Source organism: Alternaria dauci, chromosome 1 (genome assembly GCF_042100115.1).
Source record: "Alternaria dauci strain A2016 chromosome 1, whole genome shotgun sequence".
NCBI lineage: Eukaryota > Fungi > Ascomycota > Dothideomycetes > Pleosporales > Pleosporaceae > Alternaria > Alternaria dauci.
The window spans coordinates 4,637,944-5,176,564 of NC_091272.1; the positions used below are offsets into that span (position 1 = coordinate 4,637,944).

General features: G+C 51.3%; 158 protein-coding genes across 158 annotated transcripts; 79 read left to right on the forward strand and 79 right to left on the reverse strand.

Moving 5' to 3' along the window:
- Nucleotides 1–16,258: 16,258 nt before the first annotated feature.
- ACET3X_001445 (uncharacterized protein) lies at nt 16,259–18,095 on the forward strand (the record flags this gene model as incomplete). Its single annotated transcript, XM_069446737.1, has 5 exons — nt 16,259–16,655; nt 16,703–16,777; nt 16,941–17,272; nt 17,325–17,721; nt 17,767–18,095. The coding sequence occupies 5 exons, from the start codon at nt 16,259–16,261 to the stop codon at nt 18,093–18,095; spliced, it is 1,530 nt and encodes a 509-aa protein (XP_069311687.1).
- Nucleotides 18,096–18,237: 142 nt separating this feature from the next.
- ACET3X_001446 (uncharacterized protein) lies at nt 18,238–19,391 on the reverse strand. Its single transcript, XM_069446738.1, has one exon. It carries the CDS (start codon nt 19,302–19,304, stop codon nt 18,285–18,287), a length of 1,020 nt encoding a protein of 339 aa, XP_069311688.1. The 5' UTR covers nt 19,305–19,391; the 3' UTR covers nt 18,238–18,284.
- A 2,647-nt stretch (nt 19,392–22,038) lies between these two features.
- Nucleotides 22,039–23,705, reverse strand: ACET3X_001447 (uncharacterized protein; the record flags this gene model as incomplete). Its single annotated transcript, XM_069446739.1, has 2 exons — nt 22,039–23,622; nt 23,685–23,705. The coding sequence occupies 2 exons, from the start codon at nt 23,703–23,705 to the stop codon at nt 22,039–22,041; spliced, it is 1,605 nt and encodes a 534-aa protein (XP_069311689.1).
- Nucleotides 23,706–25,077: 1,372 nt separating this feature from the next.
- ACET3X_001448 (uncharacterized protein) lies at nt 25,078–26,349 on the reverse strand (the record flags this gene model as incomplete). Its single annotated transcript, XM_069446740.1, has 2 exons — nt 25,078–25,458; nt 25,900–26,349. 2 exons carry the CDS (start codon nt 26,347–26,349, stop codon nt 25,078–25,080), a joined length of 831 nt encoding a protein of 276 aa, XP_069311690.1.
- Nucleotides 26,350–29,705: 3,356 nt separating this feature from the next.
- ACET3X_001449 (uncharacterized protein) lies at nt 29,706–31,943 on the forward strand (the record flags this gene model as incomplete). Its single annotated transcript, XM_069446741.1, has 1 exon — nt 29,706–31,943. One exon carries the CDS (start codon nt 29,706–29,708, stop codon nt 31,941–31,943), a length of 2,238 nt encoding a protein of 745 aa, XP_069311691.1.
- Nucleotides 31,944–33,051: 1,108 nt separating this feature from the next.
- Nucleotides 33,052–33,969, forward strand: ACET3X_001450 (uncharacterized protein; the record flags this gene model as incomplete). The annotated part of the gene is made up of 1 exon (XM_069446742.1): nt 33,052–33,969. One exon carries the CDS (start codon nt 33,052–33,054, stop codon nt 33,967–33,969), a length of 918 nt encoding a protein of 305 aa, XP_069311692.1.
- Nucleotides 33,970–34,847: 878 nt separating this feature from the next.
- ACET3X_001451 (uncharacterized protein) lies at nt 34,848–36,035 on the forward strand (the record flags this gene model as incomplete). Its single annotated transcript, XM_069446744.1, has 1 exon — nt 34,848–36,035. The coding sequence occupies one exon, from the start codon at nt 34,848–34,850 to the stop codon at nt 36,033–36,035; it is 1,188 nt and encodes a 395-aa protein (XP_069311693.1).
- A 725-nt stretch (nt 36,036–36,760) lies between these two features.
- Nucleotides 36,761–41,065, reverse strand: ACET3X_001452 (uncharacterized protein; the record flags this gene model as incomplete). The annotated part of the gene is made up of 4 exons (XM_069446745.1): nt 36,761–36,876; nt 37,073–39,454; nt 39,681–40,682; nt 40,732–41,065. 4 exons carry the CDS (start codon nt 41,063–41,065, stop codon nt 36,761–36,763), a joined length of 3,834 nt encoding a protein of 1,277 aa, XP_069311694.1.
- Nucleotides 41,066–42,624: 1,559 nt separating this feature from the next.
- ACET3X_001453 (uncharacterized protein) lies at nt 42,625–44,138 on the reverse strand (the record flags this gene model as incomplete). The annotated part of the gene is made up of 2 exons (XM_069446746.1): nt 42,625–43,936; nt 43,984–44,138. 2 exons carry the CDS (start codon nt 44,136–44,138, stop codon nt 42,625–42,627), a joined length of 1,467 nt encoding a protein of 488 aa, XP_069311695.1.
- Nucleotides 44,139–44,728: 590 nt separating this feature from the next.
- ACET3X_001454 (uncharacterized protein) lies at nt 44,729–46,673 on the forward strand. The gene is made up of 4 exons (XM_069446747.1): nt 44,729–45,143; nt 45,190–45,254; nt 45,316–46,362; nt 46,408–46,673. Exons 1-4 carry the CDS (start codon nt 44,863–44,865, stop codon nt 46,599–46,601), a joined length of 1,587 nt encoding a protein of 528 aa, XP_069311696.1. The 5' UTR covers nt 44,729–44,862; the 3' UTR covers nt 46,602–46,673.
- Nucleotides 46,674–46,981: 308 nt separating this feature from the next.
- On the forward strand, nt 46,982–48,751 carry ACET3X_001455 (uncharacterized protein; the record flags this gene model as incomplete). Its single annotated transcript, XM_069446748.1, has 1 exon — nt 46,982–48,751. One exon carries the CDS (start codon nt 46,982–46,984, stop codon nt 48,749–48,751), a length of 1,770 nt encoding a protein of 589 aa, XP_069311697.1.
- A 734-nt stretch (nt 48,752–49,485) lies between these two features.
- Nucleotides 49,486–50,050, forward strand: ACET3X_001456 (uncharacterized protein; the record flags this gene model as incomplete). Its single annotated transcript, XM_069446749.1, has 4 exons — nt 49,486–49,581; nt 49,641–49,719; nt 49,874–49,922; nt 49,984–50,050. The coding sequence occupies 4 exons, from the start codon at nt 49,486–49,488 to the stop codon at nt 50,048–50,050; spliced, it is 291 nt and encodes a 96-aa protein (XP_069311698.1).
- Nucleotides 50,051–50,738: 688 nt separating this feature from the next.
- On the forward strand, nt 50,739–52,414 carry ACET3X_001457 (uncharacterized protein; the record flags this gene model as incomplete). Its single annotated transcript, XM_069446750.1, has 5 exons — nt 50,739–50,792; nt 50,844–51,368; nt 51,419–52,026; nt 52,075–52,297; nt 52,352–52,414. The coding sequence occupies 5 exons, from the start codon at nt 50,739–50,741 to the stop codon at nt 52,412–52,414; spliced, it is 1,473 nt and encodes a 490-aa protein (XP_069311699.1).
- A 5,990-nt stretch (nt 52,415–58,404) lies between these two features.
- On the reverse strand, nt 58,405–60,803 carry ACET3X_001458 (uncharacterized protein; the record flags this gene model as incomplete). Its single annotated transcript, XM_069446751.1, has 2 exons — nt 58,405–60,583; nt 60,709–60,803. 2 exons carry the CDS (start codon nt 60,801–60,803, stop codon nt 58,405–58,407), a joined length of 2,274 nt encoding a protein of 757 aa, XP_069311700.1.
- An 808-nt stretch (nt 60,804–61,611) lies between these two features.
- Nucleotides 61,612–65,227, forward strand: ACET3X_001459 (uncharacterized protein). Its single transcript, XM_069446752.1, has 4 exons — nt 61,612–62,475; nt 62,523–63,381; nt 63,432–64,372; nt 64,436–65,227. The coding sequence occupies exons 1-2, from the start codon at nt 61,653–61,655 to the stop codon at nt 63,236–63,238; spliced, it is 1,539 nt and encodes a 512-aa protein (XP_069311701.1). The 5' UTR covers nt 61,612–61,652; the 3' UTR covers nt 63,239–63,381; nt 63,432–64,372; nt 64,436–65,227.
- Nucleotides 65,228–69,001: 3,774 nt separating this feature from the next.
- ACET3X_001460 (uncharacterized protein) lies at nt 69,002–70,975 on the forward strand (the record flags this gene model as incomplete). The annotated part of the gene is made up of 3 exons (XM_069446753.1): nt 69,002–69,055; nt 69,109–70,497; nt 70,550–70,975. The coding sequence occupies 3 exons, from the start codon at nt 69,002–69,004 to the stop codon at nt 70,973–70,975; spliced, it is 1,869 nt and encodes a 622-aa protein (XP_069311702.1).
- A 4,398-nt stretch (nt 70,976–75,373) lies between these two features.
- On the forward strand, nt 75,374–76,669 carry ACET3X_001461 (uncharacterized protein; the record flags this gene model as incomplete). The annotated part of the gene is made up of 3 exons (XM_069446755.1): nt 75,374–75,494; nt 75,551–75,691; nt 75,741–76,669. 3 exons carry the CDS (start codon nt 75,374–75,376, stop codon nt 76,667–76,669), a joined length of 1,191 nt encoding a protein of 396 aa, XP_069311703.1.
- Nucleotides 76,670–78,982: 2,313 nt separating this feature from the next.
- On the forward strand, nt 78,983–79,803 carry ACET3X_001462 (uncharacterized protein; the record flags this gene model as incomplete). Its single annotated transcript, XM_069446756.1, has 5 exons — nt 78,983–78,994; nt 79,263–79,303; nt 79,353–79,491; nt 79,544–79,723; nt 79,771–79,803. The coding sequence occupies 5 exons, from the start codon at nt 78,983–78,985 to the stop codon at nt 79,801–79,803; spliced, it is 405 nt and encodes a 134-aa protein (XP_069311704.1).
- Nucleotides 79,804–79,900: 97 nt separating this feature from the next.
- On the reverse strand, nt 79,901–81,792 carry ACET3X_001463 (uncharacterized protein; the record flags this gene model as incomplete). Its single annotated transcript, XM_069446757.1, has 5 exons — nt 79,901–79,951; nt 80,003–80,035; nt 80,103–80,995; nt 81,067–81,478; nt 81,526–81,792. 5 exons carry the CDS (start codon nt 81,790–81,792, stop codon nt 79,901–79,903), a joined length of 1,656 nt encoding a protein of 551 aa, XP_069311705.1.
- A 480-nt stretch (nt 81,793–82,272) lies between these two features.
- ACET3X_001464 (uncharacterized protein) lies at nt 82,273–84,104 on the reverse strand. Its single transcript, XM_069446758.1, has 4 exons — nt 83,980–84,104; nt 83,799–83,902; nt 82,631–83,718; nt 82,273–82,581 (listed from the first exon to the last, which is right to left on the reverse strand). The coding sequence occupies exons 1-4, from the start codon at nt 84,020–84,022 to the stop codon at nt 82,560–82,562; spliced, it is 1,257 nt and encodes a 418-aa protein (XP_069311706.1). The 5' UTR covers nt 84,023–84,104; the 3' UTR covers nt 82,273–82,559.
- Nucleotides 84,105–97,882: 13,778 nt separating this feature from the next.
- Nucleotides 97,883–99,235, forward strand: ACET3X_001465 (uncharacterized protein; the record flags this gene model as incomplete). Its single annotated transcript, XM_069446759.1, has 1 exon — nt 97,883–99,235. One exon carries the CDS (start codon nt 97,883–97,885, stop codon nt 99,233–99,235), a length of 1,353 nt encoding a protein of 450 aa, XP_069311707.1.
- Nucleotides 99,236–99,325: 90 nt separating this feature from the next.
- On the reverse strand, nt 99,326–100,442 carry ACET3X_001466 (uncharacterized protein; the record flags this gene model as incomplete). The annotated part of the gene is made up of 2 exons (XM_069446760.1): nt 99,326–99,961; nt 100,014–100,442. The coding sequence occupies 2 exons, from the start codon at nt 100,440–100,442 to the stop codon at nt 99,326–99,328; spliced, it is 1,065 nt and encodes a 354-aa protein (XP_069311708.1).
- A 472-nt stretch (nt 100,443–100,914) lies between these two features.
- ACET3X_001467 (uncharacterized protein) lies at nt 100,915–102,014 on the reverse strand. Its single transcript, XM_069446761.1, has one exon. The coding sequence runs from the start codon at nt 101,883–101,885 to the stop codon at nt 101,013–101,015; it is 873 nt and encodes a 290-aa protein (XP_069311709.1). The 5' UTR covers nt 101,886–102,014; the 3' UTR covers nt 100,915–101,012.
- A 494-nt stretch (nt 102,015–102,508) lies between these two features.
- ACET3X_001468 (uncharacterized protein) lies at nt 102,509–103,828 on the reverse strand (the record flags this gene model as incomplete). The annotated part of the gene is made up of 1 exon (XM_069446762.1): nt 102,509–103,828. The coding sequence occupies one exon, from the start codon at nt 103,826–103,828 to the stop codon at nt 102,509–102,511; it is 1,320 nt and encodes a 439-aa protein (XP_069311710.1).
- A 2,404-nt stretch (nt 103,829–106,232) lies between these two features.
- On the reverse strand, nt 106,233–108,237 carry ACET3X_001469 (uncharacterized protein; the record flags this gene model as incomplete). The annotated part of the gene is made up of 4 exons (XM_069446763.1): nt 106,233–107,083; nt 107,132–107,884; nt 107,932–108,091; nt 108,142–108,237. 4 exons carry the CDS (start codon nt 108,235–108,237, stop codon nt 106,233–106,235), a joined length of 1,860 nt encoding a protein of 619 aa, XP_069311711.1.
- Nucleotides 108,238–108,993: 756 nt separating this feature from the next.
- ACET3X_001470 (uncharacterized protein) lies at nt 108,994–110,044 on the reverse strand (the record flags this gene model as incomplete). The annotated part of the gene is made up of 4 exons (XM_069446764.1): nt 108,994–109,571; nt 109,624–109,743; nt 109,800–109,938; nt 109,988–110,044. The coding sequence occupies 4 exons, from the start codon at nt 110,042–110,044 to the stop codon at nt 108,994–108,996; spliced, it is 894 nt and encodes a 297-aa protein (XP_069311712.1).
- A 127-nt stretch (nt 110,045–110,171) lies between these two features.
- On the forward strand, nt 110,172–111,776 carry ACET3X_001471 (uncharacterized protein). The gene is made up of 2 exons (XM_069446766.1): nt 110,172–110,224; nt 110,276–111,776. The coding sequence occupies exons 1-2, from the start codon at nt 110,203–110,205 to the stop codon at nt 111,724–111,726; spliced, it is 1,473 nt and encodes a 490-aa protein (XP_069311713.1). The 5' UTR covers nt 110,172–110,202; the 3' UTR covers nt 111,727–111,776.
- Nucleotides 111,777–111,871: 95 nt separating this feature from the next.
- On the reverse strand, nt 111,872–114,044 carry ACET3X_001472 (uncharacterized protein). The gene is made up of 3 exons (XM_069446767.1): nt 113,638–114,044; nt 113,421–113,590; nt 111,872–113,373 (listed from the first exon to the last, which is right to left on the reverse strand). Exons 1-3 carry the CDS (start codon nt 113,771–113,773, stop codon nt 111,955–111,957), a joined length of 1,725 nt encoding a protein of 574 aa, XP_069311714.1. The 5' UTR covers nt 113,774–114,044; the 3' UTR covers nt 111,872–111,954.
- A 395-nt stretch (nt 114,045–114,439) lies between these two features.
- ACET3X_001473 (uncharacterized protein) lies at nt 114,440–115,804 on the forward strand (the record flags this gene model as incomplete). The annotated part of the gene is made up of 1 exon (XM_069446768.1): nt 114,440–115,804. The coding sequence occupies one exon, from the start codon at nt 114,440–114,442 to the stop codon at nt 115,802–115,804; it is 1,365 nt and encodes a 454-aa protein (XP_069311715.1).
- A 955-nt stretch (nt 115,805–116,759) lies between these two features.
- On the forward strand, nt 116,760–118,454 carry ACET3X_001474 (uncharacterized protein; the record flags this gene model as incomplete). The annotated part of the gene is made up of 1 exon (XM_069446769.1): nt 116,760–118,454. The coding sequence occupies one exon, from the start codon at nt 116,760–116,762 to the stop codon at nt 118,452–118,454; it is 1,695 nt and encodes a 564-aa protein (XP_069311716.1).
- Nucleotides 118,455–118,754: 300 nt separating this feature from the next.
- On the forward strand, nt 118,755–119,587 carry ACET3X_001475 (uncharacterized protein; the record flags this gene model as incomplete). The annotated part of the gene is made up of 2 exons (XM_069446770.1): nt 118,755–119,279; nt 119,339–119,587. 2 exons carry the CDS (start codon nt 118,755–118,757, stop codon nt 119,585–119,587), a joined length of 774 nt encoding a protein of 257 aa, XP_069311717.1.
- A 393-nt stretch (nt 119,588–119,980) lies between these two features.
- ACET3X_001476 (uncharacterized protein) lies at nt 119,981–121,177 on the forward strand (the record flags this gene model as incomplete). Its single annotated transcript, XM_069446771.1, has 4 exons — nt 119,981–120,064; nt 120,138–120,422; nt 120,480–120,806; nt 120,872–121,177. The coding sequence occupies 4 exons, from the start codon at nt 119,981–119,983 to the stop codon at nt 121,175–121,177; spliced, it is 1,002 nt and encodes a 333-aa protein (XP_069311718.1).
- A 587-nt stretch (nt 121,178–121,764) lies between these two features.
- On the forward strand, nt 121,765–122,516 carry ACET3X_001477 (uncharacterized protein; the record flags this gene model as incomplete). Its single annotated transcript, XM_069446772.1, has 2 exons — nt 121,765–121,907; nt 121,973–122,516. 2 exons carry the CDS (start codon nt 121,765–121,767, stop codon nt 122,514–122,516), a joined length of 687 nt encoding a protein of 228 aa, XP_069311719.1.
- Nucleotides 122,517–125,033: 2,517 nt separating this feature from the next.
- ACET3X_001478 (uncharacterized protein) lies at nt 125,034–126,940 on the forward strand (the record flags this gene model as incomplete). Its single annotated transcript, XM_069446773.1, has 4 exons — nt 125,034–125,562; nt 125,616–126,175; nt 126,232–126,520; nt 126,575–126,940. Exons 1-4 carry the CDS (start codon nt 125,203–125,205, stop codon nt 126,938–126,940), a joined length of 1,575 nt encoding a protein of 524 aa, XP_069311720.1. The 5' UTR covers nt 125,034–125,202.
- A 147-nt stretch (nt 126,941–127,087) lies between these two features.
- ACET3X_001479 (uncharacterized protein) lies at nt 127,088–129,652 on the reverse strand. The gene is made up of 8 exons (XM_069446774.1): nt 129,495–129,652; nt 129,350–129,441; nt 129,113–129,297; nt 128,577–129,059; nt 128,200–128,512; nt 127,694–128,154; nt 127,430–127,639; nt 127,088–127,367 (listed from the first exon to the last, which is right to left on the reverse strand). Exons 1-8 carry the CDS (start codon nt 129,570–129,572, stop codon nt 127,186–127,188), a joined length of 2,004 nt encoding a protein of 667 aa, XP_069311721.1. The 5' UTR covers nt 129,573–129,652; the 3' UTR covers nt 127,088–127,185.
- Nucleotides 129,653–130,690: 1,038 nt separating this feature from the next.
- ACET3X_001480 (uncharacterized protein) lies at nt 130,691–131,570 on the reverse strand (the record flags this gene model as incomplete). The annotated part of the gene is made up of 4 exons (XM_069446775.1): nt 130,691–131,108; nt 131,157–131,255; nt 131,303–131,420; nt 131,468–131,570. The coding sequence occupies 4 exons, from the start codon at nt 131,568–131,570 to the stop codon at nt 130,691–130,693; spliced, it is 738 nt and encodes a 245-aa protein (XP_069311722.1).
- Nucleotides 131,571–132,624: 1,054 nt separating this feature from the next.
- ACET3X_001481 (uncharacterized protein) lies at nt 132,625–134,220 on the forward strand (the record flags this gene model as incomplete). The annotated part of the gene is made up of 2 exons (XM_069446777.1): nt 132,625–132,927; nt 132,982–134,220. 2 exons carry the CDS (start codon nt 132,625–132,627, stop codon nt 134,218–134,220), a joined length of 1,542 nt encoding a protein of 513 aa, XP_069311723.1.
- Nucleotides 134,221–136,809: 2,589 nt separating this feature from the next.
- Nucleotides 136,810–137,761, reverse strand: ACET3X_001482 (uncharacterized protein; the record flags this gene model as incomplete). Its single annotated transcript, XM_069446778.1, has 2 exons — nt 136,810–137,401; nt 137,451–137,761. 2 exons carry the CDS (start codon nt 137,759–137,761, stop codon nt 136,810–136,812), a joined length of 903 nt encoding a protein of 300 aa, XP_069311724.1.
- A 2,110-nt stretch (nt 137,762–139,871) lies between these two features.
- ACET3X_001483 (uncharacterized protein) lies at nt 139,872–142,947 on the forward strand (the record flags this gene model as incomplete). The annotated part of the gene is made up of 5 exons (XM_069446779.1): nt 139,872–140,213; nt 140,264–140,516; nt 140,563–140,820; nt 140,869–142,103; nt 142,159–142,947. 5 exons carry the CDS (start codon nt 139,872–139,874, stop codon nt 142,945–142,947), a joined length of 2,877 nt encoding a protein of 958 aa, XP_069311725.1.
- Nucleotides 142,948–143,296: 349 nt separating this feature from the next.
- ACET3X_001484 (uncharacterized protein) lies at nt 143,297–144,208 on the forward strand (the record flags this gene model as incomplete). Its single annotated transcript, XM_069446780.1, has 2 exons — nt 143,297–143,860; nt 143,948–144,208. The coding sequence occupies 2 exons, from the start codon at nt 143,297–143,299 to the stop codon at nt 144,206–144,208; spliced, it is 825 nt and encodes a 274-aa protein (XP_069311726.1).
- Nucleotides 144,209–144,790: 582 nt separating this feature from the next.
- On the reverse strand, nt 144,791–145,879 carry ACET3X_001485 (uncharacterized protein; the record flags this gene model as incomplete). The annotated part of the gene is made up of 1 exon (XM_069446781.1): nt 144,791–145,879. One exon carries the CDS (start codon nt 145,877–145,879, stop codon nt 144,791–144,793), a length of 1,089 nt encoding a protein of 362 aa, XP_069311727.1.
- Nucleotides 145,880–146,279: 400 nt separating this feature from the next.
- Nucleotides 146,280–148,920, reverse strand: ACET3X_001486 (uncharacterized protein). The gene is made up of 4 exons (XM_069446782.1): nt 147,289–148,920; nt 147,066–147,238; nt 146,876–147,014; nt 146,280–146,822 (listed from the first exon to the last, which is right to left on the reverse strand). The coding sequence occupies exons 1-4, from the start codon at nt 148,723–148,725 to the stop codon at nt 146,439–146,441; spliced, it is 2,133 nt and encodes a 710-aa protein (XP_069311728.1). The 5' UTR covers nt 148,726–148,920; the 3' UTR covers nt 146,280–146,438.
- A 286-nt stretch (nt 148,921–149,206) lies between these two features.
- Nucleotides 149,207–151,323, forward strand: ACET3X_001487 (uncharacterized protein; the record flags this gene model as incomplete). The annotated part of the gene is made up of 3 exons (XM_069446783.1): nt 149,207–149,227; nt 149,315–151,000; nt 151,303–151,323. 3 exons carry the CDS (start codon nt 149,207–149,209, stop codon nt 151,321–151,323), a joined length of 1,728 nt encoding a protein of 575 aa, XP_069311729.1.
- A 453-nt stretch (nt 151,324–151,776) lies between these two features.
- On the reverse strand, nt 151,777–153,520 carry ACET3X_001488 (uncharacterized protein). The gene is made up of 3 exons (XM_069446784.1): nt 153,242–153,520; nt 152,447–153,188; nt 151,777–152,392 (listed from the first exon to the last, which is right to left on the reverse strand). Exons 1-3 carry the CDS (start codon nt 153,437–153,439, stop codon nt 151,911–151,913), a joined length of 1,422 nt encoding a protein of 473 aa, XP_069311730.1. The 5' UTR covers nt 153,440–153,520; the 3' UTR covers nt 151,777–151,910.
- Nucleotides 153,521–153,900: 380 nt separating this feature from the next.
- ACET3X_001489 (uncharacterized protein) lies at nt 153,901–154,518 on the reverse strand (the record flags this gene model as incomplete). Its single annotated transcript, XM_069446785.1, has 2 exons — nt 153,901–154,442; nt 154,491–154,518. 2 exons carry the CDS (start codon nt 154,516–154,518, stop codon nt 153,901–153,903), a joined length of 570 nt encoding a protein of 189 aa, XP_069311731.1.
- A 247-nt stretch (nt 154,519–154,765) lies between these two features.
- Nucleotides 154,766–157,049, reverse strand: ACET3X_001490 (uncharacterized protein; the record flags this gene model as incomplete). The annotated part of the gene is made up of 6 exons (XM_069446786.1): nt 154,766–154,882; nt 154,948–155,148; nt 155,247–155,497; nt 155,544–155,572; nt 156,117–156,600; nt 156,656–157,049. The coding sequence occupies 6 exons, from the start codon at nt 157,047–157,049 to the stop codon at nt 154,766–154,768; spliced, it is 1,476 nt and encodes a 491-aa protein (XP_069311732.1).
- Nucleotides 157,050–161,126: 4,077 nt separating this feature from the next.
- Nucleotides 161,127–164,717, forward strand: ACET3X_001491 (uncharacterized protein). The gene is made up of 5 exons (XM_069446789.1): nt 161,127–161,186; nt 161,240–162,948; nt 162,996–163,764; nt 163,819–164,220; nt 164,286–164,717. Exons 2-5 carry the CDS (start codon nt 162,775–162,777, stop codon nt 164,609–164,611), a joined length of 1,671 nt encoding a protein of 556 aa, XP_069311733.1. The 5' UTR covers nt 161,127–161,186; nt 161,240–162,774; the 3' UTR covers nt 164,612–164,717.
- Nucleotides 164,718–165,215: 498 nt separating this feature from the next.
- Nucleotides 165,216–168,293, reverse strand: ACET3X_001492 (uncharacterized protein). Its single transcript, XM_069446790.1, has 2 exons — nt 166,049–168,293; nt 165,216–165,862 (listed from the first exon to the last, which is right to left on the reverse strand). The coding sequence occupies exons 1-2, from the start codon at nt 167,798–167,800 to the stop codon at nt 165,713–165,715; spliced, it is 1,902 nt and encodes a 633-aa protein (XP_069311734.1). The 5' UTR covers nt 167,801–168,293; the 3' UTR covers nt 165,216–165,712.
- A 3,180-nt stretch (nt 168,294–171,473) lies between these two features.
- Nucleotides 171,474–173,085, forward strand: ACET3X_001493 (uncharacterized protein; the record flags this gene model as incomplete). Its single annotated transcript, XM_069446791.1, has 2 exons — nt 171,474–171,652; nt 171,882–173,085. 2 exons carry the CDS (start codon nt 171,474–171,476, stop codon nt 173,083–173,085), a joined length of 1,383 nt encoding a protein of 460 aa, XP_069311735.1.
- A 1,756-nt stretch (nt 173,086–174,841) lies between these two features.
- On the reverse strand, nt 174,842–177,255 carry ACET3X_001494 (uncharacterized protein; the record flags this gene model as incomplete). Its single annotated transcript, XM_069446792.1, has 5 exons — nt 174,842–175,800; nt 175,847–176,606; nt 176,659–176,943; nt 176,994–177,126; nt 177,182–177,255. 5 exons carry the CDS (start codon nt 177,253–177,255, stop codon nt 174,842–174,844), a joined length of 2,211 nt encoding a protein of 736 aa, XP_069311736.1.
- A 578-nt stretch (nt 177,256–177,833) lies between these two features.
- Nucleotides 177,834–181,138, forward strand: ACET3X_001495 (uncharacterized protein; the record flags this gene model as incomplete). The annotated part of the gene is made up of 3 exons (XM_069446793.1): nt 177,834–177,992; nt 178,044–180,164; nt 180,215–181,138. 3 exons carry the CDS (start codon nt 177,834–177,836, stop codon nt 181,136–181,138), a joined length of 3,204 nt encoding a protein of 1,067 aa, XP_069311737.1.
- Nucleotides 181,139–181,630: 492 nt separating this feature from the next.
- ACET3X_001496 (uncharacterized protein) lies at nt 181,631–183,110 on the forward strand (the record flags this gene model as incomplete). Its single annotated transcript, XM_069446794.1, has 5 exons — nt 181,631–181,664; nt 181,748–181,786; nt 181,839–182,339; nt 182,387–183,002; nt 183,053–183,110. The coding sequence occupies 5 exons, from the start codon at nt 181,631–181,633 to the stop codon at nt 183,108–183,110; spliced, it is 1,248 nt and encodes a 415-aa protein (XP_069311738.1).
- Nucleotides 183,111–186,936: 3,826 nt separating this feature from the next.
- ACET3X_001497 (uncharacterized protein) lies at nt 186,937–188,453 on the reverse strand. The gene is made up of 2 exons (XM_069446795.1): nt 187,383–188,453; nt 186,937–187,330 (listed from the first exon to the last, which is right to left on the reverse strand). Exons 1-2 carry the CDS (start codon nt 188,133–188,135, stop codon nt 187,073–187,075), a joined length of 1,011 nt encoding a protein of 336 aa, XP_069311739.1. The 5' UTR covers nt 188,136–188,453; the 3' UTR covers nt 186,937–187,072.
- A 1,886-nt stretch (nt 188,454–190,339) lies between these two features.
- ACET3X_001498 (uncharacterized protein) lies at nt 190,340–191,467 on the forward strand (the record flags this gene model as incomplete). The annotated part of the gene is made up of 1 exon (XM_069446796.1): nt 190,340–191,467. One exon carries the CDS (start codon nt 190,340–190,342, stop codon nt 191,465–191,467), a length of 1,128 nt encoding a protein of 375 aa, XP_069311740.1.
- A 1,359-nt stretch (nt 191,468–192,826) lies between these two features.
- ACET3X_001499 (uncharacterized protein) lies at nt 192,827–193,954 on the forward strand (the record flags this gene model as incomplete). The annotated part of the gene is made up of 4 exons (XM_069446797.1): nt 192,827–192,833; nt 192,983–193,307; nt 193,370–193,596; nt 193,653–193,954. The coding sequence occupies 4 exons, from the start codon at nt 192,827–192,829 to the stop codon at nt 193,952–193,954; spliced, it is 861 nt and encodes a 286-aa protein (XP_069311741.1).
- A 745-nt stretch (nt 193,955–194,699) lies between these two features.
- On the forward strand, nt 194,700–196,762 carry ACET3X_001500 (uncharacterized protein; the record flags this gene model as incomplete). The annotated part of the gene is made up of 2 exons (XM_069446798.1): nt 194,700–194,853; nt 194,901–196,762. The coding sequence occupies 2 exons, from the start codon at nt 194,700–194,702 to the stop codon at nt 196,760–196,762; spliced, it is 2,016 nt and encodes a 671-aa protein (XP_069311742.1).
- A 64-nt stretch (nt 196,763–196,826) lies between these two features.
- Nucleotides 196,827–198,193, reverse strand: ACET3X_001501 (uncharacterized protein; the record flags this gene model as incomplete). The annotated part of the gene is made up of 6 exons (XM_069446800.1): nt 196,827–197,176; nt 197,226–197,474; nt 197,524–197,642; nt 197,696–197,833; nt 197,881–198,007; nt 198,058–198,193. The coding sequence occupies 6 exons, from the start codon at nt 198,191–198,193 to the stop codon at nt 196,827–196,829; spliced, it is 1,119 nt and encodes a 372-aa protein (XP_069311743.1).
- Nucleotides 198,194–198,855: 662 nt separating this feature from the next.
- Nucleotides 198,856–204,773, forward strand: ACET3X_001502 (uncharacterized protein). Its single transcript, XM_069446801.1, has 5 exons — nt 198,856–200,277; nt 200,347–201,428; nt 201,485–202,480; nt 202,534–204,407; nt 204,486–204,773. The coding sequence occupies exons 3-5, from the start codon at nt 202,289–202,291 to the stop codon at nt 204,715–204,717; spliced, it is 2,298 nt and encodes a 765-aa protein (XP_069311744.1). The 5' UTR covers nt 198,856–200,277; nt 200,347–201,428; nt 201,485–202,288; the 3' UTR covers nt 204,718–204,773.
- A 214-nt stretch (nt 204,774–204,987) lies between these two features.
- ACET3X_001503 (uncharacterized protein) lies at nt 204,988–207,726 on the forward strand. The gene is made up of 2 exons (XM_069446802.1): nt 204,988–205,755; nt 205,806–207,726. Exons 1-2 carry the CDS (start codon nt 205,190–205,192, stop codon nt 207,199–207,201), a joined length of 1,962 nt encoding a protein of 653 aa, XP_069311745.1. The 5' UTR covers nt 204,988–205,189; the 3' UTR covers nt 207,202–207,726.
- A 1,605-nt stretch (nt 207,727–209,331) lies between these two features.
- Nucleotides 209,332–211,083, forward strand: ACET3X_001504 (uncharacterized protein). The gene is made up of 3 exons (XM_069446803.1): nt 209,332–209,504; nt 209,583–210,193; nt 210,255–211,083. The coding sequence occupies exons 1-3, from the start codon at nt 209,455–209,457 to the stop codon at nt 211,049–211,051; spliced, it is 1,458 nt and encodes a 485-aa protein (XP_069311746.1). The 5' UTR covers nt 209,332–209,454; the 3' UTR covers nt 211,052–211,083.
- Nucleotides 211,084–211,711: 628 nt separating this feature from the next.
- Nucleotides 211,712–212,865, reverse strand: ACET3X_001505 (uncharacterized protein; the record flags this gene model as incomplete). Its single annotated transcript, XM_069446804.1, has 2 exons — nt 211,712–211,721; nt 212,486–212,865. 2 exons carry the CDS (start codon nt 212,863–212,865, stop codon nt 211,712–211,714), a joined length of 390 nt encoding a protein of 129 aa, XP_069311747.1.
- A 1,676-nt stretch (nt 212,866–214,541) lies between these two features.
- Nucleotides 214,542–216,981, reverse strand: ACET3X_001506 (uncharacterized protein). Its single transcript, XM_069446805.1, has 2 exons — nt 214,858–216,981; nt 214,542–214,619 (listed from the first exon to the last, which is right to left on the reverse strand). Exon 1 carries the CDS (start codon nt 216,726–216,728, stop codon nt 214,959–214,961), a length of 1,770 nt encoding a protein of 589 aa, XP_069311748.1. The 5' UTR covers nt 216,729–216,981; the 3' UTR covers nt 214,542–214,619; nt 214,858–214,958.
- Nucleotides 216,982–219,420: 2,439 nt separating this feature from the next.
- Nucleotides 219,421–220,664, reverse strand: ACET3X_001507 (uncharacterized protein; the record flags this gene model as incomplete). The annotated part of the gene is made up of 2 exons (XM_069446806.1): nt 219,421–219,428; nt 219,485–220,664. The coding sequence occupies 2 exons, from the start codon at nt 220,662–220,664 to the stop codon at nt 219,421–219,423; spliced, it is 1,188 nt and encodes a 395-aa protein (XP_069311749.1).
- Nucleotides 220,665–221,237: 573 nt separating this feature from the next.
- Nucleotides 221,238–223,112, reverse strand: ACET3X_001508 (uncharacterized protein; the record flags this gene model as incomplete). Its single annotated transcript, XM_069446807.1, has 2 exons — nt 221,238–222,935; nt 223,002–223,112. 2 exons carry the CDS (start codon nt 223,110–223,112, stop codon nt 221,238–221,240), a joined length of 1,809 nt encoding a protein of 602 aa, XP_069311750.1.
- Nucleotides 223,113–224,217: 1,105 nt separating this feature from the next.
- Nucleotides 224,218–224,965, forward strand: ACET3X_001509 (uncharacterized protein; the record flags this gene model as incomplete). The annotated part of the gene is made up of 2 exons (XM_069446808.1): nt 224,218–224,385; nt 224,435–224,965. The coding sequence occupies 2 exons, from the start codon at nt 224,218–224,220 to the stop codon at nt 224,963–224,965; spliced, it is 699 nt and encodes a 232-aa protein (XP_069311751.1).
- Nucleotides 224,966–225,053: 88 nt separating this feature from the next.
- Nucleotides 225,054–226,206, reverse strand: ACET3X_001510 (uncharacterized protein; the record flags this gene model as incomplete). Its single annotated transcript, XM_069446809.1, has 3 exons — nt 225,984–226,206; nt 225,662–225,902; nt 225,054–225,612 (listed from the first exon to the last, which is right to left on the reverse strand). Exons 1-3 carry the CDS (start codon nt 226,027–226,029, stop codon nt 225,054–225,056), a joined length of 846 nt encoding a protein of 281 aa, XP_069311752.1. The 5' UTR covers nt 226,030–226,206.
- A 161-nt stretch (nt 226,207–226,367) lies between these two features.
- Nucleotides 226,368–228,188, forward strand: ACET3X_001511 (uncharacterized protein; the record flags this gene model as incomplete). Its single annotated transcript, XM_069446811.1, has 1 exon — nt 226,368–228,188. One exon carries the CDS (start codon nt 226,368–226,370, stop codon nt 228,186–228,188), a length of 1,821 nt encoding a protein of 606 aa, XP_069311753.1.
- A 570-nt stretch (nt 228,189–228,758) lies between these two features.
- ACET3X_001512 (uncharacterized protein) lies at nt 228,759–232,581 on the forward strand (the record flags this gene model as incomplete). The annotated part of the gene is made up of 4 exons (XM_069446812.1): nt 228,759–230,057; nt 230,105–230,955; nt 231,003–232,064; nt 232,172–232,581. The coding sequence occupies 4 exons, from the start codon at nt 228,759–228,761 to the stop codon at nt 232,185–232,187; spliced, it is 3,228 nt and encodes a 1,075-aa protein (XP_069311754.1). The 3' UTR covers nt 232,188–232,581.
- Nucleotides 232,582–233,249: 668 nt separating this feature from the next.
- Nucleotides 233,250–235,052, forward strand: ACET3X_001513 (uncharacterized protein; the record flags this gene model as incomplete). Its single annotated transcript, XM_069446813.1, has 3 exons — nt 233,250–233,663; nt 233,719–233,814; nt 233,862–235,052. 3 exons carry the CDS (start codon nt 233,250–233,252, stop codon nt 235,050–235,052), a joined length of 1,701 nt encoding a protein of 566 aa, XP_069311755.1.
- Nucleotides 235,053–235,148: 96 nt separating this feature from the next.
- On the reverse strand, nt 235,149–236,875 carry ACET3X_001514 (uncharacterized protein; the record flags this gene model as incomplete). Its single annotated transcript, XM_069446814.1, has 2 exons — nt 235,149–236,523; nt 236,613–236,875. 2 exons carry the CDS (start codon nt 236,873–236,875, stop codon nt 235,149–235,151), a joined length of 1,638 nt encoding a protein of 545 aa, XP_069311756.1.
- Nucleotides 236,876–237,425: 550 nt separating this feature from the next.
- Nucleotides 237,426–238,551, forward strand: ACET3X_001515 (uncharacterized protein; the record flags this gene model as incomplete). Its single annotated transcript, XM_069446815.1, has 3 exons — nt 237,426–237,438; nt 237,658–237,990; nt 238,202–238,551. 3 exons carry the CDS (start codon nt 237,426–237,428, stop codon nt 238,549–238,551), a joined length of 696 nt encoding a protein of 231 aa, XP_069311757.1.
- Nucleotides 238,552–239,238: 687 nt separating this feature from the next.
- On the forward strand, nt 239,239–241,645 carry ACET3X_001516 (uncharacterized protein; the record flags this gene model as incomplete). Its single annotated transcript, XM_069446816.1, has 4 exons — nt 239,239–239,443; nt 239,563–240,156; nt 240,205–240,369; nt 240,429–241,645. 4 exons carry the CDS (start codon nt 239,239–239,241, stop codon nt 241,643–241,645), a joined length of 2,181 nt encoding a protein of 726 aa, XP_069311758.1.
- A 206-nt stretch (nt 241,646–241,851) lies between these two features.
- On the reverse strand, nt 241,852–243,426 carry ACET3X_001517 (uncharacterized protein; the record flags this gene model as incomplete). Its single annotated transcript, XM_069446817.1, has 2 exons — nt 241,852–242,367; nt 242,425–243,426. The coding sequence occupies 2 exons, from the start codon at nt 243,424–243,426 to the stop codon at nt 241,852–241,854; spliced, it is 1,518 nt and encodes a 505-aa protein (XP_069311759.1).
- Nucleotides 243,427–243,633: 207 nt separating this feature from the next.
- ACET3X_001518 (uncharacterized protein) lies at nt 243,634–246,115 on the forward strand (the record flags this gene model as incomplete). Its single annotated transcript, XM_069446818.1, has 3 exons — nt 243,634–243,667; nt 243,809–245,860; nt 245,916–246,115. The coding sequence occupies 3 exons, from the start codon at nt 243,634–243,636 to the stop codon at nt 246,113–246,115; spliced, it is 2,286 nt and encodes a 761-aa protein (XP_069311760.1).
- Nucleotides 246,116–246,813: 698 nt separating this feature from the next.
- Nucleotides 246,814–248,496, forward strand: ACET3X_001519 (uncharacterized protein; the record flags this gene model as incomplete). Its single annotated transcript, XM_069446819.1, has 1 exon — nt 246,814–248,496. One exon carries the CDS (start codon nt 246,814–246,816, stop codon nt 248,494–248,496), a length of 1,683 nt encoding a protein of 560 aa, XP_069311761.1.
- A 1,082-nt stretch (nt 248,497–249,578) lies between these two features.
- On the forward strand, nt 249,579–251,816 carry ACET3X_001520 (uncharacterized protein; the record flags this gene model as incomplete). The annotated part of the gene is made up of 5 exons (XM_069446820.1): nt 249,579–249,615; nt 249,677–249,797; nt 249,849–249,985; nt 250,036–251,438; nt 251,496–251,816. The coding sequence occupies 5 exons, from the start codon at nt 249,579–249,581 to the stop codon at nt 251,814–251,816; spliced, it is 2,019 nt and encodes a 672-aa protein (XP_069311762.1).
- A 4,983-nt stretch (nt 251,817–256,799) lies between these two features.
- ACET3X_001521 (uncharacterized protein) lies at nt 256,800–257,686 on the forward strand (the record flags this gene model as incomplete). Its single annotated transcript, XM_069446822.1, has 2 exons — nt 256,800–257,216; nt 257,270–257,686. The coding sequence occupies 2 exons, from the start codon at nt 256,800–256,802 to the stop codon at nt 257,684–257,686; spliced, it is 834 nt and encodes a 277-aa protein (XP_069311763.1).
- Nucleotides 257,687–258,808: 1,122 nt separating this feature from the next.
- ACET3X_001522 (uncharacterized protein) lies at nt 258,809–260,041 on the forward strand (the record flags this gene model as incomplete). The annotated part of the gene is made up of 4 exons (XM_069446823.1): nt 258,809–258,992; nt 259,048–259,337; nt 259,383–259,773; nt 259,830–260,041. The coding sequence occupies 4 exons, from the start codon at nt 258,809–258,811 to the stop codon at nt 260,039–260,041; spliced, it is 1,077 nt and encodes a 358-aa protein (XP_069311764.1).
- Nucleotides 260,042–260,536: 495 nt separating this feature from the next.
- Nucleotides 260,537–262,573, reverse strand: ACET3X_001523 (uncharacterized protein; the record flags this gene model as incomplete). Its single annotated transcript, XM_069446824.1, has 1 exon — nt 260,537–262,573. The coding sequence occupies one exon, from the start codon at nt 262,571–262,573 to the stop codon at nt 260,537–260,539; it is 2,037 nt and encodes a 678-aa protein (XP_069311765.1).
- Nucleotides 262,574–264,274: 1,701 nt separating this feature from the next.
- On the forward strand, nt 264,275–264,834 carry ACET3X_001524 (uncharacterized protein; the record flags this gene model as incomplete). Its single annotated transcript, XM_069446825.1, has 3 exons — nt 264,275–264,401; nt 264,451–264,548; nt 264,601–264,834. The coding sequence occupies 3 exons, from the start codon at nt 264,275–264,277 to the stop codon at nt 264,832–264,834; spliced, it is 459 nt and encodes a 152-aa protein (XP_069311766.1).
- A 395-nt stretch (nt 264,835–265,229) lies between these two features.
- ACET3X_001525 (uncharacterized protein) lies at nt 265,230–266,184 on the forward strand (the record flags this gene model as incomplete). Its single annotated transcript, XM_069446826.1, has 2 exons — nt 265,230–265,990; nt 266,040–266,184. 2 exons carry the CDS (start codon nt 265,230–265,232, stop codon nt 266,182–266,184), a joined length of 906 nt encoding a protein of 301 aa, XP_069311767.1.
- A 3,148-nt stretch (nt 266,185–269,332) lies between these two features.
- Nucleotides 269,333–270,451, forward strand: ACET3X_001526 (uncharacterized protein; the record flags this gene model as incomplete). The annotated part of the gene is made up of 1 exon (XM_069446827.1): nt 269,333–270,451. One exon carries the CDS (start codon nt 269,333–269,335, stop codon nt 270,449–270,451), a length of 1,119 nt encoding a protein of 372 aa, XP_069311768.1.
- Nucleotides 270,452–274,229: 3,778 nt separating this feature from the next.
- On the forward strand, nt 274,230–275,418 carry ACET3X_001527 (uncharacterized protein; the record flags this gene model as incomplete). The annotated part of the gene is made up of 2 exons (XM_069446828.1): nt 274,230–274,375; nt 274,461–275,418. The coding sequence occupies 2 exons, from the start codon at nt 274,230–274,232 to the stop codon at nt 275,416–275,418; spliced, it is 1,104 nt and encodes a 367-aa protein (XP_069311769.1).
- A 2,049-nt stretch (nt 275,419–277,467) lies between these two features.
- On the reverse strand, nt 277,468–278,783 carry ACET3X_001528 (uncharacterized protein; the record flags this gene model as incomplete). Its single annotated transcript, XM_069446829.1, has 3 exons — nt 277,468–277,950; nt 277,999–278,631; nt 278,682–278,783. The coding sequence occupies 3 exons, from the start codon at nt 278,781–278,783 to the stop codon at nt 277,468–277,470; spliced, it is 1,218 nt and encodes a 405-aa protein (XP_069311770.1).
- Nucleotides 278,784–279,656: 873 nt separating this feature from the next.
- ACET3X_001529 (uncharacterized protein) lies at nt 279,657–281,110 on the reverse strand (the record flags this gene model as incomplete). Its single annotated transcript, XM_069446830.1, has 7 exons — nt 279,657–279,676; nt 279,727–279,908; nt 279,957–280,045; nt 280,160–280,571; nt 280,630–280,858; nt 280,906–280,978; nt 281,030–281,110. 7 exons carry the CDS (start codon nt 281,108–281,110, stop codon nt 279,657–279,659), a joined length of 1,086 nt encoding a protein of 361 aa, XP_069311771.1.
- Nucleotides 281,111–282,961: 1,851 nt separating this feature from the next.
- ACET3X_001530 (uncharacterized protein) lies at nt 282,962–283,771 on the forward strand (the record flags this gene model as incomplete). Its single annotated transcript, XM_069446831.1, has 1 exon — nt 282,962–283,771. One exon carries the CDS (start codon nt 282,962–282,964, stop codon nt 283,769–283,771), a length of 810 nt encoding a protein of 269 aa, XP_069311772.1.
- Nucleotides 283,772–284,489: 718 nt separating this feature from the next.
- Nucleotides 284,490–287,091, reverse strand: ACET3X_001531 (uncharacterized protein). The gene is made up of 4 exons (XM_069446833.1): nt 286,592–286,735; nt 286,246–286,532; nt 285,336–286,186; nt 284,490–285,281 (listed from the first exon to the last, which is right to left on the reverse strand). Exons 2-4 carry the CDS (start codon nt 286,437–286,439, stop codon nt 284,851–284,853), a joined length of 1,476 nt encoding a protein of 491 aa, XP_069311773.1. The 5' UTR covers nt 286,440–286,532; nt 286,592–286,735; the 3' UTR covers nt 284,490–284,850.
- Nucleotides 287,092–288,875: 1,784 nt separating this feature from the next.
- ACET3X_001532 (uncharacterized protein) lies at nt 288,876–289,861 on the reverse strand (the record flags this gene model as incomplete). The annotated part of the gene is made up of 2 exons (XM_069446834.1): nt 288,876–289,631; nt 289,679–289,861. The coding sequence occupies 2 exons, from the start codon at nt 289,859–289,861 to the stop codon at nt 288,876–288,878; spliced, it is 939 nt and encodes a 312-aa protein (XP_069311774.1).
- A 2,747-nt stretch (nt 289,862–292,608) lies between these two features.
- ACET3X_001533 (uncharacterized protein) lies at nt 292,609–294,466 on the forward strand (the record flags this gene model as incomplete). The annotated part of the gene is made up of 3 exons (XM_069446835.1): nt 292,609–292,704; nt 292,794–293,179; nt 293,227–294,466. 3 exons carry the CDS (start codon nt 292,609–292,611, stop codon nt 294,464–294,466), a joined length of 1,722 nt encoding a protein of 573 aa, XP_069311775.1.
- Nucleotides 294,467–294,585: 119 nt separating this feature from the next.
- ACET3X_001534 (uncharacterized protein) lies at nt 294,586–295,950 on the reverse strand (the record flags this gene model as incomplete). Its single annotated transcript, XM_069446836.1, has 1 exon — nt 294,586–295,950. One exon carries the CDS (start codon nt 295,948–295,950, stop codon nt 294,586–294,588), a length of 1,365 nt encoding a protein of 454 aa, XP_069311776.1.
- A 678-nt stretch (nt 295,951–296,628) lies between these two features.
- ACET3X_001535 (uncharacterized protein) lies at nt 296,629–298,334 on the reverse strand. The gene has a single exon (XM_069446837.1). It carries the CDS (start codon nt 298,145–298,147, stop codon nt 296,663–296,665), a length of 1,485 nt encoding a protein of 494 aa, XP_069311777.1. The 5' UTR covers nt 298,148–298,334; the 3' UTR covers nt 296,629–296,662.
- A 5,659-nt stretch (nt 298,335–303,993) lies between these two features.
- ACET3X_001536 (uncharacterized protein) lies at nt 303,994–305,983 on the forward strand. Its single transcript, XM_069446838.1, has 4 exons — nt 303,994–304,342; nt 304,392–304,517; nt 304,565–304,657; nt 304,708–305,983. Exons 1-4 carry the CDS (start codon nt 304,244–304,246, stop codon nt 305,845–305,847), a joined length of 1,458 nt encoding a protein of 485 aa, XP_069311778.1. The 5' UTR covers nt 303,994–304,243; the 3' UTR covers nt 305,848–305,983.
- A 1,477-nt stretch (nt 305,984–307,460) lies between these two features.
- ACET3X_001537 (uncharacterized protein) lies at nt 307,461–308,791 on the forward strand (the record flags this gene model as incomplete). The annotated part of the gene is made up of 4 exons (XM_069446839.1): nt 307,461–307,694; nt 307,753–308,267; nt 308,320–308,483; nt 308,533–308,791. The coding sequence occupies exons 1-4, from the start codon at nt 307,658–307,660 to the stop codon at nt 308,789–308,791; spliced, it is 975 nt and encodes a 324-aa protein (XP_069311779.1). The 5' UTR covers nt 307,461–307,657.
- A 360-nt stretch (nt 308,792–309,151) lies between these two features.
- Nucleotides 309,152–309,995, forward strand: ACET3X_001538 (uncharacterized protein; the record flags this gene model as incomplete). The annotated part of the gene is made up of 3 exons (XM_069446840.1): nt 309,152–309,532; nt 309,596–309,919; nt 309,966–309,995. Exons 1-3 carry the CDS (start codon nt 309,200–309,202, stop codon nt 309,993–309,995), a joined length of 687 nt encoding a protein of 228 aa, XP_069311780.1. The 5' UTR covers nt 309,152–309,199.
- A 1,237-nt stretch (nt 309,996–311,232) lies between these two features.
- Nucleotides 311,233–314,137, reverse strand: ACET3X_001539 (uncharacterized protein). Its single transcript, XM_069446841.1, has 3 exons — nt 313,799–314,137; nt 313,597–313,740; nt 311,233–313,388 (listed from the first exon to the last, which is right to left on the reverse strand). The coding sequence occupies exons 1-3, from the start codon at nt 313,855–313,857 to the stop codon at nt 311,858–311,860; spliced, it is 1,734 nt and encodes a 577-aa protein (XP_069311781.1). The 5' UTR covers nt 313,858–314,137; the 3' UTR covers nt 311,233–311,857.
- Nucleotides 314,138–315,590: 1,453 nt separating this feature from the next.
- On the reverse strand, nt 315,591–317,955 carry ACET3X_001540 (uncharacterized protein; the record flags this gene model as incomplete). The annotated part of the gene is made up of 6 exons (XM_069446843.1): nt 315,591–315,679; nt 315,919–315,994; nt 316,052–316,237; nt 316,289–317,664; nt 317,720–317,847; nt 317,951–317,955. 6 exons carry the CDS (start codon nt 317,953–317,955, stop codon nt 315,591–315,593), a joined length of 1,860 nt encoding a protein of 619 aa, XP_069311782.1.
- A 661-nt stretch (nt 317,956–318,616) lies between these two features.
- Nucleotides 318,617–320,601, forward strand: ACET3X_001541 (uncharacterized protein; the record flags this gene model as incomplete). The annotated part of the gene is made up of 3 exons (XM_069446844.1): nt 318,617–318,626; nt 318,683–320,400; nt 320,449–320,601. The coding sequence occupies 3 exons, from the start codon at nt 318,617–318,619 to the stop codon at nt 320,599–320,601; spliced, it is 1,881 nt and encodes a 626-aa protein (XP_069311783.1).
- An 877-nt stretch (nt 320,602–321,478) lies between these two features.
- On the forward strand, nt 321,479–325,213 carry ACET3X_001542 (uncharacterized protein). Its single transcript, XM_069446845.1, has 3 exons — nt 321,479–321,640; nt 321,829–324,474; nt 324,530–325,213. The coding sequence occupies exons 1-3, from the start codon at nt 321,638–321,640 to the stop codon at nt 324,869–324,871; spliced, it is 2,991 nt and encodes a 996-aa protein (XP_069311784.1). The 5' UTR covers nt 321,479–321,637; the 3' UTR covers nt 324,872–325,213.
- A 4,618-nt stretch (nt 325,214–329,831) lies between these two features.
- ACET3X_001543 (uncharacterized protein) lies at nt 329,832–332,751 on the reverse strand (the record flags this gene model as incomplete). The annotated part of the gene is made up of 5 exons (XM_069446846.1): nt 329,832–330,061; nt 330,109–331,611; nt 331,656–332,297; nt 332,351–332,497; nt 332,550–332,751. 5 exons carry the CDS (start codon nt 332,749–332,751, stop codon nt 329,832–329,834), a joined length of 2,724 nt encoding a protein of 907 aa, XP_069311785.1.
- A 916-nt stretch (nt 332,752–333,667) lies between these two features.
- ACET3X_001544 (uncharacterized protein) lies at nt 333,668–334,259 on the forward strand (the record flags this gene model as incomplete). Its single annotated transcript, XM_069446847.1, has 3 exons — nt 333,668–333,736; nt 333,789–333,824; nt 333,873–334,259. The coding sequence occupies 3 exons, from the start codon at nt 333,668–333,670 to the stop codon at nt 334,257–334,259; spliced, it is 492 nt and encodes a 163-aa protein (XP_069311786.1).
- A 735-nt stretch (nt 334,260–334,994) lies between these two features.
- On the forward strand, nt 334,995–336,269 carry ACET3X_001545 (uncharacterized protein; the record flags this gene model as incomplete). The annotated part of the gene is made up of 1 exon (XM_069446848.1): nt 334,995–336,269. One exon carries the CDS (start codon nt 334,995–334,997, stop codon nt 336,267–336,269), a length of 1,275 nt encoding a protein of 424 aa, XP_069311787.1.
- A 247-nt stretch (nt 336,270–336,516) lies between these two features.
- Nucleotides 336,517–338,727, reverse strand: ACET3X_001546 (uncharacterized protein; the record flags this gene model as incomplete). Its single annotated transcript, XM_069446849.1, has 4 exons — nt 336,517–337,858; nt 337,914–338,312; nt 338,362–338,583; nt 338,636–338,727. The coding sequence occupies 4 exons, from the start codon at nt 338,725–338,727 to the stop codon at nt 336,517–336,519; spliced, it is 2,055 nt and encodes a 684-aa protein (XP_069311788.1).
- Nucleotides 338,728–340,751: 2,024 nt separating this feature from the next.
- Nucleotides 340,752–342,426, forward strand: ACET3X_001547 (uncharacterized protein; the record flags this gene model as incomplete). The annotated part of the gene is made up of 3 exons (XM_069446850.1): nt 340,752–342,031; nt 342,082–342,180; nt 342,246–342,426. 3 exons carry the CDS (start codon nt 340,752–340,754, stop codon nt 342,424–342,426), a joined length of 1,560 nt encoding a protein of 519 aa, XP_069311789.1.
- Nucleotides 342,427–343,386: 960 nt separating this feature from the next.
- Nucleotides 343,387–344,692, forward strand: ACET3X_001548 (uncharacterized protein; the record flags this gene model as incomplete). Its single annotated transcript, XM_069446851.1, has 2 exons — nt 343,387–343,741; nt 343,815–344,692. 2 exons carry the CDS (start codon nt 343,387–343,389, stop codon nt 344,690–344,692), a joined length of 1,233 nt encoding a protein of 410 aa, XP_069311790.1.
- A 274-nt stretch (nt 344,693–344,966) lies between these two features.
- On the reverse strand, nt 344,967–348,352 carry ACET3X_001549 (uncharacterized protein). The gene is made up of 4 exons (XM_069446852.1): nt 347,606–348,352; nt 347,231–347,544; nt 347,155–347,178; nt 344,967–347,025 (listed from the first exon to the last, which is right to left on the reverse strand). The coding sequence occupies exons 1-4, from the start codon at nt 347,931–347,933 to the stop codon at nt 346,933–346,935; spliced, it is 759 nt and encodes a 252-aa protein (XP_069311791.1). The 5' UTR covers nt 347,934–348,352; the 3' UTR covers nt 344,967–346,932.
- A 1,792-nt stretch (nt 348,353–350,144) lies between these two features.
- On the forward strand, nt 350,145–351,725 carry ACET3X_001550 (uncharacterized protein; the record flags this gene model as incomplete). The annotated part of the gene is made up of 3 exons (XM_069446854.1): nt 350,145–350,387; nt 350,440–351,057; nt 351,108–351,725. 3 exons carry the CDS (start codon nt 350,145–350,147, stop codon nt 351,723–351,725), a joined length of 1,479 nt encoding a protein of 492 aa, XP_069311792.1.
- A 1,854-nt stretch (nt 351,726–353,579) lies between these two features.
- ACET3X_001551 (uncharacterized protein) lies at nt 353,580–356,030 on the forward strand. The gene has a single exon (XM_069446855.1). It carries the CDS (start codon nt 353,747–353,749, stop codon nt 355,712–355,714), a length of 1,968 nt encoding a protein of 655 aa, XP_069311793.1. The 5' UTR covers nt 353,580–353,746; the 3' UTR covers nt 355,715–356,030.
- Nucleotides 356,031–356,742: 712 nt separating this feature from the next.
- ACET3X_001552 (uncharacterized protein) lies at nt 356,743–358,225 on the forward strand (the record flags this gene model as incomplete). The annotated part of the gene is made up of 5 exons (XM_069446856.1): nt 356,743–356,910; nt 357,001–357,130; nt 357,219–357,342; nt 357,397–357,854; nt 357,909–358,225. 5 exons carry the CDS (start codon nt 356,743–356,745, stop codon nt 358,223–358,225), a joined length of 1,197 nt encoding a protein of 398 aa, XP_069311794.1.
- A 3,304-nt stretch (nt 358,226–361,529) lies between these two features.
- ACET3X_001553 (uncharacterized protein) lies at nt 361,530–363,124 on the reverse strand. Its single transcript, XM_069446857.1, has 6 exons — nt 362,975–363,124; nt 362,765–362,900; nt 362,673–362,712; nt 362,199–362,624; nt 362,081–362,150; nt 361,530–362,031 (listed from the first exon to the last, which is right to left on the reverse strand). Exons 1-6 carry the CDS (start codon nt 362,979–362,981, stop codon nt 362,024–362,026), a joined length of 687 nt encoding a protein of 228 aa, XP_069311795.1. The 5' UTR covers nt 362,982–363,124; the 3' UTR covers nt 361,530–362,023.
- A 235-nt stretch (nt 363,125–363,359) lies between these two features.
- ACET3X_001554 (uncharacterized protein) lies at nt 363,360–365,974 on the forward strand (the record flags this gene model as incomplete). The annotated part of the gene is made up of 8 exons (XM_069446858.1): nt 363,360–363,369; nt 363,452–363,469; nt 363,541–363,589; nt 363,657–363,750; nt 363,805–364,965; nt 365,014–365,194; nt 365,525–365,613; nt 365,930–365,974. 8 exons carry the CDS (start codon nt 363,360–363,362, stop codon nt 365,972–365,974), a joined length of 1,647 nt encoding a protein of 548 aa, XP_069311796.1.
- Nucleotides 365,975–374,273: 8,299 nt separating this feature from the next.
- On the forward strand, nt 374,274–376,022 carry ACET3X_001555 (uncharacterized protein; the record flags this gene model as incomplete). Its single annotated transcript, XM_069446859.1, has 2 exons — nt 374,274–374,373; nt 374,431–376,022. The coding sequence occupies 2 exons, from the start codon at nt 374,274–374,276 to the stop codon at nt 376,020–376,022; spliced, it is 1,692 nt and encodes a 563-aa protein (XP_069311797.1).
- A 9,294-nt stretch (nt 376,023–385,316) lies between these two features.
- On the reverse strand, nt 385,317–387,746 carry ACET3X_001556 (uncharacterized protein; the record flags this gene model as incomplete). Its single annotated transcript, XM_069446860.1, has 5 exons — nt 385,317–386,099; nt 386,152–386,409; nt 386,460–387,329; nt 387,470–387,498; nt 387,647–387,746. 5 exons carry the CDS (start codon nt 387,744–387,746, stop codon nt 385,317–385,319), a joined length of 2,040 nt encoding a protein of 679 aa, XP_069311798.1.
- A 481-nt stretch (nt 387,747–388,227) lies between these two features.
- Nucleotides 388,228–391,384, reverse strand: ACET3X_001557 (uncharacterized protein). The gene is made up of 3 exons (XM_069446861.1): nt 390,742–391,384; nt 390,594–390,689; nt 388,228–390,539 (listed from the first exon to the last, which is right to left on the reverse strand). The coding sequence occupies exons 1-3, from the start codon at nt 390,865–390,867 to the stop codon at nt 388,890–388,892; spliced, it is 1,872 nt and encodes a 623-aa protein (XP_069311799.1). The 5' UTR covers nt 390,868–391,384; the 3' UTR covers nt 388,228–388,889.
- Nucleotides 391,385–393,085: 1,701 nt separating this feature from the next.
- On the forward strand, nt 393,086–394,179 carry ACET3X_001558 (uncharacterized protein; the record flags this gene model as incomplete). The annotated part of the gene is made up of 2 exons (XM_069446862.1): nt 393,086–393,599; nt 393,662–394,179. 2 exons carry the CDS (start codon nt 393,086–393,088, stop codon nt 394,177–394,179), a joined length of 1,032 nt encoding a protein of 343 aa, XP_069311800.1.
- Nucleotides 394,180–394,502: 323 nt separating this feature from the next.
- Nucleotides 394,503–396,398, reverse strand: ACET3X_001559 (uncharacterized protein; the record flags this gene model as incomplete). Its single annotated transcript, XM_069446863.1, has 2 exons — nt 394,503–396,057; nt 396,106–396,398. The coding sequence occupies 2 exons, from the start codon at nt 396,396–396,398 to the stop codon at nt 394,503–394,505; spliced, it is 1,848 nt and encodes a 615-aa protein (XP_069311801.1).
- A 3,501-nt stretch (nt 396,399–399,899) lies between these two features.
- On the reverse strand, nt 399,900–400,531 carry ACET3X_001560 (uncharacterized protein; the record flags this gene model as incomplete). The annotated part of the gene is made up of 2 exons (XM_069446865.1): nt 399,900–400,421; nt 400,472–400,531. 2 exons carry the CDS (start codon nt 400,529–400,531, stop codon nt 399,900–399,902), a joined length of 582 nt encoding a protein of 193 aa, XP_069311802.1.
- Nucleotides 400,532–400,901: 370 nt separating this feature from the next.
- On the forward strand, nt 400,902–403,082 carry ACET3X_001561 (uncharacterized protein). The gene has a single exon (XM_069446866.1). It carries the CDS (start codon nt 401,028–401,030, stop codon nt 403,041–403,043), a length of 2,016 nt encoding a protein of 671 aa, XP_069311803.1. The 5' UTR covers nt 400,902–401,027; the 3' UTR covers nt 403,044–403,082.
- A 594-nt stretch (nt 403,083–403,676) lies between these two features.
- On the forward strand, nt 403,677–405,281 carry ACET3X_001562 (uncharacterized protein; the record flags this gene model as incomplete). The annotated part of the gene is made up of 5 exons (XM_069446867.1): nt 403,677–403,835; nt 403,890–404,000; nt 404,047–404,655; nt 404,706–405,022; nt 405,080–405,281. 5 exons carry the CDS (start codon nt 403,677–403,679, stop codon nt 405,279–405,281), a joined length of 1,398 nt encoding a protein of 465 aa, XP_069311804.1.
- Nucleotides 405,282–405,323: 42 nt separating this feature from the next.
- ACET3X_001563 (uncharacterized protein) lies at nt 405,324–407,954 on the reverse strand (the record flags this gene model as incomplete). Its single annotated transcript, XM_069446868.1, has 1 exon — nt 405,324–407,954. The coding sequence occupies one exon, from the start codon at nt 407,952–407,954 to the stop codon at nt 405,324–405,326; it is 2,631 nt and encodes an 876-aa protein (XP_069311805.1).
- Nucleotides 407,955–408,229: 275 nt separating this feature from the next.
- ACET3X_001564 (uncharacterized protein) lies at nt 408,230–409,969 on the reverse strand (the record flags this gene model as incomplete). The annotated part of the gene is made up of 3 exons (XM_069446869.1): nt 408,230–409,124; nt 409,171–409,479; nt 409,536–409,969. The coding sequence occupies 3 exons, from the start codon at nt 409,967–409,969 to the stop codon at nt 408,230–408,232; spliced, it is 1,638 nt and encodes a 545-aa protein (XP_069311806.1).
- A 1,147-nt stretch (nt 409,970–411,116) lies between these two features.
- Nucleotides 411,117–411,929, reverse strand: ACET3X_001565 (uncharacterized protein; the record flags this gene model as incomplete). The annotated part of the gene is made up of 1 exon (XM_069446870.1): nt 411,117–411,929. One exon carries the CDS (start codon nt 411,927–411,929, stop codon nt 411,117–411,119), a length of 813 nt encoding a protein of 270 aa, XP_069311807.1.
- A 610-nt stretch (nt 411,930–412,539) lies between these two features.
- On the reverse strand, nt 412,540–414,864 carry ACET3X_001566 (uncharacterized protein; the record flags this gene model as incomplete). The annotated part of the gene is made up of 2 exons (XM_069446871.1): nt 412,540–414,622; nt 414,671–414,864. 2 exons carry the CDS (start codon nt 414,862–414,864, stop codon nt 412,540–412,542), a joined length of 2,277 nt encoding a protein of 758 aa, XP_069311808.1.
- A 418-nt stretch (nt 414,865–415,282) lies between these two features.
- Nucleotides 415,283–416,237, reverse strand: ACET3X_001567 (uncharacterized protein; the record flags this gene model as incomplete). Its single annotated transcript, XM_069446872.1, has 3 exons — nt 415,283–415,607; nt 415,672–415,828; nt 415,880–416,237. 3 exons carry the CDS (start codon nt 416,235–416,237, stop codon nt 415,283–415,285), a joined length of 840 nt encoding a protein of 279 aa, XP_069311809.1.
- A 1,091-nt stretch (nt 416,238–417,328) lies between these two features.
- ACET3X_001568 (uncharacterized protein) lies at nt 417,329–418,144 on the reverse strand (the record flags this gene model as incomplete). The annotated part of the gene is made up of 1 exon (XM_069446873.1): nt 417,329–418,144. One exon carries the CDS (start codon nt 418,142–418,144, stop codon nt 417,329–417,331), a length of 816 nt encoding a protein of 271 aa, XP_069311810.1.
- Nucleotides 418,145–419,345: 1,201 nt separating this feature from the next.
- On the forward strand, nt 419,346–424,506 carry ACET3X_001569 (uncharacterized protein; the record flags this gene model as incomplete). The annotated part of the gene is made up of 3 exons (XM_069446874.1): nt 419,346–419,992; nt 420,043–424,312; nt 424,402–424,506. The coding sequence occupies 3 exons, from the start codon at nt 419,346–419,348 to the stop codon at nt 424,504–424,506; spliced, it is 5,022 nt and encodes a 1,673-aa protein (XP_069311811.1).
- Nucleotides 424,507–425,137: 631 nt separating this feature from the next.
- On the reverse strand, nt 425,138–428,031 carry ACET3X_001570 (uncharacterized protein; the record flags this gene model as incomplete). The annotated part of the gene is made up of 2 exons (XM_069446876.1): nt 425,138–427,756; nt 427,807–428,031. 2 exons carry the CDS (start codon nt 428,029–428,031, stop codon nt 425,138–425,140), a joined length of 2,844 nt encoding a protein of 947 aa, XP_069311812.1.
- Nucleotides 428,032–429,473: 1,442 nt separating this feature from the next.
- Nucleotides 429,474–430,904, forward strand: ACET3X_001571 (uncharacterized protein; the record flags this gene model as incomplete). Its single annotated transcript, XM_069446877.1, has 2 exons — nt 429,474–429,700; nt 429,752–430,904. 2 exons carry the CDS (start codon nt 429,474–429,476, stop codon nt 430,902–430,904), a joined length of 1,380 nt encoding a protein of 459 aa, XP_069311813.1.
- Nucleotides 430,905–431,013: 109 nt separating this feature from the next.
- Nucleotides 431,014–434,250, reverse strand: ACET3X_001572 (uncharacterized protein; the record flags this gene model as incomplete). The annotated part of the gene is made up of 1 exon (XM_069446878.1): nt 431,014–434,250. The coding sequence occupies one exon, from the start codon at nt 434,248–434,250 to the stop codon at nt 431,014–431,016; it is 3,237 nt and encodes a 1,078-aa protein (XP_069311814.1).
- A 2,291-nt stretch (nt 434,251–436,541) lies between these two features.
- Nucleotides 436,542–438,329, reverse strand: ACET3X_001573 (uncharacterized protein; the record flags this gene model as incomplete). Its single annotated transcript, XM_069446879.1, has 5 exons — nt 436,542–436,876; nt 436,937–437,261; nt 437,313–437,556; nt 437,622–438,220; nt 438,270–438,329. The coding sequence occupies 5 exons, from the start codon at nt 438,327–438,329 to the stop codon at nt 436,542–436,544; spliced, it is 1,563 nt and encodes a 520-aa protein (XP_069311815.1).
- Nucleotides 438,330–438,890: 561 nt separating this feature from the next.
- ACET3X_001574 (uncharacterized protein) lies at nt 438,891–439,638 on the reverse strand (the record flags this gene model as incomplete). Its single annotated transcript, XM_069446880.1, has 2 exons — nt 438,891–439,535; nt 439,600–439,638. 2 exons carry the CDS (start codon nt 439,636–439,638, stop codon nt 438,891–438,893), a joined length of 684 nt encoding a protein of 227 aa, XP_069311816.1.
- A 1,111-nt stretch (nt 439,639–440,749) lies between these two features.
- ACET3X_001575 (uncharacterized protein) lies at nt 440,750–441,027 on the forward strand (the record flags this gene model as incomplete). Its single annotated transcript, XM_069446881.1, has 2 exons — nt 440,750–440,901; nt 440,955–441,027. 2 exons carry the CDS (start codon nt 440,750–440,752, stop codon nt 441,025–441,027), a joined length of 225 nt encoding a protein of 74 aa, XP_069311817.1.
- Nucleotides 441,028–441,322: 295 nt separating this feature from the next.
- Nucleotides 441,323–443,005, reverse strand: ACET3X_001576 (uncharacterized protein; the record flags this gene model as incomplete). Its single annotated transcript, XM_069446882.1, has 1 exon — nt 441,323–443,005. One exon carries the CDS (start codon nt 443,003–443,005, stop codon nt 441,323–441,325), a length of 1,683 nt encoding a protein of 560 aa, XP_069311818.1.
- Nucleotides 443,006–444,001: 996 nt separating this feature from the next.
- ACET3X_001577 (uncharacterized protein) lies at nt 444,002–445,162 on the forward strand (the record flags this gene model as incomplete). Its single annotated transcript, XM_069446883.1, has 2 exons — nt 444,002–444,362; nt 444,858–445,162. The coding sequence occupies 2 exons, from the start codon at nt 444,002–444,004 to the stop codon at nt 445,160–445,162; spliced, it is 666 nt and encodes a 221-aa protein (XP_069311819.1).
- Nucleotides 445,163–445,420: 258 nt separating this feature from the next.
- Nucleotides 445,421–447,289, reverse strand: ACET3X_001578 (uncharacterized protein; the record flags this gene model as incomplete). Its single annotated transcript, XM_069446884.1, has 2 exons — nt 445,421–446,685; nt 446,929–447,289. The coding sequence occupies 2 exons, from the start codon at nt 447,287–447,289 to the stop codon at nt 445,421–445,423; spliced, it is 1,626 nt and encodes a 541-aa protein (XP_069311820.1).
- Nucleotides 447,290–447,916: 627 nt separating this feature from the next.
- ACET3X_001579 (uncharacterized protein) lies at nt 447,917–449,046 on the reverse strand (the record flags this gene model as incomplete). The annotated part of the gene is made up of 4 exons (XM_069446885.1): nt 447,917–447,981; nt 448,033–448,426; nt 448,474–448,939; nt 449,006–449,046. The coding sequence occupies 4 exons, from the start codon at nt 449,044–449,046 to the stop codon at nt 447,917–447,919; spliced, it is 966 nt and encodes a 321-aa protein (XP_069311821.1).
- A 1,014-nt stretch (nt 449,047–450,060) lies between these two features.
- ACET3X_001580 (uncharacterized protein) lies at nt 450,061–450,768 on the forward strand (the record flags this gene model as incomplete). Its single annotated transcript, XM_069446887.1, has 2 exons — nt 450,061–450,152; nt 450,198–450,768. 2 exons carry the CDS (start codon nt 450,061–450,063, stop codon nt 450,766–450,768), a joined length of 663 nt encoding a protein of 220 aa, XP_069311822.1.
- A 907-nt stretch (nt 450,769–451,675) lies between these two features.
- ACET3X_001581 (uncharacterized protein) lies at nt 451,676–453,375 on the reverse strand (the record flags this gene model as incomplete). Its single annotated transcript, XM_069446888.1, has 3 exons — nt 451,676–452,710; nt 452,771–453,136; nt 453,187–453,375. The coding sequence occupies 3 exons, from the start codon at nt 453,373–453,375 to the stop codon at nt 451,676–451,678; spliced, it is 1,590 nt and encodes a 529-aa protein (XP_069311823.1).
- A 1,143-nt stretch (nt 453,376–454,518) lies between these two features.
- ACET3X_001582 (uncharacterized protein) lies at nt 454,519–455,112 on the forward strand (the record flags this gene model as incomplete). Its single annotated transcript, XM_069446889.1, has 1 exon — nt 454,519–455,112. One exon carries the CDS (start codon nt 454,519–454,521, stop codon nt 455,110–455,112), a length of 594 nt encoding a protein of 197 aa, XP_069311824.1.
- A 13,671-nt stretch (nt 455,113–468,783) lies between these two features.
- ACET3X_001583 (uncharacterized protein) lies at nt 468,784–469,372 on the forward strand (the record flags this gene model as incomplete). Its single annotated transcript, XM_069446890.1, has 3 exons — nt 468,784–468,834; nt 468,894–469,039; nt 469,120–469,372. The coding sequence occupies 3 exons, from the start codon at nt 468,784–468,786 to the stop codon at nt 469,370–469,372; spliced, it is 450 nt and encodes a 149-aa protein (XP_069311825.1).
- Nucleotides 469,373–469,876: 504 nt separating this feature from the next.
- On the reverse strand, nt 469,877–471,462 carry ACET3X_001584 (uncharacterized protein; the record flags this gene model as incomplete). Its single annotated transcript, XM_069446891.1, has 2 exons — nt 469,877–470,224; nt 470,296–471,462. The coding sequence occupies 2 exons, from the start codon at nt 471,460–471,462 to the stop codon at nt 469,877–469,879; spliced, it is 1,515 nt and encodes a 504-aa protein (XP_069311826.1).
- A 2,738-nt stretch (nt 471,463–474,200) lies between these two features.
- On the forward strand, nt 474,201–476,849 carry ACET3X_001585 (uncharacterized protein; the record flags this gene model as incomplete). Its single annotated transcript, XM_069446892.1, has 1 exon — nt 474,201–476,849. The coding sequence occupies one exon, from the start codon at nt 474,201–474,203 to the stop codon at nt 476,847–476,849; it is 2,649 nt and encodes an 882-aa protein (XP_069311827.1).
- A 562-nt stretch (nt 476,850–477,411) lies between these two features.
- ACET3X_001586 (uncharacterized protein) lies at nt 477,412–479,139 on the forward strand (the record flags this gene model as incomplete). Its single annotated transcript, XM_069446893.1, has 3 exons — nt 477,412–477,618; nt 477,667–477,939; nt 477,994–479,139. The coding sequence occupies 3 exons, from the start codon at nt 477,412–477,414 to the stop codon at nt 479,137–479,139; spliced, it is 1,626 nt and encodes a 541-aa protein (XP_069311828.1).
- A 2,927-nt stretch (nt 479,140–482,066) lies between these two features.
- On the reverse strand, nt 482,067–482,648 carry ACET3X_001587 (uncharacterized protein; the record flags this gene model as incomplete). Its single annotated transcript, XM_069446894.1, has 3 exons — nt 482,067–482,198; nt 482,264–482,318; nt 482,374–482,648. 3 exons carry the CDS (start codon nt 482,646–482,648, stop codon nt 482,067–482,069), a joined length of 462 nt encoding a protein of 153 aa, XP_069311829.1.
- Nucleotides 482,649–488,301: 5,653 nt separating this feature from the next.
- ACET3X_001588 (uncharacterized protein) lies at nt 488,302–490,385 on the reverse strand (the record flags this gene model as incomplete). Its single annotated transcript, XM_069446895.1, has 4 exons — nt 488,302–488,402; nt 488,543–488,894; nt 488,954–490,258; nt 490,308–490,385. The coding sequence occupies 4 exons, from the start codon at nt 490,383–490,385 to the stop codon at nt 488,302–488,304; spliced, it is 1,836 nt and encodes a 611-aa protein (XP_069311830.1).
- Nucleotides 490,386–490,949: 564 nt separating this feature from the next.
- Nucleotides 490,950–491,208, reverse strand: ACET3X_001589 (uncharacterized protein; the record flags this gene model as incomplete). The annotated part of the gene is made up of 2 exons (XM_069446896.1): nt 490,950–491,123; nt 491,179–491,208. 2 exons carry the CDS (start codon nt 491,206–491,208, stop codon nt 490,950–490,952), a joined length of 204 nt encoding a protein of 67 aa, XP_069311831.1.
- Nucleotides 491,209–495,028: 3,820 nt separating this feature from the next.
- Nucleotides 495,029–495,922, reverse strand: ACET3X_001590 (uncharacterized protein; the record flags this gene model as incomplete). The annotated part of the gene is made up of 1 exon (XM_069446899.1): nt 495,029–495,922. One exon carries the CDS (start codon nt 495,920–495,922, stop codon nt 495,029–495,031), a length of 894 nt encoding a protein of 297 aa, XP_069311832.1.
- An 837-nt stretch (nt 495,923–496,759) lies between these two features.
- On the reverse strand, nt 496,760–498,421 carry ACET3X_001591 (uncharacterized protein). Its single transcript, XM_069446900.1, has 3 exons — nt 497,870–498,421; nt 497,214–497,814; nt 496,760–497,163 (listed from the first exon to the last, which is right to left on the reverse strand). Exons 1-3 carry the CDS (start codon nt 497,914–497,916, stop codon nt 496,819–496,821), a joined length of 993 nt encoding a protein of 330 aa, XP_069311833.1. The 5' UTR covers nt 497,917–498,421; the 3' UTR covers nt 496,760–496,818.
- A 358-nt stretch (nt 498,422–498,779) lies between these two features.
- Nucleotides 498,780–503,377, reverse strand: ACET3X_001592 (uncharacterized protein). The gene is made up of 2 exons (XM_069446901.1): nt 499,428–503,377; nt 498,780–499,375 (listed from the first exon to the last, which is right to left on the reverse strand). Exons 1-2 carry the CDS (start codon nt 503,046–503,048, stop codon nt 499,166–499,168), a joined length of 3,831 nt encoding a protein of 1,276 aa, XP_069311834.1. The 5' UTR covers nt 503,049–503,377; the 3' UTR covers nt 498,780–499,165.
- A 164-nt stretch (nt 503,378–503,541) lies between these two features.
- Nucleotides 503,542–507,790, reverse strand: ACET3X_001593 (uncharacterized protein). Its single transcript, XM_069446902.1, has 3 exons — nt 507,120–507,790; nt 504,750–507,069; nt 503,542–504,567 (listed from the first exon to the last, which is right to left on the reverse strand). The coding sequence occupies exons 1-3, from the start codon at nt 507,163–507,165 to the stop codon at nt 503,682–503,684; spliced, it is 3,252 nt and encodes a 1,083-aa protein (XP_069311835.1). The 5' UTR covers nt 507,166–507,790; the 3' UTR covers nt 503,542–503,681.
- Nucleotides 507,791–511,274: 3,484 nt separating this feature from the next.
- ACET3X_001594 (uncharacterized protein) lies at nt 511,275–514,816 on the reverse strand. Its single transcript, XM_069446903.1, has 3 exons — nt 514,655–514,816; nt 512,086–514,571; nt 511,275–512,028 (listed from the first exon to the last, which is right to left on the reverse strand). The coding sequence occupies exons 1-2, from the start codon at nt 514,748–514,750 to the stop codon at nt 513,366–513,368; spliced, it is 1,302 nt and encodes a 433-aa protein (XP_069311836.1). The 5' UTR covers nt 514,751–514,816; the 3' UTR covers nt 511,275–512,028; nt 512,086–513,365.
- A 542-nt stretch (nt 514,817–515,358) lies between these two features.
- ACET3X_001595 (uncharacterized protein) lies at nt 515,359–516,630 on the reverse strand (the record flags this gene model as incomplete). The annotated part of the gene is made up of 1 exon (XM_069446904.1): nt 515,359–516,630. One exon carries the CDS (start codon nt 516,628–516,630, stop codon nt 515,359–515,361), a length of 1,272 nt encoding a protein of 423 aa, XP_069311837.1.
- Nucleotides 516,631–517,855: 1,225 nt separating this feature from the next.
- ACET3X_001596 (uncharacterized protein) lies at nt 517,856–518,813 on the forward strand (the record flags this gene model as incomplete). Its single annotated transcript, XM_069446905.1, has 2 exons — nt 517,856–517,936; nt 517,992–518,813. 2 exons carry the CDS (start codon nt 517,856–517,858, stop codon nt 518,811–518,813), a joined length of 903 nt encoding a protein of 300 aa, XP_069311838.1.
- Nucleotides 518,814–519,030: 217 nt separating this feature from the next.
- On the reverse strand, nt 519,031–520,884 carry ACET3X_001597 (uncharacterized protein; the record flags this gene model as incomplete). The annotated part of the gene is made up of 7 exons (XM_069446906.1): nt 519,031–519,335; nt 519,384–519,473; nt 519,529–519,760; nt 519,813–520,119; nt 520,174–520,534; nt 520,585–520,666; nt 520,723–520,884. The coding sequence occupies 7 exons, from the start codon at nt 520,882–520,884 to the stop codon at nt 519,031–519,033; spliced, it is 1,539 nt and encodes a 512-aa protein (XP_069311839.1).
- Nucleotides 520,885–521,395: 511 nt separating this feature from the next.
- On the forward strand, nt 521,396–522,124 carry ACET3X_001598 (uncharacterized protein; the record flags this gene model as incomplete). Its single annotated transcript, XM_069446907.1, has 1 exon — nt 521,396–522,124. The coding sequence occupies one exon, from the start codon at nt 521,396–521,398 to the stop codon at nt 522,122–522,124; it is 729 nt and encodes a 242-aa protein (XP_069311840.1).
- Nucleotides 522,125–525,263: 3,139 nt separating this feature from the next.
- Nucleotides 525,264–526,596, reverse strand: ACET3X_001599 (uncharacterized protein; the record flags this gene model as incomplete). The annotated part of the gene is made up of 3 exons (XM_069446909.1): nt 525,264–525,541; nt 525,612–526,185; nt 526,255–526,596. The coding sequence occupies 3 exons, from the start codon at nt 526,594–526,596 to the stop codon at nt 525,264–525,266; spliced, it is 1,194 nt and encodes a 397-aa protein (XP_069311841.1).
- An 827-nt stretch (nt 526,597–527,423) lies between these two features.
- On the reverse strand, nt 527,424–530,024 carry ACET3X_001600 (uncharacterized protein). Its single transcript, XM_069446910.1, has 8 exons — nt 529,167–530,024; nt 528,856–529,117; nt 528,712–528,805; nt 528,534–528,659; nt 528,334–528,476; nt 528,168–528,282; nt 527,940–528,120; nt 527,424–527,881 (listed from the first exon to the last, which is right to left on the reverse strand). The coding sequence occupies exons 1-8, from the start codon at nt 529,343–529,345 to the stop codon at nt 527,563–527,565; spliced, it is 1,419 nt and encodes a 472-aa protein (XP_069311842.1). The 5' UTR covers nt 529,346–530,024; the 3' UTR covers nt 527,424–527,562.
- Nucleotides 530,025–530,551: 527 nt separating this feature from the next.
- ACET3X_001601 (uncharacterized protein) lies at nt 530,552–533,563 on the reverse strand (the record flags this gene model as incomplete). The annotated part of the gene is made up of 6 exons (XM_069446911.1): nt 530,552–531,164; nt 531,224–531,421; nt 531,473–531,668; nt 532,442–532,473; nt 532,527–533,438; nt 533,493–533,563. The coding sequence occupies 6 exons, from the start codon at nt 533,561–533,563 to the stop codon at nt 530,552–530,554; spliced, it is 2,022 nt and encodes a 673-aa protein (XP_069311843.1).
- A 1,233-nt stretch (nt 533,564–534,796) lies between these two features.
- Nucleotides 534,797–536,487, reverse strand: ACET3X_001602 (uncharacterized protein; the record flags this gene model as incomplete). Its single annotated transcript, XM_069446912.1, has 4 exons — nt 534,797–535,289; nt 535,343–535,697; nt 535,762–536,332; nt 536,377–536,487. The coding sequence occupies 4 exons, from the start codon at nt 536,485–536,487 to the stop codon at nt 534,797–534,799; spliced, it is 1,530 nt and encodes a 509-aa protein (XP_069311844.1).
- Between the last annotated feature and the right edge of the window lie 2,134 nt (nt 536,488–538,621).

The window sequence follows — 538,621 nt, forward strand, 5'->3', positions numbered from 1 at the left end:
TTAGTATTATTTATCCTTTAGTTATAATAATAACTCTTTTCTACCTAATTATTCCCTATATTACCTTATAGACTACCGCTTTAGTCTACCTTACCTTAGTATAGACTAAGCCTAGAGAAGTATAGCTAACCCCTATATAATACTATAATACTTATTTATAAAACTATAGCTAGAGTTATAGTAAGCTATTATTAACTATTACTAAGTTCTAGCTACTAGAGAGGACTTTATTATACTAGTATTTATACTTAAAAGAAACTTATAAAGAGTAACCCTTATATATAAATAATAGGTCTAAAGCGCTTATAAAAGAAAGTATAAAGAGGCTCTTTCTCTAACCTTATAATATAACTTACTAAAGAAGCTAAAAGATAATAGCTTAATTATATACTTTAAGTACTAGAAGAAGGGGTACTATATTAATAAGTACTAAAGTAGTAACCTAAACTAAGTACCTATTAATATTAACTAAGTAGGAAAAGGGTAAGCCTACTTAAAAATCTAAGATTAGTAAGGTAGTTATAAATTAATATCTTACTAAGTATAAAGCGTATATATAGTGTATAAGTAGAATTTAGTTAAGAAAAATAATTTAAAGTTATTCTTAATCCTTAAGTAGATATTAGTTTAATTAATTAAATTACTACTATAGAAATAGGTATAAAGCTTATAGAGAATATAAAGCTCTTAAGATTAGGATAGATTAGTTTATAATATTAAGGTACTTACGTAGTATACGTATTCTAGGTATACTTATTAGATAATAATAGTATAGAATATATTACCTAAGTAACTATATATAAGGTAGATAAAGAAGGACTTCCTCTTCTCCTAAAGAATCTTTTTCTTAAATAAGAGGATATTTCTATTAATTATAATTACTAAAAATAGCACTAGAGATTAACTAAAGCTAATATCTAATTAGTAAGTATAAAGACTCTCTAAAAAAGTAAAAAGGATTTTAGTTTTACTTACTTCTTAGGAACTCTCTAATTAACTAATACTTTCTTAGACTATAATATATATATATATAATATCTATATAGTATAAGAACTATATATCCCTAATACTTTATTAGAATATATAGATATATTTAATAATATAAAGGCTATAACTTTTCTAAGTTATAAGAGTTTAGATTATATAATTCCTATCTAACCTAGTAAAGAGCTACTATATAGACTACTCTATACGCTCTCTTTATATAAGCTTTAGCTACTCTATAAATATATAGAAGAGGCTCTTTATAAGGGATAGATCTAATATAGTACTAGCTCTATAAGCTTACTAATTATCTTTATACTAAAGAAAGATAGTATACTTTACCTTTATATAGATTATAGAAGTCTAAATATAATTACTATAAAAGATTATTACTTACTCTTACTTATTAGAGAGATACTAGATTACTTATTAGGTATATAATATTATATAATACTAGATCTTAAGGACACCTACTATTATATATAAATAAAAGTAAGAGATAAATAGAAGATAGCTTTTTAAACTTAATATAGCTACTTTAAGTACTTAGTTATACTTTTTAGGTTAACTAATACTCTAGTAAGCTTTTAGGCCTATATTAATAAGGTATTAAGTAGATATTTAGACTATACTTATATAGTCTACCTTAATAATATTCTTATCTATACCTATAATAATAATCTTAAGCTATACTAGTATATAGTATATACTATACTTTAGTCCTTTAGGGAAGCTAAACTTTATATAAACCTAAAGAAGTATACCTTTATAGCTACTAAAGTCTATTTTGTTACACGGGGGTTTGCTATACTTCTCTAAGCTCGGTCCGTACTAAGGCGAGATAGATATTGGCGATAGTCCGTGAGGTAGGATATGGAATGATCAGGTGGAAAAGAGTTATCGTTGTAACCAAAGGATAAACAATACCAATTCTATAAACGATAGAATAACTAGTTGACAATCTGTGTAAGAGATGAACTATTTGAGTTAACCACAACGAGTGTAATAATGAGATCCAACACATTCTTATACCCATTGCCATAGGTCCTGTCCTCCTTGCCCTCCCTTCCACGAGGGAGGCCTGGGAGGGCCGTGGCCTCCCGATCCTCACTGGCCTCCCGGAGGCCAGGTCTTGGCGGGATGCCATTCCTTTCACGTGATCTGGGCCCCGCCCTAGATCCACTTTCGTCCAACGTGTCCGCCCGATGGTCTTCCTTCATGCGACCTGCATGAAAGGGAAGCAATTCCTTGTTACCTTGTAACATTACCCCCCCTCTTAGGCGTATCGTCTCGATACCCTGGATTATCGTTTTCCCGCGCCTAGTCCGGCGGCGGTGGTGGAGGTATAGCTACTCCGGTGGTGTCGTATCCTCTCTTTCCTCTTTTCCTCACTTTCCCTGACCATGCCCAAGGTTCAGACTTCTCGACGCGTCCGTACCCAGAACTCGACTCAACAGCGCCAGGCTCGTGCTGACCGTATCCGCCAACAAGGGAACGAGATGACCTTTCGTTGCAAGCGGTGTGAGGAGAAGAATCTTCGTTGTTTCGTGGACACTGCCTCTGGGCAGTGTGCGGGCTGTATTTCGGTGAAAGCTGAGTGTAGCTTATTTGTGACTGAGGAAGAGTGGGAGAAGGTTGAGGCTGAAAAGCGCGAGAAGCGCTTGGCGCTTCTTCGAGCTGAGGCCGAGGTCGCTCAACTTCGGCTGGAAGTGGCAGAGACTGAGGCGCGAGAGCGAGCATTCGCTGATCGAGATCACGCCATTTTGAGTCTTCAGGATCGCGCGAAAGAGCAAGCCGAGGGGAACTCTGCCCCTGGTACGGACTTTCAACCAACTGAACCATCGCTACCCGGACTGTCGACTGACTTGGGCTGGTTGCAGGATGACGCTTCTTTCGATCCTTTTTCTGAATTCTTTTCTTCCCTTGAGGACCCGGTCCTCCCTTCTCTGGGTGTTTCCGATGGTACTCACGTACCTGTGACTTGCAGTTCGTCAAATTTTCTTTTGGTTCCCAAGTGTTCTGGCTCTCTGGCCATCCTAGCCACTTGACCAAGTATTTCCACTGACGACCGATTTTCCGCAGGTCCCTGATTTCTTCGACCTCGTACTCATCGTCTTCGAGCTCTATGTCGGTAGCTAGCTCGGCATCTGGAGGTGCTCTTTCCAGGAGTTTCTTGTGAAAGACAGGGTGGATGCGCATGCCTGGTGGGAGTTGGAGTTTGTAGTTTACGTTACCCATTTCCTCTAGAACCTCGAATGGTCCTATTCGGAGGTTGTCCAGTTTCTTGCTTGGTCGCTTAGTTTTCAAGTTCTGACGTGACAGGAAAACTTTGTCCCCCTTCTTAAAGGTTGGTCCCTCAATCCTTTGCTTATTAGCCGCCTTGGCTGTCGTGAGGTTCCTATGAGCTATGTTCTTGCTCAATTCTTCGTGCAGTCCTCGCATCAAGCGGGCTTTGTCGTCTGCACCTACTGCGATACTCTCTATATCTTTTGGATCTCGATGAGCAACCGGCTCATATCCGTAATTCGCGTAGTGTGGTGAGTACTTAGTCGTCGCAGACCTAGTACTATTGTAGGCCAATTGTGCTGTCGGCAAGAGTTCAACCCAATTGTCTTGCAGCTTGTTGGCGTACATCCTCAGATACTGTTCCAGTGTCTGGTTCGTTCGTTCCGTCTGGCCATCTGTTTCGGGGTGGAAGCTAGTCGATAGTTTCTTCTTCACACCCAGCTTTGCCAGGAATGTGTTCCAATACTTGGAAGTGAACAGTTTATCACGATCGGTGATGAATTCTTCAGGTATCCCATGTTCTGACATAAGTGCCTTGCTGACCTCATACGCGCATTCTTCTGCCGTAATGGTTTCTTCCGTGGGCACAAACTTTGCTCCTTTCGTGTGACGACACACGATGACTAGGACTGTGTCGCATAATCTTCCGGATCCTGGTTCTAACGACTTCGGGAGCTTCACTATGAAGTCCATTGTTACGCTGCTCCATGGTCTCGTTGGTGGCGGTAAGGGTTGTAACAGGCCATAGGGCTTATGTCTCTTGGGTTTGTTCTGATGACAAGCCAAACAGTTGCCTAGGACGTCCTGCACCTTCGCTCGCAAGCGTGGTATCGCAAACACCTTTGATAGTCGCCTGACCATTTCTTCTAGCGATGCATGTCCATACTCTGGGGACTCATGCAGTTCCTTGATGAGACTCGATCTCATGTGTGGGGGTACATATGTTCGATCGCTTCGAATCATATCTCGGTACTCTCGCTCGTCTTGTAACAGTTCGTCGGAGCCGTTCTCGTCAGGCTCGAACTGCCAGCTGGCCGCTCTCTGCTGCCACTGCTGCTGAAGTGTTTCTACCCGCTCGGCCACCTTAGCTATCTTAGCTAGTTCCGGCTGGTTGTAACGTAGTGTGCCATCAGGCATCTTCTTGAACATGGCGTCATGTGGTTCCTTATGATTTTCCTCGCGTAAGTCGGATCTCCTGCTTAAAGCATCCGCAGCTCCGTTGAGCGTTCCAGCGCGGTGAGTTATCTTGAAGTCGAACTGAGCTAGCATCTCAGCCCATCGGACTTGTCGTCGGTTGAGTTTCTTCGTTGTCATGAAACCTGCCAAGTTCTGGTGATCGGTAAAAACCTCGATCTGGTGTGGTAGTCCTAGCAAATAGACTTCCCACTGTTCAAAGGCATCGACTACTCCTAGTAGCTCCTTATCGTGAACGTCGTAGTTTAGTTCTGCTCCAGAGAACTTTCTTGAGTGGTAGAACACTGGTCTCCACTTTTTGTCTGGGCACTGCTGCGACAATACAGCTCCGAGTGCATAATCTGACGCGTCGGTCTCGACTCGCGTCTCTCGCTTTGGGTCGTACATCTCTAGTACTGGTGCCTCGAGGAATATCTGCTTGATTCGATCAAAAGCCTCCTGATGTTCCTCGTTCCATTTGAAACCAACTTCCTTCTTCGTGATCTCGGAGAGAGGTGTTGTGATCTTTGAGTAATCCTTGATGAACTTCCGGTAGTAGTTGGCAAATCCTAGGAAGGATTGCACGTCCTTGACTGTTTTGGGCGTTGGCCATTCCTGTACAGCCGCTGTCTTCTTTGGGTTCATCTTCACCCCCTCTGTGGATATTATGAAGCCTAGGTATTCCGTTTCCTTCGTGTGAAATTCGCACTTCCCCGGCTGCAGGTACAGCTTGTATTCCTTAAGCTTCCTGAGCACTTTCTTGACATGTTCCACATGTTCTTCTAGCGTCCCGCTAGAGTATACCAGCACATCGTCGATGTACGCTGTGACGAAGATTCCAAGGTACTCGTGAAGAGCGTTGTTGATGACTGACTGAAACGTTGCCGGGGCATTCGTTAACCCAAAAGGCATTACTGTGTACTCGAACAGTCCATATTTCGTTTTGAACGCTGTCATCCATTCGTGTCCTTCCTTGATCCTGATTCGGTGAAATCCTTCCCGAACGTCGAACTTCGTAAACCACTTGGCTCCCTGGAGTCGATCCATGAGCTCGGTTATTAGTGGTAAGGGATATCGGTTCTTCCGAGTAACGCTGTTCAACCTTCGGAAGTCGACACATAGTCGCCACTTCCCGTTAGGCTTCTTTACGAACAAGATGGGTGAGGCCATTGGGCCTGATCCCGGTCGGATAAATCCCTTCTTCAGATTCTTCTGGATGTACTCCCTTAGCTCAGCATCGTGCTCGGGCGATATGGGATACATAGGTCCTGGGCTTAACTTTGCCCCTTCATCTAGGATGATCTCGTGATCCCAATCCTGATGGTCTGCCAAGTCCGTGGCTTCGTTTTCCTCGAAGAGTTCTCTAAACTCGTCGGTCTGATACTCTCTTGGTATCTCTAGTGGTAAGGGTCCTTCCTTCGTGGTCGCGACTCGTCTTATCCATATGACTCCTACTCTTTGAGGGTCCTTCTCATAGATTCTCATGATCTTATGAGGCGAGATCTTGCCGAACCTCCCGTCCTGGGTTGAGCTCTGGTCCTTCGGGCTCACTCTTTGGCGTACTCTAGCAACCTTGTGCACAGGTTCTCTTCTGAGTATCGTCTTCATTCGCCAGTCGATGGCGGGGTTATGGGCATCTAGCCAGTCATAACCAATCAACATGTCTAGTCCTCCTAGTTCCATTATGTCGATATTCATTTGGCACTCTATGCCAGCTATCCGTAGCTTTGTTGATTCGGTTTCCATCCGTATCATGCCGTTTCCATATTCCATGGGTTTCTCGTCGGCTAACAGTACCGATACTGGGTTCTTCTTAACCCGGTAGGGTAGTTCGTGTTTCTCCACCACTCTGGGTGAGATCATCGTTCGTGCGGCCCCGCTATCTACGAGCGCCTCGATGTTTCGTCCCTGTACAGATACGGTCGTGAGCAGCTGCTTCACCCGACCATCGGTATCCTGCACCTTCCTAAGGGTCGTTTTAGGACTGCCTTCACCAGCGTGACCCTGTCCCTGGCGGCATCCTAGTTTTTTGACTGCTTACCTTTCCTGTACTTAGGAAAGTAGCCTGTGTCATTCTTTGAGCTGTAGTGCGTCAAGCACCTGTCGTCGTAACAGAAGCTCCAATGAATGTTCTGGTGAGGTATCTCCTCCCTGGTGATCCTCTTCCTTGGTTGAGCCTTCTTGGCCTCGTGAATCTCACAATCTGCTACCTCGCAGATGTTTGATGATAGGGTGCGATGGTAATAGTCATCCACCTTGTGTGCTTCCTTGAGCTGCTTGCGATGGAAGTCACACCCGTTCCTGCATTGCGTCCATAGAAGTCTGTAGTGGATCTCCACTTTCTCTGGTTCGTGTAGATGGCAGATGTCTGCTAGACATTCGTCTGCCCAGAGGTTCAGGTGGCAGCACCGGTCCTGGTCTGTCCTGCAATCCTCCTTATCTTGCTTATGGAACTCGCAATTTATCTTACAGTCATACCAACACAAATCCTTGTGATCCTTGGTATCTTCTACTTCGTGGGCTTCTTGGTCCTCGACCTCAACCATTGGATCATCGAAGTAGGGTTGTTGGTGTATCGCCTGATACCCAATTTCTTCGGCATTCGGGCCGGTAATCATGATTCGTTCGCGAACCGTGCATTCGTCGGCGTAGTGTGTCTTGTTACCACATACCCAACACTGGTTGTTGGCTAATCGTTCCATCACGATGGTGCCTTTGACCTTCCAGTCAGTCTTCTTTGGCTGGCCCATGGTGAGAACTTCGTTGTCCGGTTTAACTCTTGGGACGATTTCGTAGCCTTCCTTATCCTCCAAGCGTGCCTCTTCGTATAGGTCTAAGTCGCTTAGGTTGTCATCCGGCTCTATCCCGGCCGGGTAAGGCGTGCCTTGTCTGATCATCCGGATCTTGACAGCTGCCTGTTTGACTTGTTCTTCTTCGCAATCCCTAGCGAAGTGTCCTGTCTTCCCGCATCGGAGACATGCTTTGTTGTCGTAACGCCGCTGGCGTTCTTCCTTGGAGAGACCGTCGTGTCTTTTACCTCCTCGGGTTTTCTTGTCTTTGGCCTTCTCTTGTACCTTGCCGGTCATGATGGCGTCGCCATCCCTGTCGAATCTACCACGCTGTTTCTTCATGTTGGGCAGGTTGGGTCGGAAGTATTTCTTCTGATCGTTTCGTTCCCACAACCTGTTGTCGATACGCGTGGCTAGCTCGATCAGAGCGTGTAGCGTCCCGGGCTTATCGTGGTGTACAAGGCCGTCCTTGACATTCTCTTTGAGGCCTGCTTCGAATACCGTTCGAAGTGCCGCATCATCCCAATCGATCCGTGCTTGTAGTTGCTTAAATTCCGCCGTGTATGCCGATACTGACGAGGTCTGCCTCAGGCGAGTGATCTTCTTCTCTGCCTGGTTCTGAGCGTCTACTTCTCCGAAGATGCGTCCCATCTCTTGCTTAAACTCTGTCCAACTTGCGAATAAGGTACGGGTTCCTTCTTTGGTGCCCATGTGTTCTGCATCCAGCAGATAATCGTCCACATAGGGTTGCATCCAATTGGAAGCCTTATCCTTCATGTATGTACTGGCCATGAGGATCTTTTCCTGGTCGTTGGGTACCTCGTTGTACTCGCAGTACAGGTCGATGTTGGTGAGAAATACTCGTAGCTTTTCTCGTTCTCCACCGTATTTCTCTGGTGACGCTATCTTGGGTTTCTTTGTAGCAACGGGTCGTTCGTTAGGGGTCATCATCAGTTGCCCTGCAAGCTGATTGATCATTGCCTGCATCTCAGCAATCTGCTGAGCCTGCGTGGTTGTGTGTTGCCTAAGATTCCTGAGCTCGGTGACGTTAGGGTTCTCTCCCTCGTCATCGGATGCTTCCAGCATCTCATCATTTTCTGGGGTAGGGCGTGCTGGCGTCGAGGGTCCCTGACCCTGAGCCCTGTTGTTCTGCGCGTTTCCCTGATGAGCCATTGTTGAATCTTAATCGGGCTGTCCTGTTGGTTAAACGTCCACTGATATCCAAGGTGGTTAAAGTGTTACACGGGGTTAGGCTATACTTCTCTAGGCTCGGTCCGTACTAAGGCGAGATAGATATTGGCGATAGTCCGTGAGGTAGGATATGGAATGATCAGGTGGAAAAGAGTTATCGTTGTAACCAAAGAATAACGCTACCAATTCTATAACAATAGAATAACTAGTTGACAATCTGTGTAAGAGATGAACTATTTGAGTTAACCACAACGAGTGTAATAATGAGATCCAACACATTCTTATACCCATTGCCATAGGTCCTGTCCTCCTTACCCTCCCTTCCAAGAGGGAGGCCTAGGAGGGCCGTGACCTCCCAATCCTCACTGGCCTCCCAGAGGCCAGGTCTTGGCGGGATGCCATTCCTTTCACGTGATCTGGGCCCCGCCCTAGATCCACTTTCGTCCAACGTGTCCGCCCGATGGTCTTCCTTCATGCGACCTGCATGAAAGGAAGGCAATTCCTTGTTACCTTGTAACATATTTCTTAAGATTTATTATTATAAGGAGTAGTATTTATACTAATCCTATACGTATAGAGATAGTACTCTAACAGCTAACCCTAACTAGTATTAAGGGGCTATAATCCTTCTTAGTGTTTACTAATTTCTATTAATACTTTATTAAGTACTATACTTAGGAAATAGCTACCCTTACTAATATTCTAAAAGGGAATTAAGTCTTCTACTAAGATAATACTATAGAAGCTACCTTTACTAAGCTAAAAGAGTACTTTATATATATACCTTTCTTATACTACTTTTATAAATTACTACAGATTTATATTAAGATAGATACCTTAATACTTATAATCTTAGGTATACTTTATTAGCTATTTAAAGATAAGAAATAGTACTTAGTAGTATTTATCTTAAGAAAGTGTTAGGCTATAAAACTAAATTATAAGGTATAAAATCTTAAACTTCTAGATATAGTATAAAGCTTTAAATGGTAGTAGTATTACCTAGAGGGTACTTATTATACTATCTAAGTTTTAATAGATTATAATAACTTATACTCTATACGCGCTATATAAAGGCTTAACCTTTATTAAGTATATTAAGTACTTTATTTAGGAGTATTTAATTTTAAAGTAAAATACTATCTAAGGAATACTAACTTAGTAGATAGACCCTTAAGAAGAGTAGATTATAAGTAAGAGAATATATCTTTAACTTAGTTATTACCTACCTTATAGAATAAGCTTCTAGTAAGGAATAAGCTTAGTAGAGTAAGAAGATCTATACTTAAGCTTAGTCTAGTAAGTATATATAAGATATATATTACTAATATTTATAGAACTAGTTAGGTCCCTACTACTAGTACTATAAGATATATACTATATATACTATACTTACTAGCTAAGGTATTAGTTAGTAGTAAACTTATATTAGTAGAGTCTAAAGCTTTATTAGATATTCTACTCTAGTTATAGTAAAGGGACGCCTTTACCTAGTAGTAAGTTATAGACTCTAAGTAGGTTTTATATACTTAAAGCTATAGAGGTATATAAGTTTAGTATACTAATTATAAAGAAGTCCTAAGATATAATAGTAGAATTTATATTCTAGAGGAACTAGCTATTAGGTAGAAAATTTTATCCTAATCCTATAATATATATATAGTAGGCTACTTTAGTATATATAAGATACTTAAGCTTATTAGTAAGTACTACTATTAGCTATTACTTAGCTAAGATATTTAGGAATATATAAAGACTTATACTATATATTAAAGAAGTAAAGCTATATAGTATAGTAAATATAGTAAGCTAGTATTACTACTAATCCTAGAGGATATCTTTAAGGAAGTCTCTTTAGATTTTATTAAAGGATTACTACTATTAAAAGATAGGTTAGGTTACGTCTTTAATATAGTACTTATAATTATAGACTACTTCTCTAAGATAGTTATCTATATACTTACTTTAAAAACCTAAGATATAAAATAGTTTATAGAATCCTACTTTAATTAGGTTATTTTAAAATATAGGGTATAGAAAAGTATTATATTAAACTAAGGCTTAGTATTTACTTCTATATTTTAGATAGAGATCTACTACTAACTATAAGTAAAGCGTAGGCTTAGTATAGCCTTCTATTTATAGATAGATAAGTAAACTAAATACTAGAATTAAACTATAGAGTAATACTTAAGAATTTTTATATCTAAAAAATAAGATAACTAAGTCTAATTATTATTAATAGTATAATTTACTTATAATAACTTTATTTATAAATTAATAAAAGCTACTCCTTTCTACTTTATTTATAGTAAGTACCCCTTACTTATAATACCTCCTAAGAATAGTAAGTAAGAGGGGGAGGTACTAAATATAGTAGATAGAGTTTAGCGTATATATAGTATATATATAGTAGTAATAGATTATCTATTAAAAGTATAAGAGTATTAAAGCTACTACTATAATAAGAAATATAAGCTAGATATTTTTTATAAAGGAGACCTTATTCTCTTTAGTATAAAGTATATTAACCTAGTTAACTAACTTAGTAAAAAGCTTTCTAGTAAGTATATTAGACTATTTTAAGTCTAGAATATAGTTAGGTTATAAGTATATTACTTACTTCTACTACTTTATTATTATATTTATAATATCTTCTACGTATCTCTTCTAGAATAATAGAATTCTAGGAAAAATAATAATAATAATATATAACTACTAGAAGTTACCCTAGAAGGTTAAGAAGTTTAGGAAGTTAAAAAAATCCTTAGAAAATATATAAGAAAAGGCTAGTTATAGTACTAGCTAAGATAGAAAGAATATAATAAATCTTAGGATACTTAGACCTTAGCCTTTAACTTTAAAGATATAGAAGAACTACTCTAAGACTTTAAAGTATTATAAAGCTTATAGTATATAAAGTAATAAAAAAGAGTATAATAAAAGAATTTATAATATACTTAAGGTATAAATACTATAGTATAGGATTTTAAGTATCTATATATATAAAAAGTAAAAAATATAAAAAAAGAAAAAATTAAGCCTTACTATCTTTATTATCTTTACTACCTTTACTATCCTTACTACCTTTACTACTTTTATTACTCTTACTATCTCTACTATCTTTACTATCCTTACTATCCTTACCTATACTATACTTAGACCTAGTATCTTCTAGTTATATAGCTAGCGTATTAGTAATACTATCCTTATTCTCCTTATTAGATAGACCCTTATTATTATTATTATTATTATTATTATTATTATTACTATTACTATTAGTACTATTTTAGAAAAAGTTAGTTAAAATAAATAAGGTTAGAAGATAAAGTATAAGAGTATACTATAATTACTATATAACTAACTAACTACTCTAAAGTAGTAGTAATCTTATACTACTTAACTAGAATTAAGCTAAGAAAGTTAGTAGAAGTTATAAGAATCTAAGTAAGAACTCCTAAAGGAGTCCTAAAGTAAGTAGTAATATATTAGTAGTTAGTAAGCTCTAAGTTAAACTAGTACTATATATATATAAGCTTAATACTTATATAAAGTCCTATAGTATTAGTTTTAAGAGTAGTAGTACCTTTTATAGTAGTATTATACCTTATATATAAGTAGTATAAATAATTAATATAAGTATTTAAGTTAGTAAGAACTTATAAAGATTAGCTAAAGTATAATATACTTAAAAGATTTTAAAGAACTTACTAAAGTATAACTACTATAGTTACTAAAACTATAGTAATTATAGTAATACTTATCTAGCTTCTTATAAATCTACTTTTACTTATAAATAGTTTAAGTATAGTATAAGGAAGTTATATAAGTAGTAATTACATTAGTATACTTATTACTATTACTCTAAATAAATACTATAGTACTTTAGAAGTAATACTTCTTAATATATTTTAGATTAAGATAATAAACTATCTTAAGAAGCTTATAGCTTATATAAAGAGTATATTTAAAGTATATATTAATATTAGTATAAAGGTATTAAGTAAGGTATTAGAAAGATTTCTATTATAATAAATAATAAATAAATAGTTACTATAGAGAATTCTACTCCTACTTTACTAAAAATTCTATAACCCTAAAGAGGAAGTAAATAAAAACTTACCTTTACTATAATAAAGTAAAAGTATAAAGGTAACTTATTATAAAATCCTTAGTTACTTTTATATTACTCTTAGACTTAGTAATAAATATAATATACTTTACTTTAATACTATAACTATATAGTATAAGATATATACATATAAAGTAAACTTAAAGACTAAATACTCTTTTCTTATTTTTTAATAAAGATTTTAGGTTTTTATTAAAGTTAAGACTATTAAGGATACTTACCTAAGAGGGGAGGTTCTATAATATATAAGATATAGTTTAACTAAAAGAGTACTAAGGTTTTAATATAATTACTTTTCTTATTATCTTTATAAATAAGGAACTTACTCTTAACTTATACTTTACGTATAAGAAGACTAGTAAGAATTATTATTATTACTTTCTTAGTATACTATTAGTATATAGACCTATCCCTTACTATTCTCTTATAGTATAAAGTAAATACTATTACTTATAACTACCTTTTATATTATAATACCTTATTATCCTAAGCTTATTAAATACGTCTTAGTAACTAGAAAATAGCTCCTTTATAGTAATCCTTAGGGTTATTAAGTTATAGAGTATACCTCTTAGTTTCTCTCCTCTTCTTAATAGCTAGGGACTCCCTAAGGCCCCTAATTTCTCTATAAAGGATACTATTTTAGGTAGTAATATAATATAAACTTTATTAAAGCTTCTTAATATCTTTATCCCTCTAATCTTTAACTAAATAGTGTATTATAAACTTTAATTTAAGCTAGTCCTTAGTACTAAGTACTAAAGTTAAGCTTTTATCTAAATCTAATACCTTATTATAAAATTTTTAGAGTATAACCTTAGGGTTAGGTAGGTATATACCTATTACTTTAAAGGACTTTCTAATTACTAAAGGTTTAAAAGTATTACTCTAAGCCCTCTAAAAGAGTAAGAAAAAGTTTCTTTTTACTATATTAAGTAACCCTTAGCTACTATAGAGGTATACTATTAACTAGTTTATATAAGTACTTAAAAGGGGTTTAAATATCCTAACGTTAAAGGGTTAAAGCGTATAGGTTATATAAGGTAGAAATATAGCTAATAGGATATTATTATTATTATAATAATTAATAAAATCTATAGTTATATAAGATCTATAGCTATTAAGGAGTAGTAATTAGTACCCTATTAAAGTATATTATCTAGTCTCTTACTTAAAAACCTCTTTTAATTAAGCTAATCCTATATTATTATTACTCTAGCTAGAGGGAGATAAGGTAAAAAAGACTAAGTGTTTTCCTAGATTAATAGCGTCTGTCTAGGTTAATTAAACTATCCTATTAGCTACCTTATAGATAAGAGATAGACTTAAAACTAAGCTATCTAAATAAATATAAGCTAGTACTATTATTTACTTAGTTAAGCTATCTTAAAGCGCTTAAGTAACCCCTTTTTAGCTATATAATACCTTATTATTAGCTTTAACCTTTATAGACTTTTTTTTATTATTATAGTATATTTAGAGACTTTTTTAAGATAAAGCGCTAACTAGGTAACTATAGGCTTATATAAGCCTATATTTAGTATAGCTAGTACGTACGTAGTATATTATAAATACTAGATACTAAAGATATATAATAGTATTATACGCCTACTAGAGATAAGATATAACCTTCTAATATATATACTATCCTCTACTATCTTTTACTATCCTCTACTATCCTTTACTATATCTACTCTTTATAACTACTACTACTACCTTTACTACTACTACCTCTACCCCTGTAAGTACTATCCTAAGAATAACTAACTAGCTACTTATAGTATAGCTACTACTACTACTTAATAATTAGCTTTAGTTAGAGGAATATTAATAGTAGTATAGCCTATACCTTATTCTCTTATCTTTATAGTATCTTTTTAAATTCCCCCTCTTTAAGCCTAGAATACTAGTCTTTAAGTACTCTTTTAATATTAATAGCTTAGTAGTATAACTATTTCTTAGTCTCTTTACTCTACCTACTAAAGGTTAGGTAGGTAAGGTAGCTAAATATAAGGAGATTAATAAGGTAGTAAGTATTAGTGTAGATAATCTCCTTATACTTTATAACTCTCTTTAGATATTATATTCTAGTCTCCTTATAAGTTACCTCTATAATAATATTACTAACCCTAGACCTCTTAATAAGGTACTAGCTAATAGATTTACTTTTACTAAGGATTTAGAGTATTAGAGGTATTTACTCCTCTAGCTCCTTACTAACTACTAGATTTAGCTCCTAGGTATATATAGTAGTAGGGCTTATATTATTTATATTTAATAGGTTAAGGGGCTCCTTACTAGAGAAGGTATACTAGCCTAGCTAGATAGCTATAATAAGTTACCTTAAGGGATATATAGTATTTATATATAGTATAATTTAATTATATATAGTAGGATACTTAAAGTTAGTATTAGTATAAAGGTTAGAAGTAGCTAGGTTTTTATATAACCCTTCTTAGTTATAGTAAATATACTATATCCTCCCCTTTATAATATATTATAATTATATTACTAGCTAATACTAGTAATCGCTATTAGATCTCTACTAAGGTTTAATAGGTGTCTTTTTTAGTTACCTTTAGTAAATTTTTTTTAACTTTAGTTTTTACGTATAGATGTTAGAGCTTTACTACTATAAAACGCTAATTAGTCTAGCGTTTAAATCGCGTTATTACTTTATCTTTTCTATTAACTTTTATAACTAATAAGTAGAGGGATAGCTACTTTTTACTTTTTTAAAGTTTTATTTTAATAATACCCCCCTACTTATAGAAAATAAAAAATTATAATACCTTATTAAAGACGCCTTTTATTCTCCTAAGTATCTTAAGTTAAAACCCCTTCTTATCTATATTAAATATATAGGTAGGCTATACTTAATACTCCTCTATCTTTTAATATAAAAGCTTAAAGTATAAGTAGTATTTATCCCCTAAATTAGTATTATAGCGTAATTAATCTATCCCCTAAGTATACTAAGATATAAGATAGTTATTATTTTAGTTAATAAACTATATAACCTAGGTTTCTAAGACCTCTTTTCTAGCTAAAGAACTTATAAATCTCTTTATTATAGTCCTTATAGGGGGTATATAACGCTTAGTAAGTATTTTAATATATTATATAAGCTTAGATTTATATTATAGATATAGGGATAGCTTACGTAAGCTATAGTATTTAGTTTTACCCTAGTATCTTTAAGTAATCGTAACGCGGTTAATATTATACTTTTTAGCGACTTATTAGTATAAGAAATATTCTCCTAAGTTATATAATTTAATTTCTATAATTACTTCTTAAATTAGATCTATATTAGTAGAGTTATAACGCGTTAAAGTGTTGTTATTATTATAGTAGGGGTGTTCATCGAGCGACCATAATCATCGAACGCACGGACACGGTAGTCAATGAGCGTCCAAGGATTTGATGCCTTCTACGCCGATGACGCCCTTTGCAGGCCGTACTTCCACACCCACACATCTCCAAAATCATACCCATCGCGAGCCTCCCTTGACAGAACTTTCTTGAATCGAATGAGCCCAGTACATCCGCTCATTCATTGTGGGAAGGAATGACCGAAAATGCCGACCGCATGGACCGAGCGCTCCGTTATGGCAGGCTTATTTAGCTGTTGCTACGCACCCGGGATGAACAGCGAGCAATTACGCCTCTTCGCAAAACCATCCGTTGCTTTCGATGTAAGATGCTAGATATCCGTCTCGTCATCAAGTTTGCTGCGGGTATTCTGCTCCACGCGACAGTCTTCTCCAGACATCTCGAATGGGATCGACGCGCACCCAACATCTTGGCCTTCGCCTATGCTGCCTTCGTAGCTACAGTGGTCATCATCGCCATCAGTGAGGGTGTCTCATTGAGATTGTCAGTCGTATCGGCCAGCGCTGTCGTCACATGCTTTCTCGGTGGCTTCCTCTGTTCTATGATCATCTATCGACTGTTCCTGCATCCTCTCAAATTATTCCCCGGACCAATAGCTGCTCGCGTGACTAGTCTGTGGATCATCAGGCAAAACATACCAGACCTGAAATTTTATGTCAAGTTGCGCAGTCTGCATGATCAATACGGAGACTTCGTGCGGATACGTAAGTTAAGACCACAGCAGTATGAAGGTGCCACTAATTTCCTCCAGGACCACGAGAAATCTCGATCTGCCATCCCGATGCCGTAAAAGACGTTCACGGACCCAGAAGCAACATCAAGAAAGGCGAATTCTACGATCAAACCTAACCATTCCATACCTTGCAATTCATCCGTGATCCAGATCTTCACAAACAGCAACGTCGGTATTGGGACAAGGCCTTTCATAATACTGGTCAGTGAGTTTGGATCATACCTATAATCTTAGCTGACAATCGCAGCATTGCAAGACTATATGCCACGACTCAAGAGGCACTATCGCCTTACTGCCGATATACTCTCCCACCATGCGGCTTCCAGCACACCGATAAATGCTAGTGGTGCTTTCTTAGATCTCTTCTTCGATGTCATATCGGACCTAACGTTTGGTCAATCATTTGATACGCAAACTACGAATCAGCGAAGCCCGATCGTGGCAGATTTTCTTAGAAAGCAGAAGGCGGTTGGCTTTGCACTGCTTAATATGCCTCTGCTTCATATCGCCAGGAACCTACGTATCTTGTTGAAAAGGCAGAAGTCTTGGGAAGGCTGGTACGATGAAGCTTTGCAAGCGCGCAGCAAGGTAAGCCATTCAGGCTCTATCCAGCTCGTACCTGATCTGCTCACACGCGCAGATGCATAGTCATGAGCCGGACATATACACATACTTGTCGCAATCTGATGGCTTCAAGAATAATGCTTTGAGTGAAGCGAAGTTGGCTATCGTTGCTGGTGCTGATACGAACGCCATTACAGTGTCCAATGTTTGCTACCTGCTGTGCCAGCACCCCGTATATCAAGCTCAACTTTACAAAGAGTTATCAGGCTTGCGGAGTTTGGACGGAGTCATCGATGATCGTGACTTGTTAGGCAAATCTTACCTGACTGGCATCATTAACGAAACATTGAGGCGGCATCCGCCCGTACCCTCCGGCCTTCAGCGTGTGACGCCTGCGGAGGGTGCGATCATCGCAGGCCAATATATTCCAGGCCATATGAACGTAACGACACCAACGTACGCTCTGCATCGAGGTATTTAGTTCTCCCGCATGGCGTACTTTACACTGACCCTTGTAGATTCACGCGCGTTCGTCCGGCCCGACGATTTTATACCTGAACGCTGGTCATCCCAACCTGACCTCATCCTTCGTAGAGACGCATTCGTGCCATTCGGTTTGGGGGGATACAACTGCGCGGGGAAGCCGTTGGCTATGATGCAGCTACGTATGGTTGTTGCCATGATCTTCAGAAGATTTACGGTCTCATTCGCGCCTGACAAGGAAGGATCGTGCCAGTATTTCATCAACCATCAAGCCGACTGTTTTACGCTGCACCTCAAACCGCTTCCTCTGTTTATTGGGGAAAGATCTGCCATCTCTGAGTTGCAGAATCTGGCTGATCTATGATCTACTTTAGGTTCTTGTCGAAGGCTCCTCACAAAACACCCGTAGTTTTGATAGTCCATCCTTGTGGGCAGCGAAGCGTTAGTACTACAGTCGTTCACTAGTACCAGTAATAAACTTGCAAAGTCGAACGTAAGAGAGGAGATTTCAACTTCTGTAAAGGGAGAGTGTAGGTACCAAAGTAGCGACAGTTTACACATTAACAGCAACAACCTTCCCACCCTCGGTGTAAGTGCCATTCACTGGGACAGCCTGACCTCCCGATGTTGTAACATAGACCACGCCTTGGTCTCTCCATGTTCTTCCAAAAGCAGCCGCAGTCGCACCAGCAACCACCGTTGAATTCAGTCCTCCAACGATCAAGCTTCGACTTCCATCTGCATCCACTCGTGTCAACGTGTTCCCGCCGTTATCCGTAACAAAGGCGACGCCGTCCGCAGACATGGCGAAATCATCTCCAGGTAAATTGGTTTGGAGGGTTTCATACGGTCCGGTCGCCTCACCAGTCGATGTATCGATTTTGACACGACAGAACAATCCTTTCAACGCGTTGATGTAGTAAAGATACCCATCGAAGATTTTGATCCCGTTAATACCCAGCACAATAAATGCTCCCTCCGCCGGCTTCATCGTCTCATCTTCGAGTACAGCATCGTACTTGCCCGTCCAGACATTCAATCGCCAAACGAGTCCAAGAACGGAGTCTGAAATCAGAACAGTGCCCCTCTTGCGATCTAGCGTCGTCATTCCGTTCAGGAGACTGGCTTCGGGGAGCGCCTCGATCTCGGAGACTCTTTCGCATTTTGCCAAATCACCACGATTAAAGTCAATTCGCCATACCGAATAGCTCGCTGGATCTGATTCTCCCCGTGCGATGGAGTAGTTGCCTGCGATGAATACGAAGACGTCGGGGCTTATCTCTGTGATTCCAAACAGGCTGGTCGTGTTCGTTTCGTCTTCGAGATTTGTGATGAGGGTTGCAGTGTTGCTGTGGAAAGGATTGATTTCGTATAGGGAGGGGCGGTCGATTAGTGTGACTAGAAGGTTTCCGTTTGAGCGGACGACGATATTTTCGATCCATGTGCCATTGTCGAATTGGTATAATAGTCGGGCGGAAGCCTCGGAACTGGTCGGGAGAGCTGCAGCAGCAGCAAGAGGAACTCGTAAGATTGAGATGATGAGAAGGGCGAAGAAGGTGCCAAGGTGAAACATTTTGGATTGATGTTAAGCTGTTATGGACACCAAATGTGGTCCTTTCATGCTGCATTTATATGCCGTAGAAATCGATACCATTGTCAATTGCACAGCTCAGTTCGCTTGATAAGCATCATTTTCATAGACATTATGTGAAAGGCACGTTTGGTGTCCGTTAGCACATGACGTGGGTCTGAGGCTTTGTAAGCTTGTGCCTACAGTTCCGCATCTCGAGGTCTTGCCCAGGGTACCATGTTTTGATAAGATGGGAAAATGTCAGCAACTGGGAACACAACTCTCGTTTAATCAGAGAGCTGCACAAGGGTAAATAATGTCCAACACTGGATTTATTGACTTGGGAGATTTCTCAGCCGCATTTAGCGTTCCAAAGGTTGGCTTGCATGGCGGTGTATTGTACACATCATTGGTGGTATATCAGGACCGACTGACCTTGGAATAAGTCGACAAGACTACTTAGGTAATCATTGTCTCGGAGTTTCGCGACTGCGCATAGTGCGAGCCTGCTAGGCGTTTTGTTTTCAATAAATCGTTCAGAGTCGGGCCACTTCTCACGATGCAGCTGCTACCGTAGCATCCGGTAGGCGAAGAAAGACTCTCTTACAAGACTAGCTTGGCAAGCCAACCGTTTAGGCTAATTGTGACTCGTACAATGCAGTGAGACAGAATCGGGCCGCAGTTGGGTGTCGTATTGAGGATGGTCACGATGCAGCGGCGAGAATTACCTTGAAAATCAGGCAAAGAATTATCTCGGCAACAAGTCAGTATGGCTTTTGCTCTACAGTTCAAAAATGTTTGTCGGAGGCGACTTGACTCATGCTTCCAGTATCTGCGTGTACACTTCTCCAACTCTCCATCTCCCAGCAAACAATCCAACCACCCTCTTGAATCCCTCCATCTCCCTCTCCTCCAAACAATCATCATCTGCATAGAATTCTCTCGTCTTCCAAACCGCCACTCCCGCTCTAACAACGCAACACAGCCCTGCAAAAGGCAGTCTTTCCACCCCATCACCCCCATTCTCCCCGCCTTCCCATCCCCCTTCCCCATTGATTTTCCCAATCGCCACCTTCACCATATCCCAAGCCATACGTCTCGCGTACTTGAGCGCCAAGTGTACCTTCTCATACTCTGCATGCGGACGTCCTGCTAGCACTGGTAAGCTAGACGACAGGTGCCGTATCTGTGCTTCTTGGAGTAGAATGTTTGTGCAAAAGGCTAGCGCAATAGCGTCGCAGTGCAGCCACGTGTGCGGTTCGGGTTTGGAGACAAGGGCTTGGATACAAGATGTCAGAGTTGATGTTGCTGTGTCGTAGGCGTAAGGAGGTGGTGATGATGATGATGATGAAGAGCTAGTAGCGAGAGAGGAGATGTACTCCAAAGCTGGGCCTGTAGCGAGAGAGACGGTGGATCGAATGTGTAGTTTCCGTGCAGAGATTGCTGATGCTAAGTGGAGTGGTGGGTGTGGTGGTATCTCAGGAGCTAGATTGTTTGAGACAGATTGAGTGATTGCGTGTGCAGAGTAGAGGATCAGAGGAAGATGTGTAGGCGATGTCAGAGATATGACGCGGTCTAGCATGAGCAGACTAGGCTTTATCCACTCCAGTGTTGACGTCAGGTTTGTGCTTTTTGTGGCTGAATGTTCTAGGAGTTGGTGTATAGCTACGCTTGTTGACATGGTTTGGAAGGCTTGAATTGACATGCCCTGACTTGTTTCGTAGACGGCGAGGAGCATAGAAGCTTGGAGGACACAGGTGTTAACGTCGGCGCTGCTTTGGAGGATGGCGAGCGATTGTTTCAGTGCGTGGTAGAGTTGGCAGCGTATTATGTGCTCTGCATTCTCGCATGGCCGCCGGTTCACTAGCCACAGACACAACAGTAGCAGCGGGTGATCTGCCCCGTTGTGTGGTGGTTGCTGATAAGTAACGTCGTTTCGATGGCCTCTCAGCAAGTCTTCTGGTAGAATAGGACACCATTGTTGGATCGACGGACTGAAATCTTCCGAAGCGAGGGATACGTCCACATTTGCTTGATCCAGTATGTTGTACACTATATCGGCTAACCTTGCCTGGCTCCCAGAAGCTTCCTCAGAGTCAACGACTGCTGATACCGCATGCAGCAACTCCATTGTACCCCGCGACGAGAGATCAACATGAGCACATTCTTTGAAACTTATGACTGGTGGCTCTACCTCCACGTCTCCAAGGCGTGGCGGTTCTTTGTACGGCGTGTAATCACACACCCTCCCCTTCCTAGCAGTCCATCAGTCCGCGAGTACTTGATTCGATAGTGGAAAAGAACTCACACAGCACATCTTTGGCACTGCGGCAGCACTCTATCACATTTCTGTTTCCTCACCCGGCAGTACATGCATACATTCGCCGCCTTTGCTGTTACAGGTATGAAGCTAGCTATTGCACTCATCTTGCACCCGAGTCCGCCAATCAGATGGCTCGGAAGATACGACGTGAGGAGTTTCGTCGGAAACTGTAGTAAAAAGATGTTACTGCACGAGTCAACAAGCAGCGGCCGATGCAGCGATAAAGACAATCTGTAAATATGGTTGTGTCGCTGACGTGCAGGTAAGCAGGGTTTAGCGGATCGGCATCGGCATCTTGTACCGCGGCATCATGACTTACAAATCCTGGGTTGCCGCACGCTCGAATGAATCGTTATAGTTTGTACATTTCGTTGTTGGGTATCTACATTTCTTCTCCTACTGGCTTTCTCCCATTTACCCTGCAACCAGTCCATCCCTAGGCTCTTCGACAATCTCACTCTTGCCATTCCCATTATCCACTACCCTCTCCTCCACCCTACCTCCAGGCTCGAGCCCCACCGCTTTGGCCTCGTCTTCTTCCTTCTTAGCCAACTTCTCTGCCTCTTGTTCTAGCCTCTTCTTTTCTTTCTTGCTAACTGTCATACTGCCCTTCTCCAACGCTTCCTTGGGCAGTGGTCGAACATACGGTTGGCAGACCCAATAGGGCCTTTTGACGCGGGCTACAGTGGCGAGGGAAGACTCGTAAGGATCCAGGTTTTCTCCTGCTATCTCCTCAATCGGGGCGGGAAGTTGCGTCGCGGAAGTCGACTCATTGGCATGCTCCTGTTCGTACTTCTGGATACCCTCTTTAACGGCCTTCTCTACCAGGCTTAGCACGTTTTCAAATGCATCAATGTCGCCTGTCCGTGATCGGGCGAGTGCGTCGCGCACATTGTGATGCTGCGAAACAAGAGGACGGAGGAGATGGAAAAGATGCGCTTGCATGGCCGTGAGGTTGGGATTCGAAGCTTCTTTCTTCTTCTCCGATTTCGACATTGGTTTTCTCTTCTTCTGTGGCGGGCCGTCCTGTTCGTCTCCTGCTCTCTTGCCATTCTCCGCGGCGTTGTTGGTGTTTTCTTGTGGCAGCTCTTCGGCGTCTCCAGGCATCCAAAGGGGCTTCCGTTGAGGCGGTTCCTGGCCGAGAGCGTATTTGTGAATGATGTCCATGTATCGTCTCATCACAGCGTCCATCCTATATCCACCTTTTCCGTCGCGCCCACGCCAGTACTCTCGTCCTTCCTGGCCAGGTGGTGGTGGTGCGGCAAATATGGTCGGATCGTAAAGGTTTCCTTCTGCGCTCATGACGCCATCTGCACCTGTCGCCTCCAGACATGCCGCAATGTCCTCATGCTGGAGGATGTTTCCATTGGCGAATATGACAGTCTCCTTAGGGAGGTTCTCCCGTAGATAGTGGATCATTTTCCAATCTGCCAGTCCCGTGTTGTGACCCTTTTGTTCTCTCCGTCGGCCGTGTACGGTGATGATGCTTGCGCCAGCGTCCAGCAGTGTTTTTGCGTAGGCCAGGGTCTTTTCCGGTGTCTCAAGCACCCTCATCTTTGCAGTGACTGGAACATCCAACTCTTCGTGGAGCTTGCGTATCATCCTCGATATCAGGTCCCAGTCCTCTTGTAGAAAAGCGCCGTACTTGCCCCGCTTCGCAATGCCTTGTGGACATCCCAGATTCAGATCTACGGCATCGCAAAAGGGCGCAACGTGTTTCGCGGCTCGCAAAAAATCGTCGGGGTCGTTTGAGCAGAACTGCACCGTGAGGGGTCTGTCGAATGCCGGGTTGCCATCGAGATGTCTATCTGAGTCGGGTAATTGTGAGAGGTGATAGTCGTCGGTGGGTGACGGGATAGTCGATTTGAGAGGTTGAAAGTGAGCATCGCGGTAGTTGCTCTTCTCACCGAACATCTTGGAGTGGAACATTGGGGTGTACGCTAGGAGGTTTTTCTGCTGAGACTCGGGGAGGAAGGAGCGCGACAGTAATCGCCATGCCTGTAGAAGCCATTCCGTTAGCCATAATCGCAGGCGAGTCGTATCGAGATGAAGAGACGTACGAACTCGGACTGTTCAACCATCGGCGCGAGCACCAGCTTCGGACTGCCGATACTCTCATAGAATGCGCGTCCGTGGAGTTTTCTTCTTTTTCCGTTCTCTTGAGCGGACCCATCTCCGTGGCCTTGACCATGTATAACCCCTGCCATCTCCTCGTTCGCCTGTATCCTCGTCTCGGTCGTGGTCATCGTGGTCATCGTGGTCGCGAAATACCGTCTCGGCAATCGGCTGGCTACCCTGGGGGCAATGGCGCCCCCAAACGCGTAGAGGAGAAAAGGACGTATGACGCCGAATCTCTTGCGTAGTGAAATCGCAAACGAGGTAAAGTCAGGTACGAGCCGTGCGCAGTTACCAGATACGTAAAGGTAGCGTTGATTCGTGGTGTGCTTGTTCTGCGAAAAAACGCCATCCCATACTCCACTCGGCATGGAATACTGACCAATCGGAGTGTGGGCCATCTCCGCTTCACACCATCAAGCGTCTGTTGAAACTCGGTCGTGGTACAACAAAACTCGTCTTGTATGATGGTGAGCTCGATATCTCTTCTTTTGACCCGATTCATCTACCTCTGGACTTTTTTCTCCTCAGTGTGAACCACAGAGTCAGCTTGCTCGTCAATACCTCCTGGACACCCTCGTCTGCGCCCATCCCAAACATGCTCCGGTTCACCGACGATATCTACAAAACTGTCCAAACTCTGCATCCTTGATCGCAGCAGGCATTGCTTCCCAATATCATGGTACCGAGGCGCATTACCACAAGCGCTATGTCCTTACCGCAAACACTGTTCATCGGCTTGGACCATACCTTCCCGCCATCACGCCATCAGGGTACCACATCACGACACCTGAGTCAAGCACACTCCATATATCGAAACTCCGCGTCTCCCAAAAGCTTGTCGATGACACACAATCAGAACATACCAGTATACATTCATGGCAACATACAGCTACATGACCGCCCACAGCAGAAAACGCCAGTTGTTCCCAGTCAAAAAGCCTCCATCCGTCTCGCATCCTCATCGACTAACATTAGTCGGACATCTCATAGGCCGTTATAACGTCTCCGCAGAGGGAGGAGAAAAAGAGAAGACTGTTCTCTATGTTATAGGAGGAGAAGAAAACGCTAAACCGCAAGAGAAGGACAAACACCACCCGTCGATGTAAAAGTCCCATGGTTGAAAAGCACGACAACGCCGATGTTATGCAGTTTGGTTTATGCTGGATAATGCTTCGTGGAAGAAGCCAAGGAAAAAGGTGGAGTGGACCAGTGCACAAGGGCAATGCTGGCCAGTCTCCGGATATCATCAAAAGAAGGTACGCCGGGATCAGAAGACCATCCATCCGTCCAGGAGTCATGAAGATATGAAGGCGATGGGGAAGACGCCGGTGTTGTTTAGAAGGTACTCCAGTTCCACGTGCCCTGGAAGCTCTGGGCTATGCTGCCCACGCGCGTAGTCTCGGGGCGCTTCGCCATGGCAGGAGCCTCGATGGCTTTTGCCGCTGGACTCGGCCCATTGCTGCTGTCTGAGCTCTCGCTGTTGGTGCGGCTGGACCGAAGGTGCTCCCACTCGCGGAAGGAGCTGTGGCAACGGTCGCAGGCACGGTGCCAGTGGCCCTCTGGATGGAAACGCGCAAGCTCGTCGAGACGGACGTTGTTGCGCGAGTGTTGCCAGCAGAAGATGCCGCCGCACTTGCGGCAGTGGTGGCGGCGCTGGAAGAAGCCGAAGGGCTCCTGACAGGACGATGCGGAGCACACCGAAGTGGAACTGTCGGCCTAGGGACTGTTAGCACATGACCAGACTAGGCAGGGATGAAGAAAGTGGACAAGTGTCGCTAGCACGAACTCTAGCCCTGCATCGGACAGAGAGAGTAGCGTGGGGGCTGGACTGTCTGAACAAAGCAAGCGGTGGCGGCGTTGACGATGGAAATTTTCCGAAAACGAAGCCGACATGCACAAGACGACAACCAAGACGGCCAGAGTTGCCCCCGGCAGGTGGTCGGCAGCAGCAGCGTCTTGTTGAGGTGTGGCACACGAAGCGCTCGGCATGTCGGCTCTGCAGACAGCGGGAGGCCAGACCATGGCACGCTAGCAGAGGGTCCACTCGGACCATGTACGTAAGATCTGAGCCTCGAGCCCAGGATGAGCACGCGACAGGGAAGGCCGTGCGGGCTAGCCGCGGCATAGCGAACAAGTAGGAAAAGCGCCAATACATACCTGCCAGTGGTTGCGTGTGATTGGCCCAGCGACGGGCGACAGTGGTTCGGCGTTGTAGAGGCTCTGCATATCCTCATTGCCAATTTGCGAGCCGGGAGTCGCGCTGCCCTCGTTGGCGACCCATCCATAGGCTCCGCCAGTCCATGCCTGGCTGGGAGAGCTGACGCCAGAGTCGACCTTGGGCGGCGACCTGCTGCTGGGCTTCTCCGTCTTGCGCAGCGCTGCGGGTATGCCAATGGCAGTCCGAGGCTGGTAGATGCCCTGATGGCGGGCGAGGGGCAGATGTGTGGTGCGCGGAGAGGTCGGGGAGACGTTGGCGGGCGTGTTCAGGCCCGAGTTTGTGGGCGAGTACTGCGAGTGTGTCGACTTGCGGTATGCGTGGTGTTGGTAGGGTGCGTGTGCGTGCGTGTTGTGCGGAATCGCAGTTGCTGAGGAGAATGTCGTGGCCATGTTGGAGGTCGCAACTAGGAGGGGGGGTGTAGCCGGAGCACTTGAAGTCGATGGGGATGCGTATAACACGTCCTGGGTCGGTATCGGCAGGCGGTGAAAGTGGAGGGTTGGTATTGGTGCAAACAGTGGTATGCAGTGTTATGGGTGGACGTCGATTGGTAGCTGACGTGCAGACGATAAGACGACAGTCGGGGCAGTGGTACAACAAACGCCGGGGCCACACAGTCGACCGTGGTTCAGCAGGACATGGTCGAGTGAAGGGGAAGGTGATATGTGTAGTGATATGGGAGGAATGTGTGAGGCGAGATAAGAAACAGCGGTGTCGCGTGAGTGCGGAGGAGACCTGGGGTGAGGCTCTGGGGACTGGGAGGATGAATTAACTTGTAGCCAGCCAGCGCGTCTGCTAATAATTACCTACAGCGAACTGGCGGATGGGCGGCGATAGCCCGATGGGGATGATGCCTGTCGAGCTTGGCAACCGAACGAACGACAGGGTACCATCGGGCTATGGCCGGCCATTTGAACATTGCATCGAGTAACACCTTGGGACGGCTCTCTGCCCACTCGACCTGGCTTACTCTGCACCACCCCCCAGAAAAACATGTCTCCAGAAGCACAAACTACCCTTCTACATCCTACATCCTACATCCTACAATCTACGCGAACGCCTCCATTTCCCGCTCCCCAAAACGAACTCCCCTTCCTTTGCTGTTGTCTGTTTAGCCGTTTCGAGGCGGCCAGCCGTTGGGCTCCACTTTCTTCCCGTTTGGGCGTCTCTTATCTCTGGCCAATGACAGCACGGCCAGATGAAAAGCAACCCCTCGACTTTCTCCGAGGACGGAACTGCTGCGTCAAGCGTGAACTCTGCACTGGGGAGATGATGTCGTCCCAGCGTCGTATCTCGATTGCATGTCCCTCAACAGACAACGGCCGCCGTTGATAGACATGATAGACATGATGGCATACCTCACTCCCAAACCAAACCGACAGGCAAGTAAGCCGCGAGAGGCGCTCCAATCCCGCCCAAGTGCGGCCAGCCTGCAACAACTGGCGGGGCACATTGCCACACTACCTAGGTATTCAATGCACCTCATCCACTTGGATCCTACTCGAAGCTCATGTAGCAACGACGCGCGCGCTCATTCAGCCAATATAGCATGCTCCACCTCAATCCCACCTTGAGGCTCTTCGGCCAGACTTCACGATCGTGGAAAAAGGTGGGACTCTTAATGATATCGTACCCGCTTATGGGTAGGGTAGTGTCGCGTTGTGAGCGTTGGCCATGGAGCGGTCCTGGAGGCGCGCAGTATGGCGTGCAGCCATCCCCGGTCGTCCATAGCGTCACGCGAAGCCCTGCCATCAGACCAGAACCCACCCACTCCGCAACTTTCGCCGCCAAACTTTGACGTATGCCCGCCGCGTCGACGATGCAAACTCTTTGGTTTCCACGATTCTATCGATTTGCCGGTCTTTCTACGGTCTCTGCACCTTCACCGCTCCTCAGTGACGACCTTGTGCAGTTTCTGCATGCCTTTTACGCCGTTTCTGCAGCCCTAAGCGGCTTTCCAAGGACGACAAGTCCGCGTGACGACTCGTTGCTCGAAGACTGTAACTCTGTTCTGATAATTATTAACGGGTGAAGTTCCAAAGGCTTACAGCAGCGGTAAGACATTCCCGAGGTCGGATGCACGCCTCCTCGCGAAGAAGAGGAAGGTTCCATTCACAATGTGTATCCAACTATCGAATACTTCCTCCCACTCCGTGTTTGCAACAATTCCTGGCGTATCCTACAACATCATGGCGGGCTGCAATACAGAAGATACTGAGCAGCACCTGCGTCACGCTGTGAAGTCACAGTGGATCATCATCACGTCAACCATCTAAGATTCTTATCAGCCTGGGACGATCTTGAAGATGATAGATACAATCTCCGTGTGTGTCGGCTCGACATGGAAGGTAAAGATCTTGACAAGTAATAGGTAAAATCGTCCGAGCACTATCTACCACTACATCATTAGCAGCGACTTAGCGTTGAGTTCGAACTTGACGTAAACCAAGTCGATCCCATGGACTTGCCTAGTACAGACGACGTTGACATAAATAGGTACGTCAATCTAGTACACTGGATCTCGTAGAGCAGCTTCAGGCTTACAGGCGAGGCTGGCTTGAGAATACAATCACGGCTTAGCTGCTTATTGCCAGGTACATACACTGTAGATCGTTATTCGGAAGCATGGAGTCTGGAACACAGCGGGGACTGGTGATTCGTGTAGATGGATGAATAGGTATCGATTCATAGGTAGCGTTTCCAACAACGCCCGTCTGGCTCACAAGAATAGCCAACATGATGGAATTCCAGAACACAATATAACAGAAATTTGTTTGTGTTGCATGCTGGCTTAAGAGCTTGCAGATGCAGAGTACGTCTCCTTGACGTTCAGAAAACCGCGGCTTGTAGTAAAGATCGACCACGACTACGATCGGGCTTTGAAAAGATCCGTTACCGAAATGTCCACTGATGTATCAGAAACGTGGACAACTCCCGAAGCTGGGAACGTGCGTACTCCATGATAATTGAATGCAACCTCATTTGTTGCTCCCGTGGACAAATCGCATGATGCTTCGTCTGTGCATGCGTACCAGATGCAGATTCCAGCTTAGACGCCGGGCAGTCTCGCCGAGCCTCAAACATCGTGGCGTCAAGCTCATCACCCACGGGTCGCATCGCTCGCTTCACTAAGATTGCGCCGTCGGCCAGCGGCCCACAACCTCACGATACCGCCAGAACCTCGGATTATGCTATTCGAGTGTGCCGATGGGAGATCCACGGTGCTCAACTCTCAGGGCGGCGCAATGGCCACACCCAGAGCTAAGGCGACTGCCACTGCTGTGATCTGCCCGTGGATTTTACCGCGCAGATCAATGCAAGACATTGCAATATCAATCCACAGCATCCACAGCACTATCAATCGTCAAAGACAGACATCCTCACGGCTCCGGTGATACGCTCTTCCGGCTTCCGAAGTTCACGGACGATGCCTACCGTGCTCAGGTGGCGTTCCGCTGCCGAGACGCTTTCATGAAGTTTGTGTTTTGGACCGAGGCTCGACTTGCCACGCCAATTGTCGCCCCCTAGCAGCCGTCAACAATGGAGTGGCTTGTGACGCGGGGAAGCACTGCTTTCGCGCTCGACGAGTGTGTGTGTGTGTGTGTGTGTGTGGATACAAAACAAAGACGACACCTGCGCTTGCACTACTTTAGCATGCCCGATTTTCTCCACCCAAAAAGACCCTTGAGGGTCCACGCGCGCGACTTCAAGGCTATCCCTGGAACAACCTCTAAATCTACGTGGCAAAATGTCTTCAACACTCCCAACTGAGCCCGTTTCGCCGAAAGCTACTCCGCTCCCACCGCTGCCATGTGAGGATCCGCTCACGCCTCAACAATGGAAGACGCTTCTTGCTATCACGGATGCAGTCATCCCAGCAATCAAGCCCATGCCCACGGCGAGGACGCGCACTGAATTGGCTGTGACCGACACCGACTACTCGATTGCGATCAGCAAGCTAACAGCCTTGACGCCGGAGAATGGCACTGATGCGGTAACAGCTGTGAAGGACTATCTGGACGACTACGCGAGTCGGGATCCAGCGTTCCGAGCAGAGTTGCAACGCGTCGTCGCCTTGTACATGTCGCGAAGGCACAAGAAGGAGCTGTGTATGGTTCTCAATGTCCTCGATACCAGAGCGGGGTCGCTAGCTCTGACGGGTTATCTCACGCCAATAAGCGAACAGCCCGTTCATGTAAGGGAGTCGATTATCCAGGGCTGGGCTACCGCGCGGCTGGGAACGCTTCGCCAGCTACGTCGCTCACTGGTGATCATCATTAAACAGGCTTGGATAAAGACGTCGCCTGCGCTCAGACGCGTTGTAGGCGTCCCACGTGTGCCTGTGGGCATGAGGCCTGGAAAGGGTTTCGACTATGAGTTCATTCAGATTCCGCCCGGTGACAAACCTGAAGTCATCGAGACGGACGTGGTGATTGTGGGCAGCGGGTGTGGAGGTGGTGTAACCGCGAAGAATCTGGCAGAAGCAGGACACGGTGTGTTGATCGTGGAGAAGGCGTATCACTGGACCCCCGATCATTTCCCCATGTCTGAAAAGGATGGCTGGCACCATCTCTTCATGAGCGGATCGTTCTTGCCATCTGACGATAGTTCTGTCAGCGTTGTTGCAGGGCAGGCCTGGGGCGGCGGAGGAACCGTCAACTGGTCTGCTTCTCTCCAAACACAGGGCTATGTCCGTCGCGAGTGGGCAGGACGAGGTCTCCCATTTTTCACATCTGCGGAGTTCCAGGAGTCTTTGGATCGTGTGTGTGATCGCATGGGCGTCTCGGACAAGAACATCAAGCAGAACCGCACAAACGAGATGCTACTTGAAGGTGCCAGGAAACTCGGCTGGACCGCTAAGCCCGTGCCACAAAACACTGGCGGACAGCAGCACTTCTGCGGCTACTGCAACTTTGGCTGTGGCTCCTGCGAAAAGCAAGGCCCGGTAGTATCCTTCCTCCCCGACGCCGCCCGCGCAGGAGCAAAGTTCATCGAAGGCTTCCACGCAGAGAGAGTCGTCTTCTCCAACAAGAATGGCCGAAAGATAGCAACCGGCGTACTCGGCACATGGACATCCCGTGACGCTCACGGCGGCGTTGCTGGCTCTCCCCTAACAACCCGCCGCGTTCTTGTCAAAGCAAAGCGTGTCGTCGTATCAGCAGGAGCCATGCAATCGCCACTCCTCCTCGTGCGCTCCGGACTCAAGAACCCGCAAATAGGCCGCAACCTGTACCTTCATCCCGTCACCTTCCTCGGTGCGTACCACAAGGAAGAGATTAGACCCTGGGAAGGCGGCATCCTCACCGCAGTAGTGGGCGAGTTTGAAAATATGGACGGCAAAGGCCATGGTGTCAAGCTTGAAGCTACTGGCATGGTTCCTTCGGCCGCCCTTATGTGGGTGGACTGGAAGAGCGCCCTGCAATATAAAATCGACGCGGCGAAACTGAAACACATGGTTGGGTACATCTCCGTTGCGAGGGACCGCGATACAGGGCGGGTGTACCAAGATCCCGTCGACGGCCGTGTGAGGGTTTCGTACCAGACATCGAAGTTTGATCAACAACACGTACTCGAAGGTGTTGTTGCGCTTGCGAAGATTCAGTATGTGGAAGGAGCGCAGGAAATCTTTACCGTTATCCCTAATATGCGACCATTCGTTCGGGATCTTTCGATGCCATCGGGCGATGGTATCAACGACCCAGAGTTCCAGACCTGGATTCAGGATCTCAGGAACATAGGCCTGCCGTCACCGGAGAGTGTGTATGTGTCTGCCCACCAGATGGGTACTTGTCGGATGAGTGCGAGGGAGAAGGACGGTGTTGTTGATCCGCGAGGCGCTGTATGGGGTACCGAGGGCCTGTATGTGGCTGATGCAAGTGTGTTCCCTAGTGCTAGTGGGGTTAATCCTATGGTTACAAACATGGCCATTAGCGACTGGATTAGTCGGGGGATCAAGGAGGGGATGGAGGAGAGGGCGAGGCTGTAGAAGGAGGGTAATGTCAAGAAAGTCATGTACTCCCTAACGGTCACCAAGCGCTTCGGGAACTTGAGTGCTTTGAGAGCGGATGATAGCTTCCGCCATTAATGCACGCTTTGCTACGAAAGGCTTTCTTCAGGGCTTCCCCAAGTCTTCTCCAGAACCCAGAACATCCCTTACGGAGCTCACCTTGGTCTTGGAGAAATACCTCGTCAAACGCCTTCCAGACTCGAAGTAAACATGCCGTCATGGAGAAATTCCCAAAAGGTGCTGGTCGCAAGCTTAGTCACCACTCCTGTACTGAGCGTTTGATTGAGTCGTAAACAACTCTGGGGTTGGTTCCTACTTCCACGCAAGTTAGTGCATTCTGGCACTTCCTTTGAAGGTATGTGGCCTTGTTTTCTCCGTAGAGCACTGTATAGCGGCTTTTGTCGGCCCTCGCTTATCAGCACTGCCATGCAGTCATTCGACACGAGGGATCACGCCCAGACACGGCCATGGCGAGGGTCGTACAGCGAAGGCGGAGCCAGATGTATTCCGAAGCCGTGTGACGTGGCGAATATCTCGATATGCGAAACGAACCCAGCAAGGCACCAGACGATATGTACCGTGGAAGGGCAGAATGGTGAAGGCCAGTTGATTCGCTGTCGGTCCCTGTGCCGCGTTGATGCATACGGGCCGAACAAGGGTCCAAGCTTGTGACATCACCGTCGCAACGTCGGTGGGAGGGCCTGTGAATCTCACTCGCTCGCGGTGTTCCTCAATGCGCGATCTCCAGCCTTGCTACCGCTGTGAGCATAGAGGCTGTGTTGAGACCCTGAGTGCATGCTGCCTGAAGTACGGGACCCAAAACAACGTGTTGCATGCTACTCGTAGAGACGTCGGTGTCTCTCTTATAGCGCCCATGGCGCTTTTCGCTCAGGCAGGGTTTGCCTGCGGTTGCGCGAATTGAAGACGACGACTGCCACGCAATTCCTTGACCACTGCCACCGAGCCCGCCATTGCAGTACTCTCTTCCGACTGCCTCAACGACTCCTCCACCACGACACCGGCCCCACCCGAGGATACCGCAACGTCTACAAACCTCGACGACAGCGACGTCATCACATCCATCGCCATGACCAGCGTGCTCAAAGGCGGCTTTGGCTCGCCAAACAGTGCGCCCACGCTGGCGACCAACTCTGGCACCGAATTTGTCAACACCATCTGCCCGCTCAAAGGCGCCCTCGATGGCTATGACAACACACTGCCCCACAACAAACAGAGGATCCACGTCCCGCAAAACTTCTGCGATGCCATGGCCATCCGCGAAGACGTCTTCGGCGAGCAGGGCGTCCCTCTGGAAGCCGAGTTCGACGAAGACGATGCCCGCAGCTGGCACTGGGTCGCTTATGCCTCTGTTGCCACCCACTCAGCCCACCCGCCAAAGACACTGCGCCGTGCCGACTCTGGCAACACACCCGCCGACGACGCGCGACGCGCCTCTGCCACGGCTGCCCGCGTTCCCGTCGCGACCATCCGCCTCATTCCCCCGCCCCACGCGCCCAACAAGTACGTCGACCAGGACAAGACGGACAAACATCCCGACGCAGACCCGCCTGGCGAGGAGCAGGAGAGCAAGCACCCAGCCGAGCCCTACATCAAGCTTGGCAGGCTTGCAGTCCGGGCGCCCTATCGGGGTCTCGGCCTTGCGAAGCTGCTCGTCAACACCGCCCTCGACTACGCCATGATGAACCCCGACCTCATCTACCGCCCTCCCTCTCCCACCGCTTTGGAGATGGCGCAGATCCTAGGCAACCACAAGGAGCGCGAGATCACTTGGCAAGGCCTGGTCATGATCCACGCCCAGGCCAACCTCCGGGGCATGTGGGAGAAGCACGGTTTCCACGAGGAGCTGAGGGGCGACGACGGTCGCGTCGAGATACCAGCAGAGCCCCATTGGATCGAGGAAGGCATCGAACACGTCGGCATGTGGAAGCGACTGCCTATCGAGAGACGAAAGAGGTTGTCCCTATCCTCCCTGGATTCTTCCTAAGCCTGCTCGCATCTCCGCCCGTGCAGTTTGGCTCAGCATTTTCACGCAGTCCGCGTGTATGGGCCTAGCAAGCACTCTTTCCTTCTCCACGGACCCCTTCATTAGGCGTTTTACTTACACGTGTGTTTCAAGTTTCCATGCGCAGAATCGCCGAGGATCCGTCGTCACTCTGAGACCCTGGATCGCATGACGACTTTCACACTCGCTTCACGCATGCGACAACTCAGCTTTGTTTATACCCCACATTTCACGATCACGACGACACGGCTGAACATCACCAAGCTTCCTTTTCTGCTCATAGACAAGAGGGATGGAGGTGAAGGCAATAGATGGCGTTGCGGCATCCTGTATTAGATTAGCATCAAAAGTTACGTTTCTTACGTCCTATCTACTTGCGTGGTCAGCTGGTCCCTGTCGTTACACGAAATGTCGTTTGTAGAGTGACCCGTGTACTAGAACTTGCTCTAGAAGTTGGGATGCTTACTGTGTAGGTACTATTCGGGAAGGTATACTGAGGAAGACGCCTTCATCAGTACGACCGCGTACCAACCACTCATCAATTCCATCACATTCACAGCACGTGGGCACGCTGACACGAATGGCGCAAACCAGAATACTCTCCGCTGTCAAGAAAGGTTGACTCGGCGCCTCCACCACGTTCAGTCGCAAAGAGCTGGTCTCGCTCTCTCACTTACCTCTGCCTATTTCTTTTCCCTCCACGTCATCGCGGGAACGCAAGATCCCTCTCTCCCACTATTTCATTACTGCTCACCAGTAATCGCACGCTGCTCGCTCTTATGTCTGAGCCTATAACTCCGAGCCTCAACTTCACAACTCGATTTCTCAATTTCCTTCGCTCACTTCGTCGGCCCATCATCATGCTTCCGATTATCAGTCTCACAGTCATCATCTTACTTGCTACATTTCACGGCAAGGTCCACGCTGTCAGTCTCCCCAGCGCCGATGATAACCACAAGTACAAGGTCGCTGTCATTCACTATCCTTTGACAGACACCTCCCGCAAGGACCCATACAAGCCGGAAAAGGACCGCCAGCTCATGATCAGCGTGTATGTGCCCATTCCCAAGGCGTCATGCTCGAAAGAGTGTCAAAACGAGTACATGTTCCCTCAGACCGCCGCGATCGCGAACGAGCAGTTCATCGAAGGCGGAAACCGTCATGCAGGCGTATTCGAACAAATGGCCTATACTACCTGCTGTGGCAGTTCTGCCGACACCAACGGCAGTAAATTCCCCGTCGTAATCCTCGAACCACATGTCGACACGAGTGGATTGCTCTACTCTACCATGGCACATTTCATCAGTGCAAACGGTGTTGTAGTCGTGGTCATCGATCACCCTGGCGACACGTCCATCGTCCAGTTCTTCCGGTCTGATAACGACGAATACAAGACTGTCTATAACAGTGGCACAGTCCTCCTCTCCAACTACTCGCCCATTACAGCCTGGAACGCCACAGTCCAGAAAGCGGTCGACACGCGCGTAGCCGACATCGACTTTACGCTCTCCCAGCTCAAGAACACGCAGTTCCCGGTTGAACGTTTCTCATCAGTAAATACGGCGACCTACGGTATCATCGGCCACGGCCTCGGCGGCACAGTCGCCAATACCCTCGGTCTCAACTCTTCCTCCGGCGCAAAGTTTAGCATCAATCTCTCTGGTACACCACCTCTCTTATCCTCAGATGTGCAAAACGCTCCCCTCTTCTTCTTTGGCCGCGCCGACTTCCGCCGCGAGCACGATATCCACTGGCCAACGACATGGTCGCACCTCACGGGCCCAGCGACAGAGTTTGACTTCGACGACTCGGCGATTTTCGATGCATCGGATCTTCCTCTCGTCGTTGAGCTGGCCAAGAAGGAAGGTGGGAAGACGGGCATCAAGGGCCGTGGATTGAGTGGGAATGCTCCCATTGAGGGGGCGCGTGCAGTCACATGCTTTCTGGAGAATATTGTCAAGGAGCAGTTTGATCTGGATGGACAGAAGATGGACTTGGGTGGCTGCATTAGGATGTTTGGAGGTGTGAAGCCTTATCCTGGTATATGAGGAGGGGAGTAGCAAGTAGTATGGCCAAGAGCTTCTTAGATGGGAGATGTATGGCTTCGATGTAGTATCAGAACCAACGAGAGCTCAAGGGTACACGGGAGCGGAACATCTAGTCACTGTCAGGATATGAAAATGCAACATGTTTGACGCAAATTGAATTGGTCTTAGGACCTGCTAGCTGTAGGTGTTCACATGACTACATTTCAAGGTTCTGTTCCAAAGATGATCTGCATTAAGAGATTGATCAGAATTGCATCTACGCTCAAAACCCAAACATATCGCGATTCTTGTAGCTGGCTCCATGTTTGTAGTTATATCGGGTCGACCAGCCAGGCTCCCGCTCAATCTCTCCTCTCGCGTTTAGCCGCGGTGATCAGTGATGCAAAGACGTCAGGGTCCTGTAGGCACTTTTACGCGTTTCTGGATAGCAGCAGGGCCAGGAGATCACTACATAGTTGCGAGAACACATAGTGACTGGAACGTAATTGCGATTCTGCCGCTGTGTCGTCATAGTGAGTTTTGATCTTCAGATGTATGACGCACTCCAGACAATCTTGTCGGTTCACACATGGCGACTGACCCGTACTATTTTTGAACGCAACGCTTCTGCGGGTAGCTCGGAATATTGGGACCCCGCTGAGTGGATTGTCTCCGCCCAAGAATCGCTCCACAATGCGACAGGACCATGGTAAGTGAGCACGAACGGTTGAGATAAGGTCCCACATTTACAGCTTGACACGAAGGGCGGCATCGAAAGACGCTCGGTGACGAGTCGTACTAGCTTTGCGCTCCCATACAGACACCTCGAACAGGTTGCTCAGGACAACCAAGATGACGCTGACTAGAGAATTCTGTATTCACGCAAGCCACCTAGCTTACTTTACCACGATACTCTAACAAATATCCTACACGCCAATCCATACACATTCAATCCTGCCAACTCTCCCACCCCTCCTCCCGCCACACCCCGCTCTTCCCCCCTTCCTTCAACACAACCCTAACATCCTGCACCCTCTGAAACTTATCCACCGCCTTACACATATCCACCACGCTAAGCGCTGCGCCCATGACCGCGGTCAAAGCCTCCATCTCTACGCCCGTAGGACCCGTACACTGGACCTTTGCTTCTATCTGAATGCCGCCGTAGCCGGGGTCCGTGATATACTGTGATGTGGGTGTTGATGGTAAAAGGTCTGGAGAGGAGTCACCAGCATTGGATCCAAAAGCACGGAGTTCAACGCCGACGTGCGTCAAGGCGATGGGGTGGCATAGAGGGATTATCTCGGGACATTTCTTTGCTGCCATGATGCCTGCTATGCGTGATGTACCCAGGACATCGCCCTTTTTCAAGCTGTTCGAGCGTATTAGTTGGAGGGGAGTGGGGTTGGTAAAGTAGACGGTTCCGACGGCGATGGCGGTGCGTGTTGTGTGTTGCTTGTTCGAGACGCTGACCATGTGTGCGGACCCGGAGGGGGTCAGGTGGGGGAGGTGTGGTTGGGGATTTGCAGGTTGGGGTTGTGAGGCCTGCGGCTGCCGTTGGTCTAGTTTGTCTGTCTCGTCTGCCTTGTCGATTGAGCCCGTCTTGGATTCGGTTTCGGAAGCAGACGAGATTGTGCGACGTGAGGAGGTCGAGTACATCCTGCGACCCACCAGACTAGACGTCGTCGAGGCACTGAAGTCTCCTCTCATCGCCTCATGTACACCATGCTGCGTCTGCGACACTGCTTCCACATCCGGTTGCTGTTGCTGCTGCAGCTCATCTCCAGGGTCATCAATCAGAAATCCCAGACCCTCCGCTTCCATCTCCTGCCAATCCAGCCTGCCTTCCGCATCACTGTCCAAAGAAAATCTCCCGTCAAACACATCATGCCACCTCATCGCCATCCGCTCCGCCGCATCGTTACTAAGATCGTGATTCCTCACCATCTGATCCAACACGGCCCTCACTCTTTCGTCAACCGTCTCTTTTGCCATCTGGCGCGTAGAATCAACATGCTCGAACCTCGCGTTCCATTTAGTAACCAAGATCTTGAGCCATGTTTGTAGCGTGCGTTTATTCTTGGAGGTCCAGACATCGTACGGTAGCACGTCTATGCGTGGATAGGAGGATTTGAGTCGGTCTCGTAGGGCCAAAACATCCTTCTGAAGCTGAGGGACGGGAGCGTCGAAGGAGACGATGAGATCCTCGTCGATAGGGATAAAGCCAGACGGCGGAACAACGGTACGAAGACGCTCGCTCGGTAGGGATGCGGGCGAGGATGAGGGCGATGATGGTAGTAACCCAAATGCATCTCTCTCAGGGAGTTTACTGAAGGCGTCAACCACTGCCTCATTGGGCACCGCCCTGCTGACCACCGTCTCAACGATTTCCTCTCTAGCTACGCCCAGGGTCTCGTTGCTCTCACCAGGAGCCATTGTCACTTGTTCCTCATCCAGAATTGGATCCGCAAGCGCATCTTCCTCAGAACTTGGACCTGCCCTGTTCCGCCCCAAGACCGAATGAGCACCTGAACCAGCTGGCCGTATGACTCGGTCCCGGCGCATGACATCCCTATCCCTTGCATCTTTTACAAGCTTCGGAGGATGTGAAGGTTCCTTCTTTGCTTTTTTGACTTTTTCCAAAGCCTCATCCAATATATCATCAAGCTTGTAGCTTTCCTTCCCTCTTTCAAAATTATAGTTTTCCCTCTTTCTCTTCTCTTCCGTTACTCTTACTACCATCTGGGCCTTCCGTTTAGCTTCTTTTTGTTCTTCCAACTGTTTCAGCAACGCTCTTTTCTTTTGCAAAGCCTCTTCTTTCTGTTTCCTCAGCATAGCTCGTCTCTTCGATAGTTCTTTGATAGCAGCGACTTGATTTCGATACCTTTCCAAGATACTCTCAAGAAGTTTCAAATACTTGGTCGTTTTCGCTGCCGCTCGCTCATTCTGTTTGTCTCGTTTCACATGCAAATTCGTGATGGCAACATCACCAGTATCTGAAATGTGCTCTAGGGGCTGTGCCGTCGTAACCTTGCCCTTTTCGTAGACGATTTGGGCTATGCGAGCTTGTAGAGATAGAATATTTGCTTCTAGCATTTGAAGTGCTTTGTCGCTTCCTTGTGATAGCTTGACTTCAAGTAGGAACTCTTTCGTGTCGTTGGAATTGGAATCCTTTTTTGTCGCTATCTTGTTAGCCTCGGCAGTTGTTGCAATATTCTCAGTCGTCTGCAGTGGTTCCAGTTGAGATAGTCCCTCCGCAGCAGACACAGGCGAGGTAGAGAAGGCCCGAACGGTGGCCGTAGTCGGCTGAGACATGATACTTAGAAAGGACAGTGGCGAGTTGGGTACGCGATGTCGTGCCAGCAAGGAATGGGGGTTGTTAAGAGGCATTCTCCGCAGTGCAGGCCGTTGTGAGTCCAGGCTCGATAAAGGCTTTCCATCTGAACAAGGTCAGCAAGACAGGTCACAAATCAAGCGCCGTATGCAGTGGTAGAATCGGGTATATGATTGGTTTATGTAGCCACATGTCCATCTCTAAGCGATAGTGTAGACTCACAATCAAGGAGAACGCTCAAAACGCCGGCTATGCAGTGACTGCCGTGGTATCATAAGGCATCCAACCAGAACTATCATGAAGGAGAACAGAAAGAGTCCAGATTTACCCACCAATTAAGATCATGGGCCGATTCTCCATGTTGGCGAGATCATCCAAGTCGGCGTGCTTTTCCGCTTTACGTTTGACGGCCGCACCAACGACGTCAAGGAGCTCTCGCTCGCGTTGACCCCAGCCAAGAAGTGTCTCATCGCTCAAGCGGCCTTCGTGCCGGTCCATCTCGATCTGCCTGATGCGCTCGAATGCTTCCTGGTCAATGGGCTCGCCATTGTTGCCCTGTCGCAGAACGTCGCGCAAAGACACTTCGGCGTTGCCGTGTAAGCAGACTTTGAGGTTACCGTCGCTTGTGATCCGCAGCCGATTACATGTCCCACAGAAATCGTTCGTCATGCTAGTGATGAAGCCGACTTTGCCGACAAAGCCTGGCACCTCGTACGTCTTGCTGGTGTCGTTTTTGTGCCCTGGCACCGGCCTGAGTTCCGGATATTTTGTCCTGATGATATCCAGCATTTCCTGGAAGCTGATCATTTTGTTCTCGCTCCACTTGTTTCCACCAAAAGGCATGTACTCGATGAAGCGTACTTCAATGTCCTTTTCGCGGCCCATCTCGACAAAGGGGATAATTTCGCGCTCGTTCAGCCCCCGCATGACTACGCAGTTGACCTTGAGCTTTACATTTGCGCCAAGCTTGTTCATCTCCAGTATGCGATCAATGGACCTCATGACGGCATCGAAGCCTTTGCGCCGGGTCATGATCTGGAACTGGAACGGGTCTAGTGTATCCAGGCTGAGGTTGACGCCAGTCAGACCAGCTTCCACCATTGCGTCCAGCTTTCGATGCAGTGATATGCCGTTGGTCGTGAGGGCGAGTTCGCGTAGGCCTTTGGGGCGCAGACTGCCAATCTGCTGCATAAGCGGGACGATGTCGCGACGGACCGTGGGCTCGCCGCCAGTGAGGCGGATCTTGGTGACGCCCTGGGATACGAACAGCGAGGAGAGGTAGAAGATCTCGGGTGTGGTAAGCATGTTGGCCGACGGAGATAGCGGTATGCCCTCTGCTGTCTGTCAGTAGCATTCTTCGCTGTGTGGACGTGTCAAGCGCACCCTCTGGCATGCAGTACAAACACCGCAGATTGCATCGCTCTGTTATGCTGATCCGGAGATAGTCGTGCTGCCTGTTGAACGTGTCCGTCAAGAAGTCGGAGAAGGGTTTCGCATTCTTGATCGCTTTCCTCCGCGCGTCTGCACTCGAACGTGACGGTACCGCAACCGGTGGCACCCCCGCGGGAAAGTCGACACTGGGCTCCTGGGTCGTGGCGTTTGTCGCAATGCCTCTTGTCCGCAAGGCGCTTATTGACGGTTGTCGTAGATAATTGCCACAGCCAGCAGCGCGTCGCAGCGCGGCCGGGCCCGCCCGTATCCTAGCCATCTGCGCCATTAGGGGGAGTCGGAATTGAAAAGGCCTCGTCCAACATGAGGAGGGGCGCACATGGGGCGCTATATACGCCGGAGAAGGATAGGGCGGAGATGACTGAGTTGTGACATACGGCAGATGCTTTTGGTGGGCTGTCCGAGCCGATTACAGGGGTGTGCCGCCAAGTGCGGCGACCTTAGTAAGAAGCTCTCAGCAAGGGTGGGGTAGGCAAGTGTCCCCAAACCAGTCTAGATTCTAGATTCTATGCCTGGGTCGTCCTGATAGTGATTTTTACATTTTCCCCTCTGATGCTCCGCGGCTATGCGAAATATCATGTCTCTGCACATTTCCACGGAACAGTTCCGATCATTCCGACAGTGGTGAAAACAGCACATGTATGTAATGGCATCCTCGCCGCACACAAGAGTCTCGGGCATTTTCCATGTTCTTCAAGACCCACGTGTTTTGTAGATAGAAAGCGCGTGCCAAGCTTACCAGGGGCGACCCGTGCACATGTGCCTTGACACGACTGCAAGCTACTGCGTACGACCACTACCCCTCTTCACGCCCTACCACCACTTCAGACCACCATTGCCCCAATCCTCTTTCCGTCGTCATTGTTCCTCCTTTCCCGCCTCTCTCTTTTTGATGAGCTCCCGAAACTTACGCTTACCCTCCTCTGTGCGGAACATTATACACATCAGCGTGTCAAAACCGTGTTCCTTGTGTCGTGAGTTGTGTAGGTTGATATCACGTTTTGCTCTGAACGGAATATCGTGCCTTTGAGGGTGTGAAGGGCTCTTGGTCAACAAACTGTCGTGAAACGCCTTGAAAATAGGCGATGGTGCCAACTTGGGGACCAGATGCGGATGCCACTTTGCGCAGTTCGAACATGTCTCTTCCAGGCAAGGTTGCTTGTATGTAATCTCATTCTGCCACTTCCCCTTCCGCCGTCGTTCCTGTCCGCCGTAGTGAAATTGGAACCGCTTTACTTTGCAGGATGTGGGTTTTTTGTGTAAGATGTTGCGCTTTCTTTGCTTCACTTCACGGGCTTTGATAGCTGTAGGAGCTGGCGGAAGGCCAAGTATCAGTCTTAGCTTTGGCGGTGGCCTACTTGGTTCGTGAGATTGAATTTGGGGCTGGTAATCGTTCCAGATGTGCTTTGGGATTCTTATCTTGAGACCCATTCGGTCAAAGAAGCTGTGGCACTTGATGGATGTGGGGCTTCTTGTGAAGAGATCGACCAGGGGCAGAATTACTTGCTGTTCTTCACGTTGTCATATCGCAACTATTTGCCGGCCAGATGTTTGTTGGATTATTTGGCTCGTCACCGACAGCTTGTACGTGTGCGATAAGTGAGACACTGTGAAGAAAGCATGACTCCCATAGCACAGGTGTTCCAGATAGATGGAACAAGTTTCTTTAACAGATAATCCGATAGGTATGACTTCGTCTAGTGTCTTGTCTAAAAGTACGCCCAAGTCAATGGACGAGTACGTTATGATGCTGCAGATGTGCTCCTGATGCAATGCTAAATGTCGAATGCTCAATGCCAATAAGAAACACGTGCCCAGCAACGACATCTACTCGTAGCACTGATCCCAAAGGCCACCGCCCCTTGCAAAGCTTTGGCTTTCCACAAACTTACTCAGCGTACACCTGCCATGCTTGTCGCCTCCACAAAAGTCCAACGGATGGACGCGGTCGTTGACAATAACACGAACTGACTCTTCCTTCTCGTGCTTGCACTGCAGCTTCTCCACATAGAGACGCGCTGCAAATGGCACGCTCCATGCTGCCGAATAACCATGTGTCTTCTTTGTGTCCTCGATGGTAGTATTCGATAACGGCTTCGTTTTGTTGTAGAGGCCAAGCGCTGCCAAAACACCACTGATGTCGTTATCGTGGCTGAAATCGGCGTATACCTTGCGGCCGAGAGGGAAGGTCTTGGGATCGGAGTCGAGGGTGCGATTCGTGTTGGTGTTGTCGTCAACAGGCTTGTTCGTTAGCCGCGCCAGCAGTTCGTTGACGTATCCAACGCCCTGAGTCGGACCAAGCGGGTTGCCAACGCTGTAGCCGTAGAACTTGCCCAGTGTTTGGAAGTAGTCGTATTCACGCCACTCCTTCTCGGTAAATATTTTGCAAAAGTCGGACATCTTCGCCGACGGATGCGCCAACGTATCGAATGGACACATGTCCATCAAGTACACAATGGACGTGGCGCTGAGATTGGTTCCAAGAGCGGAGTTGATGCGCTCTTGGATCGGCGGCACGAACTTGTCAGCCCAGACGTGCTGTGCCCTATCTCCGAGACCGTGGTGCGGACCGCCCTCGAATGCGGGACAAATATCGTGGGAGAGGGTATTGTTCCAGGACGGCCCTTCTGGGATCACCACGTCGATCTTTCGCGGCTCTTCCTTCAGCGACTGAGCGACGCCCATGAGCCATCTCTCAGCCGACTCAACTACACGGTGTTGTCCACCCGCGCGTACGAATGGTACGTTGTCATCGATGAGCTTCTGGTAACGGCGGTAGAAGTGAGCTCCTGAGTTGACCATCTCCTGCCTTCCAGCGTCTGTCAGCTCATCCGCACCCAGCGTATAGTCGTAGTCCTTTAAGAATGCCAGCTCCTTTGGATACGATGTGCTCGTGTTTTGGATCTCTGCGATCAGAATGTGGTAGGCGATGGTCTTCCCCAACGTGGGATCGCGGCCGCCGTGGCGGGACAGGACGCTCGCGAAGGTGACCTCGCAGCCCTTCGGAGGCGCTACATTGATGTCTGAGGGCACTGAGTACCAGAGCGAATACTGGCCCCAGAAGTGGCTCTTCTTGGGGCTACAGCGATAGCCTTCGTTGACACTGTCGCAGGATTTGTTGGTCGAGACACTGAAGAGGCTGGAGAACGTCAGCTTCGAACCATCAGAAGAGCTCAGACTGCATACGTTGAGGCTCCGTATAAAACGACGCATGCGCCCAGCGCTCGCAGAGCCCAAATTCCCAATCCTCGCGGTCGTTGGTCGCGTCGAGGTTTGTACGCAAGAGGCTCCTTCTCGCTCAGCGGGAGAGGAGCATAGTCTTGAGAACGAGGGCCACGCATCCTGTTCCAAGGCTTACTCATCTAGAGAAGCGACGCTATTGGTATTCACGAATCGCGAATTGAGAGGTTGGAGGAGCAAAATTCCGGGTACACCTCTGGAGTACGTGTCGGTGTTGGGATGGCGCGTAGCCACGGTGACGTAGGCGTCCATCATGGTGTTGTCGGCATAATCCGAGGACGCCAAGCCGAAGCACATGAGCTTCCGCGAGAGTCAACCGCCGCATTGCCTCCTTTTCACTCACGTCGCCATTGTCATCTAATCGCGTCACCTATCGATACAGCCATGGCGAAAAACGCCCTTGACGCTCAGTCATGGGCTAGATCCGGTCACGTCCGTAGCCGATTGCGCATGTCGGTCTTGCATGCACTTACGCGATGTAACGCCGTTTGGTCAGCTAGAGATAGACGCGAGCATGGCCTGTGATTGGCTTTTACCCCATGTTTTCGGTCGTCCAAGTGGACACCATCACCAGGGCGTCTTATCTGTGGATGAACCACAAGTAAGCTTTGACAAGCTTCAACTACCAGGATGGACATGCCCATTCCGTGTCAGCCGACGTCAATGGCAGATGGCTAACGACACAACATCCGTGCAGCCTCCTGGGCCACACCATCACGTTCAATGTTTATATAGAGCCCGTTCCCCGTTCCTCGTTTCGTAGACATTGAGTTCCGGTCCCGTTGATTCAATCGTCACCTGGATACGCCACCTGGATACGCCACCATGAAGGCCGCGGAGCGACACACACTGGATGACGAGGCCCAGTTGCAGGCTCTCGGCCACAAGGGCGAGTTGAAGCGCAACTTCAGTCTGCTGTCCATGCTTGGGCTTGCTTTCGCCATCTTGAACTCGTGGACGGCGCTTTCATCGTCAATCGGATTGGCTTTGCCCTCTGGTGGCTCAACCAGCGTGATCTGGGGACTCGTTACAGCCGGCGTATGCAACTTGTGTCTGGCCGCGTCGCTGGCCGAGTTTCTATCAGCATATCCCACTGCCGGTGGACAGTAGGCATCTCCGCGCACCTCTTGAATTATAAACTCAGTGTTGCAGATATCATTGGGTCGCTGTCATTACCCCGCGAAGATGGGTTCCCCTAGCCTCTTTCATCACTGGATGTAAGTGTCCCTGTACGAATTACATACGAGACACAGACTGACTTCCTACACCCACATGTAGGGATCAACGTATCTGGGTGGCTTGCATTGACTACTTCTGGGGGCTTGCTAGCGTCTCAGCTCATCTCTGGTCTTATCGCACTATACCATCCCGAATTTACACTGCACCCGTGGCAGGTCTGGCTGATCTATGTCGCTTGGACGATTATCGCCTTTATCATCAATGCTTTCATGAACAACCTCCTGCCCTATGTCAATCGTGGCGCTTTTATATGGTCAATTGGCGGGTTTGCGATTGTCTGCATCACCGTCCTGGCCTGCTCATCCCCGGAATACGCGTCTGCAGAATTCGTGTTTACCGAGTTCATCAACGAAACGGGCTGGCCGGACGGTGTCGCTTGGCTTCTAGGCTTGCTCCAAGGCGGCTTTGGACTTACTGGTTATGACGCAGTCGCCCATATGATTGAGGAAATACCGAATGCGGCGGTCGAGGGGCCAAAGATCATGATCTACTGCGTCTGTATCGGAACAGTCACTGGCTTCATCTTCCTCATGGTCTTACTGTTCGTTTCCGGTGGCGATGCAGAGTCCATCATCTCCGCAGCGCCGGGTCCCTTGCTACAGATCCTGTATAATGCTACGAGCAGCCGAGCTGGAGCAGCATGTCTACTAATGTTCCCATTGGTCTGCATCCTCTTCGCGGAAACTGCCATCATGACCACGTCCAGTCGCATGACATACGCATTCGCTCGAGACGGTGGCCTTCCATTTTCCAGGTTCTTCGCCAAAGTGCACCCACGACTCGGTCAGCCGCTCAATGCCTTAATTCTGGCTGCGACTTTGACTATCCTTTTTGGATTGATCTTGATCGGGTCGAGCAGCGCTTTTAACGCTCTCATCTCGGCATCAGTTGTTGCCTTGGGTGTGAGCTATGCGATCCCCGTTGCAATCAACGTCTGCCGTAGGAGGAAGATGCTCGGACCCAGAGCCTTCGTTCTGCCCGGGCCTCTGGGCTGGATCGCGAACCTCATCAGCATCGCATACACTATTGTCACCACTGTTCTCTTCTTGTTTCCGCCTGCACTGCCCGTCTCAGCTTCGAGCATGAGTAAGTTCTCTCTCGATACTGCATTGATCATGCTGATTCCTGTAGACTATTGCGTCGTCGCTTTTGGTATAATCTTGTTCATCAGTACCTTCCAATGGTTCGTGGACGGACGCAAGAACTTCACTGGCCCTCGAGCAGACATGGGCCTCGAAGTCCTAGAAGCCATGATGAGCCATGAGCCTAACAACGCTACAGCTCAGCATTCCAAGGCTGTCGATGCGGCAACAGACTCACATTAGGATGGCGAGGTTGGAGCTACTGCAAACAACTACACAATTTATATTCCCAGGCCCCTGGTCAATGCTCATTCATATTCTGCATCACGATCTAGAGACAACCGTGCCCCTCGGCAACATAAACAGTGAAAGTACAAACCAAACCCAGCGTTTGTCAGTGACATCAACCTCCGCGCCTGATACCAACATTGCCTTTCACTTCGCTTGGCATTGTGATGGCGCTGAAGCCTCCGCCCTCTGCTCCAATATATATATATATATATATATATATATACGATTTCCGTCCGTAAACCTGTCTCACTCAACACTACCTCGTCGGACAGGCCAACCAACCATCGCGCCTTACCTCCACAAATTCAGACAATCGAAACTAAATAGCAAATATGTTTAGCACCTTTCGCAAACTCGTACACTATTTTGGTGGCGCCAGCGCGAGCACCCCCGACGAGCCCAACGACGTAAAGACCAAGACTGTGCCTTCCCAGGTCAGTAGTTCGCCGCAAACATCAGATAGCAATTCGGGCCCAGCATACCGCGCTGCGTTCAACTTTGCCGCCCCTCCAACGCAATACGCGAATAAGGTGCCACAGACGCCGTCGCGTCCCATCGCTCCTAACTCAGCATTGTCTGGATATTTCTTCTCGCGCGTCAAGGGGACTGACGCATCTCACATCAACAATATTCAGCCACCGCAAGTTCCCCTATTCGGCGCAAATATTACGACCAGCGCTGCTCAGGAAACCAGCCACCACTTCACCGAAGTTGTTGATATCGAAATGCCCGATGCGAGTTTCCAGTCACTTCCGACACCTTCGACTACAATCCCTGGTGAGAGTGACGCCCATGATTCACCAAACGAATCTCTGCAACACGATGACCAAGGCAGAGCAGCTGTAGAGGTTTCGGATGAACCGGCATCAGACAATTCATCTGCACCAGTCGACCACAATACCCGTCCTCAACTAATTACAGTGCGTCCACAAGACCGCCAACGAAGATCAAACACACCACAACCCAAGAAGAACTGGGTCGATGAGATCGAAATCGAAGAAGATACACCGGAAAATGATCTACCCATCGGTTACCTTGGCACCTTTCGTGGCTCGCGTCATTTCATACCAGAGTATCCCGGCATGCTCCCCTGCAGTCACAACACCAAGCACCTCCTTCTCTGCGGTCACTGGGTGTCTAGTTCCGAGCCATGTGGTAGCAACTGCCAAAGACAAAGTCATACCGAAGAGCCCTTCAATTGCCCTACATGTCAAGACCTCATTCGCAATCTTCTCACCGGACCAACGCTTTCAGCAGTTGAGTCGACACGGTTGAGGAATTTGAAAGAAAAGGGAGATACCATACTCTTCCTGTCTTGTTGTGTCGAGCAAGTTGTCCGTGCTGTGCCCGAGATTAAGACCGGTGTTACCGAGGCCGTAGCCGGGCTTCTCTTAGTAGGTCATGGACGTCAATGTGAGAGTGCAGAGAACCCGGATCCGGAAGGTATGGAGACAATCGAGTGGGTTGTGAGAGATATGCAGGAGCGAACTGAGCGCAAGCAACGCGAGAGAATCGCTCGAGAGAACTCTCTCAACACACACGAGAAGCGTAAGAGCTATGAAGAAGCGATGAACCTCTCTGTCAATGCATCCAATTCTGCGCAGGATGGCTCCGCTGCTGAGGACAATCAGTCAGGAGATAGCCTCTCTATGGGCGGAGACGAAATGCGAGATGCGTTGTCAGCCACCAATAAGAGGCAGAAAACAAAGCTAGAGACCCACCGCGAACCCACGACACCCGAGAGCCGTGGAACAAAGCGCTCGTGTTCGTCAACTTCCTCTTCGCATGAGACCGTCTCGCTGTTTGCCTTTGTTCCTGGAAGCAAGCGTCTCAGGACTTTGCCGAACGACGTCTACACTCCACCTTCATCCGCATTCGGGGAGACCAACTCTCCCTCCCCTCCTACCCGAATTGTCGAGGCTATGAAGCGGAAGTATGGGAATGACGTAGACGTGGATGGTGAAGGTAATGCCCAGATGGAGAGCGGTTTTAAGAGGTGCAAAGTTGAGATTTGGCAGGCCACGCGGGAGCAGGTGGAGGTGCAGACGCCAGGATTTGCTGGATTTGCGGCGGCGTGGGATGAGAATAAGGATGAGTCATAGGGCTGCATACCAGAAGATCGGGAGATGTGAAAGAGCTCGGGTAGGTTTATCCTTGTCGAACTTGGTATCTCATAGTCCAATTCAGTCATCTACTTTCACGCATCACGTGATTGAACGACCTGCTGCGGGGCCGACGGTAAATCTGGATTCTGGCGTGGTTACTAATGAAGGGTTGCCATTGCTTCACAACATGCCTGGTGCGCGTGATACGACTTACCGTAACTCCATCGTGCGATAAGAGATGTCTGGGTCCGGCTCTCGCGTGCCACGCGATTGATATTCTTAGCCTCGTTGTGTCACAAAGCATGGAACGGAACCATATGCAGTTCCGTTGCACAAGGTCGCATATGCACTGGAGGACATAACAAGATTCATTACCCAAGACAACGCTTTTTCCATTCCAGGCAGGCGCCTAGGTAAACGATAAGAATGACATCCTTGACCATGACAGTCACAGGGCTAGTATGACGTCATCGCCTTCTCCAGCAGTAGCACATGTGCTCTAACACTTCAACCTCGCATTACCCCTCATGCGCAGCAACAGAGGTGTCTGCGAACGTTACATCCGCAAGCGACTTCAGGTACATATTTCGGAGCCGAAGTAGCTCTTTGCACATGCTACCCACTATCCTGCGTCAAAAAACGATGGTACAGACTGCGCGTACGGTGACACAGCGAAAGCAACAGTGTGATGTCTCACAAGCAACTTCCGAACCTGGTCGTGTATGACGTTAATGGGTCCCGATGGAACCCTGAAGCAAGGTGCAGAGGCAGTTAAGATACGGGAGCGACGAAGTGGTAAGGTCAGTCATGTGTGGGCTACCTTATGCGTGAGTCTCAACTCTAATAACACTAGCCAGTTATGTGGATCTCTAACCTGTGCTTATAGCAGTCAGCGTTCTTGTATATGATCAGGCTTCGCGTCTTCGCACACCGGCCGTCGTCGTCGTCGCAAACTCCATTCCAAGGTTAGCAACCAGCCGGCAACCTTCGTCCCCGCCACGTGCTAGCCACATGCATTCGACATGCCTTGCTTGTTCCAAAATACAAGGCGAACCCGCGCGCCATCTAGCGGGCCAGGAGATACACAGTCTGTACTGCGTAGACCAAGGTGGAGATTAGGGCCGGGTATGGGTTCGGGTCGGAGATTGGGTAGAACCTTGGGGATACGGTAACCTCACGGCGATCGTTGCAGTGATGCACATCTAGCGTTTTCGCTAACCCACATGTAGTGGCCACACGGCAAATCTTCTTACCCCCGCCAAGCGGGGCTGGGTAACCGACTCGATGTCGTGGTAGACTTCACGAACCACCAGGATCACACAATTCGTTGGTTTCGGCTTCCTCGGAACGCGCCTATGTTGATTGTGTCGTTCGTCAAACCTTGTCTGGGGAGTTAATCGTCGCGACAACGTACACAAGCACTTTGATGGGAAGCGTACTACCTCCAATGAGCACCTAAAATCTTACACGTCTAATCCGCCTTACTCCAGACGAGCTTAATTTAGGCTTCGGCGCGGGCAATCTCGTTTATACTTTGTTTGGTAAGGGTTCATCTGGGTGTGTTGGTGTGGGCGGGTGCCCGATGCTTCTCATTGGCCTGCACCGCTCTGACAGTTGCTTGGGTGCAGTTAGTCCAAGCCATATAGAGCCCTGCAACAGTAGTTGGAGGCATACAGATAGGGCGAACTATTGTGACCGGGTCCCCAGTTGACCGTCGGCCGGTGAGGGCAAAAGCAATTATGGTACACGATGCGTGCTGGCAATGTTTGGACTAGCGAAAGAAGAAAGGAACATTGATAAGAGAACGTATTCATGCGTATGAAAATCGATATGAGTTCTATAAGTTCGTAGCAGGAACAAGACCGCGATATTCATACTCACACGCACCATCCCTGTTATCCACCGAAAACACTTCGAAGCATTGGTTGCTCATCCCAGCATCACCCAGCTTTTTAGCATTCGATCACAACATCCGCATCGCAGTATGGCTTCGTTCGCCTATGCGTTCCTGTTGGCCATTGGTCTTTTACTGGCAAAGGTAATCGCCGGGTAGTCGTCAGTCCTCCAGGATAACGACTGACAATAACAGTTCCTCTACGTTGGCCTTACATGCCCAACGAAGCATCTACCTGGCCCTTGGTACACCCGGTTTACGCATTACCGTCTGAAACGTGCTGTAGTAACAGGACAACGCATCTTCTACATTGACTCCCTTCACGAGAAATATGGCCCAATTGTGCGACTCTCCCCCACAGAAGTCGCCGTTGCCGACCTCGATGCCTTCAAAGAAATTCACAAGATCGGTACCAAGTACATGAAGAGCGAGTGGTATCTCCGTCTTGCCAACTTTCCCAAGGCCGGTGTCTTTACCATGCTTGACCCGCGTGAACATGGGCCACGAAGGAAGCTATTGTCGAGATCCTTCAGCAGAACTTATCTCGTTGAACATTGGGAGTCGGTAGTAAGAGACAAGGCACTCATGGCTGTGACCAAGATCAAGGCCGATGCCATGCAAAGCACCGCCGACGTCTACAACTGGTGGATGCTTCTCGCATCAGACGTTAGTGCTCACCTTGCCTTCGGAGACTCATTTGGCATGTTGGAGTCGGGACATGTAAGAAACCACAGCGGCATACACTTGACGCGATAGCTAACGGCTCATAGCAAAACCAATTCATGCGTGTACTTAAGAAGTTAACGATGGGAGCGGGTATCATGGTCGAGATGCCTTTGCTCCGCGTCTTGCGCTTTGTTCCCATTCCTGCTGTACAGGAGATGTTCAACGCCAACGAGTTCATCCTTGCTGGTGCAGGCAAAGCTGTGGAAACGGCACGATCGCGCACCGGCGAGAACAACATCTTCGCCAAGGTCATTGAGGACTGCGAGAAAGAAGGTGAAGGACACATCGACGATATGGACGTCAGAATCGAAGCCATGAATGTCATCATCGCCGGTACCGATACTACGGGTGTCACTCTGACGTACCTCACGTGGGCGGTGCTGCAGCGACCAGAGTTGCAGGCGGCGCTCGAGGCTGAGACTGCGGCGCTGGAAGAGGGATTCACCGAGAACGACTTGATCAAGCTGCCATTGCTGAATGCTGTCATCGAGGAGACGCTCAGGCTGTATGGTGCTGCGCCGAGCAGTTTGCCAAGAGTTGTACCTCAGGGTGGTACCAAATTCGCTGGACACTATATCCCGCAGGGTGTGACGGTTGACACCCAGGCGTACACTTTTCATCGCGACCCTAAGATCTGGAGTGATCCTTTGTCGTAGGTCCCTCTAGTGTCTCATATTGGATCACCAGCTGATACTCATAGTTTCAACCCCCAACGCTGGATCGCCGACAAAGAGGGCGTGGTTGCAGAGGCCCAATCGCCCGCCGCTAAACTCGCGTTTCATCCTTTCGGCGCTGGTGCGCGATCGTGTATAGGTATCCATCTGGCGCGTATGGAATTGAGATACGCTGTTGCATTCTTCTTCCGCGACTGCCGGGGTATACGGTTGGGAGAAAGGACAACGCCCGAGAGCATGGAGTTTGAGGTAAGTCTGGCGTGAGGGCGGTATATGTGGGATTTCCACTGACTCTGATGACAGAACTTCTTCTTGATCGCACCGAAAGCGCATCGTTGTGAGATTACATTCAAGCAGGGGCTTTAGGGTAGTAATAGCTGGTGGGGCATCATTGTAAGATGTAGTGTTTACGACGAGACATACTCATTCATGACTGAAAGTTTCAACGTTGTATTGATCGCACTTCTGGGCGTCGTGAACTCAGAGGTATCTCATGATTCTATTGCCAAATTCCGTCTCTTCAACGTGGCCAGATCCTTAGCAACTTAGCATGGAGGCTCATGAGTTGATTCCGCAGCATGATCACCCACGATCTATAGGATGATGCAAACGACGCCATGCTTTCTCGCACCATCCCTCTTCTCAGCTGACCTGTTGCACTCTCCCTCATCAGCCGTATCCCGACGCTCTGGCTTCAGATTCTCTTCTTCGGTATTGCCTTGGCTGTGGTAAGGATTGAGTTCTTCGGCGTGGAGCTTCTTCCTCAGAGCCTCTCCTAGCCTGGAGAATACTTCTTGCTCGAACTCAGAAACTCCAGTCCTTAGGGTAATTATGTTAGTCAATGGAAGCGAAGAGGGACACGAAGATGGAGACTTACTCCTTGAGAAGAGGCAGCGACGGCGATCTTGGCATCACAGGTAGTGTCTCTCCCTGGAAAGACTTTCAGTTAATTTCGATTGGGGCAAATAGGGTAGCAAGGCTGCGAGGTGATAAGTTACCTTTGCGTTGCTAGGAGCAGCGTTGGTACCACCATTAGAAAAGACGTCTGAAGTTCAGTATCCAGGGTCAGTGTCTATCTCAAATGCAGTTTGTACAGAGACACATACCGGAGGTAGGGGTAGCAGCGATGGGGGCGGCCAGGGCAGCAGTGGCCATGGTGACTCCCACAAGGACAGTTGAGTTGTACATTTTGGAATTGATGCCTGAAACACCCGTGTCGTTTATTTTGGGGATAAGTTGCTGATCTCAGATGAAGAGTAGCACATCGGCGAGGGAGTGCTGGCTGATGATAAAGACTTCGGGGTGAGGTATATCCGGTCAAATACATTGCGAAACCTGTTGAGATTAGTCTCACGTACTTTTCATCCTTCCAGCTTCTTGAGGACGAGAATGAGGGTCTATGAGCTGTGGCGGTACGTTATGGGCCGTTGTGCACGGCAGCCCACTTACTGCAGACACATTTGGGAATATATCTACACTCACGTGGCACAGTGCGTACAACTATGGTAGTCTCCGAGGGTAGTCTAAATTAGGTATCCTGTCTCCACCGTCATGAACGTGTCAGTCAGGGCTAGGGATCTGGTGTACCGGCAAAGGTTAAAGATTCCACTGCGGGCCCGACCCAACAACACAGGAATAGCGAGGCAGCCAATTTGGGCAATAGCTTAGTGAAGAAAATCTCGTGTTTGGTAGCGAGAAAGCCAGATTTCCTGTCCGTTGACCCAACGCCCAACAAAGCTTCCGTACTATTGCAGAAAGAGAGGGTAATCCCCACATAGCAACAACTCTTATCTGCCTCACCCTTCTTATATCCTATCTCCACTGCGAGTCCTTTACACCTGATTCTACAGATTTCCAAACTTCAGGCAAAAGTCTCCACCTGCAATCGCGCATTCGCCGCAGCACGCACCGTCACTGCCCATACTGTTCCACAAGCATTCCCCATAGTTGTTGGCTTTATCTGTATCTCACGTTGAGTATGTGTCAACACTCATGTAAGTACTCCGATTCCGAAGTACTACCTATTGCTCCACATCATTAGCCATGACCTCACTGATGCCCGCCACTAACCACTATTGAGGAAGTTGCGAAGTCCACTTTTTCCGATGCCGTCATGAGCGCTTCATCCATTGTCCTGATCAGTTGAGACTGTTGTTCATGTTCTTGAGCTCTTCTCGCGAATAGTGACACTCGTGTGGCTTTCTTCTTTAACAATCTCGTGGATGTTCCTGTTTCGCAGTGCCCACTCGTCATTTAATCCTTCTCATTGGTCAAATTCGGCCCTGATATGTAAGAATAGGCTCTCAACGGGATCGAAGCATGTTCCCAGCAATTGTCGTTCCTCTCTATGTCGACTCCTACCGAAGCATCTGCGATTACGCCGGAAACTGGCCGGAGACATCTGTGCTCTGGATCTGTATCTGGTATCCAGCATTTTGGATTATAAAGCGCCGTTCATCCATGGAAGCATCGACCGGCAAGTTCAAGAGAATCGCATGTTCCCGAATCCTGACGGCAACTTCATCAGTCAATTTGCGGCCACTTATCTCCACATGTTCGATGGAAGGACACCAAGTTTCTTTCAGTCGTGCCAAATTCTGGAGATACGTTGCATCGAGAGCTGCAAATTGGCAGTTTTCCAGCTCTAAAAATTTGAGAGATGTTGGTAGATTACAGAAATCCTCGAGCTTCTCGAATTCGATCGTCATGTGCGACAAACGCTCAAAGCCGCGCAACGAGGGGTAGATGAAGGCATCTGTGCCCACGCCGGTCTGCAACAGGTCTTCCTGGAACATTGGATCGCTTAGGTTGTAGTAATAACGGAAGTCCAAGTGCAGCGTCTCTAGAATCCGGCTATGTTTCTCCAGTAGCGCTTTTACCAGATCTTGTGGACAGACCAGTGGTTGATGGGCTACGTCCCACATCGTGTTACTATGACGCTTTCCGTCCGGTATGACGAGTTTGAAGACGGTTAATCGAGGACAGGCGCATAAGAGTTTCTTTATGATAGAGAGCGGTCCTAAGCTCCAAAACAGTTCAGCTGTTGCGTGTGTCACTGTGTTAGTAGCAGGACACTCGCCTGCTACGTCTGATACATCGCTCTCAGTTGAGAATCTTTCGAAAGAAGGGTAGTACATTAAGGGAAGATAGTCTCGTAGATTGATTGGTCCGCTTTCATATTGCTTGTGCCTGCAAATCATCAAGTCAGGATATTTTCACGTTGGGCGTGAATGCAGGTGTTGAACCACAAAGCGAGGTTTACATTCTCAAGGAATACTTACAAGTGGAACGTTTTCAAATTGGCCAGGAATGAAGTATCAGCTTCCCTCTTCTCATGCATTTGTTGCAGTAGCGCGCGTGGATGTTCAATCTGCGCTTCAAGGCGAACATGCTGGACGTTTGGCACTCGAGCAAGGACGTATGATGCAAGAGGCTTGTAGCAGAGGTCTGGTTCAATCTCGCCATCGTACCCTCCTATCAACGCTGACAACCTCATGAATGTGTCATCGCGTCTAAGGCTAGGCCACTTGTAGCCTATTCCTCGGTCGTTGAACAAAATTAGCTCCCTCGTCTTCTTCGCTAGCTCAGGATATTCGAGAGAAGTTTTGAGAAACAGCTTAAGATTTCTCAGAAGGTCAGGCGCTGGCTCTGCTAGTCGCACACAAGTGTAAAGCGCCGGTTGCGCGACGGCTACCAGCATGCGGGACGTTCGGCACAAGTGCAGTAGGGCTTGAACATCGGATGTATCGCCTGATGTGAAGTATGCAACGACAAGAAACAGAACCTCAGTCGAAAGGTCAATGAGTTTGGCCATAGTTCGATGCGGAGCCGCAATGGGGGATAAGTTCGTAGCAAAGGCACCTTATGCTGCTTAGGGCGACAACGACGGTCAAGGCTCGCTTCCAGCCCCCTGTAAAATTGGCTCCCAAGGATTGCACCCGACTCAAACGAGCTATGCCCGAACGTCTTGTTGTTGTTAACCGGATGGCTGAAACCTTAAGTATGTCATAAGTGTTGTGACGTATGCGACTGTATACACGATCATCACATCGTAATGCTGGATTAACGTCCGAACAAAAGAACTGTTGAATCCTCGTAATCTTTGTCGGCCGATGTATCCAGATCGCAGATGGAAAACGTAGTGCCGAATAGATAATAGCATTTATGCATAAGTGTTGTATGTGGCGATGCTGGACCAGTAGAACATTGGGTGTCTCCCCACCAATAAGAAGTGCTTACGTAAGAATGATCATGAGTGGGGCAGGGCTTGCCAGGCCCCCAACGCCTGTTCTCGTCACACTTCATCGCGGCCCGTCACTTTCGCCAACCCGAAACAAGCATGATTCCTGTGCAACCAGGCACATTGCAGATAGACACACAGCCCGCTGTTCTCTCTATTGCTACATCATCTCATGATTGCATTGAGGTCGATCACCAAGCGCGTCAGCCCAACATCTGTCCGACCACGGTAGTTCGGGAAACAATCTTTGAAGGTGCTCTCCAGTCAGTTATCGCAATCTACAGCACCGCCACTGAATACAGTGACTACGTCTCGGTCATATCACATCCCTAGACATAACGATGCTGCCCATGCGCCTCTGGACAAATAACGGATGCTTTGAGATTCAGTACCCGGATCTCCGAGTAAATCGTTCCTGTGATTGGCTACATCCCTGTTATTCAGCTACTCTTCGGGAGTTATTCAACCCTCACTCAGGCCGTCGCTACGAACTGCACTTCCACGTACTCTGCAATATCCAGAGATCCCTTATGAGTTTCATGGTGTAGGATGTAAATGATGAGATCCTTTTATGTGTTTTCCCCTCGGCTGGACAGAGAAGTATGGCTAGCCAGACGACCAATGTTAATATACAACACGCCCGAATCCGTGTGACGCATTACTATCGCGAACGCGCCATCTCTGGACTTGCGCTGTCTTCTCTATCGATTCCCTACATGTTTCCAGGAAGCACCTCCAACAATGGTGATCCCTATCGAAAACTACCTGCAGATCTGGGTCCTGGCTTTGTCTGGCGCCGCCATTGCAATAGCGTGGATTGCAGCCATAATGCGTCTTGCTGCGAAACACATTCGCAGAAAATTCGACTATAGCGACTATTGCATCGTCACAGCCTTGGTACTTTAGCATCCTTTCACCACGCAGCGCTCTTTTTCGCTTGAGGCATTAATCGTATATGCCTAGAAACTAGTGTCTGTAATGAAAGCAAATTCACTAACTCGGCCTAGATCTCACAAACAGCGCTATGCGCCAATTGCATATATCTTACATACTACGGCGGCTTAGGTTTTGACATAAACACCATAGTCGCTCGTTTTGGCATCGACGTGCTCTACATCCTATTCAAAGGCGTGTTGGTCATGAACATCGTATGGAACATCACCGTCTGTCTCTCGAAGCTATCCGTCCTGTTCATGTACACTTTCATCATACCCAACACATCCATGCTCGTCATATGCCGTTACTTCGGGGCAACGATCGTTGTTTGGATAGCAGTCGATCTGATAACGGCGTTGTCCATCTACAAACCACTCGCGCAAGCGTGGGAGGATCCCGGAAACTGCCCCAGCCAAAGACCGTTCTATTTCTCCCAGGGCATGTTGAACCTCATCATCGATGTGATGATCATCATGCTGCCGATGCCGTACATAATCCGTTTGCGATTGCCATGGTCTCGCAAAGTGGTTGCAATCGTCATGTTAGGACTGGGAGTTGGGTAGGCACACGCGATAGACATTCGGCGACTGCAATGAGCTGACTTTGATTGCAGGACGATAGCTATCACGATCTATCGCCAGAAGCTTCTCTGGAAGTTGGACTTTGGCGACATCCCAAACACATCGAACATAATCTTCGCCATGCTCCTGAGCAAGCTCGAGACCGCGGTCATGATCTTGTAGCCTGTATACCACTTATGCGCCCCCTATTCAGGAGAAACGAGACTGAAAGTTCAGCCAACGTTCGTTACAATGCGAAAATGAATATCGAGGGAGCACAGATAGAGAAAGGAAAGGAGCACAGGGGTACTAGGAATTTGCAATTGCTTTACCCACCGTCTTGGTTCGATAACAAGGACGACCCAGAGGTTGTGCCGCAGTCATTAAAGCCCATGCGTGTCGCAAAAGTAGAATCTAAATCGGCGGCGGACACATCGCAGGGTTCAAGCTGCTCCGCAGATTCTGTCGTCGGTAAGAAGAATTGGGAAGCACCGGAAGCATGGCATATATCCGCGTGATTATGGTGCTAGGAACAAAGGGCTAGAACTATGTGGCTGGACTGATCGCAAAACTAGCCACCCATAAGAGTCGAATGTCGTTCCGTGTTGCCTTTTCTCCTGCTACCCAAGCACAGTACCTTCCTTGTTCACAAGCGTCAAACCTTCAAGTTTACCGAATGTCTTCACGTCTCCAACCACCCCATTCGCATCCCAGCCAAAGTCGACGACCCCGCCGCCTCTCAGTCTCAACCCTTTCACACTTCCACCGTTCCAGCTCGTTGGAATTGCAGGGCCCAGCACAACAGTCTTGCCACCGTCTCCACCACCCGCTGCCATTGGCATGTCCGTGACAAGCATGCTCAGCACGGCGCCTCCAAACCCAAAGTTTGCGTCGATCTGGAATGGCGTTTGGATACCAGAATACATACTGAATCCATTTCCAGCAAAGTTCTGCTCGATAGCATAGCGGAGCTCATAGTAGGCTTGATCTGTGTCATTGAGTCTGGCCCAACAAGCTGAGCGCCAGACCTTTGCCCAGCCGGCATTTGCATCCAGGCCATTACCATTGCCGCGGCTGTATAGTTTCTGCCGAACGGCGTCTTGCACGGTGCTATTCGTGTAGCCATCAAGGAAGGAAGAGAGCGAGTAACCGGGGTACCAGCCGACGAGCTCAGAGAGATGGCGATGGGTATCGTTGATGAACTCAAAACCATATGGCTCTTCAGGAAGCTTCCATTCTTTGATCTGGCCCCAGGATCCAATGTGGAAGCCTTTATCGAGCCGCTGGAGTGAATCGGTGACATTACCTAAGAAAGAAGTGTCTGATTCACCCGCTATAGTCGCCGTGGAGAGTACCGCTTCGAACACCTGATGTACAAGTTGCTGATAATGCGCACATCCAAATGTCGTCGGGCCATGTTCAGGACTGTTGCAGGGGTTGACAACCAGCGATCCGTCGTCATTGAAGTCGTCTTCCTGAAGCTGGCTGAGCCAAAACTCTGCAACACCCTTCATAAGCGGGTATCCCTGGTCCCGCAACCACGTCTCGTCGCGCGAGTAATCCCAATGATCGAACACATGCTGCATCGTCCACGCGGCAGAAGCCGGGTAGTTTGCCCACTCAGCACCACTCTTCATCCCGGTATGACCGAAAATGTTCATCTCGTTGTGCACCACCCATCCTGGTGCGCCATAAAGTAACTCAGCTGTCTCACTGCCGCGCGGAACCCAATTGTCGGTCATGTAATCCCACAATGGTGATTGGAGGTCTGTCAATCCAGTTTGGTCGGCTGTCCAATGGTTCATTTGTAGATTAATGTTCGCATGATAGTCTGCTGACCATGCAGCCCAGAGGCCTTCGCTCCATCGTCCCTGGAGGTTCGGTGGAAGAGAGCCTGGTCGTGAACTCGAGATGAATAGGTACTGCGCGTAGTCGAAAAGCAGGTTCTCAATGTATGGGTCACCGGCTGTGTTATTTGCGTTGTAGCGTGCGATGACTTCGGATGTTGGTGTTTGAGAAGACTTCAAGGGGTCGGGAAGGGACAGTGTAAAGCGACCTGTGAGGGACGTGAAGTCCTCGATATGGCGGCTTAGTAATTCAGGAAGTTTTTTCGCAGAGGCGGTGGAAGTAGTTGCCTCGACGGCTGGGCCCGGGTCTTCACCGCGGAACGAGTAGTTGAATTCTGGTGTTCCTTTCTTGGCGTCGTAATTTGTTTCAGCGCCCAGGACTATCGTGATGCTAGTTGTAGCGTTGCCAGATGCGATGGTCAGCAGATTCATGCTGCTGTCACACCTCGTGTTGACACTGCTGCCGGATGCCAAGCGTGCAATCGCTTCATATTGCATGCCTTCAGGTGAACCAAGCTCTGTCACGCCCCTCAGTCTCAGGTATCCTGAATCTGTACCGTTGCCGCTAATGCAGGTAGCGTTCCGCTGCTCAGAAGCGACGAGCTCGTTGTCTAATTTTACTTGAATAACTGGCAACTCATTCGAAGACCGAACAGTGTAGACACAAACCTGGTCTGGGAACGAACAGAAGGCTTCAGTCTCGATATGGCTGCTGTTCAAGCTGAATGTGGTAGTATGTATGCCATTGCTCAGGTCCAGCGTGCGCGTATAATTGACAACCTCGGCACCTGCCAACGAAGGGATGATGACACTCAAGTTGCCGAGAACTTGATAGGAGCCATGTGCGGCATCTAGACCCAGCAACTCCGTTACGTTACCAGTTCCATTGGTAAAGATCCAGTTTCGAATACCCGGTAGAGCCTCGGCAACAGAAGAGTCTGGGTTTCCACCGCTATAGTTCTGTGAGTGACATCAGTACATGAGTTGAGTTTGTAGCGGATATGGTCAGGCTTACGGATGCTGAAAATGGGCCGCCTGACCACAGAGTATCTAGGTTTAGAGTGAGCGTCTCAGTACCTGGTAGGCCAATGGGCATTGCCCCCAAACGGCCATTTCCGAGAGGGTACGTAGTGCGGATGATGTCGCTGCTCTGCGCAGGCGTGGTGGACCATAATGATAACGCTGTCGAAAATGGGGTAAGTGTGCAAAGAAAAGGTAAAAGACGAAGCATTGGCGACATTATGACCACGACGCCTTTTCTTTTGAAGTGTACCGGGACCAATGTTGGAGCGCGTGGAGTTGTGGTTTTACATGTAAGTTTATGAAGGATGCGACTACGAGGCTACTCTGGGATTAGCTTGCGGGGAAGTATATTACCATATGGCGATCGCTGTAGAGATTCTCCACGAACGGCCTCTTGAAACAATTGTTCCGGTGCAACCACTGCTGTCTGAGAAGCATCGTGGAGCGATTTTGCTGTGGCGGGACGGACTGTTATATGAAGGGTCACGGACGTAAGCACGAACATATCGACTAGAGTATAAACGCGGCATGCATTCGGCACGTCTATCTTGGCTTGCCTCTGTTTGTTTGAGATCCGTCAGCCAGGAGATTGGATACAGGGGCATTCCGCTGTCTCTAGTGTAGGGTTTTTGTCGCTTGCTAGAATACAATTTCGAAAAGTGACCTCTTTTGGATGTTGCAGCAGCGAAGCGGTCGTCTGGGACGTGTGGACATCAGCCCCATCCGAGCGTTTTGTGCTCCAGGCATTCGGAATCAGTCTCCAGGGAGTTGCCTTTGCGCTGGCTCTGCGTTGGACACGTCGCGTATTCTCATGAGGCGATGGCTGACATCGTTGGTGTTGCAGTTGATGCTTCCAGGGTGGGGAGGGGTGATGATGTCTTCGGAAGGGATCTGACCAATCGGCGATTGTTTTGACCGAGGCCGCGCTAGCATTCGCAGAGGATCATGTCACGATATCGCAGCTGCCGCAATCACCAATTGCGAGTCACCACTTCACGATGAGGACGCCATATACGTGCAGACAATGTCTGTCGCTAGTGAAGACGCCACGGTCTCAACTGCGGCCATCGCAAGGCCTTCGCCAGCTCGCGCCCAAGGCGTCGTCGCAACGAAGTCACTCGACCAAAAGTCCAGCACCGCCAAAGCTCGCTCTCCCCAAGCGTAGCCTCTCGACGACGCCGAACCGGGCTTTTCAGAAGCCATTCGAGCCCTTTGAGTACATTGATCCAGAGGGCCATCGACGGAAGCTGGTCCTGACCGAAGACAACCTGTTCAATTCCTTTTCCAACTCGCCTATCCCCGAGATACGGAAACGAGCTGCCTTTATGCGCCAGCATGCCTATTGTCCACACCCTTCGCATCAGCCGACACGTCCGGCCAACAATCCCATGGACCTCGAAGCACGCAAGTCGTCCGAGACAGGCGCTCCGCCCGCCCATGTCGACTTCGAGTGTCCAGACTGTGGTATCCCGGTATACTGCTGTGAAGAGCACTGGGCCGACGACTACGAGGCGCATCTCGAGGTATGCGACGTTTTGAAGCAGATCAACGAAGACGATCACGACCTCAGAAGTGGGCGTTTCTTCAAGGAGTTCCAATTTGCCGAGCCGCAGATGGAGGAGATTCTGGTCAACATGACGAGTTGGGACACATACATGTACACCCGAGACTTTGATGCGCTCAATGAGGACCGGGAGATGCGCCAGGCGACAAAGCTGTTGACATACCCCATAACGATTGCGAGTGTGCTGAATGAGTTGAGTCCCTACAACATCCGGAAGAACGGGCGCATGACCCCCGAGGGCTTGAAGAGCTTCAGCGGTACGTAGGCTTTCTTTGGTCATCTGGGATGATACTGATATTGGTAGCCCTCCGTCACACTCTCCACCCACCGCGAACAGGTGGCGGAGACACCTGGAAAAACGCCCGCCTCGCCCCGCCTTCCGTCCGCCTCTTCATCCTCGGCGCACGCGCAGAATCCTCTCTACCCCGCGAGACATGGATGCAACTTTCCTACCTCTTCCACCGCGTACAGTTCTCCCTCAACTTCATCGGACCTGAGAGTATGGCAAACCGTGAGAAGGAACTCCCGCTGCCCGAACGCACACCCCTCAATCCCTTTGGTGCTGTCATTGAGGACCGCATCAGCAACTCCATGAAGATTAGCACCTTCGTCGAGTACTACCACAACATTCACAAGACGGGCTATTTCTACCCTTACGACCCCTACTTTGACTGCTTCGTCGTCTTCCACCCTGGTTTCGGTAACCCTGCCTCCGCGCACGAATGGGAGGAGACGCTACCCCTCCTCCTCGAGACCAAGGTTCCCATCATCGCGACTGGATACAGCCCGTGGGATATGCAGCAGGATGTCGACTTTTTGAACAAGCGGTTCGGAAACGAGATGGATATCTTGCTTGAGCCGGGCGAGAATCTGTTCAGGAGTCTAAGGTGGGACTTGAATGACCTAGACCCACATGACGTTACCTGCAGCAACTGGGGTGTGTACGCTTTCCGTGGTAAGCGATACGAGACTACCAAGAAGGACGAGGACGAGGAGGTGCATAGCGATCGCACAGCATGATTGCGCGCCAAGTTGGTATGTAGATGTATGTACAGTATTGTATATCGCGCTTCCCCTGCGCATGGACGATTCTTACCATTCGCTTTGCCAAACACACAGACTCTATTGCTATAAGCCACACGTAGCATGCAGGATGTATTATGGTAAGTCTCTTGTGCGCATGTCTCGCTACTATTTAATTCAGAAGGATTAGTTGAAACAAGCTGAACTCATGCGATATGGGGAGTCCTGCTTACCGCGAGCGTTCGGCCGATACAAGTCAGCCAAATCGAGCATATGGTAAAAACAAGAATTCTTAATTTCTACATCCTAAGGAAGCTCGATACGTCCCGTCGCACATCTCCAACCCTCCTCCACAAGACACGTCGTCTCTCATGTCCAACCGTAATTACCAGATGCCGAAAGGAAGCAGGCTTGTACATATCGCTTAGCAATTTTGACGACCAAGAGCTCGGATGACATCGATGCAGGCAGCACCAGTGTACAAGTTGTCAGCCTGACCATTGGGGCAGGAGCAGAGGGGATCGACGAAGGCGGGGCTACCAGCGCCGCTCTCATGGGAGCCGTTGCAGATGACGGCGCAGCGACCCTTTTGGTACTCGCAAGAGATGGCGCCTCCAACGCAGATTCGCTCGCCGTTTTGGGCGGTAACGCCGAGGGCGAGGAGGGCGACAGAGAAGACGGTGATGAGCTGCATGGTGGCGTCGAAAGAGTTGTAGAGTTGCTATGCACAAAGATTAACAGGAGATTTTCAGATGAGATTGAAAACCCGTACAGTTCTGATCTTGAGGCTGGATGAGCGAGTAATTGAGTCGATGGCTTGAAAACTGAGTGCGGTGGATGGCTATCATGGTAAGAAAGGATTCAACGCATTTATACTTCTCTGTCAGACCCAAGTCGGTCACTGCACTGATTCGAAAGGCATGGCTATTCCCTGAAGGAGTCGACAATGATACGGCCAAACCAACGACTCCATACTGCTATTACGCAGAAGGTCCGGATCTCGGTGCGACTCGTATTACAATGTCTTGGTGGTTTTGCAGGTGCTAACGTATTCTGTGGCTATGGCAATCGTGCCAATTCAAATTGACGTTGGAACGAATCTGCGTATTCGGCGCTCATTGTCCGTTGTTGGTATGTTGTACTCCGTCGCGGCCTTGGTATAAGCTGACCTTACCTTATGGGCCATTTTCAAAGAGCGCACGGTACCGCGAGCCAAGAAACATCTTACTCTGTAGTGTCGCGTTACTGCTAGGGATCTATTACTACGTCTGGTGAACTGGAATAGAAGCTCTCGAGTCAGGGGAACCTTGGAAGACACCAACTAGACGCTAAAAGAACCACGTGTGAGAACCATACGGTGTGGTCATATTCGAAATTTGAAAGAGACAGTAGGGTATTTTGAAGGCAATGTACTTGATTGTACCATCCATCATTCAATATTTGTATGGCAGCTGCAGCAAATATTTTATATCGGAGGCGAACAAACACCACAACAGTCGTATCATGCGTCGGATCGAAGGCGATGAAGCATGAAGCTGAGAACTTCTCCATGCCAAAAGGCCGGTGTGAGATTTGAAGCTTTGGGCAATCATGGGACTCTTCGCTAACACTGGTGCTCGTGCTGTTATCGTACCTATGTATCTACTCTCGCTCTCTTCCCTCATCAACCCTCCAATATTGATATATCTCTTCTGGCCCCGGTTGAGATCCATCTGGTGTATTGGACCTTGTCGCAGCCGATGAGATATGATAGTCGTGTAAGGAAGCGACAGCAGATTTTGGGATGGTGCAGCTGCATTTGCTACTTAGGTACATCCGCATGGGCAACCAAACACATACGACCACAGGATCTTGAGATCACGGCTTCCCGTTCGCTCAGCCCTAGTTAAGCAAGATACCGGCGGACTAGTAGTCAGGTGGGTGACCACTGGCGAATCCCCGCTGTTGTATGTTTTTTCTTTTTTGCTTGCGCTGCAAAATACTCTTGTGGTCGTTCAGAATAAATCAAAGCTATCCAAACAAGCGCTGTTTTCGGCAAAGCTTCCTTCGAGATCTGAATGTATCTACCGTTTCAGTCAGCATCAAATATCCTACAGACAGATGAGCTGACATCGGGGAACGTGTCCTGTCGTCTACGCCGTGGTAGAATGCTTAGCCGTCGGCATTTAGCGTTAGTTGCATTGCGATACGGGCCATACGCGATCGGCTCTAGTTACCAACCCCGTTCGGTGCCGACCCCACAAATGAGGGCTCATGTTCTCCTCATTAGATAAGCGAGGCATCTGGACTCCGTTGACTCGACGCCCCAGATTCCTGCTTTTGCGATCGACAAGGCGGCAATACTCCATACCTGCTCTCGTACAAGCAAATTACCGTTGAATCTGCGAGTTCCGCCGAGCACGAGTTGCTGCGCACGGATGCGCAACAGCTGCGCCCGCTTTTAACCAACCTTGGAACGCCTCCCAAACCGTCCGTATTCGTGCGCGTAACGAACGCGTTCGGAGCACACATGTGCCAACAACATAGAGGCTGTATGGGAGTGAGAATTGAAAGCCCCATGCAACAACTATCCATAGGAAGATCTGTGGAGCGCGGTCTCCATTCCTTATTGGTAACGAGTTCTGTTTAAATGATATCTGGGTAGCCATCCCCGCTCATCAGCAATGCGATGCGCCTCGGAAATTCGATCAGATACACGACAGCAACTGAAACGAATAGGTCCCATTCAAAGGTTACTGCTCTATCATGCATTCCTCGGAACATTATTTGTGCGCCGTTCAGCTCCTATAGTTGTCTATCGAACTTTAGAAAGCTTCGTTAACTCTTCCACAATCGCCTTCGCTTCCGTTTTTGCTCTCCTTGCTCTATCAGTACCCATTACCATGAAGCACCTAGTGTTCTCGTTCATAGAAGAGTCGTTGGATGCAGATCACACAGTCTTGATTACTGTATAACCGCAACCTTTATGTCACTTCTATCTTCGTAGGTTCCACCGTTAGGATGCTTGAGGTGTAGGTAAGTATTGTAGGAATAAAGACGAGAACATTGAAAACGATTCTGGTGCATAGCGAGCTGCCTAGATATCCAGCCCCACATGAAGTTACACAACCTTACAAGCCACTAAGATCGGCAATCCTGATTGCAATGTAAGCATGGTACAATCGTATCGTATTACGCTTCTATTTATCTTCTGGCCTGTCTTTTACTCGCAACAGCCAACCCAGCAACTTCAAGAAAAACAACATTATCGCATACATGAGCCTCCAGGTCAGTCTCGTCTCGCTTCCCACTCCTTCTCGACTGCGATAGCTTGGTTTAAACTAGCCGATGCCTTGTTCTGGTGATCATATACAGATGGGACACGAACTAACCGCGAATTCGTGATAGGTTGTAGCTGAATTTGCGAAGAAGCATCGTTGTCGTCCATCAGTTCTGAGAACGTGGCAGTCGGGTCGAGGGTATGTGCCTTGCTTCCTTTCTTCGTGAAGATACTGGTGTGCGTGCTACTTCCATAAGAATAGCCTGAATGGGCGGCGTTTCTGGTTCTACCGAACAAGGGACGAATGAGCGGTATACACGCCAGAACGATTGCGACAGCAGGCTCGAGCCCGGCAAGTAGTGTGGTGAGCACACCCTCGTACGTCATATCCGTGGAGTCTAGGTTGGGTAACAACGTCTGTCGGTATATGGTGATGGCCCAGGTTCTGTCTAAGGTATCAGCATGGTAAGATCAATGAAGGAAGACGAGATCGTCGGCAACGCGTACTGACCCAACTCCAATGCTGAGTAAAGCCATCACGGCTAGCTTCCTGCGCCAAGATATTCGCAGTTTGTATAGATATGGCATGGGCAATGCGACCATCACAGCATCTGTGATGGGATTGACGATCCCCATGGAGAAGTAAAAAGATGGTTGACTGCCGCAAGTTCCCGATATCGTGAAATCCCAATTTCTTGCGAGCGGCCGGCATATCAAGAGAACGGCGAGTATGTTGGCAATGTTCCAGATCACAATCAAAAAGCCGAGAATGCGAGCCCACCGCCACATCGATGACAGCGGAATCAGTACGGCATACATGGCAAGAATCGACAGTTTGCTGAAACATACTGTAGCATTCCACAATATCGAAAACGACATCATGCCCTAGAATCGAAAGAATGTTAGATCATGAAATCAAGAATAGTCACTTGTTGATCTCACTTTGAAGAAGAACGTTGCCGTCTCAGGCCCAAAACGTCGAAACACCTCTATTGTGTGAAATCCAAAACCGCCATGTGTGACCAATAAGATGCAGCACGTGTGCATTGCGGTATTCCATAGCTGATGTACATATCAGTATAAACATGTTTTTGCTATACATCGTTTGACCTACCGCAGCAGCGAGAATACAATAGTCACTGTAATCAATTCTGTTTCCCATCTTTTTCGCGACGATGCGCAGGCCCACAGCGACTACGACCATCAGGATAGAAATGGAGGAAGTCATTAGAACTGCGACCTGCTTGCTGTTCTCGATAGGTATCATTCCTGCTGTTATAGCATGTGTATGCTTCCTGGAGTCGCTGCGTAGATATTTTTAAGAGGCGACAAGACTTCCGCCGATGGACCTGGGCTCAAATGCTTACGACATGAGGATAAGAGGCGTCTACAAGATTGTGTCTCAGAATGCACGTACAGCTTCGGGGTCGCTGCATCCTGGAAGAGGTGGTCCTCTCGGTCATAATCTGGAACACTAGAAGGCGGCGCGTGAGCCCGTCAGGTTTGAACTGGCAGTCAACACTGGCATATGGTACTACTTCGGTGTATGAAGTCGAGTGGAAGTGTTATATCAATAATCAGTCTATGTCGATGTAGATGATTAGTATCGCGGGTTGATTCGGATCCTGCGGCATATACGACCCGGAAGCGCAGTCGGTGCCAATCGTACCTACCTAGGTAGCGACACGTCTGAGCGCTCACAAACCTTTCGCACCACCAACGAAGCATTGAAATACGTGTGCAGGACTGTAAAATAACTTGTCTCTGACCCTGTAGTACCGCGTGTTGTCTTGACTGTCAAGCAACATTGCTTGGCCATAAGAGGTGCGGCAAGAAAGGGCCCCGTCTGCCACGCAATCTCCTCTGTACCTAGGTAGCGTAGGAACATTTCCCCTGTACATGTATAACGCAATCCTTCGGAGGCTCGGACTAAGTCCTGTTACCGGCATTTTGAAGTCATATTTGGGCACATCTGGAAAGTAGCGCGGCTCTAACTGCTTTTGGGCAGGCTCGTTATGGACCGCGCCGTAAGGCCAAGGTGGCGCGGTTGCGAACGACCCGCGTTGCCGGGGTCGCCAGGTTCTTGCTGCATGCCATTGACACCTGCGACAGCCAAAAAGACAAATCTCTGCGGTGGAAGCTTTCGTAATATGAGGTAATCAAGACTGCATAGCGAGGCGTCAACTTCCGAAAGCTTTCGCAAGTCCTATACCGGTTCTTGCAAGCATTCATGCTGAACACCTGGTACGGCGATAAAGAAACCCCAGTCGCGCTAATCGCTGTAGCTTCGTGGAACGGCTCGGGATGAAGACAAAACTAAGCAATCACTCCTTCTTCGAGCATCAGATTTAGCTTCCCCGGTGCTGGATAGAAGCAGGCATCTTCCTTCAAGCATTTCGCGAGCGATGCGGCCAGAATCGACCGTTCCGCTCCTTAAAATATGATAGATTGTCCTTGAAAAACGTACCACGATTGTTCATCGAACACCGAGACTCGACGACATGGGTTCAATTTCGCAGAACGAGCGAGAGGTCGCAATCATTACTGGTGCCACGGTCAGTCACATCTCATTAACGTAAGTGGTGAATTTGTTAACAGACTCTGATAGAGCGGTATTGGTTCCTGGCTGGCAGCTCACTTGCATGCGAAAGGGTACTGCGTCGCGGTTTGCGGTCGGCGGAAGAGTGAAGGACAGAACGTCGCATCAACGATCGACCCAACAGGAGAGACAGCTATCTTCATCCAATGCGACGTAAGCTCCTACGCATCGCAAGTCAACCTCTTCAAGACTGTCTGGGACAAGTGGGGTCGTCTGGACGTCTTGATCGCGAACGCCGGCTTCGTCGATCGCAGTTCCGTGTTCAACTTCAAACACCGTGACGCAGCCGTTAATACCCTGCCTCCAGAACCAGACACTAGCTGCACCGACGTGATCGTGAAAGGACGAATATATGGCACAACACTGGCCACGCACTACATGCGCAACAACCCAGGACGAAAGGGCGGTAAGATCATAACCACAGGTAGCATGCTAGGTGTGTACGCATGCCAGACCTTTCCGGAGTATTGCGCGGCCGAAGCGGCGTCGGCCATGTGGGCGAAGACCACTGGACCCGTTCTGCTGGCCAAGGATAACATCTCCGTCAACTCTGTGATGTTGGGCCCGATCGAGACTGAAGCTATGCCTGGCTTTAGCAAAGCTTTCCATCCAGAACATTTGATGATGAAATCAACACTCTTCGCCGGCTACGATCTCTTTCTGGATGACAAAGAAAATCGTAGGACAGGTGAAACCATCGAAGTGGCGCACCACAAACTTGTGAACTGGGGTCATCCAGGCTATAAGAGCGGAGCGTTCTCGAAGCGCTCAGAGGCTGTATTCGAGCCAAGGTTCACTCTGGTACATGGAGAAGAAAGCGGATTGCCTGGTACGCTCAAAGATTGGCCTGACCATAGCAAGAAGATCATCGCTGTTACGGGCGCGATAGGAAGCCAGGGCGGCGGAGTGGTCAATGTCATGAAGAAGACCCCCGGATGGAAGGTCAGAGCGATTACCAGGAATCCAGATATTGATGCGGCGAAAAAGCTTACAGCTGAGGGTATCGAGGTTGTGAAGGCTGATTTTGAGGATGAGGCGTCCCTGCGAGCCGCGTTTGAAGGTGCGCATGCCGTATTTGCTGTCACCAACTGGTGGGAACCGCTCTTCCAGGGTAAAAGCCAGCACGAGTGTGGTGAGATCGAAGAGCAGCATGGCATGAATCTCGCACGAGCTGCTGCCGCCACTCGTACTGTAGGCCATTATATCTGGTCAACAACTCCAAGTGCCAAGCGCCCATTCTGGGGCAAGATGGAAGCACCACACATGGACTATAAGGCTAATGTTGACGTGCGCATAAGAGAGGAGTTACCTGAGCTTGCTGCCATCACTACTTATTTGTACTTTGGGTATTATCCCCAGAATATGGCGTTCTTCTCATTGTGCAAGCCAATCGAATACGTATGTCAAGTTTAGCCCTCGTCATGCGACGCATCCTACTAACATTACACAGCCCGGCACCGGTCAGTTCATTCAGACTTTACCTACCAAAGCCAGTGCCAAAGTGCTCGTAGCCGGCGACATGACTGTCAACCCCGGTGTCTGGGTCCGTCAAGCCCTTACTGCTGGTGACAAAGCTTACGGCAGATACGCCAACGTTGCGCTGGAGAAGCTGACATTCCAGGAGATGGTCGATATATGGTCCGAAGTGACTGGCAAGAGCTGTGTGTTTGCTGAAGTCAGCATGGAGACGGTGACGAAGCTGTACGGTGATTGGGGCAACGAATTAGCGAAGCAATTCAAGTATGGAGAGGCTTGCGACCCATGGGAGGTCACCGAAGGATTTATCAGCCCGGAAGAGCTCGGTATCGATCCTGGGGAAGTTGTTGGGTTCAGAGGGACAATCGAAGGACTGAAAGCAGCCGGGTTCTGGGCTTGATTCGAGTTATGCCTAATCGTTCACTTGCACTATGTCAGTCTATTAATGTAAGTAGTCTGTACTAAAAGTCTGCTGTTACAAAGTAGCTTTCCGAGGAAATGAAACAAGGGTTGCGACAAAGGTTGAGGCCAGTCGTTGAGGTGCGAACGGGCTGCCAGCCATGAGCCGATGCCGGTCCTCTCATAGAGTCAGCGCGATAGCGCGACAGCAGGCTGAATGAGAATACGCAATTGGCGGTGTTGCAAGTGGTAGTCGAGATGGGCCGCTCATCACGTGATACAGCATGTCCATCGTGGCATTGTGATCCATAGACACGGCTATGTAAAGAACAGGCTCGTGCACCTCGTTCTCCATGAAATCGTGGATATAGAGATCCGGGTATGAGGCAGATCATCCTACACATTCAGCAACCTCTTTCATGGCGTCAACAAGGGTATTATGTCCGTATAAAAGAGGAGATGGAGACTTGCCGTCGCGTACTGAAATCCCTTGCTGCGCGTGAGGTACCACCCTCGATTGCAAACCGCAGAAACTGCCATTTACCGCGTATCAGAAGACCTGGAAAGGATGCGAGCGTTGCCGCGACATTGTATTGTCAACCGTGCACAAGAAGACAGATGTCAGTGTTAGTGTAGGTGCACGTGCAGCGGCGGCGGCGGCCCTTGCCGAGGCTAGCCGAAGTGCCAACCCCGCCTGCGAGCACGCAAGAATCGGCAAGCTCTGTGCGACCCGACCAATAAAGGTCATCCGCGACCCGATACACCTGGACATACGCCAATCCACCAACACCAGCCTGACTATGGCTGGCTCACTCCCCGTGGGCAATGTCCTCGATGCGATCGGCAGCACCCGATGTGTTCAGCTGCAACGAGTTGTACCAGATGGATGCGCACGGGTCTTTGTAAAGCTTGAATCGCTGAATCCGACAGGCTCATACAAAGATCGCATGGCCAAATCCTTGATCGAAGAAGCAGAGCGGAGAGGTGATTTGCGACCCGGTATGACCGTTGTAGAAGCTACTGGAGGCAGCACCGGCTCATCGCTGGCTTTTGTTTGTGCCGTCAAGGGCTACAAATTCCATGTTGTGTCGTCCAACGCCTACGCGGTCGACAAGCTACGAGCGATGGCAGCATTCGGTGCCGATGTAGACCTGGTCAACAGCCCTTCTGGTCGCATCACAGCGGACTTGATTCCATCGATGATAGAACGTGCGAGGACAATTGCTCAGGACGATACCTACCATCTCACCGATCAGTTCAACAACGCTGACGCATTTGTTGGCTACGAAGCACTTGGGCTGGAGCTAATTGATTAGTTTCCGGACGGGATTGACGAGTTCTGCGCTGCCGTCGGTACAACTGGTATGGTTATGGGTGTATCGAAAGTGTTGAAGCAACGGTGGCCAAAAATTCATGTTCAGATCCTTGAACCGGCGTCTGCCCCTACAATCACCGAGGGGCGGAGTGGCGTGCATGGCGTTGAGGGCGTAGGGATTGGATACACGCCACCTCTTCTTGACAGAGACCTTTATGACGATGCGCGGGCAATTCCAGAGGACGAAGGTCGTGCAATGTGTCGTCGCCTTGCCAAGGAGGAAGGGCTCCTTGTCGGAACGTCCACTGGTCTCAACGTGACTGCCGCCATTGCACTGGCAAGGCAACTGGGACCCGACAAGACGGTAGTAACGGTCGCGTGCGATACGGGATTGAAGTACATGCATAGAGATCTGTACGACTGATGCAGTCTTTTGCCGAAACCACGATGCCCCGACGGTGCCATTCGATGTAGTGCCAAGGGAGAAGTGGATCAAGAAGCTCGGAGCCGAAATACCATGGTAGGTGAACTCCCGCACCACGATTCTCCAAGACTCGCGGGTGCAAGGCAACATCGTTGCTCAGAGAGCGCGATCTATATCCGAAATGCTGTCGCTGGGGGTAGGCCGACAAGAGGAGAAGACACTCTAGGATGATGGATACCCAGGCACGACTCCTAGGACGTGGTTCGGTCTCTGTGTTATTAGACGATTTGATATGTATATGCTCGATTCCGACTTGCTGGAAACAGGTCAGTCCACATATTCAATCTTCAGGTCGTCACAAGATCGATTTGCTCGGACCGAGCATAACATTATTCGACGAATACACGCTGCTTCGAGGATTTGAGACTGATCGCATGGAAGTGGACCCGCATATAGAGCGTTCAAGTCGTTGTTATTGCCGCTCAGCGATTCCTGCAGTTCCCACCCCACATGATAGGCTTTCTGTCATTATTTCTCCCCCCGGAAGCCCTACAGCAATCAGCCCAAACAGCAATCATTTGATTCTGTGTAAAGCCCAACCCATCCGTTTGCAAAAGACACCAGCCGTTTGCTCCATCAAAATTACCCACTCGATCTTTTCCATCGGGAAAAGTTATCCCTGTGGTTCCAGTGCAACATTCATTGGCGATTCTGTCTGGATGGCTCCCATCCGGACCAGTGCAGTAGCAAGCGAGATTGGCCTAAACATATCTTTAGCCATGTTCTCAACATGCGGATTTGTGGGAGGTCTAGGAGTTGGAACATACTTGGGCAATGCCTGCGAGAACGAGGAAAGGGGCGGCAAGAGTCAACTTCATGATTGGGAAGAGTCTTCTTTCAATCCGGTCTAGGATTTTCGGCTCACTGAGGGTAAGTGGCCAGACGTTCAGGCGGAGAGAGGAGCTTTATAATCTTTCTCTATAGCCACAATCGATAGCATCCTCGGAAAAGCTAAGCTAACTACGACATGCTAGTAAATGTCAGGCTAGCAGATCACTTCTCACATCGTACTCGGCATACGGCCGTATCAATTATACACAGGCTCGAGAGCTGATCAAGGTCCGGGATTGTCTCCATATGCTACCTGGGTACTGTTCATGGTTGTGTACCCACCGAGACGTGTCGCGCTACTCTGCGCTGTGTTCAAGTATCCTGACCTCTTTGACTCTATCCACCTGGTTCTGAATGTCATTCCCAAGCTCATTCGTCTGTTACTGCGCGATCCGTCTGTTGCATCAAACATGTGTGTATTCTTAAAGTCCACGCTGAGAACCACGGTACAGCGGTGATTCAAACGAAGCAGCCTGAGCGGATCAAAACTAAAGCTGTACAATCAACCGTTCCCTAAAACTTAACCTAATAATTACTGCGATACAGTAGCCCTCCACCAGGAGACCGAAAAGTGACGCAACACTCTCGTATGCTTAAAGTCCACGGATGTATACACATGTTAGTGCTTATCGGGCAGGAGAAGGTATCGCCGATATAATCTGCCGTCTCTTAGCGAAGAGTCGCATAAATCCGCAGTTCAGTAACCAAACAAGTCAATGCCTGCCCTGTGTTCTAGTTACGGTGAGAGAAGAGACTGAATGGGTGCAGTCAAGGTCGCAACTCCGCTGTCGATGTCGACGCGTCATCACAGTAGCGTGTCATTAGCGCGCTGACATGCGCGCAGTCCGGGTCGCGCGGAGACGGACGCGTCTTCGTCCACCACCCAGCGAGTACCATATCGAACACTTTGACGCGACACCGACTGAGAGAAACTTTCGCGCATTGGAATTATTCACCGACAGCCGGCTGTGATGGCAGATGAGAGCTTGTTGCGCTCTGTCCTGCGCGAAAGGGTGCATAGAAATAAACGCTGGAGCATGCCCATCTATCTGGAATAGTGTCTTTTAAAAGCGCCGACAGCGGAAGATCCGAAGCGAAAGATTTCTAGAGGATGCGGGTAGGGGATGCGGGTAGTGCGATGAATACGCAAATGGCCCTCTACTGGAAGTCTTTGTTCGACAAAGACAAACGCACGGGAACCGATGATGTCGACCAGCATGCGCAGAGCGAACTGAAGAGCTGAAGAGGCGTGTGCGTATCATGTCCTTCCTCGGCATGCCATGCACAATGCGATGCATGCAGGTAATTACCCTGACATTAAGACAAGTCGTCGATCAGTCTTGCGCCTGTGCACCTCAACAGCGAGTCTTCCAAGGTTGCTTGGGCCGGCTTCTCGGGGATCACTCCCACGCGGCCTGCCAATACATTCGCTTTTCCGCGGGGCCTGGAAGCGACTCATACGGTACGGAAGGATCGCAATCGTGGTTACACAGCAGGTCATTGTTACACAAGCTCGTGACTAGTCTTTCAGATTTCGGTCTAGCGTAAGCCACCTCTTAACCGCTCTCGTGCTGGCATCCGGTGGCACTGCTTACGCATCACGTGTACCGAGTATTGATTGGCCAAACAACTTTATGGGCTTCGGAAACAATGCTCGTCAATCCGATGTTTTGTTCGCATGCCCACTCGCTTGAGGTACACTTCATAACGATCCTCCTCAGATATTTGCTCTGTGAGCGATATCTGGGGTCCGCTTCTTTTGCATCAGAATGAAGGCATATAGGAGACTGCCCCTTGCATTCGCATTGGCAACAGCTTTCGTAGCCTATGCAAGTGGATTGCCTACGCAGGATGAGATCATTCAGTCTATCGTCCAGCGTGCCAGAGCTGGTACTCGCCTTGTACCTGCAATCATTGTCGCAACACTACTGATCGACTCCATCTAGACTCCATCAAACTTGAAGCCATTCCTAACTTCGCTTTGACCTCTGCTCTCCAAAGCATCGCCGCTACATATCTGGATGTCGAAGCACCCGAGCTCGCGCAGCGCAATGCTTCCAATCTCACCAACATCATCGACGTTCATGGTACGCGTTGTTCCCAGGCCTTGAGTACACTTCTAACGAGCTTCCATAGCGCATTGTGTACCTGACTGGTTTCGTACAATCGCTCCCATGGCCGGCGGAAATCCGACGCCTCCATGGAATGTCACTGCACACCTCAATTTCATGGCAAGCCAAGGCATCTCGCATTCCGTCCTGGCCTTCTCGTCGCCCGGCGCGAACGCTTACCCAGGGAATCAAGGTGCTACCGCTGCGCTGGCTCGTCTGATCAACGAGCAATCTGCAGCATACGCGCGAGCCTACCCAAGCCGCTTCTCCTTTTACGCTGTCGTTCCGCTACCATACACACAAGACGCTATTTCAGAAGCGGTATATGCGCTCGATACGCTTGGAGCTGCTGGCATCGCGCTGTACTCCAACTTTGAGGGTCGATATCTTGGCGATCGAACCTTCACGCCCTTCTTCGAGTCGATGGACAAGCGCGGTGCAGGCCAGATCATTTATATACACCCAACAACGCCATATATACGCGTAAACGGCTCGCTGGTGGAAGCAAACCCTACTACATACTCGACTGGGAACATCGAGTTCTACTTCGAAACGGCACGCGTGCTTCAGGATCTCGCAGTCACGCAGACGATCCTGAATTTTACGAATATCAACTTCATTATACCGCACGTCGGCGGCGCGTTTCCTTCTGTTGCAGATCGGTTGCTGAAGTCGTACCCAGCTATCTATGACCGCACGATGGCAGCCTTGCAGACACGCTTCTTCTGGGATTCGGCGGGCCCAACGTACTTCCACCAAGTCGGCGGCCTTCTCGCGTACGACATACCGGCGACCAATCTCTTGTTTGGTACAGACTTTCCGTATGCGCCGATCTTCACGTATGCTCCGTCTCTGTTGGGCATCAAGACCTCGTCGTTTGTAACCGATGCGGAACGTTCAGGAATCTTCTTTCGCAATGCGCAACGACTCTTTCGCGACCATCTCTCTTTTTAAGTGGCGGCATGACGGTCAGCTGTATACGTGCTGATTCTCGTAAATCAAAGTGTTTCAACAGTACATCGCCATGCACTTCGGACTTTGTGGCTACTGAGATGGCCTTCGTAGTAGCGAGCGCTAGATCGTACTGAATCTACACTCTTTCACGATTTTCGTTTATCGTCTCTCTGACGCCCTTTTTCGCCGCGATCGCTTCCACATAATGCTCCTCGTCTTCACGGCAGGGCTAAAAGCCATTGTCCTCAGTGAGAACGAGCTCCGTGCTTCATGCCATCTCGTCCGCAATGTGGATCTTCTCGTTGACCGCACGTATCGCTTCTGCTCCGTCTATATCGGCTCTTTGTATCCTGTCCGCAACTCGAGATGTGCTTTGTGCATCTCATACAGTCATTGTCCGGGACATTATCGATGATAATAACGGAGGCGCGGGAGTGCTAGAAGTAGCAGAATCTCCGTATGCTCAGAAGTCTGTTACGTGTTGAAGGCGCTCTTCCATCTGGAATGAGAATGTTCGTCCATGCAAGCTTTTCATCATGTCACGAATTCTACCGTCGCAAAGAGATGTGGGGCCTTTGGGTTTTTGTGTTCCAATATCCAATCCACAGCTGCTTCCCAGAGCACCTCTAATTCGCTTTCCTCCAGATTGAGTTCGAAGGCCTCTTTGTCAGGCATGCTCTTGTTTGCCTTGAGCATCAGCGCCATCCTTTGTCGGTCAAGATCATCAACACGGCCTCGCTTTACAGCCCATTGATGAAAAGCTTGGTAGAAGGCTTCGCCCGAGTCACTTGGATCGAATGACATATTGATAGGTGTTTTATCCCATATTCCAATCACACGAAGTTGGCCGCTGTGATCTTCTTCTCGAGGTACAGGGGAAGTAATCGTTTGAGTTGGTTTATCACGGTCCGCATGCTTCGAGCGGGCGGCCGAAGCAGATGGGTCAGTCGCGTGCATGCGTTGATGGTCGCGCATAGCCTGCAAGGGCTCATATGCCTGTTGGACGGCATGTGGTGGTAGAGAGGATTGTTGATAAGCGGACGTTGGTATCATAGACGCATGCGGGGGTGGCGCTGGGTCAAGTTCTTCTACTCTCGCAAACGCGTTTGAATAGCGCGCTTGCGGTGAGTGTGCCTCATGGACGTCTGTTTGTGTATTGGACGGGTCAGCGTGGTTGGATGCGGCTCTGACAGATAGTAGTAGACTAACCTGAGGGGAATTGACTTTCGATGGGTCCATCGGGTCCCAGAACCACATCGCAGTCTAGCGATCTCGCTGGGACAATGTAGAAGGTGTCCACATTCGTTGAATATTCACTGCGACGACGCCAAGTGAGGTTGACAGCGAACCTCACATGTTCCCATGTGAGACCACGGGATGGATGATGCACGGGCACCGACTCGTTCACCTCAATTTTAACCGCGCCTAGGCCACGACATAATGCCACTTGATCTCTGATCAGATTGTGTTTCCCCGTAGCGCTTCTCGCTATCACTGGAATATCTGTGCCCTCGTCATCGACTGACAGGAAGTAGATCTTTTCCATGCCCGCTGCAGTCATGCTCGAAGCATGCGACTTGACTGAGCCCGCGCTGGTGGGTGGAGTGTAAACGCTTTGTCTGGCATCCGAGATGTTCTGCCTGGTCGATGCTTGTGGTTGAGAGACATTGCGATGGTGTGAACGTGTCGGCAAGGACCCATGGTGCTGTTCAAATGCCGTATCGAGTCCTCCTGGAGAAGGGTCGTGCTGTCCTATGTACTGTTCGGCGTTCATGCGAATGTCCTTGTTCTGTAGATAGTCCACCAAAAGCTCAATGGCCTTTGGACGATACTTGTCGACAAGCTTCTGCGCTAATGTTACGCGATCGCCCATGTCGTGCAGTGAGAGGCAGCCTCGTCGCAACCAGCCAGGAACCCACGCGCCTTCTGCTTCCGGCGTGATGCGAGGGTGAGCACTTGGTCAATGCCGCGCTCTATCTAGAATCCATAATCATCAAAAGCGCCGGCAATGCAGAGGATGTGGTAAAGGTCCGGTTCCGTGTAACTGCGAGGAAGCCTGTGCGCCCGAGTGTTCGCATGAACCCTACTGCACGACAGAAGGATTGAGTGGGGCAGATCTCCAGCTTGAGCATCATCAGTGCGACAAGGTCTGGCAGGGGTGGCGCTCGTTCTTATGAGACGCTATACCTCTCTCAATTGACCGGTAGCGACGCGGCAAATCGTTCCCCATGGCGGGACAAGCCACGTGATAGCGCATCCCCGCGATTGAGTTGATCAACGGTGAGCGTCCTGTAAGAGCCCTCAGAACCAAACATGCCGCTCTCGGTACGAGGATGAGCCGGGTTGCTCGGACAGCATTTACATACAGCGCGGCCCCCGGTTGAATGCCTTTGTCTACCCGCTCCTTACACTTCGGACTTCTATGCCTCAAGATATGAGTAGCTTCTACAGAAGCGATGTCAGTCATTCCACTCGTTGTTCAAAAGGCAGAGCTGGATCGTCAGCATCTGCTATTGGCCGTCTTACAGACGCCAAAGAAGTGACACAGATAGCAGCCGTGGTCGGGAACAGAGCCCACGACAGTGCGCTACAGGTTAACGGACATGTTGCAGACAAGATCAACCACCTCACTTTGTCAGTATCCGCTTCGCTGCCTTCAAGGAAGCTACTGATGTCTTTGTAGTAAATACCTTATCGTCTCATGTCACTGCGACAACGTAAAGGCCATGGCGAGCGCAGGATCAGCCCCTCTGCTACCCGCTGCCGTCATTGGACAGCCTCGTCTCCGAGCGCCAGCGAAGCGTTCCGCTCACTTCAATACTGTTAGTTCATTATCATACCATGGGCCTTTGGTCGTCACTGACGGTAGGAAAGATTGACCGAACAGAGATGTCGTCTTTACAAAAAACAAAACGGAATATAACAGTTTTGTCCAAAGTGACAGAACGACCTGTCACTCTTTGCGTTATTTCCTCTCGAAAAGTGGATAACAACTTCATTTCTCAAAAGACGGTCGATCGTTTGGGTCTCAGAGTACGCTTCGATGCCGCGATAGTAAGCTCCGTCACTTGGGACTTGAAACGATTTTGTTCAACTGGCAGATTTGTGGATCTTTTGGTCCCGATGCCAGGTAGCGCTATGAACGTTGCGCAACGATTTCACATCTTGGCGGACTGCCCTTTCGACATGCTTCTTGGGACACTTGCAGCAAGACCTTCCACTCATTGATACCTATGACATGTGTTCAGTCCTTCGTTGTGGTACATAGAAGCGCTGGCGCGTCTTTGTTGTTTTGTTAGCGTGGAGAATACACCTTGCAAACTACGTGCTTACCTTACTTGATTCCCTACGCGTGGAGAAGACCACCTACATACTCAGCAACCGCAAGCATCTTCTCCTCCTGCAGTCTTCGCCCGACAAGCTGCACACTAACATGCGCACCATCATAAATCTCCGGGTCGTAGTCGTCCTGGGTTTTCTGATCCTGCTCGTCGATCGCCTTGTACCCCTCCACCTTCCTATCAACATTCTTATCCGCGTTCGTGACCGGTACAATAATACTTGTGTAGTCCAGCGTATTTACCCACGTTGAGTAGCCATAGTACTTGTATTTCTCCCTTCGTGCAGCAGGGAACGGCGCAAGAGGACAAATGATCGCATCGACAGGCCTACCAGTACTTGTTTTGTCAACAGTGCTGTTCCAGTATTCCATGTACTCCTTCTTCAAGCGGCGAACCTCGACGTTTGTAGCGGCGATCTCGCTGGCGGTGTACTCCTTTTCAAGCGATTGGTAAAAAGAAACCTGAGGAGCCATAGGTTCGCCTGAGAGCGCAAACGCGGAGCGAACATCTTTTCCGGCATCGTAGATCCACGAGTTGAAACCTGTGTCGTTGATAGTGCGGTGGGAGGGTGGTTGCCAGTCAATGACTTGGTGTCCAGCGGAGCGCAAAGCTTTGACGACCATTTCGATTGCGCGGCTGACGGGTGGATGGGGGTTCACCACGCCGTCTGTTCGTAAAACGCCAAAGCAGAGCTTCTTTGCCGACTTGATCTCGGATTCTTGATCGGCCCGCCAGGGGATTTCGTGGACCAACGGGTCGTGAAGCCATGGTTCTTGTTGGAGGAGGGCTTGGGTGACGAGGCGTAGGGAAGCTGCATTGGTTGCGAGAGGTCCGACTACGGAAAGGACGGTGTTTTGGCCTTCCATCGAATTTGCCATGCCTTCATATGGCAGGCGGCCAGTAGAAGGGCGGAGGCCATATAGCCCGTTGAAGGCGGCGGGGATACGGATGGAGCCGCCAATGTCAGTACCAAATCCTACTGGCGCTGTATGGTGTTAGCTGACCCTATACTTTGACAAGAGCGGAGGCTCGGGGCTGTTTGAAAAGCCAACTTACATCCTCTGATCCCAATCAATGCGCCCTCACCGCCTGAGCTACCACCAGCCGTCAAGTGCCTATTCTTTGGGTTAAGTGTATATCCGATGATATTGTTGACTGTCTCGCCACTCATGAGGGTATGAGGCACACTCGTCTTGCAGTACAACACGGCCCCCGCATTCCGTAACATCTTCACCATCTCACTCTCAAAGACTTTCTCCTTACCAGTACCTTTCTTGCCTTCAAAGGTACCGATCCAGCCTACGTAGCCCATGCTGGTTTCGACATGTTTGACATGGAATTGGTCTTTGAGTGAGACGGGTAGACCATGAAGAGGCCCAATTGTCTTCTTGTGTTTGGCATAGTATGCATCGAGAGCCTTTGCATCTTGGATGGCAGCATCAAAGAAAATCTCATGTAGGCAGTGCAGCTTTCTCGTCAGTAGCTTTCGCTCGACATACGAGGTATGCAACGTACCAGCTGATGCGCCACGGCGGCGCGATGACAGAATGCCCTCGTGACCTCCTCGGCGGTCCACTTTCCCTCAGCCACTGTTTGCGCAATAACATCCGCGCTGCTTTCAGTAATATCGAGCTCTTTCTCACTGAAGTACTGCTTCACATATTCGGTGACATCAACTTGCTCCTCTACAGACGGCAACTTCTCCAGTCGCCATTCACTCGGTATAGCGGCCAAGATGGCTTCGCGCTTTTGAGTCGCCGTTTCCTCCCAAGATGATGTCATTATGATGTGCAATGCAGGACTGGATGATTGTGAAATTGATTGACGATATTTCGCAAAGGTTGATATGTCCGAAGAGATGTTCTAGGGCGCGCTGCGCGTAAGAGCGGTTCCGGACTGTAAATAGACAGCTTCGGGAGTGACGACGTTCAGTGCTGGCAGGCCGTTGATAGCTTTGAGACTACGCAGTGGGTGAGTGGGGTAGCTTTGGAGCATTTGATCTAAGCACCTTCCATATTAGCGTAGCTCCGCACTGAACGACATGAAGCTGGGCAAGAGCGATGCAGGGCACCCATTTGCCGATGCGCACATGCCGCAACGACATGAACAGGAGGGGCAGCTACAGCCGGGTCGTGGTTGGAGCTGGCATGAGGTCACAGATACGGTGTCCCGCCGACCGATCTCCACTTTCGGAAATTGGGGTAACTCCAACAAGACCCCATACCGCACTTTGACACATCACTTGTTCCTGTAACTTGAAATGTTGACTTTTCTTTGCTACATATGTGTCTGCAAACAATGGCAACAAGAATAAGGGATGAATAACCTTCAAGCATACAAACATTCAAGGAGAAGACGCCATCCCATGCGTGAAAGCAAGCAAGGTGCTGAATGCTAACCGCTCAAACAGGACTCGGACATGTTCGCTAGAATAAAAATAAGCAGGGTATACCAGTCTATGTGGTCGGAAACTGTGGTATCTTCCGACGGAACTGTATCGATCAAGAGGATTCGTTATGGATATCGCATGCGCGCTAGGAATGAGGAGCCTAGACGGTCTCGACATAGTTGCTGTGACAAGTCAGTGACGACTCAGCGTTTCGGCATGAGTGCGGCGTACCTTGGGAAGATGCCTTCTCTGCTTCCGACTCTGCCTGTCCACCAGTCCGTCTCGTTGTCTGTCCTTTTCAGAATCGTGATGATCTCGCCCTTCTTGAAGCCCAGATCGCCCGGTTGATCCGCGTCAAAGGTGAACTTGGCAATGGCCTGATCGGCTTGTAGGCCCGCCTTCTTCTGACCCGTTGTTTGTCCAAATACTGGCTTCGGGGCTGTTGGCCGGCCAGGCTTGCGGTCGCTATATGAGTAGTCGTCGCCAAAGGTGGAGGCGCGGTTCCGTGTGTCGATGCGGTCGAATGTCTCGTTGGGGTTCGCGCGCGTGGAGAAGGACCGACCGAGGGGCGCTGAGGATGGTTGTCGGTCGTAAACGTCATCTTCCCAGGCGGACGAGCGCTGGGGTCGATCTCTGTACTCGTAGTCGTTGTTGCCCTGGCCCAGAGAACCTGTGCGGTCCCGGCGTACGCCCTCGCCCATTGCTGAGCCCTGGCGCCCTTGCCATACTACGTTGTCGCGCGAATCGTCGTAGACGGGGATGTCGTTGTACATGGCATCGTTGGTGACGTTTTGCGCTCCTCCAACACCAGCGAAGACTCTCGAGTTGAGTACCTGCAGGAGCGGGGCGGCGGCTGGTGGTGGGGGTACTTGTCCACTGAGAATCTCGCGAGCAGTCCATCGGCGGCCGTACAGCTTCTCGTTGGCGTCTCTCCGCTCGATAATACCACTGCCCTCCAGACTGACACCCGCGAAAAGTCCCTTGGTCTTGCTGTAGCTGAAGATGCCCGCTACGCCCTTCAGACTTGCCGCGCCGGCAGCCTCGGCATTGCGACCAACTGGCCCCGCTGCAATAGAGACATTGCCACCAAGTGTCAGAGAGCCTGCCTGCGCAAACGTACGCACTGCCGATGCATCATTCAGAATAAAAACGAAGTCGGTGAGCTCGAAGCCAATCTGTCCGCCGAAGCCGCCGCCGATGGTCCCGATGGCTGTAGGCGCCGACCACGATCCGTCGGCGAGACGAGCGACAACGACACCGGAACCAAATCGCGCTGTGCCGAGGAAGCCAGCTTTGAATACTGTGAGAATCGCGAGACCCTAGACATGTGTGTCAGCAGCTCGTCCGGCGTTTGCTTGGGCAGCATTGACAGACGCCGGATGCGCGGGAACAGTCGTACCTTTGCATTGGCGAGCACATTTGGGGGAATAATCTTGTCGGGTCCAAACGACTGTCTGGGGTCTACAAAGGAGGCTAGAATCTTTCCCGTCTTGCGACATTCACCTGAGGGGAGAGCACTTGTCAGCGACGTCACCGGACCGCAAGCGGTGCATGAACAAAGTGGGCTGCTGGCAACTTACTGCTCATGGAAGAGGGCAGGGGGTTGTTGAGACTGAAACCCATCTTGGCGCGTGTGTGGGGAGAGAAATCGCAAAGAGTTGGGGTATATGGGAACGGGTTGCGGAGAAAAGAGCGCGGCCAGTTGCTTATGCTGCGAATGGAAGGAAGCATGGCGGGCGGCCTTCAGCGGCCATTATGTCATTTGCTGTGGCTGTGCACCGCACACGACGCGTCCGCCCTTGGCGTGCCATGGTCTTGAACTTTCCACCACATTCACCCACGTCGCAGCTTCGCCATAGCTCACGAGCGTCCATCGGATTGCGCACCCAGTCGCTCCGTTGTCGTGTGTAATGTCGCGATTGGGCCATCAGTCCACCATCTTCGCGAGACGCGTCCACGCCCAGCCCAACTCGGAAAACACCGATTGCGACACATCAGACGTTGCCACTTCTCGAGTCCTGTTAACAGCCCAAATTTGTAGATCACTCGCGCATACGTATACAACGTGGCAGCGTACTGCGCCACATGACCCCTAACATCGCAGCTAGGGAAGCTTTGTCGCCTTCAAGCACGACTGCCGCACCGGACCATCAAACATCCCGTGTCGTCACCCGCCAATGGGAGCGGTCGCGGTTGTGCGCGCTTTCACTGCTTACAAATACCACAGGTCAATATTTGGTAAAGGTGCTTCCACTGTATCTCTACATACTAACTGGTCTGGCCATCCTCAGATTCCTCCAAGCAGTGGTTTGCTACAGATAACTACTCAGCACTCCTGAGAGTGATGGAAATAATCAGCACTTGTACATACAAGCAATGGATACCGGGGTGTTCACAGAAGCCCTGCAGCGTACTATGTCGCCTTCATTCATATACAAACCCCGATGTTGACGACTGGCTCACCCTCGGTCTACCGTGTCCGTGCACCAGATGAACACAGTCGCCAGATAAACACCCCTACCACCTAATATCGCGATAAAAATGAGGTTGTAGAGCTACTAAAAATTATAATAAAATTGCGTAAAGCTAGATTTATACTATATATAGGCTTACGAAAGTTTTAGCTTATTTAGAATATTTTTTTAGTGTCTAGATTGTCTAGGTATAGCTCCTACGCGTTAGGGTAGCTTATATAATACTTATAGCCTCTATATAAGATAGAATAATACTAATACGCTTTTAACGCTTTATAGGCGGCCTAGGGGCTTTTAAAGCTTTATATTTACTACTTTAGGCTAATTATATAGCTTTTTTAGTATTATAAAGTACTTTCTAACGCTCCTTTTTAGCTATCTTTACTTCTTACTCTTACTACTTAACCTCCTTAAGTCTCTTACGCTTAAGACGCTTCTCTTCTACCTCTTAAAGCTTATAGAGTTAAGCTTACTCTCTTAGCTAAGTCCTCTTAGCTTTTTAAAGTTATAGTTATTATATTTATTATTATTATAATACCTTATTATCCTAAGCTTAATAGATATGTTTAGGTAACTAGAAAATAGCTCTTCTATAGTAATCCTCTAGGTTATTAAGTTAAAGCGTATAGCTCTTCTTTTCTTATCTTTCTTTTATTACTAGAGCCTCCCTAAGGCCCCTAATCTCTCCCTAAAGGATACTATTTTAGGCTAAGATATAGTATAAACTTTATTAAAGTTCTTTAATATCCTTATTACTTTAATCCCTTACTATATAATATATAATAGACTCTAGCTTAAGCTAATTATCTCTACTAAGTATAGAAACTAAGCTTAATATTATAAGTAATAAAGGTTAAATCCTCCTTATATAAGGAAAGCTATAGATAAAGGAAAGAAGGCTAAGTATAAGGTATACTAAGTTATATAATATACTATTACGCTAAGGTCTAATATCTAGGATAGTAGAATACCTTAGGATAGTAGCGCTATTATAACTATCTATAAAAGAAAGGATAGAAGGGATAGTAGGACCTAAGGTAATAGGTAAAAGAATATATTAGATCTTATTATTATACTTATTATAGTTAACTTAAATAGTTTATCTCTTATATAGATTATTAACTAGTTATTCTATTATTTATAGAATTAGTAGTAATTATCCTTTTAGTTATAATAATAACTCTTTTCTATTTAATTATTCTATATCCTACCTTATAGACTACTACTTTAGTCTACCTTACCTTAGTATAGACTAAGCTTAGAGAAGTATAGTAAACCCCTATATAATACTTTAACTAAATCTAATATCTCCTTATAAAATCTTTTAAGGATAACTTTAGGGTTTAGTAAGTATATCCTAGTAACTTTAAATAATCTTTTAATAGCTAGAGGTTTAAAAGTACTACTCTAAGCCCTCTAAAAGAGTAGGAAGAAGTCTCCTTTTAATATATTAAGGATACCTTAGCTACTATAAAGAAATACTAAAAGTTTATTTAAATAAGTACTTAATAAGGGCTTAAATATCCTAATATTAAGTAGTTAAAGTATATAGGTTATATAAGGTAGAAATATAGCTAAAAGTATCTTATTACTATTATAAAAATTAATAAAGTCTATTATAAGATAGGATCTATAGCTATTAAGGAGTAGTAATTAGTATCCTAAGTAAGCTTTCTATCTAGTCTCTCTTTTAAACACCTCTTTAAGCTAAGCTACCCTTATATTATTATTTATCTAGTTAGTTAGAGATAAACTAATAAAGACTTAATACTTTTCTAGATTAATTATATCTATCTAGCTTAATTAAAGTACTTTAGTAGTTAATTAAAAGATAACTAATAGACTTAAAGCTATTCTATCTAAATAAATATAAGTAAAGACTATTATCTACTCTATTAAGCTATCTTATAGAGCTAAAGTAACCTCTTTTTAATTATATAATACCTTATTAAACACTTATTTTAAGTATCTAAGTACCTTAAGGTAAAAGCCTTTTTTATCTATATTAAAGATATTATATAGCTCTATACTATATTCTTCTATCTTATTATATAATAGCTTAAAGTATAAGTTATACTTTACTTCTAAATTAGCTTTATAGTATACCTAGTCTATACCTTACTACTAGTAAGAGATAAGATAAGAGCTATTATAGTAGAGAAAGTATATAACCTAGCTATTTATTATAAGTAATAAAGGTTAAATCCTCCTTATATAAGGGAAGCCACAGATAAAGGAAGGCTAAGTGCGGGGCGCACTAAGTTATATAATATACTATTACACTAAGATCTAATATCTAGGATAGTAGAGCACCTTAGGATAGTAGCGCTATTATAACTATTTATAGTAGAAGGGATAGAAAGGATAGTAGGACCTAAAGTAATAGGTATAAGAATATATTAGATTTTATTATTATACTTATTATAGTTAACTTAAATAGTTTATCTCTTATATAGATTATTAACTAGTTATTCTATTATTTATAGAATTAGTATTATTATACTCTTAGTTAATAATAATAACTCTTTTCTACCTAATTATTCTATACGCTACCTTATAGACTATCGCCTAAACCTATCTTACCTTAGAAAGGACTAAGCTTAGAGAAGTATAGTAAACCCCTATATAATACTATTTAAAACCTTTTTTCTAGCTAAAGATAATATAAACTAATATATTATAGGTTTTATAGGTAGTAAATATTATTTAGTAAGTATATTAATATATTATATAAGCTCCTTCTTATATTATAGATAAAAGGAGAGGTTATATATACTATATAGCTTAGTTTAACCTTAGTATCTTTAAGTAAATATAATATAGTTAATACTATACTTTTTAGTAATTTATAAGTATAAGAATTTATCTCCTAAGTTATATAATTTAATTTCTATAATTACTTCTTAAATTAGGTCTATATTAGTTAAGTTATAATGTATTAAAGTTTTATTATTAAGCTAGTAAGGGTATTTATTTAGTAACTATATTTATCTAGTATATTATAGTATAATATCTATATATAGGTTAAGTTAGTTTATAGGTTAAGCTACCCTACTAATATTAGATAATTATAAATATAAGGATATATAGCTAGACTAAATAGCTATTATTATAAGGTTTTTTAGAGTATTACTATATAGACGCTTCTATAGTGTTTACACTACTTATATCTTACTAGCGTCTTAATTTAGCGCCTACGCGCGCTATTTTTAGGTAGGGGAGATACTATAGGTAGACTAGCGTTAGTATAACTTAATATAGTAATAATATAATAATACTTTATTAGATTTTTTACTACTTTATATAAGGCTTTTTATTTATATATATTTATTATATTATAAGATTTTTATATAGTTATAGTATTATATTACTACTTTTTAAGTACCTACTACGTAGCTAGTTCTTTAGTGCGCTATTAATACTTATAATTATACTTAATTTTAGCTTATTATTAAGCTACCTTTATAGCTTCTTAAACTTACTTTTTATAAGCTATTACTACTACTTTAATCTCTCTATTATAAGCTTTTTAGAGTTATAGTTACGTAGCTTTATTTAATTTAGTAGCTTTATACACGCGCTTACTAGTAAGCTTCTATAAGCTATAGAATATAGTACTACTATACTACTTATTACTATCTTATATAGCTAGTATTATAGACTTAGTTAGCTACTTTATAAAGAGGTTAATTATTATAAGGTAATAAGAAGAATCTCTCCTTAATATAAGTTATATAGTAAGAGACTATTAGGTAACTATATTAGAAGGTAATAATTAGTATAGGGCACTAATTATATAATAGATATCTTACTAAGAGGAGCTATCTTACTAAGGATAAGATAGTAAGTTTATATAAGATATTAACTATTATAACTATCTTATAGAAGGTTATAACTAATAAGATAGCTATAATAGTAATAGATAAAGTAATAAGGGTATAAAGATAGAAAGGTTTTATTATTATACTTATTATAGTTAACTTAAATAGTTTATCTCTTATATAGATTATTAACTAGTTATTTTATTATTTATAGAATTAGTAGTAATTATCTTTTAGTTATAATAATAACTCTTTTTTACCTAATTATTCTATATCCTACCTTATAGACTACTACCTTAGTCTATCTTACCTTAGTATAGACTAAGCTTAGAGAAGTATAGCCTACCCCTATATAATATATAATCTTAGCGTAAAGCTCTACGTTTTAGAGTTATAGAAGCTTATTATTAACCTATAGTAAGTGTAGGCCTTATAATAGCTATTTAGCTTTAACTTTAGCCTTATTTACTACTATAGTATTAAAAATCTTATATAGCTAAGGCTAGGTATTACTATTACTTTACTCTCTAATTCCTAAGTTATAATCTTATTATTATAGGTAGTTATTAAAGTATTAAAGTACTTAGTCTACCTCTATTAACTATATACTTATAGCTTAAAAACTCTTTAAAATAAGATTATAAGTTATTATAGAGCTCTATACTAGCTAAAAATTACTAAAGAAGTTATATTTAGTAATCCTTAAGAGGCCTTAGGTTTACTAGAGGTACTAGGTAAACTACTTAGTTGTTACAAGGTAACAAGGAATTGCTTCCCTTTCATGCAGGTCGTATGAAGGAAGACCATCGGGCGGACACGATGGACGAAAGTGGATCTAGGGCGGGGCCCAGATCACGTGAAAGGAATGGCATCCCGCCAAGACCTGGCCTCTGGGAGGCCAGTGAGGATTGGGAGGTCACGGCCCTCCTAGGCCTCCCTCTTGGAAGGGAGGGTAAGGAGGACAGGACCTATGGCAATGGGTATAAGAATGTGTTGGATCTCATTATTACACTCGTTGTGGTTAACTCAAATAGTTCATCTCTTACACAGATTGTCAACTAGTTATTCTATCGTTTATAGAATTGGTATTGTTTATCCTTTGGTTACAACGATAACTCTTTTCCACCTGATCATTCCATACGATACCTCACGGACTACCGCTTTAGTCTACCTCGCCTTAGTACGGACCGAGCCTAGAGAAGTATAGCCTAACCCCGTGTAACACTTTAACCACCTTGGATATCAGTGGACGTTTAACCAACAGGACAGCCCGATTAAGATTCAACAATGGCTCATCAGGGAAACGCGCAGAACAACAGGGCTCAGGGTCAGGGACCCTCGACGCCAGCACGCCCTACCCCAGAAAATGATGAGATGCTGGAAGCATCCGATGACGAGGGAGAGAACCCTAACGTCACCGAGCTCAGGAATCTTAGGCAACACACAACCACGCAGGCTCAGCAGATTGCTGAGATGCAGGCAATGATCAATCAGCTTGCAGGGCAACTGATGATGACCCCTAACGAACGACCCGTTGCTACAAAGAAACCCAAGATAGCGTCACCAGAGAAATACGGTGGAGAACGAGAAAAGCTACGAGTATTTCTCACCAACATCGACCTGTACTGCGAGTACAACGAGGTACCCAACGACCAGGAAAAGATCCTCATGGCCAGTACATACATGAAGGATAAGGCTTCCAATTGGATGCAACCCTATGTGGACGATTATCTGCTGGATGCAGAACACATGGGCACTAAAGAAGGAACCCGTACCTTATTCGCAAGTTGGACAGAGTTTAAGCAAGAGATGGGACGCATCTTCGGAGAAGTAGACGCTCAGAACCAGGCAGAGAAGAAGATCACTCGCCTGAGGCAGACCTCGTCAGTATCGGCATACACGGCGGAATTTAAGCAACTACAAGCACGGATCGATTGGGATGATGCGGCACTTCGAACGGTATTCGAAGCAGGCCTCAAAGAGAATGTCAAGGACGGCCTTGTACACCACGATAAGCCCGGGACGCTACACGCTCTGATCGAGCTAGCCACGCGTATCGACAACAGGTTGTGGGAACGAAACGATCAGAAGAAATACTTCCGACCCAACCTGCCCAACATGAAGAAACAGCGTGGTAGATTCGACAGGGATGGCGACGCCATCATGACCGGCAAGGTACAAGAGAAGGCCAAAGACAAGAAAACCCGAGGAGGTAAAAGACACGACGGTCTCTCCAAGGAAGAACGCCAGCGGCGTTACGACAACAAAGCATGTCTCCGATGCGGGAAGACAGGACACTTCGCTAGGGATTGCGAAGAAGAACAAGTCAAACAGGCAGCTGTCAAGATCCGGATGATCAGACAAGGCACGCCTTACCCGGCCGGGATAGAGCCGGATGACAACCTAAGCGACTTAGACCTATACGAAGAGGCACGCTTGGAGGATAAGGAAGGCTACGAAATCGTCCCAAGAGTTAAACCGGACAACGAAGTTCTCACCATGGGCCAGCCAAAGAAGACTGACTGGAAGGTCAAAGGCACCATCGTGATGGAACGATTAGCCAACAACCAGTGTTGGGTATGTGGTAACAAGACACACTACGCCGACGAATGCACGGTTCGCGAACGAATCATGATTACCGGCCCGAATGCCGAAGAAATTGGGTATCAGGCGATACACCAACAACCCTACTTCGATGATCCAATGGTTGAGGTCGAGGACCAAGAAGCCCACGAAGTAGAAGATACCAAGGATCACAAGGATTTGTGTTGGTATGACTGTAAGATAAATTGCGAGTTCCATAAGCAAGATAAGGAGGATTGCAGGACAGACCAGGACCGGTGCTGCCACCTGAACCTCTGGGCAGACGAATGTCTAGCAGACATCTGCCATCTACACGAACCAGAGAAAGTGGAGATCCACTACAGACTTCTATGGACGCAATGCAGGAACGGGTGTGACTTCCATCGCAAGCAGCTCAAGGAAGCACACAAGGTGGATGACTATTACCATCGCACCCTATCATCAAACATCTGCGAGGTAGCAGATTGTGAGATTCACGAGGCCAAGAAGGCTCAACCAAGGAAGAGGATCACCAGGGAGGAGATACCTCACCAGAACATTCATTGGAGCTTCTGTTACGACGACAGGTGCTTGACGCACTACAGCTCAAAGAATGACACAGGCTACTTTCCTAAGTACAGGAAAGGTAAGCAGTCAAAAAACTAGGATGCCGCCAGGGACAGGGTCACGCTGGTGAAGGCAGTCCTAAAACGACCCTTAGGAAGGTGCAGGATACCGATGGTCGGGTGAAGCAGCTGCTCACGACCGTATCTGTACAGGGACGAAACATCGAGGCGCTCGTAGATAGCGGGGCCGCACGAACGATGATCTCACCCAGAGTGGTGGAGAAACACGAACTACCCTACCGGGTTAAGAAGAACCCAGTATCGGTACTGTTAGCCGACGAGAAACCCATGGAATATGGAAACGGCATGATACGGATGGAAACCGAATCAACAAAGCTACGGATAGCTGGCATAGAGTGCCAAATGAATATCGACATAATGGAACTAGGAGGACTAGACATGTTGATTGGTTATGACTGGCTAGATGCCCATAACCCCGCCATCGACTGGCGAATGAAGACGATACTCAGAAGAGAACCTGTGCACAAGGTTGCTAGAGTACGCCAAAGAGTGAGCCCGAAGGACCAGAGCTCAACCCAGGACGGGAGGTTCGGCAAGATCTCGCCTCATAAGATCATGAGAATCTATGAGAAGGACCCTCAAAGAGTAGGAGTCATATGGATAAGACGAGTCGCGACCACGAAGGAAGGACCCTTACCACTAGAGATACCAAGAGAGTATCAGACCGACGAGTTTAGAGAACTCTTCGAGGAAAACGAAGCCACGGACTTGGCAGACCATCAGGATTGGGATCACGAGATCATCCTAGATGAAGGGGCAAAGTTAAGCCCAGGACCTATGTATCCCATATCGCCCGAGCACGATGCTGAGCTAAGGGAGTACATCCAGAAGAATCTGAAGAAGGGATTTATCCGACCGGGATCAGGCCCAATGGCCTCACCCATCTTGTTCGTAAAGAAGCCTAACGGGAAGTGGCGACTATGTGTCGACTTCCGAAGGTTGAACAGCGTTACTCGGAAGAACCGATATCCCTTACCACTAATAACCGAGCTCATGGATCGACTCCAGGGAGCCAAGTGGTTTACGAAGTTCGACGTTCGGGAAGGATTTCACCGAATCAGGATCAAGGAAGGACACGAATGGATGACAGCGTTCAAAACGAAATATGGACTGTTCGAGTACACAGTAATGCCTTTTGGGTTAACGAATGCCCCGGCAACGTTTCAGTCAGTCATCAACAACGCTCTTCACGAGTACCTTGGAATCTTCGTCACAGCGTACATCGACGATGTGCTGGTATACTCTAGCGGGACGCTAGAAGAACATGTGGAACATGTCAAGAAAGTGCTCAGGAAGCTTAAGGAATACAAGCTGTACCTGCAGCCGGGGAAGTGCGAATTTCACACGAAGGAAACGGAATACCTAGGCTTCATAATATCCACAGAGGGGGTGAAGATGAACCCAAAGAAGACAGCGGCTGTACAGGAATGGCCAACGCCCAAAACAGTCAAGGACGTGCAATCCTTCCTAGGATTTGCCAACTACTACCGGAAGTTCATCAAGGATTACTCAAAGATCACAACACCTCTCTCCGAGATCACGAAGAAGGAAGTTGGTTTCAAATGGAACGAGGAACATCAGGAGGCTTTTGATCGAATCAAGCAGATATTCCTCGAGGCACCAGTACTAGAGATGTACGACCCAAAGCGAGAGACGCGAGTCGAGACCGACGCGTCAGATTATGCACTCGGAGCTGTATTGTCGCAGCAGTGCCCAGACAAAAAGTGGAGACCAGTGTTCTACCACTCAAGAAAGTTCTCTGGAGCAGAACTAAACTACGACGTTCACGATAAGGAGCTACTAGGAGTAGTCGATGCCTTTGAACAGTGGGAAGTCTATTTGCTAGGACTACCACACCAGATCGAGGTTTTTACCGATCACCAGAACTTGGCAGGTTTCATGACAACGAAGAAACTCAACCGACGACAAGTCCGATGGGCTGAGATGCTAGCTCAGTTCGACTTCAAGATAACTCACCGCGCTGGAACGCTCAACGGAGCTGCGGATGCTTTAAGCAGGAGATCCGACTTACGCGAGGAAAATCATAAGGAACCACATGACGCCATGTTCAAGAAGATGCCTGATGGCACACTACGTTACAACCAGCCGGAACTAGCTAAGATAGCTAAGGTGGCCGAGCGGGTAGAAACACTTCAGCAGCAGTGGCAGCAGAGAGCGGCCAGCTGGCAGTTCGAGCCTGACGAGAACGGCTCCGACGAACTGTTACAAGACGAGCGAGAGTACCGAGATATGATTCGAAGCGATCGAACATATGTACCCCCACACATGAGATCGAGTCTCATCAAGGAACTGCATGAGTCCCCAGAGTATGGACATGCATCGCTAGAAGAAATGGTCAGGCGACTATCAAAGGTGTTTGCGATACCACGCTTGCGAGCGAAGGTGCAGGACGTCCTAGGCAACTGTTTGGCTTGTCATCAGAACAAACCCAAGAGACATAAGCCCTATGGCCTGTTACAACCCTTACCGCCACCAACGAGACCATGGAGCAGCGTAACAATGGACTTCATAGTGAAGCTCCCGAAGTCGTTAGAACCAGGATCCGGAAGATTATGCGACACAGTCCTAGTCATCGTGTGTCGTCACACGAAAGGAGCAAAGTTTGTGCCCACGGAAGAAACCATTACGGCAGAAGAATGCGCGTATGAGGTCAGCAAGGCACTTATGTCAGAACATGGGATACCTGAAGAATTCATCACCGATCGTGATAAACTGTTCACTTCCAAGTATTGGAACACATTCCTGGCAAAGCTGGGTGTGAAGAAGAAACTATCGACTAGCTTCCACCCCGAAACAGATGGCCAGACGGAACGAACGAACCAGACACTGGAACAGTATCTGAGGATGTACGCCAACAAGCTGCAAGACAATTGGGTTGAACTCTTGCCGACAGCACAATTGGCCTACAATAGTACTAGGTCTGCGACGACTAAGTACTCACCACACTACGCGAATTACGGATATGAGCCGGTTGCTCATCGAGATCCAAAAGATATAGAGAGTATCGCAGTAGGTGCAGACGACAAAGCCCGCTTGATGCGAGGACTGCACGAAGAATTGAGCAAGAACATAGCTCATAGGAACCTCACGACAGCCAAGGCGGCTAATAAGCAAAGGATTGAGGGACCAACCTTTAAGAAGGGGGACAAAGTTTTCCTGTCACGTCAGAACTTGAAAACTAAGCGACCAAGCAAGAAACTGGACAACCTCCGAATAGGACCATTCGAGGTTCTAGAGGAAATGGGTAACGTAAACTACAAACTCCAACTCCCACCAGGCATGCGCATCCACCCTGTCTTTCACAAGAAACTCCTGGAAAGAGCACCTCCAGATGCCGAGCTAGCTACCGACATAGAGCTCGAAGACGATGAGTACGAGGTCGAAGAAATCAGGGACCTGCGGAAAATCGGTCGTCAGTGGAAATACTTGGTCAAGTGGCTAGGATGGCCAGAGAGCCAGAACACTTGGGAACCAAAAGAAAATTTGACGAACTGCAAGTCACAGGTACGTGAGTACCATCGGAAACACCCAGAGAAGGGAGGACCGGGTCCTCAAGGGAAGAAAAGAATTCAGAAAAAGGATCGAAAGAAGCGTCATCCTGCAACCAGCCCAAGTCAGTCGACAGTCCGGGTAGCGATGGTTCAGTTGGTTGAAAGTCCGTACCAGGGGCAGAGTTCCCCTCGGCTTGCTCTTTCGCGCGATCCTGAAGACTCAAAATGGCGTGATCTCGATCAGCGAATGCTCGCTCTCGCGCCTCAGTCTCTGCCACTTCCAGCCGAAGTTGAGCGACCTCGGCCTCAGCTCGAAGAAGCGCCAAGCGCTTCTCGCGCTTTTCAGCCTCAACCTTCTCCCACTCTTCCTCAGTCACAAATAAGCTACACTCAGCTTTCACCGAAATACAGCCCGCACACTGCCCAGAGGCAGTGTCCACGAAACAACGAAGATTCTTCTCCTCACACCGCTTGCAACGAAAGGTCATCTCGTTCCCTTGTTGGCGGATACGGTCAGCACGAGCCTGGCGCTGTTGAGTCGAGTTCTGGGTACGGACGCGTCGAGAAGTCTGAACCTTGGGCATGGTCAGGGAAAGTGAGGAAAAGAGGAAAGAGAGGATACGACACCACCGGAGTAGCTATACCTCCACCACCGCCGCCGGACTAGGCGCGGGAAAACGATAATCCAGGGTATCGAGACGATACGCCTAAGAGGGGGGGTAATGTTACAAGGTAACAAGGAATTGCCTTCCTTTCATGCAGGTCGCATGAAGGAAGACCATCGGGCGGACACGTTGGACGAAAGTGGATCTAGGGCGGGGCCCAGATCACGTGAAAGGAATGGCATCCCGCCAAGACCTGGCCTCCGGGAGGCCAGTGAGGATTGGGAGGTCACGGCCCTCCTAGGCCTCCCTCTTGGAAGGGAGGGTAAGGAGGACAGGACCTAAGGCAAGGGGTATAAGAATGTGTTGGATCTCATTATTACACTCGTTGTGGTCAACTCAAATAGTTCATCTCTTACACAGATTGTCAACTAGTTATTCTATTGTTATAGAATTGGTATTGTTTATCCTTTGGTTACAACGATAACTCTTTTCCACCTGATCATTCCATACGATACCTCACGGACTACCGCTTTAGTCTACCTCGCCTTAGTACGGACCGAGCCTAGAGAAGTATAGCCTAACCCCGTGTAACATTAGTATAGTACTTTAAAAGTAGTAAGAAGATTATAATATCTAATAGCTATAAGCTATAAGTTAAATATAAAGGATATATTATAACTATAATATATTTAGCTTTATAATACTTTAAAAACTTAAGTATTAAGTAGCTACTATAGCTATTAAGAAGTAGAAGATATTATTACTAGTAAGCTTTAGTAGTAGTATAGTACTTAAATACTTACTAAAGCTAAGTAAGTCTTAAAGTATTATTTAACTATCCTATTACTAAGTAGGAGATAAAAATCTAGTATTATTTAGCTAAAAGATTATTAACTTAGCTTAATTAAATCCTAAAGGTACCTTAGTAGATAAGAGTAGGTAGTAATATATTACTAAAAGTATATATATAAGCTAATAGTATTACCTATTCTTTATTACTATCTATTAGTATTATAGTATACTCTTTTACCTCTTAAACTACCTTAGAGAAGATCCTTTTAGTATAGTTTACTATACTAATAAAGAAGCCCTTCTTATTTATATTATATATATTATATATATTAATACTATATTCTTATATCTTAGAGTATAGTAAGTTAAAGTATAACTTATATTTCTACTTACTATTAGCTATGTAATAATTATAAGTAATACTAGTATCCTATTTAGTAGTAAGCCTATTAGGATAGTAATATTAAAACTAGTTTACCTAGCTATTAGAGACCTTTTACTATATAACTATACTACTAAAAATTTTTAAAACGCTTTATATAGTTAGTAAGCTATCCCTTATATATCTTTTTATATATCCTAATAAGTTATCCTCTTATTATAGGTTTAAGAGAGAGCTAATAGTATACCTAGTTATATTATAATTACTATACACCTCTACATCTTTATAATAGTATTATTTAATTAACTCTAAATTTTTTTATAACTTTATAGTATAAGAAATATTCTCCTAATTTATATAATTTAATATATATAATTACTTCTTAAATTAGGTTTATAGTAGTAGAGATATAACGCGTTAAAGATAGGATATAATATTAGTGGGGTGGCTTAACCTGCGAAGTGGCTCGACCCGCGCAAGGGCACTGTACCTGAAAGACCGGCTTGGCACGCCTTACGCTACAAATGAGCAACTCGAAGCGAAGAAATGTCAGCACTGCATACTCACGCCCTGGCGTTTGTCTCTGCGCCCTGCACTTTCAGTGAAAGAACCCGCATAAATACCACGATGGTTTCGCTCTCATGTATAAACAGAAATCCTTTGCACGACGTGGCAGGGCCAACACAACATGTCGACAACTCAGACCATCATCCCATTGGACACCCTCTCTTCCGACCAAAATTTACAGACACGTTTTGATGCAAGTGGAAATGACTCAACCGGCCTCGAATCCCTTTCAGACTCGCAACCTCCACCCTCTGCTGCAGAAGCAATCCCCGATGGAGGCTATGGCTGGACTGTGGTCGCCTCATGTTCTTTCCTTCTCTTCTGGATCAACGGCTACACAACAGCCTGGGGCGTCCTCCAGACAGCGATCCTGAAGTCCCCAAACCTGAACACAAATGTGCGGACCATTACATTCGTTGGTAGCCTGTACATGGCCTGCATGGTCGCCTTTGGCATTGTTTCAATTAGAGTTATGAGATCCTTTGGTGTGCGCTACACTAGTCTTGCTGCCACAGCAGTGTTTGGGGTAGGGCTGATTGCTACGAGTTTCACGCTGGAGCATCTTGGTGGGCTGTTCTGCATCGCAGGGCTGTTGGTCGGAGTCGGAACGTCGCTGCTATACACTGCGACAAACAGCCTGCCTCTGCAGTGGTTCAACTCGAAACTTGGTATCGCCAATGGTGTTGTCAAGGCTGGTGGCGGTGTAGGTGCCACGGTGCTGCCGCTCGCAGCGCAGGCGCTCATCGACAGGTTTGGGTTGGAATGGACATTCCGTATCATGGGTATGCTCATCATGGCCACTGGTATACCATGTACTTTGGCATTGAAGGAACGTGCGACTACTGGAACGCTATCCCGATTTGATTGGTCGCTCTTGAAAAACGTTCCCTTCCTTACGCTGACCATGGCTGGTGCCATTGGTGTCTTTGCTCTCTTCGTACCGCCATTCTTCTTGCCACTGTTTGCGAGTTCGATCGGTCTGTCATCGTCGACCGGTGCAGGCTTAGTGGGTGGGTTCGGTGCTGCGACGGCAGTAGGTCGCATCTTGGGCGGATGGACATGCGATAAGATCGGCACCTTCAACACGTTGTTGATCACTTGCTTGGTCAACTCGGTTAGTATGCTAGCCATCTGGCCAGTCAGCACATCATTGCCGCCTCTCTTTATCTTCGCTCTCGTCAACGGCTGCGCCAACGGTAGCTTCTTTGTCAGCCTACCTACTGCCGTGGCTGTGGTAGCCCCGCATTCCGCTGCGGCGTCGATCGCTCTGATGGTCTTTTTCTGGACGCCAGGCTACCTTCTAGGGGCTCCTCTTGCTGGGCTATTGATCGAAGCCACAGGTGCGGCTGATGCTTCATCGATCGAACCGTATCGGGCTGCTATCTTCTATGCTGCTGGCACAGGTGTTCTGGCGACACTTCTCATCGTCGTCGCACGACTGCGGCTGGACACAAAGGTGTTGAAGAGGCTGTGATGGCGCATTCGATGCCATGCAGATACAGCCGTAGATACCATTATAACAAAGTCTACTTTCAAAGCGATCGTAGCAATGTCAGGGAACTATCTAAGTTTCCGGTTTGATGTTGTACAGCTCACCCAACATCTCCTCCTTCGTATCCGCAGAAGCCCAGCACATCTTGATCGCATTCTCTGCCAATCTTTGTACCTCTGCGTCCGTAAAGCCACAGTATCTCTTCACCACTAGCAAGTTCTCCAGAACCCATGTATCCTCCATAAACGCTGGATCATCGCTTGCAATAGCGATTGCGATACCAGCGTCGAAGAGAGTTCGGATTCGCTGAAACACCTCATCCATTGGCTGGTGGCGGATATACGACCAAGGACAGATCGTCATGCCGAGGTTCCTGTCCTTGATAAGAGTCATGAGATCTGCATCGCCAGCGGCATTGAGTCCGTGGTCGATTCTATCGGCCCCTGTACCCGCGATACTCGATGCCACCTGACGGATATGTTTGAGAGGATATGACTGGCCAACGTCGCAGTGCGCCGTGATACGGAAACCATCGTTTCTGGCTCGCGTGAAGATTCCATCAAACAGCGATGGTGGTCTGTCGACTTCGTTCGAGTCCAGGCCAATTCCTACTATCATATCGCGATACTTAAGTGCCGCGTCATAGTGTTCCATTGCAGATTCTGGTGTTTCGTCTCGAAGAAAGCACATGATCCAAGCAGATTTCACCTACAGCATGCTGTGAGCAAAAAACTATCCTAGTAGGAGATAACAAGCTCACGTTAAGGTCCTGTTCAGCTTTCCGCTGCGCTTGTCGGAAGCCTTCCATCATCGTCTCCCAAGTCGTCCCGACGCGCGTATGGCCTTGTGGATCGAAAAAGATCTCGGCATATCGCACATTCACCGCTGCCGCATGTTCGTAGTACTCCATGGCCAAATCGTAATAATCTTGCTGGGTTTTGAGAACCTCAAATCCACCGTAATACGCCTCGAAAAACGACAGGGTTTCTTCATTGTTATCCATACGGTTCCCTGTACGCGGCTTCAAGGTGTCATGAGAGTCTCGAAGCTCAGCAAGTGAAGAGAAGGGTTGCGCGGTTCGTGGGTTGACGATCGGTTGGCCATTTCGTTGCGAAAACTTCCATTTTAGATCGGCACTTATAACTCCTTCTATGTGAATGTGGAGCTCGACCTTGGGAATTGCGTCCATGTATGGATCTCTTGTAGCTGCCAGGGAGCGTCTTAGTTCTCCTCTTTCTGTCACAGAGAGCGCATTCTCTACGTCTGTCATTGTAGTCGTGATATAGTAACTTTCGGATTATTTGTGGATTCTAGTCAGAAAATTCGATTTAGGAGGACATCGGTACAGAATTCAAGAATTCAATACCATAGCATCGCTACTAATATATACGAATGGGAATCTGATGACTGCATACATATTTGGTGACTCAGCGTCAGACCCTGCAGTCGATCATTCTGCCGACCAACCGAGCTGTTTGGTGGAAGACTACACATGGAGCACATTGATTTTGGGAATGAACAATCAATGTTGAAATTTACTTACGACGTTTTGCGATGTGCCATATGCTGAAAAAAATCATTCCGGCTCACCTGCATGTTCTAATAGCATGTCAGACAGGAAAGAACTTTGGTGGTCACCTGGCCATATTCGAGACACGTAGTACGAACGTTCTTCATTAAGCGTTGTATTAATTAGGTAATTATAGCCGGCGGCAGAATACATCGTAAATCAGGCTCAAAACCCTACAAACTCTATTGTCTACAAAGCCAAAGCAATAGCACCAAACACAATCGCCATGACACTACCGGCTACTTTTTCGACAGACGCAGCACCGGTGAACTCCGGGGCACCCGTGAAAGTTGCAGTTGGGTTACCCGTAGGCGCGAAAGTTGCGTTACCAGTAGGTGTAGCAGCGCCAGTACCAGTTGGCAGGATGGGTACGGTATTGTTCACCATGCTGGATGGGTGCACCGGGCTCGCCACGCTGGACGGGGCTACGCTGGATGGGTGTACCGGGCTGACCACGCTGGATGGTTGAACGGGCATGGCACTTGATGGCAGGAAACCTCTGCAGAGTCCGCCGCTGCAAAGATTGTAGGCACACTGCGCGTCGCTGGAGCACGCCGCGTTGAAGTTACCGCAGCGGGCAATCAACATGGCGTTGCTAGCCCAGCACTCCACACCGTTGGCACATTGGCTTGGTTCGACGAAAGGGTTGCATTCAGCACCAAGAGGCAAAGATCCAGCAGGCGCGACGATAGTTGGCGAAGGAGCAGGCATTGGGCCGGGTGCAGTCGGTATAGTGCTGATCGTTGCTGACGCCGAGGATGATGAGACCGAGGAGGACGCGATGAAGCCGTTGCAAAGACCTTGCTCAAGGTTGCAAGTGTTAAATGCGCACTGCTCGTCGCTTCTGCATGAAGCCTGGAAGTTTCCGCAGACGGTCTGGAGTCCAGAGTTCGTCGCATAGCAGTTGGCACCGAGTGCGCATGGTGTGCCGTTGGGATCGCAGACTTGCCCAACAGGAATGAGGGCGCCTGCGGGCGATGAGCTGGCTGGAGTGGCTGGAGAGGAAGTGTGTGCTGAAGCGAATGAGGCAGCTGCGGCCAGAGTGAAGATGGTGTAACGCATGATTGCTGTTATGGGTATCGATTTGGAATTAGGGTATGTTGGGACAATTGTGTATATAAAACGAGTGTTGTAGATATCTTCTTTCGAACTGGATAGGAATGCTGTGAATGAGGGTGAGCTGAATATATACCTGCGGTTCTTGTGTTTATGCGAATTTTAAGCTGTGGTACCTCAATAGCTCTGAGCTGATAGTTCAGCTAGCGCCTAGCGCTCGTACCCAGCCTCCCGATTCGCCACATGACGCTGGTTACATGGCCGCTTCGCGAATGACGATGCCCAAGTGGCCGAAGCCATCTCCGCGCACACGATCCACGTCTGTGCAGCAAGGCTCGATCTGGGTATTTTTAGAGACTTTAGTGTAGCGTCTTTGGGTCTGGGGTGGTCGCAGCTCGGCCTCTCGGAGTGGCGCCGATGTGCCGCGTAGCTCCGGCCGAACGTTACATTGAAGAGCCGATTGTTCTGCTGGGAAGCATTCAGCTTCTTCTTGTTTTTCAACGTCGCAATGTCGTTGCTGTTTACGTAAGTCAAGACTCGTCGTGGTAAGTCCCTGGTCTTGTGCTTCATGATGCGGTGTGCAGTGGAGACGGAAGAAGCAAGAGTTATTACGTGGAGGATCGCGCCCGTTACCTTAGCCGATCATCCCAATTCTTGGGTCCATTTTCCCAGCCCTCTTTCCTGAACACCAAGCATCTTGGGCTTCCGTCATCGTCCGTCCATGCCCTGAACATGCCTCCGCAATTGAAATCTTGTACAACATTTACTTTACTGCTGACAAGCTCTATACCAATAATACCGCCGGTGCCTTCATGGGTAGCGCCCCAACGCTTTCCGGCAGATTGTTGAAGCTGACCATCGGGTCCCGCCATCCACGTTGTCGCATCCGAGAGCGATGTCGCAGAAAATTTTGATCTGGCAGCTGTGGTGCGAGCTGCGCACGTACGAAGAAACGAGTCGCCGTTGCCGGTTCCCGAGAGACCTACGGCGTGACGCGTCGGCATGGGCTTCTCGTATGGCTTGGTGAATGACGATACAGTTTCTCGTACCACGGGCGACTTAAGGAATGGTATGCAGTCGCCTACTACATCGCGTATATCGCCTCTCGACAGTTTGTCAATTTGCGAGGCAGGAGAAGTAGGAGGTTGGTACACCATCTGCGGGCCAGCGGGCTTTTCGTCGTACCACTCTTCAGCCCAGAACCCCGCTCCAATAGTCGGCGTATCTCCAATGCGCCCAGGAACTTTGTTCGTCAATCCGCCTGTTGAAGTTGCCGTGCAAACAGTACCAAAGCTATCCACGACCACCGCACCACAAGTTCCAAGCGGAACGTAGTTGTCTTTTTCCCAGTCGCTCACCTCATTCTTGCTCATATCCATCTTGACCTTCTTTTTCTCCTCTGTAAGTGCGCGCCGATGCTCATCCCATCTCTTTTGCGTGAAGAAGTAGCTTGAATCGACAATTTCGAGCCCCCATTCCTTCGCAAGTCCCTCCACGAACTCTCCGCTGTATTGGCAATGGTCGGCTGCACCACCGCCATCCACTTCCTCCCCACGGATGAGTACCTCTCTTGCTAGCTTGATAGGGTTTTTGATATGCCTTAGCAGCATGCACCCGACGCCTCGTTTGCTGTACCCATTCGAAACCATAATACTGCATTCGAGTTCGTTCTTGCCCTCGCGGGTGAAGACTGCGCCCTTACCGGAGTTGTATAACGGGTCATCCTCTAGGAGGGAGACTGCATACGTTGCTACGTCTAGCGCCGTTGAGTCTGGCCTACGCAAAAGCTTCTCGGCCTTGTCCAGGATGTTGAGAAGCGATGTGCGGTATTCATCGTAACGGTCTCGCGGAATGGACGTGCGCGTTATGTTGCCTGCGCCGCCATGGATAATAATGCGGGGTTTAATAGACGACTCGGTGGTGCCATGTGGGACGCGCTGTTCCGCCATGGTGTATATGTGAGTAGCCTTGGAGCTATCCAGCCTTCCTCCTTCAAAGAGTAGATGGTTGAGATGGTGTCTGCAACCGTCTGGGTCTCAAAGTAGTGGAGATAAAGAGTGGGCCAAAAGAGGTTTAGCGTCCGATCCCCCACCTTCCTCTCAAGAGATTCTCGCAATCTCGATCCTCCTAGAAGCAGTCCGCCAATTCCTGTCTCATCGCAAACAACACCCTTGGACTCGATTGTCTTCATTGCGCAAGGCAAACTTCTATTGCAGATAGTGCGAATATCGTCGGTCGGACCGCTACGACCGGCTGTTGGAGCTGCACTTAGTAATGTATTCCTCTGCCATTCCAGAAGCTTGTTCGACATGCGGGTACTCAACACTTCTACCTTAGAGGTAGAGGAGCTTTCACAGAGCCAAGTGCCAGAGTATGCCATTCTTTCGCATACTTGGAGTGATGGAGAGATTACTCTACAAGATCTTCTGTCGGGTATAGCGCCATCCAAGAAAGGGTTTACGAAGCTCGTCGGCTGTTGCAAGAAAGCGAAGGACGATGGGTTCAAGTACTGCTGGATCGACACCTGTTGCATCGGCAAGACGTCGAGCGCTGAGCTATCCGAGGCGATCAATTCTATGTATCAATGGTACAAGGATTCGTGCATCTGCTACGTCTACCTCGAGGACGTCCACAAAGATCCCAAACTGGATGAATACAAAGAATTCGCGAACTCCAGATGGTTCACACGAGGATGGACATTACAAGAGCTTATCGCGCCTGCAATTGTCGAATTCTACGATGCATCTTGGTCGGAACTTGGGACACGCAGCAGCCTTCAAGAGCGACTAACAGCTATCACGCGCATCAACAAAGACATACTTTTTGGTGGGGATCCTCTTGACTATCCAGTGGCCGTGCGAATGTCATGGGCTGCACTTCGGAAGACAAGCCGCTTGGAGGATGAAGCTTATTGCCTGCTTGGTCTGTTTGGTGTGAACGTGCCGATGCTCTACGGTGAAGGCAGACGCGCATTCCTACGTCTCCAAGAGGAGATATTGCGCGTCGATGAGGATTATACCTTGTTCGCGTGGGACAAATACACTACATCAGGAAGTCTGCTAGCATGCTCGCCTGCAGATTTCGACATGTTCACGCCGCGTCTCGACTTTGTGCTCGACAAGCTAGTATTTGCTTCTCCTGACTACTATCGGAGCAACCTGTCAAAAACCTTTTTCTCCTTGTTTCCCCCTCGACCTCATCACCTACCTCCGCATCTGACAGGCCGTGGTCTCCATGTTACCTTGCCACTGCGGCGACATGGTGTAGGAAAATATCACACGTTTCTTGCATTATTGGAGCTTCCACAGCTCGAGCCCTACCTTGTATGTGTGGAGATGCATCAGAGTGATGACGAAGAGAACCATTATCGGAGGGCCTTCGGTCAGGCGGGCGCCCTAGTACTTTTGCCTGAAAGTCTTGCGGAAGAATTCCGATACACATCCATATGTGTTGATCGGCCGGCGCTCAACCTCAAAGGACAGGAAAGCCTCAGAGTCAAGCAGTTTCATCCCCTAATAGTGCGTGTAGTGCTGGATACGGACTTGATTCCTGAGATTTCATGCATCGCCGCGAATCTCATTAACCTGAAAATCCTCGCGCACGGCTATCAAGCAAGATCCAAAGAATTTCGGGCGTTGAATGATGATGCTAATGGACAAACCTCGCCTCGGATCTACGGGATAGCAAAACGCATATATGAACCAGAATTCCCAATACAGTCGGCAACGATCAGCGGATCGGACTTGCTTTACACTCCTGGCTATCCTGAAGGCCGCGATATGTTCCGATTCCAATTTGTGGATAGGGTCGGTGTCGACCTGATAACTCTCATTGGTTTCAACCCTAGACCTTGCTGCAATGCGAAGCTCGTACCATCGACAGAGCTCGACTCAGAGCTACTTCACCAGTTTCCCAACGAGTCAGACAAGATGTCGGACCGCGCTACTGTGCATCTCAAGCATTTGCGGCATAGACAAGGTCCGGGGTGGGTCGTCAAGATTAGCATACGGCGTGCAGGTGCGATCTCCGCTGGTGTGCCACAATACGTGCTTGAACTTACCAAAGAGCACATCCCAACATGAAGGACCAAATATGAGTATCTACAATGTATGATCTCTGTTTGAATGAGACAACTACGCTACTCTGCTATAGACGTGACTACGCCTTCTTCTCACGGACCTTACTTGTCCGTCAAAAGAACAACCAATGAACGTTGCCAAGAACCCTGGATGGTACGTACCTTGCAATCGCGACTGTAATCGTCTAGGAAATAGTATCATGTAAATAAAACCAAGTGATGCAATTGAAATATACTATGTCAGCGTAGTTTCATCTCTATCTCCAAGTATGTATTCATAAATGTGTCCTCAACCTCCGTTGGCTATCCCCCAAGCCCGCATAGTCTCCCGGTCTGTTCACATCTGGCTCCTCTTTCTGATCTCTCACCTTCTGCACCTCGTCCGCCGACCCCTCATACCCAATAGCCTTCAACCACTGTGAATCAATGTTCTCCAACTGCAGGTACGGACTAACATCGGCCTCTGGGAACTGCTTGTTACACATCGCATAGCCCATACCCAAGTGTGCCCAGGGATTCTTGTGCATATACTCAATATCGAAGTCTTCGTATCGCGGAGACTTGATAATCTCAGCATAGTGATTTGATGAGCCAGGCCAGACAGCATTCACTCGGCCTGTGTCATTGTTCTTATACCAGGATCTGCAGTTATCTTTCCAAACAGTATGCTTGATCCACTCTTGCGCATGCTCGTTGAATTGATCTGTGATGTCTTGTCGCGGAACCCATGACTTGATGTGGTCGCGTTGCGTCTTCTTGATGATTTGGATTGTGTACTCAGCCACTGCCAGTAAAGGACCAGTGACTGAGCCGTTTTCTACAGGCCAGGTTGGTCCGATGAACATCAGCCAGTTTGGCATGTCCGGACATCCGAGACCGAGGTAACCTTCAGGCTCATTCTTCCATTTTTCGTAGAGATCAACGCCGTTTTTGCCGATAATGGGGAAGCGTGGACGGTAGGTTACGTCGAAACCAGTGGCGCAGATTATGGTGTCGACTTCGCGCTCAATGCCGTCCGCTCCGACAACACCTTTCTCGGTGATCTCATTGACAGCAGTGAAGTGAACGTCGACGTTTGGCTCCTGGATAGCCTTCATGTAGGGATCGCCTGGGGTTATACGACGGCCTGCAGTAGATTAGCAGCTAATTCCAGCAAGTATCAGATGAAACCTACAGCCAACTTCAAACTTTGGAGTGAAGCCTTCTAAGAGCCGTTCATCTTTGAGGAACTCCTTCATTCGTTCCTTGAACAGGGCTTGAGCGTCCTTTTGCGATTGACTTCCGGAATAAAATGCGCCCCACAGTCCGTTGACCTGGTTCTCGATATCTTTGGCATGTGCAACTAGCTTCCTCGGATCTTTCCGAAAGTCATCGCGTTCTTCTTGGGAGTACTCCTTGTTCTGACCATAGTTGTTCGCGATCTGAACGAACCACACTCCGGTTCGGACGAAGACATCCATGTGCTTTACGTGCGGCTGCATGGTTGGCACGGTTTGGATAGACGAGGCACCAGACCCTATAACAGCTACACGGTCGTTCTTCCATTCTCCACTCTGGTAATCCTTCGGCCAGGTTGCTGTGTGAACAACGCGACCCTTGAAGCTGTTGATGTCCTTGATGCCTGGCCATTTGTAGTTGTTTAATATACCAGAAGCGTAGAGGAGAAGGTCACATTCCTCTTGAAACTCTCTTTCTTGGCCGGATGAGGTCTTCTGACGGAGAGTGACTTTCCATTTACCCACGTCGTCTTGCCACTCGGCCCTGGTAGCCTCGGTGTTGAATGTCATATACTTGCGTAAGTCGAACACATCGCAGACCTTTTCGAGGTATTTTTGTATGTCTGGAGCATAGGAGAAGAAACGAGGCCAGTCTGGGTTCAGAGCGAAATTGAGGGTGTAGGCATGCGACGGGATATCGCAAGCACATCCTGTCGCGTTTTAGCTAAACTCAGCCATCCTTGCCATACGTCCATACCTGGATACCTGTTTTCTAGCCATGTGCCTCCCAAGTTAGCATTTTTCTCGTAGATAACATGCTCGACATTTTGCGTGTTCTTCTGGATCTGGTATGCCATCTGGATACCCGACAAGCCGGCCCCGATGGTCAAAATCTTAAGCTTCCGAGATGAGGGGTCCTGATAGATCATCAGTTCACGTCTCAAGCATTCCAGTCATCTTGATGTACATCGTAGACTATATCTGGGATGTTGTATCCGCCGGATCCTGGGGTAGAATAATCCCATCTTTGGCTGCTTCCTATTGCGTTGAGGTCAGGACCCATGGCGAAGGTTTTCGAGCGAAGGAGTCGTGATGAGATGGGTGTTGAGCTGTAAGTGGGTTCTGCGATGCGATGTAGCGTAAGTTATGTCGAACTTAGTAAGTCGGTAAGCATATATATCAAGTTTATGTGGTTACTTTAGCTAATGATGACTGTGCGTTGTGTCCAGAAAGATCCTACATCATTCGATGTTGCACGTCGGGTATCGGGTGTACGAGCCGTTGATGCTGACAGCCTCGTGAGACCCCGAAAAGGCTACATGGAGCACCAATGGGCGAAATGTCACGAAACGGGGCGTAGTTTGACTACTCTAGCATAGAAAACCGATCAATGACTTGGTCGGACACTGCGCGGGGTTGTTGCGGGGTACAGCATCTCAGGTGGTGGCAACCTTGGAATGTTGCCAAACCAAACTGGTCGTCTGTTTCGCGCCTAAAGCAATCATGGTTACTTTGTTACTCAGCATTCTCCGGTTGTACAAAGCTCTTGAATACGTAACCAGTGCCAATACTCAGCTTGGCTAAACTTGGATAATGAATCACCCAATTGGTTGCGTTCAACCAATCTGTAGCCCGTGTCATTACAATGATATGCAGCATATAGACGTCGTTGTACAGTCCACAGACCATGAAAAGCGCAGCCGTGGCCTTTCCCATGGCAGCTCGAATGTTGATCGCTTCACAGCGCGTCGCTAGTTTAGTAAGTGCATGACTAGTAACAACTGTCATCGAACATCAGCTTCTTCTTGGTTGCACACGGCTAACGCTTCAGCCCGATGAGATCTTCGACTTCCTGTGCAATTTTCCCAAAAGCCATCGCTCGCTCCCCGTCAGGCTCCGCTACCACGGTCGGTTTCCCGCGGTCAGCGTCGCCGCTGATACTAGCGTGTAGCGGAATCTCGCCCAGCATGTTCAATTCATATTTCCCGCACATGGCTCTGATCTTTTCCATATTTCCAAACACTTCGTGGACGTCGCCGCAACCAGGGCATTTGAAGCCCGCCATATTGCAGACAAGACCCAGCAGCTTTACATCGACTTTGCGGAAGAGCTCGACGCCTTTCACGGCATCCTTCAGCGACAAATCCTGGGGTGTGGATACAATGAGAGCGCCATCTAGAATAAGCTGTTGGGTGATGGTGAGCTGGACATCGCCTGTACCAGGCGGCATGTCAAGGACTAGGACATCTAGGCCACCCCACTCTACTTCGTGTAGTAGTTGCTGCAGGGCTTTCATGACCATGAGGCCTCGCCATGCTACCGGTGATGACTCTGGGATGAGATAGCCCATGGACATGGATTTCAGACCATAGTTGGCCAGTGGTAATAGTTGATTATCTAGGCCGATTGTCAGAAGTGGATTATAGGATGGACTGATTTACGGACTAACTGGCTGTGAGTCTCGGTTCGCCGGAGAGGTTGAGTAAGGTTGGTATCGACGGGCCAAAGATATCGGTATCAAGTATGCCAGCTCTGTAACCACGGCGTGCGAAGCTCAATGCCAGATTCACTGCGTCATAGTGTTAGTGTTTCTGTGTTTGTCAATTGTCCGACGGCGAAGCATACCGGCAATGGTACTCTTGCCAACGCCACCCTTTGCCGATGAGACGGCAATCACTTTCTTCACGTCTTTGATGTTCCTCTTCTGTGGCAACCCTCGCTGCATCCGAGGCATCTGCGGAGGCGCGCCTGAGCGCGGAAGACCCTGCGCACGACATCAGCCATTGCGCCATAGAAAATTGATGTAGTCGTACAAGAGGGTTCTCATGCTGAAGATAGCGCAATGTCGAAAACAATCTTGGCTTCAACATTTTGTCGTGGTTTAGATGGGATTGCGGAGTTGGTCGCGGAGGTGACGCGCATCGGCGAAATGAAACGCCGATGGCATTGAACTTTTTTGTGGAGCAGAGTGAACTTTCTCTTCGTACACTATTTGCCAGCAACACGCACGACAGATCACCTGTACGCCATGGGAAAGTCCAAGATCAGAGGTAAGAGCCTCAGATTAATGCGATTCAGGATCACACTTACATGACCAACAGATTTTGACCCAGAGTCGCTTCTCGACCCTGCGCCGAGCTCCAGCGAAGACGAGCGCTCCGATGCAAGCCTCTCGGAAAATGAAGACGACAACGCCGGGCGCGAGCATTATACCTCTGTCGGAAAGAGCAAGCTGAGGAAGCCAGTCGAGGTTCCACTTGGCCCGGAGTACACTGGGCGCAAGGTGGACCGCAAAGCGCTCGAAGACAGCGACAGCGACGATCCGTTTGCCAGAGGCTTCGACAACGAGGACAGTGAAGCGAGCGACGATGAGGAGGGAGATGGTATGAATGATATAGAGATCGACGACCAAGACGACAGCGCCGGAGAAGACACAAACGGCGGCTCCGACGAAGACATGAGCGACGAAGACGAGGACATGGGAAGCGCAGAAGAGAGCGGAAGTGACGACGACGCCAATGAAGCAGAAGACTCAGAAGACGATGCATCTGGCGATGATGCCAAGCCCGACGCGTCCACCATCCGCGACCTCATGTCTGCGAGCAAGTCTTTCACCTCGACAATTGCCGCTGGTGCGCAAAACGATGTAGCAAAGGGAGAAGCTGTCAAGACCCAGCGGAAGACATTCGACACGTTACTCAACTCGCGCATTCGACTACAAAAGGCGTTGATCTCGACAAACTCCATGGCCGCAGAGCCTTACAAGACGGAGGCTGCGCAGGACGCTCCCATTGAGGCAGCGGAGGCAGCAGCTCTAACTCTTCTGAACAATCTTACGAACCTCCGGCTTTCTCTGGAGGAGTCGCGGACAGGCCAGAAGCGGAAGCGCACAGCATTCGACTCCAGTACGCCGTCGTCTGAGATCTGGGCCAATATCCAAGACAGCGAGAAGACCACCCTCCCGCACCGCAAAGCCGTCCTCGAACGCTGGTCAAACAAGACGAAAGCCACAACCGTAACAAACAACAAAGCCCGCCTCAACGCGTCCGCGCAACAGACTCTGACCGAAGTCCTCGACTCCCAGCTAACATCATCCCACCTGGTGACCCGCACCCAAACCCCACGTTCCTGCGCGCCCCTTCAGTCTTCTGGCAAAGCTGTCCAGCCCGACCCCGCAATCTACGACGACGCCGACTTCTATGGTCTCATGCTCAAGGAGCTTCTCGAACAGCGCTCAGCCGACCTCAACGCAAACGGAACCGCCGAGTTCGTCGTACAAGCGCCGTGGCAGGTTGCTCGCGAAGCCAAGACGAAGAAGGTTGTCGACACAAAGGCTAGCAAGGGCAGAAGGTTACGATACACAGTGCAGGAGAAGCTGCAAAACTTCATGGCGCCCGAAGATAGAGGCGAGTGGGGTGACAGGCAGAGGGACGAATTGTTCAGTAGCTTGTTCGGGCAAAGACTGGGGCTTGGGGAGAATGACGACGTGGAGAGTGAGGAAGAGGGTGGTGTGGATGCTGAAGAGGCTGGTCTGATGTTGTTCAGAAGTTGATAGTTTGTATCTGAGTAATTGAGTTGGCCACGAAGCCATTAGCATGTCTGGCATATCGAAGGGCCCGTACCATCGCCGCGGTACAGTTCTCTGTGTAATACTTTTCGGATGGCACTTTGGTGATCACCGCATCCTAATGCAAACAGCATCTCCAAGAAGTTGTGAACGAAGATTAATAGTATTATCCGCAAGCCTTCCCAGCGCAAAGTTCCGAACAAAATATTCTATCTAAATCGGAGGCTTCACCTCGCCCTCGGCATAATCCACAGCAATCTTCTTCGCCCCAGGTGTCGGCTTGGGGTAAGTTGTCCTCCTCTTCGCTCTAACATAAAAGTTCATCGGCCTGATGAGCTGGAACTCTGGGTCATACGACACCGCCTCCTCGCCCTCCTTGAAGAACTCGTACCTGTACACCAATTCCGGCAACAGCACCTTGACCTCTCCAAGCGCAAAGTTGAACCCGATACAACTACGTGGACCAGTGGCGAAGGGCATGTACGAGTTCTTGGGTCGGTTGGAAACTTCCTCGGTACCCCAACGGTCAGGGTCGAAACGGTCAGGGTTCGACCAGATCTGTGGGTTGTTGTGGATGGCGTGCAGGGCACAGATCACGACGGATCCAGCCGGCAGCTTGTAGCCGCCTGGGACGATACAGTCAACCTTTGCCGTGCGTCCAGGTTGGAAAGAAGGGTTGTGAAGGCGTTGAGTCTCTTTGACAAACTTGTCGAGGAAAGTCAAGCCGTCGGAGAGCTCTGGGGTCCATTTGGTGTTTTCATTTACACCGGCGTCGACGAGTTCTTGAAGGAGGCGGTCCTGGTTGCCTTCGTAAACACAAAGGGCGTAGATAAGCCATGATAATAGGGATGAGGTGGTGGTGAAGCCGGCACCAGCAATAGGAAGCAGGTTGGGGATGACAAGCTCACGGGGTAGCTTGTTGCCCTTGTCATCGGTGGCGCGTTTCAGGTAGTCAACTACACAGCTGGCACCTAGAGCTGCGGAGTGCAGTGGCAGATCATCCTCGCTGCTTCCTTTTGGTGCTTGGTCAATTGCTTGGTTGAGGATGGTCCATAGCCTGTATCGGATCTTGTCCAGATCATACGCAGCTGTGAACGGGATAGCGCTGAGCTTCGCGTACCAAGCACCTCTTGAAGAGACCTTTTTGTTGAGGGAAAGTGAATGGGCAATCAAAATGACTAGCTCGCTCAGCGGTGCGTCTGGGTTGTCAAAATGGTGGGCGTCGTATCCAAGTGCGAACTTGAAGACTGTCTGAGACGCAAGCTTCAACATGTACTGGTACACATTCCAGGCTTCGCCTTCCTCATCAAGCTTGTCGAAAACCTTGAACGAGTCTTTTACCGAGGCCTCCATCAGCGGCGTGTAATGTCTGATTGCCTTTGGTGCCATGGAAGGCGGGATGAACTTGTGTGCTTGCCTCCATGCATCGGTGTCAGTATCGCAGATGAAGAGTGCTCTGTTGTCTTTGATAGCGGCCAAAGGGTGCTCAGGAGTAATGTGCTTGCTGAAAAACGCAGACTCCTGGAAGGCCACAGTCGCGATAGCAGGATCGTTTGTCAAGTAGTTCTGTTTGCCCATGGTCTCGTACTTGATCAACGATCCATACTTTTGGAAAAGACGTGCATGGTTCCCCTGAAAGATATTAACGACTGTTCGCCTTCTTATCAGACTGGACTCACAAGATGGTCGGGGAAGACCTCGTAATAGCTTCCAACGAAAGGAAGACCCGTTGGGCCTGCAGGATCGCGAATGGCTTGACCGTCAACAGTGATTCCGATCTCTTCATCGCAGTCCAACACAGCGTCCAGGTCGGTGAGGTCATCTCCCTTGGAATCTTGCAGCGCGATGCCTGGTGGAATATAAGTTTGGGTCCAGATCAATGACAAGTGTGCCTACCTGTGGATTGGATGATATTGTATTGCTCGGCTATAGCAATTTGCAGCGCTTCGAAGTCATGATATTGATCGATGTGAATGTCCTGGCGAAAGACATCTTTGCCTTGCCCAACAAGGTAGAAACTTTTGATAGTCATAATTGCGATGCGATGGAGTTTGGAAATGTCGCACAGTCAACAGGGCTATAACAAGACTAAATGAAAGCACATCAAACTACGTATGCCCTTTTCGCAGCAACCCAGCACCTGCAGGCGCTGTGCCTAGGCTGTAAATATGTCGCATCTCCACTGACCAGCAACTGGCGCAGGCGTCGTCGTGCGAAAGATGCCGAGGAGCCCAATCTGCGCCAATGTGAAGCAAAAAACCCACGTCGTGCGAATAGCCCGGCCGAGCGTTGATCGAAATTTTGTTGTGGTACCGTTTCAGCGAGATCATTGCGCGTAAGCCTTAGAAGTCGCTCGTCTTGTCGGAGCTCCGATTGTCAGCGGAGACTTGATTGGTTCAGGCTCACAAAGTGCCGAGGTAAGTGGGGGCTTGGCTCCGCTAACACTGGACACCTCGTGGTAGTCGCTTTGATAGCGCTGTCATTTGTCATGGCGCATCAACAGACCTTGATATTGCTTATGTCAGAAACCTCGGTCGCGTCTACGTAGTGGATCAGTATGGCCGTTGCACGTTCGCTGCATGAAGCTATGGCGATGATGAAGGGTCTTGGTCAAAGGCTTTCACCGCCGTGGCCATTGACCTCCTCGGTGCCCCCTTAACGACTCAACGCATCCCATTCATTCGATCCTTACAACACCATGGCCGACGGTGTATACACTCTTCAGGAGGTAGCGAAGCATACCAGCAAGACTGATCTTTGGGTCACCTTGTGGAATCACGTCTACGATGTAACAGACTACCAAGAAGATCACCCTGGTGGTAAGGAGTTCTTGCTCGAGAACGCTGGCACAGATGCGACCACCGCATATGAGGATATTGGTCACTCTACAGACGCCAGAGAGATTTTGGAAAATTACCGCATTGGACGGATCGCAGACGAGGACTGGACCGACCATGAAGCCGCAAAGATGCCCACGATCATTCCAAGCAGAGTTCATGTTGTGAACAACCTGCCTCCACCAAAGTCATATCGCTTCCAAATTTCAGCACTCGGCTTTGGTCTTGCATCTGTCGTGCTATCCATTGTAGCTGGTCGGAGATTTTCCCCACTTCTGAACCGCTTCCAAAGCGCCGGGTTCTGGAAGGGATTCGCTGTCTCTTCTCTCGCCAGTATGGCTTTCGCTGGATATGCCAGTGTGTGGGCAACGAAGAGCTTTGACGTTGCACACAAGGACTTCAGGTCTTACCCGGCGCATTTCAAAGCCAAGTCAACTTCATCAAAGCCATCGAAGAAGAAGGACATCAACCTTGGTGTTCTCAACGCTCGTGTCTACCAGCCCTTCCCATTGATCGACAAGTTCAACATTTCTCATGACACCATCCGCTTCGTCTTTGGCCTCCCCAATGAAAACTCGGTTCTTGGTCTGCCGACTGGCCAGCACATCGCAATCAGGCACGAAGTAGACGGAAAGCAGCTCTCACGGTCATACACGCCAACATCCAGCAACAAAGACCGCGGCCGCCTGGAACTGACCGTCAAGATCTATGAGGGTGGCAAATTGACACCCTGGCTGAGCAAACTGAACATCGGCGACACTGTCGAGATTCGAGGACCAAAGGGCGAGATGAAATACCACAAGAATCTTGTGAAGGAACTCGGAATGATCGCTGGTGGCACTGGTATCACACCCATGTTCCAGCTCATACGCCGCATCTGTGAAGACCCCCGCGACAACACCAAGACGACTTTACTGTACGCCAACAAGACTGAAGGCGATATATTACTCAAGGATGAGCTTGACCAGTTTGCGGAGAAGTACGACCAGTTCAAGGTTCACTATGTGCTGAGCAACCCATCGGAGAGCTGGACAGGCGACAAGGGCCGGATCAGTAAGAAGATGATTGAGGAGCGTCTGCCTGCGCCAGCTGGTATGGACACCAAGGTTCTTGTCTGCGGACCGGATCCTATGATGGATTCTATGGTGGCGTATCTACAAGAGCGCGGCTTCAAGGCACCTGGCAAGATTTCCAAGCCTCAAGATGAGATTTTCACTTTCCAATGATCGTTTGATGGGCTGTAAATCATTTGATAATGGATTTTAGGGTTCTGCGGCGGCGGCGGCGGCGATGGCGGCAGTGATGTTACCAATGGAGTTGTCGTAGATTCTGCGCTGTTCAGGATTCGTTTTGGATATCTTTCTATGATTCTTCATGAGCATTGATGCTGCCAAAATTGACTATTGTATTAATACATGAAATTTCTTTCCGTTGTCGAACTGTGTCTGTAGTGTTCTGATGTTCACGATGTTCGCGCTGTGGCGAGGTTTGCTCATCCCAAAATTTGACCAAGGGCCAGAAATAGCTCGGCCGACCCATCCGTACCCGGCAAGCTGCGTAAATTCCAAATCCTGAGCGAATATCGCTCACCAAAAGAGCACAGTACAGATGACGTCTGGACTGGATCGGCACCGCACGGATGTCTATAGTTGTTGAGCAGTGACGTAACATCTACATGAAGCATTAGCGATTACCAAGAATATACATCATACGTCTCGATACGCTTCGCAGTTACAGGACCAGTGACACCCAAATAGCAAGAGGCATTATCTAGATTAGAACAGCCCTTAAGCAAAAATGTCTCTATGCGCACAACGACTATGGAGGGTCGTTCGGAGAGTCTCGGCCGAGTCTCCTGTGGGCTATGCGACGTCGCGGTGTTTGGGGACATGTATAACTACTCGACGGCCAGGCTTCAAGACGAGCGAGTCATCTTTTCACACTCGCGCCTCGCCTGTGACTTACCCAATGACGTCCAACACACAAATCCAAACTGCATCTAGCAGTACCCGACCACAATGGACGGCACCAGATACATCATCGAGACCAGTCGCTGTATTGGGCGGAGGAGTCTTGGGTCGACGAATTGCTGCTTCATGGGTTGCTGCTGGCTACGAAGTCGTTTTATGCGATCTTAGCGACGAGCAGAGAAACGCTGCGATACACTACATCGAGCACCATATGACTGAGTTCTCGAAACTTACAGGAAGTTCCCGGAAACGAAGCAACTTTGCTACGGTCAAGAATATTAACGAAGCGGTCAAGAACGCGTGGTTGGTAGTTGAAGCATTACCAGAGAAGCTTCCGTTGAAGATTGATATCATGGGCCAGCTTCAACAACAAGCACCGATCGATTGTATTCTGGCTTCCAACTCATCATCTTACAAGTCGCGATTCATGCTCGATAAGGTGGACGCGGATAATCGGCACCGAGTTTGTAATATGCATTATTACATGCCACCGGGGAACAACGTTGTCGAGCTTATGACCTGCGGCAAGACACATGGAGATATCCTACCTTTCTTGCGGAGCAAACTCCAAGACGCGGGTATGCAACCAGCTATTGCCCGCAAGGAATCGACTGGCTTCATCTTCAACCGACTGTGGGCTGCCATCAAGAGGGAGAGTTTACTTATCATGGCCGAGGGTGTTTCGGAACCGGAAGAGATTGACAGGTTGTTCCTGACCATGTTCAAAGACAACCCGGTTGGACCTTGCGGGATGATGGATGCGGTAGGGTTGGACACGGTTGCCTTCATCGAAAACAATTATATTCAGGAGCGCGGAGGCGATCCCACAGCGCGCGACTGGGTTCAAAAGAACTTTGTCGAGAAGGGGAAGCTAGGTGCAAAGTCTGGAAAAGGTGGTTTGTACCCGGCAGGCGAGACTACCCGCAGCTCCAAGGACGAGAGTGGCCATCACGACAACCTTGCGGCACCCAGATTATACTTTTTAGACATTGGCATTGGAGGCAATGTCACTGATCTGCAAAAGGTCGTAACATCTGGCAAGATCATGACAGCTTCAGCAGACGGAAGTAACGTGCGCGAGATTGTCAGCGGCCAAGCCATGCCCGATGGTATCGATGTCTCCATCTCCGCTGGCCGTATCTTCTGGACGAACATGGGTGCCTCTCCGTCCAAAAACAACGGCAGTGTCATGTCCGCGAACCTCGACGGCTCTGATGTTCGACCGATTATTCCGGAAGGGCAAATACATACACCCAAGCAGCTTAAGATCGACCACGACAACAAGAAGTTGTACATCTGTGACCGTGAGGGTCTCCGAGTTCACCGATGTGACTTTGACGGCAGCAACCACGAGATTATCGTGCAGACAGGCGATGCCAACTCGGCAGCTGCTGAAGACCAGACGAAGTGGTGTGTTGGTATTGCTGTCGACCCTCAGGCAGGAAAGTTCTACTGGTCGCAGAAGGGTCCATCAAAGGGTGGCAAAGGCCGCATCTTCCGCGCAAACATGCAGATGCCGACCAGCGAGACAGCATCCTCCCGCCCGGATATCGAGTTGCTCTTTGATAGCCTTCCAGAACCTATTGATCTGGAGTTTGAGCCCGAAAGCCAAACACTGTACTGGACAGATCGCGGCGAATACCCGCTTGGTAATACGTTGAACAAGGCGTATGTGGGTGGTGAAACAAGCGTAGAGGCGGGAACGAAGGGTGAGAGAGGTGTCGTAACGCTAGCGAGGCACTTTCACGAGCCGATTGGACTGAAGATTGATGCCGTCAATCGACATGTTTATCTGACGGATCTTGGTGGCACGGTGTACCGATTTGACATGGACGGAGGTAACAAGAAGAAGGTTTACGAGACGGATAGCGCGTATTCTGGCATCGCACTTGCGCATCTGCATTAGTAGAGCTGTAGCAGTAATTGATGTCGTCGTGAACAGAGTTGAATGTATCCTTGGAGTGACCTCGGGGGATTTCGACATCGGTGTTTGAGAGATGGAGCATTTGCCGACGAGGCTTCGGCATTCCCAATTCGACGCAGGCCGCAAACCGAGGGTCCGAGCTCCTCAACCCTAAATCCTCCGACCTTGACACATCGCACGCGACACCCCTCATTGCCTGCGCTGTCCGCGTTTCCTTCACCCTACTCACGGTCCCGACGACCAATTCCTCTCCCACGGCCCGGCCCTCCGCGCACCGCCACAATGAACACAATCTCGCCTCCTCCGCAGATAAAACGTCTATCAGGCCCAAAACGCTTCTTCGGCATCCTCTTGGGCATAACCGGCGGTCTAGGTGCCAATGTCGTCCTCGCCTACTCGGTGTCCTCCTTCTACACGCGCAACACCAAATTCGTCCCGTACGACACCTCATCGCCCGACCTCACCACCAGCGTCTTCCGTGCGCACAACCCTAACGGCAATCCGCTGGGGTGCATAGATCATGCGATAAAGGAGGTTCCGTACGGCAAGCTGCCGGAGAAGTACTGGGTCAAGGGCAGTGGGGGCAGGATATCTGTCGACCAATCGGCTTTGACGACGGATTTCTGTAGAGGCATCTGGAGCGGTGTTGCATTCAGGGTACAGAGACGGTTTTTGGAGAGGAAGTACCGTGCGTTGGAGGGCAGGGAGAAGCATCTCTGGGATGTGAAGCAGTTGGAGAAGGACGATTACAAGGTTGGCACTGCCATTGTGGATCACTTCGAGGTCATGGAGCATACAGACGATAGGGTAAGTTCGCGCAATTCTTTTCTTGCGTGGGAATCCGGCTGACTCGGTGTGTTTTCTAGGTCGTTGTGCGATGCGGAGATTCACCACTCGTTTCTGACCACCGACCCTCCGACGGCCTCTTCTCCATGGAGGTCTCGAAAGACGACGAGGCGCAGATTGCTACCTTCCACCTCAAGTCAGTTTTCGTAGACACAACGCCAGAGGGAAAGAATGGACAACCGCAGCCCGCCACTATCCAGTGGTTGCACAGGTTGTACACAAAGCTCTGGATGGAGAGCGCGACCCGAAAGCTGATCAAGGAGGCATAAGTAACTCGGAGACTGTAATGCAAATCAATACGCTGGATGGAGCACGAGACTATGCTAAGATCCATGAACAAAGTTTGGCACCCAGCGACGTCTGCTTGATATATCTTGAACACAAAGCATGATATCGTACGAAACGCTAGCTCCCTCCGCTGCCACATCTGAAAAGTCTAGCGTTGGTGGGATGCCGGTACGCATGAGGGGCTGTTAGTCATCCTCTCCATCCGGAACCCGTGTCCTGCACTCGCTGAGCTTGATAATACATAAGATTCAGATTATCAAAGCAGCGCTAAATCATAAACTCTTTCCTCTTACTTATTTAAAGACGTTCGTTGCCTACGCGATTTCCACGTCGCATATCCCTACAATTACATCTTCGTATACTCACTATCAGACATGAAGGTCGCTATCCTCGGTGCTAGCGGAACGACTGGCCAATCCATCGTCGATGGTCTACTGTCCTCCACAGAAACCAAGTTCGTACGTTATACTACTCCAGACAAATCTTGCTCGCTGGCCTATGATGCCATAGGTCTAACTCAATATGTCTTAGGATATCACAGCTCTAGTACGACCTTCCTCACTTGAGAAGCCTGATGTAATCGACCTCAAGAACAAGGGCATTACCATCCAAGCGGCCGACTTGAACGCCTCCGAACATGAACTAGGCCAGCAGTTGCAGGGCCAAGATGTGGTCATCGCCGCTATCAGCATTCCTGCAACGATGAAGCAAATCTCTCTTGCCAATGCCGCCAAGGTAGCTGGAGTCAAGCGTTTCGTGCCTTGCTTCTTTGCTCCTGTAGCAACACCAAAGGGCTTAGTGGATCTCAGGGATAAGGTAGGCAATATGCATCCCTATACCGCAAGAACCCGAAGTACTAACGAACCGCTACAGAAGGAAGACGTGTTCAACCACGTCAAAAAGTTGCATCTGCCTTACACCATCATCGATGTAGGCTGGTGGTTCCAGTTCACTCTGCCAAAGTTGCCTTCTGGACGTGGCGATCACGCTCACAGTGGCTTGGAAATTCAGATTCCTGGAGATGGCAATGTGCTTTCGGCATTTACTGACAATCGCGACATTGGGAAATTCGTCGCTCGCATCGTCGCTGATCCTCGAACTCTGAATCAGCAGATCTTCATGTATTCTGAGATGACAACTGTGACGAAGATCTATGATCTCCTCGAGAAAATGAGCAACGAGAAGATCCCCCGCCGTTATGTAAGCACTATGCCCTTTAACATGCTCTCTTCTCATGAACACCTTACTAATGCATCTGCGTCAAGATCTCTGGAGATGAACTTCTTGAGGCTATAAACAAGTTTGGGGACTCTCGCAACTTGAGCGACGACGAATTTCTCCAGAAGGCTGTTTACCAGTATTGGTACTCATGGGGTATTCGCGGCGAGAATACTGATGATCACGCCAAGTACTTGGGCTATGTTGATGGGAACAGTCTTTATCCAGGCATAAAGACAAGATCCTTCGAAGACTACATCAAGGAGATCCTGTCCGGATCAAGCATTTGGTCTGCCAATGATGGACGTTTTGCGGGTACACACCTAGGTAGCTTGGTGATGATGGAGAGATAACCCAAAAGACATAATCGCATTGTCACGATTGAGCTTGTGTGACCTACTACTAGCTTTTCGATCAACTCGGCGTTAGATATGGATGCTTGACGGCCAAACTATGTACAATTCTTGAAACTGCGCGTCACTTAATGCACAAGTGTGCACATCTAGCCTTCTGTAGTCGCCATACTCCCTTACACTCGTAACTTGTTGGTTGCAGATGCAGCTATCGGTAGATACTGATGTCATTATGAAAGCTGGATTGACTTAGACTCGATTACAAATTTTAACCTGTTGAAGAGATTTGCCGAATGTGCCGAACGTTGTGTTCAGTCAGTGCTTGGGAAAGAGACTGGTGGGATGCCGCTGCTGAACAATCCAAGTAGCTGTTCGTCCGGAGCCCATCTGTCCATTGACATGGGCTCGCCGGTATCCGGCACTTCTCCGAGAACGCATGTAACCCGGATCAAAGAAGCCTAGGCGCCGATCAGACGGCATCCCACCAGTCTATGAGTATATGTACGCTCTTAGTTGTCGAGTTCATTCTTCATTGTCTTGTCACACAACAGTTCAATTTCATCACCATCCACGCCAAACATCTCAATATGGGCCTAACGGTGCATCACCTCCAACACTCACAGTCTGAACGGATTGTTTGGCTTTGCGAGGAACTCGGCATCGACTATGAGCTGAAAATCTATCAGCGGGAGCGTATTGGCTTAGGAGCGCCTGCGAACCTGAAAGCAATGTAACGTGTTATTTCCCTCGCCTTCTGAAGGCACAGTCATCCTACAGACCCTAACTGATCTTCAGTCATCCCACCGGCACAGCGCCAGTGATCCAAGATGGCGACATCACCATGTCGGAGTCTGCTGCCATCATGGACTACCTTTTGGGCAAGCATGGCAACGGTGCCCTCTCGGTTTCGAGCAGCGCGCCGAACTTCTCAGACTACGTCTTCTGGTACCACTGGGGTATCGGAACGTTCCAGAGCACGGCAATGACTCTCGTCTATTTTGTGAAGGCTGGCGTTGAAGAGACTCACCCTATTGTGCAAGTACTCATCCAGAAAAGAACGAGTGGACTTGACATGGTGAATCAGCGCCTGATGCAGAGCACATGGCTTGCAGGGGAGGAATTTACCGCTGCCGACGTGTATACCGTCTTTGTCGTTACGACTATGCGCCTGTTCACCCCTTTTTCTCTTTCGGGCTATAGCGGTATCAAGAGATGGCTTGAAAATGTCTCCCACAGGCCGGCGTACAGGAGGTTGATTGAGAAGGCTGAGCAGGGCGAGAGCAGAGGCGAGTTTCCTGTGTTGGGCGATGAAGCGCCACGACCAATGGCAAGCTACTGAATGGTTATGAGATGTCCGTGGCACAAACATCATGCTAGAGTGCAGCACGTTTAGATTATTGCCTGTCGTTGTGCTCTATTTCTTCCTCATCAATACGACCAATAGTGAATTTGTCGAAGTGTTCAAGTCTCGCACTCCGAGGTACAAAGTCTCTGTACTCGTAAAGCTTTCGTCATAGCACCGTACTGTCCCTACCCTGCTCCAATCACTGACGAAGCACAAAATTAACCATAAGAGCAACACTTGGCGAAAGTTGTGTGCATGCTCGGAAAAGCTAATCGCATTCAGAGTCGTGGAACAAGCCCAGTGGGATGCCGAAGCTGAACCCAGCAGATTTCGAGGCGACGAAACAGGTTGAGTGGGATGCCGAAGCTAGAGAGCAAAAGTCAAGCTAAGGATCAGGTGGGGTGGGATGCCGACGCTACCTAAGTAGTTCGGGCTGCTTGGCATCGTGAGCGGCGGTAAGATGCGCGACCACCGGAGCTCACTGCGCCATCGCAAGCCTGGGTACAAGTCAAGTTGATAGTATAACAACGGGTAAGAACGGTGCACGTAGATCCAGCGGTGCCAAGATGTGTCGAAGGGCGTGACTTACATGGCTGAATTTACGGAAGGAACTTATGTAACCAATGACACTGGTTTGCCGACCTCGGATATAACCCAATGATAAGTCTTGACTACAACCGTTTTATTATTACTTCAACTGGCATGCAATCCTTCGAACGTCATTCTCGATATACATCTTTGTTGGACCAAACATTCCAAAACGATCTGCAAGGGCCATGTCGACCTCCAAACTCTCCAAACGCGGTAGCCATGCAAGTACAACAGGGGCCAAGGACTTCGTATGTGTCATGTCTCTTGAATCATGATTTTTGGTCTGATACCTGTGCAGGAAATATGGGACATAATAACAAATATGTGGGACCCAAAGACGAAGCCTGATGGCTACGTGTCTCTTGGTCTTGCGGAGAACAGCCTGATGCACAACGAACTATTGAACTTTCTCAACTCAAAACGACTAGTTGAAGACACGGCTCAGGGACTCACCTACGGAGATGGGCCACAAGGGTCTCAGCGGGCCAAGGCTGCAATCGCATCGTTCTTGAGCAGCCATTTGCGCTCAACAAAGGAGCTAAAGCCTGAGAACATCTTCATCACGAATGGAGTCTCTTCAGCGATTGAACATTGCGCCTGGACCCTCGCTAACCCCGGGGAGGCTATTCTGCTTGGGCGCCCATACTATCGCGCATTCCTCCCAGACATGTGTATGAGGACAGGGGTCCAAGTTGTTCCGGTAGCATTCAGAGACGTCGATCCTTGCAACCCAGGCTGCGTGGAAAAGTACGAAGAAGCGTTGCTGAGATCGAACGACCACGGTGTGCCCGTTCGCGCACTCATGTTGTGCCATCCACATAATCCACTCGGGAGATGCTATCCAAGAGAGACACTGATTGGACTCATGAGATTGTGTCAGAAGTACCAGATTCATCTCATAAGCGACGAGATCTACGCACTCTCCACATGGAAGAATACTGCCGATGACCTTGCTCACGAACCCGTCGGTTTTGAATCCATTTTGTCAATCAACAGCAAGGATATCATCGATCTTTCGCTGATCCATGTCCTGTGGGGCGTGTCCAAAGACTTTGGCGCAAATGGAATCAGACTGGGTGCCATCATTTCACAGTCGAATCCAGCTTTCCTTGCTGCATTGCGAACATGCAGCATATACTCATCGCCATCATCTCTCACAGAAAGCGCAGTTGTGCACCTCTTGTCAGATACGTCATTCGTCGAGAGCTACATCGCGACAAATCAGGCGCGTCTCTCAGCTGCATATGCGCGGACTGTCCTTGCTCTTCAAGATCATGGCATCGAACACATGCCGGGTGCGAACGCTGCTTTCTTTCTGTGGATCAACTTGGGCAAGTTCATGCGCGAGAAGACATACTTGGGAGAGAAAGAGATGCAGGTTTACTCTGGACCAGAAAGCACGCAAATAATCCAAGATCGGTTACTGGCGAGAAGGGTATATTTGGTTCCTGGGGATGCCGTAGGTGCAGAAGAGCCAGGCTGGTTCCGAATGGTTTTCACTCAGCGGGAAGAACTGGTAGCTGAATGCATTCGACGCATCGTTGACGCGTTGGGGTAGAGACAATAGACACATATCAATTGGAACAAGGAAATTATCAGAGCTGTTTCTTTGGTTTTGCTCGATGGAAGAGCTTCGCCCTGCTAGACCATTCGGGCTGGCCACAACTCACACGAAGTTCCTGCTCCTAGGTAACCTTTCGGAATCGCCTCCGACTGTCTCTACCTAGGTACAGTTAGGGCATACGCGGCCGTTCTCGTCCCCAAGGTTCCTCCGGGTAGGCGGCATCCGATTGGTCGCTTCAAGGAGCAACGTCTTGATCTCACCGGGTAAACGTAACCCGATTCGCTGACATCGGTCCTTCTACAACACCTATGAAGCTTGCGTCTGCATTCTGATTTGCACCACCGCAACATTCAGATGACAAGACATCCATGCCTACTCGAGCAAGTTCTTATGTAAGCCAAGGACACTCCCTACTTCTATAAAGGCTGAAACCACTATCCCATATGATTAGAGCATCCCGAGGTCATTTCTACATAAGTTCGAACAGTCGATCCTCTCATCTCCACATTAGCTCGACCGTCCAGCATGTCACTCTCCGTCTTGCTTGTAGCTGTGCTTATGGGGTTGATAGTATACTTAATCACTTACATCATATATCAGCGATTTCTGCATCCGCTAGCCAAGTTTCCAGGCCCTTTTCTCGCATCTCTTACAGATCTTTGGCAAGTCTCAGAGTTCCTCTCTTTAAAGCAGCCGTACAACCTGACTGCTCTCCACGAAAAATACGGCCAGTTTGTTCGGTATGGCCCGGACAAGATTAGCACCACAGCCGAAGATGCCATACCCATCATCTACCAGAAGGGCGGCAGGATGTTTCCGAAGACGGAATTCTATGATGCATATGGATCATCCATCCCAAACGTTTTTGGTATGCGTGATGAATCGGTAGGGTCTTCGACAATGCTGTTACTGAATTTGTCTTTAACACGACCTCCCAGAAACATTCCGTTCGACGGCGACACATGTCTTACAGCTTTTCCGCATCGTCTATAAAGAAGATGGAGGACCTGCTCGACAAGAACGTCAAGATCTTAAAGCAAAAGCTATGCAGATATGCCGAAAGCGGCGAAGTTGTTGACCTCAAGAAGCTTTTTAAATTTTATACCATTGACATACTTGGCGAGTTAGCTTTTGGTCGGTCCTTTGCGGTTCAAGAAACTGGTGACGAGTCCCGCGTACCACCAGTTGTCGAGCATAGCTTGCTCGCTGCAGTAACTGGAGCATGGCCTGCCATGACATTCAGGCTGAAGCGATGGCTTCCGAAGGTACCTTCTCGAGGCTTGAGACGATTGTTCGAGGGCCGCGCAGCCTGTGCAAATTTAGCAGCGACATGCGTACGCCAACGACTCGCAGCCTTACGGAATGCTAAAGGCTTCGACGATGATGCAACCACGCCGGAGCGAAAGGATCTCTTGACCAGCTTAATCGTGGCCAAAGATCCTGATACTGGAGACAGATTGTCTCAGACCGATCTTGAGGCTGAAGCATTTGGCTTAATGTGAGTTGTGTTCGTCGATAGCGTGTTGGTGATTTTGAACACTGACCATGGCGCAGCATTGCGGGGACTCACACCACAAGTGCTACCATTTCACTACTGTTTTATCATCTGCTGGAATCGCCTGGGATCATGGCGAAATGCGTGGCGGAGATTGATTCTCAGCTCCCGGCGTTAGGTCAAGATGAACCAGCATATGCGGTTGCGGAGGTGGAAACTTCACTCCCCTTTTTGCGGAAGTGCGTCAAAGAGAACTTTCGCAATACCCCAGTCTTCACGATGCCGTTGGCTCGCAGAGTTCTGACTCCTGGTGGTGTCATAATAGGGGGCGAGCACATTCCCTTCGGCGTAAGTTTCCTTTTGGCTGCGACATCAGGTAGCGACGTACTGACTAGCATCTAGACCTCGATCGCAGTCTGCAACCATGCGTTCCATCATAATCCAGCTGTATGGGGCGATGACCATAGCACCTTTGATCCGTATCGATGGGATCAGCCTGAGACTGCAGCGCGCGGACGCTACCTGATGCACTTTGGTCTTGGCGGTAGACAATGCATCGGGAAGACACTCGCCCAGACAAACATCTACAAGCTGACGAGTACTCTACTACGGGAGTTCGCGTTCGAATATACACGGACAGATGGCGAAGAAGCGGGCGACGAAAGGGAAAAGAAAGATGCGAGTGTAGGAAGACTACCGGACATGGTGTCTGTAGGAATCAGTGATCTAGAACATCCTCTCATGGTCAAAGTTCGCAGAAGAGGTTAGTTATCATGACGGCCGTTTTGAACAGGGAACCCGTTACAGTATCAGTATTGATGCTGGGAATATATACATTTCTTCGGTGACTTACTAGGGTAAAGAAGCACTTCAAAGTGGCTAGATAGACAATGTGGAGGCTACCTAGAATGTAAAGCAATTACATGGGAAACCCCTTAGCTTTCTGTATAATTCTAGTAAACTCAATCCTGGTACAGTCATATGTAGTTACCCCTTCACTCTCAAAAAGGCTGCTAGCCACTAAGACTAGAGCTAAGAAAGCCCATATCCGAATCCAAATAGCCTAGCTGGCTAGATTGAAGAACAAAATCGCAGGCGGGCTCGGCGACAAACTGTGCAAGGATGTCATCAAATGTACCCGTAAGCATTGGATCATTATACAAGATGTCATTAGGTGCAGATGCCGCATGTAGTACTTTATGGCAAGGTAGGTTAGCAAGTAATCTCGGTCCCAGGAATTGATTAGATGAAACATACCAAACGTCTCGAGCACGTGCAAGAACTTTTGCAAGCACTGTCGACCTTTCCGACTCATTAGACTGCATCTCTCGATAGTTTCTAGTGTTTGCAAGCTTGACACGACGGCTTTGCGAATTTCTAATGAGTCAGGCAATCTGTCTAGCACCGTGGAGTCAGACTGGCAGCTCGCTAGAAGTATTGCGAACAAATGTAGCGCGGCAGTGAACACTATCCAGTGTTAGTAGCGCATCTCAAAGTCTAGAGATTCAAAAGAGAACTCACCATAGTAGTTACAGGTCCACCAAATCGCATTATTGTCGAAGAACCCTGGACATGTCTTGGCTATGTAGGATATCATATCAACAAGTTCTGTTGCTGATGCAAAATCGTTTTGTAGGGCTAATAAGATCTCGCCAGTGCACCAATGGAATTGGTCATCTCCGAGCTCACGCCCAGCGATCGCCTCAAGTACTGGCCGGTTAATAAGCAAAACGGTGACATGATAATGAATGGTGAGCAAGATGCGGAAGCGATTACTACTGAACAATGGTGGCGACCACAATGCTACTTCTGCGTAAGTAGCGAGCGCACTCGCCGGTGGAAGAGTTCTTTTCCACTGTTCGAGCGTGCATATATGTTGCAGCCTTTGAGGGAGGATCTCTTGAATGGTAATGGATTGTGAAGAACCGAAATGATGATCTTCAATCGCTTCCAAGATTGAGGCTCTCACTTTGGTCAACTCCCTAGACCGAAGTTAGCTTCGTTTGTGGTAGTCAAAGGCCACTCACGCAAGCTGATAAAAGTATATTGCACTGTTGGTGTGGCCCAAGAGGCTCATTTGGCGGTGTGGTATACGTGCGTGGGGTGGAAAGATCAGACGAGGTCGTCCCAGTGCCATACTCAAGGCGCTATCCTGTATGATTACACCCAGCCAAACCCTTTGTAGAATCTCACAATGACCAGGATCTTTCCCATCATACAAAGTAAGCGCATGCAGGCCCATTTGAAAAGATGCCTTGACTGCGATTGCGTGGTAAGTCCAACTTGCAATGGAGCGTTGGGTATTCTGTTGGAAGGTACAGAGGAGTAAAACCGCTTGTACTATGCGCAGTAAGTCATATCAGAGCACGAAGGCGATTATGTTTGACCGGATGACACGACATACCAAATTCCAAACCGGAGCCACGAAGAGGCAATCCATCAAGAAGTACAAGTGTACGGCGGTAGAATATCTCGGCGTCTGGAGACGATTTAGTGAGTGCCGCGTGAGCACCGATGATATTCAACAATGCTTTCTTAGTGTTGGAACTGTTCTCGAATGGGACCAGGAAAGACCGATCTTCACCGAGGCCGAGTACGGTTCTGTCGACGTATGGAAAAACTGAACCCTGTGCTTCGAAGAAGTGGTTCACTAAACTTTGCAAATCTTGATCGCTTGACGAGACAAGATGACCCTTATGCTCCTGGTTGGTGAGCATATGTTGTAGGGATGGCTTCAAGTGTTGCTTTGAAGCGTCTAATTGTTGTTGATTGAGGAACCTGGACGACGAGACCGCAATATTCTGCCTAGGTGAGCGGCACAATATGGGTAATCTTTGCGTCAAAGCTGAAGTTAGTATTCTGAATAGCGCATGATTCGAAGTGGGGCCTTTTATGGTCTATTAATATCCGATACTACTTCCAGAGCATGTTACAACTTACCAAAGTAGCCGATGTCTTGTTGCGGTGACTCGTCAAAAGCATTTGTGGCCAAAAGGTCTACAGCAGATTCGTCATGGCTATTCAATTCCTCATTCCCAGACTCAAGAGAAGGAGCGGAAGGAGCGGATGTTAGTAGCAACTGAGACTCCAATTCTTTGACTCTTTTCGCAAGTTGTGCATATGTCCTAACTCTGGTATGAGCATCATGTGTACTCTTGGAAGGATCGTGTCTCATACGGATTCTTTCGCTGTGGTGACGGTAGTCGCTGATATTGGCATTGTAAAGACAATTCTAGGCAGGTGGAGCATGAGGGTCGCAATCCGTCACACTTGCACTTCGTCAGATTACAGCGTACGTGGTAGAATGGAAAGGCGCAATTACGCGAGTTTTCCTGCTGCGACACGGGGCGCAGGCAAGGGCGACTCGTTTACGTATCGACAGTCGATTTGGTGGAGGCATAACGGTAGAATGTGACGCTGTTACTGAGTGACTAGCATACTAGTAGCTAGACAGAAGGATTGTAGCCAGCTCGCTCATCGATGGGTGTTTTGCGAAAGACCAAAACCAACCTTAGCTGAGGTACAGTGCCCGTGCGCGTGACGAACTACCCCACTATCCTAACATTGCGTATCATAGTTATGTCCGGGCTTAGTTCTACGCATCGTCTAACGGTGTCATCCTCGTAGCAACCTTACCATGCACATCAACCACCTTGAAGCGCAACAATAAACGACGTGACATGGCCTCGCTAAGCAGTTGGGAGAAGCACGATATTCTGCGCTGCGAGCGATTTCTGAAAAGGATTGAAGGTGGGTTGACCCCACCTAGGGTTTTATGTCTACGGCACCTACACACGCCCGCAAAAGCAAAAGGATTCAGACAAGGGGGACGAGAAGGGCAAAGGCCAGGACATAGCGGGCAAGTCATATTAGTTCGAGCTCAGAGATAGATGTTTAATGGCTGTGTACCTAGTTATCTAGTAGACAGCGAACACTTCCAGGCCGTGCTGAACAAGCTGCACGCCCACGCTGCCGATACCCTGCGCTACGAGTAACCAGAAAATTATCGATGTCAGGGCTGAGTTTCTCCTGTTCGTAAGGTTCCCGCAAGGCTCAGATCTCTATCTGCCAGACACAGAAGCAAAAAACATACAACAGCGGGGATTCGCTAGTGGTCACCCACCTAACTACTAATCCGCCGGTATCCTGCTTGTATATGGCTGAGCGGACGGGAAGCCTAATTTTCAGGATCCTATGGTCGTATGTGGAATGACGGCATCAAAATGCAACTTATAAAGTTGACGCCCGAGAGCAACAGCTCGGGCGCACAATAGCCAAGACTGGTCTGACGCTACCGTGTCTGTGCGCGAGATGATTATGTGTGTCAGTTAAGCACCGCAACTACTATAATAATAGGACTTTGACGCGTTATAACTTCACTACTGCTAGATGGCGCGGTGGATAAGGAAGAAAGCCGATGCAGGGTGACACCGGTGGTCGGGGCGGGGTGGGCAGGGCCAGGCGCTACTGGCATGCCACAAACACAGGACTTTGGCATGAAACAATTGGACACGCTTTTCACTTGATCTCTACCTCATTGGTAACTATTATTTTCGTGCAATCGCTGGGCGACGTTCCACCTGTCCGAGTGCTGGCAATGCAGGCCTGACGCTCGAAGCGCTCGTCTCCATGGTTGTGCAGGATCCTTTCAATGGTCTCCACAGAAGTTCCGTCTAATCTGGGACACAACCTTTCTTCACTACTGACGCGGGTCGTTGTCGAATACAGATTGGGTTTCTTCCCAAATTTGGGCTGGGATCCCACCGTGTACACTTGCAGCTCTTTGTCTTCGGTTGATTGTCCGTTTTCGCCTCGTAGAGGATTTTTGCGTGATGCGTTCGACGAGAGGTACGAGCTGTATTTGCCAATTACAACACGCCAGAACGGCCGCAGGGCAGGGAAACATCCAGCAATGATGAGGACATTGTTCTCAGTCCTGCTTGAGTGAGTCAAAGTCCCTTGTGATCAATAATACTATACTCACAGATACCAGATCGTTATCTCTGACCAAGAGTGTGTCATGTCCGCGACATTGGAGATGCTGCCCATTGCTACGATCTTCATGATGGTTGCGAATGTGCCACTGCCAACGTCAGTAATTGCAACAACAGTGCGGTGAGGTGACCTTACAGGATGCTACCACCCATCAGTATTACAAGATTTCGCTTGTCCTTTCGAGGAATGTTCAAAGTCCTTATGATGAAGTACGGCATTATAGCGCAAAAGACGTCCATCATCGCGTTGTACACTGAGGCTTCAGCACCTGGCAGAGACATTGGCATTCTTCCAACATACCTGAGACCGACTTTCCGACAACATCCAGCATTGCGGGGCTCAAGCATGTGCCCTCAATCTGCGGCCTCCAAGACTTCTGTACGGGCGAACAAAAGAAGATCATGACAGAGCATGAGAGTGTGGAGCCGATCAGTAGGACGACCAGAGGGGCGTACGCGATACACTTGTGCGATAGACACGCCGTGTGCCCTCGGATCTAGGCTGGTAAGCTGAGAGTTACGTCTATTGCATAGTCCTGTGTACTTACTCTCATTAATGCGATGATGATGGAGGCTTTCGTGAAGAAGGCGCTGACGATGGAGAAGCAAGGCGCCAACAGCACGTACATGGTAGCCACAGCCCGATCTTCTGGATCACTGATGTCCCATACATGTTGTCCAAGGCCGTGCGCAGTGCCGGCTGTTACGAGCGATGTACACACTACAGCGAATATCTGATGTTCCAGTAAGTCAATGGCAATCGAACGTAGGACTGAGGTCTAAAGTCAAACCCACCAGGCCAGCAATCATACACCAGTCGTCCCAGCCCAGAGTCGTCGTCACGACTCGTGTGCGTGTATATGATCGCGCTAGGACGAAGATGGCTGAAAATGAGACCAGCATCCACCCAAGAACATTGAGGATTTTTCGATAATCATGCATGTCAGCGGAAAGGAGCAGCGACAAACCTCGAAAACATCACAATGTCACTCACAACACACTCCACAGGGCAGAGCATCGTTCACATACTGCTCCTGTAGATACTGGGTCCAAGTATCAGGGTCATTCGAGCGTGCTATTGCTCGTTCAGGTATGCCAAGCTTGTGCCGTATGACTTTTGTCGCGTCGCACTTTCCTACTGGCCTAAAGTCCTGCATGAGCGTCTCATGAGTATTCATGATTTGATGGCTCAAGCTGTGCCGCAATCCTACACGACGCTACCTAGGTACGCTCGTATTAACCCGGTAGTCCCACGCACTGTCATTGGATGTGACAAAGGACGGGCCGTGGTCCGCCCCACTCAAATTCAGGGAGTGGGACGTATCGAAGCCTCGCATGAGATGAGGCACCGAAAGCTCGAAACATGTCCCGTTATCGCCTTGTATCGCATCTTCGAACAAACAGCGTTTTCCCTCATGCCTCGAATTTCTGGATATAAACCACTCCAACCTAGTCACGATGGCCATGTTATCACCAACAGTCCTATTCGTTGTCAGTCTGTTGGCAATATTGTACCTCTGGCGCCGTATACGACAGGACTCGAATTTACCTCCGGGACCGCCTCGTCTGCCCATTCTCGGCAACTTACACCAGGCTCCCAAAGAAGCAGTCTGGGTTACATACCAGAAATGGGTGGAGCAGTATGGTCCTCTTGTGTACCTCAATTTCGGCGGTACGAATGTGATATTGATTGGAGACAATGAGGTAGCCAAAGATCTGCTCGACAAGAAGGCAATGATCTACAGTAGTCGGCCACGCATGGTAAGTCCCAAGTCCATTCTGCCGACAGCTGTAATAGCGACCTGATATTCCAAGGTCATGGCACAAGAGTTGACGTGCAAGAGCAAGCACATAATGTTCAAGCCATTCGATGGTGACTTTCTCTTGCATCAACGACTAGAAGCTCCTGTGCTCAGCCCGCGTGCGTCAGCCTGTTACACAGCAATTCAGGACCTAGAGAGCAAACAGCTTTTGAAAAACTTTCTTCAATCAAACGACTTCCCCAAGGAGTTTGAGCGTTTTGCGGCGAGCATCGTATATTCCATCACTTTCGGCATGCGCATCATCACCGGCGACGAATGGCAACTTCAGACCAGTCACGAGTGTCTTAAGAACTTCACTATTGCCGGTCAGGTCGGCGCGTGGGTAGTCGATCTCTTCCCGTCCCTCAACAGCCTCCCAGCACCATTGACGCCATGGAAGAAAACCGCTGAGACGTGGTACCAGATGTGGGAAAATCTCCACATGGCCAACATGGAAGACGCCCTTAAGCGCAAGGGATGGAATTGGGCCAAAGAATTCAACAAGTCAAAGGAGGCAAAAGATCTCTCTGCGACAGAAATAGCATGGGACCTTGGTATCCTGTGTGATGCTGGCGTCGAAACCACACAAGTTCAATTGCAGATTTTCATTTTGGCGTGCGTATCCTACCCAGATTGGATTGCTGCCGCTCAGAAAGAGCTCGACGAAGTCGTCGGTACTAATCATCTTCCTGGATTCGAAGATCTGACCAACCTGCCCTATCTTCAGGCTGTGGTGGGGGAAAACTTTAGATGGCGGCACATTGTGCCAGCTGGGATTCCGCATGCTACGACTCAGGAGGACTTTTACAAAGGTTATTTGATACCTAAGGGCTCGATCGTGGTTCCTGTGTTCGCCGCGATGCACCAGAACTCTAGCACTTTTGACTCACCAGAAGTGTTCCGGCCTGAACGATGGATTCAAAAGTCTCAGCCTAGCAACTTTGGATACGGCCGAAGAGTTTGCCCTGGACGATTCATTGCACGAAACTCTCTAGCAATAGCGATGGCAAGGCTGCTTTGGGCGTTCAACATACGCTCTAAAGATGGCGTAAGGATCAACGTATCAGAAGAAATGTTTACAACTGGGTTTGTATCTGGACCAAAACCATTTGTTGCTGTCTTTGAGCCGAGGTCAAAGGAGCGCAAAGATCTCATTGAAAGAGAATTCGACCTGGCCGACAAGAACGTAGCTCATCTTCTAGACGAGGTCAGAGTGAAGCAGATCGCCGTTGGACTGTCGCCTCAAGGGTAGCTTTCTCCAACAAGCATGCCCTATGCAGCTGACAAAAGGCAACAGCTTCTATGTACACGTTGAATAACATACACTATCTTCTAGCTATTCTGTCTATAATACCCTCACCCATGCGTGCGACAAACGATAATCTTGATGAAACCTCAAGTTATGCGTAGTACTCGTAAAGTTCTGACCTGCTAGCACCAGCGTCTTGCGTTAACGATTATGATCCTCGACTGGCTGCGAGCCTCTCCTTGCCCAGTGCCTTTACGGCCCGGCTGTCAGAGCGATGCGATCGGGGGCCGCGGTCCAGGATATTTGGCACAAACCAACACGCGAAACTGACGAGCTGCCGCGATGACGACTACGCCCACGCCCGCGCCTCCGCTAATTGCGCGCATTCACATGGCGCCCATGCTCTTTACTCAGCGCCGTCATGGCCCGGCTGACAGAGCGACGCAATCGAGGGCCACGGTCGTGGATGTTCGGCCACCCTCCAACGCACCGACCGACCCTGTCGCCAAACGAAGGACAAGGGCCCAAGGCGTCACAGGATCACCATTAGAGCGTCACGACGGGCGTTGTTCCGACGCCGGCCATCAGCTTCGCGGCTCTCTTGTCGACCTCGACCCGCGACGCCGCTTCCTCACCACCGACACCTACTGGAAACCGTCGCTCTCTTACGACCGCCGCGCAGTCTCCAACCTGCAGTTCCCTCATCACCAACGTTCCCCTGCCTTGCCCACAACGCCGCACTCGAACCCCTCCTCACACCGTGCTCGCCTCAAGGCCCCACTCGAATAGCTGACGGCATGTCAAACCAAGGCGTCCACCTACCCAAAGAACGAGTCGAGTCGTATGGTTGTGCCACTAGTCTTTTTGGTAGCCTCGTCTCGTTGGACCATTGCAGGAGGTTCAATGGCTCGATCCTGTTATTCGACTCATAAATGCTGAACCAAAAACAGAGATTCGCGTAGCTCGAAACCTGCAGCATGAGCCAAAGGGACTGGAATTGCACGGCAACCTAGTGTGTTGATTTTTCGCGCACCGTTACATGATGTAGTAGCCCCGCGCAATACCCGGCAGGCTTTAGTCGGTGTTCGGAAACAACAACTCGGGCGCACGGGAGCCGAGACCGGTCCGACGCTAGTCTCGATACAGCTAGGATCGTGTTTGTCATCTAGTCATAGGATTTATCCACGGATGCGTCTCTGCACGTTTGCGCATTACGCTGCACCTTTCAATATCAAGATTTTGAACCCAATTCAGCGAGATGGCCGGAAACCCTGAAATTGCCCTGTTCCAGTGTTCGTGGCCTGAATGTACTTCGAGTTACCAGCGGCGAGAACATCTCAATCGTCACGTGAAGAAGCATCTTGAACCAAAAGAGTATGCGTGCCCATACTGTACGACTGTGGTTGGTCGAAGGTACGCGCTCTTGATTTCCATGTCGTTTGTGTAGCGTTGACGTCTAGAGATTGCAGCGATACTTTGGTTCGCCATATTTCACGACACCACAAGGGCAAGGAGTCGTTCCGATCCCGAGCACTTCGGGCCTGCTGTCACTGCAAGGCCCGAAAAATACAATGTAGCACAGGCACACCATGCGAATCGTGCTTTCAACGAGGGCTTTTGTGTTCTTATGGCTCTTCCGCTATATCTGATGACCCTGAGGATAAGCTACAGACACTCTCGACACCCGCACAAATCGCGTTCTGCAGCCCGGATCAGGAAACAACCAACCTTGACAAATACCTAGCCATATACTTTACCCAGTTTCATCCAACATGGTCATTCCTTCACAAGTCAAGTTTTCGTCCGGAAAGAGAATCGCAAGTACTGGTTCATTCGGTAGTGATGGCAGGCCTGTGGTTTAGTAACGAGAAAGGTGCAAAGGAGGCAGCAATTGAAATGCACAAAACGCTGATGGCATCGATCCGGCGTCAGCGCGTATGTATAATGTCCCTGGGATCTACCGCTCAACGCTCACGAAGTCCTGTAGTGCACGTGGGATGATTCTCACTCCGACATAACCAGCGAGGCATCCACTTGGCCCATGGCCACTTATCAGGCGATTCTCCTGAATATAATCCTCCCCTTGACAGCCGATAAACAAGCGTCGAGCACGGTATTGGAGTTTCCTGCGCCTGATCAAGACATCTTGGTCGCTATCGTGAACAGCAGCTTAAAGAGAGGCATGTTCAGCTATACAAGTATGCTTGAACAGTATCAGCAAACAGCTTTGACTCCTCACACTGCTCCCCACATCTGGATCGGTATCGAGGAAGCGAAACGGTTCGCACTGACTTTGTATCATGTGTGGACGATTTATTGTGAAACGCAGATGCCGAGTAATGACGAGTGTCTGGATCGGCTTTCATCGCACAATCTACAGTTTTCTGCTCCCGTAAGTGATGACTTGTGGAACGCAGATACTATACCAGAGCTTGTCACTCTGGTCGAAGAGGAAAAGGCCAATGGCAACCAAATATGCGACAATGAGATGAACTGGATTTGTAATTGGTCATAAGGTGCAGCCTCTGCAGGATCCAGGAACATATTCTACCCGTTTGCGCGTTCCAGAGATTGCGCACAAGATTCCCGACGTCAAGCCTCGGTGTGAGGCAAACTCATCCCTTCCCAGCCAGCCATTTTGCTCGACCATAGTCTCTGTGCCGTACCCCCGCTTTGCCAGCTCTGCAGCTCTCTCTCGTCGCTCTCACCTTGGATGCGGTTCAGAATGGCCACAGCATGCTCGGCACCAGGCTCAAAGGTCGAACCCAGGAAAGGCGGAAGTGTAGCGTAAGCCTCACCGGCGAACCAGAGCCTTTCTGATTGCGCTGACGAAATGGACGTGTCGCCACTCTGATCCCAATTTTCGTCATCGGTCTCTTCGTCGTCGGTGTTTTCATCAAGCTCATGAATAGAGGTCGATCTCATGGTCAGAGGAGCAGCAATCACTTTGGTGATCCAAGGAGTCTCGCACTTTGAGAGCATCTCCCAAACAAATTTCGGAAACTTATTCTTGGCGGCGTCAAGATAATCCTTCCATTTCTCTGCACGTCCCTTGACAAGACGCCCTCGGTCCACAAACGTAGTAATGACATCTTCAAGCTCTCGGTCGGTACCCAGATCGTACGGGTGATACCAACACCATTCGATTACCGCATCAGCGCCGTCAAAGCCTGGCACACCATACCTGATAGTAGTCAGAACACAAGTATCAGATGCTTGAACAGAATACCTACAAGATGATATACTGGGATCCGTGCATCTTGTACCAGACAATCAGGCCTTTCTTGATTTGTTCATCAATCTCCTTTCCTTCATCAACAAAGACATCAGCTGGCACTTGGCCGCGCCAGGCCACGACCTGCTCGTAGCTGGGCACCACACCTGGTGATATGAGCCTTCGTATGGTAGACTGGGCACCGTCTGCGGCAACGAGCATATCAGCTGTCTCTGTTTCGATACGATTGGTGGCTGTCGAGTGGTACGTGATAGTCCATTTGCCATCTTCGTAATGTGCATTGTGCACAGTTGCGCCTATGCGGAGCATTGGGCGTGCCTTGCTCGCTGCTTTCCAGTTTTCCTCGGATTCTACAACAACATCTCGCAGTAGAACCCGGTACACATCGAGCCAAGTAGTCGTTACAACACGATGCTCTTCTGGCACAGGCGTCGTTTCATCTTTTTCCGGAGAAGATATCAAGAGCCGTTCACTGCGTATACAGCGTCCAAGCAAATCAGGAGCAGGGATGTGTTGTTCGAACATCTTTCGGCCCCAACGCCCGAGAGAAAATCCGCCGTTATGCTTTTCCGAATAAAGCGTTTTGTTCTGCTCCAATATGATGACGTCGCATTCGTATTGGCAGAGGTTTGCTACTGTTAGGCCAGTCAGAGAACCTCCAACCGGAGAATTGAGTCAGCAGTGTATCGTTCCAGCACTTTGGCGACCCCATATTCAAGCAGGAAACGGACGAAAACGTACTATTACTAACTTTCGTCATTCAGACATCGCGATACTGAGCGGACATGGTCATGCCAGCGTGTCGAGAAGAGCCCCACCCCTCTGCGCGCTACGAAAATGCTAGGTTTCGGGGAGATTGAGAACGCGCACCCGGCAACACGACTACGATATCCATCAGGGGGACAGGGTGAGCCTGACATCGGGCCGTCTTCATGCCTGATCTGGTTCGCGTCTTTCATGCTCAGTGTCTCGGACGGCCGCTAGCGTGGTAGCGTGAAGCTTCTCCGGCCGATTACGTCAATCCAAGGAAAAAGTAGACACTTTCTCAATTGTACCCTCCTACGGTAAGATCATTGGATGCTGCAGCTCTGAGTACCGACCATGTAGACAATAGGAAAATGATGCTGCGAAAACCCCCTCTGGTGTCTTTATGGTGTTGGACAGTAGATGTACAGTCACCGTCATCTCCAAGCGTGCTCAGTCCTGTTTGAATTGCGATCATCAAATGCGGCCGAGCAACGGTCGCCCCATTCAATCGATCGGATCAACGACTGTTCATACATTCAATTGCAAGACAGCAGCCTCTCAGTCGTACATGGTTCACGTCTATATGCATCTAGAGTTTGCATGAACATTCGGTTCATCGTGCAAAACTCGTTGCGCTTGGTCTGACGGGAACGGAGCAAGTACATCTGGGACGTGCACTTCGAGCACGTTGAGTGTTTCACGCACTTTCGCTGTCTGTTACACGTCCTGCTGCCATGCGCTGCCTTGTATCCAACCACGTTCTTAGGTAGTAAAGTGATATATCCGGGTATTCCTAGCGTCGTCTTCCGACTGATAATTCTCCCATAACCCATCTCCGGTACCCCAGTCGCAGCTTCGTCAGCCAAGAGTGCATTTTGTACCGAGGGTATTTGGTCACTACCGCTGTTGCTTGCCGTGTGCATCTTAGTAATTCATGGAGGCCTGGTACTTTTCATATTTCCTGACTTCGAAGTCGTCCCGAGGTTGTTGTCATCTCTTGGGTTTGACCGATTGTACGAAGCCACGAAAGCCGTATCCGAGCAATGTGTGGCGTTCCTCCATAGACAGTAAAATCAACTCAATCGAATCTTATTTGCAATGATTAATGTGGGAAGACGACCAAGAGCTTACGTTCTCAGACATATGTTGTAGAACTTTTAGCGGAATAGCCCGAGTTATAAACATAGCATACGAGAGTTCTTGCATCGGCCGTTGACGAGCGGTCGCAGATTAGGAGTAACATGGTCGAGGAGACTGCGCAGGTTGATCTGTTCCGGCATACGGTACCTTCTTCGCGGTCGGATTATTCGCGACGATTTGTTGGGTACCAGGTGGGTTTTGCATTCCTGGGGGTAGTAACGATCAACTGTCATCTCGTGGTTCACACGCTCGGATAATGTAGAAAAGGGTCTCGATGACGTCGTGCAGGTGGGTCGTACAGGGGTTCACAAGAGCAACGAAAATCCGGGGGACTCCACTCTCCTTACCCCTAAGCCTCACGAAGCTTCCCGTTCGACTCTCCTTGCTTGTACATTTTCCTTTGGTAGAACGCGGGTCGTTGTTTCTAGTGGTGCGAAAACCCTCAGCATATCGTACAAATTCCTACGCGACAAGAGTTGGGCGCGTCTGTAAGCCATCTCCGGTAGCTCCGCACCCCTGAACCTGAGTCGCGATGCCTGTCAACACCATCTCTGTCGGTGCCGCAGTGACGCCTACGGTTATTCAGACATACCTCTCGCACTACCTCAATCGTCGCCCGCTTGCGCAGAAGCCCACTGCGCATATCTCTTACCACGAAGGCCTTGAGCTTATCCGCCGTTTTCTCCATTATGCTTCCTTCCACACGGTCGACGAACTACAAGCATTCACGTCGCAATGGGTCCCAGTACCGCGTTGGGTGCACGTGAACGTGGTGGAGATTCCGAACAACCTGCTGGAGCGCTCAGCACAGCTACTCAATGCGCAATTGGGACCTGAAGGCATCAAAGCCGTCGGAGGAAAGAATTGGTGGCAGGTCAGGGCAGAGTCAGTGTTCACATGCGATTCAAGCTAACAATCCAACAGTGGAGACGCGAGGGAACAACACTCAAAGCTGAGTGGATCGAAATGCGCAAAGACTACGATGCGAGGAAACAATTGGCCATTACCAAAGGCGACCGTATCATGCTCTACGTTCATGGCGGCGCCTACTTCTTCGGCAGCGTCGATGAGCATCGCTATCAGATGCAACGACATGCGCGCAAGCTCAAGGCTAGAGTGTTGGCGCCCAAGTACAGACTCGCGCCCCAATTTCCTTTCCCATGCGGTCTACATGACTGTAAGTACCTCCATCGATACCTCAGAATGCATACTGACTACGCCAGGTTTGGCGGCCTACCTCTACCTTCTCGAAGAAAAACACGACCCTACGACGATTATACTTGCAGGCGACTCGGCAGGTGGCGGCATGGTCCTGAGCATGCTGGTGACAATGCGCGACCAAGGCATACCACTCCCCGCAGGTGCGATCCTGATTAGTCCCTGGGTAGACCTGACACACAGTTTCCCTAGTCTTGGGGGCGACGACAAGATGGATTACATTCCCTCGCACGGCTTCATCCACAAGCCGAGTATGAGCTGGCGTACGTTGATTTCCTCCATCCTGCTGTCGTACGACTAACACGCTATAGCACCGCCCAACGCCGATGATATGCTCGAAATCGAAAATTCATCCAAGACCACCACCGAGAAGGATAGCAACTCAGCTGAGAAGGAAGATCGTGCCGCGAAGAAGAAGGCCAAGGCGGAGCGCGTACGCGGATACTCAGTCCAATCGGGAGATCGCCCCCCTCTTGCAGACATTGTCGACCCTTCAGTCACCGGGCAAGATGCAGACATTTGGATTGCTTCGAATGACAAATACAGTGTTGGACCAAAGAGTCAACTATCCGTGCAGCTTGAGGATGTACGGGTGGAGATCAAGGACCAGATCCAGATGTATGTGCCAAACCACCTGTTGACACATCCTCTGGTCTCGCCAGTTCTACAACCAACACTTGGAGGCTTGCCGCCTCTACTGATACAGACGGGTGGCGGTGAGCTGCTCAGAGACGAGCAAATCTACCTCGCTCACAAGGCTGCTCAACCACTGGCATACGTACCACCCCCATCCAATAATCAGACCGCCGAATCCATACAGGCTCAAGTCGCCCGCTACAAGCCCACCAATGTTCAGCTCCAAGTTTGGGACGATCTGTGTCACGTCACACCTACACTCAGCTTTACCCGACCAGCAAAGCACATGTACCGCAGTATTGCGCAGTTCGGTGCCTGGGCACTTGCACGAGCTCAGAAAAAGTCCATCGACATCCTTGATGACGACGACATATCTGTCGTGAGCAAGGACTCAAGTACCTCGTCAGATTCGGATAGAGCAGGCTCTGGGTCATCGTCAGATGATCCCAAGTCTTCGAACGCGCAGGCCAATCGTACGAAGACGGAGAAGAAGGCCACCCAAGATGCACGTGTGGGCAGAGCTGGTGATCCCATCCCACCATTTTCGAGCCACATGATCCGCCAACGTATCGACCGACACGGCCGTATTTATGCACTTGCACCGAAAGAGGAACTTCCTGCTTTGAATATGCCCAGCATTGATGTCGGCGTACCAAAGACAGGGCCTGTGAGCAAATGGATGAAAGCGCAAGCTCAGTGGAACAACAAGTTCTCTAAACAGAAGATCAAGATTCAGAAACAACGTATCAAGGACATGCAAAGAGGTTTCGAAGGTTTTGAGGGTGAGACGCCACCGCCCACGGCCTTGGCTGGTAGAAGGATAAAAGGCATGAAGGCCGAGAAAGCTGCAAAGAGGAGTTGGGGCATGTCCATGTGGTCTGGCTGGGGTAGTAAACACGACGAAGCCACCGTAAGTGCACCGTTTCTGATGACCTGCAAAGGGTAATGTTGCTAACACATCGCAGATCGTACGCGAGAAGAAAGCAGACCAAAATCCCGACATCGAAGCCTCTACCTCCGTCCAAGATCCAGCCCACACCTTGGACGGCACCGCAAACAGCAAGTCTGAACGAAACCGTGCCGATGGACTCGCCGCTGCAGATGTAAAACGATCCCGCTCACGTTCACGCCACTCGGCCGTCACAGACAGAGGCCAAACCGAACTGCCCATGGACGATCTTACGAAAATCGAATCGATTGTCCCGCATCCTGGTCTGGCTGAAGCAACGACGCTCGCTCCAGAGCGTTCCACATCACCCCTTGCATCTCCTACAAGCGAGCTCAGCAGCCCTGGCTTGCCACCGAATATCATTGTTTCGGACAACCCTAGAAATGACAGTACTGTGATTCCGGCGACTGACACGCTGACTACACGCCCGACGGCGGGTGGTATAGCGTATCCTTTCAGGCTCAAGGTCAATGGACTGGATGGGAAGGACGTTAATGCTAGTACGCTCACGCTTGCGAGTGTGAACATAACTACGCCTCCTGCTGTTGAGGACGCGCAGAGTGAAGAGAAACAGCTTGGTAGTATGGGTATGGTGGCTGAGAGTGTCAATGAACAGGTTTTGAAGGAGGAGAGACCGCATGTTGAGCGGTACTTCACTGCTGGCCAGGGCGCGGGACTCTTTAGCGGTGGTGTCCCGGAGGCAAAGCTGGGAGAAGGAGAGACAGAGGAGAGGCCGGGTGCTGAAAGGTTTGAGACTGCGCAAGAAGGGCTGGAAACACTTGCTGCTGCACGTGAGAAGCAGTGAGATAGCAAACGAGCTTAAGACGACGAGGACAGCTAGCTCATATCATTTGTAGATACCCCCATTTTCTTTCGTCCATAGTTCTAATACAAACGTACACACAGGATCAGCCCTTCAGTTTCTTCTTCCCGCCTAATATCGCACTGCGTTTTGTAATGGAGTGACTAGGAAAGCTTCGCATTTTGTGATGACTTCATCCCGCAAGTGAACCTAACTTCGAGTGGACCTCTTCTCGGAGATAACGTAACTCCGCATAACACCACCCCGCCTTAACGCTCTTCATTCTCGATCAACCAAAAGATAACTTCTCCCGCGTTTCTTTCAAGCCAAATCGACTGTTTTGGACGTCACAATGTCAGTCTTCCGCTCCTCGGCCCACGCCCTCATCACAGGCGGCGCATCTGGCGTCGGCTACTCCGTCGCACAACTCTGTCTAAAACACGCAATGCGTGTTTCGATTGTTGATTTCAACCAATCTTCCCTCGACTTTGCGGGCAAGAGCCTCAAAGGCGAGGTAAAACTTATCAAAGCCGACGTATCTTCACGCCAAGACTGGGCATCGATCCGCGAACAAGTTGGTACAGACGTCGACTTCCTTATGCTCAACGCCGGTGTAATCGGAAAGGGAACATGGGGCGACGAAGACTACTTTGATAAAATCCTGGCTACCAATCTAGGCGGTGTGGTTAATGGACTCAACGCCTATGTTCCTTCGTTCAAGGAACGAGATGGGAAAGGGCCGTCGGCAATTGTGATAACGGGGAGTAAACAGGGTATTACGAATCCACCTGGTAATCCCGCATACAACGCCAGTAAAGCAGCTGTGAAGAGCCTCGCCGAGCATCTGAGCTATGATCTGAAAGATACGAATATTGGTGTTCATTTGTTGGTTCCGGGGTGGACGTTTACTGGTCTCGTAAGTCATCCCTTCTTCAATTCGGCGCTATGTTTTGTCACCCATTCTACGTGTACATCACTCTTCCATCACTGACATATACTGCAGTCCGGGAATGCGCCCGGCTCGGAAAAAGCGAAGCCGGAAGGCGCATGGTCAGCAGACCAAGTTGCAGACTACATGTACGCTAAAATGCAGGCCAAGAAGTTTTACATCATTTGTCCCGACGACCAGGTCACAGAAGAGACGGATAAGAAACGTATGTTATGGAGTGTGGGGGACATTGTGAATGAGAGGCCACCTTTGACTAGGTGGAGAGATGAGTACAAGGAGGAGGCGGAAAAGTGGATGAAGGAGCAGAAGGTGTAGAGACAGGCTGGTATAGTGCATATTGATCAAGTCCACCTACGATTCTGTATCAACTACCCAGTATCAGCTACGGAACAGATTCGTTGATAGTGGTTAAACTCGAGGTCAAGATTTAGAACAAGACATAAGCTAGTGTTAGTATATCTAACATCTTACAGATTAGTAGTATGACGGGTACGGTCGTGAAACTAAGCTTGAACGTGGAACAGATGTTATGCTAGCCTTGAATTTACTACATTCGTTTCTATCTAATCAAATTTACTTACATGCCACTCATCTAAGCCCTTGTGTATCCAAATATACCTTCGCAACCAGCTGAAGATAACCCGATCGGCTGGGTGTACGGGTAGTGCTTGTTGGTGCCTCTAAGGCGGCAGACTGCACGAGTGCTAATCTACTTGGAAATTATCATTATTCGAATGCACATCTGTCGTAATCTCGTTCGATTCGAAATACTAGAAATTACTAACGTGACGGATAGGAAATGGGGGTATCATATGCTCCTTGACCCAAACGCCGGCCAATGCCATAGTAAAATCACGAAGGGGTCAATCAATCATCAGCCCGTATATGAGCATAAGATCAATCGGAATCGTAGTCCACCAGAGACCCAAGCAGAGCAGGCTTTTTGGTTAGTGCCTCAACGTCTGCTTTCTCGGGCACTGCGCCTGCACCCCTCCCATCAGTATCTCTCTTCCTCTTCAGTATGCCTAGGTTGACTCTCGACACTGGCATGCTATTACTGCTGTGCAGAAACGGATCAATCGTGGCTTTCGTGTTTCCGACTAGTGTCTGCTGCAGTCCCAATCGACTCTTCTCCTTGGCTATGTCCGCCTTGAGCTTCTTCGTCGGGGGTATAGAATGACTAGCCTTGTCGTTTGTAGCCTTCTCCTCCACCTTGGTGTCTGCGAAAAGAGGTTTCCACTCCAATTCCCCAAGCCTGCGGTGGTCTGTCGCCGTGGCACCAAACTCGACTAACCTAGCTCTTGTACGGTCTGCCTCAGTCTCGTCCACGATATCAAGGCCCAGACTGAACTTGTCTCGCATGCCCTCTTTGTGTTTATCTTCCTTCTTCCAAGCTCTCCTCTTTTCCCGAAAGTCCCTCCTCAGTCTCGCGTTAACCTCGTAAGGGTCCCTCCAGACCTCCGCCTTATCATACAACTCTTCAACTCTCTCCTTGTTCTTCTTTTCAATCCCTTTGTCCTCCAACTTCCCCTCTAGATTCGCAAAAGCATCCTCCCTCCTCTTCTGCTTCTCTTCTTCAGTCAAGAATTTGAGGTCTCCCTCCGCTAACGCCTCATCGCCCTTTCCGGGAGGCCCATAATCCCTTCGCCGTGCCCCTTCTGTAACAACGTACTCGCTGTTCTGCGGATCCGTTCTAATTTCCCACCATCCACCACAAGCACTGTGTTTCATGCGAAAACTCCATATGGGCGTGCTGTGGTAGTTGCCGACTTTCTTCTTCTCGGCGTTGAAACGTACGCCTTGACCGATAATGGAGGGTGGGCTGCAGTGATCACACCACACGGCGAAGGGGAGTTCGAAGCGGACGGTGAGGATGCCCTGGGAGATTTTGTTTGCGCGTTTGCCAAGTGGGTGTGAGGAGTTGTTGAAGCTTGGAGGATTCGAGGCGTCGGGCGGGTAGTACCGCCCCATGTTGAAGCCCTGCATCGTGGGCGGGTGCGTGTGGGGATCTGCGCGGCGTGCGCTGAGTTGTGCTGACGGCTTTGTTCGGTGTTGGAGTGACGCAGTCGCGAAGTTTGGCCGCGGGAGTGGATGACGTAAGCATAGACCGCTGGGATCGCGACTCTAACGCGAAGAGGCTCCTGGTAAGAGGACGCAGTATGACGTCATGCATTCATCTACACGCATCCAGTTAGCCCTCCGGACATGTCTTTGTGCATGAGCTTTCCCGAGTTGGAAGGTGAATTAAGGTTGCTGTTGATTACGGCACTAAAAGGCTTGTCTCGTTGCAGTTTTGCCACGACCAACTCCGATGACCTTACGAATATGTACACAAAGACTGTAAAGTAACATATAACGTGAAAGATTTCATGTATGATTTCGAAAGAATAGTCGCAGTCATATTGTTTTGGATGTTTGGTCTATGCTGGCCTTGCGTCCAAACGCTGTCGATCCACAGGCTACGTGGTTCCGGTAGCAAAAGGCTTCGCCATTACCCTTCTTCCAGATCTGTTTGTCCCCGTCATGCTACATTTTATTCAAAACCTTAAGCCTCGGTGTCCGTGATGAGCTTGGTGATCTTGCCAATGGCAATCGTCTGACCTTGATCACGGAGCGTGAACCTACCCAGCTGCGGGTAATCCTCGAATCGCTCTACACAGATGCTTCCAGCGGTACCGGTAACTTGCAGGCGTGCAATAATGCTCATGCCCTTGGTGGCGAATCCTGGTGCTTTCTTCGATTTGCGTCCAGTGCCCTTCTCTAGCTTGTGCAACAGGGCGGTAATGGTAACCTCTTCTTGTGCTGCATGGACGTGGAGCACACAGTTGAATCCGGCTGTGAGGATAGACTTGATGTCAAGGAGTACGACCTGGGCCTCGAACTGGGAGACACAGTGGACAGGTCGCTTTGGTGAGCAAAGAACGTAACCCTTAAAAGAAGTCAGCTAGTGATCTTAGGCGAAGCATCGATCAAGCTACTTACAAGCAGAATATCTTCTTCTTCAATACCTCGGAGTCGCACGCGAATTTGGTCACCGCAAGTCGCGCCAGGGATTTCGTCTTCCTGTTCACCGTACAAGGCAGAGATGTGGATTGTTTGTCGGTTAGGCATCATGAGATACCTTTATGTGGTTAGCAAGCAGCCGATGGTGATTTATCAAGACGTGACCTACTTTTGCTCCTTCTTGATAATACCGGACTCAATCTTGCCTTCGATCATCGTACCCATGTCCTTGTACTTGGCGGCGATGGGCATCATGAATGGCGCATTGAGCTTACGTTCGAGCGCTTGCATGTTGTCGAGGTATTCAAGCAGAGATGGACCGTCATACCATGGCGCCAGTTCCTATTTCTGAAGTCAGTTCACGTCTTATGTACAAACGACCGGTTGCTTACCTTTGGTACACGGGTCTTGATACCAGTGAATGTCTGTGCGCTGACCGGCATCATACTGATGTCGGTCTTTGGGTTGTAGCCGAGACCCTTCAAGAAGGCCACTACCTTGGTGGTGCACTCCTTGAATCTGTCTTCGGACCACTCAACGGTCGGGTCGTCCATCTTGTTAACAACGATGAGAATCTTGTTGACACCTTGGGTCTTGGCCAGCATAGCGTGCTCTCGGGTTTGGCCACCCTTCTCGAAACCCGTCTCGTACTCTCCCTTACGGCCAGAGATGACGAGGATACCGACATCTGCTTGCGAGGCACCACTGATCATGTTGGGCACATATGTCTTGTGGCCTGGTGCGTCCAGAATGGAGTAGCGGCGCTTCTCCGTCTCAAAGAAACCTCGACCGACTTCGATAGTCTTACCCTGCTGTCGCTCTTCCTTGTTCAAATCAAGCGCCCACGAGATGTACCAGGTTTCACGGCCGGCGTCCTTGGCTTCCTTCTTGTACTTGTCGAGAGTTCGCTCGTCGACCATGCCGGTCGATATCAGGATACTGCCACCGAGAGTGGACTTTCCTGCGTCGACGTGGCCCAAGAAAATAATGTTGACGTGCTCCTTGCCGTAGATTTCAGCAAGAGTGGCTTCGTCAACCACCTCCTCGACCTCCTTCTCAACGTCCTGTGCCGCCTTCTTCTCAACAGCCCTTTCCTTGGGTGTTGGGCTATTGCGCCCAGAGGATGGGGTTGGCGAAGTCCTGCCAGAGCCTGCGGATGCTGGGGTGGCCTCGCCAGTCTTTTCAATGGCCTTCGCAGCGGTGACCTTGGTACCGGCTTCAGGGGCGCCCTTCTCCTTGTCGGCCTTTTCTTTCGCGGCCGATGGCGCGGCTGGTGTGCCGAGACTGAGGACCTTTGTGCCGCCTGCCTTCTCGACCTTTGGTGCTGCGGCCTCGCCTCCGATGGACAAGACCTTTGCCTTGGGTGCGCTGTCGCCGCCAATTGAGAGAACCTTTGCTTTGGGGGCGTCCTTCTTGGCCTCAGCAGGCGCAGCACTGTCCGAGGCAGCCACGTCGTCGCCTCGCTTTGCTATTCTTACGGGGGCCTGGCCTTGCTGCGGCTGCTGGGCCTGGAAGTTTTGCTGGTACTGCTGTCCATATTGTGGGTAACCTCCCTGCTGCCCACCGTACTGTTGCCCGTATTGTGGGTAACCCTGTTGTTGCTGGTAGCCGCCATATTGCTGTTGGTTGTACTGGTTGTAGCCACCGTATTGCTGCTGGCCGTACTGCTGGTAGCCACCGTAGCCACCGTAGGCTTGGCCAGGGACGAAAGCGCTCGCGCCCGGTGTGAAGGACTGCGCTCCCGGTGTGAAAGTGGGCGTGTTGTTGAGATTCATGCCCTGCGCCTGCTGCGCGAGGCGTTCCTCCTCCTGCTCCCAGTTGTCGGCCATTGTGACGTCGGTCGTCGCAGGGATGAGTCGTGTGGTTGGGTTGGTAGGGTAGCGACGGCGGGCGTGAACGGCGCTGCGGGGGCGACTAAATCGCTCTTGTCAACGAGTAGGCGAGAGGGTGCGTGAATTCGACCCGCACCCAAAGAGCGACTACGGCAGTATATAAGTGGATGGGCGTCGAGTGTCGTCGGCGAAAAGTGAAAATGTGCCGCGTCGTTGCTGCCCACGCAAGATTTGGCGGGGTCGCTTTCGGTGGCTGAGTGGGGCTGACCCAACGCCTCGCTGCCTAACATTGGTTAGGGCTCCTAGCAACAAAGACACTCACAAACACACAAACACTCACATTCCTTGTCACATGTCACAATTATCCCTGGTTGCCTTCTCTAGCAACCCAACACTCTGACCTCATGCTTCATCCAACCGAAACTTCTCACCACCCAACCGTTGCCATACAAGGGTGAAACCCAATCGATAGGTCAAGATGGAGTCGCTCCTCGCAAATGTATGACTATGCTTTGACTCCCAACACGTCATAGGCAGACATGGAGCTATGATTCTCGTATCCACTGCTCATGCTGACGTGTGATAGGTTACCAAACAGGCTATGAGCTATGCCATCAGAAGCGGCATAGCGATTACCAGCCACTATGCGCTCAAGCAATGCGGGCGACTGATGAAGACAGTCGATGGCCGTGAAAAGCAAGAGCTCGCCAATTTGCAGATAAGATTAGACTCCAAAATCAAAATCATCTCACCAGCCATCGACATGATAGAGCTGATTGCAGCGCGCGGAAACACCTCGCTGGAGTCTGCTGTAGGACTCACCAAGTCTCTTCGCTGGGACATCCAGACATTAGGCAGCCGTGTGGAAAAGGCTGTTGCCGAAGAGCAGCTTGCGAGAAGGGGCAGCTCCAAGGCCAAATCACGGGATCAGAATGACGTTGAGCTCAAGATCATCATTGAAGAGATGAAGCGATTGCTGGAGCGCATCGAAGACGCTGTGCCACTCATTAACCTGGCTATCACAACATCCGGCACTAGTCTCTCCACCACTCTCCCGGCTACTGTATCGCCCTCGCGGCTCCTACAGGCCAGCACCTTCCTCACTTCTGGTGACATGCAATATTGCGCGACAAAGCCCAGAGCTCAGCAGATTGGACCGACCTTCACCCTCTCCGTGTATATGTTGTTCGCTGGGTATGCTCATCGAGCCCACGAGGACGACATACGAGAAACAACATGGAAGGAGGTTATGCATAAAGCACGTGTTACGCTTATGAGGGTTCCGCTCGATAATGTCTACGACTACCCCACACCTTTCGGACAAGACAGCAGGCGGGCCGATGAGGCTAACCACCGCCATATTCCCTCTGATAGTGTGTTGCAGGAGTTTGCTTATCAACTTCTTATCGTCGAAGACTTGGATGACGGCCGTATGCACGAGTTCGAGGATGGCGAACCCCAACCAGGGCCTTACGATGGTGTGGAGCAGGCTGGTGTTCGTGAGATCATACCTATTCATGAAGTCTCCAAGATATTTTACGCCGACACGGGCAAGATACTGAACATTGGTTCCGACAACGAGACGAATAACCCAATTTTGTTGTTGAAGCGAGACGTCGATGCAGCGCCGCCACGCCGTATGATGGAACGTGATACGGAGGGACCTGGCTACGAGTCAGATGACTCACACACCATTGGCGACGACGGAGAAGATGCCGAGCAAACAGAGCTGGAAGAACAACTCCGACGCGAATCGACACCACATCTCGAAGAGCAAGCCCCACCGGAGCCTGAACGACCAACGTACCCCTGGCGACTACCTCCCACGCTGGATCTAGAGTGGATGGCATTTGAGGTGTACACTGAAGACCCGACCTCCGATTCTGAAATCGACGAAACAGAAGATTTGACCGAAGAGACCTCTTCGCTGTCACCAGAAGTTACGCCTACGCCACCCGATTTCCTAGGTCGCTTCTCTGCCCTCAACCTTCGTCCTAGTACACCCACTTCTCCCAACCCAACACCCCACAACCAAATCATTCCGTCTCCAGAAAAGGCTTCGGCACCAACACCGCAGTATCAGCAACGAGTCCCAACGTCCTTTCCCACTGTTAAGACGTCCTTGTCCCTACTGGAAATGCTTATTCGCCTTACTGCTCTCCAACAGTTTCAGCAATCCTCCCACCTGGCCATTCCAGATGAGTTCCTCAACTTCTTCCTCTCAGATAGTAGCACAGTAGGGGCAGGTGGCGACGCTGAACTCAGGCGGAGGGTAAGGAGGGAAGCAAGGATGCGAGTTGGATTTGATCCGTATGATGAGAGTCCGATTAAGAGGAGAGGAGAGGAGTATCTGGAGCATGAATTGCATGAGCATGAGCATGCGCAAGAGGGTAGGAACGAAGATAGTTCTCCATATGACGATGGAGATACGCTGACTGGAGATGGTGGTGATGGTATTGGTGGGAGGTATGATTACGACGGCTACCCCATTGGCCATCGTGCGTCGTCGCCGTACTCCCGGTCGCGAGGTAGCACACCTGGCCCGCCAAGTACACCAACCATTCCAACATCCAGTCGCTCGAGATCCTCAACTGACATCTCACACACCGGAAGGCAAAGCCTAGGCAACGTCTCCTCACCGAGTCCACTTCTCAGACGAGCAACCACACAGCCAGGTCAACATCACCGTCAAGCACCTCAGCTTCGCACACTGAGGCAACCTGGCTTTTCACAAAGGGCGGGCAGCGCAGCGGAACCTCGTCCATCTAGCAGCATATCTCCTGACACACCCCCTAGCAGTGTGGCCAAATGATGAAGAGCTCGCCTATCATGAACAGTGGATGGGGTTTTCGTGTGGTTTTGCGTTCATCAAGCGATACATAGCATTATGACGGCGTTCGAGATACCATTTGCTTTATCTACAGGGTCCACCTTTATGTAGCGTAGTATGGCATAGCATAGCATAGCATAGCGAGCGAGCGAGCACTCATGATCAATTCTTTCATGAACATAAGATAAATGTAAGAGCATTTCACATCATTTGTAAATCCTGTCAACATGCTCGCTCTGAGCCCAAGGAAATCAACTGAGCAAACACACGACATGCCCATACGCCATAAACACCCAAAGTCGTATTCACATATCCATCATCTCGCTTGTCCATTTCCCAGCCTCCTCCCTGCTTACTCCCAGTCCTCCTCTTCGTCACTCTCCTCAGCCACGACCTTCTTCTTGCCATTTCCATCTCCTACACTGGGCGTCCTTGTTGTCGTTCCAGAGACGACATCGTAACTGGCATCGCTGTCTGCCACGCTTTTTTCATCGTTGGATCGACGGGGTTGTGCTGTAGTTGCAGGTGTTGTTGTGGCAGGTTTGCTCGTTTCGTCGGTAGGTTTGAGGGTCTTGACGGAGGCGGTCAGGTCGGCTGGCTTGGGTGCGCTTGTGGTTGGGGCCGGGGCAGGTTTTGCGGTAGATGGGGTTGTGCTGGAGGGCTTGGTCACAGTAGCGTTGTCGTCGTCGGAGTCTTCATCAGAGTCTTCTTCCTCGGAAGATTCCTCTTCCTCATCCTCTTCTTCATCGTCGTCTGATTCCTCTTCCTCGTCTTCTTCTTCTTCTTCAGAGTCTTCGTCCCAGGCTACTTCTTCGTCGGCGGCGGGTGTGGAAGCTGTGAAAAGAGGTCAGCGCTACATGCATCTTCAGGACACCGAACTCAACATACCCTTGAGCATCTCCCTCCTCCTCTGCTCCTCGCTCTCAATGACATGGCGCAGGAAATAGTATCTGCACCAAAAGACCTTGTATTCGACCTTCTCCGGCACACACTTCTCCATGGCACTCCTCAGCTCCTCATGCTTCTCGAGATCCTTGGCAATAGCCTCGGTCTTCTTATCCACATCAAAGGCCGCCTTCCACTTCTCCCACTCCGGGCTTGCAGGATCTTTGAGGAAAGAGTCGAGCGTCGAGTGGATGACATGGAGCTGTGCGTCGAAGCGCGTCGCGTGAACAACCTTCTTGCCGCTGCTATCCTTGGACTCGAAGAGCACTTCACCGTTCTTGTCAGCTTCGGAGCCCGCTTCGGGAGGCGCGATGGTGACGGCGTCGCGGAGGAAGTTGCGGATGTTGCTGCCGAACTTGAGGAGGGCTTCGTCGGCTGCGTCTTCTGCCTTTTCGACGTCCTTGAGCCGTTTGGCAGCTTCGGAGCGGAAGCGCGATAGTATGCCCTCTGCTTCCTTAACAATGTCTGCGGCAAGGGACTCGGGACGGTCGGGGTGGGCTTCCGTGTCTTCCTTTGGCTTGTCGGCAGAAGCGTCCTTGTCGGTGGGTGCGGATTTGGAGGCCGAAGCGTCGGTGGGCTGGAGGGAGATTTTGCGCGCATGGCTGATGATGTTGGACACACTAGCCGTGGCGTTCTTGGTCAATGGCGCATATTGCTTGCTCGCGTTGTCGTAGTATTGCTCGCCCTATGCCACACGCAATTAGAAGGGGCGCGCACAGCCACACACGGCCATCTTACCTGCTTCTTAACGTTGCCCAGGAACCCTCCCAGACGCGCCGCCCATGGGCTGCTTGATATGGCTTTGTAAGCATCCTGGATCTCGGCGTTGAAGTTGCTGGCTGTCCCCTGGTGCGTGTTATCGCCGCTGGCCGACGACTGCTTGGTGGGGTCCTGCGGGTAGCTCTCCTCCTGGATGTGGTCGTAGGCGGAATCCATAGCTACGATAGTCCAGAAGGGAGGCAATGTGCAGGTGAGTTGTGTGTAGGGTGGGAGCTAAGGATGTTGTCGTGGTCGTCCGATCAGTCGGTCAACCAAGGGTTCAGTCAACTGCGGGCGGGGCCATCATCATGCTCCGCAACTCACGCTAGTCGTTTGGCGACCAGATCTTCCTATGCCCTACGACACGCTCGCGTTACACAAAGACATGGCCATGCAGCCGACATGAAGGAATCCTATTTGTTCGAGCGCGAAAGCTCTCGTCTGTTTTGTTGCTCAGAGCATGCTACACTAGATCCAACGCCTTAGCTGCCCGGTGCTGATGTACGCGCTGTCTACGCGGACCTCGCTGTCCTGCGCACCCATCATAGATGCGCGCAGTCGTCGCCCGAGCCACTACTAGCATTCCCTCTTGCCTCGGCTGGCCTGGTATCGTTCCTCATATTACACAGTCCCGCGTCTCACCTCTTCTTCTTGCCAACCACCTTGGTGAAGCCATCATCGTCCACCTCTGGCTCTGGCTTCGGTTTCGCAGGCACAAGCGCAGGCGCTTCGCCCATCTCAACATCCTCATCCTCTTCGCTCTCCTCATCCACACTGTCCCATTCACCCTCTTGGTTTGTCTCTTTGACATTAACACTCCCAGTCGAAACCTCTTTTCCTTTGCGCTCTTGCCACTTCTTCTGCAGTGCATCCACCGTCGCTGTGTTTCCCTCGCCGATCTCCTTCCGTATCGTCATAATCTCGCGCGCAACGGCGACCTCGGTCTCGTCTTCTACTCGCACGCCAAATTCGTCCTCGAGCACTTGTAAAAGGACGACTTCGACATCTTCCGCGTCTGTCAGAGGCTCGGCTGCGAAGAGTTCTGAGATTTGGCCTGCGAGCCAGTCGCGTTTATCTGAAGAGTCGGGGCCGCCCCATTGGTTTTGGACGGCGACGGTCAGGTTTGCCCAGTTGAAGAGCGCGTGCCAAATTCCGAGGTCGAATTTGTTCTGGTATTCCTCTGGGGACGGTGTCAGAAAATTACACATATTTCTGCGCGACTACCTACCTGCGATTGGGCCGAATGCTGAAGACATGTTGGAATGTGTTACTGAGCGAAATGGCTGAGCGTGGGCTTGCGTCACGAAATGTCGACAATTTTGCCCGTTATCGATAGGAAACTTGGGCCCCGCCATTTCATCACAATGACACGTGAGGACGCGCCGTCGCGTTGCGCCACATTGGAGATACAGCAGAATTGCATTAGCGCTGCGAATTGCTTTTCTTGGTCACGTCCTGCATTCCTCCAGAGAAGGTGTAAAAGTTCTCTCAACGATAGGAACGTCAAGACTTCCTCACCAGCCAGTCCAGCTCCTTCGCCTGTTCCGTTGTAATAAGCTGCTCAAACCTCTCCTTTGTCAAGAAATCATGATCTGAGAACTCAAAGCCTGGTATCACCGTCTACGAGGTCACAATCACGTTAGCTTTCCTCGTCTCGTCATCTCAACACCACGACAAACACGTACCTCACTGATCAACAGCCTCTCTCCATCCGACCCATCAAGTAGAAAGCTCGCTTTATACTTCCCACCTTCAACAATCCACACACTCTTCTCTCCATTCGCAACGTCGTGTCCAACAACAAACGTCTCGATGCGTTTCTTGGCGCCGGATTCGTCGGCGTGGATGAGGACGTAGCGACCCCGACCTGAGATCAGGGTGTGTATCTATGCACCGAAATCAACATCAGTATCGCATACGACTTCCTCAACCGCCATCGCATCTACTATGGGGATGTAAGGAGTGAAAACAAAAGGCGACATACCGTCCTCCCCTTGTTCCTATGAAAATGTCCCTGCGGATTTACTGCGCTCAACATGTAGTATATGCTTGTACTCGCATTTCTGATGGCATTGTCGCCCGACATGGGCTTGTCGGCTGTATTCTTTACATCTTCTTCTTCGTCTCCGCCATTCTTTGATAAGAAGGGGTTGGGGATGGTAAGTGGGTTCCGATCGATCTCTGCATAGTAGCCACCCTCGACATGTTTTTGGAGGTTGAGCGCCGAGATGATGGCTTGCGTGTTGGCGGGTTCGGTGGCGTCCGGGTTCGGAGTGTATACCTGTTTCATACTTCCTGGTGATGCCATGACTAGATTATCAAAGTCGATGGTTGGCTGCTTTGGCCGAGATGGAATGGCCCGTATGTGGCTCTTGGTGTTGGTGATCGATGACGTCATTTCCGCCCATCGCCGATAAGGCCCCCGAGCACTTCCCTCTGACATATTGCCAAACGAATGATATTCAACGATCCGATTTGATAACGGTATTGATTCAATATTGCTTGGTCAGTTAGTCTCAGCGCTGCTATACACACACACTTCTTAGTCGACTCCCCAATCTTGTCACTCTTTGCTCACTCCTTGCTCCCGTAACATGGTCCCGTCTCCGCAGCCTTCATCTCCTTTGGTAATCCCTTATCTTCCGCTAAACCCCTATTTTGTTTGTTGCCTGTCTGCAGATCTCCTCCCACATCTTCATTCACTTTGTCTCCTGCTTGATCTGCCTGCCCTCCCAGTTTGTCCTGATCGTGTGCCATGTCACTTTGTGGTGCTGCGGGAGCCATCGCTCTGGGAGCAGCAGTAGACAACTTTCTTGCGCCTTGATCCTGGCTCTGAAAGTAATTAATAGCATACCTCACATCTCCAATTGAAAGAGTCTTGTTACCATTCTTTCCCGGAGGTCTTGCATTCCATTTCTCCCGGATCTTCGCCCACGCCGCATCTCTTCGCGATGGTCCCGTGATTCGAGCCAGCTCGTACAGCAGCTCCAAAAGCTCGCCTTTTCGCATCCCTCCGTGGTTCTCTAATTTGCTGCCACGCATTGGGTTTTGCTTCGAATCTCTTGGAAACATGTCCTCGCTGATGAGGTCCTTGCAGTCATTCACGTTCCAATAGTGTTGGATCCAGAGATTGTACTTCTGGAATCTGATCGCGTCAGTGTCGTTGGGAAGGATCCGTGGTGGAAAGGAATCTGAGCCGTCTTCATGCTCTAGTGTGGTGATGTCACTTTGCGGATTCTGTGGATTGTCCTTGTTCGCTTTTGTGTTGCTGACGCTGCCGGGTGCATTGCCAGACTGACTGGCGAGGTCGTCATTTTCTCCGGCAGCGAATCCTGTATCTACGCATATCAGTCAGTCTCCAAGGCATAAGAGATTATTAACAATAGAACTCACCATTCTCGTACTCATCCTTCCTAACGAACCTCCTCTCTCCTTCCCCACTTTCCAAGTCGATCGGCTTCTCCTGAACGTAGTGTTTTCGAGCATATTCCAAATCGCTGAGCTGTATTTGTGCCGGCAGAATATTTGACTCATCGTCCATCCTCTTCTTCTGTCCTTCTTCTAAAAGATCATAGACTTGATTCCACGCGTCATCGCCTGGCGTGTCACTCGCAAGTGCGCTGATGCCTCGTAGGATCGGTAAAGGCCAGGTACTGATGGACCCGTTATACCGCATAGATTCAGGGATGGCGGTGCTGTCTTTTGTCCGAGGATCCCACTTATCCCGGACATTGGAAAGGAGCTTCAATCGCTCTTCGTAGCCGGGATCGCTTTTCGGTGGAAGCATGGTGTGGTTGGCAATCAATAGCGCCAGTAGTGTTTGTCAACCCGAGAAAATGCTCACTGCGTTTATATAGTAAAGCGTCTTCCTTGTTTGCTATTTGCTAGGTCTTGAGCTATCAAGAAGAATACATCTGATCATAGACATCACGAGCAATTGACCTATAGCTACCTTCCCCACTCTCCCAACCTATTTCTTGCTAGCACTGCAGACTAAAGTCCCAGAGTAGAGCACTATCGACATCTACCGGAGGTTCCATATTCAGCATGTCACTCTCATTTAGCTTCCCATCCGGCTGATAGCTGCCCATAAGATCATCAACTGACCATTGTGGAAAAGCGCTAGTCGAACCGAACGATTGTTGATATCCAGCACTTGTTGCATCAGTCCTTGGGCTAGGATCTGTGTCATACTGTGATGACTCTGTTGGGATACTATCACTGCCTTCGTCTTCGAGGACTGTTCGTGCACCCGCATCGCGTATTGCTTCCGCCAACATATCCGATAGGTAACGAGCGGCGAGAAATGCCATATCAGATTTACGACCAAGATACCAGAGACCTTCGATGCAATCCTTACATCTCCGTTTCGCCTGGGCTCGCTCCTCCTCACTTGGATCTGAAGCTGTAATTTGGACTAGGATGTGACCGGCTCGGCACAATGAACGAACGAAAACGACTGTCCACGGCTCTGTCAACAACGCAGCTTGGTTCAACGCGAAATGGAAATCTTCGGATGCTTTCGTGTCCTTGACACTGTGTATGCTTGCAAGACTTAGGTCGGCGACTGCTAAAGCGTTTTGTCGGCGCAGCATGGCGACAAGATTTGAAGCTTGCCGACAGCTTCGTTCGTTAGGGGCAGAGAGATTTGTCGAGTCAATCGTCGAGAGAAGATCGGAGAGCAGGAAGGTTCCAAGATGCCAGTGGCCTGCCAAGAGTATGTACCACGATTGCACGCGTGAAGGGAGAGTGGAGTGATGTTCTACGCAATCGGAGAAGAAAGGAGCGTAGTTGCGATGCCAGTGGTTGTATACTTGGAATGCGTCATTTATGCCTGACTGTGCGCACGCCATAGTCAGTTGATAGGCCATACTCAGAAGGGACGAAAGAAATAGCTTACCTCAATCCTGTCCGGCAGAGCTTTCCTTGAGACCAAAGCTTGGAGATGTGCAACGCGACGAAACAGGAGCACTTTTACTGGTGCAGCAGCGCTAAGTGTTGATGCGGCAAGCTTGTAGCTACATGGCCACCTTGCTGCTTGAGGATCCACTTCAAAGTTCTCGTAGCGTGTGAACAGATCACCCCAGACCTCATTGCTTCCAGAAGAGTGTGTTGTTTGGGCGTTAGTAGAGGCGTTTGTTGGGTTATTTGGCATTGCGAATCGGTCGTTGTAGTTACTGGAGGGGCTGGTCCACGCGAGTGATCCGCCGTACTCGTGTTTTTTTGATTGTGGTAACTCGCTGTCTTCGTCGTCGACCACGACTGGTCGCTGAGAGATTGCTGCGGATAGGGTGTCGAACATAACCCCTAACCAATACAGCAAGTTGAAAGTATCTCGGTCGTCTTGACACAGCGGGTCTGTCTCGCCATTTCCTTGGCTTACCATCTCTTGTTCCACTCGCTCCAGTCTCCTTCGTTGCGCGAGCAGCTGTCGCAAGGCTATCTCAAGGAAAAGCGGGGCGTCGTCATCTTGCACCAAAGATTGAAACTCCTCGTAATGTGTTCTCAGCTTGGAGTTGGTACGCAGATATGGGCGAGTGGTATCCAGTGGCCGCTGAGTTAGCGAGAAGATGATCAAGGCGAAGACCACGCGAAAAGAGTCGATGCCAGCAGCCCGATGAAGTAATTCAGACGTTTGGTGCCAGAGAGTCTCTTGCATCGACCGTTCAAACTCGTTCGACTGAGGAAATCCGTCCGCTGTGAAACGGGGTTCTGTTGAGCAACCTCTAGTCCCTCTCTCGCCTGCTTGAGCCCATTGTGAAGCGAAAGACATGATGGTCATGTTCAGTGCCTTTGAGACTATACGCTCCTCTTCGGGTGTAAATTTTCGAATACGAAGGGCTGCATAGGCTCGGTCAAGCTGGATAACTCGATTGTACATTCGATTAGACCAGGATCCACCCCATTCCCGAGTGGCTTTACTTGCAGATAGAATGGAAGGTTTATAGCGTGTCATTGTGTACGGACAGTTGTGTTCTGTCAGCCAGCAAGAAAGAGAATTTTCCATGCTGTCGTTGTAGATGCGGAGAAAACCATTGGTTACGAAACCTCGTGAGGTTCTCTCGCCCAGCAATATGTCCATGAATGGAGAAGCAGCGTCTTTCTTCCGGTTGCGACCATAACGACGCACATCAAACGAGTCTCGTCGGGGACGGGGAGAGACGAAACGTTCTTGTTCAGCGATCTTGTCCGACTGCATCGCATCGAGATTGTCATTAGATATCGGTTCGCTCGAGCCGTCTTCCGCATCGTCTTTCTGCTTGATATTGAAGCGATCTTCTTGTTCGTCGTCTTCATCCAGAGACGACAGCGATTGTGTCCCTAGATTTGGTATCTCGTAGTAAGCCCTGTCTGTGGCAGGAATGACCGGGGCTCGAAGATGGTAGCTGAGGGAGCGAGTGGATACAGACTCCTCAGTATGATCGCTACCGCTCTGCAATGAGGACCGCCTCCGTTTCTTTTCCCGCTCTTGATGGCTCTCTGAAGCCGTCTTCAACCAGTTGAATGTGCAGGCTTGGTTCTTCCGAAGGCAGTTTGAGCACGTTTGGTTTTCAAAGACCGCACGTTTGTCTGCATCGCAAGCTCTTTTTCCGCGCCTGCACGAGTCGCAGCTACGCCATTGCTGGCGACGAGGGGGTAGGGGCAGTTGTGTAAGCTGAGGGTTCGCGGACGGTGGATCAGGTGGTGTTTTCAAGTCGTCGGATCTTTCTGCATGAGATTTTCTGTGTACTTCGGTCATAGTACTGCTATCGAAAGTCTTCAACATTGTTGCTTGTTACGTCGGTGATGGTGGTGGATGAAATGGAGTAGGTTGGGATGGTGATTGATTCCGTGCAGAGACTACACTGTGCACAGGGTAGTCGATATACAAACGTTGCTAGGCGCAGACGCCTACAGGTTCTTGCGGCGACCCCGCTTTTTCACATTCACCCTCCCCCATGCGGGGGATCATCCACGAGGATAGGAAGCCTCGAAACTCTGAGATACGTCATGGTTGAGTTCCGATCTGACTAAATGGTGGAAGGAGATTTTTAGTTCCGCTATATGCCGATAGGTGCATGTGAATTTGGAATATGATGGTCATGATCGAGAGCTCTCTTTACTGGAGAGCTGAAAAGGAGCGTCAGAGGATCGGACCGCTCACAGACGTTAAGCCATTAACAAAACATTACTTTGATTGATATCTGTGCTCCGCCATTCTACTTTGGGCCTAGCGGCTCTTCGGCTCTCTTCTACCGGTTGGTCAACCACACCACTCCGATGCCGCATTACGACATTCATCCCACGTCGCATTTGCTGTCACAAATACACTTTAATCTTACCTTCAACTCCATTTTACAAACCCTGGTAGGCCCCCGACTCGATCTTGCCCCATAGATCTAAAACTTGTCCGTCTGCAAAAGGCAACAGCTGCGTGGCGACAATGCCTGCAACCCCCTTCTCTCGATCGCACCACCACCAAAGATTGGGTAGGCCTGCCCAAAATGCAGTGCTTGCAGATCTTCCTGTTGCGCCTGCGCCGCTCAACATAAACGTCAATCCCCATCCCTGTGGACCATTGCCAGGTACGGGGTATATCTCCGAGATAGCATTTGTCAGATCCGGCTTCGCAGCCGGGATGCCCTGACGTGCGAAATCTGGGAACTGTGTGATCTGATTCTGGAACATTACTTCCACGGTTGACGGAGAGAGGACTTTTTTGCCGGTCGTAGGCGACGTGCCATCATTGAGGAGCATTGCCAGGATTTCTGATGCATGTCAAACGCGGACCATTGACCACACGGGGTGAGACAGCTGTTCTTACGGGCATATTCTCGGGGCTTTGCGAAGCAGCCGGCCCCTCCGCTGTAGAAGAAGCTCGGTGAATGGCTTTCGTCTGGTAGCAGAGGGCGTCTCAGCAGGTGATCCTACCGCGGATAAACAGGTCAGTACATACCCTGTGGCTGAGTGCTGATTACAGTGCTTACCCTCCTGAAGAGCTTTCCATTTCCATCTCGGCTGTTCATGTACGCCAAACTCCTCAACATCTCGGCGTGCGGCTTCATGGAGATATTCTTCAATTCAAGCGGGCCGTAAATTTCCTCCTGGCAGTATGCTTCCAGCGTACGACCTGTTGCTCTTTCCAATACTTTCCCAGCCCTGGAACTACTGCATCAGCACTTGTCTTATGCACGCCTTGTTCACTTCACATACCAGTCGATGCCTAGCCCATATTCCCATCCCTCGCCGGGTTGATGCACGAGCGGCTGCTTGATATCGTACTCCAAGCCGGAGAACTCGTCCCAGCCCGTGGGTCTGCCGAGGTCTCTCAGCTTCTCGTTGAAAAAGGTATATCCAAATCCGGCCGTGTGGGACAGCAGCATGCGGAGGGTGATGCCTCGCTTCTTCGGCACAAGAGTTCCATCAGCCTGCAAGACCTGAACCGCTTTCAGTTCTGGGCAAAGCGATTCCACCTGCGCCGAGTCGTCCAAGCTTAATACACCCCTTTCGACAAGCTGCATCACAGCGACACCCACTATCATCTTCGTACACGATGCGATCCAGAAGACACTATCGAGGGTCATAGGCTCATGGCTGCCTGCTCCACGTTTTCCGGCTGCGTGAGAAAAGAGCTCTTTGCCATCCTTTCCCACAACTACAACCACTGCACCGGGGATACCTGCTATCTGGTCTGCACATGCAGCGTCGGCGGCTTGCAAGAGCTGGGACAGTGTCTGGGCGGATAATTCGCTCATGCTGAAGTCTATTTTCTTTAGAGGTGAGGCAGACGATTATCAAGTACGGATATGCGCAGCAATATTGCTGTTCAATGTTGGACATTACCCGATGGTAAATACATGTTGGAAGTACCTGAGATCTCGATCTCGATCTCGGCGTTTGAGACAGTCCACCGGTCCATCCTCACCGGCACCGCAATCTCCGCAAGGAAGGCTAAAGTGAGCTGATGTAGAAGAGTCACACTGCCTCCCCGCACCCCGCTAAACGCTTACAAGGTCGATGGCGTTGCTTTCTGATGCAAAACGTCGATGATCCGCGCCCCCGCCTGTGCCAAGCCATCGGTGTCGACTATTGCGGAAGCGTGTGCGGAAGCGCAGCCAGGCATGTCGGCAGATACGATACATACGACAAGAGGTACGGACCTTAGTAACAAGAGTCTTGCAATGAGCCAAGCCTATCGAATCACAATACAAAGAACATCGCTTCCTCCAGAGGCTGAGAAGTCATCTGAGGCGTGTTACGGGCTTACGGATGATCTCGCGGATGTCAACGGGTCCGCCGGGTCAGAGTTCGATTCGCTATTTTGAGATGTGAGGCGGAAACGCAGGCGGAAGAACGGAGCCGGCGGTCACTATGTCTCTATTAGTAGAGCAATCTATGCAAAGGTACATTGGTTCCACAACATGGAGAGAAATCACAAGGATATAAGGTTGGTGGGTTTACATGAGGAGTAGTATACACTGTCGAGTCGAACCATTGATCAGAAACTTCCGTTACCAACTTCCAATTCCGACATGAAGATCAAGACTGAACTCCACGAGTACGCTCAACGCCGCGGTACGACGGGACCATACGCCGACAATCTTGATGTCGACGCTCTTGTTGTGGGCGGCGGATTTGGTGGCATTTACTGCTGGTATGAGCTGAAGAAGGCGGGCTTCCAGACCGTCATTTATGAAGCAGGCAATGTACTTTCATCCTAGCACAGACTTCAGACGCGTACTGACATGCATAGGACCTTGGCGGAACTTGGAGGTGGAACTGTTACCCAGGTGCTGGTGTGGACTCCGAGATTCCTGAATATCAGCTTTCTATCCCAGAGACTTACAAGGACTGGGTGTGGCCCAGCAACTATCCCGACTATAAAGACCTGCGCGCATACTTCGACCATTGCGACAAAATCCTTGGTATCAAGAAGGAGACCGCCTTCAACAGTGTTGTGGTCGATGCCCAGTTCAACACCCAGGAGGGTAAATGGACTATCAAAACCGCTGATGGCCGCACTGCAAAGGCCAAGTACTTTGTGGTCGCGGCGGGCTTCGCGGCCAAGCGCTACATCCCAGACGAATTCGTAGGAATCGATGACTTCCAAGGTATCGTGCATCACTCTTCCTTCTGGCCTGACATGAACATCGACGTTCGCGGAAAGAAGTGTGCAGTCATTGGGACAGGTGCGTCCGGTGTACAAATCACGCAGGCCTGGGGTCCTGTTGCCGGCGAGCTCAAGGTTTTCCAACGCACACCCAACCTAGCCGTTCCTATGCGAAAGAGAAGTCTCACCGCCAAAGAGCAGAATGATACCAAAGTGTTCTACCCTGAACTCTTCCGTTACCGCGAGAGAAACTTTGGTGGATTCTTGTACGGCCTTCACGAGAAGGGTACGTTTGAAGACAGCGAAGAAGAGCGAGAGAAGTTTTACCAGAAACTATGGGATGAAGGAGGTTTCCGCTTCTGGCTAGCCAACTACAAGGACTACCTCTACGACATGAAAGCTAACAGGAAGGGTAAGTCACTCTACGTACATCATACGTGCTATTCAGTAACTAACACTCACTCAGCCTACGACTTTTGGGCTAAGAATGTGCGCACCCGCATCGGCGACCCCAGACTTCGAGACCTCCTTGCCCCGCTAGAGCCGCCCCACCCCTTTGGCGTCAAGCGCCCCTGCCTCGAACAGACCTACTACGAGCAATTCAATCGTCCGAACGTAGATGTCGTCGACATCAAGAACAACCCAATCGTCGGCTTCACCCCGAAAGGCATCAAGTTGCAAGACGGCACCGTCCATGAGTTCGATGTCGTCGTCATTGCCACTGGTTTCGACATCACTACCGGCGGCATGACATCCATGGGTCTCAAGGACATCAACGGCGTGACTTTACAATCCCAGTGGAAGAAGGCAGCATATACGTACCTGGGTACTACTATCGCTGGGTATCCGAACATGTTCCATCTCTATGGTAAGACATGCGCTAGCGTAATCTACGTTTGGAATATACACTGACTCCGTATGTGTAACTTCTAGGTCCACATGGCCCGACCCTTCTTTCCAATGGCCCGACGAGCGTCGAAGTACAAGGCCGCTGGATCGTGGATGCTATCAAGCAAATCGAACGACAGGGCTTGAAATACATCAATCCAACGGACGAGGCGAGCAAGAAGTGGAAGGCGCGCATCAACGAGCTGAGCGACATAAGTCTGTTTCCAACGACGAAGAGTACATACATGGGCGGAAGTATGCCAGGTAAGGCTTTCGAGCAGGTCAACTACGCTGGAGGGTTGCCGGCGTATGCAGACGAGATTAGAGCCAAGCTGCCAAACTTTGAGGGCTTTGAGAAGGTGAAGAAGTAATTGGAGAGGCCTGTAATGCGTTGGGCTGGCTGCGAAAGACGAATGGTTTTTCTCCTCATGTCGCAGCATGTATATATCTGCTCATGCTCACAAATACATGATTTCAGAGACCCTTTGCTCCATGGACGTAATTTTCTTCAAGCCGTGACAGTAGGCAAATGCTCCGCGGCGTTATTGTATACAGTTTCTTGTTTCAGCATACCAGTCACCTCGAACATGACAATATTTTTTACACGCTTTGGTGGAAGCGGCGAATCTTCCTACGAATTTTGTAGGATGCACTGATTCTACCAACCTTACTGGGCCGGGTATTGTAGTTACCCATATAACATGCAATGAGACGCACTGGGCTGGGAAGTTACTGTTCTATACGCATTGCGAATACCGATCGGTGGCTATGAAAGCATCATACTGGTCCACGCCACTATCATATTAGCAGCCTATGGGACTCAGCATGTGCTGCAACACCCACGGCTCCGAGACGACGCGACGTGAGGTTGAAGCATTCTGCTTGCCCGCGGTTGCACATCTACTCCACTCCTACCAACGGAGAGACGTCTTGAATGAAACCAGCAACATGCTCAAGTACAGGTCTATGGATATAGTTTTTTTCTATTCTCGTTCTGGCTATGACGCCACCTCGTTATATCTCTCTGCGTATATCTGATGGAATGAATTACAAACACAAACTTGGCGAGCGCATGCGCTCCTGAAAGACACGTACCAAAATCCCAAACCGATGATGAATGATTAACAAGAAGCGAAGGGTACATGCCGCCAAAGCGAGCGGGACTAAGAAGATACATGCAAACACCATGAACTCCGAAAGCAGATAGCTCCAGATCTAGCTTTATGCTGCGCTTATTTTGGTAAAGATGACTTGAGATTGTCGTGATCCATAAAGAGGTGTCGGGTGAGATGGTGAATGATATAGGGGACGTCCTTAGGAGCATGCCGGTGGTTGTGTGACGCGATAAGTAACTTGCCATTGGGAAGAACCATTCGCAGGCCGTACAGCGAGGCACTCGGCACTGCAACCTCGTTGATGTTCGACGCCTCGACATCGCGGAAGGGGGCTTAGGGTTCGGCTCAGCCGGAACCTCACACGTACTCTGGCCAGTAGTTGTATGGCATAATGCTAGGACCCGTCCACTTCTCGCCGTAAGGGTTCGTGCGCTTGCCAGCGATGAACCCGTCATGCGCGTGTTCGATGATCGAGATCCATGACGAAGGTTCTGGATGTTTCCTCCACTGCAACGAATTGTTAGCGTGACCTCTTTCTTCTTTCGCAGAATACTAGCTTGCGGTGTCCAGACATTCGCCGTCGCAAAGCTAACTGTTACAGGAACAGACGAGCTAGAAGCGCCAAAGCAGGGTTGAGGTGGCAGTCACATATGTGAGGGAGCGACAAAGGGAAGAATTTCGGGATAAGCTTACCTGGTTGTGGATGTGATACGTCCATGCACCCCGGAAGAAGTTTTCTAATGTACGATTGTTGGGTGGGAATTTGTCTTCGGCAAAAACATAATCAGTAATCACGCCGGCCTTGCGAAGCTCAGCCTCCTCGTCGAGCGTGGCTTGAAATGAGTCGGGGCGTTCCTTGTCGCCATTATGGGGCGTGGGTAAAGCAGCAGACGCGGACACATTTTCGTCCCCGCGTTTGGCCAATGCGTCGTCAGCCGCCCTGAGCTCCTTGCGCTGCGCGTCCTTGAGGTCGATGCGATCTAGCTGGGGTCCGTCGTAGCTCTCCCATTCATCCTTGACGCCGCCAATCTTGCCCTTGAAGACTGCGCTGTAATCGCGGATGCATGGTACCGTGCATCTTCCCTCGCGGTCCCAGTTGAACTCGGTCCAGATAGGGTCGAAAGCAGCAGTCTCGAACATCTTAAATTCTTGATCACGCCCGTCCTTCCAAGCCATGCGGCCAAGTACACGGGGGTGAAAGTTGACGCCCATTCTGATCCCGCCGTAGAGCAAGTATGACGAGAGGGAAGAGTTTGCAGACAGTGACATGATGGCGGTGTTGTAGTCGCCAGGGTGGGGGTGTGCAGCCCATCGTTCCGCCCAGGCGTGCTCTTTCGGCAGGAGGAGTGGTCGCATGTCTCTGAGCATGAGGACATCCATGTCAAAGTAGGCGCCTCCGTAGATGTGCAGCACGATGAAACGGACAGCATCGGAAACCGCGACGGGAAGGAAGGTCATCTGCTTCTGAGTGAGAACGAGCCATTGTTGGCCAGTCTTGTCCTCGATGATATTCTCGGCCACGTCCTTTTCTCCCTTGGAGTTGACCGCTCCAGGCTTGCTGTAGTAGTCGAACCCGTTCTTGTCTTCCTTGTCGGTAGCCAAGGGAATGCGGCTGGGGAACTTCCAGCCCTTGACGATAATGTCACCTCTGTCGACCAAGGGGAGAAAGCGAGCGAACAGGGCGTCCTTGTTGAGCATGTTCTCGACCGCCTTTGGGTTGTGATCGGTGTCGAGCCATAGCCAAAGACGAGAGCAGGCTAGGTTCTGGGTGTAGAGGTAACTCTTGATAAAAGCCTCGACTCTCCACGTAGCAGGTCCAGTCCAGTAGGTGTGGTATGGGATGATAGGGCCTGGACAAGTACCGATGCTGGATCCGTTGGCAGGAACTGCCTTTTCGACAGGGATATAGCTCTCGAGAGTCTTGCCGTGTCCGTCTGCGTCGATGAAGTCGGCCTTGCGGGGGTCTTGGACGCTGGCTCGGTCGGCGGGCTTTGGAAGGCTATAGTAACGGTCCTCGCCTTCGGCAAAGAACTTGAGACAGTCAAACGGCCTCCTCATCTTCTCGATGCCAGCATAAGTACCCCGGCACTCTTCAATCAGCATATCAATGTCGGCTTCGGTATCGACGTGGGGGCGGGGGCCCAGGTAATCGTCCTTGTTCTTTACAGCGGTAATGGGGCGGTTGAAGACATTGGCGTGAGGGTTGATGGTAACGGTCTTGGTGGTGCCGGCAAACTTGACTTTGACTCCTGCCTTGGTCGTCTTGATCAGCTCTGTAGGTCCAGCTTTGTCCAGGAAGGCCGGGATGCCAATCTTGCCCTTGGCCGCTACAGAGGGGTCGTTTATAAAGGTGATGAGGCCGTAAATAGCTGCATAGAGCAATGCTGCTAGTACCAAGTTTTTGCACAGCGTGAGCACTGCGCGGAGCTTGGATCCTTCCGCCATATCGATAAGCTACCGGGCAGCGACCCGAAGCAGAAGTCGTGGATACTGTTCGACAAGCGCCAGTTTCTCGTATGCGTATCCGAGCTGCAGGTGTCTTGGGTGTGCCGTGGATGCGCGGTGTGGAAGAGCACGTGTCGGCCTGGTGGTCGGAGCTCTTCGCGACGAGCGTTTCGGGGGTTGCTATGTGGGAACGCGAGTTTGCTGTCGCACAACCCAAACCTCGCACGAGGATAGATTGCGAGGAATTATCGAGCAAAGTGTGCAGGCGCATGCATGGGGTGGTGCCAAGTGTAGTCCCGCGCGGCTGTGTGAGGCTGTGAAGCGGATGGTAGGCGTAAATAGGCGAGATGGGATGGGACGAGCGAGGGCGTGTCGGGACTGGAGCACCGCAAGGAGAATCGCACACAGCGCAACGGTCAAGGACAGAGAGGAGTGAAAGACAAAGTCGGCACCAAGGAGCGGAGGCGGCGTAGAAATGGAATCAGGCCTGCGGGTTGTGGACTGCACCAGACCAGCTCCCGTTCGGGGTTGACAGCAGCTAAGCTAATTTCCCTGCAAGCCGCGCCACGCCCTGGCCCGCGCACCCTTCCCCCCTGAGCAGACGCCTGCAGTGTATATTAGCAACCCTCTAGTGTGCACTTAGCTAGCAAGGTATATCTAGCTAACTTTACGATTACTCAAGGGTAGCTAAATGTATTAGTATTTCCACGCTCTACTGTACTAATCTAAAACAATTCTCTACATAGGTATATGTTTCAAGTGCACATGGTACGCCGTGCAGTCTCCCAAGGTTACAACACAAGCATTACCACTGTCACCACACCAGCCGCCCACCCCACCATCCCAGCACCAACATCAGCCCCAACACTCTCCCACGGCGTCTCTTGCTCCGGTACACGGCTTCCCTCGACTGTCTTGTTTGCAGTCATACACACAAACTCAACGCTGCGTTGCACCAAACTCGATTCTCCGTCGACGAATCGTCCCAGTAGGACGAGCGGAATGGTCTGGCGCGTTACGAGATCATACGTACTGTTTGCATCGGCATTGACGTCGCTAGCGTCGGACCCGTCAATCCCTACGACTGTCCCAAACGTACTGTACGTGTCTGGTATCTGTGCCTCAGGCATGTTGGTGTAGGCGCACGTCATGTTGGTCACGTCGACGAAGTTGGAGCCTGTGCGAACTTGTTAACTACATGTGCAAAAGCTGCAGGTCCCGAGTCGCAGGTCAATAGTATCTGTTTTCCGCGCAATAAAAGAAAGAGCGCAAGGGGATTTATACAGGGACAACGGAAGGAACGTACTGTGGGAACCGCCACTCAACATTGGACACGCCTTTTTGAACACTTCTGATGTGGACCCAGTATCCGAGTCGGGACAGTCGTTCGACGAAGTACTTAGTACCTTGGTCAGGTGGTCAACACAGTCCGAGCTGATCACACCGCTACAGCTGTTTTCCCCTCCGGATACCCACGTTGCATTGATATTGGTGTATTGGTAGCTGCAGATACCCGTGCCGTTGCGCACGTTTCCAGGTACGGAGATGTACGCATTTGCTCTGACGTCGTGCCTATCATTCCATTCGGTCCCTCGAGATCCGACGAGGACGGAGACATACCACGGGTCGTCGCTGGCGTAGGACGAGTTCCAGGTGAATTCATGCTGGCCGGTTGAGTTCACCGTTCTGAATTCCTGGCCATAGCCCCGGCAGGAGGAATTTTGCGCATTGACAACCGCTTTGGTGAGGAGTCCTGGTATCGTAAAGAGCAGCAACTTTGAGTTGTTAGACGTCCACATATTCATCTGACATAAGGGTAAAGTCTCGGAAAGTCATCCCTTTAAACTTGCAAGAGTACGTCTATATGTGTTCCAGTGTATGTGGCGGTTAAGTAGGTATCGTATTGGAATGACGCACTACCTAGCCGACAGCAGTAACATGCGAAGTCACCCTGATTTGCCAACTTTCGTGGGATTTTGGCTAAAATCTACCCGATCGACAGAGTCTGGCGTTCCGTGCCCGTCCAAACGAATACTATATAACAGTAATCCATGCCCCTATAACGTTAATGGTCTATGGACAACTATGCTGCGCCGTTGGAGAGCAGTGCTGACTATGCAGTTGGTTCCATAGCTGCAAGCGCAACGAAGGAGCGACGAGGTCTGCGTAGTCCTCTGAAGACCACGTACTCGGCCCCTGTTGATAGGATTAATCTTCCTCCAAAGAACATTTCGGGCTCGAGAGTCTCAGACGTTCAGTTGTGAAGTATGAAGTAGTGCACTCTACTCTGCAAAAAGAGACACACGAGATCATTTCAAGCTTTGACTCAGTAATGTCACATTCACAGAAACTCCAGAGTAGTCGGTGCACAGTACCTAAGCGTGCTTTCTAGCGTCGCATCTATTGCCGTTGCACAGGGCCCAGCTTACATGTACACCAAAAATAGATGCGAAAATCGCCCCTCAGCGGTCGTACAGCCGCATGAACCGGGTTGCGCTCCAATCGTTAAGTCCCCTTCTTCAATCAGCCTGCTTGTGCTCTCTTGAATCTCGGAAGCAGCTACATGGTCCAGAGCTGTTACAGAGAAGTTTGCGACGCCGTTGGAGGCAAGATGATCCGTGGTATTAGAAAGATGGGAACTGCGCGTTTCGTGTTTCTTGATGGATGTGGTGGCCTTCTGCTCAAGTATGCCAATGGCACTACCTAGGTATTATCGAGCCGACTCGTCAATGTGGGAAATGAAACATCAGACTTATAGGACGACAGAACAGCGTCTTCAACAATGGAGCTGCACCAAGGACAGCTGAAAAGGCGGCGAGGTTCTTACCTAAGCCTGCTGACGATGTTCGAGTCGTGAAAGCCTCGGTGACTGCGCCGGGATCTGTGGCAGTAACCAAAGAACGCACTCGCGCCCCCATAAGCATTAAAATTGCAGACACACCTGGGCACTCAGCCTCGACATGAGCACTGAGTTCACTGAATCGCTCGGCCCCGGCAGCAAAGTGTTTGTCCCTATCCCTAGAGGTCAGACTAGAAAACTCGGATTTACAACGACCTTGCCCGTGCAGCATTGGAACAAGCCAATGCAATAGTGGAGAGGCGGAGGTCGATATTTGCTGGGAGCTCATTTTGTTGCGCCAAACTGATGCTGTGGTTTGATTAACTGATGAGGCTTGCGATAATTGGAGATGATGTGGCGGAAACGTACCGCGTTGCGGCGTTATTGTTGAATCTCAGCTTAAGAGACCCTGGCAACGCAGGCTAGAGATTGATTTAGCATTTCTAGAAGAAAAGACAATAGAACAATCTAATCTAGAGGCTCCGATGATAGAATATAATTTTTTTTTTAGAAATAGTTCTCATATAGTAATTTTTAGAGCTATAGTTTCTCTTATATTTATCTCTCTTATCTCTAACTATTACTCTTAGAACTATAATAAGTAGTCTGCTTTTAAAAATATTTATTATTGTATAAGGCTAGAGCTACTTAATAATGCGCTTTGCTTGCGCCTGTGGCACGTTCTCCCCTTAGGGCGGCTACCGCCTGCCGCGTCCGAATAAGGAAGCGACATCCTCCTAAGCGAACTGAGGTCTCTTCTTCCTCTTGCTCGCCTTGCCCGCATTGTGCCTTGTGACTACACTGTGCCCACCATCGCTTGCATGCTCCACGTTGATGCTGCGATACTCCTGGATAAAGGCTTCTACTGCCCTATCATCGCCCAGACTACCACATCTTGGCCTTCGCTCTGGTTCGTGTGCTCTTCTCGCACGTCCTTACTCGGCCGTCAGCGCTCCACCACGATGTGAACGGGTCGAGGTCCCGTCTCGGTCGAATGGCTCCATCACAGTCGAGTAAGTCTGCCTCCCATTCCTCCCTCCGCATGACGTTGTTGCTCGCTTCTTCTTGTGTTCTCGTCGTTGCATTTGCCCGGATAAACCTCCGCGATGCTGTGCGATGACCTCACACCACCCGATTCCTCCACAATCCAACACCATGCCCCGCTCTAAGCGAGCCGCTTGACATCGTAACTTCTGGGCACCATCTTGGCCTATCGTTTACATGCTAACAAAGCTTCTACAGCGTGTTCCGGGCGCCAAAATCTTCAGCTCCGATTCTATTCTACCTACCTCCAGGTCCGGTGGTGAAGAAAAGCTCGAATGAAGACGAGCGCGTAATAACAACACTGCAAGAGTCAAGCACCGCGACCGTTGTCCGTATCAACTACCGCGCATCATCCGTGCACCCATACCCTGCACCTTGTCATGATGTCTTGCTCGGTTATGACTGGGTCTGCGAGCATTTGCTTATCGACGAATTCTCGCGACCCTATGACGCCCGGCTTGGTGTATGCGGAGAACTTGTAGGCGGTTCCTTGGCAACCATGCTGGCCCTGACAGAGTGCTGTTCCAAAGAGAGCCGAATTGGTGCTGCAGCCGTCAACAACCCAATCGTAGATTGGGTATTTCCCGACGAGCTTCCGGTCATACAGCCCGAAGATCTCCCAGAGCCTCAGTATGGCGACGAAACCCAACTTCCTGCCGATGAAGACCTGGCGGGATCGTTAGCGATTCGTGAAGCTGTAGAAAATCTGCAAACTGAACGCAAGCGCCCTAAGAAACGTTACTCAAAAACACCACCCCCGACATCATGGCAGGCTAACAGACAAAACACAATAATACCTGCCTGGACTTTGTTGGAAGAGCGTGACAAGCTCTTCAGGAAGCCACAAGACTATTTCGATCGATTTGCTTCCCCCATCCACTTCTTCCGTTCTCCCCATGCACAATTGACCTTCCCACCACAAGACGACATCTTCGCGTCGCTGCAACCCGATGAACTGCTCGACCCTGAGATTCAGATGGCCCTCAACCACTACGCTACGTTCGAAGACGCAGTCAAAGCCCCGCCAGCAACACCCGTATTGAGCAGATGTCGTGCATATGCGCGAAACTATCCCCCAGCCGGTATCAGACCACTAAGCCTACCAGTATGGAACATCACTACGGGTCTGCAGAGTCCATTGTCTGATACCACACACGAGCTGGTCAAGATGTTGCGACGCAGCATCGCGCGTCAGATTCTGAGATCGCATTCTGGCCGGTCGAGATGGCACGATATTGCAGAGAAGAAGCAATACGAAGACATTGCCGAAGGGCGTGTGGAAGTGAATTCTTACGAAGGCGTAGGTCTTTGGACCCAGCCAGATGCGGATGTAGAAATGAACACACGATTACAAGAGATAGGGGCATGGATGAAACAACGCTTGGAGCCAGCTTTCATCTAGATCACGACATATTGTCAAACTCTATCAAACTTGATACCAGATGACCTCTCAATCTATAATGCATGGGAAATTGGGTTTGTATGTTCATTGTCATCTTGGAAGTAGAGAGTCAAGATGTACTGGCAGCATACCCCTTACCAAGTGAACAAAGCGATGCAACATTCCAGATCCGGTCACGAAAACTCATGCTTTATTGACTAAAAGGCCAGACTGCTAGTGTACAAAGGCTACGCAATCAACTCGGAAACTTTGTTACAAAATTGAAACTTACTAGAAGGCTTCACTGGCTGGACGTTTTACACACGTACTGTATAGTGGGGATCGTACGAATGACACAGCAACGATGCCCACAACTTCGACAATCACAGCCGTTGTCACAAGAGCAACTACATCCGTGGTAATCGGATCAGATCACGTATTGGATCACCAACCCACCGTGACACCCTACAACTCCAGTAAACCCAGCAAGTTCCCCCTTCTTTTCCTCTTCGTCTCCATCATTGTCATCCACCATTTCACACACGGCCGCCGTCTCAAAATTTCAACAACACAACAGGAAGAACGAGAACTAGCAGAAGCATGGCAAGAGCCCTGGTTAACGAAAAACTGGTCTACACTGTACGGGCTCATCGCCCTGGCCCAGGAAACTGAGATCGTACCCCAGCATACGCCGTTCCGCACCGAGCACATCTCGACAATACAGGCGAGATTCAAAATTCCGCAGCGGTGGGCACTAAAACTACTACTAGAGCGAGGCGTCATCCCACTCCGTATCAACGACGGTGGCGTCTCAACCACCTGTATGCAAACCTGGAACCTGACTGCTACGTTCCCGTACCTCACTATTCCGCTCTGGCAACAAACAAAAAGTAGAGCGTATTTCGAGTTCTTGATTCCTCACCCGGAACAACCAGAAGTGACGCGTCTCATCAACATCCTAGCAGAAAACAGAATGAGCTATGGTATCTCAACACGGTCCTACAACCCCGTCACGCAAAGGTCTCGGACGTCAACCGCCAGCAATGAGCAGAATCGGCCCAAATCCGGGCCAAGCTTTCCTCTGTTGGTAGGAGCACTATCTCCTTGTGAGATGCTACTACCATTCTGGCCGGATGGACAGATGTTACGAGCAAAAGGTACACGGGTCAGTGGGATAGATTATTATCTTAAACCAGGGCCGAAAGCAGAGGGTAGGCAAGATGGTCGGCCGCAACCGGACATGCGCATGCCAAGGGCGCCGTTGTTGTGTTACAGTAGCTGGGCTATCGTGAGGCTTGAAGCGCCGCATTGGGGGTACGTGGAGCTGGACAACTTTGTGTTGGGGGCTGTGGAAGAGAGTGGGATGGAGGTTAGATGGGTAAGGAGTGTGTGTGAGGATCACGCTTTGAAGGCATTGAAGAGATGTGGGCTGGAAATTTGAATGGGCGACACTGGCGCGATAAGACACTTATCGATTCAGATGGGTTTGCAAGTATAATGTACTCAAGACATGAATGGTCAAAACTATATCCGTTGATACACGAGTATTGGTTGCTAAAGCCGACCCAAGGTTGGTGTTACACCAATGTGACATTTGAGATTATGTTAATATGTACATGCCTTGTAAACGATGTCAACCCTCCAACGAACAATCCTACCGCCGACCTTTTCGAGGGCAATCAATTGCGCCGTCCCATTACGAAGCGCATAACCCGGAACCTACTAAAAATGTCCTTGAAGCAAACCTTTGCGCCTGGAAGAGATCCAGTTTACTCATTTATAGATCGATCAAAGGCTCATCAACAACCTTCGGCTGCTGAGCGGGCAACTGATTCTGCGGCGCAGATGGAAAACTCTCTGGTCCATACCCCCCTGTCGCATAAGGCGCCGCTTGCCATGCCGAAGACTGTGGAGCTTGCTGAGGCGCTTGTTGCTGTTGTTGCCAGTACTGTTGTGGAGGCGGAGCTGCCTGCTGCGGAGCCTGCGGAGCCTGCGGTTGCTGCTGCTGCTGTTGTTGCTGCTGCTGCTGCTGTGGCGGTGCCTGTTGCGGCGCCTGCTGGGAAGCCTGTGGCTGATCTTGTCTGGGGTACGGCGGGTTCTGCCACGCAGTAGTAGGTTGTGCGGGTGGCGAAACGGGTGCTTGCTGTGGCGGGGCACGAGCGTATGCTTGTGGAGAAGAGGGTTGCTGTTGCTGCGAAGGTTGAGATGTTTGTGCTGCGGCGTTTTCGCCGTAGTAGAAGCTCGCGCTTTCGGCGTCGGATGGAGGTGCTTGTGGTGGGTATGCAGAGGACTGTTGTAAGGGGTATTGCTGATTCGATACTTGGCGCTGCAGCTGTGGCGAGGATGGATTTGGATACGAAGTATTCGGCGGCGGTTGCGCAAGGTTGGGGTATGGTTGGGATGGTTGTTGATATTGGTCTTGAGGCGGAGCGTACGACTGTGGGCGCTTGTCAAAGTTGGGATATGGAGCTTGGTAGCCGCCACCGTATTGCGATTGGGGTTGACCGTAAGCACTCGAAGGGCCTGCGTTTCCTGTGTAGTAGTTCTCTCCAGACCCATCTGGCGCTCCTGACTGCTGTATGCTAGGGTATAGATTGGATGCTGGCCGTTGTGTCGAGGCAGGGAGGCCGTACATAGCGTTAGCCTGGTTGTATGTACTCGACAGTCTTTCCTCGAGCATGCGGTCGTAATATCGGACAACGGTGGACAGCTTGGCGTGTAGATCGAGCAGTGTGTCTGTTCTTGTTAGCGACGCTCAGGCAGCCAGGGGAAAGCCACATACCATGCTTGCTCATAGTCTCGCCGTAGGTGCGCGCAAGTTTTGGTCTCAGTTTTCCAATACTCTCGTACAGCTCCTGAATTTGTGGCTCTCTGAGAATAGTGCCAGGGGCTTGGTGTTGTAATCTATCCACCAATGTAGAGAACAGATTAATATTCTCCGCCTCAACCGGTGTCAACTCGTAGTCGTTTTTGGGCGCAACAAAAGGTACTGATCCGCTCGCGTTAGAAGCCTGTTCCCGGAAGGTCGTGGCGTATTTCTTCTTTTGTTCCTCCATGTCTGCCAAAGAGGCCGCGATAGCGGCAGCCAAGTCGGCATCTTCCTCCTCCTCGGGCTGCTTTTTCGATGTTCCATTGGTCGACTTGGACTGCTGCAACTGCGCCTGCGGCACAAAGCCAGAGGAACTATTGCCCTTGGCTTCGTCCAAACTCATCTCGAGCGCGCGCTTCAAGTCTGCATCGAAGCTGTCCTCAACGCGCGCATTACGCGGCTCCATCGAGCCCTGATATAGCGTTCTTTGTGGTTTGGGCGTATCGAAGACTCTTGGAAGCGGCGTTCCTCGCGATCTCTCGGTGATCTTTGCATGGCAGCCATCGTCGACTCGCACAGGGTCCATGATGCCGAGATGGGGTAGTGGAATGCTTTTGCTCGAACACGCGCCACAGAAGACGTTTCCGCAGTTGCGACAGTGGTGCTTTCGGTTCGTAAAGGTAAAGGGCGTACGGCATCGCATGCAAACGTCGGAGTCGGTCCACTCTGGGGGCTGCCTGAGTGTTAGTTGCTGAGGGTGACTGGGACACGTGGAGGCCACTTACCGCACTACTATCCAGCATACTGCTGGAGATGTTCTCCTTTGGGGGAAAGTGGTAGCCTTCGCGCTGCAGAGTGTGGTATACCTCGTTGATGTAGCTCAGGTTGTGGCGCCCTTGGGCAGCAGTCGCCCATGATTGTATCAGCTCGAGCATCTTGTTCTTGACATCGTTATTGGGTGCGACGGACGGAGGTGCCTTCAGGAGGGAAGTCATGTTGTCGAGGAACTCGCGTGAAGCAATCTCTTGGATAAAGTGAGCGCCGCCGTTCTTGACACACGTGTCGGTAAGCTATGGCGGGTTAGCATGAATCTATGTTGTTTGCAGAATTCATGCCGTACATTCAGAGTGGCAAGTTGGACGTTTGGGTTCTTGTTGCCTATCCTCTTCTTCAATGCGCGCATGGCGTCCCTAGGCTGCACTGTCTTGGATCGAATAACATCGGATATCTCGAGATTGAGGGGCATGTCCTCTCTGGTATCTATCAGCATGTGTACTGGAGCTGCGCACATCGTCAGAAGGCTCGTACAGGCTCGAAGATGTGGCGCGCTCGATCTGCTCGTCGAGCGCGCTGGTGGTCGAGGACCCGAACCAGCCCGCCATGGTGTTGAGGCGTTCCCAGCTGGGGTTCAATTTCTAGAGTGTCAAAGGTACAGGAGTATGGTCAGATGCCGGCCTCGACCTCGGAATAGCGCAGGGGTTTCGGCGAGATATGGCGCGCGCAGTGATGGTAGCAGTCGAGGTTAGGTAGCAAGCTGTCCGAGGTCAGGGTCTTGGCGATGACGCCGGACGGCGGCTATGAGCCGCATCGACCGACACATGCTCCAGCCCTGCCTGCAGCGGAATGCCATACACGCCCGACACTTTCACTCCAGGGCACCCAACTCTCGCGGAAATTGTTCCTGCCGCCGCTGCAGAACGACTGCCCGACTACACCTCGCTGTGCCCAATCGCCTGATACCCAACCCGCCCCGCATCCCCAGTCGACACTGCCTCTCTGCGCACACGTATTCGATTACGGCCACGACCCACGACCGCGACCACGACCACGTCCCAGTGCGCCTTGCTTGGACCCTCTCGAACATGCACGCCTGCCCGCCGTCTACAGTGCGTTTATGAGTGCGGCTGCCCCTCGGCCGCCCTCAGGACCTCTGCCCGCCAACACCACCACCACCACCATCATGAACGGCTACACCAATGGCGACCACGGCGTCGGCGCAGATGGATGGAGGAGCGGCGATGGCGCTGGCGACTCCAGAGGCGCTGTAGGCCCATTTCCGCCCATTGCCGAAATCATAGCCTCCGCAACAGACACGGCCGAGTCGCTGAGACACCATTCGGTACACATCAAAGACACGCCTCCTTATGCGACGGCCGCTGACAAGACGTAGATCAAGCTCCTTCTGGATAGGGCCAGAGGACATTTCAACTCGGCCAAGACGATGCTCAACAACCGCTCGCCCGCTGGCGCTTACTGGGAATACATTGTCGCATACCAAATCGTCGCCGAACTGATCCCCACACACCGCGACTACTACGACAAGATCAACGGTGGTCGGAACCAGCTCCACCGCGACTTCAACGACCTCTTGAAGGAGATCAAGGCGAGCGAAGAGCGGTTCGTGCGCATCAAGGACATCATCAAGAACGATAACAAAAGGAATGGCGCCCATCATAGGACTACTTCCGTCCCGCCCGCTACAACGCCAAGCAACCGAAATGGAATGATTGCATTGCGCAAAGACGACGAGTTGATGCTTCCTGAAGTTCCCACCGAACTTCCAAGCGGTCGAGCCTCGCCTGCGGCTTCTCTGGATTCTTCAAGAAGGAAGCCGGTTGTGCAACCGAAGCCGCAATCGCTGCATGGCCGGGCTGTGCACCAGAGTTTGTCGTCAGTCAACGGAGTCAATGATCTCGCCCAACGGTTCGCAAACCTTAGAGGTTCTGGTCCCGCAATTGACACATCGTCCGCCCGCTCCAGCCAGGATTTGTCTGTCAAAATGCCGTCACCTGCAGACTACCAATCTACAAATCGGATCATGGGTCCCCGAGGCATGCCTCCTCCGCCGCTCTCGATGCCGCCGCCACCACCAAAATTACCTTTAGACACACAATTCGCAGCTTCCCTACCAAAGGAGCCCAGTCCCACCTATAGTCCAGCACGGAACATCTCAGGCCCCTCGAGCATCAACGCCCCTCGGAGTACGCCCAGGAGCTTGAATGGGACGGGAGGACGTACAAACTCACTTGCTTCATCCAGCGCATCGAGCTATGCGCCCAATGCCAACAGCGCACCGAACTCGTACTTTCCTGCACAGCAAAGTCTTCGCGATGCCAACGGTAGAACAAAGTCTGTCAGCAAGACGGTGGAACTTGAGATTGACGCCAGCATGCTGTACGACTACTACCGCATGTACAACGTACTCACCATCGACGTGCGGGATAGGACAGACTACGACGCTGGACATGTTTTCGTGCGCAACATCATGTGCATAGAGCCTCTGACACTGCGTGACGGCGACTCGGCCGAACAGCTTCAAGACCGTCTAATTATATCGCCAGACGACGAACAGGACATGTTCGATAGGCGGGCCGACTTCGACGTAGTCGTGTATTATGACGAGTCAACCAAGAACATTGACTTCATGCATAGACACAACCGATCCGACAGCGAGGTGGCTTTGAAGCGGTTATTTGACACTTTACACGAGTTCAACGCCGACAAACCACTCAAGCGTCCCCCGGTCCTCCTCAAAGGTGGGCTTGATGCTTGGGTAGATCTGGTCGGCCCACAAGCTTTGAAAATGTCCTCGACCGCTGCAGCAATGGCTGCTGGTCCAACCAGAGCTCGGGCTATTCGACGATCACCCGCCGCTAGCCACATTGCGAGAAACAGTACGCAGAGAAGATCAAGACGCGAGTACGTGCCTATGGATCAAGAAGAACAGCAACAATGGCTGGAGGAAGCTCGAAAAGGGCGTGCTGCAGTCAAAGTACCTCCAGCAGAAGGCGAGGAAGAAGAAGAGCCTTCGTCGCCATTTTATCGCTCAACGGAAGAGTTCCTGCGTCGTTATCCCGATGTTGAAGCCGAGCAGTCGTCCATGATGTACCCGTCCAAATTCCAATCGACCAATCAATACGTCGCGCCTGCCATACCTGTTGCACCTTCGCGGCCACCGCCCTCTGTACCTCGAGTCAGCTATAGTGGCGTGCACGAGCGACAGCAACAGAATCGCGATGTTGTCTACAACGGGCAGCCTCAATTCAGTAATTTGAGACTGCATCGGACTGGACTGCTGAACTTTGGCGTCACATGCTACATGAACTCTGTGGTGCAGTGTCTTAGTGGACATTTGTTACTTTCAGACCTATTTCTCACCGGACGATACCAGCGAGATCTCCAGCGAGACAATTGGAAGGGAACCAAGGGTATCCTACCAGAGGCGTACGCGACCCTGCTGTCGAATCTGTACAAAGGCGATGTCGGATCCGTGCGCCCCAGCACGTTCAGGGTAAGTTTCGAGTGTGGAGGTAGAGCATAAGCATGGCTAATTTTGAGTAGCGTATATGTGGTCATTTCAACTCGCAATGGGGCATCGACGAGCAGCAAGACGCCAAAGAATTCCTCGAATTCGTTCTGGACTACATGCACGAAGACTTGAATTTAACGTGGAACAAACCACCACTCAAGCCACTCTCGGATGCGGAAGAGCTGACGCGAGAGAGATTCCCCCGTCAGTACTCAGCAATGATTGAGTGGCGGAGATACCAACATAGGGACATGTCCGTCATTGGCGGTCTATTCGCCGGTCAACACGCTTCGCAACTTACATGCCAGACATGCGGTGTGACGAGCACAACATACGAAGCCTTCTGGAGCATCAGCGTAGAGATTCCTCGGGACGGAGAATGCGATTTGCGCCAATGCCTAAGCTCGTACTGTGCGCCGGAGCGACTAGCAGGAGACGAGCTATGGCGTTGCCCTCGCTGCAAGAAAGACCGTGAAGCTGTGAAGAAGATCACCATCACCCGCGCACCCGACACGCTCGTCATCCACTTCAAACGCTTCAGTGCTTCTCGCACTGAGAGTGCCCGGAAGGTCCGGACGCCCGTTAATTTCCCCCTCCAACGACTAGACATGGGACCCTTTGTCGAACCACCCATGACCCCCGAGCAAGAGCGCTACGTGTCGGAGAAAGCCCGAGATGGACCAGCACAGCTCGCGGGTGTCAAGAGTGACCCCACCATGAACGGACCTTACGTGTATAACGCCTACGCTGTGATCTGGCACATTGGCGCTACGCTTGGAAGCGGACATTACATCGCGTTCGTCAAGGATAAATCGAGAGGATGCTGGAGGTCGTTCAACGACGACAAGATTACAGATTTTGATCCGGGGAATCTCCCGCCACACAACCGTTTGCAGAACGAGAAGGCCTATATTGTTTTCTACGAACGAGAAAGGGTTGCCGGTGGCGCGTTTTAGGACAATGTCCTTGACATGACCGGTCTTTTGGGTGACCATGCGTGTTTGAGTTTTGAATAGCGAAAACTCATTTGGGTTCATGACGGCCTCTCTATTCATACCTTGTTGAGGCTTACGACATTATGTGTTCTGGGATAGAGCATTGCATACTTGGCGTTGGGATATATACCACTTGAATATTATTCCTCAACAAGCCTCTCTTGCGCCATGCATTCGAATTTGGCGCGGTTAGATGCGGTTCATCAAATTTGCTATCCAATTGAGTCAAAACAGATGTCGTGAAGTTGAGATGCCTCGTCATGGTGAGTTTGACTCAGACCGATGATCGGCCCGCAGGATTGATGAGCGCCGAACTTTTTTTTGAGCGATAAGATAAGCAAGTAAGTGACCTCCGCACGGCGTTCCCCAGACGCTACAACCCCTCCTTAATTAACTCTTCCTACTCACTTTTTCTCATTTACCTTCACTTTCTATAACTTCAAAACTGCAAATATGTCAAAGGGACGCGTTTGCCTTGCCTACTCTGGTGGGTTTTCCTCTGCAATTGGCTATTGCATGACCAATTGCTCTCGTCGCATTTGAACAGACAAGACTAACCTGAGTCATTAGGCGGCCTCGACACCTCCACGATCCTGAAATGGCTCATCGGTACGTCAGAACAGCATCCAGAGACGATGCACAAGCTAACGCGCAGACAAAGAGGAGGGCTATGAGGTCGTGTGCTTCCTCGCCAATGTTGGCCAGGAAGAGCCCTGGGACGAGGTAGAGAAGAAGGCGCTCAAGATTGGCGCGAAGAAGATGGTCATTCTCGACCTCCAGAAGGAATTCGTCGAGGAGCTCTGCTTCCGCGCTGTCCAGTGCAACGCCTCGTACGAAGGCCGCTACCTCCTCGGCACCTCGCTGGCCCGCCCAGTCATCGCCCGCGCACAAATCCGCGTTGCGCAACAAGAAGGCTGCGGCTTCGTCTCGCACGGCTGCACCGGCAAGGGCAACGACCAAGTCCGCTTCGAGCTGGCTTTCTACACACTCCAGCCCAACATCAAGGTCATTGCGCCATGGAGGCTGCCTGAGTTCTGCGACCGCTTCAAGGGCAGGCAAGATCTTCTCGACTATGCCGAGAAGCATGGTATCCCCGTTACCTCCACCAAGGCGAAGCCCTGGTCTATGGACGCCAACTTGGCTCACTGCAGCTACGAAGCTGGTATGGCGATACACCCAGAAACTGCGTTCGTGCGACTAACAAGTCAGGTATCCTCGAGGATCCCGACATGTCTCCCCCAGACGACATGTGGACCATGACCGACTCCCCTCTCAACGCACCCAACGAACCCACCGACATCACCGTCTACTTCGAGAAGGGTATTCCCGTCAAGGTCGTTACCCCAGAGAAGACATACACCGACTCTGTCGAGCTCTTCGTTGCGCTCAACAAGCTTGGTTTCACTCACGGCATCGGTCGCATCGACATTGTCGAGAACCGTTTCATCGGCCTCAAGTCCCGCGGCTGCTACGACTCTCCCGCCATGACCATCCTCCGCCTCGCCCATCTCGATCTCGAGGGTCTCGTCATGGACGCACAGGTGCGCAACCTGCGCGACCAGTTCGTCTCGCACAACTGGAGCTACCAGCTCTACAACGGCATGTACTTCTCTCCTGAACGCGAGTTCATCGAGAATAGTCTGCTGTTCTCCCAGCGCCGGGTCAACGGTGAGGTCAGGATGAAGCTGTACAAGGGCAATGCCTACGTCCTGGGCAGGTCCAGCCAGACTGAGAAGCTGTACTCTGAGGAGGAGGCGTCCATGGATACTTTGGACAACTTCAGCCCAATGGATACCACTGGCTTTATTGCCATCCAGAGCATCCGGTTAGTCCACGTCTCTCTCGAATATAAGGCTTTTTCTAATGACATCATAGTCTCAAGAAGTACGGTCTCCAGAAGGCCGAGGAGGGCGAGAACATGTCTAGGGCTTAGAAGGCGACCGATGACATGCGTACCACGTTGGCGTACTGGAGGAGGTGGCTTCATCGGGAGACAGTCCATGACCAGAAAACTTGGGCGTCTCCTTGGGCTAGATATTGACATGGTCATGTCAAGGGAAGACCTAGATCTGAGAAGCAACGATGAGATGACATAGATACCAATACTAAAATCATACCACAGTGTTGGACATTTGCACATGCATAAGGGATAGAACTTGGGAGACTTTTTACTGATTACAGCGCTGTTAGATTGGATTGTATTATATCGCGGCAAAGGTGTGTTCCTCAAACACCTTGCTTCACAGTATATAGCTGTATATCGCCAGAGACTTTCAGCCATCTTCATTGGCCGACTAGCGGTCCATATACCTGTGGGTCGACGCTATCCACGGGAGGCGGCTGTCCCCATCCCGAACCGTTCCGAAGTCGGCATCGGTACCATTCACCTCCGGTCTTGCATTTCCCACTCTCTTGCTCTCTTTCGCTCTCTGCCTCGTCGCATGTGTGCCTATTTATAACGTACCAGCCGTCACTCCTTTGTAGCATTGCAAGAAGTTCTCTTGTCTTTTTCCGCCGGTTCCGTCTCTCATGTCGCTGCTGTCTTTTGTATCTCTTGGATTTCTTTCAAGGTTATGTCTCTTATATTTCTTATATCTCTTACGTTTCTTATATACTTCACATCCCTTACGTCTATTACATCTTTACTGTCTCTTCTGCCTCTTCTGCCTCTTCTGCCTCTTCTGCCTCTTCTGCCTCTTCTGCCTCTTCTGCCTCTTCTGCCTCTTCTGCCTCTTCTGCCTCTTCTGCCTCTTCTGCCTCTTCTGCCTCTTCTGCCTCTTCTGCCTCTTCTGCCTCTTCTGCCTCTTCTGCCTCTCCTATCTCTCTCGTGTCTACCCTCTCGCCTATCTCTTTCTCCGCCATGCCGAGGTCCAGCTGTTGCTGAGCGTTCTCTTGTCCGCCGTTGGGAGTTGCGAAATTCTGCGGCAACGAAGATGAAGAGGGGGCATGGTTGACCATGATATTGTTGCCCACAACGTTGTTGAACTGCATGGGCTGCGCAAACGAGAATTGGTGCCCATGAGCATTCGGCGCAGCTAGTTGATGCTGTGGCTGTAGGTGGTGGGCGTAGGGAGATGCGTATCCGAATTGTTGCTGTTGCTGCTGTGGTTGCAGAGGCATGGCGTTGTAGGGCGACATGAGTGATGATACTGTCCGCGGTTGTGGAGGATTGCATGTTTGGTGTGGCAAGCACCAGGCTTGCTGCGGTGCAGGAGAGTGGCCGACGGCGTAGCTTGAAGACGGCCAGGGCTGCTGCTGGGCCGAAGAGTAGCCATTGGCATGGGCTGGCGTCGGCCAGAATTGCTGCTGTTGTTGAGAGGAGCCATATACGTAGGATGAAGCACCTGGTTGGGCATATGCCGGTGGCTGCGGGCCGTATATTGCTTCCTGGTGAAGGTCGGTGCCCTGAGCTTGGGACAGAGGTTGCGGCCATTGTTCCGGTATATGAGGTAGGGTGTTCTTGAAGTCAAATTCCACGCCATTCTTCCAAGTATCTTCAACCCTATGGGCAGAGTCTACTGGCGTTGCGACGTTGTACTCCCGCGGGACTTCATCTGTCGATAGCAGGAGATGTAGGTCATTGTCCCCATTGTAGCCGCCCGAGAGGGAGACAGGAGCATTACCTGGGGAAATGATTGTGTTTGGGGCATGTACAGCGCTCTGGTAGGTGTTTTGCATAGGGCCAGCAGTAGGCAAGAGTGGTGGATTCGTCATGGCCATGTCAGCCATCCAACTGGAGTCTCCGCCATTGAAACTACTACCCGAATTGATAGAGAGGGTACTTGGAAGCCCACTCTGAAATCGTCTTTGTTCGTGCGTCGTAGAATTCTGAAACATACCGTCATACCGAGGATACCAAACGGTAGGAACTCCAGAGCCTCCACCGTTGTGGCTTATTGGTAGTGGTTGAGGGCCTGTCGTTTCTGGCGAGACCATGACAGGCCTAGTATTTCCCGCTCGACGCAGATTCGAAATACGCTCTCGTGCCGTTTGCTCGTTTTGTCTTTCGAAGCACCCCATCGGACGTGCAACTGATGGAGAATCAGATGCTTCTTGTTTTATCGCTGGACTAGAACCAGTGGGAAGACTGTAAGGCCTTGAAGTCGGACCATATCCAGGAGTACGCTGTTGAACCTGAGCAGTTGCACCGTAAGGATTCCTCCTGCGCTTCGGCGGGGCAGGCGCAATCCGTTTGTATGACCTTGTTGGCTTTTGAGTTTCATCATCATCGTCTTCATCTTTGCGTTTGCTCGTGGCCTTGGGTTCGTTGGGTCCATCCTCCTTTGGAGGCATTGTGATTTGGCGACAAGATACGGATGTGGAATGATTGGATTCAACGAACCAGCATCTGCGACAACTGAATATATACTACAGGTAATTAATTCTAAAACTTAAGGTTGGTCTTTAAACATGGTTGTAATCGCTAGGTCGGGCTAGATCACCAGTCACTTCCTCTGCTCTATTCGCTGTCTTTCCGTGGGTGGACACCATTCATACCATAGGAACACAGAAACCTAGCACGCATCGGATACGTCCTCACAAGGAACAACCAAATATTTCCAGGTTTGCTACTCATATACGCAAGTTTTATGTAGTCAGAGTTAGGTATAATCCGAGCCAACGACTGCCTCCACGGAGGAAATCGAACGCTGCCCAGACCTCCTACCTTTTGAGTTCCACGTTTCCACAACACTGTTTCCACGTTCGGCGACCTTCAAAGTATTTTAGGTCTCAGCCTGAGCTCTGTATGACTCCTTCATGGTCCTCGCTCGCCTATATCTCTCCACTTCAGCATGATCCCATAATCGGGCTTTATTCTCGTCTACGTTTACTGTAACTGAGCCAATTCTAATCGCAATATCCGCAGCGCCACCGTCACTGCCGCTCACATCGTTCGCTAGCCTCAAGGCATGCTTCTCGCAGCTCGCTCGCAGTACCTAACCTCCTGCTCTAACTCTCTTGCGCACTGCCGTTACCAACGCATTCGCTCTAATGTTATCCTCACATGAGCTCAGAAAGTGTGATGGTAGTACAAAGCGGAGAGTAGTGGCAGTGTCCAATCATTTTGATCATCTAGCCAGGGCTGTGTATTTAGGGTAGGTAGGATCAAATTTAGGAGTAAAATTCGAGTTTGAGACATGAGCGCGACGCACAATCTCTGCGCACATGGATTGCAGCAGTTCTTCCACATTTTCAAGACACAGGCTTCGGCCAAATCGATCCAAGTGGTGTGTTGAGATTCAGCGAGCACACTCGCATGCGAGATTCGGGTGTGGGCTACTGGTGGTGAGACTTGTCTCGAGAGCGTTTTGGCGTTCTTGCCATATGTCGCCATCCCTTTGAGGCTGGTTGCACTCTTCTGTTTCGGTCTGGACGGCCGTATCGGTGGTCAAAGTACCTAGGCTGACTTTTTGGTACGATTTTACCGTCCGTAAGCTGGTATTCTGGGTTGATCATGTCCGTGTCTGTCATGATGGCTGATTAGTTTGCCTGTTAGTAGAAGTGCTTTGTGTAGAATATCTCGTGACAGTCAGGACTGCTGAAGTGCCGATGGCTGTTTTGTCACACAGTCGAATCCAGCGATCTGGTGAAAGTCTCAACGGCTCATGATAATTTTGTCTTTTACCTACAATTCGACATCTGCGGGCCCAAATTCGTTGTTTAAGATCACGCGTTGTTCATTACGGTTCCATCAGTTCCGGAAATAGTAGCGTAGCTTGATCAAACGCAACACAGCTAAACGATCCAGGTTATCCTGATGACTGTTCACTTTATCGCTTGCATGCACTGCATATGCGTATCTTACATTTCCACCTATACACGAAAGACGCGATCATTACTGTATGCGCTGTGTCATATTCCTAGACGCGGCAATCGTGCCATCGATCATTTTGCTCAGACATAACTTCCTCCAAACAGACTGACACTTCGCCCCATCCTCCAAGCACCCCAAAGTACCATACCCAGGATGGCCAAATTAGCAAATTGCCTGCAGATGACGAGCAAGAACGTCGTAGCCAGAACAGCGTTGTTCGACCATCCTGCCGTGTCAACGTAAAGAAGAATGATGTCATAGATTATAAAGATGTCGCGAAGCCAAATGAGCGGCACAATGACAAAGGCAAAACGAGCGAGGTCGTTTCGTTCGGGTGACTGTAGAAAGTTAGTGCCAGAACCAGGTATTCTACTGAAGTAATAGAATTACACCATGAGCATTCTTGCTCGTTGTCCCGTACTCCCGTAACACCTCAACCGAGACACTCAAACTAGCTGCAACAACAATAGCCTCGTGTACAATGTATGTTATCCTCGTCGCACGGTCGTGGCTCAGAACGTTTGACCAGGACAACAGTGCGTCCGGGCCGGCACTACCAGTACTGATATCTCTTGCTTTCATACCCAAGCCCCAAGCTGCGACACCGGTACCCAACATGACGAGCATGATGAAAGTATTCCAGATACGCGACATGGTCTTCGGTGTGGTAATACCAGTGCTGTTTTCCTGAACATGACTGGAGTGAATCCAGACCCCGCCATTGAGCAGAACGGTGAAGAATATGGTGGCGAGGGTTGTAGTGAAGGTAAGCGCCGATATACTGGACGAGTATTCGCTCCCTGTGAGGGTGTAGGCGCGACGACCATTCCAACCTAGGTCGCTGTTGTAATCGATTGTTCCACTCGTCTTGAGGAGATCGGATACGAAGCGACATACATAGGCGACGAAGAGACAGAGAAGTGCTGGCCAGAGGAAGAGGTATGTCCCCAGAGTCGTCTTTAGTGGACCATCACGAGCACTGTTCTCGTTGCCTGGCGTGGTGAAGCGTCGTTGCTTAATCCTCTTAAATGTAGGTCTGGATGCCAGAATAAGGAGTATCAAGGCACCAGCTGCCGTGATAACATCGAGGGAGAAGACGGCTCGGTAGGATTGCCGCTCGTTTGTGATGTTGATGCCAGACATTACACGTCAGGACGATTTGGTGTGAAAAGTTGAACCAGGCTTTGGTACACAGGGAGATCTGAGAAATCCCCATCATGCGACTGAAAGCGAGACTGGTAAAAGAAATGTCCCTAATGCATATGACGTTGAACACTGTCACCGGCTTGGCAAGGCAATGATGGTGAATCGGTTCGGATGTGAGTGCCGATGACGGTGGGATTCGGAAAAGACGGCAGGTATGGCGAGCCCCTCAGCCTCTGACGAGGCTGGCAGGTGTTTCGAGGCCTCTGTTCCCATCGCCGCATCTTCAAAAATAAATGATATTGGCGACAAACTACAATGGTAAGCATAAGTAACGACGAGGATGCGGAAGCTGCTGACGAACTCATATAGATTGGGTTAGTCTGCGGGAAGAGCGTGGGCGCTAAGACGTCGCCTAGCACCTCGGATATGGCTGTCCGGTGGCGACTGTCTCCCGTCTCATTGTCGGTCTGACCATATTTCTTTCACACACCCCTCCTTTCCCAAACAACATCTGCGACTATGACCAGAAATCGGAATGTGTCTCGGCTTGCAGTGTTACGTGAACATTCACGCGCAACGAGCGCGTACACAATTCGGACCTGCCAATCTTCACGACATGTCAGGTCACACGTTTCTGGCTGCGGAGCTGCTAATCACGTTACTATAGAGTTTGTGTATACGAAGACGAGAAGTTTGATTCTCGCTTCGCTTTGTGCCGCTTGTAAAAGGGCGCACAGCAGGAAAGAAGTAAGAAGTATATGGAAGTGGGCACAAAGAGCTGCGGTAGCCATCCCATCATAGACGAATTCTTTGCAGAGCTGGCCAGACCAAGCCCCGTCTTTCTTTTCACGCCTGTCGAGGAACTCTAAACATCTCGTTTGTGGACGCATCTCAAACGCACAACGTCAACGCAAACTTTCCATTGTCAAAGACAACAAATGAGTCGAGGTTTCGAACGGTATAAGCTTACTAGCGGTCTACGTGCAGGCCCATCTGGCGTCGATTTCTTTCTCTCTTTTGTTGATTCAGTCGCAGGATTGACCGGATAAAAATATCACCTATTAGGGTATACAGAAATTGCATATCGCGCTTCCATTGGTGGACGAGCTCAGAAGTGCGAAAGCTGGCAACACACATCGTGGTATGCAAGGCTCATTCCTTTTACACGCGACCAAATCCATCTGAACAGCATAAATCGCTGTTCATACTGCGCCATCCTGCTTGATTCGAGACATAGCTGAACCTCGCTGTGTTCATCCCCACCGGATAACATGTGAGCTGTGCACAGACCTACGGCGGTCTGCCCCACTGCCCAACCACACGGTAAATCACTCAATCCTGTCTGTTCCTACTCACAGAGGTTCTGCGCCGAATCCACCCCCTTCCGTCATGCGACCACGGCAACGCAACAAGTTCAGTCGATCGAAGCCATCTCACCAGGCATGATACAACAGATCCTTGGTCGCGACGCGATCGTGTTCTGCCATCTCCGGCCGTTGACCCCCTTCTTCCAAGGCATATGATTCACGACTTTGGATTTCATGTCATTCCAGCAACGGCTGTGCGTTATCACCTGTATTCGACCTGCGATTTGACCGCTCTTACTGCGCCGCATAGCTGCGTCCTTCCTGGTGATTGTGGAGACGTTGCCAGATACGGTACAGCTTGCTTCCATTTCGAAGGATGAAATACAGGGTTGCAAATCATGCGAATTACGGAAAACTCGATTTCCCTTGTCGCAGCTGCTCCTACGTTGGTCAATACTGCCAGTCAGTATGATTGCTCCATTCGAAATTGGCCAGGCATTGATATGGACCGATGTTATGTTAGAGGATGAGCAGACCCCGACTGGGGTTTAGCAAAGGCAGTAATCGGCGTGTGGAAATATCGCATGAGGGGGAAAGCGTCGATGGCCAATGCATTTCTCATCGAGTCAGTGCTACGCTATTGACTGGATAGACGCGTTGGTACTGCCTCCTCGGCCCCACAGTTGTTCAGCGACCACGCATTCCTTTCCTGATGCATATATTCGATACAAGGCCAAGCTCGCATCTACACCTGGAGTCCCACTATAATCCGGGCACAAGGGTCAGACGCCGTGAGAAGGCTATTTCGACTAGAGCGACGGAGAGACCTCTATCTAACATTCTGTATAATCGAGATTCTTTCCACAATCAGACCAGGACCCTCTCGATTGTACCATGAGCAGAATTCTTATCACAGGTGCTACTGGGTACGTTGGCGGCACTGTACTCTCTCAACTCATAGCTAGTACCGCACCAAGCATCAAAGGTCTCACCTTCGATCTCCTCATTCGCGACGAAGCGCAAGCTGTAAAACTCAGACACGCGTACGGATCTCGCATCAATACTATCAAATGGTCTGGCCTGGAAGACATAGCTTTCATCGAAGACACAGCCTCGAGGTACGATATCGTCATCAATACTGGCTCTGGTTTCATTCCTGAAGGCGCTATTGCGTTTGTGAATGGTCTCGCACGCAGAATCAATGCCGGCAAATCTGTCCCGTGGATGTTGCATATATCCGGTTGTACGAACCTGTCCGATCGTCCTTTAACGCAACCTCCACGGCCGATACGCGAGTGGAATGATGAAACAGACCGTGATAGGATCCTCGACTTCATGGGGGCGCTCGATGAGGTAGAGCCATATTCGCAGCGCACAACTGAAGTCGGCGTCTTGGAAGCTGCTGCCGCCACTGGTGTACAGGCAATCAGTGTCAACACACCTTGCATCTTCGGCGAAGGCACTGGCCTATTCAACCGTCAAGGTCTTGTCATTCCTTTGATCATGATGTACGTTGTACAACATGGTTACGGTTGGAAACTCAACGAAACTGCAAACTTCGATTGGGTTCACGTCGTTGATCTTGCGGATATCTACGTCCTTCTCGTACGCACAATCCTTGAGCGCGATGATCGGGGTGTCGGTTACCTTCCATCTGGCAGGAGCGGCATCATGTTTGCAGCAGTCGGCCGCACCCTCATTAAGGAGATCAACCAGGGGTGTTTAGACGCAGCCTTCGCAGACGGTACCTTACCGCGTGACGATACACCTAAAGAGAAAGAGGTCAGGCTCGTACCCCTACAGGAGATCGCGGACAAGCTCACCGCGGGCCGTCGCGATATCGCAGAACGTGGCTGGGGCGGGCATAAGGCTACGAAAGCGGTGCAAGCACGCAAGCTGTTGGGCTGGGAGCCAAAGAGACTGCAAAATACTTGGAAGAAGGATTTCCGGGCCGAATTAGTCGCTCTCAAGGAGAATAGGCGAATGGTGACGATGGAGAGCTGCATTGGGGCCAAGAAGTGAGTTTTTAGTCGATGCACTGCTTTCGATGTTCATTTCTCCAGAGTCTGTACTGTGTTGGGCGATTGAAGGCGCTCAGAGTCGGACACTGTGAACAATATCTGGCCCCAGAAACCACGACTAACCCTAATGTGGTATTCTATCGGGGCGTTACCCTAGCGTCGGGATTCACATATAAGTCTGTAGTTCCAAAGTCTTGATCTCCTAACAGGGTTCGTGTCTGTCAAACAAAACATTGTTCTTGAGCCTTCGGCATCATCGGCTCGTTAGAGCCGTACCATACACCATGCGGACACCAGGACACTACGTTTCCAATCATTTGGAAGAGCTATGATGTGGAGCTATTGCATGAATCGGACCCGTTAAACGTCGGCAGATGAATTTTGATTCAGACCTACAAAACATCTGCCATTGGAGAGAAGACAGTCTTAGCCAATATCCCTGCCGGGGCTCGTCCATCAATGGAAAGGTGATACGATCACCGGTACAGTGTACCGGCAAACCTTGGTTGTGACGGCATTTCCGCACTCCTCTTCTCTCTCCTCCCCAGTCCCGGCCCGTCATCCCATTGGTGCCATATGCGATCCGAAGCGGCAGGCTCCTTGCGAAGGATTTGGCTACGGCGTGGGGCACGGAGGAACTACGCTATCAAGTAAGTACTTTGACGAGATTTATGCATCGTTATGAAGTATACATATGCTGAGCTTTGCGTTAGTCCCTCAACCTTGAACTTACTGACTGCCGAGGGCTGGTTACATACCACGGAATAGAGTAGAATTCAGAGATGAAAAGAATCTACCCCAAGCTTTTGGTGGCTGCGCGTTGTTGACATATACTAAGATACAAGCGAGTGTATCAACGATCAGAACCGTTGAGTTGGGTCGACACGGCAAGACAATTTACAGTAGACGTTATGATCGACTGTTTCGTTTTCTAGCCTTTGAGGCACAGTCGGTACCCCCGAATGACCTAATAGACGTAGCTCGTGTCCCAACTCTTCAGGCATTTTCATTTGCTCTGAAATCAAGCGTTTTTCTTTTCAGTCGTCCATGTCCATGCACACGAACATGTCGAACATGTGTGTACTACGAGGGGTGTCATACCAGATACAGCCTCGAGGGTTAGCTGCTGGCACTAAGCAAGCTTCGTTGTTCGCGGTCGGCATCTCTTTCATTGTGATAACAACCGTCATAGTTGTTTTACGCATCTGTGTGCGTGTACGCTTGATGCGATTAAGCTTAGCCATCGACGACTGTAAGTTCAATTCCACAACAACCTCCCACAGGAGTCCCGCTGACACTATGGAATCTAGATCTGATGCTATCTGGTGCATTTTTCACCATCTCGCTTTCTATTGCCAACATGGTTTGTAAGTCTCCTCATTGGCACCATTACTCTGGCTAGTGAGCTCAAGATTAGCTAATTTTCCCATTGGTAGGCGGTTGGTACGGTGTGGGTATGCATAGTAAGTAATTGGAGTAGATTCACTCAGCCGGTCAGCAACTGACTATCGACTAGCGCTCGACATTCCCAGCGAGGAACTTACATCCATGCTGAAAGCGAACCTTGCTACACGTCTGTTGTACGTTGTAGCAACTTGTCTAGTCAAGTTCAGCATCCTGGTGTTTTACCTAAGATTAGACCCCCGGCGGCGCACAAAGTGGATTGTATACTTTCTGATGGCATGGGTGGCTGCGCTCTCGATAGTAACATTCTTTGTATTACTGTTCGTTTGCACACCACCGTCCCTATTTTGGGATCCTGTTGGCCAGGCCGAAAATCCGGAGAAGTGCTTGAAGCAAAATACACAACAGGTGTTCTTCAACATTAATGGCATCATGAAGTAGGTGCCACGCAACCTGATGACTTCGTTAATATGAGTATGCTGACTTCTTTGTTTCACAGCGTCATCCAAGACTTCGCAATGTACATCCTACCACTCTTCATCGTCTGGAGATTACAGATGCCACGAAGTCAAAAGATCGCTCTATGCGCCATCCTCTGTGTAGGACTAGTCGCAGTGGCTGCTGGTTGCGTACGGTTTCACTATGTGCTCTTTCTTTCCAACGAAGCAGACATTTGGTATTACATGGCAGATTCGCTGAATTGGTGCAGTATCGAGATATACGCAGGTGTGTCCTTTCCTTGTTACTTTCGTTTTTCCAATGCTGATCAGAAATGTTCATAGCCATCATTTGCAGTACAGCGTCCACTTTCAAAGTCCTTCTCAAGACATACCTTCCGAAAATTTGGAACAGCGCAGGAAGTCATGAGAAAAGTTCCAGCAGTAGACGTCGTGCACAGTACGATCGGTCGCATAGTGGACAGTTCGAGATGGGATCTTTGGGCGGAATATGCAACAAGTCAATCAGTAATAGGAAATACGGAGTCGTGGGTCTTACGGAGATCGGAAACGAGAGCGAGGAGGCCATCATGCGGCCTGCGTGTAAGATGGGGATAAATGCCGCTGTGTCCTCGTCGGATCAGTAGCAACTCCGGAAGAGTCACGATGTCAACAGAAGCTGAACAGCTCAAAATCCAAGCATCAGGAAGCGACATGTCACATGACTGTGCCAAGGATGGCTCAATGCCGAGGTAGATATGGGTCTCACACGACGAATGGCCCGCACTATGACAAGACTCATCTACCTCATGAATAACGAAAGCTATGCTGTCGCTGTGTCATCCTAGTGCATCTTGTTCTCTTCGTCATTCATGTCCCGCTGTTTCTCCTTCCAACACGCTATTGCGTGGCCGCCTTGTTACATTGGATCATACTCGACGGTTTGCAGAGCCGAGCACATGCCTGCGTCACATCGCATCTTTGAGCGCTGAAATGCTTATCGAAGTATGAATTCCATGGGATAAGACAATTGGGTCAAGAGATGCGCAGATAATCGAGATTTGACCGTTGTTTCCGACGTTCTTTTTCCAGATCGCTGCCTAGTGGCGGAGATTGGTGGCGTTCACGCCTTCCCCTTCTGGTTCTAGGATGGCGCGCCTTGAATTCACCCTGAGACTACAACCCTTTCTCGTCCAGTCTGTCGACGCCTGGTGCCTTGACTACTGCTAACCGATGGTCACAATAAATTTGACCCGATACGCCTTCCGTACTGTAGCCTGGCGCGCACTCAGTTGCGGTAAAGCTTGTTTTACACCACTACCGTCTTCATTACTACATATACAAAGACACCATCTGACCATACGTTATCAACCATTTGCCTCAACACGAAATATGGCTTCTTCTTCCTCTTCTGCTTCCACAAAAAAGGAGTCAATGGAGGACAGTCTACGCAAGATGGATATCAATGCGGCGGAGAAGCACATGAAAGATTGGTTCGGTGACCATGCATCGTGGAGTCACGAACAACTGTTAGGTCTCGTTTATGGTACAGTACCCCCAAGAACCTCGAGATTCTATGCTGATAGACGTCAGAGGAGGACCTTGTTACGGTGCGACATGTGCAGTCGTTTGGCGATTACATTTCTGGTGGTCTTCGACCCAGTGGTGGCCGTCCTTCTTTTCCGCTTATAACGCAGGAGGAATGGGGCCTTATGAATGCTCCATACAGCCAATGGGCTCCAGCACCCTACAACAACCTGAACTACAGTTGTATGGATCGGATTGCCCCACTGCTCATGAGACAAGAGATCAGAGAGCTCGGATCCCCGCCACATATCGGCTTCCTTGCACGTTTACGTCCTCTCAAAGCAAAGCTCTTGCTTGGCATGGTGCCAATCAGCGGAGACCGCTGGCTGGAGCGTAAGATGGACGATCCTATCAACTACAAGAATCTTTTCGAATTGATCAAAGACGTCAATTACATATTCGAATGGTTCAATCACAAAGAAGTTCAGAACCGGACACGTAGCGCTTTCAATTGGATGGTTGATAAGTATGTCGAATTCGAGCAGGCAGCTAACCGTCGGCGCGAAAGGAACGGCATCGAAGAGAAACTTGATCTGGCCGGCATGTGGGCAGAATACTGGAACGACCTGATGACAAACATGTCAGAACGGACGCATCGATGGATTGTAGATCGCGTAGACGAGGTCCAAGCACGCGCCTTTGCACAGTATCAGGACGCGCTTAAGGATGCTGGAGCCGACGAAGTAGCTATCGGCGAAGCAGGCAAGCAGTACTACGAGTGCGTGCAAGACCTCAGAGGCATGCTCACCAGGCTCGACTACACCATCGGCATTCCTATGACGGGCTTCAAGGGGCATACGGCCTCTAACGCCTTCAATGATCTTCCAGTAACACAGAGGCATGATACATGGAGAAAGATGATGGCGGAAAAGTCTTTCAAACATCAGATAGCCATCCTCGAAGCGCAAGACAAAGCTGCGGCCGAAGAAGCATCCAAGAAACCGTCAATGGAGGAACTGCTCAATCCAATGACGCAATTCACGAAGCCAGCACATGCCCGATTCCGCGACACTGAGAATCTTATCGGCCACTACGAAGAAGGAAAGAAAAACCGCGACGAGATTCGACTAGCCCTCTGCGGATCACCAAAACTACCCGCTCAGGAACATTGGATCACAATCCTACGCGAGCGCATGGACTTCTACGCAAAGAACCCACGAAACGAAACACGAAATCCGGATGCGTGGGGCTTTGTGTGCTACCGCCTAACCTACGATCAAACCGATGAGCAATGGGCAAACTTCCAGGCGAAGTTTCTTCAAGACGTCGCACGATCTGGAAAGTGGATTGAAGGATTCGACAGCATCAGCAAGAAGCATAGAATCATGATCATCGATGGACGAGAAGTCGGTATTGCGGAAGGCGATGTGGCAGCTGCTAAACAACATTTCAAGAAGACCTTTACCATGCTACCAACACTCGGGCGTATGTGGACTCAAGATTTCCTTGTTGTCGACAAGCAGGCATATTCGTCATATACCGAGCCTACGAAGGAAGAAGTCCGGCCTCCGCCTCCATATGGTCCTGTGTTTGGATGCAATGGCGGACATGTGCGACTTGTAGACGGAACCTTTGATCAGCTATCACGGGAATTGATAGATACCCTGTCACCTGGTTACAAGGGGGAGATGAAGGTGTTGTCGAGCCTGATCCTGGAGGAGTTGTATCCACTTCTAGCGACATTGTCCGTTCGTCCTTATGGCTTGTGGCCATGTGCTCGGTTACATCCAAGAGAGGTGTACGTAGGGACGACGGACGCTGCCCAAGAAGGATGGTGGGAGTTCAATCGCATTGATCAGGCTATGATGCAGGGATTTTTCGAAAGCATGAGGTCGAAAAAGGCTGACCTTCTTGCCAAGAAGACTTGAATAACTATGTACAATGAACAATAATCGCCTCACTCTGTTTGATAACGCCACTCTAAGATCGCGCTTATCCGCTGAATCCCGCCGCTGCACATATTCCAACACCATAGGTCGCTCCGTCACCAGCGGCAGATACAAGTGATGGTCTGCCCTTGCGGCAGCTTTTTGTAATGCATGAAACGGCGTCGTTCTTGTTTGGTATGACGTACTGGGTGCAAGCGAAATTAGAGAATTTCCAGAACAGACATCCTGCGTTGCTGCCGAAGCAACGATAGCAGCAGTCTTTCGGACTGTTGGAGTCCGACAACACACCCCAGACGGAGCCAGGATAGTCGGGTCGAGTGGAAGTGTAAAGGACGGGGTCGGCGCAGGGATCAGCCTCGACGGTCTCAGTGGCGGTGGCTGTGGAAGTAGTCGCTACACACTGTTAGCAGGGTTGCCACATAATTGGAATCATGTTGTTTACTTGTTGTTGTAGTTGCGATGACAGAAGTCACGGAGTGTGTCTCAGTGATTGCAACAGTTGTTGTGGAGGAGTCAGTTGAGACTGACGAAATGACAGCTGTTGTGGTCTGCAAGGTATCGGAGGTCTTTGAAGTGTATTTGGTGATTGTGGTGAGCTTGACCTGCGTCACGCGTACAGTCGAGGTAGGTCTGGTAACCGTTGTTGTCGTCGTGGCTTGACCGCACGTGGTGGTTCTTGTGAGATAGCATGCTGCAATTTTGTCAGCTTTTTGTTCATCTCCGAGCGACTTTTGACATACAGCAATCACGAGGGATTCTATCCAATGCTTTGTGATTTTGGTGACGTTTGCGAATCGCTGGGGGAGCAGCAGAACACGTCTCGCGTTGGTACGGTATCGAAGAGGTGATCGTAGTTGTTCTGTGCTGGTCAGTCGCTGTATATCAGGCCAACCAACAGAAGATGTTACGCACGTAATCACGTCTTGGGTGTCTGTTACTGTTGCAGGCACGATCAATGTTGTCTGCTCGGTACTTGTGGTCGTCTCAGCCAACGTAGTGTAAGAGACCGTAGTGCTCGTAACAGTTTCCTCGATGGTTCTCTGCACGTTGCTGCGGAAGTCAGTGATGATTACAACTATGTTTTGTGAAGTACGTACGTCGCAACAGTCGAAGATGCTGTTTGCGTTACAGTGACAGTCTGAGTCGTCGATGGTTGAACGGTCTTTGTCTTGGTGACTGTAAAATTGGGCTTAGAACATGTCGTCAACATGAGACCGGCTTTGGCTGTGGGAATGTTAGCATCTGCCTCCTGATGTCTTTTTGGAAGTTCATACAGATAAGCGACGAGCAGGCCTTGGCTGAGGCTCGAGGAAGATTGATACAGGATTTAGATTGGGGAGCACAGAAGTCGGCTGCATCTGCAAACCCAACACTGGCGAGCACAATGACAATTGCGGAAAAAGCCTTCATCTTGACTTGACCAAGGCACTTGTGTGGTTGATGAAGAGCACACGGCACGTGTGACGGTCTTATAGGATTTTACTGCTTCATGCACGGATAACTCCACGATGCATACATACGGTATTGAGGCTGCGTGCTTGTTTTTCGAAGCGACACTATAATGAATACAGTTGATACAGCTCTAGGGCAGCAAGCCTCTGACCAGAAGTAGAGCTCTTACTCGACATCGCGGCCTCAATTAGCCTTGTGTAGCCTTGCGGAGGGTCGACCGAACCCACGCTATACCGTGTTTGGCACTGTCTAACGAATGTGGAAATAAAGGAAAACAAAGTCAACAATCTAGACGCTCGGCGTTGCCGTTCTGCGCGGTGGGCGAATATTGTAGCTCGAGCGTGCTGAGAGGGCTTTTAAGGGGCGCATAGCAGAGTAGGGCCGACTGTTACTTTCTTTATGAAGCAGCAGCGAGTAACCGATCGTGGGGGAGTTTGAGCAAGATAATCTGATTATTGTGTAGATGGATTCGGTGGTGGGTCATACTCCTGAGCTTGCAGACTAGCGTGAAGCTAAGGTTGGGGTGACCTAATCTGTGCAAATAAGGCTTGCGGAACCAGCAACTTCTACTCCTCCTTCTCCTTCTCATGAGATGCCTCTTTTCCAATTGCACACGCTGCCGACAAGACGTGGTCGCCATAATTCCTCAGGAGTCATTGGGTATAGCACGTGAAATCCATCGAATTTTCGTATCCTTCGCAACTGATCACCTACTGCATGAATCATGTCAAGTGCAGGCCGTCGCGGCAATACTAGCCATTAATTGAGTCGACACATCTTAGCCAAGAACAACCAGGAGATAGCAACGAAGGAGTGTCTGCAAAATGATCTCTCTATCGAGAGTTTTTGGATCCAGAGTTATCCCATCAGAACAACGCCTTGATCTCAAAAATGCTCACTACCGGTATTGTAGCGACTCTTACGACCTCTCCTTTGGGTTCTGTTCTTTGTCATCATACCTAACTATCGATCTTTCATGTCAATACCTGGTCTATCATGCCTCTTTCCACAATGTCACATGTACCTTTGTTCACCCCATCTTTGTTCACGTAACGCCGGCAGCCGCAGCATGCCACAACGTGCAGCACGAGAGCTGCACACTAATTCTGTTAACTTAACGCATCAACTAACAACAAGCAGTACGTAGCGCAATGCCAGAAATTGAAACAACCTTTTGCAAGGGCTACGGCTTCTCTCCAACCTATGTGGTGCCGACGAAAAGAAGAAGATGCACAGAAGACAAGTATGTCGATTTGGGTGTTGAATCACGATATCGAGGACGACAGAACGACCTGCAGGATAGCAAACAAAATACGGAAGATGACGACGACTACGACAGCGAACAACCACGGCAAAAACGGCGCATACCGAACTCATTCTACGGTTCCCAGTCAGCACGTTTTGGTATCATTCCCGCGGCTACATTGGCCACTCTTCGAAGCCTTGTACAATTCTGGGGAAATTGCGTGGATGTAGGCGAAAAGATTTTCAAAGCACAATATGCGGTGTGCAGAGGTGTTCCAAGATACGTGCGGGATGTGCATAGAGCAGGAGTGGTAAGAAGCGTGTTTGAGAGCATAGCTATGTCGGATGGAACTCCGGATATGGAAACTTGGCTGAGTATGATCGGATCGCAGGGGCAGCAGATGCATGTTAAGAATAAAGGAGATGAAAACGATGGCGGCGATCGTGGGGGTGAAGCTACGAGCCCGAGGTCTGCTGAATGGACTTCAGGATCCGATGGCTTTGACTCAGCACTGCGGCCAGACAGCGATGCCAGACCTATCTATCGTCCATCAAGCCACCCAGTGCATTCGTCAATACTGCATCAGAGTTTAGTACCAGCAAGGCTACCACCAGAAATGAGAAATAGATCTCGGAACTCCGCATCTCGAACAAGGAGCACACACAGCACAACTGCGAAAACTGGTATACCAACTTCGCCAATTAGACAAGAGAAAACCCAAGAACAAGTGAAGGGCCGAAAGCATACTTGGCAACCACACGAGCAAGTTGCAGGGACGCAAAGTGCATCAGAGAAGGTGTGCGGAACCCTCTTCACCCCCTTTTCTGGCGCTGAGTTGGCTAAATTGGGGTTCCGACATTCGAAGGCAGACGTTGCTTCTGGCATATCGTCAGAAAGCCAAACAGAACCAGTAGTCTCTCGAAAGCAGAACACACTGAATGGAAAAGATTCCACACCTCTTACTCTTAAAGATCGAACAAAAGCGGGACCCAAGAACGACCTCCGAAGTCATGTACTGAGAAAGGCAGCTGCCAGCCAGCCAGATCCACATCACCCACAACATCAGCGCGCTCAAGCTCGGGCGAGTACAGCGACCGTCCCGGAATCCATATCATGTCCCCTCTGCCAATTTGATAACCCAAGTACCTCCACCTTCTGTAGCGCATGTTATACACCACCCCCCCCCCCCCGGTCCAGCACCCCGATCACGAGCTCAAGGCATAGTGAAGCACGATCTGTCGCCCGATACCTATCCAGAGTATCAGAATTGGGGGAAAACCACAATGGTCACTGTCGGAAGTTACCATGAAGATTTTCTGTGTACAGGTGCCGCCGGCCCACCCGGCACAATCAATGAAGATGGCTCGCATATCAGCGTTCCCACATCAGAGCTTCGGCGACTCAACAAAGCCAAAGAGGACGCCGCGATGGAGGACTGTATGCGCAAGGTCCGAGATCAAGAGCGACGGACAATTGCGTGGGAGAACGGAGTCGATGTGCAAGTGCATAGTGAACCGTACTACAGCGACCTGGAGGAAGAGATGTCTGCAGAGCGACTAACAACAAGACAGGCATTGAGCCTGGAACGGAGTGTGGAGGTAGAGAGGGTCTGGTTGCGGAGGCTTGCTGGTTGGAGGAAAGAGGCTGCGGGTATTGAAAGCAAGCCGTTCCCGATGAACATACCGGATTACGAAAACCTGCAAGATTGGGAGTTGGACAGGTTGGAGGAAGACATTATGTTGTTGGACGGGATTTCGGCGAGCCTGGCACATACCGCTTGCGCTGCCCGTGCTAGGTCAAACGGTAGCAACAGCAACAGCAAGTTGTCCGAAGATCCAGAACGATTGGCAGCCAGAAACGAAGAACTGAAAGCCGTACAGCAACGACAAGCGGAACGACAATATCTTGCTCTCGTGGCGGAGGCACAACGGCAAGCACGTGCCGAGGGTACGCAGTTTCCTGAAGGCTTGCGAGGCTGGGATCAAGTTGAACCAGAAGAACAGGAACTCATTCGGTGGGCAGTCTACACCAATCAGGTGAATGATGTGTCAGAGCAGGCAAAGAAGACCCCGACTGATACACCCGCTGCGCCTGCTTCCGCTCCGCAGGATAGTGTGGCCAATCCCCACGGTGCCTCGGCCACCAGTGAGATGTTGAACGGGGATCATCGCCGCCCCTCTTCCGAAACTAGCAGTCGGCGACTGCCTGTCTCCGGATCGCAGTCGGTCGATAGGTCAAGAGAGCAGCAGGCGAGAGAAGAACACTTTGCCCACTTGAAACAAAAGTTTGAAGATTCAAAGTGGGCAGAAATGGTTCATAACGTTGAAGTAACCAGGTACAGTATTCTGCACACTGGAAGGAGATGGCCAGACGACGTGGCGAATTGGGGAGCTATTGTCCCTGCAGCTAAAGCGTCGGTTCTGGAAGTGGCGGAATATCTCAACTTGAAAGAGGAGTTTGAGAAGGCGGGCCAGGAAGTGAGTAGTCGGGGGTTGCACCCTCTAGCGGCAGGAGCGAACGGAAAACTCTAGAGAGGGTGTTACTTAATGTAATCGTTAACATAGAGTGAGGCGCAGGATGCCAGAATTCGAGGGAGAAAAGTGGTCGAGTGATGCGAAATAGAAATGCAACTCGAGGTTGTGCCTTCCCTCCACTACCGGTCGTCATGCTTCGCTCAGCCAATCAAGAGCCGCGACGTCGACTCATCCTGAGTTGCTGATGAGTTGCGCTAGCCCTGCTTGGCTGTATCACATATATGTATATGAACCAGAGGACCGTTGAAGTTCGAACAACAATAATTGTAACGAATGCATCGGAGCAGACATTCTCTTCAAGAACAATTTCACCACCCTCAGCAGTCAACCACTCCTAGAACTATGCTGCACAAGACCAAGGGAAGCGTGCCAGTCGCAGAGCATCACGGCGGGGCGCACATTGCAGTAACTGCACAGCAATCGCGATACGCACTCGATGCTGTCGACGCTCCCGCATCGAAAGAGGTATAGCATTGTGTGCATCTCCCGCCCCATGTCGTCCCTGCTTACTTTCCCAGATACTAATCAAAGACCTATCCATCACAGTCGCAAACCGCGAACTGCTTTCACACACAACGCTGCACTTGGTAGAAGCACGGCATTACGTGTTGGTGGGTCGAAATGGCACTGGCAAGTCAACGCTCCTCAAGGCTATTGCTGATGGTCTCATTCCTGGGATTCCGTGGAGTACGAGAATCCTGCTGTTGGGACAGACGAGGGAGGATGATCTGGAAGATGGTATAGATGCGCCGAGTCTCGGAAGTGAAACTGTCCTACAGCACGTGGTTCGGAGCGATCGGGTTCGAGAGCGGTATGTGCGAGAGGCGAAGATGCTAAGTGAAGCAATTGAGAACTCGGTCGATTCCATGGCACCAGTCCGCGCGTACAGGCGCATTGGCCATGAGAGACTGGCGCTGCAACTCAAAGAAGGCCACCGCATCGCGGAGAGGAGAAGTGGCGCACGAGGCAAGCTGGCGAGGAAAGAGTTGATCAAGCTTGAGGAACGCTTCGGAGAATCGGAGAAAAGACTGCAAGAGGCTGAGATCAATCCTACCATGCTCAGCGAAGAGACACAAGCAGCCGCAGATCTGCTCGCTGGTGTACAGGCTTCCCTTGAGCTTATGGATGCGAATGAGGCTGAAGCAAAAGCACGAGCAGTCTTGCTGGGCCTTGGTTTCAAGGAAGATCGTATCGACAGGCCTGTGTCGGAGCTCTCGGGAGGATGGAAGACGAGGTGCGAACTAGCATGCGCCCTTGCCCAGTATGCTGATGTGCTGCTACTGGATGAGCCTACCAACTTCTTGGATCTGCCATCGATCATCTGGCTTCAGGATTATATTCGCAGTCTGAAAGGCACGACTGTTCTCATAACGACTCACGATCGCGACTTCGGAGACGCCGTAGCCGAGGAGCTTCTTGTCCTGCGTAACCAGACTCTGGAGACCTTTCGTGGTAACCTCAGTCTGTACGAGCGCGAGAGGTGGAAGAAGGCCCGGTACATGACGAAGATGAAGGAGGCGCAGGACAAGCAGAAGAAGCACATTGAGAAGACCATCGCCGGCAACATCAAGGCAGCCAAAGATAAGGGAGACGATAAGAAGCTGAAGCAGGCTGCATCGAGGAAGAAGAAGCTAGACGAGAGGATGGGACTGCAAGTCGGACTCAAAGGTGGTCGCTTCAAGCTGAACCGAGATCTCGGAGGCTATCATTCGTCGCGGCGGGCGGAAATTGAGATACCTGATTTTGATCCACCGGTCCATCTCTCGTTCCCGCACCAACCACCCGAGTTGAAGTTTCCTGGCGCGTTAATAAGCCTAGAGAAAGTTTCATTTGCTTATCCTGGAAGAAAGAAATTGCCTGTCTTGACAGACGTGAATTTGACCATTCAGCAGGGTGCAAGAGTGGGATTGGCGGGGCTCAATGGCTCGGGCAAGACGACGCTGGCGTGCCTGATCATGGGCGGTGATGAGGAGGGTGGCCTGCTGCCCACTTCTGGGACGATTGCACGACACGCAAGAGTCAAGATTGGTCGCTTCTCGCAACAGTCGGTCGAAGAGATGACAGCCGTGGCGTCTTCCAACCCTCATATGACGGCCCTTCGGCACTTAATGGACTGGATTGGTGATGGCGCACAGGAGAAAGACGCGCGGGCAGTTTTAAGCGGACTTGGGCTCCACGGTCAGACTGTGTCGGACGTTCCGCTCGTGCTCCTCTCGGGAGGGCAAAAGGTCAGGGTAGCTCTGGCCAAGCTTCTATGGGCGCCGCCGCAGCTTCTCATTTTGGACGAGGTGACGACCCATCTGGATGCAGACACCATCCTGGGTCTCGTGATGGCACTGAGAAGGTATGACGGGGCGCTGCTGGTAGTGACACACGACAGATTCTTCATGAGGTATGTCAAGTCTGACCGATGGCGGAGAAGCGCATGGAAAGTAAGCACAATAGAGTTCAGCTACTAATATCCCCACAGAACCGTGGTGGAAGGGCAGTCGCCGTACAAGCTAGCGCCAGGGGTTCACGCAGCGTCCGAGGACGAGGCTGACGAAAGCAGCGAGTCGGAAGACGAAGAGGCAGGGTTAGCTCTGGGGAGCGTTTTTCGGCTGACTAGCAAAGGGCAGCTCAGAAAGCTTGACCTGGGCATGGACGAATATGAGGACATTGCGGCACGGACAGCGGCGAGGCTGGCTCGAGCAAAGCGGTAGGCCGCTGAGAATAGAAATGAAGGGTGATTTTAAGTCTTTGCAGAGAATCGACTGGCCAGAGGGGGGGGGGAAGGGAGACGAGCTGTCCAGACCGGCGAGGCGACGTCTGACAGGTGCCGGGGCCATTTAGTTCGGGCGGGCTTGCTTCCCGCTGCACGCACTGATGACAACGCGACACTTGCGCGCGGATCGCGGTGCGCGGCCAAGGCCTTTAGGGGGAGCTTTTCGCGCCAAGCTCGAGTGAGATAATATTGCTCCAACGCGTCGCTCCTTTTGCTGGCAGCGTCCAATTGGTCTCCTCTCATTAGCCATTGGCGTGCACTATGCCCATCTTTCCTTGTATACCCCTTCTGACCGTAATAGTAATGTCATAGCTGTAGCTATAATCCTTCACCAGGCACGCATGAACGACTCTGCGTATCGAGATAAGCTCGAGCTTGGGAACCCTGAGCAATAAGAACTGGCGGGCATCATGGGCGAAAACGAATCTTCCACCCCTCGCTCCACCGCCGAACCGCAGCTCAAGGCGGCCAAAGACAAGAACTGTCCCTTTTGCGGCCAGGCCTTCACCTCGTCCAGTCTGGGGCGCCACCTCGACCTGTACATCAGGCCGAAGAATCCAAAGGCGCCCGACGGCGTGCATAATGTCGACGAGATCCGGAAGCTGCGAGGCGGCATCACCAGGCGACAGGCCAAGGGCAGCGTGTCGACTCCGCGCCGAGATGACAGCGGCACCAGCACGCCGGCCAACAAGAAGCGGATAGCGAGCGAAGATTCCGTCCTTGTCGGCAGCCCAGACGACGACGACGAGCCGCTGGAGGTTGGCAAGACGAGGGGGCAGTTCAAGGATGTCAGCTGGGGAAGCGGCAGTCGGCCGTCACGGCTGAACACCAAAACACCAGACCCGCGCCGGGATGCATCGCGGCAGATACGCAAGGCCGACCTCGACCAGCGGCAGAAGACGAGCGAGGAGAATGAGATTGCGAGCGCGACCGAGATGGCGCTGCGGGAGCTGCTGAAGAGCGTGCGAGAGGCCAAGTATGTCATCCATCACTCATATGTCCTTAGACGCTAACGACCCCCTCCAGTGCCAAAGCATCTGGCTCCGGCCTCTTCGACTTCGACCCCTACACGCAAAACTTCCCCTCGCTGTGCCTCCAGATCCTGCCCGCGCCCTCTACCCTCTTCTCCCCCACGCCCTTTCCCACGGCCGAGTCATGGTCCATCACCCCGCCGGGACAGAAGCAGTTCGAGGCGCTGAATAAGCAGGTCCGCGAGCGTCTGCTTGCCTACCAGCGTCAGCGTCAGATTAACCAGGTCTACCCGGCGGGCTCGCACTCGTCCGCGCCTTCTACAAACACCTCGCCCCTACCAACACCACCCCTCTTCGACCACGACCCACAGCGCCTCTTTGGCCACATTGCAGACGCCTACCACCACTGGTCACAACAGTCGGACAAGACGAGGCAGGAGTACTGGCAGATTGAGATACTGCGCTGCTATGCCCGTGCCGACGACAGGCGACGCGAAGCTGAGGTGCAGCTCGGGAACGCACGTCGCGAGATCGAATACCTCAAGGCCAACCGCTGGACTTCGGGAGCTCCCGATGTATCGCCCATCAGTATCAACCTCGGCACAGACACGGCCAGAGAGCTTGCCAAGCACGGCATGGACTACCGCAACTGGGACTACGACCGCCTCATCGACAAGTGGCGGACCGCTATCCGTGAGAACAGGGCTTCAGTCTCCGGCATGAGTGCTCAGAAGCCGCTCCCCAGCGGCACTAGTTCAAGGAGCTGCTCCATGGCTAGTCTCCCACCGACGCAGTTTGCTACCGTGAACCAGCCTCGACAAGGCAGCCCAATCAAGGTTGAAACCAACATGCCTTTCAGCGCACCGCCCACCGTATGTGGTGATGGCGACAACGATCAAGTCGATGCAGAGGGCGATGATGACGACGACGATATCGACTTGACTCCCCGCACTATCGAGGAGGACGAATCGATGCACCACATGCAGCACCAAGCCCAACAGCAGGCTTTGCATCATCCCCAGCCCCAGCATCACCACGGAGCACCACTTCAGCCAACGCCACCGCATCCCTCACAGCAGTTCCAACCGCACATGCAGACCACCCACATCAGCCAGGCTCAGATCGCTCAGGCGCAGGCTCAAGCCCAAGCATGGGCAGCCGCGCGTCAGCACATGAACCAGTCACGCAACCAAGACTTCCGCCCACATCAGCAACATCAGCTCTCGCCCCATCTGCAGCACGTCGGCTCAGCTGATAGCAGCCGACGAGAATCGCTCGCCATGATGGACCCACACGGCATGAATCAGAACAACATGAATGCCATGGGCAGCTCCATGATGTCAGGGGGTATGGACAGTCTCGACGGCCGCCAGGACCAGTTCCTCCACATGGACATGGGCATGTCGACGGGCTTTGTGGGCTCAAACGATCCCACCGTCTCAATGGGCTAATCGATGCTGCACAGCACAACAGCAAGATTGCCAACAATGGGCACAAAGGACTCTTCGGCATGGCGTAACGTGATACACGGAACGCGATACACGGTCTGGCCTACTCTACAGCGGATTTCACACATCTCATTATTTCGTTTGTTCAATCCTCTCCCCTTTTTTTCCATTTTCTCCTTTTCTCCTGTTTCCCTATCTTTCTATACTCAGCTCGGCTTTTCGCTATACCCAGATACCCGGCCTTGCAGCTTGATACCCTATTTTTATCAACCCTGGGACTCTGAACCAGCCCGATTTTTACATCATACTTAATAACCTTTTCCTGTTTTCTTGCGTCATACTGAGATTGTCTGTTTCCTATGTAGAGTCTACAGAAGCCTTCGTTGGCAGTTACATTTGGGCGGTCATTGTGCTTGCATTTGTATATACCCAACACCAAACTTTTCTATTGTTAGATATTAGAAACAACGGCGGATGGTGGGGGAGTAGGAGTAGGAATAGGAGTAGGTGGACGAATCAATTATAGCATATTAGAACTCGCGGGCCGCCTGGTCCTTTCGACTAAAAATGTATTACTCGCATTCAGACGATCTGTGTTCCCGTCCGGGTCAACAACCCTCAGTTCCACGATGACCCAACAACGCAGAAATGCAACCCGCCAAGGTACTATGCCATTTCCAACGCCACAGGCAAACCAAAAGACGAATCAGCCGCCACGACAACATCTTCATCCAATCCACTCTAACTATTCACTTCTTAGTGTTGCCGATGGGCTTCTTGATACTGAGGAGGATGTGGTGGGGCCAACGGAAGTGAAAGAGATGTCTTCTTTTGCATCTCTGTTTTCCATCCGCGCATCTGGCGAGACGGAGGGTAGATTGAGAGTATAGAATTCGTCGACGGAAGGGGAGCATAGGGAGGATGGTGCGACGAGGCATGATCGATGTGGATGCCGAGTCGTAGAGAGACAGGTGTGTAGAGTGGGGACGGAGACCTTTATACGTGGATGCAAGAAGTGAAGTCTAGGGATTGATTCATGGATGCATGTAGAGGTGACTAGTAGTAGTCTGTGATATAAGACAGTCTTGTTAGAAACCTGTTTGAAATGTGCTTTTAGGTCAACAATGCCAACAACGAAACAAAAGATTGTGAACAGCATGGTCAGCGACAAGACACAAGCACTGAGGACATTGTGGGCGCGAGCAATGAGAACACAATACCATATCTGCCAGACACCGCAATCCGGTATGAGATCTTGGGAACGCGCTTGTTTTCAGACGTTGTCAGAGCCAGTATGCCCCAAGTTCACGATACTGGTAAGAGCACAACGGTAACGACACCACAGTCCACATTTGTTAGAAAATCATCCCCTCCGTGGATAGGTAAAGAGACCAAGAATACTGGAAATGCTGGTGGCATATCACCACTAGGCCAGGCCAATAGAATTGTAGAGACTCGTGTTCTGCTATCAAGACCGCGTAGGGAACCTGTTATAGAAAGAGGAAGTGATGACAAGCTTCTCAACCCAATCGTACAATATGCGAGTGATATGCCCCGCAAAGTCCTATCCCCTCCGATACTGTTGCCTTTAGTTTACCGGCCTGTCAAACAGCCAGACACTGCTACCGCTACTCAACAACAGTCTTCCTCACGCCCTAGAGAAACTGCTACATGGCACGATGCAGGAGAGTCCGGCTCTACAAATACCTACCTAGTCTGCTAAGGCAATTCACACAACTTACTTTGAACTCGATGATGGAGTCACCGCTGCAAAAGGCTGGCGACCTTGATGACCTGGCGAATGGAAAGACATGATGACAACATTTGCGACACAAATAGGACTGAAGACAAGAAGGAGATCTTGGGAAGATTCGAGCAAGGATAGATGAGCAGAACACAATGCCAGAATCTGTAGTCCAGAGAAAGAAAGAAGACTTCAGAATAACACACGACTACAGATCTCGGATATACCGGCACGAAACGCGTCTTTATCACTCACATTTTCCGCGGGATAAAATGTGCGGGGAGAGACCGACCTGCATGCGCCCCACGTGCGCTAATCAATTGGCGCAATCCCAACCGATTACATCCCTCTGCGGTCCGATACCAGCAACATCCGCCTATCTCGCCCACGTGTAATCACAGCTCCTCCTTATCTTCTGCCATGACGACAGGGCCTAATTCATCAAGCCTTTCCCCAAGCCGTGGTCGTTGCGTAAGCTCATGCAAGCTTGTGCAAGCCTCTAGGCGTTAGTGATGGAAGTAGGCGGGCTCCGTGCCGCGCACATGGGATTACTGTCTGGCTGGTATGCACCTGTTCCTGCAGCTTCCTGCTAGGATCGTGGACTGGAGTCATGTCGTTGACGTAGGTGATGGATACTTAGCTTGATAAGGCTGACTGAGCTGGGTATAAAACGATGGAGCTTCGTGGTGCGATTGGGGTGTTGTGGTGTTCCTGGTCCTTCGCTATCCTCCTCCACGCCGAAGCTACTTCATCTTAACATGTCTGCTCTCCTGGTACTAGGTCTTGCTGCTACGGCTTTGGGCTATCCCACCGTCAGCAAGCATCACCATACCTCTCTTGAGAATGCCACCGACTACCTCGTTTCCCTCGGTCCTCGGCCATACTACATCATCAACAATATGACCGACAGCCCATTGAAAAGGAAATTACAGTCTTGTGAAAACACACCTGTGTCCATATCAGGATTTACAATTGGCCACCGCGGCGGCGGAACACTTCAGTTTCCAGAGGAAACAATTCGCTCGGAAGATGCTGGAGCGCGTATGGGCGCTGGTATCCTGGAATGCGATGTAGCATTCACGAGCGACAGGGGCTTGGTGTGCAGACATGATCTATGTGATTTGCACCGGACGACAGATATTCTGCTCAGACCAGAGTTGGCAGCGAAATGTACGACGCCATTCACACCCGCGAATGCGACGAGTGATGCAAACGCGCTGTGTTGTACATCTGACATTACAATTGATGAGTGTATGTTTCCACTTCCATTTCGAACATCCGAGATAATAGCCTTGACTAACAGAACTCATAGTCAGCACCCTCTGCAGCAAACAAGACGGCATAAACGCCTCTGCCACAAATGCAGTCGACTTCCAAGCTGGCACCCCTTCCTGGCGCACAGAACTCTACGACACATGCGGCGAAGTCCTGACCCTTGATCAATATATCGACCTTGTAGACTCCTATCCAGGCTACCGCAACTTCACTCCCGAGCTCAAAACGCCACCTGCCGCCGTCCCCATGCCCTTCCAAGGAAACTACACACAGCAACAATACGCCAGCGACATGATCACAGCGTTCCGCAAAAAGGGCATTGACCCTTCTCGTGTGTGGCCACAATCTTTTACCTACGATGACATTGTATACTGGCTACAAAACGACCACGACTTTGGCCGCCAGGCCGCCTATCTCCAAGAGTACGACACAGTCGCTGATCTAACAGCCGGAATGGCCAATCTGAGCATCGCGCGGGCCGCAGGCGTAAACATAATTGCGCCGGCCCTGCCTATGCTGCTATCCATTGGCGGCGCTGATAACAAGACCATTGTTGAGAGTGAGTACTCAAAAGCTATCAAGGCGAATGGCATGGATATCATTGCGTGGACATTTGAGAGATCAGGACCCTTGGCCAACGTGAAGAAGGACGGGGAATACTACTACACGACGATTGCGGACGTTATCACGCATGATGGACAACTGTACGAGGTACTGGATATCTTGGTCAGGGAGGTAGGGATCAAGGGCCTGTTTACGGATTGGGCGGCGACAGTGACCTATTTTGCGAATTGTTTTGGGTTGGATGGGCCTGTGGGTGGAAGCTATAGCTGAAGTGGTCTTGTAGGAGGGAAATGAGAGTAGGATATGTGAACTTTTCTGCCTTGCTGTACAATAAACTCGAAGAGTGAGGCGCAGATTAGTCGGGGTCGAAGAAAGAAGCTTTTGACAAGACCTCACATGTTGTAACGCAGCAAGAAGAGGAGAGAGAATATGCCCCTGTCCCGTATGGCTCTATGCAAGCGGACCACTAAGATTCTGCTTTATGTATGCATCAGGCTATGTCCCAATGTCAATCTCTGTTCATCTCTCTTGTGCATTGCTTGGATCGTCGAGCATCCACTTGTCGATCTACCTTCCATCCCACCGATAACTAGTTCCTACCAACCATTGAGATCACATGTTCTACTTCATTTCGGCAAAAGAAATATTTTTTACCTTCTTGACTCGACACCGACTATATAGATGGATGCCGCATTGACCGTATACAACATGCGTCAACGAACAATACAGCCGAACCTGTCGATCGTTATTACGGCAGCGACCGAAAACGATAAAACGCCAAAGAAGACCGCACGGTTCTGAATGACGGTGTGGGGATAGTTCGGGAAAGAGTTGCCGGCCGGGTAGGAGCTTACAGCTTGCGTGATTGTAGTCGGTCAGTCCTCGCGCTAGAGCACAGCGGTGAAATAACGTAATATGGCAAGTGACATGCTATCGGAATCTGGTCAATCAGAGTCACAGGCATGTGATGATTGCAGTAGAAAACTCGGGATTGACAGAACACGTAGTTTGTATTGTTCGTCTCTGCTACTCATCTCCAACACATCCTCCACTGCGAATGTCGCATAAAACACAAAAAATTGGTATTGGGGTATCTCCAAACTCCAGCTCCACCAGAGAAGCAGGCTATCGCATCCGCAGAAGAGTAGGCGATCATGACAAGAGGGCACATGCCACAGGCATCTTTGAAACAGGCCCTCGAGTTGCATAAGGGATCGCATTCGCATTCGCTGAAGCGCCTGAAAGGGGGGGGGGGGGGTATAAGGGTCGGCCACCGAAAACAAAAACAAACGGCGGCGACCTAAACAGGGGGTATTGCAGAAAGGAAAGTAGGTGTAGGAAATCCCAAAAGCTCAAGTATTACCCAAGTATGATAGTGTGATCTCCACAGTTCGTCAATCGTCGCAGACAAGAGAAAGTGTGATTACAAAGGAGTGTGAGGGTAACAAAAGGTGGTTCTGGGAGTGCCCAAGTTGGAAAGCAAAAAAATGAATGTAGAATAAGACCCAAGGACAAGTCCAAGGGCAAAAGGGGGGTATGATGCGAAGAGGGCAAGAACAAGACGTAAACGGACATACATCCTCGTGATATGGGTTACAGACAAAGGACATGAAGAAAAGGGCTTTGAGCGCACGTGCGCTCATTGAATCAAAGACAGCGCACCAGTCGATGATGCATGAAAAGCAGTTTTCCCTGGTCGCTTACAGGACGAGGTAGCCAACACCAGCGGCGAGCGCAACGACCATGGTGTTGACCTTGATCGACGCAGCAGCACCCTCGAACTCGGCAGGCTTGCTGGCAGACGGCGCACCGACGGTAGGAGCGGAAGCGGTAGGCAGAACACCGGAAGTAGCGTTGCCAGCGTTGTAGCTGGGGATGATGGTGGGGTGAGTAGCATAGATGGTGCTAGTGCTGTTGGCAGGGGTGTAACCGGGAGCAGGCGCAGAGCTGGACATGGTGACGGTGTTGACGCGGTAGACAGTGGAGGTGATGTAGACAGTGGCGTCGTATGCCTCCTCCTGGGCAAAGGCGACGGCGCAGAGGAGCGCGAAGATGGCAGTGAAGATCTGGCTGAAGGAACGCATCTTGATGTTTGTTGTTTGCTGGTTGGTGAAGGAGGGTGATGGTACTTGTTATGCGACGAAGAATGCGCAAAAGCTTCGATGTCGAATCAGAAGATGGTGGTGGTTGCAAGTGTGTATGCGACGGGTTATGCGGCAAGTTGCGCAAAGTGTGAGACAGAGTCGTTTGTTTTTGGGTTGTTGGAGATGGTATGCGAGAGCAGTGTGGGATAGTCTGAGACGAAGAGAGTGAAGTCAAAGATAGTGATGATAATGAACGTGGGAGCAAGATGCTTTGAGAGAGTGTGAGTGAGATATATCTCGAGAGTTTAGGATCGTGCGCCTGGGAGGGTGAAGGGAAACAACGGCGAGTGGGGACAACCCCCGGGGGTTGTATCGTGTCTTGAATCCTTGCCGCCTGCGCAATTTCCCTGACAAAAGCGCAATTTCGGTGGCCTTGAGGCACTAACACAGATTCGGTCACGCTAGCGGGTGTACCTGAACATGGAAGCTGCCGATCTGGCGGTTAGAGTGGGGACGTGCTGTCTGGGCACGACGGCAAATCTCTGCAAGCAACCCAGCCGTGGCGGGCTCGCGCCTGCCTCAATGGTGACTGACTGCCGAGGTATCCACTTTGGTAAACGTGCTCGCACCTTTCCATCTGCATCCTCGTGACTGGCGGGTAGTGACCTCACTGCGCTGCTCCCATCTCTACGGCAACCTGCAAGACGATGCTGTCATCCAGCGTATGGTAGCTGACATCGCCCAGCGTCAGCCCCAAGAGCCCCAGCGCCTGAGGGCAAAGTTTCAACCTTTCCCCTCACGACCTTCGCCCCAGAGCATCCTCACACCCCATGCGTTCCACAATACACCAGCCTGAGTTCCGCACAGACGCTGAAACGAGCACAGCGAATCGTGCCGTCGGCCCCCAAGGCGGAAACGCGACTGGAGCCAGCGCGACAAATGCTGTACTGTGTACACCGCACTTGGATACTCGTGGCACCCTACCCGTTGCGACAAGTGTCCAGGCTATTGTTGTCCAGTCACCTTGGCAATTATGGGAGCCGCCAGGACAGTACCACGAGAACAAACGTCCCCGATGGTGGTGTGGAACTCGCCAAAGAGAATTTCTTGCAAAGAGTTTGCCTCAACAATGCGGACTGTGTTGTGACTCCAACTATTCGCGCAGTAGTAGCACGCCGGAGGATCGTTGCCCAGCCATGGCATACCGCATGAACAACACATTTTTTCTCCCACCCAACCCACTGCGGTAACATCGCGAGAAAAGCAACGGTGAGTGACACATAGTAACAAGTAATGTCATGGCCTCGAGAGAAAGGATCCAGATTGGAGCTAAGTCACCCATCCAAGCGAGCATAGCTCTAATTGGCTATGCAGGCCGCACCACCCCTGCCATTAGTACAGTGTGAACTTTCGCTCATTTCCTGCCATTCCGCTATCGTGACCATTGGCATTGAAGCCATTGCCAACGACGCCATTGCAAATCCAGCTCCTAACTTCCGCTCTCCCAAATAACAAGCCGCTCCCCAATAACGAGCCAAGCCAAACCATGTCTTGCGCTCGACCTTGGAGCTCCTTGTGCGTGCAATTCGGTTCGACCTGCATATTACAAATTTGAGCAAACACGCGCGCGCAAATTGGACAAGTAATTCATCTTTCGCACTTGCTTCCTGCCAAACCAATTGTTGTCTTGTGCCGAGTCAGGACTGGACGTCCTCAAGAAGGTCCAGACTGAGAGGAAGCACGACTGTTTGCCACTACCAACGCGCAAAGTTAGTTTGGAACGCAAATGCAGCAACCACCACGAGTTCTTCTCGGCCTCATTGCCGGCGCTGTGACATTTGCCAGTCAAAAGCCATGCCGTTTCCAGCATGCACTAAACAAACGCCCCTTGCGTATATAGAAAACCCTGTGCATTCCACAATGGAACAAAGACCTCATTCCATCCGCCACAAGAAGAATGCAGAGAAAACGGAAGCAAGCGAGCGCACGCACCTGACGCAAAACTGTCTTGGCTAGCTCTTCACACAATGGTCGCAAACGGCCTCGAGTCGTATGTTTGATCAGCGCGTGGCCAAACAACTAGAACTCAGTCTTCAATCGGCTTCGACTATTTCGGCGCTCTCCCACAAGCGACGGCATATCTCCTCCGCTTCGTTTCGGCTGCGCGCCTGATCGCTCTCGAAACCTCGTCCTCCGGCTTCAAAGTCGTTCTCGTCGCAACTAGTCCTGCCGCGCCCTGCATCATTCTCAAAGCTGACTCGTGATCTCCGCGAACCTGCCCCATCTGTTTCAACGCTGCTTTCGTTGAAACTTGTGCTCAGGCTGCTGGCGCCTGTTGTGAAGCCGTTTGCGCTGTGCGATGACTTGGGTATGCGCGTTTTTCGCGACATGCCGGGGGTTTGGTATATCCGCGCGAGGGCGTCTGCAATCGGGTTGCGGTATCTTCGCACTACGTTGTACTCGACCGCGACGTGGTTGAACTGCTGCTGTAGACGGGGATCCAAGCGTCCCTCGCCATTGCCATTGTAGTGGATGCTGGACTGGAGGTATGTGGGACCGCCCGTGCGGGGCAGCGTTACGGGCACCAGTTTCTGCGGTTCAATGTTCGACGACGCACGTTGGAGCATGAGCTTCTGCTGTGTCCGCGAGGGGGGTAGATTAGTGGGTGTGGTTGTGCCAGAGCGCTGAGGTGTTTTGGCCGGCGTGTCTGCGCCGCCGTTGAAGTTTGGCGTCGACTTGTTGCGCTTGTTCTTGTCGAGTTCACCTCGACCGGTATCGTCGTGGAGACCGTGTCCAGCCATGTATGCGCCGTCGTGAGGTGTCCCAGCAGAGCCATCTCCATCCATAAAACGCGATACCAGATTATGTCCCGGTGTGTCTACGAGCGTAGAACCAACGGATCCAGCCGTGTGATTGAGCAAATTGTGGCGGTCGGAAGATGATACGACGGTCGCAGCGACTGACGATGTCTGAGGAGCAAGATGGTGCGAGGAGCTGCGCTGCAGTAGTCGCGAGGTAATCATGTCGGCATCCGGAGGTCGAGAATGTTGGTAAGAGCTCCCGCCGTTGGTTTGCGTGTTGTTGCGCGTGCGATCGGTGAGCGTCTGGGTCGCCTGACTGGGCGCCTCGAGTGTTGTGCCTGCTTGCTGCTGTGATGGTTCTCCTCTGTTCTTCTCCATATTAATCTCCGCCGCTCTATGTTGTGCCTCAAGTATGACGGAGTTGGAGCGCGTGTTGGATCGGGTAGTCGTAGGTGACTGTGACGCGCTCTCTTCGGTCCAACCACCTTCCTCTTCTTCGTCGTCATCGGGCATATCAAAGTGGACTGCAGCGTGCGGCTCCGGCGAACTCTGCCGAGATCGAGTGGGGGTCGCGAGCGCACGCTTGGAAGAAGCGTGTTCGTTCTTTGAGCCCTTGAGCGCGTGTTTTGCATGCCCTTGGCGCGGTGGCAGATGTCCACTCGAGTGGTTTCTGCGCAAGTTGGCTTGCTGGTTGTTTGCTCTCACAATGGCACCAGATGACGCATGGCGCTTGAAGCCTGGACGCGAGTGTGGACTGCTGGGTGCCGAAACTGAATTGCCCGACTGTGAGCGACGGTGATGTCGCCCTGTGTTTTCTGCGCCCTGTAGCGCCTGCTGTGCCTGCTTCTCGGCTTTGTTCAGCTTGTTGAGATTCTTGCCAAACGACGTGTTCCTCTGTACGCGTTGGCCGACAACATGATGGCGCTGGCTCTTGTGATGGGCTGAGCGATGAGGGCCCTCAGACGGCGACTGCGAGATGTGCGATTGCGACGATGACTGCCTGGTCATCGCAGTTGGCCTCTTGGGCCGCGAATTGGATTCGTCCGCTGAAGCCATGCTCATGTTCACCTACGCGGCGCACTGCGTCGTTGAAGTGAGGTTGGGGAGCCGTCTGGCTGTCGGGGCTGCACGTAATGATGCAAGTCTGCGGTGGTTCGTAGAAATGAAGTGGAGCACCCAGCCCAAGGTTCCTTTGCGCTGGCAGCCAAGGAATCAGTAGGCGGCCATGGAATTGCAATTGCCTGTGTTGGAAGCGTTAGGTGCGTGATACAGCGTGCCACGTTGGGCCCAATGATTCTCGATGGAGATGGTGGAGTGCATGGGCTGCCGTCGAATGAGTAGGCGGTGAATACGCCCCAACCGTTTTCGGTGACCGCGGCCCGTTCCAACGTCATATGACCGTGACTTCCGATCCGCGTTACTATCCTCACAGCTCTTCGCTCTCACTTCACGCACCACAGTCGCTTTCATCAACGTTTTGCCGTCAAAATGCATTCCTAGGCCAGCATATGTACACTATGTATGATACATCGAGTAGTTCGTATTTGATCTGATATAATCGCGCAACATGCGCAGTTCCCCAGTGTGCCGGCTGTAGGATTAAATGTCCGGAGGTTTGCTTCCTACAGGTATGTATGAAGATGCCAGCTCTCCGAATCCCAATAGTCATATGGTATGTACTCCATATACGAACGTCTCTCATTTCATCATCTCGTTCGTCAATCGTCATCACGGTCTAGTGTTGTACTCTGTTTGCTCTTGCCTTCACTTCAGATTTGCTCCTCTGTCATCGCTCTTCACATCGCAAATGTCTGAGCGAACCTCTTCAGCTTGCATTTTACCCCTCGTTGTAGCGCTGCTCGCTGCTGACTGAGCTGTCGTTGTGTAGGATTCATGCCATCGATGCAGCCAAAGGAAGAGGTGGTGAGGACGGACTGGGGGCGAGAACGGTAGGACGGCGGAAGTGGCCCAGAATTGTACGTCGGTGCATCAGACAAATCGCCCATGGAGTCTTCACGGGTGAGACTAGGAGCTGCCGTTGATGGCCGAGTGCTGTCTGCGCTTCGTGCTGTACGCATGAATATGGCGTTCACGCGCCGCTCAAAGACACTCTCAGGGTCGCCAAGTCGCATGCTTCCTGTTGTGCCCGTTCGTGTGGGCATCTCTTCCCGCGACTGTTGGTCGATCGACACAAGAGCACTGGCTCGCGTAGAGGAGTCTCGCGTAGAGGAGTCTCGTGTCGACGGTCGAATGGCGGGATGAAGAAAGGATCGAGATCGAGACATGAACATACGAGTGGGCGCTTCGTGGACATCCTCGTACGAGGCGGCCAAGAGTGGCATCGATGCGGATTGTCTGTTGTGCTTTTGACCTCCTTGGCGCAGAGATTTAGAGCGCAGAAGTGAAGGCATCTGGACCTGCATCTTCCTCTTCGCGCAACGACGGAATCCTTTTCCTTGCTGACTGGTGGCTGTCGATGGCCTGGCAATTCCGAGCACTCTAGTCAACGGAATGGCATGCTGCGCCATGGCTGAATCCTTGAAACTAAAACCGGTCGCCGCCCTCCAGTAAGAAAGTCCTCCCATCAGAGGAGGCGAGGGCGTATTGACGCTGGCATCCAGCCAAGCATTAACATCCCGCATGATGCCTGAATTTGGTCTTGCTGTACGAATTGGTGGTAAAACTGGCGCACGAGGCGAAACTCGCTCGACGCCCGCCGAAATCCGTGGAACTGTTGGCGCGTCCTCGAAACTTGGCGCAGCCTCTGTTGAAGGTGCTGTACGGGGCCGTTCGAGGGAGTTTTTTCGCCGCATCTCGATTGCTTCCCCACCGCCCTTCGGTGTTTGGCGTGATGTCACTTTGTCCAGATGTCGCCGCAACCACTTCTTCGCTGTTCCATGCTTGCTATTAGCTGTGGTAATCGTCTGTTCCGTAGTTGGTGCCATCATGTTGTGTGATTATAGAGGAGCTGCTGCGAGAATTCGTACGGGGAGGGATGCACGGCGGTAACAGTAATGTGGAGGAATTGAAGGTGCAGATGCAATAATCACATCATAACGTTTTAGGTGAGTACCCTGGGTGCGGAAGGTGCGGACGAGCTGCCATGGAATAACAGGAACGTCATAGAATCAATGGGGAAAGTACGTTCGTCGAACTGCTCAACTGACAGCCACTTGAGATGGCCAGGCAGGCACGTCTTGGAATCTCCATCTGTGAGATTCATGAAAGCTCAGGCAGTTGTGACTGACGCTGATTGTACGGAAGTGGCCACACGACGAATCGACCGTGTCTACGCTCCTAGTAGTCGAAATCCTCAAACACCACTTTCTGCCCTTCCAGCCATCCTGTAACTTCTTTCCTCATCCCCTTTGCGGCACACACATACCATGTATCAGCCTGCATTCCCTGTATATCACTCTTCTTCATTCTCCCTTCCACAACTTCAGCCTCAGCTTTCACCTGATCCGTCATTCTAGTCGAATGCTCGTCTACACCACCGCCTGTCAAATACACCGTCGTACACGCCCCCAGCCCATGATGCCGTCGAAATGTATCATACACAAACCCCACATCCTCTCTCCGTACCGCCCAAAGCAACTTGAATCCTCCAGCCTCCAGATCCAGCCCACCAATCTGTCCAAGCAATGGCGTAATACCTACTCCTCCAGCCACAAATACCGCTTTACCCTCTTCGACCATTTCAATCTTGAATTCACCTCCTACCCCCAGGACACCTATTTCCAACCCTGCCCGCTCATTCTGCTGGGAGAGGAACCGTGTAACAGTACCAACGTTCCGTATGGTCATCTCAAACTCACTTTCCTTCTCATGGTCTTTGCTAGGCGTAGAGGAAATGGTAAACGTTCTCACGAAATCATCGTTCAGACTCCCAGGATCATCATCGCGCATGTGATCGTATCCAATGTCTAACTCTTTGCTAAAATCCAGAGCGATCCATTGTCCAGGTTGGTATGTTATCCCATCTTTCACAGTGAAGGTAAAACGAGCGATACTGGGCGTGAGTACCTCTTTCTTGGTCAAGGAAGCCGTGGTGTGGGAGACGGATAGCGTGCCGCGTATGTTCCCTTCAGACGCCAGAGTGCGGACGAGCGGGTTATAAGGGCTGGGTGTCTTCTTCGAGCCACGGAACGGCAGACCGTTGGTTACGAATCGGCATTCTGAGATGGTTATTTTCACGGCCAGATTACTACCTGGCAATAGAGAAGCTGCATCTGCACCAGCGAGGATGTCAGTTGTGCCGGTCAGGTAAAGTACGTCTCCTGTGTCGTGGTCGGGAAACACGACGCCAATCTTGGGGTTGAGCATGAGATTGCCAAGGGATTGATACAGCCGGTTTCCAGAGTATTCGGGGTAGACGAGGGTACTTGAGTCTATCATTCGGACGAATCCTGCTGGCCCACCGCGGTGGTTGACATCCATGTCATCCTCAGTTGATGTGGATAAGAAGAACATGTCGGATTTGGCAACGAGTTCCTTCCCTTCTTCTGGTAGCGCTGAGGATTGCGATACTAGTTTTGCGTTCACAAGTGCTGGGCGTATCTCGTATTGATTGAGGTACTTGGGACAATTTCCTAGGCTTTGTTCTATCCTTGTGACGAGTTGAATTTGTTCTTGTTTCCTGTCTGCCTCCCCTTCAATCTCAACGTCGACGTCCCTTCTTGTTCCTGCTACCATACGTCCAGCTGTTTTGACTCTTTTCCTCGTCATCAGGTCGATAGCTAAACCTGCTACTAGCTTTCCACCGTCTTTTGCATGAGTCATTTCGCCCTTCTCACCTTCGCCTAATAGTGCTTGTACGACCGGATCGTTCGTGCCGTCTACGAGCGTCCGCGTGCCGATGAAGCCTCCACCAAGGGGTTCGGAGAAACCAGGCTCGCCACCCCATAGTGTCACCCATGGTCTGGATTGTGCATCTAGTGTCCCAAAGGCGAGTAGAGGAGCGCGTTGGAACATGAAACTGGCTTGTGGCGTGAGCATAGCCGATGTTGGGTTATCTTGAGGTGGAACGCGGAGCAGGCGATGCATCCTTTCTTCGCCCTCATTCCAGGGCATCCCTATAGAGAACGCCATCTCGTGAAACAGTGTGTTTGATGCAGCAATGACTGGTATGAGTTGTTGATCAAGTGTCGAGAGTCTTCCGGTCCAGCTCTGTATGATATAGCTCCAGTGGAGGGTGACTCCTGCATGTCATCTTCTACATAAGCCGCGAAGCCATCGTCAGTGTTGCCATCGGCATTGGATCTGGTAAGCAAGTTGCTGCAATGCGCGGCCGGCTTGTGGGGTGTCATCTACAGGGCGCACTGGCGGCCGTGCTACGGCAATGTGTCAGCATCGGCAACATTTCAAATGTTGTCATCTGGTCTGGCCCTAAACTGCGGGGGAAGGAGCACTAGTCTAAATGGGTGAGGAAGGCGTTCAGCTGAGAACCGGCGCTAGTTATGGATTACTCTAACGTCAAACGCCATATTGTATGCAGACAAGACCATAATGTGTGAAGACGAGATCCGGCTTCAATTCTCGGGTCGCATCGATTCTCTAATAATACAGCATCTACTTATGCTCACCAATGATCATCTCTGCCGCCTTCTCGGCGATTCCATACACAAGCGTCTGCAGATGCGCACTCGGCAAAAGGGGAATGATGCTCGCATCCACTACCCTCAACCCCTTGATACCGTAAACCTTCAACTCTGGATCCACCACGCCGCCAGCGTTCTCTGGAAGCAGCGCAGCAGTACCAACAGGGTGATAGATACTCAACGTGTTCGCCAGCGCATACCTCTGCCAGTCCCCGTCAGTCTGTACCGCATTGCCCGGCTCATACTCTTCGGTCCATACTTCCCTCATGGGCTTCGTAGAGGCGATCTTACGCAGATATTTGGCGAGATTTTTAGCAGCAGCGAGATCGTAGGGATGAGATAGGTAGTTAGGGTTGATAAGGGGCTTATCGCTGATGTTCCGGGAGCTGATGTGTACGTTACCCTTGCTGAGAGGGTGTTGCACAACGCCGATCAGTGTGAATGTACCGATACCGAATTGCGAGGAGTTGGCAGCAGGGTAGCCTTTGAGGCCAGTGTAACCGTCTGAGAAGATGACCTCTAGTTGGGGCACCTTGTTTCTCAAAGCGGGAGAGAAGTATGACTTCTTCAACTTATCAGCTGCTGAGATCAAGTTCGTGTCATTGTCGACGAGTGCGCGGAGCTGAGAGGCAGTTTCGTTACTGACAATGCCCCAAGGGAAGTATGCATAGCCGCTGGCTGTGTAATCGTAGAGCGACTCGCGGTCTGCGTTGTACAAAGCCAGTTCAGCAGCCGCACGGGTGGCGTTCCTGAGGACGTCAAAGGAAGGGTATTCGGGCTTCAATTGATAGGAGGCTTGTATGCGGATGTGATCTTGGAGGTTCTCGCCCACATATGGCAAGTGCTTGACAACGGGGATGCTGAGTTTCTCAAGGAGTGATGCGTTTCCGATGCCGGAGAGTTCGAGAAGACCGGGAGTTTGGAAGGAACCAGCGGAGAGAATGACTTCCCGCCGCGCGGTGATTGTAGTACCATCTTGTAGGGTAACTCCCGTGGCAGTTGTGCCCTTGAAGTTGATCTTAGCCACACGGGTATCCAGCTTCAAGGCCAGATTGTCTTTGGCGAGTTTAAGATACTCTGGGGCGTAGGAGCGAGTGTAATTTGGGCTGACATTACTAGGTTGAGTGGAGACGCCGATGGGATTACCATTCAGACTCTCTCTGTTCGTCGCCAATCCGAGAACGTTCATGGTAGGATACCATGTGGACTGATGTCGTGGGAAGATTCTGTTGATGAGTGTGGCGATAGGCCCCGTTGTGCCGACTCCTTCGGTGCCATATGCGGGCGACGGGAGGAAAGTCTCACACTTCAACATTGCGGCATAGAGGCTCTTCCAGTTCCATCCTTCGTTGCCGAGCTGCTTTTCCCAGGCGTCGAGTTCGTATTCGGAAGTCCTGTCCCATGTCATAAGATTGAGCGCAGAGCTACCTCCAAGGACCTTGCCGCGATTTTGCGCGAAGACGCGGTTGTTGGCATTGGCTTGTGCAATGGTGGTCAAATTCCAGTCGTATTTCCCCGCTAGTGTTGATCCTTTTCTTCCCGGCACGAAAATCCCAGGCTCCTGACGGCCATCAGGTCCAGCTTCTATGACGAGGACGCTGAGATCTGGAAGGCCGAGACTGATGCGCGAAGCAACGGCGAGACCTGCAGTTCCGCCTCCAATGACTATCTACATAGCTTGTCAGATTACCACTAGAGCTAGAATATGAACTCCTGGTTTCTAAAGGCAACTTACAAAATCATAAGAGCTGGAATTGCCGGGTAGACCTTCCTCTCGCCCGATGACTGATGCGCTGCCATAGCCTGCCAGCACAGACACAAGTAACGCGGAAGGATATGCCTTCATGATGTTGCCGTGAAGAGAAGCAGCGTGTTCTCTAGATGTCTGTACGGTCACCGAAAGACGCAGAGTCTCGTAAAAGCCCGTTCTCGAGCACACCAGCTTGATATAAATTGCGTGTCAGCGCCACCGAGCTACGAAACGGATGCTAGTGATATGCAGAGCCGAATCCGAAATCCAAGGTTCCGTATGCAAGAGCGGCCTGGATTCGTTTATTGTTATTATCCGATGCGAGACAGGACAAGGTACCGGCAAAACATCCACTTTTGGCTGCGCAATTACGCCTGACTACCGGGTATAGCAGACAACTAATCCGGATGCCTGGTTACAACTTTCTTTCGACCTTTGATCTCTCCCATAGTCGCGCTTTCGTGGAAGTGCAATGTCAGCGTGCACCTAGCAAAGAGCCATCGGTGTGTGAGATCTGAACGCGCCCATGAAGTCCACTCAAATTTTAGAATCTTCCTCGGATGCTCTGCCGCAGTGTGGACCCGGGAGACAATGAGCGGGAGCTAAGAGCCTTTTGCATGACAGCACAGAACGCGCGAGTCGCATTGCGCTTCATCGGTCCTATATAGTAGTGGCCATGATAATGTGTGCAAAGCTCTTGCTCGCAAGCTTCAGGCGTACCGCCAAGGCTATCTCGCAACTGGTCTAGATGCGCGTACACGGCAGAGCTACGGATGGAAGAGAGATAGATATGGACGAGTGAGGTATTGGTGAATGAGGATCAGCCACCCTAGAAAGGTGCAAGTGGACATCCGCGCTAGTCAGCGTCTTGTCCCTCTATCAGCAGGTATGACATCGCAATCTCCAAATTAAAATCTTCCCACTTCTAGCTGCAAATCAATCTTCAGTCGTGGTGAACACACCTTGACAATATGCCTTCTTTCGTGAGGTATTATCTCGGCGCGATGAAAACAATACGAGAGAGCTGGCCTGGCGTGGCCAGGGTGCCAGACCAGCTGGACCCCTAATTTAGTCCTTCTCCGCGTCTCAAGCTTCGCAAAAGCGGATGTTGACCAACGGCCAACATCCCCATTATCATCTACCATACTGAATCTCGTTTGTAAGATATTTGGATTCCTACCGTCGCGCATTCGACCCAACCATGGCAATGCGCAAGAACCGGGTGAAGCCTACAGCATACCCATTCCTGCCTTTCCATGTCATACGATGCGCCCAACTACTGTCTTCGCTCGTAGTAGCGAGCATCATGTTTTATTTCCTGCGTGAACTATCGCGTGATGGGTATAGGTTACCCTGGACGTTCATTTTGGCAAGTATTTCTACCGCATACAGCATCGCAATGCTAACATTTGCCGTAGCTGATGACAGTTTCCCTCCTAACTCTCACCGCGCTCACCTTCACAATCTTCCTCTATATTCGTCATGGACTATCCGCGTCCCTCAACCTTACCCTTAACGCCCTCCTCGCACTTCTCTGGACAGTATCCTTTGCTCTACTAGCATGGTGGTCCTCAGGCACATTGGCACATGTATGTGATGAGAAGAATTGGGAGTCGGAGGCAGGCATAAGCGTGTGCAGGATGTACAAGGCGCTGTTCAGTTTTGCGTTGCTGGGCTTTGTGGCGACAGCACTGGCGTTGGGGTTGGATATCAGGGTCATGAGAGGCGCGAGGAGGAGGGGCGTCTTCCAGCAACTGGATGTGCTAGATGGTGGAAATGGGAAAAGAGATGGTGAAGTGGGAGAGGAGGATATCAACCCGAACCCAGTCGCGGCACGAGCGCAACATGCGAGGGCAGGGGACGGGTATGCGCTGCCGGAAGAGCAGTTTGAGTATGACGATATTGGATATCAAGGCGCAGCAGGGCAGGTCGGGCAAAGTAGGATATGAAGAGCAGGAGAAGGCAATAATATAAGAATCATTAACACACTATCTTGAACGCTGCCCAATGCTGGCATGATGCCGGGTATCAAGAAATCTAGAAAATGTCGCCCATGATGGCGTCCCTCCCATTCATGGCTGCAGCCGCGGCATGCTCTGTGCCAATGTCCGCATCCATGGACATTGAGGGAGCCTCGCGCGCAGTGATTTCGTCCTCAACAAACACACCGAGGCCACCAAAAGCTTCGCGCAATGTCCGACTGCAGTAGTCTTGTAGACTGTGTCCTCCTACCAAATGTGCCGGATCCTTCTTCATACGTGCGTACCAGTCGACATCGTAGTTGTCCTGAAGTACGTAGTATTGTGGCGCGATGACATAACCGCCGAATGGGTCGAAAGGTGCTTCTACGGGTGGCGCGACGCGCTTCTTGAGTCCGCGGATTACGAAGCCCGAGTCGACATCATCCTTGAGCGCGGGACCTTTACGAGCAGCGGCTTCTTGTTCTGCCTTTTGGAGAGCCTCGAATTTCCTCAGTTTTGCCCAGGTCGCGTCCACGTCGATATTGAGGATGAGATTCCAGTTGATCTCTTCGACCTGCTCGAGGTAATCGTTGTAGTCTCGAAGCGTCTCGAAATCGTCTTCTGTTTTGTTCATGCTATGTGAACGTTAGCTACGCCTCAAAAGGGTCGACTGGACGCACTTACATCTTCATGACCTTCTTCCTGAGATCGACCTCTCGCTCCACCTTCAGATCCTCGAAAGTTGCCCTCCGGAAGTTCCTGTAAGCCAGCGTCTTTGCGCATCCTGCAACAGGACATATACTATTGCCTTTACCAAACAGTCGCTCTACGCAGGTATCGCACATCTTATGGTAACATATTGGGTTGATCTTGAACTGCATGTTCGAGTTGAGAAACCGCGACGACCTGCATACGGGGCACGAGTCTGAGACATCGTCAGCAAGAGGAATGGAACGAGGCGACGGCTGCAAAGACAAGCTGTAGAGGGTTTTGGAGAGAGACGCACCGCCATCTTGCTGCTTGGACGCGTCGGCGCCGCGCGATTTGGACATGGCGGAGGTTGTGGCGGAGACAGGTCTCGAGGCTTGACGGATATGGGACCTCGGGAAGCGAAAGGATGCTGCTGACTCAGCGTGTAGAAGTCGCTGGTCGGGTTATGAGATTGGGAGCATGACCGGATAGCTATGAGTCTATACGAAGCGATGGTATTGATAATATTGAGGTCCAAGCACTCCCTCTGTCTGACAAACGGCGGACCGGCGATCTGTATGCAGACGTAGCATGGTTTCCTTTGTGGGGCCAGCCGCCAAGACCGGCGCTTTTTCTTGTACACAAAATTCCTGCACCTTTCCTTCCTCTCTCGCACTCTCCCCCCCACCACATCAACAAAATGGCAGCCTCGACCCAGAGCGCTCTAGAGGAGCTCGAGCGCAGTCGTGCGCAGCTACAGCAAAATGTCGATAAGCTGCGCAAGGCACTCTCCCACTGGACGACCTGGGAGGCTGAGTATGAGACGCTGAAAGAAGAGATACAAGAAGCCGGCGATCCCTCGCCCTCGCAGATACGTGAGATGGTACGCGGCCTCGAACTTACCCTGCTGGACCAGAAGGAAGTCGAGGAGCTGCTCTGCAAGAACTCGCCGTCGGAACGCACTGCTAACCAAGTTATTGACATGATCTCTAGACGCATTGACTATGTTCGGACGAGTAGTGCTACTATCGAGAAGAATCTTGATACTGCCGAGAAGAAGCTTGCCGGTGTCGACGTCCTCCTGGAGCCAGGCATGGACAACGAAGAAGGCGAGCCGATGATGGACATTGAAGAAGAACTGGATGACGAGGGCAACGAAGTCTCGAGCTCTGTCAACCAGACGGGCAAGGCTGCGGCTGAGCTTGTTGAGGTGCTGCGCAAGGCTGGCATCCAAAAAGCTGAGCTGGAGAAGAAGAATGCGCAAGAAAAGGCGCAAGATACACTGTCCACATCTTCACCGGCTTCACATACTGTTTCGCATTCGAAATCTTCACCACCATCCTCCGAATCCACGGCTGCCATGACCGACAATCAAGCTTCAGAGCCAGCGTCTGGGAAGAAGTCTGTGTCTTTCGCCGAAGTTGTCGACGTCGAACCGGCTCCGAAAGCGATACAAGACACTGACGAAGATGAGGCTGCGAAGGTCGCCTCACTGCTCTTCCCAGAAGGCACGCGTGCTATCGACCTCGAACAGGACGATGTGGACTTGTCCAATGCTATCATCCCGAGCGATAAGACTCCAGAGGAAGCCGAGCTGAGGAGGCAGATGCTGCAATACGGCATGTCAGAAATCGGACAGATTGTCGCCGAACTCGATCTGGATCAGCCTACCGCGTCATACTCGGACGATGAGGATGACGACGATTATGGCGACTACGATACCGAGGATGAAGAAGAGGAAGACGAGTACGGTCGCAGCACTAAGCCAGTCATCACCGAAGAATATCGAAAGCAGATGATGGAGCTCGAAAAGAAGTTGGGCGCTCGTATGCTCGAGAACGTGGGACCTGAGCCGGAAAAGCAATCCCTCGAAGAACACATCGGAGACATTCGCACAATGCGTGTGAAGAGTGACGATCAGTTTGACGAATCTTTGGGCTCTTCCTTGGCATCGTCTGCTACCGGCGCGGCCAAGGAGCTAAAGAAGAAGGGAGTGCGCTTTGCTGATAACCTGGACATCTCCGAGGCACCGAAACCGGTACAGCAACCGGCTCGAGCTGCCCAGCCAGCAGTGAAGTCGACTCCAACCATTTCCGACACCATTGTCGAGCGGTCTGCAGTTCCTGTAGCGCCAGTGGAGCCTCCCAAGCCTACCAAAGTATCCAAGTTCAAGAGTGCCCGTGCTGCAGCAAACACTCCTCCTCAGATGCTGCCGACCCCTCCTGTACCAGACCCACCACCTGTGCCAAGTGGGCCTGTTGGACGAACAATAGCCAACACTATAACCGAGCACGCTCCCTTGCCATCTGAACCTCAGGCTCCTGATGAGTTTGATCCAGTTCTTCTGAATCGCGAAATTCAAGCAGAGTACCACAAAGCGTGCAATCGGTTCATCCAGCGACAGGGTGGTTTCAAGGCGACCGAAGAAGACGAAGAAAGCCCGATTGTCGAAGAACGAGATGGCAAAACGAAGAAGGTGAGCCGTTTCATGGCGGCCAGACTCAAGGCCGAGGGTATGTAACATGTCCGCATAACGTCGCCACTACGTTTCTATCGTCCCCTTTCTTCTTGACGTGTCGTATTCTTATCACGTAGCCCTCTTGAGGGTTACGCCTGCGCATTCTCACAGTGCAGGGCAAAGCTGAAAGATGCTTTGCCAACGGAACAATCCATGTCCGTGACAGATACTATCCCATGTATCATGAATCACATTACATTCGTTCCAAGATCGAAACAAGCGGTACCACTAGACTCGCCGGGCCAAAAACTATGCCTACTCGAGGTTCATATGCTCCGTACATATATAGCATAAACGCCATTACTGGCATGAATGAATCGAACATGTTGAAATTTGAGGCTTTTGGTGTTTTTGCACGGATGAATACATGGAAGCGACAATGTTTATGTTGAGTGATGGCTGTCGCCGACGATGCAAGTGGGGGTGCAGGAGGCATCTCGGATCGCTTCAGACGAAGAGGCTGGCAAACCACCGTCGTAGCCTTAGTACGTCAGAGGCCATGGCGGGGTGCGGATGGTGGGGTCACCTCCTGGCGGCCGACGTGGAAATTTTTGGTCAACGCCGCCTGCCACCATGACTTCCGACTCGAGCTCCTCCACGCACTCCGATTCGCCGCCTGCCGCTCTCCATGTGTCGTCGCCCTTTGTAGACTCGACCAAAGACTCTGCCCACCTCGCCTTTGCACCCATCGCGCTGGCGCAATACCACAACGTTGCCGAAAAACTGGCCTCCAACAACCTCTACCGCATCCTCCGCGCACCAGGACCCATCCGTGTATGGGTCTACCGCTCGCTCCTCGCCGAAAATCAACTGTGGAATGACTGGGACCGCCGCTCGCCATCACACCCTGACTTGAATACGGAGACGACCGACGGCATGGCTGAAGGCAGCATCAACGACACGGAAAGCATGGGAGACTCTGAGCGCCCTGACAGTTCAAGCGGGATACGTGCGCGGCCCTATCTCACCCGACTTCGCCTCGCGCTCGCGCCCTATACCGTGCATTTCCACAACCCAGGCTATGTCAGGGACGATACACTGCGTATGCTGGAGCGCGACGTGGTCAAGAAGACACTGGAGGAGTCGCGCAAAAGCCTGGAACTGCGCGAAGAACTCGGCCTCTCGTGGGAGTTCTGGGACGATCTTGCGGGCGTGCTGAAAGCCGCTATACCCTCGCTTGAGCGGCGATGCTTCGCGGCGCCGGATCCTGCCGCGCCAGAGTACGAAGGCCTGTCGGGCCCGTTGATCGCAAGCTATTCGCCGAGTCTGCTGAGGGACCTGGAAAGACTGAACCAGCTTGTGTGTATAGCCCGGAACGTGCAGGTGCACGGAGAGAAGGTGCAGAACCTGAGCGCAGACCGGCTGTTCGACAAGGACATTTTCGCACTGATCAATGTCTGTGTACGTGTCACCGCACGCGGCTACGACGGCGAGGCTGGAACTCAGGACGAAGACAAATGGCAGGGCGTCATCAATGCATACAAGAAGCTCCTCATCACCTGCTTGCAGTTCCTCAACAATCTCATCGCACGCAACGAGCAACGCAAGCTTATGCTCTGGATCGAGCTGTTTGACAGCCACCTCGACAATGAACTGCCCAACTTTGCCGATATGAAGTACAAGATGGACGAATTCCCTCAAGATCAAGGTCCGCCACCTGAAGAACAACCGTTACCAACAAATGCAGCGCGTAGCTTGGATACATTCAAGATTCCACAACAGCCTGCGTCCTCGCCCTTCCTACTCTACATTGGCGAAACGGGCAACGATGTCAAGAAGGCCCTGATACATCATGGTGTCAAAGCAGGCGCCAACGAAATCGCCGCCGAATGCAGGCGCAGGTGGCAGACGATGAGCGAGGAAGAGAAGAACGTAAGCTAAATTCACGCCACGACGTAGGTCTTTACTAATTCCTTCAGAAATGGAACATGCTGTACGCAGATGTAGTTGCCCGGTACCGCGACCAGATCACCCAGTCCAGCACATATCGCAAAGTTGTAGACCAACATGCCAAGAACGAAGAGAGTGTACAGGCACTGGCAAAGAGCATCAACCAACTTCAAGTCGAGGTCGACAGGATGCGTTCCTCCATCACCGCTCTTCCTGGCGACAAATCTGGCCGCGAGCAACACGCATCCCAACCAGCAGCGGAGAAGCAGTCCCCGAAACCAGCAATGGATGACTCGTTACTAGATCCTAGCATCAAACGGTCTCCCCCGGCAGGTGAGATCGATTTCCGTGTGACATACCCGCCATCCTTCGGTGCGGAGATCCTCCAAAATGGCAAAGAAGATCTGCTTAAGCGCCTGGAGCCAGATCCCGACCGTCCATCAGGGCTAATCAGTGACGTAGCGTCTCCCACTTCTCCTCCGCCAGAGGATGACGATGACAATGATGACGACTACGATGACATACCTGGTGATGAAGGCCGAGGCTTGCTCACAGATGTTCCACTAATTCTGGGGCCTACCGAGATCGAAGTCCTACCTATGATAATCATGGCGGGCATTGTTGAGCCAACGGAGGGACAGCCTGGCTACCACTCGGATCCGACTATCTTCAGCAGCGTGAGGAGCATGCATGGTGTTCGATGCCATTTGCTCCTTGCGCAGGACAATGGCCGGAACCTGCTCAGGGAGCTGTTGATTTTCGTTGCAGCGTGGGATCTACGCGAGGAAGAGTTATACTTTAAATTCATGGTCAAGATTATGGAAGCTATTCTTGCAAATCAACTACTGCCATTTGCTTACCATGCCTTTAGAGAGTCCGAGTAAGTACATCTATCCAAAAGGTAGAACCAAGCTCACACTGTGATAGATCGAAAGACATCATCTCTCCGGCCCAGGCAGTCATCATGAAGCTTCTTACCAATATCTTCCGCGCGAGACAAGCCCGTGCACAACCTACGAAGGGTCACCTCAAAGCGAACCATCCGCAAGTGGACCAAGGCGATGTCCACATGGTCAACTTTCTTCTCACCGAGTTCCGTCGTCATATCGTTCCTCAAACGTGCGCTCTCATCTTCCTGCAAGGCCAAATTCGTGCAGGGCATGCCCAGCCAGAAGACTTTCCTCTGAATCTCTGGGATATGGAACGCATGTATGAGGGCGTCTATCAATACCTAGAATTCTTTGCCATTCTCACTGAGCATGAGACGTGGAAGAGAATGTTGAGCAATTGGGAAATCTCTCACGAGCTGGTAACTCTACTGAAAGAGTTAGATGCAGCGATACCTAAGGGTCAGCTATCACCACCACCTCTGAGGAACGTTCAGCATGCACCACCGCCTCCAGCACCAGTAGAGGTGGATGTTCATTCGCCACAGCAGCAACAACAGCAACCGCCGCAGCCGCAGCCAGTCGCTGTTGAGCGGCCGTATGACACTTCAGCTGCCACTGCTGAATCATACATACCCCCACCTACCTCACCGTCACCTCGACCATATATAGACGAAGCGGCCGATGAACCCTCCGACTTTGAATGGCGCAATCTTAAGAAGCTTGCAGTTCTCGTCCTCAGCTCTCTAGTATGGAAAAACAAACATGTCCAAGATCAGATCCGCCCCCTCGGCGGTATCGAAGCAGTCCTCAACTGCTGCTCCTACGACGAGCATAATCCATACATCCGAGAACACGCCATAATGTGTCTACGTTTCCTCATGGAAGGCAACAAGGAGAACCAAGACCGCATCCACGCCCTGGAAAAGGTCAACCAAGATCCCAACGCCAAAACAAAAGAAACCTCAAGTTCAAACCCGAATCCGGCTGCCCCAGGCGAGAGCAGTGGTAGTAGCGAGAATAGTGGTGGTAGCGGCAGCGGCAGCGGCATCAGATCACCCGTCAACGTCCGTGTGCCCGACGAAGTGCTCGACCAACAAGGGTACGAAACCTACATGGATAAACAAGGCCAGGTGATGTTGCGCAAACGTCAACCTCAGTCTTCGCCTGCGCACCAGAGTCAGAACCAGCCACTAACGTCTCGCTCAGATATCGGGGGCACTAGCAACAACGGCAAGGGTAAAGGCAAGAGCGACCTTGCTACTACTGCTGCGTTGGGCGAGATGGCGAAGATGAGCGGTGGGCTGAGGGATCCTAAGGCGCTGGAGGATATGGTGCAACAGGTTATGCGTGGTTTGCCTAGGGTTCAAGGCTTGAGGGGGGATGAGGAGAGGGCGGTAGAGGTTGAGGAGGCCTTGAAGAAGTTGGACAAGGGGTTTGATGGGGGCTCGTAACTTTGATGAGGCTTATGCTATGAAGTTGGATTGTGGATTATAGTGTATTCACTGGTCGGGGTTTTTTTTCTTATAGATTATTTCTGTCTTGGAGGCTGTTCGCCATTGTCTAGAACTGGAAGCCAAGGGAAGCCTTGTCCTAATACAATCACCAACTTATACAGGTTTGTTTTTCACAATACGTGTTCAGCTGCTCAGGCTTGTCGGATGCAAGGTAGGTCCAAGGCCATATTACTAGTACGGATGTGTCCAGTGCAGGTGCAGGCTGGGGTTGCGACATGCTAATAAGAGAAATACAAGCCTTGAAATTTGTGCAGCTTAATTGAGAGTCCTGAGCAGGACGCTGTACCTGTAAGTTGTTATTGCCACTCCGTCATGCCTGCAACACTCGGCTCCCGGGTTATTCCCGCCCAGTTCGGTAAACCTCCGCTCGCTCGCTCAACCTGCATCTTACCCATCCCCACACTTATCAACATCCGTCGCGTCGGATACCATCCGATGATAGCGACCGGCTTACGAGAAAGAAGAACCGGCAAATACCCGATGCAAAGATAACGGGTCGGCGCAGCGCGTATCTCCGTGCGGCTCGTTCACCGCTGCATGTAGCAGGTACCAAGCCCCGACTTACTACTCAGACCGCGAGGCAGTGGAGACGGTTGTGGGGTCAACATCGATACGAGTACAGTGCCGTTACAAGGTTGTACGGCCGACTTCGGAACTATGTGCAGGCATCAAATGTCGTTATATACAATTGCGTGATGGCTTTGCTTGATGTGACTTCGTTGTTGTGCAAACGCGTCGTGTCAATTTTACTTTCCTACATTGACGCCATCATGGGTCAACACAATATGGCTCAGCGCCTCCTTACCACGGTCACACTGCTCACCAGCCTGTCTGGCGTCTCGGCTTCATACAACACATCCGAAGTCACGCTGCCCGGCTATGGCACTTTTCTCGGCACGACGATCTCACAGACTCTGACCAAGAAACCTTTGCCGCGCGCGGTAGACGCATGGCTCGGGATTGATTACGCCTCTCAGCCTGTTGGAGAAGGCAGGTTCGCGCCCGTTGGAGCGCCAGAGCCGTTTGATGGTGTTAAGAATGCATCGAGCTATGGATACTCGTGTTACCAGGATCCATTGGATATTACGTATGAGATGGATGAGGCGTGTTTGAGCATGAACGTCTTCCGACCGCAGGGTGTTGGCGCGCACGATAAATTGCCCGTGCTGATCTGGATACACGGAGTGAGTTTGTCAGAAGCGCTGATTACGTGCTGCATTTGCTAACTCGACTCTCAAGGGTGGTTTCGTTGCTGGTAGTGCTAGGAGTTTCGACGGCCCAAGTTTCGTGGCTAACTCCAAGGAGCCGCTAATCGTTGTCAACTTCAACTACAGAGTAAGCATGGTCATTGTTCTTGTGCGATGAAGTCTAACGTCGTCTAGGTAAATTCGTGGGGTTTCCTCCCTTCTCCAGTCTTTGAGCGCGAAGGACTCCTAAACCTCGGTCTTCGAGATCAGGAGACATTGTTCAAGTTCGTGCAAAAGTACATCTCAGCTTTTGGCGGCGACGCTTCTCGCGTCACCATCGGAGGTCGTTCAGCTGGTGCGCACTCGGTTGGGATCCATCTCTTCCACAACTACAACACCACCAAAGGCGCTGCACCACTCTTTTCCCAGGCTCTTCTTCAATCCGGCAGTGTAACCGCTCGGGCGTTCCCTGACTCGTCTTACCCGCTCTACCAACAGCAGTTTTCGCGATACCTGGGTCTTACAGGTTGCGGTGCTGTGGCCAACAGCACTGATACTGAAATCCTCAGCTGTCTGCGTTCTGTTCCCGCTGCTGCCATCCAAAATGCTAGCGCTCTGCTGTGGCGCGATTCCGAATATGCCATTGCATGGCCATTTCAACCCACCCGTGGCGGCCCCCTCCTGGAGCAAGCCGGCTCAATCTCTGGGATCAACGGCCAATTTTACCGCATCCCCACCATCACGACTAACGTCGTCGATGAAGCAAAGTACTATTCGCCCGGCGACATCGAGACCAACGAGGAGTTCCTCGCCTTCTTGAAGAACTTGATTCCCGGTCTCACACCCGAAGACCTCTCTGACATCGAGGAGCTATATCCCGACCCTACAGGATTGGACAGTGGGCCTTACGTCCATAGCCCAAATTCTACTCAGTACAACCGTATCTCTGCCGCCCTTACAGACTACATGTACGTTTGCGCTGGCCAAGAAACCGCTCTCCGCATGTCCGCTGCCGAAGCACCGGTGTACAAGATGGTCTTTGCTACCAACAACACGTTCCCCACCTGGAAGGGAATACCGCACACCGCAGACACAAAGTACACCTGGGCTGAGCCAGCCGGTGCTGGAGGTGTCCAGTACCCTGATGTTGGCAAGGAGTTATTGAATGCTTACTTCTCAGACTTTGTTGCGTTGGGCGATCCGAATGCCGGCAACAGGACAGGTGTGCCATACTGGCCGCAATATGCGGATCAGGGTGAGGGAAAGCCCGGGTTGCAGTTGAGGATGGAGGCTTTCGGGAACAGTAGAGTTGAAGGCGACGGGATTAGGAGGAAGCAGTGTGAGTGGTGGAGAGATGAGAGCAGGGCTGCTAGGCTTGAAAAGTAGATCATATCAAGCTCCATTCGTCGATAGAGTATAACAGTCGGGATAATGAAATGTATCGCTTGGACATATCAGCACTCTTGACCCATCATGAAAAACCTAAACCCTCTTCCTAATCCTCGCCGAGATTTTCTGCCTAGGCCTCATCGTCCCAAAAGCCTTCTTCTTGTTCCCCGGATCCAAAGCCCGTGCCGCTTCCATGTCAATTACCTCGACCTCAAACTCGCCCATCAAGATTGCCAACGTCACAATGCCAATGTTACGGGCAAAGTGCCTTCCAGGACACTTATGTTCTCCGCCCCCGAAAGAAGTCCAGTTACCACTCAAACCTGCGTCGCTAAACTTTTCTCTCTTGTCGTCATTTCCACTAGCGCTCACCAGATAGCGTTCCGCCCAGAAAGTATCCAGAGGTTTTGCAGTAGCCTGGGGCCTTGCGGCCTTCCACCCTGGGGTAAACTGCCCATTGTACTTGTGGGAAAGGTATACCTCTGTGCCCTTTGGTATAGTATATTTCTCGTCCAGCGCATATATCGGAGCCGTGACTTCTCTTACAGCGAGGTTGGAACTATACATTCGTGTCGTCTCCGCGTGGAGAGATTGTAATAAAGGTCGCGCGCTCAGTTGCATGAAGTTGTAGCCCTGCGTCTCTTCGTTGACTCCGTTCCTGATCTCATCGAGGACACGAGCACGTAAAGAGGGATCGCGTAGTGTTTCGAAAAAGTACCAGAATGTTACGGGCACGGTAAGACTGGTCCCACCGTAGAGGAGACCGAGGGTTTGTGCGGAGCGGCCATCTACCCCGTGGCCGGACATTTTGCTGTAGAGTTCCTCTCTCTCTTGAAGAAGACCAGAACCTGCGACGGGGTCCCAGGTAGTGTTTACGGCGTTTTGCTTGCGCAACGTTTCGGATTCCTTGGTCCAAGCTCTAATAGCGTTGAGCAGGCGGTCACGGGCGGCATATGCTTTGGGGATCAGGAAGCGTGGAAGGCCCATGAAGAATTGATCCGTGGCTTCGATGTGAATCCAGAGATCGGATATGATTCCTGGATACATGATGGACGTGCCAAGGAGAGTCTCTGCAATGCCGTAGGATGCATGATATTCGATGAAGTCGTAGAGATCAGGAATTTCTTTCCATTGACCATCTGGAGTTGAAGACAAGCTCTCGGTGACGGTCCGTTTCATAACATCGAAGAGCCGTTTGGCAAGTAAGCCGAGATTCGATCCTGTAGTGTGCTGCCGGATGTGTGTTGTCTGGATGTAGTCTGTATTACCGTTCTCAGACTTGTAGTGGTCGATGGCCTCTTGAGGGCTTCCCATCAAAGCGCCCATGATCTTGTCGTGGATGAATGGGTTTGGGTCAAGTTCGGACGAGGAATTAAGCACGCCTCTAACGTGCTCTGGATCCAAGATGACGAGCAATTTCTGACCTGCAGCATCCAGGTAGAAAGGCGAACCATCGCCATATTGGTTCCTGTTGCAGCTTTAGTCTCGCTGTAATGCGATGGTCGCGTGTTGGTCGTCGATGAAGAGTTTCCATGGTGATGTGAGGATGTTACTTACAAGCATTTGGCTAGGAATCCATGCGAGTCATAAGCAAAAGACAGGGCATGTTTGAGTCCAGGTATCCAATACGGAAGTGTTGGAGGCAAGACATTACGGCCTTTGCCGTATTTGATTGATCTGAAAGTGTGCCCGGAGAGAATCCGAGTACAGAGGCACACTGCCGCGATGGCCACAAAACATTGCGCGACGAGACTGTGCTGCAATGTTGCAAACGGTGCAAAAAGCTGTTTGTTCACAGTCGTCGCGTTTCCGACGTCCATGTTGGGTGCAGCGTGGTGCAACTCACGTGGTGGAGACAAACAAGAGTTCCAAGGTTATATGCGATCTTCATAACTTGTCCCGATGCAGGGGGATAAGCGCTAGCCCAAAGGAGCGTTTAATTTCTGTAGTGTGGGAGGCCTCGCTGCCAACAAGCTAGGTGGCTGGACTGACAACCAACGCGATAATGTCTTGCATAGCTGTCATGTACTCGATAGAAGATGAAACACAACGGCCACTGATTGCGCGCAGATAGTGGTGCAGGAGGCGGCTATTTTTGGTTGCATGGTGCATAACGGCGTGCATGAGTGTGGAGGTGGAGACGATTGGCCTAGCGTGGCAGGGTCCCCAGCTAGAACAACAGAGCTTCATCAACTTGACATCCTTCGTGCTCTTTGCTACCATCACCACGCTCCTTCCGCTACCTAGGCATCCACCAGCTTTAGCTACTCATTGACTTCATCACTGTTCCCTTGTGTCTTTTCCGCACGCCTTTGCTTACACCCAACCCTCGAGCGCTCATCTAGCAGCCAGCTAGGACCAGTCATCACCATGCCGGGAGTTCGTAAGTGTAATCTCCATTCACCTTCACGGTGGGAATGGCATCCATCTCGGGAATAGTCGCGCTTGTCGACTGGATGCGCAAACTTCCTTATTGTGGTTGCCTATCCACGTGCCCTGTATCGGCGCAAACATCCACCAGCCTACAAGCCATCGTCTGCGACACTACTCCGTGTGATCACTAGCACGTTGATAATAATCATCTAACACATTCTCTACACAGCACTTGACGCGATGGACCAGATGAAGAAGGCCTTCAAGGGTCTCTTCAGGGGCAAGAAGTCCAAGAAGGAAGAACCAAAGCCCACGGCCACTTCTGAGGCTTCTACTACGCCTGCGCAAACCAAGCCTAGCGAGACCACGCCAGCTGCCCCAGCTCCCGCCCCTGTACCTGAGGCCGCAAAGACCGAGACGACACCTGCGGCCCCAAGCCTCGCGTCTGCGTCTGCGCCTGCACCTGCTGAACCCGCGGCGGTTCCAGCTTCGGATTCCGCTCAGAGCGAGGCGAAGAAGGATGAACCTGCTGTATCAGCTGAGGTCAAGCCAGCCACGTCGAGTAAGTTATCTTTTCGTTCAAACTCCAGTGCGCTGCCGTATCGTGGAGACGATGTCTGGCATGGATTCAGGCGACGATAGAATGTCGGCCTAGACTACTCCCACCAGCACGTTTACGACCTTGCGGCCAAATCAGTCACTTAATTTCCGCTCGACTGTTACAAGTTTCCTTTGTCACCCAAGATACAATAGACTGATATATCATCTTCTAGCACCCGAACCCGTTGGCGCTGTCGCCCCCGCTCCCCCCACTGCTGCTGAAGCTCAGCCCACAGCCACCGAGGCCCCAAAGGACACTGAGGCTAAGGCGACCGATACACCTGCACCCGCTGCCCCATTGGATCTTCCCGCCATCCCTAGCAGCCAGCCTGCTGCCGGTATGAGCGCTACAAGCGGACCCATGTTCGATGAGCCCAACTTTGGCGAGGACAAGCCCGCTGCACCAGCTGCAACGCCAGCTCCCGCCGCTCAGGCTGAAGAGCCCGTTGCTCCTGCGCCTACCCCAGCAGCTCCCGCCGCTGCTGCTGCCCCGGCCGCAGCTGAGGACAAGGCAGAGAAGTAGGGACGCTCCCTGTTGAGCTCAGGAGATGATAAACGTGACAGAAAATGTCGGGTTGAGAAACCGGCGACAAAAACATTTTGAATACTGGCAGGCGAAGGGCGCGGGTGCGAGGCCTCGTTTTCAGCATTGTGACTTTCCACTAATACTATACCCCACTGCTGTATCTTCCGATCGGTGCATCGAGCTGTAGGCGAGTTTGACTTTGAATCGAACAATTTCCATGAATGCTACCCTGACCGGCTGCGTGGTGACTGTGAGACGAATCATCGTCCTTGTATTGCTGAAAGCTCCCAACTAGCGCGGGGCAATAGCAGCCGCACTACACGTCAAGGAAAGCCCCACCACCGACGTCAACCAAAGAACGCGATATTTTACACTAGGTAGAGAGAGCGCGAGCTATCTGGCCCCAACAACTTTGCCCACCTGCATACCAATTCGATACCACAGGGTGCGCTCGACACAACTCAACCTGCCTGTATCCCACACGCACCACAAGAAATACGCACGATGCCTGCAGGCGGTTTCTCGCGCACGCGCAACGTCGACTACGATGACGACGACATTTACTACGACGATGATTACTACGAAGACGACGCCGGAAACGTCGATGCGGGAGATGGCATGACAGAAGACGACAAAGAGCAGATGCGCGTAGGCACAGTCAAAGTACGGGAGGCGCTGGGAGACATGGGCGACTTCACGAGCGATGAGCAAATACAGGAAGCGCTGTGGCACTACTACTACGACATCGGAAAGAGCGTGAGCTATCTGAAGAACAAGCTCGGGGTAGCAGAGCCCAAGCAGGAGGCGCCCAAGCAGGAAAAGGCAAAGCCAGCGTCGCGCTTCGACCAAGCTGCAAGCGTCGCAGACCAGAACGCGCCCGCCACCGCAGGTAAGCACACTCACTTGCGCCCCATTCTAGCTATGTAGACGAGTCTGCTGCCCCGTCGTCCTGTTGCCTATCCTCTACCGTTGCCCCAATCTCGATGCCTACCAACGCTGCTGCCACAGACTTCTTCTGGGATGTGCCCTGGGGCAACGTGCCACCCGAACGACTAGGCGTCATCACCGTCGATGCTCCCCACTACAAAGGCGGCTTGCTTGGAGGCTCTTCCAAGTTGGCTGCCCTCGCAGCTAAGCGGAGGAAGGAGCGAGAGGATGCCGAAGCTGCCGCCTCCAAGGCCAGCAATGACGCGGATTCGGCCATCGCCATGCTCGATAAGCTCTCGATGAAGAACCAAGGGGGCGGTAACCCTGGTGGTGATGGCGGCGAGTCTGAGCGCCCAGCTCGACCTTCCAGATATCCTGTCCGCAGACGTTCGCCATCGCCGGCGCCAGAAGCACCGAAAGAACCCGAGCTAGAAGAACCCCTAGCTCCTCAGCCTGCTGTCGTTGTCGAATCGCTTGCTCAACGCGCTACCGCCTCCATGTTCGCCTCCACCCTCTGTGGGTCTGACGAAACGCCAAAGCACACACAAGCATTACTGCAAGAGGTGCCGATACCCTTTGCTGCGTATAAATCCTATGATGGCACTGGAGCCTTTGCTGGACCAAGCCCGGACGACATTGTGCGGGCAGCACAGGCAAAGGGCGCAGGCGGCGGACGTCACTAGACTCGTACCAAATTTATTTGACCATCTCTAAAGCATACAGGAACTACACCAAAGAAGAAGAAAAAGCAGACCAACGGCGACTTGGCTGAATCGGTCGAGAAGCTTGCCGTGGTCGATGAGCCAAGAGTCAAGAGCAAGAACTTGAACGTTGTAGACGAGTTCGAGAAGAGCGTGTCGAAGCGAATGGCCAACTTTGTAGTGCTCGGTAAGGAGACCCTTGCAAGCTCTATTCACTCATCGTCATTACAGTACTGACTCCTGTAGGTCACGTCGACCACGGGAAGAGTACGCTCATGGGGCGATTGCTCTACGATCTTAAAGTCGTCGATCAACGATCAATAGATAAACTACGGAAAGAAGCAGAGACTATCGGCAAATCTTCATTCGCGCTCGCATGGGTCATGGACGAAACGAGTGAGGAGCGGAGTCGTGGTGTTACCGTCGACATTGCGACAAACTACTTCGAGACAGACAAGAGCGTGTTCACAATATTGGATGCGCCTGGGCACAAGGACTTCATACCAAGAATGATTTCGGGTGCTTCACAAGCCGACTTCCCGGTCCTGGTTATTGATGCAAGCACCAACAGCTTCGAGTCTGGTCTCAAGGGCCAAACGAAGGAGCACATCTTGATTGCACGAAGCATGGGTATGCAACATATCGTCGTGGCCGTAAATAAGATGGATACAGTCGGGTGGTCGAAATCACGCTTTGACGAGATTTCGAAGCTCATGACCACTTTCCTTACCGAAGCAAGTTTCCTCGAAAAGCGAATAACATTCATACCCCTAGCTGGTCTTACCGGAGAAAACGTCGTCAAGAAGATTGAAAACTCGGCCGCACATTGGTACACTGGCGAGACACTGCTAGAGGCTCTAGAACGCATCGATCTACCATCCCGCAACCTCACAAAACCACTTCGACTCTCTGTTGCCGACGTTTTCCGAGGCGACATCCGCTCGCCACTCAGCATATCAGGCCGCATTGATGCTGGAACCTTGCAAGTAGGCGACGTCATCCTCGCTCTCCCGGCCAACGAAACCGCAACTATAAAATCGATCGAAGTGCAAGACGCACCTGTAGACTGGGCGGTCTGCGGTCAAATTCCTACTCTCCATCTCACAGACATTGACCCAGTCCACCTACGCCAGGGAGATATTATCTGCTCCCCCAAAGATCCCGTTAAACTTGTCAAAGCATTTACATCCAAGCTCCTCGCTTTCGAACACGTACTACCCATGCCGGTGGAAGTGTTTAGGAGCACACTCAACTCGCCGGCGGGAATCAGGACGCTGAGCGCTAAGCTGAACAAGTTTACAGGAGAGGTTGTGAAAAAGAAGCCGAGAATTGTCAAGCCGGGCGAGGTAGCGAGGGTGGTGGTGCAATTGGAAAAGGAATTGCCAGTAGAGGAGGGAATGAGGGTTGTGATTAGGGAGAGGGGCCGGACGGTGGGGGCAGGATTGATGGAGAACGTTGCTTGATCGAGCGAAAGGAATATGGGCAGCTTAAGATGGCCATCTTGGTGGAAGCCTGTAATACTGGGGGATGAGTAGTGCAGGTGTTGTATTTTATGGTCGTGATCTGACCAATATTCCTATGATAGACATATTCGAGTCTCGTATCGTACACCTCATCCACGGACATATGCTACACGCACCTGTATGGTCTATTTCTAATCTTGTCTAGATCATCTCTTATCCGCCCAAGGGGCCCTCGTACTTGGCTGTGCATTCTGCGTGTTCCCTGCGTTCCCTCTTGCCCATGGCGCTGTAGTGCCACCTACTGTCGGTGGCGGAGCAGGCGTTCTACTCGCCCAAGGCGCTTTCGTAGGCTGGTTTGGGCCATTGGGTACATCTGTACTACCCGCACCGCTAGCACCAGCACCAGTAGCAGCCCATGGCGCGGCTGTCATCGGGGGCATCCCAGCACTTGCCCATGGCGCAGCAGTACCAACTCCGCCTCCCCTCGCCGCGCCACTCATAGGCTCAGCCATCGGGTCCCGCAACGCCTGCTGCGGACCTGGTCGAGCAGTGGGTGCTGTATTAGCTGGAGTACTCGATTTAGGTTGACTCGCAGTGTGAACGCTTGCTTGTATGGTTTTCGCATTCGGGTCTGCTGAGAAGGAGAAGAGCGAGCCGAATGGGAAGTGCTGGACTACGGGAAACTTGGAGAGAACTTCTGCGTTGTACATTTTGATCATTCCCTGAATATTATCGTCAGTTTGATATGTATCGAAGTTGGAAAATGCGGTATAGATTACCTTGTTGATTTTGGCCCATCCTGCCTTCACACCAGAGACGTCGTATAGAATATTGCTGTGTTCCCAAAACGGTCCTTTCTTTACGTCGTAGATGAAGCCGATGGCACTGAAATACATGTTTCGAGATCGCTCCCGAGCTACGGCAGGGGCTTTGGCCACGTCGCCTGGGTTAGGAGCAGTCGGCAACGAGCCTTCTGCCGCGACATCTGCAGGCGTAGCGATAGCAGGGGAGAATTGCGCACTGCCAAAAATGTACGGAACAAAAGAATGGTCGTCTAGTCCCCATACTCCATGGGAGCCAGCAGGCTCAAGCGTGTATGTCAAGATGAGCCGGCGTACCAAAGCGAGATATGGTTCCACCACACCAAGAACTATGCCGCGTTCCTGCTCACCATCTTCCGAAGGTGGAAAAGCACCCAGTTTCCAGAGGCAGCCGAGGAAAGCGAGGAAACTGAGTTCATGGCCTGTACCGTAGTCGAGACGCTGAGAGCTGCCAAAACTGCCGATGAAATAGGCTTCTAGTTCATGTTTGGCAGAGACATCAGACGTGGATTTGAAGGCGAGTACTTGTTCTGGGAGATACTGATCCAAGAGTTCAGGGACCCTTTCTCGAACGATATCGTACCAGGTCCTGAAGCTCACGTTTCCGAAGCGACGGGGCCCAGCATCTGGCGGTGCTTCGTCGATGATGGCGGCCAGGGCGTCGAGGAGCTTGGCGAGGTTTGCAACAACGGGAGGATGAGGAACATCTGGGTCGTTCAGCTTCCACTCTTTGAATGGATCTGCGGTGGCACCCTGCTCTTGAGAAGTCTTGATCTTCCGGGGTATCATGGCCGTGTTGAGCTGGAAGATGAAGGTCATGATGTCGGCGTAGGCTTTGCTTGCCAGGAAGAAAGTGACGTCGTCGCCATCGTGAATACGTTTCTTTGGGACTTCGAAAGTGTGCGATGCATCTTTACTGAGCAGCTCCAGTACGGGTGCTTTGGACGGATTGGATGACATGGCGGAATGGAGAATGTGGTGATAGTGTGTGGTTTATCGATAGTGGGCAGGGACGATCTCATGTGATGGCGTGTTTTGGACCCACTTTCACGCCCGGCAGCGAGCCGTCTCTTGCTTTTGGGCGTGGGGACGACTTCATTCCCCCCACATGGCCGTCATCGCCGACATTCACTAAGACGCGTGCGATTGGATTCTTGACGGTCACTAATGGCGCGCCTCAACTACGCGTTGGAGCAGCGAGGTACGTCATCACAGTCCCAAGCTCACGATGTAGAAGAGCTGGCGGGCATCTGCGCGCAGTTCCCCATCTCCGTTATCCGTGCCAAACATACCCAAAGCTTCCATCCGAGTCGTCTTGAATTAACGCTTGTACCTGCACTAGCTCGCAAACCCTCTTCGCCTTCCTTGGACGACAATGCTGCAACCCAGCAACTTCTCACCGAATCCCACTCCCCACTCGCAGGCCTGCCCCCGACCGCTGCGGTTTTCGGCGCAAACCTCCTCAATGCAGCGCGCATGTACCCTCCGAGCGGAATTCCAGAGCGGATAGGGCACAGAAGTGGCCAGGGAAAACTCAAACGGGTTAGCCTGAAGAGGGATGAAAGCTCACGGCTGGATCTGGCTGTAAGAGGTGATCCGTTCGAGATTGAGCTGAGCCCGGAGAGGGGTAGATATGCGTTGCCAGAAAAGATCAATCATAAGCCCTTGAAGATTCTTAAGAAGAAGAAGAACAAGAAGAAAGCAGCGGACACACCAGGTGAGGCTCCTGCAGCTTCGTCGGAACTTCCGGTACACAGCCAAGGCAGACTGCAGGCCGATCCGGAAGAGCTGGTGGAGGATTTGGCCTTGCCAGAAGACCCGGCATCAGCAGAACCTGATCCGCGCACCTCACCGCCTCCACTGGTTCCGTCGGAAAACGATGCCGTCATCGCCGATACCACTCGTCAGGAGACACCACCCAGTGTGGGCGAAAGACCCCCTGATGCGCCAGAGCATCCTGCCAATACACAAGCAAAACCGAAGCGGAAGTCAGGGTCAGACTACAGTGGGGACAGACCTGCGAAGCATCAGAGAGAGCAGAGGCAAGCGACTGCCGAATCAGTCTCATCAAGGAAAGCTCCTTCGCAGGTCGAAATTCCGGTCCGGCGGAGGTCGCAAAGGCAGAACACCACCAAGAAGGCGGTACATACCAGCCGCGAACAACAAACGCAAAGGACAGCCGACGATTCTGTACCAGAGGAAGAGTCGCGTCCAAAACGTGCGGCAGCGAAACTGAAGTCTCGGGGAGAAGAAGATACCAATGATACTACAGCGGCTAGTCAGCCGCTACCGGCCAAGGAGCGAGGATCCCAGAGCCGCGCAGAGTCGTTTAAGAAAGCTCCAGACACAGCTACTACCGGGAAGGCCAAGACCGCGCCCATACTTCTTGAATCCGATGACGAGTCTGAATATGAGTCCGAGCATGAATCTGAGGATGAGTCTGGGCATGAGCGGGTCGCAGAGAGATCTGAAAGCATTGCCGACGAAGGTCACAAGAAATTACGTCCTACTGGACAGCCTGGGAGTATCGAGACCGTTTTTGGATTCCTCAACCTTAAGCCATGGCCGGGAAATTGTGAAACTAAAATCGCTACCTCTATCAGTCGCAAATGCAATGTATACATTGACCATCTTCAGAACGACGATATACCGACGGAGCAGTTCGCTGAAGATGCCAACGAACTACGAGAGATACTCGGAAAAATTGACACTAGTGTCCAAGAGAAAGACCGGCGTGCCTTCAAAGGTGACGCGTATGGCCATGTCTTCCGTGCTGTTGTACTATACCTTGAAGCGCTTTATACTTGGCTAAATGAGAACGACGGTGCGGTGACCGAGTCACTGGGTGCTATGCGGATACTATCACCCTTGATAGGCCAAATACTGGAGTTTAAAGACACAATCGCGGACTGGAACGTACACGTCCCTAGACGCTTAAAAGGCGATAGAATTATCGATGACGTGGATTCTAGCCTCATTGCGCATCTTCGACACGTGGAGAGGGTATATCGCAATTGCCTGAGTAGACTTGAGACCACAGAGCAATACCGCCAGCAGCAAGCTGACATCGATCGCAAGATGAAATTAAAGCAAGAGGAGGAAGATCGCAAGGCCGAGTCTCTCGAGGCGCAAGCCCAGCGGTGGAAACGTTGGCAGGATCTACATATCAAGCGCATGGTTTGTGAACGTGATCCACGTAGAAGAAAGAAGTTAGCCATCACAAGGCTCGAGGACTGGGAGGAGAGGGATGCCAATGGGGTTGTTTTCGAGCGGCTACCGGTCTTTACGCCTCGGTCTGCTCCTCCGCATCGTCAAGCTTCGACGCTGAACTCCGGCTCGGAATGGACGGAGCAAGAAGAGACCGCTTTACTCGACGGTTTGAAGCATTGTGCTGGTATGTCTTATTTTCTTTGTTCTAATATCATGTTGCTATACTGATCGTCATGTAGGTCCGCAAGTCTTCGAAAAGATCTTCGAAGAGTATTGCCGGCCTGATTCGTCCCACCCCCTGGGTGGTTATTTACGCGAACGGAGTGTCGCAGAAATTGTTACGAAAGCAGCGCAATTCCGATCCGATTTGCAGAAATTGTATGAAGATAACGGCTGGGTAGTGGAGGACTGGGTCACGGAGATCCCGGTAATGCCGTAAAGTTGGGGATGCCTTTTGACTGCACGGTCAGCCCTGGTATCTCGCGACAAACAGCTGCCTTCTGTGATGGCGCAAAGGAGTTTGTGCTGAAAACTTCTTTCTGGTTACAACATCCGTATGATACCCCGTATATGCTTTCGCTTGTGGTGGTAACGCAAATATTCTAGTGCAAGTGTGTCTTCGTAAGCGCAGCCTGGGACTTTCTGGGTCGACTGCACGCGCCCAAGGTCCGACGCTCTGTCCGCGTTACATGACCACCCAGAATAACAGCGGCATTCCTCCTATGCGTGTTACTGAGTTGAGCGGGAGTACCGCTTCGCCTTTCCATTGTCGTGGTGGTTGACCTATAATCAAGTGTGAGTGACTCTTGTGCGAAAGTCCATGTTCACCAAAAGTGATTGAACGCGGAACTGATGATTCGCTTCCACAAAAGACATTTTCACTCCAATACAATTCTGCCAGTTTCCAGTCGCAAGAGCACTTCCAACGCACATTCACCATGGAATCAGCGCACGCGACTAAGTACCGTCTACCAACGCAGCCCACTCCCTCATTATAAAAATCATCAAATTCCTTACGCCTGCTCTCTTCCCTCCTCATTATACCACAACCGACCATCTCGACCTAGAAATTTTCCAAGTCGAAACTACCACGCAACACATATTTGCACGATCGCAATCACGATGTCGCTTCCCGCTATGATCAACTCCGCCGCTAGAACGCCCTACTCAGAGGCTGCTAGTCTTGCGCATTACAGCGGCAAAACAGACACCGAACTCAAAATTCTGGCCAAAGTACATGGTATTTCCGACGCCGCGCAACCATGGGAGATTGTCGCGGCTTTGATGGAGAGAGACCGGTCAAGGGGCGTATGGCCTGGTATGTTCGACTATCCTAAGACAGAGGAAGCCAGGGATTCTCATGTCGCGCCGGTCAAGCAGACCTCGGAGAAGGCTGAGACACCTTCTGAGAGCAAGGTCGCTGCTGTAGAACAGTCGAAATCTGCTTCGGCCGCTACTGTCTCCAATAAAATCGCCAAGGTCGCGAAAACTCCGACGGTCGCCATAACCGCGACAGGATCCGAGGACGATACCGCTTTTCCCATGTCGGAATTGAGGAAAGAGTGGGATGGACTCTGGGGCCCGCCTTTCGCTTTCTCAAAGGTCGCTGCTGCCGAGTCAACGTCGCAAGGCACATCTGTGGCTACTGCCGGATCCACTTCCACTCGGTCAAAGTCGCCTCCTTCTCCTGCCTCTCCTGCCTCTCCTGCCTCTCCTGCCTCTCTTGTCTCACCCTCGCCACCCGCCTCTCCCGTCTCTCCCGCCTTCCCCATCTCCGCTGTCTCTTCCGCTTCTTCGAGGTCTAATTGGTTTGACGTTCTCGCAACCGAGGAGGATGTGATTGAGGTGATTGAGGAGGAGATTCCTATTGCGGAGGAGAATATCGAAAAGGCACCATCTGTGCACCAGGAGTCGCTCGCCATTCCTCCATCCTCACAGCAAAGTGATGGGGAAGACAAATTATATCTGGCCAAAGAGAATGCTGGCGCTGTGGAGAAGACCAAGAAGAAGGCAAAGCGTGGCAAGAAGGGCGGAAAGAAGGTGAACAAGGCCAAGACGAACGTCGCCCAGTCTCCTGAGACCGAGGCTGAAAAGACTGAGGCATCGACATCCGATGCTGCTGTTGCTTCGAAGCAGGCCGAAGATGTTCCCTTGCCAGTTTCGCCAGCCACGGCAGAGTTCCCTGAAGACAATATGAAATCTGCGCTTGAGGTCTCCAAATCGAATCCCGTTGTCGAGGACATTGAAGAGTCTTCATCGCCTATCGAAGTCCCGACTCCTCGACAGCCTGCTACCTCTTCACCAACGACACCATATGAGCCAACAGTAAAGCCACCGAAGAAGGCTCATGTCGAAATCTTCCCCGTCGCTTCCCCCTGCCCACCACCTTCTGCCCAAACTGCACCAGCTCCTATACCCTCTAAGACAAAGAACCAGAGGCGCAACGAGAAGCGAAAGGAGAACAAGCAGGCGGCGACGTTGTCAAACATGTACGACGTCCTCATGTCTGACCAATCCGCCGACGTGTCAGCGCCAGACTCATCTAACATAAAGGAGGATGAACACGAAGACAATGGCGAGGGTACTGCTCCAACAGCCAAGAAGAACAAGCGTGGCACAAAAGGCGGCAAGAAGGCGCAGGCGCAAAAGAAGCACCAGCCTGTACCGATCTTCGATACCACGGCTACTCCTATCGCTGAGACGGGTGCTGGCCCCATCGTTGTGGCTGCCGTTGCAGCCAATATTCAGCCGATGCATCTGGCTTTGGCTGCTGTTGTTGTGATTCTTGCTGGTGCTTTGGGAACTTGGGCTGTACTTTAGCGGGAATGCGGAAGGATAGCGAGCGTGTGTTTCGTCTTTTGGTGACTTTGATGGGAGTATTTGAGGCATTGGTGTAGAAGAGTCCGGCATGAAACTACGAGTCTCTGGTGCTTGGGGTCATGATACTTATAAGACTGTAGTAATTACATTGACGTTGCTGATGATGATGTATACGTGCAGCACATGTCTATGCTCAAAATCACCCTCAATGTACGGTTGCAAGAAGAAGGAAGTCAAATCAAGCATCTGCAGCATCTTAGCGAGTCTTGCGCGAATAATTTGAAGGGACAGATGGGTTTTCTAAACGTAAAGTCTTACGTTCATGGACCCGGCTGGATGAGCTGCCTACGGCTGAATATTAGACGCACTAACACACAATGGGCCTTTTGCGGTCATTTGAAGGACTGCTAGTACTACACCGCACAATGGGGGCCGTCGATGAACGGTCATCTCGCATGTTGTCAAAACCTGAACAGCATGTAACTTACGTACAAGGACGCCTGTGACACCAGAAGCATCTACGAGTTAAACATGTGAAATAGATACCCTCGCAGGGCAAGGAAGCCTGCACTTGCATATCCGGTAAGCCCGCTGACCAATCACAAGCCGTTGTGCAGCGGGAGGGTCGCACGCTAGTCTGCATGCACCCAGAAGGCTCGCAGGTACCCTCGTGTTTCATGACCACAACACCACCAAGATGCGCGAATTATCCTTTGCTTGGCACGCGCAGGCAAAGCAAGTAACACGCCAACCTTACTTTCACCAAGCAGTTAATCCGCCCCAATAGGCAAAGGCAGGCTCATGATTACTTGCCCAGCGGTGGCTGAGCAGCCCGCTGATCGTTAGGGCGATAAATGCCTCATACAAACGTGTGTCCTTTTCTACCTAGAGCCTCTACCCCTTCGGAGACAATTTCTCGTATTTCGCTAAACGAGCTGTGTGTTTTGAGTTCTTTTTCCTCCTCTTTTGTCATACCGATTGTTCGCTTATTCGCCTTGCGTCTGGTTGTCGCACTACACACGTACACAGAAATCCCTCGACTTCATTGTTGGGAGTTGGTTGCGAAGCGAGAAGAGACCATCATGTGGAAGCCACCAATCAATTTCATTACACTGCATTGTAAGTTCTGCATACGCGTGCCAGCCTGGTCCGGAGAGATGGCATCGCTAACTGCATGTAGATGCCTATATTCTCAGTTTTGGCATTTTAGCTCTGATCATCGTTTATCCTTATGGCAACCTTTCCGCTATTGATGCGTACTTCTTTGGTGTCAGCGCGTCAACTGCATCTGGCCTGAACCCGTTAGTTTTGCCGGTATGAACTAGAGTGGCTTTCTGCTGACAGTGGACTAGTGTTGATGTCAAGGATCTCAAATTGTACCAGCAAATCTTCGTCTACATCACGCCTACGGTTACAAACCTGGGCTTCATCAATGTCATTGTCGTCATTGTGCGACTACGCTGGTTTAGTCAGAAGCTGAAGGGTGTTGGTATATTGAGCTTTGTTCCGTCTTTACGTCCGAAGCTAACAGCTCAAGAGCCGCTGCACACACCAGACCAAGAAGCTCCCGACAGTCTTCCGGACAGAAGCAGAATTTTACCGATCCGTCCGATACACGTCAAATTGAAGCAGGTCTCACTGGCAAGACCTTCGCGGAGAAGAAGCCTATCCCTGTTTCTGCTATAGGGAATACGAACGATGAACCCTCTGCTCCCCGCATTACATTTGCGCCCGATCCTCGACAAGCTGACAAAGAAAAGTCTGGTTTATACATTCCTGGTCCACGGGAACGCGAGAACGGACAGCCCATAACTTTGATGTCCGACGATGAAGATGAAGATAGTATCAAGCCCGTCGCAGAATCGAGCTATACACGACGTCGCAATCTATCGGAGACCAGAAGCATGAACACTCGAACCATGAGCAAGTCAAAGTCTGTAGATCGCGCTGTGTCGTCTATATTCGTGCTCGGAAGTACGGCAAGCACTCACCGTCGCAGCGAAGATAAGCCACGGAGAGAACCAACCATTGACCTGTCTTCAATGAGTCGGGAAGAGCTAGGCGGTGTCGAGTACCGTGCGTTACACGTCTTGCTCAAGGTCGCAGTTGGATACTTTGTCGGACTACATGTGCTCGGGGTCATTTGCCTACTTCCATGGATTCATGCTGCACCAGCAAAGTACCAAGACTACCTTGCCTCGCAGAATCAAGACAAGACGTGGTGGGCGTTCTACTCAGCGCAGACCATGGTCAATAACCTTGGCCTAACACTGACCCCAGACAGCATGATAAGCTTCCGCGACGCAACCTGGCCAATGCTAGTCATGTCGTTCCTCGCATTCGCCGGTAACACCTTCTATCCAGTGTTCCTGCGCCTTCTCATCTGGATCATCTACAAACTCGCCCCCGCGGGCTCCTCGCTTGAAGAATCGCTACGTTTCTTACTCGACCACCCTAGGAGATGCTACACATTGCTTTTCCCTGCCACTGCAACCTGGATCTTAGCCGCCATTCTCTTCGCTCTGAACTTCATCGATACGCTTCTCATCATAGTCCTCGACCTTGACAACCCAGAGGTCAACGTCCTACCCGTTGGGCGCCGCATCCTCGCTGCCACCTTCCAGTCTGCATCGTCTCGCCACACCGGTACAGCCACTTTCAACCTCGCGGCTGTGAATCCAGCTGTTCAGTTCAGTCTCCTCGTCATGATGTATATTTCCGTCTATCCGATCGCAATCTCTATCCGTATGAGCGAGAGCTACGAGGAGAAATCTGTGGGCATATACAGTGCAGATGAGAACCTGGATGAGCAGAAAGGAGGCAAGACATATTTCATCAGTCATCTACGGAACCAGTTGAGTTTCGATCTATGGTACATATTCCTGGGCGTTTTCTGCATCTGTATCGCGGAGAGCGATCGGATCATGAGTCGAGAGGATTGGGTAAGCCGGACATGAATCATGTGTAATAGCATTCCTGTGCTGACGTAGCAACAACAGGCTTTCTCCGTCTTCGCAGTCTTCTTTGAAGTTGTTTCTGCGTACGGCAACGTCGGTCTTTCGCTCGGCCACCCGTCCAACCTCACGTCGCTTTCTGGACACTTCAATACTTTTGGCAAAGTAGTCATTTGCGCTATGATGCTGCGTGGCAGACACAGGGGTCTGCCTTATGCCCTTGATCGGGCTATCAATCTGCCCCACGATCTTATCACGGATGATAATGAGGGCGAGAGGTACAAAGATGAGGATGCGGCGACATTAGACGCCATGAGCGCGGACGGCAGTAGGGGAAGGAGATTGATAAAGAGCTTCACACAGTAAGATGTTGGATTGAATTCGTACACTTTGAATCGCCTGGTTGCACGTATTAGCATGGAAGGAGTTGCATCACTATAGACATACTCAAGAAGCATACACACATGTGTTTTAGATCATGAAGGGTATGATACCATGGTATTGGGCTTGGAGGACGGTATTGTATCGCAAAGTATGTGATGTATACAAGTTGAATAACTATGTATTGGCTAAGGAATACCAGCAAGAAAAGATCGAAGAAGAATAATGATAAAGGAAGACTTCTAAGCTTATGCAAGCTCAAAAGTAGGACCGATTAAATCCGCTCTCTCGGAAATTCAAATCGGTGTTGGGTTGGCGCTCGCGGTCGAGCCGTGTGCCATACACCTGGGCCGGTGTCAAAATGCGAGAAGCATCCCCGCCGCGCACTGCGCTGTTGTAGAATGCCCCGTTACCGGAAGTCGACCGTGAGGTGTCGCGAGAGTTTGTCGCATAGGAAGGCGTACGACTGGACAACGTATTGCCCATGATTACCGTGCTGATTTGACGGGATGACATGTATGGTTTTTCGAATCGGGACGTACCCAGGGGACTTACGCAACGGTGGTCATTGTAAGCCTGCTTATTCGTAAAAGGAGGAGGACGCTCGGAGGAGCGGATCGGGCTGACGTCACGGTGCTTGTACCGGCTGTTGTGTGGCTTGGGCTCGGAAGCAGCACGACGCAGGGCTAACTTGTCAGGCTCTTCACGGTGTGAGGTCGTTCTGAAATCGCCATATGGCATATCGAAGGGCCCGTTCAGCCGGCTGGAGCAGCCTATATCTTGGTTATCGTAACCGTTGTGTGTGTAGCGGCGAGCAGGTGCTCGGCCAGAGCTGAAGCTGGGACCGACAAGTCTGTGGAAGTGAGCCATGCTATTGGATATTTATTTCGTCAAAGTTGTCGCTGTTGAAGAATAGTGGTAATGACTGCGGTGGTCGAATGTCGTGTAAGGACTTCCAACTATCTATAAAGCAACACCGAGAAGTCCCTTATAGTGGCTCACATGTTGTATGCTTTAGCGAGACCGTGTGACTGAGTCAATGTCGTCAATGGATTGTATCGTAAGTAACTGTATCTCGGAGGTGAATGCGCAGCGGGTCTGTCCGCCAGGGAGTATTGTGAATGTGTATATTCAGAATGTGCAGAGTCGTATGAAGGGAGTTTGTGATGTCATCAGGGAAGCAGGTAGAGAAAGACGCATTTTATTCATAAGAAGAAAGACTCCTCGTTTTGATACAAAACAGTACGGCGCTTAGTATAGGTAAGTAACACCACCGAATGCGTCTTGGACTTATCGTCCAATAACGGCGGTAGGCTTAATAGTAAAACAAGTTACTAAGCTCTTGTGCACTAATATTCTTCAGGAAATTACTTCAGACTGCTTAAATATAATACTTACGCATCGCCTTGTACATTGTTATTCTTTTAGTTAGAATGTGTATACTTTGTTAGAAGGATAGCTGCATACTTCACATAGACCCGCACTATTGCAACCTGAGCAGGTTCCAATCTGGCAGGTTTGCCCCTTTTGTTTCTTAGTACGTTGCTGCAAGTACCTAGGTAGGTAGTCTATAGTGAAAACTAACTGCACCACACGGTGGGTTGCCACGTGTAAAACCAAACTCGAAAGAAGAGGGTAACTACACAATATATAAGCATCTACCTTAATTGTAAAATCTCTCTTAGAGTGGCACTAACAAGGTCAACAATACCCGTTCTTGAGAATGTTGGCGGGTGCCTTTGCTGAATACAGCGTGGTCTGGCTTGCAGTAGTGCACGATGGGAAGCGATGCGCCAATGTGGAAACGCGACTTGCCCCTTATGATTTACGTACTCAAGCTGTATCACAAAGATCAGTATTGAATATCAAACCAAATGCTTCAAACTTTTACCTACACCGCAGACTGAATTTACATCCATATACGAGAAGATCTACGAATCATCTCGTTGGTCATTACTGCGTCGCTTTCTCAGTGCAGACTTCTTATTGTCAAGCTCATACTGCAGTCTCTTCTGATTAAAAGTAAGCTCTGCAATCTTCTCTCTGTTCTTGTAGATTGAGATCAAAGCCTTGAAAAGTGACAGTTCCTGTTCGTCCGTGTACTCGCCCAGAGTAACACCCAGGCTTTCGTGAGGATCAGGTGGCGGATCTGCCGACTCGAACTGGGACCAGGGATCAGTAGGGAGCTCATCTTGCTCTGGAGTTTGCCGCCTCCCTCTACTTTGTGGCCTGGCTAATCGCTCTCGCAACTCCTCTCGGGGCGAAACTGCACGGCGTTGGCGTCCCTGTTGCCCTGGCTGTGTCCTTGAAGGATGGTGTCGTGAGGCAGTGCGAAGATTGTCTTGCTCAACATCGTGAATGACTTCGTGCCGTCGTATTAGTGGCTGTCTTAGTGGCCTCGATGCACGACCTCCCCTATACCGGTCATCATTTTGTTCTCGTGATGGAGATCTACTTCGGCTCCTCGAGCGTACGAGACAACTATTCGTACGATCATGATATCGTGTCGCGCGTTCACGATATCTACCTCTGGGCATCCTGGGTGGCCTGGTGTCATCATAATTACTCAATTCTGATGTTGCATACGGATGAGTCCTCCCCTCCCAAAGACGTCGATTTCGAGACTCTGGCATAGCTTCTTTTCGTCCCGGACTAAGCCTTCCATCACGTCTCGGATGATCAATCAAAGAGGAGAACGATGAATGCTCGTCGTTCATGAATCCCCCCGCGACAGAGTATGGCCCTGTGCGCAAGTGATCACGTCTATCATCTCTCGAATCATCAAGGAGGTCACGATCAGGCTCTTCCAGCCCAGAGTCACAAACAACAGGGTTTGCAATACTCCCAAGGAGGTCTGGACGGGCTTTGAAAGGCGTGTCCGAGGGGAGTGGAGGTGCGTCTCTCAACGACTTTGGTGCGGTAGGCTTCGCGGTTACCACTGGCTTCACTGGCTCTGTGCGTCGTAACGAGTGAGGCGTGTTATACTGACCAGAGGGGTTTGACGGAGTTGCGGATGCTGTTCGTGCTTTGACTTCCTCCAAAGTTCCCTGGTTGGCCGGACCAAGGTGCTCAATCAACGTTGCTGCGTCTAGGGTTCTCGGCTTTCGTTCCCGAGGATGGCTTCTGTCGCCATTCTGATCTTGACAAGAGCGTTTTATGAGGGGCTCGCCAGTTGTCTCGCCGCCCCCAAACGGTCGTTTTACAGATCTAACCGGGATCTGCGAGCCGGATGACTGTGGTTTGCCGGGCGCTGGAGTAACGCGTAGGAAGCCGTTCTTCTCCTGGGGTGACGGCCCTCGAGTTGACGGTTGGTTGTTTGTCATGGCGAGCCGATGAGAAACTCTGCAAGTTGCAAGGCCTGCGATAGATTTCGTACCAGCTGAGTTATAATGCTCGCTCACTTGCTATGCACGGTGAAGTCTTTGTTCACTACTCGCCTTTAGCGCACAAACGTTCACTCTCTTTGACGGTTTATCCAGCAGCGATAAGGCGCAAAGCAACAAAGGCGCGGGTACATTCATCGCCCACGGCTGCTTCCGATCCAGATGAAAGCTGTTGAGCAAGTATGGGTAATATAGTGGTCATGTCGCTGATAACTCTGCTAGACGAGGCATCAGACGCTGTTGTTTAATCTTCAAGTATCGTATAAAAACAACGATCGCGCGCGCGTGTGTTGTTGCGTTTGGTGAATAGCCAGTCGACGTATTGCTCAGTGTCCGACGTCCAAGCTGGCGGTGAAGTCGTCACGCTGTCGGTGATTTGGTAGTGTCGGCGTCTACGGCGCGTGATCGCCAATATCTCCGACAGGGAACTTGGTGACTCCAAAGGTATTTATGAGTGATGCTCGCCTACATCCGCAACGCTACGCCTCGCATCACAAGTCAAAGTGCAAAATGGAGAACAAAACGTTTGAATGGACGCGCACGGTCGACGCGACTACGTACCTCATATCTTCCGACCGGTCGCTCCTTCCGCACCTTTTCGTCCAGGAGGCTTTCGCTACCGACGCAATGTTCTGGGCAAAACCACTCCCTTTCACGGCGTTGTCGACGATGCTCGAAAACAGTCTCACCCTCGGTCTCTATACCGTCTCGAATGATACGAAAACGCCGATTGGGATGGCGCGCATGCTTACCGATTACACGACGCTTGCTTACCTCACCGACGTCTACATTGTGCCCCAACACCAAGGCCGTGGAATCGGCAAATGGCTCATTGCATGTTGTCGCGAGATCTGCGTCGGCATGGAAAACCTCCGATGGATGGTGCTCTTGACGGGCAACGAGCAAGCGCAGGCGCTGTACAGGAGGGAGTTGGGCATGGCGAAGCTCGACGGGGTGGAGGAGGGGCTGGTTTGTATGGGGTCCCGCAGAGCAAAACTCGCCGAGGCGACTCCACCCTCAGCATAACGGGACCTGCCGGCTACGGGCGTATGTAGTTCCCTACCTTAAACATGGACGACTCTCTCCCTCGATCAGACGCTACAGTGACCGGAAACGTGGTTTGATGGTTGGCGTCGATTGATGACAACGGCTATGTTTGTTTCGGGACTAGGCTCGGGTCCATGCTGCATGCATGTCATTGCGTTAGCGCTAATATCGCCATCCGTTTTTCTTTATCAACATAGGCTACTACAACAAGGGTCTGGTTCGCGCCCTCGGCCTCTTGCTATCGTCCGAGCATACACAAGTGGCTGAATCCTGCCTCGAGGCAGGCATGTGACGAATTACCATTGCGGAGGCGCGGAAGGTTTGCTGCTGGAACTCCGCCTGGTGGTGGTGTCACATTGAGATGCTACTTGGACAAGTGCATTACGCCTACTCAACTAGGATTCGCCTCCGATGCTGCCCGAACAAGACTAATCTAGATCGAATATGTGTAGACCTGTCGCATAGATCGCCAGGGACTTGTTGATATAGCAGTCGACCTTGCGTTCACATTCGCCGATCTCCCACAATTCACACCAACATGACTGCGACGTCTGATACTACTCCACTATCCCGCTCGACTTCGCCGCCAGCCTCGCTCAAGAGAAAACGAGCGGCTTCAGATGCACAACCACTTACCCCGCCGCTAGCCGCAAACGACCCAGAAGGATCGCGTCTCCTGTCGCGCGCCGTCAACGTGCTCTCGACCGCTGCTACCGCTCTGTCCCAAGTTACCTTCTTGTACGAGTCGGACCACGTAGCGCGCGATGGCCTCCTGCACGCTGTCGAAGTTCTCACAAAAGTCAACCAGACGGGCGGCAAGCTCATAATATGCGGAGTGGGAAAGAGCGGACTAGTGGGGCGCAAGATGGTTGCGACCATGAAGAGCCTGGGTATAGCGAGCTCCTTCATGCACGCCGCCGAGGCACTGCATGGGGATCTCGGTGACATCAGGAAGGTGAGTCGCCATTTCAATGCCTGTGCAACCAGAGCCATACTGACTGGGAACAGAACGACGCAGTCATGTTCATATCCTACTCTGGCAAGACAGCAGAGCTCATGGCCCTCCTCGAGCACATACCCTCCCACACGCCCATCCTCGCCATCACATCACATACGAACCCCTCCGACTGCCCTCTCCTCGAAGGTCGGCCAAACTCTATCCTCCTGCCCGCGCCCATACACGAGCTCGAGGAGGTTTCGTTTGGCGTATGCGCGCCGACAACAAGTACAACCGTCACCATCGCAGTGGGTGATATGCTGGCATTGACTGTCGCTGAAGCACTGCACCAAGATGAGACAAAGGCCGTGTTTAGGACAAATCACCCTGGCGGTGCGATTGGAGCAAAGTCACGCAAGATAGAGAGGCAGGAGGAAGATACCCCGGCGGAGGAATGCCATGGGCTGGTTACGCCGCCAGCAACGTGATTATGAATAGGTGGATGTCAGGTAAGAATTGGGTCACATGTATAGACTACGTACATGCACGAGGAACGGGGAGCATATCTTTTGTGTGCACAGAGGGCACTTTCCTCATGTTCTTCACTCGATATTCGGCTATGCTCAAACACCCCGTGTGATGCTTTCCGAACAGACCGATACGTTCGCTTGTTTATGACATGCTGAGAGCAGAACATGAGCTAACCAAGAGCGCATTCTCAAGGATATGGCAGGAAACGAAGAGTGCGAAAGACCGTTCGACAAAATAGCTACACACGCTCCTCTCGGATGGCATTACGACTGTTTTATGAAGTTCCTAAGAGATGTGGCCGTCCAAAATCCACATTGGTTTTATTTCTCTATTGACGCCTTGGATGAATACGAAGAATTGCAGCAGCATGATCACAGATACATGGTCGACACACTCCGTAAATGGACGCAAATCTCTCCACGGCAGATCAAGTTATGTGTATCGAGCCGAGAACCAACCGTTTACGAGGACGGATTTGCACATGGTTCCAGGATCCGGTTGCAGAATCTGACTAGACGCGTCATGGAAGCCTTCGCACGTTGTAAGCTCAAAGTCAAGTTACAGCCAAGGAGAGCTTATCAGGTCTTTACGACGAAGCTTCCCAGAAGAGTTCCTATAAGGACACATCCGTCACAGATGTAGCATCTCAGTCACTCGAAGGAATTGGCAGTACGGTCAGGCTTGGGCATTACAGCAGCGCCACGTCGTCATGTTCCTCCTTGGTGAGCACTTCAACACGTATGCCAAGCAAGTTTGAGGCAACCAAAAGCCACTCTAATCGCATAGTCGGCACCTCAATAGTAGTCGATTTGCTCCTCCAACGTATTGAAACGTCGGCTCGTAAGAGATTTTCCTCCGCTTATCGAGATAAAGACCAGGCATCCCACTCGAAGGCGTGTAGTGATACGTTGACGACATCCAACCATGCGGTTTGCGTGCTCGGCACGCACATTGCGTGATCTGACCCCACCTTGGGCCAAACATGTACATGGCATGCGTCGAATTGATATATGAAGCTTTGTTCGTTATAACAAACTCGCAATTAAAGAGGTTCAGACTTTCGACTTGGTAAGATAAACATGACGGCACCGACGAAGCAAGGGTATCCTGCCCCGCAGACCAAGACGGGTGCACTTGACGCCGGCTTCAAGTTTGAAGAAACGACCCCTGTCATTGGCCGAGAGTACCCTGGAGTTAACATCGTCGAGGATATCCTCAATGCTTCCAACGCCGAGGAACTCATTCGAGATCTTGCAATCACAAGTGAGTCTCCTGTACCCATTAATCTTTGAGGGATAACGATTTGACCTGGAACCAGTCTCTGAACGCGGAGTTGTCTTCTTCCGAGCTCAGGACAATCTCACCGATGATTTGCAAAAAAGCCTCGTCCATCGGCTGGGTCTACTGACTGGAAAGCCTGCTGACTCCACCCTGCACATTCATCCCATTTTGAACAACACTTCTGAATTTGGTGTGGACGATGCGCAAATAAGCACCATCAGCTCGCTCGCTCGTAAGAACATCTACAAACATGAGAACAATGGTCGACCAAGTGGCACGCGTCGCTACGACGCTGCGCAGTGGCATTCGGACATCCAGTTTGAGCCAGTTCCGGCTGACTATACCTCACTGCGCCTAACAGCATTGCCAGAGACTGGGGGCGATACGCTCTGGGCTTCTGGATATGAGATCTACGACCGCTTCTCCAAAGCTTACCAAACTTTCTTCGAGGGATTGACTGCAACCTTTGTCGGCGACGGCTTCATTCGAGCCGCTGAAGCGAACCCAGAGAAGGTAAAGATTTACGAACAAGAACGGGGCAGTCCGAAGAACGTTGGCAGGTCGCTGAGCGCCGTACATCCAGTAGTGCGAACGAATCCTGTGACAGGGTGGAAGAGCATCTTTGCTCTTGGTCCGTTCCCCAAGTACATCAACGAGCTTCACGATGAAGAATCGGCGGAGTTGTTGAAGAAGTTCCGGTCTGTGATAACCGAGAATCACGACCTTCAAGTCCGCTTCAAGTGGAGGAACAAGAACGATATCGGTAAGCGCCTGTAGCAACTCTCGACTTTCTGTGAAGCTATTACTCACCGGCTCCAGCTATCTGGGACAACCGCAGCGCCTTCCACAGCGCAACCTTCGATTACGATGACCTTGGTGAGCGCTTTGGTAACCGGGCCGTAGGTATCGGGGAGGCTCCCTACTTGGATGCAAATAGCCGATCTAGGACGGAAGCTTTGGCGGAGAGAAAGGTTGTTGCGACTGGGCATGAAAAGAATGGAGTTGCGAAATCGGAGACGGTATCGGCATAGAACATCTACACCCTCCAGAATCGGTTGGCATACAACACGCGTACGTGTCGAGTGGCAGTAGATACGCAAGGAGAACACGAGCAGTTGGTGGTGAATGCGATGGCACCACTTGAAACGATCAGGGAAGTAACAGACGACGAGGTAGCTAGTGCGCACGCTATGTCCCCTCTTTGATAAATAACACAAGATGAAACCCAGTTCTGCAGATGATAACACGAAGCCGTCCCAATTCCAAAATACATTTGTCATGAATCAGATGTGAGCTAATGGGGGCTGGGCACTGGCGTGTGAGCCTCGGTTCCAGAACCCTGGGAGCGCCAAGCCATGACGCCATCTTAGGGGAATCGCACTCAATGCGTCGCTTCTGTACCTAGGTACGCCCATTTCCTACGAACTTTAGCTCATCAGCACTGCAATCCTCTGGCGCATTGATCAGACATTATTCATTGTTGAGGTATTCATCTAGCTTATGATGTTCTTTCGTCTTTGTTCCACCTAAATGGATATCCACCTTCCCATCCACGTATCCACAATCTCCTTCGCCTCATCGACCAGACCCATGTCCAACAGCAGTTGGGAAGTACCGCGCACGGCCGAGTCGAGCGCTGAGAAGATCCAAGCGTGAGTGTAGCTTGTGTGCTCTCCGATGAAGATGGACTGGTGCTCGGTCTTGTAGTAGGCGGGCAGGAACAGATCTTGCTGGCCAACGAGTGGGGATGCCCACGCACCAGCTTGGTGCTCATCAAACTCCCAGCACTGGCGATCGTATGCACCGGTAAACTGCTCCGCAGCCACGTCGCCATGAATCTCTACCATCGCCCGCTGGACCATGGCCACATGGTCAGTCGTGCTGAGCGCACCAACTGAGCGAGCTAGGGTACCGGAAACGTACGATCCTAAGATGACACCGGGTCCGGTTGAGTTGATCTTGTATGCAGGGTAGCAGACGCTTCCGATACCTGCAAGATCGACTGAGCCGCAGCCACCGATGATGGGCGGTGAAAGCTTCTCCCAGAAACGCGTTTTGTAGTGTAGAGAGACCTTGCACGACGGCGAGTAGTTCATCTCGTTGATGGCCCGCGACAAGAGGGAAGAATATTCAGGAAGATCCCAGAGTCTGACCTTTGAGAACGGCACCGAGACGACTGCATAGTCATACTCCTCGCTCTCCGGCTCCATGGCAAAAGGATCCTGGCGCCATTGCACCGCAATCTTGCCCGTGCTCTCGTCGTGCTTCAGGCCAGTCACCTTGCGACCCAACGTCAAACGGTCCTGAACATGAGGGTAGAAGGCACGAGGAAGCGACTCAAGACCCTTGTCGATCGTTCGCCAAGTTGTGGCACTGAAGTATCCCGTGTCATACTCCCACATTGGAGCATTCGAGAGGCCAGTAACATAATCGACGATGTCATCGCTTGCGTTAAGTGCGTACTTCATGTACGCTGCCTCGGACCAATCGAACAGGCCCTTCTCTACCGCGTTCTTGTGAGCTTTGTAGACATTGGAGTACATTTCGCGTATGACCTCCGGCGTGGTACCAACAAACTCCTCAAGCGCTTCTTCGGCGTGCTCCACAGCCTCCTCGTCCGGACCTTCAGCTGCAGGCAGTGTGTAGGCCGTCGCGTTGGTCCTGATTTGCGTTGCGCTAGGAATGCGTCCATTCGGCAGACGGAAACCGTTCGAGTTGCCCGGCACATTTGGGCTTGATTGGATCCAGGGAATGAAGTTGACAGCAAGGCTGCTGGTGTTGCCTCCATTCATTTGGTTGAGGACATCACCGAGCTGGAAAACCATCTTGTGGTCCTGGATCTCTAGTGTCTCGTTCGTGTCGGGGTAAGTCGTTGAGACAGGGAATCGCATAGGGCCCATCTCCTGATACTGATACTGATCAGGTGTGCTACCAGCAAGGTACTTTGTTCGGATACGTCCACCAATACGTTGTGACGATTCGATGATGTGCCAGTCATGGATGCCTACCGAATCGAGGAGAAGACTGGTCATCAAGCCAGACATACCTCCACCAACGATGGCAATCTTCTTGCTCTTCTCAACTGCGACATATGAAGCGTTATTCTGCTTTGCCTGCATGTAGGCTACACCGTCGAACCAAGGACCCATCGCATCGGCTACGTCCGAGATCTCCTCCCGCTTGCTTGGTTGATGGTGGATTCTGACAGGCGCTGAGCGACCGATCAATGCGGACCCCGAGTAAGCATGTAGGCATTCGCCATGAATCGCATCATCCGGTACGATCCAGACAAATCGCTCAGGTCGACCCGATCGTTTGATGTAGTGCGATGCCACATCATGATGACCATCTGCATAGCTCTTCATGTCGCAATCGCCATACACCAGGCGGACCTCACCCTCGAAATCATCGTCTCTGTAGCCGACATGGACGTTGTGTACCGAATTTGATGTAACGGTCAGGGGCTTGAAGAAGAGGAGATCTGACCGAGAAGCGACCGGGCTGGAGATAGCACCACCAGCTAGAGAGAGGGCAGCTGATGAGGCTGTTATAAGACCCTTCATCGTGGCGTGAACAAGAGGTGGATGTGATGAGGATAGAAACTTGAAGAGAAGGGAAACATCGTCTACTCAAATACCGACCTCGTTCGACATCACGGCGAGCAGTGCCTTGCAGGCTTACACTCTTTTTTCATTCTCGTTGGTCACTACACCTTATCGCCCGCGTCGTTGTAGGGCGTGGCTGTGGTCCTCGGATGATGTCGTTGCGACGGCCCGTCCACTGCTGACAGGACAGGAAATCTATGCATTCGGCCGCGATAAGAGCAGTACTGTAGGGCGTAGCTATGCGCGACTTCGACAAATGCTCTCGTAAGATGGGGTCGCTTCGCGTCCAAATCGCCATTACAGTTGACCCGCAGTCTACCCTCGAAGCGAAGTGCAGTAGCGCAACGTATGACGGATGATAGTGTGGAGAACTCAACTTGCGGAAGAGATCGGCGTTGCGGAGTGAGGTTTCTTTGCCAGCGGAAAGATAACAAAACATCGGATTAGAAAGTGTCCCGGCTCAGCCATGACTAACACTCCGAGTTGTATCGGCAGCGACACCAGTAGTCTCGTATACGACTTCACGATGTCACTGTACCTTGGACTAGCCACTGTGGTTCTTGTTGGTGTCAGAGGTAATACTCGCTCTCACATTTCCGCAGCGCGAAGGACACATATCAGACACGCACAAAGAACACCCAACTTGACCAAGGTTTACCTGCGCTGCCGACTATGTTTCACGAGGCTGATGCCAACAAGAAGTTATCCGGAGTATCGTATTTTACCTTGGCCACGACCCTACAGTACGTCAAGGTACTCAAGTGGGGCTATCCAAGAAGTACGGATCGGGCATGCGGTACGACAGAACGTGGCGTGGAATCTTGTCCGGGGACAATATCGAAAACCCGAAGGGTAGGGCGTGTTCCTTTGCCGTAGAAAAGGTCGGACAGGGATTTGGATCGTCTCGGCAAATAGGGTAGCGAGCGGCAAGCCATGGATACCCCGGGTGGAGCTCTGCGATTGCGATAACGCAGGCTAGCCTAAAGTCCGACTCTTATCTCGAATCCATGCAGCCTTTATCTCACGTTACGTCAGGACGTATGCGCGCTTCGCATTGCACGCGTTAAACGCACAGTACAAGTGCAAAGATATCTCGGCGCCCAGGCGGACTACATCTTCTACGGCCCTTCTCGCGATAGCTTAAGTCGCTCTGCTCCACAACACTTCGCATGCTATCCTCCTTCCTTTTCTAGTATATTTTGGATATCTACGGATTTTGGAACCCCACGATCACGGCCGAAATGGTTGGGCGAGGCGCTGCCAACTTGGGTGTAGTGCAGCTGATATTATTTATGGCGGACGTTCCGTTACCTTGGAGCCGGCGGCGGTTGGAAAACGATTACAAACGAGTCTGACTGTATCGTGGAACATTAGCCGTGGCTGGAATCCATCAATTCGGACTGCATTTGGGAATAACATTGGCGGCGAGCCTTACCTGGTGCATGGATACTCGCAGCTCTTGGAAGTCATGGCGGTCGGTACAATACGGATAGTGAACTTGACCGGACACGAAAGAGTTGGGAACTGATGATCCGTCAGTATTGGCGACGCTTATAAAGCCATGGGCCAACCGAAGCTGATCATGGTACTCATACCATAGTATTCAGTCCTTGACGTCTACATCTCTCCAGAATCTACGTGCTGTAGTCCGATCACATCATGGTATCCTTCACGGCTCTCGTTACCACTTTCCTCGCAGTTGCTGGTGCTGCAATTGCCAAGCCGACACCGAAGCTCGCTGAACAACCAGTGGTTACCTATCTTGGTACCCAAGGACCTATACTCTGTATGTCACGCAGGTTGTTTCACCTGAACAGAATCTGACTATTGTCAAGCAAGCGGTGCATGGACTTCCAAGGGCATAGTCTACACCTCGGGAACCGTCCCTTCGTTCAACGGAACGATAGTATCAGGCGGTATCGAAGCTCAAACGGTATTGAATCAAGTCTTTGCTCGGCTATTTGTGTCATACTCACTCCAACTAGGCTCAAGTCATTAAGAACATTGCCGTTATCCTCGAGGAAGCTGGCACATCGTGGGACTATGTTATGAAGACTACCGTCTTTCTTGCCAACATGTCAGACTACACAGCGATGAACGAGGTCTATGCTGCTATGCTGCCCAGCCCGAAGCCTGCGCGTACCGCTGTTGAGGTTGGCAAATTGCCCGGCAATTTTTTGATCGAGGTGGAGGCTATTGCTGCCATTCCGGACTCATGAGGCTGTATAATATGGAAAGAAAAGAGATGAAATCTCTCAAAACTTCCAAGGTTATATAACACAAGAATCTAAAGCTTTCGCGATTCATACAGTGAGGCCCTTAATCATCATACGGGTGGATGCCAGTGCTGACCCATGACTCTGCTGCATTGTACTTTGACAACATCCCAACCTTCCGGATAGTGATGTTCAAGGTGGAGAAAAAGCAATGATGTAGATGATTCAAGTGCGGAAATGGCTCCGCTCACGCATCGGTCAACAATGACGTCGAACATGAAAAATGAGGGGTAGCATTACCCACGATGTGCCACGATACCTGGGTAATACCTGAAACACTTCGTCGCGTTGACAACCTGACCAACAATCAAACTGTCAGAGGGGATACACACATCACGATGCCTGAAATGCACGATCACGATGGCAAGCCCGTGCGCCATCATATGGCACGGGTAAATGGTATCCGCTTACATTACATCACCTCCGGATCAGGCCCGCCTCTACTCCTACTACACGGCACACCTAAAACACATTACTACTGGTATCACATCACGCCTCTGTTGACGAAAAAGTTCACAGTCATCGCCCCAGACCTCCGTGGATTCGGCGCAACAGACAAGCCACCCGCAAGCGAAGGCTACGATGGCCGCACGAACGCAAAAGACATGGCCGAACTGATGCACCAACTCGGATACGAAAAGTTTGCTGTCCATGGCGAGGATCGCGGCGCAACGTATGCCTTCTGCCTCGCAGGACTGTATCCGGAGCGGGTGACGCATCTTTCCTTTTGCGAGATGCTGCTCTCCTACGCGCTTACCAAGCAATCGTTCTTCACACGCAAGAATATTGCTGCTCAGTACAACCAAAATGGCGTTTGGAACTGGCATATCCCCTTCTTTTGGTTGCCGCATGTCCCAGAGATGTTGATTCAGGGGAAAGAGGAAGAGTTCTGGACGCATTTTATGAAGGCTGAGTGCTATAATCCTAGTGCGTTGGATCAGGTGGCCGTCAATGAGTGGGTGAGGTGTTTGAAAGCACCTGGTGGGCTAAGAGGTGTTTTGGAGAGTTATCGATCGCATTGGGTCAATGTAGATGTCGAAGAGGAGATTTTGGGTAAGGGGAAATTGAAGTGTAGCGTTATGACCGTGGGAGCCCCGGAGTAAGTTTTCAGTGGTGGGTTATCTGTTGAGATGGCTAACAATGTGTAGGTTCTTTGGGCCGCTTGTCGAAGAGCAAATGCAGTCTGCTGTGGAGAAAGTGCATATTTCGGAGGTTTTTGAGGAGTGTGGGCATAGCCTAGCACTCGAACAGCCTGAGAAACTTGCCAACCTTCTTAAGAAATTCATCCTTTGAGCGTAGGGTTAGTATGCGCCAATAAAGCGTCACATCGCTCTACAACTGGCAGCGCTTTTCAACATGAACCGTTCATTAATATTCCAAAGTAGTCATCACTAATCATACATTACATAAACCGTACAGCGACCACAATGAGGCAGCCGCCTCTCAGTGCCCGTCAAACTTGATATCATCAATGTCTTCCGATCGTTTCAACCTCATACCCAACCCCGAAGTTCCATAGTGGTTACAGTCTCATTGGTTGCATCCCTCTAGCAGTCCTTGTATCCACAAGAATCTGATCGACAAATACCGTTCTGCTGAGGAGATGTCAAACACCTGCAGATATCATCGGTAGCTTGTGCCTAACGGACTGATTAGAACACAGATTATCATGAGCGAGTTTGTATGCCACTTACCTGACGGCACCTGAGGTAGTAGATTAGGCACGGGAAGCACCCGAGAATCGGCAGTCCATCGCCCGGGACGGCGAGAGTCGAGTTTGAAATGGTATTGATAGGTGCAGGGGCTGCAAAGGCAGTGGTGGCGATGATAGCGGTGAGAATAGTGACAAGGTGCATGGTCGAGGGCTGATTTAGAAGTTTGTTTACTGGGTAGGTATGCGTTGAGTTAAGAAGCGAGGTGTTTCAAGGTGATCTGTCGAGTAGGTTGGTTAAGTTTATGGAAGCTTAAGAGTTGTAGATAGCAAGGTTAGATATTTCCATACGAAAGGCCAGCCGAGTTTCACCATTGCTCGTAAGATGCGTGCGTGGGTTCCGGAATTTTCACAGGTGAGAGGCAGTCGCAAACGTGGATTGTCGGCATCTGCCACGGGTGACGCACCTGCGTGGGAGCAGTGAACAACATATGATTGAGCTATATTTTACGAAGTTTTTCCTAACAATGAAGTCTACCTTGGATATATAAGCCGCGTTCCGCATCAACAGTAAGAGCACGAAACAGATTGTAATTTTTTTAGAATGCAGTACAACTAGGTGCAGCTTGGTAGAACCGACATGGTCTATCATATTGAACTCATCAGGCTTCAGCGTGGTACGTATTATCTACCGTCTTGGCCCTCCGTGCCCTTTCTCGTTTCTTGTTCCAGTGATGCCGCCCGACACAGATCCCATATTTGGAGTATGCGCATACTTTTGCAAATATGGGCATACCGAATTATTCGCGACCTTTGACGCGAAAATGGGTATGACCTCCTGACTGAGTCTGCAATATCTCCTTGGGTTTGACGAGCTGAACACCGACAACGTAGGAAGCTAACTCATCAGACCCATGGGAAGGTTGCTGGCTGTGAGGAATAGGCGCATGTTGAGCTGTCTTTGTGAAACCTGTAAGCTAGCCACAGTTTTTCTGCCCTCCGATTCTCACCATTGGGTCGTGTCCGGATGTGACGTATCAGACGCAACGGTGTCGGATGACGATGCGCACCAAAACACGTTTGCTACCCACCTGGGCAGTCATCCGCTCGGTCGAGGCTCGAGGGAAACGGACATGAGTCACATTGAAGGTGATGTACAGAGGGCTTGGCAAGCTCATGTGAATGCGATGTGTTGAGTCATATGATGTGATTGACGTATCGAGACCTGATGCATGGGCAGGTGCATTTCGAGACACGGGTGAGAGCGGCTAATGGACAACCTGGCAGGAAAGTCGGTCACGTGGACGCTTATCGATTAGCTAGCGCCGAATCGACACACCTCCCTGTTCCAATAAACGTCACCCCACGACGCGTGCCATCATTGCCTTCTTTCTCCTATCTGTCCGTGGTGATCTATCCAGTTTCCGACGTTGCCTGCTTCCTCTCTCGTTAGATGCGTGCGCACACCGCACGAATTCTGCTCTGATGACGCGCACGCGCGTCACGTTCGGTTTCTCGACACATTCACTCCAAATCCCACGCGTAAACACATGATCGACTCCTGCCTCGCTCGCCGCCGATGCACGCGAACCATACAAATGGCACTAGCACAAGTTTGGACGGAACGTCTGTTTTCGAGTAGGCGGAAGCCCGTCCCCTCTCAATATTGCAGTATGCCGAACTTAGAGGATGGCGCGACATGTATGTTGGATGTGCACCGGCTCAATAGAGGAAAGGTCGCCCACAACCTCGCCGTGCATGCATGGGATAGACACTGGAATCAAGCTGCTATGGACAGTGCGTGGAGCGCACCATGTTGGGCGATCCATCTAGGTAGCGGACAAGAGCGAGGAAACCTCGGGACGGGGCAACTTGCATCAGAAGAGCGGCTGTGCTATGCTCCTTCTAGGTGTCCACCATATCCTGCAGTTTGATTGGCCTGTCATGCGACGCCGAAGCGATGCAGAACTTCTGCCTGAGGCGGTGACGTTTGCTAATACAACCCAGCTTGTTTTCCACAAGTTGCAGAGAGTACTTAAAGTCCACCCGAGAGGTATATGTCATAGTATCATTTGCAGTATACTGGCACCAACTACCGCGTACAACATCGGGCGAGGTATAGCTGAGGCCTAGTTCAAACCAAACGATATGATCAAGCCTTGATAAAATCCATAGGCGTGGTTTAGGATAGGACAGGGGCACACGCATCGTATCAGGCAGCTGCAATATGAGATTGTACTCACATGAGCGGCAAAGTGGAGTCATCACCCATGGTTGGAGGGTACATATAAGGGTCAGTTCCATGGTAAAGGTGGCTTAGCGAATAGCCCTGCGCTTGAATGCTTTGTGCGGCCGCCAGACCCCAAGCCATTCACGTGTGCGCGCTAGCGTCGATCATTCTTCGGAAGCCGCATAGCACCTCGACCTGTTGCACCGTCTCCTCAAACCCCATTCTCGTCGCACCGCTACTACACATACTCAAAGCCCACTCAACTGCCACCCTGCCACATCTACTACAGCTGCGTCCCAGGCAAGCAACAATCAACTTGCTCTTTCGTCACGACATTGTATTTCGGCAACTTTTCGCATTCGGCACAGCGTTGTACCTTGACGACTTTAGTGTTCCCGATATTAGTGCACCCTTTCACCACTGGCCTGCGCTGATCGACCCCACCACGCGACCTGAAACAGGGAACATTGTCAAAGGACACCACCACTCCCCATTTCAACTACGTTCATCTCCCAAAATCTTTGGTCGACCGCGACAGATCCATAAATTCTCTAGGCACCATGAAAACATTCAACGACTTGCCGGCAGAGGTACGCAACACGATCTATGGACAGTTCCTAGACAGATGCCATCCTCAGCAAACACATTCAGTGTTGGCACTCTTCGGCGTCTCGAAGCAAATCGGCCAGGAGTCGATATCACATTTTCACCAACACAACGCGTTCGCCATCACGGCTGCATCGCCCGCAACCGACGACGCCACCATCCTTCCTCCTATTGCCGACAAGTGGATACGGTACCTCCGTCGTCTCGCCGTATATGCTACAATCTCAGGAACGAATTCAGAAAGAGAACGAAAGACAGCTGGTACCATCGCATCTCTCGCTATCATAGGTGCAAAGTTTGAGGACCTTTATATTCACGTCGGTTCCTCACTGTCAAGACTGGCCAACTCGCGTGTAGATGACTCTATCTTACACGCGCAACACCCAATAACGATAGCCTTACGAAAATTGCTCGACGCCAACGTTTCCGAGGTGATCCGGCTCGAGCTTCACGGTGTCTGGTTTGCCCCCGGTATTGGCCAAGCCCTCCATGCTCAATACGGCGCCCAACTCCAATTTGTTGCTGGGAGAAGGCCTGTCACTGATCCATCTGTCTTGGAAAGATTTCTCACTGGATCTTTTGCAAGCTCTCATCTGGTTGACCTAGGGGTTGACGACGAGGTCATCGCCATGTCAGGCTCTTCCGGCAATGACTCTACCCCTAGTACGCCAGGATCTCTTCCGTCCTCTGTCTGTTCGGCATTTGAAGATCTGGACATGTTTTCTGTCACGTCATTTGAACTCAGTTCAGATACCACTGCCGATAACGAAGAGTCAAAAGACGACATGAACGAGAGCTCGTTCTTCGCTAGTATCGATATCGAAGAGTGGGAGGCTTCGACACAGGCGGCCGAGGAAGTATATCAGGACCAGCCTGATATGGAACTTGATGAAGATGAAGACGAAGATGAAGATGATGAGATGGAAGAAGTATCGCAGGATGAGATGGATGCAATCATGGGGAACATGGAGGATGCTGCTCAGCACATTGCGAATGCCACCGACATATCATACATGACTAACTTTGCGCCTGACTTGCTCTTGCGTCGACACAATCTTAGTCATTTGAATTGAGGGTGTACATTGTCATCTTCGTTTCGTTCTGTATATCAGTTACAGTTGTATTGAGCGGAATCACCAGCCACTTGTGATTATAAACTTCGGGCCTCCTCCCTTAAGCACCACGCCCAACATACTGAAGTTTTAGGTAGAAATTGGTTGATGTTTCAGGCAATAGATTCCTACCATTCGGTCCGCACTGGCCATATTAATGTCATCATAACGGAGTCATAGGGAATGACTCCTACCACTTCGCAACACCAATATTGATTGTCTACTTGTAGTTCTCATTCCGCTGCTCACCCTGATACTTTTGGCGGCTGGCAATACGGCGCATGACTGACACGTAATCTGTGTATCAAGCATTCTTGAGCTCAGCGGCTTTCGCCACGACACAGCCATGTCGCTACCGACGAACCCTTTCTTTCACTCCCAGACAAGGCGCAAATCCGAGTCTGCGGCTATACCTATTCGCGATCGTGACGTTAGGCGCAATGCAGTGACGAACCACGTAGCTCGCAGTCCATCGGCCCCACCTGTCCCACCGAAGGACGAACCGCCTGGGATTGCTTCCGCTGCAACGCCGGCAAAAGTACGAGCTAAGAAGTCTTTGTGCGTCTTGGAGAAAGAATGGATGCTGAATGACTGCCTCCAATTGGTTCCGACGCCGGTATCAGAGGGTGGGTTGGCGCAGGAGTACATACCGAGGAACATCAAGACAGACGAGGGAAGTAGAAGCCAAAACGTTGTGACCGATATCCCAGCGGACGCTATCCGCACTCCGTACTCCAGCGAAGGAACTTTACTAGCTATGCAGAGGGGTTCAGGTATCAGAGCTACGAAGCGCGACACTGTCGCTGTTTTGATGGACGATATAATGGGAAACGACAAAGAGATACTACGCAGACATCAAGACATACTGGAAGCAGCTGCGACGCTTGGAGACATACCAACGCCCTTGCGTGTACCCAAGAAACCGAGCATTTCTACTTGCTACAGCAGCACTCCTCCTGTCTCGAAGTTCAACAAACTATATCCCAATAAACGTCCTTCGCTGAATATTACAACGGCTTTCACCGAGCCAAGATCCGCGCCAATACCTCTCGGTTTTCGTCGTAGTGATGTAGACGATTGTAAACATGCAGCAGCACATCCATATGCCACGGAGCGGAGGGGACGACTCTCTAAAAGCACAAAAGCTGTTCAGCTGCGGAATAGCGTTCCGTATCCAACTCGGCAAAGCAAACCAGAACGCAAGACCAGCATTCAACCCTTGAGGAACAAGATATCAACACCTCAGATAAAGCAGCGACGCGCTAACAGCCTTCCAAAGCACAGCAGCGTTCATACGCCAGTGAATATCCAACAAACATCGCTCCAGCCACCTCAGCGCAGGAATACACAGCCCACCATCATTAACCGTATGCGCGACCCTGATGAGACCTTTCACGACCTGCTGGCTGTCCACAAACGCGCGGTCGCCAACTTTGAAGAAGTCATACCTACTGCGACGACACCAAAGTTGAAGAATGGAAGACACGGAAGCGCTGCAAGATATGAATGTACAGGCTTATGTCTGACAGCCAAAAGCCATGCCGATGATTTGATAGAGCATGTTAAAAATTTGAGACGGAAGAACAGGAAGAGAAAACAGCGTGAGCAAATGATGGCGGAGGTGAGGAGGAAGTACGAGGAAATGCTCACTGCTAATGCGAGTGCAGGAAGAGGAGACGAACTATGAAGAAATCTAGATGGAAAGTCTGACTCTGTAGCTCGAGATACTCGCAGCATTTCGTTTCATAAGCAAGTCTTTACAAAACGTAGTGGGTAGTTACAGGGCATGCTGTGAGCTCTGGTTCATAATCCCACTCCTGTAACGATTATACGATATTTGACTTCGCGGGTCCTAAATACATTTGAGTGTTTTCGTGATTCGGTTTCGGCTTCGGTTTCCACGCAAAGTTCAAGTTTGAGTTTTTTTCTAGTTCTTCGAGCGTAGGTGGTATCGTGGGCTGTCTCACGGGATGTTCCTTCTTTGGGAGATTGATTGCGGAGGATGCGATAGTGGTGTTGTCTCCAACCCTGGCGCGCGATACCCAGTTTTTCTTTTTATCTGGCTGAAGATGTTCGCTACTTTGCGGCTGATAGGTTGGAGAGGGTTCAGTTAGTGCCTGAGGCGTAAAGCACGGTGCGTGGGGGTTCAAGTGATGGCAATTGCTATTTTCTCTTGGGCTAGAACTGTTAGTTTTGTCGTCACTATGGCTGGCGCCAGGTGGCTGCTCGTATGTTCCCAAGTGTTGCGGGGTTGCCATGGCGGCGTGACGTATGATAAAGACGGAGTAAGCGGCCGGACTTGGCCAAACCCAGATGCTCAGTCCAATGAGTTGGGAGTGGCATGGAGCAGCAACACATGTATGTCAGCCAAAGCCATCGTTTGCTTCCAACATTTGCCATGCGGGGTTCACGCGTGACTCTGAAGAAAGAAAGACATGCTTTAGACAGAAAGAGATCATGCCAAAATGTCTGAGAGCAACCAGTTCATACTGGAAGTCTGTCTTCATGGTCCATTGAGACATGGTGCAAAGTTTAAACAATGTCCACATCGCCGAATATTCACCCTCTTGCCATGAAGCTTGAGTATGGCCGGTGGCTTACTAGAACCAAGGAACTTCTTGTCATATCGCCGTATCTATTGTGTATGGAATCATCGCGATGTCGATTTTGAGTTGTGAACACCCGTGGAGCTAGTCGTTGGGGCCTCGGGAGCGACCGTTGTATTGCATACACAGCATACGCAGCATACTAACAACGACTTAACAAAGTATTGTTTGTCTCCGGAAGAGATGATCAGGGCCAAGAGCGGAAGACTGCGTATCGTGATTGCGACTCGTAATCACCGAGCTTACTTGCTTTGATGCTGACGGAGGCCAAATGTTGATTCGCCCACAAGAATAGCGGAACGGTCGGAACACAGCCGCCGCAGATTGTGACAACGTGCCGAGGATGCGACGTTGGTTGAGATGAGCATGGTTTGACCACAACCATCAACAGAGAACGGCGTCGGTTGCGGAAGTGGTTCTGTGTACAAAGAGGCGTACATGGCCTTATCAGGGGCGGCGCAGAAGTAGGGAGGTGGGATGGAGATGTCGAATGGAGCTAGCAAGTCAGGCGGGGAGATTGCTGCTTCCATGTAAGCGTCGCCGCAATTTGGACCCTTTTGCCACCATCTTCGATCGCCTGGCCGCACTGCCAGCGGCCTCGACCTTAACAAGTATCACGACAGCAAAAAACAAGAGAGATTGCGGAAAATCCCCACGGCATCATTCTCCGGCTATGCACCACCAGCCACAGCAGAACATGAACCGCCACCTGAGCTGTGATGATGCTGTGGCAGCCGTTTGGCAGCGCGGCAGCAACCGTGCAGCAGCACTCTCCACCTTTGCAATGATTCACGGCTCAGCACCAGGCGGGCATCTGATTCGTTCTAGGACGGCTTCCAGACGCCACTTTGCACCGCCTGTGGATCCTCGTTGGGTCCGTCTGGCTGCAGGGACGCTGCAAAAGGCTGAAGGGCCTGCCAAGCGCAATCTCGCCGGCGCCCCATGCCACCTCCTGCGCGTCTTGGCTCTTTTTGACGGGCTGATGGGTCTGGTCGTCTTTTAAAATGTGCTGATCCCCCGAAGCCCGGCCACAGCACGCTGCACCCCCTATCGCCAACAAGACATTTCCGACTGTCTTGCATCGTGTCGCTCGCTTGGACCTCGCCCACGTTCCTCGACCTACGCTGCCCAAGATGATGTTGCCGTCGACTGGAGGCCGGAGCCGGTTGCAAGCGCTCTTGGTGAGCGCTGGTTGTGTCCTGGTATTCTTCTTTGCCTTTATGGCTTGGCAGAGCCCCTCCCGCATGGCTTTTCCTCATAGGGTGGGAAACTCAAACTTGTACGTCCTGTCATTTCGTCGTGGTAGAGATGGAAGGGCCTAAGCTATGCTTTTCCGCCGAGCGGAGCTAACAGTTGCCCTACAGAGCAGCAGCCAGCGCGCAAACCGACCCAACCATTGGCGAGGTCATCAAGTTGCTGTACCAGAACCTCAAGGTTGCGCCAACCGAGCCTTTTATTCGCGAGCCGAATGGCAGCCATATCACCTTGCCACCAAACCCGCGCTACAAGAAGACAATGGGCAGCGACATCTTGATTCTAGATCTAGAGACACGTCCGCTCAAGTCTTCTGAGGAATACCGAAAGGGCGACTACGACTGGCGCAACATCGACCACGTTTCTGGTGGAGTCTTCAACCACTACACGTACGCGCTCGTCCACGGATACGATTACAAGTTTGTTCAAGCACACGAATTCGAAGACCGACATGCGACCTGGATTAAACCCTCTGCGCTTGCCAACTACATCAACGACTACAAGTTCATCGTCTTCCTTGACGCCGACGCTGCTTTCCGCTTCCTAAACGTTCCCGTTGAGTGGATGCTCAACCATTGGGACGTCCAACCGCAACACTCCTTTGTCATGGCTAAAGACCCTTGGAGCCCGACGGAGCCTCAATACAACTCAGACCGCTTCAACCGCACATACACCAATACTGGCTTCATGATTGTACAAAATAACGCGAACACCATGCCCATTCTGAAGGCGTGGCACGAGTGCCCTGACGACACCCGCTACGCAAACTGCTCGCAATGGAAGCAACCTCGATTCCACGAGCAATCCGCCTTTGGTGAATACATCCGCTACGACTACGAGCAGTACATCAAGGAGCTTGAGTGCGGCGAGGCCAATGGCTTCCCTGGTGTCGAAGTCAGCAACTGCCAGGGCAAGCTCATCCGCCATTACTGGTTCGAGAAGAGCAACGTCAAGATTGACTTCCGTGAGAACATCATGCAAGCAATCACGCTTCCTATACAAAAGATCTTTGCGGAAAACACCACCGGTGTTGTATTCCAGCAAGAGCGAAATGTCATATTACAATAGCACCAGATTGCTTTACCAACAAAGATAATACATTTACGATGAAAGAGGAAGGCTTATCGCATAGCATAGCGTTGCATTACCAAGGCGTTTTTTAATTGGGATAAAGGTATCATCACTATCATGTTTTGGGGTTCGGTTAGGGCTTGGTGGTTTACGCCCAGATTCAATCTTCCGTCGCTTTCGATTTCGATCTGGGACTTCCGACGCGATGATACCCCAATACGAGTGTCCAGTTCAACAAATCAATATTATTCACAAGACCAATGTTCATTGCCACGCCAGATTCTCTTGTCTTTCTCATTCGGATCGTGAGGCCGCCTGTCAGCGCTGCAACACCCGGGCCGGTATCACATTCCGTTCAAGGTATCGCAGCACTATCGGTTATACGGCTCACCGCAATCAGTCACGAACATCACGCGCATCACCACTGGGACGCCTAAGCAACACCAAAACAGGATCTTTGCACAGCCCAGGCCAGTCCGCATGCATCCCCGCCACTTGAACTAGCCACGCGACTATATACTTGCCAAGGCGCTGGGGACTCGCTAGCGGCGACGATCGGCGGTCAGCCACGTCTTTGCTTTGAGGCGTGCTGGCAGGGCTGACTGGTCGCCGATGAAGTACCGACGAACTTGCAACGGCGCTTTCCAGACAGGCGGAGTGAGGTGGAGATGTAGACCTTCTATCATGGTCTATCTATCTTGGGTTTTCGAGACGGTATTGTGAAAGTGCGCGACCGCTTGACGATTGGTACGCTTCGGATGTGGCCGGCTGAGACGGGACGGTTGGTTGCGTACCCGGTCCCGGTGCTAGTACAGTCTGACACGGCGCTATCTGGCCTCGAGGAATGCGTCTATGGAGACACTTAAGATTTGGGTGTGGGCTAGAGGGCTTAATGGGTATACGATAGGTTCAGTGATGAAGCAGATACTAATCTTACTATATAAATATACTATTCCCCCCATCACTGCGATAGTCGTCGTATCGGTGTATCGCAGACTCGACGGATCCGATCCTGCATGTTCATGGTCACATGCACTGCGGTGTGACTTAACAGCACAACATACGTACCGTCACCAATATTTTATACAGTTCATCAGAGCCTCTCGGTTACATCTTCTCCTCATACTGTCGTGCTTGCATCGACTCGCTTTATTTCGCAACAATCTGCTTGGATCAAGCTGCACGCACTCCCAGCAGCAATAATGGTAGGCATCTTGGTTCCTTCCATATTTCAATTCTTCGAGCTACTTTCGATATTGCATGAACATCTTTCCAGACCGGATCCTACCCTTAGCCGCAGGCATGTTTACCTACACCTATGGAAGGCTATAACTGCTCCTGGGTACGTCTCGGCATGCTTCCGGCCAAGGACACACAACTAGCGGATCGAAAGCTCGACCTTCAATATCATCGAATGAATGACCGCCCAGCTGTTTGATGTCTTGGGCAATCTACGCTAGATTGCTGTCAAGATGGGGAAAACAACAACCTTATATGGTGATGGGTGTAACACTTTTGTTCAAGCCTGGAACATGATGAGCAGATTTGGAGACGACTTGGAGTTCTCCATGCAACAACAAGGGGCCTGGAGTGGGCTGAATTTAGCGGGATACGTTCTTGGGCTGAGGGGTTGGACATTGTAGGCACGTGTAGGGTTCCTGATACTAGGGCTCAATACATTGAGGCGGCGCATAGGTAGGGCATGTTCATCCAGCTGTCATTTCTTCGTGACAGATGGCGACTAAGTAGTTGAGCACGGGTCGGACGTGACAACAGGATCTACACAAGGCGATGGCAGAGTGCAAGGAGAATGAGGCGATACTGGAGTTAAAGCGCAGAAGTTGGATGTAGGCCAAGTCCATGGGACTGACACACAGTAGATTCGTTCAGCCAAGCAGCAAAAGCACTGGCAAGTAATTCATAAAAGTTTGTTAAAGACGGGGTATCTAAATGTCCATATATACACAGACCAAGTGAGGTATATGGAACAGGGTAATCCAAGACGATCATTGCACATAACACATATCAGCTGACGCTCCAGACGCGTCACTCCAAGTCCTCATCCAGCGAATTCGGCCATTCATACGACTGCTGGTAGAGCATTGGATCGACATGAGAGACATCAAGGCTTGCATCGCATCCAGATATGGTCTGAAAGTAGTCCTCTGATAGCGGCTCTTGGCTAAGCAGGGTATCGTGGGGTTCCATGTAAGGCGAGATACCGGACTGGAGTGTTCTGTCATGGTTGTAGCAAGGCGGCGTCAAGAGACTATAGATAATGGAGTCTTCCAGGTCATGTACTATAGTCGACCCAGTGGGCATTGGATTAGAGTACAATGAAGGCGAAGCACCGAAACCTTGACTGCTTGGCTGTGTACTCATACCCGTTGAGCTATGATATCCCGTAATGGCTGTTTGCGCAGACGTTTGTCCATATGTGTATTCGGCGCGAGGAGGTTGGAAGTATTGAAGAGAAGAACAGGTTTCCTGGTCGGTGATAGCAGCTAGTAAACCATTGTGATCAGCAAACTGGAACGACTTAGCCTCAGCATAATCAGCTAAGGTTAATGTTCCTACTGTCTGGTTGAATTCACCACTCTGCTGGAGGTCTTGGCCCCTAGGATATATGGGCTTCGTAGCATGAGCTATGCGCGCATGTGCCCCAGCGGTTTGTGATCCCAAGCCGCGATTGATCCGAGAAGATCTGCTAAATGACCGACGACGAGGAGCTGAACCGCCGCTGACCTTGCGTGGTGAGCTTGTAGCCACAGCTTCATTGCCTTGCTTTCTCTTGACGGGCCCGGAGTGTAGGCCAGGGTGGTGCTTGCGTGCGTGTTTCAACATGGCATCTTTACGAGCGAATGTCTTGTCGCATCCAGGAACCGTGCACCTGTATATAACTTCTTCGACCAATGCATGTTTGTGCCGAAGATGCCGGCCGAGGTTGCCCTTTGCATACACGCCCGTGAAGGCAACGTGGCATTGTGCGCATCGAACAACATCAGCGCTCGAAGATGTCACCGCAGGCGACAGAGTTGGCGGCGCGTGCAGCAAAGAGGTATGAGGATCTGGCTTCGCATCGCATAGGAGCAGATAACCATCGCTGCGTTCCTTGGGTTGCAACACAACACTGTCTCCGTATGATCCGTGTGCGTATGTGTCTTGGGGCAGCTCTCGGGCTCGGTCCTCTACAGACTCATCATATTCGAGCTGAATGCACTGTAAGTATTGAACGTATAACGAGGCTCACAATGTCTTACACGAGTGTTAACTTGCGACCAAGGCGCCGGTCGCAAGGCCACAGAGAAGCGATTCACGCTAGCAGGCCATGGATAATAGCTGCGATGTATTGGCGTCGACATGATGGATATGCCGCCTCGCGTGTAGTCGTCTAGAAGCTGGAAGGAAACTGATCGTAACAGCTCGAGAAGTTGGATGATGTCTGTAGTGGGGAAGTGTGTCGCATCTCACTGTAGAGAGAGTCTGCTGGAGCGCACCGTCCGTAGCCCGATTGACCATGAGGGGTAAAGTTGGGGTGGTAGGATTTATGTATGGAGAGGCGTTGCGAAGCTACGAGAGCAGACACCCAATGGCGGTGGCCATGATGATACGCCTCCTGCAAATGGTGTAACAGTTCCTCTTCGTCCTCCACGCGTGTATGTTCGTCTTGGAAAGGCTAGCATATGCTCCGTGCGGGGAGCAATGGGATGAAATGGAACGTCGTAGGGCCAGGCTAGCGTAGGATTGCTAGTAGCTCTGGGAGAGCTTCGACCATAACCAGGATAACCTTGCACACTGAGGCCTACCAGACGACCAATCCGACGCCGAGTGCCCAAGGATGGTGCAAAGAGAGACGGGATGAGCGCGCAACTGTGCAAGAAAGCTTAACAGTTTGCTAATTGTAAAAATCGTAACCAGGGCGTCACACGACATTGTCGTATGAAAAGGCCGCACTAAAAGGGTAAGCCACGCAGGCTAGTACACTCCAGTGTCGAGGCGGTGCACAAGGCACCCACCGTAAGGCATCGAAGCATGCTGCGCTGCAGAGCTCATTTCGCAATGTCGGTGCGGAACAAACCAAGGCCAGAAAAAAGTGTTGAGAGGGCCCACGATGCGTTTCCCCCGTGGGCGTGAGGCACGTAGCGTCATGGCGGAGGTGTTCATCTGCGCACAGGCCGCGAAAAGGCAACTGTTGTCGAAACTGACAGCCGGGCGCGGTGGAGGACTGTGGCAAATTATGTCAAAATCGACGCGACTGATTTTTGTTATGGTATGTTCTTTCGACCCAAGACTGGGGCTTCTTACCAATTCTTCTCTTCTGCAGTGAATCGCGCAGTCTCCATCGACCGCTGCCCTTCATTTGTCCGCTCAAGTTGGCGTTCTTGGCCATGGCATTAATAAAAAAATTCTCGAGTTTGAAACAATGCACAGAATCTGAGACGCGTCTTCTGTAAACATGGTGGCAAAGGACTGGTAATTCAATCTGCCTAGTGGATGACGTCGGCGGGGTCACCAAGCTTGAGGAGGGCGCTTACTGGTATCTCAAGACTGTTTTGCTGAGACCTTGGCCTGCAGGCTGCGGCATACGTGGCATGCACAGCGCCATGTCAAAGCGTATCGCACGCTGCAGCACGCAGTAAGCAGCAGAAACAGGTTCTGGTGATGGTTCGTATGATGCATGCAGCTACAACTTCCCCTGAGACGCGCCATGGCCTGTCAGGGCAAGATGCCATCTTACACCACACATGTCGACCCCTCCGTTATTCCAGAGGCCTGCATTACGAGCTCTTTCCAAAATAGCGTCGTATTCAGATTTGCCCTTCACACCGATCGTGATCGACACCAGGCCCTCTGATTGCCCTTTTCTCCCTGGAATGAACCCTAGTCTTGCGTTTGTGAAGGCGAGCAGGTCACGGCTCCGTGCAACGCCGAATATTTCTTCCCACTGGCGCGCGGCCGCTTCGTGATCAAGGTCGCCGGGCTGCAGGCGAAGTACACAGCCCTGTAGCGTGAGGTGCTGAGTCTTTTTCATGCTGGCCGTATAACGCTCGACATCTGGACCGCAGGCATGCCATGGAGAGAAGCGAGACTGAACTGGCGTGGGGTTTTCCGTACCAGGTACGTGGGAATCGAGCTCAGGCATGATGCCTCTACTAGCCCGTTAGCCATAGAGCCCCACAACTAGTGTGCAGCTGGTGTCAAACTTACCCTTTGATACCCTTCGGATGGTACTGAATATACACAGAGTCTCCATGATCATGCTCAAAGATGACTCTGGAAAGTCCCTTCGCCTCAATGTGCTCGCGCCGCTTCTTCGCGTCTTCGGTCTGCATGATTATCATGTATCCTCCGTCACCATGCCTCTCGAGAAATCGTCCAGCGGTCGTTCCTGGTTTAATGGGCGAGACCACCTCGATAAAGTCGCCGCCGATTGGTACTGCAGGCGTGTCAATCGCTGGAGCTGAGAAGATAGTGTGTACGCACCCAAGAAGTTCTTCAGACCCCATTGCCCGACAGCCGGATCTTCAAAGACGACTTCGGTTCCCAGGACGTGTGTCTGATATCGACATCAGCACTCGACATATACGCTTCTGCGTCGTCGCCATACAATCAGCTGCTTCGCGCGTTCAATGTCCTTCGCGACAAGTGCAATCTGGCGTAGACGCGTCGGGGCAGGGCCAAGACTCATGCTTGCTCAATAGTCCTTGAACTATGCATAGAGTGATGTGAGACTCCGTCGATAGGATGGAACGGTGCGTGTAGGCTACGTAGTGCTTCGTTGATGCTTACTCGAGCTCTGCGGCTCGTCATCCGGGCGGTGGCATCTTCCCCGCATCAGCACCCGCGCGGCGCCGTCTTGCTGCATGTGACAGCATCGGTACCTGCTATCCATAAGTACCCGGTAGAATCAGACTCAAATTATAAGTTATCGTAGGCAGCAACACGCAATTGCAGAAGTCTGTCATGTCGTCGTGTCGTCGTGTTGTGATACTCCAACGCGACTACCATCGGAGCCGACGTGCCGATGGGCCAATGCTTTCGTCCGGTCTTCCATCAGCATCAGTATCCTTCCTCAACACGGCACACTTCCAGACTGGCAATATACCCTCCGAAAACACTGGATGCCATAAGCAATATCTCCTCCCGGACCCAGCGAGACGATGACCAGAGCCGCCCTTGTTTCTCTACCCTTTTTCGACATCCACCGCACATGCCTCAAGTGTGTTTGTTTACCCGTCGATGGACGTGTCTACTACTTGCGCTCATGGATAAGCAGTCGCCGGATCTTACGGAGGAACTTCTCTTACCTTCACTAACTCTCTTCATATATAGGGTGCGGGTATTTCGATTCCTTATTAACTTCACTCTATTTTCAGAAGACAGTGTGTCTTCTGACCGCTTATCACACCACAATCCGGCATTCGACGCTCGAATATCACTCTATCTTATCATCGACATGTTCTTTATACAGACCCTGCAAGTTTACTATATCGAACATCGACTCGCAAAGCTGCCTTGCGCGGGGAATATTCGTGGTACCATAACTGGGTACCCATCGTCTGGTCTGCGACGCTACGGAGAACGAGCTACTCACAACCACGGCAATACAGACGATGCGATGATCGTATCTATTAAAAAGGACTTTGCAGGCCAAGCAGCGTTTTCGATCGCCTTGAGCTTGCATTGAGATCAAGAGATGCTGACTGCAGAATGTCTATCAGACGACTTGCTTTCACTGTATGGGCATCCTCGCTTTCAACTCACAAAGGCATTGCGAAGCGATACCATGCTACACCCCATCGTACCCATGGTACGGCAATTATCTTTAGACGATAAGCGACTCACAATTACCGGATCACCATCGCCACTATCGTTAACGACCTGTATACGTGTCCACAAACCTCTTCCTCCTTCCTTTCACTGTATGAGCATGTCCAGAGAGAGTACTACAATACACTGGGAGGTTCTTGTATCGCAGAAATAGGCATCTCCTCCGTTGACTCCGGATTATGGCTGCAGCCGTCAAGTTCGCCAGGCGCCTCGAAGTCTCTTGGTTACAACAGCACTACAGTCCATCTTCAATGCAGGTACGTCATAAGCAACTGCGACTGACGCGCCAATCTCCCTTTCATTGACACGCAAACGGATTTTGCCGTCCCTACGCGTGATTTTACGCGTTCTTTTCGTGTTCTTTGGTCCTCTGCTCGTCTTTTCGGCTTCACCACGGAAGCTCGGTTCACGTGTTTGTACCCACCTGGATATTCTGCTTCTTGGTCGCGGTCACCGTCCATTTTGTTACCCTTCTGCAACTCTCCTTCATTTTGGAATAACAATTCCAGCTTCTCGTCAATCTTTATAAAGGTCTCTGTTTCCACAGTCGTCCACTTCTTCTCCGTCCATTTCCTCGCTCGTGTTGCGGAGCTCATTCGCCTATCCGCTCTGTTCTGTGTCTTCCAGGTAGGTACATTCCGTCTTTTTACGTTTTTGCTTTGCTTTTTTGGGCATATGGGGTTTATAGCTCTGCAGTGAGCTTGTTAAGATGGCGGACCTTTTCGACAAGTTCTTCCTCGCGATCGCAGCGGCAACACCGCTTCCTTCTGTCGGAGATGGAGACATGGACGGCAACGGTAACCTCACGAACACGACTCCTCGTGCTCGTTCTGGACTTTGTGCTGTTCCACGTTCCCTCATGATTCGGCCCACTGTTCTTCCGTCGCCTGCTGTCAAGGAGCAGAGCAAGAAGCGCAAGCCAGAATTCAGCATCTTCGTCGACCCAGATACCGCCAAGGACACCTCAAGGCCTATCTCCACGCCGAAACGGTCAAAGACTAGTGTTCCGCGCACTCCGTTGAGCGACATGACTTTCTCCACTGCTCCTACGCCAGCGCCGTCTCCCCGTCTTCCTGACACCCCGTTCCGCTTCTCGGCCGCCGACCCCTACTGGGAGAACACCGAAAACCACGAGCCCTACATCGCGACTCCTCCTGCAACACCGCTTGGACCTCCTCCTACGCCGACAGTTCCTGCTGCTGGCCCGCCATCTCCGCCTTCCACACGCGCCCTTCGTCCTCGCCGCGCCCGTGCTTCTTCGTCAGCGAATCTCCTTCCCCCAGTCAATATGCTCGCCTACGAAATGCTCGGTCTCAAAACTTGGAGAGTCAGTTCGGTCGGTATCCACCTCGCCTATCGCAAGGCAGCCGCCACAAGCCACCCGGACAAGGTCGCTCCCCAGGACAAGGAGTATGCAACCCTAGATATGCAGCAGATCAACGCCGTCAAAGACATGCTGCTAGACATGGAGACTCGCACCAAGTACCACAGAGACGGAGTCATACCCTGGGTCATTTGAGATCCTGACGTATTGTTGCCACACTGATGATACGATGATCATGGTACGACTATAATCCTGGATTTTTGTAAGAGATGCTGGAGAACTTTTAGCAGGATTTTGTCGCCTGTGGCATCTCAAGAATTTTCTCAAACGGTTGATACGATGAACATGAGTATGATGGTTGGAGGTCAGTGGTAGTAATGCGAGGCGGTTCAGCATGACGATGGAAAGCAATGGGTGGTTGCGGCGGTATTGAGAACTGGGGAAAATTACTTGCTTTATTGCGTTCACGACATCCGCGTCTAGTCGCTACATCACAAGATTCGTTTACGATGGCTACGTTTTATGATGCACGACACGCAAATGGTAGCTACGAATCTTGTATGATTAGTGTATTACATCCTTTTAAAACCTCGGTTTTGCAATGGCATGTGGAGTGGTCTTTGCGAATCAACTCAGCTTGCCAAGAAGCTCATCGTTGCACTCATGATGAGACATTTTCATATGTGTCTTCGTACATCTACACCGCCATGGTCACTCTGGTCGTCCCCATGCAGTGCCGACATTTTGACAAAGTGTGGGGTTTTCGAGGACGTCGGTCTCGCAAATCGTTTTCCGATCGACCTGCCTAAGCAAGCGCATGAAACGACATGTCTGTCTGCATGACTGCGTTGTTTTTCACCCTCGTACCCACAGTTTACAAATCAGACACTGACAATGCAATGCACAACAACCACTCTGACTGAAGAATCATTTTCGACCTGAAGAATAATGGGTATCCTCGATCCTCTACCTTTTTGTCTACTATACTTTATAGGTTCTTGTCGGCTTTGGTGGCCCGAAATGCTCACCGCTTGTTCAACAAAATTATCGCGCCAAAGCAGAGGCAACTCCGTGCAATATGCTTCGCTAGTAATAACAACAACAATAAGATGACCTCCCACTATTCGTCCGTGGTAGCGCCAAGAAACTGCTATAGTTCCCGCCTCCGCGGAACTGGGATGGCTGCTCCGCGGAGCTGGGATAGCTACGTCGCAGTGTGCTTTGGCCACTTCTTCGGTTCGTGCATTATCGGCCGTATCGCATCGCATATTCATTCAGTATTCCTCCGTCCTAATCCTGACGTACGAATCGGCGTTACTGACGTATCCCCTAAAACTGGGCCCCACACTCCAATTCCCCAAATCACGCGCGGCATCCCTCGCCGCGTCGCACAAATCCACATGGCCCGTCTCTTCACTTGTACAGAGCGCTTCGCCAATGGGGAAAGACCAGTCACACTGGAGATTCAGGCTCATGTCCATCATCCACTCCATGCGCTCCTGCATAGCGGGTATCTGAACCACAAGCTCGCGGAATGCGGGCCAGACGATGAAGTCGACAATGGTGATGTGTGGCATGAAAAGCTGGTTGGGTGTAGGGCGCAACCACTCGGGGATGGCATTGTAGGTTTCGGGGGAGGGCGAGATCATCCAACGCATCAGGGACCAGAAGAGGTACATGTAGCCGAGGCATGAGAAGGTGTTACCTGCGAATCGTTAGTGAGAGAGTAAGCTAGCGCAATGCTGTGCATCATACGTACCCTTCATATATACGCCATGCGTCATGCCAACCGCCCACTTGGAAAGTATTCCCGAGTGGTTGTACACTTCCTTGTCCCAGAGCGCTGCGATGTTCGGGTGCAGTTCGATAATCTGCTCCATCGATACCCCCATGTTGACCAAATTTGTGGCTTGCTGCAGTATACTGGGGACTGCGCGTTTCAATGACCCAGGGTCTGACACTGTGTTGACGGGTAACATAGCCCACGTCGGTAGAAACAGGTTACTGATCTGCGTGTCCTGGATATCGCCTGGATAGTAGTTGCTTCGGATGCTGCTGGAGAATGGCATGTTGCCGAAAAGATTGCGAAGGTTGAGGTTTGGGTGTATTCTGATAGTGTTTACCATGGGCTGCCGACCAGCGAGATGTGTAGGGTATATGGATCGAATCGGGTTCTGCTTGTGTGGCGAAGGTCTTTGACTTCGAGACGGTCTTTGAGATGACGGTGCTGCGTTCCAGCCGGTATCAAAGCTTGATGTATGCTGCAAAAGCTGCGGATCAATCTGGCTATCCTGAAGAGTGTCTTCATCCTCGCTATCATCCTCAGCTTCATCCCTCGTTAGGAGATAGTCGTCGCGATCGAACAGAGGAACTAGGAAGCTTTGGTCTTTTGCTACGTTCCCGGCAGCTGGTTGCTTGCCTTTGCCCGGCGGCGCAAACGAGGATGACGAAATACTTGGAGGTGGTGACCAGCCCGCGTTCTGGCTTGTAGATGATGCCACAGATATAGAAGAACCCTGTCGAAACGTTGAGGCATTCTTACTCAAATCAAACACCGATTCGGGACTCATACCGCTTCCAGAGGTGTTCGTAGACTCCTGGCCCAGTAAACTGAAGCCGGGTTATCAATGTGCTGTACCCAGAGGATGCTGTGATCGAGTGATGCATACCTGGGGGGCTGGCCGGGTATCGCTGGGGATGCTGTCATCGGGAGAGTCTTCGCAACGTCTTCGGGTGCTTCACCGAGTCTCAAACGAGCGAGAACAGCGGCAGCTTGGTCGTCAGTGCCCGAGCGTAGTGAGATCACTATGCGCTTCAGATCGTCCAGCTCGCCAGTCATACTGTCTCTCTTCATAATCTTCATGCGCTCAGCTCTCGATACACCTTCGGGCACGTCGTATTGACATGATAGCTTGTTCTCCTTGCATCGATTGCATTGGGGTCTTGTACCGTCACACTACACATAAGCGATCAGTAGAAGTCCGAGTGAGTAACGAAACATGGGAACAAGCCTACCTATAGGTAGTATCACATGCTGTGAGTACCTATAGAAGAGCATCAATCAGGAATACATGAGTCTTGAATACCTGAAAGTCTTTTCCGACACTTCGCGGCGCTGGGCAGCATGGTAGCATGCTTGGTAGCTATGCGGAAGACCTTCGGATACTCCAGGGCTTGATTGTTGCGTGTAACTTGGTCTCACGTACCTTGGCCTTCCCATTTCGGCACTGCACGCACGCCACGGCAACAGCCTGTCGCTTCTTCCGTCTGTCTGATGTTGGGCGTCGCTGGCCAGGCTCGTCTGAGGCCGGTGCAATACTTTGCCATCGCTCGGAGGGGTCCATGCTGTGAATGTCGATGTGGTGGGCGAGATGGCTAAGCTCACAGAGATCCTTAAGTCGTTTGTGGAGCCGGTGGAGCCTAGTCGACGGATTCGTGAGCGTGGTCTGCAGATTGTGTTGTTGTGAGTTGCGCTTCTTCTGTCTGTCACCATCTGTAGCGATTTGCCACTTTCTGTCGCAATGGGAAAACTCGTGGATGCGCCATGGGCTCCTTGCCTTGGAATGTTTGAACAGATCGCATTTGTGACCGAGATCGAATTTGATCGAGAGCTCGGTACAAATGGCCGACAAGAAGCTTCCCTCGGGAATGCTCCCCTGACCAATAGGATTCCATGACGCACCATCTCACGTGCGGTAGAGATCGGTCCAGAATAAAACGCAGAAAACTGTTGCTATAGGAAAGAGGCGAAGGAGAAAAGTGTAGCAACGGTGGAAACCGCCACTGCGTTCCAGACGGAAGAGGGTTGTTAGCCTCGGCGGCACATGTACGACGATCCGGGTCCAGGTTTACCGCGCGCCATCGTTCAACGGGTTTCAAGCTCGCCAAATGGCTAGAGAGCCTCTAAGGGCAGTTCGTGGTGTGGGATATGTCAGGGAATGATTGGACGGCATACAGCGACAGGCGTGATGGAGTGGAGGTGGCTGTGCGTGTCGTGCTGACTGCTAGTCCCATTGCAATCAAAAGATATTTCGCATCGAGGTATGACGTCGTGCCATCCACAGTGTCTACCACAACCTCCTCTTAACCTAGCAGGAATAACAAGCATATGTCAGCAGGTACGGCAACTGAATCGGTAAAGCATCGTTATCCTCGAGCTTGCCGGGTGGGCTCTCCCTCATTTCTGTATGACAATCCGTACATTGAAGAAAAAAAAAGTACAAATTCGCATTGCGCCCTGGGAGAGCTGGCGGACGAGGTTCAAATAAGCCATGCGTGATTGACGTCACTGCATGCGCTCCGGGGTTATTCTGAGGGTGCCACGATGGCAAATTTAGAGCCAAGACCACCTCACTCGTCCGTTTGCCGACTGCGAACTGCTGATGTTGCACGCATTGAAAAGCTGTGCCTAATCAGCAGGTTCAATTGTGACAACATTGCACAGAGATCGCATCATCCTCGATACGAAGATGTGCACCTACGGCTACGATGTCTGTGCGTTTTCATATCTAATTAATCTCATTGTAAGTCGGCATCTGGTCCCGAACCGCCTTATTCACCGAGCATAAAATTGGCGCGTTCGGCCATAGCAATTGAGATGCACAGGTTTACTAACGTCTGCTTCATATTGTAGACTTTCCCGTTTCGAGCCCTGTTTGCAAGAAGAGATTGTCACCAACCCTTGTCAATTCAACACGTGACTGTCCTGACGAATTCTTCTGTCCGGGCTCCGAGTTGGTTGCATCATGTGAATATGTCAGTTGAGAGAACTTTGCCAACCACGCTAATTCGCTGATCCAGGATACACGTGGAGACACCCTGAAGATTGATTTGCAAAATGCAAGCTGGAAGTATGGTCTTGGATCCACCTCGGTAGGCCCTGCGCCGAATTCTCGGCCTCGGAACTCACACACCAAGCTAATCAGAGTGAGCGCTCCGGCTCCATATGAGATCCAGAAACCTTTCGACCCTTTGCGAGCTGGGGAGATGGCTGCTCACAGAGGCTCGGCAGAGTCTAGGTATCGTCTAGGCGTCGGGAGATAACTTCGTTACGAGCTCATGTTTGACAAAACACGGGTTTAGACAAGCCGGTACACGATAACAGGGCTTTCAAGGCAAAATGCATTTGTAATGAATCGCAGACGGGTCTAAAGAACTCCTAAACTCCTCGCTACAACACAGGAGATTCCCTTCGATGTATCTCGTATAGTACTCTTCCATCACCGATGTACCAAAACGAGTAACCCGAAGCAGTGATCTCTGAGGTACAGAGAACCCGCAATATCGTTCCTCCAGACACTTAGGCGCGACCCGGTACCATCTCAACGTCCGAAATGGATGTGTCCATACTCTTACCCCGAGCAGCCCTGTTCTTTCCAATAGTGTTACCCAGCGCCGGGAAGCAATAGCCAGGATGGAATACTGTAAGTACCAACACGCTCAGCACGATCATTGCACCCTCCAGGACGATGAATTCTGTCTCTTCGCGCATGAGCTCGCTTCTCCAGCCATCGGTAAGCTCCGGGATACGGTAGACACATCGAACGTAGATGCCCAAGAAGGCAACGATTATGGCAAAGATGAAGCAACGGAACGACGTCTTGTTGAAGAGTGTCATTGCTTCGGCGGAGAGTTGATTGCGGCGGTTGTAGGTACGGATGGTATACTCGGTAAGAAGGATGCCAAAGCAAGACAGAATGACAACCTGGAGTACGACACCTGCGATCATGAGATTCGTTCCAACGTCTAGCAAGTCGGAGCCCGCATCCGCTGTTGCAGCAATGCCACCACCAGCGCCCTGGAGAACAAGCGACAGAATATCACCTGTGATGAAGATGCGGGTGTACCAGACTGGCGGTAGACGTGACCACGACTCTCCGAAGTTGATGACAATGTGTTTGAGTGTAAGGTATATTCCAGCGGAAATAAAGGCGGGCGAGATGATCAAGCAGCATATCTGCATCTGGAAACCCGTCTCGTCGAAGGGGTTGTTGTACATGATAAGGCGGCCGGCATAACCGACTACTTCACCCAAGCAGCCTAGACTGAGAGCAATCTACAGGATATCAGACGCGTCTTGCTGGTTAGGGGGAACTGACTCACCATATAGGTCCATGTCTTGTATCTGATACCCAGCCCAACTTGGATGATGAGGCAGAGGGCGAAGAAAGCCGTGAAGAAAGCGTTCGCGCCGAGACTGGGATAATAGCCATAAAGCGTGCCCTCGACTGGACATTCAGGGCCAACTTCGACGCACCAAGAAGGAGCAGAAGGCGGAACAGTCATCGCGGAAAGGGTTTTCTGCGTGGGGAGGTCGTTGCTTGGGGCTACCAAGGTTCTGAGGCGACTGGAGCAGGGAGAAGCAGGGTGATGTCTGGAAGTGGTCGGTGCGGTGCGTTGTTGTGTGATGGAGAGATGTTGATGAAAGAGGCCCGATAACTTATAACCCACAGTCTGATTCACAGATGAGATGGTGTTTCGCACCATGCACCGAATCTGAACATGGCGTTTGTATAGCCCCAGCCTGAGGCAGTGTGGGCTACGCGTTATGCAGCGGCATCGATAGCTAGTCCTATAACAGCCAGGGATGCGAAATCTATGCAGAATGCCTCCTGGCACAAGCCGCATCACCATCGTCCATCTTTCGCGAATTGGACCTGCTTTGGTCTAGCGGCATCGCTTCGGTAGCCAAGGCGTCCGAATGTGGGTATGATTAGGTGCGTCATGGAACGTGGGCTGAGCAGTTGTTGACGACGGAAGATGCTTCACCGGATGTGCTGCTTACTTCCAGATCATCTTCTCATCTGCATTGGTTAATGGGGGTGTGTAAGCAGATTAGGTGTTGGACATGGGGATGTACGACAAAGTAGCCGCGCAAGGCGACATTGAGTATAGCAAAAAGGCAAATGGTGCGCAAGTTGCAGTAAGCTTTACCGTCTATTCGCTGTACTCCAGGGACCTCAGAGGCATACGTTTACGCCATGCTTACATCTTGACGTGGCCTGTGGAGGAACTTTAAGGCCATCCAAAGAGACCAGGTAAGCCCACTAAGCCACAATAAGGCCAGACAAATTTCCACTCCACGATAGAAGGAATTCGGTGTTATCCTGATGACGGCCGGTGTTTTCGAGTGCTTGGTGCCTTGTCGTCCCGATTACTCGGTCTTCGGTCGCCGGATGTTTCCACGTAAGCCTTCTTAACGGCGCAAGCCTTGCGCCGCCATCCATATCTGCACCTCTTCTTAGCGACGACACCACGGTCTGTGGAGTTTGGATCTCTTTACTTCTGTCCTCTTGTACTCAGTCGCATGGATATAGGTGTCCGTAGGGTACCGTCGAGGGTCCAATGAACGGGCCTTTATATTATCGTCATCACACCCGGAAGCTTCCCTGAACTGCGAACGGGCTCACAGCTGTAAGGAGATCAAAACCATGACGTCAACAACGATTCGGAAGGTTGAATGGATGAGTCACATCTCAGGAGTAGGTACCCAAGTAGCTATGGTTTGTGTTGCGGGCCCAGGGCCATAGCGACGGAAATCGCGATCCCGCTCGGCCCATCGGCCTCCGGCTCTCCGATCCTTTCCAACAAACACCTGTGCATATGCATCTCGTCTCTTTTTCGCAGCGCTCGCTGTCATGCCAAAGATCGAAGGATCGCGATTCACACTGACGGCGCATACAGATCAGACATCCCGAGCAGCTCAGCAGAGTATGAAGGTGAACATGCTCCGGCTCGGATCGATCATGGCATCTACCGCCAGACGATGCTGCCTACCTAGGTAGTATCGTGCAGACTAGGGATTTCGCATTGCCCAACGAGCCCAGAGTCATCGCCATGTCGACGTCGTCTATCGCATCAATTTGAGAATCGACCATTCGACCAAGCTCGACCACTCGCTTCGCGCAGATACTTTGTACGCCATGGCGATACCCTTTCCCCATGGCACGTGGCTGGCTCTCTGCACAATCGACGGTCAGGGGCTACAAGTGTTGGGGAAGATTAGACTCTCGATAAGCCTTGCCCGACTGTTTAATTGCAGGCTGGATTGCCTGGCTTTAGTGTCGGCTATAAGACGTCTCGAACCATAAAGAAAATATGCTGGACCCGAGGACGAGCCACAAAAGCACGAGGCCGCAGCATGCGCTTTCGCGAATGGCACCTGTTAAAAATTCAAGAACCAGCATCAAGCTGGCCGCAGATTACCCTCTCTCGCGGCTCATCGCCGCCAGGTTGTGTCATATTGCTCAAAAGTATAATTGTCTTGACACCAAGAGCGACCAGGTACACGCACCGCCCGCGAAGCACTGCAATTTCAATCAAGTGTGGTGTCTGCATGGGACATGCTGTACCACATCGGCTCTCCTATTGATGTCCGAATGTCGGTACAGGGTATTTCAAAGTTTCCGAGAGATCATCGTCGTTTTTGCCTTAATCGCATTACACTAACCTGTTCCTAGTCTAGGCACACCATCACAGAAGCTCCAAGATGCACGCCACTTGTGTTTTCCATTCTTTTTCAGTGCACCACGCGAGGAACAGCGTTCCAAACAAGGGTTCGACTGCTATCGGTTGCTGGTTGCATGAGTTGGTCATTTTGTTGAATCTGCGAACACCCTATGTTGACCAATGGCATGGTTGATTACCATCAAGCTTTTGCGCCTTCACGATGATTGACACGATCAGCACCATCCCGGGTTACCGCCCGTCAGCCACGGATAGATGGTCAGATCCTTGTTGTCCCTGTGCAATAAGATTCCTTTGCGCGTGTCGGATGCTGGTGCTCAGGCACGTACTACCTCTCCTAGTAGAGTTGTCTATCCAAATTTGTTGATCTTCACCCGTCATGCAAGGGCTGGGGCTCTATAGTATTGAACACGCGTCCATATTGGGTTACATCGATGAGGAGGAAGCTGGATCGACGATGTCAGCCGTTTTTCGGGGAATTCTTCGTCAATACTTAAACTCCTCGGCACGCTGCTTCGTCAGCCTGATATCCCTCTCTGTATTACATTCGTGACTTTGTAGGTACAATGTTGGGTCTAACTCAGGTACTGCTACTGTCAGTGTATGCTGGAGCGGTCTACGCAAAGACTGTCAGCTACGACTTCGATGTCGGCTATGTTACTGTGAGTACTCTGTTCCTAGGTCATGACTAAGGACGATAGGCCCCAGGTCTTGTCCTCTTCCACTGGGAATCGATGCTAACTCATCACAGGCTGCGCCTGACGGCTTCTCCAGACAAGTCATAGGAATCAACGGGAAATGGCCTATTCCTACCATCGAATGCGATGTCGGCGACACTGTATCCGTAACCGTTCACAACAGCCTTCCGGATCAAACGACAGCTCTTCATTTCCACGGTATATGGCAAAAAGGCACACAGGTCAATGACGGCCCCAGCGGGGTCACTCAGTGTCCCATCCGACCCGGAGGCTCTTTCACCTACACGTTCGTTGCCAACCCTGCCGGTACCCACTGGTACCATGCGCACGAGAAGGGCCAATATCCCGATGGTCTGCGAGGCAAGATGATTGTACACGATAGAGCCTGGGAGAAGAGTCTGAACATAGACGAACAGAAGTATCTTTCCATGTCAGACTGGTAAGGAAACCCAAACCTGACCATTCGCGCAAGCTCACACGCTACAGGTATCATCGCCCAATGCCAGAGATGATTGAGGAGTACATGAGCCCTGCCAATACCAACGCCGACTTCGACTCGCCCGATTCTTTCCTTTTCGACGACTCCAACAAGCCTTTTGACCTCAAGTTTGCCAAGGGCAAAAGGTACCTGCTGCGTATTGTCAACACGGCTGCCGTCGCATGTGCCCGGTTTCATATCGAAGGGTACAAGCTTAGCGTAGTTGAAATCGACGGTGTGCAAACAAAGGCCAGGGATACGGATACGATCATTATTTGCGCAGGCCAGAGCTACGGTGTGGTTGTACAAGGCAAGAAGGACCCGAAGGGACGTGCCAATTGGATTGCGCAGATGGAAACAGGCATGATGACAAGGCCTCCCCCTTCAAAACAGTCACGGACCATCATCGGAGAACTTACCTACAGCGTCTTCGATGAGATCGAGGATGTCATCGACGAGATCGGGGACATGATCGACGAGATTGAGGATGAGCTAGAGGAGCTTGAGAATGAGGTAGATGATCTCCTCAACGATGACTGGACCCCGCCACCTGCCACTATCCTTGACGACTTCACCATGAAGCCTCTTGACGGCCAGAAGCTCTTAGGACCAGTTGACAACAATATCGAGTTTACAACCAACCAGACATATTTCGACGGCATCGGTACACGTACACCTCTCAACGCGCAGCCATGGGTTCCACCTCAAGTTCCTTCGCTTTACACAGCTTTGACAACTCGCAGCATGGATCCAGCAACGTATGGTCCCGGTATTAACCCCTGGGTCGTCAAGTCCGGCCAAATTGTCCAGATCCACATGCAAAACCCACACATGTACCCCCACCCTATGCACCTCCACGGTCACATCTTCCAGGTCGTCGCCAAGGGTGTCGGGTTTTGGAATGGCGACGAGAACTCGCTTCCCAAAGTACCCTCGAAGCGCGACGGTGTCGTTGTTCCAGCTTTCGGATATGCGGTCATTCGTTTCAAGGCCGATAACCCGGGTGTTTGGTTCTTCCATTGCCATATCGACTTCCATCTCGTTGGTGGTATGGCTGCGACTATCATTGAGTCCCCCAACCTGCTTTCTGGCTCTGTTCCTGCTGCTGGTGTCGCGCTGTGCGATGCAGGAAAGAAGAAGTCGAGCGGCAACTGCGCCGGCGAAAAGGGAGAGATCTCTGCGAAGGATGCAAGCACCAAGTGCAACAACGTGTACAACACCAAAGTGCGGGGTGCTTTGATTGAATAGTGTCGCATCACTACGCCGAACCTCCTTCCTTGTAGAACCTTCAGCGTTGTAGATGACTACTTTCATATTAATTAGACTTTATTCTTCACTACGTGAACACTTACTCTTTGTAATATACGTTAGTGGCTCTTGCCACATCCACACCCTCCACTTTTGATGCTGACTCTCTTTCTCCAACTCCAGCTCATTTCTGGCTCAGCAATCATCTTCTTCATCGCCGCAACATCCTTATCGCCCCACCCTTTATCCAACATACTCATCTCCACACTCAACCTCGCATACCGCACTGCCTCCCATTTCATCCCAAAACTACTATACACTTCCGCAGCATGCTGGTATGCCGTCGCTAGGCTAGCATCTAGTCGCTCTTGTTTGTATAGACTGATGAGAAGCTCCGCTGTCGCCGGGGTAGCGGAGGAGGACTCCGTCCAGTCACTCAGAATGTCTGACTGAAGTGAGGCAATTTGTTCGAGGCGGGCATCAGATTCAGCTGCCAGTGCGGGATGCGCAGTGCATGTTGAACAGGAACATTTGAAACCCCAGTTCTTTTGCAGACCGTGGATGCGTCTTGCGCGGGATCGCTCGTTGTTGATGTATGTTATTGTTATCTCCTCGCCGGGGTAAATGGGTCGGACGGCGTGGACGTAGTGAGTCAGTGTCTTTTCATCGAAAAAGTATGCAGCGTTGGGTCGACAGTCATGATTCAGCATTGCGATTTCCGGGAACAGCGCAGACTGCGAGATGCCATCGATGGCGACTTCGAAGTTATTGGTTGTGATGCGGTCGTCTATTTCATCGTCATCGGGCGTGTGGCCGTGGAGCTCCCAGAATAATGACTGAGTCAACTTGGGAAGGGTGGCTATGCCGCGGTGTAATAGGGCAAGGCGTTCAGGTTCGGGAAGTTCATACAGATCGGGGTCGGTAATCAGAATGGGTGTGGAAGCGAAGATTTGGTCGCCTTTATTGAGTGTCTTGTTGGCGACTAGTCCTCTTCCTTTCCCTGGGAACTCGTGCTGTTCGAATGGCGGGTTTTCATAGCGGTTGATGTGCTCAAGTGTTTGTGGGCGTCGGAAAGCATCGTGTTCCAACATGGCATAGGCAAAAGTTTGCGCGGTGACAATGAAGATGCCTCTCCCTGATGCGAAATTCTGATCACTGAAGACGCAGTATGGTTGGTCCGGCACTCTCTTGTGAGTGAAACATTCTGGCCAGAAAGTCCAAGGGAAGTTTTCTGTTTGAGATGCCAAGACACGGGCGTCTTCTAGGGAGTTTGTGAGGAGCGAAGGTTGGGTGGTGTTGGATTCAAATGCAAATGTTGATGCCGGCGAATCTCCATATGCTAAAGGCAGGCATTTTCCGTTGTCGAGAAGGTGGTTCGATGGGCAGGCGTCTTTTATGAGAGGCTTCTGTACGACGGATTCGATCTTCTCATTGGACAGTGCCAGAGCACCTCCTAGTAAGCTGAGGCTAATGGTGGATTTCATGGTGAGATAATGTCAGTTGTACGCAGATGCAATATCAGGTAGTGTGAGTATAACAATGAAAGGAACATCCAGTGTGCAGTTCGGTTCACTCATAAAGGTTTTCTGTACTTTGGGTTATGGATATGAAACGTAACTTGATCGTGAAGCGAGTGATGAAACGATCCAGCGAAACATGCCGTCCCTGGGCGCACCGGAAGCACGTTCCCAAGTTACAATACTCTTACTGTGACGCTTTGGGTATGAGCCTCCAAGTAAGAATCCGGACTCATTACGTGGAAGCAGCGATCATCAGCTTGGCTGTCGCATCATCGCTCACCTGAAGTAGTGTGGTGAGTATGTATAGTGACTAGCAAACGAGCTGTACCTCGATTTAGAGACTCGGTCGCCGTAAAGGAAACAGATGAGCTTTACCGTGGTGATGCAGGTGACTTTCACCGTCTTGCCGCGTTGTGATTGTGCGGGGTGGAGGGCGGAGCAAGGTGGGAGCGGGAAGAGGGGTGAGGTTGCGTTTCGACTCTGAAACTCAGATGCGGTCGCGCCTCGGCAAGACCTGCCAGTCATGAATCTATTCACAGATGTTCAGCAACACGAAGATGGTACTGTAGAAGTCAAATGTTAAGGCATGTTTGATTCCAAACGACAACCCGAATGTGCTTTCGTATTGTGAACTCCACATACCAAGCTGCGCACCTCGATGGCCACCGCTAACAAATCAATACTCCATAGCATCCTCAAACAAACCCCGTAACTGCTCCCTCTCAGCATCGACATTCTGCATCTCTAAGCTGGGTGCTAGCATCAGCACTCTCGCTTGAGGAATTGTGCCCTCCACCAACTGGTCCAAATGCTCTTTTCCGAAACCAAGCGCCTTCAGACCGCGTGGTTGATCACCGAGTTTGATCAAAAACTCTGCCAGCGCCTCACTCAACACCTCTCCTGCACTCTCTGCCTTGACGTTCGAGATATCCACACCGAATGCCTCGGCAGCGGCCAGATGTCGCTCCGGGTTTGATGCGCCAGTAAACTTGAATACTGCTGGTGCAGTCACCGCAACACTGACACCGTGCGGAATGATGGTGTGATCAACATTATAACCAGCGTGCTTGTATCCGGGGTTTTGCCCTGAGATGGGGTAGGACATGCCGTGGCAGAGATGCACACCTGCATTACCGAAACCGACACCAGCGAGTGTTGCAGCTAGCAGCATCTGAGATTGCGCCTCGTGGTCATCAGGGTCTTTGACTGCGCGAGGGAGGTACTTGACTGTGTCCTTGAGAGCCTTGAGAGAGAAGATGTCGGAAATTGGATTCGCGCCTTGGTAAGCTGGACGATTGATGGGGTTGGTAGGTCGTGGAGTGCGCTCATAATATGGTATCGCAGTCCACGATTCAAGAGAATGACAAAGTACGTCAAGACCTGAAGAGGCGTGAACAGCAGAGGGCATGGTACGTGTGTTCAATGGGTCAACTATGCCCAACGTAGGCTTCAAGTTGCGATGAGCGATACCAGTCTTCGCGCGCTTGGAGACCAAATCGAAAATGGCGGTGCCAGTCGTCTCAGACCCGGTTCCAGCAGTTGTTGGTACAGCAATGAGCGGGAAAAGCTTAGATGGGATAGGCATCCCCTTGCCCAACGGGGCGTTCACAAAGTCCAGGAATTCTGCCTCGGGGAACGTGGTGTACAGGTTCATCAATTTGGCAGTGTCGATAACACTGCCACCACCAACAGCCAAGTACGCATCTGGTTTCCACGGCTTCGCAAAGTCAATCGCCTCTTTTATGCTGTGGTCCTTGGGCTCGACCCTGACCTTGTCGAAGATCTCATATGTTACACCCTCCCTCTCCAGACCTTCAATGACCTGCTTCATGGCATCTAGTTTCCTCACATTCGGGTCTGTGACGACCATGACGCGCTTGCTGCCCATGTTCTTGAAGTCCATACCCACTTCCTTTGTACATCCAGGCCCAAACCGTATGCTTGATGCCGCCATCTCAAAGGCATATTCTTTCTGCTGGAATTGATCGAGGGGCGTTGCGAGGTGTCGTCGTGCTTGCTGGACGGTAGCCGGCGATCGGTGGTAGTTGGGATTCGAATGGCAAGGACATGATGGAGGGTGCGTGTATTGTACGGTGCGGAGGAGGTTGAGTGCGCGTGCTGCCCTTGAAGGCGCTATACGAATTGCTGTTGAGATCACCATGGTGGGTGAGAGCTATTGTTTCGCTGGTCGGTCGTGTGGAGATTCGCGGGGAAGCGCGTACCAAATGGAGCTCTAAAATGCGATCCAGTAGTACTTGGAATGCAAATGAAGTTCTTTATTCTCAAGTAGAAGTTTAGAGGTCAATGGCTATAACTATAGCTTGGTTTGACTGTTGAGCAGTGTGGAGAGGATGATGTCGTCTTCCAATGCCACACTTCCTGCATCGCAGCTCGACCTCGGATGACAGTTGATCTTGACCACATTCGGTAATCCGAGATGTGGGGTAAGCAATTGCCGCTCCAACTCAAGTCGGAGATGCATCCTATTCTCCAGTTTCGCTTCAAAGAGCCTCCACACGCGTCTACGGCGCTGATGCCGACAGCGTGTGACATAAACGAGCGGATACTTCAGGGTCGCATCGCAGGCCGATCGGCGTGGAATCAATTTCAACGTGTTCGCCCCATCTCTTCAGTTCTGCCAACTGCCACCAACATTGATTATCGCATGCGAGGCAAATCCTGAGTCTAGCGAGTAATAACGACCTACCTAGGTAGGTACTGTGCGTCCCGTACCTGACAAGACCCTTTGCAACAATGCCGGATGACGGCCTTCTACATCCATCGGCTTTGTGTGTCTACTAGAGCGACAAATAGACACCGCAAAATGCTCGTCTGTAAGCGCGCGCGTTCGCTTGTCGATAATGTGTTGTTCCAAACGTATTGTCTTGTTTCAAGTCTCGAAGATCAGTCGCCGATTGGCTCTTCCTGAGCTTCACAACTCACATTTCCACATGTTGGTGTCAGTCAATTGTCCTCAAAAGACACTAACTAACGATGCAAGTTGAAGGATGCGTAGCTGTGTCGGTCACTGGAACGGTCTATGGCAGAATCCGCCTAGTGAGGACCAGCTGCCAACAATAGCCTCTTCAACTTCCATTTCTGGAGGAGGCTCAGCAATTGTTTACAACATATCACCTTCAATTCTGGAGCATCCTAGGTCTCTCGTGCCCTCGAACTGGCCTGGTTGCCCCGGGCCGCTCGGGACATCACGCTACCCTGCCCCTCCTTCACAGTGCATACGCGCTCAACTAGTCACTAGATGGCTTCTGGCGCCCCACCAATCCGAACGCATCTTTGCAAGGCAAGAAAAGTTCTGGGTTTGATGCGTCGTTGCTTGCACGCGACATGTTCTTTACAGGCAGAGCGCAGCGCTTTGAAAGGTATGTAAGCACGTGATACGGCCACTTCAGAAAGCGCATGTGTTTTCAGTGATTTTGCGTTCTTTCGCGAATTTGTATTGAACCTCATAGGACCACTGCCATTGGGGCTAAATTAGTCGGGTGCGGTATCACGCACATACGATTAGGGTGTCACGGTTCTTTGGACCCCCTCCACCGATAAGGCGGGCATTGGTGGCTGGGCAGCATGTGTCTTCTTGCGCCTGTATGGCCTCGGTTCGCAGATTGACTAGAGTTGATCAAGATACACGCGCCGTCTATCACGAATTCTCCATTCATTATCCGCGATACAGTTGGCTTGTAAGTCTTCAGGACCCGGTCAGCCTTATTCAACGCCGTGTAGATGGGAACGCTTGAGTACCTGCCATGCTGCAGTACAACTGCCTCAGCGGTGGGTTGGTGGGCCTGGACCACTCACAAACTCTAGGAACAACCCCAACTATCACAAGGCTTTCAGCGGCACATACTGACTTCTCATTGGCTCAGAAACGCCTTCCATGGATCATGCCCTCGCTAGGCACGGCCCATCTCCAGATCCTCCACGGCTATTGGTATCTTGCCGCGCCTGATATTTCGTTCCCTAGGTCCTGCCGTTCGGAACATCTGCAAAGCCTGTGCGCAACAACAACGGAACCGTATGACATTCCCACAGTTCTCGTTTATGTATTTGACCAATCGCGATGGCTCTCGGCGCCGATTGAAACGACGCGGGTGAAAGCCCCTTGGGGCTTGACTTTGCTGTGACCGTGCCGCATAATGACATTAAACGAGACGACAAGGTAGATATGGGCGCAGCCCCCAGCGGGGCACTTACCGACCAAATGGCCAACTCATGCCCACGTTTTGGTCACAGGAGAATACTATGATATTACCTGTCCCCCTGTTCCTGTGCTCTTAGAGCCTTTCGTTTCCCTTTGTTGTCGTTCATCCTTTTGTTGCTCGAACAGCCTCATCTCTCACAAGCGCCGAAACCATACTCCCAGCAACGCGTGCGCTACCCCTCACAACGCCAACAACCAGCCATGAGCTTGCAACTGCGCATCAGCAGCTCGCAAGAACGGCGACCTGCGTTCAGGGGAAAACCACGGCAACTGCTTCGCCTGAGCGATGTTCCCGATTCGCCTTCATCCTCTGGAGCCGTTTGCGACGCTGTCGACTCTGAAGGGCGTGCGTGTTGGGCCACGCTTCCGTCAAGCGCGGGCGACCCGTGGTGCTACAAACATCATGACGAATGGCAACAACTGTCATTACGATGGGCCAAGATTCAGAAAGAAGCGGAAAAGCTGATGGTCACCGGCCTGGATGCTGCGAAACAGAAGATAATGAAACTGCGCCAGTCGGTCGATCTCAGGCGACAAATCCAAGATCGCTTCTACCCTCGCGGCGGTGACATCCAGGACTACATAAAATGGATCCACAAAATGGAGAACGACGTCAGGGCTCTCGCTGATGCGCTACTGAGTAAGTAGCGTTACTTTCCTGCATGCATGGAATGAGGCTGATTGGTATGCTATAGTGGCGAACCTAAATCGCGGCCCGACCCCAGAAACACCAGGAATACATACAACCTCTCCACACCCAGACAAGTTCAACCAAGGCGAGAAGATTATGATTCTCAGGTCACCTTTAGATCCTCGAATACCCATAGACTCTTTAGGTGGTCTGCCTGACGACGGCACTATCCTGGTACTGAAGCATTTCTACCTAGATCTCTGCGCCGACAGTATTCGTCGATTATACGCCATAGTACCTGATCTTGACGATTCGCTCAACCGTCCCGTTTCGCCGGGTACAAAGGAGCAGACTGGCCCAGATACTGGTACCGACATCATTCGCGCCTGGTTTCGCATCATGGTTCTGAACGATAGTGAAGCTGCAACTTTGGAGCATGCTACAAGATCCAAAAGTATAAACGAATTCCTGATGGGCTGCCAAGCCAGTCAACTGGAGATGTACTGCGACTATTTTGAGAAAGCCTGGCGTCCGAACGCTGTGCAGTATCTTCGTGTAGCGATTTGCGCTCAGGCTCTGGCCGGTGGAGACATCAAGACCATACAGCTGCTCGGCGGTACTATTCCAAGTACAACCGAAGGACTGAGAATGACCAAGCCATGCTGGGACATACTGTGAGCTTACATTGTGTTTTGAGAAGGCTCTGCTGACTTCTTATCAAGCTACCGTTGGTTCCCCACGCTGCTCACACCATGATCACTTGCCAGTATCTGCTCCAACTTCGAAGACTATACGACAATCTGCAAACTGTTAATGCTGAGGCTGTACAACGACCACTGGTACGATCCGAAAAGCATACTAGGCGAATGTTCAACTGGTGTATACATGGGTTTTATACCTACCAATAAGGGCGACTTCACATCGCATACTGGCCTGAAGCAAGAGGACGGAAAGTGGGTTCAGCGTCAATCGCGAAACTATCTATGCGGACAGATGGCGATAGGTCATCCTCTAACCCAGGCCTTCTTGGATGAACTGCGAAAGCGAACCGCATCGTTGTATCTTGTCGTCTACGAAGGCACACATGCTGATGCTACGGTGCACCCAACTGAACCTGACCTGTTCATTAGTCGCCATCGATCTGCCATAACACTGGACGAACTGGACAGTGTCGATTTCACAACGACACTCACCCTTGAGGAGATCAAAAATCACCTGCGAATGAGGAAGACGACAATGTATGACCCGATAGTAGTCGACTCCTGGCAATTCATCATCATTGATCGCGAGGTTGGACTGCCTTTCCGACTGATCGACATTGTGCAGGATACACTTATGATGCTTATTGGCGACCCCTCACCCAGACAAATGGCAAAACGTGTCATTCGCGAGATCATACCGTCATCGGTGCAAGAGATCTACCTCGAGGAGATTCAGATCGAATGCACGGCTGAGTTGCGCTACCCTCCACCAGGCGAGATACAACACGAAGGGAATAGGTGGAGGTGTTTCGATCCCGACCCCATTGCCCTATCTAAAAAGCAGGCGAGGACGACCTTACAGAATGTAAACAGGGATGACAACCGCTTCATCCGCCGCGTTATAGAGGACATGGAGCGTTACGGTATCGTCAGTCTTGCGCACGAGTATGAGGAGCCACAAACTCGTCCTCTCATTGTTCAAGGCTCAGACGGTGCACCCGACCTTTACTTTCCATACGAAGACAACGCGACAAGAGCAGAAGGGGAGCGTGCTCCATCACTACCCTTGCCGTCCGAGACTTGTCTTGTAGAGTTTGCACAAGCATACAAGCAGAAGCATCCGAATTCTATCATGGCAAAAGGCTCAATACAGACCCATTACTGTGCATGGCCAATGCCAGCGATCAAGAGTCTGGGAAAAACTGGTCTGAACTTTGCGACTTGGGAAGGTCACGTCTACCGTTGGAATGCGATGCGTATGCTCTCTCAATCCTTCCTATTCGCAATCACTAACGTGTTTTATAGCGTTCGATCGCCCCTCCTCCGCAAACGCATGGCAATATTACATCCAGCACTTCCTCAACTCCAAATACCCATTCGTCATGTTTTACCTCACCACATTCGTCATTTGCGCCACAGACCAAGAAGAAGGCGAACGCAAAGCTGCGACCATACTCGAAGAGATGGAAGATAGAGGCTGGAGAGTTACACTGCCGAGGTTGCATGAGTGGACTAGCGACATTGATGAACTGAAGCTGGAGAAGCTGTACAATGGCATCAGTCCGGAATAGAGGTAGATGAACTTACATGATACATCGGTCTTCTTCTGGATGAATTAGGAGGGATTGACGGGGACATACGGTGCATGGCTGGTGAGATGGTGTGTTTATGGATCATGAAACGATATGCGGGCATTTGGAATTCGGTCTTTAGCGTTCAGCGATGTTGCATACCCTTTTCAATACCATTGCATGTTTGGCGACCACAGTTCTTTGCGAGATTCCACCATCTGGTCAGTGCATAAAATCTGTCCCTGAAGCTTCACCAGTGTCCCAACGTTGGAAGAAGAGCTTTCTTTCACTCTCATCACCCAAATCCTGACCAACCTAATACTGCAATGACTCAGCACAGTGGCAGGCTTCAGTATCAGCGTCTGTTAATTTTTGCCGTTGCTAAATGCTACAGAACAGGCTAAATTTCATCAGGGTTGACAGTATGACAAATAACTGTCCCTCGCGACGACCACACCAGGTATCCAAGTTCCACTGTCCCATCTAATGGGGGTAACTCACAGGTTTCCTGGTCGACTTGAATCTCGACCTAGCGCAGTGATTGCTGATTTGACAATCTTTGAGGGTCCTCGGTGCTACTGTGGGGTTACCCATGTGCTGTGGAACCCATGACAATCTTCTCGCTCTGGCGCAACGCGACGAAGCCACGATACGTCAACGAGATTGAATGTAACCATGTGAAGAGGACACCTCCCGCGATCTCCCCTAAGATCGTGGCGCAGCCCGTCAAATGTTACTTCCTAGTGCAGATCCCGCTCGCAACTGGATGAGGCGCTCCGAACGTTGACGTCATGGGTCCAGCCAAACCTCGACGATGCCCTGCTCCTCTAGATTGGGCGCATGTCGATCTAGATTCATCCCCGGAGCTTAAATGAAACTTGAATCCCTCGCTGGACCCTGATTTTTCCCTGCAAAATAGTTACTACCTACTACCAGCGTAGTTATCTTTCTCTCCCCCCCTGTATCACGACTGGACGGGCTCATTTCCGAAATAACGTGAACCCCGCCCTCAACCAACCAAATATCGCTAGCCGCGTCGGTCGAGCTTCACAGCAACCACGTTTCTATATACACGTGCATAGACACGTTCCACAACCGCACCTTGGAGCACTGAGTACCACCAAACACCTGCGACATGTCTGTGCCGACCTCCGCTACGAGTGAGATGCCCACGCGCAGTCTCACAAACCGATCTGCCGACGAAGATGCCATTCCAGGAGAGGATACATCGGAGGTGAGTAGTCCAGAGACCATTGAAAGGGATTGTATTTGACGTGCTCCAGGTCACAAAGCTCTTTGCAGAGCGATTGCAAGCTTGGAAACACGCCGTTGCGTACCTCGAGGACTATATTACCGCGACCGAGAAGACAAACCACGCACACGGCAAGGAGTATGAGCGAGTCTTGAAGGTTGGTGCAGTTCACGCGATGCCGATTCGATTGCTGACGTTCGACAGACTGTCAAGGATCCCCTGAAGGAGGGCCACCACTTTGACCAGTCGCTCGGCGGTGTCGCGGGCATGTTCGAGAACATCAGGTCCAACACCCAGGTATGCCATCCCTCCACACATATCACCATTGGCGCTTCTAACCATGTCAGGGAATCTCCAACCAACACTACGAGACAGCCAAGCAGCTGAAGGGCACCATCCTCCCCATCTTCGACCGCCTACACACCGAGATCAAGAACAAGAGCAAGGAGCTCACAAAGGGAGCCGGCAAGGGCAGCAAGGCTGTCGACAAAGCTCGCCAGCACACGCAGAAGCACATTGAGCTTCTCGGCCAGCACACGGCAGTCTTTGACTCGCACAGTGGCAGCATGAAGGCTACCGACGACCCCTACATTCTCCAGCGCGGCATCAACCACCGTCTACACAAGCAAGTGCAGGAGGAGAACAACAACCGCCAGGACTTGATCAGCGTGCAGAACTCGTTCGCGCAGTTTGAAGCCCACATCATCCAGACAATCCAGCACGGCATGGGCCAATTCCTGCAGGTCGTCAACACGCAGGCCGAGCACACCAAGGCTGCATACTCCGACATGGTCGGCACATCCCAGCGCATTCCTCCCGACTTTGAATGGAACGGCTTCATCCAGCGCAACAACACCGTCCTGATTGACCCCTCAGCCCCGGCACGCACGCTCGCCGACATCAGCTTCCCCAACCAGAACCACCGCTCCACCCAGCCACTCATTTCCGGATCTCTCGAGAAGAAGGGCAAGATTATGCGCTCCTACGACACAAACTACTATGTCGTCACCCCCTCGAAGTTCCTCCACGAGTTCAAGACAGACGACGACTTCGCTAAGGACCCGGTCCCCGAACTGTCTCTCTACATCCCCGACTGCATCATCGGTGCCGTCAACGGTCAGAAGTTCAACATCAAGGGCAAGGACGTGTCTAAAGGCAAGATTGGCGGTGCCTTCTCCATGACACACGAGTTCGCATTCAAGGCACACACTCCACAAGCTGCGGAGCAATGGTGGGACGTTATCCGCCAGGTGGCCGGCAAGGTGACCAACGAGGCACCGTCCAGCGTGCCTACCAGCCCTGTATCCGGAGATAGCAGCCCCCAGAATATGTTCCCGGAAGAGAAGACGCAGCCTGCTCCTCTCCAGACCCAGGGTTTGGCTGGCACCAGTGTGACCGATCATGCTAGTGCGCCGGGCTCTGCTGTTCCGGGAAGTGCGACTACGGCGCCCTCGAGTGCCATTCCAGGCGAGCCGGGAAAGTACTAGTGGAAGAGTCTGATAATTACTACTTGTACGTCTGAGGAAGAGAAAGTTGACATGGAGGAAGGCGTGAAGGAAGTTGCATATTGGATATCGTGGCTTGTTGGATATATACACATACCCCTTTGCCGTTGAATAGTACTAATACACTCTAATGCTTTCAAACTCTTTCCGTCTTGTCGTAACCTTCTGCCTGGTGTTGTAACCTTCTACCTGTTGGAACTTTCTACTTGTTGTTGTGGTTCTCTTGTGGTCTTGCTAGACGATCAATCCCACATCTGCCGTACATTCAGATTGACCCGTTTATTCCGCATCCACCCTCTCCACGCCTCATACAGCGAGTCCCCTCCATCTGCCCTTGCCGGCCAGTCTGTCAGATACTGAGGACACGTGCCCCCTACTATCTGCGGAACACCATGCCACGCAAACCTCGACTCCCCACTCATATACACTGCGCTTCCTGACCTCAGCCTCAATGTAACAATCTTTTCTTCATTGCCATGTTCACTTCCCTCTTTCGGTACTGAAGTACCAAGGACGAAGATGGCGTCACACCCCAAGCTCACGCTAACCAAGCCCGTCCCACTGCTTTCAGCAACATCTCTATGCACGCTCAACGTATCGCCTGGTGAATAGAGATTTACAATTGCGGCTTCGGCTTTCGTCGAGGTAAACAGAGACTCTAAGAGTTTCTTTGTATCGGAAGGGAAAGCTGGAGGTTCAGTGGCGGGGTAGCGTTTGGCAGTCCAATCGTACTGGCCGCCTAGGGTGGTCCATCGTAGTTTCTTGTTGAGGAGTTGTGAGATGGACAAGGGCTTGTGGATGGTAGGGTCAAGGGGATGGGCGATGGGGGTGGGGGATGTAGGAGGGATAGAGAAGAAGGATGACTGGGAGGTTGGGTACGACAACTTGTAGTGCGTGTGGATGTTTGTGAGGTGAGATGGGTTAGAGAGGTCGCGGTGGAGAAGGTGGGATAGTAGTGTGGACTGGATGGATGGGGGGAGGAGGGAGGGGATGATGTGGAGGCCTACTTACCTGTTACTACAAAACATGGATTGATGACCAAAGCACAACAACACAAAAGTAGCGTCCACGGAGATGAATTGCAAGGTATCCTACCTGGCATGTCCTCGTGCTCGTATACTGGTATCGCTCTTGGCATATCCGTGTCTTGAAGTTCTACCCCATCTTCACCGGTGAAGGACAGGAAAATGGCGGTCAAGTCTTCTGCGGTGTATTCTCTGACGACACGCACCCGGCTGCTCGATGACGCGGAGGCGTCGTTTGACAGATCGATGATGTCTTGATCCAGATTCAAGTCGTTCAATTTCATCTTCTGGTACTTTTTGTATACATTGCGTATGCTGTCTGGAGGGCGTTCATGAGGGTCCAGGTGATGCATTTTGGGTAAAGTCTCCCCAGTAGCAAGTCTTGAGGAAGCGATTGCATATGCCAAGATGATTTCCGGGCAGGGCAGATGTTCGGTAGCAGAGGTGTAGGGATGTGGGAATTGCGGTCTTGACTAAGCTCGCGTTTGTGGCTGACGGGTGCGCGTTGCCCGATGCGTCAAAGGGTGTTTACATGTCGAATTTCCTAACATCGAGACCCTCGTTCCCTGATCCCCGCCGCACCTTCCTCCTTACCCGCACTTTACTAACCACAGGTACACTGGAGCTTGCTAGAGAGGCCTTCAACCACCTTCGCGTCCACCCGCTGCCATTTGATCTCGCTGCGAAACAGCGCCTCTGCGACGTGCCAAAACACGCTTGACCGCCTGTCTCCTGCCTGAGGCATTCGCAGTCCGTAGCCGCCTGCAATGGAGAACTACCAGAAGCTGGAGAAGGTCGGAGAGGGTACGACATCCCTCGACAAGTCTTCTCGCATCACGCCCCCTTGCTCACGTCAAACTAGGAACGTACGGAGTGGTCTACAAGGCGCGCGACCTCACGACCAAAGACCAACGCATCGTCGCCCTCAAGAAGATCCGCCTCGAAGCCGAAGACGAAGGCGTCCCGTCCACCGCCATTCGCGAGATTTCCCTCCTCAAGGAGATGAACGACCCCAACATTGTCCGCCTCCTCAACATCGTGCACGCCGACGGACACAAGCTATACCTCGTCTTTGAGTTTCTTGATCTGGATCTCAAGAAGTACATGGAGGCGCTACCAGTGAGCCAGGGTGGACGTGGCAAGGCGCTGCCAGAGGGCTCGGGTCTGGCGGGTCAGGCTCTGAGCATGGACGACAAGATGGTCAAGAAGTTCATGATGCAGCTTTGTCAGGGTGTGCGATATTGCCATGCTCACCGTGTGCTACATCGCGATCTCAAGCCCCAGAACTTGCTCATTGACAAGGACTGCAATCTCAAATTGGCTGATTTCGGTCTGGCTCGCGCGTTCGGTGTCCCGCTGCGAACATACACCCACGAGGTATGGAGTGGAACTTTTGAACGCTTCATGTACGCTTCCTAACACAAAACAGGTCGTCACGCTGTGGTACCGCGCTCCGGAGATTCTGCTTGGTGGCCGCCAATACTCCACTGGTGTCGACATGTGGTCTGTTGGCTGCATCTTTGCTGAAATGTGCACGCGCAAGCCTCTGTTCCCTGGTGATTCGGAAATCGACGAGATCTTCAAGATCTTCCGGTATGCAAACTCAACCCGCACATTCTTCTCAGACACTAACCGATGCTAGTATTCTCGGCACACCCAACGAACAAGATTGGCCCGGCGTCACCTCCTTCCCCGATTTCAAGCCCTCGTTCCCCAAATGGGGTCGGACGGACATTGCGAACATTGTCACCAACCTCGACGAAGTTGGTCTTGACCTCCTCGATGCACTGCTCGTATACGATCCCGCTGGCCGCATTTCAGCAAAGCAGACAGTCATCCATCCGTACTTTGGCGGGATGAATGGCGATACACGACACGAATACAGCAACGGCTACCACTAGCCTGTCCCACGGGGACGCTACGACTGTTACGCATTTGGTGGCCACATGATTGGTGAGCAATACAAGACATTAGTGTCTACATGATATTTCCCGCTTTGTTCTGGATACAAGGATTAGGGCTGTACCCCATCGGACAGCAAGCGGCGTTCCGGTCAGGAATATGTTACAGAGTGCATACATGCAATACTACATACAACCACACCAAGCTGCTTCAAATTTTGCATAGTGCTGTGCTGAACACCTGACTCGCGATCGTGTTGTTGGTGTTGGGAAATGACGTAGCGCGACATGCCCCACCTCAGCCCTACGGGACCCGTGTTGAATGCAGGAACGCGTCCACGTACCACCTGAGCAGGTCCCCAACTCTGCGGGCTCCTCACCACACCTGCCTTCTACTTACTCGGCATAATGACTTCTTCGACGCCGAAACTGCTTCCACCGTCCACCGGCCCGCGCCTAATCGTTTACCACCAGACTTACCACGACTCGAACGGCAATTACCACTCGCTGCTCCCCCTGCTCACCAACAACACGGGCATTACGCACGTAATTATTGCCGCCATCCACCTCAACGACGGCCCGGGCAACATAACGCTGAACGACCACCCGCCTGACGACAAGAGGTACGACCAGCTATGGGGCGAGGTGAATTGGTTGCAAGGTAGTGGGGTCAAGGTGCTGGGTATGCTGGGAGGAGCAGCAAAGGGCAGTTTCGAGAAGCTTAGCGGAGACGACGAGAGTGTATGAAACGACACCCACGAACTCGAACAAGCTGCAGTATATGGATGCTAACGAACGTGTTAGTTCGAAGCATACTATTCGCCTCTCCGCGACGTAATAACTCGTTACTCCCTCTCAGGCCTCGACCTCGACGTCGAAGAAGAAACCACCTTATCCACCGTCACACGCCTCATCTCGCGCCTACGCAGCGACTTCGGCCCCGAATTTCTCATAACGCTCGCCCCCGTCGCCACAGCCCTAATCCCCGACCCCAACATCCCTGCCCACCTTCGCCCTCCCCGCCCTATGCTCGCATCGGGACCGAGTCCTAATCCTCTACACCCCACCTTACCCCATCTCAGCGGGTTCAGTTATCCAGAGCTGGAATGCGGCGTTTTTGGGAAAGAAGTTAGTTGGTATAACACGCAGTTTTACTGTGGCTGGGGCGACGCAGGGAGAACAGAGTGGTACGATGCGATTATAGCGGCAGGCTGGAAGCCAGAAAAGGTAGTCCTGGGTGTAGTCACAAACCCGGGCAATGGGGCGGGACACGTGAGTATACAGAAACTAGTAGATAACTGTAGGAGGTTACGGCACAAGTATGCGAATACTGGCAAGGGCTTTGGCGGCGTGATGGGCTGGGAGTACTTTAATGCGGGAGATTGTGAGGAAGATCTTGTTCACGTTTCGAGTCTGGAAATGGATAACGATACCGTGCAGGCTGGGTGGGTTAAAGCGCTAGGCAGGGTGTTGCGCACAGAAGAAGAGAGCAACACAGGGCAAAGACCATTGCAAGGGATCACAGCCGATCAGATACGCAGCATGGTGAGTAATCTTCCTGCCGCGAGAGCAGCGTGGCCAGACGAGGAAGTGGACAAGTTGGTTGTGTTGGGGTTTTCGCGGCAAGAGGCTATTGCGGCGTTGAATGCTACGGATGGGAATACGGAGATGGCAGCGGGGTTTTTGTTTGAACATTACCCGAGTTAGATGGTGTAGGGGGATATATAGGATTGGTGCGTGGATATATGGAGATGTTGTAATGGATCATGGTGTTGGTGGTGTGACTTGTGATGACAGTCCATGTTGTTGTGATGCTAGGTATACTTGGTGATATCCAAGGTCACCCCCACACCATGTCCAAGTTACCATATCAATCCGCAGAAGCTTACACCTATTTCAAAGTGGCAGTCTATTCCATCCTTCACAGGGGGAGACTATGTGATCAATTAGACCGCATTATGGTACACACAAAGACCCCCCTGCATAAACCATGCATGATCGATACATCTGGTACCCTAACACGAGATACGATAGTACGAACCGAAGGACCTGTACCAAGCCCCTCCGACTCAGGCCAAACTACGCGTTCTAGAAGCTTTTTACTAGCAGTGGGGGTCACTGGATGACGACTACGCGGATGCTTTACCGAATCAAGATTAGTCCCCCAAAAAGACCCTTTGGAACTCTTTCGCGGCCTTCTGCCCGATGATTCCGGAGTTTTACCGATATGCGCCCGTTAGCGGAGGCTTGGAGCGCTGGAGCTGAGAGGTGGAGAAACTAACCGTGGTGTATGCGTGATCATCATGTTATCTACATAGTATGTCAACTGAGATGCACCGAAGGAACGACGATGGGTGTGTCACACGGAGAGTTTTCCCTGCATGCAAGGCATGAGTCAGGTTCAGTCACAAAGCAAATTCTACATGACACATGCAGACGCAGCAAAGGGCAATGGCATGTGCAATGACGATAGTTGGGCATTAAGCTACCGGTAATGATCTCTATGCGCGTGGGGTATTCCCTCCTCTATCCTGATATCCGCCTAACCCACATCGACCAGGAGTGGTGAAGCCAAAGAAAAGTCCATGTCTATATCTATACAATGTCGAAAGAAAGAAACTGTGCAAATGCTATCGTAATAACCATGATCGTGGCCCATGAAACTAGGAAACAAAAAGAGTAGAGTAAAAAACGACAATCCTCTCAATGCGCTTCAGACATGTCCGTCGCTGATACTGTCTCCGTCCTGAGTGGAGACCGCTCCCGTATCTTTACCGACTTTGGAACTTGCAAGAACCTGTTCTTGCTTTTCCCTCTGTTGCGACTTCGTGATGCTGAAGTTGGAGACAGGAAGTTCGACGAGCCTGTCCCCGATGATGAGGTACGCGGTACATGTAGCGAGGCGTTTGACGACGACGACGATGACGAAGCGGAGGTTGTTGGTGTGAGCGGGGTAGTGGATCGACTGCTACACAGCGAACCGGGTATTAAATCATGTTCCTCAAACCGAACCATGAAGACAAGACAGAAATGGTGAAGAAGTCTGCAACAAGATGGAAGAGTATGTTACCTTCCATCATCGCTAGTCCTTGGGCTCCCATCCCGTGGACTTTGCCTCCTGCTGTTCATCTGTGTGTTGCGATATGTCTCCTCGTTCAACGTATCAAGGCTTCTTGCCGGACTAGGGGTCGTGCCTCTGCTACCACGACTCCTGGAAGGAGAGCTAGGTCTTGAGGTAGCAATCTCATAACTCGGCAAAACCATATCTATGCCACCAGGTGTCCTGGAACCAGCAGGTGTGCGCACGGCGGTATTGTAGCTGGGCGTGCGGACCAGAGCGTCCATGTCGTAGTCCGATGGTGGGAGGTCGAAGTAAGCTTGCTCGCCGTCATGTGCCGGTGTACTATCACCAGACGAGTGTTGGCGAGCGGGCTGGAAGCGATTGGGGCGGTCGCTGTGATCCATGCTAAGGTTTGCGAGGCGGTGTTGCAGGGCTGCTGCTGAGGCGCCGCCGCCAGGCTGGTGGATGGCTGCGTCCAGGGACGTAAGATTCTCGGATGAGCCGCGGCGACTTTGCGCATAAAAAGGTGTATTGGCGCCACTGTTCATCATGCTGTGCATTCCGCCTGGGGTCATGAAGCCAGATGGATCGATGTCGTTGTAGAGGGAGTCCAGTTGATGCAGGCCATATGTAGGGGGCGCATTCTGGTTGACCTCGTCCTGTATCGCTTGTTGGTTCAGGAGGGCCTGGTCAACTACTACACTTTGGTCCTCGTTCGGAGGCAGATTCGGGGAGATGAAGAGATGCACATGGTTCTTCACCAGCAGTTGACTGGTGTGACCTTCTGGGTTCTTGAGGTTCACGTATAACCGCAGTTTGTGCGTCAGCCGTATGTTCTCAGTATCCACTGATTGCCGGCAGTTCTTGAGCGATTTTGGTAGTTCGAGAGTCATGGAGAAGCGATGCGATTCGTCGAACAACGCATCTGTGTCTTCTGTTCCGTCGGGGACCCTGCGCGCCGAGTTCTCTGGCATATCGCCTTCGGTCACCGCGACCTGCACGTCGCTTTGGTGACTTATCCGACGACCAGCGTAATCGGCAAATAGTTGCCGCGACTCAATCAGCTCCATCTTGATAGTTGAAATCTCCACACCCTTACGCAGGGGGATCAACACAAAATCGGCCGTTATGGACGTTCCGACAATGTAGTTCTTTTGTGGGACAGTAATCTTGTATGCCAGTTTGTTGGCCCAGATATCCTCGTTGATTTGCTCCATGGGCATGGATTCGAGCATGTCGCGTCCGAGCGTCCGTATGACGCGGATGTGCGCTGTAGCACTGAGCTGCTTGCTCATGTATCCTCTATCCACGTGGGCCTTCAGACTATAAACCACCCAGTTTGTCGGAAGCCCCTCGACGCTCTGGTCGAGGTTGGGAGGCATCTTGAACTTGAAATCCCACTCATGGTATCCAGCATTGAGCTTGTGCGCTTTGGTCTTGCTGCCGACGTCGACGGGAAATAGGTGGAGTTCTTCGACGAGGAAGTTGGTCTTTTGCGTAATGGGCTGCGGGCTCACGGTGTTGGTCAGATGCCATCTGTTTACGGAGAATTAGCAATAGGTCTTGCAAAGGGCGTTCGTCTCTGGAAGTTGCACACAAAACCGAAACCCGCCCGAGATACGCTGTCATCAGTCTTAAGCCCATGCAAGCCAAAGACCTGGCGAATCTCTTTCGGGCAGTTTTCGGTGTTTGGTGGTACAATCCATAGAAGCCAGCTTGTTCGTAGAAAGGGGTGTTACCGTACGAGACTTTCCGGGTGCCCGTGAGTGTGATTCGCAAGCTCCTCACTGACATGGACTCTGGGTTGTTCAGAACCAGCTTTCCCTTGAGCTCCGTCTCATGCGATTCGGACGATTCTCCATAAAAGACAACAAACGGCGACTCGGGCCTGGGAAGTTGTTAGATTTCTCCATGGTGAGGGGTTGGACAGTAGGTGAAGAGCGCACTTGATCTCCAGGGTAGGCGCGGCATTTCTGCCGAAGACCCCGACACTTGGGCGAGGCATGATGTAACGAGGGACAAGTAGAAAATTAGAAGAGTGACACAACCACCATAACACTCTTCGAGTCCAAACGGCGGAGGTCCAGCAAATAAGTTTCAGCTGGGTCTATTCGCAGGCTGACGTAAGGATGGGTAACAATCGGTAGGACCAGCTCGTATAGTATGCAGATGTGAGCAAGCTGGATTGGGGCTGAGAAGAGGCGTGGGCGGGAAGTAAGGTTTAAAGCAGAGGCAGCACTTGTGTCATTCGACAGGACGGAAGCTGCGTCAAGGATATGTCGAGCAAGGTAAGGGCTTTGCTCAACGCAGCCGCGTGTTGGAACCCACGTTAGATATACCAGAGCGTGGGATATGCGGGCAAGGGCGGCCGGCCTGCCCAAGCAACTTGCTGCACCCTGATGAGCTCATGGGCGCAAGTGGAGACGGCCTGGTGGCTGCTCGCATCATTGTCTCTAGTCTAGCGCGCTTCTCTCACTCGTCTTAGAATTTTCTGGCGGCGATTAGGCGTCGCATTGGCAGAGCAGGGGGCGCCAGGAGAAGGTGTTCCGATAAGCCTCGCGCGAACGGCGGCGATAGCAGCAGGCAGCGCAAGCCTCTTTTTTTCGATCGATGCAAGTAGCCTTTAGAGGGGGTTGCGCGCGCTCTGGGCATCATTCGGGAGAGATCTCGGACATGTTGTGTACAGCCGGGCTCAGCAACCCAACGCCTACTGCATGTGCCGCAAGAGAGGAGTCATGCAGACGTCTTCAGGGTTTTGCTTGCGGCTCTCCCGAGGATCTGTGGTACCGCCCAGGGCTTCTAGGGTTTCTATGCTAGCGATTGCGCCACACATGCAATGGCTGCATCGGCCAAACCTGCAAGGGAAATTTCGAAACCCATGATGAGCTACGATGCACCTCGCCGGTTGCACGTCGAAAACGTCCATCATCAAGCAGTCCAAACTTCTCGAACGAAGGTGGCCTGACACGGAGGCACATGTGAGAGGTGTTGCGTGTCGTTGATGAGGGGCTTCACTATCAAAGTTTGCTGTGCTATCAATGTTAGGACCGTCTTTCTGCAGCCTTCACATGTCACGCTGACTTCATCTCAACACAATGCCCGTCCGGTCACGCCGTCGCCGTGTTACCGCCATGATGAAACCGGCACCAGCCTCTCCAACGACTTGTAACAAGCCCGCGATATATGCACGCAGTCTTTACCTTAGTCTCGGTCCGAGCGGGCACGGCCAGGAAAATCTGCGGCTAGACGTGCATTGCCGCAACTGTGGGTATCAACAGAGCCTCATCAGAGCTATGTTGTACACTGTACCGACCCACAGCTAAGAGAAGCGATGCGACTACTTTCTACAAATTCCCGCACGCCTGCCGTGGATATCCACCGACCTAGCAAGTCGTCGTCGTAAGAAACATGTCAGTTACCGGCCGGAAACACGGTTGCTGGTTGCACTGTCGTGATTTTCACACCATGTTGCATGGTGGAGATAAGGAAACTTGATTTCGCGACCTTGTATCAATAGAGTACCGCTGTTCCAGCGGTTCTAGAACTGAGGCTCCTTCGCGCGCAAACGTGCATATGCCATAGGGCTGAATGTCTTGCACCTGTCAGACATCGGGATATATCGGAGGTCAATCGCTCTCCTCTACCAAGAGCACCTACCAAGACCTCCGATCCAACCATGACCACCACTGTCCAACTCAATCGTGCGATAACGTCTTACGATGACCCGAATACCTCGTCCTACGCATGGTGTCCGTTTGCACTCGCAGACATACTGCTGTCGTCATTCCCAGCACCCTCTTTCGGTCGGTCCCAAGTCCTGATGTGGCCTGCAATCCAAACTGTCAGCGGTCCACTTCCTTATCTCTCAGTTTTTGCCCATCGCGAACTCAACAAATGCGTGGGCGGATCCCCGTGTGGCACTAGACACGACGGGTGTTCCTGCGCACGGCCACAGCGGCGCAGTAAAAGCCGCCCTTATCGCAGATCACGACGTGCTAAGGTACAACGTGCGCGTAACGGGTGGGTATGAGGTGATTTAGACGAAAACTTTGCTGATGCCACTCACCGTTTTTACATGATGTTAGGATGCAGTCCTCTTCGAAGCCTAGCCAGCACAGTGGGTGCTCATGGACCGCTTTTGCCTACGGGTAATGGCCATTAGAATTTTGATGTTGAGGTTTCAGACCAGAGCTACTTACCAGCACTGGAGGTAGCATGGCCGTGCGTGCCCGAGGCTCCACGGGATGCACTACTTCTTCTTCATCCACCATGCTGCCCGATGTAAGGTTAGAATTCGATCTCAGTCTATTGACCGAGCTTCCCGTCTGGGTGCGCTGCATCTTGAGGTTCGACGAGGCGATACTACCGCGCTGTCGCACAGATGCCTAGGTCAACGTCAGTTATTGTATTGTGCGCATTCAAGAAGCCGAACTCACTGCGCGCGGCCTGTGCAGCATGCCGACACTAAAGTCCCACAACAGCAAGCGACAGTCCTCTCCTACACTGCCAATTCGGTAGTTGCGTTCGTCGCATCGCCATGGATCAAACTGCACTGCCGTCACCCACGAGTTGTGACCTTGGCAGCGTGCTACCAACATACTGTCCTCTAGAGACCATATGGAGACGAGATCATCCTGCCCTCCTGTGACGACATAGCGGCCGTCGGGCGACCAGCAGACGCACATCATACCACCGTAATAGCTCATGTAGTGGTGGAGCAGCTTCTCGCGAAGAAAATCCATAATTCTGAAGGACCCATCCTCGGACACAACAGCTAGATGACGTCGGTCGGGTGAGAACTCGAAAGCATTGACCTTTGACCTCGAGACTTGCCAGTAGGACACGGGGTTTGTTCTTTGGTTCTTGGAGTTGACAGACTTCTTAATGGTCAAAAGAGCTTTCAGTTTCTTCTCCCCGTCCGTCAGTGCGTTCTCACTAGGCGATGTAATCTCCTCGGGCACAAAGACAGCATCCTCTTTTTCCTTGTCGTACACGACCAGACTTCCATCCATGTGTGCTGCCAGGAACAGGTTCTCGCTATTGGGTAACCACCGTATGTCCGAAACAGCGGTCGCGTTGATGACGCCGTTCTTGTTGATGCGCGCGTATTTCTGCGACATTGGCTCGTACCATATTATGTCGCCCGTTGAGAAGCCCATGATGATATCGATATGATTTGGCCCTTTTGTGATCTGGTTTATGTCGTGGCACAGTGCGTGTGCTTTGGTGAAGAGGATTTTGGTCATGTGCTCTTCCTTGGTGGGCGATGTCAGGTCCAGCCACTGGAATGCGCGGTTGATGTTTGCGAAAGCGTAAAGACCATTGGGGTTGTGCTCTTGTAACCGCTTTGTCAGGGCTTCGTGCGGTATAACTCTGGAGACGAAGGATGAATTGCTCTTAACAATGTTGCTCTTTGGTTTGCGCCTCTTAGACGGATCCTTGGAGTCCTTGCCATTAACCGCCGTCAGCGCGGCGTTGCCCTCTCCGAACACTGGCGTCCTCAGACCATCCAGCGGGGATGATGCGATGCCATTAGCGCCATATGAACCAACATCGCTTGCTTGGCTGTTCGTTTCGTGCGGCGACTCCTGTATGCTCGGGGGGACTTGCGATCGGGTGCTCGTGCGCGTGCCGAATCTATGGAGCTGGGACTGCGAAGGTTGACGGGGCGCGAGGGCAACCAGCGAAAGTTTGGTGCCACATGTCGGCGGGGATAGCGTGGTCGCGAGAGGGTTTGGGTTGTGAACGGGGGCCTCTGAGGGATGCGGCGGGGGCGTGGCTAGGTGGAGGTCATCGCGCAGCACATAGGTGCCTTTCATGGCGTCAGTGACGATTGCGAGTACGGGGCTAGGGGGCTCATTAATTACCCTCTCCCACAACCAACTGGTACTCAGGCCCGGTGGGATGGGTGATGCTGTTGTTGGTCTCGATAAGCTGGCCCGGCTGTGCGCCCGGGTAGCCCCCGACAGGATAGCGCGGTGGAGGAGGGAGGACGCTGTAGACTGATCAGTCAAGCTTCAGATGCGGGTGGTGGAGCATGATAGGGCTGCGATTGGTGGGCGACTGGCGGTCAGCACGTCGATAGGACAGGTACTCACAACATAGCAGCTGCAATGTAATCGGTCGCCAACTAACGGCTCTCAATCGGTGAATCGGATTGATCCGCGCTGGTGGAGTCGCTCGAGTGGTGCCTGGCTAGAGACGACAGGGTAGATTAAGACATTAGTCCGGGCTGGGAGAGGCAGGATACGTTAATTTGAGCGCGCGGAGAAGGAAGCTTGTGGCCGCGGCAGCAACTTAGCTGGCTGGGTGCTGGCATGGGAGCGCGGGCCATGGAACCAGCGGGAGGGAACTGGGGAAGTGGAAAGCGGAGACGGACGCCTTACAGCTCCGTGCACACGTCGACATTGTGCAAAAGGGCAGCTTCCATCCCCATGTTCGTTGGTGGAGAGGCCTCGACATGGGTTTCGGCCTATCTGCAGGGCCGCCTCGCAACGGTCGAGCAGGCATCGCACCTTCCCAGCGACCAATCTTGCGGGGCCCGCTGGCGGGGAAGCTGCGATCGTCTCCCACGTGTGCCAAGCCTTTTGACAGCACTGGAAGCCACTTGGTGCATTGCTCTGGCCACCACATCAATGGGCATGCACGCCGTTCCACAATTCTAGACGACAGCCAGAGCCGAGTCGGGAGACTTGTCCCCTGCACCACCTCCCTCACAACCGCCAGCTCCCCTCCCCCACGATGCAATAACACGCGGCACGGACATGGCGACCGGTATGTGGAGTTCCTTCCCGATCACACGTCTGCCCTACGCCCACTAACACGCACAGTACGCATATGTCTTTGCGGCGACGATGGAGTCGGCAAGAGCTCCATCATCACGTCTCTCGTCAAAGACGTCTTCGTCACAGCCAAGATCCAGCCCGTCCTGCCACAGGTGACCCTACCGCCCACACTCGGGACGCCCGACAATGTCACCACCACCATCGTCGATACTTCTGCCCTTCCCCACGAACGACACACTCTCCGCACAGAGCTGCGAAAATCAAACGTCATCCTCCTCGTATACTCGGACCATTACAGCTATGAGAGAGTGGCACTGTTTTGGATGCCTTACTTCCGCTCGCTGGGCGTCAACGTGCCGGTGGTGCTATGTGCAAACAAGTCCGATCTGGCGTCCAATGGCACAACGTCGCAAGTAGTGTCGGAGGAGATGCTGCCGGTCATGAACGAGTTCAAGGAAATCGACTCGTGCATACGGACGAGCGCCAAGGACCACCACAACATCAACGAGGTCTTCTTCCTCTGCCAAAAGGCCGTCACCCACCCGATAGCACCCCTGTATGACTCCAAAGAGAACGCACTGAAGCCGGCGGCTGTCTCTGCACTACAACGCGTCTTCCATCTGTGCGACACAGACAAGGACGGATATTGGAACGACCAGGAGATACACGATTTTCAGATCAAATGCTTCGAGAAGCCGTTGGGCGACGACGACCTGGCCAACATCAAGAGGTCAATGGAGCGATTTGCTCCTGGCCTGACCGGCGAACATGGCATGGACGAGAAGGGGTTTCTGCTGCTGAACAAAATCTTCGCAGAGAAGGGTCGGCACGAGACCATCTGGATTATACTGAGGAAGTTTCACTATACTGATAGTCTCAGTCTCCAGGACACGTTCCTCCATCCCAAGTTCGACGTCCCCCAATTCTCATCGGCCGAGCTGAGCCCCGCTGGCTACCGCTTCTTCGTCGATCTCTTTTTGAAGTTCGACATGGACAATGACGGAGGACTCAATGACAGAGAGCTTGCCAATCTGTTCGCACCCACACCGGGCATGCCAACATCATGGATCGACTCGGCATTCCCGTCGTGCACAGTGCGCAACGAAGCAGGGTACATCACGCTACAAGGTTGGCTCGCGCAATGGAGTATGACTACTTTTGAAGAACCGAAGACGACTCTGGCGTACCTAGCATACCTCGGGTTTGAAAGCGGCGAACGTGGGGGAACAACGAGCGCGCTCAAAGTGACCAAGGCGAGGAAGCGGAGGAAGAAGCCTGGACGAGTCGAACGTAACGTCTTCTTGTGTTATGTGCTGGGATCGAGCGGGAGCGGGAAGAGCTCACTGCTGTCTGCCTTCCTGCAACGACCATTCAGCCACACGTACCATCCGACCATAAAGCCGCGCTCAGCTGTCAACAGCGTTGAGCTGAAAGGTGGTAAACAATGCTACTTGATTCTAGAGGAGCTCGGCGAACTGGAACCCGCGATTCTAGAAAACCAGGCCAAGCTAGATGCGTGTGATTTGTTGTGTTACACATACGACTCGAGCGATCCCACTAGTTTTGCGCACATTGTCGAGCTGCGGAAGAAGTATCCTCACCTCGACCAACTGCCATCGGTATACACGGCCCTGAAGGCAGATCGGGACAAGACGATGCAGCGGTGTGAGCAACAGCCCGACGAATACACCAGCGCTCTGAGAATGGCACCACCTTTACACGTCAGCACAACGTGGAACAGTATCTCGGAGCTGTTCGTCCATGTAAGTAGTATGCCCGTAGACGCATCCCGCTGAGCTAACGTCACATAGCTGGCCGAAAGCGCAACCTATCCATCGACAGCCTTTCCAAAGGCGGAAGAAGACGAATACGATTACCTCAACCTTTACTTGGCGCTCGGGGCCGTCACCTGTGCAGTGGGTTGCGCCATGTTCGTCTGGAGACGCAGCAGCGCGTCCTCTTGAGGCTAGGGGTGCTGGGCATGAATTTGGATTGTTTGCTTCTTGTATATACCATGGCAGCACACCCTTCGACCCCCTAACTAGACTTTTGGCAATTCAGAAACTCACTCACCCTTCTCGGAGATGATGGCAATGCGACATTCACGATAATGGCGGGGGAGCAGCGCTTAAGCATGACATGACCTTGGCGTGCAGGTGCGTTGTACAACATACAAGTGTGGGTGGCACGAGCGAATAAGTAGACGCAGGGACATTTACCCCTGGCGCTACGGCCTGACGGGTAAGACGACAATATGTGGATAGATGATATCGGTGAATTAGCATAGGATCATGACGGTGGGCAGGTGGCGTCGGAGACGAAGTGTATAGTGACAGCTCGCTTGACGATGGTGTGGGCTTAGGAGCTCTCTGTTACAAGTGACATAGGGCGGTCGCCTGCCCATACCCCGGGGATCTGCGAGTAGTCTGAGACGGCTATTCTTGTCTTTCGCCACGCATGGTAGTGCAGGTAAGTGCAACCTTGGGCATTTGCCTGCTTGACGCAAGAAGCCTGAGGAAGCCGGCGTAGGGATTGTTCTGGTGCTCCCCGACGTTGAAACGGCCCATTCTTCTTTTTTGGACAAGACCCTGAAAAGTGGCATGTACGGGTTTCCCAAGTTCGACGCGGAGGGCTCAAGCGGCACGGTGGTTGAAGCAGTTTGAGGGCGGCTGCTGGGGAGAGAGAGAAAGACATGTTCCAATGGCGATGCTCCCTTTTTGTGGCGGAGTGCTGGTCGCGCCCGACTCGTGCGTCTTCTCGGGCTGACTTGAGGCTAGTGAGGTTCCGCGTTAGTCGCTAGACACGGTGCTTGCAGGTGTCCAGCAGCACCTCTACGCATTCTCTCCTCCTGTTGTAATGGTTGCTTTCATTGTTAATCCTACGCTGCATGTCCAAAGCCCTCTCTCCCGCCAGTCGCCTGCCCTTGGATGATTCACGAGCCTCGGCGCCCTAAGCAAGCCGTGGCAATTGTGCCCACCCGCACCTCCGCATTCCTCGCAAATGGTGAGTTTGCCTCGCGCATGTCCCAGAGCCTGTGTGTAGGCGCATACTGGGTGGCATCAGCAAGACTGCCAGGAATCACCATTGCCCGGCTTCCCTAGGCCATTCCCCCGGCAAACGCCCGCGGCGCCAACCCAACCCAACCCCCCAGGAGAGCCCCCCAAAGCTGACCAAGTCTCGTACCCCCACAGGCCACCGACAGAGCACGAGAGCTAGACCGGCTATATCAAATGCGAAATCCACCCCGTCGGGGGCATGCGCCGCAGATATCCATCAGCGATGACAGCCACCACGTCACAGAGGCCATCGGCGACATGTACGGCGGAGATAGCGACACCGAGTCGAACCGCCGCAGCCTGCGACCCCTAAGCTTCATTCCCAGCCCCAACGGCGACTCGATCCAGTCATTTGGTGCCTTCGAAGCCTTTGACCCCTTCCCCAACGCCCCGCCCGCGAGATCCCCGCTGCGTCCCCAGCTGTCCTTCGAGAAGCCAGCCACGCCGACGAGCCCCAATGGCAGCACCACCATGCCCCAGAAGAGGGCCTCGACCGGCCGACGCCCCTCAAACGGCGGCGAGATATCCCCTCCGCTGTCTCGCTCAAACTCAAACACGGCATCGCACCAGTTTCCCCTCAACAACCTCGACTATGAAAACAGTCCGGCCGGTCTCGCCCAGGAATTGAGCAACCTGCAGGCCATTCGGAGGATGTCAATGGGCGTTAACAATGCCGATCCCGATCTACCTTCGTTCCAATCCGCCGCCAACTCACCGCCCTCTCCTCCCGCCGTGTCTGAAGAAGACGAATCAAAACTCTTCTGGGTGCCTGCACGCCTGCACCCCGAACTGGCCCCTATGGAATTCAAGACGTTCATCGAGGACAAGATTGACAGGACAAGGCGGCGTTCTGGGGATTCCGACTCCCTGTCGCCGGACGGTGCCATGGGACGTCAGGGCTCAAGTGGAAGTTTACGGCGCAAGAAGTCTATGCTTTCCAGGCAAATCGATACCGGCAGCGGCTACAAAGATGGTGCTGAGAGACTGGAAAGGAAACGCTCCGGTGCGCAGCCCAACGGCGGCCTGTCCAATCTGCAAGAGCTCGAGCACATACAGGAGGACCCGGTGGCTTTGATAAGACGCATGAGCATTGACCACAAGGGCATTGTTGGAGAAGGGGAGGAGGGCGTAGATGGAATGCCGATCGTACCAGGCAGTAAAATGCGTGGTTTGGGGACGCTGAAGAGGTCAACACATACTACTTACAGGCGAGGCAGTCTACGGAAAGGTGGCCCAGCCCTCTCGCGTCGACTCGTCTCTGGCCGACAGGCAGAAACCGACACAGAAGACTCGCCGTCTACCTCCCCCGTACATTCTACCGAAAGCATACCCGAAGTCCCGCCTCTCCCAGGGCTTGGGCGCGTTCAGTCTGAACCCGTCAATGGCGCATTCGAGGCGTCGTCCAACAACTTCTCGCGACCACAACCAAGCCGGGCGTCTCCCAACTATGGTGGAGAACGACCCGGTTCAGCGGAGGAGCACCCCAGGTCAGCTTCTACTGAGCCTGTGACACAGGACCGAACTTCGCCTCAGCCTCGACAGTTCCATTCAAGAATCGCTTCGAACGGCCGAACGACAGCACCTTTGCCAGGCTACACCCCTCCGCCACAGCAAGTACCCCAGATCATCGAGACACCACCGCCACAGGAACAGAACAGAGCACCTCAATATCCGCTACCAGAACGTCACTCTTCCCGCCAACCACCGCCTCAACCCCAGCAACAACCTGCTGGTCCCCGTCAGTATCCCCAGTCTCAGCAGCAGCCTTCACAACAACGTCCGCCGCAGCCTCAGCCGCAGCCTCAGCCTCAGCCTCAGCCTCAAGCAGGCCGCCCGAACCGCCATGCGCAAGCCGCACAGAACTCACCGATCAAGCCCTCGCAATCTTTCGATGATCTAGTAGCACAGCCTTCCGCGATGCCTGGCCAGAACAACAGAGTAGACTCATTGTCTATTATACCAAGTGCGCCAGATGACAGAAAGTCCGATGGGAAGTCCAAAGACAAAAAGGACAACCCAGAGGGCGGCCAAAGGAAGACTAGTTGGGGCTGGTTTAGCGGTGATAAAGAAAAGGAAAAAGACAAAAAGGGCGGGAAAGACGCAGAGAAGGAAAAAGACAAGAAGGTCAAGAACAAGCTCAGCAAGCCTCAGGAAAAGGGTCACGATGACACAAGACTGGACCTTCTGCAAACGTCGATACAAGGTGGCGGTCGTGGCCGTGAGAGCGTTGTGTTGGATCGTGAAAGTATCAAGCTTGAAGAGGAGCGGAAGAAAGAGAGTGCCAGAAAGACATCCAGCGAAGGCAAGAAAGAGAAGGAACCCGGACTACTATCCTCCATCTTCGGAGGAGGAAAGAAAAAGGGCGAGAAAGAGTCGTCTCATAAGAAGAACGCCTCCCGTGGATTATCGCCCGAGCCCCCACCACGCATCTTGAAGCCCGATATCGATTACAACTGGACCCGATTTTCAATCCTCGAAGAACGTGCGATCTACCGCATGGCTCACATCAAGCTCGCGAATCCTCGTCGCGAACTCTACTCCCAGGTCTTGTTGAGTAACTTCATGTACTCGTACCTTGCCAAAGTCCAGCAAATGCACCCACAGATCTCAATTGGTAACTCCAAACAAGCGAAACAAGCTCAACAGGCCCAGCAACAGCAACAAGCCGCGCAGCAGAAGAAGGAACAGCAGCAGCAGCAGTTACAGCAGCAAGCCGCTCAACAATCTCAACAACAGCAGTCGCAGCCTGAGGAGTTCGCTCAGTATCAGCGATACCAGCAGGTAAATACTCGCTGACAGCAAGTGTATTAGGAAGACATGCTAACAGATATACCAGCAACAGCAGCAGCAGCAGCAGCAACACGAGCAACAACCAGAGAAATCCAACGAGTGGCCGAGCGTACATCAACAACAAGCCAACGGGGCTCTACAACATCAGCAACAAAACGGACAGCACCAACAACAGCATCAAAGAGGCGCGTCGCAGGGTAATCAATATAACCAGAATCCGCGGGATTCTCACCATTCTAATTATAGTGCGAATGGAGGCGGCGGCAGTGGATATAGCGTTGCAAACACGCAGAATTATTTGGGTCAGTCAGGCAAAGGAGGAGGAGCAGGTTATGCTAATTATTCGGATTCTGATCAGAGTCAAAGGGCTGATGATGATATGTGGTAGAATTTGTAGTGTCATGGAAAGCTGCAGGGCGAGCATGGTTATTTAGCCCGGACCTTTCTACTATTTGAACTACGCTTCTTCTTCTTCTTCTTCTTCTTTTCTCTTTACTACTTAGTTCCTGGGCTGTTTCTCTGTCATATCTTCAAATGTATACTTACTGCTGGTATGTTTTATTGTCTAATACTGCTCCGGGTTATTTGGGGCGCACCGGGGAATTTGGCTAGGGATAGATAGATGGCAAGTACGAGATGGAATGGGACAATGTCTGACGGTCGTAAGATGTGGATATGTAGATAGGGAATCGTATCTGATGTAGTTTGTTCGAAACTAACAGACATTTCATACATACACTGGTAGCAACGTCACTCCTGTTCTCTTGCCTTCTGTTCTACCAAGTACTATACCTTATTATTTGATACTTCTATAGTGTCTGTGCGCGTAATGCCCAGGTTCGCGTAATACCTAGGTAACAACACCACAACCTTATAAGAAAAGAAGCTATAACGCTACTAAAAATCGTAATAAAGTTGCGTAAAGCTAGATTTATACTATATATAGCTTTACAGAAGTTTTAGCTTACTTAGAATATTTTTTAGGGGTATAGATTAACTGCGTTTTAGTTCTTTAGGGTAGAGCTACTAGTGTAACTACTAGGGCTTATATAGAAGCTACAGTATTACTAACACACTTCTAATACTTTATAGCTATCTTAAGAGCTTATAAGGCTTTACGCTTACCCTTTTAGGATAGTTATATAGCTTTTTAAGAGTCGCGAAGCGCTTTCTAACGTTACTTTTTAGCTATCTTTTTAGCTAACTCCTTCCTCTACGCCTCCTAATATCTCTCTTATTTAATACACCTCGCCTTAAGTAATTAAAGCTTATAATAGTAGGTTTACTCCTTTAGCTATCTCCTCTCTACTTTTTAAAGTTATTATTATATAGCTTATTATTATTATAATACTTTATTATCCTAAGCTTATTAAACACGCTTAGGTAACTAAAAAATAGCTCCTCTATAATACCCCTAAGTACTCTTAAGCTATAAGGTATAGGACTTATTATTATACCTTTTTTTAATAGCTAAAGACTCCCTAAGGCCCCTAATCTCTCTTTAGAGGATACTATTTTAAGCTATAATATAGTATAAACTTTATTAAAGCTTCTTAATATCCTTATTACTTTAATCTTTTACTATATAGTATATAATAGACTTAATCTTAAGCTAGTCTTCTCTACTAAGTATAGAAGTTAAGCTTTTATCTAAATCTAATACTTCTTTAGTAAACTTCTTAAGTATAGTATCTAAGTTAGGTAAGTATATACTAGTTACTTTAAATAATCTTTTAATAGGTAGAGGTTTAAAGGTACTACTCTAAGCTCTCTAAAAGAGTAAGAAGAAGTCTCCTTTACTAATATTAAGTAAACTATAGCTTAATTAAAGAAAGTTTATTAGTTTAGATAAATAAGTAGTTAAGAGAGGCTTAAATATCTTAACGTTAAGTAGTTAAAGTGTATAGGTAGTATAAGATAGAAATATAGCTAATAGGATCTTATTATTATAGTAATAATTAATAAAATCTATTATTATATAAGATCTATAGCTATTAAGGAGTAGTAATTAATAGCTAGTTAAAGTATACCTTCTAGTCTCTCTTTTAAAGACTTCTTTAAGCTAAGTTAACCTAATATTATTATTACTCTAACTAGAGGGAGATAAGGTAATAAAGACTAAGTAGTTACCTACTTTAATAGTATCTATCTAGCTAGATTAAATAGCTCTATTAGCTCCTTTAAAGATAAGTAAAGGACTTAGAACTAAGCTATCTAAATAAATATAAGCTAAGATAGTTATCTACTTAGTTAAGCTATCTTAAAGAGCCTAAGTTACTTTTTTTTAGTTATAGAGTACCTTATTAAATACCTACTTTATTCTACTAAGTATTCTAAGTTAAAATCCTTTCTTATCTATATTAAATATATAGGTTAGTATAAGGTTATACTCTACTATCTTTTTATATAAAAGCTTAAAGTATAAGCTATACTTAGCCCTTAAATTAGCTTTATACTATAACTAGTCTATCCCCTAACTATACTAGGCGATAAGGTTATCTAAATGCCTATTTATAAAGCGTATAACCTAGCTATCTAAAACTTCTTTTCTAGCTAAAGATAAAGTAAACTACTATATTATTATCCTTATAGGTAGTAAACGTCGTTTAGTAAGTGTTTTAATATATTATATAAGCTTAAGTTTATATTATAGGTAGAGGGATTAATAGCTAATACTATAGGGTCTTATTTTACCCTAATATCTTTAAGTAAGCGTACGCTAGTTAATATTAAACTTAGCGGCGACTTTTATATATAAGAAATTATCTCCTAGCTTACGTAATTTAATTTCTTTAATTACTTCTTAAATTAGATCTATATTAGTAGAGTTATATCGCGCTAAAGTTATAGTGTTATAGTGTTAGGGGCGGGCATTACGCGAACCTAGGCATTACGCGCACAGACACTGTAGCGTTCTCAAGAAGAGATAGTACAAAGAGCGTTATTTGTCTGAGTTGCAAACGGTGAAAAGAGATGGGGTAGTGGAGGAGTATATATGAGACTGCAGTAAAGCTTTAGAGTTGTTCATCTACCCACCCATTAGGCCTGTACAAGAGCCCATTAGATGACCAGGGATACCAGATACAGAAAGGCGAACATCATGAGGACCAGCAAACCGCAGAAATCCAAGCAACGTAGCAAGAAACCTCAGGACGATCCAGAGGAGAGTGACCATGAGATATCGAAAGTAAGGAAAACGAACACAGATGTAGGCGAAACTTCTACGACGACGGAACGTCAAGTAGATGAAGAAGAAGCAGAGGGAGAAGAAGCAGAGGAAGAAGAGCAAGATAGTACAGAGGATTGGAAATCAGTAGATGGAGATGAAGATTTGTCAGATGCAGAAGTACCCCAGGCACTCCGAGAAGAAGACAAACTTGTACGCCAACTCGAGGGCACTGATGCCGTAGATGGAGGCACTGATAAGATCATCAGCGGAAACGAGAACGAGAACGATAGTGACGAGGTCATTGAACCAGCCAGTACTCCTCCCTTATCTGAGGCCCAACAACGAGACCAAGCGCTCGCAGCCATCAGAACAAACTGGAACATCCAACACGTCCATGAGATGCTGACAACAGGTACATGGTTGACAGGTGAACTCAAGACTGAACTTGCCGACGACGACACCTGGGAATTAGCAACTCTTCTTGACTTCCAGCGGCTATCAGAGCAGACTAGAGGTATGAGCGACAAGACGATAGAGCAGATCATTCGACTCTGTAGAAAAAGGATGAACACAGGGGGAGATTTACCGAGGGGTAGGAAGAGACATGAGAAAGAAAAGAATTTGCGCCACGATATACGCACGCTACTCAAAGAAGACTGGACGAACTCGGACAGCGGCAAAGAGACGATAGCGGTGGCGAAAGACGGCGGAGATAGATCAGGATCCAAGAAGCGGAAACATGCCGAGATCACGAAACAGAGCGAAGGAGGCAAACCAGAACAGGAAGAAGGTGACGATGGTTCTGCCGAGGGCGCGCGTAAGAGGTCGAAACAGAGAGAGCAGCAGGAGCAGCCCATATTACCAGAATCACCAACCAGGATCCGTACTCCAAGACAGCGAAGCCAAGCTCTTGAGCGCATCCACAGGAACTGGGGCATCACTTTGCTTCTCGATATGTTCCCAAGACGCCTTGCTGGACTAGGTGCGACGAGCGATGCTGATCTCGAAGACGCAATTGTCGCGGGTCTGCTTGATCTATCCAACCTTTCCAACACAGCAGAGCAAGCTGCGGCAGTCAGGCAAGCGATTAGAAACCAGATGGAGTTTATAAGCCTCGATGTTGGAAGTATGCTCACCCTCTTTGAATCAGTTGCCACGATACTCTTTCCAAGAGAACGATCCGAAAGCAGTACCCCTGGAAGACTGTCAGCTCAGCATCCAGTTAACCAAACACGGGCAGAAGCAGCTACATCGAACCTCAGAGCGCAGCTACAAGTAGACGCTCCACGTGTAATGTATGGACAACCACCACAACTCCCTGCCGCCCCACGTGCCCTCACCATTGCTGGACCAACTGCCACCGCATCGGAGCTACGAAGAGCCCTTAGCGATCTTGATGCCAGAGATGCTGAGGTCTCGATGCTCCAGTATAGACGCAGGCTCGCTGTTCTCCGTGATAGTGGTGTTTCTACGGAAGTAGAGGAGACTCAACTGGCAGTCGCGACGAGCCTTATAGATCGTACTACAGCGTGGGCAAGGCTCGACCGCTTGCGATAGCGTTTTCGGGAAGTACGGAGGGGAGAAGATAATGCTGAGCAGCGGGAACAGAGGGTAAACGCTGGGGACGCAGAACAACAGAGAAGGGGGGACGGGGCTGGTAAAGGGCACGGAGAGGGCAATGGGGGTGACGCGGAGGGTAATGCTGGAGGCAATGGAGACAGATAGCGATATGAGACTGAAAACAGTAGTCCCATGCGCGGGTTACGATACCGAAGAGATATCGTAGCTACAAAACGTCCGCAAATTTGACACGGAGGGCGAAGGAAGACACGGGATAGAGACCATAGGGAGGATAACGGAGAAGATCGCAGCGAAAAGAGATGGTGTAGTCGTGAGAGTCCAGCAAGTAACTAGAATGCACGTCATATGTTAGCAAGTCTGAGATGACGTGAAAATGAGTTGATCTTTGTGTCATTCCTCGTATGAAGCAGTAAGCTTTACAGCTGGTTCATGAGCGACAATTATGCTCAAACGCGGCTGCCATAATAACGCTGTGCAACTCCGCTTCATTTGTGACAATTCCAGCGCATGGTCATAAAGCCAACAGCTCTTTCAACGTCGTATCTTGGTTCTCATCAACCTTGCAACGAGCGCGTTTCAAATTCACGTAGTTACCCCGTCAGTGGCTCGAAAGTCCAGTCATATCGGTATCTTCCATCTCTGCAGACGACGGAGGAGTCACACCGCCAGAAGCACTTGAGGAGGTGGTTCTATCGCCAGCGTACTTCTGCTGGAGGTCTCGGAGGATCTTCTGGCCTTGTAGAAGCGAGTCTCGCTGGCCGACCAGTTCCTTGCGTTGATTGTAGCGCTGAGGAGACTCAGCGAGAAGGCGAACAGCGTTGTTGTAGCCTAATATAGTGTTAGTAGCAGTAGTGCAAGGATCGGAGCATTCTTACTCTCGCTGCCGTTGTTGAGACCTAGTCCGTTCTCAAGCTCATCGCGGAGTTGCGTACGCAATTGCTTAAAGAACTTAGACTCAATGCGCATACAGATAGCGTCGTGGAAACGACGTGCTGCTAGCATGTAGTAGGTTGTGACTTGGGCCACAACGCTGAGCTCTACCACATATGGCTCATGATTCAATACCTCCATACTCCTAGCATCCTTCTTCAATTTTTCTTCTTCTTGAGGGGTAATTAGCCTTCCTGTCCGCTTAGACCTCTCAGCCTTGTAGATACCAAGGCGTGCCTTGAATCGATGCTGGCGGTAATAATCTAGAACAGCCTCTTTTTCCTGTTCAAAGATCTCGTTATGGAAGATATAAGGACCCTCTTTCTCGTCGTTCAGACTCTCATTGGCCATAGTAGTGCGTTGTTGATTGAAGTTCAGGCCCACCATCTGTTCCACAATCTGCCAAGCGGTTCGGTAGAAAGTTGACCCCTCATATTTGGAAAAGTGCTTGTGGAATAATGCCTTAATCTGAATAGCAATCTGACCTTCAAGCGCGTTGAAGAAGTCGTTGAGCGGCCGTCCCCAATGTTCAAGAGACTCGAGCATTAGATTGTCAACAACACGAGGCTCAATCTGTCCTGGAACCTTGCTCTGGGAATTCTCCGCGAGATGCTGCGCGACCTGGTCGAGATTGAATGTCTTCCTCAATTCACCAAGCTCTGAGCTTGGGGCCGCGGACTTTGGGAGACGACGGCTGGGTGTTTTTGCCGGCGATGGACATGGAGTCTCATCAAGCCTTCGCTTCTTCGTGGGGGTTTCGGGATTGCTGCTGGTTGGGGTGTAACGACAAGTGTTGTCTTCATCCTCCTCCTCATCGTCGTCGTCTTCAACAGGAATGGCCTTGCTAGCTGAGCTGCCAGGTTGGGCGCCGAGCACATCCATGTAGACGGTCACATCTCGTTCTCCTCTCGTGGCCATGGTAGGCTTCATGCTTGTTAGAGCGTCGAAAAATGACTTCTGTGACGCCTTCCAAGCATTGCGCCATGCTTTACAGGGGAACTCGGCCTCTAACTCTTTGCGTACATCTTGAGAGAAGTCGAGCACTACGTCCGCAATCATCCGAGAAGCGTTGTGAGTTGGTGGATCTGGAAACTGTTGAAGATCAGTGAGGACCTGCTCTAGTCTGGTATTGATCTCCTGGTCGATGATGGGGAGCTTCTTGGTAATCTGCTCCGCGAGCTTCCCGGAAAGAAAGCGTTGCAAGTTCAAGGTACCAAAGCGATGACCGTAGTTTACGAACTCTGTCGCCCAAGGCTCTCCTTGGCTGAAGAAGTTTTGCTCTAGGATCCGAGCCTGCTGATGGGTGAGACCTTGATCGATTTCGTCCTGACCAAGGTTCTTGACGACGAAGTATCCGTGGCCTAGTGCGAAGCGCTGTTGATCAAACACTGCCTTGAGCTTTTCGTAGCGGGACCCTGGCGGCAAGCGGTCCGGTTTGGTGAGCACGCCTAGGAACGTTAGCGATGAGTGCAATAGAGGGCATCATACATACCAATACACCGGTCTGTGGCATTGAGCTTTCGCGCAATTCCACCAGCAGTCGAGTTCGCAATATCGTTCTCCAGCGAGCATGTCACTAGGATGAGGGCCTCTGAATCCTTGACATAGTCCGTCACTAGATCGTGAACGAAGTCGACTAGAAACTCCGACTCCGACGATTCTGCTTGACCGATGATGCCTGGTAAGTCATAGAAGCTTAAAGCAGGGAGATCCGGATATGTGATTGCGATGACCACGACGTTTGGGCTGAATTCGCAGCTTTTGTAGTCGCTGAGCGCGCTGACGGGTACTCGAAGGAACTCTTTGTAATCCATCATAGGATTTATAATCGCTGTTTGAGCGCGTGCGATTAGTCCTTCGAGTTGGCCAGGGTCGTCCGTGGATGCGAAGTGTGTGTCGCTTGGCTTAGGCATTTGCACCCATCCGGGAAAGCGGCCTAGATTTGCTCGACCTTTCTTACTATCGTGGCCATACCCCCGGCGCAGACTGACTGTTGCGCTCCAGCCGGCATGGATGTTCTCGGAAGGCTCCAGCTTGATGAAAAGCGGACATCTGGTACACGTATCGGTCGAGCGAGGGGTCTTGATGCCTGATATTGCTTCAATTACCGACGATTTCCCTGTAGATTGTTCGCCTGGGAAAGCATGTCAGTGGGATGATGACTGAATGCCATGCGACGCAACATACCTAGCACGATACACTTCGGCAGAGGGATCTCTAACATTTGCAGACCCAGTCCTTCTAGCCGGCTGATAGTTGCTATGGCATCTTTGACATGGATACCAAGCGGGTCGATTTCGCCGGATGTGGTTGCATTGGAAGTCTGCGGTGTATCTGATCTCTTGTTAGTTACTTCGACGATACGACCTTCTAACACGTAGCTTACCATCCTGACCAACCAGATGGAGTGGTTCGAGGCCTGCACTCAGACGCGACACGTCATCGCGGTCAGACAGACGCTGTGGTTCTTGCGGAGGTGAGTGAGCGTTGCCTTCCATGGGCGCGTCCGTAAGTGTGCCATCCTCGCTGGGCAAGACCGGCTGCTTGACCTCGCCGTTGCGTGTACGACTTCTGGTGGCGCCTACCATGATTTCGATCTTGATTGATTGATTGTGGCAGTAGGGTTGGACGGGAGAGTGGAGGTACGATCAAAATTGATAGTGACAACGCGCGCGCCAAGACTCCGCGTGAACTAAGCAATACGCGACGACACGGATGCCTAAAGCGGGGGTTGAAATTAATACGCAGAAACGGGAGGAAGGGCAAAGAAGCTTGTGGAAGAGCAATGGGACGGGTGAGTGTAGGTGAGATATCGCAATTGGGACAGTGAGCGCTGATTGTGTGATACATACCGTTGCAGCGGTGAGGAGCATGGCATGACTGTAAAAAACAGCGGCGCCCTGTAAAATATTGACACGACAAAGACAACTAATGATGAAAGCATAACGAGAGTAAGGGTGCTCAGACTTGTTAGACAAGCTGATGGATGTATTGCACAAGAGCGAAGTGGAAAGAGGAAAGGTAGGTCAGCCGCATCTCATACTGCTATCACCTGCAATAGACACGCATTCTGATAATGCTTGATATCCAGGACAAGTGGGATGAGTTTGGCATCTTTGTAGTTGGGATCGTGCTTCACTTCGCATACAAGAGCGGCGTGCGATGCGCATCGTTTTGACGGGTGATTTGGAGCTGTATCCTTGGGCTTACCTGCTTCCGAGAAGCACTCGTATACGGAATAGCATGGAGGTACATGGAGGTTAAACTAGAGTGTTGCATAATGATTCGGGTGGTGAATGATGAGGCGTGGCAGGAGACTTGACGGAAGAAGATGGTCGCGGCGGTCCCGGGATTCGCCGCTAGCGCCAAAGCAGCAAGGGTCCTCAAGAAATTCCATCGAAGCACATCGTCACCGGTGGCTATCGTCCGACCACGAGCTCGCCCACACCCTCTTGCCCGCCCTCGGAATCGCCCAACGCCCGCCTCTCGCCTTATTAATACATAATGGATCATTCGCGCGATCCCTGTCCCTGGGTCATTCTCAATGACTTTGGTGGTGCCTTTGCCATGGGTGTATGTCCCCCTCGGGCGCAGTGTCTTCCACCCATTACTAACAGCGGAGTAGGCTGTTGGAGGAGCAGTATGGCATGGTGTAAAAGGCGTAAGTGTGGCCTCGCTACCTCGAAGACATGCGCTTACCAGCCTGTAGTTCCGCAACTCGCCCTACGGCGAGCGACGCATCGGTGCCATCACCGCGATCAAGGCCCGCGCCCCCGTTCTCGGCGGAAACTTTGGTGTTTGGGGAGGGCTTTTCAACACATACGACTGCGCAGTCAAGGGAATACGGAAGAAGGAAGACCCATGGAATGCCATCATCGCAGGCTTCTTCACCGGCGGATCGCTCGCAGTACGAGGAGGCTATAGGTCGATGCGGAACGGAGCGATATCGTGTGCCATCCTGCTGGCTGTCATTGAGGGCGTATCAATTGGCTTCAACCGCATGATGGCCGACAACACAAGGCTCGATGCCCCTCCACCACCACCGAGCGATGTCGGCGCAGGATCTGGCGGCGGCGGCATGGCTGTGGCCGCATAAAACACTTTCGATTCACGATTTATACCTGTTCAGAGCGGACCGTTATTACGCCAGGGATGGGCAGCAACATGTCTGGGCAAGCGGTGTTTTTGGGATGTTTGGCATATACCGCAGGCAGGTTTCGGCAGCGGGCGGCGTTCACACTCTCCTCAGCTTTGTGCTATATCTGTATCATACACGCGACACGACTTGTACAACATCTGGAGGCGTCTCTAGAAGAAAGCATGAGTGTGCGCAAATCACAAGATACGACACATCTCAATGTCCATTAGCCATTGCGCATCTACGCTATTGATTCCGAGCTTACCGCAATAGTTCAAACTCAGATTCAGACTAAAATAACTCGATGACATCATCAGGCCCACCCATCAGGAAACAAACTCTCGAGTTACCTCAGGCCGGGTGCATGCTGCGGCTTTTGAGACGATTCCCATGCCTTGAGCGCTAGGGCATACGCGTGGAGAAGCCGCTGAAGGTAGCCAGCCATAGCTGCAGATTGAGGCTAGCCCCTGCTAGTCAGAGTGGCTGACGAGAACGCATTGACCGCCCTTCTACCTCGAATTACTGCAACTTGCCGTCCTTTCTGCTATCATGACACAAGACGACCATGCTGCTTCTACGCGTCCTAACATCACGAAATCCATCTCATCCATCTCACATTTCCCGGGCCCGCTACTCGTTTGTTGAATAACACCAATCACATCTCCAAAGGCTTTCGCTCTTTTGAACGCAATAATGGCACCACGAAGAACGAAGAGTGTCAACGGGAACATCGGAATCATTATGCGTAATTGGCACATTCAACCTTTTGAAAAATGTCTGCCGAAAACACTATGGCCCAACAACCAGCCATCGACTGACTGGAATGATGAATTCATCACACTCTTGAGCCAAATTTCATCAATACCCACCGCCACCCTTCCGGGCTTCAAAAAAAGATTACGGAAAGCCGTCCAGATACGCCAAGAGAAGAACAGCTCTGCGATTGGCAGACAACCATGGGCCAAGGACGTCGACTTGAAAAATGTTTTGAAAGAATATGAAAGAGAAGCCGAGAAGCCAAGAGCTGAGGAAACACAGCCTGTATCGCGGTTGAAAGAAATGCTTGTCAATCGTACTGCTCGCCAAGCAAGCATCCAGGTACCCAAAACACCCATGAACCACGAAGATGAGGACGAAGATGAAGAAGAAGAAGGATCTTCCGAACCCCTCGCCGGTGGAAAATACCAGTATCTTAACGGCGTCAAACCCGTGAAGGTGAACTTGAACCCTGAAGCATCTGCTGCAAAAAAGCCCACGCGGCCAAAACCGGCAACAAGAGGAAAGCGACGAAAGGCAGACGAGGAAGCATTGCCGGATCCCCTTGCAGCAGAACTTCCGAGTCAGGTGCACCAAGATCCGGATCCCCGGGTACCGGATGATACTGGTTTTCTTTCGGATCTTGATGGTGATGAGGTGGACTCGGAAGGAAGGAAGAGGAAGAAGAGATTGTCGAGACTCCAGCAAGAAAGAGTCAGGGAGCCGCATTGGCAGATTAATTTGGATACTATTGCTGTCGATGTTCCGGGTCTGGACAATAGTATCGATACTCCGACTGTTTGTAAAGAGGCCAAGGGCCCTTCGGTTATCCGTGGAGATGATGTCGAGGATTTGATTATGGGTGATGGGGGAGATGTGACCATGAAGGACATGGAAGATATGCCTGGCTTCGATGCGGAAGACGTGCGTATTCATACCGGACAAGACATCATTATGGATGACAGAGAGGACGTGGAGTTGGAATTAGAGAATTTGCCCGATATACCGGAGAACGCGACGGTAACGGAGAGAAGGGAGATGGAAGAATTGAGGTTGAAGATGGAGCAACGGGTGTGGAGGATCAAGGTATTGAGAATCAAAGAGAGGGAGTGTGGTGGTAGGGAGGCGGCTGAGCAGGATGAGGATAACGCGAATAAGGAGAACGATGTGGCGAACAAGAGTAGGGTGTTGAGAAAACGAAGGGGGAAGTAGCAGTTTGAACACACCCTTGACTTTAGTGGGCGAACTCACGTGGAATTTGAGTCTGACACACCCTCTGACGAGATGTCCATAAAGAGCAGAGGGATCAAATTTGTAGGAGCATACGAGAACAGTTCGACCGAATTATTCAACGACTGTATTGGACATCTACCTACTGACGATTGCCATCATCGTCTGGCAAAGATTATCACCATATATCCCAAAAATCATGTAAACTACGCGTCCAAGTCATGTTACTCTACAACTTCGCCGTCTCCCTCTTCAAGATGGGATCGACCCACTTCTCCCACCCCTTCTGTACACCGCCGTTCTGCCAGGCTTTCTGGTTTATCGGCAGCTGGTTGACCCAGCGCATGATATTCTCGTACACATTGCCGTCGTACATGCCCAATGCGCTGCAGAGACTCGCGTCAGAAAAGTCCCATGCGTCCGTCAATGCAATCGCCTCAGGCAGTAGCTGATCGAGTAGGTCGTTGACCAGTGAGCGGACGAGATCGAGTTGTGTTGTAGTGAGATAGGGAGAGTGCTCATGGGCTGTCTCGACGAAGGACAGGGCGTCGACTGTTCGTGGGTTTATAATAGTAGAGAGGGCGAAGAGCGAGCGCGTTCGGTTCAGAAGGGTGCGAAGGCTGTAGGACGCAGTATCAGGAAGACTTGAGATGGTGTCAATGAAGGACTTGAGGATAAAATATTCAATGTGAGCTCGTGAGGCGGAAATAAGCAGCATCATGTGCTCGTTCCACGCATCTGCGGGCAATTTGCTCGAAGCTCGAATAGCCGAATGCGCCTTGATGACTTGACGATGTGCGCGGTCGCGGTAGATTGCAAGCTGTACATCCGGGTCGAGAAACTGCGTTCCGGATGCGCTGCACGGGATGTTGGGGTCTCCAACGTCAGTCAGGTATTGTACCTGCGGCTCGATTGGCTCGCCGTCTTGTAGACGGTCAAGTTGCTTCAGCAGGTGTCGTCCGACTTGCTGCCAAAGGACATAGTTCTCGCCCTCGAACGTTGCGCCACCTGTGAGAGCACCAACAATATCCGGTAGACCGGATACAGACATATACCCATGACCACCACATAGCTTGCGCGCGTCTTCGGCACCATCAGCCGCCTCAGATGTGACGTATGCCTTCATCCCTGCGGTCAGCGCGTGAACAGACGGCAGGAGAGAGTGATCATTCTCGCTCTGCATCTCGCGGAGTTTGTTGTACTGGTTATCGCAGACCCGCGAGCCGAAGAACATTGCATACGTCTTAGCAATCATGCTCATGAGACGGAAATGCTGATGCTTGTACTGGAAGATGCTCGCTTCAGTGTTCAACGCATCGGCAGGGCCGAGGCCTTGTTGTCGCACAACGGAGTATCGTGTCGCAATCGTCAGTGCTTGCGCGAGTTGTACGGTAAAGATGCCGGGCATCCTGCCGCGAACAAGCAGCATGACGGAGTAGGAGAGCTTGGCGCGGAGGGGGTCTTTGGTGAATGTGCCGTCGCGTACGAGCTGACTGTGTGCCATGAGCATCTGCGATCGAGGTATGCGGACTTGGTCGAAAGAGGCGAAGCCATTGTCTGCTTCGTTGTAGCTGGTATTCTGTCAGATCTACAATGATTGATGTCTTATGCGACGAGGTTACTCACCCGAGCTTCAAGCCAACGTCACCCATCTTGATGCCAGGCATTGGCTTGCCATCCTCTAGCGATCGAAGTTGCACAAGGAAGATATGCGGGCCATTATCTTGACTACCGACGATGAGTCTAGCCATGACTGCGCCGTGTGTGGTCGAGAAGCCCAACCCAGCAGGCCAAAACTTCGTTGATGAGATTGTTGGCGAATGAATGACAAATTCATCTCTATCAAGGTCAAAGGTCGCAGTGGTTTCGATACCTCGAACGAACGAGCCATGGCCAAGTTCAGTCTGCGCATATGTACCGAGTATCTTGCCGGATCGAGCGAGCGGAAGCCACTGTGCCTTTTGTTCTTCTGTACCGTTGTGCTCCATTGCAGGCTCAAACAGAACAGCTTTGTGGCCGAAAGGACTATCAGCAGTTAGCTCGACAATCTGGTACTATTTCTGCAATGACCTACCTCGCGTTCACGAGATTGTTTCGAGGAGTAATCCATACAAAGTACTCATGGTTATGCTCGAGCATATCGTCAAGACATACCTTTCCCATCTCAAGACCTTGCTCAAACAGATCCTCGCGTGAGGTTTCCGAGTAGCATCGCGGAAGTTTCGTACTATCAGAGGTACCGAGTGCTTTTTCAACCCGCTTGAAAGCAGCTCGTCGCTCCTTGACAATGCGTTCGCTGGCAAGCGGATTAGTAGAGAGACAGCAAAGGGTTTGTACATTGAACATACTTTCCCCAGAGCAGACATGTCAGCTCAAACGTATCGATGGATCTGGACGCTCTTGCGTTCTGTATCAGCGTAGTCTGCGCGTTCTTCGCCATGTTGACTGCTATAACTCGAGGAAAATCTAGAACTCTGTGGGCAGATAGAGCAGATTCGATTGCTGAATCGACCAAGGCCACAGCTCCTATAACCAGCCGTTCACAACGGGCTTTCCGCATACATGATGGTCTGTATTTCACGATCCTGCCGCGGAACATTCGCTATCCATGCACGTCCTTCACTGTAGCATACGGACACATTAGCCCCCTGTCCAGTTTTGTGTGAAGGACGTGCATTGGCCATCAAATCAGATACTGTCAGAACGGTCGTTCCTTATTCGACCGATGTGAATCTCAACTGTGCCTCCGTGGCGTGGGCATCCCGAGCAGAAATAGCGCTTGGATACATCTCCAGGATGCTCTCTCCAGAATACGGATGCATAGTCGTCATACTCACTAGACGCAATCCGCGGCCTTCCGTTTGGCATATAGCTAATACAGTACGTTTGTTGATCAAAGGGCCCTTTGAGGTCCTGTCGGACAGCTTGAAGCCGTTCAATCCAAGATGGACAAACGCCATAAGTTTGAGCGTACGGGCCGTGTTTTGCTGCCTCGGAAAAGCAGTTGAATGTGAAGGTGGTGCCATCACTATCCTCATAGCTATGCTCGGAATCGTTGTCCAGCTGGATAATGTCGCCAATATTCAGGATTGAAGGACGCAGGCCGTGTCCGCAAGGGCGCCCCTTGGTGGCGTTGTCGCGTGGAAAACGTCCTCATATTTAGGTGTGTCGCCAAATCGCGTGTCTTCTGTGCTTGAACTAGATCTGTCCCGCGACAACTTCTCGGGGATTAATGCGATATGCGACACTGTTCGACAAGTCTATTTATCATAGACGATGACAACCAAGATATCTAGGTATGGCAGAATCAGTGTTCCTCATCTCCCCCCATACTGTATTTGGAAAAGGTCGTGCGGCCAAGATTGGCGTGACATGAATGGGCTTTCTCTTGTTCCATAGTAGAAAGAAGGCCGCGTATTGTCCAGAGCTGAGGCAGTATCAATTCGACATTCTTCAGGGGCGTACTCCACTGCGATATCAGCGCTACACCCACCATTATGCGAACTGGTACAATCTCAATACTGTGCGCTACGGGACGAGGGAGCGGTATCGCAAACGTCCGATATGCCGCTATGGCTGCAGACGCATGGTAGTTGAGAGACATCTAGATGCCAAAGTCGTGGTATGTAGCGATGCGGAGGACCGCGGGCAGCTTCGACCGCGCGGGCCACCGTGTTACGCCCCAAGTCGTTCCCGGTTAGCTTGCCATGCAATTCGCCGAGGCGACGTGTGCGGAAACAACTGCCGCGCATTTTCACCCGAACTGGCCACGCTCTGCAACACCAACAGCCATCGCGTTGCTTCCCGGTTTTGTCTGTTCTATGCCTCGTCCCTGGTTCGTTGAAAATTTCCCTCGAAACCTCCGAAGATCGTCGGTGATGCATGTAAGCCAGGGCTGTTTCAACATTTCGTATGCGGCATGCATGTCATCAGTTACTCATCGCCAACAACAGCTGATTGAGGTCGCGATCACCTAGACCTGATGGGTGCCATTGGGTGCGCACAAGGAGTCTTTTCAAGCTTTTTGGTATTCTTAATCGCCAATTCCATGTGGAGCGCACCGTATCCATGACTTTCTCCGGCTTTTGCCCTTTCTCGGACATCGGACTTAACAACTATTAGTTCTAGACTCGTTATACCCTCCGGGGTTTTCTGACAGCTCTCTGATCCCCATCATGATGACGCAGTGGTGTATCTCTGCCTGTCGCTTCTGCGGAGCTTGCGGCATTTTCATTCGTGGATCCGAGTAAATCGCACGCTGGCAGCATACCAAGCAGGGGTTGTCTGCAGCACGCATCGTGGTGGGATACTATAGCCATGATTAAGAATAAGTCATCTTGAGGTCATGACATGTCGTACAAGGACTGGCGCTTTTAACCCACAACGTGGGACCTGCCAATATTTGTAAGGGGGTGTATCCCAAACTTCATTCTAGAACAAATCCTCTAATTCTGTACCGAAATCATGGCGCCCGCTGAACCAAACGCAAAGCCTTTTGAAATCTTGACTACCGAAGAGCCGGATTTCCCGGAAGAGCGAGAGGGATGGAAAGGATACATCGAGTGGGAACGATACCCGGAAAAGAAGAAGAAGGCGGCGGAGATCCTGGCGAAATATGACTTTCCCGTACCTCCCGAGTTCCAGATGAAGCCGTTGCCCGACACCAATCCGGTCCTCGAAGGTGTGCGATGGAAATACTACCACTATGCCTTGGGCAAAACGACCAAGGATCTTCCAGCCATCTCATGGGAATACGTCAAGAAAGAGAAAAGCGAGGACATGATTCATGTCCTGCAATTCCCTTACAACGGAGAGCCGCAGCGAAAGCGCCTGGTTGAGAATCCGATTACTCCCAACAAAGACCACTTCATCCGAAACCATGGAGGTGTTCCTGAGATTGATCCAGAGAAGTACTTTTTTGAGGTCGAGGGTCTCGTCAACACGCCAAAGAAGATTACATTGAAGGAGCTTCAAGACGAAAGCATCTTCCCGCGCATGGAGACGTGCGTTACTTTGCAATGCAGTGGTACCCGGCGTATTGAACAAATCCACGACTACCCAGGAGACGGAGATGAACTCATTAATGCTCCTTGGGGAGAAGGTGCCATCGGAACTGCCCGCTACGTAGGCGTCAGTCTCAAAAAGGTCCTCAAGTACTGTGGGTTGAAGCCAGAAGGAAAGCACGTGGAGTTCTTTGGCGCCGATACCTACTTCAAGAAGGGCCAGGTGTACAACTATGCCGTCTCGGTGCCGACTCGCAAGGTGAAGGTCAACGAGGTTATGCTTGCTTGGGAGATGAACGGTGAGCCACTACCGGCCATCCATGGTTTCCCGCTTCGTGCTGTCGTGATGGGCTACATTGGTGCCAGGAGCTGCAAATGGCTAACCCGCATCAATGTCATCGATGCTCCTTCCATGGCTCCTGTGCAGATGAAGGAGTATCTATACTACACCCCACAGAATGGCAAGCAGAACGTCACATACAGTAACGGTTTCAGCATCCAGACGATGCCTGTTGCCAGTGCAATCATGACGCCCATCGACAAGGATGTCATCGTCCATGATGGTAAGATTCGTATGACTGGTTGGGCATATAGCGGCAGTGGTTGGCCTGAAAGAGTCGAAGTCAGTAATGATGGAGGCGGCGTGTGGTATGAAGTACCGTACGAGAACTTGAGCAAGAAGTACTACCACGCCTGGCGCACATGGTGGATCGACATACCAGTCGACGCGGAAGGATGGCTGTAAGTCTCGCACGTCGAAATGTTTACTGCACAACACTAATGATGATTAGCGAGTTCTGCGTACGTTGCTGGGATGATGCTTTGAACACGCAACCAACTTTTGTGCGAAGTGCATGGAACTGGGATCTTCACGTAACCTCATCTTGCCAGTGAGTATTTCCCATCTGGGTATTCTTGCCTGTTTTCAAAAACACGACGCTAACGTTTCTTGCAGTCGTGTCAAGCTTTACAGTGTCAACAAGACCAAGCCGGCAACTCAAAAACGCCTCAAGCAACTCGAAGATCACGGAGCCTCGCTGTTGCCCATCACCAGACCTTTACCGTTTGACCTCCAGACGGATGAAGAATACTTAGAGGAGATGAAGAAGATGGGAGGTCGCGATCCGGAAGAGTAAGCTGACGGAAGACAATTATGTGTCTTTGGTTGCTAAGCAGAATGGGTTTTAAGCAAGGCTTGATATACGAACTGGATTACGGTGCATACTAGGGCCAAGTACTGGCCAAGTAAGACATATTGATATAATGAAGATATTCCTCTGTCCTTGAAAGACAACCATGATGGGTAGGTCATCAATTAAGTGAACACAGGCTAGACAGCAGCATTTCGCCACATTGTACTGACAGTCTATCTGAGCCTTGCCAGTCTCGGGGTGCATGCAGTCATTGAATGAATGGGGTACAGTCCCGCGAATCCAGCCTAGTCAGTGAAGGATTGCGGCGCGGTTAAGACACCTGCATGGCCCCACCTACGGCCACCAGCGAGAAAACCATCTTGACAGCAGCTCCCCACCATTTTGGGTTTCCAACAATGTACGCTGCAGTTTTTATCTTTGTGGTAAGCTCACAGGGCGAATTCATTTAATGACAACAGAGTTGGTGGCGCAAACTTATCCTAGCAATATCAAGGGCCACTGTCGAATGTGCCTGGCCACATTGACACATCCATGCTGCATAAAAAGCGCTGCTCCTGCATTGCAGTGCAGTAGACCTGCAGAAATGATCGGAGTCCACGAAAAAAAGGCAGGAGCGGGCAGATGGTTAAAATTTTGGTGGATTTTGTGGAGTATATATGTAACAGTATCCGCGCATGTCAACGGTATGACACCCGCAAGCGCCCGGGGCCGTGAATCTTACTGCCCACGTGGTCGCTATTGGATATGTTCGAAGAGTCTGTAGTATATCGATTCTTCCACCGGTAAAGCACCAGATCGAAGGCATCATAGTGTCTAATGTACCCAGGTGAGCCGTGACGGCTCGAGCCGCTATAAGTATCGTGTAGGTATGGCGATGGACCATAGGCCAACTCCGGCACTTTCACCTTCTGTTTTCTATAACTTCTCTTCTTTCCATACACGATGCACGTGTTTACTCGTGTCTTGGCTCTGGCTGTGGGCGTAGTCCCATTCCTTGCGCAGGCAGCACCACTTGCAGCCCGCTCTTCCGACGATGTGCTCGCTGGGCGATACATCGTTCAGCTCATGCCAAACGTTGATGTCGCAACGATCACTGCTCATCATAAGAAGATTCGCAGTATAAGGCGTCGAGATGACGTCAGCGTGGCCGCGAGTATCGACCGAGAGTACGACTTTGGAGACTTCAAGGGTTACTCAGGATCGTTTGACCCAGCTGCCATCGCTGAGTTGGAGGCTATGCCTGAAGTTCTTCACATTGAGAAAGACTCCATCATGTACACTACGGCTCTTGTAACACGTATGTGCCTTGTATCCTCCAGCAATCAGCCAAAACCCTTCCATCTTCAGAGTATATTGCTAACGACTAGCAGAGAACACCGCACCGTGGGGTCTTGGACGCATCTCGTCAAAAGCGAAAGGTGCTAATAGCTACATATATGACTCAACTGCTGGTTCGGGCACCTACTCATATGTGGTTGATAGTGGAATTCGTACAACTCATGTCGAATTCGAAGGTCGCGCGTCCTGGGGGTTCAACGCGGTCGGCACCGACAATACTGACACCTTTGGTCATGGCACCCATGTAGCCGGTATTATTGGTGCGAAGACCTACGGCGTCGCCAAAAAGACAAATCTCATCGCGGTCAAAGTCTTTCAAGGCGAGACGGCATCTACGTCCACTATACTGAGTGGTTTTAGCTGGGCGGTGAACGATATCATCACCAAAGGCCGACAGGCTTCTGCCGTGATCAACCTATCGCTTGGTGGCCCGGCGTCTTCAACCCTGGACAGGGCCGTAGCAGCAGCATTAAACCAAGGCGTGTTGGCTGTCGCCGCTGCGGGTAACGACAACCAGTCGGCGGATACTCAATCTCCATGCCGCGCTCCCGAGGCTCTCTGCGTCGGAAGCGTCTCATCGAATGATGCCCGTTCGTCTTTTTCCAACTACGGATCTGCCATAGACATCTGGGCTCCTGGATCAGATATCCTATCCACATGGCACACTTCAGATACAGCCACATCAACACAGAGTGGTACCTCAGCATCTGCGCCGTATGTGTCTGGACTAGTGTCCTATATCCGTGGTCTTGAGGGATTGTCCATTGGTCCAGTGGTCAAGGCAAGAGTTCTGGCTTTGGCCACATATATACCCCCAGTGTGCACGTTTGATCCAGCGAGCGGACAATACACCTGTCCTGACTTGTCGAAGGAACCCAGCGTAGTGGCATACAATGGAAATGGACGCTGAAAGTTTAGCTGGAGGATCTGTTGCGTAAACAGACGAGTCGATAAGACAATGCCGTCGCGGTGGGTTTGCGAAATGCAGGTGTAGCGATATAGCTCCGCTTTGGCCTCGCAGACTTCCAAGGTTTGCTTGCAGCTCGGTGTTCCCCTCTGGGGAAATAGCGGGACCGAGCGAGCGTGTTAGCGCACCTTGGCGATTAAGCGGCGCTGTCGGAGACTGGTGTCTCCGATGACGTGCACTGGCCTCGTTCTCTCCAATCCACCTGCAGATGCCATAACTTCTTTCCGTATCCTCTACCGTAGTCCACGTCAATGCATTTCATTCACGCTGAGGCTATTCTGCGTTCGGTACCAGCTTTTCTAGACCATCGTTAATGGCTTCCTTGGCTGGCATGCCTCGATCCATGTGCTTCTAGTAGCACACGCCTTCAATGTTACGGATCATTGAGCGGCGAACAAGATGGGCCTGCCACTCAGAGACAATGTAGGCTCTAGCAGTTTTTTTAGAACTATCGCTGTACAAGACCTCAGGGTCATATCAGTATGTTGAGTATGTGCGCAGGTAAGAGGGCAATCAGAATTCAGGTAAGACGATGATGCATTGAACTACTGAGATGCTCTCAGTATAGCAGATTCGGCGGCTACGTCTTGTCCGCAGCGCGCCTGCTCACGCAGTTTCGCCCGCAACCGATCCTCTAAGCGCACAGCAGCAACTGCGACCTGACTGCTAATTGGGCAGTCGTCACACAACGATGTGTGCCTGCGTTCAAGCTTACGTTCACGATGAGCATCTCACCACTATTTCCATCGCTACCGCACCCTGCAATCGCACGTCATGGCCATGATCATTGATGCAATTTCAACACATGGAATACGAGGAGCCATCAGATCTCTGCTCTCGCCACAGAACACGACTAGCGATCGTACCGAAGAACATACTCCACGATACGTATACGCACGCAAGAAATACGAAAGCGGAAGAAAGGGACGGACATGTGTCTATCGGATCGGCGACGAATATACAAACCGTGGCGGACGCAAAGTCAGGCTATACGTCAATGTAGAAGGCGCCAATCTCGACAAAGACGAGCGGCAAAGTTTCACCGGCGTTGAGCATGTTAGGGGCTCCAATATGGGCCGCAGCACGAGGCACAAGAAACACCAAACCCTAACAGCGCCAGATAGAGGGGAAAAAGCAAAGTACAGTTACAGGGGCTAAGTGTCAGACCTTGCGATCTAAGCGATGACGGTTCTGACAGGCGTTCTAAGAGCGATGGCACGGCGCCGTCTAAAGCTAAGGACTTGAGCCCAAGCTCGAATAAAAATTCCGTCGTACTTCGGCCCGTTAATGATCGAAAGCGTTCACGTCGCGAGCCGCACAGTGATCGGCGTGGAGGAGTGGGCGTGGTGGAGCGCCGTCAGTCTTCAAGTCGGACCCTTAGACGGCATAAGGCTAATCGATCCGGGGATCGATTGTCGCGAGAAAGACCTGTACAGAACGAACCAGGAGACTATTGCTCAGGCGCGCTTCCAATTCCACAACATCAACTGGATCGACTGAGCCTGGAAGCAGCGCCAACAGAACCTTTGGGAAATCTGCCGGGAACGACTACTGATTCTGTCGTCTCAGAAGCGCCTGGGAACCCGTTCAGGCAACCAGGCCTGACTTCACAAGAGTCATCAGATCTGGTCTTTGGCACAGGCTGCGAGACGGCATCACGGAGGAAGCTACGAGCGGGTCGCTTAGACGATCGCGTTGCGCAAGACGTGCATGAGATTGTACCACACCCTGTACGCGATCATCCGCTAGGCGATGCCGAACAGAAGACGGAAGCACGTAGACCGTCGCATAGGTCAGATACTGTGAATCTCAAACACTTCCCATCCGGCGTCAGCGATGCGCCGAAGTCACAATCCTTTCCAAAGCAACCCTTACAACAACCTTCCCCCAGCATGTCTGGAATAGTCCATGCTCAGGCCGGTGCGCCATCCTACCGCTTCTTATCAACAGCCACATCTGGTACGCCTCCTTACACGCCAGACAAAGACGAATAGAATCAGAAGTAGGGCGACAGCATAACACGGTGTAAATGTGCTGGTCAAGTAGCATGTGGACTCAGACGGGAAGCTTGCATAGAGAAGAGAAATTGGGGTATTACTCTAACGCCTGTAAACAATGGCAACATGATAGGCAATTCAGTTCAATCCAGGTCCTCAATATCAGCCCCTCATACCCATTGTTCGTCACGGTGTTTTCTGCACCTCTTCGTCCAATTGCTTGTCCAGTGGATCACTCCCGCTATGCTCGTTGATATCGTCGGTTAGATTTTGATATTCCTGTATTGCATCAGCTCAGCCTTGGTTCCGACGACTCTCGCGACTCCTGTGCGGCCGGGGTTAAAATGAACTTTGTGCCCTGACGACAGGATAGTCCGTGTCCTCGATGTCGGGATATGGATTATTTACCAGAAACTGTCCCATTTGCCAGTTCTACAGTCGGTTAGCTCGTTGATGCTCCCAGGCCTGGAAGTTTCCAACATACCAGGCATCCGCCCTCAACATAGTGCCTCCACCCCTCTGAGGACCCTAGGTATACCAAGACCTCCCATGGCAGCTCCTCGCTGTCAAATTCCCAAATCGTCATGTATTGATATACTGACGCCTTGTCCACTTGTTTGTGTGTCTGGTCTTGGATCTTGGATACGTGCTCGAGCTTGAAGACGCGTGTGCGGAGTAATTCAGAGTTCTTGAGCATTCCAGTTATAAACTCCCCTGTGAACCAATCTAAAAATTCGTCATGTAGTCCTGGGGTGGGTTGCCATAGAACTACCATCCACATTTGGACATCGTGGACATCTGGTACAGGGCGTGAGTTGCCATAGTATTTACATGTGTAATGATCTTGGGATACACGTACCGCCGCGCCATTCAGCACCATGCCCTTTGAATTGCTCAGAGTAGACCCGTGTGTCTATTGACGCCTCTTTCGGAAGTTTGTCCAAGGCCGGGCATAGCAGCGCATCCAACTCTTGCGCACTTTGGTGTACGGGTACATCGTAGATGGTCATGAGTTTGCCTTCGATCGGAGCTACCTCTTGGAATGTACCATCTTCCACCTTCTCTGCATGACGGGCTGTGGAGTTGGTTTTTGCAAGGGCAGCAGGAATATGTGTACCCTCGTACCACCGATTCGCGACCGCGACATCTTCGCCTAAGTCCACCCAAGCACAGGCGATCCTTGACATTTTTCCGTTTGCAATTCGTGTTGGTTTCGGTCCTGCGAACGTGATAAGAAGGGATGAATGCAGATGGGTAAGCAAATTGATTGAATAGGGCACGAGGTAGGTTAACGCAGCGGCCAAGCACACTTGGGCACAAGGAGACGAACACCTAGACTCCGCCACAAAAGTTTTGCCCTAGCCCCTAATGCTGATGCTCTTCAGTAAGGAATTACCTCATAGGGACAAGTTGATGCCCTCTCTGCCGAAGGCGTTCCCCCAAGTGGTGCGGTGTCTGACGGCCCGTCTAGGCGCGGCCTGGGACCACGAGTGTCTCCGCAGTGATGCCGGGGAAGTCCGCATTGCCGAAACTCAATCCCACAGCGATTGGCGCAAAGTCCGAAACTTTGTAGTTCACGACCAGATTCTAATTGACGCGATGGAGAATGGGACCGTGAGATCATCGTGCGCTGATAGGTATCGGTCGAAATATCGAACGATTGCTCGAGTCATATGATTAGTTAAGTGCGGCCCAGATATAGGGTTCGTGCGCAGGTAGACCGATGGGCGATCACATGTCAGAAACGGCAGGTTGGGCAGACAGGAATCAGGAAACGTGGCCATCCGATTCGCACGCAATGGCTCACTGATACCAGAAGCATGCTTCGATCTGTTATACAAAGGATCGCTCAAAATACAGGAACGCCGACCAGAAAGTCTTGCAAGAGATGATCGGAAAACCTTGACAAGCCACCAAAGTTTCTTGCGACTAGATCCCGCGTCGTACGCTACATCACGTTTGTTGTAAGGTCCAGACGTTAAAACTAAATGGAATTGTGGGTATTGTCCCACTCGTAGAAACGGCAGTATCCACCATCCCCAGATCTGCCATCTGTTGAGCGCATTACTCTTCATGCTTCTCTTCCAGCATAATACCATCTGCAATGACCATGCGCGCCTAGTTCTCGTGTGAAGTTCATGTCACTCCTTAGGAAATCATGATTGGCCCGTTCATATGCAGGAGCATAGCAGTTGAATTGACGGTTATCTAAGTGGTATATGCGATAGTGGTGTCGAAGGTCGGTCGTGCGTGAGTGTTTCTTGTTGCAGTCGTGGTGTTGGCAGATGTAAACCTTTTAGGTCCCGATGTGATGAGGAATCTCCGTCGACTTGATCTGAGCATCATGATAAAACTTGCAGTGCAGTTTCCGTTGTACGCTTGGGTGGGAGACCAGATACGATACCTACCTAACAATAGCGTGGTGTCCTTTCACCACTTTGGTGTGTGTACCTAAGTTGGAACTCTCGTTGTACGGGCTCGATGCAGAACGTCAGTTGGCAGGGTGTGGGCATTTTGTTAGGGGACCTTAACCACAAGCATATTGCGAGCGACGATGATGCGACAGAAGAACGATGGTGTTGGTGATGGCGCTGATGGGCTTAGAGCAACGCGAGGGGGAAAGTGGGGCAGCGCATTCAACCCATACCGCATCATGGCTCTTCCTTTTATAGTTTCCTGCAGGCGAGGTCCGGCCCAACCAACACCACCAACTTGTGTCGTTCCTCGCCACAGCGCAGGTACACCCAGAGTGTGTTGCCAAGGCCCTGGAACTGGCATTTTGGTAATTATCTCGATCGAATCGCCCCTTAGAACTTCGCAGCAGTACACAATGTTCGACGTTCAATATTCCGAACCTTGGTGTGAACAGCAACACAGGGATTGCGCTTCTGGCGCACGTCACGACTCGACAACTGTCGCTACCTAGCGAGTCTCAACACTGCTATGAGCGGTTCCTCCTCTTCTGCTCCGGCAGTCTGTTCTGTGCTCAATACTCCGCTGGAGCTGCCCTGCCTACTGGTTCTCAGGGGATCTGGTGGGAACAATGTTTCTGCCGCTGCTGAACCCAATGTAGTAACTTTGGTCTATGCAAGAGAGGGATAGACTTCACCTTTACTACATGGAACACGCCCTTTCCTGACATTCAGGCCTGATCCATTGTACTGGGACGATGGATCTCAACGGAGCATATGCCCTTTGTTCCGTTGTGTTGGAGTGGGCGGAGAAGCGCGGGAAACACCAAGGGCGGCCCTTCACTGACTACTGCAGACAAGTTGGTCAGGCGTGTGATCTTCCAACTTTCACCTACATTTCGTCGTTTATCAAGGTACTATAAAAGCAGTGCTTAACAGCATGGATTCAACGACCGCGCCTTGTACTCACCCGAGTCCCCTCTCAAGATGCTACGCAGAGTTCAATTGGCAGCGAGCGGCCTGATGGCCTGCTTCGCTACTGCATTGCCCTCCTCAAACTCATCCAGTGGAGCTCTCGAGCTCTTCGAGTCTTCATTGAGTGATCTCGCGGAAGTCTACTACCCAGGCTCGGATGAATTTGCCAATGCTACCGTACGATGGGGCGCAGGGCAAACTCCACACTACGATATGATCGTGAAGGTCGCAACGGAGGAAGATGTACAAGAGGCTGTGAGTACATGCCTACTCCAATACCCGTGCGCCTCAGCTAATTAGAGGACAGATCTTGTACGCCAATGTCAACAACAAGCCATTTCACGCCATTTCGGGCGCTCACGCGACGACGACCTACCTCAACAACATCACCAATGCTGTTGGTATCTATCTGCGGGGTATGAACGACATCTTTATCGCCGATGACGGAGACACTGCTCTCATTCAGGGTGGCATCCTCAATGGCGATGTCATTGACTTTCTCTGGGCCCGTGACAAGCAAACGATGACAACAGCCTGTGCTTGCGTTGGCTACATCTCTCCCATACTAGGTGGCGGCCATGGCTGGAACCAAGGCCGCTACGGCCTGGCATCTGATCAGCTCGTTTCGGCGCGCATGGTTCTCGCAAACGGCACCGCCATCACTGTCAACGAGAGCAACCCGGACCTGTTTTGGGCGATACGCGGTGCTGGTCATAATTTTGGCATCGTCACTCAGGCTGAGATCAAGATCTATGACAAGAAGCCAGATGTGGATCAGTGGGCCGTCAGCGGCTACTTTTATACACACGATAGGATGGAGGATGTTGTAGCAGTGGCAAACAGCTGGATGACGATGGCCAACAGATCAGTAAGCCTAGAGCATTACGTCGTGTTCTCTTTCGACCCTGAGGTAGACCCGGTAAATGTGAGTATACGTCCCTTGCTCTGCTTATACACCACAACTAATGTCACTAGCCCATCGTCATCATCTGGGTGATCTACCAAGGCGCAGATACCGTCCCAACGCAATACACCGACCCTCTTGTCGCACTTTCACCCATCTCTACCGACTCCGGCGTGACCGATCTCGCCGGTGTGAGCAAGTACACAGGCGCTGACCGCGACGGTCCATCCTGCACCAAAGGCTACACCCGCTCCCTAGTCCCAGTGTCAGCAGACACATACGACAATCCTTCTCTCCGTAAAGTCCTCGACATAATGACATCCTTCCCTCCAGAATTCCGCAGTTCAGCCGTCCTATTAGAAAGCTATTCTACCAATCGCGTTGGCCAGATACCTAGCGATAGCACAGCATACCCGGACCGAGATGGCCAGCTGTTGTTCTCGCCCTTTATGACATACGAGAAGAATGCTAGTTTGGATGCAGCAGCATGGGGTTTCGCGGGTGAGATACGCGATGCTTTGATCGAGGGGACAAACAAAACATACGAAGCTTACATCAATTACGCGAGGGGAGATGAGACGACGGAGGAGCTGTATGGGAATGAAGCGTGGAGACTGGAGAAGTTGAGAAGGCTGAAAAAGGAGTATGACCCTTTTGGCCAGTTCAACTTCTTTGCTCCGATTCTGTGAGCGACTTTGTTCAACCGCGGATGCCCGCGTTGGTCACCAAAGTAGTATAGCCTGTCCCCCAACAAAGATATTACACGTAGACGGTTAATTGCGCGTACTCAACTTGAGGTCTGCGCTTATTCAGGTGCTTACTGATGGCTCGTCTAGCCGCATCTGCACAATACAGCCAATCTAGTCTGATCGCTTCCATGCTGCCGTATGACTCCGCACCCACCCAGTGCCCAACTATTGGACTGCGCAGCACTCGAGGATCGATAGTGGCTGCCTTAGATGGCTCGTGGTGGCTGATGCATCCGGACGTGCGACGCGTGGACATGTTACAAGTAGATATAGAGAGAGCCCTAGACATCTGTAGTGGTATGCTGCGCTAGCACGCCATCCTTTCGAGTTCACTCATGCGATCGCAAAGATGTTCGGACAGCCGCTTGGATCTACACCATCAGGCGAAGACGACCGGATTTCACTTATGGACCCTTTGTTCACATTCAAGGCATTTGCAGATGAACAGAACCCATTCGACGCAATGACCGGAGCAATTACGACTGGTGAAGAGGTGTTTTCGGACGAGGCTATATCTCCCTCGAGTGTGTGGTCGGATTTGAGTCGTCCAAGCAGCAGCCCATCCTCGGCACCAAGGACACAGCTGCCAAACGCCAGCTTACCAGTTCGCCGCCCATTGCTACCGTCGCACACATTCCCAACATATCGGTCTGAACGGCGTTCGGCAGGTCAGGAGTCGCAGGAAGCGAAGGAAGCAATACTTCAGCTTGCGCCGATAGAAGACCCAGCGAAGACGTTCAGGCTGGGGGCGCCTTTGATATACACCACCGGGACGCGCAACATTCCACGATACCAATTGCAGCGACAATTTGATCTTGACGGATCTGTGTCCAAATTGCATATTCGCGCAGTTCCTCTACGCGAGACTCGGTCCCTTTCGGTACCGGGTACCCACGTACGACGAGATCGGAGAATCCGCTATAATGAGGAAGAAACGCTTTACAGCATGGATCTCTTTGAAATGCGCGGTCAAAAGGCTGGAACGCTCCCTGGTAGCATCCAGATGACTTCTGGAAAGTCACTTTGGGGCGGCGAGTGGACGCGTTTCTGGCATGTTACCAAGTGCAAGGCTCAACACCATGTTTGCGATTACAGAGGGGAGTGTGAGCCGGAGAAACACGTTCTGTATTGTGTCAAGAAAGGTGTGTGGGAGGATGCCGAGGGTGTAGTTGTTGCGCACGAAGAGAAGGAGGGGCTGGGAGCATGGTGGGCCAATCGACTGCTTGCGGAGAAAAGACTTGTATCGAATGGAGCAGGACGTGTTCTGGAGATGACGGAAGAAACTGAGAAAGTTGGAAAGAAACGCGACTTGGTCATGGCGTGCTGGGTGATGAAGCTGTGGATAGCGGAACAACTTCGGTGGGAGTGAGATTGAGAGTTGTAGCGAGACGCCGAAACTAGCGCAGGAGGTGTAGAGTGGGACTAAAACAGCAATCCGTAACCTCTGTAGACTGTCTCTGCTATTGGGTGCAACCTCGTGATGGCAGCATAAGCGCGAAGTGTTGCCGATGAAGATGGAGGGAATATGTTGCATCGTGTGGTACGTACCTGAGTAGGCATGGAATGCTGCGTGGACCCTGGCGGCATGTTTAAGGCTGTCAATACCCTGCATGCCACGATACTTGCGACTTGAGAGCTCTTCGTCTTGTTTCTCCCAAAAGCAATCACGTGCGACAGCAACGAAGATGGAATACGGAGTCGCGCAGATCAGGCGTGCGGATAGCGTGTCCTTCGGCGCGCCTGCCAGACCGAGCGCCACAGCCAAGGGGCGAGGCGCCACCGCCTCAATCCGCTCACGATTGCTAGCATCGTTACTCAGAGGGGCATTTGCGACTCGGGCACTTTTGAACTCCATGGCCCGGTTGTTTCTGTCTTGATGCCATCGTGTATTTCAATGCTCTGAACCACCCCCGGCCATCTTCCCAGCTGTACCCCGGGCGTTTGAAGCCCCCGTCGCCGCAATGCCGCTCGTCACCCCCTCACGCCTCGCCATCATCGTCGTCTCCTTTTCGCTCATAACTTTCTTCTGGACCTTCGGCCTGCCGCACCAAGTCCCTCAGCCCTCGATACCTGCCATCGACCACTATGACCACAAGAACGTGCATACCGACCCGATAATACCGCCGCCCGTCATCGAGACGCCGCACGCGACATCACCAAGCCCAGTAGCACATGGAAATCCACCCACCGAAACAGACGACCACAGATGGGACGACAAGGGAGCACAGAGTGGCAAGGGACAGGCGGAACCACCCGCGCCTACCGCGACGGGCATTGTGGATTACGAGAAAGACGGCGGACGATGGGAGGACAAGGAAAAGTCAAAGGGCGGTGATAAGCCGCAGGACAAGGCCGATGCAAGCGCAGTCGTGGCCCCTACAACACTAGCCACTGAGGTTGTGCCCGCTTCCCAGAGCGCGGATGCGGCCAATGCAAGTGTTGCGCCTGCAAAGCCCGTCGAAGCCGTTCCTACACAAGTCGTCGAGAAGTTCTGCAGCGATGCCGACGGAGCCAAGGACGTCATGATCGTACTCAAGACGTCCAAAGCCGAAATCGAAAAGCTCAGCGGCCACCTTAGCAACCTCCTATCCTGCGTCCCTACCTTTGCCATCTTCAGCGACCATGCCGGAGAGTTCCAAGGACACAAGATACACGATGCGCTTGATTCAATCAGCCATGACATCAAATTCAAGAACAACGAGTTCAAGGAATACCAGCTCATGCATGCTGATGCGGAGCACAAGCTGGACGCGAAGAAGACGACGGAGCTGGACAAGTGGAAGTTCCTGCCTATGGTGTACAAGGCCTACCACATGAACCCCAGCGCCAAGTTCTTCATCTTCCTCGAAGCCGACACGAGCCTGAGCTGGACAAACGTACTGCAGTGGCTCAACAGGCTCGACTACCGGATACCCTACTACAGCGGCGCTCCTTACTATATTGCTGGCACACAGGTAGCGCAACGCGGAGCGGGTATCATGTTGTCTCAGGGCGCTCTACGACGATACGCCAAATCCTACGACGAACTTTACCAGACGAAATGGGAAAAGGACACAAGCACAGAATGCTGCGGCGACCTGATGCTGGCAAAGGCCCTTGCAGACGCACATGTGGAATTCTACGCTTCTTGGCCTCTCCTCCAGAGCGAGCAGCCAACTACATTGGATTACACCAGGAAGCACTGGTGCGCTCCTGCAGTGTCGTGGCATCATATTGGCGGCAACGACCTGACCAAGCAATGGGATATCGAGAAGAAGTGGACTGCCGCCAACGGCTGGAAGAAGCCATATCTGTACCGCGACGCCTACCACGAGTCGGTCGAACCACACATCGAAGCGCAGAAAGCGGGCTGGGACAACCTGAGCCAAGACGCGAAGATTGTTGCGCCACAAGGCCGGCAGAAACAGATGAAAGAGGATGCTGAGAAGAAGAAAACGGAGGGCCAAGAGCACGATCTGGGGGAACCAGAGGACAAACCCAAGGATGACGCTAAACCCCAGGGAGAGGAGAAGAAGGAACCAGAGAAAATCAAGGTCGACAGCACACCACCACCAGACGCGCGCATCTACCAAGAAGCCGGCTCTGGCTCTAAATCCAAACGCGAAGAGAAGAAGGGTGATAAGAAGGGTGACAAGAAGGAAGACAAGGACAAGAAACCAGAACTGCCCAACTGGGATAAGCTCGCCGAGAAATACCCCGACGCAGCGGACAGCTCTGCGCGCTGCCAGAATGTCTGCCAGCAGGTCGAGGACTGCTTACAATGGCGGTACACGACCAATGGAGATGGCGAGTGTCATCTCAGCAAGGTCGTTCGGTTGGGTGGGGAAGTTGGTGATGGAAAGTGGACGAGTGGATGGTTGGTTGATAGGATTAAGGAGGTTACTAAGGCGTGGGAGTGTAAGGAGGTTAAGTGGAGGTTTTATCAGTGAGTGGGATTGAGTGTTGAAGGGATTAGATTTGGATAGAGGGATTGGTGTTGTGGTGTTTGTGTTGCGAGATTGAGAAGAAGGCTTTTTGTATAGCGCGAAGCTGGCGAGATTGCTAGAAGTGGTGGAAATGGTTGTATATACCCTTTTTGTTGTAATGTATATGTTCATTGTATGGGACATGGAATGCGAGAAGAGGTATACGTGAGAAGTCGGTTCGGTCTTCTAAACCACGGCTCTGGTCTCTCGCTACCATCTAACTCATGAGTGGGCCTTTTCTAGATATCTTGTTCGCTACATATCACTTGTAGCATATACCAGACTCTCCATCCTTGTTTCTACTAGAACTCCAGTCACAAAGCGCGCTTTCACTCTTGCAGAAAAACCCACACCCATTCACCACACTATCTGTAACATCTGCATTGCACACATGGCCTTGCGCTATCTGATAAGGTACAACGCACCCGTCTTAACACCGTACCGTCTACTCATCAAAGTTTAGTATGATCAAGACTCGTAGAAAAATGCCACTGGCTCATCTCTTTAATCGATCGCTGATGCGATGCCTCCAAAGACAACTTCCTCCTCCTAAAGGCCCAATACTCCTTGCCATCGCATGCTGCTGGGCGCAATACAACTTGGACATGGCACGTATGAAGAAGAGACCAGGCAAGTGCGAGGTTTTGTTGGAGAAAGTGTAGATAGAGTGCTAGGCAGAAGTCCACATTCAGTTACATCTCCAGGTCTTAGCCAAGCTAGTATCGCTTTTAAATGACCATGAAGTCGTATATATATCCATGATGCATCTATAGCATTTCATGCACCCCATTATTGTCACACTCCCACGCTTGACCTGGAACGGCAGGCGCAATACGCCTTCTTGGCTACCTACTTCCCATTTGCCGGTCGCTTGTACGATAACAGGTCCATCTATGTACGCCTTGCATTGCCTTGAACAACACAAGGACGCTGAGTTCCGTAGTCAAGATTCACTACCCGTTTACATCCCGAACATTCACCTTTCACAAAGTATGGAGCCTGATGCCATCTCCCAACTCAAAGCGCTACTGGGCGCAGCCCCCGATCTTCGTTCGCAACTAAGCAACGCCGAACGCCTCCAACTTAGCGGGTTGGCCGAAGCACTTAGGAATGAGCTGGAGAGGCCAGATGAAGCCGTGTTCAGGGTGACTTTCAATGAGGTTAGTTGATTGCGTCATGCCGCTCCTTCCAGACCCGCGGGGTTGTACTGTCTATGACACGTGACGAGCGCTAATAGCTAGGGTAACCAGCCTGGACATTATTTGGCTATTCGATTAGGCATACAATGGGGTGTTTTTGACGCACTGGGTGATGATGGTGAGGAGGGCAAGTCGAGTGTGCAGCTGGCGGAGAGTGCTGGGGCGGATGTGCGGTTAGTTGGTAAGTATGCTTCATCGCGAACGTGTTGGAAAATCGTCCAGTTTTGTATCATCGATGCTCTGGAGTGATACTGATGACAGGCTTCCAGCTCGCTTCTTGCGGCATCTAGCAGCAAACGGCACAATCCGTGAAGTCGATCTCGATACCTACGCAAGCACCCGATTCTCAGCTTCTTTGAGGCAAAAGTCTTTCAAAGATGCTGTGCATTTCATGTAAGACTTCAATCAGCTCAGATGAGTGCACTGCTAACACCGCACCCGCAAAAGGTATGACGACTTCTACAACGTAGGCTGGAAAGTACCCTCCTTCCTCGATTCGATTTCTCACCGCAACCCCGCCGATATCAACAACGGCCCCTTCCAACACGCACATGGTTTCTCCGATAAGTCACTGTACACGTACTTTGACGAAGACCCAGCGATGGGAGCGCGTTTCGGCGGTATGATCCAGATGTACAACGCCGGGAAACCGTTCTTTTGGGAGAGCAATTATTATCCTTTCAAGGAGCACTTGGTGACTGGAGGGCCCAAATCTGATGACGATGTGTTGCTTGTAGACATTGGAGGCGGGGACGCTGGAGATTTGGGCCTGTTGCGGAAAGCGCTGGGAAAGGAAGTCAAGGGTCGGCTTGTTCTGCAGGAGTTGAAACATATTGTTGATCGGAGCAAGGAAGACGGCTTTGAAGCGCAGGTGGGTGATTGGAATGAAGTTCAACCCATCAAAGGTACGTCCCCGGGTCCATGTTGTGTTGTCGATGATACTAAAACGTGTCTTGTAGGAGCGAGAGCCTATATGCTCCAACACGTCCTCCACGACTTTAGCAGCGACGATGAATGCCGTCGCATTCTTCGCAATATTGTTCCTGCTATGAAGCCCGGTTACTCCAAGCTCCTCATCAAAGACCTTCTCATACCTGATCGGAATGCGCCGTGGGCTTTCACGGCTCTGGATGTCAACGTCATGCAATCACTCTCTGGTCAAGAGCGGACTGAATCGCAATTTCGCGAGCTGCTTGAGTCTGTTGGGCTGAAGATTGAGGGAATCTGGGGTCACAAGAATGCGCTAGATGTTGTTATCGAAGCCTGCCTGCCTTAGGGGAAGAATCTTACGCTTTTCACAGGACATTCCACACATGACGAGATGACTCCTCGTATAGACGCAAACTTAGTCTCGAAGGAAACTATTTGCCAAGACGGACAACTTGGAAGCGAGGCTCAAGGGAAGAAGGTAATGATGATGCGGGAAGGCTCGAAGACACGCACTGTGTAGCAAAGAACCAGTAGGTAGAAATGTTACACATGCCCTTTGGTAATGTGCAAGTTTGCAAATAGAATCTAGATGATACCTTTGCGTTGAGACACTCTCGAGAAGAGCATGTCTCAATAGTAAGGCCGGTACAGGGTGTATGCATCTCTCTCACTGTTTAACCACTCGTACTTGCAGACCCCTCCCTAGACGAATGAATCATAATCGATGGCTCCGCGATCGTCTCCCAGAAGCTAATGTCGCTTTCACGCCCTAGAGTACTCATGTCTCGAAATACTCTTCCGCTACAAAGGGCTCTTCACGTCGCTGATCAAGCGATAGAAGAGATTCCTCGAAGAACCTGTCCTGAAAAGATTTGCAGCGATTAATCCTGGGGATCCAAAGCTGTACGTCATCTTGATCAACAATGGACGCATCACCCCAGTTCCGAACGACCAAGTTTTCCACTGCACTCTCCAAGGCACTACGCCGGGTCAAGCCTGAGACGAAGTCGTACAAGGCCGGCATAAGCTGTGGCATCTCGAACGGACGGGTGAGAGCGGCGAAGAGGCGCGTCATAGCATGGTTCCGGAACCTGGGCACTCCGAGCTCTTCACCTAGAAACCAAGCCAGTATTGCAGCCTTGACTGCCCAGTCCATGGTCTTGTACTTTTTGCGATCGAAGTCCATCTTTAGATCCGGGGCGTCGTCGGTGACGTCTAGCGAGACAACAGAGCCACGCAATTCTGTGTACTGTCCCGTGTAAAGCCACTGTACAAACAAGTCAAGTACATCAAGACAGTGTATCTCAGGTAGCCAGATCTCCGCTAGAGGTTTGCCTGCTTTTGACAATCGCCGCACATCCTGGTCGCAGACTGAACGCAGTAACTCATAGGGTATATGACGAAAACCGCGACTGCAATCACGAGGAGCCAGACGCACTTTGATCGTTTGGAGATCGCGGGCGCTGTCACATGTGGTTAGTAAGTGCTTAAAAGGGACCAACGAAGCCACTTACAAAGCAATGAGATGCTTTCCCTGCGGGCAAAGGCTGAGCGCAAGTGGTTCATCTGCTGGTGCCGACATCTCGCGGTGAGTTCTTTTGAGTGTTAAGCGCATATCCGACTCAAAATTTTGATCAGTTGTAGATGTCGGAGCGACAGTGTGTGGGAAGTGATCCAAGGATGGAAACCTTTGAGTATTGGAGCACTGAAAGTCCTGTCTCTCTCACTCCCTAGTCGGGATGTACTTTGAATCACCTTGTAAACGCGGTTTGATTACCTCACCTTCACCTGACATGCCGCCAGATACCTATGTAGCATCTGCCCAGGTCTCGACCTGCGAGTAAAACTCGCTTTCTAAGTTCGTCGCATTTCCCATCTTTGTAACTAGCGGTCGATATCTGGTAACTGAGGATGCGGTTGGACGTCCAACGTGATCTTTTCACCGGTCGTTGAAGACAGCTGTGCTATCTCTTCTGGGGGAGGGATTTCAGATGTTTTGCGAGACTCATACAGTGTTAATAGTACCCTCATTTGCGCATATGCGAGACGACGACAGAAAAGCTGCTCGTAAATTTATGCCGATGGTTGTAGAGGTGTCGCGAGGCAGAACCGTCAGGTCGCGCATCCGCCCAAAACGCGCCAAGACCCCAACACATGACAGCGCGCACCCTCCTACTCCATCCAAACTCACAAGAATACAAACCTCATTTCCTCGTCCCGAAATCAAATTTTACAAAAACAAGCTTCTCCCAACAGTCGCGTCACGGTCGTAATCAATCAATCCAGCTGTCGTTTCAAGCCCAGCCTCACCGCCGAAAGAGTCGGTATCCCAGCCACGCCAGCCCCTCCACCTATGGACGCGACCCAACCACCCTGCTGGTGCACGCACCCCGCCACGTCTGTACAAAAGTTGCTGCATGCCACATGCAGTGGGCACTACTACTTGGCCTGCAGATTTCTTCGCTGATATTATTAACTTGATTATCCCTCACCTCCTACATCAAACTCGACACTCTATCATACGATTCTTCGTTGTTGACATTGTTGTTGTTCAAGTTTACCACCACCATCCTTGACATTGGCTTGCTTCCGGGATATCACTTACGACACCACTACTGAAGGTTGCTTGGACGATAGATAAGCTTGGACCGACCGACACGACTGCGTTAAACAAGATCCATCTTTTTGCGCCGAAGATACAGTGCGCATACAATTTTTCATCCTCACCTCTTGACACTGGACTGACTTTTGATACAGAAACATCTTGAGCACTATCGCATCGCATCACACTACCTCTACTTCGACTACGAGCAACTACGAGACCCCCTCGTAGCCACCACAACAAACCGCAATCATGCAGCGCAACATTGTCATCTTCCTCATCATCCTTATCCTCTTCATTCTCATCGCTGCTATCGCCTACCTCATCTACTACCTGCAAACCCGCATGGCCGTCGGCGGAACCGCATCGTCTGTCTCTGACATGACTGAGAATGCGTAGACGACGATACTACAATACAACGACATGATACAATAAAAAGGAAGAGGAAAACAGACATTTAACGACGATACGAAGATGGTATAACATATGGGACGATCTCAGATTTGGGGATTGAACACTGCATTGCATTGGCGTTCGTGGGACTGCATGGATATGCAAGCTGCAACAGGAGTTTGGGACTGATTGATTGATTGGGCAAGAAAAGTGACGAGACACTTGAGAAGTTGTTGAAACGAGGATAATGCGATTGGAGCAGCCATGTTGATTCGGACTGGGCTTTTGGGATACCCGCAACGTTATTACGTTACTTATATGTATATATGTTCGCGCATGCATGGAATTGAACGACTTGATTATTCAACACAACTAGAATGGCGTTTCTCAAGATGACTTTGATTGTGAGTCTGTAGTTTCGCCCGCGTACCTGGGAATAGAATCGCAAGTCATTTGGGTCTGGCAGAGTTATACTTGGACGTCCTGCATGATTTGAAAAGTGCTGTTGACATGCTGGTTTTGTTGTATGGAGACTAGCACATCGTAGATCCACAGGTAATAACATCCTCATGGACAAGGAAGCATCATCTGTCACGCACCAAGTGGTCGCACTTCCTATCTCGAATGTGTAAAACTTTGTAATTTCTGATGGTGATGGATAGAAAGGACAAAGATAGAATCGCTTCGAAGAATCAATGGAACGCCCTGTTTCCCTTGTCCGAAGAACTCCGAACCTATCCAAAGAAACCCCATATGATATAGTTGACGCATATACACCACACCCGCTTAAATGGAATCAGAGTCCTTCTGAGACTCTAGACAGACCGGTGGAAAAATGTAGGGCGGAGACGTGACGGGCAAAGACAAAACTCTTCCGCTTGTGGTGTCAACCGAGACACGGCACGTGGTTTGGGTAATGTCAGTTCGATGCCAACCGAATTTGCAGGTAACTGAAGATGAAAACTGTTACAGAGGCGTCAATGGGGACACCGAGGGTGATTTAAAATCCTGCGGAAACAGCGAAGAGGGTGGCGTTGCTGGAGGGAATAGCGGTGTCGGGCGCATGTTCTCGATCGAAGTGGCGGGCGCGGAGTCTGTTCGAACTCGACTGGTATGCAACGTTTTTGATGGCGAGATCGGTTGCGTATACTATTCGACTTGGAGCGAATTAGTGGCCTGCCATTACGGTATCCTTGCTTTCTTCACCATCGTCGCCGTTCAGAGGCTCATCGACGTTCTCGGTAAAGACCAGATGACTCTCATAGTATCCAAGCATCTGTGACTTATTAATAGCAGTACAGTTGCGGTAGTCGTGGGAACGCACCTTTTGCGGACACTTTTGGTAGACGTGTTTGAGAGGATGTTGTGTCTTTTGCCCGTTGTTCCACACGAGGTATGCGAACTTTTCGAGCTCGCCTGTCTTTGGGTTCTTCGTTTGCTCCACTGTGTCGATCCAGCTGACGTCGTGTTCCCACGAGCCTGGTGGTGGGCTCCATTGCGCCACTCTCTTCTCCACCTTGTCTGCCTTTGCGCGCTTGGTGCTCGATGCTGCGGTGCCTGAGTCTGATTTTGTGCCTGCAAGCGATGGTCGACCCTTGCGCTTCTGGCCCTTGGGCTCTGGGCGGCCTCCGATACTCTGGAAGTATTCCTTTATTACGTCGACGGCTCCCTCCATGTTTTCCTCCGACTCCCATGTCCGCTCCTTGGGGTCGTCGTAGCCTTCCCACTTGACGTCGAATTGGAGAAGGCCCTGCTACTGTCAGTGCTTGCGGGCGGTGGAGAGGGTGTTTGTACACACTTTGTTGAATCGGTGGTTGAAGATGGCTTCAACGACATATCTGGCGCTTTGTCAGCGTGATGCGGTCCTTGGGTCCACGACTATGCGCATACTCGTCTTCTCCAACCTCACTGTCATCCTCGTCGTCTTCTATGGGCTCGGCCTTTACTGGTTGCTGTGCCTTTGCCTTTGTGGTTGCTTGCGCGGGGACATCTTCGCCGTCCGAGGACTCGTGGTCGCTGAGAGCAGCTGCGCGAGTTAGCTACCGTATGGTGGGCATGTTACGCGTAGGGTGAATGCGTGGGGATGCGGGCGCGACTCACGAGGCATCTTGAATCGCCGTCGCTAGTAATGGCGAGGGGACAGGTGGGATGTGTCAAGCTTGTTGGAGCTGGAGGCGATTCGGATAGGCGCAATTGCATGTGCGCGATACGTGAGCAGCGAGTATGGTGGCAGCTTGGGGCAGCAAGCGTCAGAGCCATGCGCAGGGTTGAGGCTGGCGACGGAAGGCGCGTTCGCGACTCGCGGCCGTGCACCGACATGCCAAGCCCTTCTGGGGAAATTTCGAGACTGACATGGCAGCTGTTTGGATATACCCCACCACCCCTCACTACTAAACATACCCGGAATCTCTTCCTCGTGTGTACCGGTAGTTTGAAGAGTCTCCCAGATTGAATATTTGCTTCTTGAGCGCGCATATCTGCAACCATGGCGATGCGTAAGTTGTACAGGCTGCACCAGCTTCATTATCTCCGAAACTTCACAAGCAAGACAGAGAATGCTAACTTGTTGAACTGCAGAGGTCGATCTTTCCAACGGTACAGTTCCGAATCTACTACGAGATCATTACGAATCACCCGCGAATAACGACTGACAAATCGGCTTGTAGCGCAGGTGATGAAGGATGAAGCGGGCAGGCCCTTCATCATTGTCAGAGAGTATGTGAACTGCCGGGACTAGGGCCCAACATCACATTCAAGAAGCTGGCAGCTAATGCTGGGACAGTCAGGGCAAGAAGCAGAGGCAACACGGCAACGATGCGGTCAAGTCCCACATTCTGGCGGCCAAGACCGTCGCGAATCTCGTCAGGAGCTCTCTGGTACGCAGCATCGGTGGACCTGAGGAAATTCGAACACCGGCTCACAACACTTAGGGACCGCGAGGCCTGGACAAGATCTTGATTTCGCCCGACGGAGATATCACGGTCACCAACGACGGCGCTACCATTCTATCCCAGATGGAAATCTCCAACCACGTCGCGAAGCTGCTAGTCGAGCTATCCAAATCACAAGACGACGAGATTGGCGACGGAACCACTGGTGTTGTCGTTTTGGCGGGCGCACTCCTCGAACAGGCAGCGGACCTCATTGACAAGGGCATCCACCCCATCAGGATAGCAGACGGTTACGACCAGGCTTGCGAGGTTGCTGTGGCCAAGCTGGACGAGGTCAGCGATGAGATCAACTTCTCAAAAGACAACACAGAAGAGCTCTTTAGGGTTGCAAAGACAAGTTTGGGCAGCAAGATCGTGTCCAAGGCGCACGACCAGTTTGCCAACATCGCCGTAGATGCTGTGCTTTCGGTCGCGGATCTCGAGCGGAAAGACGTCGATTTCGAACTCATCAAGGTTGACGGCAAGGTCGGTGGATCGCTCGAGGACACATTACTTGTTAAGGGTGTCATAATAGACAAGGACTTTTCGCATCCGCAGATGCCGTCCGAGGTCAAGGACGCCAAACTCGCCATCCTCACATGCGCATTCGAGCCACCGAAGCCCAAGACCAAGCACAAGTTGGACATCACCAGCGTCGAGGAGTTCAAGAAGCTACAACACTACGAGTCGAACAAGTTTACTGAGATGATCGAGCAGATCAAGGAGACTGGCGCCAACGTAGTAATATGTCAATGGGGTTTCGACGACGAGGCCAACCACCTTCTTCTCACAAACCAGCTGCCCGCTGTACGGTGGGTCGGAGGCCCGGAGATCGAGCTGATCGCCATCGCGACAAACGGACGCATCGTACCGCGTTTCGAAGACCTCAGCGCGGAGAAGCTAGGAAGCGCAGGCATCGTTCGGGAACTGACGTTCGGAACTACACGAGACAAGATGCTGGTCATCGAGGAGTGTGCAAACACGAGAGCTGTCACAGTCTTTGTTCGAGGCAGCAACAAGATGATCATCGATGAGGCCAAGCGATCGCTACACGATGCCCTCTGCGTCGTCCGAAACTTGGTCAGAGACAACCGTATCGTGTACGGCGGAGGTGCCGCGGAAGTAGCTTGCTCGCTCGCAGTCGAAGATGCGGCAGTCAAGGTAGGCACTATCGGACACAAATGTGGGACAGCGACTAACGTTTGACAGAGCCCCGGTATCGAGCAATACGCGATGCGCGCCTTCGCTGATGCCCTTGACGCAGTTCCGATGGCCCTGGCTGAGAACTCTGGTCTCAGCCCCATCGAAACTCTCGCTAACATCAAGTCCCGGCAAGCCAAGGAGAAGAACTCCAGGTTGGGAGTCGACTGCATGCAGACGGGAAGCAACGGTAAGTGCACTTCTCGTTCCTTGTTATCCAACAATCTTCCCCACGTCTCCTTGTATCATTCCCGCTTGCCTCACCGCTATCAAGCATAGCTGCATGACGGACTATCTCCGGGAGACCCGAGACCCGTGTTGCATACAACTTACCGCGTACAACGCCCCCGTGGGGTGGGGTGCGTTCCCCCACGCGGCGCTACTTGCTGCGCTGACTACAAGTGGAGATGAGCAGGAGTCATCTGAGACCTTTGCTATGCTGTCACTGTTATGCACAACGTCATGGGCCACATTGGTGGCTGAACTATCGAAGATCGTGCTAACGTGGCGTTATCTGCAGATATGAAGGAACACTTTGTGATCGATCCCTTGATCTCGAAGAGGCAACAACTGTTGCTCGCTACACAGCTGTGCCGTATGGTACTCAAGGTATGTACCGTAACTTTCATCCTTATTTCGTAGCCTATGGTCGCTTGTTGCACGGCACACCACTTGGTGTTACTCCCTTTCCCGCCATCCGTTCCGCATTTCCCTCCCGTCCGTGCTACCTCGCTTTGCTCGACTTCCTCCCTGGCATCTCTTCTCTGGATCGAAGGCACGGACGGTGAAGCGGGGAGGCGAGATCAGAGAAGCACGGGTGTTTGTGCGCGGGTTTGCATTGTTCGTTACACACCAGCACTTTGTGTTGCACCGATCATCCTCACCGCAGGTATTGCTTGCGGGCATAACTGACAACGCCGCACAGATCAACAACGTGATCATCGCTGGAAACGACGACCAGGATTTCTAGACGCCACCACGCCGTACCTGTCATACCGATTGACGTGTGCCTGAGCGATGGGCGCATGTGGCAAACGAAGCGCAAGGGCATGTTGGATGGCAACGTGAAGAAGCCACGTCTAAGGCGGTAATACCCATAGACTATTCAAAGTAAAACCAATACAAGCATCTCGATGCCATCATGTGCCTTGTATAGCATAGAATCCTGTTGAGAGTGCTTGGCCGCGGTATTGGACTGTATTTCTATGGTTGATCAAATCATGGGCATAAGAAAGCCACCACCACGTCTTTGCACTAGAATTCTCTTTCGCTACACGAACTGCCATCCTTCGATCCTGCGACCAAATAGGTTTCCTTAGGCGAATCGGAATCCTTCTGCCCACGATGCGACCGCATCCTGCATGTATGTATTTGCATTTCCGATTGCGTGCCAACTAGATCCTTTCATCGCTAGTTATCACCTAGGCAGGGCGTCATTGAGTACTCGAAAGAGCTGCTTGGATTAAAATATTGAAATCCACTCCTGCCCACGTTTATCTTGCAATACTGTCGTTGGCCAACCCTTTGCGTTCATCGTACGGACTGCCAGCCACCTCGTGGCCGGACCCAGACTCGGTCAGTGGTAGGAAGCCGAACTGTGGTAGCTCGTCCATGTTGATCATGGCATGGTCTTCAATTTATCCAAGGCTTGGGAATCTTTCACTTCACTGTAATGACGATGCATACGAGTGTGTCATTCTCCTAGATACATAAATTCCTGCTTAAAGTAACACACCTAAAATCTACAAAGGGAGATGAGACACCGGCCACAGTACGTTGATCTGCCTTGACGACTGACAAGTTTTACTTTTTTCAAGTACATCTACACACCTTCACGTTCACGCTTCAGAAGACTGGATCACGCCGAGAACAATAGCCGGCTTTTACAAAGATAGCACCTAACTGGGAACACGTTCTCCAGTAGGATTTTCGTAGGCTTCAAACTCTCTGCATATCTCAGGACACAGCTACAATGTCTGAGGAGCTCGCTTACGACTACACCATACCTACCATGCCATGCCATACCACCACTCACGCTCGCTTCGAACGTTAGCGAACCGGTAAAGCTCCTCAGAAGCGCTGCACGTCAGTAGCGCAAACTCTCTTATAGTAATTGCGTATGTGGTGGTTGCATCTTGCGGGCATATCCGTGATACATGTAGGAACACAAGCGTAGGCATGAGCTAGTTGGCTAACAGGGAGTTGTTGAAGAATAGATTGGGTTTGTGTTTTGTTGAGACGGAAGATATGGAGGAACAGAGGGTTCGTGGTGTGGAAGGAAGGACTTGGCCTCTGGTGGAGAGTAGGTGAGAGTATTGTTGGGGATTTTTGGCCGGTGAATAGTGGACCACACTGGGGAAAGTACTGCTTCCGCGTAGGAAAGGATGTAGATCCTGTATTCGTCACCTGTTGTCTTGTCATATGTAGCCAAGTAGCTTCATCACCCATCGCTTATGCTCAAAGGCCAGACAGCATCACAGTCACTCGAAACGAACCACAGTCTTCTGTACTCAGAAACGTTGCTTCTCTGAGACCGTGTCGTTGCTCTTGATTCAGCCTATAACAAACAGTGACTATGCCTCCGCGTAAATATGCACACATCATACTCCAAGTGTGGCGAGGTAAGCAATCGCCCTGTTATTCAGGCACACACCCAAATCCCATCTTCACCATGCATCCTCTTCCAATCTACCCCTATACGAAAGGATCAACGTTGATGCATAGCTGCACAGCGGAAGCGCGTGACGAGAATATCCCTGGACAAGGGGCATCGTATCGATATTGATAGCCCGCATGAACGCAACAATAGCAGCATGGGCGATATAGCTATGCGCGCCAACACCAAAGCAAACGTAACACACACAAGGGCTGAATATGCGCAACCACGGCACAGGAACGAAACAAGAATGGCGGTGACGGCGATGGTGTTCCGCGTGAGAACATTTTCGAAACGTGGCCACGGACATATGGAGAGTCAACTGTGGCAGGTGACAGACTTTACCTGACTGCGCCCAGCCGTGTCAGCCTGTTCGGAGGCTGTGGCGAAACGAAGATCTGGGGCTGATATGCGGGGACGTGGAGATGGGGTCTCCGGCTTGGCTTGAGGATGACAGCGACAACGACGACGACGATGCTGACTCGAGCGGAAGAACGTTTCACTCGTCTGACTTTTGTCATCGTACTGTGCGACGCGATAAAGTCATCTGCCATGGTAAGCATAGGCTGAGCTCTATCGCTCGCTAAACATAAGGTGATAATCTCCATTTCCCGCTCCGTCCCTTCCCTCACCGTTAGCCAACCAGCCGACTGCCGTCTACCGTCTGACATCAGCACCATATCTCGCTGGGAACTCGTCACGAAATGAGCGGCAGCATGGGAGGAAGCCTAGCATGTGACATAGCCAGGGCTGTAACGTCGGATCAACATAACAACGCACAGTCAGACATTATACCCCAATGCAGAACTAGGGCATGCAAGCACCAGTGAAAGCAGAGCATGCAGGACCACGCGACGAACTTGTCTGGAGTGAATCGCGCGATGCAAGTACGGAGGTTACGGAACAAAACCGAAAGGGAAAGCATCGACCGAGGGAGTGCTCAATGAAGCCAAGAACTACCTGTCTTGAGCTTTGAATATGCATAGACATAGTCATGGACGATAGGTAAGTGTGACAGAGCTGACTGCTCCTGCCAGGACGTGGGATTAAATATTGCGTTTGATTAAGGTTGCGCTGTTTGTGGTGCTACAGCAGGTAAACTGCGTGATCGAAATCGCACTTCTGGTGCGACAGACCGACAAAGGCACGCACGGAAGAGTTGATCGAAAGCCTGGAGCCGAATGTCTCGCTTGCGTCTACTACCGACTGGGAAGGTGATGGTGGCTGAAAATGTTGTAGGAGGTGTGTGGCGACTTGATAGGCTGGATAATTGGAATTTATCCATAAATCATAACAGTAGTAACCACGAGAGGGAGAAAGAGCCATGTCGCTCGGTCCGAGACTGACCGTTGGATCTAGGCTCCTGCCGATGGTTTTGGTCAGACTCGGGCCGTGTGATAAAGTACCTTGGAGGTACATGTGTTGTGTGATGAGTTGTCGGGCGTAATCCATGGGTTGTGCTGAGATGATACGGCAGTTGTATTGTGAGGCCTGAATCGGTTACGTGTATAGTCAAGAATTACACAAAAATATTCGTGTGCGCGATGGTATCATGATCTTCACAAGCTATGCGCTTGAATGCCGGTATCGTAATTCAAAATCTGCTCCATTTGTGGCGGTGAGTGGCAGACAATAATCCCGCTACGATGCTGCAGCCCTCCAGACATAACCGCACAACCACAAGGCGAGACCTCGAGATCAAGATTGGAACCTGGGATCAGCCTTCGTGTCCCGACAACGCGGTCAAAGGCTCTCGGTGGCTGGATGGAATAATTTTTAATCTGGGAGCGGGTACATCAGCGCAGGCTGACCACCACTCGAGCTCAAAGTAGATTCTGCACTGTAAGCGCGGTCGGTCGGACGAGATAAATGAAGACGTGCAGATGACGGTCAGCACGCAGTGTTACCGAACCAGCCTTGGAACTGGGAACCAAAGGCCCGGGACGGGTGAAAGAGTCTCGCCAACCGCCTCTTTCTGCCGATGGTTGCAACGTTCCATGTTCGAGACGTTATTTTGGAAATTTCAAGACGCTCTGTCAGCTAACGTCCAAGGTAAGAACCGGTTGTACAAGAGTAAGGAAGGGTTACCACAAATGGTAAGCTGGGGGGCTGAAGGAGTTGCAACCTAGATTGCAATCCCCATGATGTCTCCAGACTTTGTCACGGCTCGGCCGATACGCTAACTTGGGTGGGAGTCGGAAGGAAGGCTCATGCAGGGTGTAGCCCGAATGCAGAAGGTCAAACAAGATAGCCGTTAGCGAAAGAAGTCCGTCACAATCCTACGAGAAAAACATCGCAAATCGACGACTATCCATTCGCGCGTTACAAAAAAAATTGCTAAGATATCAGAAGTGCTATTGCTTTTGCAGAGTATCACCCCATCAATGGGTTTCAGGTACGGTCTCATGAGCATATGAGCCGGCCCGTTTGTCGCTCCAGAATCTTGCGGCGGGAAAAGAGCATTCGATTTGGATAAGCTATGATAAGCATGCACACGTGGGAGGTGTATACACCACACGGCGTTCGCCAAGTAGGGGGCGTGGCCATGTGAACTTGATGTCGACCGGGGTAATGAGCCTGGAGGACTGTCGTTGGTCTCTCTGGACCTTTGCTCCGAAGTGCGGGATACTAGGTCGACATTGCACCGAAATCCAACAGGTGAATGACTTTGCTTGTGATCTTCGGTGGGAATACCGGCGCCTGGATCCGTTTGATGCTGCGTTGCCATCGGTGACCGGTGAGACGTCCGGATATCCTCTGGTGGGTTATCAGTGCGGAGGTGGACGATGCGACGTCCTCGTGCGTGCACGCGTGGGATGCCTGCGCGTCGGGCCCCACCGCCAGGCATTGGGGAACGTGTTGCTGCTTTGGGCACCCACGACACCTCGTTCAGGCAATCGACGATACGGAAATGGCGCCAGAATGAAGACCCGGCTCACTGGAAATGAGGAATAATTTTTCTAATGTTATTTGTTGGGCGCAACATCCGCTCCCCAGGGCCGCACGAGACCCATGCGATTCGTGCTAAATCCCTCATGTCGATTCATGTAACAGAGCGGGAACCAGCATCAAGTTCCCCCCGTACGCTAGAGATGTGATAGAAGGGCTGTAGCGACAGGACGGGCAAATCTTCCTATCCCTTCTGATGATGAGGTTTCAGTAAGATTCCGTGGCATCACATTGGCTGCCGCCGACGCCTCGGCTAATCATTGCAACGAGCAGCACATGTGAGCGTGAGCATGTTGTGGTGGTTGATTGGACAAGCAGACCTGGAGAAGTTGCCGCCCACTACTGCGGGACGCGAACGTGAGGAAGCGCGATCCAGGAGGTTTCAAGAAGGTGCGAAGACAGCGAGTGCGCGACACGGAGCATGATCACAAAACAAGACGCAAAGCTGAGCGCAGTACTATTGGGACCAACCGACGCAACAGCCGGTGGTTGCAAGCCCGACGATTGGTGCTCCCTGGTGACAGCCACGCGACGTCCGCGGCCAGCGGGTGCAGCCCCGGACCCGATATGGCTAGTCTGGGCGTGGTATCCAGGCTGTCGGGCTTCCATCTCCAGTGTCCGGCAGACTGGCACTGTCAAGCCGCCATCGTGAGTGCAGCAATGTTCTATGTACACTCGGGGTGAGCAGTGTGCGCTGTTGTATGGGAGATTGGCATGTGCAGCGTGTGCCGGCCATCTTTGGGGCTGTTTTGTGGTGTGGAAGAGACATTTGTCAAAGAGACAGACAAAATGTACCGAGATCGTTTGCCGTCCAGCATGTGACGAGTAATCAAACAGCGATCGACTGTCCGGCACTCGTCAAAGTTGCGGTCGTTCAGGCGCAGATACGAGGGCTCATCTCAGCAGGTGGCTGATGGAGACGATCGTTTCTATTTTTCTCGTAAATGCAGCAGAGTAGTAGATGGGCTTTGGCACTGCCTGTCCCGACACGTCTACCCAACAGCATGCGTTTTGCGCTCCGACCTCTGCTTGTACAACGTTTATTTGTGTGCCACATTTGCCATACGGGCTTCCGTGCTTGCCGTAGGGACAAAAGCAAGGGGTGAAATCGATACCCAGGTTGCTTGGCAGGCGTCACAGCTGGCACTGTCGTGATCTGGGGTACAGTCATCGTCTGGTGATGACCAAGGCTGTCCGAATTTAGGTCATGATACCGCATACATGCAGTCTCGGAGCAGCAAAAAGGTGGTTGCGACTAATGCGAACGTCGAGTACACATTTGATCGATCGCATCGTCGTACCAGGTTTGAGCGCGGCAGGTTCCATCGCGATGAGCGGATAGAGGTAGAGCCTAATGGAAGTTGACGGTTGTATGTGGATTGTAAGAAAAAGCATGCGACGACGGTGAAGGGCCCACGGTCCAGAGAACTAGCGTTCAGCTCTACGCCATATGGCGAGCGAACGACCTGGAGCGCGCATAGCCCCGTCCTTTCCCCCCCGCTGACGTTTGTTCTTTGTACCAAAAAGCGCTGTGCATATGTAATGTGCGATCGATGCATCGTGAACCTAGCGTGGCTTGCAGGAGCAGCAACCGGTTGGCTAAGCAAAGCGACAGGCACTCGACGGCCCAGTGCCACGTAGAGTTGTAGCTGCCAGTGTACAACTCATGAAACAGACATCACGCCGCATTCAGCGATAATACGCGGTCGCACATGATGCTTTTGCGGCTTGGTGATTCGGCAGCGGCCCCAGATGACCTCGAGAGATTGCCGTGTACTGGACTGACGTAGCATCACAGCCAACTTGGTAGCTGCTCGAGGACAAGTGGGCGCACAGTGCACCTTAGCAGGGTACCAGTCGCTACCCCAAACTCTAGAGCGGGTTATCTGGGGTAGTTGGCATGTCTCAAAGGTGTCGAGGACAGCACTTGAACCAGGTGTCCACCGGGCTTGTACCGCGTGGACCGGCATCCTTGCGAATAACCAACGCATCAAGGAACCTGGTGAACAATGGCTTGCGGAATCACACAGCCAGGCGAGCGTTGGTGGTAGGCGGTAAAACTCGCAACGGCAAAGACAAAGACGGAGTTGTCCACACCGAAAGCAGCCATGTCACCAGAACTTGCAGAGGCTGTTCTTGACCGCCACGGAAGAATTGAAAGGATCCCGTATTGCCGAACCCCAGTGCGGGGGATTTGCGCAGACGGTGCGTTTGACAAAACGACGGAAGCAGAGAGCAGACGGCGGAAAATAAGGCTGTCGGGGCCGGGGGAGGGGGGAAAGTACTCTTCCCTTCTCTCGAGCGCTGAGCTGCTCGTGAGGCTGTCTAGCTGGTGCAGACGGTCAGATTGACTCAGGGTCCAAGAGGCACAGCCATGGCGACGAGGGCAGCAGGCACATGCGCAGGTGGGAGGGCCGGAATCGTGCAGGGGTAGGGCGTCGGAAGAGGCGAGTTAGGGTATGGAAGCGCCAGCGGAAGTTTTCAGCAGCTTCCGCGAGCGCTAGAGGAGATTGGGCAAGCATCGTCACATGGCGTGCATAGCTTTTCGAAACGGCTGAGTTAGCGGTATTGTATTACGGCGGCGTAACTTTTTCTCTGCAGCGCTTCCAGGGTTGGCAGGCAGGTGACTGTTAATCAAGTCTGGTGCACCGGATCCGCCAGCAGCATCAGTGCAGCGCAGCCAGTCAGCCAGAGACGGCAGACGGGGGAGGGCATCAATAGCGGCGCCGAACCATGGTAGTCAGTCAGGTCAGCATTGCCCCATGGCCTCGACAGTGGCATGAATCTTGAGACAGGCGGAAGAGAGACAGCGAGTCAGGGCAGCAGTGTTCTGGAAGTACCAGGAGTATTGCAGGGGGGGAGGGGGGGCCACGGCGTGTTGTTAGATCATGTGCATCCCCACGCCCAGGCCAGTCACCACGCGGGCGGCGACGTACAGTAGGAGGCTTGGGTGGCGACAAGGCGCTGGATGCGACATGTTTGTAGTCGAGTGGGCTTGAGATATGGTGGGAGGGGGGGAGTGAGGGAGGGGGTCAGGACGCAGGCCACGAGCGTGGCAGAGACTGACTGCTCGGATCCATGGTAGACTTCTGGACTTGGAGGAGAGATCGGGCAAAGAGCGGTACAATGGCCGCAGCATGGATCAAGGCTCGAGGCAATCCAAATGAGCCGGAACTGGCCCGGGGGGATTTGTGTCTAGGGCTAGGAGGTGGCAGGGATGAGGGGAGGTGCAGGGGCAGCTCTAGTGTGGGTGCCCATGGCGCCTTGAAGCCTTCCATGTCGGCCCAGAGCCCACCCCTGTCGTGCTGGCGCACACCAGCCGAGCGGGCCTCTGGCTTTATACATACCAGACTCCACTCCCACCCAACATGCTCTCTGTATCCTGCCCTACCCGCTTGACGACCACGTCCATACACGCCTGCTGTCCTTGGAACAACACCACGTAGCCCCATATCCACCTGCACGCACACACCCAGCCCGTCTATCCATGTATCTGTCAGTGCCAGTGCTGTAGCATCGCCGGCATCCACTCTGCTCGGCACCCGTCTCCCCCATTGACGCAATCGGAACCTCACCGTCGCTGACGCAAGCGGAGCCACGGTTATCGATATTCCACCCCAGCCACCCCTCACCACGACAACACACACAGCACACACGGCCCAAAATGCCTCTCCGCGCAGAACGGCCCATAGTGCGCGTCGAGCACAGCTCCATGCGGACCATCGAAACCCGCAGCACCGAGAACCTGTTCGGCCTCTGGTCTGGTGAGTGCAGCGCAGTGCAGTGCATGTAAACAAACGGCCACTAACTCGGCCTCGCAGTCTTTGCCCGGTGCTCGCCCGCCATGGAAGACGGCAAACGCTACGAGAACATGGCCTGGCGGCTGTGGTCCCGCGAGACCTTCTGCTGCCAGCCAGACCCCGTGGCTGCTCCCCAGTGGGCCTTCCAGCGACAACTGTCTGCTAGCGCCTCGGACATGCCCGAGCTGTCGACCAGCGTCGCCTCCGACGACTCCAACCTGGAAACCGCCATCACGACGACTTCCCGCACTGACCTCGCCGCCGACCGCCCCGACCTGCGCCGCCACGACTCGGCCACGAGCCAGGCCCGCGGCAAGCACATGACGCCCATTGGCCTCGAAAAGGTCGTCAACTCGATCCAGGAGAAGAAGTTCCTTGAGCCGCTGTCGCCCCTCCCGGCCCAGCTCGCCCCGCCTGTAGCCGGGCAGAAGCCCGTCCAGCACAACACCACGCCACCCTCCACCGCCCGCCCAATCCCCGAAGCCTCCACTTCCACAGTAGCCACCACCGTCGGCTCCGGCATGATGAGCCCTGCAGTCGGCTCAGAAGCCAGCACATCGACCGAGGTCAGCGAGCACAGCGTTGTCCGCGGCTTCGAGCCTGGCCACATCTCCACCTCAGTGCGCTCCAGCACCAACCTGAACCCTACGCCCATCCTCAAGAAGACCTCCAGCTTCGTTACCAAGCCGCTCCCCGCAAAGGCCGACGCCAGCAAGAAGAGGCAGCCCATGTTCACTCTCGGCGGATCCTCCGAAGAGGAGAACGGCAGCTCGTTCGAGGCCTACTCGCTCCAACGCAGCTCTCTCTCCCAGCAGCTGCGCAACGCCGGCCCCATGCGCAAGACTACCTCCTTCAAGAACGAGGTTAGCACGCGCACTTTCCACGACGTCTCTGAGAGCAGCGAGGCGGCCATTGAGAGCGACAGCGAAGACGACGATGTCGACGAGAGCGCCATTGAAGAAGAAGACTCTGACGAGGAGTGGGAGGACGACGACAACGAGGAGAGCGGTCCCCCCAGCGTCGCCGACCACCGTCCCCAGTTCCCGCGTGTCGACTCACAGGCCAACCTCACCTCCCGCCGCTCTCTACTCACCACTGCCCTCCACCAAGGTGACCGCGCATCGGCTCTGCAAAATGCCGCATCACGATCATCACCTGCCATCCGAAGGTCACGTACCCACACCCCCAACGGCCCTTCGGCCGGCAGCTCCCCTCACGAGGACAGTGGCTTGATGATGCGCGAGCAAGCCTCCCGCCCAAAGCCCATCATCATGACCACGTCCAACGTCCACCCACCCGCAATGTCCCCCAAGACAACAAGACGTAACATGCTTACCAGTGAGTTGACTGGCAGCTTGAGACAGAACCTGCTGTGGGAGAGGCAACAAAAGAATGCCACAACCAATGCGGTTGCCAAGCGCCAACAGAGCGCAGTCAACCTGCCAGCCCTACGCCGGGCCATGACCACCGGCGACGTCAAGGGCCTCAACACCAACGAGCAACAAGCTCAAATCAGATCGACCACATTCCGGGACGACAACAAGCCCGACAGCTCATACAACCAATTCTTTGACGGCGGAGACGCCCAAGAATACCACCGCTCCGGCTGGTAGCACTATACACACTTTTTTGTTTTCCAACATCTGCACTTCTAGCGGCATCTATGGTTTGGCATTGGACCAACGGCGTTTTTGTCTTTCTTCACTTCAGCGGCCATCCAGTCTCCAAATGCACTGGTCAGCCGATTCATGGGTTATGTTCCCCCCAAAATCTTCTGATACCACCAGGGCCATTGAGTAGGCCCGATGAGGCTACGAATTTCTTTCATGCAGTCATATCGGACAAAGGGTGCTTCTTGTTTGGAAGATGGGTTACGGCTCACGCCTACTTTGGTCTGTACTATCACCTGCACATGTACTTGTATCGGGCTCTTTGTCCGACCCATTATACCCCGGCATGGGAACGGCTCCGCGGAGCTGTTTGGACCACGGCATCACCTTTGCTTGGAAGATAGCAGGTGCTGACCTAGATACCTTAATGATAAAAAGCGGATTCTTCATCACCTGAGACTTGTTCATACTTTGTTGATGTGATTATGCACTAGGCCGAGGTAGTTTCAAGGCCTCATCGACTGACTCTAGTTGTCAGCTGTTCCGGGGTTCAGAGGTCCCAACAAGACGCATCTTCTTACCGCTCTTCTGAACCATCCCACCAAAGCTAGTTACAAAGGAGGCGCTTATGCATGCTTTGCTGTGGCCTTCATGCAGTGCCGTGTAGCACCACCACCATCACCAAAACCACCACCATAACATTTGCCGCGCCTAGAGGGCACGTTGCCCGTGTCACGATGACGATCAGCCTGCGACATGTTTATTGATGATACAGCGGAACGTGCATCTGCCCGCCGCTCGTCAAAAGACCCAAAGTCAAATTGTTACTGTTGCGGCTACTGCCTGCGCCGCGTTCCTCTTCCTTCGGCCCGGCTCTTCCTGTTCACCGTCTTGAATGATGCGTGCCTGACATGTGCTGCTGTGCCGCTGCTCATCACAAGGAAATGACCAAGGGCATGCGGTACTCGAGGACGCTGCCTCGTGAGAGACGACCCTTGCACAGTATAGTCCAGGGCGTGGGCAACGTGCATCGTGGCGAGCATACCCAAAGTTCCGTTGTGCATCGTGCGTCGTAGGATCGGCTGGCGAGACTCGACGGCTGCACACTGCTGCAGACGCCGCTCAGCCTTATGACTCGAGCTGCGAACGCAACACCACACAGCTCCTATCACGCTCGACGTTTCAGCTTCGGAGATTACTATTCCAGACATGAAGCTTTATCTAGACACTGAATAACGCTGGAGACGACGCAGCGCTACTACGTCATGCTAGCCCATGGCTGAAGTTACCGCACTTCCCCGCCCACCGTTCTGCTCGAGGCATCCTCGCCCCTTTGCTGCTGCTCATTTGCATTTGCGTCAGCATCACTCAACCACCATGCAAGCCTCGCCAGTTGACCATGGGGCGGCCGTCTCGCCAATCGTCCTCCAGTCTTCACTCGGAAGGCACTACACTGGATTGCGCGGGCTCAACCCAGCGCAGCCCCAGTCGCCTCTCGCATTGTTGACGCTCACCATTACCACTGGTTTTCCAAGTCCTCTGATCACCCGGATGCTCTAAAAACAACAACATCCCTGGAACGGCGGAAGGCGACGCTCTATCAGGCACCCGCAGCGCTACCCCGCGACCAAGTCGGTCTGGAGGTCGATGCGTTGGCAACTTAGCGCCTGCGAGTGGTCATCTGAAGCCAGCCTTGACGAGTTATCTTGGAGATGCTTCAGCCTCATGTACAAGGAGCTCCGCCACGGCAAATGGCTCCCTGGCAATATCTCGCTCAACTGCCTCAAACGTTTAGTGATGCGCTTACACCCCTCGTCCTGTGACTGTGACTATCGCAATCGTTGAGGGGGGGGGCTTCGGTTCAGTATCACTCCAAGCCTCCTTGCTCCGCAGTTTCATTTGCTGCTACCGTGGGGGTCCCCGTCACATGAACACCTATCGTCACACTCCGGTGACGTTCCTTCTCGCCAATGCTGTTGAGCGCAAGATTTGATGTCTGCCTACGCGTCGAATGGATATCGGAATATCTGGTCTGACATAGCGAAGCAGAGACGATCAATTGCCCCTATGCAGGACGCCATGCTTCGCAGATCAAGCCGGCGAGACCGCCGTCTGGATGTCGTGATTGAAGTCGTGGCCGCAGGAACCTATCCCATTGCCTGGATGCAGAGTCACACACGCAGCGCCATTGTTCCGTCAATACTTCCCGCATCACACATACTTCCATTGCCGTATTCAGCTGGCGCATCCGACGTGCGAAAGGCCGTTGTCATATGAAAGCTTGCTGGCTTTGCATACGGCCGTTGGCACTGCCCGCAAAGCAGCAGGACGCGTGGAAGTAAGCACCACCACAGTCACGGCACTACGACTTTGTTGTCTCTTTGTTTACATTCTCCTCGCTTCTCCTCGCTTCTGGTCCCCAGTATCTGTGGGTCCCTTACCTGCTCATCATATTAGCGCTAAACTACCATGCTTCATCCGGTGGCTTCTTTCCATCGGCACTTCACATCCACTCTCCATGGATTCACTCCGTCATATCGCCCAGTCGGAATAGTGGAAGCGTACAATGCAGACTTGCAGGTCAACTATTAACAGATGTATCAGGTGTCTTGAGTGTGCTTGAACGCCAGCCATTCCTAACTGAATATCGAGATCTTGCCAGCGCATCACACAAGCTTGCAATCATACTGTCTCTTGACCTTTACGATAGTCGCTTCTCACTTGGCAAGATCTCCCATGGTTGCTAAAAGTATGATATATTGACCTAACGTAGCGTGATTTACCCCAGGCTTCGCTGACATGTCTCAGTCAACACCATCGCGGGTTGCAAGGACCGAATGACAAGAATCGGGAAGGTTACGTCTGCGATAGTTCGCGATCCCACAATCCTTGATCGATTAGTTGGTTCATCAGGGATGATCACGATCAGCCTTGTAGACTGCGCGTGTATCTTGACGCCAGAGTTGAATCGAGATCAGGCATGCACCATTTTTTTTCCCGAGGTCTCGGTAGATGGACACGAGCTCCACATCACAAACACGCCAAGATAGCATGCAGCCCTAAATCACCCACATGCCCATGGCGTCCAGATACATACGTCATTTTTCGCGAGCCCCCCATGAAACTCCTCACAATTTCTCCAATGTTACAAACAACGACAGCAATCTTGCGGCATTTGTCGTGCTGGAGCGGGCTTCAGCTTTTGGTCTATCGAGACTGGGACCCGCGGCATTTAATGACATGCGCTATCAAAGCTCAACCAACTCTAGGGTCTGAGAGGCGGGGAAGACATTGCGCTGGACAAACGGAACTACCCCCGGCCACGTTTCGTCTACCCCGAGGTCTTTCGTGTACGAACACATGGACAACGTGGTGCTCCTAGCACATTTAATGAACACGGAGAAACATCACGCCATTCGCGGACCTGGTGAGAAGTACTCCGATGCCGCCCAGCGAAGACGATGCCGAGGGTATCCCAAACATCTGCTAGGGAAGGTAAGTCATGATGGCCAACACCAAGAAAAGCAAGAGGATCACCCGCCATTGCCACGCAACGGTTATCACGATCCAAACAATTGCAAGATGATCTCTAGACTGGAGGCAAGCATGATGCAAGCTATTTCTCAGGAACGGTATGCACTTTGGCCGGTGCTATGCGGTATATCCACGCTTCGATGATGAGGCGAGTCGAGACTTTGGTATGCTACCATCAAAGCCAAACTTTGGAAGCATTCCCCGGACCCCGGATTTGCATAGCCTCGGATGGCGCTCCCGGAAGCAGGATAACGTCGCCCAGCATACCATACCCTGTATTTCTTTTCCTGCGCTGTTTCATTACCGTCCCTGCATTGCTTCGAGTCTGCCAGAGAGTTCGGGAGTTTGTCATGGTCAGCTGTCTCCTCATCTTGCAGCGGCTGCGTCTTCCCCGCCGTCGTTGCAAGCATAGGCTTGCTGTTTCCAGCTCTCACCACGCGACGTATCCTTGCATAGTGCGCGCCTCGACAGACTCTTGCATGCGGTGCCGCTCTTGCTTATCCGCCCGATTACACTTATTTTCGACAATCTGGTGACTCACGGCTGAGGAGTAAGGATGAGGCTACTAACTGGAAGTCAGCACAACTACCGACGTAGGCAGTGTCGGGAAGGTTCGGCATTTTCAGGTCCTCGGCTTCGATTCAAGTCCGACAAAGCCTATCTCAGGATCCATTTGCGTCATGCCTCGCTGCCTTGTCGCATGATCTCCTGGTTTGCAGCTCGCCGGCCCGCACGTGTCAAGGCCAACGAGATACGCCGAGACGAAACACTGGAAATCTCACAACGACAGCAAGAGTCGGCGACAAGACCGCTGCTCACTGGATACGATTACCCACCAATCCCCTTTGTTGTTATGACTATGACAGGCCAACTGGAGCGGAACGTTGTTTAGCTTCCCCACAAACGCCGCTTACCCCGCAAGGACAATCACGACACGACAACGAGCGGTTAGCTAAACCAAATAGGAAATTGCCGCCTCAGCACTGACTGGCCGCAAATCTGCTGCCACCATACAGAGTTTGAGCGGAAGGGTTTGGCACGTCAGGTGTGCTGATGAAACTTGTGGAACTGGCGGTTACACTTCCCCAGACTGGCAGCCCCTGACGTCGCAGGTTGCCTTTCTGGCCGTGTCAAGGGTACCCACCGGACCTTTCGCGGCAAACCCTCGACGCGAGGGCCTCCCTTTTCGCATCACTTGCTTTTCATGGTTCTTCGCTGGAGTCAAGTATGACAGCATCAATGCGCCTCACCTGCTTCAGATCTGCCATATCCCTGGTTCGCAACTTGCTAATTCATGGAAACTACGTTAGTCGCGATGCATCATGGGGCTTACTCCGCAGAACAGGTCTATCTTCCTGGGGTTTATTTGCTTGTGCTTGGGGTGTGCGATGACGTACATGCTGGATCTATGCAGGTACCCAAGTTCCCAGGACTGTCGATCACCGAAATTACTTGATTTGGTAATCCGGACCAGAAAGATCCCAGGCGAACGAAACAACACTGTAAAATACAGTCTTTGTCAGCTTCCGAGATTTCAACCTTGCCAGCACAACAAACGAATGCCGAAAGGAACATCAGGCCTTGAATCAGGAAACTTTCACGCACACGTCACTCGTAAGTCTGATGAGATTGCGCTGAATGGGACAGCCATGCTCGTCGGTGTTTTGTGCCATTACCGCTGCTAATATCGATGTTTCTCTCAACAAAAGCATCTGGCGCTCCCTGGTGGTGTGGAGTCGCCATCGCCCACACCAGATCCACTCGATCGATTGGCCACGAGCCCAGCAGTATTTTCGCCATCGTTGCAGAAGATTTTCTAGAAGCCCCAGAGAATATTGCAGCGCTTGTGTTTTACTGGTCTTTCGCCGCACAGCAAGCGTTTGCGCTCTATTGATAGCTGGGGTCGTTGGAGGCGACGCACATCGTCCGTGTTCGGCGCTCGCGAGGCTGCTTACGACTTGACGCGCATTCGTGCAGGGTGCCATCGTTATTGATTCAGTCGACGAGTACGTCATGCTTGATCGCATTGGGCGTGTGCAGTACACCGCTCACGGGACACTTATCGATTCAGCAGTTGTTGAGGCTGTCGTATCCTGTCGGTACTCCATTCTGGCTTGTGAATGCGTGCATGAACCGAGTTTCACGTGCCAGAACTGCGCGAGCGCGCATGTGTCTTGCTTTGCCGAGCTCCACCGACACGCAACTTGTATCCCAGTTAGGACAAGGTGTTGTCTCGAGACAGGTTCGTACCTGCAGTGCTACCCAAACGACCTGCTACATCGGATATGAAATGGGTGAGATGTCAACGAAGGATTTTTCTTCTTTTTTTTTTCTCTTTTCATTTTCAAGTCACATTGTCATGGTTTTTCCCCAACCGAGACATGGCTGCATGCGAAATCTTGGTTTCTCCCACGTTCGGCAAGGATCACATCTCCACTTGGGCGTTAAATCTATACAATCCATAGTTCCCGCTGCACCGTTGTCACATGCCGGAGCATACAACAAATGCGCGGACGAGAAGGCTGCCTTTCCTTGCCTCCGAGTCTCCAACCCGTAGATTCCCGATGAGGAGGTCCACTGTAAAACGAGATAGTTCCCGCAAGTTCCTGCTCCAGACTTCCTCGGTTATGGCCATGTGGGTGTTCGTCTCCAGGTGTCCATGTCGAGCTGAAGCGACCCCACCACGGCGAATGCCCGGCTCCCTCCAGTATCTGAGCCACAGCTCTATTCACCGCCACGTAACGCGGTCGTTTGGTATCGTTACACCGGTGTCAGAAGGAGTTAGTCTCCTTCTCCATGCCCTCCATGTGCCGACTGCTAGTGTCCTACTGTTTCCGGCAAAGTTCGAGGCCGGAACAGTCGATAGTCGGAGACTCTGGAGGGCTCGCTTCTCTACTCCGGTAGAAATGACTCTGTAGCCCGCCCGCTCGTGTCAGCGCAAATTACCGATGCCTACGAACCTCCGATGTGAGACTACGCTCAGACAAGCAGTTCGGCGTGCCGACACACCATAAAACGGCAGCTATACGATTTTACATTTTACGCAGCCAATACAAAACCTTCCGAGAATGATCGCGTACGCTACGCGAGGTTTCCTCGCCTTCTAGACCGTACAGTAGCGCTGCTTCGAGAAAGAAAGAACCATCTATCCTGCCACACCACCTCTACGTGCCAGGTTCACCGGCCGGGAATCACACGAATGCGGCAACTTAACCCAGATATCGAACTCATGACGAACCATTCTTTTTTACTCGGGTGTGGCTGCTGGACTGGACCCGGGGGGGACATGACAAGCTGTACCTAGCTAGGGTGGTTTTCTTCAAATTCTTTCAAGACTCCGGGCGACGCTATGCAACACTCACGGCGTATGGGGCTTACGCCGCATGTGAGACGATGTGACACAATATCCGGAGCGGCAGTAGTCGGGGGTCGGAGGACAATGTTGAGGCTCTGCGGGTACGCGCATGAGCGCCGATGTGGGTCCGCCTTGCTGGCTGGCTGGTGTCTTGAATAGATGAAATCGCATCGGTGGGAGGGGCTGGCTTTGGGAATAGTGCTGGTTCGTGAACTGTTGAGGTATTGTTACAACGTGTATGTGTTTTTTTCTTTTCAATAACATACAGGGGGGAGTGGACGTGCATGCCAGTACATGGCTGGTGATGGTGAAGGCAAGGTGCGTTAGGGCTTAGGTGTACTGTGCCTGAGACTAGGTACTTTTTCTGGCAGAACACACGTGCGTTGGCTTCTGAGTAAAGCGTAATTCGAATAATGTGCACGTGTATTGGTTACCTCGAGCATTGCCATGTGCATGGGTACTGTGGTTCGCGTATAGGCGTAGTCAATGCTTTAAGCGAATATCATTGGTTGAGTGAAATTTTCATGTTGGCAAAAATTCATCGTGTTACCTTCCATATCCACCAAATTCTTAACACAGAGACAGACGAGGATTTCATTTCGAACGCACGGTTTCTGCCGTGAATATGGCAATATAACATATTCAAGTTACCGAAACTACATCAAAACAAAACCAGCCCGGCTAGCTCAATCGGTAGAGCGTGAGACTCTTAGCTTTCACGTCCTAATCAGACTCGATTGGTTATCTCAAGGTTGTGGGTTCGACCCCCACGTCGGGCTTTGTTTTTGCCCTTGTTTGGTGCTGTCTGTCCTGAGCAAGGGGGTGTGGCGGTGAAGGATAATTTTTGACCCCAGATCTGGGCCCGGTGTCTTCCACGACGCCACTGCAATATCGAAAAGCGGTGTAGGATGTTCTCACTGGGCTATCTCAGTCTGGCTTGAGATATTGAGTCCTCGCAGGCGGAGGATGGACAGTTTTTTTGAGTGACTTCATGGAGCTTTTCGACAGTTTAGCTTTTTGACACTCCAGAGCAGTGTGTTTGCCTATAGTTACGTGCTGTTGCAAAAAATCGAGGAGCTTTATTCCTGTGATACGACTAGATTTACTGAAGCGTTTTTGGCCTGTGGATGGTTGCACGTTTATGAAGCGTACCATGTCGACGGAAGAGATTGTCTTACTGTCACTGAATTAGTGCATGCTGTACTTCCTTACTGTATGAAATCAAGTCATTCCATTGCAGAGAAAGCCGCCAATAAGTCTGGCTAGATCTAATTGCATCAGCAAGGAGGACTTTGATTGCTCTCGCACTTGCAACCTCAAGGCCGTGCCATCGAGCTTAACTTCCTTGCGTTGCTTCTAGGTGTACACAAAGCGTTTGAATCTACAACGATCCAGTCAAATGGCCCCTAGATATATACAGCAATGAGACGAAACTGTCGTTAGCAACATGAACCAAGGTTTGTTTGTACAACCCAACACGACCAGAAAACGCTCCAATGTCACGACAGGCAACAATCGCCACATGTGCTCTCGTTTGGCTCGAAGTGCAAGTGTGTCAATATCCATTGGACCGCTCAAGATCGAACGTTTTTACGCCTTACACAGCTGTAGACAAATCCGTGCCGAGTCCTTGCCTATTGATTGCAAAACAGTATAATCGCATTCCCCAACCAGAAGGTCCAGTAGTACGCTTATCGCACACAAGACGTTGTCTTCTTCTGGCTTCCTGTCTACGGAATTGTTACTCCAGCGACAAGGCCCGTCATTACCAAGCTTGCTCGCTTGCAGCAGTAGTGAGTGTCTTTGTTATCATGTATACATTCAGCTTCTGGTCTTCTCTTTCTTTTGATCGTTGTCCAGTCGGGTGACCTTGTGTTGTTCGATCACGAGCTGATGAAATGGATTGGTTGCATTATTCTCTCACCGCCAGGCTGTGTTTGAGCGTAATCGCAAGTTTGCCCCTTGGAAGAGTAAATGGATTCAAACCTTAGGTTAGTGACAGTTGGCAGGCTGTTTTTAATAACCACCCAGGCTACTGTGAGTTTGTTGCGATTCTGAACATTGCCTTGAAGAGGTCGGATGGATCGCTGAACCAGCTTAGCTAGTTGACATCAACGCACGAGCTATCCTGTTGCTTCCTGTGAGGTCGCCTATCCTTCCTCGTCGTGTATTTATGGTTGTCGTCATTGTCCGACTCATTCGGCAACCCATGTAGGAAAAGCCAAGGGGCAACATGGTATGAGCAACGCGACTGTCCAGTGCAATCACATACAGAGCAGAAGAGTAAGAAATGAACATGTAATAAACCCAAACGCCATCTCCTAGCCTGTGCTGAGGCAGTGGGTATCTATGCAAGACCGCTGTTATACAAGGAGTAAATACGTCCCGACGACCCAGAACGCCGACCATCAAAGCCACAAAACGCCGCTTCCATTTTCGCCAGGCCCATTACCGTTACTGTTACCGACTGCGTGCGTCCCCTCAACGCCTCCCGCTATTCCTGGAGCAGGTAGTAGACGGAAAGGTGGGCTCGGAGATCGATAGGGAAACAGCTCTGCAACATTCCCCGGCACAGCCTTTCCGTCAATGACTTCCTCCACGACATCAACAAGGCTCCCAAAGTCGGATAAGACACGCTTCGCATATAGCTGACTATATGCGAGATCGCGTAGTAGGGCCAAAGCATCGCGAAAAGCATCGATATGGGGTTGATTTCTCCCAGCAACGTTTCGTACAAGGAGAGAGCAAAGAACCAGTAGAGCGTTCGAGAGAGATGATACCATACGGTGTCGGAGGCTGAAAGGCTGCCGTATGTCTTGAGCAAAGGTGGCCATGCGGTTAACAGTAAAGACTGCAAGATTGCTAAAGTGAGAAGCATGGCTGTCGTCGTACTGGAGGGAAGTTATGACGGAGCGCAAGCCCCAAAGGACGAAGTCGGTCTTCTTCTGGGTAATGAAGACTTTCAGTGGCGGAACAGTCGCACCAACTGATTGGGTATGAGGGATTTCCAGTGTCTGCAGATCCTGCTCGAGAAAGTATGAGATTTGTCCGTCAATGACCTCCTGCGTCGCGCCATCGAGGCTACGGCCGTCGACGTTGTTGTCAGCGTAGCGTGCCCAGAGTATCATGTAGTGAATATAGTGATCGATGAAATGTCTTGGATCGACCTCATTAGGCTTGTAGAGCATCGCCTAGAGATGGTGAGAAATGGTAGCAGCGGAATGAGGCAGGAACTTTACTCACCCTTTCGGACAGATCTGCGGGAGCCTCGACTTGGATGTCAGTCTCACGGATTGTATACGGCCTTCCGAAGGTCAACGAGATGAAGCGATCTTGTACGAATACGTTCCAGAATGTGCAGATACGCTCGTATGCTTGTGCGGTAGTGATGTTTGTCCATGTAGACTGCTGATGCAAAGAGAACTGGAACGCGAGTCTGGCAGCAGCGCCGATAGTATTATAAGCCAGACCGGGCATATCTGCGTAAGAGTAGTATATAGCCTGTGACAGTCAACTCCCATTTACCAAGCTTGAAACGTCCCGAGCCTTACCTGGAACAGTACACTTTGGATCAGTGTCAGATCGCCGCTTCCGCTCAATAGAGATCTCTTATCGACGAGATCGTCGGCCAGCTCAAGCCATTGCCAGCCTTTGGGCTTGCCAGCATCGAGTGGCGCGACATTGAGCAGTATATCGCAACAAGCAAAGATGTTGTAGTTGAGCGCGAGGAACTGGCGGTCTTGTGGAGGTATGGTGGTACTCGCTAGCATATGCTCGCTGCGACTGCGGAATTCGGGTTCATCTATGCACGGATGAGACAGGTGGATGTCGGTGAAGAATGAGGCTAGGTACTGTTGGTAATCGGCCGGGCTGGGGTAAGGCAGCTTCTTGTTGCCCACTTGTATGAGGTGCGGTGGTTCGCCATCGAAAGCAGAGCCAGGACCTGGCAGAGCCGGGTTTCCAGAGTCTGACGGCTCGTGTGGGAAGAGAGAAGGCTGGCCCATGAAGGCGAGGGCTGGGTTGATGGGGTCGAGCGGCGGGACAGACAAGGCGGCGTCGCCCCGAAAGCCGTCACTGCCGTTGTCTTCGCGCTCTATGCTGCCCATGGGTGTCATGGTCAGGCCGCGGTCGCGCATAAGGGCTTCCATCATGGCCTCGATGCGGGTCATGCGTGCTTCCATGCTCATGCCCATGCCGCGAGTACTGGCATCGCTGGCCCTCCGCTCCGTGCCATTTTCGGACGGCATGAGAGTCCTTCGTGATATATTGTTGCCGTTTCCGCTAGTGTTCGAGGCTTGCGTCTGAAGGGTGGGCGTCGGTCGACTGAGGTTCTGCAGGGCTTCGGCTGCTGTCTGGTCTTCAGAGAAGAAACAGCGCTTGCCGTTGTCCATGCATCGTTGGCATGGATTCTCGCCGGAGCACTGTGTTTGTTAGTTTTGCTGTCCCCGATTGCTGTTGCCGTCTGCGCAGGGACGCTGTCGCATAGAGAAAGCACGTGAGGCGCTCAAGCAACGCGCGACATGCTGGAAAATGCGCCGGGCAGTCGACGGCGACGACGTACCTTGAGCTTCGACCGTCTGCATGATACACCTAGAGCAGTCTGTCAGCCGGTTGATGGCATGTCACCGCCGTCTTGTTGCGCGAAGCTGCGTCGAACCACTACGGAACCATCGGAATGCTGCATAGGAAGCTCCAGAGATGCCGAGCGGAGGTTGCAAGAGCGAAAGGCGCGACTTACATGCCTTGGGCGCGTACTTTTGGCGGACCTTTTTGCGCTTGGGCGACGACGACCTCCTTTCGACGTCCATATGCTCAATGGGCAAAGGATGGCTGTTCATGGCGCGACGGAGTTGTGGGAAGAAGGATGGCGCTCGCCCAGGCTACTTCGGAACGCGACCGGGATCCGGGGCCGCTAGCGCGTTTTCAGCTCCCATGCAGCCACCAATCTCACCCTCTCTCCTTGCTCCCATCAGACTCGTGTCTTCTTGGGTAAAGTAGAACATCGTATTGCTGACATTATATCAAGGCGTGAATACCCTAGACCAACGTTGCACAATGCGAATGTTGGAGCGAATAGTACCCACAACCCTCTGACATGTGATTCAACCTTCATCTCGAGACCTTATTCGCTCAGCGTCTCTACCTTCGCTCCCATAAACCTGTTCGGCTTCTATTATGATCTCGGACATGACAGCTGGTTGTGAGGTAGCGGGTAGGTACTACAATTCCTGCAGACCAAACATCCCGATAAAAGCACATCTCTTCTCACGCATTCAAAGACTCTATTATACATATCAACTTTTCGTTACTACAGAGGTCTTGACAGATGTATACCGACAGACATGAGCGGAAATCATCAACACTGATAACGACATTGAAAACACTCTGCAAGGTCGAGCAAATGTGCTCGACCAGGGGGTATCATTGAAAACAGCAAAAAAACAGAACTCGCCGGTTGGAAGTACGTACTGCAAGCGCATCACTAGATGCTTTGGTATCTTGTAATGAGAAAGCAGGGTCGAGCATTTGTGCTCAACAAATGAATGCTGTGAAACAGAAATAGGACAAAACTCGCTCGCTTGCTCGCTAAAAACACTGTATGGGTGATCGCATTTCCTGCTCTGTAATGACAAATCAGAGGGAGTGGGGGTCGTGGTCGTGGTCGTGGTCGTGGTACCGTGAGCCGTGGTGTCGTGAAGGCGTGAATGTGTGAAGGAGGATTGAGTCAACTTTGAAGGTGGCCTCCATCGGTAGTGGGTGTTGTCGTGTGGTGGTATCGGAGTGTGGTACTGCCGTTATATCGTGGGTCTGTAAGAAAAGCGACTTCTGTATCCGACGTATCTTCGTCCTTGAAGTCCTATTCTTCTCCATTCATGTTGCGTGTGTGTCATGATGTTGGATAAGACGTGACCCAGTCTCAAAAGACGTCCATCGAAAGCGACTAGTCTTCATCGTCCCGGATGCACATCCAACCCATCCTCCTACTCATGAATCGCCCAGATCTTCAGCGCCTGGCCACAAAGCTTCTTGAGAGCTTGCGTGTCCTTGTTCTGGCGAATCTTCAGCGGAAGAGAGTCAATCCTTGTGACACACTTCTCGATCTGGGAGCGGTAGTGTCCAGCATCCATACTACCGAGGATGCTCTCTTCACCGTTCGCAGCATTCATCAGGCCATCGATGCACTCCTTGACTGCGCGACGATGGTTGCTCTTGACCTCGTTGCTGCGGAACATGTCCTGGATCTCTGTCTCGAGGACCATGTTGTCATTCGAAATGTATCCGATGACGTTCTGCCGCGCGACACTGTCTGTTGGCTCGACGGTGATGGAAGGCACTTGGGGACCAGCGGAAGAACCGGCTTGCTGATTCTCAGCGGCTCGTGCGAGGGTTGCAGCAGTCAGCTTGGAGATGCCGGAGCTTGAGGATGCAGAAGTGGCAGCGCCGGGGACATGGGCATCAGGGTCAACACCGGATGTAGATGCTCGGCCACGGATCGAGAATCCACCTTCAGCAGCAGCAGGAGGAGGAGCAGGACCTAAAATGGAAGCTCGATTGTCCGAAGTAGAGGTAGAAACCGCCGTCGTGTTGGCGTTCGTAGAGCCATGGTTGGCGGTCGTGAAGCCGTTGTTGGCGCAAAGGTTGACTGGTTGCTGCTCTTCCTTACAAGGATCCACAAGCTGCGTCGGATTGCTGAGGCGATAAGCAATAGCCTCGATGAGCTGAGCCATGAAGACAACCTGAGGTTCTAGACCATCAGAGTTGCTCGCCAGATACCCGTAGACCTCCTCGACACGCGCCAGGGGCCAAGCAGCCTTGAGCTTCTGTGCACCTTCGATATCCAGTGGAATCTCGTCGTCACACTCTTTGAGAAGGCCAAGAATGGGCTCAAAGATCTGGTGGGTCAAGATCTGAACGGTATTGGCTGCCTCCCACACATCGTTATTGTAGATGCAGTTGTCCAACAGGTCGATGTAGTCGCCCATTTCGCCGGTGTACATGGCAAGCATGTTGATGCGTCCCTGGTAGATGTTGAGGTAGTGCTCCCAGAGAACCTTTGTCCTCACACGAGCCTCGTTGGCTTGATGGATCATCCACGCCTGCTCGTAAACGTGGCGTTGAATCTCAGCGCGTCGAGCCTCGACTGCTTCGACGATGCTTTCATTGGCTACACGCTCGTTGTGCTCTGCAATGACAGGATCGATGGGGTTGTGGCCAGAGGGAAGGATGGGAGCCCTCATCTTCTCCTCGCCAAGGATGTTGGTCAGCCTCTCTTGAATGAACTTGTGACGCTCCTCAGAGGTCTGGTTCGCGTAGAATTCGTCGCTGTAGGGTGACTTTTCGGGTACGTAGGGCGGCGGTGGGGGCGGCGTCCACGGGGAACGGGATGCCCTGATAGCCTCCTTACGATCTCGGGCCCACCGATCAGATGCAGCGCGAAGCTGTTTCTGATGCTTCTTCTCTTCCGCCTTCTTCAACTGCTCCTCGCGGAGGCGGGTCTCTTTCACGCGCGCCATCTCGGCAGCCTCCCTCTTCATCTTCATGTCATACCACCGAGGGTCTCGCTCTGCAGGAGAGAGTTGACGCTTGGGCTTCTCGATGCGTCCTGTGGGCGAGGTGCGAGAAGTCTGCTGCTTCGGTGGGAAGTTAGTCGCTATATGTTCAGTGATGAGAGCCAAGTCACTAACCTTGCTTGACGCCAAAAGTGGAGTACGATTGAAGCTATCACAGACTTTGCCCAGGCCAGTCAGAACCATATAAGGGGCGGTGCCTTCGATGGATTGCTTTGCGAATGATTAGTTACTATCTGAGTGATACCTGATGGGAGAGACAAACCTTGAAGACGCGAGCATTAGTCTCGAGCTTCAAGCATTCCTCTCGATAATGGATGTTGGCTTTTTGCTTGAGTACTTCTACTGCACGGTTCGCCGTGTTACGAAGTGTCTCGCGGATAGGTGCCATGACGTTGACGTTGGCTTGTCGGTAGATGGTAGTGGTGGTGTAGGTGGTTGAGTGAAGTGTGGGCAAAAATCGGTCGTGAGAATGGCTTGGAGAGTGAAAGTCGTGGTACAACTGGTGAAGAATTTGAACAGTGAGCTGGTGGAACAGGATCGCGGGTTGAGTTGCAGTTGCAGTTGAGCAAGTTCGTGTGGAAGAAAACTGATCAGAAGTGTGGAAAGCACTGGATTATATGGGAGGAGGAGAGGAGGAAGGCCGGCCCATGAGCCTGGAAGAACTGGCCTAGCACTAGGCAGAATGTAATGGTCGGGATCTTGGAGTCGTTAATGAAAGTGACTGCTAGTGAAAGGGGAGATTATGACGAAAATCTTGGTATATATGGTCGCGATACGCCAGAAACGGCAACGGAAAAGCCCCTTGGCGCGAACAGGTGGGTCATACGGCAAGGAAGAAGCCCAAGAGGGCTGGGAAATAGTCCGCGTGACTGTGTGTTGACTTGCCGTGGCCATTCACTATGGCGGAATTAACGCTTTGTTCCAGAACTTCCGATAAAGAATTGCCTCACGCCCGATACAGTGGCTCACCATCGTCGCGTTTTCCCGAAAAGGCTGTAGGCATACAGCGCCTACATACCGCGTGCTCAGTGCTGTGTAGATTTCATAATAGATGGTAGTCTCAACAGCTCTTCGTGCCATGTCTGCCTAACTCCAGCTATATGTACAGCGCAATTCACTCTAACCGATTAGACTGAACACCGTATTCATAAAGGAAGTGGCTGGAGGAAGTAACCAGCAGTGAGTAGAACGAGGTGTAAGTGAAGACAAAACGATAAAAACCAACGCAAACATGTGATGATGAAAGAGAACATGCGGGATGTCACGAGTTCATACACCTGTGATGATAATCACCAAACCACTTTGGATGCCATAGCAAGGCGCATGGGAGTTGGAGAGATGGAACATAGGAAACTGAGAGAGCAGATGTTGAAATAAGGAAATGTCAGAGGACGCGCTTGCCATCTCAGTTACGCCGGTTAGGCGGGTGTCACCGTTGGCTTCCGCCACGTGTCTGCCCTGCGCACCGCCAGCCTCGCCTCGTTTCTCCATATAGTCTCCTCATTACCTGCGAGGACGTGTGCGCTTGAATGCACGTTTGATATGAGTAATATGGTAATGCGAGGGAGGGATGAAGAACCAAAAGTAGGTGGCAGTCTCGCCCATTGTACGCGCGTCTTCGCCAACAAATCTGGAAACACGGAACTATCGGCACTCGAGCACTCGGAAACATCCAGGGGCTCTTGAATCAACACGCCAATGTGTGAGGGTGAAGATGCTGCGTCGGAAACGGACAGGTTGTCAAGGAATACAGGTGGGGCGTCCAGAAGAAACACAATAGGCATTGGCCAGCCAGAACAATGTCGACTCATGCGCCACAGGTCTCGAACATCCAATCAAATTAATTCCAGTCGCCCAGCATTCGCGTCGTTCGTGTTGCGGTACGGATCGATCGCACGTTCCAGTCAAGCTTCCCTCGTGTACGCGGTGCCACACGACAAGTGTGGCGTTCAGAGTTAGATGGGAAAGTTGTCGCGTGTTGGCTATGGCAGCCCTGCTTGCACTGCGGCAATCGTCCGCCGCATAGTAAGCAAGGTACAGAGCCGTCAGCACCATGCCTGGTGCCGCCCCCTTTTCGACGCCAACGTCGCAGTGATGACGGAAACGCGCAAGCCCCAAGGAATGAGTCGAGATTTGTTCCCGCAGATTGGCTGCTTCCTGTGGCTTTCTGTGGCACATGCGGCTTGGCTCGATGCCGAAATCCGGGTTGGCGTAGTGTGCCTTGCCGCTTTCGGCTAGCCGACGGGGCCAAATCGACTTTGCGTCGTCGAAACTGGAAACGCTGCCCTCCAAATCACATCACACGCCTTCAAAGGATGCGAAATCAAGCTTGCCGCCATGCATAATGTCAGTGGGGGCCGTGCCTTTGCATCATGGGGGTTAATCGCCTATGAGCTTCGTGATCCTTGTGGTAGTCAACTTTTTCCAGGGCTGTCCTTTCGTGGTTTGTATATCTCTTTGTGCCCTGCGTCTCGTCCGTTGCAGTTCTACCGTTCTTACTTACTATTAATTGCGCATTCCTGGTACTGGATGCTCACTGCCCTTCTTTTTATGCAGGGTAGCTTACATTAGTCACTCTTTATACCCAAATTTTGAACAGAGCTAAAATGAGGATCTCGCAAATCCCCCTCCTCCTCACCACATTCGGCGCCAGCTTTGTGCTCGCTCAAGAACGCTGCGACGCACCTTCACCAGGCATATACTGCAACTCGACGGAGATTCTCGCGTACCGTTCGGACGACTGCAAACCTTTCCACGTCTTCATCTCTCGCGGCTCGGATGAGCCCTACCCCGGCCGTCTAGGCAACCTTACCTCGGAGATCTGCGCAGCAATCGGAGGCTCAGAGGACTGTGGTTACGAGGATGTCGAGTACCCAGCGAAGAGTACAGCATGGGGACAAGGGGTGTGGTGCGATTCTGCGGGCAAGGGCGCGAAGAGCGGACAGGCGCAGATGAAGGCGTACAGCGAAAAATGCCCTGATAGCAAGTTGATTGTCCTGGGTTACTCTCAGGGAGGATCAGTGGCACAGGACATGCTCGGTGGAGGAGGAGGTTCTGTCTTTGCATGTGAGCAAGACATGAACCCGGCTCTGGACGCTGCGTCGGCTCCTGGCTCCAATGGTAAGCATCCTTGTCTACAACAGGTCACGCTCTACACTGGTTTACTAACCCCTCAACCATAGTCGTCGCAGCCGTAACCTTTGGCGCAGTCGTTCGTTCCAGAAACCAGAATTTCACCGTTGGTCGCGGCGTAGACTACGACGGCACCAGCGCGCGCAGCCCCGAACATCTCAAAGGCCTCCAGCAATACGCCGACGTCCTCCTCGACTACTGCCACAACGGCGATCCAATCTGCGCCGTCGGCTCCGAGCCTATGGAAGTGGAAGAGCACCTGAACTATTTCATCCAACACAACGAGGAAGTGGTCAAGTGGGTAGCTGGCATGGCCAAGGCAAGCGGTGATGTGGGTGCGAAACCCAGCAAGCCCGTAATCAGCACTTCCTCCTCGACAAGCGTAGCAGCAGGATCCCAAGCCACACCATCCGGATCCGTCACCCCCTCGCCTATTGCAACGCCAACTGACGGAACGGAGGAGTCCGCGCAGGCAACCGCTGCAAGTGCTACAGGTGCTGCTAGTTCGCTGACTGTTACCCTTGGGTACCTGATTGCGCTGGCTTTGACTGTGGCTGTGTTCTTGTAGATATTATCATTTCATTCATAGACTTTTTGTCACGAGCGCTTGTACCACACAGCCTCATTGCATAGCATTTTGGATACCCCAAGCGAGGAGTAGGGAGCATACAACAAGATATACATCGCTTTTAATTTCATCACAAAGATAACATGTGTAATTGAACATCAAACATTGATTCCTCTCTCATGATTACCAGGACGTCATCGTCATTATGTACAAAGGTTACTTGCTCGCGATAGCTTTTGACCCGGGAGGATCAAGAGATAGCAATATAACAAAGCGCTGCAAATGCAACGCATGCAAAACTCTCATGAAACATGAACAAAAAACTACAAAAGACCAATGGTCCTCTGCTTCATAGTCCTGACATCGACATTCTGCCAGCAGGCAGTGCTGAACAGGGTGATGCAGTAGACGCACACAGCGGCGATAAGCATGTACTTCTGTGTCTGGCCATAGCTGAGGTTGATAGCATCACGAGTCGGGGTTCCAACAGGGTAGCTGTCCTGAACCGTGAAGCTGCCGTAGATCGTAGCGAGGTCTGGCAAGTCGCCTGCAGGCAAGTTGGCCGCAAGGCGAACAGGGAAGACACCGGTCCAGATGGCACCCGCAACGGTAGAGCCGATGGCGCTTCCGATGGAGACAATCATGGATTCCACGGCGAGAAGGGCAGGGAAGTCTTGCTGCTTGGATACGGCCATGAGGGTGGTTTGCTCGGAGATGACCAAGATACCGCCGCCGAAAGCGATGAAGATCATGCACATGACAATGTAGCCAATGTTCTCGTCCGGTTGACGGAACTTGATCATAAGACCAACGCCGAGCATGGTAAGAGGTACACCGAAGAAGAACGAGTAGACCTTGAGCTTTCCGTAGTAGCGCAGCGCGACTCCGTAGACGATGCAAATGAAGCAGCTACCCATGGTGTAGATGTTGCTGATCCATGTGGCGTGTACTTCGGTCTGGTCGAACAAGACGATGAGAAGAGAATAGAAGTACGAGTCCCAGCAGTACCAGCCAACGTACAACGAACCGGCCATGGTGTAGGTGAAGATGACGGTTCGGTTCTTGAGCAGTGGCCACGGGATGAAGGTGACTGTAGCACCCCACTTCTCCCACAGACCAAAGGCAACGACTAGGAGTGCGCCGAAGACGATGAAGCAGATGATGAGAGGCGACTTCCACTGCTCAGCCTGGTAGGTGTAGATGTTGAAGGCGAGGAGGAAGAGCGAGAGTCCAGCGGCCAGGAGCAAAAGACCAATGGCATCGAATTCGCGAAGGTAGTACGTGACGGTTTGAGCAAAGTTGCCGCGGCTGGGGCGTGGTGAGATGAGACCCTGCTTGCGCGCCTTGCCTTCGTAGACAACGAATAGCAAGATGAGAGGCGAGGTGACAATAGGCGCAATGATGGCAAAGATACCAAAAGTCCATCGCCAGCCGATGCCGCCCTCAGCTGTGATGCTGTTGATGCCGTATCCGTAGATCCAGGTGGTGATGAGCCATGGGGAGGACGCATAGGAGATGAATAGAGCTCGGTTCTTCAGCTTGGAGGTATCGGCGATGAAGACGGTGATGAAGAAGTCGATACTGTTGTAACCGACGTAGAAGAAGGTCTGTGCCGCACAGTATGCCTTGACGTTGTTGCAGCTTGCCATCAGGATGAGGCCGACGACGTAGATGGCTACACCCAGAGCGAGACCGAAAGGTCGGCCCCAGATGTTGAGGATTTTGGCATACGGGAGCTTCCAGATACCACCAACAATGGAGGAGATGACGGTAGTCAGAGCAGTCAGAGAGTGTTGCTGGAAGTCGCTGGTGACGTAGGGGGCGAGGGTGGCGGAAGTGCTGGATGCGTAGGCAGTGAAGAACTGGATGAACCACATCCTGGAGGTCGTTAGTCTAGTCCTGGAGATCGAAAGACTGTTGACTTACGCAATGTACGCCAGAATCAAGTCACGCTTCTTCCAGATCAGTGAAGCCGCCTGAACCTGTTGCACGCCTAACTCGGCGGTGGTGTCGACCTTGTTCAGTTCTTCGTCTGACTCTCGGCTCATGGCAGACTCTCTCGGGCTGCCGACCTTCTCGTCGGGGCGGGCAACGTCCATGCTGGTGTGCCCTTGGTAGGAAGCGGGCACATCGGCAATGTCTTTGTTGTCAGCATTGGCAGAGGCAGTGTTGCCAGAGACCAATGCACTGCTGGTCAACCCTTTGAAGTTGAAACCCATCTTGGCAACTGTAGGCGTTGTTGCACACCAAAAGTGATGGTCGTGATGGTTGCAGATGAAGAGATTGATAAGACAAGATGCTGCGCGAGCTGCAGGTTCATATACAGAAAACACTGATCCACGCAGCTCCACTGCAGGACCATGTCAAGTCGCACCCGGTTCTCGGCTCCCTCGCAGCTGGGTGGGTAAATTGTTCGCGCGGACCGTCAAAACGGAAATGGTGGTGAATATCACGACACTGACGGTGCTCCTCCCCGGCTAGCCCCATGCACCAATGCTTGTTCTTTTCCACATGCAGCTAATTCCCCGGTATTAAGCATATCCAAGCATGGCCCAGACAGCCTCCAAATCTTATCTCGATAATCAGCCGGCATCAGCGGAGACGGCGAGCCAATGACCGTCTGTGGTGGCAAGACGCGTGGGTTATCAGATGAAAATTTTCGATCTAATCATTATCTGATCAAAACTCGCAAGCCACGACGCCTACCAGCACCACCATTCTCTGCTCCGTCATGCCTTCGTAAGGCGGGGCAGCCGAGGGACGTGATGGCCTGCTGGCTTGCCAACACGGATTCGTCGATGGTGTTCCCGACATTCAATAGCCGCCGCGCATTTGGTGGAGCTATTCGGGGGTTCTGCAGAATTCGCTCCATGCTCGCACCGTTGTGGCGGGACAATAGATACAGAAGCACATAAAGTGGGTTGAAGGAGCGGAAGAAAAGGTACGAATGGGACAAAATGTTTTCGAGAAGCTGGTCTTTGCATGGCATTCCGGTTCCGCCTGCATCTGCACCCAATCGCATCTCACCTGGGCATCGGCGCTGCTGGAACAGTGGAAAGAACGGATTCAAGGGTCTGGCATCTTGGCACGAGTGGGGTCGTCGTCCGAGACCGCTAATAGCGGTTGATACTTCTTCCTTTGGGTCCCGACAATATGAAAAGGTCTCTTTGGACCCACGCATCCATTACCCTCTGGACGGGAGACCATACTAGATGCGATGCATCTCCGCGTCGTACTGCGAAACAGAAGGAGATGATTGTATCGTACGTTGGTGTCCAGGTACAATGCAACCCCATCCTACATGAGTCATGTCAATGGCCGACGGTCGGACTGATCCGGGCATGCGCGCGCAGCTTTCTTGTCACCTGCAGCTGAATACGTACCTCTGCATTGACGCGTACACAGTAGTGATGGTAGAGTGTGCTTCCTATGTTCGTCTGGCAGTTCATCTGCTGCTTCCCCTGCGTCGTGTACCTAGGTAGCTTCCGCATGTGGTCGCCACGACATGTGTACTCCGGAGTACAGCAACGTTATGTGTCGGGCCGCGAGTACTAAGGCGTAAACCTTGGGATCGCCGCTGATGTCAAGCGCCATGCAGTATGAGGTGGAGGCTTCTTGAGCGTGTGATTTTCGACAATCAGGTGGAACTGTGGAGCTTCTGACTGCTTAGGCACGTTTGCACATCTGAAAGCTGACTTGTACTTCGTATCGGACTTCTCACCTTTAGCAGCTTCTGGAAACAGCTCCCGTCCGGTTCCTGGGACCTGCTCATGTGCGCCGTACGCGCACTTGACCTTCGTTGGCCCACCTCTCCACTTTCACCACCTTTACTAGTATTCTAGCCAACAGGATATCTCGCTAAGCTTCACTCTTCCTCTTGCCTCTTTTCCAGCGCATTAATTTTTTTTGTGGCGACGGAGTCTTTTGGAAAGCTGGGGCACAAGTCGAAGAACAGTGGCCACCGTTCTTCGCCCGTGTGGTCGAAGACAGTGACATGTTCCAGTTGCGCATAGCAACATCCCGAGTAAACTGTTATAGCCGCCATGAGCTCTGCCCAAAGCTGTCCTGGTGAAAATGAAAGACATGGACGAGTGATGCTGGTGTCGGCGATCGAGAGAGGGGTTTCAAGAAGGCTTCGAAGAGACGCTTGATGGCTTAGTCCTAGAAGTATTTGCACGTAAGGTTGCGCAAAGTTCCCAACTGGCAATGGCTGTCTTGATGGACCTGCTTAGTCGGGGTTCAGGCGCAACATCGATTCCAAGAGAAGCGATCGCAAATTCAGGCACTTGTCGAAAGACCATGCGAGACCTCCCATCTCCTAGAATGTCCGAGTATACAACACTGAACGAACACGCGAATACCTTGAGGGTGTGATCCGAGATAGAAGGAAGGAGAGTCGGAGTATCTGGTAGATACTATGTGTCGTCAAGAAGACGCAGCATCGTAAGGTGAGAGACAGCCGGGCGCTCCCCTCGTCAAGTAATAGACTCGCCAACCGCTAATTTCACATGCTCATCTCAGAGGATGAAAGCGCTTTGTGTCTCAACCTGTATATTCGTTTGTCTGTTAAGTCAAATCATCGAAACGTCAAGTGACAGCGAAGAGCGTTACGATGTTGCTGGACCTGTCGGAGATGTTGGGTCCAGTGCATTCTGGCTCATATAGACTGCTGTGTCGGTAGCCGGCAAAATGTGTACACGACGGTTGAAGCAGCGTGGTAAAGCTTCGAAAACGGTGACACGTAGGTATTTTCATGAGTACCATGCGCAAGGCATACTGACATGACTTCTTAACGTTACTTGCCGACTGGCATCGAGAGAGTATGGATCGTAGCGGAGATAGGAGCGCTACATAACTGGATGTTTGCCACCGTTACCAGTTTGGATTCTCGGCTTCTTCTTGGCTTGTAGCCACAATCTGCGCAAACGCTGTGCACCAAGAGTGACTTTAACCGCAAAAATGATCACTGCCCAGGTGGTCACTCTTGGCCCGGCATTTAGTTCTTCCAAGCAGGACTTCCGATCCAGACTCCAAACTTATGCTTGGCTCAAAGCCATAACTTGCGCAAAAGAACGCTCAACGATATCACTGCGGAGAAAGGTTGGGCCGCTAAACCCCACTCTCACAGGATACGGGCCACCTTTGCTTATGCGCGCACAGAGCGCCTGCGTAGTAAGACCACCGGTAGAAACATTAAGACGTAAGATATTGCTCGAGTGATAGTACGACCGAGAATGACGTGGAGTCAATATGCCGTCAAGACATTGGCATTGGTTGGGGACACGATCGTTGTCATGAGACAACCTTGGAAGGATGTCACTTCCCACGGAGCTACCCTACGTGTGAGTTAGTTATACGGAGCGCCGCCGATTGGTTGAGTGGATCCCGGAATGATATCGTTACCCGGTTGTTGGTACACTGTCCACTCTGTCATGGGAATCGAACACTACCCAAATCTCGTCTTCGGCGATGCAGGGGTGAGCGTTTGGTTTTTTTCCATGACGACGTGGTCGAAGGGATCTACTTCTTCTCCCCACATGATTAGTTACCTACTCGCTGTGACAAGAAACTATATCCTAGTATTCAACGGGACTTTGCATTCCGAAGTGGTTGGAGATGGTGTCTTTCGTAAAGTGGGAATAAATCCATTCGCAATATCGCAGTCATAATAGGGTATCTAATCATTCAAAATTCGCAACAGCCAATCCATCCAACATCGTCTACGCACAGCAGCCTGTTGGCCCTGCCGCCTCAATCGAAGAGCGCCTGTCATCTTTCTCGCTGATCTGGCCGTATGGTATCCTGACCACCATCCAGTCGCACAGGAACTTGCCCAAAACAGCCCCTAGTATGATGGAGATGAAGATGTATCCGTTGAAGTGCATGACCAACAACATGATGATGTACGCGAGACCGAGGGTCAAGCCATGTATCGAAGCGCGAACAAGTTGTTGGAGTGCCGTGGCGCGGAAGGTGGCGTGCTGTGTTCCGAGAGTTGAGGAGGGGCCATCGCAGCAGTTGGCGGGCGTGGCAGCAGCGAGCGCAGCTTGCTGTGCGTTGAGTTGTCGCTGGAATTGACGGAGGAGGAAGGCGTCGTATTCAGTACTGACTCGTCGCAGGAATTCGAGCGTGACGACTAGGAGAGCGGCGCCAATGCAGCTTGCGGCCATCATGGCGTTGTTGGTCACGTGCCATGATTCGGAGAGGAAGCATGCGTCTTCGACACGCCAGTTCCACAGCATCTAGAGAACGTTAGTGATGATGTTATGTCGCGGCGAAGTAAGCGACGGACCTCTGTGACGCAGCTGCTGTTGCCCGAGTCCATTCCGGACATTCCTGTCATCCCGTGCATGATGGGCGGTGTTGTTGGTGTTCTGGGGTTGCTCTGTGAAGTTTGGAGCGACGTCTGTCAAGAACTGAACCGTGGAAGAGCGTATGTCAAAGAAGCGATATAACAAACGCCAATCTGGACCCTGCGGCTATAGATACCGCGACATAGATATGTAGGATCATGTTGCCGTCTCACCACAGTCTGGCCCGCGCAGGCATGCCGGCAAACTCGCCGGGAATTATGGGGGAACTTGCTCAAACACTCTCGCGCTAGCCTCTTCGATCGATCCCGGAGGGCGGGAGCCGCTTAAAGACGTGCCCAAGCTTCGCCGCCCACTTCTCGAATTCTTGGCCCGTCTTTTCACGAAACGTGCTCACCATGTTTCCGGTGTGCGACAGTTCGCCTCTGATGGTTCATATAGATATGCGGTCCGCGCACCGGTTCGAGACATGTAGCACGCCTCGTTTGTTCAACCTCTGTCCAGTCGTCTTGTCTGCTATCCAGCGACGTATCGACCATGGACTCCAACATGCTCTCCCCGCGTGCCCACATCCAGAACTTCTCTGAGGCGAGCGCTGTTGAGCCGCATTGGGGCTACGCAGATCGCATTGTACCCTGCACCAACGACCCTGGTTCTTGTGAATACCTCGACGTTGTCTATCGCAGTCATGACCTTGGCATGTACTACACCGGCATCATATGGGCGACCATTGGCGCGATCCTCCTCGTGTGGGGCGTTGGCCGACATTTCGCGCGCTCGCAGCCATCCGGCGTGCAATTACCAGCAGAAGCAGGAGAAGGAACACCACAAAGACGCAGCGCCTTCGAACGACTTCAACGAGCGATTCCGTCATACGCACGACAATATCTCCTGCCCGATGCAGCCCGACCGATTTTTGGACGTGTGACACGCACACAAGTCCTCACTCTGGTGGTCTTGACCGGTTATCTGACTCTCTTCTCGTTCATTGGCATCGTTTACAAGAAATGGGTCACACCTGTCAAGAAGTTGCCTGGCGTCTACAACACACGTACCAGTCTTGGACCATGGTCGGACCGTGTCGGTGTCATCGCATATGCTCTAACACCTCTCTCCGTCATGCTCTCGACGCGTGAGTCCATCTTGTCGCTCGTAACCGGCCTGCCATACCAGAGTTTCAACTTCCTCCACCGCTGGCTGGGATACATCATCTTCGCGCAATCAGCTCTCCACACGATTGGATGGTGTGTCATCGAGATTCGCCTGTACCAGCCGCAACCAACAGTCGCTGCGGAATGGATTGTGCAAGAATATATGATCTGGGGAGTTGTCGCAATGCTTCTCTTGACCATTCTTGTCCTGCTCTCTACCCCATGGGCCATCCGAATTACGGGTTACGAATTCTTCCGCAAGGCTCACTATGTCCTCGCCATGGTGTACATTGGCGCCTGCTGGGGCCACTGGGAGCAACTCAAGGTCTTCCTCCTACCAGGACTGCTCGTCTGGGGCATCGACCGCGCCATCAGACTCGCTAGGACCGCTCTGCTCCATTACAACTTCTTGCCCTCTGGACACATGGGCTTCCGTGCTGCCTCTGCAAACATTACGCTTTTCAAAGACGATGTCAACGGCGACGTAGTCCGTTTGGATTTCGACCACCCCCAAGATGCTTGGTCTGTCGGCCAGCACTTCTACCTCACATTTCCCGAGAGCTCCATTTGGCAAGCTCATCCGTTCACCCCCATCAGCCGTCCGGTCTTCGGTGCTGACGCTCAGAGGCATTCTTACATCTTCCGCGCCCGTGGTGGCGAAACGAAGAAGATTGCAAATCTTTCCATGAAGCGCATTGCCAATATGGCGAGCCACCAGGAGTCGCATGAGAGCCTGATGGCTGATGCTCGTCTCAACGTAGTCATGACCGGTCCTTACGGCGAGCGCACCATGCATGGCCTAGCTTCCAGTTCCAATATTCTTTGCATCGCTGGTGGTACCGGTATCGCATACGTTCTTCCAGTGCTACTCGACCTCGCTTCCAGCTCACAGTCGCCTGATCGCCACATGACCCTCATCTGGAGTATACGCCGAAGAAGTGATATCGACTGGGTTGGTCCCGAAATCGCTACTCTCAAGCGCAAGTGCCGGAATCTGCGAACGGGTATTCATATTTATGTCACCCGCGCCGCGGAAGAAGCCAACCTTGATCTCACTGTTTCAGAGAAGGCTGCGCCCAACGAGTGCTCCAAGGAGATCAACCCTGCTTCAAGCTCCGACTCTTCGTCTGCGGATGCATCTTCGGCTCTGTCTGTGCACGGTGTATCAAAGTCGGAGCTGGGTCTTAATCACATCCAGGCCAGGCCTGACCTTGACGCTCTTGTGACAGAATTTGTTGCTGGCACCGTTCGGGGAGGCACTGAGGTCTTCGCTTCAGGGCCTGGTGGAATGATCAGCGATCTCAGACGGATAGTCGCAAAGACCAACAGGGGTGGTGAAGTTTGGAGGGGAGAAGACCGATGGGATGTACGATTGACGTGTGACGACCGTTTAGAGTGGTAGTTTCTTTTAGCTTGATACCCCCAATGCATTGCTTCCAAGTTCAATCAAGTCTTCTTTGCATCGTGACGTTCTGTAATTGTCATCATTGAGGTTACAAGCAGAGCAGGTGAGGTGAGGGCGGGTGACCTATGTAAAAGACCTGTGCGTTGATCTCCTAGCGCGCGTGTTGACATCAGGAATCAGTGCGTTGGTATGAGCTAGCTGAGCACTGGTGATGAGTGAATTAGCAGTGCAAACAGCTAGAAATGTTGAGTTGAAGCAACATTAGTGCAACTCGCGATCACGATGTGCAATAATGGTGGAAAGCCGGTGGAAGCTGGTGGACTTCGGCACAACTGCCTTGCTGACTAAAAGACGCGCTAGCGGCCGATGTGACGCTTGCTCAGTTTGTCATCTAGGGCGGCGTCTTCTCTACGCGTTGAAAGTATCTCTCCTATTGTACGTGTATTTATCCAAGAGTCATCAGAAGCGCACAATTCCGGTGGGCAAAAGACCGTGGAAGTAGTCCGGACACTCGGATATAGGCTGCTATCTCCGGACCCCACATCGTCACCATCTGGACCCTTGTTTTGTCTCCGCTCAGCAACTTAACATACGACTGCTTCCGACGGCCTATACATCTCGGGGACGAATATGACTGAACTACTGGACCTTTGCTACGATGTGCTGATCAGGATCCTGGAGGAGATACACCCTGCAGATCTCGCTGCATGTGCGCAGACCAGCAAAGGCTTCAACGAGTTTCTCAAGGAGAACAAACTGCTGTACAAGACCCTATATCTCAAACACTTTGTATGGTTGGATATCTATCAGTGTGGCGTGTACTAGATTTTAACGTTGCGACAGGATGACCCTAGAAGGCGAAGACCGACCGATCCCGAGCCGGAATGGGTGGGAGCATTGCAGAGAGTGGTGAGGTGTCAAAAGGTGCTAGAGTCAGCCAACAATGATCTCAAGGTATATAATTCTGGTGCTTTCGTTGACAGGTGCTAACAATCATCAGAAAGACGAGTTTACATTCGTTGCAACTACTGTCAATGAGCTTATAGCCACTATGGCGCGGGATGAATACGGCATCACTCACAACCAACGATTCGTGACGGACCTATTTCAGCATATCGAACAGAATCACAACGCTTTCATGTGCCGTTCCTCGATCTTTGGTCGCACTGGCTCAATCAAACGAAAAGCAGCCGAGGACGAAGAAAGTCGACAGTTGAGCGCAAAGTTGCACAGTCTATTCGGCTTCCCTCCATCCAATGCCGGAAAGATTGATCTATCGATGAATACATTAGCCCGATCAAAAGTGTACGATCTACGGAACTATACCGATAAGAACGAGTGGGGTCCATTCCGCAATGACGGAACCTGGCGAGTAGACTGGGAGATGATCGAAAGCATCATGATAGTCATCGGACACAACTCCTGCTTCTGCGCCCATGCTGTCTCAAATCGTCTGCGACCGCCATGGTTCAGTCCCCTTGATGGCGTAATTCCAATAGCGAATGGTCGTATGGGCCATGAGGTACCGAACTATACAGCGCTCGTACAGCAACCGGACATTCCGCTCAGCATGAAGGATCCGTACGAAGCAGAAGGCATCTGGGCACGTGTAAGTTCTCACGCGACTACCAGTTCATGCATCTCTCTAATTACATCTAGATCGTCTGCTTTCTCGATTTTAACGACCTGTACAATTACAACTTCAGCTCTGATGCGATGAAAGTACCCTCCGGCAAGCCGCGCGACGCGCTCGACACCGATGAAGCTATAAGATATATCATCATGGATTTGCGTCTCACAGATGTCACTGCACCGGGACCCTTCGATAACCCTACCTTGCCAGTCGTGCATTTCAAGGGCATAGCCAAGTCTGTAGATACTCTCTGGGATCCAAATGCCAACTCTGGAATCCGCGGTACTGTTCGATTGACACAGGAGGGTGAAGTACGCTGGGAGACCATCTCGGTGTTTCAAGGGTAAGTACAAAGTGCACTGCTTGTGAGTTGGACAGGGTATTACTAACGTTGCGACAGCGGTGAGGAGAGATGGCGCAGTGATGGCATTCAGGTTGGTGGGCTGCGCTGTCCACGCGGTGTTGTGGGGACTTGGTTCGACAAAGACTTTGATACGCATGGTCCTGCTGGGCCGACAGCTTTCTGGAAAGTCGGGGAAAGACCAGTGGATTCGGAAGATGGGGACAATGATCCTGAGGATGGCATTTGGGTTGCAGCATAAGTGACTATTTGAGACAAACCGCGCAGAAGCAGGAATGCCTTCTTACATCTCAATATATCTCCATTTCAACGCCGTTGCCGGTAAGCCTTCCACCTTGACAACTCTCGTCTCCCCAGGCACCAGGTCGAATCCGTTATCGCTCAAATGCGAGCGTGGTTCCTCGGCGAAGCTGAAGCCCTTGACTGGCTTCGCAGCAGAAACAGAAACCGTCTTATTGTCTTCCGAGTAGTGCAACTGCACGCCTGGATCGGTGAAAGAAAGGTACTTGATGGGTTCTGGCCAGGCTATATCGCTAGCAGCACACTCGCCATCTATGGTCAACGATGCGTGGATGACGAATGGGTCAGCTTTCGATGTATCAAAAGGTTCATCCGGATGTTGTACGTTGTCAATAGAGGCGACGTGATCAACGAAGACGTTAGTCGTCGCGTTTGCCGCAATCCGTACCCTGGTTGACGTCCGTGTGCCAACTTCCTTGCCTGTCTTGACGGAGATGTAGCGTATTAAAACTACAGCTTCGACCTCTTGCAGGGTACTGTTGGCAACCCAGACATCGTGTTCGACATCCTGCCACAACTTTCGCATATCGATATGTCCTGTGTCGCGCTGCCACAGTCCATCAGCCGGCCGCATAGTCCAGCTTTGGTACTTACGCTGCACACCGATGGTGATGGGGCGCATTGTACGTTTGATTGCGTAGAAAGCCGGTTTAGGGACGCCATGGATGTCTGTAACAGACCAAGACATAGTCGGCCAGCAATCATTCAGTTGCCACACCAATACACCCCCACACTTGCGCTCGCCAGGCGCATTCCATTGACGACGCCAGGACTTGTAAGCCCACGACAATGCGTCTGACTGCATGACCTGGGTGAGATGTGTGAAGCTCTCCAAATCGTATCTGATACGGAAGTTCTCGGCAAGGTAGCTGATGAGCCGTCGCTCGTGACCGATGGCTTTGTTGTGGAAGTCCATCGCCATCGACCCTGGGTACCGATCTTCTTCACGGGTGATACACGACTCCAGGGTGGAGAGGTGGGGATATGCCTCCATCCCAAACTCAGACACGAACCGTCCGCCCAGATCAGGCAGCCGCTGGTAGGGCTCCATGGTACCGTGCCAGACATTCCACTGATGGATGTCGCCAATCGTAGGATCAACCTTCAGAACCGTCGACTTGCCATTACCAAAAGGTGAACTGGGGTGGTACAGTACGTTTGGGCATTCCTGTCTCACTACGTTTGGAAGGAGATGCTCGTAGAGGTACCGCGCTGGAAAGTCCGTCTTGAGCCAAGAGTCGGGGTCCTTATCGTCTGGGTCATACTGCAGCCCATATCGCTCCACGATCTGGTAATCTTCGTTGTTACCCGCCCATATCACTATACTTGGATGGTTTCTCAGACGTCGGACGTTTTGCTTCGCCTCCATTTCCACACTCCTTAGGTAGTCCGGGTAAGCTGGGTAGTTGGCACACGCGAACATGAAGTCCTGCCAAATCAACACACCATACTCGTCAGCGGCATTGTACAGTTCGTCATCCTCGTATATGCCGCCTCCCCAGACCCTAAGCATGGTTTGGTTGCCATCCGCAACGAGTTTGGCCCAGGCACGGGAATCCCTGGGTGAGGGGCGTGTGAGAAACGAGTCGCCGGGTATCCAGCATGAACCTCCACAGAAGATATCGATGTCGTTGACACGAAAGTAAAACGATGTACCATACGAATCTGGCTCTGTGATCAGTTCGGCGCGGCGAAAGCCAAAGTGCTGAGAGATGTCATGAACCGGAGAAGGATCGTCCAAGGCAAAGGCTTGAACTCTGATGGTGTACAGAGCTTGTTGCCCATAGCCTCGCGGCCACCAGAGCTCAATGTCATCGACGGTCATGGTAGCTTCTGCGAAACCCGAGTGTTGTTCGGAGCTGACGTAGACCTTTTCTTCTGCCACAGCATCGAGACTACCCTTCCGGGAGATCGTGAAGCTTATGGCGGCGACACCACCTTCCCAGCCGGCCCTCACTTTGACCTCCGCTGACTTCATATCATGCGATAGTTCGTACTGCACCCCTGGGTTTGAAAGCTGGCAAGACCACGTCTCAATCGAGACCAGCTTCCAAGGGCCGCATGTCATGAGCACAGGACCCCAGTCCCACCCCCAATGGTATTGCGCTTTGCGAACAGGCCCTCTTGAGATTTCCGTTTGATGTACAATGAAGCGGTGCTCTTTGTGCTGTTCCACTAGCTCGAGACCCTTTTTACGCGCTGACTCGAAGACGATTTCCAAGACGTTCTCATCCGACTCGAGTTTGCCTGAGACATCGACCTCATGTTCGACAAACATGTTGTCAGACTCCAGGACCATTTTTCCGTTCAAATAGACGGAGGCAAATGTGTCCAGGCCTCCGAAACGAAGTCGGGTGACCGTGTTCGCATTTCCGTACTCGGAAGGCGTAGCGAAGGTGGTGCGGTACGTCCATGTCTCGTTGCCGACCCATTGTACTGCAAGCTCATTGAGATCGTTGAAAGGGTCTGCGATTTTTCCGTTCTTGAGAAGGTCACGAAAGACTTCAGTCGGTACATCGCGAGCCGGTAGATACGAGTGAGCAGAAGAGCGGCCGCCCTGCTTGAAGGACCAGCCTGTCTTTAGCGGGGTTGAGGTATGCGGAACTAGCGCCATGATTTTGTTCTTTGTGAGCTAGGAGAAGGTTTGCGCGTTGTCGTGGTTGATGACGAAAATTCGGCGACTTTTGACCCGCTATCACAGCTGCTTTTTCGGGAACATGCGTGCGGGGTCTCTACGCTCCCGCCCCGGTGGACGCATGGGTAAGCACAGTCAGGCAGTTGACACGCCGTACATCAGTTACAACTGAGACAAATATGGTATTATTGTGCGAATGGCATAGTCGTATCGCCGGTCGACTGCATTGAAGCTGATTTTGCACAGATTGTACTCTATGTGCTGTGCAAAATCTCAAAACCGACAAGATCCGGTGCGTATGTGTCTCCGTAGCCCCTGAACTCGACCGTATTCTCTGTACCTTTAACGAATCCATCAACCTCGATATGAAGCCGCAAGCTTTCTTCCCAGTTGCCGCCAGAGAGTGGGAAGGCCCATCGTTTTGCCTCGGCACCGTTGACCGCGATTGTCATGTTTCGTGTGTTGTCGCCAAACTCCCAAGCAGTAGTAAATGCATAGTCATAGTTAACGAAGTCGACTCCTACGAGGTTCTTACCAGCAGACGGAGCGCTGACATTGGAGAAGATGACGCTGCTGCCACGATCGATATACTGGATCTTTGAGCCCGTGGGAAGACATGCTCCGCTCGCACACGGGGACACGTGCGCTGGCCCAGAGAGCGATACGTTGGCAGCGGAGTAGTAAGAGTCTGCTTTGAGCGGCGCAGCTTCAACGATGTTGGAAAGAATCCATAGTCGCAGTTCATGGCCGGCTAGATCAACTGTCTGGGAGCCAGACAAAGCACCAACGTCCTTCGCGGCCCAAACATCGCGCGCATCAGCCGATGCTATGCCTAATGATGCAAGATCAAAGCCTACGCTTTGGGAGTCATTCTTCCAGTTCGCGATCCCAATCACTGTTCTTGATCCCGAGAGATTCCCCATCCAGATATCCCACTCTTCTTCGGTGTCGCGACGGACCAACATCGCCTGCTGAGCAAGAGGGTCTTGGTTAATGGCAATGACATCTTTGTTTTCCATAATGGCCACAGAACTCTGACTAATACGCTCGGGGTCAAGTGCAGCGCCAATGATGAGGGGCGATTTGTTAATCGCCCACATTCCGAAGTGAAAACGCTCTTCCTCTTCTGAAAGGGCATTGAGACCGACGCTTGGACTGTTAGCAAGAAACTACAAGTATACACAGTTTTACTCACATCAACATGTCCATGTCTGCGAACGCACCGACAGTCGTATGCCGGTAGTACGGCACGACTTGATTCGTGATGCGCCAGATGGAGCGCCACGCATTGTAAATGTCGTTGCTGATTCGCCATGTGTTGCCAATCTCAGCAGCCCATTCTCCAACATCGGTACCGATACCCCACTGGCAAACGTAGTAGTGAATATCGCGATCTACAGCTTCCAGCTCGGCCGCCATATGCTGGAAGCGTGCCGGAGACTGCGACTCCGCGGAACTAGAGTCGACCATGGTGGTATTGGAGGTAGAATAGCAGTTATCATACCTTTGCATCGTTAGCAGGGGCGCGATTCCAGCTGAGAATGTTCTTCTGGGACATACTTCAGGCTGTCTCCTCCCCACTCGGCAAAGCTCTCAGCATCCAACTGCTCAAATCCCAAACTCGCAGGCAGAACTTCTGATCCACATTGCAGGTACCCGGCGCCAGAGTAAAGACCGAAGTCCAGCCCCAGGCCATGAATGAAGTCTCCAAGCGCTTTGCCACCGGATGGAAAGAGGGTCTCATTCCACTGAAGTCTGCCCTCAGCATCTCTGTCTTCAGACGGCCAGCCGCAGTCGACTGTTACGAAGTTGTAACCAGCCTTATCAAGGCCAAGGTCAATAAGCCCCTGTGCGCTTGTCTTGATCTTATCTTCAGACGGGAAGCAGTTCCAGGTGTTGTACGAGTTCCATCCCATAGGAGGTGTGGGTGATCTGACCGTTCTGGCTGCAGCTTGCAGGGCGAGACACGCTGAAAGGATAAGTGTAGTAGCCATCGTAACGAGACTTTACCGCGGAGGAGAGTCAGCGAGCACACTGGTGTTCATGGTGCCATGCCGAGCTTAATATACTGCGATCGCTTTGCTGCACGCTTCATGACCTCACGGCAAACAGCGTTCCCTCGCCATTAACCGGGCGACGGAGAAATTGGTCGCGATGCATCAGGTCCCACCTCTTGGCCCGCGTCTTCTGGCATAGCGCCGCAACTTGAATGAGCGATCGACAAATATACGAGATGCCTAGGGATAGTGGAGTTGCATTCTGGGGTTGGGTGAGGAGAAGGTCGGACGACTGCCCGCGAAGAGGGCATGCCGCGCATGGGCGCCCTGGCTAGCCGGGTGACGGAAGCCATACCCCGCCGGACTTCGCACCACCAGCCTCGCACTTGCACCAGCGCGATCCAGTAACCGAGGCGATGTGTCGAAAGAGGCCGCAAAAACACTTTCCACGGAAGCGGATGATATTGGACTAAGCAAGCATGCAGCCGCTCCTGAGTGCGAAACCATTGGAGCGTCAGCTCCCCTCGAGTACTCGTCCTTCACGCGCTCGCAGCGACGGCAGCTACAACCGCTACTCGGTCTGGCAGCTATCACGTCGCCCCTGACAGCGACCATCTATTTCCCTCTCCTGTCTCTCTTGCGCGCAAATTTTCATATTTCGGCGCAGGCCATTAACCTACAACTACCCTGTACATTGTCTTTCAAGCCATCTTGCCGGCCATATTCGGGCCTTTGTCTCGCAGCATGGTCATCTTGATCACAGTGTATCATCCCCAACATCTCCCAGCGGTCTAATTAACCTTACAGAGTATGATCTCGTTCTGATGAAAGAGAGGCCATTGCAGCCTTCTGCAGTGTCGGCGGTCTCTCGCCTTCCGGGAAAGGTGCGTACTTGTCTATCAGGAAAAGCATGTCATTGTATGCGCTGGTAGGGTGTCAGTCATGGTCCATCATCGCTGATTCCAACTTACACCTGACGGATGGCTTTGCCCTGAGCCACGTGATTGACTGAGTATATCACGTTCCAGTAAATGCTGTAGAGCCGATTACGATCGTCCCATTCGTCCTTTGGCTCGCTCGGTCCGTAATGCTTTAGGTAAGTCTTCGCATATACCTTGTTGCTGATTTTGTTGTAGTAAGGCCTCTAATCCGCCACTTCTAGCTCGTTGTGGGCATAGAAAGCAGCAGAGTCGAAGATATACACGTTGCCGCCGTCAATAGCGGTCCCGATATTACCTTCCCACAAATCACCGTGGATCAAGCTTGGCTCGATCTTACGACCTCCTTCAGTCAGTGCGTCCAGCAACCTCGGGATCACAATCTGTATGAGACGTCTCTCGGCCCTGTCAAGCCCATCCCAAGCTCCATTCAGGTCAAAATCGACGTCGATGACATGCCGCAAGAGTTTTATGAAAAACTTGGTCCATTTTTCCTCCAAGGCCACAGACTGCGACGCACGGCCTTGACACGTCGTTACATGGAATCCGTAATGCCCCGTGGGCGAGGTGCTCTCGCGATGCAGGCGGGCCAGCTTCTTACAGAGCTGATCTGGATCCGGCATTTTATCGCTCATGTCGATGTACTCAGACAAGAAAAAGTATGCTTCGGGTTCCTCGGATTTGTACCGTCCCCACGAGTGGGGTTTGGGCACTAGACACGGAGCCCACTTGTGCAGCTCAGACATCGCGTTGAATTCACCCTCTATCAACGTTCGACCATGCTTCTCGGGCGCAGACTTTAAGAAGATGCGTTCTTCCGTAGCATCCGGTAGTAGAAGGTGTAGCCTGGCAGTCACTGTCCAGGTTGACGCTCCGAATCGATGTGCCGAGAGAACCTTCGCACCCTTGGGAAACTTCTCCAAGACATTGTCGTCCACCCTGAAATCTCCGTCGTAGGACGGGTTGTCCGCCCGAGACTTGCCAATGAGAGTCTGAAGACTGGATTCCATATTCATCATGAGTAGGTACAAGTTGGATCGAAAATGTTAGACTCGCAGGTCGCTCCAGAGTCTTGTGGTGATGGAAAGTGCACATAAAAAATTTGGTGAGGGGATTTCCAGTCATAGTGAGGATTAGGCTCTGAAGTGCTCGCTATGACTCTGCACTCTGGAGGCGTATACTCATACTATCCTATCATGATTTTCACCCATGCACCCCGTTTGCGCCTCGCCTCCGCCAACTGCATCCCTCCCATGCCGATGGTACGTACACATCCAATCATTGTAGATGGAGGTGGCACACGATGAGCAGCGCATCTGTGCGGTGCGGGATATAACCGCATTGGGTGGAACTGTCACCTTGCTAAGGGCGCACTTACAACAAAGACACATTTATTCGTTAGGTCTACTTTTGCGACCGATAAGCATAGGGCAGCTGCTTTTCACTTTTTTTTGAAGCACTTTTTTGATAATGCCCAACTCCTTGAAGAAAACAGAGAATCATTTATTCATTTGGATCGAGACTTTTCAGTCCACCTCAGGATCACGAGGAGCAATCGAGAGCTACAATATTGTCACAAAAGAAAGGCTGCCGCATAAGCTCCCACTATTGAGAACCACCGAAGGTGATCTAATTAGCAACTGGTGACTGCGGCCACTGATCCAGCACCGTCTCCTCACCCGTAATAGTCAATCTGAGTTCTACCTGCGTGGGCTCATCAAGCATCAACGTATACTCTCCCGGATACACAACCGTGTTTCCCATCTGGTCGACCCGTGCCAACGTTCCAAGCGTGAGGGCAAGTGACGCCATCTTCGTCTGACCACCAGAGATATCTCTCATCCGCGCGTAAGAAACCAGAGTCTTGAGCGGATAAGGTTCCGGTCCAGCTTCACCCTTGATGAACGCTAGAGCGACGAAATCGGACGTCCGGTTACCATTGTTCGTGACGGTAATTTGCAGTGGAGGAACGTCGCATAGATCAGGATAATTTTGCGTGCAGTTACTCATCACTTGCTGAATGTTGTAGGTAAGGCCCTCGCTACTGCTGAAGTTTGCTGTAAACGTGGTGTAGTGCAGACCAAATCCAAAGGGCTGTACGGATTCGTTGTACCAGCGGTATGTTCGACCAGGGTTCATAGCGTTGGGACGCAGACTCATATCCAACATGGAGAGATTCGTGTAACTCGCAGGATACTGCGTGATTGGTGGACGGCCAGCGACCGCATGCGCGCCAGAGATGACTCGCATGACAGCTGAGCCACCGTCTTGGCCCGGCCAGTTAGCCCAGATGATTGAGTTGACACCTTCCATGGACAAGAGAGGCGAATTATCGACCATGTCTCCCAACACAACGACGACAAGGGGCTTGCCGAGCTGAGCCAGCTTGCTGATGAGTTCGACTTGTGCGCTAGGCCAGCTGATGTCGGTACGGTCGAAGCCTTCTGCCGCTGCTGAAGTATCCAAGCCACCAAAGTAGATAATGTAGTCAGAACCTTGCGCCGCACTGATAGCATTCGTTGTCCAGTTATCTGCAGCGCTAGAGTTTTGCAAGATAGGACCTGTAGCAATAGATATGTTCAATCCGAGCTGCGTACCAGCCCAGACTGGCGTACGTAAGTAAGGAGCAGGCCCGCTGTAGATACCAGATAGCTTCGAAGAGTCATTGGCCCAGAATCCGATCATGGCGACGCTAGATCCGTTGGAGAGTGAAAGTGGAAGCGTATCATCGTTTTTGAGCATAACCAGGCCTTCTGATGCAATCTGCAGTGAAAGTCGCTGTGCCTCTGGCGTATTAACATCGTTGATGCCCAGGTCTGCATATACAGCTCCAGCACCATCGAAGTAACCGGCGCGGACTAGCCCTTCATATTGACGCGTGAGAGCCCTGTCTATAGTAGAGATATTCATGAGTCCCTGACTCCAAGCTCCAGGAATATCAGAAGACCCTTCGTACTCGCAGCTGTTATCCATGCCAGCGTTGAACGCCGCCGCAGTGCCCTCGGCAAGCGTATTGGTGTAGTTGTGATTCTCAGAGATATCAGCGACGGCCTCGCAGTCGCTGGTGATGTAGTTGTTACTCTCTGTCCAATTCCAGTGGTCGCGCAAAATGGTCTGGAGAACATATGTATCAGCACACGTGGGGACGCCGTTGACGGCATTGTAAGAACACATGAAAGATCCGACTTGCGAGTCCCGTGCACATTGCTGGAACGGAGGCATATAGTACTCTGCCAGATCCTGCATCGAAATCTTGGCGTCGAAGTGGTGGCGGTCAGTGCCGCCCCACGCCTCCATGTCGTAGCCAACGTAGTGCTTGCATGTGGCGATGATCTTCCGTTGTGCCTGGTCACCTTCCAGCCCTGCCAGGAGGCTCTTGGTGTAGCCCTTGATCCTCAGTATGTCTTCTCCTGGTGTTTCTGAGCCACGGCCCCAACGAGGATCGCGAAATGGATTGATGTCAGGAGTCCAGTAGTCCACGGGGGCCACGCCACCATTACCAAATGCACGTGCTTCGTTTCCGATAATGTTGGCAATCTGGTAGATGAGGTCATCGTCAAAGGCGGCCGACATGAGCAATGGCATAGGAAAAGAGGTAGCATTTGTAAACGGTTCGGTGAAGTTGATTCCCGGAGCTCCAGCGACACCGTGCAGTGCCTCTCCCCACCAGTTGTAAGCTGGAAGGCCGAGTCGAGCGGCGCCCTTGGATTTGCTGCCTCCGTTAGCTCGGCAATATTTGGAACTTGCAGTGAGATTCTACCTCATCAGATTATCGAGCTTCTCTTCGGTATTCATGGCTGCGACGAGAGCGGCTGCCCTCTCGGTGGGCGTAATATTGACATCGCAGATCTTGTTGTTTTTCAGCGGGCCATTAACACAGTCTGGACCTATCGCGTGGGTGGTCGACAACAACGTAGCACCAAGCAGAAGAATATGTGGAGTGGTATACACCATGGCTTCGACGTGCAAACTTCGGTTGGTATACGATACCTACAGGTACAATTTCTTGAGATGCCCGACCCTTTATGACATCCCTGCCGTACCGTTTCCAGAGACCATCAAACTGCCAAGGTACTCAATCATGCCGAAATAGCAGCCGGCAATGCTCTTCTCTACCTCTGGTTAAGGACGTAATAATAGACCTAGTTACCCCGCATGTACGAGACCCAGATATGCACAGTGTTGCTCCACGATCGACCCGTGAGAATAGGCGATATTCAGCCACCGGGTTCAACAAAACGCGACGTGCATATCATATCGCATCAGCTATTGTGCCTCGGCTGGCTCCAAGCGACTCTTTCATTATAACCAGAGCGCTTGAGTAGCGTAACGGCGGGTAGCTAACAACGGCTGTAAGCGTTGCAAACAGCGCCTAGCTACTCTGGCCATCCCTGTACTTATCCGGAAAGACTTTGCTACTCAGGTCGAACACCGGAAGTGGGCACGGTATCCCCACAGCTTCGCATGCAGTAAGAATCGCAAGGTACCAGCCCGATATCAAGCCCAGAAAGCCAAAACCGCCCGCGCAACGCAGCAACGTGTTGATGTGTTCAAGATCCGCTTCTGTCGTGGCCGATGCAACAGAAAAGTCTGCGGCAGCGATGAAGGCAAAGAGCATGACGAGACCAAAGAACGTGGCGGTGAAGAAGAGGTTCACACGAAGCGTGCCGATCAAGAAGACGAAGCTAGCGAGTACCCTGCGTGACGATTAGATGTCGGACATTCTGCGCATTTATGAACTAGGTGGGTGACGTCGCTCACATTGAGACGTTATGGAAGCCTTGAGATGCATTGTAAGCTGCGCCATTCGCGCCTCCAAGTTCCCCAAACGCGGAAGTGGTCTGGTGTATAGGATCTTGCTGATATGCCAGACTACCCCAATGGCTTCCGTATATGAGGAATACCGCCATGGGAAACGCTGATACGAATCAGTATCAAGTTAACAGCGCGCAACAAACAATTCACATACTGTTACCGAGAATGAATTCTGCGATGCCAGCAACGTTCATGGCCAAAGCACCAAAGAAATAATAGTCTGCGCTAAGCCCGACCAAACTTTGCGGAGCAACTGCGCCCTGGAAGCCACACAGGATCAGAATAGTCGAAGTATATGGGACCAGAAAACCAATGAGACCGAGCAGTGTTGGGTTGGCGAACCGTTTTGCGAGATCTCCGCGACGCGGAGCAGATGGCTGGAAAAAGAGACGCTCGTATTGCTCTGGAGACAGAGCGACGGTGACCTGGCGGCTCAAGGGCGCACCGTTGCTTGTGATTGGCAAGCCATTGTGCTCGGTCATTTCGTGGTCAATCTTTGCAGTCTCAGACATGATGGGAGGTGATGCTTTCAATGCCGATGATGACGGAGGTGCGGGTGCGATGAGAGGTAGAAGAGGGAGGTTGTGGAGGAGGATCAAGAGTGCATGAAAGTGTCTTCGCAGAAGGCGGAACGATAGCTATAATACAATACCCAGAGTGCCTTCTTAGGAACGTGAGACGGCACACGGCTCAGACATGCACATCTGATCGTCGTCATCTCTCGATCGAACCGAGGCAGATTGCCGGACTCTCGCGACGTAACCCCAGATTTCTCCGCATCCGTCTCCACATTTGCCTTGATGTCCAGGCCAGACACGGGTTGTAGTATTATCTCCGATTGAATCCGAGAGTCTTGGATGCCGCTCATTGGTGGACGGTAGGCAGGACGGCAGATCAAGCGTTGACAAGCGGTGCGAAGCATTACGTTCCGCGGACTAAGCAATGTGGCGCTAGGCAGAGAAGAGGCAATAGGCCGCGAATGACATCAATAACAAAGGCCTCTTGTTTCTGCCCTCAAAGCCGTTAGTTCTTTGTCTACGTTTACACTGATGTGTAGAACGTATTCTAACTACAGCTAAAGTCTTCTATCTTGACAGAGTAGTGCACGTACCCAAACGTATTATAATTCCCCGTTCATCACAGCAACAAAGGCACTCTCGTCGATAGGACCTGCAGTCCGCTTCCACTCTTCAATCTTCCGTTTTTCTTCCAGAATGACGGCATCGTTTGGATCCTCCTCAGCCATGTGATGAATCGTGGCGAATGCGAATGGGACAAGACTCGGTTCTCCCCATAACCTCAGGAACTTGGCATAGCAAAAGCTCTTGTCATGTTCTTGTGCCGGGGATGGTTTCCATGAGTGCTCAATTCCCCAGTATCCTTCCTCAGTATTGGCCCTCATGGCCTCAAATGCAGTTCCGATGCCAGGCATAACGTCGCGGTATCCTTCTTCGAGCCACTCAAGTCCAACAGCCACGGTGTTGAGGCTGATGGTATAGTAGAGCTCCGCAACCTTTGCCACGAACGAAGAGCCGCCTTGTTCAACGAGGCGGGTCCACGTGTGCCCTTCGTGCGCCTCGTGGATGTCGGTATTGACTTGATTCTAATGCTTTAGACAACCGCGGTTTCCTTGATTGAACAGTTTCGTGCCTCGTGCCTCGATCGCTGTCCATGATTCGATCAAGGCGTCGGCGTCTTCAAATTTGTCTCGTGCAAAGTCGTCCAAAGCTGATTGAGCCAGAGATTTTTCGATTATGCCACCGATGTCGACACGTGGCTGGTTACAGATGCCTCGGCGGAAGGGTTCCAGTAGCTGCTCTTGTATTTTGGTGGAGGAGAAGTATGTTGTCAGGGCTTCTAGTTGAAACGGAGGGTCTTTAGCGACGGGTGCGAGGTGGATGCCTACTAGCACGACGTCCATGTAGTCTTCTAGGAGGTCGTCCCCTTCCATGATAGCATGACATAGAAATTCAAGGTCTCGGAAGAGCATGACCATGTGGGCTGGCCTCAAGTGCGGTGAGGGTGGCAGGTCATCTTCCCACTTAGGCTCGCTGTTCCCTATTGTGACGTGTACGGCATGACCTCGAAAACTCTGGACAGAAGGATAGTTATTGACTGCATGTTTGATGTCTAGAACGGGCTCGAGGGCTAGAATAGGCACGTCGTTCTTTCTGAGAATGTTTACAAAGTGTAGACCGCCATGGCTAGTCACGAGCACGAAGCGGTTACCCTTGATCATGATGTCGTAGCTTTCGGAGTATATTTGCTTGTTGACGCGCAAGATGCTCGGGCTAAAGTCCTCTTTGGAGAGCATTATGCCGCGCGTGATAGAATCGGGTGGTGGAAAGGTACATAACAGAATGCTGTAGATGTTGTCGCGGACTTCGCGAGGGAGGTCGAGGAAGCGAAAAGGAGCCATTTCTGCTGATGTGTCTGAGACTGTTGAAGACGATATTGGTGTTGTAGCTAACGTGGCTCCCGAGGTCAATCTATGAAAACTGGGTACGTCAGTCGTCTGGTACATTGTTAGCTAGCCACAACCGCAGATTGACGAGGCCCCGCGTCGGGTGGAACACGATGGAATCTTTGTCGAATAACATTGACTACAGGCTGCCAATGGGTTTCTTGTACACTGGAAAAATAAGATGCGTGTCGTAGTCGCACTGCACGACTTTACTGCCAGGCGGAAAGGTCAGTTTGGTTCCATCGGGCAATGTGCGTTGGTTTGGTGCGTCGCTCGCCACCATCCATTGGATGAACAGCTCCTCCGAAGGGTTCGGAGAGCGCATAAGAGCGCCGATGCCAAATAGTTACTGAATGCTGTCGAGTTGGGCTGGTGTCAGGTCGGCAGTGAGGATGGCGAGTAGACGCTCCTTGTCGCAGAGCAAGTCGGGAACGTAAACCATGATGCAAATGTCGTTTACCATGCTGTGTGCTGTGATTGAGACAAAGGCAGTTCTGTTACGCGTCCGAGGCAGCCAATGACGTAAGTGCGGGTTCTGCGCATGGATGGCATGTGTGTCGCATTGATGCCTTAAGAGGTGCCTGGCTATAGCATGCGTAGTGGGGGAGCTGCAAGCCACTATGGTGCCGGCTACTAGAGATGGGGTGCATTGGCTCCATCAGTTCCGGCCCACGTTGGTGCCGCGTGTCGCTACTGATGATGCAAGGTGATGGGTGGGACGTGTGCTCTCTTCAGTGGCCAGGTGTGTGATGGAGGGCAGCGCAGGCGAAACTGGGTCGTGGTAGTGGTGGTGGTGGTGGGTGGTCTTGGTGGGCGTTGAAGGTATTAGACCCTGCTTTTGCCATGATCCCCACATGCTTTTGCCCGGCCAGCGCGCAGGAGCATGTCGCGACTATAACGCGACCGCTCTCCGTACGACCGCTCCCCTTCTGCATCAACTGCCCAACTGCCCGGCCGTCACTGCTCGCACCACCCCGCCGGCGGCAGTGCGTGATTGCGAGTGCATTGATCAGCAGAAGCCCCTGAATCGCCGCGCGGAATGGCCACGACTCCCCCGGCTCGCGACAGAGCTTCGTCGGAAAGCGTGCCAGTCGGGAGTCCGCTGCCCAAGAAACTGCCCGCCCCCTCGACGCCTACGAGCTCAATCCGCCGCAAAATGGCTGCCAATGCCCCTTCTCCTGCCTCCAAAGACGGTGTCCCGCCCCGTCGCCCGACTGCAACCAGCGGCACTGCTGCGAGTGCCCGCCGGCCTACCGTGGCATCTGCAAGCACGGCGCGAACGCCCACGAGCGCGTCAAAAGCCCCCGCCACGGCCACTTCACGCACCAGTGCAGTCGGATCCAGCTTGAACAAGCCGCCGACGCGTCCAGCGGCAGCCACCGCAGCCCGCAGAACCATCTCGTCGTCCAAGACGGCATCCGATGTCGAGCCAGACCTGTCTTCGGTGACGTCGGGGGACGAGAAGAAGAGAACAGCAGTCCGTCGCACGCCCGTCACATCGTCGACTGCCTCGCGCCCATCGCCGGCCAAGGCAGCGTCACGCCAGTCCATTGCGCCCTCGACCACGCCCACGACTGCAGCCAAGCGCCCTGCAACAACACGCCCATCCGCAGAGGCAGCGACGACCCGCGCAACCCCACGCGCTTCCCTGGCTCCTTCCACACGAGCGACCCCTACCCGCCCCGCGGCAGGAGCACGAGCGGCAGGCGCAACACCAAAGGTGCCGTCGGGCCATGCGAAGAAGCTGTCCGTCTCCACCCCTCAACTCCCAGCACCAGAGGCCGACGATACAGCCGAGGAAGCGTGAGTGGGACCCCGAGCCCTTGCATTGCCACGTTCTAACTTGTCTGCAGAGAGAGCCCCGTCATCACGTCTCCACGCCGCATTGCGCCCCTCAAAGAAAAAGCCGCGTCCGACAATGAAGCTGGAAACCGCAAGAGCGCTCTCGAGCCCATCAGGGCATCGCTGGCGAAACTCGGCGAAGAGCCGCCGCGACCGGATACTGCGCCGACGGGACGTGCCGAAATGGATGTGGAGATGAAAAGGCGGAGCGCTCAGATCATGCACGACTTCTTCAAGGAGACCAACCTACGCGACAAGCTGCAGGAGCAGTGCGAAGACCTCACCCGTGAAGTCGACAACCTGCACTCCGAAAAGGACAAGCTGCGCAAACAGCTGGCCGATGCCCAGGCCGCCATTGTCGAAAAGGACAAGGCCATCTCCGGCGGCTCAGATGCCTCGCCGTCCCAGCAACGCGCCCACACAATCCTCGTCGAGGACATGGAAAAGAAGTTTGCGAGAGAGACCAAGCAGCTGGAAGAGCAGAGCCAGCAGCTCGAGGAAGAGAAAAAGGCTGCCCAGGAGAGAGAAGCTACCGAGGCTGCCAAGGCCAGCGAGCTGCAGCAGGTCCTCGACGATCTGAATGCCGAGCTCGAGCAACAGGGCCGCGAATGGGACGAGGAGAAGAAGAAGCTTGTCGAGCAAGCCACGCAGATTGAAGAGCTCACCCACGAGGTCACCACACTCCGACAAGAGCGCGACAGCCTCTCCCAAGAGCTCGACATCGCCAAGAAGACATTGGAAAACCTCGAGACGAAATTTGCAGAGCTCGAGCAGAGCCAGTCGGACAATCTGCTTGCGCGCGATGCTAAGATCAACGAGCTGACCAAGACTGTCGACGAGTACGTGGTAGAAGTTGCCTCTCGGGAGGAGAGACACAACAACGCCCTGCAAGAAGCGCAGCGATCCCTCGAATCAAAATCGACAGAGTCTTCGGCGGCGGTAGAGCAACTCCAGTCCGAGATTGAGTCGATTCACCAGAAGCACACGGATGAACTACGCATCAAGGAAGACACCATCGCGTCCCACCTTCAAACACAGAAACAGCTACAGGACGATATTGCTAAATTGCAAGAGCGGGCCGATCAAGTCTCTGCAGACCTAGAGAAAGAGCGCAATGCGCACGCAGAACAGATGCAAGCCAAGATCGAGGAGCTACAGCAACACTCGGAGAGTGAGCTACGCGCGAGAGAAGATGAGCTTTCCGGCCATCTCAAGTCCATTGATGGTCTTCAGGAGCAGATTGTGGCGCTCCAACAAGGCTCAACTGATGGCGCCAGAGTAGCTGAAGAGCTCCACAAGCAAATCCAGGATCTCAAGGAGTCACACGAAGCTGCTATCAAGGTCAAGACTGATGAGACTGACGAGCTTGTCCGACAACTCGATGCCATGAACGATCAGCTTATCACCGATGCTGCCGAACTCGAGCAGCTTAGAGCAGAGACGGCTAGTCTGCGCAGCACCATCGACACACTTGAAAAAGCCTCTCAGCAGCAAGAGTCTCAACACGCGTCTGATCTGGCCAAGGTTCAAGCGGAATTGAACGAGGCGAACAAGAAGATGGAGACATACAAAGCAGAGCTCGATACAATGCAGGACAAACACAAACAAGATCTCCGCGTCATCGGCGAAGACTATGAACGTGAGATTGAGTCACTGAGAGCCGATCTGGAGGGAGACGCCACAAAGCGATTCAACACTTTGCAAGCGGACTACGACTCACTTGTTGCTGAGAAGAATGACACACTAAGGGAGCATGAGGCAGTGCTTGCCGAGCGGTCCACAGAACTGGAAGCTCTGAAGAAAGACCTGGCGGATGCCAAGGAGAATTCCGCTCGCGCAACGCAAGATCGCGATGATACTCTTGCCAGACTCAAGGATGTCGAAGAAGAGAAAGCTTCCCTCACAGAGGCTCATGGCACTTCCCAGTCACTTGTCGCCGATCTTCAAGCTCGCGTTGATGCCCTCACCCAGGAGGTTGCTGCTGTCGAAGGTCTTCAGTCCAGAGTCGACCGGTTGGAAGAGGAGAAATCGGCTACAATGGAGGCGCATGCCATGTCTCAGTCAATCATTGCCGATCTGCAGGCTCGTCATGACTCCTTGTTGGAAGAAAAGACTTCAGCCGAAGACGCTCACAGTCGTGCAATCGAAGCTTTGAAGCAAGATTCCGAGAGCCAGTCAAAGCAACTCCTCGGTGAGCTGGAATCCAAGTACGACAATTTACTGGCAGAGAAGAAGGCTGCCGAAGAGGAGCACCACACCGCTCTTGAATCTCTAAAGCAGGATGCCGATGCCTCTTCCAGGCAAATTATCGAAGAGCTCCAATCCAAGTACGACGCCCTGCTGAAAGAGAAGAGCGCAACTGAGCAAGCACACGAACAAGCCATGGAATCTTTGAAGCAAGACTCTGAAAGTCACTCGAGGCAGCTGACCAGTGAGCTCCAATCGAAATACGACGCTTTGCTAGAGGAGAAGAAATTTGCCGAAGAGGAGTACCGCAATACCATCGAATCTTTGAAGCAGAATGCCGATACTTCCTCCAAGCAGACGATTGATGAGCTTCATTCCAAGTACGACACTTTACTAGACGAGAAGACTGCAGCCGAGGAAGCTCATAAACACGCCATGGAGGCTTTGAAGGATGAAGCAGAGACCGCATCAAGACAACATTTGGAGGAGCTTCAGACAAAGTACGACGCGCTGTTAGAGGAGAAGACTGCGACTGAAGCAACCCACTCTCAGATGATAGAAGCCTTGAAGGCGGAGTCAGAGAGCAAGACTAAATCGATTCTAGGCGAACTCCAGTCCAAGTACGACGCGCTATTGGAAGAAAAGTCTTTGGCAGATGATGAACATAGCCGCATCGTCGCGCAGCTAAAGGAAGAAGCAGACAGCACATCGAAGCAACTTTTGGTCGAGCTCCAAGCCAAGTATGATCGAGTACAGGAGGATATGAAGAGCACATCTGAAGCTCTGAACGCTTTGCAGCTCAAGTACGATGCCGCTGTGGGAGATATGAACAGCAGTGAAGGGAGCCACAAGGCTGAGGTTGAGAGTCTGCAGAATCAACGGGACAACCTCTCTAAGCGACTTTCGGACCTTGAGAAGAGCCACGCAGATATGCTCACCGAGCAACTCATGGCTCAAGAAACGCACACCAAGGCACTCGAAGCGCAACAAGCCGAGATCGAACAGAAGTATGCCAGCCTATTAGAGATCATGCAAAGCGATGCGGACCGATTAGAGCAAGAGAAGTCAGCGGCGCTTTTGGCAAAACAATCCGCCCTCAATGAGCTTGCTGCTCTTAAGAAAGAACTGCACGCTGAAATTGATCAGCTCAAAGCAGGGCAGTCAACGAAAAACCAAGGCAGCCCAACCAGAACTGACGAAATGGTTGAAAAGTACGAAATTCTTCTCGCCGAAAAGGCCACCGCCGACAAGGAACATCAGGAAGCCATGGCAAAGCTCAAGGAATCGCTCACGCAGGACCATGAGCAGGCATTCTCAAAACTGCAACAAGAGTACAATGCGTTACAGGAAAAGGCTGCCAAGACAGATCAAGAGCAAAGTGACGCTATCGAGCTACTGAAGGAGGAGTTCAAGACAGGGCATTCAAATGACATGGACGCTCTAAGACGGCAGCTTGAAGATGTTCAGAAACGGCACTCTGATCTTACGGAGCAGAAGGCATCCATGGACCACGCGCACGAGGAAGCAATCAGTGAGTTGATGGTTGGCATGGAAGCTAGCACCAACGACGCTTTGCAGCAGCTGCGTGAAAAATACGACGCCCTCACTGCTGAGTTGGAGGCAGAACGTCTCAACCATATCAGCGAGCTCGAGACGGTAAGACGACAGGCAGCTGAGCAGCAGAGCCTGCACAGAGACGGCTCGCGTCAGGACCAAGTTCAACAAGTTGCCGACATGTCCGCAACGTACGAGGAAAAGCTTCGCGTACTTGAACAAGAGCGGAATGAAGCCATCAGGGCTGCTGAAGATGCAGAAGATCGTATCGAAACCATGAAAGGCGAGGTTGTGCGCAAACATCTGGCCCGCGTCGAGCCCCTAGAGAAGGAGAATGCTTTTCTTCTCGACAAAATCGACCGCCTTGAGGCCATGCTAGCTGCTGGCGATCGAATCGCTCGTGTCGCGGCTACCGTTGGCGAGAAACGCAACATCAACACACTGGCTGAGGAAGATGAAGATTCAACTGAAGATGCCTGGCCTGGAGTTCAGCCACCCAAACTCAATGGAACCGGTGACCACAACGACGTGGTCGGAACTGTAAGTTAGATCCGACCCTGTACGTGGTTTTTTTGTTTGCATTTTGCTCGCCGCACACGAGATACAGACTGCTAATCCGCCGCTAGCAGATTGCAGCCATGCAAGAGTCTCTGAAGCAGCTCGCTGAGCTCAACAACGAAGCAATCTCCGAGAGCACCATGACGGCCCACAAACTCGCCATGGACCAAGATTAGTCCTTTTTTCGTCCGGCGATGATGATGCAGCTCTGCGGCTACGTACGACGGCTCATGAAGCGCATGCTTATTTAAATCTTCTTCGACTCGTTATGTTGTTGTAATTCTTTCACTATTCTCACTCTTGGCCATTCTCTCTGCACACAGCATGAGTTTGCTTTACTTATTTAGATCATGGCACTATACCCATCTCAATGTACTATCGTCATTCATGAATGATTTTCGTGTTAGCGAGCTTGCCTTTACACTTTTGAACGTTGAACTGCTTCCAGTCACATATGCATCTATCTCATTCTGTTGCTAGCGAACGCTCTTTGTTGTATTGTGGAACTCCCCTCCCAACCAGTAGTATCTCCTGCTTCTCAAGACCACGCACGATGTTAAAATTACCCCCTTTGCGAGAACAATACGCTTGTCCATCCCCTAGTATCAAGACATCAAGCATAAGAAGGCGATAGAAGCACAGAAACCAACACAGCACATGGAGAAGACGGCAATGAACATAGTCATGAATATTCGATAATGTATTCAAAGGCGCAGCCAAACGAATCGAACAAAGTATATATACAAGAAACTTTTCTCTTTGCACTCATACCTCAAGGGATTTTCCTTTCCTTCCTTCCCTCCTACTCTAAGACTGATAAGAATCCAAAAAGCTAGCCCTTCCCAGCTTCTGAGAGTGAATATGCTCCTTGACAACAACCGGGCTAACCGGCTTACGGCCCACCATAGCACGCCTCGTCAACGTATCATGGCGACGGGATACAGGCACAGAGCGGCCACGGTTCGAGTCTGTTGCTTGAAGGCATTGCGAGTAGTAGTCGTTCTGCTTTACGCACTTCCAGCCGTTGGCACAGGTAGTAGGGCCAGTGAAACCGGTACCGCCACAGCGTTCGTAAGCACCGGCGGTGCTGGGTTGGGCAGGCTGGGCGGGCTCAGCGGGCGAAGGAGTTGTAGCAGGAGCAGACGCGGCGGGTGCAGAGGGGGTCGATGATCCAGCGGGAGAAGATGCAACAGGAGAGGCGGATTCTACGGGTGCAGCAGATGGGGCTGCGGGTGAGCCTGTACCGATGGGTGCTGCGGCAGCGGAAGAAGCAGCAGGGGCTACGGGGGTTGCAGCTGGTACGCTGGGACTAGCTGCCTCTGGTGTGGCCTCGGGGACAGTGGGAGCAGTGCCGCTGGCGGGGCTGTCACCGAGAGCAAGGATGCGGGCAGCAGCGGCTTCAGCGGCAACCATGACGATTGCCTGTGTGTTACCGGTAGGGAGATCGGGGTGGATTGAAGCATCGACGACAAACAAGTTGTCAGTACCGTAGACTTTGGTGTCAGTGTCGACGACAACACCGGCATCGCCCTTGGTTCCCATCTTAGCAGTTCCCACGTAGTGGCTTCCGGTCTTGAAAGTCTTGATGAGGTCCGCGCCAGTGACGTTGGAAACACCGGCTGGAGCATTCAGAGTGAGAGTGGAGTTGCCGCCTTTTGACATGGCGATCAAGCGGTCCATCATCATAGTGATAGCCTCGGTGTCGACGTCAGAGGTCATGTGGGGATCAGTGATGAAGGTGGTGGCGCCATCAGCAGTGATACCAAGGCTACCGACAGACTGCAGACCGTGGGTAATGTAGACCTTCATCTGGACGGTGTTGTCGGACGGCGAGTTGCAAGTGCCCTGGAAGAAGATTTCGCTGCCATCAGTGGTGTTGACAGATGACCACCAGTTAAGACGCTGGCCAGACTGTGCGAGCGTGCCAGAACCCTTGGCGAACAGATCAATCAGGGTCTGGTTGGGGCTGGTCAGAGCCTCCTTGTCAGTTCCGGACAGGGGAGTGCTGGTGTTGAACGTGATGGTGAAGATGGGGTGGTCCTTGATCTCAGCACCGACGGGAAGGTCGATCCAGTCAGCCTCATCGGGGAGCTTGACACCGCTGCTGCCGCTGGCAACAGTCTGGAGCTGGTCGGCGGGGCCAATACCGGAGTTGAAGAGGATACGGGGAGTAGACATGGAACCAGCAGCAAGGATAACACTGCCTCCGGCCTTGACGTTGTAGATGACGCGCTTGCCATCTGCGGTTTCGACTTCGACACCAGAGATAGCCGATCCCTCACGAACAGCGCGAACGACATTGGTGTTCATCATCAGCTCGAAGTTGTCAAGCTTCTGGGCCAGGGGAAGGTAAGTCCTGACCACACCGGAGCGAAGACCGTTGGCGATGTTCCAGGTAGGGTGGCCGTAGACGTCGACCTTGGCGTTGGGGTTCTCAACAAAGTCGGTCTCGGTCCATCCCTGGCCAGCGAAAAACTGTGACAAGACGTCGTAGGCACCATCATCGTAACGGACACCGTCTTCTGAGCCGTAAGTTTGTCCAGGGTTGCGCTCGTACACACGATCAGCCGCATCAGCGACGTCAGCCCACTTCCAGCCAGCAGGCCACTTGTCGTCAAAGTCACGCTCCTGAGGCTTGACGTACATCATAGCGTTGACGGCAGTACCACCACCTAGGAGGCAGCCAGCCATGTCCGCAGTGTCGGAGCAGTATGCGGGGCTGCCGACGTCGCTGAGGTAGTAACCGTATCCTGGGACATCGTACATAGAAACAGTGTCGTTCCATGGCATGACCTCAGTCTGACCAGTGAAAGCGTATGATGGGCCACCGCGTTCAATCAACAGGACGGAAGCACCGCTCTCTGCGAGTCTCTCGGCTGTAATGATACCAGCAGCACCACCTCCGGCGACGATGTAGTCGTATGTAGAGTTAGCAACGGTGGCTGTGGTGTTTCCAGCAACAGGGGCTGCTGGCGTGGTCGAGTTGCCTCCAGGTGTAGTAGAATTGCCTCCACTAGGGGTGCTAGCCACCGCCATAGCAGCCCACTTCTCGAAGTCGGGGCTCATAGCGTTGCTCATGGGAAGTCCGAAAGCTCCGAAACCAGCGTCATGGTAGTTGAGCGCCGCACCAGCATCGGTAGAGTCGGCGAGCGCCGTGTCAGAGTAAGCCCAGCCCATGACGTTCGAGCTAGGAGACTCGTAGATGACGAGACCAGTGGATGGGTCCTCGCTGATGCAGTTGGAGCACAGGAAAGTGTATGAAAAGGCAGTGTCGTTGACGAAGGTTCCATCGGGAATTGGAGACATGGTAAAGTCACCAGTCTTGACAGCCGGGTTTGTGTATCCAGTCGCCTCTCGGAAGGAGGCGATGACTTCGCCCTCGTGAGGCCAAGCAACAACTAGCAAGTTGCCAGTCATGGATTGGCCCTGAGTGTGTCAGTATATAATCTGCATAGCATTGCATGCTCTCAACATACCATGCTGAATCCAGCCCAACCACCATCGTTGGTGATGGGAGCCTGGACCTGGACGATGAAGTCGGTGGTAGGATTCTCTGGGAGGGCGTAGCCCAGTCTGTAGCCTGAAGAGTGCTGGAGACCGTTGAAAGTAATGCCAGTCTTCTCGTCCGTGAATTTGGTCGAAGTTTGCGCCGAGACGCCGAGTGCCAGGAGGGCTGTGGAAAGAAGGAATGTGCGTGCCATTTTGGCGGTAAGAGTGATGACTTAGGTGAGAGAAAGAATGGTGTGGCGCTGCCGACAAAAGAGTGTGAAGCCGTCAAGGCTGTAAAGAATGACTAGAAAGCAACGTTCGTAGAACGCGCAAAGAAATGAATGAATGAATGAATGAATGAATGAATGAGAGCGAAAAAGCTTGTGCCGAACAAGTCGACACAAGACATGCCTCTATATAAATGCTGTGCCATTGCGGGTCAAGAGCCCTCAATCTGCCATATTCAAGGGTGGATGCCATCTCCGACCTAGCGTCCGTCAACAAGCCCAAGATGCAGCCTCGCGACGATGTCAACCTGGATTCTGGACCATGGTGGTCCAGGAACATGGTCCATCGGTCGCGCTACGGGTGTCAAAACGTTCATCCGGCGTTGGCACCACTGTACTAAGTTGATTACATGCAGCACAGGCGTCAAAATGCCGACGCACACTTCGGTAACACGGTTGCGTTCATTCGTCGATAATGGTGTTTCATGTTTGTTTGGCATGAACCTGACGTCGGGGTGGAGTCTAGCTGTTTCGAAACGAATCGCCAAGGCAGGAACCGCCATCCTTTGCAAATTGCGCGTGGGCCGCTGAGCAAAACATCATCCACTATTGATCGCGCTCATGGTACATGAGCTTGACTGATGAGTCGAGGGCACCTTATCTTTTGCTTGTCCCGGTGACTGTAAGAGTCAGGTCACCTTGTCGTTTGTGTGCTCCGAGTGCCAGTGCGAATGCAAAAAGATATGGAGCCTATCAATTTGCTGGTATCCATCGGTTTCCTACAGTTACCGTCGCAAGGTTGGAGACGATAGCGCTCCCGGGAAATCGGCACGCCAGAGGAAGAGATGGAACATTGGAGTACTTGAGGTGACGCGTTCATGGGAAGTGGGTTTTGCGCAGGTTATACATGGGCGTCTGCTGGAACGCGGCCGGCCGACGACGACCTTGCTTCAAGTTGAAGCCGAACTCATTGCTCCAATGCGATATTACGATATTGCGATATAACGATATTTCGATGTTGCTTGATACGGATTATCAGTTGATGATGCGGAGATGGCTGGTTTGTTGACGTTCGGTGGACTTCGCGTCCCAGTACCTGACGCTAGCTTGATCGTGACGACTGAGGCACGGTGAGGCCACCGAGACCGCGAACATGTCAAACGTGCGCCGGCTCATCGATGTGTTCAACACCTCGTTGAACTCGTCCCTAGCCTGAACCGGTTTGCGCTTTCGATGGATAAGGAACGACTCGAACGCGCTGATGATGCGGAGATGTTCAGGTGGGGTACTGTAACGTACCTCGGCTCAGGATGTCGCCTCCCGCCAGGTACGACATCCATATGCTAAACTTCATCCCGACAAGTTTATCTTGTAAATACTGTTGTGTATCATTTACATACAGACTGTCTGCTTAGTATCATATCATCATGGCACCTAAAAATGAGATTCCAGCCTATGTCCTTGGTGTTGGGCTCACCAAGTTCATCAAGCCCCGACAAACACGCGCATATCCGGAGATGGGCTATGAGGCGGGAGTAAAGGCAATGCTGGATGCACAAATCAACTACGATGATGTTGAGACAGGAGTTGCGTGTTACTGCTACGGAGATACCACGAGCGGCCAAAGAATTTTCTACCAGTTCGGCATGTCGAGGTATGGCACTTGGCCATGACTGTGAGATGTGGAGACACTGACGAGCATCAGTATTCCAATCTACAACACAAACAATGCATGCGCAACCGGTTCGACCGGTCTTCATCTAGCGCGAACCCTGGTCAAGAACGGAGCGATTGACTGCGCACTCGTTATTGGATTCGAACAAATGCAGCCAGGTTCCATCAAGTCCGTGTACAACGACCGCCCCTCCCCCATGGGTCTCTCGATGCGTATGATGGCCGATACCCGCGGTATAAGCAATTCCCCACCGAATGCGCAATACTTTGCCAATGCCGGTGTTGAATACATGGAAAAGTACGGAGCTGAGGCACGCGACTTTGCCGAGATTGCGAGGATCAGTCATGAGCACAGCTCCAGGAATCCGTATGCGCAGTTCAGGAACGTGTACACGCTCGAGGAAATTGAAAAGGCGCCGATGATTCACTTCCCGTTGACTAAACTCCAATGCAGTCCGACGAGCGACGGTGCTGGCGCAGCCGTCATCGTGAGCCAAAAGTTTTTGGATGCTAGACCGCATCTCAAGAGTCAGGCTATTCTGATCGCAGGCCAGTCTCTGATGACGGACTCTCCACAGCTTTTCTCCAAGTCGTCGATGGATCTCGTTGGTTTTGACATGACCAAGCGCGCGGCACAGGCAGCTTTGAAGGAAGCAGGTGTGAATGCAAAAGACATCAAGGTCGCGGAAGTGCACGACTGCTTCTCGGCAAATGAACTCATCTTGTTAGAAGGTCTGGGTTTCAGCGAACCCGGAAAAGCACACATGATGGTGCGCAATGGCGATATCACTTACGGCGGTAAAGGACCCATCGTGAACCCATCTGGCGGCCTCATCAGCAAGGGACACCCCCTCGGTGCGACTGGTTTGGCACAATGCGCAGAACTGACATGGCAGCTTCGAGGCTGGGCCAACAACAGACTCGCTGAAGGAGCGGATGTGGCGCTGCAGCACAACCTGGGCCTGGGCGGAGCTGTCGTGGTCAATGTATACAAGCGCGCTGATGGCAAGAAGAATGTAAAGATGAGCGACGAGGAAGTCAAACAAGCGAGTCAATTCTCCTACAACCCAGCCGTCGAGGCACGCTATGTCACCAAGGAGGAAGGCGACAAGGTGAGAAGCAAGACTGCGGCAAGCGATTATGCGCTGGGTGATACACTAGAGAAGATTCAAAGCCGATTGTAAGCTAATTGTAAAGTCTATTGAATTTGTTTTGTGCCCAAGGCCATCCTAATGACCGCTAAACTCATCAATAACAAAACGTGACTTCGCCAAGCAACGACCAATATCTAATCTAGTAAACCTCAAGCACATATCTGCCCTCGTCCTTCAACTTCTCAATCTCCTTGCGTGAGTCAATCTTCTTAGCACCAACGTTCTTGACCTTGTGCTCAACGTCGACAGCCTCCTGAAGCACCTCAGTGACATCAGGCACAGGCCATGTCGGCCCGCAGAGGTAGAAGCTACCCTCCTTCTCGAGATAAGCCCTTCGGATGTCCGTCAATGACTCCCTCATACGGTCCTGGATGTAGATCTTCTGAGGTTGGTCACGAGAGAAGGCGCGACCAATGAGAGTAATGATTCCGGCATCTTGGTATGCCTCCCATTCCTCACCGTACAAGTACTCTTCGCGCTGGTGACGGGAACCCATGTAGAGTAGAACCTCGCCGATTTCGTGACCTTGCTGCTTCTGGTAGGCACGTTCCTGAACGAAGGCACGGAAAGGCGCAAGACCGGTACCCAGACCAGCCATGATGATGGGCGCAGTGGTCTTGGTAGGGAGCTTCATGACGGAGGGCTTGACGGAAACGGTAACCGGTGAACCAACCTTGAGGCTGTTGAGGTAGCGTGTCGCTTGACCGAAACGGTCGCGGCCCTTGGGGTCGACCCAGTTGACAGTTACAATGAGCAGCGAGACGGAGTTGGGAGTCACGTGCTGTGCGGAGGCGATGGAATACTCGCGGCGCTTCATTGGGCTGACGATGCGGACAATATCGTGGAAGCTTGGATGTGCGGATGGGAACTCAAGCAGGATGTCAGCGTAGGTGACGGTGTCGACCTCAGCACGGCGCTTGAACTCAGTGGCGCCTTCTGGGCTAAGCAGTTGCAGAAGCTCGCGCTTCTCACGCTCGTCGTCGGCAAACTCGGCAAGCGATTCGTAGAAGCGCTTTGGTGGGCGACCGAAGATGTCGACATTTTGCAGCAGAGATTGGTAGACAGTGCGATTAACAAGGACGTTGGGATCCTCACGAGATGGTACCTCAACAACCTCATCAGGGTTGAGACCGTACCACTTGATGAACTCGTCGACCTGCTTCTCGTCGTTCTCTGCGTGGATGCCAAGAGCCTCACCAATGGCGTAAGTAACACCAGAATCACCAAGATCAAACTCGATGTGGAAGATGTTACGGTCGTAGTTCTTCGGCGTGAGACGGCGACGCTCCTTGACGTGGACGATACTGGTCTTGACGCCAAGATCGGGTCGGACCTGGTTTGCAGTGCCGAAGGCTTCCTTAAAGGCAAAGCCCTTGGCAGCGATTTGCCAGTTCTTGAGCAGGGTTGGGGGCTCGGTCTCGATACGGTCAAAGGGAGCGAAGCTGTTGACGTTGATGTCCGAGGGAAGGCGGATGGGCTCAACATCCTCGTCAACGGTACCCCAAGCGGCAGGGACCTCGATCTCACGCAGAGCGCTTTCGAGCTGCTGGGTGAGTTTCTCAAAGACATCAGAGCTGCCGTTGATAGCAGCAAGCTTGCTCAAGCCAGAGGTGAGAAGGTCTTCACGAGCGACCTTCAAGAATGCCAGCTGGGTGAGGAATGACTCCAGAGACTCATCTTCAGCGACAGCTTCAGATAGAGTAGGGTCAAAAACGAAAAGCTCAATGTCCTTGTCTACAAGAGCTTTGCGGAAGGCAGGTGACAGCTTCTGCTCGACATCCTCGTTCTTGACGCCGGGAAGCTTCACAATGATGGAGCTGTCAGGCTTGACGCTGTTCAAGACGTCAAATTCCTTGAGTATAGCAATGTCGCCAATGAAAGAAACATCGGCTTGCTCAACGGCGTAAGGCGCCTCGATGGTGTAGTCAGCATTGCGAATGTCAGTGCGAGTGACACCGCCCTGCACGAGGTTGTCGTGGCCGCTGCGAACGAAAACGTTCTTTGAAGAGTCGCTTGAGAGGAGCTTGCCTACTACGACAGGTGCGTTGGCGGCTGGTGATTCGTCCAGATTCCAGAAGCTGTACTGCTTGACATCGGCGGTGTTCAGAATGTCAACGTAAGAGCGAACCTCGGCTCCCTCCTTCTCGGCGTGGATTTGGCGGAAAGCATCGAGGAAGTTGCTGGGTGTCCAGACCTGCTCGCGCGAGTACTTGACGTCGGTGACTTCAATGTCCCTATCGTAGGCGAACTGGACAGAGGCCAAGACGTCGGCGTAGAGCCTCGAGTACTCGGCGGGGTCGAGCACAGCAGCCTCATCCTTGACCTGACCAAGAACGGCGATGCGACGAGTGCTCTTTGGGAGCGCCTCAAGGAACGCCTCCTCAACGAATGGGCGGTAGACACGGACGTTGACAACACCGACCTTGTCGCCATCCTTGGAAAGGGCGTTGGCGACCTGAGCGGTCAACGAAGCCTCGACGGTACCAAAGACAACAAGAACACTCTCTGGCTCTTGGTGACCATAGTAATCGAAGAGCTTGTAGTCCTCGCCGAGCTCGTCGTTGAAGGCCTGGAGCAGGCGCAGAACGCGTCCGGCAGTGTCTGAGTGCTTCTTGTCGACCTCAGAGACGGCCTTGAGCACTGCCTCGTAGCTGTTGTATAGCCTGGTCTGGTCCAGAGTATCGACCAGCCTGGCTGTCTCCCTTCCAACGCTAATGCCATCGTATGTGTGAATCGTAGGGAGGACGCTCGATAGGAGGGTCGCGAAGAGGGACATGTGCTGAGTCTCGAAGACAGACGGGCTGCAGACGAGACCAAGCCCAAGGTCCTCGGCGAGTGTAAGGGAAGAGACATAGTCGGTGACGAGACCAGCGCTGGAGTTGGCGGAGTAGTCGACAGCGGCAATGTGGGCGGTCAATGGGTTGGCGACCGAGTAGAGAGCGGACAGTTGGTCGAGCGAAGCGCGGAGGAAGTTCAAGGTGGAGGAGGAGGCGATGATGGACTGGGGGATGTGGCGCTTCTTCAGGTCAAAGTCCTTTGAGAACATGTATCCCAATGCAATGGCACCAGCACCGGTCCTCGTCTCCAGAGAGGAAACGCCAGTCTGGTAGCCGAGAGCATTCTTCTCGCCCTGTTCTTGCCAGTACTTGACTGCTACATCCAGATCGAATGACTCAGCCGAGTATGCGAAGATCTTGTCCGAGAGAGCGTATGCGACTTGCTGAACAAGAGTCTGAGCGGTAAGGTAGGTAGGGCCACCGATGGACTGGTAAGAGAGGTCCTGACCAAACGGCAGACTGGACGACTTCTTGGTGAAGTCCTTGGGTGCGGTCTGCTCGGCACCAGGGCCAGCGGACTCCGTCTGCTGGAAATGCATCTTGAATGCAGGTATGCGCCTGTGCAACTCAGCCTTTCGGTCAAGGCACTGAGAGTCTCTCTTTTTGGTGTAAGAGAGAGGTGGAGAGTTACTACGACTCTACGGACGCTTCACCGAGGGAGTATATCCGCGTCGTGGATTTGTCGCCTCGTAGCAGCCAAAAAGTGCCGTCGTCCAGTAGCGACATCGGCAGAAGACCGACCGAGCAAGACGCAATCCATCCTACACACCATGATTGGCTCTTTGCGCTTGCTCTAGCACGTCTTTCGGGCGATAGATTGCAAATGTGCGGAATGTCGCCTTGACGCGACGAGAATTTGGCCCTAGCGCGAATTGCGTGCTTGAGACGCCAAGACGTCGGGAAATGTGACTGCGGGGAAATCACGGCGCTCGGAGATCTGATCACCAACACCGTCTCTGACATAATTTCTTTATCGTCTCTCCTTCCACTTCTGAGCTGAATCGGCCAAGCATATTCGACATCAAAACAAGCATCCCAAGCATCACCGCTCCACATCCATGGGAACAAGCGAATTTAGTGGAGACGGCAGCGGACCGTGATCCCTACACCGACTACAATCTCCACGGGGGATATTAAATTTCCATGAATCGTCTTTCGCATAGTTCAGTAGATGAGCCCACTTTTCAGCATTGCAATGATTCCAACATGTCCACACGGTCATGAGGTTCCGAGTTGGTAAGTCACAATGTTCGCGGTCAGCACAAGGAGCGCGCAACAGCGTCGCGCTTGTCGTCATACCTCCGCAATTAGGGGACTCCACAATGTTCAATTGAAACAAGTTGTGATATTTGAATACCTATAGCTTTTGAGTGAGAAGGTTCTTTACGATCCAATATGACAGGTAGACAAGATGACACATTGCGACCACGCACATCCACTCATCATCATCCCGCCCTGCTCTGTCTCCTTTCAGCCTCTTTCCGCCGATACTCGATACCATACCTCGCTACGATAGTATCATACTCATGCCTTAGCCACCTCTTCTTGTAACTGGCCAATAACCTCCGGCCAACAGATTCCTCGTAAGCTTCCCTAATCTTGTATAGCTCTATCTCGCCTTCTATAAGCCTCAATTCGTCGGTGGTCGTTATACCAGATGGTCGTGCAGGAAGCGAGCGCCATGTCAAACCCTGTTTAAACTCTTCTTCAATGAGGTTGCGATTAGAGTTTCTTTGAGTTGGCTGAGGCTGTGGTGTGTGAGTCTCAGACGGACTGCATGACGATACACTGAGCGAAGATTGAATCCAATTTCGGCTGTTCGGAGGTTGAGCTTGAGGTAATGGTTGTGAGCCACTGTAGGATAATGGTGACAGGCGGGATTTCTGTTCTGGCGGCGGTCTTGATCGGGATGATGGTGGCGACAGATCTGACAGCCATTCTGATGAAACTAAAGATCGATACTTTCCTCTTCGTGGAGACCTTTTGTGCTTGTTACGACTCGTTTCCCCTGCCATGTGCTCAGCGAGAAGTTTCCTGATCTCTGCTTCGCGCATGGATGCAATCAATGGAAATTTCGGTGACGCGCGGGGAGGTTTCCGAGAATATGGGCTTTCCAGCATGGCTTGTAGAATCTCTTCTGATGTTCTCGGCTCTATTCGTGCCGATAGATATCTATCGGTTGTTTTTGGTATCATGAGATGGTTGATCAGACTACATGTAAGCAGGCGACGGCGTGTAGTAAGAATATCTTGCGTCAGTGACGAGGGTAGCTGACGATGTTCAAGATTACCCTCTGGCTGTGAGAGGGATAAAAGAAGCTGGTATCTGGGTATGTCGGACAAAGACGACAATGCCACAACAAAGGCGCTACATTTGGCATGAGAATGGCAGAAGGGATCATTGGTAATAAAAGATCCTGATCTAGTCAACCCTCACGCCTCGCTGCACGCTTCCAACCACTGCCACGACCTGGAATTGCTATGTATTCAACGCTCATGGCATCATTACTCGAATTATGGGCCGTATCAAGAGGTAACGTCAAGTTGGCGAGGAGACTGCTGCGCAATGCAGTACGACAGCGGTACTAAAAATCGGAGACATTAAAAAGGCCGTCGTAACATACAGCAGTGCCAAACAAGTCTGGAAGTGTTGAGGAGGCAACCAAAGGCGAATATGCATCGATTGATGGCTCAGAACACGATCTCAGGCGGCGGGCCGAGGAATGCCGTGTCACAGCAATCCGCCATGATCGTAGAGCTTTTGCGCCGAGGACACAAGTCGCGACGATGAAAGCCGAGTTGACGCATGCAAATGAAGATGCAGGCCGACATCAAAGCGAGGTGACGATTGAATCAAGCCCGCCAAACTTGCCTGCCCATCTCTTCATCATGTCCACCGCGTCTTGTTTGATCTCCGAGGTTGGGGCGGAGAAAGCGACTGCCAGGACTGGCGCAATACTGCGCAACAAGTCAAAGCCCGGAGTTTGCGCCCGTTCAATCTCCAACGCAGCCTCTAGGACAGAAGTCGCAGCTTTCTTTGCTTCTTCGAAGTAGTGCGCAGGAGGTTTCTCATATGGCTCCGGGGGTGCGGTTGCTTCTGTTTGCATCTTGTAAATAAGCATGCTCACAACTAGGCGGTCTGCGACGTAATTCGACGCGATCAATGCTACGAAAGTTTTAGGTGAATTCGAAGTGATTGCCTCTGGCCCGATGGTTCTCGACGTACCCCTCTCCATAAGTGTAGGTGCTCCGTGTATGTTTCTGGAGAGGCTGGCCAGGTGAGGATATTCTATAGCCCATTCGTCGAGCTCTCTCATCAACTTGCATGCCAGTCGTTTGCCGGGTCGAACGTCAACATGTGACGGTATCGGGGTCGCGAAAAGCGCACGCATTGAGCCGGATATCTCAAGGATGGCCATACAAGGAGGGATCTGGAGCTCAATATCTGCAAGACTCTGGTGCGCATCTCGTGGCTTGCCAATGAAGGGTAGTGTCATCCAATCTGGCGCAGAGTAGACTGACACCTGGTTGTAGACTACACATTTATGTGCCTGATGTCGTCAGCGCACAGAAAATGTTCACTATGGATTTGCCTAGCTCACCTCAGAGGTGCGAAGGCCCTTGAACAGTGGCCAGATGATACCCGACCCACAGTTGCTCGGCCCGCGCATGGTCATTATCCCGGCCGCAGCCGCGATATGAGCCATGGTACCAGATGCAGTTGCGCCTACATATAGTTCGTACAAGGACATGATAAGAGGTACTAGAACCTCTTCTTCGTCAGGAATAGTGTCCCTCTTTAGTCTTGCTATTGATGTTCTCTGTGCGCTCAAAGCTACGGTATACCTAAAAGGTGCGTGTACGCAGTCAGTATGAATCTCACATGCAGGTCGTACAGGGACATGTCTTACCACCTCCAAGAGTCAACAAGGATGCTCGGATCGTGGTAATGCTTTCCAAAATACGCCATGGAGACTGCTCGAAGAGACAACCGAACGGCAGACTTTCTGGCGTTGGTATGAATCTGGGGTATGTGGCTGAGCCATTGGATTTCAGGCGCGTACTGACTTCCACCCTTGTTCATCTCAATGTAGTGGGAAAGAAAAGCAGTATCCAGAGCTTCCGGCAAAACTCGTGAAGGTTGGTTCAGCATAGGAGGCCTGTACTGATAGCGGATGGCTACTACAGCTTGCTCTACTCTCTCGGCATCTCTGGGTGCTGCACGAGGTATTGAGTTTGAGGAGGAGGAGGACGACGACGACGACGACAGCGGTTGGCTTGATCCGGTTGAGGCTTCGCCTCGAGGGAGGATAGGACGGGGGGCCACTGATGGCTCAGCATCCTCTTTCCCACGGATCGCCATTGTAGCTCTTGCCGTCTCTTTCTTCTTTCTCGCTCTTGGTTTGGCTACCCGCTCCGTCATGTCGATGACGATGGTGCCTTGGAGGGGCCCAGAGCACGTGAGGCCCAAACGGCGACATTGGTTGCATGTGTCTGGTGTTTCGTCGCACTGCGGGACGAATGAGTTATCGAATTGGTTATGTGTTTAAGGAACACACTTTGACGCGTCTCGATCGGCATTGAGCACAAGCTCTACTTCGCTGGGACTTGGGAGGCATGTCGTATATATAGATGCGGATTGGAAGACGCGAATCGTAAGACGCGGATCGGACAAGACGGGAAGTGAAAGAGGGAATTTGAGCGACACAAATGCCGAAGGAATGCAGGGGTAGTCAGTGGTCTAGGAGGGTGGTACGATGCCGTGTTAAATCTCTGTTCTGATTGGTGCTAAGGCAAGCTTCGGAGGTGCCTTTAGGAAGGTGGGGAAGTCGCGTTGGAGCTGCGACCCTACCAAAGACAATGGTGATTAAAAATCATCTCCGGTCGCAAACCTGCTTTTGCTATCCATCAAGCTTGCCATTTTGATTGCATTATCGCATGCATGTAGGATGGAGACTGGACAACCACATGCAAAAAAGGAAACAGTATGACGACGTGATTCAGTATATTGCTTTTCGCTGCACTTGATTTGTAAGTTTTTGCCTGCCATGACAAAACAGCCACGAACCTTGAGGAAAGGAATTCCAACTACAGACAAGTGCCAATTAGCTATCAAGGAAAAAACTGTGAAAAGGGTATCGTGTATGGGCAAGCTCATGCCCGAGAATTATTCCGCACTCCTACTCCTTGCCCAACGCAACAATGTCCTTCATATCCAGCAGCCAAACACCGTCCTCTTTCTTCCCCTCGATACACTGCACTCCGGCGTTGACGGCAGCCCTTGCAATCATACCGGCATCCTGCGCCCACCAGTCTGTCATCTTAGGTGTCAGGCCTCTCAAGCCCTTTGCAAGACTCCTTAGCGCAGCCTCAGCCGGCCGCGAGTCGCTGCGATCTCCAACGATCAGACCCGGGCGCAGTATGACAGTGTGCTTGAAGCCCAGACCCTTTACGGCTTCCTCCAATTCGCCCTTCATCTTGGGGTAAGCAAAGTACGAGGTGTGGCTTGCGCCGTTGGATGAGATGAGGACATAGGTGTCTACACCAGCGTCTTTGGCCGACTTGGCAAGATCGAGGTTCAGATCGTAGTCAATCTTGCGCTGGGCCTCGACGCCGCCGACTTGTGCACGTGTTGTACCCAGACCGCTGAAGAAGACTCTGGGCTTCTGCGCCGATGGGAATTGGCTGGGCCACTGTGAAGAGTCGGTCGCGATGATAGGCTGAAGCTTGGTAGAGCCTGCGGGGTTGGGTAGGTCGCGGCGCGCATACGCGTGTACGGCGGAGAAGGCGGGGTGTGCGAGGAGTTGGGAGAGGATGTTTGCGCCCTGCGTGTCCCTGTCAGCATTTGGTGCCATGTGAGGTCATTGTGAGTATTTGCGCTGGACGTACGACGAGGCCTGTGCTACCTGCCAATACTGCGGTCGCCATTCTGTCTGCTATAGTCCTGAGTCGCTTGGTTGAAGGTGAGTGAGTCTTTCAGTGTGCGCTGTGTGAGTCTGATATGTGAAGTTTTGTTGCGGCCGTAGGCGTGTGATTTAGTCCGGGGCCCTCAAGAGTGACAACATTAACCCGAGGTGCGTCATCGTCACAACTGCACCGTGGCGCGACGGAGAAGCATCGCTCAACTGACAGGACTTCACATATCGAACACCTCACGTCGTAGTATGAAGGATATGGGTCCAATCTGGCTCGTAGACATGAAGGAGGTATCCGGAATACATTGATATGCAGGAACACAGGCTAGGAGACGCACCGTGGGCCTGGCATCAGAGCCAATGCGCGCGCGAGAGGTGCATCAACCCATTAAATACACCGGCACAGCTTCTTTTTCTTTGTCCGGCAATAGGCCGGGTGCGGATCAACTCGTTCTACAAGAACTTCAACCTCGCGTTGACATGTCACACCATCGTGGTATCACCTCTGCGCCGCTGCTGCCCTGGGTCATGCCGCCGGCGAGTGCCGACCCTGAAGAATCCGCCAAACATCACACCACCGTCTTGCCACCATCAACACACCCGTCCCTTCAGCCACTCCAGAACCAATAGCAAGTTCCGGAAACAAGCGACTGCTTTCTACAGCGCTTGTTCACGCTTCCGAAAGCGGTTATTTGATGCTTGCCTGGATCTTGGTCATCGTGTTCCTGACTTGCCCGATCTTGTCTGTCAGGCCAGCCGTTCGGGATGCGGCGTAGGGCTGTGAGGATGATGCGGACGAGGTTGCAAATCTCACGCGATGTTCTGGTGGTGCGATGCCAGCTTTCGTGATGAAGGATCGTCTTTGTAGGTTGGTAATGTAGGTTTGATAAATAGAATGTGTTCTTCATGCTGTAGTAGCCATCCAACATCCAGTTCACCACAATAACAACCAACGATACACTTCACACATCGTCACATCAGACCAAAGGCATAGAGATCATCTCCTCTACTAGAACAAGAAGACAACAAGAGCACCCTCGATCCGAGTCTATCCCAGCGAAACCAATACATCCATCTCAACACTCCAAACCAACCACCACCCCAACCAAACCACCATCACCACAATGCCTTCAGTGACCCAAGCCCGTCTCATGTGGCGCAGCGTCGCCCGCGGCATGGTAGAGCCACACCCCTTCGCCCGCAACCCCATCACCATGACCCCTCACGCCTGGCGTGCCGCCGACCTTACCAAGAAACTAGTAAAGACAAGCACTGTGTAAGTCTCTCCACCCATCTTCTTATTACGAACCTCTACTGACCATCATACAGCTACTTCCCCTTCTACGTAGCTGTCCTTGGGTGGCCAGTCGCCGCTGCCTGGTGGTTCAACGGAAGCATGTGACTCTTTCTTATGGAGGGAGAGAGGAACAAGAGGCTGCCGAGGAAAGAGGAGAGGAAGGGGCCGAGCAGTAAGGAAGTCGAGGATCTGATTTTGAATATGCGATGGGATGATTGAAAGTATACCTGCATCATCATGGGATGGGAGTCTGCGGCGTTACAAGCATAGCATTTTCTTTTGTTGGATACCAATCTTATTATATTCAAGCCTGGTGTACTCTGCTTTCGTGATTCATGGATTACCTATCTTTGTTCAAGCATCAAGGTACTGCAAATGCCCACTCGTAACCTCGTAAGCCTTACAAATCCAACACAATCTTGCCCACGCCCCGGCTAACACAGCTCAGCATACTTCCCTCCTTCTCCTCATCCAGCAACCCAGTTCCTCGGTGTTCTACCCGACCACCGCAAACATCTACCTTACATGTCCCACAATTGCCCACCTCGCACGAGCTATCGATATCCATACCCACAGCCTTGAGTGCATCAAGCAGCGACTCGGTAGCTCCTACCTCCACGATCTTCCCACTCTGCTTGAGCTCCGCCGTAAACGGATCGCCCGACGTAGCCACGGTAAAAGCTTCAATGTGCACAGATGCCTCTGGGATACTGTAGGATTTCGCAGTCGCAACAACAGCATCCATGAGGCGTGTGGGACCACAGGCGTAGATGTGTGTCTGATGATCGGCCTTTGCGAGTATGGCAGAGAGGTCTAGACGTTGGCCTTTCGATTTGTTGTAGATTGTTGCTTTGGGTCCGAGAGCAGCGATCCTGGAAGCGAAGGGTACCTCTTCTGCGACAGCATAGTGGAGGTGGAAGTCTTGTTTTCTTTCTTGGAGGTATGGGAATGCCATCATGAAAGCTGTGATGCCGATACCGCCTGCGATGATGATGTGCCGGTCTGCGTCTTTGGCGAGAGGGAAGCTTGCTGTGATGCGGCTGACCGTCAGTACATCTCCAACGTTGGTCTGCTCGTGGAGGTACTTTGAGCCACCTCGACTGGCCGCATCCAAAGCAACACCGATCTCGAAGCGCTTCGAGTTTCCGCCACTGACGGAATAGGCGCGAACAAGATTCCCCCCAAGCTTCAGTCTCACATGACTACCGGGTTCGACGGGTGGTGGCTCCGGGATGTCTTCAACCGAGTCGTAGACAAAGGCTGTGACATTGCTCGTCTCCCTCCGCTTCTCAACCAGACGGTACTCTTGCCAAGCATCCATCTTCTCGTCATCGCCACCAAACAACCTGCCATTATGATCCTCGACGACACCACGGTCTAGGCGCTTTTGGAATTTGCCCTTTACGTCCCAACCGAGTTGCGGCAGTTGGACAATCTCCCTCATCATCTCTACGTTATTGGTCTCGATGAAGAGATAGTACATCACCCGAGCAACCGTCCACTCTGGATGTGGTCGCCCAAGCAAGGAAATCATGTCGCCAGCGGTGATGGTACCTGTTTTGATGATGCGGTACATCCAGCCAGTGCGCAACAACGTCTGCGTACGCTTCGCCATATCCTTGACCTCGAAACGATGGTTGAGCTTATAGCAAGGCCCTCGTGGCTCGCTGACTTCGACAATGATCTCGCCAATGGCCAATCGATCTCCAATGCACAAGTTCATCTCGCTGACTTCTGTGTTGAACAAGTTTTCGCCGAAGGCGCCCGGCTTGAAGTGGTGCTCTGAGGCCGGCAATTCCTTCTTCCACTCCTCATAATGCGACGTGCAGTAGTGGAGGAGCGCCTTGTCTGGACCGCCATGCATATGGAATGCATGCTCATCGCTAGGGATACCTGTCTCGCAAATCTCAACGGGACCAGTCAATGGGCCTTTGTAGATAGCCGTCTCGATCTTGCCGTTTCCAAGTGACTTCTTGATCTTGCCAGATCGCAATTGGATGAGCGGAAAAGGAGCGAATGGCGGTGGGTTCTTCAAGGTGTCGGGGTCTGGCGGCGGCGGTGGGATCCATGTTGAGATAGGCATGGTTTACTTTCGAGTATAGTGTATATTGAAAGGGTTGAAGTAGGCCTAGGCTTCGGATACGTAGAGTGTTTAGATCGTGCAAGGATTTCTTTATATGAATCTGAGGAAAAATGTCCCGTGCGTGTATAGGGGTGAATGGTGTTAAACAATGGCGGCCTTGAGCACAGACTCACTGGAGAATGAAAGGCATACGAACCCTGTGCATGGCTTTGATATCATTCCGAGCCATAACTTTCGAGGAGTGCTGTTAAATAGATCTCTTCGTAGCTTGCGGATTTCACGAGAAGAAATCTAGACCTCTCGCAAGCTATGCTCGATGTAGCAGGCGCATATACGGGGCATTACTGTGAGCCAGAAGTCGGTAAGCCTGGAGAATGCCTCGACGCGAAACCTGGTAAGCAAAAGGTACGCCTTATATGCGAGAAAACATCGTGACAATTGCTACCTAGTACGCTAAAGCTTATGACTCGACTAGTGCTGCCTGCACAGTCATGTGCCTTCTGGAATCGGGATGGTCAATGAATGAAAATAATCAAGTGGTGTTTGATTGATGACTGCCTATTCACCAAGGAAGCTTGACTCGGATAAGATTCCAAACTGCAGATGTGAAGGAATCATCGGATTTCGGAGACGGGCGCAGCTCCCCGACCCAGACACGTGCGTCGAGCCACTCCAAAGCACGACGTGCATGCATTCGAGAACTATGATACAGTAGTTGAAAGGAGATGGCGGGTGGAAAAGACTCGGCAAGGACGGTGCGGATGATGGTTGTGTTGTGCATCACGTGAACAGCGGCCTCGGCTGGTCGAATTGACGTCAGACTGAGGATCCGTTGACAAGCTTCGAGCTACCACATCAACTCGTCACCGCGATTCCAAAACACGTCAATTGCTGCTCTCCCCGCAATTGCTCACGCTCCAATCTTTATATCACGACTCAACCTTTCGGCATTCCCATACGCAAAACACGCCGCCCACCCTCCGCTACACATTCACCATGTTCCGCATCCAGCCCGTACGCGCAGTACAGCGCGCATCCTTCGTCCGCCCTGCCGTCGCCCGCCCTCGTTTCCTCAGCACAACGCCAGCGCGCTTCGCCCAAAAAGATGCACAAGACAAAGACTCGCTGAAGCCTCGGTCGACCGAATACTCAAAGTCTGGCTCCGACGATGGCGCCGCACACTCAGACGCTGCCTTCGACCCCAGCAAGACAAGCCCAGAGGAGGCAGAAGCAACAGCGGGCCGCGAGGCTGGTGGCCCTGAAAACAGCTTGAACGTCAGCCCCGGAAACAAGGACGTTAGCGACCCCAACAGCCCCGATGTTGGTGGAAATGGAGGAGCACCAGACAAGAAGAGCAGTGGCGCAGGCAGCGCGCCAAAGAACAGCACAGGATAGATGTACACGTCACAGGAGGTGAAATATCTGTAATGAAGACATGTCACAGACAGTAGTAAAAGAGCGCCGTTGAAGGCAGTTCAGGGCGCACATGGAGCATCACGTCACAGCATCATTGCATCGGGAACAGCTTCCCCAGGCTGCCAACTGTATATACCACACTAACTGAAAATCCTCATTTTCGAAGCGAAAAATGACGCATTATCTGCACCTCCACCGCATTAGGCATTTGCGTGGAGCAACCTCTGTCTTGAGCCCGTGCAATGACGTCACAGCATATGACGATGCAGGTGCCCCCCAGAACACGGCAGCGAGATCCGTCTTTGCGCAACAAAACATTTTCACATCTCTTTCATCTCACCATCATACCTGACTTTCTCCAAACATCATCTAAAAAACCTCACATCTTTTTCCCGCCCCAAATACCTCACAATGGCACCACGCACTCTGCTCACAGCAACCCGCTCTCTGCGCACCCCCGTCCTAAGCACGCGCATCGCTTTCACCGCTCGCCGCACATTCCTCAGCACCCCTACACTACGCATCAAAGAGGACGCACAAAGAAGCCCCGAGGAACTCGAAAACGCAAAGCAAGAACAGCTCAAGGAGCAAGAAAGGGGCGAGGGAAGATGGCGCGAGGACCTTGCTAGTCATGGCGAGAGTAACATTGCGGCGGACAAGCAGCAGGTCGACGACCACGATGCGCATATAAAGGAGTTACAGAAGGAGGGTAAGGAGAAGGGCGAGAAGGGTGAGATGTAAATATTCTCTGGAAAAAATGGTTCGCGATAATTCTACGACGTGTGTGGGTACGCAAGTTATTGATAAGACGATGAGAGGATTTGATGAAGCATGCAAAGTATTTTGTTGTATATACCAAGCCAGATCCAAGCGCCTAATGAAGGGAATGGGATGAAATGAAAAATTCGAGCAAGAGCAGTGCTAGCATGTTGAACGCTGCGACTGCGCCGTCAACACCATCGGCCCGAACGTGATCTTCCCCAACCACCACCACTCTCATCAAAAGTTCACCACGCTAGCCTCCAAAACCCCTTCATCTCCAATCAGCCTCTTCAGTACATCTTCCCCAACAGGCTTGTCCACACCCAGAATCATCAGCGCCTCTTTGCTACCCTCCCCCTCACCATTCTTCTCATTCATCCTCTCCTCGACCTCCTCATCCAGCGGCGCCACATTCATAAACTTGATATTCACACCCGCTTTCCCCAAAAGATTACCTACATATCCAATCCTGCCCACAGAATCAAAGTTGCGGCATATGAGTAGTGTTCCACGGGGCACGAATTCGCCTTTGAACTTGTCAAGGCGAGAAATGAATGGTTTGTTTCCAGAGACGAATCCTTGAATGATCTGGTCATCATTGTCGGCTGTGCCTTGCTGAAGGGCGCGCGCCGCAGATGGAGAAACGTTCCTGGAGCGGGGTTGTTGGCTCACGGAGCGAGAAGCGCGGGCGCGTAAAGTGATGAAGGATGAGTAGGGCTTGTCTTCTACGTTTTCGCGCGAGCGCTGCTCGTTGATGAGGATGCCGCGTTCTTTGGCTAGTAGCTCTGCGTTGACAATGTTGATATTTAGGCCGTCGCTTGAGGTGATGGGGGTAAGGAGGCCTTTTACCAAAGCGGCGAAGAGGGGTTTCGTGGTGTTGATTGTGGCGAGCTTGCCTTCGTATATGAGGTCAAATGTTGTGCGGAAAGAACCTGTCTTCGCTGAGGAGTAGTGCTGGGTATAAAGGCTACCCATCTTCTCGACTAAGCTGATGAAGGGTTGGAGAGTACGGTATTCGTCTGGTAGGACGATCGGGGCATTGACTGCTGAGCGGGGAAGCTCGCCACTGAGGATGGAAACGACCTGCTCGCAGACATCGATTGAGACGTTCTCTTGAGCTTCTTTGGTGGATGCACCAAGATGCGGTGTTGCTACTACCTTTGGATGGGCGATCAGACGTGTAGCGGACGAGTTTTGCTCTGGGGGTTCAGAAGTGAAAACGTCTATCCCCGCGCCGGCGATGACACCAGCGTCCAAGGCTTCAACCAGAGCATCTTCATCAATCATACCGCCGCGCGCTACGTTGAGGATTCTGGCAGTTGGCTTCATCGTTTCTAGTTCCGCCTTGCTGATCATGCCTTTGGTTGACGCAATCAGAGGGGTGTGGAGTGTGAGAAAGTCAGCTTCTTTCAGAATCTCAGCAAGACTTGGACGGAGGGTGACTGAAGCTGCTGCTGCCAGGTTTGGGTTTGCATAAGGATCATATGCGATGAGACGCATGCCTAGGCCATTGGCGATACGAGCGACCGTGAGTCCAACAAGAAACACGTTAGCTAGACCATCACAAGGCTATGAACAGAATTAACCTTTTCCCAGACCGACGATCGCGAGAGTCTTTCCTTTCGCCTCTACACCGACTAATCGGCTTCGTTCCCACTTCCCAGCTTTGATGCTCTGCGAAGCATCTCCAATGTTGCGAGCTACAGCCATTAACACTGTAGCATGTTAGCTGACATGATACTGACGTGGCTCGGACAACCCACGCGCGATAGTGTGCTCGGCCGCGGCATTGATGTTTCCAGACGGCGAGTTCACTACAATGATACCATGTGAAGTGGCGCTTTGGACATCGACATTATCAACACCCACACCGGCACGTGCAACAACTTTCATCTTCTTGGCAGCTCCTAATAGCTCTGCTGTTACTTTTGTTTCAGAACGCACGATGAGAGCGTCATATTCGCCGATGATCTTTTTGAGCTCTTCTGGGGTCAGTCCCTTCTTTTCATCCACATCAAATTGGTCTTTCAGTAATGCTAAGCCATCTGGCGACACTTTCTCGGGTATCAAGATCTTTCGCTTCGTTGTATGCATGAGGATAGCCATGTCGAAGGGTTGCTGCACTTGTTCTCAAAGACTGGCTAGAACGGAGGGATGATACCCACAGAAGGATGCAATGAAGAGAAGTAATAGTACTCGATTTCCGTAGTTCTGATGTAGTACTGGAAGACAATGCTGTACAGTTTTGTGAAGAGACTATTAAAGATGCAAATGCCAGATCCCACAGGAGAAATACACACCGTTTTGTACGTCGAAGAGGACACTTGCGCCGCTATCGGTCTCCTGCAGTAGCTTGCGTCAGACAACCTCTTTGTGGTAGCCTTACCTGTTGGCTGTATTTACCCCGCACTCCTTTACCCCACGGGGTGAAACGCCGCTGCTGCAGGGTCAATCTCGCGAACTACTGAATACAGCCCTTAGAAACTTGACATGGGCCATGAGTCTAAGCGGAAGAAAGGAGGAACATTTGGAGAGATGGGTGTGTAGCTCAGCATGTATTGCGCTATCCAGTTGGAGTTGTGGTACCGCGATCGCTCGCGTCCGTCACGGTACTATGCTGCGCATAAGTCGCGCAGCGTGGGTAGCTACCTATGGTGTAATCTGCAACGATTGGAGGGCTGAACTGCTGTTGAGTGGGATATGCAAGTCACGCGGGTAGTCAGCGCCGCGCGTTTACCAATTGCTACGTGTCTTGAGCTTTTCGTTCTGCACTACCTCGATCCAGTAGCTATCGGGATCTGCGTATGTTGTCAGTTGCCATTCTGTACGACGAGTAGATAACAACTTGCCTAAGACGAACGCAATGTTCTTCATGCGACCGTCGGTAAGCCTCTTCTTCCAGTTCACCTTCTTCTCTTCGAACCGAGCACAGGCGGCGTCCAGATCATCTACAGTAATACAGATGTGACCGAATCCTTGCGGCTCATCGTTGCCGTTATGGTATTTGAAGTCGGCATCCTTCTCAGTGCCATAGTTCCATGTGAGTTCAAGTAAGCCTTCGTTGTCCGCTACAGGGTTGACGCCATTCGCGGTCGTCTCCGGCGCATCAGCACCATATCCTAGGAAGTAAAGATTGAAGCCAGCGTTTGGGCTCTCTGAAGTGCGCTTGAGCTTCATTCCCATGACATCTTGATAGAAGCGGAGCGACGCATCCTTGTCCTTGACACGGATCATTGTGTGGTTCTATCATCGTCAGCATGACACAATATAGCCGTTGGGGCAAGACATACCATGCGGTATGAGCCAGTGTCCGTGTCTTTGACATTCTCCGTCTCCTCCAATGGCTTCTGGCCAATCACCTCAACCCAGTAGCCATCAGGGTCGAGCACGAACGCAATGTGGCGCATGCGACCGTCTGTAAGCTTCTTCTGGAACTTGTATCCGGCATCCTCTAGCCTCTGGCATGCCGCCTGGATGTTGTCCACCGAGATACAGAGGTGGCCAAAGCCCTTGTGTGGTTCCGTGTTGCCATTGCTGATCTTGTAATTCGGGTCGTCTTCGGTGCCGTAGTTGTGCGTCAATTCGACAATACCCTCGCGATCGGTCCAGTGGTTGCCATGTGAGACGGCATTGGGGCTATCGTATGCGAGGAAGTAGAGGTCGAACTTGGCGTCTGGGTTCTTGATCTGGTTGATTTGCTTCATGCCCAGGAACTCATAGAATTGGACTGATCGCTTAGGATCCTTGACCCGGATCCTGGAAACTGTGAGTAGCTAGCCAATGACATGGGAATGGCGCAGGAAATGCCATGCAGGTACTCACATGGAGTGGTTGAGCTTGTACTTGGACGGATCGGTCGACATGGTTGCTAGTGACCGAATGAGGAAACTGGGTGTGTTGTTTGACTTGGGCGATCGGAATATCGACGATGCAGCTGTTCGTGAGGTTCTTGTTGTTGCTAGACGTTGGAATAGCATTAATTGAGGTTTCTGTTAAGAGCGCAGCGCAACTGAGGGGAAAGAGTTTCTGAAGGCCAATGACGTCTGCGATCCAATGAGGAGCTGCCAGCTGCCCCTCGCCCGGCATTTGTTCGGACATTCGCCTGGTGGAGAACATGATCGCATCTCGCGTGGCCGTGAACGACGGTTCGCCGTACAGATGTGATTCGAGCTTCGCCGCGCATCCTCTTCAGGTCGGAGGGACGGTTAGGCGCGTGCTACGTACGAAAGTTCTCGTTGTTTTCCAGTGTATGCCTTCCTTTGAATCTGTGATCCGCAGGTATTCGCTGTGGTTCGTAAGGAAATGTTTGTGGAATTTTCAGAGTGCGTATCTCCAGAATTGCTTTCCCGGACCAGGCACAAGTCAAATGAGATAAGCTTTTTAGCATAGGATTATCAATATCTCATATCGATTGAAATGAATGGCTGGGCACAAGAGCACGTGCGGCGGAAAACAAGGCCCCGGCTCCTGCCCAGGTGGTCATAGCTTTCGTCCTTTGTGAACCTCGTCGTTGAACATCGTCATGCTGAGGAAACGGACACGCGCAACTTCTCTCCTGTGACGTTATCAGTCTTTCCTCGTGTCCTGACGCGTTCCTTGCCGTTGCGACGCGCCCCCCTACTTTGGATCCGCGTTTAGTCCCCAAGAAGGCGCAGATCGGTGGCCTAGCAGCAGCACGACAGTACGAAAGTAGTTGCGCCAACCACATACCAGGTACGTAGACACTCTTCCACATCACCACCATCCATCCATCCATGTCGCTTCCAACTGCCATAACGAGTTAACTTCGCTATATTGTTACGTATCGCGCAAATCCTTGCACACACATTCTGTCTTGCTTTCTTCGCTCTGAACACCCTCTCCTACCTTTTCTAATCATGTCGTCAGCACATCTTCCAATGATCAACATCGCCAAAGTGAGCGACTGGCTCACTAACAACACAAACAAATATGTCTGGCCCCAGCTATTGTAAGTCGCATGTACCATGTGGTGTTCCTCGACTGACGTCAGTAGCTTGATGTCTCCAAATGGCACACTACTGGCGTACTCGAAGCCAGTGCAGACCAAGGAGCTTCGCGACCAGGCTGCCCTCATTTCTATGACCTGGAAAGACCACTGTCAAGGACGTCAGAAGCCCTCAGTCCGCAACGGATCTAGCCAGGATCAGTCGCTGAAACCCGCGCTGAAGACACTCACTATCGAAACCCCAGACTGCAACATCATAGTACGCCTGCTGCAGCCAGAACTCCTACTCGTCCTTATCGGCAGGATCGCTCCCAGCAGGAAGCAAAGCTTCAAGATTTCGGCTGAAGGTCAAGGAGACCCACGGTACCCAGAGTCCGACCTTTCAGAATCACGTCCCGGCTCAAGTTCTCTGCCGCTGCCTGGTGATGGTGCTGAAGACCGTTTAACAGCTAAGAACAAGGCACCCTCTCTGCTTAGCAACATGAGTCAACGCGAGAAAGACATCAGGGGTGGTGCACTACATGTTCAGCGTAAACAGCTGGACGCCCTAGCCGAATACGCCCTGAAGGACTTCGCAGCTACTGGGTTTGTCATGCCTGCGGACGCAGACCTACAGTAGGACAAGGATCTAATGTTAGCCGTACGTGCGTTCTAGCCTCCAAGTACTTCTCAAGAACGTCGGTTGATTGGTGCAGATCCAGGCGTCGACTTATCAGACAAGGCTACCAGAACCCTTACAAAACTACGCCAGTTATTGATTAATTCTGGTAGTGGTGATTTGATTCTGTTCACTAAGACCTTTGCGCCGTCGCACGAAGGCAATGGAGAGCCGGTGCAGTATAGATTGGCTGCTCCAACTGGTCCAGGGAACATTAATGTTAGCTCATACCATGTTGATGACGAACGTTTTTCGCGCAACGAGGTCGGTCCGGGGTCGACTACAGCTTCATTCGACGTTGGCATTCCAAGAAATGACCAAGAGTGTCCGCCACTACCACAACATAGCCCAACACGCTCGCGAATCCTGACACCCATTTTGCAGAGAGGCTCGATCCGTAGTCAAACATGTCTCAAACCGCAGACAGCCCCATTCATTGTGAAGGTGCTGCCGTTCGGACAATTCCGACCGCACAACCCGCGCAGGGTAGAGCTAGATCATATATGGCGGATTACCATTGATGTGGAGAAAAGGCAATGGCAGATGCGGCATGGATAGAGCGCGTTGCAAGCTGGACTTCGGAAGGTGGGAGATAGTGGAGCCGCAGAAAGTATTGTAGTATATTGGACTCAGTATGCATGTTGGTTAAGACGCCATAGATCGCCATGCAACTGCTTGGCTTCGGATTCCACTCATAACAGTTTTAATGAAAGCCTTCACATCGAGATGTTGTAGCTACCCGTAGCAATATCTGTGCCATCTCCACATGAACATAATGAACGCAGTCAGCATAATGAGAGGAACTGACTCTAAGTTTGATAATAAAAAATGCGATCAATTTATGGAAAATCAATGCACTACGCTGCCTCTACACACTCGCTCCGAGCGGTGCTTTTCCATCAAGCTTGAAGTACCCAGGTTGCAAGTTCTGGAAAACCTGTGTTGGGTCATACTTGTTCGAAATAGCCTGCAATCTTGCCATATTCCCCGCGCCGTAACCAGTGACAACAGGCTGATACCCACTGCTGTATGGCATGTAGTAGTAATTGTTATCTACCCCAAGCTCCTTAGCCATAGTCTTGGAGACTTGAATGTAGTCCTCAGTAGCCTTCATCATCGTGGTATCGTCGCTAGACTCATTCCAAGCCATATACACCAAGACGTGGAAGAACGGCCCGTCTTCAGGGTAGAGTCCAAGGGCGTTACCCCCTTTCTTTTGCATAGCTTGCAATGCCGGCTTGGAGAACGCTTGGAAAGCAATGTTGACAGAGACGGCGGGGAGAGCGGTTGCGATTTCGAAGAAGTAGTCGGTCATCTTTTGGATGAGCTCGGCGCTCATCTTGAATGATGCAGACCACATGGAAGTGCGGAACCCGGAAGGCATATCATTACTTCTGTGAGGCGTCAAATCCTCAAGCGTGCTGTTGCCGGTATTGTCTTGCATGAATGGAATGCCGAGGTACTCTTTCGCGATCTCGGGAGGATTTGCGAGATCGACTGGAACCAAGTATTCGAGTTCAGTGAAAGCGAGCTGATAGACGTCGTACGTTGTGAAAGACACGACGTGTGCAAACTTCGTATCCTCCTCAGCGTTGTTGATGGCGTTCTCGAAAGCGCTAATCAATGCTGGCGTGGTGCTTGTATCGTGAATGCGCATGCCGCCCCACATGGGAGGTTGTACGATGGTTTCATAATTGAACGTCGTGACAACACCGAAATTGTTGCCGCCGCCACGCAGAGCCCAATACAGATCCGGAAAGACTTTCGGAGACGCATTAACAATAATGCCAGACGCGGTGACGACTTCGTAGGAAGCGACATTATCGCAAGCAAGACCGTACTCATTGGTGAGGTCGCTGATTCCTCCACCCAGAGTAAGCCCACCAACACCAACATGTGCTGTCTACATTATGTTAGTGCTTGTTCAGAGGAAGTCTTCGCCAAATGAGCAAGCTGAACGTACTCGGCCACCAACAACAGTCAAGTTGTACGGGGTGAGGTAGTGGTACACATCAATCCATCGATTGCCCGGACCGATAGCGACAGTCTTCTGGTCGGTGGAAAGCGTGCGTGTAGTGAAGTCTTTCAAGTCAACCGTAATGCCTCCTTGAATGCTAGAAGCGCCTGGGAACGCTGCATGTCCACCACTTTTGACAGCAAACGGACATTGGGTGAGGCGCGATATCAACACTAGTGTTGACACCTCAAGGGCTGCTCTGGGTATGAATGTACAGTATGGCTCAATGGCTAGTTGTTGATTTGACCAATACTCTGCATTCTGGCCGCTAACAACTTTTGTCTTGCCGAAGATAAGTCCGAGTGAGTTACACTATGTGGAAATTAGTAGATACTAAAGGGAGTTTCAGCCTCCCTACTTACTGCGATGGAGCAGCCGCTTGGGGACGATCGAGCGACCAAGCCTGCCAGTTCAGGAATCGCAGAAACGTCAACACCGTTGCCGATGAGAGCCTCGGTTACATTGAAGTCGGGTGTTTCGAACGCATCTTGAGCCGAAACCCCTGCGGCCACAGCCAGGAAGCCATATATTATCCTCTCAACGAGTCTCATGGCGATGAGAAACTTGTACTCTCTGGCATTTGGTGAAAAGCGAGGCTAATGCGCCTTTTTTTTAAAAAAAAAAACACAAGCCGCCGACCCTGCATTGGCATGCGGTGTAAAACATCTAGATTTTATATGGGTATCCGTATGATCACCTCCCTGGTCCTGGATGATTAACAACTATTGGCCACAGCTCACATGAACTCGTGAGAGGGATCATTGTGGTTCAGGGAGTACCGAATGAACTTCTTCTGGGTAGCAGTATCACTGTGGTGAGAAAAACTCTGAAAGAAACACAGAGGTAGAATGAAGCAACCGCAATGATATGTATCAGCTTCGTGGGATGGGTGTGGAGGATGCGGCAGGTGGGAAGGGAAGAATGCGGCGCGCTGGCTGCCGACCACGCCGCAATGCCAAGATGTCGTGGACGCGGGCGATCCACATCGGGAACGCGCCAAATTTAGCTTAGCGCATGGCCTTATCGATACTGAATCTGGCTTTCCAAAACACGCCTCTGCACCCCCCGATTCTCACTAACTCAACGCACCTGATATCTGTATCAACACAAGAACCCGATATATATCTTCAAATTCTATTTAAAATCGGATACTTCATGATGGGTTCGGCATCAAACCACTCTCAAAACGTTAGCTGCATTTTCGATAGACCCTTCCGCATCCCATCATGGTAGGACGATGACATAGGTGCCATTGTGCTTACTCTATAAGCATGTGACAATGACAGCTACCCGTAAATGAAACATGCAGATATCTTAGACGCGGGCAACTCAGAACGTCAACTTCTATCAAGGGCGGGGACTTATCCATACGGCCCACAGCACGTGCTAGGATATATGAAGAGATCACGATCATGTTATGCATAGTCGGCGTGTAGACCGCTGCGCCGACGTCGCATACCTTCGCTGTCGTCTATTTCATACCGAAACTATGCCGCATGAAGTCGCCAAGAGCAAGAGCGGAGCCTCAAGCGGAGAAGCAGACGAGACCTAGGTTTATCCACCAATCGACCTTGGCCTTCACATCATGCAACAAAACCACCTACATCAGCGTGTTAACTTCTACAAAGATACGCTCACTTCCCCAAGGCTCAACCAGTCTATCTAGTGATCTTCTGGAGGTTACACACATCAACATGGCCGCCAACGCTCTCGTCGAGTCGCTGAAGAGCGCCAAGCTCCTCCCTTCCGCTATCATTCCAGAATCCTTCACCCCCGCCCTAGACCTCAGTGTCAAGTTCTCCTCCGGACTTACTCCCGAGCATGGAAGTCTCGCTCGCGTGAGCCAGGTCAAGGAGCAACCTATTATCTCCATCTCTTCGCCACCAACATCCTCCGCGACGACCTATACATTCATGATGATCGACCCAGACGCGCCGACCCCAGACGACCCAAAGTTTGGTTACTGGCGCCACTGGGTTGTTGCTTCTATCCCTTCTCCATCAGCGACTACGTCCCCTGACGACATCATCTCAAGAGGAAAGACGCTGACGCAATATCTGGCACCTGGCCCGAAGGATGAGAGCGGACCGCATCGGTATCTGTTCCTCCTTTTCGAAGAGAAGGCGGGGGAGAGCTTGGAGAAGGCAGATGTTGGAGGAGAGGAATTTGTAGAGAGGAGGAGCTTCAGGGCAGAGGAGCTGGCTGCGAAGAAGGGGTTGAAGCTGGTTGGAGTGCAGTGGATGACAGGAGTGGGTGATGGGTGGAAGGGGGAGAAAGACGAGTTGTAGGAGGTCGAAGGAATTAGTACAAAGATACCTTTTCCTGATTGATGTCCCACGACAACGCATGATTGTTGCACTCTCTTGTTGGCAAGAGTTGCAGCGGCAATTTCACTTGCTTCATCACCTAGTCTCAACTCAACTCCCACTGCTGACGATTAGTGAACTTCCCCATAGAGACCTAGAGAAATCGGGCACATGTACGTGGTGCAACTGATGAAGAGGATATATTGTGAATTTTGGGCGGCGAGGAGCGGATGTTTGCTGACTCATCCACGCCGCGGCATCCAGCGCACGACGCGTCTGTCGCGTTCTGTCCTAACCATTATATCTCAACCATGAAACGACGCAGCACAACCACAGCCTTGACGACGTAGCATCAGTAAATACCGTGAATACTTCACTCGGAGCAACCGCACATTAGTATCACCGTCATGGTTGCGACAACGCCTTCCCCATCTTCTCCATCGCCGATAGTCGACCACGCTTCTGTGCTCGGGCGTTCCGTTAGCGCTCACTCAGCATCCTCGATTCGGCGGGCCCACGGCTCATCTGTACTCGTCGGCCTTCTCTAGCATGCCACCCCCGCCACCACGCTCGAATATCCTCTTCGGCGGCCATGCCGAAAATCACCACGCCCCTCGACCGCTCAATCAGCCTTTCCAATTTGTATCAACGTCTTCCCTCTTGCAACATCAACACAACTTGAATGCGCCGGAAGAGAATTCAGGATACAATACTGTTTGTGGCCTATATACGGTAGCGCAGCAAGATCAGCGCATGCGGTAAGGGCATAGCGATGCCTTCCGTTAACTCTGCAATGCCTTCATGAGAAACATGCGTTCGCTCTCGTCTCAACGACGTCGGTCTCCGTTCGGGCTTCCGCGGTCACGATACTGTCCCCGTTCATGGTGCGCTCTACTCTCTCCACCATCATGAGCTTCTCTCTGTCCGCGTTCGCCTTTGTCTCGTTGCCTGGATAAAGATGGCGAACGACTCCGATACCTCCGCTCAAAAGAACCAGGCCATCCATGTCCGTTCCCTCTTTGCCTAGGCTCCTGACCTGAACGGGGACGAGGGTCTAAGTCTCGACCTCTTGCGCTACGGGAACTGCTTCTTTCATGTCGATTTTGTTCCTCGACACGATAGTCTAGTCTTGTCTCTGGCTGGGGAGATTTGACGTCTTCTCTCCACCTGTTCTCACGAGGACTGTCTTCATGCTGACGACTTCTAAATTGATCTAGGTCTCGCTCTTGCTCGTTGAGCGGATCGCCTTCGCTCGTCCGCGCTCCAGTCACGTCTTGACGTCTTATTCCTAGATGCTCTGTGTTCCTTGGGTGGCTGGTTGATAGACTTCCGCTGCGAACCTCTCTCCGTTCTCTAGCTGAAGCCCGTTCTACGTCGCGATTAATGCCGCGAGCGGTTCTAGACTGGTGGGGTCCGTCGGCACTAACACTGACATTCTTATATCGCTTCAAGAGCCCCGCGCCCATCCATACAATATCCAGCAGCCTATCTACTTCAAACCATGCATCTCTCCAACTATCAAACTCCTTCTTATCCCCTTCCTCGAGCATTACTATATGGCCCTCAACCACATCCTGGTTGGCGCGCGCATGATAAAAGTCTTGGGTCAAATGTCTAAGCTCCATTTTCTGCTCGTCGCTTGGAACAAGTGATTGCTCAAGCTCCTTCTTCTTGAGTTGCAGTTCAAACTCAAGCGTTTCGACCAGGCCTTTGTTGTCGAAAACGTCGCCTCTAAAGTCCTCCAGTTTGGCTTTAGTGTACTGAGTAGATAATCGATAATGCCGGCCATGGAAAGAGCTATCTGGATCTTTGTCACTAGCTCGCTAGAGAGTGTCAAAGCAAGCACCTCATACTCGCCGTCGTTCATTTCAGTCAGCCTGGGAGGTTGTTTTGTGTACTTCCGGCCTTTAGCTGATGCCGTCCAAGTAGCAACAATCTGTTCAGGTTTCGTAGGTACATGTCCTGCATAGTAAGTCATTTTTTACAACTTTGGCCGGCTGTGCAAAGAACTGACAGGTTTTGAATCTGAGGATGCAGTTTGATGAAGATGGAAGTACAGACACAACTGCCCTTTATGTAACAGTCAAACCTCAAAGTAATGAACAAAGGAGGTTACACAACGCCAAACATCCTACCATTGACAGTCTCCAGCATCGAACGTGTCTTTGTACGATGTCAATTTACCACGCGTCAACTAGCATCCATCTGAAAGGATGAGTTGAAGCCAGACGAGAGGCATGTGGATTGGCTGTATAGCCTTGGCTAACACCCCCATTATCAATTCATACTCACTTCAGCACCTTCCAACCAGCCAGATTCCACCGCTTGCTTGAAAGACTGCTACCTGTTAAGTAGGAAGGCCAGTGAATACTGGCGACAAATTCACTGAAGGCTTGAGCGCTGAATGCGAGCCTTACGGATCATGGGCAATGCTTCCGCTGTACTCCAATGAACCAGATAATCCCCATTTCTCTCTGCATGCCTGGTTGTCTTGTCAATCACACAACTGAACCGAGTCCGAGCGTGTTAAGAAGCACACTCTCACATTGTCTCTAGACGCTGCAATTATCGCCTGCTATAATGCAATCTCAAAACTCTGAATTTTCAGTGAGTACAATGTTCGATGGAGCATTCGGCTGTAGCGATAGACTCACGACACACGAATGTTACAAGACGACAATAATTGAGACTAACTTAATATAGGCTGCTAGCTCTGATAAATTTGGGGCAGTTGCGTGCAATACGTTTAACGCTGGTCACTTCAGAACTAGCACAGTCCGCCATCTACCCAATGGCGAGCAAGAAACGGACGATAAGGCGGCCCGGCCTGAGCCTCCACTTAGCACTGGAAAGCGTCCGCATGAGTTCTCAGATTCTGAGGACGATAGCGATAGACGAGTTCGCGCCCGAATCGACCGCACGCCGCAAGATCGAGCAGTAACCAGAGATGGATCGAAGTTATCTCTAAACCTTATTCAAGAAGAGACCCAGGGGATAGTCAGAATCATGAGAAGCTTTGCAGCGACCACAGGCCAGATCGTGGCATTTGTCAAAGGCGCACCCTCAGACGGTGAGGGCCCTTCACACCAGACCATTACTGAGCTCTTTCGTGGCATACTTAGCAAGCTTATTCCTTGCGTGACCAAGATCAACGATGCGAAGGCTCTCGGCATTGAGATCGTAGGCCCCGCAGACTTGGTTGACTCTTCGCTTCAACGTGAAGGCGTTTTCACCATCATCTCATCGCCATGCGCCAGTAGTGTTCCGGAACCACTGGAATGCAACTACGACGATTAATTTGCTGCAGGGGACATATTCTGGGATCGTGTGACGGAATTCGCTGCAGACCCACGATTGACACCCGGTGAAAACGTTGCCCCAGCTCGCAAGGACTGGTGCGTGTTGCATATCGTCTGCTTCTTGTCACAAAGGTGACGTCACGGAATCTGTGGACAGCACCTGGCCAACTGAGGGGAGGAAAGGGGGTATCGAACCTAAACCAGGATGACCATTGGATGCACGCTCATCTTCATAACCCTGACAAAGGCCGATTGATATACGGGCGAGCTACCGGGAATGACACGCCTCACCACTCTTTGGAGTTCGACCCGGAAACGCGACGTAGAAGCCAGGCTGTCAATGAGAATACACACTTCTGTGCAGTAGATGCAGAGCCGCACAGGCCTACCTGGGGTATGGTTCCTGCAGGAAGACTTACACACCATAGCCGCGAACTCTTTCTCGGTATCAAGGCATATGCACACAGCTCGACTGGGGATATCGTTGTGAATCCCTTAGGCATGGACCTGATTGCTGTGCAGCGCGGCCTCCAATCAACAAAGCGTGTTCCACATCATAATATGCCCCTTCCAAATCACAGGCAAAGGCGAGATCATCTATACAATCAGCTGGATACCTATCCCTCCCTCCACGGGCCTGAAAAGCTACTTCGAGAGTCAAGCGTTTTCAGCTCCACTCACTCAGGGTCTAACCGTGAAGAAGGGGCCCAATCTCCGGTAGCATCAACCCCCGTTATCTCCTCCATGAACGATCGGAACCTTCGGACTCCACCTCAAACAGTCTCACCTACTACACCACATCTGCGTCAGCAAGCACCAGTACAGGCTTCCATTGAAAAGCAGAAAGATAGAGATCCTGAGGGCAAAAATGTCAAGACTACTAGCGCAGACCAAGAGAAAGTTACTCCTTATGCCGATACAGAGCTACCGTCCAGTCACGTTGTCAACCAGCCTTCTGTAACTACGCAGAACCGACAAAATCAGCACAATGGAACTGCTCTCAATCTTTCCAACTTCAATGTAAGAAAGCAGAATCAGAATTTCAATCTCAGCCATAGCACGCCAAGCCCCACACCGAGTGCGGATGGAAAGGGCCCTGAAGGAGGCGATACGCGTCGTAAAAACCCGCAATGAGCTGTCTCTGCCACGGGTAGGAGGTGTTTATGGATGATCGTGCTTCATTAGAAAGCTCAATACTCTTTCACCCCACACCAATGAGGACTAGTTGCCGTCTCATTGTTCACGTCTCAACGAAACAAAATTTACTCCTATTAACGACATCATCACATAGCCTATGAATTTATTTCATTTTCTGTATATACTACCAACCAAGGATACTCTTTCGTCACATGATGCTTCAATATATGACGAGCGGTGGCGTTCTCTCCCACTACATTACATGCAGCGTCCCCGATCGTCTTCGAGCCGATGGCTCCTTTCCCTAGATCGACGACTTTCATCACGAGCCCTACTCTGCCTCTTTTCGCGTGATTCACGATCGCGATATCTCGATGCGTCTCGTGAGGGAAGTCGCTCACGTCTTGGACTGTGACATCGGCCGTCTCGACGTCGTCCTTGGTGAGCATCGGGGCCAAGTCTCCTACTTCGTATGCCATCTGAGGGTGAAGGACTATGCCTGCTCTCAAGAGAGGGTGGTGGGAGCATGCTGGAACGGCGAGGTCTGACTGGAGATGGCTGCTCGTCATCGCGATGATTGACACGGCGATCGTCGCCTTGGTGATGCCGTCTGTTCGGTTGGTTGCTATGCATGTTTGCGCGCTTCGACAACTGACGGTATTCAGGGCTTTGCGCATCAACCATGCTTCCTTGTGGACTGCTCTCGACCGAACGTCACCAATCTGATACGTTGTTTCGTCGCCTCTCTGCCAGTCTGTCCGCAGCCCGATCTGATTCGGACAAAACTATGGACATGTCTTCAACACCATGCTCATCAGAATGAGCTTTCTTATCATTCGCTTTGCCCTTGGAGTCAACTCCATTTCCCGCTCTCTCGTCACTCGCATGGGAATCTTCATCAGGTCTTAGCCGCCCTGCATTTCTCCATACCTCCACTAAAATCTTGTGTACATCTGTCCAAGCCTCCCGCCACCTATTCAAGGTGCGTGCAAGGTCTTTATCAAGAGATGCTATCTTTCCGTCTAAGATTCTTCCATTCAGTTTGAGTCGCTCCAGGTCTCGAGCCAACTTCTCGAGTGTTTTCTTTTGCCACTCAGTTGGTTCTTTATTCGGTTTGATCTCCGAGCGCTTAATATCCCAGCGGTGTTTTATCGACTCAAGAGTACCATTGTTATCAGCTTGTTCCAACATTATTTGATGCTTCCATGTTTGGACCGACTTTTTCGAGCGTTTGTAAGCACATCCCAACGCGAGAGCTAGCTGGATCTTCTCTTGAAGCTCCTCCGTCAGGACAAGAACCGGGACTCTGTGTTGACCCTGTTGCAAATCTTTCAACCGCGGCCGTACACCATTCGTACCTGAGCTATGGGTTGTCCGGGGAACCCACGCTCTGTAGGCTCTTTCTGACAATGTTAAATCTAACTCTGCGTTGTCGTACATACCTATCGTCTTGTGGAAAGAACACGTTACACCATGGACTTGCGCGAAGTCTGCGTAGTCTTAAGTGAGACGACAAAGCTGGTCAGATCCTTTGACAGCGATGGTGCTTTGTACATCTACAACAAAGATCGAGATCATGACCCAAATACGGTACATTCATTGTGTGATCCCTGAATGACTTCACAAGAAAGAGTGCGATGATCAACTGTTGCGCATAGGATAAGACTGTTCAAGCTTAAGTTCTGAGCTTGTGGGTAAGTGTGGACTTGCTCAAAGCATTCGAAGACCATCAGGCCTATATTGAACGCCAATGTACGTTGGGCTCATCTCGCGTGAACTGTGCACACCACCAAATGACCGGATCTCATTCAATTATCCGTATCGTGGCTCCCGCTCAGTCAGTCGTGCATCGCAGAGGGAAAGCTGCAACTGTGGTGAATAGGTCCCCTCTGGGAGCCTAGAGCTACTGCATTACGCCCGTACTCTATATATACGTGCCTTTTTAATAACACTGTGTTGAAGAGTTTCTCTCCACAACTTGTTCCATTCGCTGACATTTACACCGTGCTCAACTGCTCCGACTACAAAGAAAACTAAGCGGTTGCAACTTTGCCAAAAATGCCATATCGTCGTCGTGAAGGTAAGCATAGTACCTTCTTTTCGTTCGTTGAGACTTTGCTAACGAGAGCAAAGGAAGTGATTCCACGCCCATCGCGAGATCGCATTGGAGAGATCTTCCTACCGCCCGATCATGGTCTCGTGGCACTTGAGCCGGATCTCGTAAACAGCAACGACCTGGACGCCTCGACAGGAGAACCCACGAAACCAGCTCCGCTCAACTTTCCAAATGCTACACATGCTCAAGAAGAAGAGAATTTGCCTGAGCCATATTCCTCTCAACAAGAGAGCAGGCCGGTTGCCGATGACCAAGAGGGAAGTCTTACACTTGGGAACTGCTTACAATCGCCACCATCTTCACGTGTAGAGCGTAGTTCTGGTCGTGATAGCCTTGAGGAGTCAATACGTCGTCGCCCTATCACACAACAGCCGCAATCCGCACCCATCACCAATGTGCCTCTGCCAAAAGCACAACAGTTGCTAGCAGAGTACGGGAAATTACACCAACTACCTCTACTCAGTATCAACCTGGGTACTCAATATGGTCAGCTTCAGCTTTTGGCCTTGATGCAAGACTTCGCTTTGTGGATGGCTTCCAACGGTGGTAGTGCCCAGCGCGGAAACCTTGGTCTTGAAATACCCAACCTTGCAGCCGTCTCTTATCCCCAATACGAGAGCCTAAATACGATGATAATGTCCAAGTGGTCGACGCAGGTTCCAGAGCCAATCCGACAACGCTTTGATCATGTGTTCAGTCCCGGAGACATGTTCTGGTTCCGCACTTCTGAGTATGCGGCCGATACGAAACAGCAGCTGGACGACAGATTTGGGCTGACTGCTCGCGGGCTACTCGTTTCGGGCTGGAGGCTTCTCTTAGTTGTGAAGGTTCTCCCGAATATGTTGCTATGCTGTTGGGGCCGAACCGCTGGGAACAGCGATTTGAGTAAGGTCAACCGTAGGGATCAGTGGCAGTTTGCGCGATTGCTGCGATCTGACCGTACGGATTGGCCGGAAGATATTGAAGCTAAGGACAGCCCCCACGCAAACATCTTCATGGATACCACGAATGCGAGAGGCTGGCCAGTACAGAACTTAAAGGACCACTGTAACTTCAATGTGCTTGTAGCTCAGGAAGTTATTCCTACCAACGGTTACAAGTTTGCAGGCAAACTTGAAGAGGAAAGTCATAAAAGTGTCGATTGGATTCGCAGCGCCTTCTATCTCGGGATGGCAGTCATGCCTGAAGCCCCGAGGGGGGTCCACGTCGCCGCAGTGCGGCGCGGAATAGAAAACATCAGAACGCCTTGGCATCCACCCCTCGTACCGAAACGAGTAGGGAGAGATTTATTTCCAACGGCAGACAAGATGTTACCTCTCTCCTCATACATCCCGCCGCCAGCTGGGCACGCTCCCGTCTAAAAAGACCCCGCCGCCACTCCCCACGTTCCTAGGGGCCCTGATGGCGCAACTGAGCCGCGATTTGAACGTGATTGGAACAACAGTACTGGGAGGAAGCTACCCGCTCGTTTAACCTATGGCCAGGATCCCGATCGGCAATGTAGCCGGTCAAGAAGTCGATCACCGCGCGATCGCCAGGACGGTAGATTTCGGGACTATGCTCGGAGACAATCACCGCCTCCTCGATATCGCCCCGAAAGCCCCAAAGACCATGGTAAAACAGAAACGCGTGGTGAGCCCAAACACCAGCCGGAAGACTACGACCGATCCCAGTCTCGAGGTCAGCATTCGCCGACACGTCGACATGACCAGTCTGCTGATCTGCGTCAAGGTCATTCCACCAATAACAATGTTTTTAATGCGTACAAGATGGGCGAAGCCAAGGCTGTCGTGAACGACAACCACAACGGCGACCGCCAGCATAGTTGCAACGCAGCTGATCAGGTGAGCTACCGTGATGGCGACGACGACCGTGGATGTGGAGGCTACCGTCAGCCCAACCGTGATTAAGAAGGACACGGACAGGGTGGCGGACGAGGACGCGGTGATTGTCGTCATTAGCCGGGCGCGAATGAACCTCCTGTTTTCTCTGTAAACTATGTAGCTTTCAGGTATGTAATCATTCCATATCCATTCGACGAGCAAGATAGGATGTGTTCGGTCAATGTATGTGATGATGGAGTCCAAAAGACCATCGATATTCTACTGCCGAAACGGCAAGAAAGCCATCGAAAGAGTTGCGGGGAACATTGCGGAGCTCCTCAGGACATGAGAGGTATAGTGCGATCGGAAGTGACAGACGCATCGAGGTATTCGTGTGGGAAGTGAGGGGCGGTCGTGACGTGAGCTGACGGCTCACGCCCAGGCTGGTTACAGTCGCGTCGTAGGCTTTGTTACGTGCAGCTGCATTCTTGGCTTGGACCTCTCATAGTCCATAGCAATGAGAGCTCGTAATACACATGGACTTCTATCTCTCCATACGTGCTCCACTTTTTATTTGAGTGTGCTGGCTGACCGCGTGGCGCATGCGCCAGTATCGGAAATTCGTTTGCGACAGGTGGTAGCATCCAAACAAAGGAGGCTTTCGAGCGCGACGGTATGCTGGCCATCTACAGACATAAGAGAATGGGGTGTCGAGAGGAGGATCCGCATAGCCATTCGGTGCTTGGATGATGATCTTGAGCTAATCCGAAAGCGGACGACAAAAACGCGCTAAGTACGCGTAGTGACATCACTAGTAGCAATTCGTCGCCATTGCGCGTCTCCACCAGAACTTCATCCCAGCACCAACACCATCATGTCATATGCTGGCCTTTGTAAGAAACACCCGGACCTACAGAGCTTCTTGAGGGAATTGCTGTCGGCCATGTCAACAGCTTGAACTTATTTGGAAAGCATACGTTTCTTCGCATTCGGTCATCTATCTAAGTTTGACATGTTTGGATTCTCACCAGTTCCGCAGCCGGGCTTAAAGAAGTCGCGAATGGACAGTCTACCAGATCTCGGCGTCTGTCCTGCAATGCGTTGCATAACCGACTCTTCCTGTACGCACTCGGCAGCCGGGTGGTCCCGAATCGATATTCGACCACCACTCATCCTTGACAGTGCATGTTTCTGCAATTTCCTTTCACTTGGGGTTTGGTCCTCTCGCTTCCGCTTGCTACCAATAAGATGACGACCGCAAGCTTCAGACGATTCGGCCGGTTGTTGAGGTTGCATGCCCCCGCTGTCAAACTGTGACGCCAGTTTGCGAAGGCCGGCCTGGAAGTCTTGAGCCTGTTGCGAGAGTGGTGCGACCGGGAAAGCCTTCCCTGCTGTACTCGTGACACTGTCTTCGACATGTACTGCGCCATCCGACTGCCCAACAAAACTTGCGATGCTCGATGGCGCAACTTCAGATTCGACAGCCTGAACATATCTTCCTCGATTGCCGTCCTTTCTGGGCAGATGTTGCGTCGGATTTGCCACACCTTCCAGAAGCCCTCGAAGAATCTCGCTAGTGTCACACACAGATTCAGCCATACGATTCAATTCCGCATAGGAAGCAGCCGAGCGACCTGGCGAAATCGGCATGCCTCTGTACAGGCGATCTTCACTCCATCTCGAAAAGGACCGCGAGCGATCCCGCTCTCGCTCGCGATCCCACCGACCCGATCGCGCTTGTCGGTATGCCTCCATGCTGGGCTCCCGCCTGCGATTCCCGGACCTACTGTTCCGACTTCGCGAGCGAGGGCGAGAGCCAGATCCACAACCTAATAAAGAGTTAAGACCGTAGGCGCGATCTTGTCTATACGCTTGTGAGTGACGATCTGGACTACGCGATCTAGCCTCTCGCCTCCGATTGCGGTCACAGTTCTGATTTCCTAAACTCCGAGATCTGGGGTGGTTGCCCGGCTCTCGATCTCCAGAGACTGAGACACTCCGCGCATATACCTGACCATGTTGAGATTCCTTGACTCTGCCTGCGAGCACCCATACGCGATCAAGTTCTTGCTGTACTGCGAACCAAGCGTTGCTCCATCTCTCTTTGCCCAACTTCACTGTGTCTTCATGCATTCGACGCTGTCGTTGGTTCCATTCTTGCGTTTTCTGGCACTTCATGCGCTCCTCCAGAAGCTTTTGAAGCTCGCCTCTTTGCTGACGTGTCGCCCCTCCTGCTTTCCTCATCTTCTTCTTCGTCAACTTTACCAGGTGCTCTAGCTCGTCCGCCCAGGACTGCGCCTTTGCTTCCTTTTCGAAAAGGGTCTTGTCTTCAGCAGCGACCTTCTCAGGGGTAGTCCAGTATGAGTGAGCGATACATAATGCTTGCTGTATCTTTTCTGCCAGCGATTCGGATAGCAATACCGCAGCAACAATTTCCTGGCCCTCAGGGATATCTATGAGTCTTGCTGATCCAGTCGTACATCTCAGTTTATCTTTACCTTCTACCGTCCATCGACGATAGATCCTATCTAATTGGTCGGATTGAAAGTTAGGCTCATAGTCAGAATAATATAGGTGGTGATGATCCATGTCAAGCAGTACAAGATTGAACGATGACGGATATGGAGAAAATGCAAGCTTGGAAAGGAGGGTTGAATGTTGGTGAGTGTAATAATGATATAGATTTGGACAAAGGAGGTGAAAATCATACTTTCATCCGCTTTAGGAGACCTAGTGCTATTACAACAAAGAGAGCTGACTTCTTTCATGAGATTCACTCCTGTCCTACTAGTGTCAGTGAGATCACAGGACTGGGGTGTATTCTTGATCTAATGAAGGAAGCATGGGCCTTGGTATACCGAGAGGCAGACGCAAGGTGATCTATCATTCACTCAGATCGATGGAGTTGTTGGCCTACCTATACTTCAGGGGTATTTCCCCAGAGCCGTCTTTGTTGTTACCCCATCAACAGGAACACCTCAACCCAGTGAAACTTTCTCAACCACAACTTGACGCACAGAAGGCGATACTCAGATCATGCCTCACCGAGACCAACCAGCAGACCAGCCTTCAGACGATCACCGTCCGAATACCTGGCATGCTGACATCGAATATGGATTATGTTACGCTTTACAAGGGGACCAAGAGACGACAAGGGAGCTTGAAAATGGTCGAGAGGGGCACAAAAACTGCGAAGATCCCTTTGAGGAAGACAATGGGTTCCTCAACTATGATGAAGCAAGAGGGATTGGTCGCCGGGGTCGATCATCATCTCCTCGACAGCCGCCCCACCGAGACCAGACTCAGGATGATCGTACGAGATTCCGAGATCGATCTCGTAGTTGGGAAAACCGTCGCAGACGTCGTAATCTCGAACCTCGTCGTGATTGGGCTACACAACGAGGACGACGTGGCTTTCCCGACCAGTGGCGCCCACCGGGACCACCAAACAGACCTCGCAACACAGGCTACACTATCAGCGATCATGGAAACGGAAGAGAGTACAACTGTGGGCCAGAATACTTCATGAAACCTGAGGTTCTGCAAGATGTATCTGGAAGATATGGCCCTGGCGATGTTGTATCCGTTCGGCACAGCGACTTTTCTTACGACAACCAAGCGGAGATTGGACCGCAGTTCACATTGTCTTCTGAAGGGAGATTATATATCAAGAAAGACGTCCCTCTCATCCTCTTCAATGTGGAACCTGGCTATGGCATCGGCTGGCTGGGTCGCAGCGCAAGTAGCTGCGGCTTGAAAGGGATGCATTGGATCCTAGAATCGAATTATCCAAAGTATATGGGGGTAGCCACCCAGGGTGATCGAGCTGGACCTGCCGGAAATGACAGTCCCCACAGCCAACTTCAAGTGGTACCAGCGGCTGGATCTGAATGCCTTTATCCCACGACCCACATCTTCGTTGGCGAGTTGGTAAAAGTTCCCATCCCGCGGGTCCATAAGCACTGGGGACGACTTACTCCTGACAGCTTCTATCGGTTGTTGTGCCTGATGAACTTTCTTACGGCAGGACCTATATCACCGCAAGCAAGTCCAGACTCTATTCCAGACAATATTGGTTTGAATATCGGTGCACTAAGGACATTGTCGACTGGGAAAGACTCTTTGGTTGGAGACTGGGCAGAACGACTTGCGATTTACGCCGCCAGTCATCCATCGCATCCAGGTACAGCAAGCACAGAATCACATGCCAATCAGTCACAGGCGCAAGCTCAACCACCGACACAAGCGGAGGTTAGACCGCAGCTCCAAGAACCATCAACGAAACCGCGTCTCCCTCCTGCCGTGCAACGCGCCCCCACGGTTCTAAATAGTAAAAACTCGTCGCCAGCGGCTTGTTCAAACCGAGCTACAAACAAGGTCGGCCAACGTCCAGCAGCTCCAAATACCTCAAGCCAGCGTGCAACCCAAGCTCCTACAGTGCCGGGAGCAGCTGCTCGAGAGGAATCTCGGCCGCATCTGCAACCGGACATTCGCCAAGATCACATTGTCGGTGCAAGTGCAACGGGTGGTATGGTCAGTGTGACGGGGTCTACACGTGACATTAATGCAGGTGTGTACAATGCGTCGGTGCACAATGAACAGCACAAATTGACCAGGGTAGGAGGTGCAAAGAGGAGTGGATCCGAAGAAGGAGAGGTCTCTGAATAGTCTTATATAGAAGGGTTCCTGGGAGCTGACCCTTCATAAGATTGACGCAAGGCTTCCGTCTTAGCTCATGCAAGATGGTCGTATGAAGTGGCCGCGAACGCAATCGTATTTCATGCTGCATAGTTATAGCGAATATCAAAACATGATTGCAAAAAGATGGCAAGTTATCACCCACCGCACACGTGTTTGTCTTTGCGAATTTGGCCATGTCCGCACGGTGTTAGCGGCGGCCATTTTGAGAAAGCCACTGAAGCAGCTCTTTTGACGCGTTACTGTGAATACATTGCCGACTGGAAGTCCAGTCGTAGTCATAAGTCTCGGGTGATGGGATGAGGTCAGGTGGTAGAAAGGAGAAAGAAAGAAAGTTGACGATGCGGCTCTTACAAGGCTGTCTGCCAAGACACCGGAAATTGCCGGCGCCGATCATCACAATCCGTGGAAGCATGGCTCGTCAATCACCACAAGAGCGCCAGCTTCCACTTCACGGACTACATAGCATGCTCTGGGTAGTTGCTCGCCTTTCCACCACCGCCCCCGTATAGAACATAGACTTCCGCTCCCACGCCAGCTCACATCCCACCACTCCCGCCAATCACGTCGCGCGCAAACGATGGGTATCTGCTCGTCGTGTCTAGGAGGACGAAAGACTTCTGAGGCAGACGTGAGTGCTGTCATACTATTCGCTGCTGCCCTATGCATATCGCTGACACTCTCTTGCAGCACTCGGACACGTCACACTTGCTCGCAGACCCTTACCAGCCCAACTATGGTACTGCCAGTAGCACCCACAACGCGATTCAGCCCGACCCCGAGGAGCTTCGCCGTCAGCGGGAGAACCTGGAGCGTATTTGTGCCGAGACGAACGAGTGAGTACTGCCTTCCTCGTCCTTTCAAGCCATCACAGCTTCCTCTATCCCAATAAGAGCATGACACTCATCGGTTACAGACAACTGATCCCCGTCTCTCAACCAAGCGCCCTCCCTGAAGTCACCCAGCAACCGTCCAAGAACGACGAGTACGCCCATCTCTTCAACGAGCGCTTCAAGTCGATACGAACAGAGCGCCCGTCCTCCGCCGGCGACAACGAAGACGACGAGACAACATGGCTTGAGAACGCCGTCGGCAACCAGGGCGAGGATGAGCTGGATGAGATCAAGCCAGCCAAGGGACAGCTGACGATCCAGTTCGGCCAAAGATAGCGACGCATACACCACAGGAGCCGTAGTCGGGTGCACCTTCCGGATCCCCAGCCTTCGCTGAGGCTTTTCGCATCTTTTTCATATTGTTCTGCATAGTATGAGCGCCAACACGGATACCCATAATCTTTCCTTTCTGCTGTCTTTCTATCTTGACACGAGGCCTCTTCCTACGTCTTTCTTAGTACTAGCATAATCATGTCTATTTCGTTATGCAATCTTGTCGCGCCTTTTTTTCTTGTCCACTTAGCAAGGCGTGGTCCATGAACGTCACGCTGCACAAATCACGTCCTGCATCAATACTGTTACCGATGCATATGAATTCTGAATACATACTCCTACGATAGTAATTCGCTATCCTAGGCCACTGCCAAGCTCATCGTACGTATCCAATCAGTACCGACTCGCCTTCTTTGTACGGGATGATACAAGTCCCGACAATCTCGTCTATCGCCGAAAATCTAATAATGGAGAGAAAGCGAAGAGTGACGGAACACATCAGTCGCCCTAGGCAGGCTTGAAGATCTGACTCAACGGTGCCGCTACAGGTTTCTCGATACTGACGCCTAATTCCGATAGGATGCGGTCAGCATGCTCGCCCAACAACCTCGCCAGCTCATCCCGGAACGCCTCGTCGATGAGGTCAAGACGTAGCTTTAGGCCCGGTTGCAGCATGCCCTGCGTCTCCGAATCCAGCTTCTTGTACGTTTGCTTGCCCCAGACCAGCGCCGCACTCTTCAACGCGTTGAAAATGGCTTCGTTCTCGTCCTCATCCATGATCTCGTCCTGGTACCTAGCCGCCTCCTTCTCAACGAAAGCTGCAACAGTCTGCGGATCTGCATCCTGTCCGGCTTTCTTCGTCGCGTCAGCATCTCCATCACCGTTCACTGTCAAGAAAGAAAAAGAAAAAGAAAATCGTGACTTACGCTCTGCTCAGCCATGTGAGCTTCAGTTTCATCTTGGCCTATCTCTGATGCCTGGTTCTGTTGCAATTTCTCTCGGAGCTTCGCCTGGATGTTGTCGTACGTCTGGTTCCTCGCTCTTGGCTGTCCACCCCGCTTGATGATGTCGGGAATCCTGCTAGCCGGGTTTGACATAATAGGCTCCCGGCGAGCTAACAGCGGTTCGCTCTTGTACGGTGCGATGCCAACGTCATAGAGATCCTTGTCACCCTCGAAGTCACTGCCTAGCGGTTTACCTAGCTTGCGACCCATTGCGGTACCTGCGTTACCAGGATCAGAGCCCGGAGGTGATGGAGCCTGATATGTAGAAGCTGGGAGTGACTTCCTGGTTGCACGTGTAGCTGGCGGTGCCGGAAGAGCGGTAGCAAGAGCACTCTCAGCAAACGTGAGTTCAGATCGGCGGCGACCAGTACGGCGGCGCTTGCTGGGTGTTGGAGAAGTGTTGTCTGGCTCAAAGTCGTCCCCGGAAGACTCCTCAGCCTCTGTCTCGACAACAGCTGCCTTCTTCTTGATCGCACGCTTCTTTGCTGACGACTTGAGCGAAGCCGGGGTAGCCTCTTTGTTCGCAGGGGTGGCCTCCTTTGTAGGAGTGGGTGCTGCTTGCTCATCCTCGACCTTGTCGCCTGTCTCTTGTGTGCTCGGTGGTGGCTTGTTTCTCACCGCCCTCGCCCCGGCACTGGAGGAGGGACCGCCGCCAGTCGCACCCGGAGTCGCCATGTTGCCATGGAGAAGGCCCTTCTCTTGCTTCAGGCGTTTCTCGTAGCATGGCTGGCAAACTTGGAATGTGCAACCTGGGCAGCGTCGCATGGTATCCATGTTGCGTTTGTCGCACTCAGTACACTTGGCCGTATGAACAGTCACCCTGCTATACTGTGACTCGTCAACGGTACACTGCGTTAATGATGAACCTCCTGGAGTGCGGGGCGCACGGGCCGGAAACGGGCTGCTAGATGAGCGCGGTGTTCCCGGGAGAAGAGTGCGGTCGCGTCGGCCTGGCGTCGAAGGTGCGGGTGCGGGCATGGGTATCGAGGTCGAATCACTAGCGCTCTGGCCCGGACCTGGTGTCGCTGGAGGGTCCATGGCGCCACGCGGTGAGCCTTCTTTCGATGGCGGTGTTGGTTGTTCAGTCATCTTTGCTTAGTCGCCTTATCCCTGAGGAGAATGAGACAGCTAAGATGTTGATCGCAGTACTCTGGAGAAGTTGGAGAGAGAGCTAAGACGTGGGGTGGATGACTTTACAGATACGGTTGCGACAAAGGCTCTGATAGTCGGCTGAAAGTCTCGGTCGCTTGCCGTTTGGACCCTTATGTCTGGTGAGGAGTTGTGGAGAAGAATCGCAGCAGTAAAAGGTATTGATTATATCAATCTGGTACACGTTCATGCTTTACGCTCGGACTAGTGGGGTCGAATTTATGTTGTGACGCGAGCAGGCTCCAGAGGTGGTGGAGAGTACCAATCCGGCAATGCAAACGATGGTGAGCTCGGATTGACGTAGTAAGTGGTGACTCAGTTATATACAACTGAAATTCACTCCCGTTTCACTTAGATGTTGCACAAGTCCCAGGCTTTGAGGAGAGATACTAAACACCAGAAGAAACTGGAATGTATATGGAAGACAAACGCAAGAGAGAAGAAAAGTATGCAATGGTACCGCCAACAACGAGCTATATACAACACGCCCGACGAGATATGTGAAGAGAAGAAAGAGCAGGCTCTACGGTTATCAAAACACTCACATGCACGACGGGAGCCAGAAGCGGAAGTAAAAGCGAACGGCGCAGTCATTGTTTCCCCCCCCCCCGAATGTGAAGAGGAAAATGCTTTTATACGTGTGATGACATGGTGGTGGGGGGTTTGCATCTGGTTGGGAAGACGCGCAGTCACATCTGTCACAAGTACTACTGGAGTCATGAGTTTGGGACATGTTACATAGCCTTCACATACAGGCGCACGGACCCCGGTTGAGCCGCATGCGTTGGTGTTACGAGGCGGCGAGTAAGGGTCTGGGAGTGACGGTAGAGTGGCCAAACGGTGGGGGAGAGAGTTGGAAGAATCGGTATACCCGATGCGATAAATTGCATCGAGGGCTATGAGCGGTGATTTATATTCTGAGGCTTCTGTTGTCATGCGTCCTGTTTAGGAGCATATTGCATTCTTCGGAATCTTTGTATTCGCAGTAGACATGAACACCCCGTTGAGAAAACTCGTTCATGCTCTCTAAATTCATGAATGAGAGAGGAAGCACTGGCTTCGTAGTCACGGGATGTTGTCAGGGGTGTACTGCGCCCACGAAAGGGTCTCTCGGTCAGGCCAATGTTGGTTGGCCATGGTCATTTGACGGCCCCATCTTTGCCATGCGAACGAGCGGAGCGTGCGGGCCGATCTCGCCGCGGATCTAGATCTGTTGGTTGTGGTGCCACATGGCGTAATGTGTGACTTTTTTGATGCTCCCATGGATCCGGCAAGAGACATGCTTAACACAGCGGAATCAAGATGCAGCGCAGGTAGATGATGGTGATACAGATATCTATGCTTGGTGGGGCGAAGAAGCATTCTTCGAGCTTCCGAGTGTTGAGAGCGATGGCCCCATTTATGTATCAAACGCGGTGTCTTAGACTCATGACGTGGCGACGGACAGTCGAGTACGCGATCTCACAGACCAAAGGCGTGGGGCTCGTCTTAATTAGACGCGAGGCGGCACAACAATGCAGCGGTGTGCCTCTATGGTTAGTCGGCTAGACCAAACGCTAAGCATTGATTTTCTTGATAAATACAAGGCGACGTATCGTGTGCATCGTGGATCTACCGAGTGCATGCATGGTACCTGATGAACGGCAGCCGCGCTTACCTAATCTGTCGCAAAAGGAATCCGCATTTTCCAGATGTGACACCGGCGAGTAGCCGCATCATCCATCATCTCCAACCTCGCTACGAGCCGCGACCCATTTCCCCAACCCTCGATGGCCACCCTCAGCGCTGACAATCGCTCTGCCGTGATGGCTGCTGGGGCATCTGCCTGGAGCGGGTTCCGGCGCTTGCTTACGGCTCTAGAGAAGTTTGGTGTAGGCGGCAGTTCTCACCGGCCTCTCTTATGAGCAAATGCGACGCTATATATATACATTTTGCAACCTCTTCAGCAGCGGCCGCTCCGGCGTCCAGCCGTATGATGCAAAGACAAGCGAGCTGGACAGCGGTGAGTGGAATGCATGGTGTTTGCAGTAGTCTAGCAGCGGGCACTAGCCACACCGACTAGGCTAACATGGGCGCGCAGCTTCTTCAACGTGGACATTGCGCTTTGCGCGACGACCAAACAACGCGCGCCCATCAACAGACCGCCACAACCATCAGAGGCGCGTGACATTCGATTGCGCGGAAGGGTGTGCTGTTGTCTCGTATAACTTAGCAGGCTGTCGCAAAGTACGCGTCGCAGGCCTTTGTTCAGAACCCCCAGGTACCAGAGTACTTAAGCGAACGAAACCCTGCCACCAATCCGCTATCGACATATTCGAGCCCTCCTGGTTGAGCCCGCCGGATATTATTAAGCGGGGAAGAGCGTTGTGGTGGCGGTGCTGGCTGCACACGAAACAACCAACTCGGAAGCTTGGTTTCGCAATTTCTGCTGCCTCGACGGCCGCCGGCTTCGCAAAACACCAAGCACCATCCTCTCGGCGGCCTCTCCTTACCGTTCCAAGAATTAGTGTACAACCCATCCACAGGCCTCCAACACTCGTGTAAGACGATAAATTCGCTTCTTACGACTTTGCACAACCCGTGCAGTTGTAGGTCGTCATAACACATCCTTTCGGGAACAGACGCCGAGAGAGCAAGAACAGCAACGAAGACACGAACTTATGCTTACGACTGCTACCATGGATCAAACACAACCCGCGACACCACTTGACCCGGCCATGGCCCTCCTCAACTACATGCATGCTCCCACTGTAGGTTTCTACTATATGGGAGCTTGCGCCTTCAGTCTATGCATTTTACAAAAGGCGCGATTGGTGTCACAGAAGAGAAGGCGAAGCATACTTATCTCCATGCTTACGATTTTGGTCGCATACAACACAGAGGTACTTTACTACTTCAGTCGGTCAATGGGCGAGTGGGACTATGAGGCACCGCAACCTGCAGCAATCCGTTGTTTAGGGTCGATATTGGTCTGGAGTCCGTTAACGTATATGCTTTGGTCAAGCAAGGCGCTACGGTGGCATGCGTACTTTGGTGCGTTCGTTCTACAGTTTGCTTTCGAAACTACAACATGTCTGATCACGGCCTTTTCCATCCCAGAGAAGAATCGGCAGAAGGATGCGCCCTTCGTGATTGACTGCGTTAGGGCCGTCGCGTCTCTTGTCCTACTGCTAGACGCGTTTGTGATTTTGGTCACCAAGCAGGCCGAGATCAGCACGGACGAGGAGCGCCAATCTCTGCTGGGAAAGCAAGCAAACACCTCAGCCACGCCCGTTGCCAATGCTGGGTACGGTACCATCGCCACAGAATCTACAAGCGACGACGAAGAAGCAACGCCAAAAGATGAGGACAAGGACATCAAAGCTCAACAAGCGAAACGTCTCGAAGAAGAAGGTGGCTGGTTCGGTTACCTCAAAGGCTTCGCGGTTTTCTTGCCCTACTTATTCCCCAGAGACGACTGGAAGGTCATGGCTTGCCTGGGTCTGCGGCTCGTTCACATGCTGCAAGAGCGCGTCCTCAACCTGCTTACCCCTCGGCAGCTTGGTATCATCACGAACAAGTTACAGCACTCTTACGAAACACAGAGCGGTATCATGCCCTGGAAAGATATCGGCTTATGGGTGTTGTTTTCGTATATCAACAGCTATGCCGGTTTGGGTATTATCGACGGCATTGCGAACTTGGTCATCTCCAACAGTGCATATCGTCGCATCACTTTGTTGGCCTACGAGCACGTGCTGGGCCTTTCTATGGACTTTCACACCTCAAAAGACTCAGGCGAAGTTCTGAAAGCTGTCGAACAAGCCTCATCCCTGAATTCGCTCGTTGAGATGGTTCTCTTCGATATTGCGCCGATTCTGCTTGATCTTGTCGTGGCAATGTACTACGTCACCCATCTGTTTGATGCATACATGGCTTTCATCATCCTCTTCATGGGCGCAGCATACATTGCTATCGGATTTTACTTCACGACTCTCTCTCAGCCCAAGCGAAGAGACTATGTCGAGAAGCAGCGCACTGAGAGCTCAACAGTCAACGAGACGGTTCACAACTGGCAGACGGTTGCTTACTTCAATCGGCTAGTGTTCGAACACAAGCGCTATGCGGAGAATATCATCGCTACCATCTCCGCTCAATACTCGTACTACTTCCGGTCGATGGGTGGCCACGCAGCACAGGACGTCTTGACAACTTTCGGATTCGCAGGTGCTTGCATCTTCGGTATGTCGCAGATTGTGACTGGGCGTAAGCCCGTTGGTAACCTGGTCACATTGATCATGTATTGGCATACAATGACATCGCCACTTTACGTGCTTTCTTACAGCTACCGACACATTTCCAGCTCACTCATCGACGCCGAGCGCCTACTTCAGCTACTGAATACTAAACCTACGGTCGCTGACCAAGATGGTGCTAGAGACATCGTAGTCTCTGCCGGAGAGGTCGAGTTTAAAGATGTAGACTTTCACTACGACGAGCGGAAGCCCATCATCAAAGGCGTCAACCTGAAAGCTGAGGGCGGACAAACCATCGCTTTTGTGGGAGAGACAGGAGGAGGCAAATCAACAATGCTGAAGCTACTCTTCCGGTTCTACGACGTCACTGGAGGCTCCATCATGATCGACGGTCAAGATCTACGTTCAGTCACGCAAGCCAGTCTTCGTGATGCCATTGGTCTCGTTCCACAAGATCCTGTCCTCTTCAACCAGACCATCCGCCAAAATATTCGCTACGCCAAACTCGACGCTTCAGATAGCGATATTGAAGACGCATGCCGCGCTGCCGCCATTCACGACGATATCGTCGGCTTCCCTGACGGTTACAACTCTAAAGTGGGCGAACGCGGTGTGCGTCTTTCAGGAGGCCAACTCCAACGAATAGCCATCGCTCGCGTGCTACTCAAGAATCCTAAGATTGTCATGTTGGACGAAGCTACATCAGCCATCGACTCTTCGATCGAAGCGCTGATCCAACAGGCGTTCCGCAAATTGAGCCAGGGTCGCACTACCTTCGTTATCGCACATCGTTTGAGCACGATTGCAGATGCGGATCAGATTTTGGTGGTGGAGAAGGGTGAAATTATCGAAAGGGGCAGACATCAGGAGTTGCTGATGAACGAGGGCGGGAAATACGCGGAGCTTTGGACTAAGCAGACTGCGGGGCATTTATCTAAAACGCCGTCAAAGGAAGACATCAAGAAGGATGGGGACGTAGAGGCAAACGTAGAGGCGGCCGAGGACAAGGCATCAAAGGGCGAGGATGAGGCCACAGCCACGGCCGTGGAACGGAATAGTGATAGTGAGGATACAACCGTGAAGCGCAGATGAGGGATGATTACTATTTTCGGAGGATTGTAATCGGGCTCACAGCCGCTGACCTTCATCACGACGAACCAAAATTAATTCCAATATACGTTACAGTCACTTTCCCACATCTCCCGTGAAATTCGTCCGCGTCCTTCTGCGCTCTCCAACATCGTGTGTCATCCTGCTGCCTGAGGCCAATTGAAGCGTCGCAGACCGGGGCAACGGCGGTGCCGCTCTCGCGTTTTTGACCTAAAAAAGAGAGGCGTGATCGGGACGATTTCATGCCGAACATCACGCACGGACCGCGTGGCCAACCAAAACAAGCGCAATTGAAACCATACGTGTGCCCGCGGGCTGAAAGCGCAACAGAACGCTGGAAGACGTGTTGAGTTGGAGTGGTAAGACTGACGACCTTGTTCTAACATATAAGTCCGCGTGCGCTCCTGCTTGGTCGCTGTAACTGCTGTGGCGCAGGCAGTTGTCATACGTCATACATAGCATCCACGTCCTGTCAGGCTGATTCGCCGTCCCTCGCCTCGTCAATCTCTCGACAGCAGCCCATCTACATTCTGACCAGCCCATCATGGCGGTACCGAAACGCTTCTTGTTGCTCGCATCAGCGGCGTTTACCTGGTTTGGTCAGCGGTACGCTCCTGCGGCGACCGTCTCCAACGGCCCAATCAAAAACACATTTGCGACATTTGCGATTGTAATGTTTGTCCGCTTGTTTTGGAGTATAATCGTCTACCCGCTGTTTTTGAGTCCGCTGAGGAGTTTGCCTACACCACCGGTATGTGAGATTTTTGCAAACGCCGTTCTCTAGTATTAATGTTGCTAGGACGGGCATTTTCTGCTTGGACACTACAGACGCATCTTCAAAGACCCGACTGGTGAACCGCAACGAGATTGGATTGATACCGTGCCAAACGATGGCGTGTTACTTTATCGCTGGCTGTTTAATGAGCCGCGTATCCTGGTGACGAATCCCAAGGCGATCGGCGAGGTGCTTGTGCACAGAAATTATGAGTTTGTCAAGCCGTCGAGGTTAAGGAAAGGCCTGGGGAGGTTACTTGGAGTTGGGATTCTGCTGGCTGAGGGCGATGAGCACAAGGTATGTGTATACGCAACCTCAATATGAACGATGCTAACCTGGACGCGATTGTAGCGCCAACGGAAGCTACTGATGCCTGCCTTCAACTTCAGACACGTCAAGGATCTTTACTCCATTTTCTGGAGTAAATCGCAAGAGCTTACAGACAAGATCTCTGAGACAATTCAAAGTAGCCCCGACGGATCGTCTGTCATCGAAATTGGCCATTGGGCTTCCCGCGCAACCCTCGACATCATCGGCGTCGCAGGAATGGGCAAAGACTTTGACGCAATTAGCAACCCTGACAATGAGCTGAACGAAACCTACCGTACGATCTTCGCTGGCGCTCGCGGTGCTCAGCTCATCCAAGTCTTACTCAACCTACTTCCTCATTGGCTCGCCGTCAACCTTCCCTTGGAGCGCAACGATGTCATCGGTAACGCAGTTGAAACCATCAAGAAGGTAGCCCGCGAACTCATTCGCAACAAGCGGGAGAAGATGGAAGCTGGCGAAGCAAAGGGAACGGATATCCTCAGCGTGGCCATGGAGTCTGGCGGTTTCTCCGACGAAGACCTGGTAAATCAACTCATGACTTTCCTCGCAGCCGGCCATGAAACGACAGCCTCAGCCATGTCATGGGCTGTATATTGCTTGTGTCAACACCCTGATGTGCAGACACGCTTGCGACATGAGATCCGTTCTGAGTTGCCGGAAGCGCTGAAACCTGGCGGCCAGATTTCTTCCACCGAGATTGATCGATTGCCGTATCTGAATGCCGTGTTGCAGGAGACTATGCGTGTCTTCCCTCCCGTACCGCTCACCCTCCGCGAAACCGCCCACGACACGACCATCCAAGATCACTTCATCCCTGCAGGCACCACTATCGTAATATGCCCCTGGGCTATCAACACCTCCACCCATATGTGGGGTCCAGATGCCCGCTCCTTCAACCCGGACCGTTGGATGCAGCCTGGTACTGCCAACACGGGTGGTGCGGAGTCAAACTACGCCATCACGACTTTCTTGCACGGACCTAGAAGTTGCATTGGAAGAGACTTTGCAAAAGCGGAATTTGCATGCTTGGTCGCGAGTCTGGTTGGCAGGTTCGAGATTGAGTTCGAGAAACCAGGGCATGTGGCGGATATTCAGGGAGGCATCACGGCAAGACCTAAGGGTGGATTGAATGTCAGACTGAGGGATGTTAGTGGCGAGAAGGCGTGAACAGAGAACGCACCATTGAAGCACCATCACAATGTGAGGCGGTATTGTGGGTTGTGTATCCCTGACTAATGAACGATACGTACGCTCAATGTCGCATCTTTACGTAGCGACGTTAGCCTTCATGCATCAGGAGGTGATAGTAGCTGCTACACGGCGTACTTCTAGTGCTATCCTCTTGCAAACATCACTGTCATTTCCTGATGATGTCTATGTGGGGTAGTCGAAGACCTGTACCGATTAGCAAGGGGCATCCTAGACGTTCGTTGCGAGACGAGCCGCCGGTGGGGGGTGGGAGCGCGCGCTATTGGGTATACGCTCCTAGGCTTTACCCTAGAGTAGCCATCCGTTATAACAAAGATGCAATCTCCGAGTTGTTGCATTATATGCAGAATACTAGAACAGTTTCAACGACGATAGTTGCAGGTTAGCGCTTCGATGGTTTGGAGCTGTCCGTGGTTTTCGTTGGGCGAAGTCGGCGGCATGCGATCGAGGCAGCATGCCGCTTCTGGGCTGTGATTGGTCAAGCCCTTGGCGAAGACGGTACCACAATCGCCTGTTCTACAAGGTCTGCATAGGCGTTGACAGGCCTGGGGGCAAAGCAGATCTATGCTTTGTCGCCGTCGAAATTAGTCTGATCCTGTCCCCCCGGTGCCGCACTTCTCCGTATGTCAGTCTGAACTGCTACTGAAGAATTTTGACAAGCCTAGTCGATGTTGCAATCAGACTGGAAAACGAAGAAAATAGCAAGAGACCGTTCCAGGTTGCGTGATTCAGCGGTCTAGCGATTGGCGCGGAACACGTATTGCGTCCGTTCCGATATGCAGACAATATGCGAGAGCGCCGGGGGAAGCAAGATCGACCGAAACGGGTAAAGTCGCTATGCGCAAGGCTTGTAGCAACGACGGAAAGAGCACGATGGATGAGCGTCAGGGGGTACGTATCGCTGGTACATGCGACTTACGTAGTCGCCCACTACTGAGCTGTAGCGAGATGAGAAAGGTACTGGCCTGCCCAGCATACCCAAATGTGCTGTTCCGCGATGTGATTGGCCTGCCCAGTGCTTTACATGTGTTCCGGCTATGCACACAAATACTGACTGCAGCCCAATACATCCAAAGTGCGGCTTTTAGATGTGCCTTTTGTCGTATGTCATGTACGAACCATGTCTGATTGACCCTGCTGACAACACGTCGAGTTGGCTTATTGGCCGTCTAGTCGAATGTATGCCCTCTGGCATTTACCTAACCGCGTCTCTCAACCCAAGGAGGAATGGTACTACACGAGTGACAGCTTGCGATATGTCACGAGCGCTTAAACCTATTCGCCGTAGTAGGGCTGCGCTCACAGCATACTCAAAGGCTTCGTTGGCCCGCGTTTCCTTTTACTCTTTTGATCTGGACGGCCCCTGCTTTTCTTCACACACAACCAAAAGACGTAACAAATCAACAAAGGAGGACGTCGATCCGAACGGATGTTTGCGTGGATGGACCGTGGTGGAGTTGGACCTTCAGGATGTATGAAAAGCGATCGGCCGCTATTCAGGCCACTTAGCGTTCGCCACGTAAGTCGACATTTCTGAACTTCCTTCCTGGCTCTTGACACTGGAACAACCTTCTACGACCACTGTATAGCTGGGATGGCCTCGAAATCTTCTTTCTCCATCGTAAGGGCGAGGGATAGCAGAGTGCAGCGCACACGAAAAGTATGATGCGATACAAGGAACACGACAGACCGTTTACGAAAATCGACAACCATCAGATCGACGCAGACATGTTGAACAGGGTATCCGACAGCCCCTCCGTACATTCACCTGAGCAACTCACTCTTTCTCGCACCCTCCCCACGATAATCCAAAGCGCACATACCTAGGTACGTCTGCATCATACGAGCTCGAGGTGGAGTGCACGCTGGAGGAGAGTTTGTCAATCGATACTGGGATGATGTACGGGCTTGCTGTCGCTAAGTGGACAGGTACATTATGAACCTTGTTACAGCGATGCAGGCGATAGCGAAGAAGAGGATGAAAGAGCACGCAAGATGATGGTGTGTGTGCAGGCCGGCTGACTGACACCATCGGGACAGGGCAAAACTAAGGCCGGGGCTTTATCGGCACCACCCGTCGACACTATCCGCATGAGACCTAGCGTTGTCACGTGTCTGCCAAGTCGCGAAATTTACCCCGCCAACTGTCCTCCAACACCACAACACCATCGAATCTGTCTCTTCCGCGCGTTTGATCTCATGATCATCGACATTGCTGCATGTCACCAACGCTTCAATCGAACACCTGATCACCTCTCCTGGAAAGGAGAGAGGCATCGAACCTGTTTCCGCCGGACCGTGCGCGATGGACTCTCCACTTCTATTTGCGGTTACGCGACATTCACGGATTGGACAGCTTCAGCCCCCGATCCAAGCACAGCGGCTACACCCATCACAATTGAGCACGCAGCCAATCAAGTAAATTCGTAATGTTCATTGCATCATTAAACAAGCAGAAGCTCGGGAATAGAAAGAAGCGACTGTAAGAGGTGACGCCCGGCCTTTCCTGTTCCGTATGCCATCGCTCAATGCCAGCTCTTCCTGCATCATTCCGCCTCCGGGGACGAAAAATGAATGGCCTCAATCTGAAAGAAAACACCAAAGCGTTGTAGATGAAACAGATTCCCAAACGCCCGCACCATGACCGCTGTAACCTCAGTGAATTGCCTGCAGTCTGCGGTTGCGTTCGCAGGATAGCTCATTGATCTCGCTATCCAGGCTGCGAATCATTTCCATCGATTTCTCGATCGAAGCCCCGAACTTGTGCGGCTCCCGCTGCCACCGCCCGATGCGGTCCACCTCAGCGGCTCGGCGGCGCATCTTGGTGTTGATCTTCTCGCAGAGCTTGCAGTAAGTTCCAGTAGGAACTGTCTGCATGATGAGCTTCATACCGCACGTCTCGCCGATCCGATACTCCTTGGCGCAGTGCTGTCGGAAGTGACCCCACTTCCAGTCACCGCAGATGAACCTGTGTTGGTCGTAGAAGCACATGTTTCAGATTGGAAGAGCTTGGACGTCTGATGTTCGGTAACATGTTAGCCTTACCGACCTACTGCTTGGATACCAGACGTCGAACACTTACCTTTCGCTCCTCGTTCAAACACTGGACCTTTTTGATAGGGCCAGCGACCGCGTTCCTGGGGGTGGGTCAGCTCAGGGGCTACTTCGACCTTGAGCCTCAAAGACACATACAGAATGGTTGGATAGTAGGAGGCCTTCGACAAAGATGGCCACGGTCTATACCCAAGGGGGAGGTTGCCTGCTGGGTCCGGTGTTGCAAAAGATGGAAGACTGTCAAAGTCTATGGTCAACGACTGGAAGATGTTGTTGAACTGAATGAGATGGAGCTGATATTCGAGCAGCAGTGTACCGCTATTTATCCTTCGAAACGAACTCCTCCCGCCGACCTCGCCGGCCACCCATTCGTACCGAGCTCGCTTCGCTGTCAGGCCATGAATTGATACCATGGCCTATCCTTTCGTCGACGTGGTAGCACCCCACCGGGCTCCATCCAACGATATCGCTACGATTCACGGATCCCTCTTACTCTGACGCTAGAGTGATGCGGAGACGGGCTGAAATGATACCCTAGGCCGTGCCGGCGTTTCCAGCTGCAGACAGTTATCACATTTGCTAGGGGATCAACGTGTCGTGGCTTCATGAACCACGTAACCCTTTGTTCCCGACGCGAAAATCCCGCATGTTCCTTGTCAAACAGTCTTAGTTGGCGCTCGGAGATGTTGTGGTGTGCTGCTTTCGAGCAATCCGGACCTTTCATGCCATGGGAGATGGAGCATTCGTAAACCAAAATACGATCACGTGCCGGTTGGTGTATGCCGAGTCACAGTCCGCTTCAAGAATATTTTTTGGGCCCAACAAGCGATTGGCCAATGGCTCCCGCTATTGGTACCTCCGTGGAATCAGACGAGGCGATACACGGGCCAACCTTGAGAAATTCTGCGTTCTACGTACTCTATCCCGAGCTATGGTCAAGCGTTACAACATTCATTGACCAACGTCTGGAGAGTAAGCAGTGTCGTCGCCCTCGGTTGGGCATCGTTGTCTCTCTACATACTAGCACGCTATGTGTTCACGGTAATTCGGGCATTTCTCATTTCCTACGCTACATCTCGAGCCCGAATTTTCCGTTTGTGATCAGGCTAACACACTTGTGTAGCACCATTGAGCTTCACCGATGGTGCTCGGCTGCTTCTTGCGTCCACTAGAGATCCTCATCAGTTCTGCTTGGCTGACACACAACGTGCCGACCTTTCCACCACGAACTCGAAACACTGTTGGCCAGTCACCTTATCTCCTCAGGCTGCAGAGCTGCGTCTTAGCTATTGCATCCGGTCATCCAGCATTGCCACCAGGATGGAACGCTAGCAACATCCGCATGCATGTTGCATAGCACGGGCTGGCTCCTTCGTTCAGCTGATCTGTATCCCCACTCAACGGCTGGCTTTGCCCGTGGCCGGTCCGTTGTTAACTGACTAGGCCCTGCACGCTGACAGGCATTACTCTCTTAGATAACAGGATGGCGTGGAGTTAATGCGGAACCTAGGCCGCCATCGCATATCGAGGTAATCATCTGGACCCCCGGACACATACTAGAACCAGCCAAAGCATGCCCCATCGGAGATCCTCTGACGTGGCGAGCGGTATATGGTTGATCAAAGGAGAAGCCATATCCCTGGCGTTCGTCTCGCCATCTGTCATAGCTTTTACCAAAATGTCCGCGTTGGCTCGCCTGCCTTTCCACGCATACTCAGCGAGGAATGCTTGCTCTTGGCCTATGAAACGATCTCCTACTCGAACCGTCATTACCGGTGAGCCCGAAATGATGTATAACAAGACATGGAGTATATGGTTTAGTCAATGCGGTGGCAATATGATGCAGCCCGCTTTCGTCAATCGCCTCAACCAGTCTGCCTTGTCATCAAATGAGGCAACAATCCCACATTACCGAGCCAATTGCTACACCTCAGTTAGATTGAGCTGTACGTCCACTATCATTCTCTTCAATTGCGTACTGGGCATCCATGGCATGAGTGCGGCAAAGTGAGCCTACTCCAAGTGATGCAGAAGGTGAGGTGTCCTTGTGGTGTCATCCGGCCCAACGACGGACTTGCGTCGTGCACGGAACCACACACCAGCCATCACAATAAACATGGCAACTGCGGCCACTGCTGCGACCGTAAGTAGCCTCGCAAATAGTTGCGCAATCAATCCATCCGTTGCTGATTCCACCTCTTTTGGGCTTTCCTGACGTTGTGATTTGACATTCCATTGCATTGGCACGGAAATATGCCCAGCACTGCGCTCAGCGAGCGCCAGAACTCCTTTCTCACCAAGGCTTGACGTTGGAATTTGCTACGCGGCACTCCGCGCATACTTCTCGTCATGTGAGAGCAACGCGATGCTGGGTACGCCGCGAGTACATGGGCTGCAATGGAACTAGATAATAAGGTCGCACGCAATTTTGATCCCGAGACGAGTGAGTGCTGTGCTCTTGTGGGCCGGAGCTGCGGTCACCGGCGCCCTTTGTGCATGACAAGGCTAAGCTGCGTGTTTGCGGATTGGTGGGTGCCGCTCCTTGGTGGGTCAAATCGGTCTGGCCAGACAGGTTACATGTCCCCGCGCAAGAGTGGTATGGTTGGTCAGGACGGATGAGAATGTTCACGTATGCCGAGACCTGCGCAGACTGGATGACGAAAGACTGCCTGGAGAATAGGCATACATCACTCCACAAAGTTACACGCCTTAGTCAAGGCATGGTCCTTGGTGACCGAGAGGATTCTTGGTGTAACACGATAGATACGGTACGTTGAGCAAGTCAAGCACTTGGATGCGCAAAGAGTGCTCACTGTATTCGATCAAAATGTGGAAGGATCGAAGTGGCGGGACCTCAGGCTGAAAGTTCTGCATCGCCTTCGCTTGACCACGGAGACAGCATGTGCGTGACATTGGAAGACTTCGCTCGAGCACGGAAGGCTGTTGCATGCAACCAACCCCTAGCCGCATATGCACAAATGAGGAGGGATCAGGGGATAAGCTCATGGTCTGGCTGATGCCGCGAGTACTCCTTGGCTGACCACTATACGAGCAGCCTGTCAGACCGATGATGGTGTGCAGACACTGATCCAGAAACAAAGAAATATACAATTAGCGGAGATGTGTTGTTCATGCGAAGGATGCGGAGGAAGTGTGTTTCGCATGAATTTGGCCATCGTAACCGTGTTGGGTCACTGATGTGGCCGAACAACAAAGTGCTGATCCGGAAGAACACCAACACACAGTGATTGGGGCTGTCAAAGTCTATTCTGCCGTGCGCATGGCTTCCGTGGGCAAAGCGCCGAGAGTGTCGCACATAGACATACCTAGGTAGCCATCGGTAGACCCAATCCAGCCTCATGACGCAGAAAGAGGGGTATGCTCAGGCAAGCATTCATGTGTTGCTGAGTTTCGGATTGCGGCAATTACAGCTGGTATGAACATCCAAAAGCGGCTGAACGTTGTACGTACTAGACTTGACACTCTCCAACAGCAATTGGAGACATACAAGCTAAGCATGTGGGGCGAAAGTGGCCTACGACACCGCACCTTGACCCTCCTTAGTGGCCTGTTTGTATCAGATAACTGGCCATCGGCGCCAGAATGCTCCAGCAATTTCACGGTCGGAGAGCTATACTATAACAAAGGTGTAAATCGCCGCAATGATCCAATTGGTAGAATCAACTACAATGACAAGGATCTGCCGACACGATCGAGGTGTAAGGTCCGTTGGTTGCATCGTCCTTAACAACCGAAGGAGCGGTGACGAAACAGTAGCAAAAGGACCGATATGACATGCACGGTAAGCCGAAGCCCACCAGTGTAAGTGTGGGAAACGACGAAACGAGAACAACAAAGAAGTATCAGCACAGCCAATTGAACAGAAGTGGAAGCACTGTTTGTGCGACAACCCCGTCACGGCCGTTATCGCGACCCAAGCGCTTGACGAAACCATGGTTCCCTACGCGCCCACAACCATTGACGTAAACGAAAAATAGCAGCGGAGAAGAAAGCGAACAAGCACCATCATGCTACAAATAGTTGAGCCATTAGTTCGGAAGAGAGTCCGCACTTGTCAATTGCGTGTGCAGCAGCGTGCGTCATTAGCCTCATGCTCAACATCTAAGCGAGCGAAGGAAAATAACCTAGCCCGATTACCGGCCACGGGCATGAGATTGGGTGACGGCGCTACAATATCAGATCCAGAAACCCGAGTGCAAATAGAAGTGGCAGTCGCGGGGCTGTTGTAACGTGCAGTTAGTAGGCAGGCGCGAGGCGGAAAAAGTCGGATAACATCTGGGTATCGGTGTACGAAGGAATGCTGTTGTGAGTCTTGAATCATGTTTACGCAAAGGACCGGTAGCTTCCAGGTTCACCCAGTCTTCACCTGCTGGCGAGCTTGAGAGACTTGATGTGACGTGAATAGCCGTTGGCGGGGTTGGAGTCTCTCAGGCGACAGCCCGAAAGGAGGCTGGAAGGCCGAGTGGAGTCAATCTAGAAGCGTGTTCATGTACGATGACGGACTGTGGCTGAGGCTTCTGCGATAGTTCTATCCAACGACGAGAGCCCAGCGACTTCAGATTAGTACACAAAGATGGCTGGTCCAGCCACATCAGACAAAGGCATAGCCTTAGAAAGCTTGAGTATGGTACTCAATAGCAATGTGCTTAGCCTCGTAGCACATCTTGGCTTGTGATGTCTATCACAAGACAAGATGGAAGCATTGCTGCATAAACAAGGGCCCGATAGTAATGCCTGCTTGATATGACTGCGCCTATATCTCGAGGCAGGGAATATTTGCGCAGTGAGCGGTGAAGAACAACCACGGCTCGTCCGTTCAAAATGAATCGAACATTAGGCATGATGTGTCTTGGCATCGTCCTACTCCGTGCCAAAGCGGTGTTCTCCGATCGACCGCCGACATGCATTTCCTGGCATGCGGACTTCTTGTAGTAAGTCTGGGCCCCCTGAATCGTCCTGAGTAGGTACCAAGACTCAGTCCACATCAATCATCAAGTCCCACTTGTGAGAACGAAGCAGTCGCGCAAGTTGTTCATACGACGCGTCAGATCTGGGCGATTCCCGATTCTAACGCGTCTATGATCCCAAGCTTGCTAGCTCGGCCTTGTACACATCGTGTTATGCATCCTCCATTCCATTGATCAGAAAGTAGAAGGGGTTTTTTCGCGGTCGGCGAACAGTTACGGGAGGCCGTTTCGGACGTGGCTGGACGCGTTCTCTTCGTTGTTGTCGGCAGGCGATTGACGCCGTGAGCTTGCCGAGAGGGACCGTCGTGAGAACCGGTCGATGGTGATAGTATCCTGCTGTGTTAATAACAGAGACCAGGGCATACAAGCTGCAGTGGTCGTGAAGTGGATCGCATGCGCGTATTAGACAGGGGCGTTTGATGTTGCATTGGCAACATGGATGACTAATTATGGGGCTTCATGTCGGCCCGGGAATAAAATCGTCTCCGCCGTCCTCATCATCTGAAACGAAGCTCGATGCGTCCCGCTTCGAGTCATGCGTGTCGCTCAACAACGTCTTCCTAGTTTGCACGCATATCTGCGTACATCTTGTCTCTCATAATGTATCTGGCTTACTCCAACAGAATCCAATCGTCATTCCTCTGATGCTTGCGTCCAGCTTAATCCAGCACTAACATCGGAACTACATACTTGTGCGTCCGTTTTAGCCTTTGTGTATGCTGACAGTATCTGCCATATATGTAAAGGAAATGGCTCTATGTACATGACCCTGCTTGGCTCAGGTGCATCGTTTTGCAGCAAGTCTTCCGCTTTTTGTGAGCTACACATTCCTGCTGTTTTCTGGGTCGGCCTTCAACTATACTGGAACTCTGCGGGATTTGCATAGGCTTGTATTCGAAGAATTGAGGTGCAACATCCCTATCTAGTATTGTCCTCCACTTGCATCCAGCTGGGTATTATGCATCTTCTAATCACTCCAATACTCCAAATTCCCGCAGGATGTCTGGACCATTCCTGTTTTCATTCGTGGGCGCAGCTTGTGCAGCAAAAATACTCTCGCGGCCATTCAGAATAAATCTTAAATCATGTCTGGATCATTCTGAACAAAAGCTAGATCAAGCTTGGGCTCGCGGCGTGAAGGTCCGCGATGGACCTTGCTCTCCATATCAAAATCGTTTCCTACATGCAAGCCAATATCTTCGTCATTGCGAGTGTCATTTTGTCTAACAGCTACAACTCATCATGGGCTTCCTCGACGCTTGCCTGGCATAACCGCCCATTCTTTATCTCCACCAACGCCTCACTTCCTACACACTGACGGCACCAAAGTACGTTGCGTGGATCAAACTTTCTCTTGATCATTCTTAATCTTTCATAATTGCCACCCCAGAATGCATCCTCCCATTCTGGCTCATAGGCATCTCCTTCGTTGAAGTACGCACCGGTGTTTGGGCTGAGCCGCCGCAGCGCTTCGGTCTTGTTGTACGTGATATCTGTGTATACAGCATCAATGAGGTTCTGGGACGCAGTGTCACCGAAAGGAGATACGACGATGAGGTGCGTAAGGGTGTCGCGCCATGCAGGATTGAGAGAGCTGTGGGTGGGGTAATAAAGTGGCTCGTCGGGTGCCGCGATCATGTGGCCGATCAGGAGAGTATTCGCTACCGGACCCTGTAGGTATGTGTGTCAGCTCAATGTCGATTACATGGTACTAAGCTAAGATAGCTTACGTGTGGCTTCAACGCATCATTACTGGGACCAATCTCGGAGAGGACTGCCGCAGTTTTTTTCGCGTCCGTCAGACTCTCGGCACTGAGTAGCCTCGATCCATAAGCTGAGCCGCCGTTTGCGACTTGTTCGTTCGTGAAGTTAGCTTTGTGCATCTCCAGGTACGTTTCTGCTTGCGTCATCACAGATCGCCATTCGAGAGCGTCGGTTTTATCGTGCAAGTACGCTTCGATAGGCTCCATGAGCCGCTTGACCGCTCCATCCTGGGTGTCATAAAGCAAAAATGTCCATGAGAACGATAGAGTGGGGACCATGGGCGGCCCAGCTACCAAGTAATATCCTTGCATGCCGCCTTCTCTCAGCCTCTGCATCTCCGAGTGCAAGAAGCCTAAGAACTCGTAGAACTCGGTACCCGTGTTCGACCTTATTGAGCGAACTTGGAACGTGTGCGCGATAGTGCTTGGAGTTGGGAATGCGCGGACGACAACCTCGGTGATAACCCCGAATGTACTGCCGCCTCCGCCTCGTATAGCAAAGAACAAGTCTTCGTTGTGACATGGGTTTGCGAGAACTACTTTACCGTCTGGTGTAACAAGCGTAGCCTCAAGTAAGTTATCGGCACCCATGCCATAACGAGTCGAAAGCGGACCATGACCGCCACCTGTGAGCCATCCAATGAGCCCAACACTGGGGTTAGCGCCGGTCACGATGACCATTCCATGTCTCGCGACCACTTCCTGGACATCAATATTTGTGTGACCGGCTGCTGCGCGGACTGCAATCAAAGGCCTCTTGTAGGAACAAGATGTGGGTTGGAAGGAAGGAATGTAGTCGATGCCCCGCATGTGGTGCGTCCAGATACTCAAACTGCCGTATCCAGTACTGCGACCTTGGTAAGAGTGGCCTGTCGCCTTGATAACAAGCCGAATATTCCTTGCGCCCGCCCAGACCAAAGCTTTGCTGACTTGATCTGCGGAGGTTGCATTTACTACATAGGCTGGGTAGTTACCAATACTACAGCCGTTTTCTCCAGCGTATGGGTTGCCAGTGACGCTAGTGCCGTTGGGAAAGATAGGGTTGCAGGAGTTATTTGCCCAAATTGGATAGTCAATACTGACAGGGTTCGTAGCGTGATATGACGAGTTGTACCATTGTGAAGCAACAAGAGCGCATGCTTGCTGACTGTATTCCGGCCATGAAGGATAGCAGACTGCGCCTGGAGGAGTACCACGAATTAGTGCGCCGTGGAGTGTTTTGTTCAGATCGCTCCATTCAATGGTAGAGGGCCAGCAGCTGTCATTTGGTGTCTATTATCCGTATTAGTAGTTATCTAGATCCGCAGTCATCTCGACTCACACACTTGCACTTCCCATCCGCTGCATCGGTGTAAACAAGAACAGAAATCAGGCAGGCAAGAAAGACATGTGATCGCATATTACCTGTAACTAAATGCGATCGGGACAGTGTATATCTTATGTCAGGTTCTGTGCTCCACGTCCAGGTTTGATCAGTCCGCAGACGGCCGGTATTGGATGGATGGGGGTGTATCAGCCCAGACAGTGATGAGTATAACGAGCTTAAATAGCCTGTCTTTATCAGTATGAACGCGAGAGGATGTCCGGCAACCCCTCTTGTTATATTAGCCTGACCGTACCTCGAGTGATAAGAAAGTGAGATATGTTAACGACTATCCGCCTGTAGATCTCTCGACAGCAAGGCAATGAATAGAGAGCAGTGGTATTGAGAGACGAAATCATGAGACGATGGTATCCAGACAATGTGGGACGAACATGATCCATATTATGTTCCTAGAGCTGTTGTGGCTGACAGGCCAATGTCCGGTGAGGGGCGGACACGTGACAGGCCCCGATTTTGTTGATCCTTCGTCCTCCTAGTCCTTCCAAAACGGCTGTGATTGCGAGCAGACAGCTGATATGATGTAAGGGAGATCTTTGGACCTTTGGAGATGTCATCGAGTGTGATGTGAAGGTCTCTCCATCAGCTTCCAGCGTCTTGCGTAGCTAGCCAGCCACGCTGCAAGAGTGATAGTATCAATGCAGCCGTTTCAAACCGTGGCGCGACCCGTCGTCCTGTATCTAGATATTCGATGCAAGAGCACAAGTCTCGCATTTCGAGATAATGCCAGCATGTGAGGATGAACGCCGCGATGACCTGACAACGGGAAGATGTCAGCTTTGTGCGCCTTGAGTCGCACGGCACAACATACCTTCAAATCCGACTCAAGCAGGCCTTCCATGCTTCTTGCTCAATCTTCTCCGAACGCGACTTGGTTTGCGCGCTGGTATGTGCTCGTGGCTCGGTGCTAGAATAGGTCGCTCGGCGGCATGCATGTCGCTACCGGCTACACTTGCCCCATCCCTCAACCCTCGACGCTCTTCATCCTGGCATTGAACATCGAAGAGTGATAATCTCCAATTCGACGGCTCGTCCGGCATGCCTCCTGAGCTCCTTACCAGCACGCGCCGCGATCGCTGCATGTCGCTGACATCCGGCTCTTTCCGGAACAAAGCATCACTGAAGATGCGCTTGAAGAACCTGGGCATGGCTGATCGTGGCGATTCGCAAAATAAAAGATATAGTCGGAGATGAGTATTATGCAGGGACTCGCGGGATGCGACAAGCTTATCTAGGCTGTGTTGATGTTTTGGTGGCGAAGATGAGGGCGGCAATTGCGGGGGGGCGGGCGCCCCTGTTAAGATGATGGGCAGCGCTATTGGCCAGCATAAGAGGGCCGTGATGTTGATCTCGGACGGCCTCAGCCATTCTTCTCTCTCGAACGCGTCGACGGTGTTTGCTTTCCATGCGCTAGGCCACTTCGTCGAACAGGATCGCGCCTCAAACTATTGCCTCTGGCCGCGCGGTGTCCACTTGCGATAAAGGTTGTAAGATGGGATGAGCTGGTCCTGGCAATGCCAGTCTGCAAGCGTGTCAAGGTTGTCAGATGAGTTAGCTGTCATGATGTAAGGATAGCCGGAACGGCTGTGTCATTGCTGATGTTCAAGGTTGCGCTAATGGCTTCAGATGCCTATGACCCAGCGTCTGCGTACTGACGTGAAGATTCGGGAATGCACTTTCTATCTATTGGCTTGGTCCGCGACAAAAACACCTGTGACAGCCGTTCTTTTGCCAGCGGATGTGTCACCAGAGATCAAGCTCTGCTTTCTCACTCTCAATCCTCGTACACTCCTCTTGACAGCAGTTGAACCAATCCTCTTGCTCGCTAGGTGCCCATGCCAGCTCTCCGATTCTCCGGCCCATGCAAAAACAGTCCTCTTCGTCACATCTCCGGGTTACTGTTCGTGCATAAGACTGGCTGCTCGTCACTTTGAAGCCCTGAGCCTTCAATTCATATGCCACTGGGCATAGCGCATCAATGTAGCTCAGCCAGTCGTCGAATACAGACCATCGGAAAGCGATGTGCAATTCAAAATTCTCTTTCCAAGCGATTCCCGTCTTCAGCAACAAAGCAGAGAGAGACTGACAGGTTTGTCGAATGTGGACTACCCGGCCTGATGGTCTGCCGAATTGGGAGTCTGATGATGCCGCAGGCCCGATGACGACTTGCAGCTTCTTGAGGAACTCGCATGTGCGGACAGACGGTGCTCCGTTGTTAAACAACACCCCATCTTCGTCTTGTAAGAGCTGTGGCAGAAGCTTGACGTCAATCGAAAGACGGACGTGCTTGCACCAGGCCTCTACCGCTTCTTTTGCGAACTCACATCCAACCTCATCCTCTGCCATCCAGTACGGCATCTCATAAGCTTTGACGATAGGCTCGAATCCATGCGAGTTGTCGTGTGGATGTATAGAGCTATTGTCCACAATCTCGAAGGGTTCGTTTTGATCATCCTGGCACAACTCCAGGTAGATCATGTCTCGGAGCTCGCAGGGTAGTTTTTCCAGGATTGCGTCCAGAAGCTTCTGTCGAGCGTCTCGGTATCGCTGGGCTTTCCGTGATTCAGATAGTCTGTCGAAGTCAGTGTACGTTACATACATCTACCCGATCCACTTGTATCTTACCGGTGAAAGGACGAACGCGCACTTGACAACTCGCGTAAACACCGATCGGCCGCCTCTACTATACCTTCGGCCTGGAGCATTCTTGTGAAAATTAGCACCGAGCTCGCATACTGGACGGGAGAATCACTCACTTCTCAGCGATCTCGCGCATTTTTTATTTAGTCCAGGGACTCAAATCACCTTGTACGGACATACTGGCAGTCGGAGTGGTATCGGTCGCAGATCAAGTTACTTGGAGTAAGGGTGGCCAAGCTGGGAACTGGTACACAAAGGTTTAAAGTAGAGATTGGGGTAGAACCAAGGTGGCGGGCTGTCGCGCGAGCCCGTACTAACCCAAAAAGGCAACACATGATCTCAATTCGTGCACCTGCTGTAGACAGACGACAAACGAAATTTGCATGACGTAAGCGATGGAAGTTGCACTCAACGCAGCAGATAGAGTTGTCGCCAACAAACTATGCATTATTGAAAAAAGTATGTAACCGAGTCTCTACATTTGTCACGCGAAGTACGCCTTCGACTTCAGCGGCATTCTCTTACCCAGGTGTTTCTCTCAGCCGCGCGCATTCGCGCGCCCAAGCATCTCTCTTCTAGCATTTGATGCCTTCTGCAACAGCACCCCAGCTATCGTATACCTGTACCTCATCCCGGAACTTGCGTGTCCCAGACCATGAAGAAGCTATGCTGTTCGAGTTGGACTCTCTATTGGGAGGCGCGTTGCATGGGCCGTTCGCTTTACTCTTGTCGCAAGCTACTTTTTCCCCAGGAGAATCTTGTGCCACGGAGATACTTCCGAGGTCATCATTCGCTGTTCTACTGCCTTGCGATTTAGGGTGGGAAGTATCGGCTCCCATTTCGGGCTTTGCCTTGGGTGAAGGCGCTGATGATCGTTGATTGACTGCGCTCCTAATCCTTTCTTTTCGGCTGGTCGCACGCCTTTTAACAACCCTATCATCAATAGAGCGTTCATCATAAGATGCCGCTATAGTGTACCAAGATGGTGGAGCAATCATACCACCTTCTACAGAGAGCCACTTGATGATTCGGTTATCACGAAGCGCGTTGAGTTCGTCGTCATATAGATACAAACTCGCAGCTGGATCAATAAGTGACCCTGAGACTGTGAACAGATTTGCATCGAGCGCACGTTGTTCCGCTTCCGCGAATACTTTCTCGGCATCGCGTAGTTCGCATATTAGCTAAGTATAGTACCTTGGAACGAAATCAAGCGACTAGCAACGAATAAAGAGTTCAGGAAGGTCGCCTCCGGCAAAATCATCATGGTCGTCACAGCTGAGAAGACCACAGACAGTGGTGCTAGTGCTGGTAGGTTGAACGCAAGAACTGTTAGACCTGACTACTTCCTTACTCCTGACGAGCTCTATTGCCTGAAGGCCGCGCCCTGGATCGTCGAGGCTGTCAACGAAGAGTCGTAGAGCTATTTAGCTTAGTAATGGGAACCATTTTTACCCTTGGAACGAGCTTTTGAGATGGAGTGAATGCGATGAAATTATTCGATGGTGGGTGTGATGAGAACTCAACCCCAATGATTATCGCGATACATTAGGCCTCTACCGCCGAAAAAGCGGCTTTACACTCTCGTGGATGAAGGTTGATGATACCTAGGTAGCGAAGAAACCCAAGTAGACGGACGGACCATGGCTTCACGCTAACGCGAATCGAAACCATCATGACGTCGATTCTATATTTCTCGCGTCACTATCACAACATGATTCCTGATCGCTCTTTTTTCCATTCTAATATCGTGTACACAGCAGATTTCGATCAGAGTAACTCTAACGTGCTGGTTGTACTTACTGTCCGCATCAACACCACATGCCTAGCCAGGATGCTCTAGATAGCTTTTGATTCTTTTGCTAGAGCGACTACTCTATGAAGATTCGAAAACATCGCATTGAAATATCCCCATCGTACCACCAAAACTCCAAACTCCTCCCCCGCCGAACCATATAACGCAAGACACAGTACCATATCCCCGTCACCAAGATATCACCAAGTCTTGAGAATCGTCGGACCTATGATCGATCTCTCTTCTGGCAAAACGCACAATTCTTATAGTGCATCAACCGGATGCGCATCGTGGTATCGAGAGGGTCCACCAGAAAACGTGTTTGTCCCTGATCATCTGCCCACTGTGCGGCGGCCATGCTCCAGCCCCCCATATTGCTGAGCTTTCTAAGCTCGTGTTCGACTTCGGCGGTAAAGGATGACTCGGTACTGGGAGACCTCCGATGGGGTGGTCTGACGGAGAGGGGGTCCGGAGCGGTGTAGCTCAGGAGACGGAGTGACGGGGGTAGGAGGAGCGAGTCTTTATCTTCAAGGCCCGACACCAAGTGCTTCTGTAGGACAGTCTCTGGCATGCGTGGTGTAGATATGGGTGTGGATTCTGTTGTGGCTGGGCTCTGGACCTCGGGTATAGCAGGCGCTTCGTCTGCCGGAGCACGTCGATTACCAGCGATATCAGCCCAGGTAGTACCCATTGGCGCAGCAGTATTGTCTTTCGCAGCGTGTGGCCCGATGGGCAGTGAGAATACCGGGATGTCTTCTTGTACTGGCTCTTCGTCATAATCTTGCGATTCATCTTCTTGCACAGCGCCTCGTGGGCGGTTGGCTTGTCCTTGATCCCGCAGGTATCGCACCGACTGCTTCTGGTTGTACGTCTCTACTTTGAGCACGACATGCCCCAGGCGGGTCTGATCTGTCGCCGCTTGGGCGCGCGCCGCCTCTTCTTTTGTGCGGAAGCCGATGACAATAGTAGTGACATTACTATTGGGATATACGTTCTTGAAGCTGGCTGGGTTGTATTTGGCGAATATACTGCGAATCTCATCAGTCGCGAAATAGCCGGGAACGTTCTTGACAAAGATGAGGTGCTCGTTTGGCGCTTTGGTGCTATGGGGTGAAGGCATCGTAGCGGTTGAGCAGCGGAGTAGAGATTTCTGTCTGTCGAGGGTAGTCGCGATAGTGTTGGGGGTCAAAAGAGTCTAGTCGATATTTGAAAGATAAGCGACGGTGTGTACCAAAGTGAATGTAGCAATGAGAATCGAGAAAATGTAAGAGCAAGTGAAATGCCGTGTCCTGAAGGGTGCTCAGAACGTTTGCGTGCTACCTTAGTGAGTAGAAGAAGGGTGCAAGGGTCCTACAGTTTCACTCCAAGAGTCGCGCGCGTGTTTTCAAACAGGATGTAGCCGTGCAGATAAATGAGAATTATAGACTATGCCGGAGCAGCCATCTCCCATATAGCTCAGCTAGAGCATACCCATGTTCTTGGTACGCGAACAGATGGTACGGTGCGTAAGCGAACGATACAGGGCAAAAGATGGTAAAGAAGCGTGTGACTTCTGGAAGTGATCAATCGCATCGTAATGGGCCCAACATAGCCCAACAGGGTCTTTACGCCGCCAGGTAGCACGGAAACAATCTTAGATCTTGCGATCAGTCAAAACAAGTATCACTAGAGATATCACTACATACACTGTGACATAGCATGCAGTATACGTTGTGGTATGCGGCAGTGTTGAAGCGTGCTGTTGTTTACTGCACTATCGCTTTTAGCCTAGCTTGCTCAACTGCTGGCGCACCTCGGTATCCCTGTAGGTGCATGCATACGGAGTGCAGAAAGCACAAGGTTTCTCTCATGCTCAAAAGTTTGTATAGCTTGATGGTATCGTTAGTGTCGTATATTTGGATTCTTTCGACAACTCTGGTCGATCTCAATCATCACCACAAAATATCAGAACAACGTTGTTGTGACAGGGGTATTCATTATATATTCGTTTTAGGCATCATCGACCAAATCTTCTATCTAGACCTTAATGATAACCTTGTGGGGCGCAGCCTGTTCCTCGGGCTCGTTGAAGATGTTGACTGGCCAGCGGGGCTTGTTGGCAATGTATGGGATGTTGAAGCGGCGAGGCTCGTCCTTGCCAATCTGTTCAACCTTCTGGAAGTCCTCCTCTGATATCTCGACCTCCTTGAAGTTCTCTTGGATGCGCGATGCGGTGACGGACTTGGGGATGACGGAGTGGCCACCCTTCTGGGCCCAGGCGAGGATGACTTGTGCGGGGGAGGCGCCAATGCGGCTGGCAATCTCCTTGATGACCTTGTGCTGGACGAGAAGGGGCTCGCCGATCATGTTGTTACCGAAAGCCTGAGCGATGTTAGTACATGTCCGCCGGGGTAGAACAGGAAAATGCTTACAGAGTACTCGGTGACGTGAATGTTCTTCTCCTTGCAGTACTGGATGAGCTCTGGCTGGAGGAGACGGGGGTGGCGCTCGATCTGGTTGGCAGCGGGGGTGACACCAGTGCCGTCAATGAGGGCCTGGAGGTGCTCCTTGGTGTGGTTGGAGACACCAACAGCACGCGCCTTCTCCTTGGGCAGCTTTGTCATGGCCTTCCATGTGTCGACGATGGAGATGTCGTCGAGCATCTTGACGTCCTCACCCTCGAGAGGGAAGAGGTTGTTGTGTACGTCGCCGCGCTCGTCGAAAGCAACGGGGAAGTGGACGAGGTAAAGGTCTAGGTACTCGAGGCCAAGCTCGGCCAGGCAGTCGTCAAGAGCGGCGGGGACATCCTCGGGTCGGTGCTGGGAGTTCCAGAGCTTGGATGTGATGAAGACGTCCTCACGCTTTAGGTTGGGGACCTCGCCGCCAAAGGCCTTCTTGAGAGCCTCTGCGATCTCCTTCTGGTTGCCATAGACCTTGGCGAGGTCCAGGTGACGGTATCCAGCCTTGAGAGCCTCAAGGACAGCGGCGCCGACCTGACCAGGCTCAGCTTGCCATGTGCCGAAACCGAGTTGGCTGCGACTATTAGAAACCGCCATGTTTTCTGAGAGATACTTGATCGGGTACTTACGGGATGGCAGCGCCAGTGTTGAGAGTAACCTTCCTTCCGAGAGACATGATTGCAATTGGATTGTTTAGGGTATAGAGAGAAAAAGTAAAGAGTTTGTGGTGGTCTCGAATGCGGGCGTTCTGGACTTATAAACGCTGTCTGGGGAAAAAGTTCGGAGGTGAGGGGTCGGTGACGTCTCCGACATTTTTGAGCCCCAGACGGCTTCATCTCCATGTTTGGTAGCCGCCTCCGCGCGTCAAAACTCCTCCGACGGTCCACCTCGCATCATGGATTGGCTCGCCTTCACCAGACTCCAGGTGGTCATGTCTCAACAAGCATCATCCATCGGCGCGATGGGGGTGATGAGGCTTAACAGCATCTGCCGGCGATCTACCGCGGAGTTGTCGCGCTGTCATTGGTGGATGAAATGTGGCAAATGCGCAGTCTCTTTACGCGGCGTCCAGGGACCGGGTCGCAATCGCCTGTCGTGTAGGATAGCCGCCGGGCAGCTACTGTATGGCGGTTGCATGTCGAGAATGGGGTTGGGTTGGCGGCAGCTGGGGGGGAGATGCCTCGGAGGAGGTCGAATGAGTGACCCACTCTGCCTCCACATGGCCTCATCCTACGTGGTCGAGACACGTGAATGTTATCTCATTCTAGCCCATTCTCGCTCATGTTTGTTGTAAACAAAGAGATCTCCGCTTGTTTCTAGCCTCTGCCCCAACGGATGCACTACTCACAAGAACTGAGTGTCAGTTACTTAGCAGCTGGCTGAATGAAGTAATTACTTAGGTGTCAAGGATGCCCATTGTTTGACCCAGTTGCAGCGAATGCAAGCTATTCAAGACACTAGACACCACAGCGAATTCCGAAGGCATTTGTGAGGTTCCGCATAGTCAGCAATCTAAACAAAGCCAGCAGATGCTTTCGGATACATTTGTAGACACAGTCAAAAGAAGCACAAGCGTGACCATGTACAGACTCCATTTGAACCTAAGGATGCAAGTCCTCATAGAGGAGCGTGGTGGGATCTAGATCGTCCTCATCTTCCTCCTCGCTGGCTTCTTCTCCTACTGGTCGAATAACACCAGCAGAGCCAGAAACCGCGACATGCTATGGAGCAGTCGGTCTAGCCAGCAAAGTAGCCCACCTTAGGCGCTGTCCATCTCGATCAACAGAACCCAAACAAGCTGAAATATTTCTCCCAAACGCCATCCATGTGTTCCATGCCCATCCATTAATATACGTACAGCCTATGCTAGACAATTCCATAGTCCTTCGCAAGCAGTGACCGATAGCGCGGTACAAGGTAGATTCCTAATCGTCGCTGTCGTACTCATCTTCCTCAGCTAGTAAAGCTGGGTACTGGCGGCGACGTAGATCCTCCTGGAGGCCGCCTTCACTTTCGGGGTCGACGTAACCTCCACCGCCGACAAGAGAAAGCAGCACGGGGAGCAGGATAAGTGCATGCGTGCTTGCCCATAGTACGAGTGCAACCCAGACGCGGAAGTAGTAAATTTCAAAGATCTAGTGCGCTGTTAGTATATGGTGATGGCGTTAGGACCGAGATGACACATACCTTACTCCTAGTGAAAGCTAACACGCCCACACCCAGGATCTTCGTGATTGTGATACCACTAATCACGCTGCTGGCCACGTTGACCATGGCCGTCCAGGCACGAGCATCACGACCGCGGAAGCGGTGTCGTGGTGCTTTCTCCATGGTAGCACGGCTGGGGAAGGTGAACGCACGGGCGATGTGTGCCGTAAACTCAACGCTGATACCGACGCAGATGATAAGGTTGACGAGCGATACCGCATTGAGTGATACACCGAGGACAGCCATGGAGCCAATGATGGCAGACACGGTCATACCAACAACGAGGGTGACGACCAGGCCAGTGGCAAGGGAGCCCAGCATGATAGTGGTGATGACCAACACCGCAGCAAGAGCAGATCCGATGAGCGCACCGGCTAGGCGAACGATGGTTGTGTACTGATCGAAGAAGATGTAGAACTTGGAGTACGGGAACACCTCTGCGTCCACATCCTTGGATATTTCTTTGGAGATGCGACGTGCGGCATTGTAAGCAGAGATGAAATCACTCTGGGAGCGAAGAGGGGTATGCGAAGTGCGGAAGTGCGATGCGGGAATGGTGAGGTGCTTTGAGTCAATGACGAGAGCATCGGAGTAAGCAGCCTTTCCACCAAGAGGGCAGTCCTCGGTGGTATCTGCCTCGATCCAGAGCTTAAGGTAGTGGATGAATTCCTCGCCTTCGGGCATGCCAGATAGAGTCATGTTCCACGGTGGTTGGCGGTCCTGGAAGCACGGCTTTCCCTTGTCGTCGACGCAGCACTTCTCATTCTCAGGGTTCAGCCATAGGAAGTAGTCGTCTAACCAGTTAGCGGCTGAGGCTGCTAGGTGTGAGACCTCAGGTCGCTTGCGCTCCGCTTCGATGATGTTTGCCAAGCTCTCTCGGTCGCAAGTAGAAAAGCGACCACATAACTCTTTCTGGGACTTTCGCTCGGTAACATTCAGCTCCTTGGTGACGAAGTAGACTGGGGGACCGACGTCGAGGTAATCGTAAAGATCGTTGAAGTAAGGAATGAGATAGGAATCACTTGGGATAGCAATGCGCTGATCGAGGCCAAGCTCTACGCTGGGGAAGAGGGCGAGACCGGCTGTGAAGATGCCAAAGAACAGAGCAATAATGCCGACCTTCGTCTTCTTTCCCAGAATTGCCGGAGCATACGTCTTACGAATGAAGCGCTGTAGTGCACCTTCTTCGCCAGCTCCGTATCCCATACCGCCATTGAGATAACCAGGATCGGCCTTGCCGACACGAACACAGGGAAAGCAGTCAGCACGGTTTGTCTCAACGCGTTGCTGGTTCAAGGCGAGCACGGCGATGAACATGGTGACTTGAAGAATGGCGTTGATGAAGACAGCTCCGGCAGCATATGCTGCGAAGTTTCGAACAGCTGGCATGCCTACGGCACATCCAAGAGCGAAAGCAGTGGTTTCGGTGAGTGCGGAAAGTAAAATGGAAGGACCCATGCGTCCGAGAGCACGGGACACGCGTTCTGGAATACTGCCCTCGGGGTGGCTAATGTTGATGCGCTCAAACTCGTGAACGATGAGAAAGATGTTGTCAACGCCGACAGCCAGAACAAGGAACGGAATGACTTCTGCTATAATCAAGGTGACCTTGATACCAGCTGCCGAGAACAGACCGACCGACGCAGACACGGACATGAGCACAATCAAGATGCCGACAGTGCCGAGCATGAACTTGGACTGCACAAAAGCATTCGCCGGGTTGCGAAGGACGGATCGAACAGTGAGAGTGGTGGAGCCCAAAGCCAGGGACGCGTACAAGAACATGATAATGTAGCTGATGACCACAATCTTGGCATCAGTGTTGGTGCTCTTGCTCAGCTCCTGCTCAAGACTGACTTCGGTGTTGAAGCTCAGGCGCAGCCCCCTCTTATGAGCTTCGTCAGATACGAACTTAAGGTAATTCTTCATCTCATTTTCGAAGTCCATAGCGCGCTGTTCTTCCGGGGTGCCCTTGGGATAGTTCTGCACGACCCAGGTGACGACGAGTGCTTTTGCGTCCAAGACGGTTTCGTTAACACCACCAAAGAGAAGGTGAGGGTCGAGCGGCTGCTGGAACGTGGGTAAGCATTGGGATGGGTTGTCGACGCATTGCAGTAGGTCGTCTTGCCAGCTGTCTGGGGATACGTTTGCAAAGTCGCCTTGAAAGTATCCAGTGACAGACTGAACGACACAGTCGTCGCCTACCGGCTTGAAACAGACCTTATCAAGCGTCACACCATGTTCGTAGGACTTGAGACGCTGAATCTGATTCTCTACACCAAACCACCAGTCAAGCGTCTCATAACTGAGAACAGGACCGGAACCTTCGAGCGTGTCGTTGACGAGGAAGGCTTGTTCAGCACGGAAGAAAGGACCGAACTTCTCATCGAAAAAGGTCTTCTCCTGTGCGGCAGCTGAATCGGGAGAAACCCATAGATTGACAGGGTCGGTTTCAATCTGGAAGCGCAACCATCCCAGGCTCATCAGACCCACTACGATAACACTGGTGGCAATAGTGATGGCAGGGAAGCGAGCGCAGACGTATCCGAGGCGGCTGAACATGCGGTCGCACCATGTGTTGATGAAATAGTGCTTGGTAGGGCGATCCAGCATGCCAACGTTGTGTACTATATCACCTTCGTCCTCATCGTCGCTAGGGCTTGTATCCTGCAAGAGGCGCATGCGCTCGGTCTTGTGTTTCGAGTGGTTCTGGTAGGCAACATGGCCCGCGACGGCGGTACATAGCAAGCCGAGGAAGAATGAGTAGATTATGATGACGGCGAAGGAAAGGCACGGCAGTAGGCCAACGTGACACTGCTTCTCCTCTTGAACTTCTGGCAGCTCCGTGCAGGACCCACCACAGTCAAGGCAGGCGCAACGGTACTTTTCATCGTCGGTGTCGCAGGGGTAGGCGTGCTTGTTCATCGCGTCCATTCCAGGAAAGTCAGCCTCGTTTGGGTGGGGGAAGTTTATCTGGAAAGGCGAGCCCAGGAACTTCTTGTCGCCAAGGAACTTCAGAAACTGTGTGTAGTTCTTCGCGCCTCCTCCAACAAAGTCCATGGCCTTGCCGTTTGTCGCACCGAACTTGACATCCTTGCAGCTGTCATAGAAGGTCGACGCGTACTTGTCGGATACCAGCGTATCCAGCTCGGTCACCAAGTACTTGTCGCCCTTTGGCTCGGTTCGCGTGACATTGATGAAAGTAGACTGGTCGGGGGAGCAGGTAAAGGTACAGAACTGGTTGTAGAAGTTTTCCTTGCAAGCAGGGCAGGCGTTGATGATGGGCGTGGCGCGGTCGAGGTTCGTCTTGAGAGCGTCGAGCTGGTCTTCATCGCAACAGACGTCACTGTCAGACCACTGGTCACCGCAGATGTCGACCAACTTCTTGCGCACGGCGTTGTCGGGCGTCTTCGCGAGACCGTTGTCAGGGCAGGGCAGCTCTGATCCAAAGAAGCTCTGCTTTCCACATTGGCCGCGTATCGCGCACCTTCCCTTTTCGTGCTTGGTCGTGAGGTCTGGTCCTGCGACAGCTGCTCCGGCGAGGATGGAGACCAGGCCAATCGTCATGGCCTTCCATCCTCGCGTGCACTGCTGCACCATCTTGTTGGATGCGCCTGAGCGCGGAGACTAGGCGGGTCTCGGTATCGCAGGGAGAAGCGAATGCGAAGGTATGCTGAGAGATGCGAGGAACACGAAGATGTAATGGAGTTCGTGGGGGATGGGGTGTGGATGACTATGCGTGCGAGCCGAGGTGGCGGGTAAAGCTATCGAGAGCTGTGAGAGTGTGGGAACGGAGGGCGGTTAGCACATTAGCGTTATCATCAAAACAACGAAAGAATGACGCAAGTTGCACAGGTCGGCGTGTGCTGCGTTGGATAGAGTGTGCACAGGAACAGGTCCACTGTGGAGATGGGTGTTGTTATGAGGCGTGGACGCGCAGGCAACTGCACAATGTCTAGGGGTGCAGACGTCACTGCCCCGGCTTGGCTAAAATGCGCGCCGGCCCAGGAACTATGGGCTATCCCCTGTCACGCGTGTCAGCCACCATTGCCATGATATCATGCAGCCATCACACAACACAACCAGTCTAGTCGTCTGTCTGTATCGAACCTTCATTCATGCTACATGGTATCGTAAAGCCGTATCTATATGCCATCCCACCATTCCATGTCCAAATCCATTCCTGGTGTCTTTCGACGGGTATCCCTCTCTTTTTAGCAAAATGAAACCTCCCTACTTGCGCAGATACTGCACCAGCTCCACAAGCTGCGAGCGCGTCTCATCCTCGAGTTGCTCCTCAGGCGGGCTCAGAACCTTCTCAAACACAGGCATCAGCGAAGGTGTGAGCTGCTGCACGGTAGGCTCGTTTTGTTGGTAGAGCTTGACAATCATGCCAAACACGGGCTTATTCTCCTCGTAGTCCTCACGCAGGGGCAAAAGCTGCACCAAACGGGGCAGCACCTCGGCGATGGGAAGCTTGCCAGGGTGTTTCGAGATGAACCTGCTGACGCAACCTGCCGTGTTGTCAAGAAGGCGTGCTTGGTCCTTAGCATCGAGCAGAGGCTCGAGCTTGGAGAAGATTGTCGGCAGGGACTTGAGAATCTCATCATCGTTGGTAGTCATCTCGCAGAGAAGTCCCATACCGTAGACGGCGTTGGACTTGGTCTCTGGATCTTCATCCGACAAGCGGTGAAGAAGAAGCTTCAACATGCCAGTCGTGTAGGGTGTGCAGCCAGCACCCATGTTGCCGATACACTCAGCAATGGTTCCGACAGCAGCGCTTCGCTCAGTGGAGTCCTGGCTGCTAGCGTATTTGACAATAGGCTTCTCAAACATCTTCCAGAGCTCGGCGAACTGCGGGCCAAGTGCAACCGACAGGCAGGTGACAGCCTCGAGGGCAGTTTCAATGACGAGCCAGTCATACTCGGAAGACTCATCAAAAATCTCCTCCTCGGCTTCGTCACCAAGATCCTGCTGGCAAGGGTGGCGCTTGGTGATGACGGCGAGCAGGTGCTGGCAGAGATCAGGTACCACAGTGCCGTTTTCCGTCAACAAGACGGCAGGACCGCAGAGCTTAAGAGTGGCCGCGACATCACGGTTGATATCAGTGACAGTTCCCCTAGACGTTGTCAGCCAGATTCTCGTTTGGAAATTATAACGAGTAGTGATTGTTTGAAATTGCTCAGTCGTGATTTCGCTTTCACCTCAAGTGCACTTTGTGCATCGGAGTGAGCTGGGATTAACGAATATTCTGTCATCTTTGCAAGGTGTGTGTAGAAAGAAAAGAGCGAGAGCACATACCGATCCATCTCGTCTTGCCAGATGGTCATGGTGGCAGTCATGACGAGGTTGCCGAGCTTCTTCAGCTCGTCAGGGATATCAACGGCAAGAGGAAGACCAGGCTTCCATTTAGCCATACCATCACCCTCAGCCATGCCGAAGAGGCAGGCAAATGTGCGCCATAGCGTGCCAAGAGCAGCCTTACGGATGCCCTCGTACGAGTGATCGACAAGTTCGAGTAGCTTCGTGACGGTCGCCTCCATGTAAGGAATGTACTCGCGGCGAGTGTGAGTGATGATGTCTCCATAGACTTCAGCGGCGATCTCCTTCTCCATGGCGACAGCACTGACGCCTTCTAGGTCATCCCAATCATCATCGTCATCACCGGCCATAAGAGCTTCGTTAAGATCGCTGTCATCGTCGTCGTCGTCACTGGCAGCAGCCACCTTGATCTTTTGGCCCTGGATGATGACCTCGGAGCCGGCCAAGTCAGCCGCCTCCTCCCCAAACTCAACGTCGAGGTTGGTCTCCTCTTGATCAAGGCAGTCGTTGAGGCCCTTCACGGCACCAGGAAGGTACTTGGCGAAACCCTCCTCATAGACCTTGGCCATTGTGCTCCAAAGGATGTAGCTTGTCTCCCTGAGGCGGGGGTGATCCAAGTGAAGAGCTTCTTCGGAAGCCTCCATGAGCGGCAGGACGTACGGCTCGAAAGGCTCGGGGCCAACGGCAGAAGCAATCTTACCCATGGAATCACAGGTGACACCACGAAGGTCAAGCTCATCTTGGCTGTCCTTGATCCTGACGTATGAGGAAAGTTCCTGCATGGTCTGGGGGAAGAATGGGATGAAGTCCTTCTCGGCAGCAGAGGCAATAGAGCCAACAGCACCGATGGCAGCGCTCTTGACCTTGAGGTCCTCGTGATGGAAGAGCTTGCTGAAGCGTGGGATGAGCTCCGGGACGTACCTGCCAGCATCCTCTGGCTCTAGTCCCTCGATGAGGGAGTCGATGGCGTGGCAGCTGCCGCGGACGATAGAGAGGTTGCGCTCGTCATCCGAGCCTTGCATGTTGTTGGCAGCAAGGTCGAAGTTCTTGAGCATAGCGGGGATGAGGCGGGCGTGTTCCTTGCCAACGTCTTCGGCAAGGTCATCAGCCAAGCGAGCCACACCGTTGAGAGCGGCGGCGCGGACCTTGAGCTCAGGGTCCTCCAACAAGTGTAGAACCATAGGCATGATCTCGTTAAGCTGGGTAGCGATGAAGTCAGGCGCGCCTTCGACACACATGCCGAGAGCCAGAATAGCAGCTTGACGGTAGTCAGCGTTCTGTGACTGGAAGTAGTTGCCAAGGTTCTTGAGAAGAGGAATGACAACCTGACTGGGAGGGAGGCTGGAGGCGAGGATATCGAGCAGGCCGAGAGCGGAACGGGCAGGTGTGACTTCCTCCTCTTCGCTGGACAGATCACCAAGCTCAGTGACAATGTGGAGAGCCTTCAAGGTCATCTCCTCACCGATTCTCAGGCCCTGGACCTTGAGCTTCCTGTAGCGGACGCACTGCATCAGGAAGGCGAGAGCCTGGGAACGGTAATCATCCTCGACGTTGGTGCTTGAAGCAAGCTCAAGCATGAAGCGGACAAGGTCGCCAAAGTGCTTGGCCAGAAGCGCAGACTCGCAGCCAAGAAGAGTCTGGAACACCTCGAAAGCCTGCATTGCGCGGTCCTCATCGCCCTCATCGACAGTAGCCTTGAGAACAGTGACCATGCCAGGGATGGACTCCTGGAACATGGCAAGCTCTTTGGGGCTCTCGTCAGGCTCCAGCAGCATAGCCAGGCGGCTAAGGCTAAGCATGGTGTTGATCCTGACATCGACACTCTCGGGGTCTTGGATGGTTGAACTGAACAGCTTGTACAGATCGGATTGCTTGCCAGGGAACGAGTCGCCCGCTGACTCCAGAGTGGTGAAGATGATGTATGTACCGACTTCACGGTGACGTGCCTCGGAGCTGGTGGCAGCCTGCTGGAGGTACCCGGGCAAGTCAGCCCACTCGCCATCCTCGAAATCCTGCGACGCGATGGCCGCGATGACGCGGGCAGCAGAATGCCGGGTGAGAGTGACATCCTCGTTCAGTGTGAACTGGAACAACTGGTTGCGGAGAGAGTTCTTCTGGTCCGCGGGCAGATTGGCCCAGTGCTTTGTTACAAGCTTCCTAGCCTCAACTGCAGCCAACTGGCGGAGCTGAGGCTTGGGGTGCCCACAGAGAATCTGGAGGAGCGCATTGAGCGAGGCGGGCGAGTTGTAGTAGTTCTTGTTGAGGGTAGAGGTAGCGGATTTGACACGCTCGGTGTCGGCTGCAAAATGTTAGTAGACGTCTGCGGCACGGCGGGGCTGGGTAACGTACGCTCCATGAGGCCCTCGAGCAGCTGGACAAACTGTTGCTCGTCCATGGCGATGCTCTCACAGTGTAGTTGTGTAAAAAGCAAAGCTCTGGTGGTCTGTCGCAGGACAACGAAGACCTTTAATATTGACAGTTGTGAAAAGAGCGCTGGCTGCTCGCGCAAGGTGGGGATCCAACTTTTTTTCAAAGGGCGCTAGTCCTAGCAGCAGGGTCCACGACTTAGGTAAGCCGTTTACCCTATCAGTGACGAGGCGGTAGGCGAAAAGGCCATACCAGAAGCCGACGCTGCTGTAGCCTGTAATTGCGCAAGTCGCTCTGGACTGTGGGTACCCCAGACTTTGGGTGTCCCTGCAAGCTGTAAAGAGTCTGGTTGGATGTGTCGTGCAGACCGATCCAGACAGGCACTGTACAAGCTGGCATAGCTTTCATTGCCGGAGCATGAAGACTTTCTCGCAGATGATCTGAGAAGAAGCTTCAGAAAGAAGTAATGTGCTGGGTACCATCATCTAAAGGAGACGGCAGTTTCTTGGACAGCTAGGCGACGAGATGGTGGTGGCTAGAGGCGGCGCCACAGCCCTTGCTGGCTACAACGCGATGAAAGACCATCCTGTAGAAAGCTTTCGGAAGATGAATGAGATGAATAGACAACGATACAAAGGGGCATGGAAGCTCAATGGACGGAGGAAGCTGGAGAAGCTGGAGATGTAAAAGTCCAGACAGCTCCAACGCGACTTGATAGGACGCGCTAGGCCAGGGTCTGTGCGGCGGAAAGCTGTTAGCAAAAACAGAAGGAGCGACGGTAGACAGGACAAACTCGCCGCTGCCAACATAAACGAGGAGGCTCTTCCACTAACTTCTCTCATACCCCAACCTTGTAATACCCCGCCCTATTCTCCAAGTCCAACCCAGCCGCCTGTACGCCTCTCCAGGACACGTTTCTCGACCCCTCTCCGCCTCCGACTCCATGGCTTCAGTACGTCTGGCAGTTGCCGCACCCGTCTGCCAACATGTGACATCAATATTGACCTCGTCCAGCAAGCACCCAACCAGCCGCGCCCTTACCCAGGCAACTACCTTCCCAATGGTGGCGCTCCTGGCGGCCCCTCAGGCCCAGCGCCTGGAGCTGTTCCGCTGCTCCCCAACCAGGGCCGCGTGATCCAGCAGGGAAGCGTACGAGTGCTGTGTATTGCAGACGTCCGAGGTGAGCACGGCAGTCATGGCATCTAGTCAATCACGTCCTCCTAACACGCACTAGGAAACCTGCAATCGCTCAACCAGCTCGCCGCCGACGCCCGCGCAAACTACATCATCCACACTGGCGACTTTGGCTTCTACGATGATCGTTCGCTTGATCGCATCGCCGAGAAGACCCTCAAGCACGTGGCCCAATACTCCCCGCTGCTGTCAGACGCTGTCAAGCGCTCCATCGCCACAGCCCCTCCCCAACCGCCTATCAAGGAGCGCTTCGCACGGGAGCACCTGCCACTCTCAGAACTGCCCCTCTTCCTTAACAAGACGTACACTCTCAACGTACCAGTATACACCGTCTGGGGTGCTTGTGAAGATGTGCAGGTGCTGGAGAAGCTGCGGTCGGGCGAGTACAAGGTGGACAACCTGCACATCATCGACGAGGCGCATTCGCGGCTACTCGATGTAGGCGGCGTCAAGCTGCGCTTACTCGGTCTCGGCGGTGCCGTCGTCATGCACAAGCTGTTCGACAACGGTGAGGGCAGGACTACCATTGCCGGTGGACAGGGCACTATGTGGACTACTCTGCTGCAGATGGGCGAACTTGTCGACACGGCCAACCGCGTATACGATCCGACCGAAACCCGCATATTCGTCACCCACGCATCTCCCGCCCGCGAAGGACTGCTCAATCAGCTGTCCGTCACGCTCAAGGCAGATTTCTCCGTCTCCGCTGGTCTGCATTTCCGCTACGGCAGCTCGTACAACGAGTTCAGCGTCAACCCCACTCTCGACCACTACCGTGGAAAGCTCGCTGCGTCCAAGGCCTCGTTCAACGACGTTTGGGATACTGTCAAGACAGAAGTTGAGCCAGCAGTCGCTGATAGCGAGTCCCAGCAGCGCCTGCTCGCCCTGGCGCTGGAAATTGTGAACAAGATGCCCACCGTCGCCAATGGCGGAAACCCCTTCGGCGGCCCTGCTCCTGGGCCTCAGAGCGGTCAGATCGATGAGAGTGCCTTCAAGAACATGTGGAACTTCAACCTTGCGGATGCTGCTTACGGATGGCTTGTACTGGACATTGACAACGGCAGGATCGGTACCGAGATGAGGGCTCAGGGTTTCAACTTTGCTCACCGAGGTGGAAAGGTTGCGCCTGGTCAGACTCAGCCCGCAGCCGCCAATACCAGCACTGGTCCCCCAGCTGCAGTGAACCCTAGCCCCTCTGCTCAGCCATCCCCTGCGCCGGGACGTCAAGCTGGCCCACCAGCGAATGCTCCTCAGCAGCCCCGCCCCGCTGTCGCAACCCCACCGGTTCCTCAACAACAGAAGCAGAATGCTGGCCAGCCCACACGCACCGGTCCCTCCCCCGCCCCGGCTGCTACACCCAAGGAGCCTGTCAAGGCCGCTACACCTCAGCCCCCGGCCAGCAACACACCAGCCAACGCCGGTGCTGAAAAGGCCATTCCTAGCGAGGTCAAGCCCAATGGCACCGCGGCGCCAGAGAAGGGACCTGCGTCTCCAGCACCCCGAGAGCCTGTTGAGCGGAAGGAGAGCAAGGGCCTCTTCATTGCTGGCGTAAAAGATGAGGAAGAGGCGAAGAGTCTGCTCGCTGAGGAAGACAGGTCCAAGGTGGAGAAGATGGAGAAGATCAAGCACTTTTTCGTCGCCCACTTCGCTACCTCGCAAGACATGCACGGTGCGCTCCGTCGCGTCGCGGACGATGTTAGGAACGCTAGGGGTGGTCCGGACAACAAGACCGTCAAGGTCTACAACGAGCGCGGTCCCGGTAGCAACCAGCCCAGGTACGGAGCCGGCAGCTGGCAAGCTAGCAACCGCGGCGGCGTTCAGGGTGGTGGTTACCGAAGTGGAGGTGCCTCAGACAGCGAGGGCGGTCGTGGCGGTCGCGGAGGCCGTGGCGGTGCTTCCCGCGGTGGACGAGGTGGCGAGCGAGGTGCTCGCGGAGGCCGTGGTGGAAGGGGATCATTCCGGGGTGGTGAGGGTGCTGCTGCGGCGTCGACTGGAGGCGAGTCATAAAAGCTCACCGACTGCACCTCTACAGCCCTACCGACCCTGATACCCCTTCTTTCTTCTTCGGTTCCGTGCTAATGGCTTTGATTGTAGTCATGCCACGGTCTCCCATAAGTGAATACGCTTCTGGCGACGTCCGCAATCATGTGCTCTAGCTTTTATCATGTTTTCTGGGAGCGATTTCCAATACCTTTCTCATAGCGGGCGTGGGTTGTGCGGGTTCCTTTTCGGTCTTTGTAGATGGGACCCGGACAGGTGATCGGCGCAATGTGGTGCTTGTCTTCCGTATTTGGATCGCTGAGGAGGCTTACGATGATGAAGGACGAAGTATGGTGTATGTATTGTAATCACAAAACATTGAGAAACATGTCGTGACCAAGGCTCTTCTGACTCGTCTTCTCTGATTGTTTGACATATCTCATGACATTATCGTCATAGTTCGCTTCGCTTGATGTCTATCCTGGTTTCAGTTATATAAAAACCAATAAGCAACTCAAACAAACGCATTCTTTTCACGCGCGATGCAGATTTACTGTGTACACACGTCAAGAGGACAAAGATATGTGACTGTACAGTTTTTGAACAGCTTCAAAGCCCTGCCCAAGCCACTTTGACGTGTCGTCAGATACGCAAAGACCAAGTACTCAGTGTGCATTACGTTTTATATTGAATGAGTAGTACAGAAAATACCGTCATCCTTCGACAAAATGAATGCAATACTGTTTGATTGAGAGCTCTACTATTTCGACCTGCAGAAACACTCGGGCGAGAAAGAAGAGGTGGAGGTGTACGTTAAGCGGGACATTCGAATATGTGCCAGTGACCAAAAAGAATGGATTATGGAAGCTGAAACTTAGATTTGAAATGTAGAGGAAGGCATGAATGTTGTAGATATTGCGAATCACTTTTTGTAAGATTCACCCTATCAGAAGTTCCGTGTTTCCATAATATATGCCTCGGACTTGGAATGAACCATGAGATGTACACAAGTCTCCGTGTTGTAGTACGTTCATGTAGACTAATATGCACAACTCCATGGTGCCTTCTACGCTGTGCTTAAGACATCACCACCCTAAGCATGTCAACGCATTCTGAAGTACAACTTCACAAAGCACCAAGTACACTACAGAACTGAGATGAGCGCAGTGATCTTATCAAAGTCTCAAGTATCTAGTCGTACAACAAAGCTTCACCTCAACAGGTAAATAACGCCTCACAACAACACCATCTAAAAAAGTCCCACCAGCTTTCATCCGGATAACCATACGGGATCCTGGCGCGGCCATAAGTACCATCGCGCCGCAGACGGAGCCGAGGAGGACCCATGGGAGGTGTGTAGATTCCTGGAATACGCGCTTCCATGGCCGGCACTGAGATTGGCTGGAGCAGTGGTTCCAATTCTTCCTGGAGTGACATGACTAGTATTGGTGGTGGTCGCGGTGGCAATCGCCCTCGGACTGGGGGTACATTCGTTTGCGAAACGCTGTCCTCTAGGCCCAATTCGCCATCATCGGATGGCAGAGAGGGCTGTTCTGAAGGTTCTGGTTGCAGCGGAGAAGCTTCGTGTTGATCTGATGATGGTTCAGACACAACTGGAGGAAGACTTTGCGCACGATCTCGGCGAAATCTCTGACTCAATCGCCACAAGGACGCTCCAATGTTCCATCTTCCCGGACGCCTCAGAGCGTCCTGATATCTAGCAAACGTTAGCCATAATGCCTAGATGGGATTAACAGCACAGGGTAGGATGTACGATTCGGGTCCGTCGATTTCTATTCGCTCGGTAAATCGCGAACCGACGCTCGAACGATGCAAAGGACGATACGGGCTTGGTCGTGGGTACACTCGCTCCAGACGCTCCAATGTAGGCTCTATTCCTTCTCTGGTATTGCTCAGAGATGGCTCGACCCCTGTAAGTGGCACATCATCCCATGCAGAGGTTCCGGCAGGATCTGTCGGAGAATTAGAAGGGCCCTGATGTAAGCCTCTAGATGGTGACGATGTCACTTCATTCGCGTCCGCTGGTCGAGCATCAGATATTGTAGTATACTAGTCGCTACTGGATCGAGCCCGCTGGCGAGTATCAGAAACACTTCGAGTCAAATGGGATAATGGGAAAGGAGTTGACGACCTCCTGCCCCTGCCGGACAGTAATCTCATCTGCTCGGCTGGCAACGCATCACTATCACTGTCGTCATTGTCGTCATCATCTGAGCCAGCTCCGCCTCGCATGAATACGGTTTGCTCCATCTCAAGTCGTCCCATCTGTGGGCGTCCGGGTGTGATGATCCATGCTCTTCTCTGACCATGTTTGGCGTTTGCTATAGTCGAGCGCTCCGGATTCCGTGGCGGCATACCGTCTCCGAAGTGACAGTCGTCCGACTCGCTCTCGGACTCGTGACTGCTGGTATCGTTGACGATGGAGCCTGAACGGCTTCGCGGGTGTTGTGCTTCAGTGATATGCGTATACCTACGCGAATCTTGCAACTCCGGAAGCGGCGGTGTAGGAGAAAGAAGTCCAAGACGCTGCAGAGTTTGCCGAAGGTTTGATGAAGCGGACACTTGTGAGGCAGATGGTGGTTCAAGGGGCGTTGTTCCCCCACTGTGTACGGCCAGCTGTGATGGTTCGTCAGAAGCTGTTGCGGGATGAGAGTTCGGCGATGAGGGGAGTGCTTCAACAAGTGTAGTTTCACCACTGTTCAGATCGATTTGCGATGGGTTTTCTAAGGATGCTATGGATTCTGGGTTTGACCAGATGGTTGATAGAGGACGTGTTGCTGAATGATGTGTACCGCTCGACTTTGGTTCATCAAACGAGCTTGTTCGGATACTGGACACGACTGTTGGGCGGCGTCTGGTGTTGTAGAGGCTGTTGTGCTCCACCTGCTCCCAGCGCGGCAATGCCGCGAAGTCATGTCCTGACATGAAGGCTGGATGCGAATACTTCTGCGCCTCGTCATCAGTGGCTTGTTTATAAGCCCTTCTGTATCGCTCTTGTACCTCTTTTACCAATTCCTTTTGTTGTTGCTCATCCTACGAGCCGACCTCGTCAGCCCAACTACGTCCTTTCTCCATGGGTGACGGCAAGCCGGTCAGGTCGTCCAAGTCCTTCGCCTCTGTAGTGGTCTTGGCCTTGGTGGAGGGTAGTTCCGGGAAGTCTGATGCTGAGGGTGGGAGCTCGTCGCGCTTCGCCTGGCCGCCTGTCGGTCTCGAATCAGTCTCTCGGTAGTCACCACGGCCACCCCTGCCGCCACGGCCTCTTCCTCCACCACGGCCACGTCCACGACTTGATTGTGCGGCAGGCTCACGATAGTCTTCGGCCCCGTTGGACGCGTTGTCGATTGGTCTAGAGGGTGCGATGCCACCGTGTGCGCCTCGGGCAGCACCACGCCGTTTTTCCTCTCCAGTGCCAGAGAAGCCATCCTCTTTCTCAAAGTCCCACTCTCTGCCCATCTGAGCATTGAGCTTGCGCTGCCGGTTCTTCTCACGCTCTCCCATCATCTGCTGGCGACTCTGGCGTTCGGCCTTTTGTTTCTCGGTCAATGCCTTCTGCTCTGCCCTCTGTTTTTCTGCAAGAGCCTTCTTGCGTTGCACATCCTGTTTCTGCATGACGGCCTCTCGAGCCTCGAAGTTGCCCTTGTCAGCTTCGGCGCGAGCATGCGCGCTCTGACGCGCTTCGTTCTTAATGCGCATGTTGGCAAGCTTCGTGTTCAGCTCCTCTTCCGTCAGGCGCGTACGCGCTGGGCCACCAGTCAGGCCTCTGTCGCCGCGCACGGCGTGTGTAGGCTTCTCCTTGGGCTCAGTGGGTGCGGACGGAGGAGCTGAGGACTCGGAAGCATCAGTGCTGGCGGCGTTGGCGGCTGCGGCGGGCGTCGCTTCTTTAGACGCCTCGGGTGCCTTCTTGTCGTTCTGCTCTAAACGAATGTCGGTGTTGTGCCCGCCTCGACCTCTTCCACGGCCCCGTCCTCTACCGCGGCCGCGGCCTCCTCTCTCTGCGTTCCGTGGCTCTCGGGGCGCATGCGGGGCCAGGTGTGCCTGAGGCGCTGTCGGCGCATGTACTTTTTCGGGTACAAATTCGGCGGCGGACGGCTGCAGCTCGACGGGGCTCTGCTCGACGACAGGCTCGGCAATGGGCGTGATATCGTCGTCGAAGAAAAGGTCGTCTGTACTTGCCGTCTGCGCGAAGGGGTCTATTGATGGGTCGTTGTAAGCGGGGTCGTAGGACGTCGTGCTGTCGGTCTAATGTCGGGTCAGCGTTGTATATCAGCGGAGCGACTTCAATAGCAGACGAGAGCCCAGGGGTAACAGATCGGTAAACATACCGGTGCAGGCGCTGGTGTAGCGACGTTGCCCTCTGGCGCTGCGGGTGCTGCCTTCTCCGCCTCATCGGGCTGGGACGCCCATTTAGACTTGAGCATAGTGTTAAATAGCGAGTAGTACTGGATTAAGTCTAGAGATAGCCGTCTGGATGCAGTACACGAGTGTTGTGTGTTAGCGATGTGATGTGGGGAGTATTGGCTGCGACGGCTGGCTGAATTACGTGCAGGAACCCTGCAGTCCGTGCTGAAGAGCCCCCCGCACTTGCAGTCCAGACCCTGACCACTCTTCCTTCCCCACGCTCATGATCAGAAGGACTCGACTTCACCTACGATCGCAGCTTCCCACCGTGATACCGACTGGCTATGGCCCCGGTATCCCCTCCTAATCTCGGACTGCAATGACGTCGACCACTCTTGTAATCTGTGACTTGCACCCCGCGCCATGAAGTATTCTGTATGTACTTGCTACGTCTTCCATTACGCTAGTTGGCAGGCACAACCTGGAGGACACCTTGAGGATGGTATACAAGTAATGATCGATGAAAGATTGTAACAAAATGGAATCACTGCCACAGTCACTAGCACCGCGTATGTATAGTATCTTCGATATATTCATTATATAGGTTACAAATTTGCTGATTTCTGTATTATACCAGAAACCTTGAAGCTACCTACAACAACTTCAATCAAACCAGTTCTACCAACTTCTACTGGGTATAGGTAGGCGCATAGTACTGTGGAGATATCGGCTGATGATAAGGTCCACCCGTGTATGTATTCATCTGAACTCCAGGGCCGTACCAACCTCCACTGTATGGGTTGACGTTGCTGGGTATGATGTACGGTATGAACCATACAGGTAGTTGCGGAGGCGGAGAGGCAGAGTAATGTGTGAGCGGCGTATGTGTCCGCTGAGGCTCAACAGGCGAAGATGTCCGAGACCGACGTGACGATGTTGACGACAAACTCCGCGGAGACATGTTGGAAAACTCCGTCAGCATTGTCAGCATATCATGGTCATCACTGCGAGCCTCTGCTGATAACCTCGCCATGTGAGCGTGTTCGTCGGCGACAACAAGAGCCTGGCCTTCAGCCTTGTAGCTGATGATAGCAGGATCCACAAGCGCAGTTGCGTTGGAAGAGCGTTTGTCGCTCGCGAGACGCATCTCATTCTCAACAGAATCCAGAGTACGAGCCTCGACTGGCTTCTTGTTGACCCGAGCACCGGAGGCGGAGGACATGTGACCCATAGTGACAGGACCGCGAGGAGGCCTGCCCTCACGTGCAAGATTGACGATTATCGCGTCGTACTCCACAGCCTCGCTGGAATCAGGTGCAACAGAGGCCGATGAACTCAAGGTACCGACCTTGGTCTGCCCAGCATTCTTAACCAGGTCAAACAAGCGTTCAAGCGTAAACGAAGAAGTGGTCTTGGTAGGCGCCTTCAAGTTGTCTTCAGTCAGACCAGTGATTATTGGCGTAATCTCGAAGCAGTTGTCGTCCAGGCATTTGAGAGTTGGTTTGAACCAACCCAGCTCGTGGTCGTATGCGCCATAGGTCCTGTGTGCGACCTCGTATTTATCGCTAGGATAATTCTCCGTGTCGACAGATGGAGTGTACTTGCAGCGGACCAACATCTGGCGCGGCGTCTCCATCCCAGCGTACAGAGCGGCTTCCAGAGCCTTGCGGTGCGCGACGATATCTAGAGGCTGCTCAGGCGCTATCCTCTCGAGCGACTCAAACTCAGCAGCGGTCTTCGTGATTGGAGCGATTTCCATATCGTCAGTGCGTTCTTCTTGCTCGGGCGCGGTTTTGGCAGCGACGACAGCAACAGGCGCAGGCGGAGTCCTCTTCGCCTTGACCTTCTCAGCGGCGGCGGTACGTTTCGCAAGTGTCTTTTCCTTCTGCACCTTCTTGTGGTCCTTGAGCACCTTCATCTTCTTGTCCGCGACGTTCGTGGTGCTGTTGGGTGTAGCCATGTTTGTGGTTCCGGACTAGATGGTTAGTGAAATCTTGTGAGGCGGCGTGTTGGTTGAGTGGATTTTGGTAATGCAAGCAGGAGTATGATTCACAGTACACGATCGTCAAGATCAATGCGAGGAATTTAGAGTTGGTATGTGTGTTGGGGTCGGATACAAGTGGTAGTTGGATCCAAGGCAGTTTCAGTGCGTCAAGCGGGCTGGTTGATGGAGGAGTGGACTGAGGCAAGGTAGAGGGTATAACAGTGTACGAAAAAGAATGGATTATATCGACCCGAGGAGTCTTGGGTCGGGCAGGCACCAGGACCCGGAGAGAAAAGAAGTGATGTAATGATTGATGAAACCAGATCCGTGCTTTAAGAACAGGAAGTGAAAGGAGAAAGTACTATGCTGGCCAAACTTGGAATGTTTGTGCGCGTGATGGACGAGCTCCTCTTCATCACGCCTGAGCCTTTGCAATCATGGCTATACTAGAGAGACACCACTGTGGTCCTGGAAGGCTCTGGCCTATTTACCTAATATCCTTCATCAGAATCGGCGAAGCCGAACAATATGTCCCGAGAAGGCTCAGGTATCAGAAAACTCCAAAGAGCGCACCAGGTTGGTGACTCGATCTTGTGGCATAAAGAGAGGACTGTCCCGAATGTGTGCCACTCGATAGTAGAGTGACAGTTGTTTGCGGTCACATGTTCCTTCAGAGGGGTATCAGAAATAGGTTAAAGCCACCGGATCTGTTGTCTGGGACGAAAGAATTACCAGTTGCCGTGGTGACCTCTACTCGTTCGGTCGTATTCGCCATGTTAATAGGTAAACGGTGAAGAGACAGAGCCACTAAGGAGGACAACATGAGACCAGATTTCGCGTACTTGAAAAGATTGGAGAAACACGAGAATACTCAATGCTCATTGGATATGAGAGATTACCAAGGCATTATGCTAGGGAGTCCACGATAACGCGTAGTACAATGGCGGGAAAAGAATGAAGGCAGCCACTTCAAAGATGCGACAATATGCAATGCACCGATTGCGATGGCAATGTTGTTGTGTGCGGAGTCCCAGTAGATGATGCCCAAACCTTCCGCGGTTGTAAGTGGCACGAACAGCCAGCCCCCAGCGCTAAACTTCCATCGGCGACGAAACGCTGACTAAGCCCATCATAGAGCTCATGATTCATCGCCCTGGCCACCCCTCCGCATTGACCTCCACTCCATCATCGACCTCGAAGCATGCCGACGCTGACGGCAAACGATGGTATTAGTCTGCATTATGAGACATATGGCGACCCGAACGCCGCTCCCTTGATCTTGGTGAGCGACCCGCCATTGAGCGCTTGTCTTCAGCGTGCCTGACTTCCATCGTTAGCTGCACGGCTTTACAGGTTCAGGGGCGGTCTTCAAGCGCAATGTAGCCACACTATCCCGGAGCTTCCATGTCGTCGTCCCCGATTTGCGTGGCCATGGCGAGTCTGACAAGCCGAAGGCGGGCTACCATGTTGCACGCCTAGCTATGGATTTGAAGAATTTGATTGATTTCTTCGGTTTTAGCGATGGCACGATCAAAGCCATCGGCACAAGTCTAGGTGCCGCTATATTGTGGAGCTACAGCGAGTTGTTCACCACCCGCGCATTCTCGCACATGGTCTTCGTGGACCAAGCTCCACTACAGAACTACCTCGAAGACTGGGGCCCTGAATTTGGAAACCTAGGATGCAACTCCCTTGAAGCACTTCAAGGGATGCAGAAGTCGCTTGTCGAGAACCCCAAAGAGGCGCACATTGGTACCATCGCAGCGTGCTTGGGCTATCGATCGCATCCGCAGCCTGGCGGTCCTACATCAGATTCCGTGGAATGGAAAGAGGATGAAGAGTTCTTTCTCAGAGAGGCTTTGAAGGGAGATGGGTGGTGGTATGGTAAGCTGATGGCTGATCATACGGCGAACGACTGGCGGCATCCTATCGCGCAGTCATTCGGGTCGCAAAGCGGTAATCGAACAAGAATACTGGTCGTAGCGAGTAGCCGAAGTGGATGCTTTCCCGCTGCAGGACCGTTGAAGGTAGTCGAATTAGTAAACGGAAGCGGAAAGGAAGAGCTCGCCAAGGGTGTGACGGTAACATGGGGAGGCCATTGGTGTTATTGGGAGAAGCCTGACACATTCAATGAGCTTGTTCTCGAATTTCTTGGATAGAAAGCAGGTTAGTATTGACATACAGCTTATACACTTTCTACCTACTCTGATTCTATCACGTAGAACAAAAAAATAAGACCAACAATCATAACGTGGCTGGAAAAGTTGTCCATGAATTTCCAATGTTTGCGCCCCGCGTCGCGATGCAGATGGCTATGGTATTTCTATAATGCTTTCGTTCATACTCTCGCCTCTTTCCAAACCACACACATCCACATCATAGCTGGGCCATGACCTGCTGGTGGCCATCATCCCATGAGGATGGAGCCGTAAGCACAGACATGACCCTCGCCGTATTGCAAAATGGCTTCTTCGCACTCTCTCCACAGCTTTGCTTGTACTCCTCCGCGAGTGCGCTGACGTTCGTATTTTGTAGTTTTTCAATCCTTTCAGCGGTGGTGCGGAACGGTTGAGGCAATGGAGGAAACGACGCGGCGATGAGGGGCTGGCTGTATTCGACACCGAGCGACTCCAAAACAAGAGGCGTGACATGAGCTGTTGAACCCAGCACGCGAGGCATACCTTCAAACGTTAGCTTATCTATGGTTCTCAGCAAAGGAGTAGGCTTACCGTGTCCAGCGAATCCGGCGGCGATGAAATGGCCCGGCCGCTGTGGTACCGCACCAATAAATGGAAAATCGTCTGCAGTTTCGGTTTGGACTGCACTTTTGTCAGCCGACTGTACGTCAAAGTCACTCGCATGGCGCTATATTACTTCCAGTCCAGCAGCCGCCTTCGTTGACCTCCTTGCTGAGTTCCGCTGGAACTGTATCCGGCGAGCCTGTGACATCCGAGGGGCCCCAAGATTCGAAGAATGCAGCTACTCCGGCAATCTGTTGGTCCTCTTTATCATTAGGAAAGCAGTCTCCTGGCTTGTGAACAAGAAGTTGCCTTGCTCCGCCAATGATGATAGTGTTGTCGGGTGGTGGGAGCTGGAGATGGTAGTTCTGTCTTCGTCAGCGGGTCACCGATTGTAAAGGGAGCATCTGTAAGCCTTACGTTGACGACTGAATCCCAATGCTGGGCACCAGTATGCTTTATGAACCCCGGCGGCGCTTTGATCGCGGCAATTGTCCCTCTGTCGGGCATTATGAGACTACTGAACTCGGGAAGAAGATGAGAAGCCCATCGGTTTGTCGTGTGGACGACTGTTTTGGCACGAATGGTTCCGCGCTCAGTCGTGACTGTGATCCAGCCATCGGCGTCTCGCGCTGAAACATCGGTGACTGGGGTATGAGCTTGCAGATTGAGATTACCTTTCTGCAGAACGATGCGCAAGAGCGCATGCACGAATTTATATGGCCATCTGAGACGATGTTAGTAAGTTTGCGTGGAAGGAGTACAATCGGAAGGGACCTACATTTGCCCTGCAGGATGCACCACTGCGGCAAGAGCACCCTTCATCTGCGTAAACTCCTCCGCGTCGTGTGCGTCTTCGATCATTCTGCATGTTTTAACGATCTCATGATCGTCGCCATGATCTCTCCGCATGTCTTCAAGTGCGCCCTTGAGCCTCGTCCAGGCCTCATCGGTCATGGCAGCATCGAATGTTTCTCCGAACTTGAGACAGACCTCTTCCGTGATACCTTCTTCCTCTGTCAGATTCTTGAATGCTGGCAAATGAGCCATCTCATGTGCGATGAGCTCCATGGCACCATGGGCGCCAAACCGTTTTGACCATTTCGGGTAGCGGGAATAAGCATGCGGCCTTAATTGTCCTCCTGTACGTTGTTAGCTATCTCTTCAAGTGATGAGATGCAAGTGCCATCACCATTGCGTCCAGTGGCAGCTCCGCAAATATCACGAGCTTCTAGGAGAGTCACGTGAGGCTGCTTTGAAGCATTCTCTGTGTGCTAATCACTCGTCAGATTTAGTTGAGCGGACAAGTCATTTTGGTGCGGCGACATACTTTGTTGATCCAGTAAGCTGTCGACGCGCCGGCATAACCACCGCCGATGATTGCCACATCGGTTTCCTCGGGTAACGTTTCGCTGGAGCGGAAGCTGCGCAACGGTGAGTTCGCAGCTTCAATCCAATAGGATTTGGTGGGGTTCACAATCGGCAAAACCATGTCGAGGAATTGAGAACAATAAATTACTTTCTACAGCAGAACAGAGAGCACGTTTCGCATGGCAATCCGCATCGTATACGTGTTCATATCTACAGTCCAACACCGCTCCTTCGAAGACCGACCGGGCACCTGGCCCGGTCATCGAGCTTATCACTTCGATCTAGGAAGTCAGAGCTTGAGAGACGATGACGCCGGTCCGGAGTCTTCTGAAATTATTGCCTATCGTCATCGTGCCAAGGTACCTATGTGTCACTGGCAGAACCGGGTAAGCGATCCGGTCGTTATCGATAATGATATGGCCCGAGCGCGGCAGCAGTCACCTCAGACCGGGCCGGTCTTCTGTCATCCAATAGTACCCCACTCAGTATAGCAAAAGATCAGAACACCGGGTCTTTATGCAGGGGTCTGTTCTCCAGAGGTCTGTTACTCTTCGTGCCATGTCGACATATCTTGCATCAACCGCTGTCGAGCTCCTTGATTTTAGTCACCACACACCACCCCGAAAGCCAGGATGACGCAGCCTTCCAAGCATGTTGTTTTCGACGTCGTCGGCACCTGCGTATCGTTCGACGCCTACTACGAACGCATAGACTCAGTCTTGGGGGCAAAACTTCGCGACCACTGCGTAACCGCGCAACACTTCGGGTACACCTGGCAGACAGCGGCTGAGCTGGAATTCACCTTCTTGTCCATCTCCGGAAGCTACAAGCCTTACAAGGACGTTCTGCGAGGACTCTTCTACCGTACCCTTAGCCTCTGTGGAATCGCCGACACCCGGGCTATAGCCACCGAAGAGGAACGGGAAAAATGCATCGAAGGCTATTCCGCCTTACAACTGCGTCCCGGCTGTCAGGAGACATTCCAGTTGCTGCGCGACAACGGCTTTACCGTCTGGTGCTTCACCACCGGCGATGTGCAACGAGTAAGAGGCTATTTCGAGCGCGCCGGTGTAGACATGCCGCTGGAGAATTTTGTTAGTTGCGACAACACAGGTGTGGCCAAACCCGCTCTGCCGGCCTATCAAGCTGTATGGAATCAACTTGGGGCAAAGGATGTGAAATGGTTTGCTGCCGCACACATGTGGGATGTCGCAGCGGCCACGAAAGTCGGTTTCCGTGGAGCATGGAGCTCTGTGTACGAGAAGGAAGCTTGTCTCGACGTTTTCAGTGACGTGAAGCTGGAGGTGGTGGCTGGAGGTCTTATGGAAATGGCGCAGCAGATCGTAGAGAAGTCTCAATGACATCAGTAAAGGATATTCATTTCCCACGCCTTTTCCTGTTTCTTCCCAGGATCTTGCCCGATGCTCGCCATTATCTCTTGTGAGGGCGCGGATTAGCAGATGTATCGCGTGTCCGTGATAAGCCGGGGCTCCTACTAACCGGTTACGGGCAAGCTTTGTGCGGAGCCCCTGCAGGAAGCTGGACGGCTCCAACGTCGCTGCATTGCGCGGCATTTAGCTATCTTATCGCTCGCGCTTCGGTAGGTGGGTGTCTTTGACAGCTGCGAATCTACGACGTATGCTCAGAAGACTTCCGCAAACCCGACCTTTTCAGTTTATACCTAGTCCTGTTTGTTCAATTCGAGCTATGGATGTCGAGCCTCCAAGACCCACTAAGAGGCGTCATATAGCGGCCGAAGAGCGACAGCGAGCAGTTCGCGCGTAAGACCCACCACTGTCTCGCCGAAAAACGCGAGGCAGAGTCTTGGCTGACAAACATCGCATAGGTGTGATGAGTGTCGCCGTCTCAAAGAAAAGTGCGAGGATGGGACACCATGCAGGCGCTGTCGCCATCTGCGCCGACCCTGTAGATACAATGTTGCGCCTGCTGCAGTAGACAAGCGTGGACCGGGCCTTCCTGATACGCTCAATGAGCTCATGGATCGCATGCGATGTATGGAATTCATAGTGAAACACCATCATCCGAATCTCGCCCTGGATATCGTTTCTCTACAACGTATATGCGATTCCTTGTCTTCGCCCACTCCACCACGCGACCAGAACGAGATAATACCCGAGTCCATTGAGATGTCAGCAAATGCCCAAGTCTCTGACAGCCCTGATATTGGAGATGAGGATTGTACCATCGACCGCGTAGACGGCACGACAGTGCGTAAGTGCTTGTTAAATCTCTTTGCTATTCCTCAGGCACACTGACGAGACATTTTGTCGTCGTGCAGATTACTCAGGCGAGTTCTCCCATTGGAACTTTTCCATGCACATCAAACGCAATATAGACGAACTTATGGCCAAAGCCAACGTGCAGGTACGTCAATCTAGCCTAGTCTTTTCCTGTTTGCTCACATCCCTATCAGAATCTAGAAAATGTAACGCGAGTACCAGATTTTATTCGCGTCGGCGAAGCAGATCCAGCCTCGACATCCATTGCTGATATCCTTGCTGTTGTGCCACCCCGTCCGGTTGCTACTTTCTTGACCAATGTCTTCTTCAATCATGCCGCCAGCGTCTACTACTATGTGGATCGACGCTGGTTTGACGACACGCTAGACAAAATATACACCCAAACCGTCTCGCTACGCTCCAAAGACGTTACTGCGATATGTGTGGTACTGATGGTGCTGGCAGTTGGAACCCAATTCGTCCATTTAGAATCGCCCGACCGTCACAAGACCCACAGTGCGGGCGTTGCAACGGACTCCGAAGTTCAGAGTAGTTGGGAGCTCGAGATCGGATCCGGCTTTTATCGTCAAGTGGCAAAGCTTCTTTCGGAAGTCATCCACGCTGGCTCACTACTCAGCGTCCAAGTACTCTTGCTCCTCGGTCTATATTCCTTACCAATTGATGCATCTGGACTAAGCTACATCTACCTAAACTTGGCCATCAAGGTAGCCATACAAAACGGGATGCACCGAAAAGTCTCGCGTAATGTTCTCGATCCGAGAACCAAAGAGATCAGGCGTCGCATTTGGTGGACAGTGTACTGCATGGAAAGGTTCGTCGATTTCTAACTCTCTGATACCACATCGTCCTGGTTCTCACAGATGTGACTTATTAGGAAGATCGGTATATACCATGGCCGCCCGATATCCATAATACAGTCCGATATCGATGCAGATCTACCTCGGAGTTCTGAAGCAGACTCCATGAATTATGACTCTTTCGATCCTCAAGGTCTCTTAGAATCAATCAAACTCACACGGCAGGCTGAAGCATTCCTTCACGAGATGTAAGTCCAGATCAAGACTCTCTAGGAACATGGCAATAGGAAACAACCAACTGACTATTTTTGGCCAGCTCATGTCTCCGAACATGTACGAAGACTGAAGTCGGGACGATTTTGAACCGTATCAAACATATGAAGGCAGAACTGCGAGGGCCCTGGTCGCCTCCCCGTGGGGGTGCATTATCGCCAACCGCGAACCACCAAGCAGAGCTACCGAAATCCCGCGCATTGGTTCATTCGAGACTAGAGTGCTGCTTATTGCACATGTTCATCGGACGACCCTTCATCCTCGCGCATCGTCATGCGCGGACCAGGGCACATTCCAAGAACGCTAATGCCGCATCCCCAGAAGGACGCCGGAGGAAAGCATCCGAGTCGCACTCACAGTGGGACTTCTTGGTCCAGGACTGTGTTGCGGCCGCGAAGGAAGTTATCAGCATATGTCAAATCATGCAGACGGGCGACATGGGCCTTGCAAAGTCGTCCTATGCTGAGTATAGTTCCTGTCGCGCGTCCCTGCTCGTCTTGATCGCCTATAGCATATGCTACCGTACAAACGAGTTCGCAAACACTCTACAAGTGGGTCTTCAAGCGATTAGAGAGATGGCCTCGGCGGGCGATTCCGCGCGTTCAGAAGTATCCCTCCTAGAGACACTGGAAGCGGCGCTGCATCGACTACACGTGTTCAACCCATTACCTAGTCAACCTGCTGGTATGGAAGCCAAAAATCCGGCTGAAGAGGGCTACAACGGCTTTCTAAATTGGTACAAGAAAGCAGAATGGTCCGCGAATCCTCGTCCTGCGCCTTTAGCATCTGAACATGCGAGTGTACAAACCGCAACAGCACGAGACCCAAGGATGACACCAAACAGAGCCGATGCAACAGTGGATAGTGTGCCAAGCGATGCATCTCTCGATGGCTATCCGTTCGATTTTGATCTACTTAACTCGGATGGAAGCGTGGCATTCTTCACCTCGAACTTTGATGATCATGGTAACACAGAGAGGGACTTCTTTGAGAGCCTTTCATGGCTACCGAAATGATGTTCTGCGTACGCTAAAATCGACAATATATGAGCGATGAAAGGCATCGGGTTAACTCTCTTCGCCAACAGAGGGCATGTGAAAGTTGGTGGACGAATCTTCGCATCGCAAAAGTGAGCAATCCAGGTCCACACTTGTCGCTGTATTTCATGATCACAACCGTGCTTGAGCAGGCTGGCTTTCCGCAATCTGTTGCCACGTCTTGAGAGACACATGTTCTCTTTGCTGGTACCATCTGCTTCTGGTGATGCGATATGGTAAAGGGAGGTCCACATCCTCTGCATCGCCCGTAATGACCATAGAAGCGATGGCTTTTGCACAGAAGAAGATCTGCGGCATACCGTGCCCGCTGAATCCTGCGCACATATACTGGCCGGGCTTCCCGCAAACTGGCCCGACGTAAGGGAAGCCGTCGTTGGAATAGCCCATGACTAACACGGAACAATATTAGTCAGTTCTGAAAAATTCAACCAAGGGCGCTGGTGCAGATATGGCACTTACTACCTGTCCAGAGGTCTTCTGTGCGGGCACCACTATTCTCCCACCCGCGAAAATGCCGTTGCATGTAACCGTCAAAATAATGCCGTGCGCCATCCATTAGTTTGCTGTCGTCGGACACATCAAACCATTCGTCCAAGTCTTTGTAGTAGTCGCGCCTTCCGCCGCCAACGATAATACTACCGTCCGGTCGAGGAATCATATAGTCGTACTCATAGTCCGAGAACCGCATCATGTAGCTATCCGTCATCTTTGGTGCGTTCTCGCCCGCCAAGCGCGCTACTATGCCTCTCACTGGGACGACTTTGTCCTTCATCTCTGGTACGAGAGCAGACGTGTAACCGTTCGTGGCATAGACGACAGTGCTGGTCTGGACGGAGCCACGAGATGTGTTGACGACCCAGCGATGATCTTTTGCACCTTCATTGACTGCCGAGACTGACGTTACTGACGTATGTGTTTGCAAGTTAACACCCATAGATACTGCTTTTTCTAGCAAGTGCGCCACAAGTCGGTAGGGCCACAGTCTAGCGGCATGATATGTGTGGCAAGACTTTGCACCCCAAACGCCAGAAACCTATCCGCTTTGTCAAATCTCTTCGAAGAAATGGTTCAATGAAGCATGTCAACTCCAAACATTACATACCTCTTCTGCTTTGCTTCCCGAAGTAAATTTGATCTCTTTTGCAGTTGAGATATCCGCTTTAGCGATTTTCGCAATGTCAGCTTGGATCTTATCGCGGCCGGCGTCGTAAAAGCAAACATCTGTAACCCTTGTCTCCTCAAAGTCGCAGTCACAATGTTCACGCCGAACAAGTTCCTTGATTGCGTCGACCTGGCGGGCTTCGAACGTAGCGACGTGCTCCGCGACCGCTTTGCCATGTGTATCTAGTACGCTCGCCGCTCTTGACAAAGGATCTGGTTTCAAATGACCGCCTTCACTCTTATCATCAGTACTGACGAGATCTAACTTAAATCTCGAGGGCATATTATACGTACCGTTACGTCCGGTGGCGCCAGAGCAGGCCTCACGTGCCTCAAGGATAAGTATTGATGGAATTGGGCGATCACGAAGCACACATTCCTCGGCTATGTGATGCGCAATCGATGCTCCAGCGTATCCCGCCCCAATGATTACGACATCGGCCCGCGTGGGAAGATGTTCAGTGCTGCGATGGTTGTCGATGGGCCCGACTTGTTTCCTCCAATAAGAGGGAACAGCATCCGCCACTGGGAAAGGTTTGACGGTGGGACTAGGAAAGGACATGTTAGAGAATTGAGGTTCGAGTCGATTTCATGTCTTAGCGGTAGTTTTACGAAGATGTTCTAAGCGCAAGGCGGGCTATGTAGGTACTCACGCTTAGTCATTGAAAGGGCAGGTGGGCTTCTACTGTACCCATCCCGGAAACTCGCGTACTTTGATCGGGTAGATAAAACAAGCAAGCCTGGAATCTTGGTCCTTGGCTTCAAGTGGCTGCGCAAGGCGGTGATCGTCAGGCAACTACGACCGGGCCGGTCTCCGGACCGGCCCTCGATAAGGATCCAGTTGACTTTCCTACCCCGCAAGTAAACACCCGTTTAGTGCAGCAGGGTCCGGCATAGAAGCCTTGCATTTGTGTAACATCATTTGCAGTGTTGGAAAAGCCCTTCGACCTTATTTTTGGTTGACAAAGCTGAATCTGATGCGAGATGATCGAGCAATTCTATTAGAAAATACCCATAGCAATGGCTGTTCGCGTGCCAAAGAGTAGTGATGCAAACACGTATAGGAAGAGTGTTAGATTATCAGCATACAATACCACAATGAATGCACAACTTGTGTTACAACAGATGTATTGAACGACTTGATAATTGCTACCTACGGCGGGGCCTTGAAGACGCTTTCCCAAATTTCAGCTCGCGACACAAGCGTCGATAATCCTTCTGTTGGAAACCATCGCGCACGACACGAACTTTATTCGGTAACAACATTACTCAACGGCTTCCTGGGCATCCTTGTGATCAACATGACCATGCTAGGCACAGTAAGAACCAGCAAACCACAGTTCACGTAGATTGGAACCACAGGACCAATGCCACTCGCGGAGCTCAGACCATAGGAAACTGCCTGCCCCGCCGTCTCAAACGCGCGAAACAAGCCCCCCACGCGTGCAGAATCGCTCATGTCGTTGGAGAATGTGCCAAGAATCCAGTATAGTGTCAATTGCGTCCAGTAGCCGCTCACGAAGATGATAAGGTACGGCACGTATGCCCTTGCCCATCTACCGGTTTCTCTGTTGTTGAAGTCAGTCTCAGTTACATTAGGGCATGCTTCACTGCGGGATAACTCACGATCCGTAATCTAGCGCCGATGAATCGCCGAGGTAGTGGTACTCAAAAGCGGTCCAGATGAAACAAGCAGTTTGTGGCAAGATCCACAGCAAGAATGCAGCCCATGCCTTGGGCCGTTGGGACCACCGCTGGCTGTCTAGAAGTTTTCCGAATACAACGACCGAAGGAATGGTGATGGCAGCTGTACTAGTCAGCATGTGGTCTGCGGTGCGCAGGGTCTATACATACGGATAAGAAAAGATGAAAGAGCGCGTGCGCGGACCGAGAAATGTAGCGAGAGATAGGTACCCATCGTTCCTCCGTAAAAGAAAGAATAGAACGAGGGTAGAAAGATTAACCAGATCTGGCAACATGTTAGTGCTTTCCAAAGTTTGAAGACTGATTCATTGCTTACCTTGTTGCTTTGTAGATAACTCCATAGAGCCACGAATTCTTGCTTCCAAGTGACCCTTCCCGACATGGCGACCTTGCTGCCATCGCGACGACGCACCCGGCGTGTAGAAGACAATAACAGTGCCCAAAGAACTCCAGTGCATTCTGTCTTCAGTCAGTAACTGTGCACTCAGAACATATGCCTACGTATCTTTGACGTACCGAATCCAACAAAGACCAGGTATGTCGACCATGCAATACCTCCAGCAGAAGCTCTGTCCGAATTCGTGGAAAAGTTTATCGCGCCACCGATCAAGCTTCCGGAGCTTCGCATAGCCGACCAGATACCTGTCAAAGGTTATTACAATGATCATCCTGCGAGTTGGACGCATATACTTACCAAGGTATAGCCCCTTTTCTTCTGGCCTTGGGTAGCATAACATGGCCGTCGTTTCACCGACGTAAAGAAATCCGCCCGCTAGGCCGTTAATAACCTGGCCTCATCAGTATGTTTCCCTTGTATACGGATGAGTGATGATCGTACACTGGCAGCTAAGAGGTACCAGTCGACGCTGAACTTAGCGTTTACATAGTACGCAGATCCTTGGAGGGGCATTGTAAGAGCCGCAATGAAGCACGCCCATTTGATTCCTATCCTGTTGATGATAGGACCTCCAAGGATGGTACTGATGAAGCCCATGGCGTAGCTCAACGAATTTGCAAGATTCGCTAGCCATGGTGTAGACAGACCGCCTCCTCCTAGGTTAGATATAGCGTCACCCATAGCAGGGCCAACAAGTGAAAGCCTTGGTCATGTTCAGCATCCTGATGGTAGTCTCTGATGGGGTTACTTACGCTCCGAACAGCACCATCTGGAACAGCACGCTCCGATATAAAGTCGACCATTTCCAAGATCGCAGAAAGTCGTAATCAGTTACTTCCTCCTGCGATCCTATCGCAATGTCCTCACCACCGTCATTCTCCGTGTCCTTCACTTTGGCGTCTTTGGTGTCTTTAGTTTGCGAGTAATCCATGGCAAAACTTTTACTGAACACCGTTCATGAAACGCTTCCATTTTATGCAGGACTCTTGAGTCTCAGAGAATATCGGCCGGCAAGGTGATTGGGAGATGGTGCCCCTTGTTTGCTCCAGATAAGCATTGCACCGGCCCGGTCTGTAGCGCGACTGATTAGACATGGTGTTAACGGGCGACTCGTGGAGTGCTTATCGAGCATGGATGTAATCGCGAAAACATGTGGGTTCAACCGGGTGGAGATTCTTATCTATATCCACGAGAAGGGGAGATAAACGATAGATGTCTCAAAGTTCAGCCTCAGCGATCAAAAGACAGGCTCACTTCCTTGTCCGTCCACGTGTGCGTCTGAAAACCGCATTATGTCGCTGTCTCGGTCTGTCCTATAACTATCGCTTCGAGCGCTAGCCCATGAGCTCCGGCAATGTTATCGCTGCCAACCTAGGACGTTGTCCATGCTCCGTTTGTGTCGCTAAGCCTTTCTTGTGAGCATAGGGTAGTAGCCGTGCTCGACTGTCGCGCTCTCTTCAAGGTGCTCCGGGCCTTTACAGACCTGGATTCCTGTCGCAATTAGCATGTGGATAGGCACGAGTCCGAACGATGTAACGGTGCTGTTAAGCTCTAAGAAGGCTAGCCGATGTCTTTGTCCAAGCTGAAAGGTAGCTGCACGCAACACAAGCGTTGTTGGAAGTGACGGGAAGCGCCGGTGTTGGAGTTGCGGGGTGCGGAGGTGTCTCCACTCTTCTAACCACGCACACCAATCAAACCACTGGTATTACACCCCTTTCTTCCGATGGACGGGAAGGAGAGGCATTCAACTTTCTAGCCCACGACCGCGAATATGCGCACATCTGAGTAACAGGTCTCTAGAGGAGAAAATGCCCGTTAAAAGTCCTCTGTGGCTATATTGTTGGGGTGCCAAAGTGGCAGAGTTGCGTTTTCGGAAGCAGTAAATTGACCTCGGAACGGCACCGCAGCTTCCGAAAGATCGCGAGCAAGGGCTGATATTCAACGTCCCAAGGTCGTATATACCTAGCATATCTAATAGTTTTACTGTCGATCAAAAGCATACAAAACCATCAGTTTGAATCAGCTCGGGAAGCGCAAGAGGACATAAGTGGCAGAACTGCATAAGCATATCGACGCGCTCATACCTGGACGCATAGTGTGTCGCGATGAGCTGGCACTTCAAGCTCTTTTCTCCGCGCTATTTCCCACCTACATCTTTCTCTCCCCCTCCAACCCCAGCATATAACTCGTTTGGCACAATCTTGCCCACCTCTTCCGCGCTCAGGCCCGCATGCCTAAATCGCTGTCCCTCACCCAAATCACCCCATTGGATCCCATTATCAGGAAACCCTTCCAATGCCGTCGTCGACGCCATAATCACTCTCACGCTGCCAAACATCTGCGGAATAAACCCTTCACGCTTGTATGTAAAAGCCCACCAGCACACGGCCGTCATCAACAAGATCAAGACTGTTGCGAACCACAATGGATATGCAGCCCACTTGAGTATATATTTCGAGTGCTCGACGTGTCTTCCGTCGTTGTATTCGATCCAAATAGCTTCATGCGCCTGCAAAGCCTCTCCAAGCATCCAGTGCGTGAGGGTGGAGTAGGCCATAATGGGAAAGAGGATCTTCTTGGGCAGTTGCAGCAAGTACGTTTCGTTAAACGAGGTGCCGGAGACGAGGGTTGTGCGGATGCGTTTGCGGCGGTACTCGAGTTTACCCCAGTCGGATTCTTGAGATATGAGTGTGATATTGTAGATCATCATTAGATAGAGGAGCGAGTATATGAACTGTGCAGCGTTGGAGCTATAGGACGTGAGCGTGAGCGTGGTATTTGGAGAAGATGATAGGGAGTATGAACTTACATGGCGAATGCGATGAACTCGTGAGACATGTTGTCTGGAGGCAAGGAGGTGAGTGTCAGAGAGCGGTTGAAGCCTCCAAAGCCGCCGGATATGGTCTCGAAATACTCCGTTGAGCTCATGTCGCATTCTTCGTACTTGGGAGCATTTGGTCTCAGCTGTCGACAAAATTTATTCCGAGTGGAAGCGTCCGAGCCCAAGCTGTTTGTGCATCTCAGCAGGGGAAATGTAACTACTGATGAGGCAACTTACATTACAGCAGCCGTCAGCGAACCGGTGAGAAGTGCAAGGCTACAGAACATCATAATCAACATTTGCGTCAACGCTGTGTTGCCGAGGTTGCTGATCAAACTCTTTTTGATCTTAGTTGCGATGGTAGGCTGCGGCAGATTTGCAAATTTGTCCTCCGTGTTCCATTTCTTGCATTTCTGGCAGTGGCCGATCTCATCTATATCCGTGTCAACGGCGGATATTCGCTAGATTAGTGGAGACTTGTCCTTACCACCAGTTTTGGATTCTTCATGGTTGAAGCAATGCTTGTGGCATGTATGTGAATAAAGTCGGCGGAAGCTGTCATTAGCGTTGACCATACATTCCCTTCTCATCGTTAGTGGAGGAGCCGGCAATGGGTAAGGATATCACAGACCCTTGCAACCTCAGCGCTGGGTCAGCCGCAGACGCAACGATCACATCGCCGAATGTCAGACAATGCTGTTTTACCTTGCCACGAGCTAGCAAGTTGACGGCACACATATATACCGCTTTTATGACCAAACAGCTCATGAGCACGATGGCAGCACTCATACGGACGTTGAGACGGCATTTCGATGCCATTGGCTCGTGTAGCGTGCATATGACATCATATCCCATGGAACAATTGCCGGTTTTATAGACCGGATAGGAGGAAAGAGTTGTCGAAAGTTCTGTTGATTCAAGAGCATCGATCGCTCCAGACTCGACTTTCTGCAGGTGTTGTGTACAATTTTCTTTCACATAGTGAACCCTCATCTTGCGCCAGGACAAGTCGAAAACTTCCTGGTTTTGACTAAAGACATCATCATTATATGGCGACATGGTAACGAAACGGTGCGGATAATGCGGAGTTCCCGAGCCTACGTTGAGAACGCAATCAGCAAGTGTCCGAATGTGTGCGCATGCATTCCAATCGTGTAGTGATACTCAGCATGCGTCTAGAGTGTACGAGACGGCTACGAACACTACCTATATAGGCATACGACTCGGGAACTGACTTACTGCTACCAGTTAGCATTGGTCACAATTCATGGTTTCGTCGTTAGCTTCATACCGGAATGCGCTCCAACATGGGAAAGATGTATCACCGCTCAGATAATTCTTTGCACCCAGAGTGGCGATGAAGTTGGTGCTTATCTCTAGCCTATCCAGCGGGTTGAATTCGATAACTTCGGGCAACTCCTGGGTATACGAAGGGCCAATGAGGGAATTTGCAAGAAAATGTACTGGCATCGATGTGAAGATTAAAAGAAACCATGCGGCCCATGCGCGCTTTCTGCCTTTTTCCTTATGCCGAATGTTCAACGGTGAATTTGTTCCGACTCTTGAGTCCCCAAACTTTGACAACGCATATTTCAAGTCGCTGATCTTGAGAGAAGTGACAATCTGCTGATATGTGTTGCTCATTCCTAGAACCATGGTCGCGCATACGTTGATAATGAGGAGGCACGCTGTGTTAGTGTACGTGACCTTCTTGCAGGAGTCTGGGGTTCCGCCCACGGAGGTGGAACCTAAATTCGTGCGGTTGACAACATGCTTGATGTTACAGGCAATCAAAACGATCATACCGAGCGCGAGAACGCTCATGGTCGCGGCCATCGTACGGAATGACCGATCGCTCAACAGCTGATCTTTCCAGATGCCGCGACCAACTCGTGCAGGTTCAACATCGGCCGCAGCATGTCTTCTGATGGAGCCTCGGAGATATTTTGGGAGTGGTCGCCTGCGGAAGAGATCCTTTAATTTTTTCGTGCTGCTTCCAGTCGCGGTCGATTGGAAGCTGTCGAAACTTTTTCTGCTAGAGTCGTCGGGGCCACTGTGTTGATGAATGGGGTCGTATTGGGAAAAGGGCGGCGGAGGATCAGACAGGGCGTACTGCGAAGAAGAGAGTCGCCGTAATGGTATCTGCGAATCTTGCACATGGAGTAGCCCAAGTGTATCGCGGAATTCGTCGTTGACAGACAATCTTGGATCGTATCAGCATATCTGCTATGCTCTGGATTAGCCTACCATGACCCACTCGGTTATGTCCTGGTCATGTCTCGATACATGAGGAGCTGATAGCCGATCGTAGCTCCAATTTCCGGCCATCGTAACTGTTAGTTCCAGACCACGTCCAGGAATTTGGTGTCTTGTCAAAATATCTCTTGATGGCACAGTAGCGACTGAATGTTGTAGTCGCTTTCCACACAATTGCGGGAAAGAGAAAAGAAGGAATGATACAGGAAACAATCTTAGACCAAGAGCGCGGCAGCAGTCTGAGGCGACCTGAACGCCACCGCCGATCCAAAGCTTGAGACAGCGCAGCCAAGGCCAGCCACCTCACAAGACGCGCACGTCTTATTGGGACACAATTTTGGATTGCTGTGCAACCCTGAGTAGTGTTCGCGTTCTCTAAGTCGCCCTTCTCGCAGCACGGAGAGCCGGGTGTATCATGGTACTCTTGATTGACATGGGAATCTGCCGGTCTGAGCCAAATAACGATTGAGAATCGCTCACTATGCGCAAAGAAATGACACAGGTATGGCTTTCAAGGGTGAACGGCCAATGTTGTGTACACACCCAGTTAGCTTGCGCGGGGCCTGGCGCTGTGGCGCCTGCACGACGCCATGAAACCCGTCTCAACCCCTCTGATCGAATCGGAGGGGTGCAGACACGGCCTAGAACATGATATAACTAACTGGGGGCCAAAATTCTCCAAGATAAGGTCAGTTACACTTCAGCCTCTCTCGCTGTACCATTGTAATGTCGGTCAATGACATGATGTTGTGGTGGAGAGATTTTGAGGACTGTTCAGCCGCACAACGCTACCAGTGCTGGTAACATGCTCCATTCCAAGCCGCCTGCAGCCCCCAAAGCAGAAGCACTTTATGGATCCACTCGATCGCAATAGGCGGCGCATCGATGCGATATCGCAATCTCAATGTTCAGCGGTCCTCCGTGGGAGATGTAATGATTCGGTACACTATGTAGTCAGTCAGTAGCGGTTTAAACTGTCGATGCGAAGCGCACAACAGTACCTACTGTCCTATAATAGTGATGCAACTTCACCTGAGATTTAAATTGTGCGCTTCTACATGAAAGCTGGTATGGCTCTGCTTGCATGGAGATCGAACTGGGCCATGTCTAACGGGTCGACCTTGACACCATGAATTAATCAATAGTGCTAGTAGATTTAATGAACTTCGCTTTATGTGATGGATACGTTATAACAGGAAGTATTCAACTGCAGTTACTCAAGGTGGGAGGAATATTCCGATGTTGCGACTCGGCCAATGGAGGGTTGGTCAGAAAGATTCTCGCAAGAGATGCAATATCACCCCCTCACACCTGAGAAATCTTGAACCCTCCCGGCAGTAGTCTCTGGTAGACGCCAAAGGGATCGTACTTCTTTGCGACCTTCTGCATGAAGGCCACATTGTCAACACCGTAAGCTGAAAGAGGATCCTGGTCTTTGTCGGCATAGTTCAGGTAGAGATATTCCACCGCAGTACCCTTCTCCGTAGCAAACTTCTGAATTCCATCGGTCAACATCTTGCCCAGACTAATGAATAACTCATCATCCTTAGCCTCAGACCAGAGCAGGTATGACTGATACATGATGAAGTTCTCGCTGTAGCGCTCCATGCCGAGCACATTACCGCCCCTGGCTGTACTGTTCGCGGTATAGCTTGTGGCAAAAATCTGGTGCAAGCACGAAATGCGCCACTGGCCAGAAGCCTTGGCTTGTAGCTCCGTAATGACGATGTTGTAGAGACGCGCTGTCTCTTGGAGAGTCTCAAGATCAATCTTGAATGAGAGAGTGCGAAATTGGACCCTGGCTTCTCGCGTTAGCCACAGCTCTACACTAAATATAGCTGGGAAATGTACCGGCTGGCTGTGTCACTGCCAAATTCGGCAGCAACCGCACTCATTGGTTGAGTCTTGGTCGAATCGCTGAGGGTGTTGTTTACGGCAAGGAACTCGCTGTATGCAGCTGGGCGAACCACAGGCTTAGTGTAATCGAAGGCGGCTCTTACGACATCCACGGAACTGGCTGTTGAGTATCCTTGGAACAGGATCAAAGCAGCATTTGGGTCTCTGTTCGGGTCGAGACCAAAATTGACAAGCGACCTAAAATGTCGATTGACTGTGGATGCGGGCCAAGAAACGATGCCGCCCCAAAGGTTTTCGTTCTCGAAGGTCTCCATGTCGTATCGTGTCACGATACCGAAGTTGTTGTTACCTAGAGATTGTTGTACGAAGTCAGTCCTTTTCTCGCGTACAATTAGTACAAGAATATTACGTACCACCTTTGAGAGCGGTGAAAAGATCGGCATTCATCTGCTTATTGGCATCCACGATGCGACCATCGGCCAGGACGACCTGGAAATTGATGACGTTGTCGCAGGACAGTCCAACGCGAGGCGCGTAGTGAGATATTCCACCACCAAGCAGAAAGCCGCCAACGCCGACAGTACTTCCTCGGCCTCCAGCTACCATACGTCCCAACGGCTCCAGAGCTGCGTAAACAGAGCCCCATCTCGCAGCTGGCAAAATGCTTGCTATCTTGGAATCAGCATCGTAGGTAGTCCCATTCATGTGCAGCATGTCGATCGTGACTCCATCGTCGATGTTGTTGGCACCAGGAATTGGAGTATGGCCACCGGATCGTACGGCAAACTGACAGTTCTTCAACAGACTGGCGGCTGCAAGAACTTTCACTGTCATAGAAACCTCCTCGGCAGTTGTTGGTTGCACAATACAGTTGGGTGTCAGTCTGCTCTTTCCATCGAAATAGGAAGCAAGACTAGCATTATATGCGTTCTGACCAGGGTAGGTTACGCGCTTAGCTACTGGACTTGAGGTCAGAGCTGTGCACTGGAGAAAGTCAGAATAGCAACACAAGATGACTTTGACCTTACACAATAACCAGGAGAGAGGGGATGGACCGTAGGTACGCTCCGAACCTCACTCTGAGCGCACGTTACGCCGAGCAGGGCCGCAACGAGCAAGGTAGAGCTCAGACAGAACATGCCGGAAGGACAGGCTGTGGTCGGCCTTTACAGGAAGGTCGATTCACCTGCGAATCTTCTTTAATCTGGATTATGAGCTTTCTGACATCAATCCCGGGGGTAGGCTAGATGCTCGTCAACGACATGAAAACTCATTGACCGAGGTAGCAGGGTTGCGGACATCATGATCTCTGCGCTCCTTGCAAGTAGACCATTAAAGGCCTCCATGCCGACAGCACAGACGCGAGAAAAGCGAATCTGGAGTCTGCAGCGGGCTTCGTGGCAAGATTTATCATTGTGATCATTGGAAAGAGCGGGGATTATAAGTGATGGACGGGATCTGAGCGGAGGAACTAACTAATTGAGTCTCGAACTAGTCCTAAACAGGTAACACTCAGGCCGGGCCTAGCTGCAACGGCTGCGGCGCGGGTCGCGGCGCAGTCTCAACGGAAAAACACACACTAAGACTGCGGTACCGTCTTATCAAGCCATGCCAAAGGACACAACTAGCAATTCATTGAGAGCAAGTAGGAGCACAGCTAAGAAGACGGTTGACTCGCAACCCGCTCGCAGGCGTCCTTCGCGCCTACTCCACCTTTCTGACTCCGCCCAGCAGAAATTGTCTACCTTTCTGTTATGACAATTGAATTCAGCATTGCTGCCATCATCAGAGAGTCGCGGTGTCAACCACGATAGTCCTGAATAGGTCTAGACAAAACTAACATTACATCATAGGAATCAACCTTGCATGCCTGGCTGTCACGCGATCAATCCCCTTTGATTCCCGATCTCTACTTCTCACGGCGTAGTTCCTACTACGGTTGTCGATGACGGTGATGACTCAAGAGAAGGCGAAGAAGCACCCCAATTTCCATGTTCAAATCCGTGAGGAAATGACGAAAGGCCCAACAGCTTTGCCGCGTCGTTGTACCACTCGCCATTAAGCAGAGTCCTTTCGCTTTCCCGAATAGCCTGTATGTCCTCATGCGCCCACCACTTCGGCTCTGGTTTCTCCTTGGCCTTGAGGAGAAGGCCAAGGCAGATGATATCAGGTCGGCAAGGCTTCTCTTTGCTGTCGATTCCTCGACCAGGTCTGCCTAAGTTTCGAGTGCGCATGTTGTTCAGAGAAATCACCATCGAGACATAGCTGGACTCGTAGTGTGCTTTGAGCTCTTCTGGGGTAGCTTTGAGCTGCTGAAGCCTCCAATTAATATGGATATCTTGGTGCTCGCAGTTAGCTTCGAGCCATGTCGCAATGGCGTGATCATCCGCGTCCATGAGGATCAAAGAAAGCTCTACAGCCGCCAGCACGAACTGGTCTGAAATCCCTCCATAAACTCTTTTGAGTTGTTTGGCATAGTAGCTTCTTAACGTTTTGGAAGGTCTTGGGGCGAAAGCAGAATTGTTCTCAAGGTTTCTCCAGATCGGCTCGGTCATGTTGAAAACCAGGCCTTTAGGGTTGAGTCCCTTGTTCCTCCCTAGAATGCCCATTCCTAGGCAAAGACCTTCACCCGCAAAGCCGTCGATAGTAATAGGTTGCGACTTCAAGAGGTTGGCGGGTACTGAGGATATAGCGCGAGATACTCGGGGAACAAAGCCAAGTTTTTCTCCCCAAAACAGAGATACGGTGGCTGAATTTGGATATCCGTCTTGATAGATATGTTCGTTTCGCTCGTCAAGTGCTAAGGTCTCTTTTCGCGCATGCACACTGTTGAGTATATCTGTGGGATCCTCTCTGATACCCTTAACTCTCCAGATATGCCAGCCATAGTCATCGGATGGAGTTCTCTTTCTATCAGATACTCGGACATTCTTCGAGAGGTTTGCCCAGTCTTTCTTTGACCCACAATAGGCAATGTGATCTCGCTTGATAGCAGTACGGCTTGGCCCCGCCCATGCTGAATACCGGTTCCGGATGTAGTGACGGCTGCGCCATGAGGGCACAGTGTACCGCACTATTGCCAACAAAGTTGTCGATGAGAGTACAAGTATCGAGATGGCTTCGTTGTTGTTTCCGGATGCAAATGAAAGTGTGATGAGAACTAGGGATATGAATAGGAACACTGATATCACCGTCCACCACCAATGCTCCAGTTTTGCGAGCCGAAACCTGAAAGTCCACGAGTTCGATGATTCAGTCATGGATGCTAGAGTG

Bases quoted from the DNA above. Each gene is read 5' to 3' on its own strand.
- ACET3X_001446 (XM_069446738.1), bottom strand. From the start codon at position 19,304: ATGTTTCACCTTGGCACCTTCTTCGCCCTTCTCATCATCTCAATCTTA.
- ACET3X_001454 (XM_069446747.1), top strand. From the start codon at position 44,863: ATGAAGGCCGCGGAGCGACACACACTGGATGACGAGGCCCAGTTGCAG. The intron at 45,144-45,189 runs GTAGGCATCTCC...TCAGTGTTGCAG, and splicing joins TATCCCACTGCCGGTGGACA to ATATCATTGGGTCGCTGTCA. The intron at 46,363-46,407 runs GTAAGTTCTCTC...TGATTCCTGTAG, and splicing joins CGTCTCAGCTTCGAGCATGA to ACTATTGCGTCGTCGCTTTT.
- ACET3X_001459 (XM_069446752.1), top strand. From the start codon at position 61,653: ATGAGGACGCCATATACGTGCAGACAATGTCTGTCGCTAGTGAAGACG. The intron at 62,476-62,522 runs GTACGTAGGCTT...TGATATTGGTAG, and splicing joins GGGCTTGAAGAGCTTCAGCG to CCCTCCGTCACACTCTCCAC.
- ACET3X_001464 (XM_069446758.1), bottom strand. From the start codon at position 84,022: ATGGGTTTCAGTCTCAACAACCCCCTGCCCTCTTCCATGAGCA. The intron at 83,903-83,979 runs GTAAGTTGCCAG...CTCTCCCCTCAG, and splicing joins CCTGCCCTCTTCCATGAGCA to GTGAATGTCGCAAGACGGGA. The intron at 83,719-83,798 runs GTACGACTGTTC...ACACATGTCTAG, and splicing joins ATGTGCTCGCCAATGCAAAG to GGTCTCGCGATTCTCACAGT.
- ACET3X_001467 (XM_069446761.1), bottom strand. From the start codon at position 101,885: ATGCGTTACACCATCTTCACTCTGGCCGCAGCTGCCTCATTCGCTTCA.
- ACET3X_001471 (XM_069446766.1), top strand. From the start codon at position 110,203: ATGGGAAAGTCCAAGATCAGAG. The intron at 110,225-110,275 runs GTAAGAGCCTCA...CATGACCAACAG, and splicing joins GGGAAAGTCCAAGATCAGAG to ATTTTGACCCAGAGTCGCTT.
- ACET3X_001472 (XM_069446767.1), bottom strand. From the start codon at position 113,773: ATGACTATCAAAAGTTTCTACCTTGTTGGGCAAGGCAAAGATGTCTTT. The intron at 113,591-113,637 runs GTAGGCACACTT...ATATTCCACCAG, and splicing joins CAATATCATCCAATCCACAG to GCATCGCGCTGCAAGATTCC. The intron at 113,374-113,420 runs GTGAGTCCAGTC...AATATCTTTCAG, and splicing joins AGGTCTTCCCCGACCATCTT to GGGAACCATGCACGTCTTTT.
- ACET3X_001479 (XM_069446774.1), bottom strand. From the start codon at position 129,572: ATGCCTCCACCAAATCGACTGTCGATACGTAAACGAGTCGCCCTTGCC. The intron at 129,442-129,494 runs GTAATTGCGCCT...ACGAAGTGCAAG, and splicing joins GTCGCAGCAGGAAAACTCGC to TGTGACGGATTGCGACCCTC. The intron at 129,298-129,349 runs GTATGAGACACG...TACCAGAGTTAG, and splicing joins TCACCACAGCGAAAGAATCC to GACATATGCACAACTTGCGA.
- ACET3X_001486 (XM_069446782.1), bottom strand. From the start codon at position 148,725: ATGGCCGACAACTGGGAGCAGGAGGAGGAACGCCTCGCGCAGCAGGCG. The intron at 147,239-147,288 runs GTAAGCAACCGG...CTTCAGAAATAG, and splicing joins TCAAGACCCGTGTACCAAAG to GAACTGGCGCCATGGTATGA. The intron at 146,823-146,875 runs GTAAGTAGCTTG...ACTTCTTTTAAG, and splicing joins AAGAAGAAGATATTCTGCTT to GGTTACGTTCTTTGCTCACC.
- ACET3X_001488 (XM_069446784.1), bottom strand. From the start codon at position 153,439: ATGGATTCCGCCTACGACCACATCCAGGAGGAGAGCTACCCGCAGGAC. The intron at 153,189-153,241 runs GTAAGATGGCCG...CGTGTGGCATAG, and splicing joins TGGGCAACGTTAAGAAGCAG to GGCGAGCAATACTACGACAA. The intron at 152,393-152,446 runs GTATGTTGAGTT...CTCTTTTCACAG, and splicing joins GAGGAGGGAGATGCTCAAGG to CTTCCACACCCGCCGCCGAC.
- ACET3X_001491 (XM_069446789.1), top strand. From the start codon at position 162,775: ATGAAGATCAAGACTGAACTCCACGAGTACGCTCAACGCCGCGGTACG. The intron at 163,765-163,818 runs GTAAGTCACTCT...ACACTCACTCAG, and splicing joins CATGAAAGCTAACAGGAAGG to CCTACGACTTTTGGGCTAAG. The intron at 164,221-164,285 runs GTAAGACATGCG...TGTAACTTCTAG, and splicing joins GAACATGTTCCATCTCTATG to GTCCACATGGCCCGACCCTT.
- ACET3X_001492 (XM_069446790.1), bottom strand. From the start codon at position 167,800: ATGGCGGAAGGATCCAAGCTCCGCGCAGTGCTCACGCTGTGCAAAAAC. The intron at 165,863-166,048 runs GTAAGCTTATCC...AATTCGTTGCAG, and splicing joins CGTATCACATCCACAACCAG to TGGAGGAAACATCCAGAACC.
- ACET3X_001497 (XM_069446795.1), bottom strand. From the start codon at position 188,135: ATGTCTGGCATCAACATCACAAACGAGCGGCAATCCTACCGAGCCGTC. The intron at 187,331-187,382 runs GTAATTCTATTA...AACTTTCTACAG, and splicing joins CGAGCAAGAATGCTCATGGT to TCACCCGAACGAAACGACCT.
- ACET3X_001502 (XM_069446801.1), top strand. From the start codon at position 202,289: ATGCATCGGAGCAGACATTCTCTTCAAGAACAATTTCACCACCCTCAG. The intron at 202,481-202,533 runs GTATAGCATTGT...TTACTTTCCCAG, and splicing joins ACGCTCCCGCATCGAAAGAG to ATACTAATCAAAGACCTATC. The intron at 204,408-204,485 runs GTATGTCAAGTC...ATATCCCCACAG, and splicing joins CACGACAGATTCTTCATGAG to AACCGTGGTGGAAGGGCAGT.
- ACET3X_001503 (XM_069446802.1), top strand. From the start codon at position 205,190: ATGGGCGAAAACGAATCTTCCACCCCTCGCTCCACCGCCGAACCGCAG. The intron at 205,756-205,805 runs GTATGTCATCCA...GACCCCCTCCAG, and splicing joins AAGAGCGTGCGAGAGGCCAA to TGCCAAAGCATCTGGCTCCG.
- ACET3X_001504 (XM_069446803.1), top strand. From the start codon at position 209,455: ATGGAAGTAGGCGGGCTCCGTGCCGCGCACATGGGATTACTGTCTGGC. The intron at 209,505-209,582 runs GTATGCACCTGT...ATGGATACTTAG, and splicing joins ATGGGATTACTGTCTGGCTG to CTTGATAAGGCTGACTGAGC. The intron at 210,194-210,254 runs GTATGTTTCCAC...CAGAACTCATAG, and splicing joins TGACATTACAATTGATGAGT to TCAGCACCCTCTGCAGCAAA.
- ACET3X_001506 (XM_069446805.1), bottom strand. From the start codon at position 216,728: ATGAGCATGGCTTCAGCGGACGAATCCAATTCGCGGCCCAAGAGGCCA.
- ACET3X_001531 (XM_069446833.1), bottom strand. From the start codon at position 286,439: ATGAAGATTATGAAGAGAGACAGTATGACTGGCGAGCTGGACGATCTG. The intron at 286,187-286,245 runs GTATGCATCACT...ACCCGGCTTCAG, and splicing joins ATACCCGGCCAGCCCCCCAG to TTTACTGGGCCAGGAGTCTA. The intron at 285,282-285,335 runs GTACGTATGATG...AACGATTCGCAG, and splicing joins GCATGGCGTATATATGAAGG to GTAACACCTTCTCATGCCTC.
- ACET3X_001535 (XM_069446837.1), bottom strand. From the start codon at position 298,147: ATGGTGATCTCAACAGCAATTCGTATAGCGCCTTCAAGGGCAGCACGC.
- ACET3X_001536 (XM_069446838.1), top strand. From the start codon at position 304,244: ATGTCTGTGCCGACCTCCGCTACGAGTGAGATGCCCACGCGCAGTCTC. The intron at 304,518-304,564 runs GTTGGTGCAGTT...GACGTTCGACAG, and splicing joins AGTATGAGCGAGTCTTGAAG to ACTGTCAAGGATCCCCTGAA. The intron at 304,658-304,707 runs GTATGCCATCCC...TAACCATGTCAG, and splicing joins ACATCAGGTCCAACACCCAG to GGAATCTCCAACCAACACTA.
- ACET3X_001539 (XM_069446841.1), bottom strand. From the start codon at position 313,857: ATGCCTCGCCCAAGTGTCGGGGTCTTCGGCAGAAATGCCGCGCCTACC. The intron at 313,741-313,798 runs GTGCGCTCTTCA...ACAACTTCCCAG, and splicing joins GCGCCTACCCTGGAGATCAA to GCCCGAGTCGCCGTTTGTTG. The intron at 313,389-313,596 runs GTACGGTAACAC...CTCCGTAAACAG, and splicing joins ACGGGCACCCGGAAAGTCTC to ATGGCATCTGACCAACACCG.
- ACET3X_001542 (XM_069446845.1), top strand. The intron at 324,475-324,529 runs GTAAATACTCGC...CAGATATACCAG, and splicing joins AGTATCAGCGATACCAGCAG to CAACAGCAGCAGCAGCAGCA.
- ACET3X_001549 (XM_069446852.1), bottom strand. From the start codon at position 347,933: ATGTCAAGGATCGCCTGTGCTTGGGTGGACTTAGGCGAAGATGTCGCG. The intron at 347,545-347,605 runs GTACGTGTATCC...GCCCTGTACCAG, and splicing joins TGGTGCTGAATGGCGCGGCG to ATGTCCACGATGTCCAAATG. The intron at 347,179-347,230 runs GTATGTTGGAAA...AACCGACTGTAG, and splicing joins ATGTTGAGGGCGGATGCCTG to AACTGGCAAATGGGACAGTT.
- ACET3X_001551 (XM_069446855.1), top strand. From the start codon at position 353,747: ATGCCGCTCGTCACCCCCTCACGCCTCGCCATCATCGTCGTCTCCTTT.
- ACET3X_001553 (XM_069446857.1), bottom strand. The intron at 362,625-362,672 runs GTGTGTACAAAC...TGACAGTAGCAG, and splicing joins TCAACCACCGATTCAACAAA to GGCCTTCTCCAATTCGACGT. The intron at 362,151-362,198 runs GTGCGTTCCCAC...AATAAGTCACAG, and splicing joins ACCAAAAGTGTCCGCAAAAG to ATGCTTGGATACTATGAGAG.
- ACET3X_001557 (XM_069446861.1), bottom strand. From the start codon at position 390,867: ATGGCACCTATCCGCGAGACACTTCGTAACACGGCGAACCGTGCAGTA. The intron at 390,690-390,741 runs GTTTGTCTCTCC...TCATTCGCAAAG, and splicing joins CTAATGCTCGCGTCTTCAAG to CAATCCATCGAAGGCACCGC. The intron at 390,540-390,593 runs GTTAGTGACTTG...TTCCCACCGAAG, and splicing joins CACTTTTGGCGTCAAGCAAG to CAGCAGACTTCTCGCACCTC.
- ACET3X_001561 (XM_069446866.1), top strand. From the start codon at position 401,028: ATGGACTCCAACATGCTCTCCCCGCGTGCCCACATCCAGAACTTCTCT.
- ACET3X_001591 (XM_069446900.1), bottom strand. From the start codon at position 497,916: ATGTCTCTCGGAAGGAAGGTTACTCTCAACACTGGCGCTGCCATCCC. The intron at 497,815-497,869 runs GTAAGTACCCGA...TAATAGTCGCAG, and splicing joins AACACTGGCGCTGCCATCCC to CCAACTCGGTTTCGGCACAT. The intron at 497,164-497,213 runs GTAAGCATTTTC...AACATCGCTCAG, and splicing joins TTCACGTCACCGAGTACTCT to GCTTTCGGTAACAACATGAT.
- ACET3X_001592 (XM_069446901.1), bottom strand. From the start codon at position 503,048: ATGGTGCAGCAGTGCACGCGAGGATGGAAGGCCATGACGATTGGCCTG. The intron at 499,376-499,427 runs GTATGTGTCATC...ACAGCGCACTAG, and splicing joins TAGCTTTCACTAGGAGTAAG to ATCTTTGAAATTTACTACTT.
- ACET3X_001593 (XM_069446902.1), bottom strand. From the start codon at position 507,165: ATGGACGAGCAACAGTTTGTCCAGCTGCTCGAGGGCCTCATGGAGC. The intron at 507,070-507,119 runs GTACGTTACCCA...AACATTTTGCAG, and splicing joins GCTCGAGGGCCTCATGGAGC to CCGACACCGAGCGTGTCAAA. The intron at 504,568-504,749 runs GTATGTGCTCTC...GACAACGTCTAG, and splicing joins TGGCAAGACGAGATGGATCG to GGGAACTGTCACTGATATCA.
- ACET3X_001594 (XM_069446903.1), bottom strand. From the start codon at position 514,750: ATGCTCAAGTCTAAATGGGCGTCCCAGCCCGATGAGGCGGAGAAGGCA. The intron at 514,572-514,654 runs GTATGTTTACCG...ACCCGACATTAG, and splicing joins CTACACCAGCGCCTGCACCG to ACCGACAGCACGACGTCCTA.
- ACET3X_001600 (XM_069446910.1), bottom strand. From the start codon at position 529,345: ATGGATTACTCGCAAACTAAAGACACCAAAGACGCCAAAGTGAAGGAC. The intron at 528,806-528,855 runs GTACGATCATCA...TGATGAGGCCAG, and splicing joins GGTACCTCTTAGCTGCCAGT to GTTATTAACGGCCTAGCGGG. The intron at 528,477-528,533 runs GTACGTCAAAGA...GACTGAAGACAG, and splicing joins CCTGGTCTTTGTTGGATTCG to AATGCACTGGAGTTCTTTGG.